The sequence below is a fragment of the Rhinopithecus roxellana genome, chromosome 13, assembly GCF_007565055.1.
Source record: "Rhinopithecus roxellana isolate Shanxi Qingling chromosome 13, ASM756505v1, whole genome shotgun sequence".
Lineage (NCBI taxonomy): Eukaryota > Metazoa > Chordata > Mammalia > Primates > Cercopithecidae > Rhinopithecus > Rhinopithecus roxellana.
This window is the reverse complement of record NC_044561.1, coordinates 50,032,996-50,609,711: the sequence shown is the minus strand read 5'-3', so window position 1 is coordinate 50,609,711 and position 576,716 is coordinate 50,032,996. Positions and strand designations below refer to the sequence as shown.

Below are 576,716 nucleotides of genomic sequence, written 5' to 3'. Positions count from 1 at the left end.
TCTCACCAGTGACAACTGCCCACTGTGTGGCCACCAGTGATATGATTCATCTGGTTTGGAATCTTCCGCTGAGGTCTCCCGCCCCATGCCAGATCACAGAAGTGAATCCTTGGCAAAGACTCGCTTACAGCAGAGGAGCTAGTGCCACAGTCCCAAGCGGCCCTGGTTCATGGGTCTTCTGCGGGGTTCCATGCTCTCCTGTGACTCTTCTTCACGTTGTTACAATGTCACCAAAGAGTTTGTCCAAGGTAATCTTAAAGAAACTGTAATTTCTTGTCATGAAAAGAGCACTGGACAAGAAGTTAAGGGATCAGAGTTCTGGAAAGCAGGAATCATAAGCCTTGCCGGTGGACTCGCCTTACAGAGTTGCTGTGAGTAGCGAACAAGTGATTAACATGAGGACGGGCTCTTTGCAGGCGATGGATGGGATTACAATAAAGCTATGCTGCCTCTCACTTGAGAAGATAATTCCAGTGAGGGGCCAGTTTTCATTTCTTTTCTCATTTATTCAACACTCAGTACATAGTTTTCCGATGCTTATGGCAAGCAGAATTTCAATACGGCTCCCACGATTTCTGCCTGCTGGTGTGTGGCCCAGCATGTTTCTAGCTGCTCCTGTCGAGGGATTCTGCAGATGTAATTCAGGTCTCAGATAAGCTGCTGGGCTCTTCCTCGTGAGAGAGATTCACAGTGTGACAGACATTCAACATGAGGGAGACTTCTTGTTTGCTTGTTTTAGAAATGGAGGGGGCTGTGTAGTAAGGAATGTGGGTGGCCTAAATGGGCTGAGGGTGGCCCACAGCTGACAACGAGAAAGGCAGTGGGAATGTCAGTCCTACAGCCTCAAAGAAATGAATTCTGACAACACCCTGAATAAGTGTGGAAGCAGATTTCCCCCCAGTCTCCAGAGGAGAATCCAGTTGGCTAACACCTTAATGTCAGCCTCCTGAGACATGATGCAGAGAACCCAGCCACAGCCTTCTAATCTACAGAGCTGTGAACAGAGAAAGGGATTGTTTAAAGCTGCTGAGTGTGTGGAAGCATGCTACAGAGCAATAGAACACTAGCAAAATGCTCCTAAAGGCCAGAGCTGTGACACCTAGAGTCTTGCATCTTCCTAGAGTTGTGAACACAGGGCCTTGTAGGTTCTCAAATAGTAATGAATCAGGGGAAGGCATTACATGGGTTTCCCAAAGCAGGCACATATTTAGGCTTCTCTGATTCCCTATTATATCATCATACCTCTCTCAAGGCTGATAGAAGGTACTGGTGACAGGGCTTGATGTTTTCAAGCATCTTTTTGGCTGTGCAGAATCCAACGGAGGCACTCAGGGGCACTTTGGTCCCTGAACTTGAACTGCTTGTGAACTGTCCTGATCAGCTGGCCATCAGTGGTAGAACATGAACTCGATTTCTAATCTAATGAGCTTCCTGCTTGTCTGTACTTTCTTCCTACTGACTTCTTAGTTCTATGAAGTTCAGCCATCAGGGGTGTAGGTTTGTATGTCTGTGTTTGTTTTCTTTGAGCAAACATATTTTCTTTCTTTTCTTCTTAGGCTATTGGGTTATGTTTTTCCCCAGTCTACATAGTATCAGAAATTATAGTTAGGGCTATTATTATACTGCTACTCTATTTTTATACAACTTTATAAGACTTTTTTTTCCTTTTTTTTATAAGTGCGGTTACATGAAAGCATCTGAGTGAACTTACTTTAATTTCCTCTCATCATTACAGTCCTCTTGAATATTTTCTCTTGTTTCTTGCCATTCCTCACTTGCTGTGTTCACTTTATTGATTTATTAAAATATTCCTTGAGTGTTTTTGAACTTGAAAGGAAAAAGGAACCAGTTAAAGAATGGGGGATCCACCTGGTTCCTCTGAAACATGAAACAAGTGAGGACGGTGCATTTAGAAGTTTTCCAGTTTGTCATATTGAAATTGCCTGGGCGACACCAACACCACTTGCCCTCCCCTTCTGACAACATGAGCCACCTACCTCTTTGTCAGGCGTGCCGGTTAGGACGTAAGATCCTCAGTTTCCCCACCTATGAAAAGAGGCAACAATTATGCCTGTGTCATAGTGGTATCAGTATTACACCTATTTGTTGTGATGGGGATCAGAAGATGCCACTCTAAACTAGGCCACTTTGGTGTAAAGATTATTTTGAGCTAAAGGCAGTTGAGAATCAGCAGGTGCAGGAACAGTTCCTCTACCTACCATTAACACCTAAAGACAAGGCATACATTTTTAGTTTCTCTTTGAGGAGGAGCCCACCTCCTATACAAGGAGGGAAGAGTGACTCTTTTCACTGAAGTAAGGAAGTTGATGCCAAGACGTGTTCGCACAAGCAGACCTTACTAAAGTATCCCTTATCTTCCCTGAGTCACTGGATTTCCTAGTCACTTCCCCACTATTTATCATACCTTGAGACCCAAACTCTTTTCCCTTTGTTGAAAGGATGTATAAGTCCCTGAGTCTGCTTCTTTGAGTTTCACTCTTTTCCTGGGAACTCTTGTGCATGTAAATATTAAAAAAAATTGTGTACCCTTCCCTCTGTTAATCTATCTTTTGTTAGTTTAATTCACAGGCTCTCAGTTACCAGACTTAAGAGAGTAGAAGAAACGTTTTTTCTCCATGATAATGGATTTAAAAAAAATCTTAGCCCAGTATCTAGCATATGACTGGATAAATGTTAGGTATTACATTATTACTTTTCCATCTCAATGCTTTCTAATTTTTTCAAAAATGGACTACTCACCTTCTGTCTTCTTCACTCAGCCTCATCTATTCTGCCAACCCTACATCTCAAGGGGAAGCTTGGCCACCTCCAGTTCTGAAGGAACTGGTTTGTGCCTCTCCTGTCATTGATTGCATAGCGCTTCACCTCAACACGGCTTAATCATATCTTTCTTACTGAACTATACATTTTTGAGGGCAAGAAACCTGTCCAAAATATATATCTCCTCTTACGTCTAACTCAGAAACTAACACCTAATAAGGAAACACGTGGGGACTTCCTGTTTTACCTTCCTCTGTTCTAGTGTCTTACCTTCTTTTTGGAAATGGAACATATTCATCATCTAAAATGAATTTCTGACTTGCCTTCTTCATCATTCACTTTTCAGCATTGAAACAGATACTTATTTTAGTTCCTGTTTTTTCATGGAAAATTCCATTTTTGGTAAGAATATTTTTCCTAATATTAAAGACCTTTCAACATTTGAAAGCACACTTACCTATCAAACAGATACTTTTTTTTTTCTTGCACATTAAACACATCTCTCCTTTTTTTGCAGGCAGAGTCATCTATCAGGGCATCTTCATCTCTCTTTTTTCCTGGATTTTTCTAAATTACGTATTTTTTTCTGTAATATCCAAACTAGTGTTTGATAAAATCAATTATATTGAATGCCTCTATTTTTTAAAACATTTTAAAGTCTTGAATATTGAACAAGGTTTTTAATACTCTAAAGGGAAAAGACAGTTTTCATGTTGGTACTTTTATTTCTTTTTTGGCTCTTAGGTAGAAATACTCACGAGGTCATGTACAAAGCAGAAATTCATACTTTGTCTGGTATAATCTACTTCAAATAAATTCCCCTTACTAAAGTTACCTAATACTTACTCTAAGAAAGAACAGAAGAGACATAAGAAAAAATATATTTTACTGATTAGGAAAACAGCAGATGAAATATTGGTCTCCAAAAATAACAGGTCCGAGTCCGTGGAACCTATAAATGTGACCTTACAATGTAAAAGCAACTTACAGAGGTGATGAAGTTAATGATTTTGACATGAAGGATTTTCCTGGTGGGCATTAAATCCAAGCACAAGGGTCCTCATAAGAGAGAGACTGAGGGAGATCAGACACACAAAGAGACAGAGGCAGAGACTGGAGTGAAGCAGCTATAAGCCAAGGACACCAGAACAATCAGAAGCTGGAAGAGGCAAGGGTGGGTTACCTCCTAGAGCCCTCAGAGTGCAGCCCTGTCCATACTTTGATTTTGACCCAGTGAAACTGCTAAACTCCTGTCCTCATAACTGTCAGAAAATGAACCCTGTTGTTTTAAGCCACAATATTTGCAGAAAATTGTTCCAGGAGCCCCAGGAAACTAATGTAATATATAAACTTAAATATTTCCCTATGTGTGTTTATATATTAAATAAAAATGGCATTATACCATGCATATTATTTTTGTAACATGCTTTGAAATACCCTAAATAACTTCCTGGTAGTATTTTAGTGGCTACTTGAAATTTGTTGTATGGATGTTACAATTTATTGAAACAATGTTCTTCTGTTGCAGATCCTAAGAGTTGCCAGTTCTTTGTCATTATAAGTTACAATTAACATTATACTTACATAATTGTTATTCAATAGTAATCATTTTATAATTTATAGTATATATCATGCATAATTTTATAATATATAATTTATGTAATTTTAATAAATAATATAATGTATTTCAATACAATCTCTATACACATCCATGAATATTTTTAGGATAAAAATACTAAAAGTAGAATTTTTAGGTTAAAAATATACATAGTTTAGAAAACTTTAAAAACGCATCTCGTATGTCCAGGCATTGCCTTTATTCTAACATTTAAATTTCAGGAACTTAAGCCTCCCACCTGAATGACAGTTTTAAACTCCCACTTGGAACCCCAGAATACATACAGTATTTTCTGTGGTCCCCGTGTGTGCTGTCTTCCCTGTTCTTTTCTCTGTCTGGCTACCATGTGGCTTCAGGCATTCCCCTGACAACACTTGGAGAAACTCACTCAGCTTCCATTGCAGGTACGCGTTTTGAGTTGTCAGTGCTCATTTCTAGCCTGCTGTTTCCAGAAGCTTCCAGGGTTTCCAAAGTTCAACATACCTGAACCACACTGGATTTTACACTGGAGCTCATTATGTAGGGGACAAATGGTCTCCTCCTCAGAGGCATTCTCTGTTTGGACACGGAGGTCACCCATAGTTCTGCCAATGCCCAGAGATTGTCCCTCAACAGCTATGTTGATAGCTGGTCATCTTCTCTCTAATCCATGGGGCCAAGGTAAATGCAGACCAACCCAGGCCTGCGAAGGAGTGGAGCAGGCTGTGTGTGACTGCAGGGAGGTGGCAGTGAGGTGGCACCGAGGCCAGCTGGAGAGGTCACCTGATTCACTCCTCTGTACCTGGTCTTGCTGACTTGTGAGAATGAGAGCCTGGCATGGCCAGACCTTCAGGGTTTGCTAAAGGAGTGTAAAATCAATTTCTCTATGTAAAATATCCGTATTCTTAAGTAACTCTTAGACAGAAATACTCACAAGGTCATGTACAAAGTAGAAAGCTGGAGAGGTCACCTGATTATCTCCTCCATAACTGCTCTTGCTGACTTGTGAGAATGAGAACCTGGCATGGCCAGACCTTCAGGATTTGCAAAGAGAGTGTAAAATCAATTTCTCTACATAAAATATCCGTATGCTTCAGTGAGGAAGCTTTCAATATGTCCTAATGCTACAGGGACAAACAAGGCATATCAGAAGCTGAATCCAGCCTGGGATCCGGGTAGAAGCTCTGCACCTGCTTCTCTGGGCTTCCCCTCTCCTCACTGCTAAGTCGTCTCCCCCCAAGCCTCTTTTTCAGTTCATTAGAACAAAGCCTCCAAACATCTCTACGTTAGCGGGACCTTTTCTTTACCTTTGCATAATTCAAAATCTCGTCGTGGTACTGTGAGGGGGTTTTCCCCTGTCCTGTGCCCACAAGAGCGCAAATCAAGAACTGTCTTCTTTAAACTCGATTTCAAGGCACCAATACTTGTTAAATACAGAAATGTTTGAAACTTTAAAAACACTGATATTTGTGGTGTTATTTTTTAAATTTCTACTTTCTCCTAAGATTCTGGACATGTCAGTACCAATTTTTAAATTCTTTTTCTTATTTTAATGTATTTTATTTGATTTTTAATTTTAGATTCTGCGAGTGCTTGTTCAGGTTTGCTACATGAGTATACTGCATGATGCTGAAGTTTGGGTTTCTAATGATCTCATCACTCTAGTAGCAAACAGTGTCCAATAGGTAGTTTTCAACACTTCCCCCAACTTCCTCCTACCTTTTGGAATCTCCAGTGTTTATTGTTCCCAATGTACAGCTCCCACTTAGGAGAACATGTGGTATTTAGTTGACATTTGGGTTCCTGTTTCTGTGTTAATTCACTTAGGAAATGGCTTCCTACCAAAAAGACACCTCCACTCATATGTTTATCACAGTACTGTTCACAATAGCACAGACATAAAATCAACACAGATGCTCATCAATGGCAGATTGGATAAAGAAATTGTTACATACACACACACATGTATATATATCACATATATATGTATATTCGTGATACCTATATGATCTCTCTATATATAATAATGATATACATGTCTATATAGACCCACACACCGTGGAATACTATGCAGCCATGTAAAAGAAAAAGAAATGCCCTTTGTAGCAACATGAATGCGGCTGGAGACCATTGTCCTAAGCACCAGGTTTTATGTAGAAGGCAAGCTCTGCAGTTCTGTGCTTCTCTTTCTTCTAAACTCTGTAGGGAGGAAGCTGATACTTCCCTGTTAAGGACAATCAACTTTCCCCATTTCACATTTCACACTGTGTGCAGTGTAAAAAAGAGGGCGTTTCAATTATTTCACCTACATGCTTTATTTGTGCTCATGAGCCTACCATTCCTCTTTCTCTGCCCATTATTTCATCCATAGTGAATTAGCCTTGTACCTTGTGTGGCTTCACTAATTTTGAACTTCAAGGGGGCAGGCTTGTCATGTAGGCTACTGAGGCCTCTTAGCTGCTGAAAGTGTGCACTTTCCTTATGTTGATACATGTTTTTTACCTTTTGCCTTAGGAGAGAACATTGAGATTCATTTAAATAATTTTTAAAACGCTTTTTGCTCTTGAGGGGGATAATTAATATAATAGAACATAAAGCTTCTAGAATATATTCCTTAGCTGATATTCTAAAATATTTAATGGTTGGAGCCTTTAAATTCCTGAATTGCTTAATCTGCATCATTGTCTGGGATGTTATCTAACCATGATGTTCTTTAAACACACTCAAAATGTTTAAAGGAAGCCTCCCCAAAGTATGAAAGAAATTTAGCTGTGTTCCAAGTTAAATTATCTAGAAAGTTTAATTTAATGAGACATCCTTGATCTCTTCCCTCCTCTATTCTCTATGTCCAATGGGTCTGCATGCTTTCAGTACTACCTTTTTGTTATCCTTTGACTTTTTTCTGTTCCTTTTGTTTTCATTGCTGCTATCTTTGTCCCATGCTTGGCCAGTTGTCTCGGTCTTTACATCTACCTCTTACTCCCAGCAGATCTTTGTAGATTCCAATCCTGTCTCCTCATGGTCACATGTACCCGTTCATGTCACCCTGATCCACATCTTTCTCTGAATCCTCAAGGCTGCAGTGGAAGGGCCAGTGCAGAGCAAGTCCTCTGGGACCTGGTTCTTGGCTCGGGGTTCAAGTCTCATCTCTTGCCTCTCCAGTAGTTCTCCGACATCAGAAAAATTAAAGATCTTTAAGGAAGTTAGAAGTAAGATCGCTGTCTAAGAGCGAAGCTATACATTAGAACTTGAGGGATTGTGACAGAATCTTCAAAGTCACCCTAAGGAGATGGACTGGGTCATCGGAAAGTGAGCTTCGTTTGTAAGATAATTGAATGTCGCAACACGTGGAGAGCAGCTGTGAGTCAGAAGGGATTTGGTCGATCTTAACTTTAAACATTACGATAAAGGGCCCCAGAGGTACACTGGGTTATATCTGGCAGATTCCCACACATTCTAGTTTTGCCATCAGCTAGTCATTTTTACCGCGATCATGAATCCATCAGGGCATCGTAGCCCAGAGACGTTAATGCTGAGGTTTATCTGCCACTGCTCTCAACCAGGGCCATTCAGCTCCCCCACTCTGGGACACTGGGAAATATTTGGTGTTTTCATTTGTCACAGTGACTGGGGACCACGCACCGATATTTTAGTGGCAGGGATAGGAGCGCTATTGGCCCTGCAATGCACAGAATGGTGGCCACACAATGAGGGACCACATCCAGCACCAACTGTGCTCCCCCGAGAACATAGAGCCTTGGTTGTGATCTCAGCTTCCCACAGAGACTGTGAGTCTCAGTCTGTGAGACTGTGACCATGACCTGCAGCTGTCTACAGAAGAGAGGGTAAAGCAGATGGGGTACTACGGAAACACAAACAGTAGCCACCACAGCCATTTTCTCTCCCAGTAGAGTCCATATAAAACTTACATTCCTATCTGACACTGGGTCACATCCCTCACTGTTTCAAGAAATAAATGACTCTTAACTATTATTCTTTAATGTTAAAGATTCAAACCAAATGCATTTGATTCCTAGGGCTGCTGTGTCGAAATGTTACAAAGTTGCTATCTTCAAACAACAGAGACTTACTCTGTCACAATGAAGGCCAGAAATCTGAAATCAATGAGTCAGCAGAGTTGGCTCCTGAAGGCTCGGGGGAGAATCTGTTTCATGCATCTCTCTGAGCTTCTGGTGTCTGCTGGCAATCCTTGGCATTGCTTGGCATTCCTTGGCAATCCTTGACTTGATGCTGAATGATTCCATCTCTGCCTTTGTCTTCACATGGTTTTATCCTTTGTGTCTCTGTGTCTCAAACCTCCCTCTTCTTTCTCTACAAAGGACACTTGTCATTAGATTCAGAGCCCATCCTAATCCAGGATGATTTTATCCTGAGCTTCTTAACTTAATTACATCCTCAAAGACCTTACTTCCAAACAAGGGTACATTCACAGGCATCGGAGGTTAGGACATGTACGCATCTTTTGGGGGAGCGCTCTTCAACCCACTGCACTGAGTTCTGTGGTTCTGTCTCGTAGAAGCTAAGGTAGCTTTTCCTTTCCTGGGTGACTTGGTTCTCTAAATTCATAATCCACACCTGTAGAACATGAATCATTCATGATAGACACACTTTCCAAAAGTAAGGCTATGGAACAACTGGGCGGATGGAGAAAATGAACCCCAATTAAGCTCCCTTTTGTGACAAACCTCTTAGAAAAGCATTAACTCTAATCTTAAGTGAAAAGCGTTGTAAAATCAAGATTGGATGGGAAGATCATGTTTGAAATGACCCGGGTTCCCTCTAATGGAATAAAAAGAGGCAGAATTTACTGTGATTATGACATGCTTTTAGCTACACAAGGAGTCAGGGTCAGGGAATTAAGTGAAACCAACAAAACCATAGTCAACTGTGGTTTCTGGTTTTTTTTAGGAGAATTTGTGAATTACAGTGATCAATGGGAGATGGAAATGTTCTCTTTCCATTCACGATAGCTCCAGAGTTTGTGTGAACTAGTCTCTTCCTACCTTTCAGAAGAGCTTTTTTTTTTCTTTTCCATCTGAATTTTCAGATTTTCTTCTCTTGTTGTTTGAGTTTTGAGAAAGAGTAAGAAATTATGCCCTTGGCTGGGGAGGAGGACAAGAACTCTCTGTGGTTAAACTAAGAAATTAGCACATAATTAATTTTATTATACAAATAAAAAATAATGTCCCCTGGATCTTCACATGGCTTCCTTCCCTGTCAGTCAGGGCCTGGCTCAAAGCTAATGTCTTCACAGAGTTCTTCTCTCTACTGGAAGCATCCTCTGTTCCCCTCTCCATCCGGGCTCCCTCTCCTCCCCCGACACGGTCACTTTCTGCCCCAGCTTTCTTTTGCTTCACGGCATTACTGATGTGTTATTAAAGACGTAGTTATCTGGCTGTGCTCTGTCTTATTTCTAGGCTACAAGTTCCAGGAGGGCAGTCGCTCTGATTGTCTTACATACTCAGGACCTAGAACACTGCCTGACACACAAGGGGCCATCAATCAATACGTGTTAAATCCACACGTGAATTTGTTTGCTGTGCCCTTTGTGCACTGGCTCATCTCCTCCTCAGAACAATACTGTGAGGCAGATGCTGTTGTGAGCCAAAATAATTTCCTGGTGAGAAGCAAAGCGGTACTGAAATTAGAGAGGGGCAGTGTCAGACACTTGTGAGAGCACAGGCCTTGGCCAGACTTCCTGGCTACCAGTGCCTGCTCTGCCACTTTCCACTGGGGTGCTGGACCTCTGTTTCTTTATCTGTAAAATGGCATGATAATGGTACCTGTCTTGTAGGGTTGCTATTATGAGAATTAGGTGACGTATTGCATTTACTAGGAATAGGACCCAACACACAGTAAGTACTCAATAAATATTTGCTAGTATCATGCCCTGTAACAGATGAGGGAACTAGACACAGGGTTAGGTAACCTGAGCAAGGACATGTTGGAGGTTCAAGAGGAAGAACTGAAGCCAGATCTGACTCCTCTAGAGTTTAAGTCAAATCTTGGCCACAACATTAACTTACTTGATGAATTTTAGGCTACGCTTGAATGAAATTAGGCTATCAAGGGAGTGCTGTGCCAATCCAAACCATGAAGCATCTAATGCGACAAAGGGCACCGCTCCCGGTTGGGTCACCAGAGGATGTTGCTCATTTTGGGGAAACAATACTGGCTATGCAAAAGTCTAATGAATTTCATGTTGACTTCCCAGAAATGGTGAATACAACAGAAGCAGCCCAGCCTATGCCAATTTGCCAATAAGCAAGGTTCATTAGACCCACTGCAAAAGATGAGTTTAGTTCAAGCTGTGGTATTGTATGACAAAAAGCAGAAGCCAACCAGCACGGCCAGCCCTACTCAACTGCATCTGTGGCAGCCCAGATCCCGACCTCGCCTTTACCACATGTGTGCGTATCTGCTAAGATCCTCCACTGTGACTTCCTGATTGTTTCTTAGTCCGTGGATCAGCTGAGTCCACAGATAATCCAGCATCCAGACACATTGCTCTGTCTCTTCAGCTTCAAGTTACCTTCCTACCTGTGCTTCATTTCACCAACAATTATTGTCAGGTGTATTTGGAGCATGAAGCATCTGCACAATTTTAGGACATTCTTAGGAATATGTTGGGAAAAGGGGGATGATATTTTAATTTTTTTTTTCCCATGGACCTCGTGCACTGCAATTGTGATTCAAAACCAAGAGCTCTGTGCATCATAGCTGTGCTTCATTCATTAGGTATCTTGGTCATCAAGGCTTAAGGACATCTGAAATACTGCCAACCGGGTCTTGAAATTCAAGCCAAAATGCTGAATCTGTTGACCTTCCTTTCTCACGTGCAGCTTTTAGAAAGAAAATCTGTTGAAGACAATTGACCAGCTACTTAACTATAACAGGAAGAGATAAAAATAATTTGCTTACATATTTATTTATTTAGCTAATCACTGACAGTTCTGAAACTACCAAACTGAAAAGTAAACAACTTTCTTCTCATTGGCAACATTATTAAAGAACTGCTCTAATACAGCCTATGTAATTATAATAATTTGAACGTGTCAGTTTCTCATGCTGGTTTTCTGATATTCTGCAGCAACATTAATGAATTTCCAAGATGATTTATTCTTATTTCATTTCTCTCTGCCTTTACCATCTCCAGAGACTATTCACATACTTTTCTTATGAAAATTTGTCACTATAAAAAGAATTATCCATTTCTTTCCACTCTGGTTATTGGGTATTCACACTGTGCTCTAAAATACACTACAATTCCATATTAATGAAACATTAATTTACATTCTCCCCTAACTTACACCTCTTTTCTGCATACATTGCATGTCCTATGTTATGAATATATTATAACTTACATTGTACTTAAAATTTGGTTTTTTAATCTAGTAAATTACCTACTATGAATACTTCATTTTTGTACTGTGCCATAGAGAATATAGCAGGTGAAAGTTTTTATGAAAACTCATAGCAATCATTACAGTACATCCTTGAAAGACGTAGAGCCTCATCTCGCAAGCCCATGGTCAGGGTTTCCTCTACCAAGTGCTCAATGCCTCACATATTTAGGGAGACCTCCTGTGCATTGCCCTAACCAATGGTGAATGCTGGGCTGGGAGAACCTCTGTTAGAAAGCCCTTTGTTTGCCAGGAGTGAGGAAAGTCCACACTGACTACTTTATTCTGCTCTTCTGACGCGTTTGGTTATTGTTGATGGCATAGCACAGGAAGCTGCCATTTATCGATTTCCTCCAATCTCCTCTTTCCCAGGATCTGTAGCATGTTCCCTTTGCTCAAGGGGATTTGTTGACTCCGATAAGTATTTTTTAGCCTGGATTTTGGTGTATTAGGAAGAAAGTGTCCATGTTCAAGTATGTGAAAAGTAAAAAGAGACTCAATTTTGAAAGGAATTAAGAGAAGACAAGGCTAAAAGTAGTAGCTCCACACACACAGGGTAAAATAAGAGGTTATGCTACATTCACTTGATGTCAGAATTTCAAAATAATTTTTCGGGTTATTTACTGAGAAGCAACTCTCTCTAAATCATATGGAATTGCTGTGATAGAGACTAAGATACCTCTCATCCAAGAGGTGTTTGTCTTTCAATAGTTGAGTCTGAGTGAGTCTCTAATTCAATGTTTCTCAACCTTCCGACTACTGACACTTGGGGCTGGGTAATTCTTTGTTAATGGGAGACTGTCCTGTGCCATGTAGGATGTTTAGCAGCTTCTCTGATCTCTTCCTGCTAGAAGCCAACAGCACTCCCTCTCCCCCATTTGTGACAACAAAAATGTCTCCGGACAATGCCAAATATCCCCTGGGGGGCAAAATCACCCTCTCCCTTTTGAGAACCGTTGCTCTCATGCAAGGATAGCAAGGATGTTTCAACTTGCTTATTGACAGGCCGTGGATATCTGGAGGACTGAGTGGAGGAGGATTCTGAAGGCTCATCTGGAAAGAATGTCTTGGCCAATAAACGAGGTCTTCCATGGGCTTGGGAGTAGGGAGAAGTGCTGTATTAGTCAGAGTTCTGCAGAGATACAGAACCAACAGGATGTGCATATAGAGAGAGAGAGAGCACAAAAGAGAGATTAATTTGAAGGAATTGGTCCGTGGGACAGTAGAGGCTAGCAAGTGCAAAATCTGCAGGAGAGGGTGGTAGGCGGGAAACCCAAGAAGGATTGCAGCTTAAATCCAAAGGCAATATGCTGGCAGAATTCCTTCTTGCTTGAGTGAGGTCAGTCTTTTTTTCTATTAAGAACTTCAAGTGGCTAGATAAGGCCTACCCCCATTATGGAGGAAAATCTGCCTTACTCAAAGTCTACCTGTTTAAATGTTAATCTCATCTAAAAAAAAAAATCTTCACAGAAACATCTAGAATAATGTTTGACCAAATATCTGGGCACCATACCCTAGCCAGGTTGACACATAAAATTAGCCTTCACAGGTGCCGACATCCTCTCTAGTAAAAGCACTTTAGATGGGACCTTTCGTAGTATTATAATTTACCTGCATATGTGGTCAGCTGCAGGTGCATACATTGGGTGGATCCTGGAGGAGAGACATTCACCTGCCCGTTTCAGGAACAGCGTGCTGTCTCCACTGCTCTAGTCCAATCAACATGTCTGACTCGGCAAAGAAAATAAGTCCGAATATGGCAATAAAATCTAAGACACAAAGGGGAAGAGAAGAGGAGTAGTACCAGTAAGAAAGATGGAGGTAAATGTACCCTAGATGGGGAGGGAATGGATTTTAAAATGGAAAAGAAAAATACCTGCTACGACAGATGAATCTCACTAACATAAGCTTGAGGGACAGAAGTCAGACACAAAAGCTGTACATTAGAAGATTCCATTTCTATCAAAAGAAAAACAGGAAAATCGATCTGTGGTGTTATGGCTGCCCAAGTGGGCTTTTGTGGGTGCTGCTCATGTTGTTTTCTTGAGCTGGGTGCTTTATCTGCATGTATATCATACATGAATAAAAATGTAAAATGAAAAGGCAAAAGTAGCAAGGAAATGAGAATGGAGTGGGAGGGAAGGAAAGAAAGAGAGAGGCAGAGGAAATGGTGAGACTGTAAAATCATAGGACAGTCACACTCTTGCAGAAATAGTGCTACTGTTAAGTTATAGGCCAGTCTTGCTCTTGCTTTTCTCTACAATACAATATTTTCATAGTAATTATGAAAACATTACTGAATTATTATTTCTTATTAAGGAAATGAGAAGACCCTTGAAAATAGCAACAATATCCATTTTTGATGACTGATGAGGTAACAGGATCTCAGGACCTCAGGAGGGCCTAAACTACTAAAGCTCTGGCTTTTAAAGCCATCAGCAAACCCAAACCTTCCTGTGACAGGTGCATAAATTCCTCAAAATTCCAGAAAAACTCAGCTAAGTTGGATAGATTTCTTTTTTTTTTTCTTTTTTTCTTTTTTTGAGATGGCGTCTTGCTCTGTCACCCAGGCTAGAGTGCAGTGGCGGGATCTTGGCTCACTGCAAGCTCTGCCTTCCAAGTTCACACCATTCTCCTGCCTCAGCCTCCCAAGTAGCTGGGACTACAGGCATCTGCCACCACGCCCGGCTATTTTCTATTTTTAGTAGAGACGGAGTTTCACCATGTTAGCCAGGATGGTCTTGATCTCCAGACCTCACGATCCACCCACCTCGGCCTCCCAAAGTGCTGGGATTACAGGTGTGAGCCACTGCGCCCAGCCAGATTTCTTTTTAAGTGGAAAAATAGAGTGTTTCAACATGAGCAGAGTACTACGCTAGCAAGAGTAAAACATGTGGACTGAAGGTGGCTGTGATCTTCAGCAAGACTCAGAAGTGAGAGACTCAGTTTTCACCTGGGGTTGACTGACGACTTCAAAAGTCTTTACCGCTTACTGTATTCTGTAATTTCTATATCTCACCATAATGTGTGAAATACCCACAGAAATCATGGCCATAATACAGGTTTACAACTTAGTACATTTCTTCCATTCTTAGCTTCCCTTTTAACAAGGGAAACAGAGACCTCGATGCTCATAAGCAAATCACTGTTTTGCTTGGTCTCAAGTCAGATGGGAGGCCTCCAAGGAAAACTCCCTTTTAGCCTTTTCCAATTAGAAAGTGCTGCACACTGCACTAAGAAACCGTGTTCTTTCCCACTTTCCATTTACTTTTATTGCCATTATTTATCTGAGAGGATCATATTTCAAGAAAGACTTTTTCTCTAACCAAAAGGGAAAAAATACATTTCTTCTTTAAAATTAGAAAAAAAGAAAATCCAGAAAATTCAGATTCAATAGATGTCTATCATTTTTTAAGTTTTGAATAAGTAGATATTAGGAAGAGTGGTAGCTTATAAAAGCCGCTTGCTGGATAAAGACCTATTTGGAAAGGCTTTTAAAAAGTGCATTATTTACCCACTGGAGCTGTCAGGTTATCGTGTTTACTCAAGGGAAGGCAGATTTTCTTTTTTTTAAATCTGGCCTAAGCTTTTCTTAAAACAGGCTATTGACCGGAATCAACGCAGAGAATAACCTAAAAAGGCACAGGACGGCCTGGCCTTGCTGGTTCCTAAATAAATTGTCAGCCCAAGGTCGTGCCTTCCATTGGTAGCTATTTTTGAGTGGCGTAGATCGAATGTGAACATTTGGAGGGCCAAAGTACAGCTACAAAAACATCTCTGGGATGAGAAGTCACTCCAAGAAGCCCCTGAATTCACCTGGCGTCCCCGCAGTAAGCACTTAAAGAAACAGGAGCACATTTTGAATGACCAGTGGCACAGACTTTGATTATCAAAACATTTGCCATTGCAATTCCACATATGTGAGTAACTGATTGTTTATATAATTTAAGCACGATTCGATAAGAAATATAGTCAATCTGCACTCTTCTCTTTTCCTTCTTAATTACAGACCATTGCTGTAGTCTATGACTTGCTTTTCTGTGAGAACGAATCAGAAAATATTCTGGAGTGCTTATATGCAACTTAGAACCTTGTTTTCTCAGTGGATGCACTAGCTGGAGTAAACCTGGGCATGCTGTTGTAACAAACACATCCACAATCTCAGTGGCTTGACACCACAAAGGTTTATTTCTCACTCAGGCCAAGTCCGCCACAGCTTTAAGAAACTCCTCAAGGCAACTTTCTTCCAAGTTACAACCTAGTAATACAGGTTGCTTCGATCTTGGGGCTTGGCCATGTCAACACAAAACCTTTTCTATAACTGCTGCAGCAAGGGATTGGAAGGACTAGACTCATGGCTCCAACCCACTGGAAATGGCAAGAAAGTGGAATTCACCACGTGCCTAGGAGGGCAAGAGAGCCCTGGAAGATTGACTACAGTGAGAAAAAGGAAGCAATCTAAGTATTCTCCTTCTAGGAGTGCAGGAGTGCAGGCTGCTGAGCTTAAGGGCTCATTGTGGACTGACTGGTGGAAACTTCCATCTGATGACTTGGTTTCCTTGAGTATTGCCAACTTTGCCTTGAGTGCCCCATCCACCACTGTACTCCCAGCTCCCGGCACAGTGCCTAGCACATAACCAGTGCTCAGTACGTATTAGTTGAATGAAGGAGGGGATGAGTGGATGGATCTCAGTGCAAGGAGGTCAGGGGCTTAACAGGCCTGGGAGGTTTGGTGAAGGCAGGAGTAAAGGCATATAGTAGGAATGACCACACTTGTCGAGGACGTGGATTCAGCCTGTTGCCTCAGGGAAGAGGGTAAAATAAGGAAGGAGGGTTGACTTCCACAAGCTCCTGAGATCCTCATAAACTGGAGCTCAGAGAGATGGGAGTGGAGGGAGAGGATAGAGGGGACTCCACAGGTTCTGAGAACAGAGGTGATCTGGTTGAACTTAGATTATGGGTCTTTGTGCTGAGGAAGCTCAGAACTTAAGTAAACTGTGACTGGCTTCAAACTAGGGTCCTTGATACCCCTAAACCCCCAACCGCCACAAAACATAGAACAGGAATTTGAATCTGGTTTTACAATACCCAAGGATGTGTCTCCTCCTCAGAAGAAAAGATACTCATGTAAATCAGCTTTAACTCCAGTGCTAAATCTACCATTAAAATTTTAGGAAGGTTTTTTTGAAACTTATGAGACAGTGTTCTACTATGGTTGTCCCCAGAATTAGAGTAGGAGCCATTCCCCTGGGATGCAGGATCATCCCATGCTTTTTGATTTATTGAGATAGAATTCACATTCCATAAATTTATCCTTATATAATCCAGGGTTTTTAGTATATTTTCAAAGTTGTTCAATGACCCCAATTATTGAATTCCAGAATATTTTTGTCACCTTTCAAACAGACCCCATGTCATGAGCAGTCACTTCCCACCCTACCTTGCACCTGATAAGCATTGATCTACTTCCTTTTTCTATAGGTTGGCCTATTCTAGACATTTCACATGCATGGAATTATATAATATGCAAATCCTTTGTTTCTAATTTCTTTCATTTAGCATCACATTTTCCAGATTTATCCATGTAGTAGCATAAAATAGTCCTACTTTCCTTTATTGCTAAATACTATTCCATTGCATTGATAGACTGCATTTGTGTGTTCATTCATCAATTGATAAACATTTGAGGATCAGATGCTTTTTTCAGGTATATTTCATTAGGTTCTGATCTGCCAGCTCCATTTCAGTGTGTCTTGAGGGAAGCCCTCTATGTTGGACCAGGGTCTGCAGGACATCCTAGGGTGTATCAGTATGGCGGTCTGGTTTCTAATCCTGCTTTCTCCAAGATCAAAATATCTTGACTGGCCATGAGAATGGTTACTGTGATTTCCAGGCCCTGGAAGTCCCACTTGCACACAAGTATTTTTCTGACTACCTTGGCAAGGTGAAACGTACATTCTTGACTGTAATTTCCCCGCCAGAAAAGGCTCTGATAAAGAGTTATGCCTGGGATATGTATGGATTTATAGAAAACCTCCCCAAAAGCGCATGTTAGCACCTGCCCTGAGACTGTGTTCTGGGGCGAGTGCAGGGTCTCTTCCCAGCACAGATCATAGTCAAGTTGATTACCAGGTGGGAAGGTTTGCCTGGTCTAGCCAAGGTAAGCTGACCTTGGGGAGGTCATGGCACTTGGAGGCAGGGACTTGGGCTCAGGGCACTGAAGCGGGCACCAGGAAGTTTAGTATGGAGGAGGGCAGCCAGGTCAGCTCAGACCTGATGGGTGTGTAGAGCAAGAAACTACAATGTCAAATTCTCAGCTACAGCTTCATGATTTGCTTTTGTGATTTACATACTGTGTCTACACACATGCAAGAGCATATCTAGGACTGAACATGGACAGTAAAGTGTATTGTGCTCATTCTCAATTTAAACAAACAGTGAGGGGAAAAAGGCATCCAGATTGTAAAGGGATTTTCTCCTGTTCTCTTGACCTGAGATAAAAACCAAGTTCCCCAGGCTTCAATACAATGATACCAGCTGCCTATACTCCTTATATTGTTAAAGTTCTCCTATGAGGAAACTCCCCTAGGCCACCAAGTGATGGAGAAAGTGCAAGCATCTCTGTTTAGGGCTGTGACTCTGTGCTTCTTGGCAGGCCAGCCTAGACTTAGAAACATTGCCAGGTGGAAGGGCAACAGGTAAGGCCACAATCGCAGTGTTCACATTGGGATGTGGAAGTCATACGTGCTCAGCCTATCCTGCACTTCCACCCCAGCCACTCTTTTATGGGATCTTGGATACTCAGGGCTGTTTGTGTAATTGCTTCTTGTAAATGAGCTCCTACTTTGTAACACTTTACAGTAAACCACTCTCCTTTGCCATCTGGTATCCAGTTGTTTTAACTGGGTTTCCAGTATTTGCATCAGTCATTTACAAGAACCTTTTCAACCTTTACAAAATAAAATAATTGAAGTCTGTCCTTTCAACTTCACATTTGTTTCAGAAAGGCTTTGAAATCAAGGCACGGAGGGGCTGAAAGACAGGAGGATGTGTAAAGAAAAGGGCTTGGCTTTTCTCCCTCTGAGATGGTCAGAAGGGCTGCCTTGGAGGTGCGGAGTCCTGCACTGGAGAGGTTATTGCCTCCATTATGGGCGTGTCTCTATGGAAAACCTCTCCCCTGCCATGGTGAGTGGAGAGGCAGAAGAGCCGGGGAAAGACGTGCTCTTCCTTGATCCTGGGTCCGGGGTCCACAAATCCTCTCTGGGTATAAACTGCCTCCCTCCACGCCTGCCCCGCACTGCCCATGATTCTTCATTTCTCACTGTTTTTCTTTCTCCTGCTTAAACTATGCGTTCCTGCCTTGCTCTGAAGGACAGGAAAGGAAGAGAAATCCACACATGTGTATGGTACTGATTCTCTTCAGCAATGCCTGTGGTACTAAGGGGATTGGGGCCTTGTACCAGATAAAGTGGGTGGATTTTATCTGCATCCTCCAAGCAGCACAGAAGTGAAAACATCTCAGTTGCAGATAAGAGCATAGTTCAAAAGAATTTGACATTTTGACCATCTGGCCACCTTGTGTCTTTCTCTTTCTGGTTCTAATCCCTTTAAATGACATGGAGGCTTCTAGAAGCCTAAGTGAAGGGGAGTTTTAATTTAAAAAGTCCTCTCCATGGCTTCCCTTGCTCCTGTCTCCGTATGCAGTTTCGCATCCTCCACTCTCTTCACCTTGAGTGGTTCTGTCTCCCATTCACCCCCTACCCACTCCCTTTTTTCTGACCAAACCTTGGGAGCTCCATCAGCCCCCTCCCCAGACCTCATGATGAAGGTCTAGTGGCTGGCTCAGCAGATCAAGTGTCCCACCTCCTTAGAAGGCTGGGGTAAAGGTAGTGATACAGATACTTAGAACTGAATACTCTTCAACCTAGTGGAAGAGAGAGGAACCAAGACAAAGGTCTGGTTGTTGCGAGGGGTCTGTGGTCTAGCGGGGTGCTGCCAGAATTCTACCTGGGGCATGTATGGTCACGTTCACATCATACTATATTTGAGACTTTGGTTCCGAGCTGCCCTGGAACTTTCTCAGCGCCTCATGGGCCACTTGTTAACCCCGTTCCATTAGGTGAGAGGTGAGGATACGCTTCCTCGAAACCCTTGGTTTTCTTTCCTCTTTTTTTTTTTTTTTTAAATTATACTTTAAGTTCTAGGGTACATGTGCACAGCCTGCAGGTTTGTTACATGTCTACATGTGCCATGTTGGTGTGGTTTTCCATTTGTTTCCTCATCTCTTGCTTGTCAGTGTCTTCCTTTGTCATATACATATTCCTGGCTTTTTTAAGCCACACAAGAAAATATGTCTTTATGCCCAAAGAGAAACTGTGGGTGGGAACCGTTGATGGTTTTGAGTAAGAGTTTGTGTTGTTGTGTTCTGTTAACATCACTAAACAAGGCTTCACTCACAGTATTTCCTAGTGGTATTTTCTAAACCAAGAAGGCAGAGACTGGTTCTTAAGTTTGAAACCATGGGTTTCGTGGACCCTGCTGAGGGTTAACTAAATATTGTACTCTAAAGAAAACATGGGGTTCGTGTAGGAAGTGGATTCTATCACTGAAGCAAACACAGAGAAGATCCACCCGGGAGGACTGGATCCCCTCAGAGACTGACTGCGGTTTAAGCCAATAGTCTCTGGCAAATGCATTCCTAAGTAATGAGTTTCATCCACATTAGTGCCCAGAACATTCAGAATATTCTGTGAGGCAGGCAAGGCAGTTCTGGAAGGAAAGTTTCATAGCTTTCATCAGCTCACCAAAGGGGCCTGTAAGGATGACTGTGGCACGAAAGAGTTTCATTCGTTCTCAGTTTGAGTCACATAATCATAAAATGGCATCAGGGAAAAAATTAGGATTAGTAGCCCTGATGGCAAAGGCTGATCTAGAAAAACTGTGTTTACAGAAGAGTCGTAGGATTCGACAGCATATTCATCTGGCACGTTCACAGGGTGCCATATCTTCATTCAGTCAAGCACCTAGTGTGTGATAGCCACGTACTTATTTGAGGACACGGCTTTCTGTGCACATGCTTGGCGGTTTGCCCACTGAGGCACCTTCCTGCTGCAGGCTGGGTGTGACTCTCCTTTAAGGACAGAATAGACCTGAAATGAATCGGAGCCTGTGCTGAAGCCGATGTCCAGTGTAAGCAGAGCAGGCCTGGATTTTTACCGCTTGGTGTTCCAAGGCAACGTTTTGCTGAGAAATATTAAGTGTAACCAAATATTACAGGGAACACACTGTTCCTGCTATATTTCCAGGGCATCTGATCAATGGGAAAAATGAGAAGTAGAAATAAACAGAAGGGACAGAGAACTGAGCCGGCAATTGGGCTCAAAGGCAAACCGAGTAAAACAGAGGAAATGATTTTCAAAGTAAATACAGATAACTGGGGAAAGAAAGACGAATACTAAGCAGAGAAGAAACGTCTGACTGTCTTGCTCCGGCCTGGGTTGGGCCAGGGAGGATGGTGGGGCCGTGCTGAGAATTTTCATCTGGGGCCCGGTCTCTCACTAAGTCCAGCTGTCAGAGGCAATGCCAGGAACAGGCGAGATGAAACACAGTCACGGCAAGGGGTGCAACCTCCAAGAGAAAACCCAGCACAGTGGGAGCTGAGGAGCTGCTGCCAGCAGCCCAGGCAGCCACGTGGCCCTGCAGGACTTTATTTGAAGAAAACACAGGGTTCATGGAGGACGTGGATCTTGTCATTGAAGTAAACTCAAAGACAATCCAGCCAAGAGGATCAGGTCCCCCTTGGGAACTTTGCAGTTTTAGCCAATAGTTTCTGCCACGGGAGTTTTGTGCACGTTAGCTCCTGGAACACTTAGAATAGTCAGTGATGTGGGGGGTGTGTGTGTAGCTTAAGCCTCCTCCATAAAGCAGGTTTTCTCAGCCTCAGCGCTGTTGACATTGGGGATAAGATCATTCTTTGTGGTGGGGGCCCTGTTGCTGTCCATTGCACAATGTTGAGCAGCATCCCTGGCTTCTGCCCACTGGCTGTATAGCACTCCCCCAACCCCACCTCCACTATGTCAATCCAAAATGTATCCTGATATTGCCAAATGTGCCCCGGGGCAGGGGGTGGGGCACAGTCACTCCCTGTTGAGAAACATGGCTATAGATGAAGAAACTAAAACCCAGAAAGTCTCCGTGGCTCAAGTAATTGATGCAAAGCCAGACCTGGAACCCACTAACTACAGAACTTTGAAGGCATCTTGACCTTTTTCTGTAACTACCTTCTCAACTGAAGAGGAATAGCTATGTAGAGTTCAGTTTTCCTAGTCAGATTCCTGGGTTCAAAGCTGGGCTCCACACTTAACTTGCTATCTGTGTGAGCTTGGCTGTTACTCCATGTCTTTGTGTGTCAGTGTCTTCCTCTATAAAACAGCTTCGATGCTAACAGTATTCACTTTACAGGGAATGAGATGAGTGAAACAAGATAGGCCAAGCAAAGAGTGTGGTGCCAAGCCTTCTTGCTATGTGGGAAGTTCTTGATAATGGCTTGGGCCTGTCTGACTACATACATACTATGCACTCTAATGAACACTTTTTAGTTTCCTTTGCTGATGTGGTTCCCTTTATCTACAGTACCCTTCCACCAACTTCTTTATATGGCCAACTTTTTCCTGCCCAGCAAGAAGCAGTTTAAATGTCATCTCCACAAGGCTAAGGGCTCCTATACTCTGTCCCCACAGCAGTCCCCAAAGCACTGTATGCATTCAAATGTCTGTGTTTGTGTCTGTCTTCCCAACTAGACCTGCTATGAGCAAGTAGGCCAAGGACCTTATGTAATAAACTGCTATTCTTCTGTGACACTCAGTGAATGGATAGGATCTTGACAGGTAGAAATGCGAATGGAAGGTAGCCTGCTGGATTGAGAGAGTCTTATGAGGTGAATGGTGGAGACACCAGAGAGCAAAAGAGATGCTCGGAAAATTTCGAGAGCTCAGTATAAGGCATGAATATCAGTTGAGTCTCCTAGAGCAATCTCGCTCAAGTCACTTACCAGCCATGCCTTTGATGGGGGTAGGGTGTCAGGAGTGGGATGGGTTGGGGAATGGCTTGATCAGAACTGTCATAGAGAGATTAGACTGGCAATAGTTTGCAGTATACATTGGATTAGACAAAGTCTGAGGGCAGGGAAAGATTAGTTAAGCAACTTCGGGAGAGAGGTCATGGAAGCAGAACTATAAACACAACTGTAAAACGCCTTCGAGTTAAGAAAAGTGTGAATATCAGAAGAATGGTGGCAAATGATCCATCATTGATTGTTCGGGAGAGATGAAAGAGAGGACGAGCTCTCAAAAGTGGTATGAGTGTTTGGGGGTATAAGAAGTTTGTGTTGCTGGTGAGGATCATTGCATAAGGGAATGGAGATATCAAGGAAAGTTCTTGAGTCTTCTCTGGATATTTTTGAAAATAGAGATGACCCTCCCCAGTCAGAGGTTACAGGTAACCCAGCTGAAGGTAGGAGTGGGGCATGTAGGGCTGGGGGATGGAAAGGGTGGCGGAGAAGGACAAATATGCCTGTGCCTTTATCCTGGGAGTAGGAGTCATTTCTCACAGTTTGAACTAGAAATCCCAAATAATGTCTCAGACCAGTTAGGTCTTATTTTCAAGGAGACATTTTGAACTTAAGGAGAGATGTTTGAGGACTGCTTGGAGAAACCAGACTCAGTTGCAGAACAAAGAGACCCAGCACCTTGAATCATTTCAGGAGGAAGAGGCTTTAAATACCTGTTTACATAGATCCCTGCAGTCCTGAAACTTACACATATCCCAGATGTAAGACCATGTCTCAGTCTCCTTCCAGACCTTAGATATAAGGAAAGTATAGCTCAGGCTTTAATTCTGCCTCTCTTAAGTCATAGCCACATTTTCATCTTTGAGTCTCATAAAACATTTGTCAAATTAAGCAATAAATTCAAAGCCTCCTTACCTGGTCTGGTTTCAGAGGCCTGGGTCTGAGGCTGGGATCAGAGGCTGCTCTGGGTGGCATGCTGCAGCTCAAAACCGACAGAGAGACCTCACTCCAGAGATGGCCTCTGGCATCCTCAGAGGTTCGGGGAAGCTGGTAGGTAGCTAAGGAAAGAAAACAAAGGAGATCTGAACTCTGAAGTCAATGCTTACTGTCTTCAAGTGTGGCTGAGGTCTGGCCAGGCAGGAGCCTGGTGCAATCTCTGTGGAGTTTTGCAGGAGTGAGCAAATGAGCTGCTGGCCTGGTGCTAAGCCCTTTGCCCTCACCTGGGCTTTCAGAAAGGGAGCTGGTATCCTGAATTATTGATGCCTGCTTAAGTAAATAGTTGCAGAAAATAGGAGGAACCCCCTCCCCTCCCGTCACCATGAGGAAAAAAAGAGGAGGAGGGAAGCACTTATTTCAGGGATGGTAGCAAACTTACAATACTCATGGAAGACCTGGGCCAAATACGTACTGCACATGGAGCCTCGTGTGCAGCATCCTGCCTAGAGATCCTCTCATTTTTGCTCCTGAAATCAAGACTATGAGTAATGAACTGGAAGATATCACAAATTAGACACTCTAAGCTAATGCCAAAAAACACATAGTACTAATAATTACAAATAACATGCATGAAAAGTCTTTACGAAAGAAAACAAAGAAGAAAAAGGGAAAAGAGCAAATCATGGTGTCCTCTGGTCTGATCGGATAAGGGAAGGAGTGTGGCCCCTTTCCAGGAACCCTGAAAAATGGCTCCAGGGCAAGGAAAAAGATGAATGAAGGCAGTAGAGAGAAAACAACGACTCTCCGTGGTGGCAGGTGATGGGTAAGACAGAAACAATTGATCAGGTTTATCTTTGCATTTTTATCTACTTGCTGCACACTTTTAAATTATAAATTGGGGAAGACTGTGCAGTAAAATGGTGGTGCTACCTTCTCCATGGTGGTGAGACCTGCCTCTCAGGGGACCCCTAATTCTGGGGTGAGCCACCACCATGGGGTTTATTGCCTTCCAAGTGGGCCCACCAGAAGGCTCAGTGCTCATATGATAATTTATCCATTCAACCAACATGTCTGGAGAGCCTACTGTGCACCAGGCACATGCCATGTTGCACAAACTGAGATGAATAAATCGTGTTTAAGGAGTTCACAGTCTGGTCATAAGAGCAATTGAGAATATACGACTATTGGCTTAAGTACCTCCATTTACTTTGAGTAACGAGAGTTAATTGAACACTTTTTGCACTTCCCCACAGCTCTTACCAAGCCTTTGGAGGTTTCAGACCATTGCTGCTGCCAAGTGCAGCCCACCAGGGACAGATCCTATGTTTAAAAGAATAGTTTTGTATTTCCTCCATAGAGTTGGTTAGCAAATGATATTCAAAGAAGTGGGGTTATGCAAATAAAAATAAGATGTTAAATGAAGAGAAAGATACACACCAGCAAACACAGAGACAGTCAGTCCTTTGTTCCTTCAACAAATATATTTGAGTACTCATATGTAAGATAGTACATTAGGTGCTGACCCTGAAAGAGGGTACAGGAAGATGTTTATGAGGCCCCAGTCATCTGGTGGTTCGCCATGCAGTAAGAAGACCAAGCTCAATCAGAGTTCAGGCAGTGTGCTAAATGCTGCATATGCAGATGGCATATAGAGTCAGTGCTGTAACGTTTCCAAGCACAGGCAAATTATATCCGGCCACAACAATCAGGGAAGACTTTGCCAAGGGGGAAGATAACTTCTGAGAGCATTGAAGGGTAAGGTGGAATTTTGAAAGTGAAAATGAGAGGGAAAAGCATCCCAAGCCAAGGCGGGAGAAGTGGGGAGGGAGGTGGGAAGCAGAACAGGAGGGAGAGCAGGAATAGCCTTGGAGACACTAAGTCCAATTTGATTGACACATAGTGGGGCGTGGCCACATCTTCATGCTGACAGCTCTCAGCCAGCTCCAAGCTGGCATCACCATCATCTGTTGGCTGGGCACTGCCCAAGGTTGCCTGTGGAACTCCCTGCTTCTGCTCTTGCTACCTGTTCCCCATCCCAGTGCAGTCTCTGTGGAGTGGCCAGAGTGGTCTTATTTAAACATACATCACGTTATATACCCCCAAGCAAGAGACCCCCATATTACTTCAAATCTCGACTCACTTCTCTCTCCCACCCGCTGATTCTGCTCCAGGCTTAGTGGTATTCTTTCTGCTATTCACACCGACCAAGTTCAGTCTCACATTAAAGGTTTCAGACGCAATTTGCCAACAATGCCCTTCCCCGATCCTTTGAATACCCGGCTCTCCTTCTCAGTGATTCATCTAACTACTATTGATTGATTACTTTTCGGTGCCACCCACTGTGACAGACTGGGAAGAGGGATTCAAGGAGCTTCTGGTTTTGACTGGAGTGTCCCCTGGAAGGCACCTTCCCCAACTATTCTATCGGAAGCAGCTATTTGTGGCCTTTTCCATCATGTTTCTTTCCTTTATAGTGTTTTTCTCCAGCTGTAATTATTGGGTGGACCAATTGTCTAGCCGATTTGCTGTCTTCCTAGTAGAAGTGAGCTCTGTGAGGATGGGGATTATGTCTTATTTTTCATCCTCAGCATCTAGCAGAGCACCTGGCACATCAGTAAATATAAATCTATGTTTAATGAATGAATAAATAATGAGAAACAAAGTCTGGACAGATTGATGAGGACCATATTTTAAAGAGCTGTACTTTAGGAAAAATCTTGACCATATTCATTTATGTGCTGGGCTTTCTCTAGATGCCTACAAATACCACAGTGAATAAGACAGAGAAGAGGCCTGCTCTCCTGGGCTTATGTTTTAGACCAGCATCGTCCAGTGGTACTCTCTGTGATGATGGAAATGGCCCATATCTGCTCTGCCTAACATGGTAGCCGAGAGCCACGTGTGGCTACGAGCACTTGAAATGTGATTGCTGCCACTGAGGAACTGAATCTTTTATTTTATTTAGTTTTAGCTGATTGAAATCTAACTTGTCACATGCAGCTATGGGCTATTATATTGGGCAGTATCATTCTAGATGGCCACAACTGCCTAATAATGTACATCACTTACAACATAGTCTTACTTTGGATGAATGTCACCTCTTTTGGGAAAATGCCAGTATTTTTAAGTTTTTTTTTAATTTTTAATTTTTCTAATTCCTTCCCTTTTGCCCCATACCCCTTGGCCAGCCAAGTTTTTCTTTTCAAGATAGCGTCTAGACAGAGCGGGTGGCCTATGTTGTCATTAGGGCAGTGGTAGAATGGGGTCCTCATACCTGGATACAGGTACCCTTTTCTTCTCTGAGTCCTCTTGACTTCTTGAACACATCCTTATCCTAATTGATCACAGGATGCTCTGTCGGCACTAACTGCTGATGTCCACAGCTGCCAAAGCCTGCCACTGCATGTCCCATGCATAGACAAGACACAGTGACCTTTCCTGGAGCCCTGTTGGATCTCACCGGCAATGCAGCCCTGCTGCTCCTCAGCCTATAGCCACCCTACCTCTGCCCCAGGATGTCCCTTGTACAGCCTCGCCCACAGGGCACCATTGCTTTGCTCCTCCTGAGTCCCCCATTGGGAGCATAATGTATATGATGTAGGAACCAGGGGTCACTGGGAGTCCTGTCTGCTCTAGGCTTAAACTTCAATCCCATGCCTCTTCTGCTTACCCTTGCATAGGGTGATGGTGCCTGCCTGTAGCTGGCATAGGTGGACTTATGCCCTGAGCAAGTTCCCAATTGTAACATGGTGAGTTTGAACCGCCGTGTATTCTTGCAGAAGCCCCGTTTCCTGATACTCTCACTTCCATAGCATCATCGCCTGTACTTTAGGAATGCTTTGGATGTCTGGCCAAGAGTAGGAGTATCCCCATGGGGCAGTTCCCACTTGGCTCAGCAACTCTTATGGCGTGGGTGGGCTTCACTTCCACTGGGTGACACACAAAGGCCAGGCAGCCCAAATCCAGTGGACAAGCCCCCCTGGCAGCTGTGCTCTGTGATGTACTCTAAGCGGTCTGCAGGTGTCGGCTGAACTTCCACATCAGTTGTGGCTGGTTGAGACAATCGATGACTTAAAAAGACCACGTTCTAATGAGATCTGTTAATTGACTTACTTCTAGTCATCTGTTAATTACCCTTGCAGGTTCTTAGCCCAGCTAGAATTTGCTCCTTAAAACCCATGGACTCCAAAGAAATCAGGAATGGGTTTTCTGTAACAATGCATTGTCCATAAACTCCAGTGACTGAAGGAAGAATGGGATGGGAGTGGTCTAGACAACTTCAAAGGTGCACACAGAGGTCTTCTGTACAGTCCATGGCAATAAATGACTAGACACCAAGAACACTGCACAGAGAGGTCCAGGAGGCAGGGACCATAGGGATACTCCCAGGAAAAGGAAGACTCTGAGGTAAAATGGTCACCTATAGTCCTGGATAATGGCAGCCAAAGTGAGTTTGGGGAGCAGGGGCTCCCAAAACAAGGCCCGGCAGCGGGCTACATCAACAGGCATCATGTCATCCTAGAATCATAACCCCAAACTGGGGAATACCCCAGATTCCATCTAATCTACTAGACTCTCGCCCCTCCTTGACGTATGTTTCTCTGAGTCAGCCGGGTTGATAAGATAACAACATAGCCTTTCAGAGAGTCAGCAGCAAATGTTTGCCAACAATGTTGGTTCTGCTGAGTTTCAAAATGTCGGGGGTGGGTGGCAGGAACCAGCTTCTTTTGAAAAATAGCATCCCAAAGGCACTGGAACGGTGCAGTTCTTCCTGATGTCTTTGCTTCTTTCAAGCCGTCATCCCTTCCCCCACATTGTGCAGTAAGTGCTTCCTCCTAACTGCATCTGAAGCTCAGCACCATGGGAGTAGGAGGCTCCTTGCTCTGAAGCCTGGGACAACCCCAGTCCTGCCTACCGATGCTGCATCTGCGCTCTGCTGACCATTTTCGTTCCTGAGATGCACCCAAAACTTGAGGCTCCTAGAAGGAGTTCATACGTGAGCTGCACCAGGCTCTGATCCTCATGCTCCTACCTGTGGTCATGATGCTGCTGCCTGTAATGCCATGGCTGTGCATCTCTTTTTTTTTTTTTGTTTGAGACGGAGTCTTGCTCTGCCACCCAGGCTGGAGTGCAGTAGCCGGATCTCAGCTCACTGCAAGCTCCGCCTCCTGGGTTTACGCCATTCTCCTGCCTCAGCCTCCGGAGTAGCTGGGACTACAGGCGCCCGCCTCGTCGCCTGGCTAGTTTTTTGTATTTTTAAGTAGAGACAGGGTTTCACCGTGTTAGCCAGGATGGTCTCGATTTCCTGACCTCGTGATCCGCCTGTCTCGGCCTCCCAAAGTGCTGGGATTACAGGCTTGAGCCACCGCGCCCGGCCCCAGCTGTGCATCTCTGAGAACTCTGCTTAGCCCTGAAATAATCTCTCTGACCCAACCATTCCAACCAAAGTCAGCTCCTCCACAAAGTGTCTCAAGCCAAAACAAAGAAGCAAGAAATACACAGCTATTGATTCTTGGACCATATCAGAACTCTTCATGCAATAAAAGTTGAGTGTACCTTCCTTGATTATCCCATACAGTTAGGGAGAAGCAGATTTCTGTGGTTACAGGTAGGCTCTGAAGTTATAGAGAACAAGATTCATGTCCCCGGTTTTCCAAGTACCATAGCTTCTGTGAGCCTTGGTTTCACTATTTGTAATGTAATGATGATAATATTTTCTTCCTGGGCTCTAGTGGAGATGTGCAGCCCTTACTAAAGTGCCTCTCCTTTTGGTAAGTGCTGCAAATGGGTGCTCTTGCTAGTTTTCTGGCAAGCTTGCACTTACGGGCACCCTGAGACCCTCTGAAGAATGTGAAAGGCACGGCCTGGGCCTCTCACTCTTCAGCACTCTCTACCACAAAATTATCAGAAAAGAAGTCAAAAATAGCAAAGAACACACAACGGACAACTGATAAATGGAAATACGGTAGCTGAGATTTCCCGAACCTCCTGCTCTGCTCACTGTCCTCCATCTGCTCCATGGTTGGTTGAGCCATTTGGGTCCAGATATCTCATGGGTCTCTGCAGCTGGTGGCCAGTTTCTAGGGCTCTGACCTTCCCTGAGCCTCAGTCTTGGCCAGCAACTTCAGACTCTCTGAAAGCTCTCCCGCCTCTGGATATGTCTTAATTTCCTGATTCCATTTCAAATCTGCCCTTATATTCACAGTCCCAATCTAAGGGAAGGCAGAAACCCTCAGTCCTTTTTAAGAGATGCCATCTTTGGGTATTTTTTCTATCAGTGTCACCTTTCCCTCCCCACTCCTTGTCCCTTGCTCAGTAACAGGGAGGTATCTCTGGAAAAAGACCCCTGGAATTACTTTCCCTAATCAGTTTGTGGTGCTTCCCTCTCTCGTGTCATTTCTGTCATCCTGGCTTGTGCAAGCTAAGGATGGACCATCACATTTTTATTTTTTTAATTTTACTTTAAGTTCTGGGATACATGTGCAGAACGTGTGGCCTCGTTACATAGGTAAACATGTGCCATGGTGGTTTGCTGCACCTATCAACCTGTCATCTGGGTTTTAAGCCCAACATGCGTTAGGTATTTGTCCTAATACTCTCCCTCCCTGTGTCCTCCACCGTCTGACAGGCCCCAGTGTGTGATGTTCCCCTCCCTGTGTCCACGTGTTCTCATTGTTCAACTCACACTTATGAGTGAAAACATGTGGTGTTTGGTTTTCTGTCCCTGTGTTAGTTTGCTGAGAAGGACCATCACATGTTATGTTAACAATTTTTCGTTGCAACCGTCTCATCCTTGTTATCATCCTCAGTTATCTGGCACCAGCCATTCAATAGAAATTACTTACTGAAAATGACAGTTTATGTCTCTGAAAAGGGAGCACTAAGTGTATTGGGAAACAACAGTTCATACTCTTCTGAGAGATAAACAGCTTCTGCTCATTGGCCCCTAATGTAGCAAAGCAATCCAGCTGGGGAGTTGGAAGCAGATTCCCACTGAGAGCTAACGTATAAAATCATTCCAACAGGGAGCTTGAAAGTAAACCCAGGAGATATCCACTTTCCAAAGCTTACAACATAGCATTGTTCCGCGTGAAGACAACAACAGTGTGTTGCAAACACTCTGCATGAATCCTATTACCTGGAAGTAATGAGATGGGTTTCTGACACATTGTTCTTGTCTGAATGTCAAGGCCAGTAGGAAATTTCAAGTATTTCAATGAGACGTTCCACCGTGTATCTGAGTGAGGTTCAACAGCACAAAACTAAAATTTGTTGATGGATGATATAGTGATAAATATTGCTTCAACAGCCTAGAATATAACATCTTAATGATTTAGATACAATTCCAAGGGATATCAAGGGTGCACCCTTGTGTAAACTATGAACTTTGGGTGATAATAATATGCCAAGTTAGATTCACCAGTTGTAACAAATGTACCACTTTGGTAGGGGATATTGATAAAGTGGAATGCTATGCGCATTGTGGGGTAGGGAGTATATGGAAAATCTCCGTCCCCTCCCCGAAATTTTGCTGTGAAGCTAATACTATTCTAAAAAAATAAAATCTATTTTAAAAATACAATATAGTCTTTTTTTTTTTTTTTTTTTTTTTGAGACAGAGTCTCGCTCTGTCACCCAGGCTGGAGTGCAGTGGTGTGATCTCTGCTCACTGCAAGCTCCGCCTCCCGGGTTCACGCCATTCTCCTCCCTCAGCTTCCCGAGTAGCTGGGACTACAGGCACCCACCACCACAGACGGCTCATTTTTTTTTTTTTTTTTTTTTTGGTAGAAACAGGGTTTCACCATGTTAGCCAGGATGGTCTTGATCTCCTGACCTTATGATCCGTGCACCTCGGCCTCCTAAAGTGCTGGGATTACAGGCGTGAGCCACTGTGCCCAGCCAAGTTGGGGGGTCCCCTTCTTTCTATGGGAACTGACTATTGTGTAAAGTCACTCTGCCCTTTAGTCACAGCTGGTTGGACCAGGGAGTACATTTTGGCCCAGCTTGAGCCAATCATCTTCTCTGAGAGGGTCTCGAGCACAACCTGAGAAGCAAAGCAAGCCAATCTGTAGACAGAAAGGCAGAGAGAGAGAGAGAGAGAGAGTCTGTAGACAGAAAGACAGAGCGGGGGGGGGGGGGGGGCGGGGAAGAGAGAGAGAGAGAGAGAGAGGAGTAGGGGGTACCAGAAATAAGCCTCCATGTACTGCCAGGGACGGAAGGAGTAACTTTTGTTGATAGCTTTATAGTTTGTGGTTCCTGTCTGTTATAAAAACTGACTGTACCTTGTTCCTAGGATTCTTGAGATACATACTTCCAACTATATTGCCCAAATCTTTGATAATTCAAGTGAGTTTGTTTCTTTAGGAAAAAAATGACCAAGAAAATTTCTTTAAGATTCCATTTTAATGTCTGTATTAATTAGGATATGTATCATTTGTCCCTCAAATAGCAAAACTCTCGACATCTCAGTGATTTAAAATAATAAAAATATAATTCCGGCTCATGCACTAGATGTGGATGGTCAGTGAATGACCTTTCACAGGTACACACAGAGACCCAGGACCCTTCCAATTTGTGGCTCCTGATTCCTTAGGGTCCCCCAGTTCTCTTTAGATTTTTGTGTCATCCAGCTGGCAGACCAAGAAGGAGAAAAAGTGTGGAAAGGATCACAGAGATGTTTTCCTGGGTCAGGCTTACAAACTATTTGTCATTTCTTCTCACATTCCTTCAGCCAGAAGTCAGTCACATGATCACACCTAACCTCATTGCGGGGAAGGGATGTGTTAGATTTAATAATGATACTAAAAATAACAACAACAACAATACTCATTGTAGTAGCTGATGGTTTTTGAGACTTTCCACTTGCCAGGTATTGCATTACGTAGTTTGTATCTGTTCTCCTTTCATCATCATAGCAAAGGTTTGGAGCAGTGAAGTTACTTGCCCAAAAGCACAAGCCTCTATGTGACTTGTGGTCTGAATCCAGAGATGAAAAACACTGGCCCTGAAAGCACAAAACTCAAAAGTTAAATACATACTGGGGGCAAGAAGCTGGCCTCTTGAGGATGAGAGACCATGTGGAAGGAGGGCCTCCCTGACAGTCACAGCAGCAGACAGGTGCGTGAGGCAAGACCAGGCTGTTGCACTCCGCTTACCTACCAGCTGACTGCTGTCATGCCGCCGAACCCAGGAGAGACCAGCAGAAGAACCTCCCAGCCGAGGCCCGCCCAGATTGCCAGCAGATAGAACTGTGAATCAATAAGTGATTGCTGTTTTCATTTCCTTAACAGATTGGGTGACGCCAGGGAGACAGCGTCCAATGCTGCCTCTACTGGATGATCAGGAATTGTGTTTTTGTTATTTTAAAGCACCAGGATGTCGAGTTTTGTAATTAGAAGGACAGATAATACATATTCTAAATAATACAGACATTAATATAGAATCTTAAAGAAACTTTTCTTGGTCATTGTTTTGTCTAAAGGAGCAGAAACTCACTTGAATTATCAAAGATTCAGGCAATATCGTTGGAAGTATACAGATGTATTTCGAGAATCCTAGGAACAAGGTCTGGTCAGTTCTTATAACAGACTGGAAACACAAACTGTAAAGCTATCAACACAAATTACTCCCTCCGTCTCCTTGGCATTGGATGATCACACGGCTGAGCCCAGGAGACACCAGCAGAAGAACCTCCCAACGGAGGTCCGCCCAGATTGCCAACATACAGAACTGTGACTCGATAAGTGATTGTTGTTTTCAGTTCCTTAACAGATTGAATGATGCTCACTTGTATTGGGGAGGGCAATTGACTTTACTGAGTCCGAGTCAAATGCTAATCTCATCCTGAAACACCCTCACAGACATAACCCAACTGATATTTCAACTGAAACCCCTTTCATTCCAGACTCAATGTAAATTTCTCTCTGGTAGGAGCTATCCCAGCTGAGACCTATTCTTCGGTTTGGCAGGAGAACACCTAATTTCACCCACATATAAATGCAGATGTTTTGGCTAGAAGTTTGTCACTAAAATATTCAGAGTGGCAAAAATGGATCAATCATCCAACCAGATTCTAAATTTTAATGACACCTATAATATCTAATATCATTAGTTCCATTAGGAGAGCTAATGCCTCTTCAAAAAAAGTGCTTCTCAAAATAGCCACTTCATTGATCTCTAACAAATCGAAACACAAGTGATATTTTGAGATATCTGTGAATTTGCCCATTTTTAGGTTAAAGGGAATAATTTTCTTTCATTCTTAAAAATAGATAACAACATGATAGATTCTAGGACTGGGACAGGGAAAATTCAAGATGCTCCTGGAGTACTTTGTAACTACAGAAAGTAAGGGAGTGCCAGAAAAACAAAAGGTTGAGGGCACAGAAAAGGGCCTAGGAGCCAACCTGAGCAAACTCTCCGTGGCCAAAGCTGGAGCAATTTCAGCAAGAAAACAAATAACATAGAATTGGACTATAACCCAAAGCATACATTTCATGATCCATACCGATATAAATTATGAGTCTATATTGATATAAACAAACAATTGAATAAATAAATACACAAATGGGAAACGGGGAATCTCCCTTCCGGAAGAGTTGTAAATAGATGTCTCTATCTCCAGGAGGTGGAGCCAAATCTTCTCCCTGCCCCTTGGAGTGTGGGCTGGGCTTAGTGACTTGCTTCTAAAGAGTCGATTGTGGAAAGATGGAGAAAAGTCACTGCTGTTCTACCTTTAAAGTGGAGAAACCTGGAAAAACTGGCTAGGTGATCAAGATTGACAACATTGGTGATAAGCCGTGTTGATACTGTGTGCTCCAGATATGGTGTGGTGAGAAGGGCACTTCCTGTCTGTGACATTCTTTCCCAAGACCCATAACCCCTATCCAGTTGTGAGAAAAGTGTGAGGCAAAGCAAATAGAGGGGTTTTTACGAAACACTTTAGTGGTACTTCTCAAAAGTGTCAAGGTCATGAAGGCAAGGAATGTCTTAGAAAAGTAGCAGACCAGAGGAGACTAAGGAGCAGTGATGACCAAATGGAATGTGGGATGGTATCCTGGAACAGAAAGAGGATGTCAGGAAGAAAACTGATTAAATTCAAATAAAAGGTAGGACTCAGTTCCTAGAAACTACCAATGCCGCATTCTTAGTTGTAACAAACGTACCACAGTTATGTAAGATATTAACAATAGAAGAAAGTGGGTAAGGGTGTAGGAAACTATATATTATCTTTGCAACTTTTCTGTAAATCAAAATTATTCTAAAATACAAAGTTTATTTTTTAGAAAGTATGCTCTCATGGTCATTAACAATCTGAGCAGGCCACTGGAATCCTTCGGATAAATCTAAGTTGACATAGTTGAATGGGTTTTGTCTGTCTGATGCTGTTTCGCTCAGCCTGTCCATTGCATGTGGCAAATAGTAAATTATTCCTGTTCTTTGTCCATTTGAGCTATTGCATAACTTGAAATTATTTGCAATATCACTTTGAGAGCACTCCTATTTGAGTGATCTTGGTTTGAAATTAATATTTATAGCCTCTTTGAATCTTCATGTTACATATAAAAGGATTTTGCTGGCTTCTTTTTAGATGGTTTCTTTCTTTCCAAATGAGACAGTGAATATTTTAGTTTCTCCTAACAGGAACTGAGAATATGTGCAGTAAACTATTAGAAGATAAATAAAACCAAATAATTCTCATTGATTATTTTTTAAAACTTGTTTCCATACATTGAAAGCTCATTAATCTCAGCTTAAGAAATAATGTTTTACTAAATTCTGCTAATTAAGTACTTGTGTCACTGTATACACGATGATAATGGTTTTATTACAGGGCTTTAAAACAAACAAAAAAATCTACATGATTATTCCATCTAAAGTTTTACAATTAAGTGTTGATCTTGAAATTCTTCTAGGTCTGGCTAGGTGGCTAGGATAAAAAAATAATATAATCAGAATACATATTGCCTGAATAAAATCATTTCCTAAACTTTCAGATCTAGAGAAAGCTTTAGGTGAATTTATCAGGATAGAAGGATAAACTAAACCCATTCCTGCTTTTCTCTCAGAATTTCACTATTGACTCAGAATAATACAAATAAAGTCCATTCTGTGCCTGAATCTGTGCTATATCAGTTATATCCCATGAAATTCTCATATCACCCTCCCAAGGCAGGCTTATTATCTTGTTTCATAGATGAGAAACAGAGGCTCAGAGTTACTTGCCCATAACCACACAGCTAAGAATTGGTTGAGCTCTGATTTGTACTCAGAGCTGTTTCCAGAGTCTACACTATTTTCTGATGGATGACAAAAATTGCTCTCACTGTGCTCCTTAGTGGTCCATTTTTCTTAGGGCTCAACCTTTGGCCACAGGCCTGGACCACAAAAATCCTGCTCCCCTGGAGCTCCTTCTGTGTAATGGCTAGCTTGAACATGAGATGAGTGGGAGGGGAAGATTTCCAGAGAAATCCTGGCCTCAGATCAGCCCAGGAAAGAACAATAGCCTTTGACCAAGAAGATCCTCTTCACTAAAAGAATTGTTTAAAATAGGTCTACGTGTCTCAGTTGTCAACATTTTCCATTGTTATTGTTATATGTTTTCTTGTTTTTGCTTATTTATCATTCAGTGCCATTCAAAATGTATTGTTTTAGGCTCTCTATTAACGGTTGGGGATTTAAAGGCAAGGGAGACACTATTTCTGCAAATGCATACGAATTATATCTATTGGAATGGAAAGTCCAGCTAGTCCAGCCTTGTAGTTTAGCTATAAAGCTAAAACAAAACTGAACAAATTCTTAACTATCACCATGTTAGTTAGAATGATTGATGGTAGCAGTCACACAGAATAACACCCAAATCTCACAGCATGGACATTTTTAAAAAAGTTTATGTCTTGTTGTTCAGAGTTGAATATGGGTGCATAATGGCTGTTCTCCATGTGGTGATTCAGGGATCCAGGCCCCCTTTATCTTGCATCCCAGCATCTTCCCATATGGCTTCTGTGGAGGCAGAATAAGGGTCCTGAAAGATGGCCACTCTTCCTTCCCAGAGCCTGTGTGTATATTACCTTACATGGCAAAATGGACATTGTAGATGTGATTAAGTTTACAAACATTGAGATGGTAATCAGCCTGGATTATCCAGGTGAGCCCAATCCTATTATATAAATCCTTGAAAACAGAGAACCTCTCTCAGATGCATCAGATAGAGCAGTGACGACAGAAGAAAGGTCAGAAAGATGTGATGTGAGAAGTACCAGATCTGCCATTACTGACTTTGAAGATGGAGGAAGGGGCCACAAGCCAAGGAAAGCAGATGTCCTCTAGAGGCTGAAAACAATGGAGGAAATAGATTCTCCTTTAGGGCCTTCAGAAGGAGCACAGCCTTGCTGCCACTTTGATTTTAGCTGGGGGAGTCCCATGTTGAACTTCTGACCTCCAGAACTGTAAGATAATAAGTTTGCATTATTTAAGACAGTAAGCTGGTAATAATTTGTTATAGCAGCAATAGAAAAAATATGGAATTTCCAAGTCTCCCTGGCAGGGAAATGAGGGATGGAGGAGGCACACTGACTACTAAGTGCCCCAGAACACAAGTACTCACATTTTCTTTTGACAGACCTTGAAGAACTCAGACACTTCAAGGAATGGTGGAACTACTGGGAAATATGGAAGAGTTATAGATATTCAGTGGGCACCAATGATCTCTGCCAAAAACATTTCTAATGCCATTTTTGGCGCTTGGTGGACATTAATATTGAATAAAAGAATAAACAATGATGAAATGAACTGGATCTCAATTGCTTATGTTTACCTGGAAGATCTTATCTGGATTACGAGTAGTGCACACAAACACACACACACACACACACGTATGAGTACTGCTTCTCTTTCTGTCTACTTGTCTTTGGTCCCAGGCCTGGAATAACTAAGGGAAGAATGCATGATTGGGTTCACAACCACGTACATATTTCTCAAACCTACTGTTTCTGGCCCTTAATATTTTCTACCCTCTGAAACCAAATTTAAACTATTCATTATTCACACACTATAATTTAGATAAATGGTGATTCTAGAATGTGATTATTTGAACCATGCATGTATATATATGTTGCTAGTTTAGACCTGATTTGAAGGAGCTCTAACAATTGGCTATATAATTGAGTTTCCTTGAACTTGACTTTGCACTAAGTAAAATGGGAAAATGAAAATGTAATTGCATTAGTGGATCAGATTGAAGAAGTCCATTTGAAAGTTTCTGAGGAAGATATAAGAATCCACTTTGGAAAAAATATCTTCCGGCATCTGGGAGGTGCTTGGTTAATGCTCACAAATAACTCATATATTCTTTGTTCTGCTACAATTACAGATTCTAGATATACTCATCCAAACAATTACAATTTGGTATTTAACGTCACTTATTTCAAAAAATTGAATGACAAAAGAGCGCCATGCACTAACTTTTTTTTTGTTTTTTTTTTTGAGACAGAGTCTCACTCTGTCGCCCAGCCTGGAGTGCACTGGTGTGATCTTGGCTCGCTGCAACCTCCACCTCCTGGGTTCAAGTGAATCTCATGCCTCAGCCTCCCAAGTAGCTGGGACTACAGTTGTGCACCACCATGCCCAGCTAATTTTTGCATTTTTAGTGGGGACAGGGTTTCACCATGTTGGCCGGGCTGGTCTCAAACTCCTGATTTCAGGTGATCTGCCTTCCTCTGTCTCCCAAAGTGCTGGGATTACAGGCGTGAGCCACCGCACCCAGCCAACACTAAAAGTTTTAAATTCGATGTTTTTCTCTTATGTTTTAAATTGTTAAGACTCCAGGGTTTCAAGACTCAAGGTTTCGAGGTTTTCATATCTGAAAAGTTTTATTGTATGATTTAATAGTTCACTTCACTTTCTCTATTTTTTGTGTCCTTTCTTTGTTGGAAGTTAGCCAATGCAGTATCTGATGTGTGTGCATTTTACAGAATCTGTTCCTGTTATGCTTTCAAATATTGATTTTTTTCATCCCAAATTTAAATCTGTAATGCAGTTTGTCCCTGGTACTTATACATGCCCCAGGATATTTGCTAAAGATAAAAATAAGATCCTGTTGTTAAGTGACATTTAGCAACAGATTCAGGTTTTTGGGAACCCAAAGCTTTAATTGTTTCAAAGCATCATTATTATTTCATAGTCTGAGCAGGAGAAGGGTCTTGCCAGCATCAGAATGGGCCTGAGATTTGAAGATTTCATCCTTTGAACCACATTTAAAACTCTGTATTCAAGTTCATTTATTCTTGGCGAAAGTCAACTTCCTGTTTTTGACAGAAATAGAATTGAGAGACTCAGAAGTCTTTTGAATATCAAGCAACTCGTTACAAAAGAACATTTTGCTGAGTAAAGTGAAAATGAATTATACATGCGTGGATTTTTGTAAGAAGAAATGAAAAGAGTCTAAGGGAATAAATGTTTGGTTAAAAGCCTTGGAGTTTAATTAAATATTTGGAGTCTAGTTTGATGAGAATAACTATTTATCCATCCTTTAATTTCATTTTGATCATAATCAAATTTTGGCTGGTTTGGTCTTCAAATTAATAATATCACCCAATTTCAAATTTATAAAAACTATATTATAGGATGGATGTTTAAACAAAAATAAGCTCTGAAAAAAAGTAACTTCTATCTGCATTTTCAACAGAAACTCCATGTATATAGTTTGAAAAGTCTGGGCCACAGTTAAATATATTTCCACTGCTGCATTTTTCTGCCTAGAAGAAGAATTGCATTAAGCATGCAAGACATAATATTTATATTGGCATGATTAAATTATTTACCCATTTAAAATAAGGACTGTTAATAGCAGGCATACTACATCACTGAAAATATTTCTCCTAATTTCTTTCTTCATTAATTAATTAATTGAATGAATCTACAAAAATATATGAAGCATTTGCTATTTGCCCAACTCTGGTTCAGCAAATACACCCAAGTGATTTAAAAGAGAGAACTCATTCCTATGTCTTCTTTATGAGTCTTGAGGTACATTAAAGATGGCCAGAAATTTTCTAACCTGTCTTCTATGGAGAGTGTTATGTTCCCAACCCTTAAGTCAGGGTGGACTCTGTGACTTGCTTGGCCAATAGAAGGTGTTAAAAGTGGGGCACAGTGTAGTTCTCATGCGAGGTTACAACAGCCTTGCAGCTTCTGCCTGAGTGTCTTGGAAATCTTGCTCTTAGAGTCCTAAATTACTGTCTGAGAAGTTCAGGAATGCACAAACTGAAACTTCCATGCTTGTGAGAAGCCCAAGTCGGAAGCAGAGACTCTGTAGAATGAACTGTCACAAGGAGAGGAAGAAAAAGGAGAGGAGAGGGGAGGGGTGGAGAAGAAAGGCGAGGAGAAGAGAGGAGAGCCAAGAGCACAAGGAGTAGACATGTGAGTGAAGAGACCATCTCAGAAGTGACCCGTCCAGCCCCAGCATCCCCGTGGCTAAAGCTACATGGAGAAGAGATGGATCCTCTAGCCAAGACCTTATCAAATTCTTGTCTCCCCAAAATTATGAGAAAAATAAAATGGTTGATTTAAGTTACTAAGCTCTGGGGTACTTTGTTACAAATCAGTAGATAACAGAAACGGTGCAATCATACTACGTTATTAAAGGAATAAAGACTTGCTAGTAGAAAAAAAAGCATTTTCCCTGGGAATGTCAAGAACACCAGGAAGAGCTTTAGTATTTTTATCTTCTGAATGCAAACAGTTTAAAGTTTTAAACCATGAAGACATCCTTCAAAACCCCGAATCCTGTGATTGTATCCTATGTAAGCGTATATGGCGTATGTTTTATTATGTCAAAGACTGAAAACATGTTGATACTGAAGTTCCTAAGTGCCTTTCCAGCTTGTGAAATTGTAAATTAGCAGAATCTCCTTCCAGTGCTTGCCACCAGGCAATATTCCTGTGAATAGCTACAGACACACACACACATACACACACACACACACATTTTGGAGGCTGTGGGCACTTTTTTAGATGTGCAGAATCATTAAAGTGGGCAAAATCCTATGTGATTCAGGGTTTTGAATCATTGTATGATTCAATAATCAGTGTATGATTACTGATAAATCTGGAATCACTCTGTGCTTCTTTTCCAAACACTTGATCCACACTTACTGGATATGAGGCACTGTATCAATCATTGGGGATTCAACAGTCAAAGAAATCACAGGTTCTGTTTTGATGGAATAAGCAGTCAAGGGAGAAAGACAAATATTTAAAAAGAAAGTGGTAGTACAATATAGTCAGAGCTAATGTAACGGTATACAGAAGATGCTATGGGATCCCAGAAGAGGGAATTGGTGGATATATAGATTCAGATATAATTATAAATATGTCCAGTACCCATTTAATATAAAACAATGATACATATGTATATTTTATATTTATATTACATACACATACATTCAAGTATGTGACCGTTTATAAAGATATTTGAAGACTCCCTTAAAAACTATCTCTTTGATATTACATATTATTATTTAAATTTAATAAAATAGTCATCCCATGCTTACTTTAAAAATTATTATATTGTAACATAATATCTAATATTTAGTAACAAGGAAGCAAAATATGTGATTTTTAAACATTTCTTGACTCAATACCTACATTTTCTGATAAATGACACACAAAGGTATTACCTATTAAAAAAAAAAAAAAAAACTATACACCTTATTCCCAAAGCATGGCATATCCCTGATTCTTTTTTAGATTTGGAAAGAGCTGATGGATTTGTCAAGAAGCAGAGAGAAGTAATCACCTTAGAGCCTTGAGAGCAAATTCTGTGTTCTTTCTGCACATCTCCAGCTTCAAACTTCACTTCCTGGAGGAGTTGAAAACCATGACCCAGGAGAGCTACACAGAGCTGCAGAATATTAATGGAAACATAATAAATACTAAGACCTACGCCCTTCCCACCTCATCCCTATTATTTTTATGGGGGTGTCAATTGTTAAACGGGTTGACCTCACTTTAGACTTTATTGCATATTGATTTAAGAAACATGCCTGATGAAATCACCCTTTCTAATAATATGTAGGAAGATTTTTAGCTGATTTGAGTGCTAAACTTCATTTGTATATGGCATATGTTTTATTATGTCAAAGACTGAAAACATGTTAAAACTGAAGTTCCTAAGTGCCTTTCCAGCTTGTGAAATTGTAAGTTAGGAGAAAACACACACGTATTTTGGTGGCTGTGCACACTTTTTTAGATGTGCAGGATAATTAAAGTGGGCAAAAAGGTATAGAAATATAAAAACAGGCAACCCAGAAAGAAGTTAGGTTTGGGCAAGGACCAATTGTTAAAAAGGAATTATGGAAGAGAAATGGCAAGACTTGTCCCATGTACCAGGCTGATATGGTTAGGCTTTGTGTCCCCACCCAAATCTCATCTTGAACTATAATCTCCATAATCCCCACGTGTCAAGGGAGACACCATGGGGAGGTAATTGAATCATGGGGGCGGTTTTCCCCCTGCTGTTCTCTCCATAGTGAGTGAGTTCTCATGAGATCTGATGGTTTTATAAGGGACTCTTCCCCCTTCGCTCTGCACTTCTCCTTCCTTCCACCATGTGAAGGAGATGCCTTGTTTCCCCTTTGCCTTCCACCATGATTTTAGCTTTCTTGAGGCCTCCCCAGCCATACTGAACTGTGAGTCAATTAAACCTTTTTCCTTTATAAATTACCCTGTCTGGGGCAGTTCTTTATGGCAGTATGAAAACGGACTAATACACTGGCAAAGTGCCTGGGCTTATTCTGGGAAATGACTCACAAGGAGTTATATGAAGAGGACTGAACTCGTCTGTGGAGTACCTGCTCAATGAATGGCAATGTAGTGGAATGTGGAGATCCCCATCTCTCCTCTCTGACCAGATACAATTTGGGAACATCATTCAGGCAGCAGTGGCCAAGATCTCAAGGTCCAAGTTTCATAAAACAGACAGTTCATGAACAATGCAGCGTGTGCCCAGTTCCCTTCTAGGGGCTGTCTCAACACCCCAAACAGCATCAGGAGCTGATCAAACTGTGGCTCATGGGTTAATTTTTGCAGGTTATTTATTGAACACATTCAAATGGCTGGTTTCTTTATGTCTCCTTAACCACCCAGTCATTGACTCCATCATTCTTTTTTTCATTGGCCTTGAGCTCCACCAGTCGGGCACGTCTTGACTTTTGCAGTCAAGTTGTTTCTCAAGGTCAGCAACGAGGTTATGATGTTATTCACACCTTATTTTTGCTAGCCATTGGAATATAATGACATCGAAGGAATAGTTATGGGAAAATTTTCCTACGTATAATTTTTCTCAATTCTGTTCTGTGCTCAGACATGAAAATTAAGAAAACAAACGGTATTACTCCATTCTCACACTGCTACAAAGAAACACCTGAGACTGGGTAATTTATAAAGGAAGGAGATTTAATTGACTCACAGTTCTGCATGGCTGGGGATGCCTCAGGAAACTTACAATCATGGCAGAAGGGGAAGCAGGCATGTCTTACATGGTGGCAGGTGGGAGAGAGCATTCAAGAGCAGGGAAAGCTGCCTTGTAGCGTCTTCAGATCTTCTGAGAACTCACCCACTAGCACGAGCACAGCATGGGGGGAACCTCCAATCACCTCCCACCGGGTCCCTCCCTTGACATCTAAGGTTTATGGGGATTACAATTCAAGATGAGACTTGGGTGGGGACACAGCCAAACCGTATCACAAACACTATAAGTTCTAAGAAAATTGGGAAGGATGTACTTTCAGAACTGCCCTGACTGTTACCAAGGAGGAAATGGCCAGAGGACATTTGGTACCGGAGTCCAAAGTGACATCAACAACCAAATCAGCATGATTTCGGGTTCTGTGTATTATTGCGTGGGTACTTTACAATAGTTAACTGAAATATTTAGCCTAAGAAGCTGCTTTTTACTTGCCTGTATTACCTGATGAATAAATTGCTGGCAATTTTGCCTCTTAGGACATTAACACATAGATACTGTGGCTGTATGATTTAAATGTGACAATGACTTGAGTGAACTTCTATTTTTATTGCTTTTAATTCAATCAAACCAAAAATACTCATTACATTTTTTTGTAGTTTGTCCCCGTTTTTCAAAAATATTTATAATTATTATTATTTGCATAGAAGTAAAATATTTGACAATTGGGGCAAAAGCTTTTATACAATCATTGTTCTTTTTCCCTTCCATTTGTGAACATAGGAGAGATTCAAATTTAAAAGTGATACGGCTTTGTGTACATGAATCATACGTCAGTACAGTAGTTTTTTTTTTTTGAAACGGTATCTCGCTCTGTCACACGGGTTGGAGTGCAGTGGCGCGATCTCGGCTCACTGCAAGCTCCACCCCCCGGGTTCACGCCATTCTCCTGCCTCAGCCTCCTGAGTAGCCGGGACCACAGGCTCCCGCCACCACACCCAGCTAATTTTTTTTTTGTTTTTAGTAGAGACGGGGTTTCACCGTGTTAGCCAGGATGGTCTCGATCTCCCGACCTCGTGATCCACCTGCCTCGGCCTCCCAAAGTGAGCCACCGCACCTGGCCTCAGTACAGTAGATTTTTAAAAATCAATGGGCTTCGTCATTTATGTGTTGGTTGGAGAAGTGATTCCCAATTGCTCCTATGCAACAGTTTGCTGTCATTTCCCAGGGATTTCTTGACATCGTCGTTAGGTTTGGTAGTTCAGCAGCACAGCCCTTCTTCACTTATACGGACTCTCCTGGAAGCCACTCCATTCTGAGGTTGTGGCATCCCACACCTGCACAAGCCTCCATATTTGGGCACTACACACTCATTGCCTTGAGGGAAAAGGTAGTTTTTGAGAGAGCTTTCACAGGGACATGGGTTCTATTAGGGCATGAGACAAGGACCAGCATGGGGCATTCGTAGGAAAGAAGCATCATCTGCTTTATCAACAGGTAGCATCTAGCTAGACCTCTGCAGAACGCAGGACTAAGGGGCAACAAGAGTGAGAATACCAAACTGTTATCTAAGAGTATGTGTGTAACAAAAAGGGGTATAACTGTTCATTGTTGCCATCTGGAAGGGTTAGAATAAAAATAGTAGAGAATGACTGCATGAAATGTATTGATCTGCATTAGTTAACTATTGCTACTCAAGGAATTATGCTAAAACTGACTGTCTTCATACAATAATGTTCATTATCTCTGAGTCTGTGAAGGTCAGGAATCCAGATGCCTTAGTGGGGTGCCTCTGGCTCAGGGTCTTCCACAAAGATGCAATCAGGGTATAAGCTGAAGCTGCAGTTCTCTGAAGGCGCAGCTCGGGAGGGATCCACTTCAAGCTCGTTTACATGGTTGTCAACAAGAGACCACGCTCCGTTCCCCGCCATGTGGACCTTCCCATGGAGCAGCTCACAGTGTGGTGGCTGAACAAGTAAAGTGAGAGAGAAAGAGAGGCTGTGCAAAATGAAAGCCATAGTCTTTTTGTAACCCAACCTCAGAGTGAACTCCTATCCCTTGTGCTGAATTCTATTCCTTAGCAGCAAGTCACCAGGGCCAGTGCACACCAAGGGAAGAAAATCGCGTAAGACTGTGACTGCCAGAAGGCAGGGTTCACTGGGAGACATTTCAGAAGCTACCTTCCACATGATTCAGGAAAAACAAAACAAAACAGAACAGATAACATTACCGACAAGCAAATCCTGTGTTTTTTCTTGAATTCATGGAAATTTATTCAAAAGTTACGAGGAATGTAAAGGGAGGAGAAGTGAGAAGCTAGGCACTTACTTCATGAAAATCCCTGTGATAGGCCCTCATAGGATATCCAGTCTCCACAATAGTCCTGAGAGGTACACCCTTGTTAGCATCATTTTCAAATAAGGAAACCGAGGCTCATGTAGAAACAGATTGTGGGCTCAGCATTTTGTAGCTTAATACTACACTCCTACAAATATATATCAGAAATATCATTGTGATTTTTCCTTCATATTTTTCTATCAGTCTCTACTTGAAAGTAGCATTGAGTATGAAACAATGTATCTTATGTGTTTAAATTAGTAAAATGATGGATGTTTATTTTAGAAAGTTTAAAAATCATAGAAAATAAGAAGCATAGGAAAGGAAACATTCTATCCATTAAACACGTTAGATCTGGGGTTGTCAGAGCAACCATGGTTATAGAATCCAGAGAAATGGGAAGGCAGCAGATCTTACAGGAGGCTCAGGTCTTGCTAATCAAGAAAGGTTCCCTTTAACAATTTTCTGGGTAGTGAAGAGGATATCAAGGTAATGCCCAATGCTCAGATTAATAGCCCCTTCCTTACAATTCAATGTTTTTATAACTATTTATGGCAAGTTTCTTGTGAAATGTTTATAGCCCTAAATTAATAAGTACAAAATTAGAATTGGTTGTCTAGCTAGAGATATTAAAGTAGACATGTTCTAGAAATGGTTGAAATCTTGGGTGGATGGATGAGACCTAACATTATAACTACCTGGAGTGCTGGGACCTCAGCTGTTTATGTCTGATAATAACAAACATTTGTTAATAAAACCAACATGTCCTGAGCATCTGATCCACAAAGATGCAATCAAGGTATAAGCTGAAGCTGCAGTTTTCTGAAGGCTCAGCTAGGGAGGGATCCACTTCAGGCTCGTTTACATGGTTGTCAACAAGAGGCCACGCTCCATTGCCTGCCACGTGGGCCTTTCTGTGGGGAAGGACATGAATCCCATTCATGAGGGCTCCACCTTCATGAGCCCATCTATTCCTAATTACCTCCCGAAGACCCCACCTCCTAATACTGTCAGATTAGTGGGTAGGGTTTTTGACATATGATTTTGAGGGAGACACAAGCATTCAGTCCATAATTCGTGTGTGTATTTGTGTGTGTGTGTATGTGTGTATGTGTGTGTATATGTGTGTGTATAGTGTGTGTGTATGTATGTGTGTGTATATAACATGTGTAAATGTGTGTGTATGTGTGTGTGTGCCAGATACTGTGCAAAGAAAGTGATGTATGTCTGCCTCAGGAATCCTCATAATAAACTCATTAAGGAAGGACTACTATCAGTATTGTGATTTGCATTTTACACAGATGGAGATTACGAGATTTACAGTATTAGTTTCCTGGAACTGCCATACCACAGCACAAACGGGGTGCAATGATATCCCAGAGTACCACAAACTGGGTGAAACTGGGGGCTGAAAACAACAGAAATGTATTCTGTTATAGTTCTAGAAACTAGATACCCTAAGGTGAGGTGTCAGCAAGGCCATGCTCCCGCTGAGAATTGGGGAGAATCTTCCCTTGCCTCTTCCTAGCTCCTGGTGTGGCCAGCAACGCGTGGCCTTCCTTGGTTTGTGCTACATCACTCCAGGCTCTGCCTCTGTGGTCACTGAGACTTCTTCTCTATGTGCACATCTCTGTTCAAACTTCCCTCTTCTCATAAGGACATTTGTCACCTTGAATGAGGGTCCACCCAAATGACTTCATCTTAATTTCATGGTGTCTGCAAATATTTTATTTCCAAATAAAGTCATAGTCACAGGGGTTAGGACTTCAGTATATCTTTTTTTGGGGGGGACACAGTTCAACCCATAACAGTTGCACAGGTAGTAAGTGACCAGACTAGGATCCACACCCACGTTTGCGGGACTTACCAGCCCAGCCTATATGCAAACCACCATGCTACATTGCCTAACTAGCCTAAGACAGCCAGGGTATGAGTTATGATTTTGACATGTCCTCTTTGGTAAGCATCTTAGCTGAAATTGAGAGAAAATACCACTTGAATTAACTGCCAAGTGATGGAAAGGGACTGAGAAGTATTATCCAAAAAGTTACCAAGTTTTGAAAGTTGCTAACAAGCTGATTATCTTATCTTCTATCTATTTAGGCTAATGTTGTAGATGAAACCATAATACAGTTTCACCTGACCAGATTGGATCAAGCTGCAAGCTCACTAAAGATTCTTTGATAGGATAAAGAACCACTTATTTTTTTTCTAGAATCATCTACACATTTGCATTTATAATTAATTAATTCTAATTATCAAGATCACAGATTTGTTTGATATCATTGTACTATGTTTTATAATTGTGCAAGTTCTTTTTATTTTTTCAAAATGTGAATATAAATGAAACTTCATACTTCCTCAAGCTGCCAGGAATGAAAGGGAAGACCCTGGAAGCAGAAGACAGAGGAACAAAAGCCATCTAGCCGCTCTCTGGTGGATATGAAGCGGGTGTTAACGGAGGTGAGGGAGAGAAGAAGAGAAACGAAGGAAAAGAGGGAGAGCACAGAAGAATCACAGAAAGCCCAAAAGACTTTTACAAATGAGAATCTAACATTTACATTTAAGTAGTTATGGGTGTGACATAAAATACTCTTCAACTTCCCCAAAGTCATATCTGTTGTATATAAGGATGTTATATAAAGGGTGTTTTGTGTGTGTAGGTTTCTCAAATGCGTGTGTGAAAGAGAAAGAGGAAGGGTGTGTGTAAGAGTGAGAGAGAATGCATATGTGTGAGAATGTGTCTGTGTGAACATGTGTGTTTGTGAATGTATATGAGAATGAAACCAAATATGTATCCAAGAAAGTCAGAGAAAGAGAGGACAGAGAGGTGAACCTATATGTGTGTGTGTGTGTGTGCATGTGTGTGAGGGGGATGATTGTGTGTGCATGTGTGTGAGGGGGATGATTGTGTGTGCATGTGTGTGAGGGGATGATAGTGTGTGTGCATGTGTGTGAGGGGGATGATTGTGTGTGTGTGGGATGATAGTGTGTGTGTGTGATGATTGTGTGTGTGTGTGAGGGGGATGATAGTGTGTGTGTGTGAGGGGGATGATTGTGTGTGGGGGATGACTGTGTGTGTGTGTGGGATGATTGTGTGTGTGAGGGGGATGATTGTGTGTGTGTGTATGAGGGGGATGATTGTGTGTGTGTGTGTGAAGGGGATGATAGTGTGTGTGTGTGTGCATGTGTGTGAGGGGGATGATTGTGTGTGTGTGAGGGGGATGATAGTTGTGTGTGGGGGATGATTGTGTGTGTGTGGGATGATAGTGTGTGTGAGGGGGATGATTGTGTGTGTGTGTGAGGGGGATGATTGTGTGTGTGTGGGATGATTGTGTGTGTGTGATGATAGTGTGTGTGTGGGATGATTGTGTGTGTGAGGGGGATGATTGTGTGTGTATGAGGGGGATGATAGTGTGTGTGTGTGTGAGGGGGATGATTGGGTGTGTGTGTGTGTGCATGTGTGTGAGGGGGATGATTGTGTGTGAGGGGGATAATAGTGTGTGTGCATGTGTGTGAGGGGGATGATTGTGTGTGTGTGTGGGGGGGATGATTGTGTGTGTGTGAGAGGGATGATAGTGTAGGTGTGTGTGTGTGAGGGGGATAGTGTGTGTGTGTGTGTCTGTGTGTGTGTGTGTGTGAGGGGGATGATTGTGTGTGTGTGAAGGGGATGATTGTGTGTGTGTGTGTGTCTGTGTGTGTGCATGTGTGTGAGGGGGATGATTGTGTGTGTGTGTGTGTGTGTGTGGTGAGGGGTGAGCATGTGTGTCCCTGTCTGAGTGAGCTCTGGCTGCCACAACAAAATTCTGTAAACCGGGTGGCTCACACAACAAATACTCATTTCTCCCAGTTCTGGTACCTGGTGAAGGCCTAATTCCTGGTTCATTGCTGTCTTTTTGCTGTGTCCTCACCTGGTAAGGAGCGGAAGCAAGCTTGCTCAGGACTCATAAAGACGTGAATCCCATTCATGAGGGCTCTACCTTCATGAGCTCATCTATTACTAATTACCTGCCAAAGACCCCACCTCCTAATACTGTCACATTAGTGGGTAAAGTTTTTAACATAAGATTTTAAGGGAGACACAAGAATTCAGTCCATAATTCATTTTGTGTGTGTGTGTGTGTGTGTGTGTGTATGTGTGTGTGTGTGACTAGGAGCTAATAAGAGCTAAAGTCCTCTGTCTGGACCCAAGGAGCATGAAAGGAACAACATGGATGGGGTGGCAGGAAAACATGTGACCCACAACTGTTTCAGCGGAGGCAGGAGATGGAGGGAACCAGAGAAGACCTGGTGCCTTGACCACCTGCTCCAGGGCCCCCATCCCACCCTGTCCCTATCCTTCCTGTATTAGTTCGTTCTCATGCTGCTATAAGGACATACCCAAGACTGGGTTATTTATAAAGGAAAAATGTTTAATGGACTCACAGTTCCACATGGCTGGGGAGGCCTCACAATCATGGCAGAAGGCAAAGGAGGAGGAAGGGGACGTCTTACATGGTGGCAGGCAAGAGAGGGTGTGTAGGGGAACTGCCTTTTATAAAACCATCAGATCGCCTGAGACTTATTCACTATCACCAGAACCACTCGGGAAAAACCCGCTCCCATGATTCAATTACCTCCCACTGGGTCCTTCCATGACACATGGGGATTATGGGAGCTACAATTCAAGATGTGATTTGGGTAGGGACACAGCCAAACCATATCACCTCCCAAACCAAAAGAGTCTGAAAAACTCCTGGGGACTGGTCTATTCTAATTTACACAAGTCACAGAAAGGGCACTGGAGTTCATCTGTGGATCTTCAGTGACTGGGGAACTGCAGTTGTCACCAGAGTTGAACACACAAAAAATGAATGTATACACTTAGTTTTCAGCAAAATAAAAAGACCATCTGCACCTGCAGAAGCTGCAGAAGCAGTGTTCAAATATGGGAACAGGCCTCCTGACACGTCCATATGGTTTGGAGTTTGTAAACCATGAAGGTTATGTGACCCTATCTACTAGATCCCAGAGACTAGCTAAAAGAAATGGGTGTACTCATGACAATTTCTAGCCATCTGCAGGTTAATACTACTGGCTAGCAAAGTTCTGTGCTTGAAACACCTGGTGTATTAGAGTTCTCCCAAAGGAACAGAACCGATAGGACATATGTACAGATACCAAGATGTGTGAGTGTATATATAGGTGTGTGTGTGTTTATGTGTGTGTATATATATATATATATGTAAAAAATATATATGAAAGGAGATTTATTAGGAGGAATTGGTTCATGTGATTATGGAGACTAAGACCCATGATCTGCTGTCAAGAAGCTGGAGGCCAAGGAAGTCTGCTGGTTTAATTTAGTCCAAATCTCAGGACTTGAGAGGCAGGGGAGGTGATGGTATAAATTTCAGTCCAAGAACTGGAGAAGATGAGGTGAGATGTACCAGCTCAAGCAGGCAGGAAGTAGAAGAATGAATTCCTCCTCCCTCTGCCTTTTGTTTCACTCAGTCTCTCAGTGGGTTGGGTGATGCCTAACCATCATGGGGAGGGAATTCTATTTTACTGAGTCCATCAGTTCAAATACGAATCTTACCCTGAAACGCCCACACAGACACACCCTGAAATCACGTTTCATTTGGGCTTCCTGTGGCTCGTCTAGTTGACACACAAAACTAACACACCTGATAAAATAGTGGCACTCTCAAAAACTAAGGTTACTTTATGCTCAACCAGGCAAGTAAAGCAATAAAGATCCGCAGTGAGGATGTGATTGGAGTTCCTGGACCCTCATCAATGTGCATTTTTTTTCTGAAGTGCTTTGTTGCTGTCAGTAGCCCAGTGGAGGTGAGCGGCTCCCCTTACAGCAGTGTACTTGAGATTTGAGCTTTGGTATGAAATAGACCTATCTTCTGTCACTTCTTAGCTTTGTAACACTGTAATGTTCATCTTTCCAAGCTTCAAGATCACCTTCTATATAAGGGAAAGTAAAATACTACCTTGTTAGAGTTGTAGAGGTAATGGAGGAGAAAGTATATGTGCTTAAGAAGATGTCTGGCAGGCCGGGCACGGTGGCTCAAGCCTGTAATCCCAGCACTTTGGGAGGTCGAGGTGGGCGGATCATGAGGTCAGGAGATCGAGACCATCCTGGCTAACACGGTGAAACCCCGTCTGTACTAAAAAATACAAAAGAAATTAGCCAGGTGATGTGGTGGGCGCCTGTGGTCCCAGCTACTCGGGAGGCTGAGGCAGGAGAATGGCGTGAACCCGGGAGGCAGAGCTTGCAGTGAGCTGAGAGGCGCCACTGCACTCCAGCATGGGCTACAGAGTGAGACTCCATCTCAAAAAAAAAAAAAAAAAAAAGATGTCTGGCATATTAAAGGTATTTCTGAAATGTTAGTTATAATTATTAGCATCAGCTGCAAATAAAAGCATGGGGGAGAGGGGGTGGATAAACATTTCACAGCACACATCTGTCCCCAGACAAGAAGTACTATTCTGTAGCCAGGACTTAATGCCATTCACTTGTGTATTGCTTGTTTGTTTGTTTCCTTGATAGGTTTTCACTGAGCTCATGGAGAAGGCCAGTGGGGGGTTTCCAGATGTGTCACTCAAAAGATAAAACGCTCCATTACTGTCCTCACTTTCTTCTTATTAAAATCACGCTCACCTTCTCCAAGGCAATCAGTTCTCTTTATAGTCACTATCATTCCATCTCAGCCGATCAGGGATGAAAACAGTTTGGGTTTGGTTGGATAAATGGAAACTGTGGGCGGCAGCTCCCTCTTTTCTGAAGCTGATTTGCCCTTGCTCATTGGCTCTGATAAGGAGATACAAATATAATGAGATGCCAGGTTGGGAGAGAGTGAAAGACAGTGGAACCCAAGTTCAAAACAAAGCTAGATGCCCTGTGTCGATAGCAGGGCTCAGGGCCAGTGTCTGGCAACATGACGGTAAAGGCTTAAAAAAAAAAAACACACACAACACAGATTTTAAAAACAGAGCTTCAGCCGTTTTACCACCACACAGTAATTGGACACAAGGAAACTTGCTCCTGGCACCTGGCGGTGGAGGTAATTATCCTTCTTCTCCCAGGAGCATAATAACCGCATTGTTTGACTGGTGAGTTGTGCAGAGGTGCAATCTGAAAGGGAGAGAAGGCCGACTGAGAGCATGAAAAGAAGGAAAGGTGTGGCCTTTGATGTGTTTCCAGGCCTGGGTCGGGGACCTGAACTGTGAGAAATAAGCATGTCGGAGATCTTTGTCTTCTCACCTGTGAAGACACTTTCCCCATTGCAAATCCCTGCCTTTATCTGCACAGAACCCATTAAATCAACTCGGCACAGCTGTCATCAGCTGAGACCCGAAACCAAAGCTCGGACTTGGGTTTGACTTTATTGACACGCCTCACTAGCAAAAGCAAGATCGGATAACTTTAGGCTGAGATAATTCAGGTAGACCCAGGGGTTGTGTGTTGTTTCTTACCATGGCTTATCAGACGTTTTCCAGACAAGCTCTTCTGGCGCAAGTAAGACAATACTGAACATTTTTTTGATGCAGAGGATGCCAAGCAAGTTATGCTCAAAGGCCTGAGTTCCAAGAAGCAGCAGCATTCATTCACCCATCTGTCCCACACACATTCCCTAAGTGTTGGTCCTTGCTGGGACAGGGGAGTGTTGAAGATGACCTAAAAGTGTAAAATGAATGTCAAGGAACACATTGTCTAGTCTGGAAACGGAATCTCATATGTACAATAATATAGCCATGGTAGAAATAGTGCATGCCATAAAATAAATAGAAGTTAGATGTGAAGGAACTATGAAAGAGATTTGATTTTTTTTTTCTTGGAGAAGACTGGACAAGCCACGATAAAGGAGGATCCATTAGAAATGGACCTTAAAAAATGGGATGGGGTTTGAAATTCTGGTGAAGAGGTAAATGTCATTAAAGGTAAAGATATGCAACATTTTTATCTGTGTTTTTTTTTATTGAATTATAATTCAGGTTTATTTGTATTGTAATAGTACATTCTAAATTCTGAGTGTGGAATTCAGGACGCCTTCATATTTAGAGGATAGGAAAGCAATTCTTTTTTCGTGTATCCACTTGGGCATTAGCGTTTACAGTCATAAAACATAATCAACATTTACAATTATTTTTAACTTTTAAAAGTCTTATTAGGTTCTTAACACCACATTTGATATTGAGAGATGAACAGAACAATATGTAAATATAGCTGAAAACTTCAATAAATTAATAGGAGTCTAAAACTTCCAGGTGTTATTTTTGATACTCTTCAAAATTAGGTAGAGAAGGAGAAAGTTCCATTTTCTAGGATTTTTTTTTTTCATTTCCAATTTACTTTTGAGTTATTTGTTATATCCCCTACTCCACATGTTACACAATCTTCTAAATCGATTTTCTCACTGAATAGAGTCTACTTATCAGATGGGTTTAAGTGTATGCTGATTAAGTGTAAAAACTAGAGTACCCCGCCTGGGTCACAAAAAGCCATATTATTTTTGTCTTAATTGTTTTGTGTTCACCTACAATTAAGTTCAGTAGACACTGGGGTACTGATTGATAGTCTCTTTAAAGTCACTATAATATAGTTTCACAATTGATTCTGTTATTCAAATGCACGCTTTTATGCTCAATCATTGTGTATTAAATACACCACTCTGGTTTCTTCTCTTTCAACTACTTACCCTGAGCAGGTGGTGGGAACAAACTCAAATGCTACCATTTTGGTGACCAACTGGTTACACAAATAAATAATATGAGTAACATCTGGTGAGTATGGTGGTACAATAAATGTGGAAGTCAAATGATCTCATTTAGCAGATCCTTTGTAAAAATTAACTTTTTAATTTGGAATAATTTTATAGGTAAGCAAAAGTTTCAAAGATAGTTCAGAGAGTTCCCCTGTACCTTTCACCCAGATTCCTCCATTGTCATCTTGCATTACGATGGCACATTTGTCACAGCTAAGAAAACAACTTTGAGGCATTACTGTCAGCTACACTGCAGATACTAATTGTATTTCACCCACTTTCCCATTACATCTTCATTCGGCTGCAAGATCTAATCCAAGGCACCACATTGCATTTAGTTGTCGTATCTCTCTGGTCTCCTACAGTTTGTGAGAATTTCTTGGTCTTTCCTTGTTTTTAATGATCTTGAGAGCCTTGAAGAGTCCTGGGCAAGTATCCTGTAGGATGAGCCCCTGATCTGTTTTTATCTGTTGCTTTCCTCATATGTCAGAAAGAATAGGACAGAGAAGTTAAGTGCCCTTCTCCTCATATTGTATTAGGAGAGCCATGCTATCCACATGACATCACTTGGTTAGAGTGGTAAGCATTGTGGTTACGCATGGCTTAACTGCTCAGTCAAAGGAGTGTTTGTTAGATTTCTGCACGGTAAAAAATTATTAAATTGCTAATACTTTCTTTTGCTTTTCCATACTCTATTCTTGGAAAGTGAGTCACCAAGTCTGTCCCACCCTCAAGGTTGAGGAGGGTGGCGGTTGAGGAGGGTGGCAATTGAGGCCGACCTCCCGGAAGGGGAAGTATCTACACATATTACTCAAAATTCTTGTAGAAGGAAGATTTGTTCCTTTTTCTCCATTGGTGTGTGTATGCATGCATGCATGTATGAACTCATGGGCGTTTATCTGGTTCTTCAGTTTATGGTTAGTAATAATTTTTTTTGGCTGTAACGTTATTAGACACAGCCATTGGAACTACTTTTAGGTTTACTCTTTATCCCTTTGATAGGTCCCTTTTAATGTATTTATTTCAACACTTCCTTACCTTTGGGCACTGCAAAATGACACACCTTATACTTTCACTGCCTTAGCCCTAAATTCATCAGTTTCCCCAAGATGCTGTGATTCTTTTAAACATATTTATGGAAGTAAAAGTAGATTCTCCTTTCAGTAAATATGGTACCATCATTTGATAGGCACATTATTATTATTATTATTATTATTATTATTATTATTTTTTGAGACAGAGTCTTGCTCTCACCCAGGCTGGAGTGCAGTGGCGCAATCTTGGCTCACTGCAAGCTCCACCTCCTGGGTTCATGCCATTCTCCTGCCTCAGCCTCCCAAGTAGCTGGGACCACAGGCGCCCGCCACCACGCCTGGCTAATTTTTTGTATTTTTAGTAGAGATGGGGTTTCACCGTGTTAGCCAGGATGGTCTCGATCTCCTGACCTTGTGATCTGCCCACCTCGGCCTCCCAAAGTGCTGGGGGGCGTGAGCCACCACACGCGGCCGATAGGCATATTATTTTAAAACTTAATTTTAGTTAAAGGACTTTCCAAGATTTGTAAAGGTTAATTTGCATTTGTTGAGATACTATAACATTTTATCAATACACACATATATTAGGACATAATGATTTAAATTATAAAACATTTTTTAACTTCTGAAGGGATTTTTTTGGCAATCTGTTCTTCTGAAAAATTTATTAAAGAATGCATATACTTGGCTTGCCATATTTTAGTTTCTGTCTGTACAATTTTTTCTTAATACATCTATCTCAAAAGGTTAGTGTATCAGCCAGGATACAGGAGGTTAGGCTGCAGTAACACAAACCCCCAAATGTCACTGGCTTCAGGCATTTATTCTCACTCAGGCTCCATGTCCACCTTGGGTGAGCAAGAGGCATCACTTAGGCCTCCAGGCTGAACAAGCCTCCACTCTGGATTAAGATTTGTCATCTTGACAGGAGGAAAAAGACATGCTTGTGACTAGAAGTGTGTCATTTTACTTCTCAAAGCAAGTCACATGGCCATCCCTGACTTCAAGGTTTACCATCCTCCTAGGTGCCCTAATGGAGGAGAGCTAGAAACATGGATGGACAGCTCTAATGATTAACACACTTGGACATGTGTCTATCATTAGGGAACCTGGCTCTCCCCAAGTTTTCCAACCTTCAGATAGCTCTTTCCTTGAATGTATAAGCAAAATTCATGAAGAGTTTCCATACTGCAAGATGGAAAGGAGCCCTGTATCTTTTTCCAGTATTTCTAAAGCCCTCCAAGAGGTCTCCAAGAAGCTTTTTTAACTCCACAGTCACTACTTGCCTTTAAAGTTCCCCTACCATCCATACAACAATCTCTGAGAAGAGTGTAGCTCAGGAAAGGCCTCACTGCCCTTATTAGCTTTTCCTGGGTCTAGACACTGGCCAGAACCTAATTCTTCAAAGTAAATTTATGACTGAGTTAAAATGATTAGAAACCCATCATTTTTGATTACCCATGATTTTTCTAAAGGATAAGCACTATTAACATGCTACTGTATTTCCTTTTCATATTTTTTCATTCAGTAATTATTTTAATAAGAGTTTCAGATTCAACTTTTCTCTTAGCAATAAAATATTTTGTCATCACGTAATTTTCAAAAATTTCACTTTAATAATTGCATAATATCCTATTATACGGAGGTTCCACTACTTCTTTTCTAAAATGCCCATATCCTATACTATCAATTTCTATCTTTATAAAAAAAAAAGTACTCTGCAATGGACACTTTTGTGTATATGTCTTTATATGTTATCCCTCAATCCCATATCATAAATTCCTGGAAGAACTACTGAGTCAAAGAGAATCAGTGTTTTATGCTATTAATTCTTGCTATTAAATTGTTTATCAAAGAGATTAATTTCAATGTGACTGATCCCTTGAACAACAAATTAATAAGCCCTCTTAAGAGAAATAAAAATATAGAAACAGGAATAGATTTTGAATTAACATGATATCATCATATGTTTTAATTGGAGAACAGTAGTACATCTATTTAACTAAGAAATAACTGATTATAGGTTAAACAACATTTTGGTTATAATAGGCTCAATGTGAAAATAGCAATCTATGGTTATAGACTCTGTAATCTCATCCCCTGTTCACTCGCTTGCTAGTTTTAACACCTACCTTTTCTCACACCCACAAAAATCTTATTTGTCATGATTTTATTTGTAGAAGAAACTATACTTTTATGAAACCCCAAACTTGGAAACATATAACAAAATAACATAAAAACAACATAAATTAGTAATGTAGAACCACATAAAAAGTTTTGGATTTTGAAAAATAATGTTTAGGATAATGGAACTGCACTTCTCCGTTTTCTAGAAAATACATATTCTTATTAATGCATGAAAAAACATCAGAGTTAATGTAGAAGAGTTAAATTTTATTATTTCTATGGAGGAGGGGAATTCTACTCTACAATTGTTATCAAGGAAGCCATCTCTAAAAAATTAAAAGGATTTCACTCTCTGCTTAGGAGACTTGGAAGCAATTTCAAATTCCTTATGAATGGTTATGATTTGCAGGACAACATTAAAAACAGAAGTCGGAAGTGACTTGTGAGGTCATTCCACACAAAGGGTAGTATCATAGGTTTCTGTGGCTTAGTTACAATGACCTATAACTTGTGTAAAAATCACCTACAAATATACAAACACATATATATATATATACACACAGAGTTGTAAACTAGACATAATTTAACCACAAAATCCACAGTTGCTTCAAACCAAGACAGCTCCAATTATTTAGCCACAGAAATGCAGAATCATTTAACCACTGTATACAACGCATATTGCCAGAAATACTCATTTCAGATTCATATCTGGAATAGTTTCTGTCATTAAAAATATTTTTCATATCTCCAACCTAGCTCTCTGGAAGATTACAAGCTACCTTGACCCCAAAACTGATGAACAACAGCATAGTTTGCTGTAGTTGCATATGTCTAGCCCGCTTGGTTGATCCCTATTCCTGTTCTTCTATAATGTGACTGTTTTCAAACTTCTTGCAGAAATTTTGATAATTCAATACTTTTATTAAAATATGATAAATTCATTGTGAAATACCAAATAAGCTTATTTTACCATGAGCATTTAATCTTGCCTAAAGGGAAATAATGGGGGAAGACACTAAGTAAGGTCAGTAGTGCCAGTGTTGTGTTACCTCAGATTGTTGTTGTATCATTGTTTTGGGGTTTATAAAACAACTGCATATAGAATTGGAATGGCTTTCAGGCTGGTCACATCGGATTGAATAATAACTGAATGATGTCCTATATCTAGTGTCCAATATTGTGCTTGGCATACAATATGCTTTTTAGGGTTATTATTGTATTTTAGTCATTCCTTTTTCTTTTTCTTTTTAGTCGACGCTTAATTGTGCATATTTGTGGGTTACACTGTGATGTGTTGATATACGTATACCTTGTGTAATGATCAAATCAGGATAATTAGCATGTCCATCACCTCAAACATTTACCAGTTCTCTGTGGTAGGAACATACAAAATTCTCTCTTCTAGCTATTTTGAGATGTATAATACCTTATTGTTGACTACGATCACCCTGCTGTGCAGTAGAATATCAGCACTTATTCTTCCTAATTGTAACTTTTTATCCATGGACCTATCTCTCTCCTTGCTCCTCTTCTGCCCACCCTCTTCAGCTGCTGGGACTGTTCTATTCACTACTTCTATGAGATCAACTTTTTAACATTCTGCATATAAATGGGAACATTAATATTTGTCCTTCTGTGGCTTATTTCACTTAATTTCATTCAGATTCATCCATGTTGTTGTGAATGACATGATTTTATTCTTTTTCATGGCTGAATAGTATTCCATTGTATATGTACATCACATTTTCTTTTTCCATTTGTCTGTTATTGAACACTTAAGTTAATTCCATATCTTGGCTATTATGAATAGTGCTGCGATAAACATGGGAGTGAAGATATCTCTTTGACATACAGCTTTTATTTTCTTCAGATTTATACCCACTAACAGGATTGCTGGATCAAGCTAAAGAGCTTCTACACAGCAAAGAAAACAATCAACAAAGTATAGAAACAACCTACAAAATGGGAGAAAATATTTGCAAACTATACTTCTGACAAGGGGTGAATATCCAGAATATATAAGAAACTCACACAACTCACCAGCAAAAAAAAAAAAAAAAAAATTTCTCCAAATAAAACATACAAATGAGCAACAGGTATATGAAAAACTACTCACCTAATCCCATATACCCTGTCTTTTTGCCACGTTCTATTATTTAGCAGCAAGTCACAGGTGCTGCTCACACTGAAGGGGAGATCACACCAGGGTGTGAATACTAGGAGGTGGGGGTGAGGAGGGCCACTTTTAGTCTGTCCATTACAGATGGATATTTAAATATAAAATGTTGAGTTTTAACATAAATGACTCTGCCCCTTTCCTAAAAGAAATTAGAATGTATGTACCTCAAGTGACGCATTCTTGTTTACTGCATAAAGTGGCTAACAGTTTCTTTTTATTAAGACTTTTGTGTTTTGTAATCTACAGATCCGAAACAACATTGGACATGTAGGAATTAGAGCCTAATGTTCCCAGACTGTGGTTGGTTTTTTAAGGAATATCTGATAGTCTAACCTGGTGAAGGCCAATTATGGACCATGATATCAGTAGGAGGAGGAGGAGAAGTTTTGGTAATAATGGAAATACATAAGAGTAGTTTGTTTGCTGAGTATAACTTTATGTCAGGCATTGTGCCAAGTACATACATGTGCCAGTCAGGACAAATGTTAAAATTCCAGCCACAGTTGAATCCTATGAGATGCTGCACAGAGGTGAGCATGGGTTGGCCATGCCACTCTACTCCTCAGCCACACTTGATAGGCCTAGGGTGGCCCCAAGCCCAAGGGGGCCAGTGTTGAGTCTACTCACAACAGTGCAGGGCTGGCTGAAAAGCCTGGGCTGATTCCTCAGGTTCTGTCTGGAATTTGCAGTAGCACAAAGAGAATACGGCACTTAACAATGAAAACTGGTGCTTAAAATGTACCACGAATGGATATGACGAGCTGGAGAGGCACACACTGAAATGAAGGATCACAGACGGAATGAGCTCTTTGGGAGGTCAAGGCGGTGGATCACCTGAGGTCAGGAGTACAACACTGGACTGACCAATATGGTGAAACTCTGTCTCTACTAAAAATACAAAATTAGCCAGGCATGGTGGTGCATGCCTATAATCCCAGCTACTTGGGAGGCTGACACAGGAGAATCACTTGAACCCGGGAGGGGGAGGTTGCAGTGAGCCGAGATCATGCCACTGACCTCCAGCCTGGCAACAAGAGTGAAACTCCATCTCAAAAACAAACAAACAAACAAACAAAAAATCATATACCCATTGTTTCAACAAATATTAACTGAGTGTTTAAAATGTGCTGGACACTGTGCTGGGTGTTAGGGTGTAAAAGTAGACAAGGTAAACAGGTTCTAGCCTTCACAGAGATGAATTCCACAAGGGAAGACACAAATCAAAATTAAAATTAAAACTAATGCTATAATCTGTTGAATCAAAACATAGGTCTGCCCTCAGACCCAGAAATTCCCTATCTGGCATATACCCAACAACAGAGGTGCATTCTTATGACCACCAAATGGCTTGTGCAAGATGTCTTTAGCAGTTTCATTTATAATAGCTAAAAATTGAAAACGGTTCAAATATCTATCAGCAAAAGGATGAATAAATAAGTTACAATCATAGAGCTGAATGTTATACAGTCATAAAAAAGAACAAATTACACATGACTACATGATGAATCTCAAAGCATTCTGCTCAGTAAAAGAAGACACACAACAGCGTATTTGCTATGTGATTACATTTCTATGAAGTTCAAGAACAGGCATAACTAATCAATGGTGAGAGACGTCAGACTAGTGCTTCTCTCTGGAAATAGGGAGGAAGGCACTGTGAGGACCAACTTGGAAAGGATGCAGGGCAATCTTCTGGGTTTATAGTAATGTTCCACTTCTTGATTTGGGTGGTAGTTACACGGGTTTAGATATATAACAATTCATCAAGCTCTACATTAAAATTAAGCCACCTTATTGTATTACATTATACTGCAATACAAATAAAACACAAAAGTACTCAGAAATTGTGTTTTCTGAAGGATAAGATAGTAAGGCTGAATTGGGGACCTTGTGGAGCAATGGCCTGCTTTAGGTAGAGTGGTCTATGCGGTTCTTTGTGGGGGCGCCATTTCTGCTGAGACCTAAGGGATTCGAAGGAGCTTGCCTGGGGAAGGTCACAGGGAGAGCAGTCCAGTCCAAGGGCACTGCAGGGCCAAAGACCCTGAGGTGGGAATGAGCTCTGAGATGTGAGCTCTGAGATGAGAAACGCGGCTCCAAATTAATGAACTAGACACAGCCTGGCATGGAGCCAGAGAAGTTGTCAGGGATAGGGTCATTCAGGGCCTTGGAAGCTGCAGTAAGAAGTTTAGGGATTACTCTAAGTGCCTTGAGAAACCACAGGAGGGCTTTAAGCGGGTAAGTGAAACGAGCCCACTTATAGCTGGAGATGCAGCCACTCTGTCTGCAGGGTGGAGCACGGATGGCAGACTCCAAGGCTGCAGAGAGGCGGTGGGGGGACAGGGTCCCAGGCGGGGCAGGGGAAGTGACAGATTGGAACTGCAGTCTTCACATGGCATCAACAGCACCTGTTAGTGAATCCAGCAGGTGGTGATGGTCTGGCTGGATTGGCTAGGAAGCCCATTACCAACCTTCTAAAATGTGGAAAATCAAGAAGGGATAGAGGCGGGGGTTGGGGAAGAAGAAATAAGGCTGCTTTGGACATTTTAACTTTGAGACATCTGTGTTCCAAGTGGAGGAAGAATTGCATGCATTAGCCAGGTGCTCAGCAGAGAAGCATCACCTTGAAGATGGCATGTGCCTCCGCGGAAAGGGACGTGCTCACCTACAGACGTGCATGGAGAGAGGGAGAGAGGAAATGAGGCCCAAGCAGAGGAGGACAAGTGTGGTCATTCCATCGTGACAGCATGAATCTGTGTCATCTAAAGGGGAACTGGGACGAACCTCCCTGTGCTCGCTCTGAGAGGGTCCTGGGACCTTCCTGGGACCTCCTTATCACTCTGGATGTAGCTCACCACTAGCCATCCCTCTAACAATGTTAGTGTGAATGAGTTTCTCATTCCTAAAATAAAAGAGGACAACTGTTAAAAATGGCCACAATGGACATTTACTAAAGTTCTGAGATACTAACATGCCCATTTAGAAATGTATTTTGCATCAGTTGTTTCATGGCGTGGCTGCAACTTGCCATCAGGTTAATTCCCAAGGGAGTGCACTGAACCATAGAAATGAAGGCAGAATTTGGTGACAGTTTTATCACAAGTAAAATAAAAAAGACTATCTCCTGCAAATGGGAATACAAAAATACCCCTGCATTGTCATAGCTGGTGAAACAGAACACCAGCTCCTCAGAGAGGGCAGGTAGGGTTTGCTCAGGTCTTTCCGGGGTTAAAAGAACTGAGGAGTCTTTGAGCTTGGGAGGAAGCAAAGGCAAACTCTGGTAACAAATTCCTGACAGGAAGCAAGTCTGTGGGTGCAGGCCAGTTGTCCAGTTCAAGGACAAAATGGGAAAAGCAGCAGAGGCCCCAGACAAGCCTCCACCCAGAGTGTCCCATGGGCCACCCTGATAAGGCATCTCTCCCATTCCTTCCTGGGACAAAGTGATGACTCACTTCAGAACCTGCCCCATGCCCTTTATAGATGAGTGTATGTAAATCTGTATGGAGAATAATATACACTTCCTCTTGTGGTATATCCAGTAATAATTATCTAATTCTTCTATGATCATCATACATTTCTGATGTAAAGAACTCTGAGGGTTGTTTTATTAAGAGAATTGGAAGCAACATTGTCAACATGTGAGATCTGAAGTAGAAAAGGATCGGTAAGAAATTTCCTAAAACATGTTCCTTTCTTTTCTTTCTTTTTTTTTGGGTGGGGGTGGGTGGGTTACAGGCTGCTTCTGTCACCCAGGCTGGAGTGCAGTGGTGCAATCTCGGCTCACTGCAACCTCCGCCTCCCAGACTCAAGTGATTCTTGTGCCTCAGCCTCCCAAGTAGCTGAGATTACAGGTACATGCCACCGTGCCTGGCTAATTTTTGTATTTTTTAGTAGAGACAGGGTTTCTCTGTGTTGGCTAGGCTGGTCTCAAATTCCTAGCCTCAAATGATCTGCCTACCTCGGCCTCCCAAAGTGCTGGGATTACAGGCGTGAGCCACCCCGCCCAGCCAACATGTTCTTTTTTTAATGAGGTTCAGTGCTATTGAGTTCACTACATTTTACACACACACACACACACACATTATGTGATATTCTTTTTAGTAACTATGACAAATGGTTGGTTCTGTTTTGTGAAATTTACCATCCATTTTGATTAAACTTTGCACATAGGCGCAGCAAGACTTGTGTCTGGCTTTCCTTGATTGTGTCTGCAATATCCAATTCACATGAATCCTTTTCTGCATACTTATTTTGAATTCTAGAAAATCAAAACAAGAAAGTAGGTACATCAAAACTTCCTCTTTTTCCAGAACACGTCACCTCTTTCCCATGTCATCGTTACTCCTCTTCTCCTTTTCTCTAGGACATGATCATCTTCCTACAGCACCCACCCCTTCCTGCCTGAACCCCTGGGTGCCAGTTTCCTAGGTCTGCCATAACAGAATACCACAATCTGAGTGGCTTAAAATAACAAAAATGTATTTATTCTCCTGGGGTTCTAGAGGCCAGAATTTCTAGATCAAGGTGTCAGCAGGGCCATGCCCCCTCTGAAACCCTGGGTAGAATCCCTCCTTTCATCTTCCAGCTTCTGACAGGGATCGTCAGTCTCTGGCATTCCTTGCCTTGCAGCTGCCTCACCCCACTCTCAGCCTCTACCGTCGCATGGCATTTTTACATTTTCCTCTTCTTATAAGGACATCAGTCATATTTTGATTAAACTTCAAACACCTCATGTTAACTAGATTACATTTGTGAAGATCCTATTTCCAAATATAATCACATTTTAAGGTACTGGGGGTGTTTATACTTCCACCTATCTTTTTTGTGAGCATAAAATTCAACCTTTAACCCACTGTGTTACTTACATTTGGTTACAGTGTAGTTTAAATCTCAAAAGAAACAAGGCTTAAATTTTTTTCATAATCTACATATTAAAAGTTCTATCACTAAAATTTCTCCAAGGGCAGTTAGTCATAAAAATTATCTTTTCAAAATAAAGTAATATGTCAGTGCTTTGAGGAAACTTCAGCAGGCACCTGCAAGTTTGTGCATGTATACACACATAGAGACACACACACTTTCTCTCTTTCATGTACTACCTTTTTAGGAACTTAATAATAAATAGGCCGGGCATGATGGCTCATGCCTATTACCCCAGCACTTTGGGAGGCCGAGGCGGGTGGATCACCTGAGGTCAGGAGTTCGAGACCAGCCTGTCCAACATAGTGAAACCCCATCTCTACTAAAAATAAAAATTAGCTGGGCCTGGTGGCGCACACCTGTAATCCCAGCTACTCGGGAGGCTGAGGCAGGAGAATTGCTTCAACCTGGGAGACAGAGATTGCAAGTGAGCCAAGATCATACCATTGCACTCCAGCCTGGGTGACAGAGCAAGAATCCATCTCAAAAAACAAACAATAAAAAGAGCTCCAGAGACCAGAGGGGCTTGAAGTTGGCTCTGTCACTGACTCAGGATGTGTCCTGGGTTCTGCTACTCAGCCTTCCTCAAAAGTCGGTCAAGAAACTGGAATGAGATGATGCATGGAAATTGCTTAGCCTAGGGATAGGCACCGAGTAGATGTTCAACAAATACCACCCAGTATTAAGCAGCATGTAAGTAATATGCTAACTGACTACGGGTTGTAATTTTTTTAATGCTATCCTTTTTTTTTTTTTTTAAAGCATGTTTTAAGTTTTGAGTAGTAAGAAGGTTGGGGAGCTCATATAAAAGAGTTTCTGAAAATTTGAAAGTTCTGTTTTGTTTTGCTTTGCTTTATAAGTTCTCAAAAATTGTAGAGCTTGATTTGGGTGAGATGTTACAGTATATGACCCTTCTTAGTTAGAGTTTATGAAAAGCATCTAGCTTTGATATTAATCTTATTAGCAAAAGTCAGTCTGCTTAAAAAATGGATTTGAAAGCAGACAGACTTGAATTTGCATGTGATATTGGGCAGTCTCTCAATGTTTCTGAGCCTCAGTTTCCTCATCTTGAAACTAGGATTATTAGGAGCTGAGAAGATGGGAACTTAAATGCTATGACTCAGATCCTAAAAAAAAATTAGAATGTTCCTTATTTTCCAAAACTGATCTCATTTTGGAGCTTCTGTGTTCCCCTATAAAAAGGGAAGAAAAGTCAAACTGGTCAGTATGAGTATCTTAGTTTTAGCTGATTTAAAACACTCTTTCAGATTAACTCAGTCACTTTTGCATAAATGGGTAGTCTTTTGAGGATTTGAGTTTAGTCAGTTTGGGATTTCTTTCCAGGGTAATCAAAACAAATATAAACAGAATTTATACTTCATCCTGGTTTGAAGGTGGAAGTTGTAGGTGTTAGAACCACATTGGGTCTAGGGGCTGTCTCCTGGGTTCATTCTGGTCTGTGAAATGAGCCAGACACAAAAAGCCACTTACTGTATGATTCCATTTATATGAAATGCCCAGAGTAGTTAACTCTATGGAGAGGAACTAGATTAATGGTTGAGAGTTCGGTGAGGAGGAAATGAAGTGTGATTGCTAATGGATACAGGGTTTCTTTTTGGGGTGATGGAAATGTCCTGGAATTAGGTAGTGGTAACAATGGAAAAGTTTATGAATATAATAAAAGCTGCTGAATTGCATACTTTAAAGGGTGAATTTTGGGGGTATATGAGTTATACTTAAATTTTTGTTGTTGTTGTTTTAGACAGAGCCTCGCTCTGTCAACCCAGTCTGGAGTGCAATGGCACAATCTCAGCTCACTGCAACCTCTGCCTCCGGGGTTCAAGTGATTATCCCGCCTCAGCCTCCTGAGTAGCTGGGACTGCAGGCTCCTGCCACCATGCCCAGCTAATTTTTTGTATTTTTAGTAGAGATGGGGTTTCACCATGTTAGCCAGGATGGTCTTGATCTCCTGACCTCATGATCCGCCTGCCTTAGCCTCCCAAAGTGCTGGGATTACAGGCGTGAGCCACCATGCCTGGACTTATACTTAAAATTTTTTAAAATCACTCATGGTCAGAATTAAAATTATTGTATTTTCCTATGTTCTTAGTTCTTTTGTTCATACTTTATCACAATTGGAATTTACTTTCTAAGAGAAAAAAAATCAGTTGCACATATTTGTATAGGTTTATTTCTAGGCTCTCTGTTCTGTTCCACTGTCTATTCCTCACTGTCTTGATATTACAGCTATGTAGAATTAATAACTATTAATAGCAAGTGCTCATTATGCACACTTTATTCATTTTTTGGTCAAGATTGTTTTTGCTATTCTAGGGCCAGTGCCTTTCCATATAAAGTTTGGAATAAGCTTATCTGTGCCTACAGAAATCTTGCTGAGATTGTGATAGAAGTTTAATCTATAGGCCAAGTTGGAAAGAACTGATGTATTTACTATGTTGACTCTTCCAATCCATGAACATGGTATGTCTCTCTCTATTAATTTAAGTGTTGTTTGATTTCTTTATCAGCATCTTGTAATTTTTAGCATATAGATCTCATACATGTTTTGTTAAGTTTATTTAACCAAAATATTTAAATTTATCTGGCATGATTATAAATAGTACTGTTTTTAAGTTCAGTTTTCACATGTCTATTCTTAGTAGATATAAATACAAGTGATTTTTGTCTGTTAATTATGTATCTGGCAACTTTGTTTAATTCACTTCTAGGACATTTTTGTTGTTGTTTAATAGATTCCTTGGGCTTTCCTAGTCAGACATTTATGTTATCTGCAAATAGGGACAGTTTTTATTTCTTCCTTTCCAATTTGCATACATTCTGTTAATTTTCCTTGCCTTATTGCAGTGCCTAGAACTTTTAGTATTATGTTGAATTACAGTGTTTTTAGTAGATGTCCTTTCCTTGTTCCCAATCTTAGAAAAAAAAATTCAGTCTCTCACTATTAAGTATGATGTCAGGTACTGGGCGTTTTCAGTCTGCATCTTGGGCAGCACCATGTAGGACCCATGCCATACCGAATAGCAGGCTGTTCTCAGGAGGTTGTTGTTCTTCTGGGCTATACCCTGGGAAGTGAGAAACAAACCTTCCTTGGGGAACTTCTCTGAAATCTTTTCTTATCTTTTTACACACAAAAAATAAGTCAACCCAGGCTGGAGTGCAATGGTATGATAATAGCTCACAGAAGTCTCAAACTCCTGGGCTCAAGCAACCCTGTCGTCTTAGCCTCCCAAGTAGCTGGAACTACAGGTATATACCATGACACCAGGCTAATTTTTATTTTTATTTGTCGTAGAAATGGGTGTCTCACTATGTTACCCGGCTGATCTCAAACTCCTGGGCTCAAGCAATCCTCCCACTTCAGCCTCCCAAAGTGCTGGGATTACTGGCATGATCCACTACACCCAGCCATGCCCTCAAATCTTTCTGGTTGTTTCAAACTCTATGCCTCCGCCCATGTCTCCACCCTGCCAGTTGTGTCCTCTCCACTTTTCAGCCCATGCTTAAGGGACCAGAAGTGCTTCCCTCCTTCCTGAAACCTTTAAGAAATGGGGCTTCCTTTATATCACATCCTCTATGATTAGTCTAGGGCAGGAGTCTTGAAAGTGTGGTATGTCAACAGCTGGGCAACTCCAAGGCCCTAGCAGGGGGGTCTATGAGGCACAAAATGATTTTGATAAATACACAGATATTATTTGCTTTTAAAAAATGTATTGACATTCTTCATTAATGTTGTAAAAATATTGGTGTTAAAATTATTAGCACCATAACAACAATCAAGACAGTGGTATTAGGCCAGGCTCAGTGACTCACACCTGTAATCCCAGCACTTTGGGAGGCCAAGGCAGACAGTTCACTTGGGTCAGGAATTCAAGACCAACCTGGCCAACATGGCAAAACCCCGTCTCTACTAAAAATACAAAAATTAGCCGGGTGTGGTGGTGCGTGTCTATAGTCCCAGCAACTCGGGAGTCTGAGGCGTGAGAATCACTTGAACCTGGGAGGCGGATGTTGCAGTGAGCTGAGGTTGCACCACTACACTTCAACCTAGGCAACAGAGTGAGACTCCATCTCAAAAAAAAAAAAAAAAAAAAAAAAAAAAAAAAGTGCTGTTAAACACAACTAGTAGTCATCGCATTTTTTACCGCCATCCATGAACAGTTAAAACAGAAATCAGCTTCATTAAATTATGTCCTCCATGAAGCAATAAAAAATATTAATGCTATTAAATCTCATCTCTTGAGTACACATCTTTTTAATATTTTGTGTAACCAGATAGGAAGTATGCATAAACCACCTCTGCTACATACTAGACCACAGTAGTTGTCTGAAGAAGCAGAAGCAAGTTGTGAGTATTCTGAACTAGCCTCTTTTTCATAAAACACCACTCTTATTTGAAAAATAACTGACATACAAACTATAGTGATTCAAATTTAGGTATTATGGATATATTTTCTTGAAAATGATTAAAGCAAACCTGTCACTTCGAGAAAAACAGCTGAGAGCATTTGCTGCTAATGATAAAATTTGAATTTTCCATGAAAATAAGAATTTTAGAAATTTGTTTCCACCCCTGTGAACTTACTTCCGAGTGCTTACAGACATTTCTGATGACATGGATAGTGATATTAACAAATGTGATTTTTTAAAATATTGAGTAATGAAATGTGTCAACATTTGAAAGATCTGTATAACTTAGTGAACCGATATTTTCCAAGTGGCCAGTACATAATGTTACAAAAACATACATGAGTGAAAGATCTATTCAAAGCATGAGATGGATAAATTAAGTTTAATATATCAAAGTATGAAAATTCATTGCTATAGTTTGAAATTCCATATGGCAACTAAACGTTAAGAAGTAGGATTTTTTCAAAGAATAATTCTACAATAATCTGAAATAGCTATTAATATACCTTGCCTTTTTGAACTATTAATAAATATGTGTGTGAAGCTAGATTTTCTTCATGTAGTTCAACCAAAACAGCAGATTGAAACAGACTGAATGCAGATGCAGATATAAAATTTTAACTTTCTATGAAACTAGACATTGAAGAGATTTCCAAAAAATATTCTTTTAAAAACTCACTCCTTACATATTGTTTTGGAAAATGTAATTATTTCCCAAAAATGTATCCCTTAAGGTAACATATAGTGGATTTAACATTGCTCTTTTAAGAATGAATTAATAAATATTTTTAAATGTCTCAATTTTAATTTATAAATATAGTAACTACTGATATATTTATATAACCCATATAAACCAACGAAAGTTATCTGGGGCCTTAATAATTCTTAATATTGCAAAAGTGTCCTGAAATAAAAAAAAGTTTTAGAACTTACTCGTCACTCCCACAAGTTTTCTCATTTATGATTAAAGGAAAGCTTTGAGTATTTATCAAATTCTTTTCTCTCTCCACAAGCTTAGCTTTCAAGACTGTTGTCTCGTCTGAGCTTAACAAATCTAGTTTGCTCCTCAAAGCTGAACAAAGTTGTCTTTGTTTTAGGCAGTATCTGCCTTCCCCTGAAGCAGTAAATGCCTCTGATTCAATCTGTGGGGAGCCACAGGGCAAAATGATTTGCAAGGAATAAAAAAAAAAAAAATACATTGGTTTACCATATGAAAAATATTATCATCATTACATGGGTATTAAATGGGATTTGTATCTTTAGTAACTGGCAGAGTACCTTGCAGAGAATAGCTACTCAATTCTTGTGGTTCCAATTCCCAAATAAGATACAGATCTAAATCTAACCAAGTAAAATAGTATTGAGGTTTTCCCAGTGCACAAACTATTCTATGCATTAAAAGTGGTCATTTTTAAAAACAACTAATCAAGAAGTATTTATTAAGTAACTGAAATGTACAAGCACTTAGCTAGCAAGGTGCTAGCTGGGAACGCAAACCCTATTAGAAACAAATACTGTTTTATATGCTCGAGAGCAATAGGTCTCAACCTTGGTTATACGTTGGAAACATCTAGGGAGCTTTTTAAAAGTACCAATACCTGGGCTTCAGTCCAATAGATTTTGATTTAAATGGTTTAGGGTGTGTTCTGAACATCAATATTCTTTAAAATTCCTCAGTGGAGCTTAATGCACAACCAAGGTAGAAAACAGTGGATTAGAACTGTAGAGTTTCAAATAAACTCATTATATTCATTCATTCACTTGTTCATTTATTTTATACATATTTATTGAGCACCTACTATGTTCTGGGAACTCTCAAGGTGCCGGGGATATGGCAGTAAACAAAACAAGGCATCTGCTCTCATGAGGCTAAAGTTCTAGCAGACAGACGGAAACTACAGACATAAGCACATAAATATATGTTACGTCATTGGTGATAAGAACTCTGAAGAGGAAGAAAGCATGTTCGGGGAGTAGGTGGGTTAAGGTGCTTTTCAAGGGGTCTTTCAGAGTCTTCTGTCAAAGTGGCCTGAAGACACAGAGGGTGGTGCTGAAAGGAAATCAAGCAGCTACTGGGGGAGCCAGGCCAAGCAAAAGTCAGTCAGAACTCAGCCCTTCTGATGTTCCAGATGCAACAGGAGGCAATTGCTGGAGTGGTGGTTGAGAGGCAGAGCAGAAGGAGATGGGCTGAGAGGCACCCTGATCAGGACTTTGCACTTCATCCCGAGCTAGACCACAGGGCACTAGAGAGTTCTGAGCAGAGCAGTGATGTTCTGAGCCTGGGTTTGAAATCATGTGAAAGAGATGGCAGGGAGGGTAGAAGCAGAAAGATGAGTTAGGAGTGTATTGCAGCGATCCAGTTGAGAAGGGATAGGGTGAAGGCTGGGGGGACATTGAAGGTGGTGAGAAGTGGTTTCAGCCAAGATAGGCTGTGGTGGAAGAGCCAGCAGAATTCACTGATGATTTGGATTTGAGAGTAGAAGATAGTGGAGAACCAAGGCAACTCCAAGGCTTTCTGCCTGAGCAACACGTCTGCTCCTTGCAGCAATGCAGTCGGGTAGTTGGAAAAGGCATTTTCTCCAGTTTATGAATGAGAAACTGAGGCCCAGAGAAGGGTAAGTGGCAAATGCAGGACCACAGAGCTGATAAATCACTAGAACTATTTATTACCTGCCAACTCTTCAGATTCCAGGTCTAAGGATTCTTTCCTTTGTCAAAGTTTGAAACCACAATAACATAGGAGCAAACTCCACTTCCTTGAAGTTTGTAATCTAGCTGTGAAGTTAGGAGCTAGAGACAAACACCAAGTCTTAAATTAGTGCTAAATTCTGTGTACTAGTGCCACATGGGTGGGAGAGACTATAGGCGTTTTCAAGATCCTATGGCCTTGGCAGAGTGAGCAAGAGTAGAGTGAACAAGGCAGGCTGGAGGGGCTGGGTAGGAAGAGGACAGAGAAAGGAAGGGAGAGGCCATTGCTTGCAGGGTAAAGGAAAGAGGCTGATATATGTACGTATCGTGTGTTCAGACATCAAAGTATAAAGCTATGTATTTGGTTGGACAAGAAGATGCAAGTGCATTGAGGGGGGGGGAACAGGTGGGCGGAGGTGGGGGAATCAGGGAGTTGAAATGAATTTGATAATTTAGGACCAGATTATAGGAGACATTAAATGCCTATCTAATAGCGAGTGAGCCCATGGACTCCTAATAGAGATAATAAAGATTAGAAAAATATTGAAGTGATTTTCAAGGTGATAGTTAAGCTTATTAGGAAAGCAATAATAAAACCTCCATTAAAACAGGTCAAGAATATAGTTCTAATTTAATAACAAGCTGGATTAATCAGCTAGTCTTTAGAAGAAGTTTCATAATCGCAGAAGCCTTTGAACTTGATGGGGGAGTTAACAGTAATTATTGTCAATAAGAACAGAGATCCCTTTTAAATAATAAGGCATTAAAATAAGGTGTAAAAGCAGTTGAGTGGCTTCCATTTGTACAAAACAGCAAAACAGCTTCAGGCCAAATGTATGCCTGGCCTGGGAGGGGCTGGAAGCAGAGCTCTATTTGCCCACCCGGCTGGCTCTAGAGTGAGCAGTTGCATTTGTTTTGTGGGTGTGGCTAAGAGAGGACAACTGCGAAGGCATTTGAATGGCAAAACTCTTTCAATAAGGCCTAACTGGTTTGGGGAGTTCGGAGGGTGTGTACTTAAGGTAAGTTGGGGGTATTGAGTTAGGCCTACAATCCCTCATAATACTAGGTGGGGTATTGTGCAAAGAGAGGGCCAGGAAAATGTTCTAGATATGTTAGTGTGGATTTTTATTTCTCTCAAGGGGGAAAACCGTTCTTAAATCAAACTGTGGTCTACTTGAGAAACCCATGGCCATATTGAGTGTATTTTAAAAAGGAGCAATTTTTGAGCCAGTCCTCTTTGGCCTTTAAAATATGTGAATCTATTTGATATCACTTCTGTTACTTTAGTGGAACAGTCAACGTGAATAACAGAATTTAGAGTTGCAAGTATCTTTGGCAGTTTAGAAGTGCTCAGAGACAAAGACGGTGTAAGTTCAATAGGGTAAAGAGTAGGTGTCAAATGAAAAAGAACTGGTCCAACAATTTCGACACCTGCTTTTTCCAATACACTTGAGTAATATTATTGCATGTTAAATTATCAGTACATCAATTATCCAAAGAGAGTCTTGAAATTTTGAAACAATGTTATCATCAACAACAAAAATACAACACTCCTTAAATGCTGTAAATATTAATTTTCAGCCATTATATTTACACCAAATAATTATGTCTGGAGAATTTCACCAGAAATCATATAGGCAAGGCATGGAAACATCAGGCAAACAGAACCAGGCAAAAGAAAAAGAGAATAAAAAATTATCATCAGACTAAATAAATATGAGATGCTACGGAAATATGTAGATGTTAGTGTGTGAGACAAAGTGAGGGACCAACGTGGATTACACATTTTTTGTGAATCCAGGAAGCATTTTAGGTGAAAGGGAAGGAGGCACAGAAGTGCCTGGACCCATGCAGGATGAAGGAATGGGAAGGAACTGCTTTGCTTTTCATCTCAGTGCAATCCAGCACAGCCTTTCCAGACGGCTTTGAGAAAGAGCAGCTGATTGAATGATGTGTTTCTTTCCTGCAAACCCATTGCATCTGGGGGTGGTCAGGCGAAAATGAACTACATTGCAGCCTCAATGGGAGAAGGAGGGGTGAATAAGAAAAGAGGGTACAGTCCCACCCAACTCCTCTTCTGGCTGCTGTGAAATCTGGACCAAAGATTGCTCAAGGTGGAAGAGGATCTGTTTTCAAACCCGGTTCTGCCACGTATTTGTGATGTGATCGTGGGCAAATTACTAATTCCCCTTTTCCTTTTAGCCACAGTCCTCCTGTTTCTAAAATGTGAATGATGACTACTTCATGCTTGGGTACGTTTTGCTTTGTTTGATTGTATAGGTGTGTAAGTGTTCAAGAACTGTGGAAGACAGCGTGAGTTAAGCTTATTGAACATTGAAGTGCTGTGTAGGTGAGAGGTATGGTTAGTATTATTTCTACTGGTGGCAGTTTGGGTGGGTACAGTGAGGGCTAACAGTGTGATCTCCAGGACTGGTTTGGCTCTCACTGCTAGAACCCTCCCCTTTCCTCACATGCACACCCTGGCCACGGTTGTGAGAGGGTGGGGAGGTTTTGTCCTCTGATGTTTATTTCAATAGTTGAGTGGCTGAAGGATGTCCAGTGGAGAAAATGTTCTACATCTAGGCTCCAGCACAAATTGCTGTTTACTTCATATTCTTAAAACTTACAGTGTGGTCATGATGTGGAAAAAACAAAAAAGCATTTTGTTTCCTTTCACTCATAAGAGAATAAAATGATGAATTTACTGAAATTTCCTAAGAGATTTTGCTTTGACACAAGGAGTAATGAGATGTCCTGGTGTTTTGGTGAAGACGGTACACTGGGTTCCTGAGAAAGATGGCAGGATATATTGAAGAACAGGGCAAAGACCTGCCCAACGTCAGGGACAGGTTCCATTTTACTTAGGCTTGTTTATTATGCTTGACTTGTGAATCAGTACAGCTGACATATTTTTTCACATAAATGATGCATCCCTAAGTTGCAGCTTCACTAGAACATAACCTGATTCAGACTAAAAGGTATTCTAAGGCCACAGTTCATATACATGGTGTGGTGGTCTGAGGTCACCGGCTCTCCATGTACCATGGTTGAAGGAAAAAATCCAGCCTGTCCTGCCCTTGCCAGCATCTGCTAAAAAAAAAGAATTTGCATAAAGACATTAAGCAGGCTCATGGTTTCCCTAGAACCTTCTACAGATTGCCACAGATACCTCAAATTTTGTGTGATGATGCTTATTCCTTATCAGAACCCACAGTGGTAATGTGAACAACAATTTGGTTCTAATCCATCTACAGAAAGGCATCACCTGATGTATATTCTGAAGAAGTAATTGGTCACAAGTAATAGCAACTTACTAAAAAATTTGAAATTATTTTCTTGTTCTCATCAAGCACCAAGCATTTTTATGATAGTATTTGTGTTGCTTAATTTTATGTGTCAACTTGGAAGGTGTCTTGGGATGAGATTAACATTTACATTGGTGAACTCTAAGTAAGGCAAATTGCCCTCCATAATGTGGTGGGCCTCATCCAATCAGTTGAAGGTCTGAATAAAAGAAACAGACCAGCCTCCCTGAGCAACAGGGAATTTTCCCATAGATGACCTTCAGCCTTCCTCTGCACAATCAGCTCTCTTGAACCTCCAACAGGCCCATTTTGCAGATTTTGGACTTACCAGCCTCCATAATCATGTGACCTAATTTTCTATAATAAATCTCTGTCTCTTTCTTTTGGATGAACATGTGCTAATTATCAAGCTTGTGAAGGGGTGGGGAAATAAAATTTACCAAGCATCCACAATGCAATGTGATGTACATCACATATATTGCTTCCTTTGACCTTTAAGACTATCTATCACATGATTATCAAGATCCCCATTGAACATATCAGTGCACAGAGGCGGTGTAGCAACCCCTGGGCGGAGCAAACCCAAGTCCATCTGATCCCATAGCTGAGACTCACTGCATTGACCCAGCATTGTTAATTTCCTGATTGTACTTCATCACCTAAAATGCCTTGAGCGTGTTTTCATCGTTGGGAATATCTGCTGGGGCTTGTGAGCTTGGAGGGGTTATTCTTGCCATGGGACTTTGTTTAATGAAAAGAACAGTAGACAGAGAATCCTCACCATGGGGCCTAAACCCCTGTTGCCTCTATCCCCCTTAGGACAAGTCCATCTCTCAGCACCTGACATCTCTACTGACTATACAGTGGTTTACTTCTTTAGGTACCTATTGCAGAGATTTGCTTTAAGAAACAAACAAAATAATGCATGGGTTAACATTTTTTTAAAAAATTAACAGATAAAAGGAGTATACGGAGAAAAGGATAAAGGAGTTCTAATGAGAACTTCACAGATTCATATAGGTTCAAAGATCTTGAAGACATGTAGGCCAGGTGCAGTGGCTCATGCATGAAATCCCACCACTCTGGAAGGCCGAGGTGGGCGGATCACCTGAGGTCAGGAGTTTGAAACCAGCCCGGCCAACATGGTGAAACCCTGTCTCTACTAAAAATACAGAATTAGCCAGGTGTGGTGGCAGGTACCTGCAATTCCAGCTACTCAGGAGGCTGAGGCAGGAGAATCACTGGAACCTGGCAGGCGGAGGTTGCAGTGAGCCGAGATCGTGCCATTGCACTCCAGCCTGGGCAAAAAGAGTGAAACTCCACCCACAAAATTAAAATTAAAATTAAAAATGACACCTAAGTATAGCTTGAATATTTTAGTGTCTACTTCCATGCATCATTGTGCAAAACAATTTGGATGGGAATTTTTCAATATTGACTGATTTAACACAGTAAATAGTTATTGTATGGCTCCCATATACTCAGAATCATGCTACAGCCTGAGCAGCTATAGAGACAGATAAGGCAGTAACTGCTACCAAAAAAAATTATTATCTAGAAAGGAAAGAAAATAAAAAACATTAAGTTGCTATGTACCAGTCACTTTGTAAGCATTTTACATGCATGTTTTCTTTTCATTATTGCAACAATGCTTGTTAGGCAGTAGGTATCATCATTACCCCAATTTCCAGAGTTTCTAAAAAGAGAGAAAGAGCCTTCGAGGGATTAGTACTAAGCCCCTCATGCTATTGGGGTGATCCAGGCTGGGCATTGAGGCTCCTGAGCCCTGACTCACAACCTCGCTGCCTCAACAGTCAGCAATGTCATTCATACTAACTCCCAGCAGAATGTGAAAGAGTCTGGGATTTTGCTGAAAGCAAAGTATCATGGAAGCCCTGAGATGCAAGAGATTCCTTATAAGAAGAAACACTGCTGCCTCAGGGGAAGGCTACATTTGAGCTGGCACTTGCAAAACAAGTCATGTCTTGGCAGATGGATGAAGGGAGGCTTTATAGGCAGAGAGCAAAGGCAAGAAGGTGAGGAGGTGCTGGGCGTGTCTGGGGTGAACAGGTGGTTTTTCAAACATGGTAGAGCAGAGAATGGAAGCTGGGGTGGAGGAGGCAAGGCAGGAAAGGAGACAGGCTGATGGCAAGTAATTCTCATGTTGTCTTCAGGGTTTGGACTTTATTCCATACACAAGGAAATGCCAGTGGAAGCATTTGGGTAGCAGCATGACCCAATGGAAGTGTCACTTGCCTTTTTTTTTTTTTTTCTGGTGGTAACATGGAGAGCAGTTTGGAAGCTGTGTCAGTTAGGATTGTAATATCTGCATCCAACAGAACACCACTAAAGGCAAATAGTTTATGTTTCAAATGAAACAAGAAGTTAAGGTTGGCATTCTAGGATGGGCACAACAGTCAGAGGGAATATCAAGGACTTGAGTCCACCTCGTTCACTTAGTGGATGATTCAGTCCTCAGGTTTTCGAGAGGGCTGCTCCACCTCCCAACAGTGCATCAGAGTTTCAGGCAAGAAGGGGGAAGGGCAAAGGTCAAACTCATATGTTAATAGAATATCACACTTGTTATGAGAAAAACAATAGTTTTAACAGAAGCACCTTCCTCCAGATGCCTGCTTAAAATCATTGGCCAGACTGGATGAGAATGCAAGGAATTGTGGGGAAGTGTTTAGTTTATTTATTTATTTATGTTTGAGATGGCGTCTCCCTCTGTCTCCCAGGCTGGAGTGCAGTGGTGTGATCTCCGCTCACTGCAACCTCTGCCTCCCAGGTTCAAGCAATTCTCCCGCCTCGGCCTCCCCAGTAGCTGGGATCACAGGCATGCACCACCATGCCCAGCTAAGTTTTGTATTTTCAGTAGAGACATGGTTTCACTACATTGGCCGGGCTGGTCTCGAACTCCTGACCTCAGGTGACCCGCCCACCTCAGCCTGCCAAAGTGCTGGGATTACAGGAGTGAGCCACTATGCTTGGCTTGTTTATTTTTAATGAGACATTTGCTATTGCAAGAATTCTATCAGGAAGAATGGAGGAATGGACACTGCATAGCTGACCACAGTGCTGTTGAAGAGGCAATTATAAAGGAAGAGACACCTATTTAGAAGTGTCTTAGTGATCTCAGGCTGCCATAACAGTATACCACTGACAAAGTGGCTTAAACAGCAGACATTTGTTTCTCACAATTTTGGATGCTGGAAATCCAAGATCAGGGTGGCAGCATGGTCAGGATCTGGTGGGGGCTGTCTTCCTGGTTTGTAGATGGCTGCCTTCTCATTGGTGCTCACTTGGCTTTTGCTCAGTGCATGCATGCAGAGAGAGAAATCATCTCTGGTGTCTCTTCCTTTTCTTGTCATGATTCTATTGAATTAATGCCCACCCTTATTACCTCCTTTAACCTTAGTTACTTCCTTAAAAACCCCATCTCCAAGTAGTCACATTGAGAGTTAGAGAGCTCCAACATAGGGATTTTATGGGGGGGACACAGCAGTCAGTCCATAACAAGTGATTAAAAATTGTCTGTGATAGAAGGAAAGATGATCCAAACCAGGCTACTGGCTGGAGTAAAGAAAAGGAAAATTGAGGGTGGGATACTTGAGCGGTTACCACCTGTTGAGTAGTTAGTATGTGTTAGATGTTCTGCTGTGCTTTATTTATTCTCACAATAACCTCGTGTTATTGTTGTTATTAAACTGAAGAGAAAACAGAAGCTCTGGAAGGGTAAGAAACTTTCCTGAAGTCACACTCTTGATCATGGCCAGAGCAAAGACAATATCCCTGTGAGAGAGTAGGAAGAGAGAAAATCTACAAATAACCTCAGATTTTGGATCAAGGCATTTGATGGTATATTTAGCAGGGGTATAGATCCTGAGATCTGGGAGAAACAATGAGTTAAATTGTGGAGAAAATGACTTTTGAGGAAGGCTGGCAGAATGGAGGAAGTAACCCAATCAAGAGGTGGAAATATCGCTCTTACACTTGATATCTAGAACAAGTTAAATGTTGGAGGTACCAAAACATGGAGAATAGTTGAGCTCTGGCAATGAGTGGGATTTCCAAGCCCAAGTAGAAATGAACAGAGTGGAAGAAGAAGGCCTGTAAAGGGAAGCTAGGGCACTGGGTGCTTTCAGAAAGCAGGACAGTCTCTCTATGGTCACAATAAGGACATCTGGACAATCTTCCTGGTCACAGAAAGGACATCTGGACACTCAATGCTGTGTCAGTTCCAATGCCCATGGTATCAGAAGTATCCGATACCACTCCATCAGGTGACCCATTCACCTTTCTTGGGTTTGTCACCTGTGGAATGGGATAAATAGCACACACCTGCCATCTCAGCGATGAGCCGTGAGCATTAACAAGGCAATGCTTGTAAAATACTTTGAAGATGAGAAGTGTCGTGTACGTGCTGTTTTATTGTCATGTCTTACACTTGATCATATTCTTCCTAAAACATCTCTACAGAAATTGACGCACCTTTTGTGGGTTCAGTGGCTCATTTCTGTGGTAGATTTTATATCTCAATAAAAAACACAATATTATATTTTAAATAGTTTGAGATGCTTTTCTTAGACATCAAAGACGTAATTTCTCAAACCTCTAAACTGGCTTCTGTTGATTTCTCTTACAACATGTTAGTGTCAACAGCCCGAGTTAAGAATGTAAAGAAGGAGGGAGCAATAGCAGCTCATTTAAAAATCTTCTATAGAGGCCAGAGAAACCACCCCTAGCTCAGGGAAGTTATACATTAACTCTCAGAGCTGCCTGGACCAACTGAAGGCAAAAGATGCCAGGCTTTTCACACTACTGCAGGAGATACTCCCTGATTCAAAACATTCAGTCCATGTTTTCTGCTGTCCTTGGCTCTCCAGTTTTTCTTAAATTATGAAGACTTTCTTCCTCATTTCAGAATCAGAGCCGTAGCTGAGAAGCAGGTCACTACCCATCGTAAAAGGGCATAAATCCAAGATCTTTACACATATGTGCCAAAAATTCATTTTTCTGAATATAGTTTAACAATCTAAATATGTACATGGCAACTTCTGTTTCCCAAATGCACATTAATTCTTGCCTTTCTTTCAAAAGGTGCCAGTAAAAAGAAGGGAAAGCGAAATGAATGGACTCCTTTATGATGAAAAAGATGGGAGGGGTATGAAAACATTTGCAAACTGTTCCCAGGTTCTCACATTCCCAGGGGCAAGAATCAATGAAACTTTGGATCAGACAGTCCCATGCAGGCCGCCCCATTCTGAACGCTAACCAGAGCCCAACCCACACCTCAAACCTCTCCCTCATGTTCTGCCTATTATTGCTTTCTTGACACTATCAATTCATATTCTTCATGTTCCTGACATTAGAAAATTTGTCAAAAGACAGAAGTACTAGGGTCAACAAGAAAGCATTAATAGAAATGTCAATCATAAAGTCATGTCCTCTGAATACTGATCTGGCTTCAGGTGAAGATAGAATGGCATCTGAGAGGACCTATTCCTAGGCTGAATTATTTTACGATAATACTGATTAGGCATTACCTTCTCTGTCACCAAAGACTGATTCCATTTAAATTGGAAAGTGTAGAATGCATAATGTCAGATGTTTGAATGACATAGAATCAAGAAGGAAAGACACTGCAGTAAGTGACTGAATGGGGATTCCAAAATATCTCAGTTATCCGTGATGAAGGGCTGAAAACAGTGAAATGAAATCTACTAGGGATAACTAGGTGAGTCTGCACTGAGATTCAGAAAATCATCCAGCTATAAAACGGAAAGACGTATATAAATTGAACTTCCTTTATGAAAAGGGATCTCGTTGACTTCAAACTCAGTTCAGGTCAGCGTGACTGGGTTGATAAAAAGCTAATGCATACACAGATTACGTTACAAGATTTATAGTGTTCATAACAGGAGATGTAATCATAGAATTCATTCACTTAATTTTTTATCAGAACTCATCACTGAGTCAAGTGAACAGGTGTCGTACATAAGGAGTGATAGAGATAATAGGATCAGTAAGTTCTCAGACTAAAGAGTAGGGTCGTACTTCACTTCAACGAATGGTGCTGCTGCAGGAATTCAGGATTTGCATTTCAGAGCTTCACTTTTTTCCCAAGAGATTTTGGAAATATAAATTTCAATATAAAAAATATCCGATTTTCCAAAAACCCTAATTTTGTTTAAAAGGCCATATCTATCCATGGGCCCCCCATTTGTACCTCTGCATTAGGTATATTGTCTGGATCTTAGGACAGAGATGTGGGTTATAGATAGATTTGGGGGTTTTGTCATTTTATAGGTCATCTTATAGGTGGTGGTTGAATCAAGGGTAGTAAATAAAAACATCAGGGAGTGTATATAGAGTAGGAAGTTGGAGCTTTAGGCCTGCTTTATTTGGGGCTAACTATATAGATTTTTAGAACTGATTTTATTTAAAGGCTTTTGAGCTCTACTTCTTTGCAATGTAATTTTAGTTATTGCTCTAAGGACTACTATAAACATTCTTACATTTTCACAGTCTACTTAGAGTTAATAGTGTACCACTTCACGTATAATATATAAATGTTGTAATTAATTAAATCTGTTTACTGATTCCATCTTCCTTTATGTTATAATTGTCATATATATCATTATCTACATGCTTCATAAATCATAATACAAAGTTTTTTTAATTTAAGCAGTCTTTTACCCACATATTTACCATTTCTGGTGTAAATGAGTTGAATTTATTCTGAAGATTCCAATTGCATCTAATATAAATTCCTATCAGTCTGAAAAACTTCCTGTAGTGTATATTGCAGTGGGGATACACACTGGCAATAAATTATATTAGTTTATATTTATTTGCAAATGTCTTTATTTTACCTTGAAGATTATTTTAATCTTTCTTGAAGGTTATTTTCACTGGATATAAAAGGATAACTTGAAAGTTTTTTCTTTCTTCTTTTATCACATTAATGATATTGATCCACTGTAGTCTAGCTTTCATAGTTACTGATAAAAAGTTAGCAATTGTTTGTATTGTTTTTATTCTATACCTATTATATGATGTGTTATATTTTTTCTGGCTGCTTTAAGAATTTTTTGTTGTCTGGTTTTCTTTTTTTCTTTTTTGAGACAGGATCTCACTCAGTCAGGCTGGAGTGTGATACCATGATCATGGTCACTGCAGCCTCAACCTCCCAGACTCAAATGGTTCCTCCTGCCACAGCCTCTTGAGTAGCTGGGACTACAGGCATGAGCCACCCCACTTGGCTAATTTTTTTTAGAGACATGGCTTCACCATGTTGCCCAGGCTGGCCTTGAACTCCTAGCCTCAAGCAATCCGCCTGCCTCAGCTTCCCACAGTGCTGGGATTACAGGTGTGGACCACCACAACCGGCCATCTGGTTTACTTTCAATAATCATAATGGCTCTTACTATGGTTTTCTTTGATTGAATTTCCAACCTTTATGTTTTTCACCAACTGTGGAGAATTTTAGGCATTGCTACTTCAAAAATATTTTCCCTGTTTGCCTTTTGAAATCTTTCCACAAGCCAATCTGTTTTTCCTTTCCATTTTTAGGATTTTATGAGTGTATTGATAGATTTTCTACTTCACTGACTTTTCCTTGTGTCATCTCCTAGTTATTAAGCCCATCCAGTTAATTTCTTATTTCAGGCATTGTATTTTTCAATTCTAGGTTCTCATTTGGTTATTATTTATGGTTTCTTTTTTTTTTTTTTTTACTGCGATTTAACATTTTTATTTATGAAATACATATTTCTCTTATTTTAGATCATGTTTAAAATATCTGCTTTAAAATCCTTGTCTGCTAATATCTGGGTTGTTTCAGGATCAGATTTTATTAGGTCTTTCTCTTGGTTTTGTGTTACATTTTCTTTATTCTTTGCATATCTAGTAATCCTGGACATGGCAAGTAATACATTTTGGAGACACTGCATTCAGAAAATTTAAATCACAAAGGGTGTTGATTATTTTGTTTTAAGCAGACAGTTAACTTGATTAGAATTGAAATCCAAAATTTTTCATTCTTGTGGTGGGCAGCAGCTGAAATCTATGTTCTATTCTTTTAGCCTCGGTGGCACTGCTTAGAATGTACCCTGTGCATGCACAGTTCAAGGTGCATCAGAAATTTGGGCAGAATTTATGCATGAAATTTTGGATATCAGTCTCTGGCTATCTTCTGTCTGGTTTGGTCTCCTAAAATTGTTTTTCTGGTTCTTCAAGCTTGTAAGACTCTTGCTTTTGATCCAAGTTTTCATTTCCTAGTGTAGTCCTAGCTTGGACCTGCTCTCTGGCTAAAGCCTGCAAAAAGCAGAAAACTTAAAATTATTATGTCCTTCTTCTGAGCATTGGTTGCTTCTCTGACTTTGCCTGCCTGGTCTCTCTCCAGAGTATTCAGTCATTGGTTTTTAATAATTTGTACAGAGTTCACACTTGTTACCTATGATACAGTTTGTCTGACAGGAGCTATTCTGATATTACCAGAAGCAGAAATTCCAGGCAAATAGGGTGGGGAGATAGGAGCAACCCCTCAATTCAGGATCAGTAGGCACATCAATTACAGCTGGGTTAACCATTTACAGTGACCCACCTGGGCTAGGATTCCTCCTTGTTAGAGCTCAGTACAGGCCAGCGTGTGTATAATAATCCTTTCAACTCAGCTGGTAGGTCACAAGCAACCAGCTTCCTAACTGAGGCCCCTACCTCCCAAGTTAATCGCCCAAAATGTGTTCTCTATACTGCCCTGGAAGTGATCTACATAAAAACAGACCATACCATATCCCCTACCTAAGAATCTTTCCATGACTCCTGACTCGTCTTCAGAAGAAAACCCAAACTTCTTAACAGGGCTTAAAAAAGATCATATGGGACTTGAAATCCAAATATTCTGCCTCCTTTTTAGTCATTTTCTCACCCTTTCTTACCCTCACTCCCAGTAAGCATATTGTGCTGTAAGGACAATCAGATCTTGCTGATTCATAAAAGTCACCTGCATTTTTACACTTCCACATAACTGGAAATAACCTCATCTTACCTTACATTATTTTTCTTTTTAGCTCTTGTCAGTATTTGACATTATAATATAGAACTATATTTCATTTATTTTTCATTTATCTATTTACTAACTTTTTCATTCATTAATTTGATTTTACTGTGTGTCTTCACCATAGGAATATAGGCATCATGAATTAGGAACTTGGTTTTGTTCAAAATGATATCCCCGGAATTCAAAATACTACCTGGCACATAATAGACACTTCAGTAAATACTTGTTGAATAAATATTGCACTTACTGGTTGAAATTCCCTCTCCCTTTTTGCCCAAGGCAGCCTGGTAAAGGCATACTGAGAACCAGCTCAACTGCTTTCTTTGGGAATTCCTCTCAGCATCCTCTCACCTCCATAGAATGAATTATTGTCTTCATTCATTTTCCCATAGAATCTGTTTTCCTTATTTATCATTTTTGTTTCACTGACTGTTTCTGTGTTGATCATGGTACCATGGTATTAAAGCAAGACTGCTCATCAATCAAGTTGTAATTTCGACCATGGTACGTATTCCCCACACAATTCTTACTTCCCTTCAGAGAGGATTCCCTTTCTGACTTGTCTCTCCATTTGGAGAAAAACACTTTTGTTCCATTAAGCCTGCAGAAAAGGTCTAAAGCAGACTTGATTATACCAAAATCTGGATACATCACACTCACAATTAAGTGTGATTTTGGTGACTTGGGAAAACCGATGATAGTTTATTATTCAAACAGCCTTAGATATAAATTGGAAAATTATGCTGAAAACTACTAGTTGGTTTTAGTGTCCCAAATCAAGGCATTTCCTTTGGATCCATTGTCTTCTAATATTTGCAAGTTTTTCAGGATTAAAACCTTGAGATTATTTTTTGTATTAGATTTGTGGTCCCATCTCATTTGATGACTTTAAGAGTAACTAAGTCTACTCACATAGTCCGTAGGAAGCATTATCCAAACACCAGAGACCATGCTCTCTTCAACTTCAAACTGCAGTCAAGTGGAGTAAATAATGCAGAGAGCTAAATTAACTCGAAGCACCAATGATCACAGAATAACATTCCTATGTTTACTGTTCAGGAAAAATCTTTACAAATGCTGACATGGTGTTAGAAAATCTGTAGTTATATTATTATCATTGTAAAAGTAAGAATTAACCTATCTTTATTGTCCTCTGAAGTCTCCTTTCAAGAAATAAAAACAGCAGGTAGAAGATACAGTCAAAATGAAAGAAGCCTTATGCTAGTTCATCTGTTTGTCTTTCTTTGGGTTAAAACTCCAGAAACCCAGCTTGGTGCTTGTTCACTGTCCACACAATAGTAAGTAAGTGATCCCAGGAGAACAAGTACATGATCACCTCCTCAGTGTCTCTGGCGATGTAAGAGTTTTAAAAACATGTATACATGTGCCTGTGCATACAACAATACACATATAAATCATGGATTTTTCCCTGAAATGAAATACTGAGGCCATGTGAGCGTTTTTCAGTCTTCAACTTAGACACTTGGGCTGCATGCCCAGCTATGACACATCGTCCATGTTTATAAAGTCAATTTCATTTCAGTTGTTAGTATCAGTTACCATCATTCCGGATTTAAAATCACCAGCCCAGGGCCTTTCTCTGAGCTCTCGCAGATTCTAGTAGCTGTAGCAGGCATGTGACACTTCTACGCACACTGTCTCGTCTTGTTCCTGGGCCATCTGTTTGAACAAGGCCTTTTCTCTTCATTTTATTATAAATTCTTGAATCCAGGAAGCGTGTGTGATATTTCTCAGAATCCTTTTTAATGTCTACCCCAGAAGTCTGTTCTAACAAGTACTCCAAAAATGTTGATTGATTCTAAATGGATTCTCAATATTATGAACCATATTTTTAGTATAAAAGAAATATTCACTTTTGTGTTTGGAAAATTCAGTGGATATGTTAAAAACAAAATGTGGAAATGGGGTGAGCTCTTAAGGACTATGAATTTTCACAGCAGCATATAATTTCAGTAGAAGATCCAATCCAACTTCATGAGGAAAATATTAAGAGGCAAAATAGAGAAACTATGACGAACTGCGTTTATTATTGCCACCTCATCAACAATTATTTCTACCACAATCAATGAGACAAAAACAAAGTTGTCAATCTTGATTGAGAGTGGGCATGTGTGTTTTCTCTCCTTCCTTCTCCCTCCTCCTTTTTCTCTTCTGAACCTGAGTCAGACGAGGCCATATTTCCAGTTAGAAGTTGACATCAGAGCCAGGCAGCTGTTCAGAAATGTCCAAATAGACAGCAAGTGGCACTGATGGAGTTAACGGCAGTGACTCACTTGGGGCATTTGCAGCAGGTCAGCTGAGACTCTCCGTTGCTGTACAGAGAATGTAGTCCTGCTGGGCATGCGCCCAACACTGTGAGCTGAGGTTGATAACGCAGAGTGCCTCTTAGTTGCCACTGGTTGCTTTGCTGTTCTCGGTTTTCACAGTTTTTTTAAAGGTGGATTTTTGTCTAACACAATCATGAGCGGTGATGGGAAGAACAGGCCGAACAGCTGTTGACTGAAATAACAGGGGAGGACGGGTATCTGGAAATGCTCAACACAAGTTGCCCTGCAAGCTTTGATGATGACTTTTGCGTAGAAAATTATTGGTCAGAACCAGGAAGTGGAGCAGGCTTCATGCCAGTAAGCCTAGCTTGGCAAAGGTAAGATTTTTAGGGTTTCAGAAAGATTTCATTCATCTAGGAATCCTTTTCTACAAAAGGTTATGATGTTATAAAGTTACTCAATGGAGCAACAATAAAAACAAATCTAAACCATCCAAAGGAAAAACTATATGAGAAGCAGAGCATACTTACATTTTGTGAGTTTATACAACTTTCTCAATAACACAGAAGGGAATGTATAAAAATATGATGAAAAGCTGTTGTGAGTTTTTAAATTATAAAATATGATTATTTTTGGAGAAAGAAACATAATTACCTAAAGTAACTCAACACGGACACAAGACCTATTTTTCTTTTTTATTTTTCTTCAAATTATTTTTTAAACTTTTTAAAGGCCACTGTGTTAGATTTATTCCTTATAGGTAGACATTTCAACAAACAAGAAATAATATTTCCTGATATGAATAGTCATTAGGTTCAAGCTTTATTTCCCTAAAATTGTGGCATGAGATCATGGTTTCCGTATGTAGAAGAGATCTTGTTTCCATTGCACTTATTTGGTAGAAAAATCTGATTTGACAATTTGTGTTTGCTATCATCAAGTTAATTTTGTGATTAGATCCAAAACCTAATTCTGATAGTCAGACCAGGCTGAAAGCCACAATAAAAAAAGGAATGAGTTTCCTTTCCCAAGAATAAAATCCTTGCATTAAATAGAGTTTGGTAAATTAAATGGCTATTTTTGACCAGAAGAGTTTGCTAAGGTACTTTAATGCATTAAACAATTTTTTAGATCTGAACCTTTGAAAATTATATTCTAGGTTCAAAAGAGAATGATTGTGCCATCTGCATTCGCACAGAATGATAGAGGACTGTGGTTGTGGCAGTTTCTCCAGGGCAGAGACTGTGTTGGTGTTGCCTGCCACTGTCTACCCCATGGTAGATGCTTAATGAATGTTGGTTGAATGAATTAATTTTGACCACAGGAAGGGGAGGGCTGACAAGGAGTGTCATCTCTTCTTGGCAGAAGAACAGATTAGTCATTAGGATCAAGTAAAAGAGAGGATGGGATTTAGGGCGATTTAAGTCAAGATTACAGAAGCCATTAGAAGCCACTGCTGGGGGAGGAGGGTTTGGGAAAGTGGGAGAGAGTTGTAGGAAAACGTTTACATTGGCCTGGACTGAGTTCGTTTCTTCTCATGGCGTCAGAAGCCAACTGAAATTCTACAACTGGGGAGAATGAAGAGGACATTGGGATATCAATGGGGTATAAAGAGAAAGAGATAAGAATAGCCCCAGTAACAGAAACAAATGGGTTTTGAGAATGTGTCTCTGTTTCTATTGCTCCTGCCCTGTTATTCCCGATCTTGGTGTCTTCCTTCCTCGTCTCTCCTCTGTTTTCATCTAAAATCTAAAGCTGCTAAGTAAAAACGACTGGTGAAATGTTAGAAACACTTCCCAAGCCCTTCAGTATTCTCACAGGCTGCTTATTTTCTCTCCCTTGATCCTGTTGATCAGTTAAGGCCATTCCTGGCTACCACCCTAACCATCTCATGACTACAGTAGTTAAATGGTGTTGCCTTTCCAAGTGAGAAAGAATTTCTGTGTGTGTCTGTCTATATCTCTAGAGAGAGAAAGAAATGGAACTGATTTTTCTTAAAAGATGAAATAAACTGCTGAAGTTTTTACTTTTTACTTTGTAACAATTCTATGTACAGTTTCATTTCTTTTCTTCCAGTATCTTTTTAAATTGTTACCACTTGACTTGGGGTTAGGAATTAATATCAAATGACATCTGTTCATTCTATTAAGAAAAAAAAATCACACAATAATACTTATCATGATGGAGTAGCCACTGAGGAGACCTTTCTGGTATTGTCAGGCTGTTAAGAAATCCAACTTTTATACTAATGGGTAGAGAGGGATCTCTCTATCCCTACACACACACACGCACACGCACACACACAGTAAAATGACTGCACTGTATGGGGGGTGATTCATAGGATTTCAGTATGACTATGTTGTTTTTTTTAAAAAAAAAAAAAAACAGCTAAAATTGGAGTCCTATAGCTCCTTTTGTCCTATTACCTTATTTTCACATAAAATGAGACAGAATTCCCTGCATGAAAATCAGCTTGGTGTTTGTCACGTCTGTAGCAAGCGTCTGAACTCATTTTTATGAGCAGCCTGCTTCCCCATTGCACTTCCTGTGTTTAGTAATGCAAACAGGCAGAACATTGTGTCACTGTGCGGGTGACACTCCTTACGAAAGGCAGGGAGTACCGAAAGCTGGAACCAGAGTTAATGGGACTTACTAATAAAAGAAAAAAAATGTTTTGCTCCCACTCCCTGATCAGGAGCGCCTGCTAATTTCAAGGTATGAGGTAATTTAGACTCCACGGCCTGCAGCTCCCTCCAGGCATTTGCCATTTCAAGATTGTCCTGAGTCTGATGTCACATCTTGTGTAAAATCCACAATCAGAATATTAAGCTATTGATGAACTGATTTGTGAAATGGTTGAAATTTGCTGAAGGTGTTCTTCTTTCTCATGCAGGAAGCCAGTGGATTCATAACACTTATAAAATGAAAAGACATCATCGAATCCAATTTCAAGTCATTATTTCCAAACTTGTTCTTAGTCCCAAAGTGTGGCCTTGCAGCTGCATTGTGCATTTTCAAGACCTTAAAATGAGTTTGGAGGGAACAAGTCAAATCAAAGAGATTAAGCCAAGGCTTAAGGTGACGTAGGGTGTCGTTTGTGAGTGGATGCAGTATACTCTCCATTTCTAGTATGCACAAAGTCTTTCCAGCTAATGTGGTTAGCTTCAGAATCTAGAGTCCTCTCTCACACCAAATACCAGCTTCATCTCTCAACATTGTGCCATTGTACCATGGCAGCATTTAAAATGAGGTTCTAGCTGCCTTTGTGAAATGCTCCTACGGGTTTGTCTTATAAGAAAGAGTCAATTTTTGTATGAAGATTATCTGACCTATTGATGATGATGATTTTTTTTTTTTTAACCAGGTAGATTTGGAATTAGAATCTGCTAAATGGCTTTCCTTAAAGCTAGTAAAAATCACCTAAGGTCATACAGCTCAGATATGGAGCTCTCCAGCGTTTGGACACCCACACTGAGAATGCAGTGGTGCAAGGCAAACCAAGAGGGACAGCTGGGCAGAGGTTCTTGACCCCAAGGGTTACTTGATCAATGAGAGTCATAAAATTAAGTCCCAGTGGGGATTAAGGCTTCAATAACCTAGTTAGACTGTCTATGTCTACACTGCTTAAATCAGAGAGGGTCAACTAGCAATTGGTTCCCCGACTTGAATCTCAGCACTGTCATTTACCAGCTGTGTGATTTGGGCAACGCTGCTATATTTAGCAGTAAATGAAATGCATCATTTTCTAACTGGATACCCTAGGATTGTGGTTCTTAAACTGGATGACTAAAGGTATCAAAATCACCAGAGGGACTTATTAAAATAAGGATTTGGGGCCTCTAACCACAGAGTTTCTGATTCACTAGGTCTGAAGTGGGCCCAATAATTTGTATTTTCAGTAATGCTGATGCTGCCAGAGGGATCACACTTTGAGAACCACCAACCTAGGACAAGTGACTCAACCTTTTGATTTTTGAGGGTTTTTTTTTTCTCTGTAACATGAAAAGTATAATAACTATCTATCTCACAGACTACTTTTGAGATTAAATACAATAATACAGGAAAAGGTCTTAGGACCCTATGTGGTATATTGTGTTTAGTAAGCAGTAGTCATTGTCATTGACAATAACAATGATTGAAAATTCTACCTCTCAGACTGTTTTATGTATATAGACATAAACTAGCTGTGCATTGGCCAAGCTAGATGCAAAAATACTATTAAATAAAACTTTTCACCAGTACTGAATATGCAGGCTTAGGAAAAAATAATTGTGCCTCTTAGGATCTTTAATAAAAGCACTTTGCTATCATAAAAATATTTGGGAGTCAGAGTGCCTTTGAGAGCTATGGAAATACAATACACTTAAGAACGCACTGAATCTTCTTCCTGCAAAAGCCACTCACACATGCATGCCCAGGAATGTGTATGTGCTCAGTGGCTGCTCTGGCGAGGGAGCACTGATGTAGGTAGGAGCTGCCTATGTCAGAGGGGAAGTGGGCCATGCTAGCAGCATACAGCTAAGCCTTCTCTGCACTATCCTTTATTGTTTAAATTAAGCAAAATGATTTCTATTCTGTCTGATGATTTACCTCCAAGTGGGACAAAATGAAAAAGAGACCTGCTCTGGGGCCAATCACCCTGTGTTCCAGGTCCAGGTCAGGACCACTTAGGCAGCCACTAGGACCTATAACAAGTCACTGACCCTCTCCAAGGCTTAGATTCTTCAGCTAAATGCAAAGATCACAGTAGATAATGTCCAATCCACTTCTAGAACGGATGGTGACAGTAATCTCAGGAGATGAACACATCTCATGGTCTTAACAGCAGGGCCTTCTTTTTCTCCCATTTCCTGTAATGAGCTTCTCTCACATCATCGTTCCAACTGTATGCACTTTTCGTATTGAAATTCCAGTGAATTCAGGTTCTATAAACTCAGTGTGCTCTCTTTTCCATAGATCCCCTAACATGTTCATTTCGACACTTTGCCATTCCTACCTGAGCCAGTTGGGGTCATCTCATGTTCATTCTCACCTGGATCACCCGTCCATTCTGGTTCACCTCCAGGCCTTTGCACATCCTCTTCCTCCAACCTGGGACACTCTTTCCTTCCTGTGTTGCCTCTTCTCTAGTGCCCCTCTCCCTCCCTCAGCGCCCCTCTCTGACCTTTCCAGCTTGCCTTCATCTTATCCTCCAGGTTACAACTAAGATTTGCTTCCTCTGGAAAGCCGGGATTAGGCTGATGTTCCTGACCCTATGCAGCTCCACAGCACTCACCTCCTGTATTACAATTCTATTGATGCATTGACTTTGGAATCTGCCCCACATGCATTTGCATCTTAGTTCTGTTACTGACTATATGGTCTTGAGCAAGTTTTTTTTCTGATCCTAAGTTCTTTGTTGTTGTTGTTGTTTTGTTTTGTTTTTTAGACAGAGTCTCAATCTATCGCCCAGGCTGGAGTACAGTGGTACAATCTTGGCTCACTGCAAGCTCCACCTCCTGGGTTCACGCCATTCTCCTGCCTCAGCCTCCCGAGTAGCTGGGACTACAGGCACCCATCACCACGCCCGGCTAGTTTTTTTTTTTTTTTTTTTTTCTGTATTTGTAGTAGAGACGGGTTTCACCGTATTAGCCAGGATGGTCTTGATCTCCTGACCTCATGATCCACCCGTCTCGGCCTCCCAAAGTCCTGGGATTATGCCCGGCCCTCTGACCCTAAGTTCTTAAGCCATAGAATCAGGATGGTAAATAGCTACCTTGCTAGGCTGCTGGAGGATTAAACCAGAAAACATACAATGCCCTGTTCAGTGGTTGTAAGTGGTGGCTTCTATCATGACCAATTCATCATCATTATTACAGTCTTTATTAAATGTAAGATATCTAAAGTAAACTCTTGGGAAGTCATGGATCACAGGCAAATCATGGTTTAAGCTATGGGCAAATGTTGACCAAAACAGGAGCTCCATATGCTTTATGTCACTAGTACTCAGCCCTCTCATGCTATAGAATCACGTGGAGAGTTCAATCCTGCCCTCTCCTCCAACCCCTGTGTGTCAGACTCAACTGGCCAGAGGAAGGTGGAGCCTTTGATGTTCTACAGTTGCTCCCAGAGGAGTCTAAGAAGCAGCAAGGTTGAGAACCACTGCCTAAGATAAGGCCCACATGGGTAGACCGAATGTCATTCTTTGGCGGAAAGCCTAATTTGCATCTTAGAAAGTGAACCTTGTCCCCTTTATCTAGAAGTGGGCAGTCTTGGTCTGATCAGGCTGTTGTAAAAGAATTCTGGGTAGCTTCGAAACAACACAAGATTATTTCTCACAGTTCTAGAGGCTAGGAAGTTCATGATCAAGGCACTGGCAGATTTGATGTTGGGTGGGGTCTGGTTCCTCATCTTTTCAATGTAACCCCACATTGAAACGGGCAGAAAAGGGGCAAGGGAGCTTTCTTGAGCAGCTTTTATAAGGGCACTAATTCCATTCATGAGGTCTCTTCCTCATGACCTAAGGCCCTCCTAAATGCCCGATCTCTTAATACCATCACATTGAAGGTTAGAATTTCAATAGATGAATTTGGTGGGGGAAGGGGGTTTGCGGCAGTCAGCACAGTCATTGTATTAGTCTGTTCTCACGCTGCTGATAAAGACATATCCAAGACTGGGTAATTTATTTAAAAAAAAAGAGATTTAATGAACTCACAGTTCCACATAGCTGGGAGGCCTCAAAATCGTGGTGGAAGGCAAAAGGCACATCTTACATAGTGGCAGACAAGAGAGAACTTGTGCGGGGAAACTCCCCTTTATAAAACCATGAGATCTAGTGAGACTTATTCACTATCACGAGAACACCCCCATGTGTTCTCCATGTGGAAAGATCCACCTCCATGATTCAATTACCTCCCACCAGGTCCCTCCCACTACCCATGAGAATTATGGGAGCTACAACTAAAGATGAGATTTGGGTGGGGACACAGACAAACCCTATCAGTAATGAACCATGAAGCATGTTGGCACTTTGAGAGAGGCTGGGATGAGGGAAATGGGAAGGGACCACAATCTTTTTTTTTTTTTTTTTTTTTGAGACGGAGTCTCGCTGTGTCACCCAGGCTGGAGTGCAGTGGCCGGATCTCAGCTCACTGCAAGCTCCACCTCCCAGGTTCACGCCATTCTCCTGCCTCAGCCTCCCCAGTAGCTGGGACTACAGGCGCCTGCCACCTCACCCAGCTAGTTTTTTGCATTTTTTAGTAGAGACGGGGTTTCACTGTGTTAGCCAGGATGGTCTTGATCTCCTGACCTCGTGATCCACCCGTCTCGGCCTCCCAAAGTGCTGGGATTACAGGCTTGAGCCACCGCGCCCGGCCGGGACCACAATCTTTAAATTGACTGTCATACATGTGCATAACTGTGGCCTCCGCCTTATACATTGTAGGAGAAGGTGAATTTTGTCTGAAAGTTTTTAATGATTAGAATTTCCAAGTGGCCATGTTAGCCATGGAAGTGTGGCCAATATGAGGCCAATTATGCATCTGGAGAGAAATCAGCTACAAATTCTATGCTCACATAGCCAAGTGATTTAACTGACTAGGAAAAGTCAGTTTGCAGTTTCCATTAAATGTTGAAAATTTTTTACCAGGTACAATGACTTTCTGTTTCGGCATGACTGACGTGGAACTGTTGTTTCTGGACATAGTCACCCAACAGGTTTGGCTACTCCTTTAGCATGGCTCTGGTTCTTAATACTAAAGCTGAGGCTTCAATTTACTGGAGATGTGTCTTCTTGCTGGTTATGGTATCTAATAGCTGCATCAGATTAGTTAAATATATTTTATTTGCCTAGGGCACAGGACTTGATATTGGAACTTAATCTATCAAAAGACAGCTCTGATCCATTGTGAATTTAGCAGTAGCCTTAAAATGTAGAGTTTAGGGTGATATCAGAAGACTGTGATGGTTATCAGATTTATATAAAATAATTCACTGAGTGCCCAGAGCTAACAGAAGGTGATTAACATTTATAAGAAATCAACCATCATACTCCAATTTGTTACAGCAGTCAAGAGGTAACTAATACACATAGTAATTATTACCTTCTTAGTGCTATAAAACTTGCTTTTTCTTCATGTTTATTGTATATTGCTGGTCTCTCCTCCCTAAAATGAAAGCTCTGTGAGGCAGATATTTTAGTTCATTTAGTCTCTGATGAATCTCAAGTGCCTGGAACAGTACCTGCATGTAATGGGTGCTACAGTCTTCATTGGGTGAAGGATGAATGAGCTACCTCCACCTGTCTGCGATCCCCACAAGCCTGTTTTCTCCTAAGTTGCCTATTTTGTTAATGTTATCTCCATCTTTTCATGCTCCTCAAATCTCTCCTCTCTCTTACCTTTTACGTCCAGCCAGTGGCCACGCCCTGTCCATACTACCTCTTAACTGTCTCTCAATTCTTCTCTCTTCTAATCCAAGTCCCTGGTCTCAGCCTTGGTTCAGTCACTTATTTCTCTCTTGGACTGCATCAGATCCTTCATAGTTCACTGTGATCTGCACCTTCAGGTCTTGTTGCCAGGAACCACATTCTGACTCCTGTTCACCCCCAAGCCTTGTGAGTTTTCCATATCATGTGGCTGTGTTTCTGTGAGACAGAGGCCGTGGAGAATCCCTGTGGCCCCACTCTGCCCATAAGCTGCGTGCACACAGGCTGTTGCCCTTACAGGTTCTGGCATCAAGGGGCTCCTGGTGTTGGTGCTAGCTCCACTGTTTACTCAGCTAGCAAGTGAGTACCGTCAGCCCTCTGAGGGCTATTTTTTAAAAAGAGACATGAGCATCCACAGGTTTGGGTTTCTGAGAGGGATCCCGGAAGCAATTACCCCACGGATACCAAGGGATGACTATACAATGATGTTATCTAGGTTAGAGGTTTACTGTGAGGTTAAAATGAACAAATAGAGGTTGTGATTAATTGATAACTAAAACGTTCCCGATTCTCTGCCCTTCCTGTGTCCCAGACCCTTTACTTTGTGACTTCTTGTCTTTTTTCTATCAAAAGGTAGAGTCTACTTTTCCTTGAATCTTTCCCCTTTGGTTCCTATTGAATTCCCTGTGTCTTGCATTGCCCAGTAGAATGCAGTAGAAGTAATGCCTGGCCAGTTTGCAACACAAGTCATGTCCGGCCAGTTTGCAGTAGAAGTCATGCCTGGCCAATTAGCTGCCTCTGAGGGAAGCCTGCCAGTCTGTGTGGGAAACCTGGGCTAGCATGCTGGAGGATGAGTGCATGTGAGTGTGACTGAGGCAGCACAACCCATAGCCAGGCAACCCCCAGACATGTGAGGGAGTCCAGGCTCAATCAGAAGAGCTGCCCACCTGAATTGAAATGGACCACAGATGCACAATTGAGCCTAGCCTTTTCCAGGAAATCCATCCGATATCCTCCTCTCTAATGAGTATCAATCAATGCTTATTGTTTCAAGCCATTAAGTTTTGGATTGTTTTGCAACCAGAGATAACATACTTAGGGAGATTGTAAATGTTAGCTATTATTATTAATATAAACTAAGATAAAATATTTCTGAATCAGCAAGCACTTTCCATCCCATTCAAAGGAGACTATCACTTTGATGTTTGCATGGCACCCTGTGCATGATGCCCTTTCTCTCATCTCTGTTGTTTTACTGATCACCTTGCCATTGATATTATTTGTTTGTGAGGCTGTGTGTTGTAATAGTCAGTGCCACAGGATCTGGAGCCAGGCTGTGTGGGATCATCTTCTGACTCCACCATTTATTAGCAAATGACCTTGGCAAGTGTTTCATCTATCTGTGCTTCAGTTTTCTCATCTGTAAGACAAGGATAGTGATAATATTACCTACTTCCTGGAATCATTGCAAGAATTGGTTAAATTGATGCCTAAGAAATGCTAGGAATATTCATTTAGCCCACCGAATAAGGAAGATGAAGGAGAAGAAAGAGGAAGAGGAATTTGTCTTGTCCCCTCCAGAAAGTTGACTTCATAGGAGAGGACTTCCAGTTCTTTTCATCCCTGTATTCTTAGGTTTGACATAGTATCTATCACCCCGTAGGTTTTGAAAAAGACAGCAAATATTTTACTTTCTTGGATGAATGATTATGTATATATATATTCTAGTCAGGTCCAGTTTGTCAATAAAGATGTGAGATGATGATGATGATGATGATGATTACAGTTAGAGAAAACTCACTAAAGAATGGTTACTATCTTGATAAACATTCTATATAGTTGCTATAGGTAATAGATTTTTATTGCTGCTGTAACAAATTATCACAGTATTAGTGCCTTAAAACGACTCAAATTTATTATTTCACAGTTCTGGAATTAGAAGTCCAACACGTCACACTGGGCTGAAACCAAGGTGTCAGCGGGACTGCTCCTTCCTGGAGGCTCTAGGGGCACATTTGCTGACTTACATATTCCAGGTTCTAGAAGCTGCCTCATGCCTTGACTCACGATCCCCCTTCTCCATCTTCAGCCATCAACATCTCACCTCTCTGACTTTTCTTTCAGGCACACCTTCTTTTCATCACAATGGGAAAGGTTCTCCCTTTTTAAGGACCCCTAAGATACAATTGGGCCCATGTAGATAATCTAGGATCCTCTCCTCATCTTACGGTCCTTCACTTTATCACCTTTGCAAAGTCCCTTTTGCCATGCAAGGCAATATATTCATATATTTGCACATTCTGAGGATTAGGATGTGGAAATCTTTTTTCCACAGAATAATGCATTATTCTGCTTACCACAGGAGATAATAATATTGGTCAAAGTTCTTCAAGGACAACTCTAGAATCATCAGTGAAGCAAGCGGATAAAGTTCTGAAGATCATTTGTCCAACTACCTTGGGGGCATTGTTTACATCCATGCAGCATAAACGCAGGCCTTGGAGCTGTGTGGTCAGCAGGGTCACCAGAAATAGAAACAGTAACTCAGAGAGGATTTCTCCAATCTTCCAAACTTCAATTTGCAGTTCTCAAAATGAGCTCTTTTTCTTTTCTTTTCTTTTTTTGTAACTCCAATTAGAATTAAAAGCACCATTTAGCAAGTCATTCTAAGTCCTGCCGTGTTGGCAGGAAAGATGTTTAATCAGGTGTAGTCACGAATACCGGGTCTCTATGCTCCAAGAATATTCTTTAGGATTTTCATATTTAATTGAATTTCCATTTAAAAGCATTTCAAACACTTAAAACTCTGTAATAAATGGGAGCACTCAGATATGTTACCTACTGAATTTTGCTACACTTGTTATGATGTTATTCTACGACTTTCATTGGTTTGGAGCTGACCTCAGACTCAGACTGAAGTATTTCCCCTCATCTTGGTTTAATGATAAAGGGTCTTGACATTTCAAGGCTGATTTTTTTTTAAATGATGAAAAAATTATCTAAATATGACAATTTCTGCAGTGACTCAAGAATTGTTTTTTATATTGTGCAACTAAACAACGTCACCATAAAATGAAATAAATAATAATATTAGCAGGCACACATGAGGTACTTATTACATGCCAGGTACTGTTAAAATGTTGTAACTATTTTCCTCAAGTACCAATATCAGTTTGTGTAAACTTCACAGTTATCCTATAAAGAAGGTACCATTTTCCAGATCAGGCAACTGAGGTATGAGGAGGTTAAGTGGTTCCCTGAGGTCCAATCGCTGATAAATGGCAAAGACCATAAAGTTCCACTCTGTGACTTGAACCACAACACTGCCAAGGTTTAGTTACAATTGTGATCCCCGGATATCATATCAGCCTGTACCGCTCTCACAAATTGACCTTGTGATAAGTCAATATTATTGTTGAGGCCTGGAGGAAGGTCAGAAAGTATGTTTGTTTACTCTGCCTCATTCAATGAGAGGCAAGAACAGAAGTCAGACCTCTGGAGAAGTCAGACCTATGGAGCTTCACTCTTTACTGATGGACAAAAGCAAGATGGGAAGAGGAGGTGGAGGCTTAAATAACAACAAAGGTCTCTTAATAACCCCAGAATTAGAATTACCTACTCATCAGAGAAGGCACGGGCAGCTGGGGCAAGTCTTCCCTGTTGGACTTAGCTGATGAGAAATTAGAGCCTGAAGAATAAAGAAAGGATGAGGCCAGCCATGCCCATTCTCCAACTCCCCCAGCTGATCTGGAAGCAGTGAGAAGAGACCCTCAGAGTGGAGCCCAAGGGACATCATCTGTCCATGTTGAAACAAGTGGAGGGGAAAGTCTAGCAGATATCCGGGTTCTAGTATAGAATATACTTCATCAGCATATGATCTATGGATACCATATTCTTACCATCTGCTTAGATCTGGTGTATATCAAAGTTCTAGTAACATTTTTGTTTGAAAGAAAGAAACGTGGTTTCATTGCCAAACATGTTTCTTAGCCATTCCTCTGAAAAGATGCAAATAAGTTATCCTTTGTCAACATCCCTTTTCAAAATGTTCAACTTGTTCCCATTTCCAAAGGATCACTTCGAAATTTTGAGACAGGCTTGTTCTGTTCATGAAATGTAACTACGCTGGTTGATTTAAGGCACACTCTCTAAAGTTTTTCTACCTGTGTGCTTCCAGCCCATAGTATTTTATCTCTGTTCCAGGGCCAAGCAGTAACTAATAAATATTTATGTTCTCAGTAAATATTGGAATTACAAATGACTGATGAGGAAGCTTGCCTTGTGCCAGAAAATTACATAAGACAAAGACTGTGTTTTCCCACTCTTTGAGACTGAGCGACCAGTGGTGGTTGTGAAACTCAACAGCCTATAAGAATCACTCAGGCTGCTTTTTAATTACTGAGGATGTCTGGGGCCCAGCCCAGACTCACCTCATCCAAATCCCTGGAGGTAGGATCTATGCATCCTTTATTTTACATGCTCCTAAAAAATCACAGGAAATGAAGTAAATAAGGACAGGAGATATTAAGGAAATATTGTTTTATGAAAAATGTTTCTAGATTTAAAAGAAAAATCATCAAAATTAAAGCAGTCTAAAGCAGTTATCAAAAAGCCTCTGTGCTCTTGAGGCAACAAAAGGAAACAAAAGTTAGGCCCCAGGGGCTGTGCCAGAGACAGAGCCTCCTGGGTTGGTCTAGACTTGTCATTTCCTGAGAAGGTCCAAGCTTGGGTTCTTGCCTGCTGAAGAGGACCCCTGACAAATGCAAGTCAGAGAAGGGCATCTGCAGCTGATTCTCCTGCCAGGCCACCCATTGGTGAAGCCCTGTGTGAACCAGTCATCCGTGTTCCTCTCTAAAACGCCTGTCACCCACAAGCGTCTATCAACAGTTATTGGAAGCACAGTTTTGTCCGAGGAACTGTGTGAACAAATAGCAGTCTCTGTCATTCACATGTACATCATGAAGGGAGGACTCCAGAGTGCAAGATGCTGAGCAGCTGGGATTCCAAGATGCGGTCCTGCTTCTTCCCTTCCAGAACTCAAAATATAGTAAATGATTCTATCGAACTGGAGGGAAAAAAGATATGGGCTTGAGAAGAGACTACTTACAAAGCATGCAGTGAATTGTTGATATGACATCAAGAGAGAAAGGGATGTTTTATTAATCACAATTTTCCATCACTACCATGTATAAATGGTACCAATTAGCAGAAAATTAGAATACAATGCAATTAGGTGATGGGCATCATTTAATTTTTTGATGAATCAGAAGGTACATGTGCTTCTGAGCCATCAGTAAGGCAGTCATCAGTGTTACCGCAGTGAATCTCTGACAAGCTTATTTGTTATTTAGCAGATCAATCTAATTAATTAATCTATTAAGCTAATTAATAGACTGACAGAGTACGCTTTATCAGCATATGATCTGTAGTTTGCATATTCTCACCATATATTATTGGATATATTGCATAAAATATTTGAAACCAACGCATCCACTAATAAAGTAAGCCCTACCTGCAGTAGAGTATGATAGGGTAAGGAATGATCCTCAAATGAACCGAGCAGATACTGGGAGGAGATGGAGAAGGAAGAGGGAAGTTTAGAGATTCACAGGGGAACATTCTCCTGATACTGATCTTACTTTCTATGTCCCAAATGCCAGTCTTTTAATGACTCACTCATCCCCTGAGCAAACCAAGAACAAGTTTTTTGGGTTAGATGATTGGCACATTGGGGACAGCAGGTGAGCCTGCTAACAATATGTAGAAAGACAGAAAGTGTCCTCAGATTTTGGGGACGTTATTTGTTACTCACATGACTGTAAAGGTTTGGCACATCTTCCTCCATTCCAAAGTAAAATAGCGAAAACCTTTGGTATCAATAGGGCGGAAATACACCCTGAGTCATATAATTATGGTGTGTTGTTGTAACAAATAGCACACCCAGGCTAAACCCGGTAAGATGGGGGTTACCCACAGGTTTTTGCCTGATCTGGGCACTAGAATTGATCTTCCTCAAAATGGAAATAACTTTACTATATTTTTCAGGTAGTAAAAATGATAGTATGACTTATAAAATGCCAAATGATACATAAATGTATAGAGAAAAAAATTTCCTGACACATTGCTGCTTAGAGATGAGTGCTGTTAAAAATGTGGTAAATATCTATGCAGACACTTCTCTGCACATCTATCATTTTATATGAATGGACTCATTTGTTTATTAACTCACTCTGTTACTTTAAAATATTATGGTTATGTTTCTAAGTCAATGTGTACGTGTTTTGCCATAATTTTTTATAACTTCCTAGGATTTCATTTTCTGGCTATACCAAACTTTTAACTACTCCTCAAATAATAAGTTTAACACTTATTGTAAATTTCACAATGTTATTAACAATGTTTCAGTGGCTGTTCTTATATATGTATATGTTATATCTTTGTGATGTATCTCCTTTTCACTTTAGCATCAGTTCTTACAAGTGGAATTGCTGGGTCAAGGCCATATACATTTTCAAGGCTTTGGTTACTATTGTCACATGCCCTCCTCCAGAAAGGTCATTCCAATTTACTCTTCCACCAGCTGTATTTGATGAACTCAAAAACATTATTTCTAATAATTAGGCAGAGTCCACCTTACTCAGGTACTATTTTAATAAACTGGGAAGCATAAGTTAATGCTAGTCTTCATGAAACTAACAAAATGTTTGGTTGAGAATGGCTGAATCTGAACTCTGATGAGGTCTGCATATCCCTCACCATATCTGAGGAGCATAAAGGCCCGGGGTCAGTTTCCAATGTGTCCTCACTGAGAAGCCAAACTTCCCTCTATCACTCTGGACGAGAGAAGAACTTCAGGTCACCTTGGACCCCTCTTGTGATTCCACTTGGTTCTTGCCTTCTCCACCCTGAGGTACCAGTTCTTGACCCTGGCCCCCATTTCTGGTCCCATGTGGTTCCCATCTTTGTGTGTGAGCCGCAGGAGAGCCTCTTATCCCGCATCTCTGTCTCGCTGGGCTGAACTCTCCTTGCTGATCTTTGGCATCTGCTGTCTTTATGAGACAAGATAGTTTGAGAATTTCTGAAGCTGTGTTGATTGAAAAGGATTTGTTGTGAGAAGTTCCATACAGACGTAGATCTGCCATGTCCTGTAAGTGTCCACCAAGCATGTAAATTAGGATACCCTTTATGAGACACCCCTCACACCGACATTTGACTCCAGCCATGCATTGCAACAAGCATCTTCCCATCCACAACCACATGGCCTCCGGCCTGGGCTGCACTGGCTAGCTTGTGCTTTCTGGATTTCACTCAGTAATGCACCTTTGGATGGAAGTTCCATCCTTCCATTTGTGTCTGTCCAGTCTCCCACTCCTGTTCTTTGGGGATATTTTCCCAAAATAAACTATATGCAAATCCTTGTCTCAAGCTTTACTTTTTGGTAGAACCAAGGCTAAGATACTGTCCAAAATGAAACCTTGTGATAAAGAGAAGTGGCTTTCATTAGTGGCAAACATTTTCTTCTGAACTAACTAGTTGATGTTAGATATGCCAAGTAGCTCTTCTTAAAACAAAATGTTAGCATTAACTTGCCATAAAGATGGCAGGTGTTCTAGAGTTAAGATCTTAAGGCTCTATTGAGAAAGGCAATGGTAAAATTGAACCAATAGTTAAAATTCAATTTTAAGAAAATAGAGGGAGAATAATACATCCAAAAATTATTTCAGTGTCCTTATACCAAATAAGTTCATGTCCTAAAATATGTAATAAAAGCCCTCATCACCTATGCATACATATTGATAATTTTTAAGTAGCTGCCTTGGCTAAATAAATTTGAATCCTTCATGCAAATATTCATTAAATATAAATATCATTTCAGGGAGTAAAATGTTATTAAAATATGTTTGTTTATAGTCTTTTTTTCAAGACACTTTACAAGAAACAGATTTTTTTAAGGACGAAGATATACATTCTTGAATTTAAAAGGCTCCACAATAAACACTCATAATGCAAATGAAAATATTTTCTCAAAATATTTTCGCTGTGCTAGTCTAAAAAAATGCTTCCCACAAACTAAACACAGCCTAAGTTTCTATGATGAATTTTACTAAGTCTAATATTGAAAGAATAAGAAAAAAAAGAGGTAAGCCAATGCACTCATGACAATCTTCGTTCTGCTCTATGATCAGCTTTTGAAGTCCTAATTCAAACTGGAACTCCAGATAATAGTTATGGACTCCAGATTAATTCCACCCTCCACCCCAGTTTTACTGTCACTCTTTTAATACTTGCCAACTCTAATCCATATTAATACTTACAAACTCTTTAATCAAAAATATTTCTAGAAATATCCAGAAAAAGCAAATCCATAGAGTCGAAAAGTGGATGAACGGGTACCAGTGGCTGGGAGCGGGGAATGGGTGGCTGCTAATGGGTCCTCCATTTTGGGGTGACGAAAGCATTCTGAAATTAAACAGTGCTGATGGTTGCACAACTTTGTAAATATACTAGAACCACTAACTTGTACATTTTATAATGGTGAATTTATTACGTGTGACTTTATCTCAATTTTTAAAGGCCTTTAAAACAAACAAAAACAACCTTTCTAGAAGCAGTTGATATTTTTTCCCCCCGGGAAAATATTTATAAGCACTTATGCTCACCCCTTTTCTTTTGCTTTTTCTGCTAGAGAAAGGAAGGAGCAGCAGGAAGCTCCCACGTGACCTCCTGACAGTCTGGGTCAATTCCGGCCCTTTGCCATGTCATATTGCAGGAGGGCAAAGCATCCCTTTGGCCCCCAGGCTGAAGTTTAACCCCTGTGATCCTACCCAGTTGGACACCTCTATGGTACACTGCACATTTTATCCGTTTGACTATCAGGAAGCTTGACCGCATTATTCCCTTGATGAGGACTGTCGATTTCATGCTGTCATCAACGGCAGGGCTGCAAAGAGGACAGCTGTAACAATCACCGGGACCTAATCCCTCCCACGAGCCGCTGAGCACCAGAGGCACACGTTAATATTCAGTAGAGGAGTCATGGAGGCTTGGCTTTTCATTCACAGGGAAAAAAACAATCCCTATTGGCAGCTGAAGAGACAGCCCCTCTGGGGACCAATTATTCTATTTTGTGCTGTACATACTGCAGCAGGCTGCTGCCAGCCCCCCTGGGAGCTGCTCCGCTGGGTTTCCCTAACGGAGGCCAGGCTGGTGCTCTAGACACAAGTTGTTCTTCATGTCAAAACTCCTGCTAATGACACAATTAAGTAACTGGGGACCACGGAGAAGCTCTTAATTAGGTAAATACTGCTCTCTGAGAAATGATTGCCCAGTTTTAGGCAAGTCATTGCTGTCAGATTGCTAGAAGATGCGTGCTCTGTGGACAAATGAAGCAGCATTTTAAGATCCCGACTTCTCTCTGATTCTTTCTTTTTATTTCGTAGTAGAGAATACTTATCATTTTATTAGAAATAGTGCAGGTTGCTCTATTTTAAGAATTTGTGTCCTTTAGGTTTGCAAAAGGAAAGGGATCACATAGGGAGGAAAGGATGGCTAAATATTCTCTCAGGTACAGACACTTTGATTGCGTATGACCGTGTTTTGGAATCTCTCAGCAACTGATGTCATCTTACATTGGCCAAATTAAATTTACACATGCTTGGATTAACTTTTTTATTCGGAACCTCCCTGCCCTTCTTGCATTTCAGTATGAATCATACATTTCAATATTGTTTTCCTATTCTTCATTCAGATTATTTTTTAAATCAGGTTATATTTGTGGACTGTTGGAGATATGCTGCAAACATGATTTCTACCATCTATCAGCTACATTTTTATGAGCTCCATTTTAGCCAAGAGGCTGGAAAAGTCACATCCTACTGGCAGATTTGAGCAAGGAGGGGAGGTCATACATGATTTTGCAAAGTAGTTCTTACTTGCATTTCTTTTAGTTCACGTTGTTTGGATTTGGGTGTTTTTTAAAATATATTTTTAATATGGAAACCATTTGTCTCAGTTTAGAGAACTGAGTACATGCTTTCTGAGAACTCCACTGTTTGTCAATGATGTTTTCTTTGATAAAGAAACTTGGAAGTTTCGTTAATTTCCCTTTTTGTATTACAAAATGACAAACTAAGGAAGCTTCTCCCAATTACATATTGATCTAATTATTTATTATGAATATCTATTGTGGCATAATAATATTTATAGGGACAGCAGGCATGTCCATTTTTATCATTCTTTATATTTTTGGTTTATGCTTATGTAAGATTAGCTGAATCTGTGCTAAAATTGAAATTCAGTTGATCATATCAACCATGGGAAAAAGTCAGCACAAGTCGATTGCTTGTGGATTGGGAAATTAAGTGGTGAAGACCACATTCAGTGGTGAAGACATCTGATTGGCCACTTTACCATGATTCTCGTTGTGTAGTTTTCAATTGCATTCAGTTACTTATTCTTAGTACTCGTTCTTTACTACTTTTATTAACCTGAGTTGCTACCTATACAGTTAAGATCACTGGTGGGAAACAGAAAGAGGAGTCTGCCTTCCCTTTGCTTCACACTGGTCTATGCACCTTGCTCCATTTCCCTTCTTATTGTCCCTGCTGTCTGGCTACTTCCTGTGACCCTCTGCCCCATCGTCTCTGCTCCTCTTCTCTACTTCTTCCGATCATCTCTACTCTCTCATCTTTTCTACTTCCCTTCTGACTCAACTGATATCCATCTACCTTCACAGGTAGTCCACCAGCGCTCCTCCAACCCTGCTGTTCATGCCCTTTGTCTCCAATGAGGCCTCCAAAATCTTCCCCCTTCCTGCTTCACTTCGTTTTCCCACTTGATACTCCTGAGCCCTGCCCAGCTGAAATTCCTTGGTCAAACATTTCAGCTGTGCTCTCCCACTCACTGGGGACCCTCGAAGTCCTTATGACCTACTCTTAGGCCTGCTGAGCCAACCACAACCCCAGATTACTCTCAAAGGCTGCTTTTCAGTTCTTTTTTTTTTTTTTTTTTTTTTTTTTTTGAGACAGAGTCTCGCTCTGTGGCCCAGGCTGGAGTGCAGTGGCGCCATCTCGGCTCACCGCAAGCTCCGCCTCCCAGTTTCACGCCATTCTCCTGCCTCAGCCTCCTGAGTAGCTGGGACTACAGGCGCCCGCCACCATGCCCGGCTACTTTTTTTTGTATTTTTAGTAGAGACAGGGTTTCACCGTATTAGCCAGGATGGTCCCGATCTCCTGACCTCGTGATTCGCCCGCCTCGGCCTCCCAAAGTGCTGGGATTACAGGTGTGAGCCATTGTGCCCGGCCTGCTTTTCAGTTCTTGATTTTAGACTTTGGAGAGTCACTGAAGAAAGTCTTGGTCATGGGCAGACCTGATCCATGTGTGGAGCGACTTCAGTTTTAATCCATAAATCTTTCATTCCTTTAGGCTGTAGAGCCTCAAACGCTCCCTACAGCAGTTGTACAATGCCTTCCCCCTCTTGAAATACACAGTCTTAATTCTGCCTCTTGACTTTTGCTTAGCAACTGTTTTTTGATCATCTCCTTCCTACTCTGAATGGTAGCTAAATGCTGAAGATGAAAGGGTAAAGAAAGCAGGTGCTGCACCTCCCTGCAAAGAGTTTATCATCTAGTGGTGATTGTGAGAAGGCTGGCTGGAGGACAGATAAGTAAATAGAAGATCATGTAACAGTTCCATGAAAGAGCACAAAGAAGGAGAAGAAACTGGAAACTTTGAGCCAGGAAAAGCTTTGGCAGGTCATTCACCTTCTTCATTTGCTGAAATCAATGACATTCAGTTTGAACTTCTTTAGCTAACTTCCTCTGAACATGCAAGAATTTTGCTCTCTCTGATTCTGTCTTAATCTCATTTCAGCCTCAGAGGAAATGCTGTCATTCTCCACTAGAAGTCTACTCTTCCATCTGCTCTCTTGATGCCATTCTCTCCAGCCTAGTCAGGAACACCATCACCTAAGTTGGTAGTCCCCAACCTTTTGGCACCGGGGACCAGTTTTGTGGAAGACAATTTTTCCATGGACCGGGGGGTTGGGGGAGATGGTTTCAGAGACATTAGATTCTCACATGGAGTGCACAACCTAGATCCCTCACATGCACAATTCACACTAGGGTTCATGATCCCATGAGAAATGAATGCTGCCATTTATCTGACAGAAGGCAGAATTCAGGCAGTAGTGCTCACTCGCCCTCTGCTCACCTCCTGCTGTGTGGCCTGGTTCTGGTCCATGGCCCAGCGGTTAGGGACCCCTGACCTAAATCATCACTCTTTATAGAACGTTACATCTCTCTTTTCCCAGGGGCATCTTTCTCGTTGCCTTCAAAACTGCACACCTTCATCTGAATAATGATTAAACTCTGCTGCTCACCATTAAAATGGGCTGACTGCTCCAACCAGTATCTAGAAAGAAACTGTTTCCAGTTCTTCACCCCAATCATTTTTCTAGATTTTTGCAAAGAATAGTCATTAAATATTTCATATGTACAAAAAAAGAATAGTGTAATATTGTATACTTTATGTCAGAGTTTGTTTCGTGTTGTTTTAATAGAACACCTGGGCTGGGCGTGGTGGCTCACACCCATAATCCCGACACTTTGAGAGCCCGAGGCAGGCAGATCACCTGAGGTCAGGAGTTTGAGACCAGCCTGGCCAACATGATGGAACTCCACCTCTACTAAAAATAAACACACACACACACACACACACACACACACACACACACACACACACGCAGAGAAAGACAATTAGCCAGGTGTGGTGGCGGGCACCTGTAATCCCAGCTACTTGGGAGGCTGAGGCAGGAGAATTGCTTGAACCTGGGAGGCGGAGGTTGCATTCAGCAGAGATTGTGCCATTGTACTCCAGCCGGGACAACAAGAGCAAGACTCTGTCAAAAACAAACAAAAACAACAACAACAACAAAAAAAAACTTGACACTGGGTAGTTTATAAAGAAGACAGGTTTATTTGGTTCATGATTTTGCAGTCTGAGAAGTCCAAAAAGCATAGCACTTGCATCTGCTTGGCTTTGGTGAGGACCTCATGCTAAATCAAAATATAGTGGAGAAGAGGAAGAGGAAGTGGGAGCATGTAAAGGGCATGAGAGGCAGCCTCACTTTATAACAACCTGTTCTCAGGGAACTAGTCCATTCCCAAGAAGACTAACCCAGTCTCTTGAGAAAGACAGTCTATCTTTTCGACCTAATCACATCTTAAAGGTGCCACCTTCCAACACTGTTACATTGGCAATTAAATCTCCATGTGAGTTTTGTGAGGGATAAACCACATCTAAGCCATAGCACTCTGTTAATTGATTAACTGAATTCATTCACTCACTTATTCATTCATTCAAAGGTGTAATAAAGATTCTTGTGCTTACCACTCAGTAAAGTATTAGAAATCAAACATTATTCAATCAGTTGTGGCTCTCAATATCGTTCTCCTCCTTGCCACATGGAATGGAAAGAACAACTCTCTTGATTTGGTGTTTCTCATTCCAATGCATTGCCTTATATATTTGCTACATATTCTAAAACACAACAAATTATGAATTTGCCTATGTAAACTTCAAATAAATGGGACCATGCCTATATAGCCTTCTGCAAATTATTTTTATGTAATACTTTGTATCTTGAGATATACCCATATTGATATGTGTATTTTTCTCCTGAATTGCATTCCATTTTTTTGTGTATCTGCTCATGCACACACACACACACACACACACACACACACACACACACACATATACATAGGTCCCATTTATAATCCATTCCCCTGGGGTTATAAATTTAGATATTGTAAAAAAAATGTGTGCAGTTTTTGTGTGGTTTTTTTTTTGTTTGTTTGTTTGTTTTGTGTGTGTGTGTGTGTGTGAATATTCTTGTTTGTTCTTTCTTGTGAACACATGTGAGAGCTACTCCAGGGTAGAGGTATGGAGTGGAATTGCTGGGTTGCTTGAACAAATGAATGTGAACAACACTGTGATTGCCACCTTGGTCTACAGAATCACCTTGGAAATACAGAGCCCACTTTGTGGCTGTGAAATAAAAAATAAAGCAAGAGGAGATAATATGTCATGATGGTATAATTATGGTGAGAAACAACACAAATCTTAATTTCAAATCTGTGTGGTAATCATTCTACCCAGCTTCCATTGGTATATTGAAAGACATTGAAATCCAAAAGCTAGATTTCAAGATTTAGGCTTCCAACTAAGGTATTTTAAATTAGAAAACATGATTTATTTATGTATTTATTTATTTATTTATTTATTTTTTTTTTTTTGAGACGGAGTCTAGCTCTGTTGCCTGGGCTGGAATGCAGTGGCGCCATCTCGGCTCACTGCAAGCTCCACCTCCCGGGTTCACGCCATTCTCCTGCCTCAGCCTCCCGAGTAGCTGGGACTACAGGCGCCCGCCGCCACGCCCGGCTAAGTTTTTGCATTTTTAGTACAGACGGGGTTTCACTGTGTTAGCCAGGATGGTCTCGATCTCCTGACCTCGTGATCCGCCCACCTTGGCCTCCCAAAGTGCTGGGATTACAGGCATGAGCCACCGCGCCCGGCCCACTCTCTGTCCTTTTTATTTTAAAACCCAGCGAACTCTTTTTCTTGTTAACATAACCAGCACAAGCTTGGCCAAATAATTCCAGAAGACATGTGTGACTCTCATGATTGGGGTCCAAATTAGTCTAAATTAACCTGCTGTGGCAGTTTGCAAATTCCTTTCCCTACCCTGAACAGTTTTTTTCCTCTGCTCAACTATGGTAACTAACAACTGTGCAATGGTTCTGAAACCAAAACCACAATTGCAGTGCTTATATTTAGACCATTGCCTTGTGTTGCCAATTTAGAAAAGATGTGGTTAAACCAACAGTCGCTTCGACTGCTGGCATTTCTCATGTTTTAAATTAAAAATAAAAGTCGATTATTATTCTATAACAAAATTAATTTGCCATTGACACAGGAGTTAAATGACACATTCATCAAGATGCTTCTCACCAATATAACAAATTGAGCATCTTACCCTAAAAGCCTCATGGGAGAGTAATTTGCCAATATTTAGAACTTATTCTGTTTCAATGATTCCAGCAAATATAAATAAACTGTTTTAAAGTTTTACAAAAATTTGCTGATGGTAAGATTAATTATATAACTGGCATTAATATTAATAGTTTTCATATGTTCTGATGATACTCTAACCAAAGGAGAAAAGTCAAAACACGTTGAGATGCCTAGTGGAAATGAGATTTCCTATGAAAAATAAATAACTGATTTATTTTTGTCTTGCCTATTAGTATGTATTAATGGACATAGGAAGGTATCAGGGGAAATGTTGGCACATCCATAAACAAAGATATGAAGATTTTTCTATCTGGAACCTTCTGAAGAATGGATTGATGTGTTGCTGTTATTCCCACCACAGTACACGAAAATGTTGGAAATGTACCTTTTCCTTAGAATTGTTCTGGATACATTTTTCAGAAGAAACCTACACTCTGTGGAGACACACAATCTCTCGCATGGCATAAGCCATATGATAAGTTTAATGTCCTATGGATATAATAGAGACAATCTATATATTAGTCAGTTGGTGACAGAAAATAATAGCAATTGATTTGCAGCAAGAAACAGGAGGTATTTTTAGAAGAAACTTTTCTCTATGTTAAGAAATACAGCCCAAGCAGTTGAGAAAATATTTTTAATAAAGATCTGTTGAAGTCACTTTGCATGTGAGTGGCCTCTTGATTCTCTCTCTCTTTTTTTTTTTTTTTTTTTGAGACAGTCTCACTGTGTCGCCCAGGCTGGAGTGCAGTGGCGCGATCTCAGCTCACTGCAAGCTCTGCCTCCCAGGTTCACGCCATTCTCCTGCCTCAGCCTCCGAGTACCGGGGACTACAGGCGCCCGCCACCATGCCTGGCTAATTTTTTGTATTTTTTTGTAGAGACGGGGTTTCACCGTGTTAGCCAGGATGGTCTCGATCTCCTGACCTCGTGATCCGCCCGCCTCGGCCTCCCAAAGTGCTGGGATTACAGGCTTGAGCCACCACGCCCGGCCGGGCGGCCTCTTGATTCTTATCTGATTATTAGGACTAAATGCACAGTCACTCATGTCAATGAAGGTAATTATAAAACCAAACCAAAGTTTCATTCATCAGCATTGTGTTCTGGCCTCCAATGTCATTTCTTCTTTTTGTGACCTGAAAGTCATATATGAATTTGACGCCCTCTTTAGCTGGTTTTCATTCTTTCCATGGTGGTAGATGATATAACTAGTTACATGTCTTGAGTTATTAGGAGCAGGTATAACATAATCTACTGGAGACTTTTTCCACACCCTATATTATCAATAAAAATGATTAAATTGGGCCTATAAAATGATAGGATATATATCCACATGACTTTGTTTTTTGTTTGCTTGTTTTGCTTATAAAAGGTAGGTGAGACAGAGTCAGACACTTATACGTATTCTCAGCAGTAAATTTTCCTCCAAAGCTTTAGACAATAGGAATGTATTTTGAAAAAGTCTGCAACTGAATGATTGAAAATAAGAAAGGATAAATAAATTGGACAAAAAAATAAGTCTGGGTAAATAATACTTTAGTTTCAGTGGAAGACAGAAGCAATAAGGGATTTAATTTACAGGATATAAGCCAATTAGGAGAGGTTTTGCTTGTAGATGGAATTATTGAAAAAGACTTAGTTTCCTTTAATGAAAATCATCATCATCATTTTTAAGAGATTACAGGCTATGGAAAGATTGACAGTTAAGCAGTGTATTAATGTGAATAAATAGGTCACTCACTAACCATTACTGAGCCACTCTGAGCAGCAATACTTTGTAAACTTAAATAGACCCGTATTGGTTAAAAAAAGTATTTGGGTAGAAGGATTAACAACCAGATATTGATGATTCAATAGATGTCGTTCTTATCATTATTGCTAGAGAAGGGTCTAAGCTCTATCTTAGGAAGCAACAACCTTTGAAGTGGTCTTTTTCTTCCAGTCTTAAAACCATTGCCTTGACTTGGTTGGGCCATTGGAGAGAATGCCGTGAAAACCTTAGATGTGCCAGATCCCTGACACCAATGTCCTGACCACTTCCTAACTCAGAAAATTACATTCTGATTATCGACGTTCTCTTCTTGTGGCTGTATTTTTACAAGATTAATGACTCTGGTTGGAATCTCATTTCCTCTTAGAATTAATGCTTCCAAATTAATGAGCCACCTGGTCACGTTTCAAAGGGTAAATAAATGACCATTCTTGTTATGGGTCAGGGTCAGGGATGACTCCTCTGTGACTCACAAGCCAGGAATGAACAAAAGTGATTAGACTTGTGGGCTGAGAAGCCAAAGGCAGTCACGAGGGTGCCCGGCAAGAGTAGCTGAAGAAGGAGCTTATCATCTTTCTCCAATCTAGTCAATAGGCTGGGTTTTCCAGGACTCTTTAGAGTTAAAGTTGCCAAGAAAAGGCAGCACACATAGCTCTGTGAGCCTCCTTGCTTTCTCAGGATGTATGCTGTTGTGTGCGTGTACACACACACACACACACACACAATATACATTCCATTCATGCAGGAGGTATATTTTCCAAACTTAGCACAAGACCTAGCACCTGCTATGTGTTCAATGTATGTTTGTGGAAAGGGGGGGGAAAAGGGAAGGAGAGAAGGAAGGGGGGAGGTAAAAACAAAGAAAGGAAAAAAGAGGACAATTTTCTCACTCGTGAGGACTTGACCTTAAAAATCAAAACAAGGAAGCAAAGTTTTCACATCCTAATACTTTTGCAGGTTATTGTTCTCAACCCCAAGATCATCCAAAAGTGAGAAAATCTCTAAGAGATGTTTTGGTGCCCTGAATGAAGTTTCCTGGGAGATTGGATCCAGAAATCTATATTTTTATGAAGTTCTCAGGTGAATCTAGCATTTCTCTTTGGGAACTATGGGAACCTGTAGCTGAATTCATGCCTGACTTAACCTGTATTGTGGGTGCCCCATTTTTAATTTGACTCTTCAAGTGGGACAGAGATATGAAAAGGCAGAAAATGCCATAGAGACTATTGTTATACAGATTTGCAAATGGAAGTCCAGAGATGCAAAAGCAATGTGATAAACCTCAAACAACACAGTCTAACCTAGGACGCTTGCTTTCCCATAGTCGTCCTGAGATTTGTCAATAATGCTATATCATGTACCCAAGCCTGTTTTCCAGGCTCAAGGTTGCATTCAGAACAGCTCAGTTGGTCATACTTGTCAGGAGACAGCAGTGCCTCATACTTAAAGGCGATGGCCCCAGAGTCAGCTGGTCCATGTTTAAATCCTGCCTCCACATTTAAAACCAATAGCTATTAATGTCTTGAGCAAATGCTTCACCCTGTGCCTGGGTTTTCTCACTTGTAAAATGGGCTACAAGTGTGATACTTGTACAATGAGAGAGAAGGCAGTAGAATCTGTCTCACAATACAGATTAATCAGTTACTCTATTAAGTAAGTACTTAGTAGAGACTTCAAAATGGAGCTATTCTTATATATCTAATTTCTTACATATTTTACTATGTATAGAATATCTTATATTTATATATTTCTTAAATTCGGTATTTCTTAGCAACTTTAGCACAAAACTTGCAGACTGTGATGACTCATTTGGCACTGAGATGAATACAGGTCACACCTGGACAGCAGAGCTGCAGCTGGAGCTGGCTAGCTATCTATAGCCTTCTTCTCAGTCCTTTCCAGTGAAGAAGACTCACCAGAGAGCTTGTTAAATATGCACACCCCTGGGCCTCATTCTCTGGAGTATCTCATTTGATATATCTAGAGTGGGGTCCATCATCTGCTTTTTGTTTTTTTGTTTTTGTTTTTTTTTTTGAGATGGAGTCTCGCTCTGTCACCCAGGCTGGAGCGCAGTGGCCGGATCTCAGCTCACTGCAAGCTCCGCCTCCTGGGTTTGCGCCATTCTCCTGCCTCAGCCTCCCGAGTAGCTGGGACTACAGGCACCCGCCACCTCGCCTGGCTAGTTTTTTGTATTTTTTAGTAGAGACGAGGTTTCACCGTATTAGCCAGGATGGTCTCTATCTCCTGACCTCGTGATCCACCTGTCTCAGCCTCCCAAAGTGCTGAGATTACAGGCTTGAGCCACCGCGCCCGGCCATCATCTGCTTTTTGAAGCAGAACCCAGATTACACACATCATGGGCCAGGCTTTGAGACATGGCTTTATCCCACATAGAACCACGTCTGAGTCCTTTCATCATGCTGCCTTCATCTCCCTGAGAGCATGCGGGTGGAACATCAGGAACCAAATCAGAGGTCTCTTGCAAGGTTTGCAGGTCCACACCTGCCTCTGACCTTCCAGTGCAGAGCCTGACTTGTCTGCACAGGGCCCCTTCTTGATTGATCTGGAGGAATATTCTCTTGTGGCAAAGTCTAGACTGAGAAGGCCGCTATCCTCATACCATTAATATATCTCTCTGGATTGAAAGCAAATGTGTCAGGGGAGGTTGGAAAGTCTTTTCCTTCTGATTTTCCCTTCCCTTGCCCCTGGTGCAGTCCTGACAATTATCTGGAGTCTCGTGCATGGGGTTGGAGTTGAAGAACCCACACCAAGTTCTCCGTATGTTTCGCATGAGGGGAAGTGAGGTCGCTCTTTTTGCACGCTCATCCTTGCTGGTGCACAAGCACAAACACACACACTTGCATCCTCATGGGGATCACGGCAGTTCTCAGGAGCATTTCCTCCAAACAGGACACACACTGACTGACTTCCTCCATTTGGAAGGACCGTCGTCCTCTGAAACCTCTGTGACACTCTGTCATGGCACATCTCTCATGACCCTGGGCCCTTCTTCCTGATGCAGTCACTCTGTAAGGATCATTTACATTTGGAGGTATAATGCATTTGACACTCCCTCTTCTATGTGAGAAATTACTTTTTTTTTTTTTTTGAAACGAAGTCTCACTCTGTCGTCGAGGCTGGAGTGCAGTGGCACCGTATTGGCTAACTGCAACCTCCGTGTCCTGGGTTCAAGCAGTTTTCCTGCCTCAGCCTCCCAAGTCGCTGGGATTACAGGCACGCACCACCACGCCCAGCTAGTTTTTATATTTTTAGTAGAGGCGGGGTTTCACCATGTTGGCCAGGCTGGTCTCAAACTCCTGACCTCAGGTGATCCACCCACCTCAGCCTCCCAAAGTGCTGGGATTACAGGCATGAGCCACCGTGTCCAGCCACAAGTTACTTTTAGCAATACTCATATAATAATTGTGATTTACAACATTAATTTCAATTTTTAAAATACTGCTTAAATTCTGTACCCACACCATGTGGGAACTAATATTTGCGCCTACCAAGGAAAATGATCACACCTTGTAGTTTACACTCAGTTTCATTATTTTAAGTTTTCAGTTTCATTGTTTTAAGTTTTAAACATAAATTAAAAATCCAAAGGGACACATGGAACAAAAAACTATGTAATTCAAGCTCTATTTTTTGGACTTTATCATCAGAGTGTTATCATCAACTATTTTGGATCTACCCTTTAAATCCAATAATATTATATGGGTTAGAGATAAGAATAGACCTCGATTAGTGACAAACTTAGACTCTCCAAACAAATACATGCAGCTGAGTCCTTAGGGGACACTATATGACTGGAGTTCTAGAATTAACTTCCCTGCAGAACACAATGTTTATTAAAGCACAACTAATAAAAATGTGCTAATTGAAGTTGACATATATATTATCATCAAAACTCAACAGTAATTGCAGCAGTTGTTTATAACTCAGACCAGAGGTCAGCAAACATTTTCTGTTAAGGGCTAGATAGTAAATAGTTTATTCTCTGTGGCCATCTGGCCTCTGTCACGACTACTCAACTTTGCCATTGCAGCATGAAAGAAAGCTGCCATAGATAATATAATATGTAAATGAATAAGAGAGACTGGTTCCAATAAAACTTTATCACAGAAACAGCCAGCCAGCTGCACGGAGCCAGGCCCCAAGTTTTTTGGAGAAGTATTTTATCACAGATATTGTTTAGAATTACGGGCTTTTTGTCAGTTTTGTTATTGTTTTTAAATTCTCTACAGAAAATGCACCTCCTACTGCCAAAGCTGGACTGTCACCCACTGTCTGCTCTTGATACTCTATTATCTACTTCTCACTGTGGCGTGGGCTCCTGAAGGCAGGCTTGATGTCCAATGCATCTTTGTGGCCCCAGGTCCTACCAGAGGCCCTTGAACACTGGGTGTGCTTAATGGACATTTCTGAAATACATGAACCCAAATGTACCTTAGATTTAAACCAAGCTTTGCATTTGCTAATTACTTTCATATAACTTATTCAATGTTCTGCTAACAGGCTTTAAAAAAAAAATGTATTATGTATACAGTAAACATATCATCTTCACACCACTAAAAAACCATCTCCTAATGTTTCTCAAAGACAATACATATTTGTATAAATAATGGTATATAAATTATCATTTATTTGTATAAATAGTATTTGTTGTATACTGTTTATTTATATTTAGTGTTTATTTAAATAATAAATATTAGTAATTCGTATTATTAGTATTATTTAGTAATAAATAATATCAAATATAAATAAATAATATATAACAAATACTATTTACATAATAGTAACTAAAAAATAGTTATATATTTTAAACAACTAAATACTTATATATTTTAAATAACTAAATATTTATATAAATACTTAGTATTGAAATAATATATATTTATATAAGATGTGTGTTTTTATTTAGTAACTAGATAAATATATTTTAAGTAACTAAATACTTATATAAATACTTAGTATTTATTTCATATATATTTATATACCATATATTTTGTCTTTTTTTTTTTTTTTTTTTTTTTTTTGAGTTAGAATTTCTCTCTTGTTGCCCAGGCTGGAGTGCAATGGCACAGTCTCAGCTTACCACAGCCTCTGCCTCCTGGGTTCAAGTGATTCTCCTGCCTCAACCTCCTGAGTAGCAGCGATTACAGGCATGTGCCATCATGTCTGGCTAATTTTGTATTTTTAGTAGAGATGGGCTTTCTCCATGTTGGCCAGGCTGGTCTCGAACTCCTGATCTCAGGTGATCCGTCCCCCTTCGTCCTCCTCAAGTGCTGGGATTACAGGAGTGAGCCACCACACCCGGCCTCTTTCTTGTTTCTTTTGCAAACTTAAGGGCGTCAGCACTTCTTACTCTGACAAATGTTTTATGCCTGATCAGAATTCTTTGTTCTGTCTTCTTTATCTGCTTCACAGACCCGTTCTCTGAGGCCAGGGCTGCCCATCCTCCTGTCTTGTAGTTTCAGCCAACTGTGAAGAAGCCTTTGGCCATGTCCCATTAAGAGAACAGGTGCTGCTGCGTCACCCTCTCCTCAGCCACCACGTTCCCCACACTGGCAGGTGCTCCCTCTCCTAAAACAGACACCTGTTGGCATTTGCCATCAATTTGCTGTGTGCAGTGTTCCAGGAGACATCTGCCCTTTGTCTGAAATCTCCTGTTTTCTGAAGTCTATTAATTCCTTCTCCTGGGATATGTTTCCTCTTGGCCATCAGTTTCTTTTGCAGGGTGTGTGCAGACATTCGTTTGCGTTTGCTTTCCTGAGACCTAGCAGAGTGTAGGTTAGAAGCAGACCGTCCAGAGCCAGCACTGTGGAGTCCAAGGCTAACTTCTCCTTTTTAGCGGGGTGCCCTTGAGAAAATGCCCTTTTTAAGTCTCAGTTTAGTTTGTCTTTAAAAGGAAGACACTAGTCCCTGTTTCATAGAGTCAATACGGAGATTCGATGAAATCGCATATGCAAAACACCTGATCTGGCACCTGCACTTAAAAGGAGCTCAGCACATGATATGTTAATGTTATTCTTAGGGCTGCTAAGAATTAACATGTCTGGCTGTGCGGTTTGTGTACTGCACAAAAGCACCCATCCAAAGGAAGTGGGCAGAGGGTGAAAGGGTTGGTTTCTGTCATTAATCTGCCTAGAGGATTCTCCTTTTTAAGTTTGTCTTCCTGGATGGTTATCTTTTGTTTAATTAATCTGCCAGGAAGGATGGCCTTTGTGACTACAGGGAGGTGCTCCCGACCTCCCTGTAGACCTTTTATTTCTCCTCTCACTCCCAGGCCCCTCCTTTCATTCTCTCTTTCAAAAGCTTTACCCTTACCAATGAAAGAGAAATCCTACATGAAACCCAGACGTGGTGGTTAGCTCCTGTTCTTCCTCAGGTGGAGAGGGGCTGTCTACAGTTCAGGCAGGTCTCAGCTATCAACCGTGCCACTCTGTGCCGGGGAGGAGTCCTGGTGTCTCTAGCTCATGGTTGGGTGGAAGAGTGAGATGTGAAGAAGAAACAACATCCTTGAAGTGGGGAGTTTAAGGAGGACTTGGGGAGTCACACACCATGTTCTCAGAGCCAGCAGAAGGACCCCTGCGAGGCCGGGATGTGGATATACCTTCAGGGAGGAAGCCAAACTTGTTTTGAACCTTAGCCCATGCGGAAGAAATGCCCAGATGTAGTCAGATTGAAGAAAGCACTCCGGCAGAGAGAATTTGGGATATTTTTTAAAAGTCTAGATCAGCAGGGTTATGCACCTGGCTAAGGAAGGGGTCCCATAGATAGTTTTACCAGAACTTTTGAATTCTTAAGCCTCCCTTGTTTTCACCGTGTTCCCTGAAGTGGGCAGGACTGGTGTTGCCGAAGCCCCCCACTCAGAGGTGAGCACAGTGGTCTCTGGGACCTGCCTCTCGGGCTGAGGGGCGAGTCAGTTCCCAAACAGTTCTCCGGCCTTGCTTGACCCCAGGCCTGGTCTTTACTCCAGCTCAGCACTGCTGTAACCCGATCTCTGTGGCCACTTGCAGAAGGGCCAAAACCCTGTTCCCAGAAGAGGTGCCAGTGCCCAGAGGACAGCTTCTCGCTGGTCAGTACCTTTACCCCGGTTCACGTAGGAAAACAGTGCTTCTGAGTTCAGCAGAGGCCGTCTCTCGGCTTTCTCCAGGAACTGGGGTCAGGAAGCCATTATGTTGTATGGATTACTTTTCCCCCTAAGTAAAAGTCCAGAGAGAGTCAAGGGAAACTCTTTCTTAGTTTTCTCTTCACTGAATTGCAGGCCCGTGCAAAAAGAATCACCCCCAGAGCAGCAGCTGGGAACAAAATCCACCCAGCACAGTGTGATACCATGTCACTTAGAAAGAACTCCAGCCCCTCCTCACTGGAGCAAATCCCATTTGCTGGCCCCACACTCAGAATCTTTAATGGCCCCTCACACATGGCTGGGTACAGGCCACTGCCTTGAAGAGCAGCAGAGCCAGGGGTTAAGTGTATGAGTCCTTTTCTCCGGGAGGTTCTGCCTTCACTAGCTGTGTAACCTGGGGCAAGTTATTTAGTCTTTCTGATTCTTACTTTTCTCTTTCATAAGATGGGCTGATACTACCACCTGCCCCTCAGGGCCACTGTGAGTAAGCTGCGAGAACATGCATGTAAGAGATTTAGCATTCTGTGTCACATACAGCAAGCCCAACATACATGTTGGCTATTTCTTCCTTAAATATGTATTGATATTTCAAGTTAGGAAAGTGGTATGGCGCAATACAAAACAACTGAAAAATACTGGACTGTGTATAAGAGGAAAAAAGGCAAACACGCCCTCTTCCCATTCTCTCCCCAAAGAGCTAAGTTTTCAAAACTTTATGTATCTCCTTCTAGTCCACTATCCTTGTACGTGAAGTCTTTTACAGGTGTATGCACATTTTTCTCTTTTCCACAAAATAAAAATATAATATACGAATTATCCTGTAATTTGCTCTTTCTGCTTTATGTATACTAGAGACGACTTCATAGTAGTACTAGTAGTTCTATCTGTATTTCTTTATTAACCAAAAAATATTCTACTACATAACTGGACAGCAGTTTATCCACCCCATTGCCCACTGATTAACATACAAGTTGTTACTTAAATGTTAATTGTTGACTGTTATAAATGCTGCTAAAATAAGCATCCTTGAGTGGACCTCTCCGTGCTTATAAATTCTTAAAGAAGGAATTCCTGGCTCAAAAGATAGGTATATTTAGGTTTTATGGAAATTGCTTAATTTTGTCTTCCAATGTATTTAATTGTTGGCACACCAAACAATAGTATATGAGAGAACATTCTCCCCAGACCTACGTGAAATGAGGTGTCAGAATTTTATAATACTTCAGAACCATCACACAGATAGACTGCATTTAAAGGGCGTTTGCTTACTGCTCCTTAATTTCAGAAGCCTTTCAGACTCCTCTGAATGGCAATGGGCTGCTCCAGTCAGATAAGCTCTCATTTTCATGGAGGGCACATAAAGGAGGGCGAATGTGACTGACTTCCTGGGCTTATAGATTAGGTGTTTCTTTTGTGAAAAGGTCACACCTGAGCCCCAGGCCAGAACTTTGGTTTTTTTTTTCTTTTTTTTTTTTTTTGAGACAGAGTCTTGCTCTGTCACCCAGGCTGGAGTGCAGTGGCACAATCTCGGTTCACTGCAACCTCCACCTCCCAGGTTCAAGCAATTCTCCTGCCTCAGCCTCCTGAGTGGCTAAGATTACAGGTGCATGCCACCGCGCCTGGCTAATTTTTATATTTTTAGTAGAGACGGGGTTTTGCCATGTTGGTCAGGCTGGTCTTGAACTTCTGACCTTGTGATCTGCCTTCCTTGGCTTCCTAGTGCTGAGATTACAGGCTTGAGCCACCGTGCCCAGCCCAGAACTTCTTTAATAAATAAAGCCAACCAATTATTGGAAGCATTTGGCTTCCAGAAGGATCCAGCCTACATCATATTCGCAGGAAAGGAAGACAAGACTCAGGGTTTCTGGGTCACACTGCCATGTCCACCTTTGAGTAGAGTCTTACATAAGTTTGGACAATGTACCACCCTCTCTAGAACGTGATTTGCTTCTCTAATGGATGGATTGGCCCTAAAGAAAGCAGAGACTTGAACCGACTATCCCAGCGAGTGTGACAAAACAGATCTCTTTCTATAGCATTTCCTTAGAATTATCCAGAAGACACATTTTTTTTCAATCCAGAATTTCTGGGATTTTCAACTTTCAGGGATATTGACTCATTTAAATAATGGTCAACTGTATTGAGAAGGGAATTGTATTGGGAAGAGAGCCCTTCAGGAAAAATTGTCAATGAGGAAATTATCTGTACTCTTGTAACAGTACCATAGTTAAATCTCCATCAGTAGTAGCTGGACAGAACCAAACTGCTGGTGTAAAAAGAAGATCTGAATTCTCGTCCTGATTCTTTCACTTAGTAGCTGTGTGACCTGGAGCAAATTACTTAACCTCTCTGATTTGCAGTTTACTTATGTGAAAAATGAGCATAAGTCCCTGCATAGTTCATACGGAGGTAGTGAGGAGAAATGTAGTAATAGATGTAAACATTTTGCAGTCCACTGGGAAATAGTAATACATGAAAGGTATGGTTAATATTTGGTTTTAAAATATAGCCTTTATTCTATGATGTCCGATTTTCTTGGCGTTCACAGCATTTAGAACCCACTAATAAAGCCATGCTAGCAAGAGTACAATTAAGGACAAGTTGGAAAACTGCCCAGTTCCCATGCATTTGATCTTAGTGAAGCATAGCACATTTGAAAGGACTATAGATACAGGAGCTACATTTCTGGGGAAGTCCTTCCATGAGGCCCTCTCCATCTACCCACCTGAACTCTTATCCTTCTACCCACTCCTGAACCATTTGCTTGGCTCAGCCCCCTCCAATCCAAAGCCTCTGTGATTCTAAGACCCAAGTGTGTTCTAAGGAAGCTTAGACGCAGGCAGACACGATTTTGCATTTCTTCCTTTCCCACCCACCTAACTCTACAAAAAAACAATATTGCTAAGAAGAGCCTTGAAGCAGGCTGGCAGAAGATAAAAGGGTCTCCAGTTTAGGTAGACATGCAAGAAGTGGAGAGCTGTTTGTACAAACATCAGATCTTTCTTCGCTATGACTGGGCATCACTTTTCCCCATCTCCCATCTTTCCACAGCTGGAAGGAAGGATTCTCCTGGATACCCTCAAGGCTCGTTTAAGTAGGACACAGAACTCATTGGCTCCCTTGTTCCTGGACTTCCCCTGCTAGTGGTGTGGTCTTTTCCCGACTAATCAAATCCCAGGAAACAAACTACAGAACAAGATATAATTTTGCAGGTGATGCAGCAGCTCTCAGATTTCTGTTCACCTAGAAGGCAAATTTATCTTTCAAAACAAGTATACCCATTTCTTCACATCTCCTGGGTCCCAGCAGTTAGAGCAACTCTCCATGTAATGGTGAATTAAGAAAGGGTCATCTGACAAGCTCACTGAGTGAAAATGGCCCATCCCACTTTGCTGAGGTCACATCACAGGCTTGCTGTCACTGAAGGTCATTGCCGTACCACTTCCGACAGGTCTTTGACCTCAAGGGCTGGAAGAACTCTTTTTCTCGGGCTCCTTTCTCCCCAGTCCACAAATGTATTTACTGAAACAAGTAATTCTGCTTAGTTCCGAAATAAAGAAACTTAGGTCAGAGTTCTAACCAGAAACAGGAAATTTAGCCAGAGGAGGACAGAGTCAGAGAAAATGAGACAGAGTGAATAGAAGAAGGTTTTCCGAAATGCTCTCTGAGCCTACTCCAGCACTCTGCCTCTCTGGGAGGCTGTAAAATCCATGTCGTTTATCCCAGATTTCCCACATACAACAGGAGACTCCAACCTGGCGTTAACACTGCTTTCCCATCGGCACAACCTCGGCTCTCTGTTGCTAATTCAGTTTCAATGTCTCATTTCTCATGAACTCATTCTCTCATGACCTGCAGCATGTGCAAAAGTAATTTAACATATTTCACCTGATATTCTCTTTGGAATTCTCAGATGGTGGCATGAAAGCATTGTGGAACTTCTGCATGTAAATGATAGATGTGTGAGTTTGTACGTATGTTGGGGGGGGTGCACACACATTTGTGTTCACTCACCCGCCTGCGAGCCCATGTGCTCTAGCAATAGGATAGGAAGAGAGCTGTCCATGGTATATCATTCATTCATTCATTTGATACATATTTATAGATCTACTATGAACCAAGTACCACTATGCCTATATGACCAGCTACAAGATGAAGAACAATTGCAATGAGGTCCTTGTCTTCAAGGAGCTCACAGTCCAGTGGGAGAGAAAGGCCACGACAGTAGAGCTCAGGACATGCTGATACCATAAATACAGATAACTCTACCCATCCTTTACTTTAATATCCCTTTCAAGTTTACCCTCCACCAGAGTGCCAGACTCTCTTCCATACCCAAACATACCAGCCTCAAATATGCCTCAGCCTTGGAGTGCCCTAGGGAGCCATCAGGAGAGGGAATCAATGCTAAGCCCCCACCATGAAGAAAGCCAGAGCATCTGAAAACACAGCTGGGATTTGAGCTTCCTGTAGGTCACTGCAAAAAAGGAAAAAAAAAAAACAAAAGACCACATGACCAAACTTTCTCATGAAATAATATGGCAGATTACACCCTCAAATGGTACAACATTTTCCTATGTAGTTTATCTGTTATCTAATTGTTGATTTCAAGAGATGCCAGATAGCGAAGAGTCTTCTCTAAATTTACCTGTTTTATCCTTTTCCACTTCCATTTTTACCTTCCCAGCTTTTTGCAGGAACAAATACGTATTAGACTAAGGCACATTTTAAAATTTCTGTTAAAAATATATTATTATCTGCAACTCTCAAGGTGGATTCTGAAAGATGATTTAAATATTTTATATCATTAAATGTTTCAAATACACCAAAGAATATGTGTGCTTATGATTTATATGCAAGATATATAGAATATAAAATAAGCAGTCCTCTACTCATTCATTTATTCATTCATTTGATACATATGGTATGTTTGGGTATTGAAGGGAGTCTGGCACTCAGGTTGAGGGTCAACCAGAAAGGGATATCAAAGTAAAGTATGGGTGGAGTTATCTGTATTTATGCTGTCAGCATGTCCTGAGCTATAGAATCATGGCTTTTCTCTCCCACTAGACTGTAAGCTCCTTGAAGACAAGCACCTCATTGCAATTTTTCTTCTCCTGTAGCCAGTCATACAGGCACAGTGGTTCTTGGTCCATGGTAGATCTATAAATATGCTCCAGAAGAACATAAAAATGCAGCGACACTCTCTGCTTTCTCCTTCAACAGGTGAACATGATCTGAAATTCAATGTGTTTATTGCCTGGTTTTCCTTACAGGTTTCCTCCTGTGTATGTGCCCCCAGTCAAGATATGTTTGAGTATTTGAACTTTTTATACATGGTTCTCTGATGAACGAATAATCTGCCAGTGCGGTTTTTGCTTCACATTACATTTGCGAGATCCATGTATTTTCTTTGCTCATCAATCCTTTATCTGTATCTGGATTCTGGGGCTATCTTCCTTTCCTTTGAACATACATCCTAAAGAAGTTCTATTAGTGAGGACCTGCTGGTAATAGATTCTCTTGCTGTTGCTTGTGTGAAAATATCTTTATTCGCTGAAAGACTTTTCCATTATCTATAAAATGAAAGATATTTAACATATACCTCTTGAATGAACAATTTGCCTTTATTCATTATTACAGAACCAAAATGTGTCTGCAAATATCAATGCTCTGGATAATTCAAAAAGGCAGAGTCTGTCATCCCTACAGAGACACATGTCTCTTAGATTAGGGCTGGGACATTCCAATCTACCCCATGCTGTTTATGAACACAGTTCTCTTCCCTGAGTCAGTTTGCAGTTTGATGGCTACTTTCTCTCAGCCCTCTGAAGATGTGATTGTACTGCATTTTTTTATTATTTTACTTTAAGTTCTGGGATACATGTGCAGAAAGTGCAGGTTTGTTACATGGGTATACATGTGCCATGGTGGTTTGCTGCGCCTATCAACCCGTCATCTAGACTTTAGGCCCCTCATGCATTAGGTATTTGTCCTAATGCTCTCCCTCCCCTTGCGCTCCACCTCCCAACAGGCCCCAATGTGTGTTGTTCCCCTCCCTGTGTCCATGTCTTCTCATTGTTCAACTCCCACTTATGAGTGAGAACATGCAGTGTTTGGTTTTCTGTTCCTGTGTTAGTTTGCTGAGGATGATGGCTTCCAGCTTAATACATGCCCCTGCAAAGGACATGATTTCATTCTTTTGTATGGCTTGATTGCACTGCATTTTAGCTCCAGCTGCCCCTGTGAAGGCATCGATTACCTACCGAACTGTGGCTCCTTTTGAGCTATATATCTTTTCTCTCTGGCTACTTTTCAGATAGTCATGTTTATCTTTGGTGGCCAGCTGTTTTGGAAAATATAGGGTAGATTTCTTTTATCCTGCTTGTGATTCATTGAAGTTCCCAAATCTGAGGATTCATGGGTTTTATCAACTCAAGAGAATTCTCCACCATCACCTCTTCCGTATTGTTGCTTTCTCTATTCTCTTTATTGTGTCTTTCCAATGATCACTTTCCACAAGTCTGACTGAATGTGTATTGTACCTTTTCACTGTATGTACATTTTCAACCCTCCTTTTGTTGTTTCCTCTTTTGTCACTCAGTACTGCTTTCAGGATCATTTCATAAGGTTAGCTTGCATTTCACCATTTCCCTCCCAGTTGCTTCTAATCTGTCTTTAATATCTGCACTGAATTTCAAATTGTGTATATTATACATTTATTCCTAGAGGATAAATGTATTACTTTTTCAAATCTGACTCATCATTTTTATACTTTCTTTTTCCTTTCTCATGTTTTCAAGTCAACCTTTTCATCTTCTTTTTAAAAACATATTAAATACATTTATTTTATATGTTTAATAATTTCAGTATCTGTTATGCTCTGGTTTTGATCTGCTGGGTGTTGTTTCTGCAGACTCTCACTCATGGTACTTTGTTCACTTATGTATTCTATGATTTTTCTTCAACTCATGAATTTTTGGCCTTTCTTTGAAACCTGAATTGAAGGAGCCTTACTCTTGAGAAGATTTGCATTTACTTCTGCCAATTACCGGGAACCACCACCAGTGTGGTACCAGAATGTGAAATCTTGGCTTGATGTTTTCCAGACCACAATGCATACCGTGAATTGGACCACAAACCTGTGTGAAGGAGGGTAACAAATCCTCAAAGAATACTTCTTTCCCGTTTTCCCAGAATCAAAACTGGTACCTGTACTGGATACACTTTCTGGACATTTGAATTTGTGGGAAAATATATTTTGGTTCATCCTTTTCCCTAAGGGTGCTGATCTTCGAAGACCCTAGTTTTATGTGAAGTCACCTAACCTGTCGGTTCACCAGTAAAATAAACCTGAAGCTCTAGTTTACAAGAGGAGCCAGACAGCTTTAGGCTGCTGCCAGATTTACCAGTCTCTTATCTGGATTTGTGCTCCTGCTCAGCTTTTTTGCCTCTGAGCATTTCCCTAAGCCATGCACTTAGAAAGCATTCAACATTTTATCCAGTATTTTTGTGTACTTTGAAGGGGGATGGCTTTAGGATTCCTTGGGTACCATGTTGCCAGAGAAGTCTAACCATCTTGCAGAGACCTTCACAGTTGGCACCGTCGGATCTCCCATTTAAGTAAACTCATTGTATGTGAATCCAGTGGGTTGAAATGTAAGAATAAAGAAAAGAACTAGCATTGACAGAGTGTCTACAATGGGTCAGTCATTTGTAAATGGAACCCTCACCCAACCCTTAGAAGGAAATAATAAAAATATTATTCTAAGGATAAAAACCTCACAACCTGAGCCTCTAGTGGTTAAGAAACCTGTCCACAATAACAAAGGGGTGAAGCTAGCATTTAAAACCCTATTTTGCTATTGTATACATTTAGTTCTTGACTGATGGCTCCTTCCTACCCACGGAAATGTCTTTCTATGGTACATAGAAATTTGCCTAGTGTCTCTTTGAAAAGCAGAGGACTACGACAATTGATGCCAAGCGACCTTAGGCAAGTTCTAGAATTCTAGCCAACTTTTTGAAAATATCCTTACCAATATCTATCTGTCTGTTTATCTATGTATCCATCTATTATCTTTGAAAATAGAGAATAAACCCTTTAAGTAACATGACAGAAGAGACTATGTCCTTGCACATGTTTGTGGCATTCACAAATCCCTGAACAATGCTATAAAATGAAAGATATTCAACAAATTCCTCTTGAAAGAAAAATTTGCCTTTATTCATTATTACAGAACCAAAATGTGTCTGCAAATATCAATGCTCTGGGTAATTCAAAATGTGTTGAGGCAGAGTCTGTCATCCCTACAGAGACACATGTCTCTTAGATTAGGGCTGGGACATTCCAATCTACCCCATGCTGTTTTTGAACACATTTCTCTTCCCTGAGTCAGTTTGCATCAGCTCCTTCATGCGTCGTGATCTGTTTTAGCACCTCGCACCCTCCTCTGGTATGTCAGAGAGCTTGAGTCACAGATTTCAGTGACTCTGAAAGAAGACCTCACATTCTTTCTCTCAGTTGCCATCATTGACCCAGGTAAGTAGGTTCCTGCCCTGGCATACCTCATCCCACCTGCACCTGTGCCTGAGGGCATTGTTTGCCCTGGACACTCTAGTGTGCACAGCTATTATCATGTAAGTCACTGCTATCTTGCAGACCCATGATGCTTACTGATGCATTACTGTATTTGCTATTAGAGGGCTCTGAGTTCATAGGTAGCCCATTTCAATGTGCTCACTTAAGAAGGACAATATTTTACCCCTTTTGAGTTGGTGGAGTCATCCTGTCTCATTCTGAGGATTACCTTACATTAGTGGCTTTGAGAAACTCAAACTCTATGCCTGGCTACTTCATCTTTGGAAAGAAGTTACTGTTGAACAAGGGAACCCACGAGGGCTCTTGCTGTGCTTGTCTATGCTAAAGGGACAAGAAAGCAAATAACTCTTTCAATCTCACTTTAAATTGAAGCACAGGACTGGCTCCTTGAACTGGAAAATGTTTATTTATGAATGCAGAGCTCCTTGCAGCTTTGCATCAAAAGGCTCTATGTCCAGGAAAGAAGGTGGAGACAGGTTAATAGCCTTGAGAAGAACAGCTTGTAACATTAGCCTCTTCTATCCACCTTTCTTCCAGCAGTAAGTGCAAGAGCTCGGCTTAGAACTGCAGGCCCTTACTTGAATACTAAGAAGCTTTCATTTGACTGCACGACCATGGTGTAAGGATATTGGTCTCTAAACATTTGAATGCCAAGAGGCAGCTTTTCATGTAGCCTACCCTAGCTCATTAGAGATTTTGCTTAAAAGAAAATGAATGCACTTTTATTTAATTTCCTTCTCTAAAAATTTGCTACTGGCCAGGCATGGTGGCTTACCTCTGTAATCCCAGCACTTTGGGAGGCCATGGCAAGTAGATCACCTGAGGTCAGGAGTTCAAGACTAGCCTAGCCAAGATGGAGAAACTCCATCTCTACTAAAAAATACAAACATTAGCTGGGCATGGTGGTGCATGCCTGTAATCCTAGCTATTCAGGAGACTGAGGCAGCAAAATGGCTTGAACCTGGGAAGTGGAGGTTGCAGTGAGCCAAGATTTCACGATTGCACTCCAGCCTGGGTGACAAGAGTGAAACTCCATCTAAAAAAAAAAAAAAGCTTGCTACTAACTGTAGTGTCAAGTGCCAACAGATTTAGTACCTCAGAAAAGGAAATATTCTTCAAAAGGTAACTTCAGTAAAATGTTTCTTAATTACAAAAAAAGTTAAACGTGTATCAATTGAAGCACAAAAGCCATTTAAATTAACTCAGATTATAGAAAATAAATATTTTTCAAATTGGTAGCTGAGACAAAAATTATTTGGCTATATAACAATATTTAATGCATACTAGTGTTTTCAATTAAGTGACCAATGCCTGTGAATGAGCTGTAAATAAATTTAGATTTATTATGATGAATAAAATCAGATTTTTATTTTGGGAGAAAAGGAAACTTCAAATGTTTCGAATTTCTATGTGTGATATTAGAAGCACAGCAGAAAAATGAGACACATTAGGATGAAATAATTACCTCCTTCAATTCTGTGCCTTTTTTCTTGAGGAAAAGGCACCATCATTTGTCCCTCACCCCTTAATCCTAGCCTCTTCACACTCTTGTCCTGGCTTGAAATTCGATACATTCTTGCTGGTGAGCTCAAGTCCCATTTCTGAGAATCCTTTTGCTTTCATCCTAGTCTGGGCTGACCTCTCTGTGGGTGCCTGAGGCCATGACCCAGTCCCGGCCTCCCAAGAGAAAGGCATAATCGAAATACAGGATGAATGCCACTGTAGGGGCACTTTTAGAGGACACTGGGAACCAAGGACTGAGCATTACCAAGGGTGAGGAAGGAAACACCTAGAAGAGAGACGTGGACTTGCAGGACCCTGTACCTTAGCTGCTCTGGGCAGTTGCCTCAAGCTGCCATGGAACTTAAGGGAAACAACCTTTGCATGGTGCCCGTTCCAGTGACTGGCACTTCTCTACACTCAATGCATCCCTTCTATGGGGAGATTGTTCTAAGGGCTATCCCCATCCAGAAAGCAGAAAATAGGCTAACAACTTCTCACACCAAAAGTTTTATAACCATGAAATAGTGTCGTTGACATTAAGTAACGTCTGCTTCAGATTATATTAAAAAGTCAGCATAACACCATACAACCTCAATGAGAGGAATGTCTTTATTGCCACCAATTCAAGAGCTAACATCTGCTGCATCTTTCCAGAGGTGCACGTGTTGCTTCAGTTCTATCCATTCAGCTTATTTTTCAAAGATGTTTGAAACAGAACTAAAACATAAATAGATTCCTCTGTATACGGGCCACCATTCCAATGGGGGGAAGTTATTTTTATATAGACATTTTTGGTTAAGTGTAAATGTGGCACCTGGCAGTAAACTCAATAGACATTTCTGTCAAACTGGGTATTAAAAATAGTGATCGCTTTAGGACATTTATTTGCTATTTGGAAGCCATCAGTTTATGATTTGGAAGCATTTAATAGTTTTTACTTGACACAAGATTGTCAAGTGTGCCTTTCAAATCCAGTGGTGACAAACATTTAAGGAGACACAAAGGTGACCCTCCTTACCGGCTATGGTGATTGGTGAGTTCATGGTAGGTAGAAGAAGGGCTGGTCTACAAACTGCCAAAACATTCCTACGTGCCGAAGTTGGTGGAAGCAGAGTTTTGCCCCTGGCACTGCTGCCTGGCCCGACCCTCTTGTCTCTCTGCTTCTGGGGTCCTACTCATCTTCATTCTCTGGTTATAGCTTAACGAATAGGTGACCAGGAAACCCAAAGCTTGGATATGCAATAAAAATAATTTTAAACTTGATATTAGGGAATCTTAAAGATTTGATATACCCAATTGAGTGTGGAATTCTTTAGATTATATACATACATATATATATATATATATTTTTTTTTTAAATAAAACTAGTACTACCATAAATTTACCATCCTTCTTTTTCACCAGACCATTAGCCATTTGCAAAGTTCCAGCTTATCTTCCAAGAATCTGAACCTCCAAGCGTTAGGATACTGGAATATTTTTAAAGTTGCAGCAAAGTCACCGAAGCTAATCAAAGTAAAAGGTCTTCCCTATGCAAAGTAAAAGAGGCCAACTTGAAAAAAAATCCACTGAAACAAAAAAATCTAAATTTACTCGTATTTAAACATTTTCATTTTCTTAAACTTGGAAAACCTTTTGCTAAATAATTCCCTGACAGAGTTATTGGAGGAACAGATTCAATGAATGAGGCGAGCCAAGCAAATACAGACATGTAAGCAAATACTTCAAAAATAATGAGGATAGTGAAATTCTAGTTCCTGATATGGATGTAGACTATCCCAGAAGACTAGAAGCCTGAGCTCCCAAATGAAATAACCAATTCCAAGACTGCTTGAAGGACCTCTCTGGACTTTGAACATGTTGATTCCTCAGCCTGGAAGACTCGTCCATCCCTTGTCTGTCTGTCCTCGTCAAAAAGGAATTTATTCTTCAAAACCTAGATCTGTCACTCACTGTTTTATCAACACTTCCTTGAACTCGTCACTTCCTCCCCACCTGTCTTTGGAATCTTGTAAAAGCATCCCTTCAGGAACATGTGATGTTTCTCATGCATTCTTCTCACATCTGTATTTCACAGTAGACTGAAGCCACCATATTCTTCTTTGTGTTAACAACACCTCACACAATAACCAGGGCACAATAGATGCCTCATGGTGTTTCTTACATTGAATTGCGCTCACCTTGAACTTACATTACTATAATAGTTCATTCTCCTTCCATCGACTCTTTCTTATGTTGACCCCAATTCTCCCTCCCTTTATCCTCCACCCACTGGTCCTATTTTGTCCCTTTGGGACAACACAGAATAAGCCTATTTCCTCTTCAAAATGTGCAAAATGCAGGCACCTTTTATGACATGCATAGTGAAACACCCTTCAACCTGTTCTCATATGACATGCTTCTGGGACCATTCACCCATCCGTGGACACACACTCTGGTGCATCACTGGAACCATTCATCCGTCCGTGAACGCACACTCTGGTGCATCACTGGGACCATTCACCCATCCGTGGACACACACTCTGGTGCATCACTGGGACCATTCTCCTGCTCTATTGCACCGCTTCCTCCACAAGCGTGGCGGCCAGAACAAGAGCCCATAGGGTAGATGTCGACTGACCATTGAGTAGCGCAAGACATTACACTTCTGTTAGAACAGGCTATGATTGGGCAACCCGCTAGGGTCCCCTTCCATACTGTGGAAGTTTTGTTCTTTCGCTCTTTACAATAAATCTTGCTGCTGCTCAAAACAAACAAACAAACAAACAGAAAAGAACACGCTATGATTATATCAGGGTCTTTTTAGGAAACCATATCACACTACTCACTATGATCAGGCTCAGTTTATCCTAAATCGTGGATAGTCATTGTGTTACTATAGTGTCTCATAAGTACACATTACACATTTGAGAGATTTAAAAAAAATTATCTTACATCATTCTCCAGATATGGCTGAAGGTCATCTGGCTGTGGCAAATAGGGCTACACCAGCAATGGTTATCAGTCTTGAAAAGTGTTCTAATCATGAATTATCACATATGCAAGGTTGATAATATACCATAAGGACAGCATATAATATACTATAAGGCTGAGGCTCAGGATTCTCCACAGAAACACACTGGGTCAGATCTGTCCATGATTAAGAGAAGGAAATATGTCCCAGACCAACTGGCAAATGGTTGCTTCCCTCATCCTCCAAGTCTCTAAACAAAGAGCCTCCAAGAACCTGCTCAGTCTCTATGGCCAGAGTCCATTCTGACTGGATAATGCTGGTGCCTTTACAGTTCTTCAGCCTTACCAGTTGTTAAATATTTTGATCACCCTCTTTTCTTCTGAACCCAGAGGGGATTTTACTAATGGCCTTCAAGTACACAAATGACTGTTTGAGTGAATCATGGCCAATTAATCTCCAAATCCACAGGGAAGAAAACAAAAGGAAATGAGTATAACTGTAGCAAGGACTTAGCATGGACTGACAGGGGTGTGGGAGAGTGACACCGGGTGCTCCTATTGTCCCATTTGGACAGACTTCATAAGCCAGATGGAGCCCCGCAGATCTGGAGGCTAAAGCCCAAGCCTGTCTGAGAATGTCTTTGCATGGTTTCTCAGGGTCTGGGATCCTCTAGGCAAAAAGTCAGAGGGAAAGGGCCATGTGTGGGAGGAACCATTATCTAATATTAGTCTCTTGACTCTTGTAAGAACTGAAACAAATGATCATTTACTGGTATCTTGCACCAAATCAGTCTGGAGAAGAGAAACTATCAGATGTTTCAACTCAACAGCTGCACATCAAAAATAGTATTTGAGACACCAGGAGCCCTGTGGCATGAATGCCAGAGGCAAGTCTAGTATGTTGGGGGTTCTGAAGTTTCTTGTTCCTGGAATGAAAGGAGACAGTATTGCTGGCCACAGGCACAATGTCAATGTACTCCTGGTTTCAATCACACTACTTTTGTGTGTTTTGTTTGTACGTGTATATACACACATGCATGCATACAGGCACTCCAACACAAACGATGGTTAAGAAAAATATATGCTAAATAGCTAGTCATCCACCTTCTAAAAATCTCTCCAACAGGATCCTTTTGGTCTCATTGTTTTCTAAACCAACTCATTAGGAAACACACACACACACACACACACACACAACAAGAACTGCTTCTATGGACCTCTAATTTTGCATATGATATAGGCATTTCTATCATGTGTTATGCCATAAATTAGACAAAATGTGGTTAATAATTTAAGAAACGTGATTTCAGTACACATGCTACTATTGGTATCGCTAGGCTGAAATCATGTTACCATGAGCCAGGATGGATATACTAGTTTTTCTATAGCCAGCATCTGTTCTGATTGGACGGCATCCAAATTGTGCAGATTGATAAATATTTTGAACATCATTCCCAGTTATCATGGGCTTGTGGTTGAGACATACCACCATAAACACAAGAAGAAAGGTTGTTGTGTTCTCTGCCTTGGAAAACACAGTTGCTTTCTGGAGTGACTGGCTGCTCAGTTGATATTATTTTCTTCTGCTCACCAGTCACTGTTGTAAAATATTCTGCTGTGTGATTAGAATCTAGAAAGCTATTGATTTTTGTCTGGTCTTTCATGATATTTATAATTTCCTTAGTTATGTTTAAGATTAAAAAGTCTTTAGCTAACATCAATAAAATACATATTGCTATTAAAATACTACTGTGAAAATCTTGAAATAAAAATAACTTTGAAACTCTCTTAAGTCCTTTTTTCAAACATACATCATTGTTTTCACAATGCAATTCCTGATAATTAAGAGATTTCTTTGAAACTGAACTACAAGTAACAGAGGATAAAAATAATAGTTGGTAAAGCGAATGAGAAGTCAGAGGGCAAGCAGCAAGGAGCTGGTGTGGTGGTTACATTTTCCAAAATACTCAGGGATCCAGCTTCATCGAGCTCTGTCCTTTGCCAGCACTAACATATAACCCCATTCTTCAACATCCAGTTTGACAATCAACGCTCCAGCCATTACATATTTATTCTAGGTATCAAAGAGGAGATAGAAGAAAAAGATATAAAAAGAGTGCATGCCAGCTGTCATTCAAGAGAGTGTGCCAGTCTGTTACACAGCATACATTTAGTACGTGGAGGTTTATGGCTTTGACTAGGCACTTATAGCCTGGATTTTGAAGAGAATGGTTTGAAGAGAGGCAGCATTCAGCCTGCATTTCACTGGTCAGAACTTCTCCAAAATCTGGTCACACCTGCAAGGGATGTTAGGAAGTGTAGTTTTTTGTTTGTTTTTTGTTTTTTTGTGTGTGACTTAGGCACAGCTAAAAATTAAGACTTCTATTACTATGAAAGGAGAAGGGAACAGATGTTAGAAGTCATCTAGCCTTTTTTTTTTTTTTTCTCAGAAAAAGCCATTCTTTTAGAGCAGACCAGATTATATCTTACTTGCTTCTGAATCATATATTCACTTTCTATTCCTATCTTATTGAGTTCTGTTCACTTCTGAATCAAGCCACCTAGACTGATGATATCAGTAATTTTGAATTCCCTAAATAGTTTTATAATTTATTTATTCACTGAATAAGTATTAGTGGAATGCCTACTATGGGATAAGAACTCTGCTAAGGTTTAGGAATAGCAACATGAACAAAACATGGCTCCTGATTTCATGGGGTCACATGGAGAAGGACAGTACTGGGCAAGTGAGTATAACAGCACAGGCACTCTAGAGAGATCGGGGCAGGGAGACACAGCTTAGCACTGAAGTGGAGGAAGGCACTTAAGATGATAGGTGAATGATGATTGGGAGGTGTTGATAGCATACTCCAAGGCAAGGGAGCACATGTTCCAAGGCCTGGGAGTTAGAAATAATGCTGAATTTCAAGGCACTGAACAATTTGCAACATCTCTGGAGTGCTGATTTCAGAGGGGAAAGTGTTGCTAGATAAAACTGGTGAGAGGTAAGACCTATAAGCCATGTTAGATTTCATGCTTTTCTTACAGGGAGCTATTGAATTCAAGGCTCATTTCGACTCCTTTATAATAGCCATACCTATCATCTATTGAGTGTCGACTATGTGTTTGACATTGTGGTAAGTATATGACATCATTAAGTGTATTACATGCATCGACAAACTCTAAGGGACAGATTGCCCCTACTCTATAAATGAGAAATGTGAAGCCCAAGGCATTTTAAAAACCTTCTCAAGGTCATTCAGTTAACAAGAGTTTGAGCTAAGATCAACCCAGAAACAGTCTGATGCCGTATTCATTTCATAGTCTAGACCACATGGAGCCTAGATTGAATGGGATCAGGGCTGCAGAAAGCAATCATACATGGCTAGGTGTGTAGATAAATTTTTAAAACTTTAACCTTCATTTCTACTGCTGATCGTTTAAGATGTCCTGGCTCTGAAACTGCTTCTGACTCTGGTTCTGTGGCAGTCTAACTTCTCTAAACCCCACTTGTTCATTTTTAACTGGAGATTGCTCCCTTTACTGATAAACAGCCCTCTTGTTAGACCCTGTAGACCTGACTTGTCTGCCTGTGGGTCACAGAAGTCTCCAGCTGATTCCAGGAGCACGCTGGCCCTCTGACACACTGAGCATCCATGATACCCAATTATTCAGAAAAGGGGTAAACAGGTATATGGGACGAGGAAGGGTCCCCAGTGCTGATACTGTGGTAAAATCCCTTTTGCTCTTGTTTTAGATTGATTAGTGTTCATTTGCTTCCCTCAGCACAATTAATGTTACTGACTGCTGTGGGTGAAACATGAGTGGGTACTGGAAGCAACATGCACTGGTTTTCTTTGCTGTGGTGGAAATTACAACAGGGCTGGCTCTGGATGCACAGGTTGAGTCTATGCTCCGGGGGCTCCTAATTCTCCCTTCCACGTGCGTGCAGCCTCCTCTCCAGTGGCTACTGTGCTGTGAGCTTAGCCATTGCCAGGCAGCATTGTGTCAAGATGCCAAATCCTGTTGTTACTATTTTTGACAGCAGCTGTAACTTACCACCCAGCCTTGGAATTGGAGGTCCAGGAAGGCCCATGTCCTCAGACACATCTGGTGCTGTTGCTAAAACGAGCTCTGTTTTGTCTGTATTGACAGCATACTGAAAATATCCAAGCTCCTATGAAACAGAAAATCTGACAAGTTAAAATACCTCCGTAATGGTATTGAGTAAAGGAGTTGAGGTAATGGGTTTATTCATTGTAAAAGCAGCTGGTTTTCCTTGTGAATGTTTGTTTGGTTTACAACAAGGGAAGATCCCAGTTGCAAAAGGAACTAATGGAATATACTGTAGTTTCTTCTCTTTGAGCTTTTTGGGCTTCTAATGGAAGTACAGGATCCCGCCAAAAGCCCCAAGCCCCTTTGTCTGGATAATTTATTAGATAAGGTTTAACATTCTAGGATGCAATCTTTTCTTTATCACATGCCTCACTTTGTGAGTGAATCATCACTCACAGCCGCCTCCCCATCATGAATTCTACGACAGGGAAAAAACCTCCAGCTCAGTTTATTCTGATGGAATACTGTGTTATGTTAAACATCTTCTACTTACCTGGTGAGATCAGAATATATTTTAAGTTCACTTGATGTTCGCTGAGCCACAGAATATTCTTGGTGAGGGGGTGTTGACACTTACCTATGCTACAAGATGAAGGGAGTATCGTTTGCGTGGTAGGAAGGATAAAAGAGAATATCAGTTTGGCTTTTTATTACGAAACTAGTGAGAAATGAGGTCTTTGGTGACTTTTGTCTTTACTTGCCAAGTTTGTATATATGCCACAAAACACAAAACTATTTACCGTGAAAATGCACAGCATGGTTTAAGCTCCAAAGAAGGGCATGCAGATTTAATCAGCCTTCTGGGCTGGTTGTAATATCATCACTGGTGTTTTGTATTTGGCAATGGGTGTTCTGAGGAAGAAGGTAAAGAGGGATACAGTGACCCCAAGGACGAGGAGGACCTCAAAGACCCAGCAGCAGCGTGGATCTCATGGGACGAAGTGTTCAAGATCACGGACAGCCTCTCCAAACACAACACAACTTCATTTTTGATCTACGTTTTTCATATTTCCCAGAACCGTGGGCTGTTTACAGAGTCAGGAGAATTTTTGCTTTGACATGAAGTAATCCTGTCCTTTGGGAGCCCCCAAAAGTTAGCCAAGGTTTAAAAGAGTTCCAGAAACCACTTTTCAGCCCACTGTGAATTTGTTGGCTTTACTGTTGTGGGTGCTTGTGTTGGAGGAGCTAAACAACACTGCCAGCATTTTAAAAGTTTTTCTTTCTTCTTATAAAAATCTGTTGTGCTGTGAAAAATCATAAAACTACTTCAAAATGTTCTTCACTGTCATCAAAATCAGCTTGGCTCAAGATATTATAACATCTAAAGTTAATTATACATCAGTAGTTTATTTTAACATTGGGCTAAAGAAAATAAATGAGAACAAAAATGGAAATAATTCAATATAGCAAATTGTTTTTATTAAATGTATTCATGTCTATTCAAATTATTTAAGCCCACATAGCACAACAATTTCTGAGTGCCCTACAGCTAAAGCTGCAGGAACTGAGCAAATCTATTATTAGTTCTGCGTCCGTAGTAGGCTCCAGAACCTGTACAAGGCTCTAGAAGGTTCCAGAAAGTTCCAGCTCTCAGGTGAAGGGGTCATATTAGACAAAAAGGTAGATCTGGTCCTGTCAGGGTGTTAGGGGTGTGGTTATCCTTTCCCTGAGATGGAAACTAGTAACAGTTCTCACATGATGATACACCAAGCTCAGGAAACAGGGCAGCCAAAGCCACAGCTGGACACCTGCAGAGGTCCTGGAGAGACTCTATTCCCTATTATAAGGTTCTATTATTCTTAGAAGCAGGGGACAGAGGGAGGGGAGGGGAGAGAAGAGAGTTAGAGACACAGAGACAGGAGGGGAAGGAGGGCTGAAGAGCACAGGCGTTCGGACCTCTTCAGGCTTCGATCAGTCTGAACATCCATCCACAATCTCATGGTCACCTCCTCCCCGACCTTCCTTCTTCCCACTTGTCTGGACATGCGAAAGTCTCCTAGCTGAGGCAGATAAGAGAGGAGAAGTCATCTTTCATGTGCTGCCAACACCTTTGAATTAGACACGGCCGAATTTTCTGTAGGTCTGCCTCTTCCTACATGCGACCCGGTGGACACCAGCTCTCCCCACCGGCAGGCAGCAGGGCCCTCCCTCTCTTGGGCTCCACCTCCTCACTGTCCCCAAGGCAAATGAAAAGCCAGGTGTGTGTATGAATTCCAGCAAGGCAAAAGAAGCAAGAAAGAGAGCAGCTGAGATGTGGAGATTAAAAATAGGATAAACAGGAACTGAGAAGTCTGGGTTTCTATTTTTTTGGTTCACTTTGTTTTCATGTTTCCCTCAGTGAACTCTTGTAATTGTAGTTTCTCCCAATTAAGCAGTCATTTGTAGTTCAGGATAAGAAAATAAAACTCCTGAGTTCCCTCCATGTAGAATTCCCCACCCCTCATCCTCAGAACGCGTTCATTCCCAGCACACATGAAAACAATTGTCTGTATGAAAAGAAGAATCAACTTTAGGCTTTGCCCAGAAATGCCAACACAGTTCCTTCCATGGCTGTGGATGGCCTCAAATTGGAAATGTGATAAATATATAAGAATATCTATACCACATAAAAATCCCACAAGTTCTACACTTTGGTTTTGCCCTCTTCAGGGTGAGCTCTGAAGTAAGAGGATGTTGGATGAACATGGAAGCCCACATGGCTTCCCTAGGCCAGGGTTAAATCCCCAGGTGCTGAGAGCCTCTGTGCTACAGGGGAAAAGGTGTGTAGGCCATGTGTGTGTGTGTGTGTGTGTGTGTGTGTGTGTGTGTGTGTCTGTATGTATGTGTATCCAGGAGATCAGCAGCCAGAGCTTCATTTATCACAGCTTTGCTTCCTAAAATTGTAACTAGAGGCACAGAGAACTTTATAAATCAAAAGGCCCCTAGCTTCCACTAGCCTGAAACAGTAGAGACGGTGGGAGCTGCCTGTGTTGAGTCTGAATGAAACACCCACTCAGCCCAGCTGCAAGCTATCTAAAGCAAATATCCCCGCAGTGGCCTCTTGCCCAGAAACGGCCTCAGCAGCCTGCGTCCCTGGACAGGAAGGAAGGAGCTCTGGAACAGAACAGAACCACTGCCCACGTGGTGGTGGGGGTGTGGGGAGCTCTCTCCCGGCCCCATCTCGCATTTGCCCCAAATCAAAGTAGAGGCTGCTCAACGGCTGATAGAGAAAGATGGACCATCTAACTGCTAGTCAATGTTTATTGTATTCTTAGAAGCGGCGACTCTTCTCAACTTCCTGTGATCAAAAACGCTTGTTAATCGTTCTTATTAAAAGCCAGATCTCCCAACATACAACTTTGTTACACATGGACTGAATTAAACGCAGGAGATTGTTTTCATCTCTAGAATTCAGCGAATGCCAAAACAAATGTACATTCAATTGCCGGCCTTTTTTTTCCTTTTCTTTCTTTCTTTATCTCTTTTCCCTTATTTCCCCCTACAGGAGGCAGCGGAACCTAGTAAAGCAAAAGAGGAAACTGGAACCTGAAGCTCCAAATTACTGGCAGGGAACTTGAATTCTGTCTGGGTGGAAGTATTAGGTCACAACAGGATTCATTCAACCGTCCTGTTGCTTTTACTTTTCTCTCCTGCTGGTTTTCCGGGGGTACAGGTTTACAGTATGTGTCAATGACTGAGACAGGCCCCTCCAGAGTAGCTGTATTCTTGCTAATGTTAAATATTTTTGATGCATTTTCTCTAGATTCCCCAGTTCTTGCAGGAAAGCATTCAGAATGTGTTTTGGTAAAATAGTGGCTCAGAAAAACTCGTGCATCTTAGAAGCTTGCCATTTAAAATACAGAGGTCCAGTTAAATTGAAATTTCTGAGAAGCAACTCATTTTGTTTAATGTTCAGGTAAACAATGAATGATAAATAGTACATGGAGTACATGTATGCTAAAAATGTATTCATGTTTATCTAAAATGTATATTTAACTAGGTATCCTGTAATTTTTAAATCTGACAACCCAGAGCAAGTCAGCTCATCTGACCACATGTCCACTGCACATATAGAGAGTTGAACACGTCCTAGATAGTAATTATTCCCTGATACAATCGTTTCATTGCTATACCACTACTCAATACCAGTACCCAGAAATGGTTGAGTCACCTAATGCAATTTTGCCAGTCTGTTATCAGGTCATAGGAGACAGTCATTGGTAAGCTGCATAGAGAATCTAGGAATTGTTCTAACTGTGGTTCCTGACAAGCTCAAGCCCTCTCTTCTTTAGTTTTCCAGTCCTTCCAGCTTGGCTGGAAAGGCTCTAGCCACTTTCTGACTTTCTAGTCAGAGAGCCTTGAATATGAAGAAAGGCGGCCACATTTCCATCTACGAGGCTGAGAGTCAAGGGCAGGAGTGTCTGCCATTTGCATGGTAGTTCTGACAAAGGATTTCTCCCCAGTTGATTCCAAACTTATAATTTTCTGGAGTATAAGGGACTGAACAGCATGTAGGCAGTCTAATACGTATGACCTTCCTTTCAAAACTCAACTGCCAAAGTCAATGGAGCTTGCTCCCACTTTAAACACATTCCCAGGTCAAGCACACACGATCTAAAATTAAACTTAATTATCATCACTTTGAGATGCTCTATTAGAGGAAAGTCTGTGAGTCAACATGAAACGTCCCGCTAAACCTCTGATCATCATCTGCAAAGTGGCCTAGCCAAGAACTGCTGGGGTGCTCTGGCCACATACAGAACAGGACACGGTATACATGATCTGATCCTCTCATCTTAGACATACATTTTCTTAAACATCCAAAACAACAGAATGATTCTCTTGAGTGACTATTGGATGTACCTTTTTGTATTTTAAAAATGTGCTTGCTCCACTCACAGGGGACCCTGCTGCCTGATCACTCAAATCACCTCATGGGAAACTCTGAGAAATGCTTTATTTAGAAGCAGTTTGGACTGTGAGTCATGCAACGTTTTGCTGTGTTTTTCTTCTTCAGTTCTCCTGCTCCCATAAACATTTATAGGAAGACAGGATATTTCACTGCGTTTCAAGAGTCCATCTGTCACAGATGCTTGTTCCCCACCTGAAGTCATCAACTTTCAGGAAAGAAAATATCTGGTTTTCTTTCAAATGCTGATAAAGGAAAAAAAAAAAATTGGCAAGGAGAAAAGATGACCCTTGAGTAGAATTACCTCTTCCCTGAGTGTTTCTCACGATTCTCTGTAAAGCATTGGTAGTTTAATGCTGGAATCCACCCTGTGGGGTCAGAGGCACAGTTTTATAAGATTAATAGTATTCTAAAGGAACACAACAACAAAAGGTTAATAGTATTCTAAGGCAAAGAAGTTACAAAGGACTTTGTCCCCTTCATGAAGCAGTGGAAAAAATTATTCCTTTCTTTTTGAGGGGAGGGTGTCTGTGGGGAGTGGGGAGTGGCAGGCAGTGTCAAAAGCATACGTTGACTTCCTGATCACATTTTCCTTCCAATTTTTTCACATTTCATTTAAACCTGCAAGTATCCACTTATTGAAAATGATCTTCTTTGGATCTAAGAATTCTGATATAATTTAATTGATTCCTTCTTGATTCTAGGGTAGGTTTATGGGCTTTCTTGACTTTGGATTAAAAGGCAAATTTCCTTTGAGATCCAGAATATCTCTCCCTTTGTGCCAACCTTGATCTTCTCTCAGTAGCAGTTTCCAAATATTTTCTTGCTTAAAAAAACAAACAACAACAACAAAAACTTCTTTATTTTTGTTTTTCGCAAACACATAGTTATCTACTTTCTTTTTGGGTACTTTTCCTTTTATGTTTTTATTACCCTTTGCCTTCAGTGCGTTAGAAGGATGTTGCCAAATTTCCCCCGGATATTTGCTTAGTTACTAAGAGTACTGGATTTAAGAGGTTGCCTTTCTCTACTAAGCAACACAAAGTAGATGTTCTTGATTATGTCTCTTTTTAGTGGTAGAAAACAGTTCATAGTCATCACTGAACATCATTCGCTGGGCCTGGAACCTGAGTCTGAAAGGTTGAGGAAGGCAGTGTGATGCAGTCTTGGAGAGCAGAGGCTCTCTAGAACCAAGACACCTGAGTTCAAACCCCAATTCCGTCACCTGCTAGCTGTGTGAGCTTCAAAAATTGAACGAACTAATTGAAACCTTGGTTTCTCATAAAATGGAGAAAAAAGTGGTACCTACCTCATTGGGTTGTGAAAATCAAAAAAGATGGTATTTGTACTTAAAACAGTACCTGGTACATGGTAAATGCTATGAAAATATTGCTATTATTGCTATTGAAAGGTTGGGCCTATGGGGACACACTTAGGAGGCTAGACATAGAAATCTTGCACATCATTAATAGTGAATGAATGAATGAATGAATAGTATTAAAATATATTTGTTCAATAAATATGAAGCAAGTACTCTGTACTGAACACTGTGCTAGGTGCAAGACACAAAACTCAAAGCCATAGAATGTACCCTAAGGGAGCTTAGGCTTTGGGGAGACAGCTATGGGCGTTGTGGGCAGACCAAGCCTGTGGGGTCAGATAACTTTCAGCTCAAGCCCAGCCCCATTAGTGGAAAGGGATTAGGTAAGTGAATTTTCTCACTTGTGAAATGGGGATAATTCTACCTTACTGGTTGTTACAAAAAGTAATGGAGAATACGGAACATGCACACATGTATTTTAAAAATGTGCTTACCCCAGTAAGAACTCAGTGAATAAGATGTGTTATATGTTATGTATGGACGTGTCTATGTCTGCACATAGGTATTTAGAGAGGGAAAGAGAACTGTGATATGAGTTGATAGTCCCTCTAGCAGGTTTGTTCCAGGCAAAGTCAAAGCCCAGAGGGAGGGTCTTGAGCCTGCCTGGAGAATCCCAGGAAGAGAAGAGGGGCAGAGACAAAAAAGACAACTAAGAGTCCACCTTTGCGGAGAAAAGGCAACCTGGGGCCAATCAGCCATGCGTGAAGAGGCCTGGAGGCTGGAAGGACTGGTAGGTTTGAGACAGCTAAGAGTTCAGTATTGTGAAACAGAATATGCAAGGCAGAGAGGTGGTAAAAAATGATGTTGCACAAACAAGCACGGACTAACACCCATCTTTGTCAAAATGTCACTTTCTTACTGACTTCTTCTCGGATTATCCTGTTTAAAATGAACCCCCCCTCCTCCAGCATTCCCTAGAATCCTGCCCTGCTTTGTTTTCCTTTGTCACCTTCTATACAAGTCACCTTCTAAATATAAGCATAAATATACATGTATGTATACAAATATACATATACATGTGTGTGCATGTCATACAAACACACACACACGTATGAGTTTTGTTTATTATCTGTCTCCTCTCGGTAGAGTGGAAGCTCTACCAGAACAGGGATTCTGTTCACTGCTGTTTCCTCAGCACCTAAGTCAATGCCTGGCACACAGTAAGTGCTCAATAAAAACAGGTTGAACTGAATAAATGACTGCATAGCCTCCTCTGGCAGGCAAGAAAGGTGAGCTTATTCTTTGGTCAGAAAAAGCTTGAAAAATCCTAAGCAAGGGAAGATGTGATCATATTTTCCTGTTCTAGAGGCATTGTTCATGGTGGACTGTCGTGGAGTCCTTTCGGTGATTTGAGCTAGCTGCATGAGGGCCAGACCCAGAGAGTGAGAAAACTGGGGACAGCTGGCAGAACTGGATGGCAGATTGGAGGGGACATAGGGAGAGTGGGCAGGTAGGATTCCCTCAGGTGTCTGGCTTGAGCAAACAAGTGTTATTCATGGAGAAAGGATAGGAACATGAGTCAATGAAGCCAAGAAAACTTTTAAAAAGTAATGCTTTTATTCCAAGGAGGATGAAAGATATCATAGATGCTCAATAGCTAATGACTGATTGATTGAAAATGTAAGGAGAGAAATGGTCCAGTAGAATCCTATTAATAAATCTATAGCTTTCTGAATTACCTGCGGCCTAAGAAAGGTGATGAGACTTGGGCAATGTCTTATGTAAAATAAATGGGAAGGATTCACTGAAAAAAAAAATCTGTGAAGAGCAAATAACTTCTTGAAAGACAGCATTTCACTTCACATTATTATTATTTGCTTTAACGGGGAATCCTGTGCAAGCACAAAACTTGTCTTCTCAGCTTTGGGTGCTGCATTCTGTCCCTGTAGACAGGCATCCACAGGAGAAGCTAAAGAACCTGTAAAGGGCTGGGTATGATGGTTCAAATCTGTAATCCCAGCCCTTGGGGAGGCTGAGGCAGGAGGATCGCTTAAAGCCAGAAGTTTGAGATGAGCCTGGGCAACATAGTTAGACCCCACTTCTACACAAAATATTTAAAATATTAGAACGCATGGGGGTGCACAGCTGTAGTCTCAGCTACTCAGAAGCTGAGGCAGAAGGACTGCTTGAGCGCTGGAAGTCAAGGCTGCAATGAGCTATGATCATGGCACTGCTCTCCAATCTGGGCAACACAGTGAGACCCCATATCTGCAAAAAAATTTAAAACATTATTCGGGCATAGTGGCATGCACCTATAGTCCCAGCTACTCAGAAGGCTGAGCCAGGATGATTGCTTGAACCTAGGAAGTTGAGGCTGCAGTAAGCTTTGATTGCATCACTGCACTGCAGCCTGGGTAACAGAATGTGCACAGAAGTAAAACTCGATGAATTTCCATCAGAATTTCTGGAACTCCCTCAGGGGCAGATGTGGCATTGAGGAGTCACCAACCCTGCATTACTACCCAGCTATGATAAATTTACTGAGCAGCTTTCATAAGTAAACCCATGGACAAGCTATCATCTCCCTGACCTGGTTTGTGTGAAATTGCTGGTTAGCTTGCTGAGTTGCTTCCAGTTTTTGAAGAGGGGTGGTGTCCTTCAAAGTCATGCATTTGGTGTGACTGGATGAAGTGGCCATCAGTGGTCTTCCAAACACTGGGATCCAATAGCCCTAAACAATGGCAGGCCTGGCAGCCCGCCCTGGACTGGACTGGCAAACGCTGATGGGATGAGCCCTGCATTTGGCATAACCAGTGGATGAGCCTTCTCAGAGCCTGACTGTTGTTTAGAGCAAACGAGAGTATAGACATTTTAGTCTTTACCGTAACATGAGAATAAGAACACCCATTGTGCATTGCATTTATGAATTAAATGTCATAAGACCATCAAGTGCTTAGCACAATACTGAATAAGAGGATGCAGTCAATGAGTGTTAGTTTCGCAGTCCTGGGGGTGTTTGACCCTCCCTCTTCACGTCAGGGATGCTGAAATGTGTACATGTGCTAAAAGAGATACGTAGGAATAAGTTCTTACGTGAAGAAAGTAGAACATATGGGAAAGTACTATGCTGAATATGAAGATTACTGAGTTTCATGAGATGACTTGGTCAATTTTCTACATTTAGGTCTTTAGCTGAAATGTACAAACAAGTTTAAACCAATTCAACATTTGTATGATGTATACACACACATATATGTGTGTGTGTGTGTGTGTGTGTGTTCTTTTACTGTTAATATTTTGAAAAAAGTGTTTTGTTGGGGGTGGTTCTTTTTCTGTAAGCTGTGCTTTTAGAAGTTTACTATGTTCTTAAATATGTCTTAAACATGTAAGTGAAATCTTTGTTTCCTAAAAAAAAAAACCACATCCTTGATTTTGCAGTGGAAATCAATGAAGCAGCTGGCTATCCTCAGAAATTCACTTTATAATATTTGAGAAGCTCCAAATTTAGTGGGAAGTAGCACTAAACCAAACATATCAATATCTAGTGTCACTTTGACTTTTCTCTCAAGGCAACTTTGGCAAGACTCAGTATTTTGAAACAACGCATATATGTGAATCCCCATTTGTAGTTTTTTTTTAAACTATCTCATTTTGAGTTAATTAATTTACCCCTTCCAAAGCCTATCTTCCCTCGCGTCAGTTTCTCCAGGTTGTTTTCTTTTATGTTACTTTTCCTTTATCCTATAATTTGCCTTATATAAGTCAATTCAACATCACACATCAGACACTGGTTATGTGTTTGTGTACTATGTATTGTCACATCATATAAATTTAGAATCTGCTGGGATCAGAACAACATTTTATGCCTCTCTTTTCTTCCTTCCTCCAATTCCCAAAGTAGAGAATTCAGAAGAGTGGTGCTTGCCAGCAATTTTTGATGAGAGATCAAGCTGTTGGGGAATGTTCTTCTCTTGTTTCATTCCATCTGAATCTATGACTGTTGAAGTTTTCCACGTTCTTATACTGACTCAACAAATGTCCCCAGGGGTATTTCCATCTTCTAACCATTAGTTCACTTTCTTTGCTTATTCACTCCCAGTTGCTTGGTGAACTGAGCCAGGATATCAGTGATTAATGACTCAGTACTATTTCAGGAATCCCCAGCATTTTCCATATGCTGACTCACCTACAGTTTTCTATGTTCACCTGTTGGGAGCATGGCTGTGACATAGGACATGTGGCTTTGGATGGCCAGAAGGCTCTGAAAAGTTATATGCAATTACAAAACTGCAACCGGAACAAAGCCCTTTTGCCTGTTTTCCTTTGGCACTTTTCTTCCCTTGAGCAAGTTCCTTGAGAACAGAGATGGATTTCTCTTAGTCATCTTTGAATTACCAGTGACTACCTTAGTACTTAGCGTTACAATAAAATATCTGTACTCAGTAACTATTCATTGAATGATGGAGTAATGTAATCTTGAGGAGTCTCAAAGACAGTTAATTTATGCTTGGTGAATTGTAATGGTTGTAAACATGGAAGAACCATTTTAAGAAGATAAAGACTTAGGCCAATATCCAGGAATGACTTAAATGCCTAAAGTCTTGGGGTTACTTAGAAAGAATGGTATGATGAGAAAACCGTAAAAGACCAAAAAAGAGTTGAAGCAGTTGAATGAAACCTGCCAAAGATTTCATTACTGTGCAGCCTTATTGGTGTTGATTCTCTTAAGCTGGTCTTTCCTGCAAAACACATCCCTTGTTTTTGTCTGTCTTTAGCACTAAACCCAACTCTTGTTCACACTAACCCCTTTCTTCAAATATATGACATGAATTACACGAAATAAGTGTACTCGATATGTTAGGGATCCCCACAACCATCCTCAGATTCAATGACCCACTAGAAAGACTTAACAGGATTCTGCATATGGTCATATTCACAGCTACAGTGAATTATAGTGAAAAGATACCAAAGGAGATCAACAAAGTGAAAAGGCACATGAGTTCAAGTCCAGAGGGAACAAGAAACAAGCTTCTATGAGTCCTGTCTCCCAGTGCAGTCCGTACAGGACATGCTTAATTCCTTCACTGTCGAATTGTAACACATGCTGCCTACCAGGGAAGATTGTTAGAGATTCAGTATCCAGAGGTTTTATGTGGGGCTGCTCACATAGGCACTCTTACCCTAACACACACCAACATTCCAGACTCTCCAAGAAAAGCAGGTGTTCAGCGTAAGTCCCATTGTGTTTATGAACACTTTAGGTATAGTCAACCAACTTTATCAATTAGTTAAAGCTTATCAATTAATTAAGTCACTTTCTAGTGGTGGAAACACTACTGAAATCCAAATTTTCAGATGTCAACCAGTGACCAACCTTGCAAGTAGGTTTTCGTCAGGCTAGCAGTCTCAAGACTGCTATATTTACTGTACGGTGAAAACCAAGCTCATCATCTTTCCCTATCTTGGAATATTCCACCCTCTCAATGCCAGCTCTGTGCATTGCTGATTTTATCATTCAAACATGAACACAAACAGTGTCTCCTAAAGAAGCCCTAGCTGGCCATACTATTGAAAGCAGCTCCTATACCAAGTCTCTCTCTACTATTGTCCAGCCCCCTTTGAATTTTATCTGTGTGTTCCATGTTGGAAGGGATCTTTGTTTTGCTTCTTTCTCTATGCTCTGGACCCAGAAGGGTGTCAGACCCTTACACAGGATTTCAATAAATATTTCTAAAATTAATTGAATGACTTAGCCCTTTCAGTAGTCCTTTTGTTCATTTACGTGTTGACTTTTATGTTGTCAGTATACTTGGCATGCTGGAACGTAAGCTCTGCTAAGTGGGACTTCACTTATCTTGTTTTCTGCTGTATCTCTAGCAGCTAGAAGAGCACTGAGCACATAGGCAGTTCTCCATGAATACTTATGGAGGCTGCATAATTTATGAGGAAAAGAGGTTTATTTGGTTTACAGTTCTGCAGCCTGTACAAGAAGCATGACACCAACATCTGCTTCTGATAAGAGCTTCAGGAAGCTTCCACTCATTGGGGAAGATGAAGAGGAGCAGGCTTGTGCAAGTCACATGGTGAGAGAAGAAGCAAGAGAGAGGGGAGGGAGATGCCAGGGTCTTTAAACAACTGGCTGGGGGGTGAACTTCTGAGGGAACGAATAGAGTGAGCACTCATTCACTCCTGCAAGGGCAGCACCAAGCCATTCATGAGGGATCCACCCCCATAACCCAAACACTTTCTACTAGGCCCGACATCTAACAATGGGGATCAGATTTCAATATGAGGCTTGGAGAGGACAGATATCCAAATTATGCAAGATAGTTACATACATTCTGATCTGTTTGTGGGAGAGATGGAACTGTATTTCTTCATGATTTCCTTCCAAAAGTATTGATGGAATACAGACTTTGTTTAGTCCATGTACCAAAATAGTCACTGGAGATTCATAGGTGACTGAACAGGTTCATTACTGGATTTAAGGTGTCCATAGACGAATAGGGTTAGACAAACTGATGTGAATCATTGTAAAGCAAGTGTAATGGCTGGAGAAATAGATGATAGATTAGATAGAGGTATATAGATATACATAAATACGTATATATGCATATACATATATATACATATGTATATTACACAAAAATGAATGCTTTATAAAGTAAATGCAATAATAGATGTGGATATACGATTTTATTCATACAGAAGGGAGAGGGCTTAGGCTAGCCTAAGGTGTCATAAGAGAAATCAGAAAGAGATAGTCCCTGAGCTGAATCACATACCCTTCAAGGAGAATTGTGACAAAGTGGGTTTGGAAGGAGCCCTCCAGGCAGGGCACATCAAGAACTTTAGGAGTTCCATATTGACAGCACATGTGAGTCAGGAGGAGAGAGAGTATTTCCTGGGAAAGTGGCCAAAGTTCTTGCTAAGGCACTTGGGCTTTGCTTTGGAGATGATAGCAGCCACTGAAGGGTTCATTCAGGGAACCCTTGAATGTTCTGATTTGATTTGGGACCAGATAATTCTGATGACTCCAGGGAATGGCTTTCAGGACAACAATGTTGATGGTGGAAAGAATGATTAGAGGCTCTTGCACTAATCAAGGCAAGAAGTGACTAGGGGCCTGTAGAAACCAGAGTAGAAATGCATAAGAGGTGGAGAGGAGGTGGAGATAGGAAGAGTCAAGAAATAACTAGGAATAAAGTAAAAAGAAGTTGTAGTGTGACTGGTTAAGGGCAAAGGCACAATGATGCCTGCAAGTTCTGTTTCTCTAGATTATATGAGTGACCTGATAGAGAACACATAGGAAGATAGAAATTTGAAGGAAAGATTTTGAGTTCTGTGTAGTACAGAGAAAATATGAAATACCTGTGAGTTGTATGGTGTGCAATAAATAGCTGGATATGTGCATCTGAAGCATGCTGTGGTGGAGGCCAGCATGAAAATTGTCCACAGGGGAATCTATGCCCTGTACCAGGCATTGGAAAGCATTGGAGTGGACAGCATCACCCAGGAAATAACTCGGTGGAGTAAGAAGACAGCAAGCTGAGGTAGACTTCTGAGCAAAAACATTTCACTGATGAGCAGTAGAAAATGTGTCTGAGAAAGAGCTAGAAAGGGTGAAAGGAGAGTCATGAGAGTGCAAAATCACAAAAGCAAAAAAAGTAAAAGCTTCATGAAAGTAAGCTTTCAAGATCTCTTCAAAATCTGGCTGGAGAAGTCTAAGCTCTTTAGTTTGCCATACTGGGCCTTCCATCTGGCTTGGGGCGTGTCTGTCCAGTCTCTCCTCAAAAGAGTCTAGCACACCAAGAGACATGGAAATTAAAAAATGAACTTTTTATTAGAATCTTCAGTAAAACTATTATTGATTTCCCACTGAGAAAGCTATTATAATTGAGTGCTGTGATGAAAGTCAGATTGCAAAGGACCAAGGAAGAGATGAGAAAAAAGTAAAGTGCATATAGGAAATATGTATTGCTGTTTTGAAGACCTGTAGATAACATGGTGATATGATTTGGCTCTGCATCCCCACCCAAATCCTGTCTTGAATTCTAATCCCCAGGTGTCAATGGAAGGAGCTGGCATGAGGTGATTGGATCATGGGGGCAATTTTCCCCATGCTGTTCTCATGATAGTCAGTGAGTTCTCATGAGATCTGACGGTTGAAAAGTGGTATGTCCCCTTTCGCACTCTCTCTCTCTCTCTCTCTCTCTCTCTCTCTCTCTCTCTCTCTCTCTGTCGCTCTCTCTCTCCTGCCGCCGTGTAAGACGTGTCTTCCTTCCTCTTTGCCTTCTGCTATGATTGTAAGTTTCTGGAGGCCTCCCCAGCCATGTGGAACTGTGAGTCAATTAAACCTCTTTTCTTTAGAAATTACCCAATCTCAGGTATTTCTTTATAGCAGTGTGAAAATGGACTAATATAGATGGGATTATGTAGAACAAGTTGGTGGTTAGTTCACCAAAACTAACCACCTGGAAAGTTCAATGCAGGAAGGAATGTTTAAATTGGGAAAACCTGGATGTATTAGTAGTCTGAAGTGCAGGTTCTAGCTGAGATTAGAATATTGGAGAGACTGAAGATATGGGAGAGAGTAGGGATGATGAATGAGAAAGACTCAATGAGAAGGAAAGAAATGCAAAGGCATAACTTGCAGACTTCAACAACAAAAAAAGAGATGCCTTATGGACTGAAATGGGAATCATAGATATTCAGGATTTGTACATATATTAAAATAGATACACTTGCAACAAAGTTGTGGAAGACACTGCCTGTTTACTTTAATTTTTTATTAAAGTGGCAAGTTTGTCTGCCAAAATTAACGAGCTCGTATGAGGTGGAGTTCTTGAGAAGACTGATGGAGGATTTTCATAGACATTGAAGGGTATTGGAAAATGAGTCCCTGAATAGGAAGTAAATAAATTTATGGGAGATGTTGGGAACCTAGCTGATACATCAAATAATATATTTTTTCTAACAATGTTCAACCACTTTGGTATAGGAACTAAGAATGTGGCTTGAAGCATTGATCCAATTTTGTAGTTTTGTTGAGGGGGTGTTACAGAATGATGGAGGGCAAGGAAATTGAGGGTCCTCGTTTTTTTAATAATGGGATCCAAGGGAGGAAAAGAGCCAGGAGAGGCTGATTCTGAAAGAAAATTAGGTATCAAGGGACCTGGTAAATCTAAAAACCACATATAGTTTTAGGAGTAACAGTAAAACCCAATGAATGAAATTTTTTTTTAATCAAAAAGTAGAACATTTATATTTGAGAATTCAAGGATGGAAAAATTCCAGGATTTAACCTTAAGAGGAAGTGTCTGAAATGGAGCAGAGATGAAGGCCATTGGAGATGGGGAAGTTAAGAGGAAGGACAAAGAAAGACATCAGAGGGGGTCATCCATCTGAATTCCAAAGTCACTGGAGATTATGGTGGAATTTGGGTGGAGAGAAAACTTTGCCTCAGAGGCCAGATTTTTCAATGAATGTATAGGATTGGCTTGGAAGACAGCAGACAATTGAGACAAGTGGAAAAGACGATATGCAGAGAAATTAACCTCAGTGGAGCAATGATATTTAGAGGGCATAGAGGATAAGGATTTGGAAGCCTGTATGGGAAGTGAGGAGAGTACTTAATCCAACCTCAGGTGCCTAAGACCTAGAAAAGTGATCTGAAGGGGCTTCAGGGAGGAGGTATAATGCTCAAAGAGAAAACAAACCACTCAACCAAACTGAAGTCATATTTTACCCCTAAAATTCTTATCATTGGCTTCATTATCAGATGTGTTAACCATCTACGGGTATCTTGCCCTCTCTTTAGCAGGTTTAGTAACTACAACAGACACTTTTGAAAAACAACGCGTATATTTGTATTTAAGCCAAAGTGATCTAGGCAAGCTCACATTTATGTTTATGAAATAAATTATGACATTCCATTAAGGAATTTTCTGCCAATTATTTTCAAGAAAGGATTTAAAACTGCTTTTTGGTACATACATGTATTTCATAAAATTTTTCTTGAAGTTAAGAATATCCAGTTGTCATTGTTTTGAGATAAGCTGTTTGTGGTGTAGGAAACTTTATTATAGGGAAAAATGCAGATACTGTAAATAGCATAAAGTCTGCATTGACAATAGCACATTAATAAATATTACTATCTGGTTGTCACATAAGATTAATGAGTGATTATTTAGGGTTGAATACATATTAAAACCATTGGGCCACAAGGTAGCCTGTTAAAATAGTACAGGTGTGAAACTGCAATAGAATCCAGGAGCTGATAAAATATGGAAATATTTAATCTGTCTATCATTTAAAAATTATTCAGTATTTATAATTTTAACTTCTCATGTTTTACGCGGAAGTCAGCATTTTGGCAGATCCTGTGTGAGAGAACTAAACACTTTCATAAGCTATCCAGGTGTCTTTCTCAGAATTACTCCTCAAAATATTTTTTAAAGACATTATTCTGGAAAAGCATTGATTATGTAAGAAACGTACTGACTGGCAGATGTTTTGCTCCCGCTAACATTATGATTTTTGTTGAACATATGAAGGCTTTTAGGAACTATTTCAATTTCTGTGAAAACATAGTATCATGTAGTTGTAAGTGGTAATAAAAACAATGACAAGCTAAAAACAAGCATGCATTATGTGCTTGGCATAATATATCAAGTAGATTTATTTGCATTATTTTATTTAATTCTCACCACCCCCCCCCAAAAAATCAAAAAACCTGAAACAAATACTTTTATTCTTTCCATTTTAAGGATGAAGAAATTGAAGCTCAGAGGTAAGTGAGTAGAGGGTCAATTTGATGGCTCGTTAATGCTATCAAAAATCTATGCTCTGTCTCTTGTTCTGCACCGAATCCTCAGGTCACAAGATAGAATTAATTGTTATGGAGGTCACTTGTAGGCACAGCAACAGCTGGCCGGAGAAGAGACACGTCCTCCCAGGCAGAGCTTTGTAATTAGAGAAGAAAACCTTTCCGAAGTGCTCGAGATGCCTGCCTTCAGGTCCCAGTCCACAGCCAATACTCATAGCCCAGCTGCACGGGGGCTGATACATCTACTCTCTGATATTTTGGGATGCTGGTAGAGGGGAGCTTTCTGAACAAGGAGACGTATGGAGGGAGAAAAGCGTTGAGTGTAGACAACCCACATGGCTTGCCACCCTACTAACTCCTTCACACTTATACAGTTTCATAGAAATCAAAATTTCATGAGTACTTATGTTTCCTGAACCACAATATGTAAGGCAAATAAAGCAAACATTGGCTCCAATTTAAATGAATTATACCCAGACAGACATATTTATTTATTTGACTCTAAATAAGCAATGCTAAAGAATTTTAATTGAGAGATTGATTTAATGAAAAAGTATCCCTAGATAGAACAAAGCCAAATATGTCTCATATTTGTCAAAACTAATTGGCATTAAGATATTTACCTGTCTGGTGAAGCTGTGTTTGGACTTGGGCTTCTTTTAATCTAATTTCTATCTTCCCTTACCTTCCTGTGGGCCAGAAGTCCCATGGTTGTCTGGTAAAAGTTTAACTGGACAAAGATAACTACATTAGCAATGTTGCTGAGCTCTCCCAAATCAAGTGAATTCAAAGACTCCCCAGTGATGCTGAAAACTCAGCATAGAACGTCTTTATGTGAACCAGAACTTCATTTGACCTTTGCTAGCTTGAGATCAGCAGCAGCAGCCAGGAGACAATGACTCATTTCTGAATCAACCAGGATAATTTTCACACCTGTCTTTAAAAAGCTTTGCCCCAGGAGTCCAGAGTCCCAGGGAAAAGACAATCTGTCTATTTCTAAAAGCCCTTCAAAGGAAGCAGGGGCCACACTTAGAGCCCAAGGGACATTTGTTCTATTGAAAGAATGGGGTTACAGCGTTGTGCCAGACCCCATGGCTACCATTGCTGGCAAAAATGTATTAACACATCTGAACCCCAAAATCACCTCTGGGTAGTAGACAGGGCTATGCTGAAACCAAACTTTAAAAAGGAAATTTGAGCAGTGCACTGTAGCTCACACCTATAATTACAGCTACCTGGGAGGCTGGGGCACCAGTTGCAGCGCGCTGAGATCGTGCCACTGCACTTCAGCCTGGGTGATGGAATGAGACTCTGTCTCAAAAAAACAAAATTGCTCCAAATATAATTTGAAGCACTAAGTCTTTCTATCTACCTATCTACCCATCTATCATCTATGTTTCCATGAATATAACTATGTACTATTTGTATATATCTGCCCTTTCCTATAATACAGATATATCATGATGGCTGTTTTAGAAAGGGTATTGTGTTTATGAAATATTCTATACCTAAAAATATCTTTTAAAAGGTTAGGGTGTATATGAACACATAGACAGGTTATTTTTTACACCCTCATAATGCCGATTTATCTTCCAGAAACTGTGAACAGCAATTCATTTTAAAGTTACTTTGGTATTTGGAGATAAACAGTTTGGTTATTCTTTGTTCCCTATCAAGCATCTGTCAAACTCAAAGATGAAACAGAGTGTTTTGTGTGTTTGTGAGCAGTTCTCCTGAAGTCACATGAATTTTTTTTTCTTTTGGTAGCCCTTTCTGTATTAGTAAATATTTAAATGTATCCCCCACATGGAGCTTTCGACTGTGAAATTAACCTATCCCCAAGGCTTCTTTGAGTAAGACCAGGTGTTTCATACTATTTCCCTTCTACCTACAGCAGGAATCCCCTAGGGAAGAAGAGAGGAAGTGAGATTTTTGACATTTGTGCCGTGAAAAAGTGTCAATAGGTAATCTGAAAATGTCCAGAGGCATTCTACCAAAAGCCAGTGAAAATGATCTAATAAGTACTAACTTTTTAAATGTTAATTTGTGTAATACAAGACTCATCTCTCTTTCTTGCTTAAAACAGAAAGCTCCCCCACTCCCTTCTCACATTTAAACTACAGCTATCAAAGATTTAACGATTTCACCATTGGACATAGTTCAAACAGTACAGGCAGGAAAGAATGTTCAGCTGTCAGGGAACCAGCCCAGCCAGGGTGCTCCAGACAAATCGCTGTACATCATCAGCTGGTTTTAATTAACAGCAGACCCTGTGCTGGTTTTTCTTCCCCCCACTCTTTCTTTGGTGAGTTTACACAAAGTGATTTGTAGTGTTCTGTCTTATACGGTATCTACTCCATTGGAAACAGAGGATGTTCGTGAAAATAACTTGGGCCAAAGTTTCAAGCAGATTAGAGTATCTAAAGGATACCTTGAGATTTTTATCTTGGCCCTCGAAGAAGAATGAGTTAAGTGTATTTATTTTCCCTTCTAAAGGGCTGAGTCTTTTGCAAAGTAGGGTTACATGGTTATTATTATGCTAGATTGTTATTAATGCTGATCTAATATTAAGGATATTTTATCTTGTAGTTAATGAAAAAAATACTTTATGCTGCAAACAGCTACAGTCAATAGAGATTTTTAGAGCTTTATTTAATGAAAGCTTCCCGTAGTGAGTAAAGACATTTCTCAGCAAGACTTCCCTCAACGAGTAAATGCTTTTGTAGTCATCAAACAATAAAATATAATTATTGGAAGACACCTTAGAGATCTGCAGTCTGACCCTTTGATTATGTAGATGAGAAGATATTGCTCTTCTGAAGAATGAATGAATGAAACTAAATACCCAGGGTTAGAGCTTTCCCTGAGGCCATGGAGCTTGACACTCCGAGTGTGGCAGGCTGCATGCATATGACTGACTCCTTGGAAAAAGGGGGCTCAAAATGTTTTAAAAACATTTAACATATTAATACAAAAGATTATGTTAAATACTAACGTTTCTCTTTTACATGAAAACTGACAAGCATAACACTCCATTTGACTCATTGGCCATAGTGACCAATTAGCTGATTGGTAAAAGCAGAATTAGAACCCAGTATCCCCTAGTTGCCTTGAATAATATCAGTCTTTTAATTTAATGTACTTCATTCAGAAGTTAAATATTGTTGATCACACAGTTGGTTATTTTCCTCCATAGGCCTAGCCATTTTCCAGCCCATGGAAAGACAGTGCAGTAGAGTGGCCACGATCATGGAGTCAAGCCAGTCTCCCTGGGTCCCAGTCTTCCACCTATCATTTACTCACTGGGGAAACTCAAATGAGTCATCTAGCTTTCTCTGCCTTGCTTTCCTATCTGAAAAGTGGGGGTAAAACTATTACCTCTTTTCTGAAGTTGTTGTGAGTATTAACTGTTAATATGTGTAAAGCTTAGCACTGTGCCTGGCACACAGTTCTATAGACACGCTGGCTTAGTAATATGGATCTTCACCCTCCCTGATCCAACTTCCAACAACGTAACATCAAAAACTCAAGGCATCCTCTGTGGGCCTTTATTACTCTGTAAATTATCTTGGATCCAACACTTTTTTGCTGTGGTTTTGATGTCTTTTGAGAAAGAGGAGGCTTGTAAATAGTCTTTTGATTTCAGTAAAACTTAGTGGTATTTTTAGATGAAATCGTCAAGAGCAATGACATGCATATTACAAAGTGTCACTTGATACCACCTTCAGGAGTACAACGGGGGCTGAATAGGTCATTGCCTTGCTACACGGAGACATCTGAGATGTCCTCACATGAGTCTGACTCCACACTGAGGTTACTCAGGAGCACCAATTTATGAAGTTATGGAGAGACAAACCCAAACTCACTGTCTAGTTTTAGTAAATCCCCGCTGTGTCAGAATAGTTGTAAATGGCATATTCTGGTTAATCACGTAATTGGCAGAGGGGTTACACATCTATCATACCCAGTGTATCAAGCTTTAATGAATTACCAGAGTTTGGCAAATGGTGACTTGGGGAACAAATCTGGCCCATATCTTGTTTTTTGTATGGTATCATGGAATAAGCGTAGTTTTTCCTTTATTAAAGCATTATAGGGCCTGGCACAGTGGCTCACGCCTGTAATTTCAGCACTTTGGGAGGCCGAGGCAGGCGGATTAACTGAGGTCAGGAGTTCGAGACCAGCCTGGCCAACATGGTGAAACCCTGTCTCTTCTAAATATAAAAATTAGCCTGACATGGTAGCGGTACCTGTAATCCCAACTACACAAGAGGCTGAGACAGGAGAATCACTTGAACCTGGGAGTTGCAGGTTGCAGTGAGTTGAGGGCGTGCCTTTGCACTCCAGCCTGGGCGACAGAGTAAGACTCCATCTCAAAAAAAAAAAAAAAAAGCATTGTAAAAATAATGGAGAATATGAAACAGAGCTGCTTTTAGTCACAAAATTTAAAAGATTCACTATTTGGTCCTTTATAGAAAAAAATGCATTGACCTCTGAGTTAGGGTTTAACAAAATGAATCTAACATAAAAGCCATGTGGAACATTATCTCTTGTGATTCCAAAGGCACTTCTGACTCTTACAATATCCCAGGTTCAAGATTACAAACATCAATTAGGATTGGACTACACAATGGTTAAAAGTAGGAATTTCTGAAATCAGACTGCCTTGGATCAAATCTAGACTCTACCACTTATTAAGTGTGTGATCTTTATCAAGTTACTTAATCTTCCTAAGCCTTGGTTCCCCCACCTGTAAAAAATGAGCATTATAAAAGCCACCTCATCCGGCTGATGTGAGGATCAAAGGAGATAATGCATACAAAGCACTTTGCACATGGAAAGTGTTGATTAAGTGTTAGTTGCTGTCATACTTCCCAGAAAATTAGTCTGGTTTCTTTGAACTTCCTGGTTATTTACACGTTGTGTGATTCCAAGTAGACAACACTGTCATCCTGGCCAGAATGACCTATCCAGTTTCCTGATTCTAAGTGGGATATCTAATTGATGATATGTGCATTACAATGCATCACATTTAGAGGTTCTGCATGTGGCTTTCACCAGTAGCTGGAGCATGAAAAGACTGAGGGAGGAGGTTAATTCCTGATGTATTCTACACTCACATTTACTTGGCCCTGCCATTCACCCATTTTGGTGCTGGTAGCCACATGTGAAGTGTGCACAATTCTGCACCTTCTAGCATCTTTAGAGCCTTTGGTGGCTTCAAAATGGCTGTCTTGCCCCTAAGCATTGGCCTGCAGTCACAAAGGCAGGATGGGTCTAAGTTCACATTGACAGCAACTCCTGGCTAACACTCTCAGCCAAAGGTTGCTCCTTTAATTCAGATATTGGCATGGAAGAGGCAATGTACAACACATAAGATGAGTGGAAAACGAAACTTCATTTTTATAAGCCTCTCAGATTTGGGGGCATTTGTGATATATTACTATAGCATCACCCTGCAAAGTCTGATTCTTGCAATTACCTAACAGGAAAGGTCTACTTCTGTGGGACTTTCTAGTAAAACCAGGTTACTCAAATAAGGAGCATCACCTGTCCCCATTTCTATATACAAAATTTGAAAAAGGGAGATCTTTGAGATTTGTGATTTGAAGGCACGAAGTCAATTAAGAAAAGGTCAATGGCAGGCTGTACATTGTACTGGGAAGTATTTCATCCATGTCCGAATGTTCTTACCTGCTTATGTCTGTTTTTATGGGTCAAAAAAGTTTCAGTTTTCCTTTAGGCTTACATGACAAGTGTTTCCTTTTAACACTTTGATTAAAAATATATATAGAAATTTTCAGCGGTAAGTAATAGCCTACCAACAAAACAAAGCCCAGGACCAGACGGATTCATAGCCAAATTCTACCAGAGGTACAAAAAGAAGCTGGTACCATTCCTTCTGAAACTATTCCAAACAATAGAAAAACAGGGACTCCTCCCTAACTCATTTTATGAGGCCAGGATCATCCTGATTCCAAAACCTGGCAGAGACACAACAACAACAAAAAATTTCAGGCCAATATCCCTGATGAATATCGATGCAGAAATCCTCAATAAAATACTGGCAAACCAAATCCAGCAGCACATCAAAAAGCTTATCCACCGTGATCAAGTTGGCTTCATCCCTGGGATGCGATGCTGGTTCAACATATGCAAATCAATAAACGTAATCCATCACATAAACAGAACCAATGACAAAAAACTCATAATCAATAGATGCAGAAAAGGCCTTCGATAAAATTCAACACCCCTTCATGCCAGAAACTCTCAACAAACTAGGTACTGATGGGACGTATCTCAAAATAATAAGAGCTGTTTATGACAAACCCACAGCTAATATCATACTGAATGGGCAAAAGCTGGAAGCATTCCCTTAGAAACTGGCACAAGATAAGGTTGCCCTCTCTCACCACTCCTATTCAACATAGTATTGGAATTTCTGGCCAGGGCAATCAGGTAAGAGAAAGAAATAAAGGGTATTCAAATAGGAAGAGAGGAAGGCAAATTGTCCCTGTTTGCAGATGACATGATTGTATATTTAGAAAAGTCCATCGTCTCAGCCCCAAATCTCTTTAAGCTGATAAGCAACTTCAGCAGTCTCAGCATACAAAATCAATGTGAAACAATCACAAGCATTCCTGTACACCAATAATAGTCAAACAGAGAGCCAAATCATGAATGAACTCACATTCAGAATTGCTACAAAGAGAATAAAATACCTAGGAATACAACTTACAAGGGATGTGAAGGACCTCTTCAAGGGGAACCACAAACCACCACTCAAGGAAATAAGAGAGAACACAAACAAATGGAAAAACATTCCATGCTCATGGATAGGAAGAATGAATATCGTGAAAATGGCCATACTACCCAAAGTAATTTATAGATTTAATGCTATCCCCATCAAGATACCATTGAAATTCTTCTCAGATTTAGAAAAAAACTACTGTAAATTTCATATGGAACCAAAAAAGAGCCCATATAGCCAAGACAATCCTAAGCAAAAAGAACAAAGCTGGAGGTATGCTACGTGACTTCAAACTATACTACAAGGCTACAGTAACCAAAAGAGCATGGTACTGGTACCAAAACAGATATATAGACCCAGATATATAGAACAGAACAGAGGCCTCAGAAATAACCCCACATCTACAACCATCTGATCTTTGACAAACCTGACAAAAAACAAGCAATGGGGAAAGGATTTCCTATTTAATAAATGGTGTTGGGAAAACCAGCTAGCCATATGCAGAAAATTGAAACTGGACTCATTCCTTACACCTTATAAAAAAAAATTAACTCAAGATAGATTAAAAGCTTAAATGTAAGACATAAAACTATAAAAACCCTAGAAGAAAACCTAGGCAATACCATTCAGGACATAGGCATGAGCAAAAGCTTCATGACTAAAACACGAAAAACAATGGCAACAAAAGCCAAAATTGACAAATAGGATCTAATTAAACTAAAGAGCTTCTGCCCAGTAAAAGAAACTATCATCAGAGTAACTGTGACCAGTTCTCTGATTCTCCCACTTCAGCAACCTCTTCCATTGTCTTCTTAGGACCCAACAATGGCGACTTTCTATCCCAACAGGAATTGTAGTATTTTTCTCCTTTTCAGCTGTGAGCCAGCCCAACAGGCTAGGCCAGCAGAGGAAGCCCCTTTTTTGTTTTGGGTCTCCTGTAGCCTCCACCAGGAATTTTACATCTTATTTAATATTTCTCATAATGACTCTAAAAGTAAGTGCTATAATTATTGTTGTTTTGAACAGATAAGGAAACTAAGGCTCAGAGAGGTTTAGCATTTGTCCAAAGGTCACGCACCCAGGCTACAGAAAAACTGTATTATTCCAAAGCCATCATGTTACATTGCATCTTTCTCCAGCTCCTTCTGGGTTAATCAATTTCTTCAGTGGTTTTCTTTACATTATTTTGATCCATGTCAAATCTTCTGTCTGTTTGAATGAATCACATCCCTTCCCTGTCTTCCAAAGCATCTCTGATAAATCTTGCCCCCATCCATGCATCCATTCTTTCACAAACCAGTGTTTCCTAATCATCTCCTTTGCACAAGGTACTCACTACATAGCCTTCTATTATGCAAGTCAGACATTGACATAAAAATAGAGTCATCTTGTTGACACTCACTCCAAAAAGAGAGTCAAGATATGAACCTTGGGGTAATGTTGGTCAAAGTATGTGGACTTTCAGTTATAGGATGAATAAGTTCTGGATGATCTAATGTACAGCTTGGCAACCATTGTTAATAATAATTTATTGAATACTTGAAATTTACTGAGAGAGTAGATCTGAATTATTCTCACTATACACACACACAAAGGTAATTAGAGGTGATAAATATGTTAATTAGCTTGATTATGATAATCATTTCACAATGTTACATGGATTAAACCATCACATTGTATACCTTAAATACCTACTTTTTTGGCCAATTATACATCAATAAAGCTGGAAGAAAATGATACAATATTAAATTATAGAAAAAGACATGGACCTTTCAAACTGTGTACTTTATACAAAAGATAAGAGCTAAAGGGCTCCGATTTTAACCATGTTCTTAAGCAGCTGCAAGTATGAGTCTGTAATTGTCTTCAACCATGTGACAGGATTCCCAGTAGTTGCCCATAGTCCATAAATGAGTCACATCTCTTGACCTCTGTGAAGTTAGTGGTTTAGAGGTGGGGGGACAGCAGGTGGATATGCTGGGGGTAGGGACTGAATCAGTCTTCAGCCCTAAAATGTTTTTTTCAGAAATGTCCTCTTCAACATCATGCACTTCTTATAATCTTGCAACCTTCATGTTGTTGCCTACGTAAATACCTGTTTATCTCCCTAGGGACCAGCTTTTATGACCAGGTTTAGTTTGAGGGGAATTGGATTACTTGTGTCATGGACTGCATTTCTAAAAGAAATATTTTGATAATTTTACAGACTAATGGCATTTATGTTGAAATATTTTCAACTCTATGAGAAGCCCTAGGATTTCTCTTATCAGTTTCTTTTAGTTTTTTTCCAACATTTTTAAATGAAAAATTTCAAACATAAAAATGAAAAGAATTGTACAGAAAATACCCACACCCACCACCTAGAATCTACAATAATTAGTTTGTTATATGCTTTATTATTATCTGTTTTCTATCCATCTCTATCCATCCATCAGCCCATTTTATTTGTGTTGTATTTTGAAGCAAGTTGCAGGCATGAGTACACGTCATCTGTAAACAGTTCTACGTGCATATCATTAGCAAGAGTTCAATATTTCTTTGTGTCTATTTTTAGGAAAAAAAATTGCCTGGAGTGAAATGCAAAAGTTTTTACAGGTATCATTCTAAACTTTTGACAAATGCATACATGTGTACAATGCAACCCTTATCAGAATATAGAACAAGTCCATAACTCCAGGTAGTTCTCTCATGCTCCTTCCCAGTCAATTCCCACCCACTTGAAGGTAACCATTTATTCCTTTATTTTTAATTATTCATGAAAGGTTCTTTTCCAAATGAAGATTAATTCAGGGTTTACATATATTCTGCTGTTGGAATTTGGAGACAAATCATCTATTACTACCCAGAGTATAGAATCTCAAATAGGAGTCTCACACTTGCCCCTTGTCACAGTTGACTCCGTTTGTCCTTTCTCTGAGTGTTTCCTCCATGATGGGCCAATGGTTAATTTGTCTTTTTTGTGATGTCCAAAGCTGCTTGTACAGATTTCAGGGAAATTAAGACCAGCACTCTGTGCTTCCCCTGTTTGACCTTCACATCTTCCGTTTTGCAATTGGTGTTCTGCCATTTGGCTTTGGACATGGTCTCATTCTTGGGTACTGCAGTGTACCGGGTGCAGAGACCTCTTGTAACAGGCAGACACTGGAGATTTTTCTGCACTCACTCACTGGGGTTTCTTGGCATCATCTGGCATTGCCCATTTGACACGGGGTACTGTAGAGTGATAGGAGCACCTGCTGAAGCTATACTGCACAATGCTCAATTCAGGTCCAAATGTTACTCATATGACACAGGCTTCTGACTAAGCTGATTTTCTGTATGTGTCACAGGATGTCATGCAATGGATTTTCCAACATGAGCTGGTCATTCCATTGTAATGAGAGGGTTTTTGTTGGATTTTCTACTTCAGGAATATGCCAAAGAAAAGTTGTAAGGGTTAAAAAATAAATACATAAAAATAAAAATAAAAAACTATCTGTTGGAGAGTGCTCCCAGCTCAGTGGAGAAGAAAGATGACTTAGAAGCTGCAAACTTGGGCACAAGGTATGTATTTGCCATTGAAATGTCCTTGGGCAAAAGTATGAGAAGTGGGGTAGGGCATTCATAACCTATGACTTGCTTCAAAACAAGCCTCAGGAGTTTCATCAGCAGATATAGAGGAACTCTTTGAAAAAAGTAAAAAACACAACACAAAGCAAGGTATTCTCAGGCTCCTGTGGAGGCACATTTTCCACAATGGTGGCTCACACACAAAATAATCTCATCCAGTAGTTCCCACCTATAGACTGATAAGTCTCTTGGTTCTTGTTGGATCTTCTTGTTGGATAGGCTCTAGGTTCTTGTTGGCTATTCCAGAGTATAGGCCAATAATGGTAAAAGACGTTTACTAATATTTCTTGGTTCTTATCACAGTTGTGTGACTCCTAGTAGAAAACATGTGCAGCCAACATATTGTGGAAATTGGGGAGAATTTAACTAAAGTAAATATTTACAGATATGTAAGCTTGGGAAACTACTAATAAGGAATTATGAAGCAGCCAGCCCAGGAGCGAGCAATCTCTAGGCCTGAGAACGCGACGGGGAAACAGTGGGTCCTCCAAGTCTCTAGAGAGGTAGAACTGCAGAGGAGGGAGTCAACTAAGGGCTCTCCACACATCTTCCCACACAACCCAATCCCTAGGGAACTACAGCCGGGCAGGAGGGAGGGAAATTCTTGTTTGAGTTAACAACCCTAATGGGACACCCAAGAAGATGCTTTTCAGGTAATTGGAACAGAGGTCCAGAGCTCTTTGCAAGAGTTGGAGATCAGAGTTTGAGAGGCATCATATGTAAGGGGAGCGACTGTTGAAGTCATTGCAACAGATGACATTGTCCAGGGAGATGGTAAAGACGAGAACAGAGGCCAGAAATGTGGACAGGCAGGAAAAGGGTGGGCAATGTGGGGGAGTTGAGGCCTCAGGAAAGAAGTGCTCCAGAATTTAAGATGTCAAAGGAGAGGCTTCATTAAGGAAAGAAGAGGGAAAGAAATAAACATCTCCTGAGCTGTTCGCTTTCACAGCCTTGGAGCTGAGACAGCTCATTTAATCTTATTAACATTCATATGAATGGAGTTGATATTCACATTTTGCAGAAATTAATAAAAACAATTTAGTTGAGATAATTTTTACAAAAAATACATACACCATATTTCTAGTACTGGTAAAGACGAAAGCCAAATTCCACTCTTACTAATTACTTTTTCTTCTCCATGAGTTAAGGGACAAAGAGGGTGGAGTGAAAGTGATCGGGGGTGGTGAAGAAAGAGGTGCATGGACAGGAGGTTGTGGTCTGAGAGTTGACTTTCAGAGTATATATAAGCTCCGGGAGGACAGTGGCTCCAGAAGATCACATTGCACTTTGCAAGTGCTTGCCTGTACAAGAGATGTCTGTGGTAGATGAAATAATATCCTCCATCTCCCCAAGATGTCCACACCCTAATCCCTGGAACCTGTGAAAATGTTACCTGACACAGCAAAAGAGACCTTGCAAATGTGATTAAGGTAAAGGTCTTGAGATGAGGGATAATCCTGGATGGGCCTCATCTCATCACAAGGGTCCTTACAAAAGCAAAGCAGGAGGGTCTGAGGCACAGAAGTTGTCCCAATGGAAGCAGAGATGGAAATGAGTGTGGCCCTGAACCAAGGAGTGAGAAGGGCAGCCTCTAGAAGCTGGAAAAGGCGAGGAAATTGTTTCTCCACCAGAGCCTCTGGAAGACATGGTCTGCTGATACCTTGATTCTAGACCTAGAAGATCCATTTGGGGAGCTCCAACTTGGTGAGATCATAAATCTGTGATGTTTCAAGCCACCAAGTTTGTGGGAATTGGTTACAGCAGTGATAGGGTTTGGCTGTGTCCTCACACAAATCTCATCTTGAATTGTAGCTCCCATAATTCCTATGTGTTGTGGGAGGGATCCAGTGGGAGACCACTGAATCATGAGCGTAGTTTTCCCCTACCGTTCTCCTAGTGGTGAAAAAGTCTCATGTGATCTGATGGTTTTATAGGGGGAAACCCCTTTTGCTTGGTCCTCGATTCTCTCTTGTCTGCTTCCATGTAAGATGTGCCTTTCACCTTCTGCCATGGTTGTGAGGCCTCCCCAGCCACATGCAACTATGAGTACATTAAGGCTCTTTTTCTTTACAAATTATCCAGTCTCAGCTATGCCTTTATGAGCAGTATGAAAACGGACTAATACAAGCAGCAATGGAAGGCTAGCACAACATGCCCTAAAGGCCATATGCAAACAGTCTGTTCATTTGGACAGCCACTGTGTCTTCCTGTCAGGACCCCCAATTCCCCCCCCAACATGTCCCACTGCCACCACCAGAAGAAAACTTACTCTTACCTGTGAGAACTTGTTCCCTCTTATGCTGTGTACCCAAGCTCCAGCACAACCTCTGTATCTTTTGTTCTTGATGAATCCCTGTTTACTCCTACCTCCTTGTGTGATGAGTGCTTCCTGCTAAACAAAGAGGAGGAAATCTTACCTTGGGGGTGTGCCCCAGATGCCCCAGTGGGAGCTTGGTTTCTGAGTCCCCATAGTATCCTGGACCCGGGGTGACGTTCTATAGTGCCACTCATGGTTTAGTTTGATGCTAGGTAGAGAGGGCTGGCACAGGGATATTGAGTAGCAGATAACTAGAATAGTCACCCAATTTTGAGACACAACTTATGTCTAAGTGTCTGTAAACCAAAACATTATTTCATGTTTTCATAGTCACCATGACTGCATGCTAACTACAGAGCAACTGTACCTTCCAACTGAAGTAAGAGATAAATCATGCATATTAAATAGGGCATGCTAGAAAACTCCAACAGTCAATCAGAGCAAGCAGAGCTGGTCATTCCACCAGGGGAATATGGTCTATAAAGGTGATTGGCCTGAGCAGCAGAGTCTCACCTAACTCCTCAATGCAAGCCAAGGGAAAAGAAGGGCTGAGGCTTGCCGAAAACGTTCCCAGAGCGACAGTTCTCAACTGATGGTGCCAAACGTGTTGCACAGTCTTAATTATCAATAGTAGTCCAAGAACCAAACTTTGAGAATAGTTTACTGAAATGAAAAGTCCATAAGGCAGAATCAAGAGTAATAACTTTTCCAAACCTTTGCATAGTAGTATCTTTTCCAAATATTTGCACTCTAGCAAGCTTTCCTCAATAAATGGATATGTTTGTTTCCTAGGGCTCTTATAACAAACTTACACAAACTTGATGGCTTAACCAACAGAAATGTATTCTCTCATAGTTCTGGAGACTAGAAGTTCAAAATCAAGGTGTCAGTAGCACCATACTCTCTCTGAAACCTCTAAGAATGAATGCTTCTCTGCATCTTCCAGCTGCTGGTAGCTCCTGGCATTTCTTGGCTTGTGGGTGCCTCACTTCGATCTCTGCCTCCATCTTCCCATGGCCATTCTTCCTGTGTGTCTTGGCTTTGTCCTCCCTTTGTGCACGTCTGTCTGTGCATCTCTTCTCTTGGATTAGGACCCACCTTAATGACCTCATTTTAACAACTCAGTGACATCTGCAAAAGACCCTTGAGTTAGTATTCTCAGGTTGTCATAACCAGATACCGTAGACTTGGTGGTTTAAACAACAGAAATGTATTTCTCAAGTTCTGGAGGCTGAAAGTTCCAGATCAAGGTACACAAATTCAGTTCTCAGTGAGGTCTCTCTTCCTGGCTTGTAGATATCTGCCTTCTTTCTGTGTTCTTTTATACTAGGAGAGGGAAAACGCTCTCTCTCTCTTCCTTTTCTAATAAGCCACAGTCCTGTTGGTTTAGGGCCACACCCTCCTGACCTCATTGAACCAGAATTGCCTCCTAAAGGTCTCTGTCTCTAGGTATATTCACACTGCAGGCTAGGGTTTCAAAATATGAATTTGGGAGGGACACAATTTAGTCCATAGAAACGCCATTTTCAAATAAAATCACATTTATAGATATCAGAGGTTTGGACTTCAACATATCTTTTTTGGGGACACAATTCAACCCTCAACAAAAGGTCATGAGGGGGCGATTGGCATCGCCCCCTGGAGGGTGACTCCAGAGAACCCACTTCCCACACATGCCCTGGTGACAACCCTACTGAGAACAGAGACTCTCCTGCCAGCCCCCTCGGGAGTCCTGAATCCCAGAGCACAAAGGCAGCTGTGGCTGGGATGAGCTTGGGAAGGGGGGCACTCTCCCTGCCTACACTTCCCACACAGGCCCAGGAAGGACCCCCACAAGCCCAAGGCTGCAGCAGCTCATCACTTTGGCAGGGGAAAGCAAACCCTCCCACATGGGCCCAAGCTGCTGCCTCTGGCCTGTGGCACTGGGGGCTTTCGCACTTCTTTCTTCTACTGCACAGATACCTTCCGCATTTTGAGCACAAAGGGGGCCCAAGTCATTTCCTTCTATTTTACGACACTGATTGGTTGCATATGCCCATTCTGTGTGGATTTATACTGTCTGAGGCATTTGACACACCCAAAGCCCATCCTAGTGAAAGGGCAGAGACCTGAAAGTCAGACACAAGCAGAACCACATTAGCTCCGGGAAGCTAGAATGCCTCCCTGCTCCCTGGGCAGGATATAGCCTCAACTACAAACCCCACCTCTCACTGAGGGGTGTGCCTGTGGAATGACTGGGAGTCTGGAATATCTGCTTTTCAGTATTGGTATTTACATGAGTCTGGACAAGTTGGTTAAGCTCCCCAAGCCTAGCTTCCTCATCTGTAGAATGAAGCTGATATTGTGTCTGTGGTGAGCAGGTCTATGCAAACCTACCCCAAAAGTCCAAGGAAGCTGAAAAGTGAAGAAAGAGGCTGACAAATCCAGTTTCTTAGAAAGAAAAACTTAATACAGACTTAGGAACAGAAGCCATATCTGTATTTCGGACAGTGGCAAGATGAGGTGGTCGATCCCTGTGCTGTTACTCCACAGACCAAGGGGTTGAAGACCACAGGGAAAGGGGGATTCCGAAGGGAGGTATAGGACAACGGAAGTATGATAACACCAAGGTTGTTTAATCTAGGGGCAGGATTTACGGTAGGTACCTGCTCTTACCTAAGAAATAATAGACAAACAGGAAATCTTAAAGGCCTTCCCAGAACTGGTATTAATCAGAAGCCAACACGGTAGATTAGCTTCCAAGATGGAGTTGCTTCAGCCTCCATATACCAGCACCTACCACAAAAGATGCTTGTAAAGACCAAGTGAGATGATGATTTTAAAATGCTTTGCGTATTATGCTTGGTACTGGTTAGTGATTAATTGTCCCCCAAATTAATAGTAATGCTTGCCATTTTTCTACACACATGCCTAGCAATATGTGTGCATCCAATGAAGACTTTTATTGAACACCCAGGGAAGAAGAGAAGGAAGGAAGGGCTGCAAGATCCCCTTATCCACTGTGTTTGAAGCTACCTGTGCAGTTCCCACCAGCTCTCCCACCCACTAGGTTGGGCTGGGGTGGACAGAAGGAAACGTCAGATCTCTGGGGCATGTCAAGCTCTACCGCCACCCAGGAAGCCCCATCCTGAGCTGATTTAGGGAGTGTCTTTAATGTGGCCTCCAGCATCTCTCAACCCTTTACAAAGTAGATTTATGCATGTCTCTCATGACTCTTTTAACTCCAAGCTTGAGTTTTATTTGTTTCCCTGGTCTTGCCAACTTAGTCAGCCTTGTGATGGGGAAGGAAGCTTCTACTGAAGTGAGCTGCCACCCGTGCAAAAGGAGTCTGCTATGATTTGCATATGTGACGCAGCTGGTCCCAAAGCCAGGCTTAATAAAATACAGAGCAGAACACTCACCTAGGACTTAATTATACAACGGGGATAAATGTTACCTACACACCATTTTGTTCTTAGAAGTATTCCTGTCACTTATAATTTGGAAGAAAGCTTGTAAATTGAAGAAAGGTAGGTAACTGTTTGCTTTTGATAGGTGAAGAAACTGAGATTCATGGAGTTTTAATGACACTGAAGTCGAGAAAATGGGAGTTTAAATACTACCTCTACCTGTCTACTCATTCTATGATTTAGACAGGCTTATTATTTTCTCTGAACTTGCCTTTGTTGGGATAACAATATATATTTTTCAAGGTCATTGAACAGAAGAATTGGGTGGCATATACAAACCACTTAATTTACGGCTTGGTACATAGTAGGTGATCTTACCTAAAGCAATGAAAAGTGATACAAGTCTATAGGACAAGCATTCAGTAAAGGTCCCTGTACTTCATAACCCCAGGACCTAGACAGGGATCAGCAATTTTTTTTCTGCCAAGGCCCGGATAGTAAACAGTTTGACATCACAGGTCATATAGACTCTGTCATAATTATTCAACTCTGCTGTTGTAGCAGGAAAGCAGCCACAGACAAATACATAATGAATATGACTGTGTTCCAATAAAACTTTATTTATAAAAACAGACAGTGGGCCTGATTTGGCCCCTGGCTTATACTCTGATGACCCCAGGTGTATATAAAACTATGTTTAAAAGCTTGAGATAATACAAATGACAGTATCTATTAGATAAACCCTATTTATCTTTTCACATTTTAGTTTCAACTCTCTCCTGTCGGAGAATTTTTTTCTTTCTGACGATACTGGGCAGACTGAAGGCTTCTGAGACCTCTGCCCTTCGAAGACATGACATGACAGCTACCTCCCCACTGTGGGGAGAAGACAGGCCCATTTCCTAGTGGTCTGTGAGCTCCCAGAAGTCAGTGACTGTGTCTTTTGATCTTTCTCAAATGTGTATATGGTGAACAGCAATACTTCCTCATCTCCCCAGAGGACAGAAAAATAGTAAAAGGGCTTAAGCAGTAGTTGGGGGAATTTAGACTCACTGGTGATTCTCAACGACGGGTGACTTTTCCCCCAGGAGGGCATTTGGCAATGACTGGATGTATTTTGAGGCTTCACAACTCGGGGGTGGTATATTGGCATTTATTGTGTAGAGACCAGAGATGCTGTTAAACATCCTACAATGCACAGGACAGCCCCCGACAAGAGAATTATCCAGCCCCAGATGTCAATTGTGCTGACATTAAGAACCCTGGACTAGTGAAAATGAAGCATTGTATAGGCTAAGAGCATCAATCACTGCATTTTGCAGTTTGTACAATGTGACTTACCCTATCCTTTCAAAGGAGTGTCAGGAGAATCAAATGAGACAAGTAAGTAAAGAGACTCCGCATAAGTCATTAAGTATTGTGCAAAAGCAAAGTGTTTACCGTGACTTAACCAATCCTGGAGTGCCCATGCCATGTAGGCTAACTCTGAACATTCTTCAGTTCATCCCGCCTAAATCTCCCCTTCAGTTTAAGCCTTTTTCCCATCACGCTCTTCTCAGCAGGAATGGGAGTGCCTCTGGCCACCTTTCAAATGCGGGGGAACTGTGAACCACACCTCAGTCTGCTTCTCTGCAGGCAAAATTATCAAATTCCTTTTTCCTTTTTCCCAAGGTCCTATTTTTGAAGACTTTAATTACTTTAGTTTTGACAAAGACTGTCCTGTGGACTTGCTCCTAGCTTGCCACATACCTCCCACGATATTCAGTCTTAGCCTAAAAAAGCTTCCAATTAATCTTCCACTTGGACAGAATTACCCATTGGTTTTCGTGAGCCACGGTGGCTTTTATCTCATGTGCTTACGTGCATGTAATATAGGTGATCGTCTGTCTTTCTGCTGAAAGAGTTGGGCCCACTTTTCTCTTCAATGTGAGCGAGCAAAGTGAAACACTACAGTGGTGGTTGGTTGCCGGCAGCCATGTTGATGGCCTCTTGCATCTCCTGGCTGGGGGATTCTCTGACCACAGACACACCCAGGTATAGAACAGACTGGAAGTGCCAGTAAGTTCCCAGAATGGCCTAGTGACCTGCCATCAATGAGAGGCAGCAGTTGCAAATAAATACCCCAGTTTCTTCACCCCTGGTTAGGACCACTTGGAGCTGGGTTCACCAAAAATTTTCAGAGGGTCCCCAGCAAGCCTGAGTCCTATTTACCTAAAATGGAAACTACTAATCAAGGTGTCTCTTTGTAGCTTTCCACCCTCTACTTTCTCAGTTCCCTGCTCCCTCACAGTGCTTCCTGGCATGACCTCCCAAATAAAATACTTGGCCCAAATATTTTTCTTAGGGTCTGCTTTTGGAGGAACTCAAATTAAGTCACTCAACAATGGGCATGTGAATGCCTAGAGGTGAGATCTGAGAGGCACTATCATCCCTGCAGCTTAAAAGCAAGTGAAAGGGGGAGGAATTAGGTAAGGAGCCACACGACATCAGAGGCAAGGTTAGGACAATCGATAGACTCAAGAGGTTCTGGCCAGGATCATCTCTGAGTGTGAATGGTCCAAGCTGCTGCCATTCAGGCAGCAGTCAGCCCCACACTCATTCGTGAACTCAGACACCAGACACTGGGTGAGAGAAAGCCAGGGCCACAGAAGGGAGAGGACATTCCCTGAACTCAAGGAGCTCATCTTCTTATAGGAAGAGACCAAGGTGTAAAAAATCTGATTTAAGTGCCATGAGACAAATGCTTAGTGGGGACCCTAGGGAACCAGATTCTGCCTAAGGAGTGTGGGGGCAGGGAGTGGAGCAAGATGGATTAAGGATTTGGAGGAGCTGGGTGGGTGTGGAGGGTGTGACGATGGAACAGAGAGGTTGCACACCCCCTGACCCTGAGAGGGGCATGTGCAAAGGCCCTCAGGTAGGGAAAGGTTATAGAAGCTGTGAGGTGTTCACTCTGCCTGGAGCCCTGGGAGAGGGGTTGGGGTCCCCTTCTGAAGAGCCTTGGACATCGTGCTAAGGAATTTGTATCTCTCACCTGCAGGGAACAGCCAGGGCCGACTTCATGAATGGGTGACCTGATCAGTCACAGAAGACCCCATGCATAGAAGGGCCCACACTCAGGTTAATGTTCCCCTGTCACAACCTTGAGATCCTTAATTCTTTTTGACAAGGGGCCTCGATTTTGTAGTGGGCCCTGAAAATTATGTGTCCAGTCCTGGCCATAAGGAGCTAAGAAATGAATACGCTTAAGAGTGATTTTGAGCCAAGTCTATGGTGTATGTGTTGGAGATTTCTAAGGATGGCACGGTGCTGTTGGAGCTGGGCAGGGAACCAACAGTGCTTGCTCCATTTGGGGGAATTTTGAGGAATTCAGTGTCCAGTCAGAATTCCTGCTTCCAATTATGTTGAGTGTGAAGGTAGTCAGGCATTCAAGGAATTGTTTCTTTTCCTTCCTGCCTGCCTGCCTGCCTGCCTTCCTTCCTTCCTTCCTTCCTTCCTTCCTTCCTTCCTTCCTTCCTTCCTTCCTTCCTTCCTTCCTTCCTTCCTTCTTTCTTTCCTTCCTCTATCCCTCCCTCCCTCCCTCCCTCCTTCTCTCTCTCTCTTTCTCTCTCACTCCTTTTCTTTCTTTCTTTTCTTTTATATTCTTTCAATATATTTGAACTGTTTTCAAGCCCTTCAGTATATTAATCTATTACTAAACAATATTTATTATAAAGTAAAAACCCATGTGTGATCATGTCATTTTGGGATGACAGTCAACACTAGACACTAAACAGTCTCTAATCTTACCATAAATTAGGCAGCATTTTTTTTTTCCATCTTCTAGTATAATTCTTTCAGTGTCTCTGTGAGGAAGGCATCTCTACCGTTGTTTCACAGATGAGAAAAATGAAGCGCGGGGAGACTTCAGTTCATTCAGGGTAAATCCAGACTTTTCCAGGGTCACCTCCAGAGTAGGGCTCGCAAGCCAGGATTTCCCAGGTGTTTTCGCCCCAAGGACCCGCCGTGTTCACCACCCACTTCTCTCCCTAAATCATTCTCCTACTCTTATCTCTTCTATAAAGCTGTCTCCGATGTGAGGTCTTCTTAACGCAATCACCGTATTTTGTATCCAGTTTTGTATCTGTTTTACGTCTCCTTCTTGACTGTCCTTTAGATTTGCCAAGTGTTTCTGAGTCTTTTTGAGGAAGTTCAGCCTTTTCCCACAGCACAAAATGTGTGCCTCCTAAGTACACACACTTAGCCACCGTATGGGTGCAAAGGGATTAGCCATGAAGACAGCTCTGCTACCAGCATCACTGAGGGTTGCCTAAGTGACCTCCTTATGCCTCTACCTTGTCCTAAGACAACCCTGTTTCTTTTCCATTATCTACACCCCTTCCCCTTACTCCCGATACACAGACACTCACTCTCACACATGCAGCCAGAATTTCCGGGGAAGCTGACCCTCCTCCAAGCTCAACGGAGCCTGACTGGTCTAATGACAATCCTCTCCATTTGTCTGTCATGACTGATTTAGGTATAGTCATGTGATCTCGTTTTGGCCAGTGAGACATGAAGGAAAATTTGAGAGAGAAAAGTTTTTCTCTCTCAAGAAAGAGTTACTAGATGGATATAAAATTAGTATGTCAGAGAGATGTCTGCACCCCCATGCTCATTGCAGCATTATTTACAATGGCCAAGTTAGGAGATTGACCTAAAGATTCATCAATGGGTAAAGAAAATGTGGTATATGTTCCCAATGGAATACTATGCAGCTTTAAAAAAGAAAGGGCATTGTGTTAAGTGAAATAAGCTAGGCATAGACAGACAAATACCACATGATCTCACTCATATCTGGAATCTGAAAAAGTCAAACTCGTTAGAAGCACAGAGTAGAATGGTGGTTACCAGAGAGCTGGGGATGAGGATTGGGAAAGATGGTGGTCAAAGGATACAAAATTTCTGTTAGACAGGAGGAATAAATTCTGGAGATCTATTGTGCAGCGTGGTGACTCTAGTCAATAATAGTATATTGTATACATAAAAATTGCTAAAAGTGTAGATATTAAGTGTTCTCACTACGAAAAAATATGATAAGTAGGGTGATGCATATGTTAATTAGCTTGATTTAGCCATTCCACAAGGGATATATATATCAAAACATCACGATGTTCACAAATATATATGTTTATTGCTCGATTATTAATAAATAAATAGAAAGAGTCACTAGTAGGTTTAGACTCCCTCTGACTTCTCTGCATAGCCTTTTATCCACCCAGCTTCCAACCACCTGAGTGACCCTGGGTGAGTCACTAAAAACATATATGGAATATTTTCATATACACTCATTTTTTTTTCAACTCAGATGAAATTCAAAAACAGAATCTTTATCATTTTAAAAATAAATGTTTCAGTGGCATTTAGTACATTCACGATGTTGTGCAACCACTAACACTATCTACTTGCAAAACATTTGCGTCACCTGAAAGGAACTCTGTGGCCATGACAAATCTCTCCTTATTCCCCCTCCCTCAGCCTCTGGCAGCCACAGTCTACTCTCTGTTCCTGTGGATTTTCCTATTCTAGATATTTCATATAGATAGAATCATGCAATATGTGGTCTTTTGCATCTGGCTTCTTTTACTCGGTGTAATGTTTTTGAGGTACGTCCATGGTGTAGCATGTATCCAAATTTCATTTCTTTTTAGGGCTGAATAATACACCATTGTCTGTATATAACACATTTTCTTTATCCATTTATCTATTGATGGGCATTTGGGTTGTTTTCATCTTGGCTCTTGTGAATAATGCTGCTATGAACATGGGTGTACATGTATTTGTTTGAGTATCTGTCTTTAATTCTTTTCAGTATGTAGGTAGGAGTGGAATTGCTGGCTCATATGGTAGCTTTAACTTTTGGAAGAACCATCAAACTGTTTTCCACTGTGGCTGTACCACTTTGCATTCCACCAGCAATGTATATACCCTACCTCGTTTTGCCATGACTCTACTTTATAAAGTAACCCAACCTCATCAGGGTCCTGAGACTCAAGAATGTAAAACCATTTGCCCAACTCAGTTTGTCAAATGTCAAAGTTTGATTCCACGTCTTCAACTACAGATCCCATTCCTTTCCATTATATGCACTTCTCCGGTCTTCAGCTTCATCCTTTGGAGAAAGAAAACAGAGATCTATGAGGAATAAGCTTATCCAAATGCTGTCTAAGAATTCTGGTAAAATCCCAGTGCAGGGACCCAGGTGCTGAATACTGTGTTCACATAAGTATATATGTTTACTTTGCAGACTCAGCATCTGCAATTATACCTAGCCCCTAGTAAATCCTCAGAAAATATTTGTTGAATGAATGAGCCTTATGCATTTATCCGAAAGCCTTTGATGTCTCTGGTAGTTAGCAAACCATATGCTGCCTTTTCCTTAAGATCTTTCTTTGCAAATGCGGCACTTTCAGAAAAATACAGGACTGGATCGACCAGATGTGATGTGACTCTAACAATGGTAGAATGTCTCTCTCATACTCTATATTGAAAATACGTTGTTATCAGATGTGTTAGTAGTCTACTTCAAATACAGTGGCAACTGCCTTTCTCCATTTCACTTAATATCATCTGATTATTTAATCTATAGACATATGTCACTGATGTATTTCAATTAGTATGTTTGCTATATATTTATAAATCAGTTTTCATCTTCTAAGACTCTGACGTTTTGCTGCCAAGAGTTCACTAGTACTAACCCCAAATAATGAATATGTTTTATAGTTAATAAAAATGTTCCCAGATCAATAAGGTTAATAAGTGATACTGTCATTTGGGCATGTTAATAAATTTTTTTAAAAATAGGCCAAGCCAGCCAAAAAGTTACGACTGGAAACAGATTATAGCATTTTGCCCCAAGGCTTTGGCAGCAATTGAAACAAAGTATTTTGAAACACAGCAAATTGGCATTTCTCTGACTTCCAATGCTCAGTCTCTCCAAGGGGGACACCTGGTTCAACTACACAAAACAGCTATTCAGAATTAGAGTCTGGGCTTTTGTTATGTGAAAGGTAAATGAGGGTGGCATGAACTTTTCCAGGAAAAGCTGTTTTTACTTTTTACCCTAGGGAGAGCTCTCTTCAGAAAGAAAGAAAAGAAAAGGAAAAAGAAAACTGGTACAGACAGGAGATCAGGAGTTAAGAGGATGGGTGGGTTCGAAAATTACTTTATAAAAGAAAACTTTATGCAATGCTGTAAAATGTTTCCACTCTAAATGAATTAAATCGAACCCCAGACCTACCCTGCTTAGGAACACTAATTTGCCATGGGACCTCCTGAAGAGCTTCCACCAGGCTCACCCTTCCCCAACTTTCAGACTACAGAGACTTGCTTCTATTTGAGTTCCATTTATGTAGTAATAGAAATAGTTTGACCAACACTGTGGCTGGCCCACTAAAAGAGGACCTATGCCCCATACAATAACGTGTCTGTGACCCTGTGTGTGTACCCTTATGCATGCGTGTGCTTAGCATGATGCAGTCCAGACAAAGTTGGAAACTGCACTTGAATCTAGTGTTTGAGTTGGGTCATGCTACCTAACCTACGCATGGGAAAACCCAAAGTCCAGAGTGAAGGAGAATGCAGTGAAGGTTCTTTGACCAAAGCAGGCTCATCCAAGATGCCTGGCATTTGGTCCTGTGACTTGTAACCCTTTGGATCCAATGGCCTTCCTATGCTATGTTGGGTGGGTGTTAGCAAATGTGAGGCCAAACAGCTTCAAAATCGAATTGAAGAGTCCACATTGGATGAGTATTAGGAGAGTCAGAGATCACCTGTCATTGCACCCCAGGATCAGTATCTTAGGGAGCCAGGCCCCAGACAGCCATTCTTCCCTTTACTTAATTGTTAGCTGTCTCTTGAGTGACCAAGTGCTGGCGTTGCTCTGGGGATGGGATAAAGCTATGCTCTCAGGGAGCTCACCTCCCAGCAAAGAAGACAGATGGTAAAGACAAAATGAGGCCATTAAGTCATAGCATTTCAGATGATCAAAGTGCTGTGAAGAAAGCAGGAGGGCAGTGGGAGAGGAGGAGCTAGTTTAGATTATAGAATTAGAGAAAGCCTTAAGGAGCAGCATTTTGACAGAAACCTGCATGGTGAGAGGGGGCAAGCCCGGCCAACATTTTGGGGAGGCATCAGAGGAAGCAGGTACAAAATGTCCTAAGGTAGCAATGGAACGTCTGAGGAAACATGACTGGCCAGGATGAGTGCGACCTAGGAGGAATGCATCAGCGAGGGTACACAGGATAGGCAGGACCAGAGCATGAGGGCCCTGTAGGGATCCTACCTTGGCACCATTGGTATTTGGGGCTGGATAATTGTTTGTCATTGCAGATAGTGGGCGAGTCCTGTGTACTGTAGAATGTTTAGCAGCATCCCTGGCCTCTACCCACTAGATGCTATTAGCAACCTCTCCCCACAAATTGTGACAGCCAAAAATGTCTCCAGACGTTGCCAAGTATCTTGGGGGGTGGATGTGAAATCACCCTAAATTGAGATCCACTGCTACAGATTATGGCAAGGACTTTAGGTCATGGCCTTGACCCTCAGTTTTAGCCTAAGCATCATGGGAAACCACGATAGGGTTTTAAGCAGGGGAGTGCTGCAATATAACTTACATTTCAAAGGGAACCTGGCTGAGGGGCCGGGTAGAGACTATGGGGAGCAAGAATGACAGCAGGGACTGGCAAATGTTCATGAGAGAGATAAGAGCAGGACCAGAAGCTTGGCTTCTACAGAAGATGGAACTTGGGAAGAGATTTACCTCTTCATGCATGTCCCTGGATAGCTCACCATCGTACCAAGTGATGGGAACAGGGTCTTGACAGGAATGGCTTCAGAAGAAGATGGCTTCTTAGGTGGCTGAGAGCTCAATGGTCAGGAAGTCAAGGCTATGGCTTGGCCCAAATCTAACCAAATAGATTTGAACAAACTCTACCTTGGGTATATGCCCTTTCTCTAGCTTTGACTATCTCACAGTCACATGGAGCACCAACTGCAATATTGCAATAAACCAACCTGAAAACAAACTTTCGTGTTGGAGGGTCTTTCTTCATCTTGCCACTCCATTGTGGGGAAAATGCAGGTGCCACCTTGGTCTGCAGGCCTCTAAAAGTGAGTGACTTGTCATCTCATCAATGTGCTCCTCTCAAGCAGTGCATAACTTCCTGTAAACCTATTCTTGGAGGAACTGAATCACCCTTGACTTTGAATTGCTAGATCTTTTCACCTCCACCTCATCTCAGCATTTCCCACAACAGCACCCAGATGTTGTCCTCGTGTGACAATGTCACTTCACCTCCAGAATTCAAATTTCTAACCTTAGCCTCCACAACCCCTTTGGAAGTTCTTATTGCAATTCTCCCACCCACCTTGCTGCTCTGAGTTTGCCTCCTAATTTCTTACAGCATTTCTTGATTCTCTGTAGGATCCTCTGCCTCCTCTCCTTCTGTTTCCCTCACTGACTCATCTTTCTTGGCACCACTCTTACCCGTTAGTGCTTCCCCGGGTTTTGTCCTCAAGGCTCTTCACATCACAAGTCTAGACGTTCTCCCAGGAAAGCTCCTTCATTCCCATAGCTTTAACTATCACTTCCATGTAGATGACTCATACCTTTATTCTCCCAGACTCAAGATCTCTCTTGAGCTCCAGACCTTGACTCTCTGCCACTAACTTGACCTTTCTCCTATTAGGGATGTCACCACCAAACCTCTCACCTAAGCTAGACATTCAAAAGACATCTTTGATTTTTTTCTTTCTCTCTCTCTTTTTTTATTTCCCCAAATTCAGATGGGTCCCAGGATATTGTGATTCCATTGTTTTCCTTAAATGTGTGGTCTCCTGAGTCATCTTTCTAAAATGCATCTGATCATGTTATTCCCCTGCCTAGAAGTTATTAATGACTTTCAATTACTGGTTGTCAAATCTCAAGTCCAGTCTCCACAGCATCCTACCTTTCCAGCAACACCTAACTTCATCTTCTTACCCTGATAATTTTTGTTCTAGCTCCAGACACTGGTTGTGGTCCCTAAAATACACTATGTCCCTTCTCCTTTTATTGCCTCCTCTAATTGTAATTGCTCCACCACTAATCCCTTTCTTTGTTATGCAGTCCTTCCCCCTTGTCCCTTTTCTGCTGTGCAAAACCATACTCATTCTTACAGACCAGGTGTAAATGTAACCTCCATCCACAGAGCCACCTTCCTTGTGCCAGACAGAGTCTCCTGCTCCGTTTTCTGGGTTCCCAGGGCCTTCTACATGCCTGTCTGTCTTGCTTGATTAAGCTCCTTTACTGTTGTAGTAACCATGTTTCATCCATTCTTGAAGCCCTAAATTACCTGGTATTACTCCTGACTTTCAGTGTGTGCTCTGGAAAACAGTAGTTGAACTATTGAACAATTAATACATATCTCCTGTGTTCACTTCTGATGGAAAGCTCTTCCTTGTTCTACTGTGCCTAAAATGCTGAGATTACAGTCAAGCTCTTGATTGGAATACAGCAACAGAGATGTAATTATTTCAGTAAAACTAGATTCAATAGAATAATTGGGGGGAGTAGAAATAAGGTACATATTTTCATACCTCAGGTCCAAAATATTGGGGACATGGCTGAGTGGAGAGAAAAGAAAAGTAAAATAGTCTTGTTAGCACCACTTACAGAAGACTATTCCCAACTGCCTAGCCAGTAAGAAAATACAAAAGATATTGCCTCATTCTAAATTAATCTATAATGGTAATCAAAGACAAGATACATCCAGTATTTTACAATGAATTTGTTCTGTTATTTTGTTGTTGTTGTTGTTGTTTCTTTTATGTTTCTTTCTTTTTTTTTTTTTTTTTTTTTTTTTTTTTTTTTTTTTTTTTTTTTTTGAGATGGAGTCTCACTCTGTTGTCCTGACTGTCCAGGCTGGAGTGCAATGGTGAGATCTCGGCTCACTGCAACCTCTGCCACTTGGGTTCAAGAAATTCTCCTGTCTCAGCCTTCTGAGTAGCTGGGACAGGCACATGCCACCATGCCCAGCTAATTTTTGTATTTTCAGTAGAGACAGGGTTTCACTATGTTGGTCAGGGTGGTCTCGAACTCCTGACCTCAGGTGATCTGCCTGCCTTGGCCTACCAAAGTGCTAGGATTACAGGCGTGAGCCACCATGCCAGTGGATTTGTTCTGTTAAAGGCAATTATATTGAAATATAGTTGTCAAAGTAGTTTCTTAAAATTTATGAATAGTAATAGTTATGTATCTTTATTGACTCATTCAATATTAAGACCTATTGCCAAGTCAAACCAACCAGGTGATTGACCTGGTGGCAGGTTGATTACATTGAACCACTTCCATCGTGGAAGGAGGAGTGTTTTTTCTTACTGGAATAGACACCATGGATACAGATTTGTTTTCCCTGCATGCAATGCTTCTGGCCAAAACTACCATCCATGGACTTAAAGAATTGCCTTATCCACCATCATAGTATTCCATAAAAAACTGCTTCTGATGAAGGAACTCACTTCACAGCAAATGAAGTGCTGCAGTGGGCCCATGCTCATGGAATTCATTGGTCTTATCATGTTTCCCTCCATCTTAAAACAACTGGTTTGATGAAACAGTGGAATGGCATTTTGAAGACTCAGTTGCAGAGTCAGCTAGGTGGCAATATCTTGTAGGGCTGGGGTAAGATTCTCCAGAAGGCTGTGTAGGCTCTGAATCAGCTTCCAATACGTGGTCCTGTTTTTCTCATAGCCAGAACTGATGGGCCTGCAAATCAAGAGGAGAAAATGGCACCACTTACTAATATCCTTAGTGACCCACTAGTAAAATCGTGGCCTTATGCCCTTTGGCCTAAAGGTCTTAGCTCATTTACTGTATTAGTCTGTTTTAACACTGCTAATAAAGACTGGGCAATTTACCAAAAAAAGGAGTTTAATGGACACACAGTTTCACATGGCTGGGGAAGCCTCACAATCATGGTGGAAGGCAAGGAGGAGCAAGTCACATCTTACATGGATGGCAGCAGGCAAAGACAGAGAGCCTGTGCAGGGAAACTCCCATTTTTAAAATCATATCTCCTGAGACTCATTCACTATCATAAGAACAGTGTAGGAAAGACCCGCCTCTCATAATTTAATCACCTCCCACCGGGTTCCTCCCATGACACGTGGGAATTGTGTCCCCACCCAAATCTCATCTTGAGTTACAATTCAGGATAAGATTTGGGTGGGAACACAGCCAAACCATATCAGCTCCTGGGAAGGGAAGAATGCTTCTACCAGGAGACACACAATGATTTCATTGAACCGGAAGTTAAGATTGCCACTCTCCCACTTTGTACTCCTCATAATGCTAAATCAACAGGCAAAGAAGAGAGTTACTCTGCTGGTGGGGGTGATTGATCCTGACGAGTAAGGGGAAATGGGACCACTTGGAGGGAAGGAAGACTGTGTCTGGAACATAGGAGATCCCTTAGAGTGTCTTTAGTATTACCATGCCTTGTCATTAAGGTCAATGAGAAACTACAACCACCCACTTCAGGCAGGACTAGTAATGGCCAGACCCTTCAGGAATGAAGGGTTGGATTATTTCACCAAGTAAAGAACCATGACTAGCTGATCTGCTTGCTGAAGGCAAAGAGAATGCATAATGAATAGTGGGAAAAGGGAGTTGTAAATAGCAGTTACAGCTACATGACCTGTTACAGAAATGAAGACTGTAATTGTCATGAATATTTCCTCCTTATTTTGTTCTGAATTTACTTGTGTGTATGTATGTGCACGCAGGTATAGGGCAAATTTCTGTGTTTTCTTCCTTCTATTATTCCCTTATCATGAAATATACAATGTATTGATTTTATATCACAGTATTTGAGTACAGACTGTCAAGGAGAAGAGTAAACATTACTCAAGGGCTTTATCTCCTCCTCTTGGGAAAGAGTTAGCACATTTTTTATTGTGAGCAGGAAAGCTGTATCATGTCAGGCAGAATTATAATCTTGCTACTGTCTTCATGTGGCTATTAATTAAATACATCTTAAGGAGATGTGTATGCGTTCCAAGTTAACAACAGGTGGACTTGTAATGGTTAATTTTATGTCAACTTCACTGGATCCCAGAACGCCCAGGTATTTAGTCAAACATTATTCTGGGTGTTTCTGTAAAGGTGTTTTTGGGTAGGTTTAATATTTAAACTGATGGACTGCGTAAAGTAGATTGCCCTCCCTAATGTGAATGAGGCCCTCATCCAATCAGTTGAGGCCTGAAGAGAACAAAAGGCTGACCCTACCCCAAGTAAGAAGAAATCTTTCCTGCCTGATGACCTTTGAGCTGGAAAGTCACTTCACCATCAGCTCTTTTAAGTCTCCAGTTTGCCAACCATTCTGTTTCTCTGGAGAATTTTGGCTTATATAGTTATCAAAATACTTCTTTAAAAATTGTAAATGATAACAGTTATGATTCTTTATTAACTAATTAAATAACATGACCTATTTCCAAGCCCAAGGACTGTAATTTCAGGGTAGTGATGAGCATACACATTATTCTGGTACATTTGTAAGTACTATTATGTGATTTGAAGATATCCATGATTTCAATCAACTGGTGAGAAAGTTACACTTTTTTTTTTTTTTTTTTTTTTGGAGACAAGATCTCACTGTGTCACCCAGGCTAGAGTGCAGTGGTGCAATCTTGGCTCACTGCAACCTCTGCCTCCCAGACTCAAGCAATTTTCCTGCCTCAGCTTCCCAAGTAGCTAGGACTACAGGTGCACACCTTGCTAATATATATATATATATTTTTTTGTAGAGACACTTTTTTGCCATGTTGCCCAGTCTGGTCCCAAACTCCTAAGCTCAGGTGATCTGCCTGCCTCGGCCTCCCAAAATGATAGGATTACAGACGTGAGCCACCATACCTGGCTGCGAGTTACACACACTTCTAATACTACTGCAATTTGTTTTCTATATTTATGAAAGAAGAAAATGCTATATTTGAGTTAGAGGTTTGTAAAAATAAAGATGTATTTTGTCCCAGCCAAGTTCACAATAACCTTAACCATGGACCCCTCAAAGTGTCCAACAGAAGAACCCATGAGATAAAGAAGAGCTACTGTCCCTCAGCTCCTTCCTGCATAGACTACACTTTGAGAAACTACCTTCAGAAAGACATCACTAATTTCCAGTGGGTTCTTGGATTCTCAGGAAAGCCAAACATCTAAATGATATTATGTGTGCAGTAGATGGGGAAACTGAAGTGGACCTTGGTAAACAAAGGGAGTGAAGTCCCCTTTTTCATGATTGATTGGTATCTGGGACAAAATCTTTATCTGTTCCTTAAACTCATTTTCTCCCCTCTGGGCCCCTAGCATAGTGTTTCCATGTGACAGACACTGAATTTTCTGGATGCATGGCTACAGATGGATAGACTAATGATCCCACAAAAACATCACTTGAAGTTGCAAAGAAAGCATCGGCCTCACATAGGATATGTTGATGATGTATTTTTTCTCGAATGTTCTCTTTCCTCTCTACTCATGCCATCCATGAGGCCCCAGAGCAGGTCTTTCCTTAAAGCAACTGCCTCTGAACACTGCCGAGCTCCATCAGCCTGGAGCCATGTGGCCTTACCTTCAGTTCCTTCCACACTAGAGGCAAAAGGGTGAGATGAATGAGCCTCAGCCCCTTGGTGGGGGAAGAGAAGGTTACATCACAGCAGGGGCTCTGCCCTGTTTGGTTAATGAGTCCTTTTCTAAATATACTCAGTGAAAGCACGTCTCCCTCATCAGATAACAGAAAGTGTCATCATTTCAAACAACAACTGTTTTTGTTTTTGTTTTGTTTTGTTTTATTATACTTTAAGTTCTAGGGTACATGTGCACAACATGCAGGATTGTTACATATGTATACATGTGCCATGTTGGTGTGCTGCACCCATCAACTCGTCAGCACCCATCAACTCATTGTTGACACAACTGTTTTTTTGTTTGTTTGTTTGTTTGTTTGTTGTTTTTTTGCTGAGACAGAGTCTCGCTCTGTTGCCCAGGCTGGAGTGCAGTGGTGCGATCTCGGCTCACTACAAGCTCCACCTCCCGGGTTCATGCCATTCTCCTGCCTCAGCCTCCCGAGCAGCTGGGATTATATTTTATTTTATTTTTTTGTAGAGACGGGGTTTCACCATGTTAGCCAGGATGGTCTCGACCTCCTGACCTTGTGATCTGCCTCCTCAGCCTCCCAAAGTGCTGGGATTACAGGCATGAGCCACCATGCCCGGCCAAGCAACAATTTTTATATGAATTAGCTTACATGTTAATCCTAATGCAAGCCCCAAGGAGAACTGGGAAATACAAAAAGAGGTGCAAATGCATATCTGATCCTGCAACCCAAATATACATGTTATAGTTCTAATATTTCAATGTATTTCCTTCAAGAATGTATAATATTTTGCATAGTTCTTTTTCTCCTCTGAGGAGTTTTGTCAAGAATACGTAGGAATTGGGAATTGTACCAGTTTATGATAATTCTGGCATATGCTCTCTTGTTTACTCTCCCCTCCACTTAATGTAACTTTTAATTTTATATATATATATATATATATATATATATATATATAGCTTTTACTTATAATACTTTTACTAGCCACGTATTATTTCACTAACTAAATGTGGCATCATTAATGATACATTCACACCGTTTGATCTTTTCACTATCACAGATAAGCCTGCAATGAGCATCTCTGTTCATTTATTTATTTTTCTGTACTTATTTTGTTGTTGGGATGTCTTCATAGAAGTGCAAATACTTCATCCAATAATGAAATTTCTTAAGACTTTTCATATACATGGCAACCAAGCTTCTTTCAATATTTCTTTTTTAAGTTTTAATATATTGGTGGCCTAATTATCTAATCTGAAGGAAATGCCTGAAGTCTGAAACAATCTATTTTCTTTCCTGTCAGACAAGTCTAGATCTTTCTTGGTGCTACCACAGGAGAGGCAGGATCATAGAGTACAACATGGTGGTTAGAAGATGACAGTCAAAATTAAACACATGGTTTCAAACTCCAGCTGTGCTCCAGACCTGCTAGGTAATCCTGGGACAGTTATTTAACCTCTCTGTGCCTATGTTTCCTCGTTTTTAAAGTGAGGATAATACCAGTCTTTGCTACATATGAATACTCTGAAGATTAAATGAGTGACTTCATATTAAGTAGTTTTGCAGACACTATTACTTCTATAAATTAATGGCCATTATTATTGTCAATCCCTAAGAACACAGTTTACAATCACTATGCTACGTTAATACTGATATATTTAGGGCCCAATTTATTATTATATTATTTGCTTTCTACTTCTACCTGTTTCTATATTTCTTTTTTCTTCATCCTTGTATTCTTTTGCCTTTATGGAATATTTAAAATTTATTCTATTTTATTATGAAATAGAATATGAGTGTGGTGGTTAATACTCTTTCAGTGTTTTTTACAGCTTACCTAGAGATTGCAGCTGGCTTTCCTGACTTACCCAAATATGATAGAAATCAGTACTTCTTGCCTCATCTTAGTTAATGCAAATACTTCTTTTCACTCCTTTCTGACTTACTGCTGTTGTTATCTTTTATTTTAATTGCATATATATTTCCTTTTTTTTTTTTTTTTTTTGAGACAGTATCTTGCTCTGTGGCCTGGGCTGGAGTGCAGTGGTGTAATCTCAGTTCACTACAATCTCTGCCTCCCAAGTTCAAACAACTCTCCTGCCTCAACCTCCCAAGTGGCTGGGACTACAGGTGCACAAGACCATGCCTTGCTAATTTATATATTTTTAGCAGAGATGGGGTTTTGCCAGGCTGGTGTCGAACTCCTGACCTCAAGCGATCCACCCACCTCAACCTCCCAAAGTGCTGGGATTACATGTGTGTGCCACCACACCCAGAATACTTCATATTCTATTCAAGTGTTATTATTATAGATTGCTACAGTCAAGATGCATTTCAATTTACAGACGTATTTGCCTTTTCTTGCTTTTTGCTCCTTCCTGGAATCATGTTCCTTCTTCCTGAAAAATATCTTTAATATCCCCTTTAGTTCAGGTTTACTAGTGACAAATTCCCTGAGTTTTTTGTTTGTTTTGGTGGGGTTCTTGGTCTGAAATTGTCTTTATTTTGTTTTCATGTCTTCATTCTTGAAGAACATTTTCACCCAATATAGAATTCTAGGTTGGAGGATAACTTTCATTATTTCTTGTATTGTCTTCTGGTTTCCATTATTTTTATTTTATTTTATCATTTTATTATTTCTTAATTTTCAAGGCAGCAACTGTGAATTTCATGTTCCTTCTCCAAAATTAGTGTTTCTTTTTTCCTGTAGTCTCTTTTAAGATTTTCTCATTGTCTTTGGTTTTCAGCCATTTTCTCTGATGTAGTTTCCTCTGAATTTGTCTTGCTTCTTGAATCTCTAGCTTGATATTTTCTTCCAGTTTGGAAAATGGTCAGTCACGACCTCTGCATATAACATATCTACTTCATTCTCATTCTGTTATTCTCTTAAAAGGAACCTCATGACATCTATGTTAGAACTTCTGTCTCTGACCCTTTCTCCTATATTTTTCATCCTTTTTTTCTCTCTATGCCTCCTTCTGAATTTTTTTTTAAATCTATCTTTCAATGCACTGACCCTCTCTTACGCTTTGATATGCTTCGGTCCTTCCGCTGTTTCTAATTTTAGTTATTGCACTTTTCAGCTCTAAAATTTCCCTTTAGTTATCCTTACAGGTCCCAGTTATTCATCAAAAATTCTCGTCTTTTCTTGTACTCTCCTTAACCACTTAAGCATTGTTATTTTAAGTCCTGTGGTTGGTAACTATTATCTAGAGCCACTTTGGGTCTGTTTCTATTTTTGTTTTCTTATTCTCCTCTGTGCCTTGATATGTTTGATTGACTGTCTCATGTATATAAAAAAGTATAAAAATGATTTAAGACTTTATCTTTAACCTAGATAAAGAAGGAAGGTTTATTTTTCTTTACAGCAGGTGGCCAGAAGTACCAGCATTCTAGGATCAATTTCAAGGACTGAGATAATCATAAAACAGACTTCAGTTCTTGTAAGGCTATTTCACCTTTCCTCCACCCTTACTCCTAGGATGTGGTATTTGCCTGTCTTAATCTAAAGCATGAAGGTTATCCAGAAGCTTCTTCTGGGTGGGCCCTGGACTTCCATTTTTCTCCCACTCACTACGTGAAGCTGGCAAAGGCCCTGACTACCTTTTCAAGTTCTCTCTTGAGAACTCTCCTCCCTTTTCCAGTACTGGCCTCTGCCTTAGGGTAAAACTCATCTCTCTGTTTCTGCTGTCTCTTGGATCTTGGCCTTCACTGCATTGAGAGCTTTCCAATGCCTTCAATTAGATAATGATGATAATGAAGATGACAATGATACGTGTATGTATGTTTTGCCTATATTTCGAGTTGTCTTAGCATAGAGTTGGTCCAAATCATCTGCATCATCCCATCTACTATTTCAGGAAGTAGAAGTCTGGAATCTGTTTTTCAAAGGTATGTGTTTTATCATTTTGAAAAGAGAGCCAGGGAAAAAAATTATGTTTAACATTTTCAAACTTACTTTACTACAAATTCTTTGTTTTTGTGAGGCAGCCCATGGAACAAATGTTCCATGGCATCTCAACTTACAAAAGTCTTAGATTTCAAAAGGCTATTCCTAAGAATTTTGCTTTTAAGTTCAGAGTGGTGTTAAACAAGGAATCTTTGTATTCACTTTTATGCAAAGTTAAGTTACAAGAGGAGAACTGTGTTTAATGGTTTTGTTGTGACTCATCTCCCTCCATGTAGCATTTGCCACTCTCTCACCACTTTCTCTTGTTTGAAAAAATTATTTCTACATTTATTTTTATTGTAATTATACACACAGGGAACATGGGATTGGTTAAGAAGCATCCTAAGGTCAGGTACATAACAGCATTTTTAAAGTTTTATTTTGAAATAACTATAGATTCCCAGAAAGTTACAAAAATAATACAGAGAGTCCAGTGTACCCTTCACCCAGCTTCCCCTAATGATAACATTTTGTGTAACCACAGTACAATATCAAGACCAAGAAACTGATGTTGTTAGAACATCAATTGTTTAACTCTTAACTGTACTGCAGATCTTGTTTAATTTTCACCATTTTTTACACGTTTTAACTTGTGTGTGTGCATGCATGTGTGTGTGCATGAAATTCTATGCACCTTTATCTAGTGTATTGATTTGGGTAACTATCAGTGCAGTTAAGATACATGACTGCTGTGTTACCACAGAGGTCTCTCTGTGACTCCCTCAGGTCACCTTCTTATATCCATACCCCACCACCATCAACCCTGGCAACCACCAATTTGTTCTCCAGCTCTATAATTTTGTTCTTTTAAGAATGTTATATAAATGGAATCAAATAGCACAAAATCTTTGGCCATTTACTTTTGTTTTCACTAAGCACAAAGCCCTTGAGGTCCATCAGTAATGACATTGTTACTCATTTTTCATCTTTTCTAGCATCTTTGATCCTTGGAAGATGACATTTTTTTAAAATTTCCTTCTTTTTACAGAATGAGAAAATAAGACACAGGGAAGATAAATTATCAAAAATAATGAACAGAGGTAGCGAAAGATTTCTTGACACTCCAGTTCAGAGTTACTTACAACAGACTTTGCTTCCCCTAAGACCACTTCTTTCTTCCTGACCAATTTGGAACAGATCAGCTAAAGGTCATGGTAGATAAACACATCCACAGAATAGTTAATCAAAAGTTGGTTCTATGAAAATCAAATACTTGACTTTGCCTGAAGCAAAGTAGTGCATTATTTTACATTAGTCAGAACTGTCGGACTGGTAACTGGGAAATCAGACACATACTGTTGAAAGAATGTCTAAATCTGAATGGAATTTCTAAGCTTTTAGCTCAAGAGATGATTAATTAAAAAGCAAGAAATGGATGCATTCACTGTGTTTACAAGTGATATGTCTTGGTTTTATTCTTTATCTGTTGTTATCTTTGGGGGTTTCCATTAAGGTAATCAAATTTTGAATAAGCCTGACAAGCATTCAACAGCTTTCAGCAGTGGCAAAGAATGTTTATGGAGGGGGGAAGCATGTTTTCAAGTCCAGGAGCAGACGTTGACACTGAGGCCTGCATGAGTACTCTTGAATAGTCTTTTTTTAAAGCTTTTATTATTTTTTTTAAAGTACTGGTTACAAAGATGGCTAACATATCTCTGTAGCCAGATTTTCATGAGTGGACTCCTCCCAAGGCCATCCAGTTTGGACTGAGGGAGCCATTGACCCCAGTCTTTACCTGCTGCAGACTTTTCTTTCATGAAGCCCAGGAGAACATCCAAGAACCAGTAGGCCCCTACTACCTTTATCTAAGTGCTGATCATGCTGTTCCAAAAGCACTTGGAATTGGCAGAATTTAGGGACAAGAAAGAAATAGACATAACTGCACAGTATCTTACATGATTGGGATCCCCGACCAAACATCTCACTGGAGTCATGCTGTTTTCGGAGAGTATGAAACCCTGTTCTTGGCATAGCAAATGTAACCATGCAATTTTAACCTAAGAAACCACAACTTGGTTCTTAAAAACATGAATATCTCAAGCACGTTCTCTCCCAAACCACGTTAATATTCATCTTCAGAGATGTGCTGAGTTTTATTGCTGGGATCATGGTTCAATTAATTATCTCCCCTATAGATATGAGAGTTGATCTTGTATTTGGGAAATTAGTTGACACAATTTACTCACCTCCTTACATGTGTCATAACAGGTGAACTTCTCTCTCTTTAGAAAGTTTGAAAGTTCATTTAGTCCTTTTCCTTCAATATTTTTCATCATAACTGGATTTCTTTTGATTTCAGTTCATTGAGTATTTACCTCGGAAAGTTTTTCTGTTTTAAACATGGTAAGCATTATAGTGGCTTAGAACAGATTTGAAAGCTAGAAAGGTGTTTATCTAAATGAGTCAGATTTTGAAGATTTTGCTGTTCTCCCATTAATGCTTAATGATTGTTTTTTCCATCAAATGAGGGAGACTGTGTAAAGTTACCTAAGCAAGGAATGTCAACTACTAGGAAGGAAGACCTTTTCTAATTCTTCCAATCTGCAGTTCAGAGACCTGAGACAATTTAAGATGTGGAAAATTTAAGTTGCAGAAAACAGGCTAAAAGTGCCAGTTTTTGAAGATAACATGCAGAAAGGCAACATCTTTTTCCTAGGAAAAGAGCTTAAAAAAGTCTTGTAAAAAAAAAAAATCACTGGGTATGTTGGACATCAAATACCTCTTAAACAAATAACATCTGGGTAAGCTACTGTAAAGGTACCAATTGGTGATTAAGTTTTCCTCTAAATAAGAAACTCGTGGACATAAAAAATAAGGGGGAAAATTCACAGCTTTTTCTCACACCGTAGGGTGGAGGCCACACACTTAGTCTGGGGATCCTGCACTCCTCATATTCAAAGTAGATCAAAACACTGAAAAACTAAAAGCCGGGTGCGGTGGCTCAAGCCTGTAATCCCAGCACTTTGGGAGGCCGAGACGGGCGGATCACGAGGTCAGGAGATCGAGACCATCCTGGCTAACACGGTGAAACCCCGTCTCTACTAAAAAAAAAATACAAAAAACTAGCCGGGCGAGGTGGCGGGCGCCTGTAGTCCCAGCTACTCGAGAGGCTGAGGCAGGAGAACGGCGTGAACCCGGGAGGCGGAGCTTGCAGTGAGCTGAGATCCGGCCACTGCACTCCAGCCTGGGCGACAGAGCGAGACTCCGTCTCAAAAAAAAAAAAAAAAAAAAAACAACAACTAAAAGTTGACAATCAAGGGATATTTTTATAACACAAGGAAAAAAATTATTTTGCAGTTTCCATCACACATGGGAAGGTGATTAATTGTATTGGAAGCAGGGAGGCTTATAATATTCAAAGAAATTATCTTAAGTGCATATCTTCTTCCTCATTTATACATACAGAGAGCTGAATGGCAATGCATAAGAAGGAAATGACACAGGAAATGAACATTTTCAAGAACTTATTATTGAAGTTTATAATTTGTATACATTTACTGTCTTCTCAATGATTACAAAGTCTCTAAAGGTAAACGAATAGTTATCATTTGCACCAAATGACCATCCATGCACTTCAGAAATAGCACAAGATAAAATATAAAGTGCTGCTTTAAAAGACCATCAACAGGGAGTCTACCTTGCAAAACCCCACCCGTCTAACAATGCAATCATTTTATCAACTTTTCTCTTGGAATGTGTTTTCCAAAGATGAGGCTGTCCTGACTTGTAGGAACAATAAATAATCTTGGGAGATTAAAATAAATGACTGCAGGCTTCTTTTAATTTTCAGCAAACCCTTTGTGAGAATAAAAGAACCACTATCCTTAAATAATTGTAGAATTACATCATTGATCAACTATGTCCCCAGCGGAAAAGAACTCAAGGTGAGACATAGCATGTGAAAAGAATTGCTTCTTTGGTAAAACCCCTCAGTAATGAAAAGTTCCAGACAAAGGACCTTCTCTCTCCCTCTCTCCATCCCCTGCACCACCCCACCATTCCCAGCCCTAACGGGGGAAAAGACCAGAAAGTTCGGTTGAGGGAGTGTGACATAGTTCTGCATATATTTTTTCTCTCTCTCTCTATGATTAATCATAAAAATATTATTTGTGGGTTAAAAGTGGCTTTGGAGAAAGTGTTTACAGGTATTACACACCTTGAATATTTGGGGAAAAACTTACTTTATTAACAGAAAATTGATTCCAGTGGCATTTTTTCCTCCAGGTATGTTACAGTGGGTTTTAGTTTGTTTTGAAGACATCTCTGGGGTTGCATTTGTGCTAAGGTTTCTGAAGATCACTCCGTAGTTGCCATTATGATGGGAAAGGGAGAAAGACGTTAAGAATGGGTTCTACTCAGTGGACAGTGATCCTCAAGGGAGTCTAAACGGATTTTCTCTGAATACTGGAAAATGTGAAACAACAAATTAATAGGGTTCTTTAAGATTTTCTTTGGGCAAAAAGTGTTTAAAACGGTGCTTCTGAAATAGTGTATTACCTGTGTTACTTTGGAGGATGCTATGACTATTTTATATTTGTAGATCAAAAATGTTTTTACCCTTCTGTTAACTAGCCTGGGAGGAAGAGAATGATGCTGGTGATACTGACCATGAATAAAAGTGGGAAGTTAGTATATACTGGATTCCTTCATATGCATTTTTTGTGACTTTACTAGTTTATATTTGTCAACAATTATCTCAGATAAATACAAGTAGTATTCCCATGAAGAATCAGTTTTCAAAATCTTATAATACCTGTGGTCACAGAACAAGAAAGCGATACAGCCAAGATAGAAGTCCCTCTGTGTCTCTGAGCCCTCACTCACTTTTCGATGCTCTTATACAGCAGTGACAATTTACAGTTGTTATATGAAGGTTTTATACAAATCCTTTCAATCTGAAAAGTGAGTGACATTCAGATTCTGCCAGTTTTCCCTAACCAGATAGATGACTTTTCTTTACTTGATCAGCTGCTTTACAAAAAAAAAAAGGGGCCGGGGAGAAAGAAAAACAAGAAAATAATTTTTTAAAACACACATAAACACATAAACTGTTAGAAAAGTGACCCTGACATCTTTTGTCTCCTGTTATCCCGTTTAGTGGCAGAACCAAGTCCTTAACTGAGGTCAGGGGTTAATCAATTTTAATATTTTAAATATTCAGCTTGAAAGGGAGTGAAAGGTTGGTTCATTTTTATAATTGTTTGACACAGTTATATTTTGACAAACTAGTTTGGTATAGTCAAGTGAGTTCAAAGCTTTCAATATATACATAGGCACTCTATTCCCAAACCATTATCATCGTGTAGCAATGTTTAAGGGAGAGACATTTGCCTTCACACATACTTTTTTTAGAGCATCCAGAGAGAATACACACAGTGCTTTTAATTGTCTGTATTTGGAATTGCAAATTGTGTTTCTGTGTTTCTGGGTGAAAAGTGCCTTTTAGACAGGAAGGGTCTAGACTTGCACCTTAGCTATCCCATAGATGTGTTTCCAGCAGCCCAGCCTGAGCTCTAACTCTGCAGCAGTCTGGGCACCCTGCCGGCATGGAGGGACTCTAAATGTGTGGAGGAAATTTTTGCAAACATTTTTTAATCTCCTAAGATTTATTTGGGGACATGCAACTAAATAAGGAAAAGATACTGCTTAGTAGTATCACTCAATTGAAATATTCATGTGAAAACCTGTCAGCAGTTGTAGCATGTGAATCAAACCATGGACTCACCCTCATCAGACTTTCTTATCAAAAGCAACAAATGATGCTTTGAGATCCAGGTGTAATTTCCAGACACAGAAGCAAGCAAAGTGCCTTTCAAAGGCAGAACTGTCGACCATTTCAGCACTATCTGCCTTTTCCTGACTTGGAGAACACAGCACAAAGAAAGAAGTTAGGAAGGAAATTTCAGAAGTTGTAGCAGTAAAAAATCTATCCAGTGCTGGGGTGGGTTGTTCAGGGGGTTGGCCTGGATTCTGCTGGAGGGATGGTGACCAGGACCCTGCAGGGCAAAGCATGTAGGTTGTCTTGCTTTTTGCAGACCCCTCCAATTTCTGTAGCTGCTACAGGACAGGTGAAAAATTGGCAGTGACATCTGTTCTAGAAGCAGTCAGGACTTCAAATGTGTTAAGGGCCCCAGAATTAGCCTTGCATTACAGGCATCCCAAAATGTGCAATTCGGACGTTTCTAAGAAGAGTATGTTTTATTCCTAGCCACTTTTTGGGCCATGGTTTATATCATAGAAAGTATGGTAAATTTTTGCCTACCATCATCTATAATCAAACCATGCAAATTTTAGGCTCAACACAAATCTAAGCCTTTGCCAGAAACCTTCCTCCAGAGAGCCCTCTAGACTGAGTAAAACCCTTGTCTGTCAGACTCTTCTCTTTGTAAACTAATTCCATCATCATCCGACTCTTTGAAAGGCATCTATCACTATTGAATCTTACCAAAGCAATGTAAAAGTGATCAGTTGAGAAACTTTCAAGGTTGGCGTTTTCAGTCAAAATGTACTCATTTCGAAAATGTGTTTATAATTTGTTGCATCCTTCTTACTTTGGGTACAAATAAATTAAATCATTTTAGATTTAAATCTAATCTGCATTGAATCTATATGTGAGAATTGCTGTAATTTCTACAAAACAGGAGAGTAAATTTCTGTTCATTTATTTATCATTTTTCACATAAGATATCGTGGTAGTTGAGGGCAAAATTGTCCATGGTACCTTTTGTTTTTGCAAGAATCTCTGGGTTTCCACTCATGTGCTGTAGTAACTATCTGTGGTTGACATTCTATGGAAACACTTTTTACAGTCGTTACCATAATCTTAGTACTGAAAATAGACCTCAGTTGACCCATAGGAGTATTTTTAATGGAGATGACTTTACTGTTTTTTATATTATGAAAATTATGAATACACCTTCTAAATAAATATTTAAAACGAAATTTTAAAACACCCAAAATCCCAACACCCAATGGAAACATTGTTAATATAAGAGTGGGGGCCAATTTTCCAGCCACAGGCATTTCAAATTCATTATTTTAGGAAAGTGCTATATTTCACAAACAGATGAAAAGCTTTGTCCAAAGTCACACTGCTAGTGACTCAGTGGCAAGATCAGGGTGATCAACCATCCCAGTTTTCTCAGGATTGTCTCAGGGTTACAATATTAAGTCCCACATCCCAGAAAACCCCCCAGTCCTGGGAAAACCCAGACAGTTAGTTGGTCACCATAGACAAAATCAGTAGAGGACCCCAAGCCTAGCTAGGTTTTTGTTGTCAATGTAAACCTAGCCACTCATACATGAAAAATGAACTCCTGTGACATATAATTTGGTAACTTTCTCTAATCACTTCTATATATGGAACATATTTCCATGTCAACAAGTATAAATCTGCAATACAGTTTTTAATAGTTGCACGTTATTCCACCATGTGGATCTATAAAAATTTATTTTGCTAAACATTTACTGATGGAGGATTGGATTATTTCCAAAGGTTTGATATGATAGATAATCCTATGATGAATAATTTTCTTACATATATATCTGAACACACTTTTCTCTTAGGAAAATTTGTTTGAGATACAATTACCAGGTTAAACAGTATGCATGTATTTTAGGCCAGATGTGGTGGCTCATGCCTGTAATCCCAGCACTTTGGGAGGCCATGGTGAGTGGATTACCTGAGTTCAGGAGTTCGAGACCAGCCTAGCCAACATGACAAAACTCTGCCTCAACTAAAATTACAAAATAGACGGGTGTGGTGGTGCAGGCCTGTCATCCCAGCTACTCTGGAGGCTGAGGCAGGAGAATCACTTGAACCTGGGAGGTGGAGGTTGCAGTGAGCCTAGATCGCACCATTGCACTCCAGCCTGGGTGACAGAGTGAGACTCTATCTCAAAAAAGGTAAAAATAAAAATTAAAAATATACACATATTTTAAGGCTTTGGCATATATTGCCAAATGGCTCTCTAGAAATCTTAAGGCAGTTTGCTTCTCACCAGTAGTTACTTTCTCTACCCAAATGGATTGTATCAATCTTTCAATAATTCATAATTTGATGAATGAATGTCAATGTGTCACTATTTTAATTTATATTTCTTTAATTATTAAGAATAATAAAGAATAGTAAAAACCTAATTTTATGTTTTGTTGGCCATTTAAATTTGTGTGTGTGTCAATTTTCTATTCATTAGCTTTGATCAGTCTTGTACTGAATTAGTCAGTGGTTTCTAAAGGTTCTCGTATAACCCTTTATAATTTATGTTGCAAGTATTTTTCCAAGTTCATGTTTCTTTCAACTACCTTTGTGCTATCAGTAGTGGTGATGGGGGCCACACAGAAAATTTTGATTTCTAAATGCTTCATGTAATTCCCAATTTAAACATTTTTAATATATATTTTTGACCTAATATAATTTAAAATTTTTCTGCATATAAAAAAGAAAACTCTTACACTCAGGCATTATGGGAGTCAACATAATGTAGTGGACAGAGTGGGAGGTGGAGTCAGAAGGGGGGAGTCAGAAGGGGGGCGTCCAGCTCTGCATTGCCCCCCAAGTCAGCAGTGGCTCTGCCCATGGTTTCTCATGGGTGAGATTAGCTTCATCAAGCCCATTCATTTCATCAGCATCACAAGACAGCTTGATCTAGGTCTGCAGTTTTCAGCCTTGGGTGCCCTTAGAGTCCCCAGGACGATTTTATAATCTCCAGATACCCAGGACATACCTGCGGCCATCTAAATCTATATCCAAGGTGGGATCCTGGCATCTCCATAGCTCCCTGGTGATTCCAATGTGCAGCCCAGCTTGAGACCACTGATTTGGACTACGTGCTTTCCAGACTTGATGATTTCATTAATTGTTCCTCAGGCCTCTGGCCTATAAATTTGGATAGATAGACAGGGTTGGGTTCCAAGAATCTGTGTCATGAGCAAGCATTCAACAATTCTGGTATTTAGGCATTTTAAATACCAGAGCCACACAGAGCCATCCAAGGGTCCTTCCAACTCCAGGATTCAGCTATTGTCTCCATCTTTCTGGATGGCCTTGTTGCAGAAATGTTATTCTGAAGCTGAAGTTATGAGCAAAGACTTGAATTATGTCCCAGGAATTAGCACTGTGACACTTACCCATTTTCCCTGACACCATCACAGATCCTTCCAATTGTATGAGAAACTGGGAATCATCTATTCCAGATTCCTAATAAGAACCCAGAGGGATACAGCCAAAGTCACATAGCTATTGAATGGCAAAGCCAGACCTAGGATCCAGGCACCTCAGCCCCTGATCCAACACTACTCTCCTAGTCCCTGTTACCTTCTCATGCCTCGGTCTTTCCATCTGTGAAATGGGGGCAAGAGTCTCTTCTTACCTTCCTTTAAGAAGTCTTCTGAAAATGGATGAGGTAATGTCTGCAGGGCTTATGAGCAACTTAGATGAAAGGCAGCATAATATGTACAAAGTACTTATTTTTCACATCATACTTTAAAGCTCTGTAAATGTTGAAAGAACCTTTTTATATAAACAAGCAGAAACAATAGTAAAAAAAAAAAAAAAAAAAAAAAGCCCTTTTATCTCACTTTTTATATCCCCAGACTCCCTTTTCCCATTAATTTTGGTTGGTGTTGCATGAACGGCATGTTCACCTGGTTGGGAACAGGAGGAATCGGGGCTTGTGTGGATGACAAAGCACTATTCTAACTTACCTCCTCCTGCACTCACCTCCTCCTGCATTACTTCCCCATACCACTCTGTACTTTGCCTTCATAATAGTAATTTCAACTTGTGCTAAAATCCTTATCTTCACAAACATTTGCTTAATGCCCATCTACCCTGCTAGACCATAAGCAGCATGAGGCCAGGCACAATACATTTCATATCCCCAGATCCTAAGACAGTATATTCCCCAGGTATTTTATTATTATTATTATTATACTTTATGTTCTAGGGTATATGTGCATTTCTTAATAAATGAATGCATGACTCTGTGAATTATTGATCCTAGTCAAAGTCCAAGACTCATCCCTGAGCGAGGCCATCAGGGATGAGCCTCCTGTGGCCAGGAGCGGTGGCTGACACCTGTAATCCCAGCACTTTGAGAGGCCGAGGCGGGCGGATCACTTGAGGTCGGGAGTTCAAGACCATCCTGGCCAACATGGTGAAACCCTGTCTCTACTAAAAATACAAAAATTAGCTGGGCGTGGCAGCAGGCACCTGTAATCCCAGCTACTCAGGAGGCTGAGGCAGAAGAATTGCTTCTAGCTGGGAGGCGGCGGTTGCAGTGAGCTCAGATCACGCCATTACACTCCAGCCTGGGTGACAGAGTTAGATTACGTCTCAAAAAAAAAAAAATTGGTATGTGTGTTACTGGCTTTGACTTAAGTCACTGGGGTATATGGGAGGTAGGTATGGGACTGGAGTAGTCAGCATTTTAGTTGACTTGACTAAATTATAAGTGTAGGTAAGAGAGTTCTCTTTGCAGCTAAGGGCCAGCTATGGGATAATATGCATTATCTCATTCATTATCACCAAAACTCTGGGAAACAGGAGTGCTTGGCCCCATTTTGCATAATCCCCGCCTCAGTGAAGTTGAGTAACTCAAGATCACACAGCTAAGGTTTTAACCAGGTGGTTAGGTTTCTTTCTGCAACATCACACAATCTTCCTGTGATATGAACTTAGGTCTATTTCTCTATACCGTTCTCCTTGATCATAAATAAGTCAGCTTCATGAAAGACAAAATGGTCCAGTGTTTGCAGAACAATACGGTCAAAATACTTAACAGCTCACATGCCAGGGCCTCACCAGTAGGGACAAATGCTGATTATAAAACCCCCAGTTCCCTTCACTGAGATTCCAGATGACATCCAGGACCTCCATGCACTTTGAATTTCAGATAAACAACAAATAATTATTTTAGTATAAACAATACAAAGAATATACTTATACCAAAAGGAAGTTTATGTGTGAGGTTGGAAGGCCTGAGCTTCTGGTCTGACATCAGACCCATCAGAACAGCACCACTGGGAACAGGTCACTCAACCTTGCTAAGTCTTGGGGGTTGATTTCTTGTGAAAATGTACGAACTTAACCGGGAAATGCTGACTTAGAATCAGGGCTTAAAAATGATTTGTTTTCGGCTGGGTGCGGTGGCTCACGCCTGTAATCCCAGCACTTTGGGAGGCCGAAGTGGGCAGATCATGAGGTCAGGAGATGGAGACCATCCTGGCTAATACGGTGAAACCCCGTCTCTACTAAAAAATACAAAAAAAAAAAAAAAAAATGAGCTGGGCATAGTGGCGGGCACCTGTAGTCCCAGCCACTCAGGAGGCTGAGGCAGGAGAGTGGCATGAACCCAGAAGGCAGAGCTTGCAGTGAGCTGAGATTGCGCCACTGCACTGCAGCCTGGGAGACAGAACGAGACTCCATTTCAAAAAAAAAAAAAATTGTTTTCTTTTCAAAGCCGGAACAGTTGTGGTTGGGGCAAGAATCTCACCTCTAGTCTAATCTGTGTCCTGCATCCTATTGTGATTTCTGTGCAGGGTGTTATGACATAATTTTTATGATTAATGAATTTCTATCCCTAGCAAATTCCCTACCCTTTTAGCTGAAGGGCAAAACAATGCAAGTTTGAAAAACAGTTAAGATAAAACAGCAACATTACTAAAATATGCATGTATGTTAAAACATATCAGCACTGATGCATCATCATAGTATATTAATATACTATGTATAATATAATATTGATCATTTAATAGTGAATGCATATTAAAGGCATCCAAATGCCCCAAATGAGTTTTCCCTAGATTATGGGCCTAATGGCTAATTTTTCTTTTCTTCACACATATCTACATTCTAACTTTTCTGTAGTAAGCATGTGTGGCTTTAATAATTTTTTTAAAAAAAGAGAAAGAAATTACTTTTATACTTTAGTCACCAACTAAGAACTTGACAGCCTACGAGGTCAGAAAAGCAGATGTGAAGGGCAATAAGGCTAAGCAACAAACCTTCCTCCAGAGGAACAGATATATTTATGGAAAAATGCAGCAATTCAACTCAGAGTGAAAACGCAACGACCATCACTAGAGAGTGGAAATAATCCGTCAACAAACCCATGTTTTGTCTACATGACATAAATAACTGTTGGGGGTGGGTTGCTTTTTTTTTTTTTCCATTCCATTGGCCAATTTAGGCATACTGTGAACAGAGTATTTGATTAACTTAGACTGTTTTCAAAGCTCCAATTTAGTGTAAGGTATAGCTTAAAATTTGTTGTTAATATCCTTGAACACTCACCTATCCATAGCATGCACAGGAGCAAAAAGCACCACCACCTTAATTACTGCCCACATCCTTTCCAACTGCACTCTGTGTTTGTGGATCTGACCTAATGGGTGAAACACTGGGGTGTTTTCTCTATTAGAGCAATGTCACGAGGCAAGGGTGTGCTGTCTGCCCCTTGAGAACATTTGTTTGTAAAGGAGTTAGAGTTTTTAATATATATGCAAAGAATGATAATGAAATGTGTCTGGCCTGAACAGAATCAAACAAGATTCCATCTAGTTTCAACAATCCAGAGCGCCAGGGTTGAAGACATTTTTACCGTAACTCGTATTTTCAGCCCTGTGAAGTTGCCGCCCACACAGGAAATGACTTGGAACAGGTGGTCCTCAGAGCTTGCTGGTCTTGTCTGGCTCCATGGGTAATGCTTGTGGGCTCCTGAGTCACTGAATAATTATGAGCCTGAACAAAAGGCTCTCAGATAAACCCTCAGTCAAGACACAGGGAAAGGCAAGGTGCAGAAGATGACTGTCTGAGCGTGCTAACTGTTCAGAACGAGTTGATGAATGAGGCTGCGGAGGAAACAATGCCTCCTTGGTTATGCTCTTCTTGGCTCCCCTGGCACCTGGTGGCAGAAGGACGAGAAAGCACAGGTGAGGGGAGTGTCGTTGCACACCTTGGCTTTTAATGAACTTAAATGCATTAGAAAACACCCTACTTAGGAACAGTCCTCACAGAGACAATGAGCTCTCATTTCTCCACTGTGTGCCCAGTGCTGTGCTGGGCATGTATAGACTGTGTCTCTTCTCATCCCTTCCCAGGCTGGGAGATGGTGATGGAATTCTTCCCGTTTCACAGAGGAAGGAACTGAGGCACAGGAGCTCACATACCTAGCTTTATCTTTCATGAGGGGAAATGGATGGGGTTATGGGCTCAATTATGTCGTCATATATATATATATATATATATTTCATATATATACTTCATATATACTTCATATATGATATATGATATATATACTTATATATATACTTCATATATATATATACACACACACACACACATATCCATGTATGTATATAGAAGTCTTAACCCCCAGTTTCATGGAACGTATCCTTATTTGGAAATAGGGTCATTGCAGGTGTAATGAGTTAAGATAAAGTCACACTGGAGGAGGGTGAGTCTCTAATCCAATGTGATAGTTGTCCTTATTTAAAAAGACAAAATGCCTTGTGCAGACACAGGGAGAAGACCACGTGCAGAGAATTAGAATAATACATCTGCAAGTCAAGGAATGCCCAATACTGCTGGCAACCACCAGAAGCTACGAGAGAGATGAGGAAGAAGTCTCTCTTACAGTTTTCAGAGGGAGCATGGCCCTCTGACACCTTGATTTCTGACTTCCAGCCTCCAGAACTGTGAGACAATACATTTCTGTTATTTTAAGTCACCCAGTTTGTGGTACTTTGTTATGGCAGCTCCAGAAAACTAATAGAGATGAGAAGTAATGTGTATTGGGGGCCTGGTATGTCAATGTTAATAGAACTGAAAAAGAAAACACAAAAAAACAAACTTCAACAGCTACAAGAAAGAAGGAATTACTAACATGAGTATGTGATTCAAATAAAAATAATGTGAGTAGATAATGTATGGCTGAGAGGGTATAAGAGTAAGTGGTTCTGTTAAAAAGCAGAGAAATGAGAAAGAAAGGGGTCCGTGTGCAAATTCTAGAATATACCTCGAGGAGGGTGAATTAGACCCTACTTTAGGGGAAAAAAAATACAGGTGAACTCTTGCCACCTCTATCCAACTGCAAAGTTAGAGCAACAGTGTCTGCAAGACCACCTTCACTTCTGACACCAATTTCAAGTTCAGGGGGTTCTCAAAAACACACTCAGTGTCAATAAGTCACTAGAAGGACTACAGGACTCACTAAAGCTATTCACTGGCGATTGCAGTTTGTTAATGGGAAGAATGCAACTAACATCAGCCAAGGAAAGAAGCACATAGAGCAGAACCCAGAGAGTACCAAAGGCAGGGCTTGCATTGTCCTCTCCCTGTGGACAACAACAGCATCACTTTTCCATCACTGCTGTGCAGCAACACACCACGCAGGGAAACCCACCCGAACCTTTGTGTCCAGGGGCTCCGCTGGGGTCTTATCACCACCTTATCAGTCAGCATGGCTGGCTGCCCATGTAACTAGGCTCAGTTCCCAGCCCCTCAGACCAAGCTGAGACCACAGGACCTAAAGTCCCCATCCTCACCAAGGCATGTTGATGTGACCCATAGGCCCCACCCAAAATCACCTTGTTACTATCTGGCTGGTCCAAGGCCTCCAGGCAAACAAAGCCACTCCTATCAGACATGACATTCCAAAGGCACAGATCACTTCCCAGAAGCTGAGAGTAAAGGCCAGGCCTCTCTCTGAGCATATTTAAATTCTTTACTTCCCCTTAAGCTAGACACAGTCCTCCATCTTCTATCTCTCTCACCTTCCCACAGGCTCCCTCGTGTGTCTAGAGCAAAGTCTCCTCCAAGTCTCTCACAGGAAGGAGTCTTTGTGCAGCTGGGTCTTCCAATGTCCAGTCTGCCTGTGCTCACCAGGCAGGCTGTGTCTAGGAACAATAAGAGGCTCAGCCCAGGAAAAGCAAGAAAAACCTAGTTTTGCTTTGGTCAACAGGGCCGGATGTGGGACAGTGGAGATGAGGGTCTTTGAAAGGGTGAGAAGACAACACTCTGGCAGCAGTAGGACCCCAGGATGAAGGCCACAGTCACTGAGCCAGCAGCTATCCCTGTACTAGAGACACTGATGGATGAGGGTCCTCCCACCGCCCAAGTGGGGGTGGGGGAGGTACTTCTCTTCCTTGCGATTCTGTTTTTAAGCCAAAATACGGTGCATGTGACCCTTTTCAGAAGCTGCCTTCCATAACCAAATTAACCAAAAGGAGCAGCAGAAAGTATTCCTTCAGATGACATTTATATATTCTTCCTCCTGATTCTAGAATCAGTGACTGTTCCCTTTTCTGAAAGTTCAGAGTGTTTTTGGAAAGCAGCTGCTTCTCTTCTGTCCCTAAGAGCATTCATGCATCTGTCTAATTTCTTACATTTTACCACCAAACAGTATACGTTATTTCCACATTTTCATGCAGCATGCAAAAGCATTTAAAATATTTTTACAATGCAGACAAAAATTAGTGTGAGGGAACAAGTTGCCTGAGCAATACTCTATCCCAGCTGCTGCCTGAAAAGGGTCTTCTGTCCTCCATACATTTTTTGATGCAAAATATGCTTCAGGCAAAAGGGGCAATTTTAAAAGGAAAACCAGAAAAGAAATGGAAAGAAAACAGAAAATTAGTGTAATCATTTATAGCCAATTTGAACTTTTTTCCACGACTTTACAGGATTTAAAAGACTCATTGAATGGTAAATGACTGAAATAAAAATATTATTTAATGGAACTCTATGGACAACATACCTGCAACTGGAAATGGAGTTAAAGTTATCAAAATTATTTCAATGGATCCATGAGACCTACAGGATGGAAGAAATATGTTTCAAATCTTCAGTTGACCCATCATTTGAAATTCATTTTCTCTGACTTTTCCATAAGCTATGCCAAGGAAAATAAAGGAACCAGCCCTTACCCCAGCCCACGGCTCCCCCCCGGCCCACTAGGCTCACCAACTTTCTGACGTTGCCATGTGGATTCAGATGAATGCGAGCAAGTCATCCTGGCATCTGTTTTTCATTGACAAGAGCAGAAAATTAGCATCACCTTCGGCCAAATTCTGCCTTGTATTCCATAATGCATTAGGGGGTCCCCTTCCGATTTTATTTCGCGTTTGGCTTGATAGCACAGTTTCCCTTAACTTCAAAGTTTGTTCTCTGCCTGAATAACTTATCCAGCACAGAGGATAAGAAATAGGCCTTTATTCTAAGTGGGAATTTACCCGCCAAACCTGTAAGAGAACCAAAAGGCAAAAAGTTCTTGATAGTAAAGTAAAGCAAAACCTTAGTAAGACTTTTGATGTACAAATGCTTCCCTTAATTTAGAAAAATCCAGATGCAGCCATATTCCTACACGATGACTAATTATCATAGACTTCCTGACATAAGCCACTGCAAACCCTAATAGGCAGAACTAACTGTGAATTTTTGCTTCTAATCCTGATGGGGCATTAGCAGGACTCAGGCTTTGCATGGCGTGTTTGGGCTTTTCCAGTTTTACACAGATTTTTTATAGAGTATTAATATCATGCGTAATGTCAACATTTGGAAAAGGTTCGTGACTGACGGGGCTGAAAAGGCGTATTTCTCCAGCAGCCTGTTTCTATAATTGAAGTCATTCTTCTTCAAGATTCAGACCACCATATGCTTCCACTTTTTCCCCCTCTCTGTTTTATCAAGGGACCTTGGCACATTGGATTTCAGTATAAATTTCAAATATATTAAGACAGCTCCAAAAACTCAAGCCAGCTCACCCTCAGCTCCTTGTGGTCCCCTCTCAGGAGACTTTATTGAGGCCCGGACTCCTCTCAGCTGTGGTTGGGGTCAGCCCTAATAACAGTAATCACTGAGGTTTATTGAGTGTTTACTCTATGCCGGGTTCTGTGCTAAGTGTTTTATGTGTGTTAGGATATTTAGTCCTCCCAAGAACTCTATAAAGAAAGATGAGAAAACTGTGGCATGGAGACAAGTTAAGGAGTTTGTCCAAGGTCCTAGGACTAGTGCATTCATACAGGCCTTCAATGCCCAATCCCATCTTCTTCATTTTCACTATATTGACCCAGATCCGCAGACTAATGTCTGCTCACCACCCCTACACACAAATACATACCCACACACATCCCAACACACATACTCATTCTGAATGTCTCCCTTTCGGGACTCTCACTTCTGCTACTAAGGGTGCAATACCTTCTTCCCCTCCCTGGCTCACTCTAAGCCCTCATAGAGGGAGGAAGATTGTTCTTTTCTTGGGCTGGGGTCCATCATTGTAAAATGCACTTGACTCATAAATAATTTCTTCCTAGAGCCACCCACCCAGGTGACAGAGAAATAGCCCAAGACAGTACATATTTGTTAAGCAACAATTATTTATGAAACGTGTTATTATGATGCAGCAAAACTTTTACAGACCCCTGCCCTCCAGCTACACACACACACACACACACACACACACACACACACACACACACAGTTTGACCTGCTGGACTCCTGAGCCTTTGTGGAGTATTCTGAAATCCTGATTGAAAAGGATTAGGAAAAGGAAATTGGAAAAATCCAAAGGAGGATGGGTTGCCTGACTTGGGAAGGACTCTGAGTCATTCCCAAGAGAAAAGAATAAGCCCCGAAAACAACAGGACTGATGAAGGAGGGACTGAAAAAGAGAACAGGGGACTTTGAGAAGAATCTTTTCTAAGGAGAAGTCTTATAGCCCTTAACTCTGTCTTTCCAAGGATGTAATCCTCCCCATTTTGCCTCTTCAAGAGGCTTCAGTAAGAACTTACTTGACTCCCTGACACTCTTGCCACCAGAATTGTATCTCTTTGAGATGTGTGACTTTGCCAAACCAGGACTGATGGTCAAGTTGAGCATCGGAAGGGGGTTAGACTAGGTACTACCAAGGACATAAGGATGACCTCTGACCTTAGGGAGCTTACACCCTAGTATGCTGTTTAAAGAAAATAGCACACAGCTTTAGAGCAGCATAAACACATCACCAGCACGAGGTTACAAGAGCAATGGAAAGAGATATATAGTGTTAGGGATCCAACTGGGGTTGGCTTCTGTGTATTTCCTGGAGAGAGAGGTTTGGGACACGAGTGGAGTTTGGAGGGGAGCTGTCTGCGCATGAGGACCCTTTTCTCCTGTCGCGCTTCCCACCTAGGGTACCCACCTTGTCCCATGTCCTAGGAAGCCCACCGGCCCTGGGCAAACCAAGATGGTTGGTCACCAGACTCCCATCATTAGCCAAGAGCAAAAGGGCCTAACACTGCACATGTGTCCCACCTCATGTGTGCTCCTTATGCCTCCTTTTTAGACAAGGAAACTGAAGATCAGAGAAATACGAAGATTTGCTCAAGATGACAAAATTAGCAACGGCTTGGGTTGGGATTTGACTCTAGACACGATTCTAACATGAAGATATCACATTGTCTTCCACTATTTGTATGTGAAGCCCTCAAAATTTTTCTCCTTATTTTAAAAATTCTATTTCCTATTATCTCCTACTTATTGTTTGCACTTAGGCACCAGGCCGGCTAAAATGCTGTTAGTGGTAGACTTGTCCTGTTAAATAGAGTGATGGCTGTTCGTGTGGGTTTTGATTCTACTGCTTTACAGATACTTACAAGGTAGACTTGAAATGTACTGGAAGGAAAGAGGGTGGCATTAGGGGTGTGAAAAGCATAGGGAACATGAATAATAATGGATAATGTGAAACTTATTTTTAAGATACTGTATAATTCTTTTTTTTTTTTTTTTTTTTTTTTTCCTGAGATTAAGTCTCACCCTGTCACCCAGGCTGGAGTGCAGTGGCATGATCTTGGCTCACTGCTACACCCTGCTCCTGGGTTCAAGCAATTCTCCCGCCTCAGTAATCCTGAGTAGCTGGGATTATAGATAATGTGTCATTCTTTTACCAAAGCGTTACACTAAATACGTATACTCCAGAACCCTACTACTCACCTTCTTTAGAACTGAAGTTTGTTTATGAAATCTGGAAAATAAACTCTAAACAAGTTTATGAAATTAATAAAGATGCCAGCCTTACTTTGCTGACAGATAGGTGCCTATGGAAACCAAATAAGATAATGAATGTGAAAGTGCTTTGAAAAATCACAAAGCACTGAATTTCTGTAATGTGTCATTATTATCTCAATGTTATTATTTCATCTGACACATCAATGTTTCCTTTTTTTTTTTTTTTTGAGACAGAGTCTCACTCTGTCACCCAGGCTGGAGTGCAGTGGTGAGATCTTGGCTCACTGCAACCTCTGCCTCCTGGCTTCGAGCAATTCTCCTGCCTCAGCCTCCCAAGTAGCTGGGAGTGTGTGTGGCTCCTGCCACCACACTCAGCTAATTTTTTTGTATTTTTCGTAGAGATGGGGTTTCACCATGTTGCCCATTCTGGTCTCGAACTCCTGACCTCTGGTGATCCACCCACCTCAGCCTCCCAAAGTGCTGGGATTACAGGTGTGAGCCACTGCACCCAGCCAATATTTTCTCTTAATGACCTAGAATTATATTGCTCAAAGTTATTGTTCAGGTTTAAAAGCAAGGGGGAGAGGAGGTGTCGCAATATAAGGGTTTGTGGGATTTGCATCTTGTTTCAGCAGTACAGATGTGTTAAATATGAATGACATGTGATCCTAGAGATAAGCTCCCTGTCTCCTACATTTATCCACGAAATCACATATTAAACGCCCTGACTTCAGGAATACTATAGAAAAATAAATGGGTCGATGGAGGGGTGGGATGGGGGTGGGGAATAGGCTGAATGGGAAGGTGGATGGATAGGTGGGAAATGGAGAGATGAATGATGATGGAACCCATCTCTTGGGTGAGTGAGATACTGTTCTGACCCTTGGGCGTGATCCATTGAGCTAATTCTGGACAGGTTAATTGCTGTCAGTCCACAGTGTGCTGATACACATGCATGTGCACACACACACACACACACACACGCATGCACACCCATCTCCTCTCAAGGAAGCCTGCTTTGGCCTCGTGCTTATTAGCATGTATCACTTGAAAGAAAACAACCTCTGGCATATCTGAATATATGCCCCCAATCCCTTTGCCCCTCAGTTCCTTCTTATAATAATAAAAGTAAGCAGGCTTACTGTGGAGCTGGAAGGGTGTCTGTGGCACTGAGTGTTCCAGGAACTGCAACTGCACAGGGTGGTCCACCTCACCTTCTCTTTGCTTAGTGTCAGCCCTAGGTATGTGCCAGATGTTTACATGATATTGTTATTCTTAGTGGGAGCCAAGGGGCCCATGGTATAGTACAGACTGGCCTGTCCTCTACGTCTGAGGCCAATGCCACTGATTTCGTGGCTCCCCAAGGAGGCCCAGCCCACAGAGCCCTTAAGTTCTTCTTGCAAAGGATTGTACCTGTCTCCTTGTTGGATGGAGTATGGGATGGCTTCCCAGTGGCCAGCCCTGGTGGACATGGGTCAAGGCTCTTTTGTGAGCTGAAGTTACCCAATGCTTCTGTGGTTGACATGGGCTGCTAGTGTATGCTCCAGAGAGTTCTGGGTGGCCAGGTCTGTCTCTCCCAGACCCCAAACCAGAGTCTGACCTACCCTCCCCCAACCTCCAGTTTGTCCCTGTTCAAGGGACTCCCAATTCCAGACCTGAATGGGTGCTGGAAAATACACAGCTACAGGTGTGCTAAGAAAAACAAAGAAGATGAAGGGGACACGGTCCTCCAAGGGAGAGACCCCAAGGCCACACCTATCACTGGTGATTCCAACTGAAGAAGAATAAGAGAAAAACTGAAAAGGGATGAGCCTCTCCAGGGATATGCAATTATAGCACCAAAAGTAACTTTGGAGAACTAAGAAGCGTGCTTTTGATATTGAAAACATAAAGAAACTGACATAAAGTGAACTTGTGTTTCAGAAAGCCAAAAAGAAATATCTTACAATTTGAATAAATCTCAAAGCAATAAAAATCATTAGAACATAAGAGACTTGGAAGATATAACACAAATAATAGGGATTTCAGAAGGCGAAAACAGTGCCTGGGGAGGGAAAATTAAAAAGCAGTGAAAAAACAAGAGAATTAAGGTATCTCTGTGACGCTAAGTAAATGAGTTAGCCTGGTCTATCTGGTACACATTGATTGTATGAGTTTTTGGGTCATGGTATGGAGGTATGATTTTTTAATCCACGCTTGCAAAGGCAAGCTTGCATTCCTTTCGGCAGAAAGTGGAACTTTGCCTGGGCAGAAAGGCCATTTCTGGTTTTAATTCTGGGGGATGAATGGAAGTAGACAAAAGATAGATCCTAAGAAGGTGGAAAAGATGATACTTTCTCTCTTTCTTGGTCTGAATGTTTAGGCAACTTATAGGAAGCAAATTTCTTTCCAGTGTTGCAGAGTAAAGACAAAGTAGGTAAAACACAGGAGAGGTGGAAAAAATACCTGACGCGCTTGAGTTTTGCTGGTTCCTTGCAAGGGTTGAGCCTGCAGTATCCCCAGCCTTCTCATTCATGTTTCCTTCATTTGTGATGTTCACTTTTCTCGTCTCACAAATTTTAGTAAAGCCGTTTTGAATATTGCAAACTTACCTTAGATATTTCAAAATATCTAGTGAGTACCAGTAGCCCCCTGGGTCCACATAGGCATGGCAAAAATTATCAGGACCATTCCCATCACCAACTCCAAGTCAAGCAACTGGGAAACTGAAAGAGCTGAATCTCTCTAGAAGAGGATTCTCTGTTTAGAGTCCAACTGGGCAGTTCTGGGTTTGTTTTGTTGTTTTCTTTTATGCTTTACCACCTTTGACCCAGTTTCTGTATATCTTTGGATAGATATTTCATCTGTGATGGATGTTTGACAAATTGGCTGACTTTAAGTCATTGTATTTCAAATAAGATCTGTGAAGGCTGCTCTCCAAAGCAGATGTGGGTGACCTGTGTGTAGCTTATCTACTTCCTACCGGAGGAAGGACAGCATCTTTTGGTACTCTGACCTACTGATCCCCTAACTTCTTAGAGTTAGGCTTCTGATCTTGGCCAGAGCCACCAAGAATTGCACCTCCTTGAGTGATGGTAACATGTGAATGGATAATGTATGTGCTCTTCCAGGATATTAAACTCAGTGGACTGTACCGTTTGTATGATATGATGGATTAAATATTTCTACCCCCCCATTCATATGTTAAAATTCTAACCCCCAAGATGATGGTATTGGATGATGGGGCCTTTTTAAGACAATTAGGTCATGAAGGAGTAGGCCTCATGAATGGGATTGGTGCCCTTATAAATGGGATCCTAGAGAACTCTCCAGCCCTCTTTTCACCCTGTGAAGACCCAGCAAGAAGTTGGCCATCTATGAACCAGGAAGTAGGCCTTCACCAGACACTGAATCTTCTAGCACCTTTATTCTTGGACTTCCCAGCCTCCAGAGCTGTGGGAAATGAAATAAATGCTTATTGTTTAAGCCACCCAGTCTGTAGTATTCCCATACAGCAGCCCAAACTTAGACACAAAGCCTCTACCACACTGAGGCCTTCCCTGTTTTATCACGTGAACCTCTATGAAAACACCAGTATTTACAAAGCAGACATGGTTCCTGGTTCTTTCACATAAGCATCTGAAAACCTAGCCTCAAAGAAGAGAATAGTAGTGTATTTTGTGTCTTGCACCTATGGAACCACAGAATGTTCCAGGACAATATGTCTGGAATTCTTGGTAGAACCAAGAACTGCTGCCTTACACAGCAGAACCTAAAATACTCCAAACTCCCCAAGTCTTTCTTGGCTTGACTTGTTAAGGGACCCTAGCTGGGAACTTGACCTGAGTCATTAAGACTAGTTTAAAAATCATTGGCCTACATGCCAAGGCTGCTGCCCTGTGTTCTTTGGGCTCATTGCAGTCTGAGTCGCTCGCTTCTGCTGGTGCAAGTAGGCCAAGGAGACTTCCTCCTGCCTGGCTCAGTAGGTCTCAGAGAGGTGAACAATAGGGATGCTTCTAGCAGTGAAATAGTCTTAATCACCCTGTCCTCAATTGGGGCACAATCTTGGGCTGCAGAAATTCTTGGAGAATGCCATTCTGTGTGTAAACAGGGCTCTTGTGCAGTTTAGGATTTCCACAAATATCAAGACGGAACTTGAAAGACACCAGAAGGATTTGAGTTAGACATTAGGCCAGGAAGTAAATTGCTTCCCAAAGACCTTCAACTCCTTAACTGGAAGTTTGATAAGTCTCTAGGAGAGAAACATGTGAAAAGATTAAGCTTGGTTTAATTAGACAAAAAAGTAGGATATATGTCAATAGAGATAAATCTGTCTAAAGTTTCGGAAATCAGACTTCAGCATCTGCAGCTGCTCATTTTCATGGCCCTTGTTAGATTTATATGCACAATTTTATTGTAATCATTAATCTAGATGATCTAAGATTATGTTATTGCATTAAAGGCTAAAGTGATGAAAAGATCAAGGCGTTTAATGAAGTGCAAAATTCATCCCACTTAAAGAGAGCAATGTTTCCTTCCCAAGGGAAACCCCAACAGAAAATGAGGCTTTTTCATTAAAGTTATTTGTTTTTGTTTAAAATCCTGGATGGCAGGATACATTTCTGTCATTTTCACACATAAATAGCAACAAGTGGCAATGAGGGAATTGAATTCCTTGGCAGTGAGTCTCACACGCCTCCCTCAGTTTAATGAGACAGATCAATAGAAGGTAGCTTATATCACTGAAGGGCAGAGATAAATAATTTTAACACTCTCCCAATGTTGGTTTAGGAGGCAAAACACCTATTGAGATCTTAGAAGCTCAGGCCCATCATAATTCTGGCTCCTCTATCTTTCATCTTCTTAAGTTTACTATTTAGCTGCAGCTAAAATTTTGTTATTTTGAATATCTGTATTCAAATACATATGTAATTGAATATGTATTTGAATTCATATTTCAAATATGTGTGAATATAGATATTCAAAATAGTCTGTTCTGAAACTATAATAGATAGTTCTGAAAATATCTATAACTATATATTAATTAGTTTATTCTATCTAAAATTATTTCTTCCTAACAAAGATACAGATAGGACATAAGAGAGGAAATTAAGAAAGTAAGAAAGCAAATAGATATAGTATGAATGCCATAGGAGAATCTGGCCATCTCCATTTAAATGGGAAGGAATTGTGATAAAATAACTGATTCTTGTTTGCCTTTGGTCATTAAAAATGTTAAGAGAAACGCGAAGGAAAGAACACCACATGGAGAAACTGTAAATAACACACATATGAATAGTTCTAAATAAAGAAGTTGATGATGACTGGGGTGTTCAGAATCTTTCCAAAGTAGGAATTTTGAAACATATATTCACTTTTTTCTTTCGTATGCAAACAGAAGCAGATTGCAGCACAGTAGACCTTGTGTTGAAGCATGGCTCACAGAGATGCTGCTCCCAGATGAGCACTGATGGCTGATGGTCAACAGATGGAGAGACAGTCGTTGGCACAGGATGTGTTCAGAAACAGTTGTTCATTTAAACCACAGCCAATCAAAATATTAAACGAACTCCTTCCCAGGTCCTGAAATTCTATATTTTCTGTGAACAAGCACCTGAGGCCAATCACTCATCCTTTCCAAAAATGAGTGCATGCACTATTTTCACCACTCTCTGTTGCATGACTGGCACCATTCTGCTCATCTTATGCTTTTTCAGATGTGCAGTGTTGTTTCATCTTTCTCATCTAATACCCCACAGAGGGGAGGCTTTATGCTGTGTTACACACATGGTGAGTGACAAACGTGGAGCTCACTAACCAATTCCTCAAACTTTGGGGTCTCGTAGAAACCTCAGTGGTGTGCTTCTTTTTTCTTTTTTAATTTTTTTAAATTGTTATATTTCAATAGGTTTTTGAGAAACAGGTGATGTTTGGTTACATGAATAAGTTCTTTAGGGGTCATTTCTGAGATAGATTTTGATGCACCCATCACCTTAGCAGTGCACACTGTACCCAGTGTCTAGTCTTTCATTCCTCACCACCCCATGCTCTTTTCCCTCGGTCCCCAAAGTCCAATCCATCATTCTTATGTCTTTGTGCCCTCATAGCTTAGTTCCCACATATGAGTGAGAACATACAATATTTGTTTTCCATTTCTGAGTTACTTTACTTAGAATAAGAGCCTCCAGTTCCATCCAGGTGACTGTGAATGCCAATATTTTGTTCCTTTTTATGGCTGAGTAGTATTCCATGGTGTATATATACCATATTTTCTTTATCCACTCGTTGATTGATGGGCATCTGTGCAGTTTCCATATTTTTGCAACTGCAAATTGTGCTACTACAAACATGCATGTGCAAGTATCTTTTTAGTGTAATTACTTATTTTCCTCTGCGTAGATACCTAGTAGTGGAATTGTTGGATCAAACAGTAGATCAATTTTTAGTTTTTTAAGGAATCTCCACGCTGTTTTCCATAGTGGTTTTACTAGTTTCCACTCCCACTAACAGTGTAAAAGTGTCCCCTTTTCACTGCATCCCCACCAACATCTATTATTATTATTATTTTTTATGACCATTCTTGCTGGAGTCAGGTGGTATCAGATAATGGTTTTGATTTGCATTTTCCTGATAATTAGTGATATTGAGCATTTTTCCGTATTCTTGTTGACCATTTGTATATCTTCTTTTGAGAATTGTCTGTATTCATGTCCTTAGCACACTTTTTGTCTTGTTTTGTTTTGTTTTTTTGTTTGTTTTTTCTCGCTGATTTGTTTGAGTTCTTTGTAGATTCTGGATATTAGTGCTTTGTCAAATGTATAGATTGTGAAGATTTTCTCCCACTCTGTGGGTTGTCTATTAATTCTGCTGATTATTTCTTTTGCTGTGCAGAAGCTTTTCAAGAGTCCTATCTATTTATCTTTGTTTTTGTTGCATTTGTTTTTGTGTTGTTAATCATAAAGTCTTTGCCTAAGCCAATGTCTAGAAGGATTTTTCCAATGTTATCTTCTAAAATTTTTATGGTTTCAGGTCTTAGATTTAAGTGTTTGATCCATCTTGAGTTGATATTTGTATAAGGTGAGAGATGAAGATCCAGTTTCATTCTTCTACATGTGACTTGCCAATTATCCCAGCACCATTTGTTGAATAGGGTGTCCTTTCCCCAATTAATGCTTTTGTTTGCTTTGTCAAAGATCAGTTGGCTGCCAAGTATTTGGCTTTATTTCTGGGTTCTCTATTCTGTACCTTGCCGTTTTGGTGATTATGGCTTTATCATATAGTTTGAAGTTGGGTAATGTGATGCCTCCAGTTTTGTTGTTTTTGCTAAGTCTTGTTTTGGCTATGCAGGCTCTTTTTTGGTTCTATATTCTTAGGATTGTATTTTCTAGTTCTGTGAAGAATGATGGTGCTGTTTTGCTGGGAATTGCATTGAATTTGTAGATGGCTTTTGGCAGTATGGTCATTTTCACAATATTGATTCTACCCATCCATGAGCATGGGATGTGTTTCCATTTTTTGTGTTGTCTGTGATTTCTTTCAGCAGTGTTTTGTAGTTTTCCTCGTAGAAGTCTTTCATGTCCTTGGTTAGGTAAATTCCTAAGGTTTTTTTTTTTTTTTTTTTGCAGCTATTGTGAAGGGGGTTGAGTTCATGATTTGATTCTCAGCTTGGTCACTGTTTTTTAGTGTATAGCAGAGCTACTTATTTGTGTACATTAATTTTTTATATGGCCTGGCTTTCTGTCCTCACCCAAATCTCATCTTGAATTGTTATCTGAATTTTAATGCCCACATTTGGGGGAGGGACTGAGTGGGAAGTGATTGGATCAGAAGGGCAGTTGCCCCATGCTTTTCTCATAATAGTGAGTGAATTCTCACAAGATCTGATGGTTTTATAAGGGTCTCTCCCTCTTTGTTCAGCACTTCTTCCTGCCACCATGTGAAGAAAAGATGTTTTTGCTTCCCCTTCCACCATGATTGTAAGTTTCCTGAGGCCTCCCCAGCCATGCTGAACTGTTAAACAATTAATCATCTTTCCTTTATGAATTAACCAGTCTCAGGTATGTCTTTGTTAACAGTGTGAGAACAGACTAACACAATTTTGTATCCTGAAATTTTGCTGAATTTATGTACCAGTTCTGGGAGCTTTTGGGATGAATCTTTAGGGTTTTCTTGGGATACGATCATATCATCAGCAAACAGCAACAGTTTGACTTCCTTTTTACCAATTTGGATGCCCTTTATTTCTTTCTCTTGTCTGATTGCTCTGGCTAGGACTTCCAGTACTATGTTGAATAGAAGTGGTGAAAGTGGGAATCCTTTTGTTCTTGTTCCAATTCCAAGGGGAATGCTTTCAACTTTTCCCCATGCAGAATAATGCTGACTGTGGGCTTGTCATAGATGGCTTTTATTACCTTCAGTTTTATCCCTTTTATGCCAGTTTTGCTGAGGGTTTTAATCATAAAGGGATGAAGGATTTTGTCAAAAGTTTTTTCTGCATCTATTGAGATGATTATGTAATTTTTGTTTTTAATTCTGTTTATGTGGTGTATCACATTTATTGACTTACATATGTTAACCATCCCTGCATCCCTGGTATAAAACCCACTTGACCATGGTGGGTTATCTTTTCTGTATGCTGTTGGATTTGTTTCACTAGTATTTTGTTGAGAACTTTTGCATCTATGTCCATCAGGGATATTGTTTTCTTTTTTCTTTTTTTTAAATGTCCTTCCCTGGTTTTAGTATTAGGGTGACACTGGCTTCATAGAATGATTTAGGGAGGATTCCCTCTTTATCTTTTGGAATAGTGTCAGTGGGATTGGTACCACTTCTTCTTTGAATATCTGATTCAATTCAGCTGTGAATCCATCTGGTTTGGGACTTTTTTGTTAGCAATTTTTTTATTACCATTGCAATCTCACCACTTGTTATTGATCTGTTCAGAAATTCTATATCTTCCTGGTTTAATCTAGGAGGGTACATTTCCAGGAATTTATCCATATCCTCTAGCATCTCCTCTAGGTTTTCTAGTTTATACGCATAAAGATGTTCATAGTAGTCTTATATAATCTTTTGTATTTCTGTGGTATCAGTTGCAATATCTTCCATTTCATTGGTAAATGAGCTTCTTTGGACTTTCTTCTTTTCTTGGTTAATCTTGCTAATGGTCTACCAATTTTATTTATCATTTCAAATAACCTGCCTTTTGTTTTATTTATTTTTTGTATTTCTTTTGTTTCAATCTCATTTAGTCCTGCTCTGATCTTGGTTATTTCTTTTCTTCTGCTGAGTTTGGGTTTGGATTGTTCCTGCTTTCCAGTTCCATGAGGTGTGACTTTAGATTATCTATTTGTGCTCTTTCAAACTTTTTGATGTAGGCATTTAATGCTATGAACTTTCCTCTCAGCACCACTTTTGCTGTATAGCAGAGGTTTTTATAGGTTGTGTCACTAGTATCATTCAGTTCAAAGAATTTTCCAATTTCCATCTTGATTTCATTGTTGACCCAATGATCATTCAGGAGCAGGTTATTTAATTTTCATGTATTTGCACGGTTTTGAGGGTTCCTTTTGGAGTTGATTTCCACTTTTATTCTACTATGGTCTGAGAGAGTACCCGATATAAATTCGATTTTCTTAAATTTCCTGAGATTTGTTTTATGGCCTATCATATGGTCTATCTTGGGGAAAGTTCTACATGCTGATGAATAGAACGTATATTCTGCAGTTGTTGGGTAGAATGTTCTGTAAATACCTGTTAAGTCCATTTGTTGTAGGGTGTAGTTTAAGTCCATTGTTTCTTTGTTGACTTTCTGTCTTGATGACTGGTCTAGTGCTGTCAGTGGAGTACTAAAGTCCCCCACTATTATGTTTTGCCATTGATCTCATTTCTTAGGTCTAGTAGTAATTGTTTTATAAATTTGGGAGCTCCAGTATTAGGTGTGTATATATTTAGAATCATAACATCCTGTTGGACTAGTCCTTTTATCATTATATAATATCCCTCTTTGTCTTTTTTTAACTGCTATGACTTTAAAGTTTGTTTTGTCTGATAGAAGAATAGCTACTCCTGCTCACTTTGGGGATCCATTTGCATGGAATATCTTTGTCCACCCCTTTACCTTAAGTTTATGTGGGTCCTTATGTGTTAGGTGAGTCTCCTGAAGGCAGCAGAAACTTGGTTGGTAAAATCTTATCCATTTTGCCGTTCTGTAACTTTTAAGTGGAGCATTTAGTCTATTTATATTCAATGTTAGTATTGAGATGTGAGGTATTATTCTATTCATCTTGCTATTTGTTGCCTGGATATCTTTTTTTCATTGTATTATTGTTATATAGGTCCTGTGAGATTTCTGCTTTAAGGGGGTTCTCTTTTGGTGAATCTGAGAATTTTTTTTTTCAAGATATAGAGCTCCTTTTTAGCAGTTCTTGTAGTGCTGGCTTGGGTGGTGAATTATCTCAGCATTTATTTGTCTGGAAAAGATTGTATCTTTCCATCATTCATGAAGCTTAGTTTCACTGGATTCAAAACTCTTGGCAGATAATTGTTTTGTTTAAAGAAGCTCAAAATAGGACCCCAACCCTTTCTAGCATCTAGGGCTTCTGCTGAGAAATCTGCTGTTAATCTGATAGGTTTGCCTTTATAGGTTACCTGATGCTTTTGCCTCGTAGCTGTTATGATTCTTTCCTTTGTCTTGACTTTAGATAATCTGATGACTATGTGCCTAGGCGATGATATTTTTGTGATGAATTTCCCAGGTGTTATTTGAGGTTCTTTTATATTTGGATGTCTAGATCTCTAGCAAGGCTGGGGAAATTTTCCTTGATTATTCCCTCAAATATGTTTTCCAAACTTTTAGATTTATTTTCTTTCTCAGGAATTCCAATTATTCTTAGTTTTAGATGTTTAACATAGTCCAAAACTTCTTGGAAGCTTTGTTTATTTTTTTAAATTCTTTTTCTTGGTCTTTGATGGATTGGGTTAATTCAGAAGCCTTGTCTTTGAACTCTGAAGTTCTCTCTTTTGCTTGTTCTGTCCTGTTGCTCAGACTTCCAGTGTATTTTGCATTTCTCTTAAGTGTGTCCTTAATTTCCAGAAGTTGCGATTGTTTTTATTCATGCTATCTGTTTCACTGAAGAATTTTCCTTTCATACCCTATATCATGTTTTTTATTTCTTTAAATTGGACTTTACCTTTTTCTGGTGCCTCCTTGATTAGCTTAAAAATCTACCTTCTGAATTCTTTTTCTGGTAATTCAGAGATTTCCTCTTGGTTTGGATCCCTTGCTTGTGAGCTGGATGATCTTTTGGGGGTGTTAAAGAACCTTGTTTGTCATATTACCAAAATTGTTTTTGTGATTCCTTCTCATTTGGGTAGACTATGTCAGAGGGATGATCTGGGACTCAAGGGCTGCTGTTCCGATTCTTTTGTCCCATGGGGTGCTCCCTGAATGTGGCGCTCTCCCCCTTCCCCTAGGAATGGGGCTTCCTGAAAGCTGAACTGTAGTGATTGTTTTTGCTCTCCTGGGTCTAGCTACACAGCAGAGCTTCAGGGCTGTGTGGCTAGACCCAGGAAAGCAAAAACAAGAAACAATCTGTCTTCAGGTCTTTCAGCCATGGATACCAGCACCTGCTCTGGTGGAAGCAGCAGGGGAGCGAAGTGGACTATGTGAGGGTCCTTGGTTGTGTTTTTGTTTGGTGTGCTGGTTTTATGTTGCTTGGCTTCCAGCCAGGTGGTGGTGCTTTCAAGAGTACATCAGCCGTGGTCCTATAAGGAGGATACAAGCTTGCCTGAGGGACACCTGGTTAAGTGTTCAGGTTTCTCAGGCTGTGGGCAGGGCCACAGAGCTCCCAAAAGATTATGACCTTTGTTTTCAGCTACAAGGGCAGGCAGAGAAAGACCACCAGGTGGGGTTAGGGATAGGTGTGTCCGAGCTCAGCCTCTCCTTTGATGGGTGGAGCTTGTTATGGCTGTTGTGGGGGATGCGGGTGTAGTTCCCAATCCAATGGAGTATTGTATTCCCAGGGGGATCATAGCTGCTTCTACTGAGTCATGCAGGTCACCAGGGAAGTGGGGGAAAGCCGGCAATCACAGGCCTCACCCCATTCCCACACAGCCCGCAGTCCTAAAGGCCAGTCTCACTCCCACCATCCCCCTCCAACAGCACCGGTGACCTGGGCTGATAACTTGCACACACCACAAGCCTCCCTTCTGAGAAAGCAAGCAGACTTGCTTTTCAGCATCTCAGGGAGCCCACAGTGGTGACCCAGTTCCTTCGAAGGGTCTATGACTTCTCTCAGCTTCCCTGGCATGTTTCTGTGGTCATTCTTGGAGCAAAAGTTCAGGATGCAAGTCTCCACACACTGCTTTGTCTGTCCCATGGGAGCTGTAAGCCAGTCCTGACTCCTATCCACCATCTTGTATAGGATTCCCACAATGGTGTGTTTCTTGCACTGAACTGTATAGAGAGTTTGACAGCAAAGCTGGGGTTGGGAGAGATGGTCACAAAGAAGGTGAATTGTGTGAGCACCTCTTGCATCTCTAGCTTCAAACATGGACTGGGAGAAGAGGAACCTGAGAATTAATTTTTATCCTCTTCCCGAGAGCAGACTGGGAATTAAAATCTCCCATTGGAACTTGCTGGTGTTGAAGATCAGAGTGGATTGAGACAGACATTTGGAAGTATCACACAAGGATTGAGTTAAAGCAAAGTGGGAAATAAAGACTCACTGACACAAAGTACAGCATCCTAACATCAAAATGGATTCCAGTTTTCAGGCCGTAATAGGTGCTGAAAAATGTCATGTCACTCTTTAGGCATGAATGCTTCAGAGCAGATGTCTCTGCGGGAAGGGACCCACCCAGGGCAGGGGAAGGAGCCCAGAAGTGAGAACCAAAAGCTCCATGATCAAGGCTTGTCTCTGATGCTAATTGGTTTTGGAAGTTCAAACAAGGACATAAATTCAGTGACTCTCAACTCCCCTGTAAAATAAGACCATGTGGATGTCGAAGGCCATTGCTCGCTCCTTAGAACATTGCAGTGTAAATCACAAAGAAAAAAACAAGGGCCGCGACTCTACTCATTCATATTATTTGTAGCCTAAAAACCTCCCAATGGAAAATTCCCTTCCCAAGGCCACAGGGATGAAAGACATGTGTGAGGTCATCCTTTTTTTCACACCCAGAGCTATCACTTGTCAACAAAAACCCAGTAGCCATGAGTGTCCTGAGCATTATTTGAATCTGGATAGGCAATAAAAACTCATTTGCAATTCTCTTAGATTGGCTCTTTGACTAAGCCTAATTCTTAATACTATATTCACTTTCTAGGTTACCAGTTTTAATCAACCTAGAATTATTAGTGAAGCCACCACACACAGTCGATGTCCAGTGTCCAACTTGCTCAACCTAATTTGCCTTATCTTTTTCGAAGAAGCATAATCTCAACAGAAAAAGTCGTGGGGGGAAAAATCCCAGCAGGAAAAAAAATTCTGGCATGCATTAGTGAGTGAAATATGTGAAGGCCTCTATGCGTATTAATGACTATTAATAGACCTCTTCCCCTGTGCATGTTTAAACTTTAGCAAAACTTTTAAAATAAACCACGCTGATTTATTATACATCTCAGCATGATTGCTTTTCCCTTTATTTTCTTCATATGCTGGATATAGGATTTAGGGGCCTTCCCACATTTGAGGTACAGAGTTGTGTTCAGTGAGTATGCACGTTTGTATCTTAGATTAGCTGCACTCAATACGGATGTCAGGATGGCGGTTCACACTACCTTGGTTGTATAACCCTGCTCTGACCTGCACATTTTGGCATGTTTTGGGAGCAAAACGTTTTTGTGACAAGCACCTAAAGTTGATATGGGGAGCAGACTGGACATAGGAAGCCTGACCTAAACTATTTCAGCTGAGTGTTGTTTTAGCTCTAGGGTTGGGGAGGACCGAGGAATATGTCCTCAGTATTCCTCCAACGCAGTTTTGACCAACACCCCTGACCATAGACTATACGTTGTGCTATCCCTACAGGAAAATTCTCATAGCCCTGGGAACCTGGAGTGGTGAGAAAAGGACAGCAGAAGCAAAAATCTTTTCTTTTTTTCTTGTTTCAGTTTCACAAGATGTTTAATTTTAAGAGGTGGAAAATAAACTAGTATCTATTTTGAGAAACTAAGAAACATAGTTATCACATCTCATCTTTACAAGTATTAAAATACATATTCACAAATATTTCATGGGTGGATCTGCTATATATATATATATATATATATATATATATATATATATATATATATCATAGTTGTTACCCTCATCTTTGCAAATAAAGGTATACTGAGGGGATTGGTTCCAGTACCCCCAATATACCAAAATCTGCTCATATTCAAGTTCCACAGTCAAGCTTTCAGAACGTGCTATATGAAAAGTCACTCCTCAGCACACACAGGTATTTTCAATTTGTGTTTGCTTGAAAACAATTCAGCTGTAAGTGGACCCACACAGCCCACACAGTTAAAACCAGTGCTATTCAAGGGTCAGCTGTATTAACTCATTTAACTCTCATTATCTCTATAAGATGTTATTTTAATATTCTTCTTTATTTTATTTTATTTTATTTTGAGATGGAGTCTTGCTCTGTTGGCAAGGCTAGAGTGCAATGGCATAGTCTCAGCTCACCTCAACCTTTTCCTCCCAGGTTCAAGAGATTCTCCTGCCTCAGCCTCCTGAGTAACTGGGATTACAGGTGCCCACCACCGTGCCTCGCTAATTTTTGTATTTTTAGTAGAGATGGGATTTCACCATGTTGGTCAGGCTGGTCTCGAACTCTTGACCTCGTGATCCACCCACCTCAGCCTCCCAAAGTGCTGGGATTACAGGCATGAGCCGCCACACCAGGGCTATTGTTCTCATTTAACAGATGAGGAAATAGAGGCATGAACAATTTAAATAGCTTACGAGAAGTCACATAGCCAGCAAAGCACGGAGATAGGATCCTAGTCCCAGCAGGTCAGCTGCAGAGCACATGCTCTTTATCACCACAGCCCATTCCTTTCCCAGATAACCTACGCAAGGGGAGGCTGGCTGGAAGGAAAAGGGAAAAGTTCTTCCAATGTCCCTCCCGGGGAGTCTTTGCATGCTCCTCTCTGGGACTTCAGGCCTCATTGCCATTGCCTATGTCCCTCCAGTGATGCTCCACCATTCACCTTGACCCCAACCTGAGTCATCCCTGCCTGAGGCAGGAAGCACATCCTAAGGTTCATTTTCCTTCTTCATGTTTTGTGGGTCTCCATAAGAAACAACCCCAGACCCAGCCCATGTTCATGGCCCCATTGTCAGCACTGAGATCCTACCACTTGCTCATTCTTGCAAATCAGACTACATGTGGGGCTGCCAGTGGTGGCTCTCAGGGTGCTGATCTGCCCCCAGACCCAGCTCTCCTTCCTGCCCTTCTGTATTTGCCTCCCCGAGGCTTTGCTGTCCCAATCTAGAAGGTTACCAGAGTTTTTCAACCTCGGTACTGTTGATATTTGAGGACAGATCCTTCTTTACTGTAGGATACTATCTTGTGCATCATAGGATGGTACCTGTTAGATGCCAATCATCCCAGTTGTAATGTCCCAAGATATCTTCAGACATTGCCCAATAGTCCCCAATTGAGAACCACTAGGCTGGATTTAGACCTGAATCCCTGCCATACTATATTTGAACCCTTCCCTGGACAGCTGCTTTACCTTTTTCTGTCCCAGCCTTCACCTTGCATTCTACCGTCCATGCACAGCTGTTCCTGGTGACCACAGCCTCACACTCCAGTCCTCAGCCCACTGGATTTTCCACATCTGCGATCTACCTTCAGGTTGGAAAACCAGAACTGGCTGTTTCCAGAGCTGACAAGACTATAAGATGGCTTGGACACTGGGTTCGATCTCTCTACTGGCATGCCCTCTTCTTAGCCAAGTCACTTCTCCTAGCCCCCGTGTGTGGATGTTATTCATGGTCCCAATTCTGCCTTGAGAGAACCACCATCCTTCAAATTTGAGACTTGAGCTGTGATAGAATCTTGAATTCAGGACCAAACGACCAACTCTGTACCTTAACATTTATTTATTAATGCCAGAGTTTCTATGGTGGAACACCCATGGGGAAAGCAGGTAAATAGCCCCATCCCTCAGCTTTTGGGAATTTGAATCTAAGCAGAGTATATATATATATTTAATAATATATATAATATATAAAATAATATAATATATAAATATACTATATATTATATAATATATATAATATGTGTGTGTGTGTTTTGAGAAGTTTCTAGATAAGATTAACATCTGAATCTGTAGACTGAGTAGAACATATTGCCCTCTATAATGTGGGTGTGCTCATCCAATCAATTGAAGACCCGAATAGAATAAAAAATGCCAAGAAAAAGGAAATTCCTCCTACTTGACCATTTGAACTGGGACATTGATCTTTTCCTGTCTTTGGACTGAAACCAAAATATCGGCTCTTCAGGGGTTTCAAGCCTACCAGCTTTTCAACTGCAACCTACACCATCAGCTCTCCTGGTTCTCTAGCCTTCAGGCTAGGACTGGAAATACACATCAGCTTACCAACTGCATATCTTCAGACTTTTCATCCTTCATAATCATGTGAACCAATTCCTTATCATAAATCTCTTTATACACAAACATATCACACACACAAACACACATCCTATTAGTTCTATTTATCTGGAAAACTCTTACTAATACAGACAAGATACATGGTATCAGTACTGTCAGTGAATATTCCATCAGAGGGGACCTGACAGTTCGGTGAAGCTACTAACCATTAGCTATCCCTGGACATGGTAGAATGTAAGTGATATAATTGTCCAAACTTCCAAGAACCTAATACAAATGACTTTTCTTGTCATTTGAACTTGGGTTAAGGCAAACTGCAGCAAAGAAAGAAAGCGTGACAGCCCAGGCTAAATAAGAGAGTGCTTCATGTTCTTAGCAAATATTGGTATTAGCTCTAATAATCCAACAATTCGGAAGACCTGGATGATACATTAAATTAAAAATAATGACCATGACAATGTTATAGACCTTAACTGGTCAAATCTTTATTAAAAATATTTCTCATTACTAGATTGATAAATATATGTTGTAGGAAGTTTAGAAATTACTATATGGCCGGGCGCAGTGGCTCACTGTAATCCCAGCACTTTGGTAGGCCAAGGCAGGTGGATCACGAGGTCAGGAGATCAAGATCATCCTGGCTAACACAGTGAAACCCCATCTCTACTAGAAATAAAAAAAATTAGCCGGGTGTGGTGGTGGGCACCTGTAGTCCCAGCTACTCGGGAGGCTGAGGCAGGAGAATGGCATGAACCCGGGAGGCGGAGTTTGCAGTGAGCTGAGATCGCGCCACTGCACTGGGTGACAGAGCAAGACTCTGTCTCAAAAAAAAAAAAAACAGAAAAAAAATAGAAATTACTATATAAGCAAAGAAAATGAAAAAATAAACCTTTCATGGTTTTATGATACAAGGACAGCCATAATCAGCATTTGGTGTGTGTCATGAATGTAAAGATGTCTGTGCATATATGTACATGTATACACATGTGTGTACATGTACATACATACACATATCCATGTCATACTACATACACTATTTTTACTATGTTTTCTATTAGTATTTAACATACGTCATGGACACCATCACATGTTATTAGGCATACATGCACCCATGTCAACATTCACCATAATTGCCTGACAGTCCTGAGTCTGGGTGCCCATTGCTGGCACCCTCAAGTCCTAGCTCTTTTCTTCCACCTCACGCTCCTCTTCAGACCACTGAGGTAAATACCTGAGCTGCTCAGGACATTCTCATACATATATTTTCCCCACTTTGGACTGCATTGTTTTGGATAAACCCCTAAAAGTAGAACTCTGGATCACAGGGTATGGAGGCTCTGGGGCATGCTGCCAAATTGCCTTCCAGAATGTTCTACCAACCTGCAGCCCGTCCTGCAGCATGTGCGCCCCCTCTCCTCATTGTGAGGACAATGAATCTTTTCTTGATGTATTAAAGGGTACTCCTTGGAGCTGCACATTTAACAGTTTGCAAACGGGAGTATTTCACTCAGATTTTTTTTTTTGTCTCTGAAAGATCTGTGTCTTCCTTCATCTTGTGGATTTTGGCCTCAACGATTATCTTTCCAGCCAAATTGGGCTAAATAAGCAAGCAAATGAGATATATTGAGGAGAAAAGAGATCCCATTGTATTTTCTCCATTCATGGATTGTACCTGCATAAAGAGTCCTAACTTTTTCTCTTTCGACAGTGTCTCTTTAAGTTCCCAGGAGAGCTGCCTTAACTTTCCCTGTTTCTGTTTTTTAAGCGTGTATTTTCTGAGTATAACAATTACACAAGCTCTTATGATCCTTCACAAGGCAACATGAAATAGAAGACAGAGCATGAATTTTGGAAAGAGGCCTCTTATTTGTGACCCAGATCTGCCCCCAGAACATTGAGTTTGGTCAAATTACATGAGAGCCTGTCTTTACTTATCTTTAAACTGTAATGGAGTGTCTAATCCCTGTGAAATTAGGACAGTAATTCCTGCCTCACACAATGTCAGGGTTCAGTAAGATAATGCATACATATAAACATTTACAAAAATGCTACTAACTAGTACTAAACGTGTAATGACACAATTAAACAGAGTAGAATGACAGCACTGTGTATTAGTTTGCTAAGGAAGCTATAACAAAGTGCCACAGAATGGGTGGCTTGAACAAAATGAATGTATCGTCTCATAGTGCTTGAGGCTAAAAACCCACGATCAAGATGTCAGCAGGAGTCGTTTCTTCTGAGGCCTCTCTCCTGGGTTTGCAGATGGTGATCTTTTCCCTGTGTCGTCACACGGTTACATGTCCAAATTCCCCCTTCTTTTTATAAAAACACCAGTCGTGTTGGAGTAGAGGCCACTCTAATGACCTCATATTAACTTTATTACCTCTGTAAAGGGCCCTATCTCCAAATAAGGCCACATTCTGAAGTACCAGGAGTTACGACTTTAACATATGAATTTGGGAGAGACACAATCAAGGCATAGTAAACTCTGTAGCTGAAAGGAAATTTAAACCTCCTATATCATAATAACCTCAGTCACTGGACAGGCAGGTTCTGAGCGGGTGATGTGACCCACCAGAGACCTCCAGAAAAACAGTGGCAGGTCCAGGAATCAGTCTTCCTAGATGATAACCTCAACTGTTAACTCATTTCCTCACATTTCAATTCACTTTTATTCCCTCACATACTCAAGTATACATGGACCATTTTAAAACACAGATTCTAAATTTTCCCAATAAACGAGCAGACGAGGACTGCTCTTCCCTTCTAGAGAAGACAAAGGAAGGTTGCTCAGCTGCTTAGCGGGAAGGAGAAAATCATTTCTGGTTTAGGTCAAAAAATCATTCTGTGATATTACTGCGTTCAAACTCAAGTATATTAAATTACCCAACCTAAATGTTAATATAAAAGTGCACACTCAGGTAAAGATTGGGAAAACAGAAGTTAATTTTATAGATCATGTTCTACATGGTAGATACAATGTTCAACATTTGCACATAGCTTCTGTCAATTCAGTATATGTGCCTTTTAGGATCATTTAATGTTTTTAATTATCTTCCTCAATGCTTGTGCCCAACCACAGGGAAAGTAGAGGCTGCTTTTCATCTTAGGTGGTGGGAAAATCAATTTTTTCCCCAGACTTGGCACTAGCTATTGGGCAACCGAGTTAAGTCTTCAAACTCCTTTGTACCTCAGTCTTTTCATCCAAAAAATGGGGATAATTGGCTCTCTGTTCTTTAATCTCCTACTAAATAAGAGATAAGATTGCTAAAGGCACTGAGTTTACTAGATAATCCTGACACAAACACAGCCAATAAAATTACTGGGATTACTATATATTATTTCCTACAGGCCCAGCCTCAAGGAAAACAGTGTTGAAAGTTTACCTTGGATGAAAAGTGTGGGAAGATACTTAGAAGTCAAAGAATGTGAAGAAAATGGAGATAAATCTTTTGCTCAATGTTACTATAAAAGCTAACATTTATTTTAAATGAAGAGACTTGAGAAGTTTTTCCTTGAATGTCATGGAAGCTGCTATGATGGGGATTTATGAATGAAATCGATTAGGCACTAATTTTCCAGGCTTCACTTTCTGGAAATGGATGTACTGTGTTTTCAGAGTGCAGCATCTCCAACAAGGTTACCAGAATCAAAGCGGTGACTTTGGCTTCCAATGTTGTCCTTTTCTCCTTCCAACTGGAGGCCTACCAAGTAAGTGACTAATACAAAAAAACCACAGGTGTGCATCTGCACCCCAGAGGCTCAGGTACCTGGAGATGGAACCTCGGGAATGGTTAAAACATTCTATGTACATCCAAATACAGACATGGTGAGAGGGAAGCAGTTCCACTATCACTTTTCAGGCACACCTGATGTTCATCCTCCAAACAAAAGCAACTGTGTCATCCCAACACCTTCTAGTTTCCATGGCAGGTGCTGAGTATTTTGCCAGAGAGCTGCTGTTCTTGCTAGAGATTTATTAGGCTGAAAATATCCTTCCCACTTTAGGTCAGTTGAGTGAATGGGTGAGTGTGTGGAGCTAGAAATGGAAATTACTAATGAAAAGCAATAGAACTGTATCTTTAACCATGCACATTGTCTCTCTACAGCTCAATTATTGCTCACCTTTTCCAAATCACCCTCTATTCACTCTTTTAGTATCGAGGTCACAGAGATCCTTAGCTCCCAGATTCTAGATTGTTTTCATCCCTTCACATAGACCCTCATGCTCATAATTGTCATTTCCAAGGTATATTGAATCTATCTCTGCAAATACTGTAGACATATTATGCCTTTTGTTTTAGTTCAGTCCCTATGTCTTGTCCAACTATATATATACCATTAAAAACAATGGCAAAACTGCACTTTGCACTAACCTTAGAAATATATATATTCCATGTATATATATTCCAACATATATATGGAATATTATGTAATGTATGTAATGTTCTATCTATAAACATATATATATATATGGAATATATGTTTCTAAGTTGTCTCTCTATGTGGCAGATCCTATAGCCCATTTAGCAAACATCCTGTACTCCTCCTTTTCTCCCTTGTTTAAATTCTGATTTTTGTCAATTATCAACTAGAAAGCTCATAATATCCATAGAAAGTGGGTATGCCCCAGGCCTAGGGATGAGTAGTGACTCAGAACTGGCCATGAGCTATGAAGGAACACCTACCAGGAAACTGTGAGAAGAATTTTTGGCCCCCAATTGTAGTGGATTGAATTATGAGCCCCCTAATGGTATGTGCAAGTCCTAATCCATGGCACTTATGAATGTGACCTTATTTGGAAATATGGTCTTTGCAGATATAATCAAGTTAAGATGAAGTCATACTAGATTACCATGGACCCTAATTCCAATGGTTGGCATCTTTGTAAGGGTAAGAAGATGTAGATTTGAACATACAGAGACACAGAAGAAACACACAGGGAAGAAGACCATGTGAAGACAGAGGCAGAAATTGGAGTGATGCAGCTACAAGCCAAGGAATGCCAAGGATTGCAGCAACCACCTGAAGCTAGGAGAGATGTAGGAAAGCATCCTTCCCTAGAGCCTTCAGAGGAGCATGGCTCTGCCAAAACCTTGCTTTCCAACTTCTAGCCTCAGGAACACACTTCTGCTGTTTTAAGCCACCAGTTTGTGGTACTTTGTTATGGCAGCCCTGGCAAACTAAGGTACTGATTAAAGATGAGAGGCGCACAAGCAATTTTTTTCTTTGCCATAACACCACCCCGATTTGAGGCCATGATGCCTGAAGCTACACCAGTCATCTTGTGGCCAGGAAGCACAAAGCCAATAATGTGCTCTAAGCATGGCAGATAATAGCATCAGGAAGACCTGGCGCCCTCTGTAGATACCAGTGAACATCTGAACCCAATCAGCAACTGCTGGCTGTCACCATTTGTGTTATATGACAAATATAAACACTCTTTATTAGCTACTGTTTTGAAGTGTTTACTATTACTTGCAGCAGAAAGCATTTTTAACTGACATACACTCTCTATTGCTTTTATTTACATACAACTTTCTCAACTGTACACCTGATCATAAGCTTCCCGGTTACTTTCCTAATCATGTCCAAATACATCATTCATTCAGAACCCATCACGATGGGGTCTAGTTTCATCCACTATTCCCCTATCTAGTTCCTACACATTCCTATATACAAACTTTTCACTTCGGTGAAACTGGAAAGAACCAACGTTCTTGAGCACACTCTACCTCTATTTGTCTTGATTTCTATGCCTGAGACGCCCTATCCTGATTGTTCGTTTTTCTTCTATTCTTAGTATGTAAAATTGCAAAGTGCATGTCAGTACCACTGGAAAAGTAAACAATTAGGAACAAAATTAGTGTCTGATCATCCAGGATCAGTTCACTACGCTATGACACATTCATACCATGGAACCCTCTAGAGCTTTAAAAATGTTATAAAGGCATCACATTTTATGATGCTATATGCAACATTCACTGTTAAGGTATTTCATGGAAACAGAAAATCAGAGTTTGAAAAGTCCGATGAGATGCCTAGTAGCCTGTTGTCTGTGATTATTTCTGGATAATAGGATTTGGGAGTAATTTCATTCTTTTTTATACTGTTTTAATTTTTCAGATTTCCTACAGGTATATATTACCATTAAGATAAGAACTATATATTTTTAAGTCCTAAAGAATCTTCAGGGCCCTGTTTGACCTTTTCAGAAAATCTTCCCTGGATTTCACTGCAGGATCATCTCTTCCTCCTTTGCTTTTCAAAACAACATTTGCTCTTCCCTGACGGCATGTGGACCACACTCTGGCTTGAAATAGACTTAGTAGTGTATGTATTTCTCTCACCACATTTTAAGCTTATTCAGTGCTTAGAACATGTTCAGGTCATCTTTGTCTCACCCATGGGGGACAAACAAAACACCCTCTCGGTATTGTGGAAGTAATCATTGCTGGCACATATTGAACACTTAATATAGCAGAATAAAAATAATTCTGTGTCATTTCATGCAATCCATTCATTATTCCGATATGGAACCTGAGGTCTTGAGAAGTTAATTTGCCCAAGAAAATAACTTTAAGCACCCCTGAATCCTCTCTCTTCTTTACCTTCATCTCCAGTTCCCAGGTTTTATTAATACTTGGGCTGACATGTTTTCTGATGTCCTTCCCTCCTTGTCCATCCTGTAGTACAGGCCATCTTCCTCTCACCTAAACCGTTACCATTATTTCATTAGTTAGGTTTTTAGTTCCACAATGTTTTCTATCCTGTAATTTGTTATTAATGTGCTATTGGTTTATTCAGTCGAAGTATGTTTGGATTTATCTATGTGGCTACCAATTTTTCTTTGCTCACACTCTTGATCATATCTGAGGTTTGAGATATTTCTTCTGTATTTATGTCCTTTTTCCCCAAAGTATGTCCTTTAGAAATTCCTTTCATGAGGATTTTTTTTCCAAGATGAGAGTCTTTACATCTTAGTATATGAAAATGTGTTCAACCTTGTTTTTGAAAGAAAGTGTGGCTTGGCAAAGTTATTTCCTCTTAGAATTTTATCGTCTTTGCGTGTCCATTGTTGTTGAAACTTCTGTTGATCTGATTATTATTCCTTTTGATGTCTGCCATTTCTCTAGGGCTGCTTTTAAGTTATTTTTATCCTCTCTGTCATTCTATAATGTCACCGTAATACAAATATCCCCAGATCCAGAGGAGACAAATGTCCCCTCTGGACCTGAGGCCTTTGTCTTTCCTAGTATCTGAAAAATCGTCAACCTTTTATCCTCAAACGTTTCTTCTCTCTCTAGTCTCTCGTTTTGAAATTTTAACTAGTCCTTATCCTTCTTATGCACCCTTTCATTTTTCCCATCTTGTTGTGTCTGTGTGCAGCATTCCACATTTCTTCAAACCTATATTCTAATTTGATATTTTCATGTTCAGTTGCTCCACAAAAGTAGGGCCCGTGTCTCTCTGGTTCACTGTCTTCCACACCTGAAACCTAGGAGGTGCCTAAAAGCATCTCTTGACTGAATGAATTAGTTTTACATTTGGTAGGATATTGAGGCTCAGAGACACCAGAGACTTGCCCAATGGCACACCCCAGGTGCACAGTAGGAAGGATACAGCCCAGGGTCTGACTCTAAAGCCTGTGGATCAGTAAATGAGTAAATGAGCAAATGAAAGTAAAAATAATAATAATAATAAAACAACTTAAAAATGCAAGTCATGATACTTTATACGCCTTCTCCTGATCACCAAAATGAAGACGTTTTCTCAGAGCTTTTCTCTCTTTCCATTCCCAATATTTAGAATTAATCCCTCAAACTATCTCTTTATATGTCTTCAGGACAGCTGTGGGAATCACTGTAAGATTGCTCTCAAACATACATCAGTAAATGACAATCGGCAGTGGCATTTAGCATCTTCCATTCACTTTAACTCTTGTTTATTGAGCGTGACTGTACTGGATGCACTGGCCACCTGGGGAGTTACAGAAAACTTATGATGGGGCTGGGTGTGGTGGTTCACACCTGTAAATAATCCCAGCACTTTGGAGGGCGAGGCGGGCAGACTGCTTGAGATCAGGAGTCTGTGACCAGGCTGGCCAACATGGCTAAACCCCGTGTCGACTAAAAATACAAAAAATAGCCGGGCGTCATTGCAGGTGCCTGTAATCCCAGCTACTCAGGAGGCTGAGGCAAGAGAATCACTTGAGCCCAGGAGATGGACGTTGCAGTGAGCTGAGATCATGCCACTGCATCCCAGCCTGGGAGACAGAGCGAGACTCCAACTCAAAAAAAAAAAAAAAATTTACTTTGCAAAGCTCAAACTACATGGTAGAATTTTCAATATGTTTCAGATTAAGAACGCAATATACTAAGATCAGAATATCTCATAGAACTTTCAGGGTCTTTCTCCATGGCTGAGTACCCTTTTGTATACTGGCTCTTTAAAGCAAGTAGGCAGAAAATGAAGTTGGGAATCACACGTCAGATACACTCTTAATTTCTCCCCAGTAACATTGCATTAGTCCCGGCACATCTCTGAAAAGCTGAAAACCTTGCCATAGGTTGTTCCGAAAGCCTTGGCTGATGGCGCTTGCGTGACCTACTGGGCGGGGCTGGGCTGGGCTGGGTTGGGTTGGGCTGGCTCTGGCAGGACCTACCCAGGCACAGGCTCCTAATCACCCTTTATCCTTGCCCCTTCCTGCTGTGTTGACAACAGCGGGAAACTGCATTGAGAGCCTCAACCCACTCTCACAACTGTTGATGGACTTCAGAAAGAGTTTCTTCCCTGGCAGATAATTCAGACTGAAAGGAACAAACATGTTGAAAACCTCATTCAAGGAAAGTTGTTACTAAGTGTGAACAATGCCGATGATAACAGGGCTTTTCTCGGAAGACCACTTAGAAGAGCATTGTTGTTCCCATTTATTTCAGGCCGCTGGGCTCTTATCTCGCACGTGCCATATGCTCCCACTTATCTGTCAAGCAGTTGGACTCCACTGAAGCTGACAGTGACGTCCAGCTCCGCACGGCTGACCGCCAAATGAGGGTCAGGTGGCAGGAAAGAGGTTGTTCTCTCTTAACATTTATTCTCTGCAGAATTGTTTAAGTGGCTCAACAGCAGTAAGCCAAGAATCTCTCTAAAACTGTCATAGTTATAGTTGTACTTAGATTTTGACTTTACTCAAGTGCCTAAAGCAGCATCAGGGTCTCGTTTGCAGCAGTACTTGGAGATATCAGATGAGTTTCCAAATGTCCTTTGAATATTGGGGGCACGTATAGTTGAATAGCCACGGGGAGAACTATCTATACTTCGGATCAAATGGTGTCCACAATCCGTGTAGATGCCCATGGAGCTGATGCCGTACAGTGAAGCAAGGTTAAATTTGCAGTATTAAATTGAAGGACTGCCAGGCACGGTGGCTCACGCCTGTAATCCTAGCACTTTGGGAGGCTGAGGCGGCGGGTGGCTAGCCTGAGCTCAGGAGTTCGAGACCAGGCTGAGCAATAGAGAAGTCCCATCTCTATTAAAATACTATGTATAGAGAGAGAGAGAGAGAGAGCGCGCGCGCACCAGGTGTGCTGGTGCATGGTTGTAGTCCCAGATACTCAGGACACTGAAGCATGAGAATTGCTTGAACCCTGGAGGCAGAGGTTGCATTGAGTCGAGATAGCACCACTGCACTCCAGCCTGGGAGACAGAGCAAGACCCTGTCTCCAAAAATAAATAAATTAATTAATTAAAGGACCGGTGTTACCTCTGTACACACACACAGTCTGCAAGTTTGTGTTTACACATATAAGTTGTATGTACACACACACAAACATATATTGAAAAATCTATGCATATACATAGACACGGGGAGTCTGGTACCATGGTTAAAAGCCTTGACTCTGAACCTGGACTGACTGGATTTGTACCCTAGCTTCTTCCCTTAAGAAGTGTGTGACTTTAGGCCAGGTACAGTGGCTCATGCCTATAATCCCAGCACTTTGGGAGCCAAGACGGGTGGATCATTTGAGGTCAGGAGTTTGAGACTAGCCTGGTCATCATGGTGAAACCTCCTCTCTACTAAAAATACAAAAATTAGCCAGGCGTGGTAGGGTGCACCTGTAGTCCCAGCTACTTGGGAGGCTGAGGCTGGAGGATTTCTTGAACCCAGGAGATGGAGGTGACGATGAGCCGAGATTATGCCACTGCACTCCAGCCTGAGCAACAGAGTGAGACTTCGTTTCTAAAAAAAAGAGATGTGTGACTTTAAATATTCAACCTCTCTGCTCCTTTGTTTCCTCATCTGTCTACTTCAAAGTATTCTCAAGAGGATAAGACAAGCTAGTACCCTTAAAGACTTAGGACAGTGGCTAGGAGTCAGGGAGTGCAGGAGAAGTGTTTATTAAATAGAACGCTCCCTCTCAGTTAAGAGGGAGATATGGCCTCTGTCTCTGGCTGAGCAGCCGTGAGTCCAGCTACCTCAGAGGTTCTACCACTAATAATCTACAGAGGGACTGGTTTAGTGGAAGGTGACCAGTAGCCTCTGCCATGCCTGTACCATAGGTCTAACTTTTAGTTTTGTTCATGTGAACATGTGTGCTCCTCAGGAGACAGCAGACTCCACTGGGTCAGGGACAGTTTTAATATATTCCACTGTTTTCTCCCCTGCATATAGCAGGGTGCTTGGCACATAATAGGTGCTTAATAAATATGTATTGGACATTTAATAGAATAACTACTACTATTGCTCATGCTGTTGCTACTCATACTATTATAACTATTATCCTCAGGACGGGTTTTAATTTTCTGCATCATAAATTATTGTACTGAAATATGGGTTCCTGAAAATCATGTATAAATCATGACGATAACGTCCCAAAATGGTCAAATAATAATAGTAATAAAAATAATGTTCTCTTTTCGGGTATTTACCCAGTAATGGGATTGCTGGGTTGAATGGTATTTCTGTTTTTAAGCCTTTGAGGAAATGTCACACTGTCTTCCACAATGGCTGAACTAAGTTACGCAGCACTATTCACAATCGCAAAGACATGGAATCAACCTAAATGTCCATCAGTGATAGACTGGATAAAGAAAATATGGATAAAGAAATCTAGGAGAGAATTTCTCCCAACACAGCACCTGTAGAAATTGAAGAACATGAAACAAATGTGCACAAGAATAGGAAAGTCCCAGTATTTTAAAGATAGTTTGGGTGGTGTCCTGGAACAGAAACAATATACACTGTGGAATACTATGCAGCCATAAAAGAGAACAAGATCATGTCTTTTGCAGGGATGTGGATGGAGCTGGAGGCCATTATCCTTAGCAAACTAATACAGGAATGGAAAACCAAAAACCACAAGTTCTCACTTATAAGTGGGAGTTAAGCGATGAGAACATGTGGACACACAGAAAGGAATGACACACACTGGGGCCTTTTGGAGTTTGGAAGGTGGGAGGAGGGAGAGGATCAGGAAAAATAACTGTTGAGTAGTAGGCTTAATACCTGGGTGATGAGATAATCTGAACAACAACCCCTAAGACACAAGTTGACCTATGTAACAAGCCTGCACTTGTACCCTTGAACTTAAACTTTTTTTTAAAATAGTTAATAGTAATAATTAACTTGGTTGTACAAAACAATAGAATAATAAATAGAAAATAAGGAACTTTAAAAGTCAAAATTAAAAAATAAAGAATAAAAATAATCAAGCCTTTGTTCTGCAAAATGTGTAGTATCAAATAAATATTGGTAAAGTTTACAGGGAAAATACTACTGGTGTCAAGTAGTTTACTGTCAGGAATAACTTGAAGGAGCACAAAATGAGTGATCATGTTCATGTACCAAATGGGTAAGGATAAAATATAGTTAACAAAGAAAATGCATGTTGGATTTTAATGCAGGAGGGTAAACACCATTATTTGCCCTCACCAGAATATAAGGAAGCAGGTTTTTAATGGGCCTAGAACACCAAGGTCTAGGAAATGCTGTGTTCAAAAGAAATAGGATCAATAGCTAAGCCAGTCAAAGCCATGTACACCTGAAGTGAAATGTGTGACCGTGATGGAGGAATGTGCAGAGAGTTTGGTTGAAGATTGAAGGAGGGAGGGAGAGTGGGACAATGCTAGAGACCACCCATCCAGATGGAGGAAGCTCTGATGTTTTCCAGGCATGGATCAAACAGCACAGATGCTGCCAGAGAGGTTGGGTGACTGCAGAGGGAGGGGCCTGGGTGCAGGGAGCCCACAGGGACAGCTGCTAGAAATTGACTTCAGTCTAAAGAGGAAGCGAGGCAGAGCTGCTTCTCTGGATCTATTCTAACCGAGGAGGAAGTGACAGGGGCCCTGGAGATAAAAGGAGCAGGTTACCCTAGAGCCTCCACAGCCAACCATGGGTAAGCTGGGTATTGTCAGGTGGGTGACTGCCTTTTGAGGAGGCAGAACTCTAAAAGCTTAGAGCAAAGATTGGTGGAATTCTAAGATTTGAGCATGAAACAAGTCTGGAGAGGGAAGGGTCCTTGTTCATAGCACAATCCCAACTGGGAAGAAAATGGGGAAGTATCTCAAGAGGCAGCCAAACAGGAAATTCTCTGGTAAAGTCAGATGTAAGAACACTTGTATAAAAAAAAATAATGAAAGAAGATGAATATAAATTCAAGTAAGAAATAGTGTGAGAATCCTTGTGCTTCAAAGAAGTTTGCAAAATTTGCTAAGACCTAAAATAAGAGCCAAGAAAAGGAACAAAGGTAGGACAGATCTTCTGTAAGGGCAGCTGATATATAATATAAATAGACAACAGAGAGAAAGGATAACAGCTCATCCAGGTTACACTAAACAAGTACTGACTGGCTGTCTTCCCTGTAAGCCACAACCAGACATACAGCTATGACCCTGCTCATGAGGAACTCATGGGCCAGATAAGGAAAGTATACAAAGAACAAATGATGATCAGGATGGTAAATTTCCATAGTGTTTAGTATCTCTAAGGAAGAGAGTTCAGTCGTTAAGGGATTCATTTAGGAAACACATCAAGGAGAACATAGAGGTAGGTTTGCAGGATTCTGATAGGGCTCTTGGATTGAGAAACAGTTTAAAGAAAAGCAGAGGAAGAGAAACCTGTTGAGGAGCATGAGAAGTAATGCTGGGAGGAGGAGATAGATAACCTGGAGTAAACTATCATAGAAATCTAGGAGAGAATTTCTGCCAACACAGCACCTGTAGAAATTGAAGAACATAAAACAAATGTGCACGAGAAAAGGAAAGTCCCAGTAATTTAAAGATAGTTTAGGTGGTGTGCTGGAACAGAAACAAGGTCCCCAGAAGGTTTATGAGATGAAGGAGAGCATTAATTAATTCCAAAAGTTTGCCTGTGATGGAAGTAAAAGAGGAGGTGGACAGTGTAGAAAGATATAAGATCAAGGATGAATTTTGTGCTTTGTTCTTATTTTTAATTTGGTTTGTGGATGGAGATTTAAACACAGTTATTATATGTGCTTGAGGGAAGAGGCAATAGAACAAAAGCCACTAGAAATGAAAGATAATGAGGTGATTAATAAGGCATGACCCTGAAGGATGCAAGTAGGGGATAGGAACTGGAGTCCATGTGAGAACATTAGCTGTGAGAAGTGGGTATCACCTCCATGGAAATTTCAGGGCTCTGAGCGTAGGTCTACCTGTAACCAGTGCTTGGGACAGAGCACTGAAGGTGTTACTTTGAGTTAGTTTTCATTAATTGGAGTATTAAGAAGACCTGTCACCCCCTAAAAGAAAGAGAAGAGATAGTTCCAAGGGGGATTTGAAGACTGTAGAGAAACAATGATTTAGGGGAATGGAAGAGGAAGGTATTACGAGATCTGTGGAAGGAGAGTGGGATATAGCTGAGCTCCCAGTTCAAGCTGAAGGTTATAGCTGCATAGGACAATAACTCTCATGGTATGTGTGCTTCACCAGTAGTTCAGGTGTAGGAAAGGTGGATGGTTGTATTAATCCAGGGATGGAGTTTACCAGTGAGTGTGGTGGAAAAATGAGAATGGGAAAGAAGATGCAGAAAGACAGAGGCTGAAGCCATGAGCTTCAGGTGTAGTAGGCACACAGAATGATGACAAAGGATAACACAATATATGGGCAGTGAGAGGGATCCCTGGGTATAAGCTGGCAGAGAAGGAAGAATTCCAGGTTATATGTAGGATGTGGCCCTGAGAGAGTGTGCCTGGAGTGGGGGGAAGTGAAAATCAATGGAATTGAGAACATCAAGAAAAGCGTGTTGAATGGAAACGTTTTCTAAAATTCATTGCTATGTTTATTTGTACACAGGGGAAACACTTAAGTGTGCTTCTATGCTAAGGGGAAGGCCTAGTAGAGAGGGAGAGATGAAGATACTGCAGAGAGGGGAGAGGGTTGAGGGAACAAGGTCTGGAGGAAGCAGGAGAGAGAGCAGGTCAGAGGATGGCTGATGGGACCGGCAGGAGAGAGAGGAAATGAGGAGCAGGAATTAAAGATGGGTCTGGGTACAGATGCATTCATCTGGACATTTGAGGCAGGAAGCTGAGGCTGGACAATCTGCTGGGAGACAGGAGGCCAGTGAGGCAAAGCATGGGAGAGAGGCAAGAGCTTGGAACAGCCGCAGGAGCTTCCTGGTGAGGACTGGCTGAAGGATCTTAGTGATTTTCTCCAGCTAGGCTCACCCCTAGGCTTGAGAGTGGAGACGGCCAATGATGCATGGGTTCCCAGGTGGAATTTTGACAGCTCTGAATGACAAGTAGACAAGGAGGGAGGGGGATTACCAGTGAGAACTGACAAACCCTGGCAACCAAGGACACTGGACTGGATAAAGAGGGAAGGAAAGCCAGGTGGATCCAGATGGACTGAAAGCAAATGGAGGAACCGAAGATCTGGGAGGACCGCGGGAAATTAAGAGTGGGTGGAGTGAGAATAAACCTCTGAGGGGGTGTAGAGTAAGATGAGGGAGCTGTGGCTTAACGGAATTTGTGAGGACGATTTGGGCGTTGGACTTAACTGGAAGTGTTCTGAATCAACACTGAGATGAAACGGCAGTGATAGTAGGTGACCTCATTACAGTCGAGCTGAGGCATCACAAGCATCTTTCTCTTGTTTAACAGAGCTGGAGAGCTGGGAGACCTGTCTGTTCCACTTCAACTCTAAGAGTCCATGAGCAACTCCATCCAACATACATGGAAATACACACCAGTCCATTAACATATTTTCCATAAACTCTTACCTGAACCATCTACAGCTCAGGGAGATGCGTTTCATTTCCTGTATTCCCTGCACATTCTACATGCATGTGATGCTCCTTTAGAGTACAATGCATGCATGTGCAGTGCGTGTTGCATTTGGGGGAAGGGAGGAGCTAATCTATGGCATCACTAGTTTTATGCTTTGAGACATGGAGATTAAAAGACCTAAATATACATTTTCCCCAGGTGAGTCCTGTGAGAATGACGAGATTCATTCCTGGAATTAAGCTCTTTGACAGCCCTGGGAAAGGAGGCTATAAAAATAAGGTATTATTTGAGATAGGGGATTACTTACTTTATAATAAAACCACAAGAAAAATAGTAAAAGTGTAATCAGCACACTTTTTTATTTAATCTAACGCAAACATATTGGCTACAGTTTTTTCTTTATATCGTACTATTGGGTTAAGTTTTTATATTTCTCTATATAGGAGGAGAGGTTTATTTGCAAACAGAGTGAAACACCCCAGTGGTAACTTGATTTTTCTTTAAGCCTCTATATATTATAGTTTAAACTGCAACTAAATGAAAAATGCAAATTGTTTATAAAAGCTCAGTTGAGTCTGTGGGACCGCAGTACACACTGTGACATGCCAGGAGTTACACACTGTGTCACACACTGTGACATGCGAGATGGAGTGCCATGAAGATGAAGTGCATTTACACCCCTCTGTCCCTCCCTGTCTCCACAGCTGCATGGTCACACTCAGCACCAGCACAGACCACAGTTCTCAAAGACCAAAGGTCACCCTGAGGGATCCAGAATTAAAACACACCAGAAGGTTTTCTTTTTCTACAGCGATGTTAAGAATGACGTAAAATGAGATAAATAATAGATGGGAGGGGGCAAGAGGAAGAAAGAGAAAGAAAGGGAGATGGAGGGTAGGGAGCTATAGATGGACAAATAAATATAGTCTATAAAACACCCCAAACATCCAGTTCTTACCCCAAAGATGCAGAGCCATCTGAAAATTATGAGTTTCCATTTGCTTCCCACCTCCAGAAATGGCCAACACTTGCTGCCTTTATTCCTAGGCCCAAAACTCTCTGGCAATAGGCCGGCCTGCCAGAGGCATTAAGTACAACTCTGGAATTGATTATTTTAGGCTGGAGTCAGGTATTGCCTCATGTTCAGATGGCCAGGGAAGAGAAAGTCTCAGTGTTAGCTTTTATTTAAGTGATGATCTTATCTCCATCACACCCATCTCAACACACCTATCTCAACGTGTTAGAAAATAAATTTCCTTAGGTTTAGAGATGGGTTTTAGGCCAGCAAGAAAAAAGCCTTGCAAGCCAAGACTGTAGCAATGAAGAAAGTACCATCATAGTCTATTCTACAGAATAAAGCTCACTAGAAAAGGCTGTATACATGCCTGAACAAATGAACAAATGAATGGACACAGACAATTTGATTTCCTACTTTCCAGGCACATTATATCAAAAATACCATTCAAATAAGATTAAACCACATCTGCTTCCAAAAATAATAGGCTTTTCTGGAAAAGTCTCAGTAACAGGATGGATTCTACCATCTTGTTTGTGTAGACAAACAATCTGTGTGATTCTGCCATGTTTGTGTATCCTTGTTATGGCCTCAGTTATGTAATTCATGCCACTTACTGACTTGGACAAATTATTTCAAGAGGTAATTAAAATATTTTTATTTTAATGTATCTGATGGATATAAACTTGGAGAAAACTTGATGGATATAAACTTGGAGAAAATATAACTTGTATGATTACAAAGTGTCGAAGTAAAGGATAAAATCTCACACATTTCTATTTGGAATTAAAGACTGTTGGGCAACCTCTTTAAGTAACAGATGCTATGGCTCTTACACCATGCAAATGAAACACAGATAGATTTGAATATTGAGAATGTTTATGTTAATATGTAACATAACATTTGTGATCATATGTAAAGTTACAAACCCAATGACACAAATATTAACACTAGGCAAACTATCTCCCTGGCATTGTAAGCTTCAATTCTGTCTTGGCTTCTTTGTGTATGAAACACTTTTCAATATGCTGCCTAAAAATATTAAACTCCCATCACAGTGACTCATATTGTTAAAATGATCTTTGAGGCAAAAAGTCAAAATGTTGAAGTGTATTTTACTAATGTTATTAAACTAATCTCTATGGAGTTCTCAAATAAGACAATAAATGGACTATTCTACTCATCAGTTGTTCCAATGAGGCCACACATGGTGAAATTTAAAGCTGACCTTGACATTGTTCTCCATGGACAATGGGGAGAAGGGAAGCCCAGTGAGCAGTCTAAACTCATTGGTCTTTTCAGATAATCAGAATAAAGAATCCCCATGGCCCGCAGCTTGCCCTTCTCCCCCACTGCATTCTACAAGATTTAAGAAGGATGGAACAGAGATGTGTGAGCTAGGCTTTGTAGATGGCCTCCCTGGGTTGGAATCCCAGCTCCACCTCTGACAGCTGTATGATCATGGACAAATGACTCAACATCTCTGAACCTAAGTTTCCTCGTCAGTTGAATGGAGACTATAACAGTGCATATCTCACAGGGGTATGCTGAGGATTAACCAAGAAAATATAAACTGCGGCTCCAGAAGTACTGGCTATTACTGTAAACCTTTATGAAACATTGTGAACAAGGGCTGTTTTACCTTTAAAAGGGTTCATAGATTTTCTAGGAGATTATTGGGATCCATATGATTCCAAGACATTCTCAACAGTATTTGTAGGGTACTGACCACATGCCCACAACTCTGCTACATATGGGATTCAAAGATAAAGAAAAATTCACTAAAATTCAAGGTGACAGCATCTAGTTTCTTTCCTTCTGTCTTTTTTCATTTAAAATAATGGTGTAAATAAAGGTCATTGGGGGCAGATGTATGAGAATGACTAAATGTGTCTAGGGAGTCATTTCAGAGAACATTTAACAGAAGTGGGTCACATATGGTTAGGAGCTTCACAAGGAAATATGAGTTGAAAAGGAGAGAGAGTGAAAATGGCAGGGGAGGAAACTTTATAAGTAGGAAAACCTTTGAGGTAAGACATTTGAGCAATGTGTTTCCAGATAGGGTTGAGACATTAGATGTAACTGATGCTTAAGATGACGGGGGAGAGTGAATAAACCCAGAAAGCCTCCTGGACCTGTGGCTGTGGATGCCCTTGAACGCTGTGCTAAATTTGTTTTTTACCTGATATGGATGTGGGCAAAGTGTTAACCAACTCAACCTTCTCACCTTCTATTTAGAATTCATCCTTTGATAGCTGTGTTCTCCTGGTACCTGATATGATGTTAGCTGTGCTCCTGGGTGACATTCATTAGCATAAAAATGACCCTGATGGGTAACTCACATCTGCACTGGGGAAGAAGACTACAAGTGAACCCAATTAGGGTACCCTGTTTTGAGATTTCCCTAAAGAAGAATTATAAGAGTATGGTAACTCTTATAATCCTTAAGTGGATCCTAGAAGGAGTTATACATCTGGAGATGTTGCAAGATATGCTAGCATAGAGCTTGGAAGCCAGGGTAAATTTCATGGGAGCCAGTGTGGATTCACCTCCCTGCTGTGTAGACAACTGTTGCAAGAACTCCAACTAACAGGAATACTGAACGCCACTAGGCTAGCAAACTGTGACTCCTGTTCTATATCCTCTAAGAGATGAATATCAAGTGATAATTTAGGAGCATGAAGATTTAGTTGAACATCAAGAAACGTTGGTAGGCATTGCAATGGGTAACAGAGAACTCAAGGAAGCAGTGAAGTAGGAGTGTAGAAAGGTAAGTCTGAAGATGTTATTCAAAATTATATTTATTTTAGCTATGGAGAGGAGTTTTCTAGAATGTAGAATTTATTTTTAGTTTTTTACTGCTCCTTGCAGAGAATGGCTACTAGGCAGTGTGCCCAGATTAGCCAGAATTTCTAAATTAAAGGATTTTACATGACTGCATAAAGCTCTAAAAATAAGACATTTGCTCAAAATAAAATTTGGAGGGCAGCTATCTTGACGTGCCTATGTTGAAGGGTGAGGGAAGGTTTGTATGACTAATGGAAACAATAGAACAAGCTGCAAATGGTTGGGAAATTGTTTCCCTTGTCCAAAAGATACACTGAAATGGGCTATTATGACCTGGTTCACCTCACATTTCTACAGAAATTAGATAATAATCAGCACAGAACCAAGTTCAGGTTTTAAACATTTTTTTCCACCACATCTCTGCATGAAAATACATCAGACTGAAAGGGATTGCATTCGCTCAGCAAATATGTGCTAAGATCCTTCTGTGCCAACTCTGAAGATGAAAAGGTATGCGACGTGGTCTCACCCCTAAAAAAACAAACTGTCTGTCTAGTGGGGGAGACAGACACACAGCTAATTACATTAAGTATGCTAAGTGCCTATAAGGAATATGCCCACATTCTCACAGGAACCCAGAAGGAACTATTAATTGTGCTTAGTGGGACCTTCTCAGAGGGAATAACATAGTGGTCTGAATTTTCAGGAGTAACATCTTAGTCCAGGATGCTATAGCAAAAGAGCACAAACTGGGTAAGTTTTAAATCCCGGAAACTTACTTCTCATGATTCTGGAGGTTTGCAATTCCAAGATCAAGCACCAGGATGTTTGTCTGGTGAAGGTCTATTTCCCGGTTCCTAGAGGGTGCCTTCTTGCTGTGTCTTCACATGGTCGAAGAAGCAAGGCTCTCTCTGGGATCTCTTTTAAGAGCCCTAACTTAAGAGCTCTTCCTTCAATTCTTGGTGATATAGTTTGGATATTTGTTTCCTCCAAATCTCATGTTGAAACGTGGTCCCTGATGTTGGAAGTGAGGCCTGGTGGAAGATGTTTGCATCATGGGAGTGGATCCTTATAAATGACTTAGCCCCATCCCTTTGGTGATGACTGAGTTCACACAATATCGGGTTGTTCGAAAGTGTGTGGCACCTCCCTCCTCTCTCTTTTGCTCCTGCTCTCATGAGGTGACATGCTGCTCCCACTTCATCTTCCACCATGAATAAAAGCTCTTTGAGGCCTCACCAGAAGCTGAGCAGATGCCAGCACCATGCTTCCTGGCATCCGCAGACCCATAAGCCAATTAAACCTCTTTTCTTTATGAATTACCCAGCCGCAGGTATTTTTTTTTTTTATAACAACACAAGAACAGCCTAATACACCGAGTCTCTTCCCAAAGACCCTGCCTCCTAATACCATCACCTTGAGACTTAGGATTTCAACACATGAATTTTGAAGGGACACAAGCATTCAGACCATAGCAAGTAAATAGCAATTTCTAGGCAGAGAAAAGAAAAACTGTGTATGCATGCATGTGTGTGTTTATGTGTGAATATGTGTAGGGGTCCATGGGCAGAGGATGGGGGAAGAAGGTAGATGAAGCAAGAATAGCAAAGAAGCTTCATATGGTATTGACATCACATGCCACACTTTGCTCTGAGCATACAAGCTATGCAGATATTTCTGTCCACAGCAGCAACCTGTGCTCTGACAATAGAAGGACTGTCCTAAAATCCTTCTGGTGCATGAGCCACTGGCCACCAAGGTTGAGTCTACAAATGGCCTTTTCTTCACTTGGACACACCTTGACATTTCTTACATTGTTATCACTAAACATTCCCTTCTGGTGAGCAGTAGGCTCCTGTTGTATGATGCAAATCATGTATGTGTGGAACTGCTATCTGGAGATAAAAAAACAGGAGTTGCAGATGACTCCTGCCCTCATGGAACTAAGCCATAGTCTAGAAGAGGAGAGCAAGTTTACATGGGCTGTGCATTACACTAAAGGTAAGAGTATTTCATGGTAGGAGAAGGTGTGCAAAAGAACAATGTAATGGTTGATCTAGAGTTCGATGACTAAGGGCCTTTAGAGGCTTATAAAAATATTTAGATACGATGAATATTACAATAGAGAGACACTAACAGGTGTTTTAAGATGTTATATCTGGCAGCAATATTATATCAGTCAGAATTGCAGAATAGCTGGAAGAAGTGGACATTCAAGGGAAAGACTATACTGCCTGGAGATGAGCATAAAGGAGTCACTCCAGCCTGAGACTGGCGGAGAAAAGGGAAACAATCTAGTTTATAGGGCCCGTGGATTGGAACCACAGGGTAGATGCGGCCCTGGCTAGAACTGCCACTCAAGTGGAAAGAGAGGTCTTCCCATCGAAACTTTAAACTTTTCCTTTCCGGAAGACACCACAAGGAAATAGAAGGGGCCTGAACAATGGCTCATGCCTGTAATCTCAGTGCTTTGGGAGACCAAGGCTGGAGGATCACTTGAGGCCAGGAGTTCAAGACCAGCTTGGTTAACACAGTGAGATCCCATCTCTACAAGAAGTTGAAAAATTAATGAAGTATCAAATGCCCATCGATGATAGACAGGATAAAGAAAATGCAGTACATAAACACCATGGAATACTACGCAGCCATGAAAAGGAATAAGATCATGTCCTTTGCAGGGACATGGATGGAGCTGGAAGCCATTATCCTCAATAAACTAACAGAAGAACAGAAATTAACACTGCATGTTCTCACTTACAAGTGGGAACTGAACAATGAGAACACATGGAAACAGGGAGGGGAACAGCACACAGTGGGGCCTGTTGTGGGGGCAGAAGGAGGAAGGACATCAGGATAAATAGCTAATGCATGTGGGGCTTAATACTTAGGTGATGGGTTGATAGGTGCAGCAAACCACCATGGCACATGTCTACCTATGTAACAAACCTGTGTGTCCTACACATGTATCCTGGAACTTCATTAAATTAAATTAAATTAAATTAAAAAGAAAATACCTACATTAAAGCCATTTAGTTTTAGGGAAAAGGAGTTGAAAATGCAACCAACTCTTGGTGAAATGTACAAATAAATCTTTGTTATACTTTATTTCAAATAAATTATTTTCAAATTAAAAATTTTTCACTAGGTATGGTGGTGCCTGCTTATAGTCCTACGTCCTCAGGAAGCTGAGGGAGGAGGATCACGTGAACCCAGAAGGTCGAGGCTGCAGTGAGCTATGATCATACCACTGCACTCCAGCCTGGAAGACAGAGCAAGACCCTATTTCTGAAAAGAGAGAGAGAGAGAGAAGAATTTAGAAGGACATGCCACACACTGAAAGAACATATTTTTAAATCACATCTTTGATACAAGAATTGTGTTCAGAACGTATAAGTAATTCTTACAGCTCATAATTAGAAGACAAATAGCCCAATTTAAAAACAGGCAAGAGATTTGAACAGACATTTCACCAAAGAGGATATGCAAGAATGTAAAAAGATGATCGGGATCACTAGGAAAATACAAAATAAAACTGCAATGAAATACTACATCATATCCAGTACAACAGCTGAAATAAAAAGACAGACAAAATACAAGTGTTGAAAAGAATGTAGAAAAACTGGAACCCCCAAATTTTCTGATGGAAATAGAAAATGGAATATTCAGTTTGCAAACAGCTTGACCTTTTCTTAAAAAGGCAAACATAGACTTACCACATGACCCAGCTATTCCACTCTTAGATAGGTGCCCAAGAGAAATAAAAATATGTCAACACAAAGACTTGTTGGTAAATGTTCGTAGCACCATTATGTACAATAGCCAAAAACTGGAAATGATACAGATGTCCATCAGCTGGCGAATGAATACACAAGTTGTGGTATATCCATACAATGGAATACTAAATAATTTAAAAAACCAATTACTGATACATGTTATAACATTGATGAGTCTCACTGCATTATGCTGGGTGAAAGAAGGTAGAATTGAAAGACTCCTTACTGTATTATTTCATTTATATGACATTATGGAAAAGGCAAATATATGGGAACAGATATCAGATTAGCGGTCCTCAAGTGCCAATGGCAGTAGGAGAGGATTGACTGCCAAGAAGCTGGAGGGAGCAAACAGGGGCTTTGGTGGTGGTGAAGATGATCTGTATCAAGTTTGCAGTGATGATTTCACAGCTGTTTGTCAAAGCTCATCCAACTATACACATAAATAAGTGTATTTTACCATACTTAAGTTATACTTTAATAAACATGACTTTTAAAAATAAGCGTTAAACTAGTGGCAGGCAGACCAGCTAGGAGAACACTGCTGAGGGGGAGGAGCAGTGAAGAAAGGGAAAGAACTTGATGAGGAGAAGCCTGCCTAAGAAAAAAGAACATGAGAGAGACAGGCTTTCTGGAAGCGAAAGAGTTTACAATTATAAATAAAGAAGGCAGAATGATAAAATACATGAGCAGATGTGACAATGAAACTCAAAGTAACTCAATGAAACTCTATAGAGGGGAATAAACAGGAGGGTTCTGGTAAGTCTGACAAAAGCAAGGGAGAAAGGCATTCATGCAATCACTCATACATCCATGCATTGACTCACGCATGTGTCCATTCATTCATGCATGATGCGTGTATGCATTCAGTGTTTATTTTGTACTTAACAGTGGGAAGTAGCCAAGGGCAAATAAGAACATGGAGAGTTGAAGCTACCTTCTAGGAGCAGAGTTCCTGAGTGCAAAGCCCAACTTTAGATTGGTTTAATGGTTCCATGTTTACCTCATAGCTGTTCCCTCCCAATTCTGTATTCCAAATGTTAAAGAGAAGTCCTTTCATCCCCAGGAACTAGGCCCATCCTAAAGTCAGGATAGATCATGATTGGCCAGAACCAACCATGGAAATCCTAATCTCCTTCACCAGTGGTTAACAAGAGATGAGAACATGTCTTAGTTCTCCACAATAAAACAAAAAGGACCTTCACTTTTTGAACCAAAACCCAACTTAGGAAAATGCCTTTTGTGTCAGTTTCTTCCTTCCTGCTTGGACAGCTGGAATAAGAATACGTCATCTGGAGCTACATCAGGCATCTTATGACTGTGAGGTGACAAGTATGAAGAGAAAAAGGCAACTGGTCAAAGATCACAGAGAAAAAAGAATAGAAATGGCCTGGGTCCTTCACGACACAAACCATCTGTTGCACCAAAGGTAAAACCATCTACCCCCAAACTTTATGGAAGCCAACAAAATCATAGCAGGACTCTGGCAGAGGATTCCAATGGGAGTCATCTTCTGGTCCACTTATGAGGTCAGAACCTAGCAACAGCTACATGACTGTGCATACAGTCCTCACCCCTGAGGCTCTTCAAAGAGGTAGAAAGAGGACAGAAGTTAGAAAGAATATGTAGGAGGGAAAGATCGTGGGTTCTGGAGAAAAATTTCACTCCCTGAGATGGAAACTAGTGGGAAAATGATAGGTACTAGAAACAGGACAATAGATTAGTTCCGGTCTCTGGAGCAAATGGGTGACAATAAGAACTAAAAATCAGAAAAAAAAAAAAAAAAAAAAAAAAAAAAAGAAATGACCAATTGGATCAGGAGAGAGGGAAAGGGAGGCTTAACTGGTCAAAGTACTTTTTGCTCCCATGCAGAATGAATCCAAAGTATCTCAGCAATGAACCCAAAACGTCCCAACCAGTTTATCTTGTGGTCACCAACTCATCGAATGCAAAGGAGAATGTGATTTACAATCACGTGATTTTCCATCCGTTTTAAGGGGTAGGCAGGGAGCTCTGAAATGGATAGATGGGGAATTAGGAGTTTGGATCTGTGCAAAGACAGTAAGTCAAGGCTCTTCGAGAATAGCCACAGGGGTCATTCAGTTGAGCATCTGAGAGGTCTTTGATTGCCGGCTTGAGTTTCTGTTCAGAGTTGAGGCTTCCTTCATAGAATCTTTCTCCTTCTTTTTTTTTTTTTTTTTTTTTTTGAGACGGAGTCTCGCTCTGTCGCCCAGGCTGGAGTGCAGTGGCCGGATCTCAGCTCGCTGCAAGCTCCGCTTCCCGGATTTATGCCATTCTCCTGCCTTAGCCTCCCGAGTAGCTGAGACTACAGGCGCCCGCCACCTCGCCCGGCTAGTTTTTTGTATTTTTTAGTAGAGACGGGGTTTCACCGTGTTAGCCAGGATGGTCTCGATCTCCTGACCTCGTGATCCGCCCGTCTCGGCCTCCCAAAGTGCTGGGATTACAGGCTTGAGCCACCGCGCCCGGCCAATCTTTCTCCTTCTTGTGCTCCTCAGAAAACTAACATTTTCACAAGGCAGCCCTGCTAGTAATATCTCAGAAAAACTGGATTTTAGGAGGGAAGTAGAGAGAGATTAGGAGATTTTAAGTTTTGGTTTTATGAAACAATGGAGCCTTTTATGAAATAGATGTGCCATCTTGAGACGACATTGTCAGTATCTCATTCTACCTATTTCTCATTTTCTGTGTTTTAAAAAAATTCAGTAAGACTGTGGTGGGGTGACTACCTTTTTTCTCTTTCTTGCCTTGTAGTTTGGTTGTAGACCCAACCCTGCCTGAGTACAGATCTCCAGTCATTTCAGCTCAGCTTTATCCTATCACACGATTTTCCTTTTTACCCCTCTTCTGGCTCTGCCAGAGTTGACTAGAAATTGACGATCCTAAGTTTTCTTCACCAAAATCAAGGTAGTGGAGGCGAAGGTGAACTTAGTAGAAAAAACAGACCTTAATCAATGTCACAACATGTGCATCTGGCCCTTGGTCTGCACTGCACTAGAAGTGTAATTTTGGAATAGTAGGTTAACGTCCCTGCATCACAGTTTTTTCGCCTTTCAAAAGGAGTCATTCATTCCAATTCCACGTTACAGGGTTATTGTGGGGGTGAAAGAACAGTGAATAGCATCAATATTTTTGAATAAAAAGAAAAATAAAGTGAGACTGCGTGCTTTGAGCACTGATATGTTATAAAATTATAAAGAAGTAATTTCCTTATTATTATTTTGTTATATAATAAAATACAGAAACATAATGAAAACAATTTTAACAAATTGATCCCCTTGTTCAAACAAGTTTCCCTTTAAAGGAAATTTATCTTATCTACTTTTTGTATTTATATGTAACAAAGAGCCAAATCAAAATATAAATGCAAAAGAATCATAAGTATTGTTTTATAAGGCATGTTTTTCTGACATGTTATTAGTTGCATCATAGAAGACATTTAAGTAAGCATCTTATGCTCTTTACCTTGCAAGAAGATGTTACCATACTAGAATTGAATTCTCACTCAAGATCCAGCATGGTAAAAAGTATATGACAAGAATAATGCTTTTCAGTTGTTACATAGATTTGTCCTATAGAATTTTTAGTGTTTTTAAATGAGCATTTTAATTGAAATTTAACACTTCTGATTCTAACTGTCAGGCTTGGTTCATTTTCACAAAATGAACAGACTTATGTAACCACCCTACAAATAGGAAATGAAACATTATCAGCACCCCAAAACTCCCCTTGTGTCCCCCCAGCTACCTCCCTCTACTCCCCAAGGATCACAACCAACCTGACTATTCTCACTACAGATTAAGTTTGCCTCTAGTTGAACTTTATATGAATGGAATCACAGAGTCTGTGCTTTTTATTGTAACTGCATTTTTCTCTCAATACTTGATTCGTGATATTCATTCACTTTGTGTGTAGTAAGAATTCATTTATTCATTTTCATTGCTATGTGGCATCCCGTTGTATAGATACACTCTTCATTCTATTCTTTGTGGAGATTTGGGGCTATTCAGAATAATACTGCTATGAATATTTTACACATGACATTTACTGCACGTATCCGCAATTCAGTAATGTATAAACCAAGAGTGCAATTTCTAGTCAAAGGGTATGTGTACATGTAACTTCAGTAAATACTCCCACACGCTTTGTCAAAAATGAAAGTACTAATTTACACTCCCACCACAATGTAGGAAAGTGACCATTCCGATAACTTCTCATCCTTAGTAACACTGACTAGTATTGTAAGTTTTGTTTCTCTTAGTCATTCTGACAGTTGAGTGATGCTATTCCACTATTAATTTTAATTTGCATTTGCCTTATTTAGTTGACATTGAGCATCTTTGCACCTGCTTCTTGCCCAATTAAATAGCTTCTTTTTCTGAGTGCCTATTTAATATTTTTGCCCATTTTCCTATTTGGATGTCTGTCTTTTTGTTAGCGATCTGTCATGAGTCCCTTGTCACTCTCACTCTACGACATGCACTTTTACCCCCTTTATGGTGTCAATGTGATAAACAGAAGTTCTTCATTTTAATGTGATTCAATTCATCAAATTTTCTTAATGACTAATGCTTCTTGTGTCCTAGTTAAGGACCTTTGCCCAGCTCATGAAGGCAGTGAAGAAATTATCTTGTGTTATCCTCTAGAAGCTTTTTAATTTAACCTTTCACATGTAGATCTACACCCCACCTACGTTTAATTTTTGTGTATGGAGTGAGCTAGGGTTGAAATTCGTTTTTTTCAATGTGGCTGTCCTTATGAATGTTCAAAAATCATTCTTTTCCCACTGGATGTTTTTGTTTCTCTCTTTTTTTTTCCTTATCTTTTTTTTTTTTGTTTTTTCTTTCTTGCCATGATCTATTTTCCCAAAAGCAGTTATACTCACTTACCCGGTACCTTTGTACTGATATCACAGCTTCAAATCTGGTCATTTAAATCCTCCAACTTTGTTCTTGGAGATAAACAAGGCTCTTATTGATCTTCTGCATCTCTGCATATATTTTAAAATATCAGCTTCTCAATTTCCACACACAAAAATACAAACTTGTAGTGATTCTCATTTAGACTTTATTGAATCAAAAGTTCAATTTAGGGAAAATTGCTGTTTTTGTAATATGGAGTTTTCTAATTCATGAAAATTATTTATTTATTTTCTTGTGTTTATTTTTCTTTTTTATGTTCTTTTTACTTTCCCACAAAAACATTTAATAGTTTGTTACATAGAAGTCTTTCCTCTCTGCCTCAGCTTGAACATTTTTTTACTGACCTATATTCTAAATAACAAATCTGCTCTCCAGCTGTGTAATCTCCTAATAATCACATATATGACACAGTTAAATCAGATATTGTAATTTTAATTTTTTTCCTCTCTCTTGGTTTTGTGTGTTGGTATGCCTGGTACTGTTTATTAAATCCTACACACTATGAAAAATCACCTAAAATTTCTGAATTCTTTTATGTAATTTCAAAAAGAATTTTCTTTGTCTTCTTGAGGCAGATCCCTTAATCCAATCAGAAATTGAGCTGGTTTGAAATTGAATTTTAGACTTACAAGGCTTTATCTAATTTCTGGCTTGCCCATGCTCCTGAAATATAGTACAATCAGCCCTTAGTCACCACGGAGAATTGGTTCTAGGGTCCCAGGAAAATACCAAAATCCACAGATGCTCAAGTCCCTTTTGTAAAATGGTATAGTGTTTTCATATAACCCACATATATCCTCTTATATATATAATCATCTCTAGATTACTTATAATTCCTAATGCAATGGAAATGCTATGTAGTTAGTTGTTACAGCCTTTGTTTAGGAAACAATGACAAGAAAAAAAATCAGAACGATACAAACAATCACCTTTTTCTCCTCCCCTGAATATTTTCAGTCCTAAATTGGTGTAATCCATAGACGCGGAACCCAACATTAGGGAGGGCTCACTGTATTTCATGGGTTTCAACTGGATTAATAACTAGGCTCCTCTCCTTTGGCAGGCTTTGAACCACATTTTTTTCACTGCAGTATCAAGAGATATCCAAGAATTTTGCATCAAGTTTTTGGCCTCTTGGCAACTGATTTCTACTCAGCTTCTCTACCTTTCAGCAGGAACAATTTAATAATCAGCCAAAAACTTGAAGAGAAAAGCAGCTCAGGGTGTTGGTCTCACTTCTCTCTGCTTCCTTTTCCTTTGGAATTTTGGCCCCTCAAGTCCTGGTTGCCTTAGTAGGGCTGAACATCCATTTTTGTCTCCCCAGGGCCACAAGACTCGCAAAAGCTCTGCTCAGAGTCTCTTCCTCTTTGCCACTGAGTTCTTCTTGACTCACTTGCTCAGCCTCTTTGCCCAGGATATGGACAGGAAAGAGCCTTAGGGCAAATCAGCATAGAATGGCAGGTTTCCTTTTCCCTCAATGAGCAGCCTTTCTCCTTAAGGTATTGGACCCTCAAGTGTAGTCCATTTTAGTAAGTCTTGACTCAGATTGTGTGTGTGTGTGTGTGCGCGCGCGTGTGTTGTGCATACACTACTCAGCTTTTCATTTTGTTATTGACAGCAGGATTTGTCCACCTCTGGCTAGTCCTTCAGAGCTGTTAGCTGAAGCATTGTCTGATAGACTGAAAAAGCAAAGAATAAAAACTCATAATAACCTTTCTAGTAAATATCCTTTTTCACCCCTTTAACATAGCCTGAAAGAAGAAATGTGAAAAAAAAACCTTGGGATTACCAAATTTCCCCATAGAATTTCATGCCACTGATAATTCAGGCACAAAATGTTTTCTGTTTTTAAAATTTTTCCATACATTGGACTATAAATTCTTAAATTATCATATATATGGTAGTCATTAGTGCTGGTTTCCAGATATTCTGTTTCTTCCTTCTTCTGTCACTTCCATCTTCTAGAGGATTCCCCATCCTGGCTCCTCTGTGGTAGGATCCAACTTGGTCTGGCCAATGCATTGTGGGTATAAGTAAAGTGCCTATATTATCAGTTATCTCATTGCTATGAAGAAATACCTGAGACTTGGTAATTGATCAAGAAAAGAGGTTTAATTGGCTCATGGTTCTGCAAGCTGCACAGGAAACATAGCGGTTTCTGCTTCTGGGGAGGCCTCAGGAAACTTACAATCTTGGTGAAAGGCAGAGGGGTGGCAGGAGCCAGAGCAGGAGAAAGATGGAGTGGGGAGGTACTATACACTTTTAAACAACCAGAGCTCATGAGAACTCACTCACAAGAATAGTACTAGAGGGATGGTGCTAAACCACTCATGAGGAACCACCCCCATGACCCAATCACCTTCCACCCAGGCCCCACCTCTAGCACTGGGGATTACATTTCGACATGAGATTTGGGTGGGGACACAAATCCAAACTATATCAATGCCCCAATGAGACCCCCAGAGTTATTTTCTTCTGCCGCTGTGACCATTACTGGTCTAAACTGTGCTGCACTTCAGAGTGAAAAATGAGAACAACATGGAAGAGAATTCCTTCCTAACCCTCAGGAGAGAAATAGCATGGGCAATAAATTAACCTTGTTTTAAATCATTGAAATCATGAGGTTGCTTGTTACTGCATCACAACACAGCTTATCCTGATTCATACATTAAAGATTGCAAGAAGTATATAGAATCCCATTTTATTGATAAACGTGGCTCAGATTCTTGCCCCGAAAAGCTCCTTGCGAACACGAACATGTCTTATTTATTTGTATGGCCCTTCATCTAATATAGCTCAGCTAAACTATGCAATACAGAAGATGTCTGAGGGATTTCTGAGACAACTGAATGAATGACCGAATAAATTCCTTTGTGTGAGTCAGTATAAATAAGAAGACAGGAAGGCAGGATACTATGATCTCACAAGATAAATCTGGATTCAAATCCTGGTTCTAACATGATCTATGTGACCCTGAGCAAGTATCTGAATTTCTCTAAGTCTCAGCTTCCTGAACTGTAAAGTGAGAAAAATAATATCTGCCTCTAAGAGTTGTTAGGAGAATTAAAAGAGGTAACTTTGTGATGCCATTAGCCTACGTTCTGGGACATACTACTACTAAAAAATGGTAGGCAGGGCCGGGCACAGTGGCTCAAGCCTGTAATCCCAGCACTTTGGGAGGCCGAGACGGGTGGATCACGAGGTCAGCAGATTGAGACCATCCTGGCTAACACGGTGAAACCCCGTCTCTACGAAAAAATACGAAAAAACAGCCGGGCGAGATGGCGGGCGCCTATAGTCCCAGCTACTTGGGAGGCTGAGGCAGGAGAATGGCGTGAACCCGGGAGGCAGAGCTTGCAGTGAGCTGAGATCCAGCCACTGCACTCCAGCCCAGGCGACAGAGCGAGACTCCACCTCAAAAAAAAAAAAAAAAAAAAAAAAAAAAAAAAAAAAAAAAAAAAAAAAAAAAAAAAAAGGTAGGCATTATCATTATCCCTCAAAAACTAGTGGAGTGGGAAGAAAGAAAAGTGTAAGAATCAATGTAGATGGGAGATGTCAATATTTAATGAGTCACTGGTACATTTTCTCTAGATTTATGTCAAAGTCAAACAAAAGGAATCTGGAGCACAAAACAAAGCTAGTTTCCAGAAAAATTAATGAAAGGCAAAAATATCTGAATCCATCAATCTATTCAAGAAACTATGAAATTAAAATATGAGGTGTGAATATGTACATATGTATATTATATATATAGGAGATGTATTTGAAATTTGAGACATGAGATGGATGCATAAGCAGGTAGACAGATACATCATAGTTAGATATTAAGTGTAAGGGTTATATTAAAATATAATGGCAAAGCTCTCTTGAATAGAATCACTTTAGTGCAAATGAGAGAGTTTCGAAGAAGAGAATGATTGTCACTTGAACATGGAGTCATTAAAATGAAAGACTGGGGGCGGTGGCTCACGCCTGTAATCCCAGCAGTTTGGGAGGCCGAGGCAGGTGGATCACGAGGTCAGGAGATCGAGACCATCCTGGCTAACATGGTGAAACTCTGTCTCTACTAAAAATACAAAAAAAAATTAGCCGGGCATGGTCGCGGGCGCCTGTAGTCCCAGCTACTCGGGAGGCTGAGGCAGGAGAATGGCGTGAACCTGAGAGGCGGAGCTTGCAGTGAGCTGAGATCGCGCCACTGCACTCCAGACTGGGAGAGAGAGCGAGACTCCGTCTCAAAAAAAAAAAAAAAGAAAAGAAAAGACTAAGACTAACAGCCTGGAAAAATGTACGTAATTTATGCATGCCAGTGATAACGTAAAACTTCCGAAGATTCATTTTAAGAACTCCAGGCTATAAGGAAAATACTTCTGATCACTAATGTTACAAAGGTTTTCCAGAAAAGCAATGTTTGAGTTTCAGACAAGTGGGTAATAAGATGCTAATGCAGTCTCTACATCTTAAGGCTTGAATGGGCTTGACATCCAGTATGGAGCAGTCACAAAGCTGGCAGCTGATGTTGACTGCCCTCTGGAAGTATAGATGGGCTTGTTGACTAGGCCTACACATGGCCTCAGCATGGCAGCCTGATTCAGAGGCCAAAGGGCAAGCAAAAGGTGCCAGTCCTCTTAAAGACTAAGTCCAGAATGGCATAGCATCACTTTCACCAAACTCCGTTGGTCAAAGTAGCCCCAAGTTGGCTTAGATTCAAGTGGAGGAGAAATAGGATAGTGTCTTAGTGCATTTTGTGTTGCTATAAAGGTATACCTGAGGCTGGGTAATTTATCAAGAGAAGGCTTTATTTGGGTCACAATTCTGACTGGCTAGAAAGTTCACGATCAGGCGTCTGCATCTGGTGAGGGCCTCAGGCTTCTTCTACTCATGGGTCAAGGTGAAGGAGAACTGTTGTGTGCAAGAGAAGAAGAATGGTGGGGAGGCATCAGGTTCTTTTTACAACCATCTCTTGAGGGAACTGATAAAGTGAGGACTCACTCACCCCTGAAGAAAGAGGGTGTTACTCTATTCATGAATCATCTGCCCTCACGATGCAAACATCTCCTGTTAGGCCCCACCGCATCCAACATAGGAGACTGAATTTCAACATGAGGTTTGAGGGGAAATATTTCCAAACCATAGTAGACAGCCATCAAAAGACTGTCAGATAATTTGCATCCGTCTTTATTGTGCCACACTCTAGTACGTAGATGTCACTATGCAAATATCTTTCTAATGAGTGGGTGATTAAATACTCGGCCACCTTATGCTGTTCCTGACAAGGATGTTTTCTTTTCCTCTACCTTTGAATATATCAATTTTCTTTTTTTTTTTTTTTTGAGACGGAGTCTCGCTCTGCTGCCCAGGCTGGAGTGCAGTGGCCGGATCTCAGCTCGCTGCAAGCTCCGCCTCCCGGGTTTAGGCCATTCTCCTGCTTCAGCCTCCGGAGTAGCTGGGACTACAGCACCCGCCACCTCGCCCGGCTAGTTTTTTGTATTTTTTTTAGTAGAGATGGGGTTTCACCGTGTTCGCCAGGATGGTCTCGATCTCCTGACCTCGTGATCCGCCCGCCTCGGCCTCCCAAAGTGCTGGGATTACAGGCTTCAGCCACCGCGCCAGGCCGAATACATCAGTTTTCTACATGTTTCAACATTTTTAATTCTTCTCTTCCACTTTCCATTGTTGCTTAGAAACATTGTTACTATCTTCCTTCCTTTTCCTCCTTCTTATCAATTTCTTCCTTTTCCTCTCCCTTTCTCTATCCTGCTCTCCCCAACACACACACACTGATAGGGTCGGGCTCCGTGTCCCCAGCCAAATCTCATCTTGAATTTTTTTTTTTTTTTTTTGAGACAGAGTCTCACTCTGTTGCCCAGGCTGGAATGATCTCAGCACACTGCAACATCCACCTCCCGGGTTCAAGCAACTCTTTTGCCTCAGCCTCCCAAGTAGCTGGGACCACAGGCATGCACCACCATGCTGAGCTAATTTTTGTATTTTCAGTAGAGACGAGGTTTTGCCATGTTGGCCAGGCTGGTCTCAAACTCCTGACCTCAGGTGATCCACCTGCCTCAGCCTCCCAAAGTGCTGGGATTGCAGGCATGAGCCCCAATGCCCAGACTCATCTTGAATTTTCATACAAATTTAATGCCCACGTGTTGGGTAAGGGACCTTGTGGGAGGTGATTGGAGCATGGGGGCAGTTCCCCCATGCTTTTCTTATGATAGTGAGTGAGTCTCACGAGATCTGATGGTTTTAAGGGGGTTTTCTCCCCTTTGCTCTGCACTTCTTTCTCCTGCTACCTTGTGAAGAAGGACATATTTGTTCCCCTTCCACCATTATTGTAAGTCTCCTGAGGCCTCCCCAGCCATGCAGATCTGTGAGTCAATTAAACCTCGTTCCTTTATAAATTACCCAGTCTTGGGTATTTCTTCATAGCAGAGTGAAAACGAACTAATACACACACACACATCTCCCATGACATGGGACAATGGCAGTAATAAGACAGAGCTGGAGACTCAGGCCTACACGGCTGGCATGGATGCTTCTGGTAAGTCATGTGTTTGCAAGTTGGCAGTACCCCCTTTGAAGCTTGGAATCAAAAAGAAAGAAAACAGCAGATGCATATTTTTCTTTTGTACAAATTTGTGGTTTCAAGTCTACACTTTACAAAATATGATTTTCCTTTTTCAAATTAAAAAAAAAGACTGAAAGATCTGTAAATCACAGAGGCATCACTGAGTAACATCTTGATGATTTAAGTGTAAATGGATAAGAAACATATGGATCCCATTTCATACAAAGCACACACATTGGGAGTGAGTGGGGGAAGCATCTGGCAAATCCTGTTTCTGGTTTGGTAGAATTCGCAGAATTGGGAGGTGTAGTTCAGGACATGAGCAGCCCAAATGCCAAGTGTAGGCTGAGTTCATTTCAACCTGATGCCAACCTGATGCCAAGGCAAAGCTGGCATCACATTTCATTCACGTTCAAATACACCTCACTTATGTCTTTTTTTCTTTTTTCTTTACATTATAGACTTGGCAACATTTAAAGATTCCTTCCACTTTGGATTCATATGAGCTCTAGGTCCTGGCATGAGGAAAGTAATCTAATACAAAATGACATAAAGTTTGGGAAAAATGACAATTCGATCTCATGTTCACTTTAATATGGAAAGGTTGAATAACATTCAATTACAATTCATTCCAATTTTCATCTTCTCAATGAAAGACGAGGGGCTGCTGAAGAGAGGTAAGCAGGGAAGATTCTAGCATCTGTGGGTGGGGTGAGGTGGGGAAGGGGTGCTCCTGGAGCTGTGAGCAGCCTTGCAAAGATTCAAGAATGCAGAACAGTTTGTATTGACGTGACCAGCTACCTTTCCTCCCTTTTGGTGAGCAACTAATTCACAAGAAGTGCTTAAAAAGAACAGAACTACTTTACTCTGGATTAGACATCAAGCATCTGAGAAATGATGATCACTACGTCTAACCAGAACTATAGATGGGGAGAAGAGAAGGAAGGCTGATAGAAAGACAATCAGAGATGCTACACACGTGTAAGGGTGTCAAATTCCATCCCCAGGTAGGATGACAAATTTGAAAGTTTGTTTCTGCCTGTTGATCTCCACAGACCCCAGCAGTGATCCGTAAATGGAATGAAGACCATCTGCATTGATTTGCACTCTTAAGTGTATTGTGCTTTCTGCCCCTCTCGTTATCCCAACTCTGGCCGTTCTCACAGGGATTCTTCAACTGCCCAGGGCCTGACCTCCACCTCCAATAGCAGAGCTGCACAAAATAGCAGAGCTCTCTTCTGAAAAGGCAACTCTGATCATGCCACTCTCCAGCTCAACAGCCTTTGGTGGCTCCCCTGTGCTCTCAAACTGAGGTCTGACTTCTGCAACATCTCAGAGGAGGCACAGGACAGTCAGCACCCAAGCACAGCCCTCTGGCCACATCTCTTCACACCCATAACCCTCACATTCTAACATTCTACTTTCTACCCATCAGGAATTTATTTCAGCTTCTTAAGCTCATGGGGGTTTGTTGTTGTTGTTGTTGTGGTTGTTGTTTTACTCTAGGCTTCCTCTCTGCCTGGGATGCTCCTCCTTCCCCTGCCTCCCCACTTTTTCTGGCTCTCACCTATCTTCCTCCAGATCTGGGGAATTGATCCCAGATTCTTCGGGCTGACAATTGAAGCCTTTCTTCATGTTCTTTCGACAGCCTTTACTCACTTAGAGATGCTGTGACCTCCTCTGTGATTTGGTCCAACTGAAGGCTCCTTGCTGACAGAGGCAAGGCATCCACTCTTACGTCTCCAGCACACACAGCACCATGCTTGGCGCTCATTAGGTGCTCAGAAACAAGTCTGAATTTAAACCCCATTATGCACTGCAGTGTGTAGGTGTGATAACTTTGTGTGTCATCTTGGCTAGACTACTGTGCCCAGTTGTCTGGTTAAACACCAGTCTAGATGTTGCTGTGAAGAAGGTATTATATAGATGTCATTAACATTTACAATCGGTAGACTTTAAGTCGATTATCCTCCATAATATGGGTGGGTGCCAATCTCTTCTAAGATGAAGGCCGTAGGAGAGAAGCCTGAGGTTCCCAAAGAGGAAGGAATTCTCCTTTAGACTACACCTTAGAAGCCCTGCTTGAGTTTCCATCCTGTTGCATTGTAGAAGTGGATTCAAGACCGCAACCTCAACTCCCACCTGAATTTACAGCCTCAGAGCTGGACCTACAGACTTCAGAGCTGCCAGGTCCACAAGAGAGTTAGTTGTAGGTCTGGCAAGTCTATAGATACATAGCCACGTGTGGCCTAATGAGAGGGATACTTTCCAAGGAATGTGTCATTAGGTGATTTTCTCATCACATTAACACCATGAAGTGTTGTAGATGGCATAGCCTGCGACACACCTAGGCTCTGTTGCTCCTGGGGGACAAACCTGTACAGCATGTTACACTACTGAATACTAGAGGCAATTGCAGCACAATGGTAAGTATTTAATCCCAGCGCACTGGGAGGCCGAGGCGGGCGGATCACGAGGTCAAGAGATCAAGACCATCCTGGCTAACGTGGTGAGACCCTGTCTGTAATAAAAGTACAAAAAAAAAAAAAATTAGCTGGACATGGTGGCAAGCATCTGTAGACCCAGCTACTTGGGAGACTGAGGCAGGAGAATCACTTGAACCCAGGAAGCAGAGGTTACAGTGAGCCAAGATCGCACCACTACACTCCAGCCTGGGCAACAGAGCGAGACTCTGTCTCAAAAACAGGGAAAAAAGGGCACACCTGTATAGGGCAGTTACTATGAATGGTGCTAGTAGAACTGGCAGTTTCTCTGCATCAATCAGTGAGGGATGAGTGAAGGGGAATGCCTAGGACATTACTGTGCATTACTATAGACTTTACAAACACTGTGCACTTGGCCTACACTACAGTTATTAAAAATATTTGTTTACACCAGCATCACCACAAACATGTGAGTAACGCATTCTGCTATGATGCTACAATGGCTATGGTGTCAACTAGATGATAGGAATTTTTCAGCTCCACGGTAATTTTGTGGGGCCACTGTTGTATATGAGATGCATCACTGACCAAACTCTCATATCAATGATGCATTGCTCTGTGCATATGTGATTTTCTTATGGTTCTGTTTCTCTGAAGAACTCTAGTAAGAAAGGTAACATCATCAATTTCTATTTTGACTCTCTATTCTTTCCATGAAACCCAAAACTCATCTCCTCCAGTTTGGCAGTGCCCTCCAGCCCAGAGTAGAAGCCCAGTCCCAAGGCTATGCCATGCCAAGACATGGGCTGGGAAAGTGAGGCCCAGGTCTTCAGTAACCTTCTATTTCCAGGCAGAAACCTGCTGAGGGGGCATTCACGCCACCTGACCCTACATCTTCTTTGCCACACAGCTGAGTGGTCCCATCTGCCAGGCCCCTTTAGGCCTCCCTTAACTACATTGGTGTGCCTCTGGAGCTGGCAGATGTCATTCTGCTGAATAGAGAACTGAGAAACACTCAGAGACCTGTCTACCTTTGTAACCCAAACAGCCCCGAGTGTAAGCTATTTCTTCCTTTCTGGAGCTTTATCCAGGAAAGAAGGCCCTGCCCAAGGTCTGCACCCAGGAGGTCTCAGCAGCGATTCCCTGGGACACATCAGCTTCTAAATTTCGCACTCTCTAATGGGTTGACTAGCGGGCACGGAAAAGATACGTTTGTGCCCTAAGCCCCAGAACCTGTGAATGTGACCTTATTTGGGAAAAAGGTCTTTGCAGGTATCACTATGTTAAGGACCTCTAGATGACGTCATTGTGGATTATCCAGGGGCCCCTAAATCTACTGACAAGTGTCCTAATAAGCAAAGGAAAACGAAAAGACACAGACCCAGAGGAGAAGGCCACGTGAAGAGGCAGAGATTGGAGTGATGCAGCCAAAAGCCAAGGGACACTTGGAACCACCAGAGCCTGGAAGAGGGAAGAAGCCTTCTCCCCTGGAGCCTTTTAGGAGAGAACAGCTCTGCCAACACCTTGATTTCAGACATCTGGCCTCCAGGACTGTGAGGGAATAAATATCTGTTGTTGTGAGCAACCAAGTTTGTGTAATTGGTCACAGTACCTACAGGAAATGAAGACACCCCCGATTGCCTTCCCTTTTAAGGGATTCTTTAGTAGTCAAGATGAGGGGTGGTAGGCTACCCTTACTCATCATAAAATCCTCCTGGTCTGATGCCTATGCCAGGAGTCTTTTCCATTCCCCCTTTGTACTAGGGTCCTGGTACTCAGCATATCAATAAGAAACTAGCTGATTAAACGGAAGGGGGATGAACATGGGAGGTGAAAAACATTACACCAGGGAAATCCCTTTCAAGTGATCTTTCCTGAAAACATTAAGAAAAAGACTATTTTCTCTAAAATTGTCCTGAATTCTCACTTGGAGGGTAAGATCACAGTCCAATAGACACATGACTTGGGACTTCATCACAGACGCTGCTTTTTAAAAGACAGAAGTCAATCCATCCCCATTCTTGCATTTGCTTTTATAAGTGTACAACCATCTTTGCTAGATTTCCCTAATGTGTGAATTCAACTCTCTGTGACCAAAAGAATTCCCATCACTAGGAAATGATTTCTGGAGTGAAATTTCTTTGGCCCAGCAGTGGTTCCTGACTATTACTTGTCATCACTATGCATCTGTGACGCTGACTTCTCTCTCAGTTCCATAGGTTTTCCTGGATGCCTTTTCCCAATAACAGGGAAACTGCCAGGCCTTGAAAATCTCCAAGCCTCTGCATGCTATGCTGACCCCAGAGCCTTTCTGCTGAGTAAAGTTATAAATTACATGTCACTGTCATCGCACAATGATTCTGCCCTGGCTTTGCCATCATGCAGACCTGGGTTCAAATTCTATCTTTGTTTTAATGGCTGTGTGTCTTGTAGCAAATTATTTAAACACTCGGAGCCTCAATTTCTTTCTCTTTACTGAAAGTAAGAGAGTTATGATATGAAAAGGAATTAGTGCTAATTGTGTCATCTTTTCTCTAAGAATTTTTACTTGTTCCTAAACTGATTCTTTACCAACCATACTAGAATATAAGGTAGCTATTAACCATAGTGCTCTATACGAATGTTTAATAATATGGAAAAGGTCTGTGTGGTATTACTACATGAAAAAAGGATATTAAGCGGTATATGCAATATTATTTCAATTTATATCTAAAAAAGAATCTATAGAAATTATGGCATAAAAACTTATAGAGGAATAGAAGATATATACCGAAACAAATAGTGGTCATCTCTAATTGGTGCTATTTTGTGTTTGTAAATGTGTCTTTTTCTTTATACTTTTCAAATTTGCTGTGTTATAATCAGAAAAAAATCCTAAATCCAAGATAAAAGTTAAAAAATGAAAGAAAAACATATTTGGTACAAGTTTGGATAAGTCACTTAACCTCTTTGCTTATTGGAAAATAACAGCTTATCGCTATCAAAGAACTGTGTGTGTGTGTGTGTGTGTGGCATTGGGCTAAAAGGGAAGTTAACAAGTAAAAGCTCAATTGCTCTGAGAATGCTGTTTGCTGTGTACCTGTGGGTGGGTGCATATGTGTAGCTGTGACTACTAATCTACTAATGCAGTCAGGGCGTGGACTTCACGGGCCAGCAGGTCTCTTGCACTCAGAAGGGTCTTGAGCTTAGTTCAGTGTGTTCTGACCACCATCTTCAAATTCTCAATAAGTTTTGGACCAGGAACCCACATCTTTATTCTATACAAAACCTCAAAAATGATATAGCTTGTCCTAAGTGTAGGTGACTGTATGCATGTGAGAGTGTATGAGGTCTTGTGTATATTTTAAGAAATTGAATACAGTGAGAATGATGGATGCTAGATGAGAGAAGGAAGTGTGTGCAAACATGGCCAAGCCCGGAAGAAGCTAAGGCAGAAATGAAGTCAGAGTCTACTGGGAACTGACCAAGTGGGAATGGTAGTCAGTTTCCTTTTGAAATATAAATATATATACTTAAACATATCTTATATGTTATTTTTGAAATATATAATTTGCTTGCAAACAAAACCAATTAATTCTACAGATTAAACTGAACTCTGTTTAAGGGGGTTTCTCCTTGGCCCGTTTTAAACACTTGAGAATTTGTTCTCACTTTAGATAAGATTCTAACTGAAATGGAAGAAAGCTCTATAAAAATAAAAAGGCTTGTTCTAAATGAATCAGTTGGCTTTTTGAGGGAAAAGTGTTAGCTAGAAAGACACAGAGATAAATTGTCCATAGGATCCGTTTCTGCCACTGAAGTCCTTAACATGATCTATTAACTGGGAGATAAAAGATATCTTAAGGATTTGTGTAAGACTTGGCCGGATGCCCCCGGCTTTGCTCATCCTGACACTGAAGGCTAAGGTAATGAGGCGGGATAATGGAGGACGGGTGATCGCGGTTGGCTGCAGGGACTGCATTTCAGTGAATGTGATTGCCTATTTTGAAGTTGTATTTAGCATACTGTCTGGGACTTTGGGGTGATGTCATCTTATCTCTGGGAGGAAGCTGGTTGCTGCCTGCTTCTGAATTAATCAGTTCCTTTCTTAGAGAAGTACCAGATTTTACACCAAGTAATTGAAAAACCAAACATTTGAAATCAGGGTCACCACCCCAAGAATTACTCAATCTCTTTTTGGACCAGAGAGTCCTTTTCTTACGTGTTCATTTATAAGTGCTACAGATTTATTTTTTAATTATCATAGCTAATTTTTACTATGGAAAAGTAATATGAAACATAGAAAAATTTTTGACACCCCGTGTTTGTCTTTTTCAAACTGCCTCAGCATTCCAGGAGCTATATTAAATGTTGGATACAACGTGCTCTGTTATTTGACATTTACATCCTTTGTTACTTTTAGAAATTGGGCACATCCAAGCTCACAGCTAAAAATGGGAATTTTCAAAAAAAATAACGGGTAGGTGTGTTGGTTACTTAATGGTTAACTTTGCCCCTTGCTCCCTACAGAAAAGATGCCCAGGTCTATATTAGGCAGAGAAACTTTTAATGTTATAACTTTTATTCAAATTTCATACTCACAAATGCTAATTTCATGCCCTGGCATGGTGCAGAAGTTAAAAATCTTTTCTCGGCTGGGTGCAGTGGCTCACACCTGTAATCTCAGCACTTTGAGAGGCTGAGGCAGTTGGATCACAAGGTCAGGAGATCGAGACCATCCTGGCTAACATGGTGAAACCCCGTCTCTACTGAAAAATACAAAAAAAAATTAGCTGGGCGTGGTGGCGGGCGCCTGTAGTCCCAGCTACTTGGGAGGCTGAGGCAGGAGAATGGTGTGAACCCGGGAGGTGGGGCCTGCAGTGAGCCAAGATTGCACCACTGCACTCCAGCCTGGGCAACACAGCAAGGCTCTGTCTCAAAAAAAAAAAAAAAAAAAAAATTTTCTCCTTTGTAAGTGAATGTATCAACCAATTATCCTTATCATGACGAGTTCAGTAACTCCAAATTCAGAAATTTAAGAACTTTAGGATAGGTCACTAATTTTCTTTAGCTAAAAGCTATAAAATAAGCACAGTGTATTTATCTAGGACAGTGGTTTTACAAATACAGTTATAATTTTCTTAAAACTAGATATGGGTATGTTTTAAAAGGTTACACTCAAAAATCAAAATTTTTTTTGATCTATTGGTAGAGGTGATTTCTTTTATTTTGATATTCCTTGCTATGCTACCAAGTTCCGAATGCTCAAAATGGTTGAGACATTACTTATATTTTCTGGATATTTTTAAAGGCTCAAGCAGTCAGATTCCACAACATTTTGTACTCCTTAAGAAGACTGGAAAATGCAAAGTGCCATTTAGCCAGTTTGCACACATTCCAAAAAATAAACCAGATAAATTTCCTTGTATAATTCCCAGTGTATTAGACTCTCTATTGCTGCTGTAACAAATAACCACAAATTTAGTGGCTTAAAACAAAACAAATTTATTCTCTTACAGTTCCACAGATTAGAAATTTGACATGAATCTCTCATGGGGCTAAAGTCAAGGTGTCAGCAGGGCTGCATTCCTTTTCAGAGACTCTAAGGCAGAATCCATTTTCTTGTTTTTTTCAGCTTCTAGAAGCTGCCTGCATTATTTGGCTTGTGGACTCCTCCTCCATCTTCAAAGCAAGCAAAGGGTGGTTGAGTCTTTCTCATGTCATGCCACTCTGACATTGATGCTTCTGTCTCTTGAGTCCATTTTTAAAGATGCTTGTGATTACACTGGGCCCATCCAGAGATTCCAAGCCAGTCTCCCCATTTCAAGGTTCTTATCATATCCATGAAGCTCTTTTGCCATGCAAGGCTACTTACTCACAGTATGGCCACTCGTGGGTACCATCCAGTTTAAGTCTTCCTTCTTCCAATGCCTTGTATGAATTTGACTTCAGTCCATCCAATTCAGAACTTGATTATGTTATTAGTTCTGATATACCATATAGCTACTATTTTATTGAGCTTTGGGAACATTAAGGATTTCTTTGACCTCTTCACTGTATCACTGGTTCACATGAGACAAATGGACTGTCAGTCTTTGCCCATAACTTCAGTGCCCAGCAGGGGAGTCCTAAGGACCCTCTCCAAGCCCTTCCATGCCATGTTAATGAGGAGTCAAGAAGGGAAGGGAGGCTCATTCCTTTCTGCTCTGCTAAAAAAGCATCCGTTAGATCTCTACCTATTTTAATAAGAAAACAAATAAAAGGTAATTCTCTCAATTCCCTTTTAAAAGTTATTGAATCTATTTGAGAAGTCAAAGTCTCTTCTCTCCTCCAATATTCAAACTAATTCCTTGAAAGGTGATGGTTGGAGATCAGGAAAATTGTTTTCTACCCTCTGAGGGTCTTAACCCTCATGTCTATAAACAGGTCTGCACTGAAAACCACAGAGAGAGATGTCCACAAGTGAGCAAAATTATCCCATGGTTTAGGCGAGATAAACCTCACCGAAAAGGTGGCCTTTCAAAAGTGATACTACATTTGTAACACAAAGATCTGAGTTATGTATGTCCAAAGAACCCCATCAAAAGAAGGAATCAGGCATGTATCTACTGTCTGTGCTTCTCTCCCAATAGGTCAACCCTTCTTCCCTACCTAATCCCCTTGCTTTTCTCTGCACAACCATTAGAAGCTTATAATAGAAATAGTTTTGTCTGTATGTAGTGGAAAACGCCAGTTTAAACAGGATGTTGGAGATCACAACAGCTGACCCAGAACACAGGCCAGAGCAGACATGAAAGCACGAGCGTTTCATTCACAAAGGTTTTCTGGGACCAGCTCTTTCTCAGCCTAAACAGAGTCACGCACAGGCTGGCCCCAACGCTCTCACACTGCTTCCAGAGTGGAGGCGATTGCTTTGAAAGCTCTGCAGAGCTGCAGCCTCCGTGGATGGCAGCCATGAGCGGGACTGGGAGCAATTAGGAGTTGAAGGGCTTGTTCCTCTCCAAAGCGAGCCCTTCTGCCAGCGACTCCCCTTGAAGAGCATGAGGGAGGGAGCACAGGCGTCCCACGCCTACTTGTTTTCTTTCCTTTCAGTGGGACAGTTTCAACTGATTTTGATTACCCTGGCGCCAAATAAATGAAAACATTTCATAGACATATAATCATCCATCACTGTGAAGAAAGGAAAAATGTTTCATGTTCAGTATGTTTATAAATATACTTAATGAAAAAAGGACAGTGCTGTCTTTTCTACCACCACACTGCTGCTGCTGTTGGCCAGATAGTCCTGCTTTCGGATCACCCCAGATCCCCCGCCAACCTGGCCTCAGCCATTCTGCTCTGATAGCCTGATGGCGCCCAAGTCGGTCAAGAGGAAAGGCCTGCCCCTCCAAGGCCACCTTCTAATCTCTAGCCCCTTTTCTAAGCAAGATGAGACAGTGTGCAGAGCCAGGAAAAAAGGTATGTGGCTTGCAAATTAGAAAAGCAAAAGCCAACCATTTTTTTCCAACTGACTTAAGGCAGGGCAAGTGAAACAGCACCATTTCAAAGGAATAACAGTTGCATGTGCAGAATCAGCACAGTCCTCACCTGGAGGTTTCATTTTTATTCATATATACAAATATATATACATATATATTTTTATATATGTATTTTTATATATGTATAATATATAATATGTATTTTATATTTATATATATATAGAGAGAGAGAATTCTAGTCATATGAATTTATGACTATATATGAATTTTATTCATATATAGAGAGAGAGAGAAAGAGAGAGAGAGAGAGTCTCACTGTCTCACCCAGGTAGAGTGCAGCTGGTGCAATCAGCACACTGCAGTCTCCACCTCCTGGGCTCAAACAATCCTCCTGCCTTAACCTCCCAACTACCTAGGACCACAGGTACACACCATCATGCAAGCTAAATTTTAAATGTTTCTGTAGTGGTGGCGGGCTCACTTTATTGCCCAGATTGGTCTCCAACTCCTGGCTCAAGCAATTCTCCCTCCTTGACTTCCCAAAGTATTGGGATTACAGGTATGAGTCTGTATCCCAATGTGCATGCACCTGGTCAGGGTTTGGTTTTAAATTAATGCCACGTTGAGTTTCATACAGCATGCGGGTTGTTAGCACCAAGAAAGACCTACGTTGTTGGTCTGAGTATCCCATTTGTGTACATACAATGTGCAGCAACATTGAAGGTAATTTTGAATTTAGGATTTATACTGGCAGTGATAAATCTTTGGAAGAATAAAATCTGAAGCAACAAATTCTCTCTGATGTCTTTCTTGTCCTGGCTAGGTCTTTTCATTTTAGATCCCACACGTACGTGGGCATAGTAAATGCCCACAGATCTGTCTCAGAGGCATCAGTTGATAACTAGTAGTATACATGGTCTAACAATGTGGGCTGTCTCCTACACATATTTAATTAATTTGGGTCTCTTTTTTCCTAAATGTCATTTCTCACAATATGTTAAATATTTGCATTCACATTTGACTCATAAGCAGAGCCAGACCACTGGGGTTTGCAAGAAACTCTTTACAAGCCATTTATGCAAAAGACATCTCCATTTTAATCACAGGGAGCACCACAAGACTGGGAAAATGCGTCCATTCGAATACTCCAAATTGCGCTCTTTTCAATGTCATAGGAGCCTATTTCTCACTTCCACAGAGCAGGGAAAGCAGCCCAGGTAGCAGTAAAGGGGGAAGGCCCCAAAGCACTGTGACATCACAAAAGCTGGAAGGGGACAACCTGGGACTATATTTACTTTAAGAGCTTGTTAATTCTTCAAGCAGAAATAAATGCAGAAGTTCAGATTCTCCGTGTGCCACCTTCCTCTGGTATGGGAATCACCTAGAGCAGGAATAAATGTCTGTTCTTTCAGAAGGTTCTTGTCACAGCAGCACATTTAAAACCTCTTCATCTTTACAGCAGGCTCCCGTGATGTCTTGCAGCCCTGCACCACTATGTACAACCTTCTCTGACTCTCAGGATGCAATTCTCTCAGACCCAATCTCAGAGTGGAGTGAAAGAAATGTTGTTTATTGGGATTTACACATTCTCTGCAGATGCTGTTCAGAATCTGTCAAATTAGTGGAATTGCAGGCAGGCTCCCCAGCCTCAAATGAAATAACAGCAGTGATAGTTCACAGATGCTTTTTTTTATAATTTGCAAAGCAATTCAATGTGTATTGTCCTATTGAATTCTCATGACCATCCTAGGGAGGTGAGAAGCTGTGATTGAGGACATAACATGACTACTTCATGGTCAAGCAACCATGAAAAGACTGGGAACTCTTAGCCAAACAATGCCAGCCCCTCCCACTTTCCACTCCACAACACCACTTCTGGTGCCTACAGTAAGGAAACGAGGGACAATCTAAGGCTACCTGGTGGGGTTTGGTCATCTTTATTTATGTATTCTACTTGCGGCAGGTTGACTCCAGAATTAACCCCAACTCTTCAGCCCTCCTTGTACGCACACTTTTTGTAATGTGAGTTTGAATCTCTTCCAGTTAAGAGACAAAGTCTATTTCCCACCCTTTGAATCAGGTCTGGCCTTATGACTTGCTTTGGCCAATAGGATGTAGTTGATATAGCAATATGCCAGTTCCAAGCTTTAAGACCTGCAGAGGCTGTTTACATTTCTGCTTACTTTCTCTGTCACTTCCATGTGAACCTGACTGTGCTAGCATCCTGGAGAATGAGACACCTCATGGAGGTGAGTCCAGGTGTCCCTGCTGAGGCTGTCCTAAGCTAGCTAGCTCCAACATATGAGAGAGCCCAGAAAAGATCAACAGAACTGCTCACCCACCTTCAGCTGACCATAGATGCATGAGTGAGCTCTGCTGAGACCAGAAAATTTGCCCAGCTGAGGCATAAGGTGTGACCAATGATAAACATTGATGGTTGAATGCACCTAGGTTTTTGGGATGTTTGTTCTGCAGCATGATTGTAGCAATAGATAACTGATACACCACTTCAGCAAAAACGTGATGGGCTCCTACAGTTTTCCACTTTCAAAAGGCACCAGAGCAATGAATTAGATATTCCCTTTACCCTCCAAATTTTACAGTCTGTCGGGGAAGATAAGACTATAGCTCTATAGTCTAGGGTGGTACACGATATTAATTTAATGAGTGATAAAAAGTGCTCAGAGTATTTTGAGAAAGGAAAGATTTATTGATCATTTTGAATTACTGCACAATCTAGAACTGCTAACTCACACCCTCTTTCATTGAATAAATTCTAAAATAACCTAACTGTACTCTGACTTTTATAAAGACGTGAACAAAAGTAGGCCTGGACATGGTCAACTTATATTATCCCTCATCAATAATTTTAAATCTCCAGAAGAAATGTATGGCCCCTTTGTAGTATAATTGAACACCTTATAAACAATGTAAATCGTAGAGACAAGAAAGACAAGAAAATTTGGAAGCTACCTCCTACAAAACCTCTGAACTTCAGAGAAAATATTTCTATTAATCTGAAGCAAATTATCCTTGTGTTCATCTACAAAGCATGTGAAATTTGAATTCCTATTGAAACAAATCTCTTCTTTCCTATCTTAATTGACTCTTGGATTAAGAATAAAAACAAAAAGGAAAGGTAAAGAATAGCTTGGGCACTATTAGGCTATGGTGACTTGTGCAAAATTTGGAGCCAGCCTGCCTAGGTTTGAAGCCATGGCCCCCACACTTTCTATCTATGTGGACTTGGAAAGTATTTGGTCTCTTTTTTTTTTTTTTTTTTTTTTTTTTGAGACAGAGTCTCATTCTGTTGCCCAGGCTGGAGTGCAGTGGTGCAATCTTGGCTCACTGCAACCTCTGCCTCCCGGGTTCAAGTCGATTCTCCTGTCTCAGCCTCCCGAGTAGCTAGGATTACAGGTGTGTGCCATCACACCTGGATGATTTTTGTATTTTTAGTAGAGACGGGATTTCACCGTGATGTTGGCCAGGATAGTCTCGAACTCCTGACCTCAGGTGATTCACCCACCTTGGCCTCCCAAAGTGCTGGGATTACAGGCGTGAGCCACTGTACCCAGCCTATCTAGCCTCTTTATGCTATGGTTTTCTCATCTGCAATGAGAATGAGGATAAAAACGGGGTTATGAAGATTAAATCAGGTAATCCATGTAAGGTGCTTAGCAAGAGAGTCAATCTATGGCAGCTAATACATAATTACCAAATTCTTAATGCATTTCATAGCTGAAGACATCAACATTAAATATTTTTCTATCTTTCATTTTTAATTTTCTTTTTTAAAACAGCAGTACTTTGTAAGTTATCAAAGATGGTTAATTTGACAATTAAAATAAATAAGATTATTATTTTCCTTTTCTGTTCATATAAAAAATGTTTCCAAGTGAAAATATGATCACTAGAGGAAGAGAAAACATTTCCTGTTATTATTATTATTTTATATCTGTTTTAAAGACTATTCTCTTACTTTGGTTGAAATGCAAAACTTCATTTGTCCATGTCTACAAGAAATGTTGGGTTTATTTGTTTAAGCACTTAGATCTACTAAAAGATTTGAGAACTTATTAAAAGAGGAGTCATTTGGTAATTAATATGATATGTAATATACCCAAGATGCTGGAAAAAGTGATAATGTGCTCAAAGTTAATTTTACTCCCTTATCCCAGACCCCAGTGCATATAAAATCCCAAGCATGAGTGAATGACAAGGGGAAAAATAACAGAAGACAGAAGTTATTATCTAGAAAATTCTGGCCAGAAATTAACATAAATCAAAACTATATTTACAGTGTTTATCATCTGGATTTAAAAATAAAAAATAGGCCGGGTGCGGTGGCTCAAGCCTGTAATCCCAGCACTTTGGGAGGCCGAGATGGGCGGATCACAAGGTCAGGAGATCGAGACCATCCTGGCTAACACGGTGAAACCCCGTCTCTACTAAAAAAATACAAAAGACTAGCCGGGTGAGGTGGCGGGCGCCTGTAGTCCCAGCTACTGGGGAGGCTGAGGCAGGAGAATGGCGTGAACCCAGGAGGCGGAGCTTGCAGTGAGCTGAGATCCGGCCACTGCATTCCAGCCTGGGCGACAGAACGAGACTCCGTCTCAAAAAATAAATAAATAAATAAAAAATAAAAAATCTACAGAGAAAACTCACCAACAAAGTCATAGGGTGTCAAAATCTGGAGAGATTTGCTTAAGCTAGATATCTGCCTAAAAGAGAAAAAAAACTACTGAGGTTTAAATAGCCAAATAAGGGGCAACTAACATTATGAAGATAGTGAGGACAGTCAATGAGAGACTAAATAAACATACATGTTTAGCCTGAAAAGTCAAGGTGCAAAGGATCTGACTTACATTTTTAACTCTTAGGAAGACTACAAATTAGAGTAACCACTAAGTCAATGCCAACTCATAAAATATTGGTAGCTAAGGGGAAGGACTTGAAGTTTAAACACAGTGGTATTGGCCGGGCACGGTGGCTCATGCCTGTAATCCCAGCACTTTGGGAGGTCAAGGCAGGTGGATCACAAGGTCAGGAGATCAAGACCATCCTGCCCAACATGGTGAAACCCCATCTCTACTAAAAATACAAAAATTAGCTGGGCGTGGTGGTGGGCGCCTATAATCCCAGCTACTCAGGAGGCTGAGGCAGGAGAATCGTCTGAACCCAGGAGGCGGAGGTTGCAGTGAGCCGAGATCAGGGCCATTGCACTCCAGCCTGGGTCACAGGGCAAGACTCCATCTCAAAAAAAAAAAAAAACAGAGTGGTACAAGTAGGACACAATTTTACTTTGCACAGCAAGTAAGTGTCTAGAACTTTGTGTCCTAAAACAGATTTTTGCACTTTTGATAAACACGCTGAGGACAGGAGCTCTGTTTTACACATTTCTGAACCACCTGTCTGCTTCTGCCAGAACCAAGACCCAAATCCAATATAAACTAGTTACTAACAGAAAGTCTTTTAAGTAAGTGAATATGTAAAAGGATGGTGAACTTAGATGAATGAATGGGTAGCGGATCCATAGTAACTTACTAAGGAAACAAAAATTATTTGGGATGTAAGCCTTACTTTTTTTTTTTTTTTTTTTTTTCTGAGACAGACTGTCACTCTGTCACCCTGGCTGGAGTGCTGTGGCACTATCTCAGCTCACTGCAACCTCCACCTCCCAGGTTCAAGCAATCCTCCTGCCTCAGCCTTTTGAGTAGCTAGGATTACAGGTGTGCGCCACCATGCCCAGCTAATTTTTGTATTTTTAGTAGAGACAGGGTTTCACCATGTTGGCCAGGCTGATCTTGAACTCCTGACCTCGTGATCTGCCCACCTCAGCCTCCCAAAGTGCTGGGATTACAGGCGTGAGTCACCGCATCCAGCCAATCCTTACTTTTTAATACATGAACATCTACTCTTCCTGTAATAATCAACCAACTAACAAAAAAGCAATCCTGGCATCAAATAAAGATAAAACCATGGGTTAGGTGGTCATTGGTTAGGGCCAATGTATCAGTCAGGATGGGCTAGATTAAGGCCACAAACTACCCGGTCTCAGTAGTTTACAATCACAGAGATTGAGGTCTTCCCCAGTTGACTGATTACTGGCTTCAGGTGAGCAGTGTCAAGACATTGCTAGTCTCATGACAGGAAGATAAGCAAAGATACAGAATGTATGATGGCGAGCCACAGTGGGACACAGAGAATATTTTCAATAGTAGCTCAGTCCCACTACCTGTTCAAAGAAAAACTTTAGACACATTACATTTAACAGAATGTAGGAACAAAGAACGACTCATGAATCAGGCAGCCCCCCCGCCCCGTCCCCAAACCAGAATAGAGTCAGGGCAACCCCAGGACTGTTGCATGGATAATGTTTACAGACAGAAAAAGAAAAGTGGCATACACAAAATAGAAGTGGATACAGAAACAGCTGAATTGGTGATAGATCAGGGTTTGCCTTCTAGGAACACAGGTTGAGCAGTTGGTCCCCATGATTGGCTGAAACTCAACTGCTCAGATTGGCTGAGACTCGGCTACTAGTTACAATCGTAGGCTGCTGTCTGTTTAACCATCAAGTTCGGTTACAGGTCGCTATGCATGGAGAAACTGTTAGGCCAACCTTAAAATATGGATGGAGGCAACTTTAGGCCAAACTTAATTCAATGTAACATACCCCAGATGATCATTCTAATTTTCAGTTAGGCGATGGCAAACATGCGTTCTACATGTTCCTACAGATAGCCCATATCATTGTTGTTCTAACAATTTTAAAAGAATTATTTAAAGAAACCATGTTCTTGATGTTTGAGGACCAAAGCAGAAAGTGACAGAAACAACTTCCTACGTAATTTACTGTCTTCAGGAGGGAGCATGAATAAAAATCATGTCTACCCAGTCTTTCACTAATAGCTTTGGGGTAATGTTTCTTCCCTTTCATCATCATTTACGCAAAATGTCACACGGCACATTCCTTCATGTTAAACAGCAACACAACATCACCACCAAATAAGAGCTAATATGTACCTGGTAGTTAATATGTGCCAAGAACTTTTCTAAGTGCTTCACAGGCATTAACCAATTTAATCCTCACAATGACCCTATGGGGTAAGAAATACCATTATTTCCATTTCACAGAGACCTTATGAAGGACTTAATCGTATTATTTCCACTCAACAAGTGAGAGAAAAGAGGCACAGATAGATTAGGTAGATGCTCAAGGACACGTAGCTAGTAGGTGGCTGAGCTGGGATTACAAGCCCAGGTAGCTCCAAGTTCATGTGCACAACCTCATTCTAAATTGTCTTGCTCAGTAAAACGGTGCCCAATACATAGAATGTGCTCAAGAAATGCTTGTTGAGTGACTGAACAACTCAGCCCCAAAGGTATGAAATGGTGGTTGTGTTTTTGAATGTCTCTCCCTATCTTCACCCTTAATCTCCACTTTCTAATCTTCCTTTGGGAGTTTTCTGCCAAAGCCATACCTGGGGGAAAAAAAAGAGAGAGAGAGAGAGAGAGAGAGAGCGAGATCTAATTTTCCTTTCAACAATTTCGCAATTAAATGTTTCACAGATGACAACCAAACTAGTTATGTCCCACCTCTTTCTCTGCATTAGTTTTCCCAGCATTATACATAACCTGTACCAGTTGTTTACTCAAATCGGGAGAGAACCTTCTTTGGAAAAGTTCCACGTCTTTGGCAGTATTGAAATCAGCTTTCCCAGGACAGAAGTGGGAGGGAGTCCTAGACCCAGATCTGGGACCCCCATCCATGAAGAAATCAGAAGCCAGCAGCCGCCCATCCTTGGGTGTTTTGTTGTTTGAGCGTTTGCTGCTCGTCCATGGTGGTTGGTAATTGCTGGATTCATTGTATGCATTTGGTCTCTCAGGTGTATTTCCTAAACCAACATAAAAAGAAAATGATAAGGGCAAGCGCGTGGAGGTGTTTATGTTTTCAGCTCCAGCCAATTACTTGAGACCTAAAATAACAGTTAGTGCAGATGGAAGGGTGCGGATTATGATGCAGACTACAATGGAAACCCAAATCTCCTCTTGCAGAGCGAGCCCGGCACCCAGCTGTCGTCCACTTGCATTTAGTGTGGCTGCCACCCAGCAATTAGCACGCCTGGGCTGTCCTTTGGAAAAGGAGCAGAGAAGAACAATACCACAGCAAGTTCTCCTGGACCCGAAAGCAGGTGAGTCCTGCATGGAGAAAGCAAGGTAAATGATCCCTTTTACCATTGTTTCTTACTGGTGGCCAAACCATTAGCAAGGTGAGTCTGGTATTTAACACTTCTCCAGGTCCTTGAAAAGGTTGCAAGAAAAAAGGAAAAAAAAAAAAAAAAAAATCCACAGCAGCCCGCAGTGATTGAAGTTCGATGGCATACTCTATTATCTTCTCTTGTATGTTTAAATAAACCCCCAAAGCTTTCTGTTTCTTAGGTGATATGTGTACACATACATATCTCACATCTTGGCTGTCAACAGGGATTGCCAGATTAAATGACTGAAAGTAAATGAATTAAATTTTCCCAGTTAAATTTGAATTATAAACAAACAATGAATAATTCTTTACTATACCCGTATCCCATGCTGTATTTGGGACATGCTAAAAACTCGTTCATTGTTTCTCAAAACTTCAAAGTTAACAATACATGCTTTTTTTGTTGTTTTTCTGTTTTGTTTTGCTAAGTCTGGCAAGCCTACCCTCAGTACATCAAAGAAATATATCCTTGGTAGGGATAAACTTGAAATTCAAAGGAAGCGACGGGCCAAGAATATGTTCCTCCATTAAGGTGAGGGTTTGAAGTACAGTGGAATCACCTGATTGTTCCAAGTGTTTTCAGTCCACTCAGAAGTAAGCTGTAGCTCCCTAGATTGGATAAGTGATAGGAATAAAAATGGAAGTCTTGGAGTTAAAAAGTGTGTATGTTGTGTAGGTTAATAGGTGAAGGGATCTGACTCTAAAAGAATTCATGGTTGAGTCTGCTTCTCACTACCTTCAGAAGCAGGTCCTACGTAGTCCATGATCCACACTGTCCTGAATACAGCAGAACACAGAGACATAGTTGTCATCCCTGAGTCATGACTCCATCTCTTATTTTGAATTTCCTTTAGCTTCTCTGAAAAGGGTGTACTGCGAGGTACACGATTCCAAGCAGGATGAAACTATTTTATCAGCATGATTTCCTGGTTTCATCTGAATTACCTGGGAGACAGAAACCTAGAAGGCTGTTGTTGAACACTTGAGTAGATTCAAGGAAAAGATAGGTGCTGTGTGGGATTAAACACAAGTGACAATATATTTATAACTCAGGCATCAGACAAGATAATCTCTGCATATTAAGATGCTGTAGAAAAAGGATTAATCATTTAACTTATCATTAAATCAATTATCTCCTCTAGATCTGCCGTCTGTGTGGTTGACTAACTACAGGAATGGGGAATACCCAAAGATAATATGTTAGGGCTTGCCCAAACATTCGTTCCAAGTGAGGCCAGAGTTTAAAGTGAAATCAATATCCTGGACTAAAGCGTGTGTGTGTGTGTGTGTGTGTGTGTGTGTGTGTGTGTGTTTGTGTTTCTATGTATGTGTTTTTGTGTGTATCTGAGTTTGTGGGTCTGTAGAGTTTTTGCAGTCAACCCTAATAATAGCAATTTATATTCTAGAAAAAAATGATTTAAGTTTTATTTTTCTCAATTAAGCCACAACTCTACATTCTTCTATAGGTAGAAAACAGGTGTAGAGTGCCATGGAGAATGCAGTTAAATCAGAAACTTTCTGAAGAATCATTTTGCTGGACAGTCCTCTAATTGCTTCCTCTAATTATCATAAAAATAATAAAGATTTAGTAAGTGCCTATGAGTTAAGAAGTATTATATTAACTGTGTTGCACACTGAATTAAACAAACCTTCTTGAGGGTCTCATGACAAAAGATAGACTACACTAACCCAATTACCTAAAGCCAAGAGCCGGCTCTTGGCCATATCTATATTCAACTATCCAACCCAGCACTGATAAGGGGAAGGGGATGAGTAATAATTAATAAATAAATCCACTGCTACTCACCCAGAAGATGTACATACCATTATATAGACCATTATATAAGAGCCTCATCATGGATATAAACAGTTATTTTAAACACAAAGAATTCTAATCAAAAAAGCCACTTAATTTTTTATGGTGGTAAAATATACATAATATTTATCATTTTAACTGTTCATTAGTGTGCAATTCAGTGCCATTAATTACATTCACCTTGTTAAGCGACTATCACTGCTATCCATCTCCAGAATGTTTTATCTTTCCAATCTGAAATTCTATGCTCATCCAACAATGGTTTGCCTTTCTCTCATTCTGTCAGTCCCTGGTGGCCTCTATTGTACCTTCTGTTTCTATGAATTTGTCTGCTTTGGCTACCTCATATAAGTAGAATCATACAATATTTGTCCTTCTGTGTCTGGATGATTTCACTAAATATAATGCTTTTAAGGTCCGCCCATGTTGTAGCGCACATCACAATTTCACTTCTTAGGGCAGAATAATATTTCACTTTACGCATATGCCACATTTTTTCTATCCACTCATCCATTTGACTCAATGGACACATTGTGTTGTTTCCACTTTTTGAAAACTCACTTGATTTTTGTCTTCCACTATTCTTGTAAATATATTCAATGTGGGTGATCCTTTCTCTGGCCTCTCACTGAGATAAGAAAATCCTATGGTCACTCTAAATCACAGAATCTCAAATCATCAAAACTGAAAACTTGATTTGACTCCCATAGCCACAGTTGGCGCCTACTGGGATGACTGCTTGGTTGGGTTAACGGAATGTGGCCAAGCTCCTTTTTTCCAACAGCCTAGATTCCTCCATCAACCCCTACACCTTGCTAACCAAGACATCTCACCCTGCCATGCTGGGGAGGGTGAAGGGAGACAGGAAGGAAGATGACGAGGCTGCTTGTCTGCTGCTGGTATGAGATGGCTCAGCTCGCTCTGGGCCTCATAGGTGTTTATTGCCAATTGCTTCTGCCCTGTGCACTCTCATGGGTTCTGCACTGATTGGCACTCCCATTAGGGTCCTTCTGCTGAACCTGCCCATACAGAGCTATGCCCTCTCTAGGCTATTGACCCCTCTTCCCTTCCTTCTCGGCTGCTGCTCCCAGTGGTCTATATCATAACCTCTTTGGGCTAAAATCTCCTTGCCTGAAAAGTCCACCTTCTTAGGCAAAATCCCTTTTAAAACAATGCCTAGCCAACATCTCGTTTAGGGATTCCATATTTGAGGATTCCTAAAGGGGCATGTGGGAAGTTCCTAATGCTATCCCTGTCTATCCTACTTTACAAGAGGCCACTTCCACTCTCCCAGGGGATGAGTCAGGCCTCGGCTGAGGGACACATGCTCCCTGCATGATCCGATTCAAGCCCCTTTTGCTAGATTTCATGTGACAGACAGGCTCCCCTCTATGCTTTGGTCACTAAGGTCAGAGAAGACAAGTGGATCAGTTACATTTCAATCACTCTCTTCAAAGACTTCCTTCTTCAGTGCCCACTCTTGACCTTTTTATATCTTCCCTGAGGATCAGTGTCCAAATAGTTCTTGAACACTCTTTGGAAATCCCTGGACTCTGGCTCACATCTCACTCTGTTATCCCATATTCATCATATCTCAATAGCACAGGTGGCCACAGCATCCTACCAAGACTCATCACCTACAGCTGCCGTGAACTGTTCTTCATTTTGAAGGATCATCCCTATTTACCCCACAACAGCCCATCTCAAAGAAGCTTTCAAAATCTAGCTGTTGGAAGTCCTAGCCAGAGCAATCAGGCAAAAGAAAGAAGGCATCCAAATAGGAAAAGAAGACTAACTATCTCTCTTCACTAGTGATATGATTTTATACAGAGAAACCCTTAAGACTCTGCCAAACGACTACTAACTGATAGACCATTTTAGTAAGGTTTCAGGATACAAAACCAGTGTACAAAAATCAGTAACATATCTATACATCAGTAATGTCCGGGCTAAGAGTCAAATCAGGAGCACAATCCCATGTGCAATAGCCACAAAGGAAATGAAACACCTAGGAATACAGCTAACCAAGGAGGTGAAAGATCTGTACTAGGAGAACTTCAAAATACCCCTGAAAAAAATCATAGATGACACAAATAAATGGAAAAACATTCCATGCTCATGGGTTGGAAGAGTCAATATTGTTAAAATGGCCATACTGCCCAAAGAAATTTACACTACTCCTATCGAACTACCAATGTCATTCTTCACAGAATTAGAGAAAACTCTTCTAAAATTTATATAGAACCAAAAAAGAGCCCAAATAGTGAAAGCAATCCTAAGGAAAAAGAAGAAAGCCAAAGACATCACTCTACCCAGCTTCAAGTTGGGTATAGCCTTCAATATAAGACTATAGTAACCAAAACATCATGGTACTGGCACAAAAACAGACATGTGGACCAATGGAACAGAATAGAAAACTCAGAAATAACACTTGCAGCCATCTGATCTTTGACAAAGCCAACTGAAGTAAGCAAGGGGGAAGGACTCCCTATTCAATGAATGATGCTGGGATTTCTGGCTAGCCATATGCAGAAGAATGAAACTGGGCCTTTAACTCTCACCATATACAAAAACTAACTCAAGATGGGGTAAAGACTTAAATATAAGATATCAAACTATAAAAATCCTAGAAGAAAACCTAGGAAATACCCTTCTCAGCATTGGTCTTGGCAAAGAATTTTTGACTAAGTCCCCAAAAGCAATTGCAACAACAACAAAAAAATCAACAAGTGGGGCCTAATTAAACTAAAGAGCTTCTGCACAGCAAAAGAAACTATCAACAGATTAAACAGACAACCTGCAGAATGGGAGAAATTATTTGCAAACTATGCATCTGACAAAAATCTAATACCCAGAATCTATAAGGAACATAAACAAATCAACAATCAAAAAACAACCCATTAAAAAGTGGGCAAAGGACATAAACAGACACTACTCAAAAGAAGACATATCTGTGGCCAAAAAACATATAACAAAATTGCTCACCATAACTAATCATCAGAGAAATGCAAATCAAAACCACAATGAGATACCATCTCACGCTAGTCAGAATGGTTATTATTAAAAAGTCAAAAAACAACAGATGTTGGCGAGGCTGTGGGAAAAAGAGAATGCTTGTAAACTATTGATAGGAATGCAAGTTAGGTCAGCCACTATGGAAAGCAGTTTGGAGATTTCTCAAAGAACTTGAAACAGAGCTACTATCATTATACCCAAAAAACACATGCACTCATATGTTCATCACTGCGCCATTCACAACAGCAAAGACATGGAATCAACCTAGGTGCCCATCAGTGGTAGACTGGATAAAGAATCTATGGTACACATCTACCATGGAATACTACACAGCCATAAATGAATGAAATCATGTCCTTTACAGAAACATGGATAGAGCTAGAGGCCATAATCCTAAGTGAATTAATGCAGGAACAGAAAACTAAATACCACATGTTCTTACTTACAAATGGGAGCTAAATGCTGGACACACATGGACATAAACTTGGGAATAATGGATACTACAGACTACTGGAGAGGGAAAGGAGGTGGGCTGTGGGTTGAAAAACTGCATATTAGGTACTATGCTCACTACCTGGGTAAAACACACCCATGTAACAAATCTGCACATGTACCCTCTATACCTAAAATAAAAGTTGAATTAAAAATAAGAATTTAAAAATTTAAAAAAATAAAAGCAGCAACAAGGAGTACTCAAAATCTTTCTTTACATGTAATTTATCTCCGTTCTATTAAGTACATGCTCTATTAATATTTTTGAATTTAATTGAAACAGAAAAGCCATATAATCAACATATATATTTGAACAACATCAAAAGAGTAATCATTAACTTCATATGAACTTTCTATTCAAGCACAGGAGGAACTGCTTGTCTGCATGTCAGCAAAATTTGATGTCACCCTTCTGTTTAGTCTGATGAGGCGTCATGAAGGAACAGACCTCAAGTAACTCTTTCTTATCAAATCTGTTGACCTTTCCATAGTCTTTGTTTTTCATGCCTCTCTCTTTTCAGCATCTAACTCTGTTTCCCTTCCCTCCCTTGACACTTCTTCCTCCATTGGCTTGCACTATGCTCCCTTTATCTTTGTCCTACTTCACTTGCCAGCCTTCCTCTGGCTCCTTTCTCCTCCCACTTCTTTCTTATATTCATTCCCCACCTTCAGTTTTATATTCTCTTTCACTTTGCAAATTAACTCACTCAGTCTTGCAGCCATAGCTGCAGCTCCATTCTGATGCTTTCAGAATCTCTGCCTCTTCCCCTGCAAGAACTATTGCCACAATAATTCAGTCTTACAAGCCACCCCAAAACTCTATGGCTTAAAACAACAATCCTGTATTATTGCTCGTGTTTCTAGGAGAAAGCAAGGCAGTCTGCTGGTCATGGCTGGGTTTGGCTGGCCAGTTCTTCTACATTGGGCTGGAGCTCACTTAAGTGGCCAGTGGTCAGCTAGCTATCAGCTGGTCTAGGATGGCCTCAGCTGGGAAGACTGGCTCTCTTCTGTGTGTCTCACCTTCCCATACACCAGCCCAGACAGCCCAAGCATATTCTGACGTGGAAGCACTTTTCCATTTTAAGCTTCTGGTTACATCAAGTTTGTGACTGTCCCATTGGCCAAAGTAAGTCAGTGGGATGAGACCACAGTTACAAAGGGCAAAGGGAAAAACTACAAGGAGGTCCAAACAACTGAGGCTTTTAATGCAGTCAACTATCACAGTTCCATTGCTTTCCATTCCTGCTACCCACATCTTTAGTTAAGGAGCTTGTTACTCCATAGCTGACATACTACAACCTCTGATCCCCAAGCCTCTAGTCCTAATAAAGCCTCACCCATCCATTTATCCATTAATTCATTCATCAAAAAGTTTCTATATATCAAACACAGTGATAGATGCTGGAGATACAGTAATGAACAAAAATAGCCAAGACCTCTGCTCTCAAGAGTCAATAGATTAATAAAATAATCATAGAAATATTTAATTCTTAGAATTATATAATTCAAAAGAATTATAGGAGGCCAGGCGCGGTGGCTCATGCCTGTAATCCCAGCAATTTGGGAGGTCGAGGCAGGTGGATAGCTTGAGGTCAGGAGTTCGAGACCAGCCTGGCCAACATGGTGAAACCCTGTCTCCACTAAAAATACAAAAAATTAGCTGGGTGTGGTGGCACATGCCTGTAATCCCAGCTACTTGGGAGGCTGACGCAGGAGAACCACTTGAACCCGGAAAGTAAAGGTTGCAGTGAGCCAAGATCGCACCACTACACTCCAGACTGGGTGACAGAGCAAGAAGCCTCCATCTCAAAAAAAGGAACAAAAAGAATTATAAGATTACAGGAAAGCAATGTTGCTATGATCCTTGGAGCATGCTACACACTAATTATAAAGAAGGATAAAAATCATGATCCCAAGCAGGGTGTGGGGGGACAGACCCAAATGTAAAATCTAATAGATAAGAAAATGGAGGAAGGACTCTTAGAGTTAGGTTTTGAGGAGAAGATAAAGCTAAATGCACACATACATACATATGTATATGTATACACATATACACGTGTGTGTGTGTGTGTATACACACATAAATAGGTATGGCCATACCAATATAGAGGGGTAGATAGAAAAGAGGTCCATCAATCATGGAAAAGTGATTTAACAGTAGCAGAAATTGGCAAGTGAGACCAATCAAAAGGACAATGATGGGATTCTTTGTTTAAAAACAAAAGCACCACAGGAATAGGTTAAAGATCACCTGCAAAATTTGACAGTGCATGCTCCGTGAACTTCTGTTCATTGAAAATTGATAGTAATGCTAATGCAGACATAAGAAATAAAATTTCCAAGTAGCTCAGAATTTCTTTAAGAGCCCCAGGTGATTTCTGAAAGCCCCTAATGTCTGTTCAACATCAACTCCGGGTCTGAATAAGGTCTGGAGGCTCAGTTCACACACCATGCAGTCCGCGTGGGCAAAAGACCATATCCTTGAGACTCCATTTTCACTAGAAAGTTAGAGAATTATAGTATGAGCAATGCTAAAATGTGAAAAAGGATAGGGAGACCAACTAAGAGTAATATTCCACAATAATCGAAGGCCTTTACAGCTCTGATGTGTCTGGCATACAAATATCATTGCCCTCTGACTATGGAAACCAGAAGAATACTCTTCCCTTTCACTCCCCATAATGCTTTAGTTCTGCCAATGTTTGCTAATTCTCCAAATTATCTTATCCTAGAAGGATTAGTATCTCAGATATAAGCCTTGTGTGTGAAACAGTATCTTCAATTAATGTATATTTGATTTCATATGTGTGTATATACATACATATACACACACAAACGTACACACGTATCTTATACTTGTTAGTGGGCATGAAAAATGGTACAACTGCTATGGACAACAATGTGGAGGTTCCCCCAAAATTAAAAATAAAACTACTATATGATCCAGGAATCCCACTTCTGGGTATTTATTCGAAAGAATTGAAATCAGGATCTCAAAGAGGTATTTCTTTATACTGCCACGTTCACTGCAGCACTATTCACAATAGGCAAAGTGCAGAAAAAACCTAAATGTCCATTGGCAGATGAGTGGATACAGAAAATATGGTTATATGCGTATAGTGGAATTATTCAGCCTTAAAAAAGGAGGAAGTATAGCAATATGCAACAACATAGATGAACCCGGAGAACATTATGCTAAGTGAAATAAGCCAGCCACAGAATGATAAATACTGCATGATATTACTTAATACGAGGTATCTAAAACAGTCAAACTCATGGAATTAGAAAGTAGAACAGAAGTTACCAGGAGAGGAGGGAGAAATCTGAAATTGCTCAATTGGCATAGTTTTAATTAGGCGTGATGACTAAGTTCTAGAGATGTGATGTATGACATAATGCCTATATAAAAGTATTTTTAACAATACTCTATTGTACACTTGAAAATGTGTTAAGAGGATATATCTCACGTTAAATATTCTTACCAAAATAAATACATATATAGTATACATTATATATAATATATATGTGTAATATAATATCCTATATGATATACAATATGTATACGTATATCCACATATATTTCAAGAGCCAGAGATGGCTTTATGTGATGGATCATTCACAACCAGCCCCAAATGCTTGAAAGATCATATCCTGGTAGTTGTAGTTACGTTAATGTGGGGGTACAAAGTGATTTCTTCTTTCTACTTTGAATAAACTAAAAACTTGAGAAAGAGATGAAATCAGAACCAGAACGTAGACAAGATCATTCTTCCTGCTGTCCTTCCAAACATCCAGCCAGTTTCTGTACTGGCAAGAGGAAGAAAAGGGAATTTAGAGAGGAGAAAACTAAAATACACACCACACAATTTTAAGTACAATATTTTGTTTCTCAGGTGAGTGGATATTTTTATTTGATTTGGACATTTTGAGGATCTGAAATAATTTTAGCCTGAATCTGTAGAGCTGAATATTACTTTTTCAAAAGAGCATTTAATTCAAAAATTAAGTGGTGAATACTAAAGATCTCTGTAGCATCAACTACAGAAGGTATTTTCAACTCGATCCTACTGGGTCCTCTCAGTTAGGGCCCTAAAGCCATGCCTTTATAATCCCTGGCAAGTGCAAATATTAAAATTCACATATTGGATGTTTCCATATTGAAATATCAACCACAGATCTCTTTCTTATTCCATTCAAAACCACTTTGCATAGTCCAGTTACTGATCCTCACAGCATCCCCGTGAAAAAGGCAGTATTATGCTTTAGTTTCTAAATAGTCATGTGAAAGTTTGGTAATTTGCCTACCCCAGGGAAAAGAAGCAGCATTTCAGTAAGAGTCCAAAGTTCCTGAATCCAGATGCTTTGATCAGACTTGGGACATTAACCATTATTTGCCACATAAACCGAAGTATTGAATTTCACACTATCTAACCAATATGAATTCTGGCTTCTCTAACTTCAAGTAATTTTAGTTTCCTCATTTCCCTTTGCTTTCCCTGCCTGGATCTCAGGCTATAATTAGCCTCAGGTTGGAGGAACTGGCTGGAAAGTTCAGTACCAACTCGGAATGTTTTCCATCATTTGACCAAACCTCGAATGCTGAACATTTCTAACATTCAAAGAGGGTTTGTTTAAGTTTTCCAGTTTTACCCTCCTGGTTTCAAATGCCACCAGAAGCAGAAGGGCCAAAACTCTGTAAGGAGAAGCTATTTTAAACAAGCTTTCTGGCCCAGAGCAGCCTGAAAGGACCCAGATGCATCTGAGAGAAGTAGCCAAACCCCTGGGTGCCTGCGCAAATGGAGCCTCTGGAACCTGGGAGGCTTGGCTCTTCCAAGGAAGCACAATTCAAGAGTGGGCCCCTTCTTTTGCAGCAAAGCAGGGCATGACCTCGGCAAGGCAGTGGCTGGAGAGTAGGGCCAGGCAACCCTCGGGGAGGGGGACAGCCCATGGCGGGACTGCAAGGCCACCTGCGACGCTGCCTGCCACGTGGACACGTGCTGGGTGTCTGGAAGAACTCACCGGATTAATGTGTTTCCAAACTGCAGACTAGGTGAAAACTGAGAGTCTGGTGCCCCCAGAGGAAAAAGCCTTCTGTTTATATACACATGGCCACCAGCTAGGCAGATGGAGCACACGGGGAGCCTCCCTACATTGTGTGTCAAACCTCAAACTGTAAACTTGACCCAAACGCGGCACTTGAAATGAGAGGTCCGAGTGACAATCCAAGAAAATGCTACCTTAGAGGACATGAGCCTTGCCTCTTGTGGGTTTCTGCTGTCTAGAAACATCCAGGGCTTACAAAATTATGTCAGAGCAACCAAGTAGAAAAGTTTCAGAAAGCTCAAAGGAAGAAAAAGACATCTCAAAGAACGTAAACACTTACTATGTTATTATTTCTTTACTAAATTCCAGTAGATGCAAGGCTTTCCTCAGCAATGCTTCTCAAACTTTAATGGGTATAGGAATCACCCGAGGAACTGTAAAAATACAGATTCTCATTCAGTAGGCCTGGGATACAGCCCACGATGCAGAATCCCAACAAGTTCCTGGGTGCCATCGACACTGCTAACCCACAGTCCGCTAGTAGAGGAGGAAGCCATTGAAGCTCTTTCCTTTGAAATAATTCTCACTAGCTTCTCTTCATATCATTACATCACATTCAAGTGACAGGTTGGTTTCAGTGTCTGCCTTTTTTCTTTCTTTTGTCCTTTTGGAATGGTATTTCCCCAACAATACATCTTCATCTAGGAAAGGTTAGGAAGTAAATACTGAGGCCGGGCGCAGTGGCTCACCCCTGTGATCCCAGCACTTTGGGAGGCTGAGGTGGGCAGATCACAAGGTCAGGAGATCGAGACCATCCTGGCTAACACGGTGAAACTCTGTCTCTACTAAAAATACAAAAAATTAGCTGGGCGTGGTAGTGAGCACCTGTCGTCCCAGCTACTCAGGAGGCTGAGGCAGGAGAATGGCGTGAACCCAGGAGGTGGAGCTTGCAGTGAGCCGAGATCGCACCACTGCACTTCAGTCTGGGCGACAGAGCAAGACTCTGCCCCAAGAAAAAACAAAAAAAAAAAAGAAGCAAATACTGAAACTCTTGCTTGACTGTAAAATAAAGTCTTGGGTAGCTTAAATTTGAATTGCACCTTTATCTAAAGAAGTGAGAGGCTTGTGTGGAAGAGAGATGTGTCCTGTGTGGGCACCATCAGGAGTGTCCAGGAAAGAACATCTGTAACAGCTGGGCCTCTAGGACTCCCTAGCTATCTCAAACCATTGGATTTGCCAAAAGCAGGTTATAGTCATCCCATGAAGCTTTGATGTCTACGTCCCAATTTAAAACTCATCCCTGACCTCATTGTCATCATAGCATGGAAGTTTCTGGCTAGGACCTCTGTTAGAAAACAGATTTAGAAAATAAGGAAAATCCAGGCCACATAGAAAAAATTCAATAGCATTGTCCTCCTGGGATTTTAGAGTCCATCCAATTTGGGTGGTCCATCTCTGCCTCCATTTTCTGGCCATAGAATCTACTTTATAATAGACATGTGGAGTTCAGAGACAACGTGCGGCAATCATGTAATGAAAATCCCTAACAGAGGGTACTTTAATTGGATTGGACTGCACACAGAAGTCTATACATTAATTACAGGGTTATGCAGCAAAACATCTTTCCATCCTTGCTGGTATTTTCACAGGGCCATTAAAAAAGACACCTGAGCATTTTTCTCCCCACCCCGCCCCCCAACCCATGGTGGCATTTAGAAGCTGCAGCCAATCTAAGCGAGAATGAAAACTGTCATCCAATTCCTTGGCAAAGCCACAGTCCACTGCAGCCACTTGGGTACAATTCCCAAGCCAGAAGCCCAGGGTCTGAGTCACTTGCAGGAACTAGGACAGAGGGTGTGGGTCAATACACAAACTTAGAGAATCCTAACCAGTTCTAGTTAAGATAGGATTAAGCATTTTTCCAGGCGGTTCATTGATGACAAACGTGCCCTTTTGTCTTGGGCTCCTAGGGAAGTGGTAAGGCCAAGTTCACCAGCAGCTGGCTGAGGCTTTACTTATTGTCATGACCTGGAGGGTGCCCAGAAAAAGCTCCAACTGTTGCCTCACCAAGCTGCGAAGTTATGCTGCGGCTGCTGTGGCTGTTAACCCCGCCCGGGAAGGCCGTGCAGGGCCAGTGTGCAGGCCTTTGTATTCTGCCCCCTGGTGCCCCATTGAAACCTCAGCCCCGAAGATGACAGCATATAGTGAGGCTTCAACGAGCCCCAGCCTTAGAGTGTCTTTACACTCTAACCTGTCCTACGAAGACCCCACTGGAAGGTATAGATATCTGGCTAGAGCTAGGCCCAAAGAGAAAAGTTGAGAATTCGGGCCGTTCACTGCCACATCCAAGCCCTCCTCCCAAGCATCTGTACACCTAAGGCTGAAAGCATCTGGGGAGTTTCTAATATTAAATCTCCCAAGGATATTCTGCACGGCCCCTTGAATTGCTAAGTCATTATGAAGTGTGAGTTGACTCTGCAGTGGCAGCTGCACGTTACAATCCTCAGCTCTTAGGGCCCTTCCAGGGAATATTAAGTGTGGGAGAGAAAAATGAACCTGGTTTGGGGTTCAACTCAGGCTTGACTTTATTAGGGAGGGTAACAACACAGGCTCATTATGTTCATTGTGTTCACAGGGGATTTGCACTGAGAAGGGGTATGAAACACGCATCACATAAAGATTCATGAGCCTCATACAGGAGATGTAGCATTATTATTCTTTTTTAGATGTTAGCAAAGTGTCAACATGTGGCCAGCTAACTTCTCACAAGTGTAAGAGAAAGCGGTCTGTTGAGTTTCAATTCCTGCTTTAGTCAAAACAGGAGTAAGTAAAAATTGTGTCTGTTCCTTTTGAAAGGCTTGTGCCATGGAAGCTACTATCATTGTGTGTCTTTGTGTGTGTGATTAAGTGGATGAGGGAAAACCGAGGGAGTGTTGTGGGAGTTCAGCTTTTCTGAAGTCCTGTGCTGGCTACTGCAACTTAGAATCCAGGACTGGCATTTACAACCCATCACACAGGTTCTGTTGACCCTGTGTGTCGAAATTTCAAGTACACAGAGTGCTATGGCGGATATAGGCAGAGCAGAGCAGAATGAATGAGGTAGTTAATTAGGAAAATAAGTCTTTCTTCATCTTGGAACTACAAAACAAAATGACGTTTTGTTTGTCAGCAAGTAAAGCCAGTGGAGCCCGAAAATGAAATACGTGTGACTACAGTGGTTTGCCCACTTACAAAATTGTCCCATTTTTAGCATCTTCAAACAGGCATGTCTTTCTAAGGTAGAGGACGCGCTATATAATATTCATTAGTCAGCCCCAGGAGAAGCGTCTTCTCCTGGTTCCCCTTCTATTGTGAGATCCTCATGTGCTCAAAGTGTAGTTTTACCTACAGGTGTAAATTAGCCTATTCATTTGAATTGAACTAGAGAAAGGCAATGCAGGGAGCCTTCCCAAGTGACAACACAAATAAACAGCTGCAGATAACCACTGCTTTGTCCCAAATACAGAAATTCTCTTTGCTTTGTTTTCCTTTAGCTTCCTAATTTGCGTGTGTGTGTGTGTGTGTGTGTGTCTGTGTGTTAAGAGTGTACTATGATTTTATCTCTTTACTGAGATACATACTAAAGTTGTCCATTTAGGGGGAATAAAACCACATAATTTTAGTGTCATTAAAATAGTCTTTTTATTTCAAAAGTAAAATTCTTTTCCTTTCCTGGGCTTTAAAATACCTGTGAGTTGCCAGCCCGTTGTAGGGGTCAGACTCTCACAAAAATATTTCTTTTTATTTATTTTTCCCTTTTATAGTTTCACTTATGCCATGATAGACTTTACCAAGCACTTAACTCTCCCGGAGCTGATGCCTAGCATTTTAAATGATGGGATCCACATCCTGTCGGAGCAGCGGCTTGATGCCAGCGTTGAATTACTATTGAATAAGCAGCAATGAAATCTTTATCAAAATAATCAGTAGTTCCAAAAACCACAAATAACAACAGGAGCCGAGTTGTACTAAATCAGCAAAGACCATTGAGATATAATAAGTGACTGAGTCACTTTTTTCTACATCCCCCCTCTTGCAAAGTCTACTCGGCTATTTTCTTGCACAGCCTGGGGGAGGGCAGGTGGAGGGAAGGAAGGGCATTGCTCAGAAAGGAAAAAAAAAAATTGACATCACTGAAGTCACGTGATCGGCAAGAACCAATTGAGATGGGCTGTGGAAAGGGGAACAGTTAAATTTGTAATTTGGGTTGTGTGAAAACTTCTTTGGGCCTCATAAACAACCACAGAACCACAAGTTGGGTAGCCTGGCAGTGTCAGAAGTCTGAACCCAGCACAGTGGTCAGCAGGCAGGACGAATCACACTGAATGCAAACCACAGGGTTTCGCAGCGTGGTAAGCATCACCAACCCACAGCCAAGGCGGCGCTGGCTTTCTTTTTTTTTTAATCTTTAACAATTTGAATATTTGTTTTTACAAAGGTGCATTTTTTAATAGGGCTTGGGGAGTCCCAGAGGTATCCAGCAGGGGGGAAAAGAAAGAGAGATGTAGGTCTAGAAGGGTGAGGGTGAAACAGTGACCTGTCTTGGTTTTCGCTCTGAAGGTAAAAGAAATCACTGAGTCCCCCACCTTCAGAAGAGGGTGCATTTTCAGGAGGAAGCGATGGCTTCAGACAGCATATTTGAGTCATTTCCTTCGTACCCACAGTGCTTCATGAGAGGTGAGTACATGCTGGTCTTGTAATATCTACTTTTGCTCAGCTTTGCCTGTAATGAAATGGCAGCCTGTTTCACCTCGGTGCAGAGATACCTCGGTGCCTGCCGGTTCCCTGTCTGGTTTGTGGGAGGAATTCAAACTGAGGCATATGATTACAAGGCTATTGGATTACTTACTCATCAGATGGAAGCTCTTCAGAAATGTTTTAATAAATACTTAGTTACGCTGTTGGAGTGTTCAGTCGGTGCGTGAGAACTTTGTCAAGTGTGAGTAAGTTGTGCTGGTCTTGTTTAAAGGCTTAGAGATTACGAAGCTTGCACGAAGCTCCCTGGGTTTTAGTTTGCTGTCCCTTGCCCAGAACGACTGTGTCTGAGTTATCCTGAACTCGGCATGCTGTGTGGCCCAGAATGCAGCCTGCCCTGGGGCTTAGCAGGCACATGCACAAAGCCAGCCAGGAGGGCTGGTGCCAGTGTGGGGCAGGAGGTGGAGGCTCTCAGATAGCCTTGCACCAGCCTGGTGACTTCAGGGCCAAAGTGGCAAGGCAGCTGTCTCAAGGCAGAGAGTACAGGAGCCTGACAGACTTGGTTAGGTTAAAATCATCAGCACAGGGCTGTGCTGTTTTTCCTTGTAGCCTCAATGCAAACAGACGGCCAGCATCTTTCAAGAGAGAAAGGAAGCGGACTGTGGCATACTGAGGTCTCTCTGGAAAACGGCAATGAAGAAGGTTCCCAAGTTAAGCATTCTCACAGCTGAAGTCGTTAGATTACAGGCTTATGAATAGGAACAGCCAGGGTGGAAAACCTGTCTCCATTTTTGAAACCAGCCTCTTGAAATGCACAAAGCTGTGGTTGAGCTGTGAGTGTGTGAGTGTGTGTGTGCCTGTGTGTTTTGTGTATCTTTCGTGGTAAAAGAGGGCTGTGCTTAAACAAACAAAAATAATAACATAAAATGTCACAAAGGCATTGCCGTGTGCATCGGGGCACGCACTCTGACCAGTGCCTGCAAAGTGTTTCTTGATGGTTTGGCAAAGCCGAGATGGAGTGGGCTGGGATAGAAGAATAATTAATTTTCTGGCTACAGACTCTCTTGAGCACCCAAATAGTATCTGTGACTCATTATTTATTCATACAGCTAAGTGAGCAGGGGAATGCAGAGGGTTTGCCAGTCACTTTATCACAGCAAATGCTATTGTGAATGCACAGGGCTCTGTGTTTCCGGGTCCCTGATATTAAAAAAACTTGACGAGAGAGAGAGAGAGAGAGAGAGAGAGAGAGAGAGAGAGAGAGAGAGAGAGTGTGTGTGTGTGTGTGTGTGTGTGTGTGTGTTGGGGATGGCAAGAGAGAAGTTAAAGGGAAAGAGAAGAAAGCAAGTCATTAACCAAGCTCAAGTTTCAAATTAAAGAGTTTTCAAGTGCTTCTTTACTGGCAGCAGAGGGAATTTTAGTGAAGTTGAATCATGCAGACATGCATTAGTCACTAGTCTTGCAGCGTTGTTCTGTTGGTAACACAGACACACCGGCCACTGGTAAAAAGCTGCAAACGGCTCCCTGGCTGCGTTTCCTCTGGGCTGCTAACAAGCAGAGGAAGCAATATTTGTTGAATAACAGAAGAAAAGATCTTCCTGACTTTACTCCACTTTCAATACCCCCTCGGAACGTGTATTGTTTCCTATTTTATCAACTCAGGAAGGCAGATTCAGGAAATTTTTAAGCATTCCATTGAGCAGTAGGTTGGATTTCAGTGTGCAGTGCTGGCCCCTGGGCTCTCCTTACTGGCCAACAGCAAAGATGGTGAGGGACACGGTGACCTGTGCAGACATCAGGAAATAGCAGGAGTGCTGCTGTCTCCTGGACAAGCCCAGGGCTCCTGTGCCCAATGGACACTCTGCTGACCTGCCCTTGATTAGGAACGAGGGTCAGTTAGTTTTCACGGGGGCAGTGTAGGGAGGGGCCTGAGCTCACAAGACTCAAAAGAGCTAATCTGGAAAGGTTTTTCCACTCCTTCCTTTCAGTGAAAGGAACTCAGGGTTCTTTAGAATCTCTAATTTGATAATATAATATTGAGATTTACTACCAGAGGGCCAGGTGAAATCTTGGCAATTTCCTGGTTAATTGCATCCAAGTGATCCATCAACAGAAAGGTTTAAATTGTCCAGGTTAGCTGTCCACATCATTCACCAGAGCCGGAGAGGGGGCAAAATATCATTTCTTTTGGTACCGTTTGGTCATCATCTTAGAGCCTGATGCTAGAAGAACCACCATCCCTGCCAACAAATGGCTTTCCCCCAGAGTTCTCAGCCTGTTGCCATAGCTGGGCCACTCGCAGTGGTCAATGCGGTCACTTCTGGCTGCCTATAATTTACAACATGTGTTCCCTCCCCAACGGCAACTGTGAGCCGAAAGGGAAGACAGCATCTTTGTTTTCTTCCCGGGATGGTACTTTATCAGCCCATGCAATTCTCACAGAAGGAAACCTGTAACTCATTTTTAGCCAGATACCCATGTGGAAATGGGGGGAAAGAGAGGAGTGAACCCAAGCAAACCATTGTTCCCTTCCTTGAGAGAGGCAAGCCGGAGTCTGAGAGACTGGCACATGAAATTGATGTGGTCTACCACAGAAAACTCGGGGCTTTTTCTATCACACCACACCAGGTTCCCACCGAATTTGCTTAGGAAAGAAGACAAGATGCGATTGAAATTTCCTGGAATTATCACACATGGTGTGCAATGTAAAATTCTTGCTGAACCCAAACTTGGGTTCCCTTGAAAAGTGCAGTGTGTCGGCAGAAAGAGCTGAGGTAGGTGTGGAGAGGAAAAGCCTCAGCATGTACGTATTTTTGCAAAATGGCTCAGGTAGCCTTGTTCTTAGAAGTGGCTTAGTGGTCTATGCAAAGCCTGAACACTCACATGCCTCTGCGTTCCTAGAACCACAGGTAAAAATCTCAGCGAGACCGACTCCCTGCTTCTCTTCTCAGTGGTTCAAGTTTACCCCACTGAAGCAGTCTTTCAAAGGGAATTGCCGAGTACAAAGCTGCATATATAAAGTAAGTTCTTCTCTAAGCATCAGCTTGCCGCTCTTTTCAGAAGAATATTTATTGAGACACTTCTTCTGGCTTGCCTGAACTCTTAAGATCTGAAGATCTGAAGATCTTAAGAGTTCAGGCTTAAGCCACAGAAATTTATTTTCAGACAGTTCTGGAGGCAGGCTGGAGGTCTGAGATCAAGGTGTCGGCAAGGCTGGTTTCTGGTGAGGCCTCTCTCCTTGGTTTTGCAGAAAGCTGCCTTCTCCCTGTTTCATCACATGGTTATCCCTCTGTGTGTGCTGTATCCTAATCTCTTCTTATAAGGATACTAATTGCATTGTATTGGGGCTAGCCTAATGACATCATTGTAGAACCCTATGTCCAAATAGAGGCAAATTATGAGCACTTTGGGGTTAGGACTTCAATGTATTAATTCTGGGGAGACACAGTGCAGTCCCTAACAGTGGGTCTTAGCAAATCTGACTCACCCTGGCCCACAAGGAAACTGTGGGATGGGACATCCTGGCTGCTCTCCTGGATGTTGAAGAATCAGACTCTAGTTCCTCATTTGTGAGATGGAGTTTCACATCTGAAACTGCCCATACATTTTGAAACTATAAAAAAAAGGTGTGATAAAACTATCTAAACTCACAATCATGCCTTTGCCATTTAGACTTTTTGCACGCCAAGAAGCTTTAGAAAATGACAAGTAATTTTGAAATGTTTAAATGTTAAAAGAGCAAATGGCGGTTCCCCCAAAGAAACCATCTCTTGGCTCTGCTTTCTTGAGGAGGATTGTCTTTGTACTTCAGACTCACTTTGCTAGTGGGGTTTAGGGGGCTGTAGGAGGCCCCACAGCTGCTCACACACCGAGTACAGGGGCACGGAGCAACCAGTAGCAGAAGCACCTTTGGAAGCAGCAGCTGACCTGATTCTGAATGGCAAGGAGCCTTTTTGAGCTTTTGAAAGCAAATGAGTAGCTGAGACGTTCCTACATTCTCTCAAAATGGATCTGAAAGGTGTGCTCAGAAAAGATGTAGCCCTTTACTGAAAAATCAAGCCTGGTGAGATGCTGGGACAGAGGAGGGCTGCACGGCTGCTCTGCACACACAGACTTTAATAAGGAGCCCAGGGCCTAGAGGGAAGAGTCTGGTGGAATAAGAGCACCTGATATTAGAGAAAGCAATGACAGGAGGTGCGTGCAGGGAATGTGCTCAGATGACACAGTGATGGCCTTTTCTTTCTTTACTTTTTTCTGACTTTCATCAAATAGCATATAGAACTTCTCTCTTGAGCCTTAGTTTCCTCATCTGCAGAGTAAGGGTAGCAATAGTACCTGTTATTAAGGTAGCTGTGCGGTCCGAATTAATCTGTGTAAGGTGCTTTGCCCAGCCATATAAAGTAAGCAATAAATCTGAATGGTGGCTATCAATGTTCAGTTATCTAAGATGGCAGCCAGTCAACCCCTGTCTGCTCTAGGGAGGGAGAGGTCACAATGCCCTGGAGGACATTACAGGAGGCTCGCTGAAGAGAGGGGCACAGGAGTTGGAGGAGGGGAAGGTGGGAACAAAGAAAAGAAGGAAGAGTGATCTAGGCTGAGAGTACAGCCTGGGCAAAGTTAGAGCTGCAGGATCCCACATGGGCAAGGATGGCGGTGGGTAACTCACCCTAAGGGCTTTTCAACAGCAGGTCAGCCTCCCTTCCTTGTGGAGAAAGAGCAAGAGCCCTTTATGAAATTCAACTTAACAAGTTTTGATTTTAAATACAGAGGCTAGTTGGGGCACGATGTCATGCTAAGTCTTTGGTCTGAACACACAAGGACAACAGAGATATCTCTCTTCATTGAGACTGCTGGTGTAGCTTTATTTTCTCCAAGCGTCTTCTTAAGGAAAAAGCCATTTTTCCTGTGTAACTATGAGCAGGTTCTCTGGGCCACTGAGAGCCTCCCATTTCCCCTGCTCCTTGGGGACACTTGTGATCATGTTTTTTGTCAAAGCCCAGACATGAAGGTAGCTTTGATGGCTTGTCTTGTTGGAGGCAGCAGAGGAGGCCCACACAGGAAACTCAAGCAAATTTTCAGTTTCTCAGGTAACTTCCTAGTGACCTAGATGAGTCAATAGACGTCTTTGTGTCTCATTTGAGTTCTGCAAAATGGGCTAATAATATTCTAGACAAGCTTGCATCCAAATTACCAAGTTCCTGTTGGAAATCTTTACATGCATCGGAAAGAGGTACCATAAAACACATCACAAATCTTCTTAACAACACAAAGCCACTTAAAAATATTTTATTTTCTGTTAGAAAATAGTTCTCCTATCACTTCACACATGCAAGATACTTTCCCTCATTTTTGCAATTGTTTTCTCCAACTCCCATTTTTCAAGAAATCTTCAGAAGCTACTCTGGTGCCTGAATAGACATTACAATGTACAAAACACTTTTTCTGCAACTCTTGTTTCTCGGCCTCCTCTGTTCCTCCCCGTCAGATGCCACTAGTCCCCTTCTTTAGCCTTTTCGCTAAGCCTCCAGCCAAGCCGAAGAGTTATGTCTTTTTTGGCCTTTTCCCCCTCAAAAAATATAATAACTAGGATGTCCTGGAGTGGTTAAAAAGGGAGCATTTCCTTTGAGATCTTTGCTGACCATGAACACAATCAGGGAGTGCTTTAAGAGACCACAGGCTGGCTCCTGAACACAAAACAGGGCTCAAAACCTCCTGTCGTCTTCAACATGCTGGGAGAATAAGCTCAGACACACTCCTCTCACTTGCACAGGCTTCACTCTTTGCTGGGGAGACACGTCCTGTGCTCTCTTTGCTCTCTGAATCTCTCTCTTTCTCTCCCTCCCCCATCTTGCAATGACACTGTGTAATGATGCCAGAAAGGAGCCAAGGTGGAGGAATAAACACTAAATCCGAAACATGACAGAAATTATGTATTTTATTGCAATGACAGAAAGAGAGTAAAGCTCTTGCTTAGGTTTACCCATGAAAATTATGTTTGCCTGCACATAGGGAAAAGCTGAGCACAGTGGCTTGAGCAGACGGGCACTGGTCTGTGTGGTGTACAAGAGTTCTGAAGTGAGCAGTCCAGGCTGATACGGTGGGGCGCAGGACACTCCTATGTTTTGGGCCCACCATGCTGAGGCCAGGGAGCGATGGCCTGCACCTCTGATCTGTCCAGGCCGAAAGGACATGGGAGGCCTCAACTCCTTCTTGTGGGGCCTGGTATTTTTATTCAGGAAGGGAAGCCCTTCTCTGCAAACTTTTGCTGACATATTGCTTAGGCCACAATGAGGTCACAAGCCTCTGGCTGGAGGGAACTGAGGACAATGGAATTGTCACTTTCCAGCCTGGAGAGTGGAGGGAAGCAGAGAGGAAGGTGGCTGGGAGCAGATGTCTTGTGAGCCCAGAGCCGTATCTGCCAGACCTGGTGACAAAGATAAGCTGTGCTTTCTCAGCCATATTTTGTATCATTTGTTTTCTGTGCCAGCTGGGCTTTGGAAACACATGCAGAGAAACTTTAAGTCCTTCCTTCAGTCCCTCTTGGAATTTGCAGATGGATGCCAAGGGTGAATATTTATTCTTGACCCACTGAAAGCAAAATGGATAGGAGAAGGGATGAGGTGGGGCAGGAGGCTGGTTAAATGGATCGAAGTTCACACCTTTTTTCAGTGTCAAAGCCCCAAATCACACTTGAGCCTCTCCTCACCTTAGAATGAGCAACAGAAAACCAGGCAGCCTGTATCTATGGGAATGTTGCTTGCATCAGAGCCACTGCACCTTGCTGTGAGGGTGATAGATTTCTCGCAGCTGGAAATAGTTGCTTCCCACCACCCCCCACCATCTTCCTCACTCTTTTAAATTCTCAAAACTCCATCACCCAGCCTCCCAAACTTGTTTTAATTTTTAAGAGAATTCTTTTCTACAAAAGAGGGAAACTTTCTTTCAAATGACCCTCCACAAATTTCCCTAAAGATGATTTTATCTCTGATAGAAATATGAAAAACAGATAACCAGATAATTGCCCTCTATCTGGCTATAAACACTTATTCATACGTTGACTTTCTGCAAGTTACAGATGCTTTTTGCTTTGTAATTACTGGCCCTGTCTATTTCCTCTGCATGGATGCAAATCTTTCTGCCTGAGAAAGTCATTGCTTCATTAAAAAAAAAAAAAAGGAAAAGAAAGAAAGAAAGGATGAATGAAAAGAAAGTCGTTATTCAGTTTTTCTCTTGAAATTAGAAATTTCTTTTTGTTTTGCTTTCATTTTGTTTTTCTGCAAGATCGGTGTTCATTTAGAGAATTGTTGATTTTGTATGCAGCACTGCCCTCCCATTCCATGGTCCATATGTGTCTGTTTTTTGATGGACTTCTTTTTAAGCAGTGAGTTCCCCAAGACATTTTTGGGGCCCCAAATGGAAAAAGTCATCACAAATAGAAATCTCAGTTTGCTAGTTGGGCTTGCTCGATGGCTCTGCTGATTTCAAGACTGATGCTGCTTTGCGTAAATGCGAAGTTCATGTTAAATTGATTCTAAATCAAATACTCAACATGTTCAGTCTTGAAACATGTCCATTGGGAAAGAGAACTATGCAGCTCCAACATGTGGCAAAGATTCTACTTTTACTTTCTTTGCCAACATCCAACTTTTGCTCCTGGGCGTTCGAATACCCTCTGTAGAGACTGTGACTTCTCAAAAAAACTTTGCTAGTCTTGGGTGGAGAATGAAACAATAAGATTTGAGCAATAAATCAAATATAGCCTGAGAGCAACACCACAGAGCAGCCTCTGTCATCTCTTCCCCTTGGGAGATATATTGGTCTTGATCAGCTCTCATATACTTCTGAAGGAAAATGTGTAGGTTTTCATATATATGTTTTTTGTTGTTAGTAGATCCTAAAGAAAGAACCAAAAAATCTTGCAGCAGTTAGCTTGCCAGATTCGGGGGCGGGGTATGTTAAAAAGAACAAACAGAAGTCAGAACTCTGAACACACCGCTGGGTATTCCATAGTCACATTCCATCGTGGGTGAGTTTTTGTTGTGGGGTTTTGTTTTTGTTTTCGTTTTTGTTTTTGTTTTAGATGGAGTCTAACTCTGTCACCAAGCTGGAGTGCAGTGGCCCTACCTCAGCTCACTGCAATCTCCACCTCCCGGGTTCAGCCATTCTCCTGCCTCAGCCTCCTGAGTAGCTGGGATTACAGGCAGGCACGTGCCACCACGCCCAGCCAATTTTGTATATTTAGTAGACATGGGGTTTCACTGTGTTAGCCAGGATGGTCTCAATCTCCTGACCTGGTGATCCACCCACCTCAGCCTCCCAAAGTGCTGGGATTACAGGTGTGAGCCACTGCGCCTGGCCCATCATGGGTAAGATTTTTAAGGAAGACTAAAAATGTCAGAGTGGCACTCATTGCTCAAGAGAGAAGCACTTTCCCTTTTTCTGTGCAAAATTTTGTAATATATGTAGCTATCAATGTTTGTTTCTTATTAATGCCCCCAGAATGTGCAAAAGATAATTTAGGTTAACTAAGATATATTGGTTTTGGTGCCATTTTTTCCAGAAGCAGTTTTAACACCAACCACAGTTTGCTGCACTTTCTTACACAGCTTCTGTTTGCCCTTTGAACTCTGTGCACCGAGCCCCTCCCTCATTCCATACCATCTGCAGGCTGCATCTGGGCAGCTTCATCCAGCTCGCTAACAGTCACAGCTGAACTTGACATTCGCCCACTTTGAAAGTATAGAATTCATAAAATCTGAAACCACATATGTGTATAAAACCCATGCAAGAATAGGGAGGAACTAAAAGGAGGAGAAAAAGTAGTTCTCCTCTTCAGGAGTCTTCTCTCTTATCCCAGCCCCTTTCGTGTAACGAATGGGTGAATGGGTGAAAATGCAATTATTTAGGCATCGACAGGTAGGAACAGAAACTCAGGCTGCTATTTTATTATTATTTATTGTTATTGATTCTACTGTTTCTAAAGATCAGAATGGCTTTTACTTCCGGAGTTCTAGAGGAGAGGAACAACGTTAAGCAACCTTAAACAAATATTAGCACTGTGAAAGGTGCAGGGTCATATAAAGAAGTAAAAGTGCCGACAATGAAAATTCTATCTAACTGTCAATCATTCCATATCATTACTTCTTTTTTTTTTTTTTTTTTTAAGACTGTGTCTCCCATATGCTTCCCTCCAGGTTGTATTCAAAACAAAGAAATAATTGTATTACAGATGTGAATAAATCTGTTAAAAAAATAAATGAACCATGAGACATATGAACCATAAGACATTGGTCTACATGATGCTTTGTAAGTTTTATGTGCTGTGTTATAAAGTTATATAGAGAGTTATATATATGTAGTTCTATATCGTTTCAGTTGGCATCTAAAAATTATGTAACTATTTATTTGTTAAAACTATAATTACAAATATTTTTAAACTGCTAGAAAGGAAGAGCAGAATATTTGGCTGGAGTGATTTTTATACATTTCTCTACCTTAGGGCACCAGAGAGGTTCACTGGCCCAGGGTTCCACAGCTGGTTGGTGCCTGAGTCAGAATGAGAAACCAGGTCTTCTCAGCTCCTGTTACCCACAGTTTTGCAGACACTGAATTTATGAGGTGGATTCCATTCAAGCATCCACATAACTAGCAGACACTTCTCCTAATCCTCCTCAGTTCCCCTTTGCATTGCTCAGATACCACAATCCTTTGCATGTTAAATCCCTTCACCTTGTGAACTCATTAGGCAGGGCAATGTATATGAATCCCCAAGTCATTAAGAACATCCTTAAGCTGTGTTAGAAATGCAGTTGCCATAGGAGTAACCGGCCCCTGCTGCCCTTTGGATGTTCTCTTACCCCAAATCCAGCACCACCTTGGTTAAGCACCCGCCATGTGCCTGCGCACCTGGCTCCTTCGGCAATGTTGCAATTAACCAGGTTGGTTTTGATGAGGGTCTAGGGCAAAATCTGGATGAACACAACAGCCAATGTGCACCTCCATGCAGAGGGTTCAGAGATGGCCTTGGTCAAGGCTGCCAGGCTTCAGCTCTGGAAGGAGCCCTTGGAAGTGGGAGATTTCATCTTTGTATAAAAATTGGAACCCAAACTATAATTCCCATCAGGGATATATAAGATCACATCACTCCTGATTCAAAGCTCAGAAGTGGCCTCAGGAGAAATAAAGGTCCCTCTCTCTCTCTCTCTCTCTCTCTCTCTCTCTCTCTCACACACACACACACACACATGCACACACACACACACAGAGGCCAGCATTCAAAATTCACATGCTTAGGGAATCCATTGGGACTTCTCCCCAGGATGTGCTGAATTCAAGGAAACTTTCTCTAGGTGTAGCATAAACTGCTGAAATGCTCAACATCAGCCATTTCCAGACTCTTGATCTTGCCACCTATCAGTAAATATGGTTTCACATGCCCCACTATCTATGCATGGTTATTTCCTTATAAATTATATGCTGTACTCCTGTATTGATATAATTACAGTATGTGTATTATGAAATACATCCTCCAAATGGAAATTAAAATGAAATTTTAAAAGCACTAGTTGTTTTTCCTACCCCTCCATGGGCACCCCAATTTGAATCAAAAAATTCCTAGATACCAACAAATGTCGTGTCTCTGCTCACCAGGACGTAGCTTCTCTCTGCAGATCTTTATTTCTTACCCTGGAGGCTTCAGTCCATGTTGAAGTGTAAACTCCACTCAGCTCCTGGAGGAATCATGTTTTCTTTATCACGAGTTGCCTTTGATAGGGAGGTCAGGAGGAAGACAGGCCTAAGCACAGGGGTGGGGTGGGGGAGCAGGAAGCCTGTGGGCTTTAGAATTGAGGAGTTGGTTTCTCCCTGTCCCCAGCATCCACCACCTGTGTGAACTTCAGCCATTTATCGAACCTCACAGAGCCCCAAGTTTCTCATCTGTAAACAAAGGGAATGAGCCCTACTTTTCATGGTTGTCAAGAGGATTTGAGATAATATGTATAAAGCAATGGACACATAGAGGAAGTCAATAAGTAAAACGTAACTCTGAAAATGCCACTGAAGGGAGGCTAGGGACAGGAAAGCTATCTCCACCAACCTCAAGAACATGGCCCCAAAGCTGTTCCAGGAACCGGGCATGTATGAAGATAAAAAAAAAAAAAAAAAAAGAAATGTCTGCCTCTCTCATCATGTAGCAGTGCAGAAATGATCTTGGTGCTCTTTGGCAGAAGGTTGAGTTTATGAACATTAAAACTGATAGTAATAACAGCTAGCATTTATTGAGCATATGCTATGCGCAAGGCACTTGCACCGTTCCAAGCATTTTCTTGCCTTACTGCATTAAAATTTTGGCAAAACCCTGTGAGTAGTTGCTCTCATTATTAATCCCACTTAATGGAGGGGAAGCGTGGCCGGCCAAGGTTGGGTGACCTGCTTGTGGTTACGCTGCTGGGAAAGGTGCAGGTGGGGTCCAAACGGAGGCGGTTCCTGCAGCAGAGCCCACTGTCTGTCTGCCCGTGGAGCGGACAGGTGGGTGTTGAGAATATCTGTTTGGCACATGAGGGAGCTTAGCCTTACAGAGTGAAAGCCTTGCCAAGGCCCCATGGACGGGGTGACGCTGTGGGGTGGCACCAAGCTGGGGCACTGGCCACCATCCTGGTCTGCTTTTCTGACTCTGGATGCATTTGGTGGTTTTATGGCCCCACCATTGGTATCCAGACCTCTCCTGCCCACATGTTTCTCCCGTCAGAGCTGAGAGAGTTGTTCAGGTGGTTCCCAGACAGCCCAAAAGAAATAGGCCTTTAAGCCAGGGGTGCTCAAACTTGTTCCCAAGATGATGGTGACACGCAGGGGTGGGGAGAAACTGCTGCTATGTCTTCTTCCTGACCGACCAGTTGTTTTCATTTATCAATCTGAGAATCCATCCGAGGTGACATCAGGGTGACGTAAATTAGGCACTTCTCATGAAAAACTTAAGGCGACACTTGCTTCCATTGTTGTACAAGGCTGACCTTGCATTTTCACAGGCTTGAGAGAGCACCACCTTGAATTTTGTGTCCCAAGTGCATCACTTGCCCTATCCCAGTCCAGGCTGTGGAGCACATGTACATAAGAAACCACAGAATGATGTGCCCAGCAATCAGGGGCCTGCCATCTGAGTCCCTCCTTCAGGGGTGGACCACCCTAACCCTGACTGACCCTGGCCAGGGTTTTCCATGAGGCTTGCCCCAAGCACTTCCCATCCACTTATTCCTGAGGTTAAAATAAAAATTGTACCCAGAAGCAGTTGTTTCAGCTGTGACAGCAAGCAGTGGCCTCAGTCACTCCTGTAAACAGGACCTCATACCACTAAGTGTCAGTGGTATAACAAGAGTTGAGATGCACACGCCTACTGGTTGGCCTTTGAGAATGGCCTTTCTGCAGAGACATTTGTCATTTCAAAAAGTCCATGTCACCAGTCCTCTGACATCATGACAATTCCTTTTGTCAAGTTGGGTGGGGGGGGCGGTTTCCCCTTTTTTTCCCGCTTCACCTTTATTGTATAAAAGGCATTTCTCCTCTGATTATACTACAAAAAGCTACTTCTGAGTCACAGAAAGTTCCTTCCCTTTCTGGAGGGGTTCGGCATGCTGAAGGATGCAATCATAAATGACTTTCTCCCCCAAAAGCCTGCTCACAGCCAGCCATGTGAGTGCTCTGATCAATGGAAATGCAGGGGGCTGGCCAGCCTCTCACGGCTGCTGTGCAAACATCTTAACAGGACAAATTAAAAGATGTGCAAGCTAATTATTCTCCCCAGTAAAAAATAATAATGAAATAAAATCATAAAGCTCCTTAGGAAAGGAACCTGCTTTTCTTATACAGAACGTACAATTAACAGGAAAGTAAAAATTTCATGCTATAAACTAGAGATCATATTCTGGGCATCCTTGTGATTTGTTGTGCTTCTTCAGGCTTATTTGGCACTGTGTGCACACACAGCAGGGCTCGGCGGCCCAGCTGCTCCCTGCTCCCTCTTCTGTCTTCCCTCAGGGATAGTGGCCTCTACTGTCACCTTCAGACCCAACTTGGGTTCTTCCTGAGGATTCCTGGCTCCCAGACCCACAGCAGCCTCTGGGGAGGCCCAGGGTTCCCGACCCTCAACCCTCTCAGTTCAGGATCAAACATATCATTTACACGGAAGCAGTTGGAGTTGTTTTAAACAGCCACTTCACATCTCTCTATTCCTCTTTTCAATCACAACCACATGACCTGAAGGAGCAGAAAGTAGAGACCTGCAATGAGCCTGGACAACCCCCACCTGTGCCCCACATGGGTTCTCAATCTGGAGCCCACGTCAAACGAGGGAGAGGGAGGAACCCTCAATGCCATCCCGTGTCCTCCACACTGTTGTCGTGAACAATTCTGGCTGACCCCCTAAAGTTATGAGATGATTCCGTTTCATTGTGGCTTATGAATAATGAGAACAAATAACATTCACTTGCAGTGGTGTCAGGCACGCTACCTCCATCGTCTCTTTTAATCAAAAACCTTACCATAGTGGCACAGCTGCTAATTCCCACTGGCTAAAAATCAAAAATAAAATGAAGCAAAAACCAGGTTACAAAAGCAGCCCAGGCCACATGGCTTGTAGGAGGCAGAACCTGGTTGGAGTCCAGATTCTCTTTGGCTTTCCTGCTCCCATCTGGCCTCTCTGTGATGTGATGGAGTGGGGGGAGGGGAGTTTTACAGGTGCAGCCTGTGCGGTCTGAGAGTCTGTGTTCAAATGCCAGCTCTGTCCTTTCCCACTGAGTCACCTTGAACAGGCTACTCACCCTTTCTGTTCCTCCCTTTCCTCATCTATTCAGTGTGACGACGATGATGATTACCTGTGTGGTTCTTGCAAACACTGAATCAGAAATACACAGAATGCTGTCTGATACATGGTCGCTATCATCATAGGCTTTTCCTTTCTACCCTGATTTGCATTTTAAATTAGACACTATTTGACTGGATTTTCCCATTTTCTTCCTTACACACTACGCAAACCAAATCTAACAAGTGAACTCCAAGTGTGTCATCCTAGTGAGTGCGCGTGGTCACTAATGCATCCTTGTACATTGGATCTGTTCACTCCTGGCAAGAAACGGCTGAAGCTGGAGATGAGGTGGGGAGTATAACAGGAACAGACTCAGGCTGAGTGGGGGTCTCGGCCCTGGTCGATGTGCCATTGTACCCTGATCTTCCTCCTGTACATCTCTCTGGTAAAATGAGAGAGCTGGTGGCTGAGGTTACTCAGCTCCCATGTTCAAGGTAAAAGGCATCATGCAGGCTGAGGATCTGGCCTCTGCTCGCGGGGTTTCCTGACCTCGCCACAGTTGACATTTGCAACCAAATCATTCTCTGTTGAGGGGACTGCCCTGTGTGCTGTAGGTGGCTAAGCAGCATCCCTGACCCACACCCACTAGACACTAGTGACAACTCTTCCCTCCTCATGTTGCCACAACCAAATGTATCTCCAGACATTGCCAGATGACCCCTGAGGCTTAAAATCTGGAGTGTTTTTTGGAGAACCATAGCTCCAGAAAGACCTTAGAAACCAATGTATTGTTGCTGCTTCCCACAAATAAATGAAATGATGTGGCAGGTTTGACCATCTTTAGCATGTTTGCCTCACACACACCTAATTTGACCTCTGCCCTACCCCAGCCCCCTAATGCTGGCTACAGATGTCCACAAAAACTGATAGTGTGCAAGGGCATGAAATTAAGACCATCAGCCATGTCCCCAAAGCAAAGAGCAGAGAAGAAAAGGCAGCCATGACTCTGGCCTGCTGGGGCAACAAAGGCTTGCCATCTCTGTTATCTACACAGTGGAGATAATTACTCTCCCTAATTTTACAGACTGATGACTGGGCTATAGAGTGGCCAGATAATTCATCCAAGGTCACACAGCTGGGAAATGGCAGGGCTGCACTCAGTCCTAGTCTGGTTTTGAAGTCTGGGTGCCTGACCAATAAGCTGTGCATTTTTCAAGAGAAGGCCTTCTAGAGAGGGTGTGACTTTGGTACTCTTATCCTGTGAAATAAACTTAAAATGAGTTATCTTGGTCTCTAGTTATAGATGTCATAGGAAGTAGGACAATGATTTGGTAATCAAAGAGCCCTTAACTCTTTTAAAATTATTGTCAGTACATAGTGCTGTAATTCTGAGTCCTCCCAGTACCTGATTTTGAATAACTCATTTTCCTTCTCTTTTCCTAGTGGGGATCATCAGTATTTCTTTGATGACTTTAAAAATCTAGGAGGAAAGTAACCTACAAGACAAGATAATGATAGATTTCAAGGACCTATAGATAATACATTTAGTCAAAAGTTTCAGAAATCCCAGTGCATATTTAGTTTCATTTTTCTATGTGTTATTTTCAAATCCTCTCTGGGAGGTCACTTCTCCATGCTTATTTGAACAACTTGAATTTCTCCTGAAATTGCTGGTAGTAGTCATTAAAGGCAGCTGACAAGGCTGCTGTTCAGCAAGAGAAGTCATTGCACAGGTTATGAGAGTTGGGATACGTGTCTGCATGAGGTGTTAGAGGGACAGAGAACAGGAATCCCACATCCCCATCACAGACATGGATGGACACACTTCATCCACGTTTGCTCCCTGAAGCAGTAGTACTTCCAGGCTGACACTCTGATGACCATGTCTTCTAGGATGCCCATTGGGAGCTCATGCAAAGGATCACGTTCTTCTTCTTGCTCTGGTTTATTTGGTTTATGTGTCCATGAAAGCTTTTACCAAAACTTAATTCCAGCTTTTCTGTTTATGAGTGTATTCTTTCAGAGACTCTGAGCAATTTGAGAGATGGCCCATATGTCACTTACCTCTCCAAACACAGAAACTGGCAGATTTTGGGCACCCAAGAAATGTTGGATGGATAGATGAATGGGCAAATGCATGGATGGACAGATAGATGAATGAATGAATGAATAAATGAATGCATCAGCAGATGGAGAGATGGACAAATTGATGGATAGATAGAAGGATGAATGGAAATGAATGGATGGACAGACAGGTAGTTGAATGAATGGATGGATAGATGGATGGATGAATGACAGAGGGAGGGAGGGAGGGAGGGATGGATGGACAAATAGATAGATGGACCAATGGATGGATGGAGCTTCACCAGTCCTGTGCTTATGGCTTGCTTATGTGTAAAAACCCCAGTGGGTACAAGCGGAAGAGGCCACATTGCTCTCCTCTCACATACAACCACAGCAGGAAGCAAGTAACTGGGATTTCCACCCAAACTTGGTTCCCCTTAACTCCTGTGATCAGCTAAGGGTAAGAAGCTGTATGTGGGAGTATCAGAGCAGAGAGGAGCAGGCAACATGGAGCTGGTTCCAGTTCTGTCCAAAGGGTGCCAGGCTGGAAGTCATGTAGGTGTCCCTTGTGGGAAGCTGGATGAGGGTGCAAGGAGAAGCATGTGAGAAACACCACAGTCAAGGGACTTCTTACTGCCCAAGAGCTGATTGGCTCATGCTTTAAATTGAGTACCTGTGTGGAAAACAAATCTCTATGACCAAGAGGATTCATAGTCACGGGACTGATCATAAAGTCTGGTCCCTTTCCCATTGGGTTACTTATAGGACATCAATCAAAGAACAGAAAGGATGCCCTCTTTTCCACTTTATCAGCTTCAATAGACTTTCTTAATGGAAAAACTCAACTCCTATTTTTCCTCTTCAAAAAAAGGTAACTAGTAGGATAACAGAAGAGGTTTGGTAAATAACTTACAGTAGACTTCATTCAGTTCTAAGTCTCACCTATTTCAGTGACATTTCAGGAAACTGAGTGAGGGCACGGATTGTCCCGCTTATCCAGCTTTGTTCTCAGTACCGTTTCTCCATATCTTTCCATTTATGGGAAAATCTCCTTCAGTGAAATGTTTAGAGGTGATATGACGTATGTGTGTGTATTCCTTTTCCATTTCAAGGCTGCTGGCATCTGTCAAACAATCTGTAGGCGCTGGTGCTCCTGATCACCCCTGATCATTCCCCAAAAGCCCCTCTGTACCCAAAGGCTTCTCAGCCAGGCTTGGCCCCCAGTCACTTAGAAGCACCCATCTGTGCCCATAGCCACATCCACATCTAAGACAGATTCCATCTGTGTTGAGGTTCATTCTCTGTTCCATTCAGGAATGTTCCTTAGTGGATCCTCCACCCAAATAATAACTTATTTTTAAAAAATATTTTCATGGACAGATAAAAGTGGTAGGTACTTTTAATGTACAGCCTTTTTAGATTTAAGTTTTTAGGATTCCACATATAAATAAGACGATGCAGTGCTTGTCCTTCTGTGCCTGGCTTATTTTATTTAGTGTAATGTACTCCAAGTTCATCTATGTTGCTGCAAACGACAGGGTTTCTCTTTTTTAAGGCTGAATAGTACTCCATTGTGTATATGTTCATCACAGTTTCTTTATTCAATCATCTGTCAATGGACACTTTGGCTGATTCTTTATCTTGGCTATTATGAATAGTGCCACCATGAACATGACAGTGCAGAGATCTCTTCGACATACTGACTTCATTTCCTTTGGATATATACCAAGAAATAAGATTTCTGGATCATAAAGTAGTTCTATTTTTAATTTTGGGGGAAACCTCCATACAGTTTTCCATAATGGCTGTACTATTTTACATTCCCACCAAGAGAGCTCCCTTTCTCCGCAACCTCATGAATACTTGTTATCTTTTGACCTTTTTTTTTTTTTGAGACGGAGTTTCACTCCGTTGCCCAGGCTGGGGTGCAATGGCACGATCTTGGCTCACTGCAACCTCCGCCTCCTAGGTTCAAGCGATTCTCCTGCCTCAGCCTCCGGAGTAGCTGGGATTACAGGTGTGCGCCACCATGCCCAGCTAATTTTGTATTTTTAGTAGAGACGCAGTCTCTCCATGTTGATCAGGCAGGTCTTGAACTCCCGACCTCAGGTGATCTGCCTGCCACGGCCTCCCAAAGTGCTGGGATTAAAGATGTGAGCCACCGCACCTGGCCATCTCTTGACTTTTTGAGAAAAGCTTTCCTAACAGGTGTGAGGTGATAGCTTACTGTGGTTTTAATTTGTATGATAAGGAGTGATGTTGAGTATTTTTTTATACTTACTGGCCATGTGTGTACCTTCTTCTGAGAAATGTTTTCTTCAAGTCCTCTGCCCAGTTTTTAAATCACATTATTTGTTTTCTTTCTGTTGAGTTGTTTGAGTTCTTTATGTAGTTTGGCAATTAATACCTTATCAAATGCTATGATTTGCCAGTACTCTTTCCCATTCTGTAGGTTGTGTCTTTATTCTGTTGAATGTTTCCTTTTCTGTGCATAAGCTTTTTATTTTGAAACAATCCCACTTGTCTGCTGTTGTTTTTGTTGCGTATGCTTTGAGATCATATTCAAAACAATCTTTGCCCAGACCAATGGTAAGAAGCTTCGGCCCTATGTTTTCTTCCAGTAGTTTTATAGTTTCAGGTTTTAGGTTTAAGTCTTTAATCCATTTTGAGCTGATTTTATGCCCTCTTATCTTTGCAATTTTTATACTTTTCTTTGAGATTTTATCTCCTGGTTTCATTTCCCATGGGTCTATTTAGTCAATCTCCTTTTTCATTTATTTAGACCATATTTATTGATCTTGCCGGTTTAGATTTTCCTCATTACTTTTCTCTTCTTCTCCGTGCTTGTCACCTTGAAATATCTTATACCAGTGGGTTTTTTTTTGGTTTGTTTTTTGTTTTTTGTTTTTGTTTTTTTTGAGACAGAGTCTTGCTCTGTCACCCAGACTGGAGTGCAGTGGTGCAATCTTGGCTCACTGCAAGCTCTGCCTCCCGGGTTCACGCCATTCTCCTGCCTCACCCTCCTGAGTAGCTGGGACTACAGGCGCCTGCCACCGCTCCTGGCTAATTTTTTGTATTTTTAGTAGAGACGGGGTTTCACCGTGTTAGCCAGGATGGTCTCGATCTTCTGACCTTGTGATCTGCCCGCCTCAGCCTCCCAAAGTGCTGGGATTACAGGCAAGAGCCACCGCGCCTGGCCTCACCAGTGGTTTTAACTGGAAGAAGGAGGCAGTGTGAGGAGTAAGGGGGTCATTTGGCACAGTCTGGAGACATTTATAGTTGTCACAACTCAGGGGGTAGAGGGGACTGTACTAGCATCCAGTAGGCAGATGCCAAAGATGCTACCAAATAGCCCACAATGCACGGAACAGAAATGTGATCGTGACAAGGTTGACAAATCCAACCTCGTACTATCACCAGGATTGTGGTTGTAGAGATGTGTTTCTGTCCTTCTACTTTTGGTGTTTTACCTTCTGGAAAGTGCCCCCTACCCCCCGCCACCACCACCAACAGCAGCAAAAAAAATGGGAAAGCAATTGTGCAGGTCTTCAGAGCAGAACGCAAGTACATGTCAAATAGGAGACAGAGCATCTGAAGGGTCTGAGAAGCTAAGGTGGCCATAATCACTTGGGGATCTTCGAGGCCTTTCATGGTCCGGTATCTATGATGGGTAACTTAGCATGATAAAAGGGGATACTAATTGCTGTATCATTCGAAGGAGGAAGCTATCACCTTAAACCTATGGTATGAAGACTCTCTAAGGATTTTGAGTGTCAGAGGGAAAGGAAGAAGACTGACAGAGCACAAGAGAACCCAGCCTAAAGAGTCAGGGCTGGAGACAGACCCACCATATCACAGGTTAAAGGTTGAGGAGAGGAGAGTAGGACTTGCCAGAGTCCTAGAAGCAGAGTTGGGGGCACCACTGAAGTGGTGAGGAGGGTGCCAGGTGACCAATAGAAATATGCCTGAAGCCCAAGAGGGAAGAAATTCCTACAGAGGTCAAAAGATCCCCTTAAGAGAGAAGCTAAGCACTAGGACCAGCAAGCTGGACCAGGAAGAGCAGTAGGCCTGTGATTGGGAAAGTAGTGAAGGTGCTGGAAGCAGGGGATGGCTAGGAACACTAGGAAGCATTTCTCCAAAAAGAAACCTCGCCAAGGGCTGGGGCCCTGGAGGTTGCCAGCACCAACTGTGTGCCAGGCTCTTTCAGGTGGTCTCCATTCCTACCCCACTCACCTGTCCAATGCCTTAGAAGCCAACATTGTTATGCTGGTTCTGTTAATGAAAACAATGAGGCTCAGGCTCAGAGTTTAGATAACAAAAATTTTGAGCTCAGAAAGGCTAAGCAAGAAAACTAAGGTGACATGGCCAATGATGCTAGCTGTGTCAGGATCAGAACTGAGGTATGTTGATTGCTTTCCATTAAACCATGTGAAGCTAACTTACTAGCATACTACCGTTCTTTCAATCTGCTTCATTATATGTAATACACTTGAAATTTCCTTTAACTTGAGCTGAGAGCTGGGCATTTGAGTTGACAACCCATCAGGCAGAAAGGAAGAAGGGAAGCCAGCCGGAGCAGAGAGAAGCCACCAAGAGCTCCATCACTAGGCAGTGAGAGTGAAGGGCAAGCATCCATCGTTTGGTTCATAGGTTTGGTGACCTCAATTTCAAGTGGAAAATTAACTATATTAAACAAAAAGGAACCCCCTCTCCAATTCACACTGCAGACAGATGAGCGGGGGGTCTGCGTTCCCTTTTTCCCACTTCCTCTGTGTCTTTGATGACCGTATAACCAGATTATCATGACACTCTCACCACTACCCCATTTCCCTTCCCAGCTTCTTCTGATCCTAGACCCATAGAGAGTGTCCCTGCTTAATAACACTCTGTAAAACATGTTGGTGATAGATAAGCCATCAGTAAATTTCCTGAATGATCCATGTGGACATGACACTGTGCTAGAAAGCAGTCTTGAACATAAAGATTATATAGCGTGAAACGGTTTCAGATAACTTACGGTCTGGTCAAGGAGGCAAAGCCTAAGCATGAGAAATACTCAGTCAACAAAATGAGAATCGAGTAGGCTATCATCAATACCACAGCAGTGGTGGACCAGGAAAGTAACTGCTTGCTGAATGGGAAGCCGTGATCTGAAGAGGGTTCGGAAAGGAAGATGGAAGTCATTTTATTCCAGGGATGGGGAAGACAAAGGAGAAGAAATGAATGAGGCAGCCAGGTGGCTCCACGAATGCTCAGGGGCAGTAAAGAAGTCACTGAGGCTCGCCTGTGAACAGCAAAATTGAAGTCAGGTCTTTGAATGCTGCAGTGAGAAGGCTGGACTTAAACCTGCAGACCAGAGACTCCTAAACTTGGCAGTACATAAGAATCCTCACAGCGTTTGTTAAAATGTAGGTTCCTGGCACCCACCCTGAGAAACCATGATGAGTCAGGCAGAGAGGCCCAAGAATCTGCATCTTAATAGCCCTGTAGTCCCAGCCATACTTTGAGAACCTTTCTGTAACAGGAAGTCTTTGACTGGTTTTGATGAAGTCTAAATGAAATCTTCAGGAAACTTCAGGCCTAAGCAAAACTGAGCAGAACCTATTTTTACAGCTGACAACTAGCACTGCCTCTGGAGGGACCTCTGTGTTCTAGCTACTGTCTGGAGATTTTATTCACATACCATGGATTTCTTAGTCTCTCAGTTCTCAGATACTATTACTAATTAAACATGACTCAATAACATGCATTTTTAAATGTAGGCCACAAGATCTTAAAGCCAGTCTGAGACAACATTGGGTCTAGAATATTCAAATATGGGCTCCAGATTCCGTACCATTACACAAAACTATCCAACTTCTGAAAAATGTGGACATGTGTGAGTTCTACCTGCAAGTTGCAAATGTTTCATTGATAGGAAAGAACCTGTGGTCGGGCTGGGGTTTTTGTGTGTGTGTTTACATTTATTTGCCACATCTCACCCTTCCTCCCCCATCTCTTGGCTCAGAACCTAACCTAAACTCTCCTGAATCCCCAAGGCCACTCCCAGCTGGGATTTTTTAAGTACCTTAACCATTTCAAACTTTCCTTCCCTTTGGAACCTAAAGGAATTTCATTTTCCATTTTCCATTAGCAAGGTGGCTCCTGTTAAACCAGGGCCTCAGGAATAAATACATCTTGGTTTAGATATTTGCACATCTATTAGGTTTTACTCTAAAGCGGACTGTCCGGACGCCTTGCTGTTCACAGTGTGGTCTTTGGACTGGCAGCATCACCACCACCTGGGAACTTGTTAGAAGTGCAGAATCTCAGGCCCCAGCCCAAACCTGCTGAATCATCGTCCCCATTTGCTCAAGAGCCGCGTGATTTGCCTGATTTTCATACACATTAAAGTTTAAGGAGCCCTGTCCTAAATCTCCCGCCTCCAAGCTGTCCCCGAAATGTTGGCCTCTCTGCCTCAGAACGCTTGCAGAGATGGGGCAGTGGAATCAGTTTCATGTGGGGGTAGGGTGCGGGCTTCACCCTCTCCCGTCGCCCCCTGCCCCTCCACCCTGCCCTTCTTGATGCTGTCCCAGCGGCTGCACCTGCAGAGTTTTCACTTCTCTGGGAAGCCTCTTGACACAGACCCCGGTCCTTGCCTCTAGGGTGGGGCCGCTCTACCTCTTTTCTTTCAAAGAGCCTGGGATGCTGACAGCCTCAGATGGAGGCATCCTGTTTGTCGAAAAATAAACCGGCAGTTAAAGCAGGGTTGCGAGAGCGAGAAAACCACAGGCCTGCGCGCCGCTGATAACGCGCGAGCAGGCAGCTTTTGCAGAAGTTCCGTCGCTGTGGCGCGCTGCGCACCAGAGCTGCGCCACCGCCTCCCTTCCTGTCTGGGCCGCTCGCGTCCCCGCCGTTTCTGGCTGTTGCTTTCTGCGTCGCTCTTTCAGTTACTTCGCCCATTGCTTTTTCTAAAGGATCCCCTTGCTGCTGCGCCATGAGGGATGGATCCACCAACTCCCCGGGCGGATGCGCCCAGACCCTGGACCCATAGGGGGCCAAAATTTACGAGCTGTCATGAAAATGACACCGTTTAAGAGAAGTTGAAGTTGCTTTCTCTTCTACAGTATGTAATGCTTTGACCTGGTTAAAAAATAAATTGTTCTTTAATAAAAAATAAAGAAGAAATACAGAAAGAATACATCCTCATGAGGCCTGTAATGCCCAAATGAAAAGGGAGCCCAAAGTCCAATACCCAGATTGCTTTTATTCTTGGAGCGAGTTGGCCTGGCCTGATTCTATGCGGTGAATAACTAATTATCAATCTTCCCCTTTTGAGGGGTATTAAAGACTCTTTCCCCATGTGCCTGTTATCAGATAAGCTAGGCAGATGAGAAGTCAGTGGGTAACCACAGGTACAACCACAATATTCACTGGAAACCAAAAGATTTGATCCCCCGAGGTAAAGAATATACTTGAAAATAAACCTGAAAATAGTTTTGCAGGAGCCGAAAAACTCAGTGTTCCCGAATCAGTAATACAAACTTCTCTAAGCATTAAAAAGTACAAGCACTCCTAAAAAGGACATCTTGAGTCATAGAAAATGATGCCTACTGGGGTTGATTGAGTCCCTTTGGAAGAGACCCCTGTACTATGGCGCACCAAAAAGTCTCCATCATTGTTGGGGCCTCTGCAGTTGTTCCAGCTACCCAGTGTTTTTTTTTGTGTGTGTGTGTGTTTGTTGTTGTTGTTATTCTTCATGTCCAAAAACAGAGTAGAAACAGGCCATACTCATTCCTTAATCTTCCTGTGTTCATACTGAGTAAGCACCCTAGATGAGTAAGAATCTACCTTATTTTTAAGAATTTGCAGAGAACCATACGATTTTCCCTTTTCTTCCCCTAGAAACGTCCTCAGGTTGGCTAACTTTCCTATTGAGCAATTCCTCGCGGCAATCACTCCGCACACCTCTCATCTGAAAGGCTGTCTGCCCGTTCCTATGAGCTTTTCTTCCTCTGTCTCATGGCCTCACTCCTAATTATTCATGTTCTCCTGCTGAAGGCTCCTTGACCTAAATATAGAGAGACCCATATATTTGGCTACTTATGTAGAGACCCTAATAATGAATAACGCAACTTTATGATGACATAAAGGAGTGAAAACTCAGGCCAAAGAAAGTTTAATTCTTAGGGAAGGAGGAGAAGGCTGCCCAGGGATAGCATGTGCTGGGTGTTAATAGCCACGTGCATAGCCTGTTGGGGGAAATTGGCTCTCTCTTGAGTCTGGTGTAGGGCATGGGAACGTCTCGGGGAGGAGCGGATAGGATGCTGCTCAGGTTGAATAGGGCTGGACCGTGAGAGCTTTGAATGCACTTAAGAAGGAACTTTCTTCAGTGGACCAGGGCCAGGCCAGATTGATGAATGATCGATTCCTATTATTTACCTTGAGGTCCTCATGGGGACATTTTAAATGGACTTCTTTCTCATTTATAAACTGTCATAAACAAATGACTAAAAGATGTCTAAGTGGTGACTAGAAAATAATAAACCTCATTTTAGCCATATATTTCAGAATTTACACATCTGTTATTGTAGCGTCCTTCAAAGTCATCCCATGGAGGGAGAGGGAGCACCATTCTAACAGCACCATTATTACTTTAAACATCTTCGGATCTGCTTTTTTAAAATGACTTTCAGAGTTAGTGTATTGGCTAAACAAGTAAATCCTCCTTACTTTTAAATCACACCTCATTTTTGAACAAGACAGGTGTTGTCAAGCTTCCTTAGTCACCTTATTTGTCAAGAGTCTTGATCTTAAATGGCTCTGGCTGCTTCTAAAAATCAGACCCATCACTTATATTCCAGACACTGAGGTTATTCTAAAGCATATGCATCACTGTATGAATTCCAACTGGATGCTGAGAATTTCATCATCACTAGAAAAGAATGTCAAGTTGCAAAGTGACTAGGTTGGAAGAGGCAGTATTAACTACAACATCTTAGGTATGTGTTTAAAAAGTCATCTCCAATTTACAGTCACACCTAGTTAAAAAGAAAAAAAAAAAAAAAACCTGGTGCTGTCATAATGTAGTACTTTCAGGACAGGAACCTAACTATATAACTGATCCTCACTTTCTGAGAAGTTAAAAGGATAGGATGCAGAAAGTGAGTTAAAAGTCAGTGAAGTCCTTTGGAGAATGCCCGAAGATCTGCTTTTACCACAGACATGCTCTGATTATTAATAGCACACAGATAAAGACATTGTATTTTATTAGGGTATTGGTTAGGTTGCTATGATAGAGAGACTCCAAATTATCAGGGCTTAAACAAGATAGAAGTGTGTTTCTCTCTCTTGTAGAAGTCTCAGTAGATTGGCATGGCATCTTCACAAAGAACCATGTTTCTTCTACCCTGATGGGCTGCCTTCTGCAATGACTGGCATTTATCTCATGGCTCAAAATGGCTGCTCCAGCCCCCAACATCACATCCACATTCCAGCCAGCAGCAAGAGAGAATACGGAAGGAGAAGATCTACTCCTTCCCTTAAAGAGCAGGATCTGAAATTTGCCCAGACACTCCTGCTGACAAATCATTGACCAGAACGTAAAGAAACATATGGAGGCACCTAGCTGTAAAGTAGGCTGGGAAATACAGTCTTTTGCTGTGCAGATATGTGCCAGGCTAAATATTTGTTTATTGATTTATATTTACTTAATATGTTGATATATATTTACAGTTAGTATAAATATAGTACATATGTAAACTATATAATATAATATATAGTAATTTAATACATGCATATGATAAAATATATTTCATTTAATATTTAATTTATGTATTTATTTTTACCAAACAAGTCTGTGACACCCTAAACCTCCTGGTACCCACAGATGCTCTCCTTATTCTCACTTTCATCCCTCCTCAATTGAGCCATCACCCCTGTGAATCAGGCAATGTTGACTAGATTCCTGCGCCCCCCCTTTCTTTCCCCACATTCAGGCTCCAGTCCTGTCTTTATCCAGATTCATTTACAGCTGGAGACTAGCCAGGAGAGAAAGCAAACCACTGGCCTCAACTGGGCAGGGCTGGAGCCCAAAGTGCAGGGAAGCCCTGCCCTGCCCTGCTAACCCCGCAGGTCAACTTGAACCACCTGAGTGCCTGTGGCCTCTCTGCTAGGGAGGAGACAGTCATCGCCAGCCCAGCCCCCTGCCATGAGCTGCAGCCTCAGCCTGATCCACCCACCTGCCTGGGACAGGGAGAGAGTGACAGAGGAGAAGGGAAATGCTTGCAGGTGAAAATCTGCCTGCTCTTCCTACAGCAATGACATGTGGGCTTCGAGTAGTTTCTGTTTGCATCATCTCACAAGGCTTGATTGCTAATTTTCAGGACTCCTGCAGGCTGGCAGTTAAGCAAAGACATTATACAAAATTAAATTATGCAAACTTAAGAGTTAAAGGCCAGGTGTGGTGGCTCACACCTGTAATCCCAGCATTTCAGGAGGCCGAGGTGGGCTGGTCACTTGAACCCAGGAGTTTGAGACCAGACTCGGCAACATGGCAAAACCCTGTCTCTACAAAAAAAATACAAAAATTTTCCAGGCATGGTGGCATACACCTGTAGTCCTAGCTACTGAAGAGGCTGAGGCTGGAAGATCGCTGGCCCTGGAGGCTAAGGCTGCAGTGAGCCGTCATCATGCTACTGTACTCCAGCCTGGGCAACAGAGCAAGACCTTGTCTCAAAAAAAAAGGTCAAAAACTAAAAAATCATCTCTGCCTTATTATTATTATCATTGAGACGGAGTCTCATTCTTGTTGCCCAGGCTGGAGTGCAGTGGCGCGATCTCGGCTCACTGCAACCTCTGCCTCCCAGTTCAAGCAGTTCTCCTGCCTCAGCTTCCTGAGTAGCTGGTATTATGGGCACCCGCCACCACACCCGCCTAATTTTTGTACTTTTGGTAGAAATGGGAGCTCACCATGTTGGCCGGGCTGGTCTCGAACTCCTGTCCTCAGGTGATCCGCCTGCCTCAGCCTCCCAAAGTGCTGGCATTACAGGCGTGAGCTACCACGCCCAGCCCCTGCCTTACTATTTTACTGCAGTTTACAAAGATCTATATGCACTTGGGAGTATTTGTCTCTTATCTCTAAATGGTGGAAATGCTCTATCATAGGGTGTTGCTGTGATAGGAACTATAATGATCAGCAGTGATTGCTAAAATCTGCAAATGTTATAACTCAAGGCTGTTTATCCTGAAGAGCTGATTGTTAAACGTTCCCAGCTCCTGCTGGTTTAGGGCTAGGAGATTACTGATACCAGACACCCTTCAGGCTCTCCTGCCGGGGGCAGGCTAGAAAACCAGTGGGCTCCATCAAGAGTAAGACCAAAAAGGAACCGCTCTTTACCCCCCAGCCTATCTCTCAACATGCCCTTGCCTACACACACCTGGTGCAGACGCTTCCACTTTCTTTCGTCTGTTCAAAGCCACATTCCTTTGCCCGGTGCTGCTGGTAAACCACGGAACCGCCAATCAGCTCCTTCAAGACTATTGTCTACACCCTCTCTCAGCTACCTGTTAGCCCGTGTTCAGTCTGGAGGGGACAATGATCCCCAGCAAACTGCTTCTGAAGCTTGAGTTGACTGTTTCACAATATAAACACATGTATTTCACATTGATATGCGTCTTGGGGATCATTGTCGCCTGCACCTGGAGTTCTTGCCAGCCTCTTAAACGGGAACTCCTCCCCTTTTGGAAGCATTGAGAGAATGGCTCTGAGCTTCTTTCTGCCTCTGCCTTCTGTCTTATGAGAGGAGAGGCACATCCAATGGGAGAGATTGGGAGAGGCCTTCTGGGGACAGCCTGCCTGATATGGTGCCTTCTCCTCTGCCTCTGTCTCTCTGGATGAAGCCTGAGGCAGGGCCTACTCCCACCTCAACTATGCCCTGATCTCCGGGCTCAGCAGAGATGAGGCCAGAGCAGGCCCCTGTGGCTGGCTGGGTGGGTCCCTGCAGGTACTTCTCATGGTCCACACTCAGATAGAGACTGGAAGAAACCCCAGATGGGCTCTTTCTCCAACTCAACTCCAAGCAAAATGCTGATATTTACTTCTTCATTTTATTTCAGGGTTTTCTCAGTTGCGTCAGAGCTTGACATGGGGAAGATAGTAATGTTTAGCTCAGTGTATTTATATATTATGTGTATGTGCACACACATAGTGTTCATAGTGTATTTAAGTTACTATGTTTGCAGCTTCTGTCATTATTGCTTATTACACAAACAGCACACAGAAAAAATTTCCCTGATAGAGAAAAGAAATCAGCACCTAGAAAGTTAAGACCATGTATTTAGTTAGTTCGTAAACACTTATACAGTGCTTGCTATGTGCCAGGAATTGTTCTAGGTGCTTTGCAGATCGTAACTCATGTAATCCTCAGAACAATCTTTACACAGCAGCTATTTGCCCCATTTTGCAGATGAGAAATTGAGGCACAGATTGGTGCACAGGGTTACAGGGCCTGACTCAGATTTTCTGGCTCCATGGTTCAATGTTACTTTGCCAGTCGTGGGGAATTAGCATACTCCAAAACCGAGGGACGGAGTACTCACCTGGTGGGCACTGCCAAGATGGAATTTTCTCTTAAGACTAAAGCTACACATGTTATTGTCTCCCCAAAGTCATTACCCAAGTGCCTCAGCCAGCCAGCCCGAAGGTCAGCGGGAATGATAGGAAGCCCCAGATTCTTTGTGGGGGCCTCATTCCCCTTCTGAAAGGCTGCTGACAAGGACTTAGGCCAGAACGTTCCATAAGTCCCCATAGAAGCAAAGTGCACTTTGAAAGGTGGTAAATACATTTTGTAAATAAGTCACTATTTAAGGGCATTAAGCAACCCACCGGCTTCATTTATTTAATGATTTAGGGGTTTTCTAATCAAGATTCTCACTTGCATGTCAGCCTAGACCACAGAGAATCAGTCCTGGCTTAAATCTAAAACTGAGCTGGATGATGAGGCAAGAGGAGGAAGTCGATGCAGCAGCCAGGTGACGTTGGCAGCTTCCTCTTCCCCATCCTTGAGGGGACAGTGACTAAGAAAGCACCTGGACCAATGCTCAGGGGTGCTCATTGAAATTCTTTTGCATACGCCAAAACATTTTGGGTCTCATTGCCTTCTACTTTATCCTCCCAGATCTCACCTCCGCTTGCTTTGCCTTCTCAATAAAAAGCTTCAGGAACAGCCCCAAAGGCCCCAGAAATTAAAACTAATTACATCTGTCTTCAGGAGCCACTTTCTCCATGAGGGCGATCAAACCGAAACACAGAAGCACTGTGTTTTCTACCCATGGGCCACAGCAGCCCAGGATTCATCTCTGCTCCATTAAAAGCATGATGCTGTGATGAAAAATGCTCAAGGGATCATTCTTTTGTTTATTTCCAGGTCCTCTGGAAAGTAAGGTTGGGGAGGAACTAATGAAAACTTTCTATAAAGAAGGGGAACATTTATGCTATTTCTGTTTAACAAAAAATCTAATTGCAACTCTTAAAGAGTTAGAAAACAATAGTTTTTCAGTTTTCTTTATTGCTATATATACAGTATTAAATCATTTTGACTTGTGTTGCTGTTTTCCATGTTTGAAATATCTGGAATTGGGAAACCCTAGGACCCAAGATGAATCCTGGTCCACCTAAGACTACGTAAACAGCCCATTATCTGCTTCCCCGTTACCAAATTTGTCATGAAATTGACAGTTTCCTGATAAGGCTTTCTATTTCTACAAGAAAGCAGCCCTTCGCTAAAATCTCCTGGGTACAGGAGAAAGTTGAAGCCGTGTGCACTGATCAGCACGCTATTTTCCCAGCAAGTAGCTGTGTGGAAAGGGCAGTGCTAATTGTCCCCTTGTTCTGGCGATGGACTTGGCTTCTGCTGGTTTGGGTTTATGATTAACTAGGCAGAAGGCTGAATGCAGTTGTCAATCCCTTCTCTGGAAGGTTGTTTGCATAGATCTTATTCAGCTTTCTGGGGTGTGTGGGTATAATCCTGTACGAGGTGCAGAGGCTCAAGGGCTCAAGGACGTTTGCCACATTTTCTTGCTGTGATTCCAGAATGCTTTGTCCGAATATAGATAATGATTGAATTATTTTAATTTTTTAAGCGTTAGCATTTTCTATGAGGTTGTTGCTAACTTGCTCAGTGCACTGGCAGTATTATGCCAGGCCTCTTACAGACATAAAAGAGAGCTATGTATCTTTGTCTCCCAGCAGTTTGAGGACAGAAGACATACACATATATGGAATAGGTGGGTAGAACCCTAAAGCTGCACAGGACTAAGCAGGGCATGCAGTAATACCATAGCCATTCAGACGACTGGAAGGCTAGAAGGTGTCTGGAGCCATTACAGAAGCCTCAGGCCAACTCAGGATTTTGCCATTAAAGGAGAACAGGGAAAGGTATCCAGGAGAAGAAAGCAGCACCTGTAAGGCAGGAAGTGCCATGTGTGGTTGAGGATGATGAGTGGATCACTTCAAATGAAGGGGATGCAGTGTTAGAAGGTAATGATGGGATAGTTGACCAGTTCAGGTTAGCCCAGGTCAATCTAAGCCAGATGGTAAGACTTCCTCCTGAAGACAGTAGAGATCTATGGAGACTTTTGAGCTGAAAGTGTGGTGAGATTATTCCGTTTCCCTTCAAACCCCAAAGAAAACCAAGCTGCCTTTGCTCAAACAACTAACATTGGCTGAGGGTGCTTGGAGAGTCAGTCCTGAGCTAAGTCTTAGGCCTCCAGAAAGATTAAGATAATCCCTGTTCCTGAGGGGTTCCTGATCTCATGCAGGTTCACCGCAGACCGTTGGGCAGGTTGGATACTGTAGAAAGGCACCCCACTGAGGGGTTCTGTGGGAGGTGAAATCCAGCCTGGGCTCTGCTTGCCAAATCAAGGGTCCCAGGGTGAGGTGTGACTGCATAGAGGAAGGGGCATCTTTTTCAAACAAAAGGGTGATCCACTCACCAAGCTGTGTCCCTGAGGGGCTGCATATGTCCAGAGTGCCTTATTTAATTCCCCCAAGTTAAGTGGTAATTCAAATAATATCAGATCACACTAAGAAATCAAATTACTTGGCAGGCCTACAGAGGAAAGATTTCTCATGAAAGATTTGTAAGATATATGCATTCGTCTGCTCGGGCTGCTGGAACAAAGTACCACCAACTAGGGGACTCAAGCAACAGAAATTTATTTTCTCCAAATTCTGGAGACTGGAAGTCTGGGATCAAAGTGTTGGCAGGGTTGGTTCCTTCTGAGAGCCATGAGGGAAGGGTCTGTTCCAGGTTCACCTTTTGAGATACTAGGGGCTGGGCCTTAGAAATATGAATTTGGGGCCAGGCGCAGTGGCTCATGCCTATAATCCCAGCACTTTGGAAGGCCAAGACAGGCAGATCACTTGAGGTGAGGAGTCTGAGACCAGTCTGGCCAACATGGTGAAACCCTAAAAATACTAAAAATATAAATTATCTGGACGTGGTGGCATGTGCCTGTAGCCCCAGCTACTCCAGAGGCTAAGGCAGGAGAATGACTTGAACCAGAGAGGTGGAGGTTGACGTGAGCCAAGATTGCAGCAGTGCACTCCAACCTGAGTGACAGAGTGAGACTCCATCTCAAAAAAAACAAAAAAAAAAAAAAAAAAAAAACAGGAACTATAAATTTTGGGGTATGGGCACAATTCAGCCAGTAACAATATACTATAATCTCCATATTATTCATTGATTTAATATTTGAGGTGCCCTGGCTGGCCCCAAAGCTACCAGCCCTTCCAATTCAAGTGGATGGTTCCACTGTTAAATCTTCATTGTTTAGCTAAAGATTTTACTTCTTTCTCTGAAAGGACTGCTGGTTGTTCGTATCCAGGGTGAATGCCCCGCAGATCCTTTCCTGAAGATGGCGATGATAAAAAGCCCATTGGAGAACACAGAGCTATGAGAAAGATGGCGAACACAGACTCCCCAGTGCTCAGTCCCCCAAAACATAGACCCGGAGTGATTCACAGCAGGGCAAACTTGGAGTCCCCAAGTTCCCTGCTCATTTTATAGATCAGAACCTTCTGGCCCAGGGAGGTAAAGTAACTTATCCAAAGTCACACAGGATAGCCTGAAAACTAGACCTCAGGTGTCCTCATTTCAGTATCCTTGGACCCTATCACAACTGGCCCCAATACACCCTCATGTTTTCCAGTTGCCTAGGCATGTGTGAAATGAGCCTGATCCCCAACCAAAATGTGACACTCTGACATCTGCAAAGTGATGATGCAATTGTCCCACCCCTCTCCTTTCAGCACCCTTTGTTCACTTGGAGCTCCCCCAGCACAATAAGCTTTAGATTCTTCATTCCTGACAAGCCAGATAGGTTGTGAGAATTATTTAGATATAAAAAGCACGTGTGCTTTGCATATTGAAGTCTCTGATCTCAAACTCTGGAAAGAAAGGCTTTATCCCTATCACAGGCATTTCTTACCCTAAGAAAGTAAAGGAGGTCTGGGTGCAGGGAATGGAAGGTAGACAAAGACTGATTCCCCACTTCGTGCCTCCTAAATCGCAAGTGATCCCAGCTTGATTCTGAGGGAGGCCAGCTCCACCTACTCCTTCCCACCCCCTCCCACTGTTGCCTCTTTTCTGTTTAAACCCTCACCCCCTTCCCATTACTGCTCTTTGGGCCCCCACTCTGCACTTTATGAGCTTCTCTGCCTGCCACCCACCCCTAGGCAACGGCTACTCTGTATCAGCTACACACACACACACACACACAATGTGCACACATTGCAAGGCTGAGAGATTCTACAGATTCTGATACAACAGGCTCTTATAGTCGGCTAATGTAGAGCCTCTTGGGTGGGAAGGACATGAAACAGCCCTGGATGGAAGGGAGCCTGCGGCAAGTGCTAGGAGGTCCCCAGAATTCCCGTCTTGGTCCCTTTATATCTGGACCCTTCAGGCCCCAGAAATGGGGTATCAAATGATTACACTAGCCCCTGGACCATGGGTCTGGATAGATTAAGGCTGTTTTATCCCCTCAGGCAGAAGAAGGAGCAGGATGAGGGAATTGAACTCTATCTATTTTATAATTTGCCTGAGTTCAAGAAAGGGAGAGGATGCTGATTCTTCCTCCTCCAATATGTAGTCCCTCATTTTAGGACCCAGATCTCCAATTACTTCTGCAGCTGGCATATGGCAGGCAAAACAAACTCCAGTGGACCTGGGCCATTCCATAAGCCTAATTCCCACTGGTAACTTTATTTTAATAGAAAGCTTTACTCACGCCCCAAACAACGGACTCACCAGTATTCTTTAGGAGATAAGTCTGCAAGAAGCTGTGTACATCCTGCAGCATTTGTTCTAGATCAGCCACCTCACCTTGTGGTCACACCCCACACACAAGGGAAGCAGAGAGCACTGAGGACAATGGCACGTCTGTTGCAAACAGACAGCAATGGAAATACAGCTAACCATACCCAAGGCCTGACTTAGGCAAAATTGCAAAACAAGCATTGTTTCCATTATGCCCAGCATCCCAGTTTGGTCTCTTTCCCATTGACAGGCTCTTCAGAGTTTTCCAAAGCTGTTATTAGGTGACCAGGCTACTTGAGTAGTTCTGAAGCCTAAACTAACATGCATCAAGTGTACTATCATAATGAAATAAAACTCACAACAAAGGTCACCCAACACACGTTTGATAATTTCTGTAATTGCTATTGGGCTGCAGAGTGTGGTGCAGGACAGCTTGTACATTGGAGTCATAAAGACTGAAGCTTAACTCTCTGCCCTATCATTAACTAGCTCTTGACCTTGAGTGATCTGTCCACCTCTCTGAATCTCAGTTTTGTTGTCTGTAAAACAGGGACAACGCGTACTCCATAGGGTTCTTGTGAAGTTAATGGGAGATGATGCAAGTAAAGTTCTCTTCTAGTTCAGGGCCTAGAACACAGTAAGTGCTCAATAGATGCCCCTTTGCTTCCTTCTTCCTATATGATCAATAAGTATGCCTAGTAGGCAATTGACTTTTGCATAATCAAAGCCTGTGATGAGTTTTCTAGTACTTGTTATGAGTGTCTGTGTTTGAAGTTTGCACCTCAGCCACCACCACTTCCACCACTGGCATCATTGTATCTCCTTATTGGTGAGTAGGATGAGTTTCTTTTACCATAAAGCACCTTCTGTGATAAAGCAGCCTTAATCCTCCCAAACCCATTATCCCATGGTAAACCTTCTCTTGTCTTCTAAATATGCTCAAGAGCTTCTCTTACCAAAACCAAGGGGAAGAAAGCCAACACCTAAATATCCTCCCTTGGCTTCCCCTAGCAACAACAATAAGAAGAATTATTAATTATTATGTGGTGTCTATTCTAAGCACTTACCGTCCATTAACAAGTTTAACCCTCACAGCAACCCTCTGAGTTAGGTAGGATTGTGATCACCACTTCACAGATGTGGAAATTGAAATGCAAAGGGTTTTAGGCACATGACCAGGATCTCACAGCCAGGAAAAGGCAGAGCTGGTGAACGAGCCTGGGCAATTTGGCTTCAGCATTTCTGTGCTTACTCCATGTTGCTGCCTCTTCTCCATCGGCTGTTTTCTCTCCCTCTTCTCCAAATCTGTCGAGTTGAGTGCACTCCCTTCCTTGTTTCCTCAGTTCCTACCAGGACAGCTGTGTGGGCTGTGCAGTGCACGCTCTGCTACCCAGACCTTGTGGGAAACCCAGGGAGGGAAGACCAGGCTCTGATTGGAGTATCGCCACGTGCTACTGAGGGAGACGCACAGACAAGTCACAATAGTGCAGCAGCGAGTGCTGTGATGGATGTTCACAGGGAGCTGAGGGCTCCACAGCACACAAGAGTAAACGGCTGCCTCGGCAGAGAGGCCTCAGCCCTGTCTGTGGCTGGAAAGCGAGCTCTGAGGACGCCCTGGCAGTGCCCGTGGAGGAAGCTCCGATTTGCTGACATGGGTGCTGTTACCAAAAGCACACATTATAAAAACTATGGGGCAGTGGTTTCTACTGGCTCTCCTGGCTTAACATGTTATGGTTCTGGGTTTTCAGAACCACTGATAAGGAGAAAGCCATATCATGCTTGACCTTCCCAGGAACTCTTTGGAGATAAGCTGAGCACGGATGATTATCTCCTTTCTGTATGTGTGGAAACTAAGACTCATGCGTTATGAAATGTACCCAGGGCTAGAGATGACTAAGTATCGATCCTGGACTAGAAGGAAGGTCACCAGATTCCTAATCAAGTGTGTCTATGCCACTACTCCTCACCTGAGCAACTATACCACCTAGGCAGGATGTATCATTGTTTAATTCAGTCGCTGCAGGAGATTGAAATATTAGACTGATTATGTATGGCACACAACATGAAAACTGAACTCTTAGATACCAGCTGAAATTGTTCATTTCCTTTAATAATCAAATTAATTAAAGTACAGCTGATTCCAGTTAACTAAGATATTAATTTTTTAAATTATGTGTACTTTTGTCTTATTTCAAAAGTTCATTGGCGCAATCTTAAAACATCAGACATGTTTAAAGAAGTGAACATGAAGCATAATCCTAGTAATTATTCCAAGTCTCCTGTTATCATTTTGGCATCTTTTTTCCATAATATTAAAATGTATTTTTATTTGGCATCATACTCAAAGTACGGCTTTGTGAACTACCTTTGTCTCTTTTAAAATGTTATGAATGAATATATTTTATTCATTAAAAATTCTTCTAAACTATCACCTTAATTTTTGCATGGATTTCCATAACATAGTAGTTTACTTAACTGGCCTTAAATTGTTGATCATTTAGATTGTTTCTAATGTTTCACTATAATAATGTTGCAATGAACACCTCTGAGCATAATCTTTGGATGCATTTCTGATTATTGCCTTACGATAAGTTCCTAGAAATAGACATCTGTTTATCTGTTTCAAAGGATACAAGGATTTTTAAGAGTTTGGGTACTGACGCATTGCCCTTTCAGGAAAGGCTGTACCAACTTACATTCCACCTCACAGTGCATGAAGGTGGCTATTTTGCCTCTGCTCTTATCATCACTGGAGATTATCTCCACTTTGTTTTATTATTTTTTTTCATTGTAACTCTTCTCCAATTTGGGGATGAGGGTCTTTAATAAACTCAACTTTGCAATGACCTTCACCTCTTGTAATAACTTCTCAGAGTTGCTCTGTTATTGTGGTAGCCATTTCTTTCTGTCTGCAGAACTATGAAAAGCAAATAATGAACAAACTCAGTTGATATTCAGTTATAAACTAGGTTTATATGTATAAAGGTGCCTATGTGTTGGTCTCATTTAGAGTAGATTTTATAATATGCAAGTGTCAACTGTCAAATATGTTGCCTCAAACTTTTTCTGGGCTGCAAGGCAAGGGTGACAATTCAGCTAAATCTATAGACCCCCAATATAATGTTATTTACTTACAAGTACCAATGGCTTAAAAAAGGCAGGACATTTTAAAAGGTAAATGATGTAGATGTGTGTATTCATACTGGGATAGTATGTTTGTAAACATGCAGTAACATGGACATTCACATTGTTCTGTCATGGCAAGAACTAGTGTTTAAATCAGGGCTCAGCAAACTAAAGTCTGTGGGCCAAATCTGGCCTGAGCCTGATTTTCTAAATAATGCCTTATTGGAATACAGTCATGCCCATTCATTTATGTATTATCTATGGCTGCTTTCTTGCTATGACAGAGTTGAGTAGTTTTGATGAAAACCTTATGCACAAAGCCTAAAATATTTATTGTCTGACATTTTACCATAAAAGTTTACTGATGCCTGATTTCTACTCTAGAGTATCTAAAGAGTTTTCACCAGGGACACTTTCCTTTCTCTTTACCACGCTGTGAGAGCAAGTGTTGTTATTCATCTCAATGTATAGATGTGTAAATGAATCTCTTCAAGGTTAAATGACTGTCCAAGGTCATGCTCAGAGATTTTGTCCTATATCTATGTCCATATAGATGTCAAACCTGTGGGTCACTAATTCTTATTAATCCGAGTATTTTGTACATGAAGAGAGAGTCCGCACCTCTAAAAGTGGATACCATTCCAGTCAATCTTGCCTTAATGATTCAGAAACCTGAAGCATCTTCAGAAATATCTGAGAGTTATACAAAAATCTATTAATTTATCATGGCTCAGAATGACAGATGTGAGAAATAGTCTGGAATCCCCTGTAAACCTTGTAAAAGTGACTGTAACAAAAGAATAATTTCCCACTGTAAATTTATTAATATTCTACGTGTTTTTCTCTCATAATCCTAGAAAAGGAGGTCATGTGGGTATTTGGGCTTTTGGACTGCTGGGCCTGATAAACAGGAAGGTCCTGGAAATTTCACCATGAACAACTAACATGTACTCTCAGAGTAAGGCATCAAGACACATACATAAATAATAGATACACATGCCAGCCCATTTTTAAACTTCCCTATTAAATTTGAACCTCACATTAGATACGGAGGATTAAGCTAACGATCATATTTACTTTAGTCAACTTATTTTTTTAAAAAATCACCCTAATTCAAAGTTTGTTTCTGACCAGCTACCTTCTTAATCCTGTAGCACCTGCCAGAAGACATCCAATAACCCACTCTTTAGGTCAGAGAAAAACATACAAAAGAGAAAGCTTTGGCTGGAATGACTCATGTTACAAGCCAGCTGCTTTCCAGAATCCGTTAAGCTTCAGGGTCCAGATCTCTTTTTGTGGCTTTCTACAGACTTTATTTGAACAGAGAAATTATAACAACACTGGCCACATAAAAGTCAAGGAAAGAAGCTAGTTGGGGTAGCAAGGGTGCCCCAAATCTTACTATACTTTAAAACAAAATGGTAATTAGCAAGAATTCTTGTCTGGTTCATGGTGATAAATGCTCTTCTGCTTCCACTGGCTGTTGAAGTGATGAAACTTGGATGGGATCAATTCTGCCTGACAGTCAGCAGAGCGCCTGTCCACAGGCAGTGGCCACGGAGGGCACTGAAACCCCTCCTGGCATTTTTTATTAATGTAGATTTATTGCTTACCTTCCTCTGTTTCCTATGGCCAATGCCAAGTTGTTTTAAGTTCTTCTTTTCTGTTTCAGCCCGCAGAGGGATCCACCAGATCCCCGTACATTAACATACGAATTGACAGCAAAGAGCAATGTCTATTCCAGGGATGGAATCTTGAGTTTATCCCAAGTGACAACTCTTATGAATTAGTAGCGGCTGTTTCAGTGCCCTAGAGCTGGGGCTTGAGAAGGAGTCTCGGTAGGAAAGTTGCCTGGATCAGTGGTCATGTGTGTCATGGGCTTGGGATCAGGAAAAGTCCTGAGAAGGGGAAGCATCTTCACTGTTCCTGAACTGTTTAACCTTTTCCCCGCTTGCTCCAAGAATACTCACCAGCAGGGCTTGCAGGTGCACCATTTATCCCCAGTTAACTTTACCATGAAATATCTCACTTTCACTGTTGTTTGCATCACTCTATTAGTTTAGTGCAGAAATAACTGCATTACTGCCATTACTTTTAATGGCAGAAATAACTGCCATTACTTTTAATGGCAGAAATAACTGCCATTACTTTTAATGGCAGAAATAACTGCCATTACTTTTAATGGCAAAAACCACAATTATTTCTACACCAACCTAATAGCAAATCGACTTTGGAAACAAAAGATATCATTCTATTTATAGCATTCTGATTTTGGTAGTGGCATCTTCATTTACAAAATATAGTAATTCTCAGTCACTGAAAATGTGAATTCTAGAAAACGTAGCATTCCTACTTGTGATATTCACATCATTTTCAAACAGTTGTTGGCTAAAGATTCATTTGATGAGTCCGATTTTTCCAAAATAGATGATTCTGATGTTTCAAATGATCCTAATGATAGTTCTGTTTGGAAATAACTCCAAAAACAGTTTTTAGATTTTATTTTCACATTGAAAATCAGACAGATTTGCTTCAGCCTCAGTGAATGTGTTTATGTAAAATTACATGAGTGCTGGCAGTGAGCTGTACCTTTTTTTTTTTTTCTGAATGGGAATGGCCTGGGGTAGTTTCCTATGTAGGACTTTGTGAATGTGTGTGTGTGTGTGTGTGTACTCAGGGTGGTGTGACTGACCATATTTTATGTTTACCTGTTGATTCATTTAACAAACTATTATTAAATATTACTTTCTAACCAAGTAGCATCACAGAAGCTAGGAACAGAGAGAAATGCAACAGACAGTCAGGCAAAAACATTCTTGTCAACAAAGGACATGTCTTAATGTGAAGTGTCTATTAAGAAGCCACAGAGCACCTAACTGTCAAGTGCTTTGAACTGCTGCTTATTTAAACATTAAGGTAGAAGACCTGATTTTTTTTTTAAAAAGGAGCTTACTCAATGGATTAAATTCCTAGCAGTTGTTGTTACTACCCCAAATCTGTGGTATTGGATATGTTTTTAAAAATAATGTTTCTGGAGCTTATGGAGTAATAATACCTTGCTATTGGCATAAATGTAGGGAGAAAAAAAAAAACACCTTGAAACTAAAACATGCAGTATGGTTTTCATATGCCTTAAAGCCAGAGATGAAATGGAACCCAACTTCGTATTGCCACACAATATTCAGCTGTCACAGACTTCTGTGCTTTCTCTGAATTGTTCTAACCTAGGCCCTCATTACCAATATCAACTTTTTATTCAGTTCTGTGTGAACACTCAGGATAGACTTTCATCCAGTCTAGTTATACTAGGGTGTGATTTGTCTAATACGGCTTCAGCATCAACTGATAGGGCCTTAATGCTTGGAAGTGGCATATGGTCATCTGCTCATCTTTTACACATGAGAAAACTAAAGCATAAAAATGTTGAAGTATTGGGCCCAAGCTCCATGTTTGGTTAGTTAAAATTTTAAACCCTCCTGGAAAAAAAACTAGAGTCACCCTTTAAGCATTTAGCTTCCACATTTTTTACTCATTCACCTTCATTCCATCTAAATCGGAGAAGCATGGTGTATCCCTGTTGTCCCTTAAGGGCTGGCGACAGGAATGAGCAGGGCCAACTCTGACCAGTCCATGTCATGCTGCATAAATGGGAGAAGTGCCCATTGTCCTCTAGCAGGGCTGGCTCCGTGAAGCCTTTGAACCATCTCGGTCTCCGTTTTTGAGTGGTGCATACTTAGGTGGCTGTGATGCTCATATCAATGTGTCTTATCCCAGGAATATAATAATGTGTAATTAACACTAAAATTGCATTGACCAGAGTGTAATTATTCTTTGGAGAATCCGTCCAAACTTCATGGTCTCCTAGTGCCTCAAGATTATATTGGTGAACAACACTCACTCAGTGGGGTTTGTGCGAAAATGTTGGTTCCTTCCTTGTGGATAAACTGCTAGAAAGCGGAGAAGACATCAGGCAGGATTTATTTCAGTCTTCAAAATCATGTAACATGTTCACAAGCCCAATTTGGGTCCCTAAAAAACACATGACCTAGTAGAGAGTTTTATCCTCACATCAAATACTAACAGTAGTTTTACCAACATCTGTGAAATTTTAAGAATAGGATACATCATGGAAAGTTTCGAGTGCAGGGAAGTTGACACAGGGTTAAAAGATGCAGCAGGATCTCCCTCCTGATAGATCGGATTTCCTTTTGATGCAGTTCTAAATTCTTTAGGGCCAACAGGGAGACCACCGATAATTGCCTGTAATTACACACACGCCCCGCTCTCCTAAAGCCAAGCATCAACCTCTCCAGCCTGTAATTCAACACACACACGCCCCGCTCTCCTAAAGCCAAGCATCAACCTCTCCATTACAGTTAGGGGGCTCCGTTTTTTGCTGTTGCTGTTTTTCTTTTCTTTTCTTCTGTTTACCTTTCTTCCCTTTGGATCAATGACTCTTTTCGTGCAAGGTCCTACTTGATGTTCTAATAGAAGTGTAATTTTATCTTCTTCCAAAAGCCTACCTTCTTCAAAGCCTCTAGTGATCATTCCATAATCAATATGGTTAGAAGCACCGAGTCCACCACTAGGTATCTGCCATATCGGTGATGAAGGAGGAGAGGGTGAAAGTGGCAGCATTAACTGTACTTGAGCATGTCCTGGACTCACCGTGATAGAAGTTTGATCTTGACGTTAAATATTCTCGCAGTGCACATTCAACAAATAGGCTGATGTAACAAAATTAGAAAGTCTGCCTATGCAGATGTGCACAGCCTACCTTTTCCCCCTTTTTTTTTTTTAAATGCTACTGTGGTCTGCCCCATCCTCATCAGGCCTCAAGGAATTCTCTCAGCCCAAAGCTGAGACAAGCCTGAGCATTGATCTTTCCAAGGACGTGTTAGGTTGACCCTCGTCTTTGACTCAAGTCACCTTCACGTATCGAACACCTTCCACATGGTGGCTGGAAGTTGATGCTAGTTGTTATGGAGGAGGGAGGATCAGAATGTGAAGAAATAACCTCCAAATACTAAAGAAGTCCTCCTCTAGATGGGAATGAAAACACTCGCATACATTCCCCTACTATGCAGCCAACTTGAATGTGTACATGGCACCACCGTGAAAGTGCCATTGGTTGTAGGGAGATGAACCGATTCTGTCTGGGGGAGGGGCAGGGAAAGTTTTTGGAGAATGCGGGTTTTAAGTGAGCCCTCAGGTTAGATGGAACTCCCCAAAGCAGATGAGGGAGTGAAGAGGACATTGGTACCAAGGAGCACCACGGATCAGACACTTAGAGCTAAAATAGTACAGCATGCGTTTGTGAAAAATAGCATGGCCCAGTGGTGGCGGCAGTGGGTAGATAGGAGGAGGCAATGGAAATAACAGGGAATAAACCTGTATCCATAAAATGGGGCCGAGTTCTAAAGGGCTGTGAATGCCAGGCTGAAGAGCTTGGGTACCAGGGAGGATCAGGGGCATATTTTAAAACTGGAACATGAAGTAGTTCTGGATTATAAAAGGATCTCATCCACGTTTGGGGGTGATATGAAGATAAGTAAGCTGATCAGTTTGGAGGATGTTGAAACAGTAAATGTCACAAAATAAAAGGGCCTGAACTAGGGTGGTGGCAGTGAGAGTGGAGAAGAGGTAGGAGATAGGCCACCAAGGAGGTTGGCAGGTGATTTGCTCGAAGAGCAAGAAGTAGAGACCAGCAAGAGGTGATGTGAAGGTCTGGACTCTGGTAGCCAAAAGGGTGGTTATCCAGGAGGAGAAGCACTGCAGGGAGACCAAGGGTGGAGCCAGGGAAGGAGAGGTGGTGGCACATGTCTGAACATACTGAATGTGGTGGCTTTAGCACATCCAGAGGACGGTGGGCCACCTGGAGAGCAGGGCTAGCTGCAGGGATGCAGGAGTGGAGACCCAACTGGGCCAGGGCATTAGGGCACAGTTCTGAGGTGGGGCCGGGGGAGGACATTTCCCCCAAAGCCTGAGAGAAAATGTGGTGGCAGCCACAGCACCTGTCTAGAGCACAGCTACATGTCCACTGCCCATACCACAGGGCTCAACCTCCAGGACAGCCCTGCCCCACTGAATAGGACACAAGCCCGTAGATGAATATTCTGTAGTCACAATCAAGTAAGTGAACAGAAACACATGAGATTAATTTACTTTTTTTTTTTTTTTGAGATGGAGTCTCGCTCTGTGGCCTAGGCTGGATGGTCTCGATCTCCTGACCTCGTGATCCGCCCGTCTCGGCCTCCCAAAGTGCTGGGATTACAGGCTTGAGCCACCGCCCCCAGCCAATTTACTAATATTTTTAACCCACTATAGCCAAATGTTACATTTCAATATGCATTCTATATAAAAAATCATTAATGCCCTAGCTTATGCTCTTTCTCTTTACCAAGTCTTTGAGATCTGGTGTGCAGGTTACACTTTCGAGCTGTCTCAGCCACGTGCTTATTGCCCACATGGGGCTAGTGACACCAATACTGAGCAGTGCAGCTGTAGAAGTCACCTAAGGTACGTCCTAGACAGAGTAACAGTGTCATTTGTCCTTCTTAACTGGGTACTTCCCAGAGTGGAATAGGAGGTGGCAAGTACAGTAAATGGGGACTGTCCTGGGTGAATCAGGAGCTCCTCTCTTCTATCTTTCCAGCACGTTCTGCCTGGTAGAGAAAGGCTCTGGACAGGCCTTGATTCAGGCTCAGCCATCACCTACTCTAAAGCACCACTGAGCCCCAGGATCAAAAGATGTGGTGACACCACTTCTCCATGCTCCTCATTCACCACTCAAAGGAAATATTAATAATGATAATATGGACCAACATATGCTGAGCACCCTTTATGTGCCTGGTGCTGTGCCCCACACTTCCTATGTGACAACCATGATACTAGTATTATTGCTGTCCTCTTCAGATCCAGAGAGGTTGCCTAACTTTCCCAAAGTCACCCAGCAGAACAGGAACTCCTATCCATGTCTGCCTAAGGCTGGTTCCCAGGCCCTTAACCTCTGAACCATGTGGGTAGTTCTCCTCTATGTCTGCTAGAGGAAGGGTGCTTTGGAAGGCTTGAAAGAGAGAGATGGGGAGAGAGAGTAGTGTGGCTTTATTGTGTTAAGCAGATGACGTATCCTTCTCATGGTGTTTCCTGAAAAGGACACTTAGTTCAGTGTGCCTACTTGAGGCTTTTATGGAGGCAATGCAGATTTTCAATAAAAACATTGAGGCTGTTTCGTGTTTAAATCTCCAATCTTCGATGTGTGGGTGCCTCCATCTCCTTCACTGTAGCCTTTCTCTCAAAGGCAATGCATACAACGACTCCACAATCCAGCACCTGGATGCAACGCTTTAGTTTAGGTCCTCAGCACGCAAAGGCTTGGTGACCTTAGTAGATGAGACTTTTTGTCTGCCTTGTCTTAGAGAATGACTTAAAAGTGGGATGAGCCTGCCAACAATGATGTGAGCAACTTACTCACTGTCAGGGACCCTGGAGAGATGCTTCCCAGCTGTGAAGATGTCATCCATAAAAACACCATCCCAGTCATTCCAGCTGGAGTGGACGTACCGGTCACCACACATCCCAGTTGAAAGAAAGTGACATTAAATGTGTCAAGGCCATGAGGCACACCTGCAAATGTGGCAGGAAAATCACATTTGCATAAAATCACATCATAATAGTGCCACGCCATGCTCACCTGATACTGGCATGAAATTCAAAGGGTACTTATAAAAGATAAGAGATGGAGGGGAGGAGACTTCCAGCTGCAGCCAAAAGCCGTGTTCTTCCTCCATGTGCAGCATTTATAGCATGAGGGAAGGCACCTAGCTGGCAAGTGCTAAGCGGGTGTTTCAGAGTCGGTCCAGCAGAGTCTGAGCTGTAAGAAGGAAGCGAAGGGATAGCTAGAATCATGAATGTCCTTTACGGGATGATGATTAGGTGCCAGGGATGAGGATGGAACTGTGGAGCCTGTCTTTTAAGTCATAGAATATGTCTGGAAAACTGATAGTTCCTAGGCTTAAAAATAGAGAATATGTAATATGAAGGTTCTTGGTATAGATTAATTAAGTTATTGGTGGGGTATGGGGTGGGGCCATTGGTCTGATATGACTCCAATTTGACTCATGCAGAATTTAAATGTGGTGCTTGAGAGGATAGAAGAGGCTATTTCCTTGCATATACAATGAGTCATACAATCCTAATGGTGTTTATAGGACTATAGACAAATTGCGGGGTCAGTGGGGGTCTTTACTGAGTAAAATGCAGGCTCTCTCATCTCTGTCTGTATCTCTGTCTTCATCTCTCCCATTTCCTCATCACTCCATCACATTGGGTCAGCATATTGGTATGAAGAAGAAATTTAACTCTAATAAAAATAATCATTTCTGGAGACCTCAGAATAGATCAATAAAATCTACCTATGCCTTCCCTTTCAACAACTCAGTGGTGACAGCAGGTTTTAAGATTTATGCTGTGGATGGAGAAAAGCAGAGGTGGTTAGTCTTAAAACTATGGCACAGAAATTGAAGCCGATAATAAGAATTTTTTTAACTGTATCTTAGGAAAAGCCAAATCAAAGTCTCCCGGTGATAGGGAAGTGAGATGAATTTAAAACATGGGCACCACATCCAAGCTGTGTTCTTGGAGGCCTGGTGTATGGTCCAGGGCCAAGTGTAAGCTGGGATCACAAGACAGACACTTCTCCAGCAAGCAGACAACAAGGGAAGGCCTCAACTTAAAGCTGCCTCTCTTGTGAGCCTGAAAGTTGAATGTCTCTGTTTCCCCAAAGATATGATCCCATGTCATTTAATAAAATCTTCAGGTCCAGAAGCAGTAGAGATGGGGTGGAATCAGGTAAGGTCCTGCTTCAAACAATCCATCGACCATCTGGGAAAATTGAATGATGACTTCAACAATGGACAGGGTGATACAAACAGGGTCAGAGTTCCTGGGTTCTAGTGTAAGCTTGATCTGTGACTTTACTGAAGACATGCCCTCAGCTAGGCCCTGAAATTGTCATGCTGTTCTGTGGAACACAGATGGGGAGCTGATTTTATTCGTGGTCCCTTAAGATGTGCCATAATACTAAGGTCTACAACTCAGAAGCCATGATGGGAGCCACTATGGCCCAGTAATTGAGGTCTTGTTAATTCATACAAAAGGAATATCTTGGTTCTAGCTTCTGGGCTTCTTGTTTTCTAGAATTATTTGATACAAGAAAATTCTGGCATAACCACAGGCACTTTGCCATCCCGTGGAATGTCACCATCGTGGGTGTGACTGGTATCAAACCAGTCTCTTGGTCCAAGTGTACGCAAGTAGTCAATGGCTGGCAGAGTCACGATGAATAACCACAGTTCTGTATTTCCAAGTTCTCCCTTCTTTGACTGTACCGTGTCTAGAACACAGTTAATAGTTTTCTCATCCCTTTATTTTCTCAACAGTAAATGGTGGTGGGAAAAGGTTTACCACTTTAAAGAAATCTTATATGGGTGGGATTATAGAATATGTGTGGATTATTTTGAAAATATGTTGGATCAATAGATAAATAGAATTGGAAGGTACCCGCCTGTGCTCTAGCCAAAGAGTGCATTTGAAAGAAATGAAGCTAAAGAATGTGTTTTCTTTTCTTTTCTTTTTCTTCGTGAGTATGTTAAAGATACAGTTTCTCCAGGTTGCATCACAGTGGTCATTTTAGGTCCTTTCAGTCTCAGGGAAAGAAGCATCCATTTCTCATCTCAGGGAGACAGTGAGCTTCTCTTCCTAAGGGAAGCATCTGCCCCTGAGAATGGAAACACAGGAACTAAGCCTTGAAGAGGTGCCATTACAAAGTGTTGAGCTTGGAGATAAAGCTGTGGCTTTGTGGTGTTCTGTGGGAGATTTCATGGCTTCATGAAGTCAGTGATGTAATTCAGGCAAATGTTCCCAATATCTATTTAATATAAGACATGGTTGAGTCATCTTTTTTCAAAAAAAAAAAGACAGCTTTTCTCCTTCTTGTTCACTCATCATCATCAAAGTAAAAATCATAAGTTAAGTATGTGCAATGGTACATTTGTTTGGCATGTAGTCATGTCTGCATGTACTGTTTCCCACTTCTGGGAGTCTCCCATTACCGTTCATCCTTGTTACTCACATGCAGGCGAACCCATGATTTTCCTACCAGCTGTCTACTTGCTCCCTTGCTATTGAGACTTGCTCTCACCCAGCCAAAGTCAAGTTCTTGGCATCCCACATTTAGCCATAACTGCATCTCCACTCATACGGGGTCCTTTGCCATTACAGATTAAGATGGATTAAGATACTGTGATGACTTTTTCAGACTGGGAAATGATTTCAAATGTACTCTGATTCAGGGAGCAGAACATTGGAAGGAGAGTTGATGATGTGAAAACAGCCCAAAGTGAATTTGCTTTTCAAGTGGGAGGAAATAGATTAACTCACCACTTCTTTGGGTGTATAATGAAGTCGTATTGTTCTTGCACCACCATGTTTAGCCACAATGTTAAATTCTGTTAAGGAAAGTGTGAGGCAAAAATCCCACTAGTAATCACTTATTGGTCTTGTCTCATTACAAAAATAATAAATGTTGTTGTACTTGTTTTTCTCATACATTTTACACTCACGCTTGCATTTGATAAATATTTATCTTGAATGCCTACTCTGTGCCTGACATGTTTTAGATGCTGGAAATACAGCAGTGAACAAACATAAAAATTCCTGACCTCGTGAAATTTGGATTTAAAAGGGGAATTAAAATAATAAATAAGTAGGCCAGGCGTGGTGGCTCATGCCTGTAATCCCAGCACTTTGGGAGGCCAAGACAGGTGGATCACCTGAGATCAGGAGTTCAAGACCAGCCTGGCCAATGAGGTAAAACCCCATCTCTATTGAAAACACAAAAATTAGCTGGGAGTAGTGGCGTGTGCCTATAGTCCCAGCTACTTTGGAGGCTGAGGCAGGAGAATGGCTTGAGCCTGGGAGGTGGAGGTTGCAGTGAGCCAAGATCATACCACTGCACTCCAGCGTGGGTGACAGAGAGAGACACCATCTCAAAATAAATAAATAAAATGCACTGTGTGGGAAAATGATACTAAGGGCAATGGAAAAGCATAAGACAAATAAGGGGCAGCTGGGGGTGCAAAACTGGTGAAGGAGGGGCACGTCGAGAAGTGATGAGTGTCATGTGGCATACTCACCTGAAGGAGGTGACACTGGGAGCCATGCTGATGTCTGACTCAGGAGCACACCAGGAAGGAGAAACAGCAACTGCAAAAAGCCAGTTAGCATTTCAGGATGGGTCTTATTACTCCTGTAAAAATAATAATAATAATAATAATAATAATAATAATAATAATATTGGGATTTTGATGGGGGATTGCATTGAATCTTTAGTTTGCTTTGGGTAGTATGGTTATCTTAACAGTAAGTCTTCCAATCCGTGAACATGAGGTGCCTTTTCATTTATCTCGTTCTTTAATTTCTTTGAGTAATATTTTGTGGTTTTCAGTAATGAGTCTTTTGCCTCCTTGTTTAAATTTATTTGTAAGTATTTTGCTCTTTTCAGTGTATTTTGAATGAAATCGTTTTCAATTTCCTTTTTGAATTGGTCATTGCAAGTATGTAGAAACTCAACTGATCTTTGTGTGCTGATTATATATTATCCTACAAGCTTGCAGAATTCACTTATTAGACCTAATGGGTTTTTATTTCAGGATTCTTTAGGATTTTCTACATACAATATCATGGCATCTGCAAAGAGATAATTTGACTCCTTACTTTCCAATTTGGATATCTTTTATATGTTGTTTTCTTAATTGCTGTCACTAGAATTTCTAGTACTGTGTTGAATAGAAGTGACAAGAGTGAACATCCTTGTCTTGTTCCTGATCTTAGGCAAAAAGCTTTCAGTAGTTTATCATTGGGTATTATGTTAGTTGTGGGTTTCTATATATCAGCTTTATCATGTTGAAGTTTTCTTCTACTCCTAATGTATATTGAGTGTTTATTTGGGTAATGGAAAAGTTTTGGGAAAAATGAATAATAATTATTATTGCCAACATTGTGAATGTAATTAGTGCCATAGAACTATAGTTAAAAAATGTTAAAATGCCAAATTGTATGTTATATATGTGTATATATATATAACCATAACTCAAAAAAATATAATAGACCAAAAACCTATTGAATTGTACATTTGAAATAGGTGAACTATATGATATGTGAATTGTATCTCAATAAGGCTATTAAAAAAACTTTTTAAAAATACAAGTAAGAAACTGTTGCAAATGGAGATTTAAAAAAATTATCGAGATGGTAAAGAAAGTGACGGTTTTGGAGGTAAAACCAGCATTGGTTGATGACTGGTAGATGGAGGGAACGAGCAAAAGAAAACAGGCATGGAAGTATCACATGTTCTTCAGCATAAGAAATCTGGAGACTGCAATTGCCATAGAGGACTATGGGAGGAAGAAATTTGGAAGGAAAGACCAAAGGTCTGAATCTAGAGACATTCGAGTCTGCCTTTTGCTTTCTGCTGCCTTATCCTCAGCTCAGCCTGGCACCAGAAGAAGTGGCTCAGGGACAAGCTAGTAACCAGGTGTTCCCTGCATGTGCAGGGCTGTCACTGAGAGTGACTTCCATCCCCATTTTTCCTGGAAGAGAACTCAGATTAGGAGGCCATACCAAAGGCAATGATGTGAGAGATGGTTGAGAGAGATAACAAAGAATTTCCAAGTATTAAGAGTAGTTAATGTTAATTATACAAGTCCAAAGAACATGAAGCACTCCACTATGGGAAAATGAATAAAACGGCTGTCTGCATGCCCTTCCAGAACCTTCCATACAGTCATGTATGGTAAGCATTTTTTTGCCAGTTGGTTGTTAAGCTTTAGTGCCTGATGTCTTCCCTCTAGATTTAAAAAAATCAGTAGACACAGTTTCCTCTTTGGGAATTATTATACCTCTACCTTGAGACAAGAATTCCTTAGATACTTTTCAGCCTTGAGTTTTAAGATGTTTCAGTGCCTTATATCCATAGTTCTAACTTTGGACATCATTTGCTTTTGTTTGGATTGCAATTAAATAACTGTGTAATAGTCAAATATTATAAGTGTGGCTCCAACGTCTTGGGTGAAAGCTCATCTCATTCAGCCCAATAAAGATGAAGCTTACCCACTAGGTAGAGCCAGCTGAAATCATTTGGAAAATTTCACTTAGCTTTAATCCAGCAGGTTCCTCTTTCTGTTGAATGGTATCAGTGGTGAGTTCCTTAGAAAGCTTAGTCTGACATGATAGTCACGCTTTTAAAAGGAGGAAGACCAGGATCTACACGGTCTTGTGCCTAACGGGAGAGAAGAGAGGAGCCAGCTCTTCCACTCATTTTCCATGTGCTTCCCATGGGCTGAAGGCCTAACCATGTGTGGTCACAAAACCCAGCACCGAAACAGCTGTCCCCTTTCATCTCGATCCTCACATGTCGAACACTAGATTGTGTGTGTGTTTTCAATACTCTCTTCCAGGGAGTTCGGAACACACGTGTTCCTTTTAACTCCTACCAGACCCTGAGATCTGCAGGCCAAAAGGACCATTCTGGAAGGAATTTGGAAAGATCAGGGGTCAGCTGTTGAGCAACAGCCTGAGGTTCAGGAAGCACAGGTCTGCCAGGTCAGCCCCTAACTCATTCACCCTCAGCTGGGGGCTCCATGACCTTGATGTATCTTGGTTTTGTCACCCATAAAACACAGATAGCAACACTTCCAAAACAGACACTAAATGGAATGCATTTTGTGATCTTTGGAGAAAAGGCAGCCTGTTAACATATGCTAACAACGTGTTATTCTGGGCAGGCCTGGAGCCACGGCCTCCCATCGCCACCAGAGTCATTTGGTTTCAAGAACCTCTGCCAAGAACAGCCTCCAAGCTCCGGCTCTGGGTCCAGCTGGCATGAGATAAAGGGCCACTCTGCCCAGTTGTGTGTGCTGCCCTGTTCACCCAAAGGCCTTAATTCAGGGCTTCCAGTGCTGATGGCCACTACAACTCACCAATTCCACCTAAGAACAGACCTCCTTATCACCACGTGCCTGCCTCCCATCAAGTCTATTAACTCTCTCGTTGGTGGGATAGAGCAGTCTAAGCTGGCTCCTTCAGAGAGAATGGTTTTGCTTTGGAACACAGATTTACCAGTTGTACCTCACGAGTGGATATTTAGTAGGGTGAGAGCGTTTGTGGTTTGTTTTGGTCTTAAGAAAAAAGAGGCCGGGCGTGGTGGCTCATGCCTGTAATCCCAGTACTTTGGGAGGCCAAGGCGGGAGGATCGCAAGATCAGGAGATCGAGACCATCCTGGCTAACACAGTGAAACCCCGTCTCTACTAAAAAATACAAAAAATTAGCCGGGTGTGGTGGCGGGTGCCTATAGTCCCAGCTACTCGGGAGGCTGAGGCAGGAGAATGGCATGAACCTGGGAGGCAGAGCTTACAGTGAGCCGAGATCGCGCCACTGCACTCCAGGCTGGGCAACAGAGTGGGACTCCATCTCAAAAACAAAAAAAAGAAAAGAAAAAGAAAAAAGCTGACCAGATGAGATGAGGACCGGGCTCTCTGGCTCTCTCTGCACTCTGTGGAGTTGACTTTCATGTTGCCCAAAACCAGATAAAATCCTCTGAGGAGGAGGACGAAGGATGAAGGTGGGGCAGGGAGCAAATGTTGCCAGGAACTGTCACTGTTATCTCTGAAAGTCACACGGTGGTCTCTGGACGTTGTGTGGTCCCTCTGAGGAAGCCACAGGGGCATTCTCAGGAAAATGGGACTGATCTCTGTGTCCCCTGCTCAGGTCCCCTTTTCCTAAGCCCCCTGCTTTTCCTCTACATCCCCTCTCCCAGTCCTTCTTGCTTCCCTAAATATTTTCTTGAGAGGAAACCAGGGCAGCAAAGATATTAATATTGACAGGCTCAACCCTTTCCTGATGGTCTTAAAGTTTAAAAGAGAAACATGGAAGATGCAATGCTTACCCAAGTCACACATCTTGAGGGGTAGATGTCTAGATAATGTCACCAGGGCAAGGCAGAGGCAAGGGAGATGGGGGAGGGGAGTAGAGATGGCCCTGGACGTGCCAGGTGACCATACGCTCAGCCCAAATGAGAGCCTACCCTGGGTCCTTCCACCCTATCTTGCAGAGCCCTCTTCCCCAATGCACCCCAAATGCACAGAGAAGGCCAAAATGAAGTGCCCAGATTGGGGGTGTTAGGGAGACAAGGATGATGGGCTTGGGTTATGAAAATCATCTTGGGAAGTTTGCAGTAAAAGAATAGTGCCTGGCAGCTCCCCTTCTGCGCTGAGCTCCAAAGCAGGAGGAAGTGGGGTTGAATATCAGCACGAAGAATTTAAGATAGACCTAAGGAAGCATCTCCACACAGAAAGAGCTGTTCAGCCGGGTAAAACATTCCTGCCTGGGGTGTAAGCCCCTCTCTTTGAAAGTCTCCAAATAAGCAACAGTTCTATCATCTATTGAAGCTGATCGTCAGCAAGACGCCTTCCAGTGCCAGGACTACTTTACCGTCTAATTTTAGCAATTCCTCTTGGCAAAGGAAGGGTTTCCCCTTTCCTCCGGCTATCTGGTGTTCCACACACCATCTCCTACTGCTTCCTTTGATGTTGGGGGGTTCTGTGGACTCAAGGCCAGATACAACACCGGAAGAGACACACTCATAGGCATTACACTGCCCTATCTCACCGCAGCAATAAGAGGCCTGTATTTTTTTTAATTGTGAATTTGAGGCACTCGGTTTGAAAAATATGGGCTGTCAGGTTTGGGATTAAGACTCAGTATCAACCATTATGTCTACAGCCATGCAAAAGTCTCTTTTTCTTTTAAGGGCTGGGATGTTTAAATCATGATTTTATTTCAGTTGTTCATTTAAAGATTTCATTCATACTTTTAACTCATTGTAAATGAATGCAATTGAAGCCCATCACATAAAGATAGAAAGCGGCTGAAAGCCATGAGAATGTGTTTCTCATTGTGGAAACAAGTTAAGTCATTTTCTTCTCCCAACTAAATTTCTTCAGTTTGGCTAAGGGAATTTTTTTTAAAAGGAATCATAAGTTCCAAATTAGTTTTTCATCTCAAAAGTTAACCCTATGGAAAATGTGGCAATGTTTCTGAGTTTCGCAAAATATTGCGATAGTATCTATGTCTTATTGCTCAAGATCTAAACTCTTATGTTTGATAGTAGGGGTTTGCTGTGTATGTGTGTTTTGTTTTGTTTTGTTTTTAACATCTTGGCCTCACAGTGTAAAGTGATAAGCTCAGGAGGAATGTTGAACACCTACGTTACTAGATGACTTACGGCAACACTTTCTGTAACGAGGATCTCTCTAAAACCATCTTTTTTTCCACTTACAGTTTCAATAAGAGGAGATCAGTTATGAAATGAAGTAGGAGAGAACAATAGAGAGAGAGAGAAAAAAAAAAAGAGTTCAGCATTCCTGTTTAAGCTAGCTAATATTTTTTAAATGTCGACACTGTTCCAGGAACTCTGCTTTTTAGGCCAAAGATTCTGCCCTGGTCTTCATCCTCTCCGCACCCCCAGCATCTCGTGGGCTGACACATCCACAGGGTTTGAGAAAGAGACACGAAAGGTCAGACACATGACACAGCAGGAACTCAGGAGGACGTCCCTGCCGCTTGCTCTCTTCTGATAGATCTCCCCCAGCCCCCAGTTCCCAGCCTCTGACCCCAGTCCCACCTTAATAATGTCCCTTTCTCTCTATTTTCTTTCCTGTACCACTTTTCCCTCCATTTAACCCTCCTCCTCATCCCTTCTCAGGCAGAATTGTCACACCTGAGCTCTACAACTGAGCTGAACAATATATACAAAACTCAAGCCCGGTTTAGGCAGGCCTGACCCCTGGGATAGCTCAGGGCGGTGGTTCCTTGGGAGAATTCCTGCTTGATGAGATGGAAGGCCCAAGTCAATAGCCTCATGGTCCCTCCAAGTCTGAGAGTCTGTCATTCTACACACCTGTCCACAGGCTGCAGACATATAAAGGTTCAGGTATTAGAAAATATTCAAAGAATTCTCAATGTTCAAAATTCTGAAAAGCAAGTCTATGCTGAATGTGTGGTGGGGGCATTCTAAAAGATAAAAATGATGAATACAAAAAGCCAAATATACAAAGAAACACCTACATATACATACACAGACACCTACACATGTACATTCCAAGAGACAGAGAAAATAATTAAGACAGCATTAGTTCCTAAATAGCCTTTTCTGTAAATTCCGTGACAACAAAGGACAAGGAGTAAATTGCAGTATCTAAAGATTTAAATATCAGAATACCTACCAGAGGCCAGGCATGATGGCTCACGCCTATAATCCCAGCACTTTGGGAGGCCAAGGCGGGTGAGTGGCTTGATCTCAGGAGTTTGAGAACAGCTTGGGCAACATGGCGAAACCCTGTCTCTACAAAAAATACAAAAAGTAGCTGAACATGGTAGTGCACACCTGAAGTCACAGCTACTTGAGAGGCTGGGGCAGGCGGGTCACCTATGCCAGGAAGTCAAGGCTGCAGTGAGCTGTGATCACACCTCTGCACTCCAGCCTAGGTGACAGAGCGAGACCTTGTCTCAAAAAAAAAAAAAAAAAAAAAAAAGAATAGCTCCCAGAAAGTAACAACTTTTATTTCAAAGAGGTCAAGTCTCAACAGAGTTGTCATACTTTTTTTTTTCAGTTAGGAAAAATGATGACTTTAATGCATTACTCATTTTATCACTTTTAATTTACCAAAACCAGTGAGAAATTGGGTTCCCAGCCCATGAAGTTCCACCCTTTGTGGTCAGAGCTGAAAGGGTCAGAGAGTCTGCTGGGAAGGGTGGAGCCTGATGTGTAGGACCCAGGGGGACACATTGGCCTCACAAGGTGGGGCCTCTGTGGCCACCAGCCATGCTCAGGAGCCAGTCACCACCCCTCAGTCCCCCAGCATGGCACAGCCTGCTTAGTATCCATTGCTGACTTCGGCTACTGGTCAAGTTTCCTTTCAGGCTTAAATGCCACGGGTGTCCATGCGGGTCTGATTCATGTTCTCCTGGACTTCTTGCCACCCTGTTCACGGGCCGGTCTGGAGCTCCAAGACACTTGCCTGCAATGGCGTTGCAGTTCCAGCCAGGAAAGCCAATTACTTGCTTCAGAAGTTGGCTGAAGTCTCTGACGGTGTACGGGAACAGAAGTGCCCAGTCAGTATTTAGGCTGGAAGTTAATTCCTGTTTTCTTAGGTCAGTCTACATCTATTGACCAATTTAACTACAACCACAAAAGTCTATATATATGTGTATGAGTCTAACATACCAAAACCCTTCATTATGTCCTCATCAGTAGAAGAAGATAATAGATCATTTTATTTTTATTTTTCTGTTTAATTTTCAATTTTTATGGAAACATAGTAGGTGTATATGCACCTAGGCATATACGTGTGTAGTAGGTATATACACATAGTAGGTGCACACCTGTGGAGCCGTGATCACACTGCTGCATTCCTATGCACCCACTGCACCTATACACCTCTCATGTATGGGGTACATGAGATGTTTTGATACAGGGATGCAATATACAATATATAATAACCACATCATGAAAAATGGGGTATTCATCCTCTCAGCATTTATTCTTTGTGTCATAAACAATCCAGTTATACTTTTAGTTACTTTTAAATGTACAATTAAATTTTTATTGACTGGGTCACCCTGTTATGCTATCAAGTACCAGGTCTTACAGATGATTTCATTTTACGTAGTTTACACCCTGGGTAAATATTTTACCCTTCCTCCAAGTTTATAAAATGTCTTTGAAATTTTTTTTAAATTTTCTTTAAAAATATATGAATGGCAATGGTCAAAAAAAAAAAAAGTTCCATCTAGATGTTCTGGTACTGTTAAATGATCCAGTGGTTGTCAAAACTTGCTCTGTGTTTCCCATCACGACCTTTACTTTCTCCTTCCTCATTCACTAAGCGGGACTGACCTTTCTTCTGTTGCTGACGGGGCTTTTGAGACAATTCCATTTGTTGCCAGCCGGCCCAGAGGGAACAACCCTTTCCCCAAAACCACTTGCTTGACTTCAAAGGATATGAAAAAATCCACTTTTAGGAAAATTAATGAGTGGAGAATCTCAACGAGTGATGTGGAATAAATTAGAGCATTGCATTTATGCCAGGTCATTCACACCACATTCCTCAGTCACATGCCCGTGTGTGTGTGTGTGCGCCTCTGTGTGTCTGTGTGTGTGCCTGTGTGTGTCTGTGTGTCTGTGTGTGTGTGTGCGTGTGTCTGTGTGTGTGCGTGTATGCGCGTGTGTGTGCATGTGCTTGTGTGTGTCTGTGTGTGTGTGTACCTGTGTGTGTCTGTGTGTGTGTGTGCGTGTGTGCATGTGTCTGTGTGTGTGCGTGTGTGCGTGTGTGTGTGCATGTGCCTGTGTGTGTCTGTGTGTGTGTGTGCATGTGTGCGTGTGTCTGTGCGTGTGCATGTGTGCGTGTGCGTGTGTGTGTGTGTCTGTGCGTGTGTGTGTGCACGTGGGTGTGTGGTGCATGTGTGTGTCCGTGTGTGTGCGCGTGTGTGTGTGTAGGGACAAATAGACATTGTCCTCTGACTCCACTCTGGCTCCTATTAATGGTGTTTTACCTGAAAAGGCAAATCAAGTGGAAAGTCCCTGAGGTTCCTAGGAGCCCCTCTGGTAAAGTTTTGTTTGCCTCTAGAACTGCTTTTTTCTCTGAAATTGTTGTTTTCTTAAAATAATGATTTCTACCCTACATTTTACATTACCCCATCCCATAGCTACATCACTATGCTTGCATTTAAAATTATCCCTGACCAGGGGTGACATCGTTAAGGCATATAGATTAGATTGGGAAACTTGGCTTTCTGTTCTGGGAAGTTTAAAAAGCTTCTGAAATTGCCACGTCTTCCTCAAAGCAGCCACCCTAGAAGTACGGCAGAGGTGATGGCATCTGCCAGATACGAGGCATGTGAAGCGCCCAGCACCTTCCACAAGTGCTTCCCAAAGGCCCCAGATGCCCTTCCTGGCAGAGAAAGAGAGTGATCCTTTCAGGGAACCCTCCGCCCTGCTGGCAGCTCTGCCTAGAGAACCGTTCAGTGGGAGTCTCCACTCCCCTCCCTGCTGAGGCCTGGGCGGGCTGCCTGCACAGTCATCCTCCTCATTGCTAGCCCTGACATGGAGAAACTGGACTTGGATGGGTCCCTCTGGCCACAAGGTAGCTGCTTTGCAAAGCCCTGCCAGGCCAGCTCTAGGACTGTCTGAGTCTGAGCTTGCTGGGCACTGCCTGGGCTGCCACGAAGGCGTTTGTGTGGCTATGCGGTAGTGAACATGCCAAAGGGCATCGCCATCCCATTTGTTGGGCTTGTTTTTTGTTTTTTTTTTTTTTTACTTTGTAATGTTTAATCTTGTGAAAGAAACCTCATAATCTTTGGAGAGGGGAGTTTTTCTTTATACCTTTTATCACTCTCTTACATCACCACTTGTTGATTGATTGAGAGATTCAAGGCTGGTCACCCCTAGAATGTTAATTCCTTGGAGACAGATTCCGTAACCAGTCTCACTGTCTAATCCATCCTCAGTGCCTAGAACAGTGCCTGACTCATGTTCACTTCAGGGATTCACTTTCTAAAAAGGGAGATTGAAGCCCCAGGTGACTGCCTCCTGCTTCCCCACGTCTGGCTGCTGGGAATGTGCCCCAGGCTCCTGGCTCGTGCTCCGGCACTGTGTACCTCCCAAAATGCCATCTCGTGAGAGGAACACGCTGGCCTGCCGGTGCAATGTGTGCGCCATCTGGGAGTCCCCCACTGCATCCACCACCGGGCAGAACTGCCAGGGAAGCAGGCCTGCTGGCTCTGTCCCCTGTCCTGGGAAGGGGCAGAAATGCCCAGGTCCCTGGAGACACCACCTGCTTCACTCTCCTGAGAGGGGGTGCGTTACTTTCCTGTGCTTGCCATAACACATTACTATAAACTGGGTGGCTGAAAAAAACTGAAATTATTTTCACAGCTTTGGACGCCAGAAGTCCAAAATCAAGGTGTTGGCAGGACCTTGCTCCCTGTGAAGGCTCTAAGGGGGACATCCTTCCTTGCCTCTTTCTACCTTATGGCAGTTGCCAGCACTCCTTAGCTTCTGGGCTACATTAGTCCAGTCTCTGCCTCCAGCATCATATGAGGTCTTCCCTCTGTCTGTCCATTTTATCTTCTTATAAGGGCATCAGTCATTAGATTTAGAGCCCACCCTAATCCAGGATGACCTTATCTTAACTAGCTACTTCTGCAAAAAAGCTATATCCAAATAAGGTCACAGTCTGAGGTTCTGTGTGGACATGAACTTTGGGGAACACTACACAGCCCAGTTCAGACCATACGGACATGGGAGCCGTTCCCTTATCTACCACTTTTTAGCCGTGTGACCTCAGGCAAGTCACATCACCGCTTTGTGCCTCTGCTTTTCCACCTGTAAAACAGAAATAACAGTCATCATCGTCATCATCATCATCGTAATCCCTGCTGGAATGCTGCCGGGCATACAGTGACAGCTATGCAGTTTGGTCAGATAAAGTCAGTCAAGTGCCCGTAGCTGCTATGTAGAGGTAAACTGCATGGACAGCCATGTCATCAAGAACCCCGCTTGGGGTGACACAGAAGGGAACAGACTCACAGGACCAGCCAGGTTGCACAGGGCAGAGCACCCACCCAGGCTGAGGGGGCCATGGTAGATGTGAATATTCTTTAACTAGGGGGATCTAGCCAAGGGAAGAGAGGACCAAGGGAATTTCGGGAGGAGGTAAAGGCATGTCCAAGGATCTAGGGGCAGGTAGGAGCCTGGCATGTTCAGAAAACCTGAAGCAGCTGGGATATAGCAAGAGAGGCAGGCAAGGTGGAACCACAGAGGCTAGACCCCGGTCTTCGCCAGCCCAGCAGTGAAGACAGTCCTCCAGCATTGCTGCTGGCTTTAGTGATCAATGATTCGTCAGCCCAGCAGTAGAGACAGGCCTCCAGCATTGCTCCTGGCTTTAGTGATCAATGATTCTCTAAACCCCTGGTTGGACAGAATGACCCAGTGTTCCCTTGAACGGTACGGCTCTCTGTGCAAATAAGTGAGTGACCTGTGGCATTCTCCTCATGAACAGAGTACAGATGTTTCTATGAAAAAGTTACTGAGCATTTGTCTGCTTTTATGGAAAACGTGTAGCGAAAATTTATTCCCCAGCCGCGCGTGGTGACTCACTCCTATAATCCCAGCACTTTCGGAGGCTGAGGCAGGTGGATCACCTGAGGCCAAGAGTTCGAGACCAGCCTGGCCAACATGGTAAACTCCGTCTCTACTAAAAATACAAAAATTAGCCAAGCATGGTGGCGGGCGCCTGTAATCCCAGCTACTCGGGAGGCTGAGGCAGGAGAATCGCTTGAACCCAGGAGGCGGAGCGAAACTCCATCTCAAAAAAAAAGTTACTCTCCGTGTCCCAATGTTGTATCTGTTAATGGAAGAGCCCCAGTTGTATGGGTGCACGTCTCTGTGGTTTACCATGTAACAGCAGCAGGAAAATGAAGCTCAACCTCTCAAAAGCTTTCAACTAAAGCCCTCCCTCTGATCCATCTTTTTTTTTTTTTTTTAAGTTCTAGGGTACATGTGCACAACGTGCAGGTTTGTTACATATGTATACATGTGCCATATTGGTGTGCTGCACCCCTTAACTCGTCATTTACATTAGGTGTATCTCCTAATGCTATCCCTGCCCCCTACCCCCTCCCCACAATGGGACCCAGTGTGTGATGCTCCCCTTCCTTGGTCCAAGTGATCGAGAACATGCGGTATTTGGTTTTCTGTTCTTGGGATAGTTTGCTGAGAATGATGGTTTCCAGTTGCATCCATGTCCCTACAAAGGACACGAACTCATCCTTTTTTATGGCTGCATGGTATTCCATGGTGTATGTATGCCACATTTTCTTAACAGACTGGATCCACCTTTTATGACCAGGCCTATTGCACTGGCTCATTTTTCCCCACCATGGCAAAGATCTGTCGCTGATTCTTTTTAGCACCAGGAATGTCACACAGTGGCACACGTGCAGCTCTGCCATTCTGGGGGTTCCTGCTCTTCCCTGGGGAAGCTTCCAGAAGAAACTGCCTTGTCTGCAAGTCTTCCATGGCTTGTAGGCTCCAGACCCTACTTGCATCACAAGCAAACTCATTGCTGAGATTCTCGTTTTAAAAAGCATCTTCCTATTTTGTCGCATCCGATGCCTCACTCAGCTGCATGAATATATCTGATGCTTACTGGTGGTCAGGGGTCTCTGAATGAAACTGACAGACAGAGACATTCAGGAGGGAAGCAGCTCAGTGCAGCAGCAGAGAGATAGAACCTTGCAGCCTCAAGTCAGTCCCTGTGCAGAAAAATGAACGATAGAGTCATAGAAGCTCAGAGTGGGAGGTGAGCCTTGTAATTGTGAAAACAGCTCACATTTACTGTGCATCCACCCCTGAACTAGAGATTCTATGTATGCCATTTCATTTCATCCTCCTTCCACCCTGTGAGCATCCTCCCGTCCCCAGCCCATGAGGAGACAGGTTAAATGGTTAAATGACTGACTACTTGGAGCATAAGAGGTAATCCACCCTCTCCCCAGTGTACAGATGTGGCAGGTGAAGCCCGGGGAGTCTATAGGGCCTGCAGAAGGGAACAAAGCTTTGTAAGAGCTGGATCCCTGTGGTTTATCCTTTGTGCTACTGCTTATAGTGAGCTGAAGAGCTTTGGTCAAAACTCTTACTAGACATTTCAGCTTTTGCAGCACAAAGACATTTAAATTCTACCAGAACAAACACTCTTGTGGCCAGTTTTTCATAGTTTTTTTCAGAAGCTACTTTGGGTGGATTTGATGTATCAAAAGAGAATTATCCTCAGAACTCCCCAAGTAGACTAGGAGGAGAGAAACTGCTTTAATCAGGGACATGCCATGCCAGGCAGTTGCCCGAGGGAATGATTTCAGAAGCCTGGAAAAGACTCTGGCCTCCAAAAGTAACTTCCTCCCCCACACCTCCTAGCACAGCCTCATGCCTTTGACTTCAAGCTTAGGTAACCTCTGAGAACTCAGCTCTCATAGAAAGGTAAAACTATCAGTCATTTAAGCTGTAGTACAAACTAAGAAGCTACCCCAAGCAGAGTACAGAATGACAAAGATCAATATAAAGAGATCTGGGGCTGGGCACACCTGTAATCCCAGCACTTTGGGAGGCAGAGACAGGCAGATCACCTGAGGCCAGGAGTTCAAGACCAGCCTGGCCAATATGGAGAAACCCTGTCTCTACTAAAAACACAAAAATTAGCTGGAGGTGGTGGCGGGCACCTGTAATCTCAGCTACTTGGGAGGTCGAGGCAGGAGAATCACTTTAACGCAGAAGGCTAAGGTTGCAGCGAGCTGAGATCATGTGACTGCACTCCAGCCTGGTGACAGAGCGAGACTCTGCCGAAAAAAAAAGAGAGAGAGAGATCTGGGCCAGCCAAAGGCTGGATCTCTCCACTTTGCCTGAACCTGCACCTATTGGGATCATGTCAGTTCCCTTTGAGGATGTAGGGGCCTCAGAGCCTGGAAAGCCACACCCCTATTTTCCTGCCCACTATCAGCTACTGGATCAGAATCCACCAACTGTTGACACGTTCAGCCAGTTTCTCAAACATCCTCAAGTTCAGGGTGTTCACTTAGGACAGGATTATGGGTGCTGGAGGCGACCATCCCAGTAATAATCATAATAAGTTGTTGCACACCGTGTCCGGATGTCAGGTGAGGGGATGAGTAGGGAAGAGCCAACCAAAGCCAGAAGCAACAGTAGAAATAACAAGCTACTGTTCTCGGGGATGGCTTCATGGTAAAGGCAGCATCTCAGCAGGACCTAGGGCTAAGAATGAGTTTGGCAGACGGAGATGGGAAGGACAGTCGTACAGGAGCCGAGGCGAGTGCCCACAGCACAGTTTTTGAAAGTACTAGATGATGCTGCCACGCAGAGCCACAGCAGAACAGCAGGCTGGGCAGCTAAGCCCCTGCCATCCCCTTCCCTGGGATCTGCGCCGCCCTGGTCCTTCTGGGCTTATGTATGAAAGCAACCCCAGGAATGTTGATGAAACATGAGACTGGTGTCTCATGCCTGGTGTCCTCCAAAGTGCAGCCATGCCAGTCTCTCTCGGCAACCATGTTTCCCCTGGCTGTGTCCACAAGTCCTTTGCAGATACAAGGGAAGAAGGACCATACTGACCCCAGGGACCCCAGGAGCTGGGCTTCTCTGATCTTCCTTGGCACCCCTCCTCTACCTTAGCTGGCACCCGATGTGGGGCAGGCAATAGGGATGTCTCGGGTGTTCTAAGCCGAGCCTTGGGGAGGGGCGCATACTGACTTGTCTACAATTATAGGATGTTAGAAATTTACAGAGTGAATTCACAAACAGCAACTCCTCTGAGCCCCACAGAATCCTGCAAGAGAAGAGAGGGGTGGTATGAATTGTCTCATTCTATAAATAAGAAGGCAAACTGAGGTTCTGAGAGTCTCCGTGACTTCAGGCCACCTGTGCCCTAGGGATGGGAGTCCTTCCTCAGCCTGGGTCTCTGGCATCACACAAGACTCTCCCCTCTGGAGCAAGTCTGCCCACAAAGGCAGAATTTTCCAGACCCTTCAAGAAATCTTATATTTCGTTTTCTCTTTTCTAAGTGACATGGGGTTCTGCCGAATTCCTGTTTCTGCAGAGAGCTGTAGCCTCTTCTCCTTTCCACATACTTTGGTGCTCTCCTAGCTGGGATAAAATGCTTTTTTTCCCCCCTCTTTGGTTTTATGAGAATCTTTTTTAGCGATGTCAGACTTCAAAGGAAGCCTCCTCACCATAAAGATCTCAACCAGACTCACATTTGTGACTCTTTCTCATGCCCGCGTGAAAAGGACAGTGGTGCTAACACATGGCTCATCTCCCCCTTGACATTCAGCCTCCTTTAAGTGATTTTACAAAGCCCCCTCACTTTCTCTTTCGGGTCCTAAATTAGTATGTCAGGAATCAACAGCTGGCTTCTCAGCCAAGAAACTGAGCGCCTGGGGACTTCATTCGTCACTGCTGTCTGGAGCCCCGAAAATCTCGTGCTCCCTGGCTCGTGTCAGCAGCCCGCTCCCCTCAAATGTCTGGCTCTCCTCAGTAACTGGCTACATGCTCCTGTTCTTGCTAAGTCACTGAAACCCTGGCCACAAGGCGGACGAAGTGAGATTTAATTGAATCTTTCGGCAGTGATTCACAGAACAAAACCTGACTGTCTGACCTGGAAACCACATAGTGGGGAGTTTAGAAACCCCGAGCGTAGTCAAAACAATGTTCCTCTTTCAGCCATTGACTGAAGTTCAAAGTAACAAAGCCGTAAGTCAGAACAAGCCATTGTCATGGCAAGGGCGGTGCAAGAAACACACTTACCTAGGCGTGCAGCCTTGTGGGGTGAGGCTTCCCTGGCCTGTCAATCATGTCCGTTCCATTGGGACTGGCTTCAGGGGCAATGTGGCCTCCTGGGAGAAACTTCCCAGCTGGGTAGTGAGCTCAGTGGTTGAGGTTAGGAGACTGTGTTAGTTTCTTGTGGCTGCCATAACAAATTGCCATAAACTGGGTGGTTTAAAACAACAGAAATGTATTCTCTTACAGCTCGAGAGGCTAGAAATCCAAGATCAAGGTGTTGGCAGGGCTGAGCTCCCTCTGAGAGCTCTAGGAGAGGAGCCTTCCTTGCTTCCCCCAGTATCTGGTGACTCCCAGCAACCCTTGACATCCCTTGGGTCATCTTTGCATCACTCCAGTTTCTGCCTATGTTTTCACGCGGCATCTCTCTGTGTACCCCTGTGTGTCTTCTCCTCTTCTTACAGGGATGCTGATCATTGAATTTAACAGCCATCCTAATCTAGTATGACCTCATCTTAACGAATCACATTTGCATAAAACTGATTTCCTAAAAGCATGACAGTCTCAGGTTCTAGGTAGATGTGGATGTTTGAGAGACACATAGGGACCATGGCTTATTTGCTAAATGCCACATATCTCTCCCTCCCTGCCCCCATCTTATGGAGTTAGTTATTCCATCCTCAATTTTGAGACCTCCTCCACAGACTAATCTCTTGGTGCATGATGTTGAATCTTGACCTTTCAACTTTCAGGTCTGAGGAAAAAAACGGTGCCAGCTTTTGACATAGGACCCAGTGTGATTTGATGGAAAGAGCATTGAAAGTTAATGCAGGGCAGGCTGGAAGGTGGAACAGTGGACAGTATCCAGGGACATAAACGATCAACCAAAAGAGTCTGGGCCGGGTGCTGTGGTTCACACCTGCAATCCCAGCACTTTGGGAGGCTGAGGTAGGAGGATCCCTTGAGCCTAGGAGTTCAAGATCAGCCTGGGCAACATGGTGAAACCCATCTCCACAAAAAATACAAAAATTAGCCCAGTGTGGTGGCGCATGCCTGTAGTACCAGCTACTTGGGAGACTGAGGCAAGGAGGATCTCTGGAGCCTGGGAGGTTGAGGCTGCAGTGACCATGATCATGCCATTGTACTCCAGGTTGGGTGACAGACTGAGACCCTGTCTCAAAAAAAAAAAAAAAAAAAAAAAAAGAGTCTGGTCAGAGTTGTTGGTAGACTACCGGACACTTTCTCTAAAACCATTTGTTACACGGGATGCCACATCATTGGAGAAGGAAATGTTGGTGGCAGTGAAATGACTGTAATAATATAATATATGATAATAAAATATGAGGGAATAAAATAGGTGTTACCCCATTCATAACAGTCCCTGTCTGTCTGTGAGAAGGGAAGACAAATCCACTGAGGAATATTAAAGAAATCCCCCATATGGTATCCCCAGAGGGCTCCACTCTAAACATTTGGAGTAGGGGTCAGTACAGGGGTTGGTGTGTGGTTGCCCTGGGACTGTTTTAATGCTCACCATGGGCTGAGAGCTTTCAGAGCAAAAATCATGTGATCTCCAAGATCTCACATTCTGGAATGTTCTTCCATTCACAGCTCCTATTCCTTCCCTGTCTAGTATCCCCACTCCTACAGACTGTACTTGCCATCTTCATGGTGACCCCAGATGCCTCTGGTTACCTCTGCTCTCCAAGCCAGTCAGCAAGCACCCTTTGATAAACCTAGCTCTGCCCTGATGGGCCTGAACCCAAGACTGGGTCACTCCATTGAGGTCCTGCTGGCAGCCTACTACTCCCTGCTCCATCGTCTATTGCAAGAGACTGTGATTAGACCATAGGGAAGTGAAGGACCCTTCAATCTAATATCGATATTAAATTACTCTACCTTTCAATGGAGTTCTAAGTTCTTTACCTTCATTTATTAACTCAGGATGACCACTTACTTTCTCTGCTCTCGTTCTAAGTCTTCTAAGTAGTATTGGAATCACATAACTACTTTGACACAATTTTTTTCACCCTAACCTGTGCACTGAATACTCAATGTTTCCATGCACAACCTCTTACCATGCTATATATTTTGGGGCTATTCCAAACCTGGCCTGGGCTGCCAGCCCTGACCCCGATACCATGCAGCCTGTCCTCTGCGAAAATCCTGTCACCCCTGTATTCCTGAGAAGAGAAATGAGTACTATGGAAAGTACCTGATCACTTCCTCCCTTCACGTGACGAGGTCTGTCTGCATCTTCATGTGTCCTCTCTCTGATGCACATTGTATTTGCCCAACTACTTTGCAGAGATGTGCCACATAACTGTATTCCTGCACTCAAGCCCTCCAGCTTCCTTTAGAACTGTTCCATCAACCCGTCATTCCCTTCTTTTCCTTCCTGCACTTCTCTCCTCTCCACTCCTGGTCTCTCTCTACTGACTGGGCATTTCTCTTGTCTTAAAATACTCTTCTTTTTGACCCTGCTATTTCTGCAAGCCACCAACTTCTTTCTCTTCTTCCTTTTGCCACCACTTCCTCTGAAATAGTGAATCTCAAACCATTTTCCTCCACAGCGCACCAGAGCTGTGGCTATTGCAGTGGACTCCCCCACAGATACGTTATATGGAAGACTGTGTATAGTTCTAGAATTCTTCGTCATTCCCTCCTTTTTTTTTTTTTTTTTTTCTGCCCTCATATGGGACCTTCTGGTGCACAGTGACATACTGAGATTGGCCACTTTGCTAACTGATCTGCTACTCTGGGGCCTATAGTCTAGACCACTTTATCCTCTAAGAACAAATCATCCATCCTTGGCCTTGCTTTTTCACACTGTGATGATTTCTTCTGTCATCTTATTATCACTACTTTTTCCACATTTTTTTCCCTGGCTACTCTGCGTTCTCTCTCACTCCAAATACATCCTAGACCCTGTCCTAGGCTCTCTTCTCTCTCTGGTCCACCTTGTCCCCTTTGTGAATCTGGCCTCTCTTGTCTTGAACACCATAGACCCGTGACTGGCAACTCTCACCCTCCAGCTCAGCCCGTCTCTGGGTTCTGGCCTTATTTTCAATTGACTTCTGAACACATCCACTGGGGATGCCCCTCTGAGGAACCTTGAGGCAAATATGTCCCCAGTTGAATTAATCATCTTCTCAGATTTTCCAGCTCCCCTATTTCTGGCAGCAGCACCATTGGCCCCTGAGTCAGCAGGGCTAACCTTCAGAGTTCATGGTGATGACCCTACTCCACCCCCATACCAAACCGCTAGCTAAATTCTAGCTACTCCACTCTGCTATTTCTGCAAGCAACCAACTTCATTCTCCTCTTCCTTTTGCCACCACTTCCTCTGAAATAGTGAGTCTCAAACCATTTCCCCCCACAACACACCAAAGAGTTATAGCTATTGCAATGGTCTCCTCCACAGATAAGTTTGATGGTAGACTGCGTGTAATTCTAGGATTCTTAGTAATCAAAACCCCTGCCCCAGGTAGCCAAGGATCAAGTTTGTTGTACTCCCAGCACACAAAAGAGATTGTCTTAGATAAGACACTAAAGAGATTGTATGTCATTACCATTTCATGTAATTACCATTTATTTGACGTTTAGAGCATGCTGTTAGATGTTGTGATAACCCAAGAATCAAAATGTTGATAATAACTTATCAAAAAGTGAAAGCTATGTAGTAGAGTAATAAATTTATTTTAGTATGATTAGTAGGAGTAGTAAATTTAAGTAACTTTTCTTCTACCCTCATTTGTAAGTCTTTTAAGAGTTCGAGAGAAATAAGGGCCATTGTCTCTGGAAAAAAATGACTCATTCAGTAGTTTAGCTTAGCGCTTCCTATGATTCAATTGCCATTTGAGTTTCTAATGCTTAACCTCCCTAGAAGCTACAACAAAAAAACAAGACAGATGCCTGGAGCATGATTTGTTGGGTTCAATAAAGCCTTAATCCTCCAACATTTCTACCTCATGTACTTGCTGGTTAACAACGCATTTAATGCCTTCTCCCTTTATAACCTACCGGACATCATAGATGAGAGAAAGAACTGGAGGATGAAGAACTAGGTGCCTGGAATGATCCTAAAGATTCACTTGGGAAACAGCTTAATATAGTCTTAAACATTGTCTTAAAATGTTTGGCAACAGACCAATGTGGCTTCAAATCTTGGTTCTACCACCTATCAGTTATAAGACCTTGAAGGATGGTTTAACTTCTGAGTTCATTACCTATTTCAAAAGTAAAGATAGGCTGCGTGCAGTGGTTCATGCCTGTAATCCCAGTACTTTGGGAGACCAAGGTGGGCAGATCACGAGGTCAGGATTTCAAGACCAGCCTGATCAACATGGTGAAACCCTGTGTCTACTAAAAATACAAAGATTAGCCCGGTGTGGTGGCAGGTGCCTGTAATCCCAGCTATTCAGGAGGCTGAGGCAGGCAAATCACTGGAACCTGGGTGGCGGAGGTTGTAGTAAGCCAAGATCACGCCACTGCACTCCAGCCTGGGTGACAGAGTGAGACTCCGCCTCAAAAAATAAAAAAAAGTAAAGATAATAATAATATCACAATTGTTAATCAGGCTATATTTTTTAAACATAAACAGAAAATTGACAACTAGGTATGCTAAGAGAAGAGTTGATGGTGGCTTTCAGAACCTAAACTCTCTCTTCCTTCCCTTTCTTTCTCCCTCTCTCTTTCACTCACAAACACACACGGGCACACACACACACACACACACACACACACACACACACACACCTTCTGACTTCATAATTGAGCCTTGGACTGACTCTGGGACCCTAGTAAGAGCTACCCCTTCATCAACAACAGTCTTTATTTTACTTAATGAATGATGTAAATGGTAGTTCCCTGGGTAGCTTGGACTTAGAAGTCTATCCCTAGAAGAATTCTCTACACCTTGTATATGGCACAAGAGACTAAATCCTTGATAAGAAAGAGGGTAGCGATTTATAGTTATAATGATTTACAGAGATAAACACTAATATCCATAGGATAAAGAAAAGGCAGGAAATGGACAAAGGCATTTAGTGACCTGCGGATGAAATGAAGTACCTTCTGTCTACATGGCTCCTCCAGCATTGGAATGCACTCGCGAACTGGCATTGCGCACTTCTGTCTCACTTTCCAGCTGCATTTTTAGCAGCTGTTCTGAGACTTGCCCTTGCAGGCTTTTGTCAGAGCATCAGCCGCATATAAAGAAGAGTGATTTGTTGAGGGGGGCTCCTGGCTGCACTGATGGCAATGACCAACAGATACAAAAAGACCGGTCTCAGTACCATTTTGTAGCTAAGGAAACAGATGCAGTCATTGTGAAACTTCAAGCCATATCATTATATTGAAAAGAGACAAAAAAAAAAAAAAAATAGGTCATCACTGGGTGTTTTGGAACATTTGAATAATCAAGCTAAATGGATTGAATTAACTATCAAGTAACATCTTCTTTGAAAAATCAGTTACCAATATAGCAGGAAATAATATTATTCTGAATTCCATGCCTCATATGGATCCAAATATTTGTAAATCTAGTCATTATTAAGTCCATAAATAATACTTTTTTTTTGGACTTTCAAATAAATTTTCCAGAAGAAAGTGAAATCCATTCCTGGGTGAGCTTAAGTTGATCCATGCAAAATCTATCCCTTGGCACCAGGCTTCTAGAATAGGTCCAGGGACTCCATATTTTTATTTGCTCAATATTTCTTATTTGAAGGGAAGCTTGAATAGTACAGCTACAGATTTCCACATCTAATTTTCACCAAAATTCAGATGAGTATTGCCATGCCTCACTTATCCTAAACAATAACAAATTTGTCATTCTGTTACCAGCAGAATTAAGTGTGTGGCCCATGTTTCCATGGTTGGAACAAGGACTCCAAGAGGAAACATCTATTTTTCTCACATCAGATTGGTATGGAAGTGAAGGACTTCAAAACAAACTCCCCAAGAAATGCTATTAAAGCCACTTCCTCATGTTTAGACCCTCAGCTGTTGTGGATCTTAGGAGGGACCCTTCCACAAACTTGTCTTCTCCTTTGATATTTTAGCCTCTTAATAATTTTAAGTCAACCATCCATAGCTGACGGTTTTGCTGATAAAGTACCTTTATAATGACAGACTTGGTGTTTAAATTTCCGCCTACGTCTTCTCTAAGTTGGTGACCTAATTGTAGCTGATGCTTCCAGTAGAAATACTCACTTGGTAACCTCAAGCTATTTCTGGGCACAGCTGAAATAAAGCGAATTGCTTTTTAAGCTGATGATTCCAGGTTCTGTATCTTATTTTCCATTTCTCCTTGTCCATTTTTCCATGTAAGTTTTATCTGCTACCTATAAACCATGAAAAACAAATTATTCCATTCAAATCTTTGGAGACGGCTGCTCCCTGGCACACAATCACAGTGTCTGATCGTTTTTCTGGTTTTGAATTTCTGGAAGGGAAATCCTCCTCATGAGGAGACTTCACTTTCCATCAGTCATGGGGAAAACTGTTTCCCTCGGGATAGCGGAGGTCATTTTAAAAGAGAAAACTCAGCAGAAATGAAAATCCAAGCAACTGATTTTTAATTCATGTCTCTTTGTTCAGTGATGTTGGTCCTCATTCTGCCTGTGAGATGGGAATAAAGAGAGATTTCGGGAAAAGTGTGAGGCCAAACATGGGTACTATTGAATACCACCTTCATAATTTGAAACAAGGACCAACTCCTCCTGTCTTCACAGGCAGAATCCCCCATCCCCAGGCTATGTAGGGCCTGATAAATGTGGGGTGACCCATGCTGGCCTGGCTGATGCCCACTGGCCTGCGTTGGTGAGTACATTGTGTGGTCTCTTCCTTGGTGTGATTTTCCCTGGGTACTTGCAAGATGCCTTATTTAGAAAGAAAACAGCAAGGCTAATGGTTTCAGAGAACTTCATCCACTGTTTATATGAAGAGACTGAGACTCAGAGGGGCTCCACAGCCTGCTCTCCAGTGACAAAGCCAAGACCAAAGTAATAACAGCAGATCCTTATATAACACTTGCTGTCAAGCCAGGTACTTAGACATAAGCACTTTATGTCTATTGACTCATTTAATCCTTCCACCAACCTGCAGGATAGGTGTTGTTTAATCCCATTTTACAGCAAGTAGCTTGCTTTGGGCCATGCACTAGCAGGGGCAGAGCTGTGCTCTGGGGCAGGTGACCTGGCTCTGGAGCCCACTGAGCTGAACCCAGCACCCTCTGCCTGGCGGAGCCAGCTCTCTTGCCTCTTGGTCCTACCCTCTGTTCTCTGCTAGGTTGCTTTGGGACCAAGGGGAGAAAAAAACTTGTTAATGAAAACGGGGCCCAACATTTCAATGCTGGTGTTTTTTATACTACTATGAACGTCATCAGAGTGCTATCTAATGCACTTACAAACAGATATGACTTTAAACCAGATGTGAAATAGACTTGCCAGATAATATATAGACATGTCTTTAAGCAAAACATTGAGCAAAAGGTACCTCGCTGGTAACAACCATTCAGAAGAAAAGTCTATCACAAAATGATTAATACAGTCCTCCCCAGCCAGAAAGGCTAAATAGCAGTCTGGTGGTTTTCGTTAGCATTTGTTTGTGAAGGTCTGCCTGAATGAGACTGGAAGTCCCTCCAAAACACATATGTGCCTATGTAATTCTCTTATAGAGCACCTGATAAAATACCTATGGAAAGATTTTTTTTAATAAATATTGTTTGATGGCAGTTATAGAGAGTCCTTGGCATTGATCTCTGAGTAGCCAACCTATGCAAAAAAAAAAAAAAAAAAAAAAAAAAAAGCATTGGTTGTAAAGACTATGACTTATAAGAAAGAATTATAAGGGTTTATAGCATATAAAGCTTGAGGCATGTCTTGGAGCATATATCTATGAACAAAACCAAATCCAGAAAGAATCTCTCTTATTGCAGGGCCTGTGGGTCACAGATGCTGTTCCAGAACCCAGGCATGGGAATATATGCAGCAACCTCCAGACTTGACAGTTCCCAATCAGCTGTGCTTGGCTGGGGCCTTCAGGGCTCAGAGCTGGGGGCGAGAATGGAAATTACAAGAGATCTTTACTCTCTCCAACTCAAGGGACAATGGTCTGTCTCCTAAGAGCCTACCTGGCCCAGGATGGGCAAAGATACCCTTTGTGTGTGTGTGTGTGTGTGTGTGTGTGTGTGTGTGTGTGTGTGTGTGTGTGTGTTTTGTCTGAGAAGTCTGGCAAGGGAGAGACCCCAAGGTCACCTGAAAATCTCCTCTTTGCATCCAGGTGGCTTAGGAAAACATGCCTCAATATCAGAAAAATAAGCCTTCCAGTAGACAGAGGTTTAAACAATACAACAGCCCACAGTGTATCAGTAGAACTGGCAGAAACAGCAGACTATCCCTCAATTACCCTCTACAGCTGTTCATAAATATTGGAATTTCCTTGCCTTGATCTGGCTCACAAAATGAGCAGCAAATGTTGAAAAGTTTAGTGCTTTTTAACCAGGAAACACACAACTATGAAATATGTGAAGCTGTGGTAGACAAGTTTTAAAAAAACAGGAACTTTCCGATAAAGTAATGGTCTCTTAGTGACATCTTGTTATTCCAGTAAAAATAGATCCCAGAAATTTGACAGTATATTTTTCCTTCTGGGAAAGTACAAATAATAACACATCAAAATTATGCTTTTTGTCACATACCTGAGGACAGTAAAAAGGGAAGGAAAGTTTATTTATTTTTTATTTGTAAAACAACATTTCCATTCATTTACTCCACAAGGACCACTTATTTTTTAGTTCTGTAGAAAACTAACCTAGAATGAGCACCCTCATACATATCAACAGTAAGTAAGTCATCATGGCAGAATTTTTTACAGATTTCTCATTGGTCAAAAAATACTGTTTATGGGCCCAGCACGGTAGCTCTTGCCTGTAATTCCAGCACTTTGGGAGGCCAAGACGGGCGAATCACGAGGTCAGGAGATCAAGACCATCCTGGCTAACACGGTGAAACCCCGTCTCTACTGAAAAACACAAAAAATTAGCCGGACATGGTGGTGGCGCCTGTAGTCCCAGCTACTCGGGAAGCTGAGGCAGGAGAATGGCGTGAACCCAGGAGGCGGAGCTTGCAGTGAGCCAAGATCGCACCACTGCTCTCCAGCCTGGGCGACAGAGCGAGACTCCGTCTCAAAAAAAAAGTTACTGTTTATTCGAAAGACATTGGACATTTTACACATTACCTCATGAACCCATGGTGAAAACTGTGAAGTAGATGGCATCACAGTTACGTTCCTTACATAGCTATGGGTCACACCAGAAGGATGTTAGAAGAAAGACGGAGACAGCTTTTTGGGCTCTCCAGTGACATTCTCCTTTCAGGTTTATGGCCAAGTCATTCCAGTGTGTTTCCAAGCTCCAAACATCTTTGTAGAAGCAACTTCCAAAAGTATGTGTGAAGTCACACATAATCCAGTCTGGATCAAATACCTGACTGTCCCCACTTCCATGTGTATGTGTTGTAAGGACAGTTTAAAGTATGTTTTGGGATTGAAATCCTATCCTTCTCTCTGCAAAAGCAGGCAGTAATAGATTAAAAATGATGAACCATCAAATTACAGTTTTGACTGTTATGATGGAGTCTTGGAGTGATTTGACCAAATAGAAACTTTAGAATATTGTCAAACTGCTTGGTACCTAAATCCATAGCCCAAGTTCAATGAATCAAGATAACCCTCATGGGGTAGTCTTCCAGAGCTTGTAAAAGGAATACGTTTTCTCCTCTGAATGGAAGATCGTTGAAAAATAACAGCACTCCACCAATGATTATTATATTGGCTCAAAATTCCATTCTTGAGAAGGATGAGCAATTGATCTTTGGACACAGTGGGGAATTCAACACCATGTAGACTACTCTTCGTTTTCAAATGTTTCTTTCCTTTTTAAAGACAAAATTGATCATTTTGATTGATTAAACAGAAATTCACACAATAGCCATAGTCAGTAAAACAACAACAAAACACAACATTACATGCTCAACTACTCTAATTTATTAAATTATACAGAGATTTCTCCAAAGAATATCCATTGAATTGGTGAAGACAAATATGTTCACAGCTATTACTTAACGGAAGGAACATTTCCCCGTGTAAGTGAGGTAATTTGGATAGCAAGAGTAAATTCAAGGCTTCAGAGGCATATTATATTGATGTTCCCCCTCATACTTCCACCTCCAGCATTTTTAACTTTTCTACCGATATCACCTAGCAGAATGCATGGCAAAAAATAAAGGCAGATTATTTTACAGGAAACACTGGTAGCCTGAGGGACGTATAATAACCAACACGTAACTGATCGTGATGCTCTAGCAATATTGTTTTCCCCAGTAGTTCTGTAGGTTCTCTGTTTGATTTTTGAATCAAATCTTTCACGTAGCCTATCAGTTGTCAACCTATTTGGCTAGGAGATTGTATCCGTCCTCCCTTCTGTGATGCAGACTTCACCAGACGTTAGAGAGCTTCCAGGGTGTTCATCAAAATGTCATGGCAAAGCAAGTTTGGGTCTACACCATGCATTCCCAATGGAAGCAATATTGCACCCAAGGGGATGAAAATTAGTACTCAGGGATAGAAAAAGTGTTAGACATTATAATGGCTTGTGGACCTCCAAAGCTCAATCCTCCTGGAAAAAATATTATTCCTTAGTATTTTGTTTCCCTCATTAGGGGGAATTTAAATTTAATTTCGTTTTTCTCCTGGAAGGATAGTGATCATGCCAAAAGGAGCCCATATATTTGAAGAAATTTTTCAATATGAGAGAGTAGGCAGTTGATGATATACTCATGCGAGACATATGCTAATAAATACTGACTTCAAAATTTAAGCAAGGGCTTTGTATTAACCTGTAATCTCAACTACATCTCTCACTGAACTTGAACTGTGTGAAAATGATTAGCTTTTCTTCTGTGATTTTTTTTTTTTTTTTTTTTTTTTTTTTTTTTTTTTTGCAGAGGCCAATTAATGTATTTTTTTTTTCAATCTCCCTCCAAATTTCCGATAAGGCACAAGTAATTTTCAGAGTTAAACTCTGGCTTTCACCTATATTTTGTCCTGATTTTGTGAATCCTGACTCAAAAATATTCGATAGCATCCTTCTGCAGATAAAACACAACTCGATTGGCCATGAAACCAAGACCTTCCATAATTTAGTCTAAATCCATCTTTCCAAAACTACTTTCCTTAACTCTGCTTTATTAACTCTTCACTCCAACAAATAATCCTGTCTCTTTTATGTTTTCACCCACCCTGTCTCCCCTCCAAAACTGTTTCTGTCCCCCACCAGCTACACACCCATCTGCTCTTCTGTGTCACGAATGTCACTGTTTTTACAAAGATTTTTGCAATTGCTACCCTCTCCACCCCTCCTTCCCTAGCTAGAAGCTACCTCTCCCCTCTTCTAAACCCACACAGCTCACCATTTGGACAACTTTTAGGATGTTTAGCACTTTCCACCACACACCATTGTTTTAAGTACAGTCATCCCCCGGTATCCATGAGGTATTAGTTTCAGGACCCTTGTAGAACACCAACATCTTCAGATGCTCAAGTCTCTTTTCTAAAATGGTGTAGTATTTGCATATAACATATGCACATCCTCCTGTATACTTTAAATCAACCCTAGATTACTTATAATACATAACATAATGTAAATGCTATGTAAATAGTTGTTATACTGTATTGTTTAGGGAAGAAAGACAGGAAAAAAGTCTGCACATGTTCAGTACAGACAACCATCCATATATACTTATCTATATATAGAGAGATCCACAGTTGGTTAAATCCATAGAAGCAGAGCAGAGTTTCTTTATGAAGCCAAATATGTATCTTCATAATGCCCCAGAGGGCAGAACTTCGGTCTGATTTGTAGGTAATGAGGTCTAATGAAAATAGCTAGGGAAAAGACCCTGGGGGAAAATCTTTTCCTCCACCACTTACTAGCTGGCTCTGCCTACTATTACACTTGCTTGCTTTCTCTTTTAGCATATGGGCAATTTATCCGATCACTCTGAGCCTAGTTTCCACATCTATAAAATATGGTGAGAACTTAACAAGTTAAATTTTCTAGCACATAGTAGATATTTAAAGCATGTTAAATAAATTCATGCCATTATAATGTTGGAGTCCGTTGCTTAAAATATTTTCCTCAAAAGTCTCAATGGCTGACTTGCAAAAAAACAGATTTGTTAATGGATCTGTTAAAATAAACAAGAGCAAAATAGCCTTTGCTATTTTTGTATAGTGTTAATCATTCTGTTCCTTAAAGAAAAGTCCCAGGGAACTACTTACTGTGGGGAGGGCCCTTTCTAGAAGGAGTGCCGGCAGAGAGCAGGAGGAGCAGGAGTTGGCCTTCACAAAGCTGGTGCTGTCTTCATCTGCACCACATTTCATTTTATTCATTTTGTGCCCCTCATCTGAACCCTCAGTTTCAGGTTTGGGAAACAGAACCAAATGGAACATGAAACATAAAACAAGGTCCAGGCAAACACAGTGAGCTCTCTCTGGCTTCAAGTCAAAACTTGGCTGAACCACAAAGCTTCACCTGGTTTTGAGTAAAAACCACACTGAACCACCTTTTTTTTTTTTCATGGTTTCGGTTTGCAAATGGGGTTTCATGCAAAGCTTGCCCTCGTTTCCGTAGAGTTCCCTAGCAGAGCACGGGCAAGTCTTCAGCTAATATGGACTCTGCCCCGTCAACACCCCTGGCCAGCCTGTGTGGAGGTGACTGATGCTTACTTACTGTTCAGACCTCAGAAGGCCTGGGTGTTGAGCGATCTTGCTCGTGTGATGATTAAGACGACAGAAAACTATCAGGCATATCAAGAAGAAGTACAATCAATTAGTTTCCCTCTTTGCACTTGGCTTTTGCAAAAACAGAGAAGAAAATTTTTGAAAAGCAGTGAATTTATGAAGGGGCAGGAGGAGCATTGCCTAAAACTCTATCTATGTGTGGAGGCAAAGAGATCTGAAACGATTCTTTGGATAATCCAGGCCAAAATTCTGATTCATCAGAAATCTTGAGATAATAAAGGCAAAGTGGGCTAGAAGAGTGCACTTGTGGAAGTTATGAAAAGAAGCTCAATTTTCTCCTCACTGGCTAAATGCAGACAAAGCCATGATATCAGCGATGCATTTCTCCCTGGAGATTTGTAGTGGATTTGGTGTCATTCGTGTGCTATGCTGGCAATAGTAGAAAGGATTAAAGTGTTCCTTAGAAGCTAACAGTGTCAGATGAGACATTTGCCCTGGGTAGTGATGACATCCCTGAGGGAACGAGGTCTAATATAAAGGGTCTCCAAGCTGAGTTTTCTATGACATGAAGGGAGGTTTATGTTGTTTTCTTGGTAAATTAAACTAGTACTTGGGATTTACAAGCGGATTTATAGGAGGATTGTAATGATGAATGCATGAAGAGGGGATTGAATCTGTGATAAAACATTTATTATATCAATACACGCAAAGTTTGGAAAACTATAAGAGAAAATAAATGGCCTGTTAAAAATCACTTATATATGTGTAGTATCATAAAATTCACATACAAAAAATTCCCACACATGATGACACTGGATCTGGGTCCTGGAAAGATTATGTGTCATGTCCAGTCCAGGTCAGGAAGCCAGTATGTTCCAGGGATTTGACCTTCCCTCGTTCTTCTCCATTCACAGACAAAAATTTGTCCTCGGCATGATAACTGTGTAGCGAGGGAGACAATCAAATACACCAAACACTACAATATAACAACATCACAGGCACCAAAGTGGGACTATCTTTTAGAGATATGAAGAGCCTGAGTAAAAGATTCCTACATCTGCCTCCTCTCTTTGTGCATATAAGCATGCAGGACTGAAAACTAGGAGATAGTCTCTAAGAGACAGATGGAGGGAGAAAGAGCCTTAGTACCTATCTCTAGTGAGCTGGGAAATCCATTCAAGTGATTCGTTTGGGATATATTGGTTTTGAGGATTCCATGAAATACACAACAAGAGCTCTCAAGCTTCTCTAGCAATGTCAGTCCAGAATTCCAGGGAAATAGTTCTGGGCTGGAGACATGAATTTAGGAGTCACTAATGTAAAAATAATAGATTAATGATCTCACCCAGAGCAAGATGTTGAGGGAGAAAAGTCAAAGGAAGCATCGGGCTCTCTGCAACCCATGGGTCCTGTTGCATGCAACTGGACAACAGGGGATTATTAGAAAAGAAGATGTCTGCCAAATGATGCCTGCTGTATGGAAGGCTGCACGCCACCAACCTCATCCTTTGTAGAGTTAATCAATGCAAAGCCCCAAACCACTTTGTCATTTAAATAGAAAGTCTTGTCTCTCTAAACCTAATATTTCAACACCTGTTTACACAAAAGATCTATCGAGAGAAATGTTTTATTGGATGATAAGATTCACAACAGAATTCTATGAAATAGCAAATATCTTTAGTGATGGTAACGTATGATTCATTTGACAAAGCACAAAGCAAAAATCGCATTTATCCATACTTTTTAGGAACATGAGTTTGCTTTTGGTAATTTTCGTTTGTTTGTTATATAGGGCAATGTATATTATAAATTTCTTTAAGTAAATAATGAGCAAGTGGACACATGAGACAAGAGATATAAATAATTTTACTTCCAGAGGTTATTTGTCATGAAAACTAGTAAAACTTGTATTTATTTAATTACCATAGAATTGGAAAATGTTTTGCCATAGAATATTGATATGCAGGCAGAAACCAAATGGACATCTCCCTAGATGAAAAGTATGAATTCAAAGCCCCCAGTGGTCAATGTTGGGCTCCTTAGTTCAATATTTTAGGAGTGATCTGAAAGAGCAGGGCAGGCAGTGAAATTTCCAGTTTTTCTAGTAAAAATGAGCTTATCCAGGTGCCGTATAAATGGAATGAACTACAGAAAGATTTAGGTAGTGGATATAAAAATGCCATATAAACTTAAAAGTTGGCCTGTTAATGTGTTTAAGAGAAAGTATTCTAAACTATATTTTTTAAATGATGGTCTCTAAGAGATCAGTTGTAACCCTGCAAAGGGTCATTAAAATCGTGCTAAGATCGTTCCTCCAGTGAAGACATCAATGCAATTCACTGCTTCATCAGGGTAGGCCACAGAAATCCTTTATTAGGCCCCGGTCAACCACACAACATGCTGTTGTGCTTGTTCTGTAAAATATGTGGTGCTTGAGGTTTGATTGTTGCAATTCATGGGCTTCAAAGAAGCCTTTCTGTCCCCTCTGAGCTGCCGGAGTTTACCTCCCTCTCTCTCGCACTCTCGTGGGAACCTGTGCCCTACCTTCTGGTGTAGTTAGGCCTGTATTCCCTCCTTCACTTCAGTGAAGGCTAGATATGCACCTTTCCTTCTTTGACAAAGACCTTGTTCATAGTATGTACACCATACATAACGAATGATGGAAGGATGGGTGGATAGGATAGATGGTGGTTGGATGGATGGATGGATGGATGGATGGATGGATGGATGGATGGAAGGATGGATGATAAAAATTTTAAATGTATCTAGAAGGTGATAAAAGTGATCAAGATAATAAAGTACCTTCTTAAGATAAAGCAAAAGAATTATCATTCTTTACAGCGATTATAAGGGAGAATTAATATTAACAAAATTCTCAATGTTTGGCCTTTCCCAGGATTCTCCTTATCAATCTATTATTTAGAAATCAATTAAGGGAAGTTAAGAAATTTTAAGTTACATGCTGTATCTTTTAAGATCAGAGTCTTCATTGGCAGCTACTGTGTGTCCTCATAAAATCTTCTTTGATAAGAAAAGAACTGATCTAACACTTTATTTCTTCATAGCTCTGGGAGCCTAATACTAATAAGTCAATTCAAACTGTAGATAACCACAGCATAGTATACCTAATCCCAGGCATTTCGGACACATTCTTCAACCTCTCTGAGCCTCAGTTACTTCATGGGCATAGCTGAAATTAATATATAATACCTACATAAACGACATACCTACCTAACCTTGTAAGATTATACGGATCAAATGGGCAATAGATGTAAAACCCTTAGTTTACAAACAACTGGTAAGTAGTTGAGCCATTACTGCAAACCAAAATTATCTAGCTCTGGAGACCTTTCACTTGTCTTTTAATTTTGAAATAATTTGAATGTACAGGGAAGTTGCGAGAGTAATACAAAGAATGGCTCTATACTCTTCACCCAGATTGACCAACTATTAACCTCTTACTACATGAGGCCATGGTTTTCATCAGTGTGCAGTGGGTCCATCATAGTCCATACATGAACACAACCATGGTGCCTGCCTCACAAGGTGAGTGTAGGGATTAAATGAGTTTGCAGATGTAAAGAATAATATGCACACATTAAGAGTGCACCAAAGTGGAACAGGACCTCTGACCAACGCAGGAGCCCAGTCAGGTAAAAGGTAAAGGGTGAAGGGAAGTGGGGGACTGAAAAAAACACTGGAGGATTTTTCTGAAGGCTGAAGGGGACTTTTGAGGGCAAAGGCCAATCTTAAAACCCCAGCCATCCAGGATCACAATAAAACAGCAGTGCCCCCGTTCTGCCACATCTGTCTTCTCCCAGGGAAAGGGCTGAATTTGAACAATCTACAAAGAATATGGACTGATATAATTTGGAAAAATAAGTACTGCTATTGCCAACCTGATTTCACCACCCTTAATGATGTTGGAGTTGTCTGTGGTGCTTCCAAAACTAACTGCTGTGGTGAGTAGAATATCTCTCCACCATGTCTCCTGACATACCCCAAGCCTTGAAGGGGAAGGGTTCCTCTTCCTGATGTTGCCATGATTCTGAGAAGTGAAAAGAGACCCTTCTAAAGCATCTATTTCATGTAGCTATACAAAGTCTTATTGAAAGGCATGAAAAAGCATTAAATACCATAGTCCACATAAATTATCTCAATGCATAACAAGTGTGTTCTTAAAGTAATTATCTCCAGAGGCAAACCGTAGCTGGGAGAAGGAAGATGTGAACGTCTGCCATCCAGCCCTTCACATCCATGGAGGCTGCACATGGTCACCGCAAAAAATGTCAAAATCCCCAGAACAGATACGATCCATACCTTGTAAAACGTTCTGTATCCCACATAAAACAATCCTCAAGATGATCAATTTTGTAAAGTAAGCGTGACACCAGCCTTTTGTCTCTCAGTTGTCATTCCACTGTTGACTTACTTGTGGAAAGTTATAATTAGATTCTGCCTGGCCTTTTTTTCTTCTTTTTTTTTTTTTTTTTTTTTGGCTTTAACTGATAAAGCACCGTAAATCCTGGACATCACCCACGAGAGCAGTCACTTATGAATTTTGCTGTTTTTTCACGCATTGCACCATATGCAGACCCGGCTAAGAGGCATGGGTTCGTGTTCCTGGCATGCAGGAGAGTCACTGAGAGATATCATATGGTCTCCTGGCAGAAGTACAAAGTGCCTCTCGCTGTTTGATCTACTGTCTTAAACTTAAATGCAAAATCTGATAATTGGGTCAGGCAGGAGAAGAAACTGAGCAATAAAGTTCTTTTCATTTCCTTTTGCTATTTCTCCACGTTTCATCTTTTCTTCCTTTCTTCTCCTGTCTTTCTCCCATCTCCATTTTCTGTTTTTTTTTTTTTTCTTTTGGCCCCTACAGGAGACAGCCTGCCCTGTGAGTAGAATGGATTAGAAGAGATGGGTTTGTGGTTAGACAACCTGTGAAAGGGTCCCCAGTCACCTCTGCCTGCTCCCTGCTCTATGCGCATTTTTGCTCCATTAGCAACCACACTGGGTAACCATCTTCAGCTTGCAAACACCAAAGTCATGGCAGGTTTACTTGCTGAGAAATATTACTGCCTTTTCAGACAGGGGTGTGTTTGATGTAAAAGGAATTCATCCTAGTCGCCCCGGTTTGGGCCATTAAGCAGACAGAGGCCTGTACTTCAAAGGGCGCAAGAGATAAATGAAAACTGAACTTCCTCTTTACACAGAAGGAGACCTGTAATAGGAAAAGCCTGACTTACACCTTTCTGCTCAACAGTTTCTAAATGGGGAGACAGAACTTTTCCTTCTTGATTTCATCACTCCAAGACCTATTGCAGAATTGCCTGTGGGGTTACTGAATTGTTTTAGCTACGTGTAGAACCAAGTAGGTCTTCCTAAAATACATGAATTCAGCAGTCGCTGCGGAGAGTACAAAGTTCAGAAATGACAACACCTTCTGTAAGCATCGCTCTTTCACATCACAAAGGGCAGTTACCCTCAGGTGAATCATAGAAGTTTTCCACAGGTCAGGCTACCCGTTCATGGTAGTAGATGCTGCATGGATACCCTCAAGCAGAGTTGGAATGTTCCAGAAACTCCTGGGGTTTGGGGAGGGGGTGCTTGGGAGCAAGGCACACTGGCTACTGGCTGTCTTCATCTGCACCCCGTACTGGTATTAGTATAGACAATCAGCTGGACTCAGGATAAAGAACATTCTAGAGAGTCTTGTCTTGAATAAGAAGGCAACAGGGAGACCACCTGAGGAGCTGGTAAGGTAGAGAAAGGTGTTTGCCTCATGAGGATGTGGCGGATAAGTTTTCCCAATGGTAGCAAAGCCACCCTCTTCTGTGCCGGGTGCACCGCCTTCGGGGGTCCTGTCCCACGTTTGGACTCTTCAGAGGCCACGCCAAAGGACATTTTCTACCAGGACCTCCGTTTCTGAAGCGTCCCAGCATCCTCTCTGATGATCCCAGACTGCCTTGCAGCTCTAAGAGACTCTGCAAAGAGACACATTGCTTTGGAGGAATCGGCCCCAGGCCAAAGTAACAAGCAACACCAGAGTCCCACAGAGCGCTAAGAAGCAACTCACTTACTCATACATAGACACACAGATGGACAAACTGGGATGCAGTCCCGGATCTAAGCAACTCTGCAACCTGCCTCCTGGGGACATTCACGCCCTTGTGATGGTTGCAGGAAGGTGGATCGGGGGTTTGAGGCTGGTGAGGGAAATACAGCAGCCTGGAAATGTTAATCAGTGTTTTTCTCGGACTTCAAGGCACTGGGGAAGTGGGACCAGGGAGGTGTCCACTATTTCTCTAGTTGCCTCAGTCACAGCACCTACATTAAGGAGGCTGCAAAACTGGTTTCCATCTGACGTGGAAAAGATGTTTTTCAGAAATTGGTGATTATATGAATTGCCACTCCCTTCGATGGAAGCCACCTTGGAAATAAAGGCAGTTGCCCCAGTGAGTTCAGCATGGTTTTGTCAGTCTGCTAGCTGCAGTCTTTCACTCAAACATTTGATACCCTGCTAGGGAGGGCTCAGAGGATCCCAGTGTTGGGATCAATGAGTCACCCTCACTGTCACAATCACATCAGGCCTCGTCATTTTATGTAATGTGACTCTGTGTCACTTCTCACCCCTATGGGGCTGGAGAATCCTTTTCTCTTTAAAACACTACATTAGACCTCTTCATCTTCACACCAGAAATGACTCTTAGATGCCTGCAAAAGGGTTGATTTGAGACAAACTGGGCTCCTGTGTTCAGGACTGGACGGCAAAATTCAGTCTCCCCCGTGACCCTGACGTGGCACAGTTGAGTCTCAGTGGCCTGGTGAGGGGTCCATCCATGATTCCATCGGTCCAGGCGAAAGCTCAATGGGAAAGCACTTTTTTTTTTTTTTTTTTTTGAGACTGAGTCTCACACTGTTGCCTGGGCTGGAGTGCAGTGATGCGATCTTGGCTCACTGCAACCTCCGCCTCCCAGGTTCAAGCGATTCTCCTGCCTCAGTCTCCCGAGTAGCTGGGATTACAGGCGCCCGCCACCACGCCTGGCTAATTTTGTGTATTTTTAGTAGCGATAGCGTTTCACGATGTTGGCCAGGTTTGTCTCGATCTCCTGACCTCGTGGTCCACACGCCTTGGTCTCCCAAAGTGCTGGGATTACAGGTGTGAGCCACCGCGCCCGGCCTGGGAAAAACACTATTCTTAAAAACACGTTTGTGAATGTGTTTTCATTACATCCCTAAGATTTTTTGCCAGTTACTGAAGAAATTGGATAATTGCATGAATAATCTTTTTTTTTTTTAAACATGCCCTTACTCTTAGGCCCCTGTGCTCGCCTTCCTTCACCTCATCTGGCACATTTTCGTGAAGAGAATGATTTACAGTCACTGCAGGTTTCTCGTTTGTAGCCTCCATCACCATAAAAAGTGAAAATTGAAAACTCTTGGATGGAAATTAATGTAGATACAACATTACTACAAATCTTTTATGGCATATGTAACCATAATAGCATTTTCAGCAGGAAAAGCAAAAATAAATAGAAGGGCAAATGATGTTAATTTCCATTTGCAGCAAACCCATAATCAGATCAATTATCTGATCCTTGGGGAGAAAGTAAGTTGTCATTGATTGGTGGGGTGAAGCCGTCTCTGAATGTCCGTGACAGAGTGAGATACTTATGGCAATTGTACATTGAAAGCAGTCAATGAGGGGGTGCGGGTTGGGGGTACCTCAGGCCTTCCTCTGGACAGCAGGGCAGTAAACCAAAGCATCTTCTCTCTTCATCGGCCATGTGGCTTTACGCAAGTGGCTTAACCATTTGGAGCTCAATTTCCACATCTGCTAACTGGGGATAATGAAAGTATCCACCTCATACCTTTGTAAGGTTAAATAAATTGATCCATAGAATGCACTGAAAATGGCGTCAGGCACTTAGTAAACCCTTGAAAAATGTTTGCATATCATTTAATATTATTTTAATTATTTTTTATTATTCATGATGCAAGGTAAAGAACAACATTTGGACTTAGACAATGAAAACCCAAATTTAAGCTCCACTACTTTCTTGCCGTGTGATCTTGGGCAAATTAACCACTCTCAGCCTCAGTTTTCGCATCTGTAAAACAGGGATCTATCTAATGTATAGAAGTGTGCAGATGAAATCGGGTAAGACATGCAAAAGCACTGTGTGACTGAATGCGAGACCTCGGAATGTGCCTTTCTCCTGGGGACATCAGAGACCCACAGGAGGGGACTGCTCCATCGAAATCGCCCTGGGATGTGGCTGGCGCGTAGCCATCCCCGTCCTGGCGTGCAGGAGTGAGGATGCTTACTTTCTGCATGACTTTCCCAAACTGTTAACCACAGGCCACACAGGTGTCACCAGGTGTGACCCTTAGCAATGTCCTCCTCAGCTTCTCTTTGCAGCTCTGGGGCCAGGTCAGAGAATGGCAAGGCACAAGGAGGTAGATACTTGATCCAGAAACGCCCTAGATTGCAGAGCGTCCGGCTTCACAGGACTCCCCTGCCTGTGTGTGTGTGTGTGCTCTGTGTCACAGATTTTCATCTCGAAAGTCCCATAACTGGTGAGTATGACCACCAGGAATTCTAGGGAGGAAATGGGACTCCACAGAAAGTAAACAAGGACATGCAGTTCTTTATACAAATATCCTGCACAAACACTCCAAACATCCTTTTTATTTATTTATTTTTTGTTTTGCCATGAATGGGAAAAGCTTTTTTTGTTGTTGTTTTTTTCTTTTTCTTGTGTTTTTCTTTTGTTTTAAATTCTTCCCTTGTTGGTTCATTTCTCTTAATGCTTTGTCTCCCTAAAAGAGCTACCTATGTAAAAACGGAAGTATCTGGCCCTACCCTGTGGAAAACGAGACTAAACCCGAGGCTGCAAGATCATCAGGATTGCATAAAAACGCGCCAGATGATTTTTATTTTCCTTTCCTGACTGGTCTGTTACTGCTTTCTGAAAATTTGGACATGAAGTGTGGATTATAGGGCACTCAGATCTGTGTGTGTAGATGTGTGGATGTGCATGGTAGTGTGTGTGCATGTGTGTGTGCACGTGCGGGAGCATATGCGTGTGTGTGTATATGTGAGAGTGTGCATGTTGTGGGGGACTGTGTGTGCACATGTGTGAAAGTGCATGTAAAGGAGTGTGTGTGTGTGCATGAGCATATATGTGTGGATGTAGCATGTGCATGGAAGGCTGTGTGTGAGCATGTGTGTGTGTTCACATCCCTACCTGTATTGGTGTGTGCACATATGTGAGTGTGCTTGTGTGTGGTAGGGTGCGTGTGGGAATGAATATGTGCATGTGTACAAGCATATACATGCGAGCGTATGTGTGCATGCGTGTGAGTGTGAGCCTGTGTGTCCATGTGTGTAATGAGAACACTGTGGGTGTTGGTGCTGGTCTAGCCAGCCATCATGCCCTCAAGGCAAGTCAGAAGAGATCGTACGTCTTTTGCATTCAATGCACAGATGAGGAAGCTGAGGCCCAGAGGACATAATTTACCTGGTCACAAAGCTGGTTTGTGGCAGACACTGGATCAGAAACCATCATACTACTTTTCCTTACTCTTTGCTCCTCTCTGAGACACCACCACCTACAAGACCGATTCCTCACCTCTGCCTCCCTCAACTTTGTATTTCTTCAACATGAAGGCATAGAGCGTGTCTGTAAAATGTTCCTATGTGCCGAAAAGCGCACAACCTTCCTTTGTCATCTGAACTTCTTTTCTTTTTTTTTTTTTTTTTTTTTGAGATGGGGTCTTGCTCTGTTGCTCAGGCTGGAGTGCAGTGGTGCGATCTGGGCTCACTGCAGCCTCCACCTCTCGGGTTCAAGGGGTTCTCCTGCCTCAGCCTCCTGAGTAGCTGGGACTATAGGTGCCTGCCACCACACCCAGCTAATTTTTTGTTTGTGTGTTTTTTTTTTTTTTTTGATACGGAGTCTCGCTCTTGTTGCCCAGGCTGGAGTGCAGTGGCGCGATCACTCACTGCAAACTCCGCCTCCCAGGTTCACGCCATTCTCCTGCCTCAGCCTCCTGTGTAGCTGGGACTACAGGCGCCCGCCACCGCGCCTGGCTAGTTTTTGTATTTGTTTTAGTAGAGACGGGGTTTCACCGTGTTAGCCAGGATGGTCTCGATCTCCTGACCGCATGATCCACCCACCTCGGCCTCCCAAAGTGCTGGGATTACAGGCGTGAGCCACTGTGCCTGATCCATCTGAACTTCTTGAGTTCAGCTTCCATGGTGCTGCTGTTGGCATCACATGTTCCAGGTCACTTGGTTGAGTTTGTTGGTTGGTCTCTGTTCCTCCAGTGGTCAGCACGTATCCCCCAGCCCTTATTGCAGTGGCTGATACTTCCTCTCCCTCATCAGTTCTATGAGTACAGGGGTAAAACCTGGAACCAATGAATGAATGAAAGCAGTCCCAATCTCCCATCTACATGATAAGCTTTATCTGTTTGAAATTGAGGCACTCAGGCTCTTAGAACATACAGAGATCAGGTGTGCTGCTTGCCTGTGCCAGGTTCAAGATTCCTTGTACCTGACAGTCAGGCCCAGTGGGTCTCTCCAAAGCCTCCCTTCTGGAGGAATCTGCTCTCCACATTAACTGTGCTCTGGATCTCCCTGTTTCAGCATCGTGGTAGAGACAGCTGTGCTGAATAATGCCCCATTGATACACCGTCAATATTCACATGTTGTCTCACCTCTGGACCTGCCCAGTTCTGATACTTCTTGGGGGTGGTCTGTAGCTTGAACAACTGATAGATCAAGGGAGGGGGAATCAAAGGCCACGCTTGGCTGTCAAAGTTCCCTTATTTCAGGCCTTTTCTTCTTCTCCTCCCATGGTTGCTGGGCAAATGTTGAACATCTGAATGCAACCAGCTCACATCAATTTTTAAAACATTGAGGTTCAGTGACCAATACTGAGCAGCTGCTCAGTCAGTGGCCAAACTAGGACGAGAGATGACTCTCAGTTCCGGGCTTTTTCATCCTCACTTAGCAGCTCCCCATCTTACAAGGACTCCTCTCTGCAGGAGCTTTAAAAGGCCACTACTGTCCTGGAAAGCCTCTCTGCAGATGTGCCCCGGGGGCGGAAGGGGTGTCATCTTCCACGTGGATTCAGCACCTTTGTCCCAGTTGGCCATAAACACGGAGCAGTGGCTCAGAGTTCAGGGAAGCCAGGACTGGTCTTTGGAAACCAAAGAGTGTGCTCCTCCGCACCCTAGGTGCTTCGTGGGCGTTTCTTCTGTGCTGCCTGCTGGGCTTAGCACTTAAAGATACAAACAGCAGAGTCCCAGCCCTGTCCCAAGAGGCCCGCAGTCTCACCTGTGCTCTGTAACAGAGTTCTCAGCCTTGACGGCTCCTCAGAACTGCCTTAGGAGCTTTGAAAACTCATCCAGAACAAAGTGCTGATGTTGGGCAAGCCTGTTTCCTCCTTCCCTCCGTTTGCTGCGGGCTCTCTTAGAGGATAATAGGGCAGGCATGTGATTTGACTGGCAAAGTTCAAGAATGCCTATTCAAATTTGATTCCCATAGCCAAGCTCACCAAGGTTACAGGACAGTGACAACGGTGAGGCAGGAAAGTGAGCAGTGTGCGTCAACTTACTCATTTGCTTCTCAGAAGAAACGCCATGTTCCCCATCTCTGAATCACCCTTTGCAAAATGATTGCAACGCGAATGTGTATGTCTGTGAACGAGGGAGGGGGAGCTTGCATGGTACATAAATCTGGATTTGATGGCCGAGATCTTTTGGCTTAACTTTTTAAGCCCAAGCACAGCCGCAAAATGCCAGGGTGGCGTGCTAAAGAAAAAACACACAAACAACAATCACATCAATGGTTGAGCAATCTTAAGATTTAACAAAAAGAAGGGAAAAATCTTGCCAGATTACTACAAATTTTTATAAGTCGTTCCTTTACTGACTGTCTGGTGATATTATCTTTTATATGCTAGCAAAAGGGAAGAGTTAACAGGAGAATGAAAAGCAGAGAAAGAAACTTTCTTTTGGTCAAACAGAACATCCTGTTTTGAGTTCTAAACAAACTCTTCAGTTGTGGAGTTCTCAGTCCTTTGCCTCGGGCGAAACACAGCCTCTTCTTAAATGTTTAAAAATGTTTAGTGGGAGCAAACAGAGCAATGAACTTCTCAAACGTCAAAACAATCTATAAATGGAAAAAAAAAAAAAGAATTTAAATACAGTTTACGGCTGAGCGCAGTGGCACATGCCTATAATCTCAGCACTTTGGGAGGCCAAGGCAGGAGGATCACTTAAGCCCAGGAATTTGAGACCAACCTGGGTAACATAGCAAGTCTCTACAAAAAACATTTTTAAAAAATTAATCAGGCAAAGTGGCATGCACCTGTAGTCCCAGCTACTCAGGCGGCTGAAGTGGGAGGATCACTTGAGCCCAGGAGACTGGGGCTACAGTGAGTCATGATTATGCCACTGCACTCCAGCCTGGGTGACAGAGTGAGACTCTGTCTCACAAAAGGAAAAAGAAAAAAAAATTCCACTAAAAAGAACAAGAACTGTTGAATGCATCAGAATGCATACTGAGAGAAGCACACTAATTCAGAGACATAATTTACTGAAAAGTAGGAATCAATCCTTCAACACCAAATATGCCTGGTCCTCCCTCTTCTTATGGAAAATTTATTTGGTGAAGAATATTGTCTGTGTGTCATGACTAAAATTGTTGCTCACCTAGGGACTGTAACAGCCTGACTTATGGCCAGGTGTCACTGTTAGTAAAATATACGAGCTGCTACTGCTTGCCATGAAGCCACTTACCTCTGTCCTGCTAATACATTGTTAAAGAAAGTGATAGGATCTTCACAAGCTACCAGGAACTGAAGTTCAGATGATCAGAATCACTAAATTGCAAAGTCCATTGTGGAAATTTTACCCAGACTTTTCTTCAGATACCACAATTTGTCACTCTCTCATGTGGTGAGTGAAAATATTCAGAAAACATATGAATGTCCTTGTTTCTTTAATTATTATTATTATTTTGAGACAGAGACTTGCTCTGTCACCAGGCTGGAGAGCAGTGGCGCAATCTCGACTCACTGTAACATCTGCCTCCCCTGCCTAAGCCTCTTGAGTAGCTGGGACTACAGGCACATGCCACCAGATCAGGCTAATTTTTTGTATTTTAGTAGAGACAGAGTTTCACCATGTTGGCCAGGATGGTCTCGATCTCCTGACCTCATGATCCACCCACCTCAGCTTCCCAAAGTGCTGGGATTACAGGTGTGAGCCACCACGCCCAGCCATGGATGTCCTTGTTTCTTAAAATGTATTTGGTTTTGTTAAAATCTTGTCACTAATGAGGAACTTTTATGGCTACCATACCACCTACAGCTTCTTATGCTAAAAGATCATTTTATCTTCACCATTGTCTGTTAATTCCAAAGGACTCAGCTGATGATACAATTCCTGAATAAGAGGGGACGTTTGCAGGCAGCTCCCCAGCAGACTCCTCCTAACCTTCCCATTGTCATTCACCCCAAGACATTTACAAGGCTCTTTGTCCAATCTTCAGGCAGCTTTCCCTTCTCCATATGTTTACAGACACACACGTTAAGCACTAAGAGTTTGTTCAGCGGTCACAGCCAGCACCATAAGGGATTCTTGGGGTAAAAATTATACACAGGCAACAAAAATAAACTCCCTACTAGAACTCAGTTACGTTGCAGCCACCAAGCACCAAAGGGCCCTCTATTGCTTCATCCTAAATCTGGGCAAGTCTCAGAATGTCTTTGACCTTAACCTTTGATTGACTGTATCCATGAAAGCCTCAGTTTACTGGTTTAAATTTAACAACACTGACAGATACAACAACAAAACCCAGTAATCTAAGTAGTTTATTGCAATATGTTCCAAAATAGGTTTTCCAAATCAGATTCAGTGACCCAAGCTTCTTCCATCCGTAGCTCTTCCATCTCCCAAAGGTGTCGTGTTGGTCTACACCCAGTCTGCAGGAAAGGGTGAGAATGGAGGATATTGCAAGGGAGCCTTTGGGACCAAGCCTGGGATGCTCCCCACTTCTGTTCATAGTCCACTGGTCAGACTCAGTCACAAGCCAGTTTCCACCTATCGGGAGCGGGGGTGGCCAGGACATTTCTGTAGTCCTGGACCCAGGAAGAACAGGAAATGGATTTGGTGAACACATGGTTGAGTCTTTACCACACACAGAACAGCTCTGTTCCTGGAGACTCCCAGATTTTGCCCCAAGCTTCTCTCCTGTGACCAGTGCCCCGATCTGGTGCTGGACCCCTGCCTGTGTTACTGAGACCTGCTCTTCTGTGTCTCTGCTTGCCAACCCCCTGTGCAGGCCGACCTCCACATGCCAGATTTCCCACTGGAGCCCTCTGAACATAACCTCACCTGCCAGCCCAGTCCTACATACCTGGTCCTCCCCTCCTCATCCTGTTACTAGGTTGCCCCTGTTACTAGGTTGCCCACCCTGCACAATTGCTCCTTCTTTAGTCCCCGCTTTTCTTCCTCAGTACTGATGGGTTCCCAGCATGGATCAGCCTCTCCCTGGAAGCCTAGGCTTATCAACTCTAGGACCAGCCAGAGGCACTCACTGCTCTTGATACTTTTTCCTTCTAACTCCAGTTTCCCGCTGAGCTTTCTCTCTCAGGTACTCAGGTTCCTAAGGAAATGAACCACCCAACACCACTCATCCCAACCCGGATGAGATGCTTTCAGCTCCTTAACTTTTTCTAAATATTTGCTTCTTTAGCACATTCAGGTCTTCTTCTCTTCTCTCTTCTGGTCTTATTTTTAATGCACTTGTGGGCCTTAACTCTGTGTCTCTCTCTAACTGCCAAAGGAATCTATAGTTTATTTTCTTTCTATTTATTCACCAACATCCACACTGCATTTATGATGTGCTAGACACTATTCTCCATGCTTTAGTATTAGCTTGTGTAATCCTCAGAATCCTATGAGGTAGGTACATTGTTATCCCCATTTTGAGGTGAAGGAACTGAGGGACAGAGAGCTTGCATACCTTGCCCAGGGTCACACAGCTGGTAGTTTCTCCCAGGAAAGTCACAGTGCTCTTTTTCTTTCCCCTAACAATACCACTGGAAACCGAGCTCAAAAGACACTGAGTCTTTAGAGCATGCATGAAAGCACTTAAAATCATTTGCCTCGCTGGGCTGGTTTCATTTTACAAATGTTCACTGAGGCTCTGTAGGGGAGGGGAAGGGGTTCACCATGAGCACACAGCTGGGTGCTGGTGGGGTTTAGACTTGGAGTCTTATGTTGTCTACTTGCTCAGTAATGGGCACTGTTTCCACTCTGTTTTGTCCTGACCACACCTCAGCCTGTTAGACAGCCCCTTATCTCATAGGAGATAAATAATTGTAATTCTTCTGAGTGCCCCCAAATTCTTCTGTCTTTCAAAAAAGATGAACGAGAAGGAGTTATTATTTTACCACCATCCTTTGCAAGGATGCATTTGATGCGAGACTTGTACAGACAAACCACTGGCAAGAGGAATTCCCATTGGTGGCCTGATGGGCAAAAGGGTTGACTACTGGGACAGACATCCTGCCCCATACCCTCAAGATAAAGCCGTAGAGTCAACTGCCTACACTACATGTGCCAATAGCCAGACACGACATCAGCCTAGGGATTCCAGATGACCCTGAAAAGGCTAAAGATTTCTAAGACAAGAACACTTAAGTTTATAAACATAATCAAATGGCCAGAGGAGGTGTGTGCCTCGTTCCAAGATCCTTGCAAAAGCTCAATGACTATGATGTGTGAATATCATCGTGATGTGTGTCTAGAATGTGTGAATATCTGAACGGCCCAGATGTCTTCAGTCTATCACCCTGTTATCCTCGGATAATAGAGAAAGGATGAGGGAAAAGCCCAGGCCAGACTCCAAGTGGGCCATTTTTGTCATGTCACCCAGGTGGCACTGGAGAGGTGCACGGGCACCCCTTGCCCATAATTCCATGAGTACTCAAGAAGGCAGTCTCTCAGGGGGCCTCCTCATTAGCTCAAGGAAGCATTTACCTTCCAAAGACAAATGAGTTCCTGGCTTGCCCCAGGTAAGGACACTGTGTGTTGAACTTTTCACATTTCACAAGCCATCCTGGCTCCTGGCTTCCTGTCACAAACATTTATATTTCCCGCTCATTTGCCCCTAGTGTTCCAGGGAGTGGTGTGAGGTTTTATAATTGATAATTATCATATTTAGTGCCCCATAATGCTTTTCATCTTCAAAGTAGTTGGCAAATATTACCTAACACACCCACGACGTCAGCCAAGTCAGAGTTTCTCTCCCTATTTGGCAGAGAGGAGACAGCCTGGCCATGGGTCAGGTGAGCATCAGGTCACAAAGCTCGGAGGCTTGGTGGCCAGCTTCTTTCTTGTGTCAGCTTTCCCTGCCATCACATCCACTCCTTCCAACAAGAACAATGTGGGTTCCTGTCCTAGCGGCACAGGCTGTGCTCTGTAACCCATGGCCCTGCCACGTGGAAATCGTTAGGTTATTTTTAAGCTTATTCTTTGCAGCAAGCCTGGTGGGTAAATTCAAGACTGAGGAACAAGAGTAAGTTTACCTCACAAATGGAAGTAATTTTGTAAGCTTTGAGGACTGAGATCTATGATGTAGTAGTACTCCCTGCATATCACTGTATATACGGGAGAGAAAAAGAGGAAGAGGAGGAGAATGAGCAGGACCGGACAAATGGGCTCACATGTTCTAGCCATTCAGATCCACTTTGCTCAGTAACCAGGGGCCTTAGAACCACAGCCCATGAGTGAGCTAGTCACCCATTCGTGCCCAAGAGCACAAAAACACAAAGTTGTATCTAGGGCGTGGCATCAAAACAGCATTCATCAGGCAATTTGGTGACAAACAAGACTGGCCAAGAATGTGACGCTGTTTAAACAAAATGGCCCAGTCACTGTGTTTTTTATTTCAGTGGTTGTATCTTTAAGGAGCTGTAGACGTAAAAGTGGCCTTTCGAAGACCCAAGGGGCTTGAAATTTCACAATAACAACTTCGACAAAAAAAAATGACCATTTTCTGTCTACTTATATCCTTGTTCTGTGTGTTCACAATTCTCTCCCAGTTCATCTTTCAAATGAGAGACTTTTTTGACTGACTTTTCAGGTAAATTCTGCCGACTGAAACTATTGTAACCAGAAAATGTATCTTTCTGCTTGGACCATGGCAAAATGCACAATGAATCTTCACACAGTTAAAGCTGGGTGTGACGCTATCTGCCTTAGTCACTGGAAATCCATCTCACTCCACCTCTGTTGCGGCTCATTTTAGGGTTTAAGGTTGTGTCCAAACCCACATCTCCACCATCCCTCCCTTAAAAAGAAAAAACAAAAACACATCTTTTGCTGAATTTCATTTCAGAAACAGGCAGGATTTATTACAAATGTGCTGTTGTGTTTTGGCTGTTAGCTGACTTTATTTTTATACTTTTGCTTACTTATGCATGAGAAAAAAAAAAAAGACATTAGTTGAACTAAAAGAAATTTGAGCCAAACTCCTCTTGACAGTTAACCTGGTTGAAGTGCAGTTGACTTCTTGCCTATTCCGGAAAAGCAACCAAATGTTCCCAGTAGCTCCTTAATGCAATTACTTGATTAGAGAAAGGCATTTCATTTCCTAACCACTACAGGAATAAGCAATATAGCTGTCAATAATTTTTCAACAGAGCTTTAGGCATGGTGGTCACCATTCGACCACAGGTTTATATGCTCATTAACGCATTTCCATCAATGCTTAAAAATTCACCTTCAGAACGCCTGGGAGCCTTAAGGGATTTTGCTGTTAGGAGAGCAACCTTCTTCATCTGTTTTCAGGTTGTTATTTTGTTGCAGAATACTCAACACATCACAATGATTTGCCTCAATCTTCCATTTAAGTCAAATTGGGTTACATTCAGTGTGCCTGTCCTCTTGGCTTCCTTTGAGGTAAGAGTTATTAATCCCAAGAAAGAGTAATGCTGTCTCCCTTTCTTCTCTTCATGAACTTGCCTAGTTTTTCTGACCAAGTTAGTCTACACCACAGTGTGCTCTAATGATAAAAATAATTGCTTCCATATATGGAGCACTTACCATGGGCCAGATATAGTCCCAAAGTCTTTGTTCATATTATCTCGTGCAATCCTCACAACTGCTTAGAATGATCATCCTCCAACTTTAGTAAGTGTAAGAGTCCCCTGGATAACTTAAAAAAACAAAAAACAGACTTCCTCCCACCCACAAAGATCTGGATTCAGTAGCTTCCAGATGGCTACACAGTGATTTGCAACGTAATAGTCCTGTGGGTGTTTCTGATGCAGGTGGTCTGTGCAACCATACTTTGAAAAATAAAAAACTGCCCTAGGAAGGAGGCACAGCCATTATTCCCGTTTTTATAGATAAAAATCTGGGGCTGAAGAGGTTAAGAAACTTGCCCAAACTCACCCAGGAATCAAGCTGAAGGCTGTATTTTCCAACTCCGAATCCCATGCTTCTAATCAAAGGTGCACCACCTCTCACTTATTTTCCTTGCCAAGAATTAATGTCAAAATCAGAGTAATTAATGCTAGCTGCCATCACAAATATTCCCAGGTTTCAATGTCTTCATACCACCAACGCTTATTTCCTGCTCACACAAAGACAGATGCTTTGAAAACACCTCCTCTTCGAGAATCTCTTCCACGCAGTAATTCAGGGTCCCAGGCTGCTCCCACCTGGTAGCTATGGCATCTGTAATTCAAGATCTAATGTTGCTACAGTGAGGGGAGAGAGGGTGGGTGGGATTATAATATAGGACACCTTTAAGTTCTCAACCTGGAAGAGATTAGCTCATTCCCACTTGCATCCCATTAACCACAATCTAATTAGTTGGTCCTGCCCTAACTGTAGGAGAGGCCAAGTAAAGGTTAGGATTGCATGGATATTGAAGGGAGAAGTCTCAGACATGTCATAAGCTCCTGAAGTTCCCTAGTGTCGTTAGCCCCTGGGGTTGGAGCCCTAATTCTTTACCCTCCTGCCTTTGAGGTTCTGCTGCAGCCTGACCCTTGCGATAAAATAATGAGACAATCACTCCTGCCGCAAGGAGTCAGATGTAAAAGCTATCCCAGAAGGGATCCCAAATAACTATTTCCCCTCTCCTTTTCTCCTCCCACCTCAAAGACAGCTTTTTAACCCAGGCCTAAAACTGTAAGACTGAATCTTATAAAAGTCATCTCTACTCAACTGTAGTTAAATGTGTAAAGGAAGGTGACTCTTTCTGTAGCTTAAGATATCACCACTGAAGTGATATGTTTAAAGAAAGAGACTTGAATGTGCCGGCAGATAATATCTCAAGTGACACACACAAACTTGAAGTTTGGTTTAGATGTGGGTCCACAGAGCAAGGTCTAAAAGTCTATGACTAGTCAATGCTTTGCTGAAAACTTGAAGAAAATCGTTTCAGAAATATCAAAGTCATTTTTTTGCAACAAACTTGCCATCACTTAAGCTCACCTTCTTGGACTCCAGGCTTTCTTTTGCTTACTGAGTTTTCTGTTCCACTTCTTATCTTCCTCCATCCAAGGTGCAACAAGCCTTTCTTGATACCTTCTTCTTAGCAGAATTAATTTCTTCTCTCTCTGGAATGCTCCCCACTGAGTTTATGTTTTCATTAGATCATTGGATCAAGTCACATTCAGACTATACTGTAGTGAGTTGTAGACTTGTCTTTCCTAAAGACTAATAAATATATCTTTTCCAGCTTTCCTGTAACTCCATAAGTTAGAAGTTGCATTTAGAGATCAGATGAAAGTAGTCATTTAAACAAAATAAAAGTTTATTTATTTCATGTGATAATTCCAATTGTAAGTAGCCCAAGGTTAACTGGGCAGCTCCACCATGTCATCAAAAATCTAGACTCCTTATTTCTTTCTTCTCCATCATCCCCAACACTTGGCATCCATTCACAATGGTGCTTTGTGGCCCAGGATGGCTGCCTGAGCTCCGGACATCATGTCCACATTCCAGTCAGAGGGAAAGGGAAGGAAAAGGCCCTTTAGAAAGCTTCCCTGGAGGTTTCATGCAGAAGGTATTCACATGACTGTGCCAAGCTGCCTGCAATGATGGGAAATGGCGTCTCTTACCTAAGCACATTGTTATCCTCAACAAAATCAGGGCTCTGCTTATGGCCACTTTTCGAAAGGAAGAAAAGAAAATGGACGTTGGGTATCACACAGAATTTGCACAAAACAGTACTTGTCAATGCTTGTTGCAGTAAATTAAGTTTATGTAGATGCATAATAATGCTATACAATGTAGATTTTAAAAAACTCCCCCAAACAGAGACTCCTTGACTGAGCTATCATAACTGTAGCCATCCCTTAAGTCCATGCTTTGTGCCTGTCAGATTTTTAAACATGGAAACAGCAATAGCTTTATACTTTAGTTGGAAGGGCAGCTGGGTGATGGCAGGAAGGTCACATCCTCTTGAGTAGCAAGCCCTGCAATTAGATGCCAGCTTGATCAGACATAGCCTGTGTGATTCAGCTCAAATTGCATAACCTCATTGAGACTTTATCTGAAAACTGGAGATAAAAAGACCTACCTGCCTCCTGGTGTGAGGAGGTAATTAATGAGGAACAAAAGACCTGCCTAACACCAGCAGCCAGTATGTTCCCAGCAAACAGTAATTATGACCTGAAAATAAGAAGAAAGACCAGCTGCACAGGCCTATGCATCTTGGACATATTAAACCTCCCAAACATCAATTTCTTTTTCTGTAAAATGAGAACACTATTTTTTACTTTCTAGAGAGGTGTTGATGAGATGATTAAATGAAATAAATAAGAGAGCTGTAGAATTATAAAGCCATTGCAAACTTAAATATAAATTCACTCCTTCAAAGCATATGTATTGACTCCATTTCATGCCAGACATTATCATGTATGAATAAAAAGCACCAAGTGATGCCAAATTGCCACTTCAGGTCTCCCAGTATAATGACAGGCAAATTCCATACTATTTTTTTTCCAATTTTAATAGCCATTTATATATTCTTTATTATTATTATTATACTTTAAGTTCTGGGGTACACGTGCAGAATGTGCAGGTTTGTTACATAGGTGTATACGTGCCATGGTGGTTTGCTGCACCCATCAACCCGTCACCTACATTAGGTATTTCTCCTAATGCTATCCATCCCCTAGACCCCCATCCTCTGACAGGCCCTGGTGTGTGATGTTCCCCTCCCTATGTCCATGTGTTCTCATTGTTCAACTCACACTTATGAGTGAGAACATCGGGTGTTTGGTTTTCTGTTCCTGTGTTAGTTTGCTGAGAATGATGGTTTCCAGCTTCATCCATGTCCCTGCAAAGGACATTAACTCATCCTTTTTATGGCTGCATAGTATTCCATGGCATATATGTGCCACATTTTCTTTATCCAGTCTGTTATTGATGGACATTTGGGTTGATTCCAAGTCTTTGCTATTGTGAATAGTGCTGCAATAAACATACGTGTGCATGTGTCTTGATAGTAGAATGATTTATAATCCTTTGGGTATATGCCCAGTAATGGGACTGCTGGGTATTTCTAGAACTAGAAATGGTACTTCTAGTTCTAGATCCTTGAGGAATAGCCACCCTGTCTTCCACAATGGTTGAACTAATTTACACTCCCACCAACAGTGTGAACGCCTTTCTGTTTCTCCACATCCTCTCCAGTGTCTGTTGTTTCCTGACTTCTTAATGATCGCCATTCTAACTGGCGTGAGATGGTATCTCATTGTGGTTTTGATTTGCATTTCTCTAATGACCAGTGATGATGAGCATTTTTTCATGTGTCCGTTGGCTGCATACATGTCTTCTTTTGAAAAGTGTCTGTTCATATCCTTTACCCACTTTTTCATGGGGTCGTTTGTTTTTTTCTTGTAAATTTATATAAGTTCTTTGTAGATTCTGGATATTAGCCCTTTGTCAGATGGATAGATTGCAAAGAATTTCTCCCATTTAGGAAATAGGCACAGGCAAAGACTTCGTGTCTAAAACACCAAAAGCAATGGCAGCAAAAGCCAAAATTGACAAATGGGATCTAATTAAACTAAAGAGCTTCCATACTATTTTTAAAAGAAATTCTCCTATTCAAAAGAATTATAGTTCTTTAGAATGACACAAAAGGAATCACATGCAGCTTCTCAAGTTCGAGTGGTAAAGGCCACTTTGGTGGGATTGCTCTCATTCCACCTCTCGTGGACTTTTAGAATTCATTATGGTGTGTCTTCAAAACATCTGAGTCACCCACAGGAACCATGCCTTGGGCAGATGAGGGGATGAAGATTCCCCACCTGCAAGGATATGTCTAACACTGGCAGCACTGTAAAACACGAACACCTTGTCTCTTGGCTTCCAGATGCTGTTGACAAATTGCTGCTAATGTCTCTTCTAACAAACTTCATCATGAGCTATTAAAGAGCAAAGCATCAGTAGCACTACAATCGGTCACTAAATGTCAATAAAGGATTTATAAACAGAACTTTAATTATATTCTCTGGGATTCTGCAGAATGTCAGTGCCTCCCCTAAACCACGCTGGAAGTCAGCACAGAGATGGACACCTGTGGGTCTTACGGTGGGAAATCTTGGGGCGCCATCCATAGGAACTCTGCCTACCACGTATCCTCTCTGAAATGTAACTAAGTCATCACTTAACTATGTGTTTAATTTTTTTCTGAGACAGAGTCTAGCTGTTGCCCAGGCTGGAGTGCAGTGGCACAATCTCAGCTCACTGCAACCTCTGCCTCCGGTTTCAAGCAATTCTCCTGCCTCAGCATCCTGAATAGCTGGGACTACAGGCACCCGCCACCACAAGCAGCTATTTTTAGTAGAGATGGGGTTTCGCCATGTTGGCCAGGCTGGTCTTGAACTCCTGACCTCAAGTGATCCGCCTGCCTTGGCCTCCCAAAGTGCTGGGATTACAGGCATGAGCAACTGAGCCCAGCCTATATGTGCAGTTAATTATTACTTAAGCATTTCCTTGTAAGAGTTTGAATCTTTTTGCTTATAGGATATTCTTGTTCATTATACTCTAGATCAGCAGTACAAAATTACTTTCCAATATTTCCTCATACAGTTTCTTTCTCACAATTTCTGTTATTTATAATTTGAAAAATAAAATATTAGTTATGTGCACTAAACAACAAAATAAGATGCGGGTTATGAATGTTAAACAATACAGCTATGTAACAATGTAGCTGTACCTGTAACAATGTAGCTAGAAGACCTGAGGCCATAACTTAACTTTGGTTTTTTGTTTTTTGTTTTGTTTTTTTTTTTTTTTTTTTTTTTTTTTTTTTTTTGAGACAGGCGTCTCCCTCTGTCGCCCAGGCTGGAGTGCAGTGGCGCAATCGCGGGTGCAAGCTCCGCCTCCCGGGTTCATGCCATTCTCCTGCCTCAGCCTCCTGAGTAGCCGGGACTACAGGTGCCAGCCACCACGCCCGGCTAATTTTTTTGTATTTTTAGTAGAGACAGGGTTTCACCGTGTCAGCCAGGATGGTCTCGATCTCCTGACCTCGTGATCCACCCGCCTCAGCCTCCCAAAGTGCTGGGATTACAGGCGTGAGCCACCGCGCCCAGCCAACTTAACTTTGTATCAGTCTCTTTCCTTCCACAACTGAGGGGCTTCCACCAAATAATAATCATGTTTGTTTAGCATTTGGCAGCTTATAAGGAACTATAACAATCATTTCATTTTAACTCAATTTGGTGAAAGATCTCTAAGACTGCTTCCTGTTATAAAATTCTATGATCCCATGATGTCAGTTCAGCAGTGATTCTGTTATCCTCAGCACAAGATGTCAAGGCCATCGTCATCTGCTTTATGCCGGTCAGTTTGGAGGGACATCACCTGGTTTACCTGAAGGATCTATAAATTCCTTGAAGAAGGGCCTTGTGTATTATTCATCCTTGTACTCCTAGGACCTAGATCCTTGCTTGACAGAAAGGATATGACTAGGAACATTTGCTGTGCATTGGCTGACGGCGAGAGTAGGAGGCTCCCTTCCCACTCCCACTCCACGCTGTGACAGGACGGCAATCTCAGCACAGCCTCCATCAGCCTGCCCTCGCCGGCGCGGGCGTCACATCCACAGCGCTTGGGTTTGGAGCTGCCTTCGTGGTTTTACTCTTAATCAACAAGCACACCTAGGGGAGGCCAATGTAGCAAGCAAAGTTCTCTTGCCTCCTTCCACTGGTAGGTTACCTTCTCAAACATCACCTTAACCATTCCTTGGCCAGACAAAGCATTCAACCTGGCCTCACTGGAATGTTGCTCTGCTGAAGGTTGCATCTCTGCTTTTATTACAGAAAATTGTGTTTTTAAAAAATGACAAACACAATTCACTTTCCAGAAATTAACTTTACAGTTCAGCAGCTGGGGAGCATCTATCTATTCAATAAGACAGAGGTTACTGTTTTTGAATCCTGCCATTAGTAAAACTCCCCAGTAAACCTCAAAAGTGAGCTAATGGCAATATTTAAACGACTTGCTCTACTGATACCGGTTGTTTAGTGAAAAGGACTTTGGTGTGTTATTTAGCTCATTTCTCCCACTTTTAGGTCAAATGTAACTACAACATCACAAACATCTGTTCGTCCCTTTCTTCCAAATCTCCAGGCAGTGTAGCTGTTTGGGGGGATGGGGTAGGGAAGGAAATAAATGAACTTCTCCAGGCAGGAAATTCTGCACATCTCGGCCGAGCACAGTGGCTCACGCCTGTAATCCCAGCACTTTGGGAGGCCGAGGTGGGCAGATCACGAGGTCAGGAATTCGAGATCAGCCTGGCCAAGATGGTGAAACCCCATCTCTACTTAAAATAAAAATTTTTTTTAATTATCTGGGCATGGTGGCAGGCTCCTGTAATCCCAGCTACTCAGGAGGCTGAAGCAGGAGAATTGCTTGAGCCCAGGAGGCGGAGGTTGCAGTGAGCTGAGACCATGCCACTGCACTCTAGTCTGGGCGACAAGAGTGAAACTCCATCTCAAAAAAAAAAAAAGAAAGAAAAGAAAAGAAAAAGTAAAAGAAAGAAAAGAAAGAAATTCTGCACATCCCCTTGTTTAGGCACCCTGGAGACAGGCTGTAAGTGGTCTACTGTGTACTGTCCCAGCTCTTCAGGTAGTCCCATCCTTGTCAGTCATTCCCAAATTAGGAAATTAGGGAAGGGTAGACCATCACATCCACAAATGATACCACCTCATTCCCATCCCACATTCTCATAGCCCCAGAGCAAATGCCTGTGAGCCGTGGCCCTGTCCCTGAGAGCCTGGACCTTGAGTAATTTAAGCAGAGCACCTTGGACCTCTTCTGAAAAATTCTCCTCTCAGAGCCTATTCCTATATAGAACTTTTAAAATGTTCTTTTGTGGCTGGAACCCCCAAGAGAATGAATACAGAGGAATGAAATGCAAGTCACTCTTGCTTGAGGTGGGGCACAGATGGACTGATCCTCTTCCACAAGGGCCCTGGCATGGCCCCCTGAGGTCAGGTTAGGTGCACATCGGCAGTTTCTGCAGCTGTTGTTGGAGAGGTATTGCTGTTGCTATTGTGGTTTGGTTTATAGAGCCCTTTTTTAATGTGTATGAAGAAATGATTTTTTAAAATATTTACCTATTCTAAATCTAGAACTGAAATATGAGCCTTCATTTCGAAAGTGAAACCTCCCCCCCCCCCCAAAAAAAAGATTTCTTTTGAATTAATGTCTGGGTGGGAGTGGGGATGGTGAGGGTAATGGGGAGAGAGATGAAACAGCACCCCGGAAAACCCACAGGAGGGGAGCTGACTGGGTGTTGGGGTCTAAGGCTTGGATATGAGCAAAGAAGGTGAAACGTCCTCAGAGAACTGAACTCAGAGACCTACAAATGCTTCCTTGCAGTGCAACAGTCAGTTTCCAAATGTTAGCAACGTCCCACATTGTCCAGAGGCACTTCTACAAGGACCTCAGAGGAAACGCTTTGGGGAAAGATTGGAAGTTAGGAGTAGGTTCGTGGACAGCACAGCTGTGAAGTCCCTTCAGACTGTGGTGGGCCTCTGAGGGAAATACAGGGAGAAAAAGAAAGGCTTCTGTGGAGGAAAAAAGTCTTTTGTGCCATTTACCATGATAGACAGGGCTTCTGTGAAAATTATTTATACCACCAGTGAAACAGCTGTGCATTCCTGCCATCCACGGGACATGTTTATGAACACATCGGGGTAAAACAAAATGGACAAAAACAAAAGACAGGGGCTTCCTTATAATGATGAGGATTTCTGCTTGCAGGAAATAAATGAACTTGTAGCATATCCACATGTATTTCTATAAATAATAAAATGTGAGATTGTTCAGTCATTCATGTGAGAGTGTGGGTGTGGGTGTTCATCTGTATTCTAAAAGCCGCCCCACCTAGAAGCCTTGTAAAAAGTCATCAATTTGAGCAGCAGATTGGTAAATAGATACATGTTTATATGGCACACGTGTATCATTACATCAACATAGCTGAGAGTAATGGTAGCCAAAAAAATCTGAAACTTCATCCTTCAATGTTTATTCAACTACCATGTATTAAATCCCAGCTATGAACACAGGGCTATATTATGCATTATAATAATAAATAAAATTTAGTCTCTAGACTCAAACGTCTTATAATCCATTTGGTAAGATGACACATGCAAAGCCAGGGAGAACAGTCATTGAGCCACCTGAGGCACAGATAGACTGCCATGTGTGGTCAGAAGAGGGAGAATGTTATGACCATGGGTTGAAGAAAGACCATGGTGGAATTTGCCTTTGAAGTGGTCTGTAAAGAGTGAGACTGCTTAACTAAAGTGAGGAGAAGTAGCTAATTACAGACCCAAGGCAGGACCTAGTGGGATGCAAGTGCACGAGTCTGAAGGTGGACAAGTTCGCCTTTTCTCTGGAGTTCAGCGGCATGTGACGCCTACATGTAGAGTCACATAGGAATTACCAGTCCCTTTGTGATAAATGAGAAAACCTAGAGAGAGCCAAAATGTCACAGCCCAGACTCACTTATGACTGCCACCCCATCCATGTCTGTCGGTCACCAGACAGCCCTGACCCAGGAAGCTCTTGCACACTCTGCTTGCAGAGCTGTACCCTTTGATAAATAAAGCTCTGCCCCAGCAGCCACTTCCTAAGTTGATTCATCAACCACATGTTGCTGTATTGATATGAGACCCTCTACAGTCTTTTTTTTATATAGCACAGGAATCAAGTCAAGCTATGGAAAAGCACCTTATTGTAACTTCCCAAACATCACCAAAAGACGAGGTCTTCCTGGAGAGTGTGGCAACACAACTAGGCCTTAAAGGATGGCAAGTGCAGAGGTGTGAAGGAGAAGAGTCCACACAGCTCTAGGGGCACATACAAGGGGGCAGAGAGGGGAATGTGCTGTGTGATCTGAACCTCCCCCCTAGTATTTGTGGGACCATGGCTACATGCTTGAGAAAGAGCAGGATAAAAGGTTAAAAACATTAATTTGGAGGGTCAGATTAGAATAAGGCATTTTTGAAGACAGAAATGTCACAGTGATATCATTTCTTTGGCAAGGTTCATCTGGAGAATGCATGAGACATGGAATGGAGCATGGAAAGAGACTGGCATGAGGCAGAGCTGTTCAGAGAGGGGATTCATGAAATGCTGAAGAGAGGAGGTGGCAGGACTAACTAAAAGTGGGACAGTCACTTGTTATAGTGAAGGTAGGATGGATAGAATTGGGCAACTAGTTAAGAGGGAGAGCCCATGTTTGTGACTACATGGTGGCTGGAAGAACAGGAGAACATGTCCAAACCTGGAAAACCAGGAAGAGAAGATCCTTGGTGAGAAGCAGTCAATGAGTTTGCTTCGGGATATATTGAGTTCCCAAACTTATCAAGAGGTGAGGCGTCCAGGTAGCAAATGCAGACATGGGACTGGAGTCCGAAGAGAAGCCAGATCTGGAGGAAGAGCTTCGATAGTTCACATTCATAGACATAATAGTCAAAGCCCAGGAAATGCCCAAGTTCTACAAGAAGGTTGTACACAGACAGCAGAGAAAGCCTTAAAGAATCTTACTTTAGGGAGCAAGAACAAAGAAGATGAAAGGAACTGTCAGAGAGGTGAAGAAAAGTCTCGAGTTCCCACAGTGTGGAGAACATACCAAAGGTAGAGAGCTTTTCAAGGAGGGCATTTTCAAGGGTGTTGCAGAGAAGTCTGGGAGGGAGGAATTGAATCAACTGGTGGTACTCTGACATTTGAGAAAGCAATTTCAGGAGAGCAGTGGGAGTAAAAAGCAGGTTCCTGGTGCTGAGGAGTGGAAGATAGTGAGAATTTGGAGGTGGAAAATTAGGCTGCTTTCTGTGGGGTATGAGGTATGCAGAGGAGTGGGTAGGGGAAAATGTACTCTCAAAGAAGGTCGGCTGTGAGGCCAAGGTCACGGGACGATGGGTTCCACTCATTGGGCAAGCCTGAGCATGTGTGTAAGCACAGAGAAATGGACCCAAATATGTTTGTGAGATTGTAGAATTGTTTTATTTTTGAAAAAGAAAAATTATAGGACGGCTTTGGCTGTATTTTATGTAACTATGATACTATAGTCCATCTGAAACTGTAGATGTGTACATACTATAGTTCATATCTGTAAGTGATCAATAAATGTTTACCACTCTATGGCTGGCACATCACAGATACTCAACAAATATTTTTGGCAAATTACACATCTTGATAATATCTATATTGGCATGCCTGTTCTCCACGAAATAACTTATTTAACTGTGCTCATATTAATCTTAGTTATGAAACAGATCATTTAGAAGGTGACATTGGAAACAAAAAACTAAATTCAAATACATAATTTGCCAGGCCTCATAAGCTGCACTTTGATGTTCTAACAACTTCCCAATAAGTCAGAAACCATCTGTTAAACACACAATTCATTCACAGTGGGAGTATTAACATTGAAAGTATCTGTCTTTCATATAGTTAGTTATTAGTTATTATACTCTCTGTCTCTCATATAGTATAGTTAGTAATTACTGAAAATAAGATAATCCTATTAATGGCCACAACATGATTTTGATGGTTAGTATATTCTCTAGCCATGAAAACCCAGACCTAAGCCTCCCCATTCTGCCATTCACACTGCAGCATGTGCCATCTGACCTAAGAGGAGACGACAGCCTCTCCTCTTCCACCATAGATTTCATTTGAACTATCAGAACCAAGTTTGCCAAATGACATTTGTGCTAGAGGAAGCACTCACATCAGGCCAACCACCCAAAGCAATACAATATTTAACCACATATTTCGGTGCTGGCATTTGTACCCACATAAACATTAACCAGTCGAAACTTACGGTCTCCTTGCCAAATTCTCAGAAGAATGGCTGAAGAAGTATCACATGGTGTGAATCTATACAATTTTACACTGATTCCTGTGTGATTCGGGGGAATTATCTAGCTTTGTTTAGTACAGTTGAGAAACTCAAAGAATAAGAAAATTGTTGGGGCCAGGCACAATGGCTCATGCCTGGAATCCCAGCACATTAGGATGCCAGCCAGAGAATTGCTTGAGGCCAGGAGTTTGAGACAAGCCTGGGCAACATAGTGAGACCCCACCTTTACAAAAGACAAAAATAATTAGTAAGGCCCAGTGGCATGCATTTCTAGTCCCAGATACTTGAGAAGCTAAGGCATGAGGATCACCTGAGCCCAGGAATTTGAGGCTACAGTGAGCTATGATCACACCACTGCACTCCAGCCTGGGTGACAGAGCAAGACTTCATCTTAAAAAAGTAAAAAAAAGTCTTGAGGGCTATAGTAAGCACAAGAAATTATTTCCTAAAACTCCTTTTTTTGTTCCTACACTATTCAAAAGGAAAAGATTTGAGGAAAAGAGAAAGGGTGTGATATAAGCAAATGCTCTATTTCGGCAAATCTTTCTGTAACTTCCACCACTACCATCTCTGTCAAGCGACTATAAAGTGAAAATATTTAGCTCAACATTTGTGTAGGAGGATTTGCGAGGGTTCCAAGTTTTCTCCCCACAATTTTGCAAAATCCAGTTGCCAATATACAAGTAATTTTAACTTTAGTGCTTTAGAGCAACCCCAAAGACTGAATTTTATTTATCTGTGAGCCTCTTTAAGGGGTGAAAAAACATCAACATAAACAACTGAAGGAATGTCACCTGGCAAAATCATTGACCCCACACCAGGACTGACTCCATGTTCCCTCCCCAAGCCATATTGGCTTTCTATAACTTCTCTCTTTTGTATGAAGTAAGATGGATTTTGATCCGTTGATCCCCTTATCTTTCTTCGGTGTAACAACTGGAAAACTGGCAATTCATGTAAAGCACTTTGTCAAGAGGGTAGTAAAGATCCTTTTAATGTTTTAAGCATCCTTTGTTGAGTTATTGTGTGCTGGAATGGGCTGAAGGTCCATTGTTTGGTTCATTTTGGAGCCTGGATGGGTACATCTGGTAAAGACAGCAAAGAAGTTAAAGGGGGAAATGTTTCTCAAGACACTCTTTTCTGTTTTTAGTTCCTGGGTAGTTCTTTGTATTTTTCCACACAGGGTGAAAAACACAGTCATAAAATCCCGAACAGTAGAATAGTCAGAATGAAATTAGTTAGTTTTCACTGAAGCGTTTGTGCTTGTTTCCTTCAGAAGCTGATCTTGATGACATGACTGTCCCTGTGGACCCTGCGCCTTTATGCTTTCCATATCCCCCAACTGCTCAGGGATGGACCGCGTGCCAATGCGGGCAGAAGGGACATGGGTTAAAAGCTGTACTCGCTGCCCTCAGCCCAACACAGGGAGGCAGTCCTAGGAGCTTGACTCGACTTCAGGGTTCACAGTTGATACGTGCATCTGGTCCAGGGAGAAAGAGGGAAACTGTCCTTCAACCTGACCCAAGGCTCTAAGCTCACTTGCTGCCTCACCCTTTTCCTCTCACAACACGAAGCTGTGACATGCTGAGTGGAGCCTCCTGGCTCTGAAACCAGTGTGATTTGCCATCTAGATCAATGCAGACTTCAGTGTGCACTGAGTGCCAGCAAGAGAGGGGCATCTGGTGTCATCTCACCCATGGAAAGGGTCCATTAGCCCTGCTAATTGTCCTCACCACTCTGCCTTAAAAATCCCCACTCACCCTTCCCAGGTGGCTGCAAAGGATCACTCATATTCAATTTGTGTCTGATCCTGGTATTTAATGCCATTTGTATTCATCAGACTAATGGAAATATCAATTAAGTCCAGTGAAGACTAGCTCTTAGCGCAATAATGGACACTTGTACCTGAGCTCAGAACAGAGGGAAGAAAGGCATCTTGAAGTAAATGGTGAATGATGATCAAGTGACTGTGAAACCTGCAAGTGGACCAATAAAGTTAAAGTATTGGTACAAATTTGTACACATTTGTATAGCCTTACCAGATACAGTCATCAGTGTACAGGCAAATGAGTATTTTTGCTTGAGTGCATTAGAGAAAGTCCAAAAATTCGGTCTTATAAATCTTGGAAAACTGCAATATAAAATGAGCTATGGAAGACCACCTAGCCTAATAATTGAACCAACACTGGGATCTGGCCCCAAATTCCATCCCTGTGGGCACAGAGGCTCACTCCAACATAGGCGGAGCCCCGGGGAATGATTTCTAAATATCCCATTACCATAAAATCTCTGGTATTTGAATCTCACTAATTCAATCTGGTATTTGATGGGTGCAGCAGGGGGTGACCAAGACATTCATAAAGTTTGAAGGGACTTTTTCTTCATTGTTTCCTAGTTTTCCTTGAGGAATCAGATGATATTTTGCATAGTTCAGAGGGCCCTCCAAAAGAAAATCAACAGTTTAAGGAGTTTTCTGCATTACTGAGATGAAGTAAGCTTACAAGCTTTAACTTGCTGAATATGTCTCTCGTTAAAGAATCTTCCATCCTTCAGAAAAAAAAAAAGGAAGGAATAAAAGAAAAAGAAATCATCATCTATAGCTCAACATCAAACAATAAAACCATTTTCAGCCTTCCATACCATTAAGAAATTAGATTCTATACATTAATCTTTCAGTTATCTGGCTCTAGTAAAATGGCCTTTAAAAAGAATGGAGGTGAATAGAGATAAAACATTTTTTTGCAGAGTATATGGGCTGACATTTAAGTGAGTTCTTTAGTAAGAGTCTTAACATGTCATACATGAGAAGACAAGAATTTTGAAAGACTGATTGGTAGATTATGTTAAGACTCACAAAGCAAAGTATATTTCTTTGGTCCCATGTTTGTGTAGGTCTTTGTGTCTCATAGCCAGGCTCTCTGTGTATTGAAGTTAGATGCCCTGCTCAGGATGTGTTGAATTGGGCAAAAATCTGAACCCACGTGGAAGAACAGAGAGCTATTCTCACAAAACAGCAGGTGGATTGTATTCAGGAGGAGTTCCAGGAGTTGCTGCAGGAACAGAGAAGTTCCAGGAGGAAAGGAGGAGGGAGACTTTATACTAGTGTTTTAGAACATGGTTAGCATTAGCAGGGAGCTACTAGCTCCCTCTGCTTCTACCACAGGCACCCTGGAGGCACAGAGGCTAAAGGGAGCCAGAGGGATTCCTGGACATTAGCGGGAACACAGTGATAGTCACAGTTGTGGATGAAGGCTTATCAGAGGATACTCTTGTTGTTCACACACTGGTCAGATGACTGAGGCTAGAGAAAGGGACAGAGTAACTCTGTCCAGACCTTTAGCATGCAGGAACCTGAGGAAAGACCATTCCATACTCTGCATAGAAGTGGTAGCCACAATTCTTCTATGGCAGTGACAAGATCCATCATTTCTAGTTCTCTGTGCTGATGTTTTAACAGTACTGGATCATTGCTGCCATCAAGAAGGCAATCTAGACGTGAGTCCAACTTGAAGAGAGCAAATATATTTTTGAAAGAACCCAAAACACAAACCAAAGGTTTCTGAGATCAATGGAGGGGATGCCTACTCTTCCCTAAGTGTGTCTAACTTCCTGCACCGCTTCTGAAAGTTCTAGATGAAGCATCTTCTTACCTCATGCGGGGAGCAGCACAGTTCAAGGCTAAGTGGAACTGGTTAGAGGAGAGACTTCTGAAGAGCTTCCAAGCCTTTTGCTCCTAGAACAAAAAACTCAGTGTAGCTGATCTTGTTTCTTCCCGCAACTCTGACTTAGGGCATAAAGCACATGGGATGAAAATTCTCCTTTTAAATCTGTCTCTGGGTTAAGAGAATGTATATGTATATATGTATATTCACCTGCACTCATACATATAAGAATGTGCGTATTGTGCTATCAAAGAATTGATGTTAAAAACCACGAGGAAAAGTATTCCTGCTGGGTGCCATTTATTACTTTCTGTGTGTTTAGAACTTCGCTTGAGAAATTCTAGATTTTGATGGTTAACATAAAACACTTTTAACCGGGACATTAAAGAACTAATGGCTGTGTACCACTTGGGAGATCACATGGAACCCTTTACTTAGGGTCCAAGAATTCTAGGCTGGGGCTCATGTGGAAACTGCCGTCATTAATTTTCCTCATAAATCATTAATGTTTCCCCATCCCATTGACAGCTTCCATTCCACAAGATTCTCAGTGGCCACTTTCTGACATTTTTTTCTCAACTCACACCATCCATGAGGCCTGCACAGCAAAAGCCATAGGAATTTACTGTGTACCAGAAGAAACTAACATGATTTTTAACAAAAATCTGTTTGGACACGGAAGAGAATCCAGAAAAGTTATGAGGTTGAAATGCTCCAGCGTCGTCATTGCAATCATGAAATGGGTGGTGGCTGTTGATTTCCCTTTAAATTAAAAACAAAAGAAAATAGGAAGGGGAGAGGCAGGCTTGGTTATATGTTGCACAATTGTTAGGCTAACCTGAAAGGTCTTGTCTGGGAGGAAGAAAAAATAAAAACCAAAAAAACTGGAAACAAAGTGATACAAAGATCACAGCATTTGAAATGTTCCAGAACTTTCCAAACCACTCTTGTAGAAGCTGGTTGGGATCTTCCCTAACACGTCTTCCCTAAAACAACAGCTTCCACAGGCTGTTGTCTTCACAGATGTGTTTTGATTCCCTGGATGGAAAGGTTTTTTTTAGGCCCTCTCTAGTTAGCCCCTGTTGTGGTGGGGGATTCTTGGTGCTTATGTTCCAAACCTCCCTGGGGCCCGAGTGCTAGTGTGTGTTTAAGGTGCTCAAGACTGAGACCAGAGGACCCCTCTTTCTTCTCACATTCTGATATGGCAGGTGGACCCGGATTTGCCTGGGCAAACTCTGTCTTACATGTTTTCTGCTGTGAACGTGTAACTTTCCTACATATCACACATGATCATTATATTCTTCTCCAATGGAAGAATCAAAGTCTATTTTAGTAGTAGATAAAGCTACATAGAGGCAAAATGACTGCATCGTCAATAGGCAGCCCAGCAGACATGACCATTTCTGCTACGAAAATAATATTTGTTCATCTGATGCTGTTGTCTGCAGAGGCAGCTGTTAGAATAAGAAAGTGTGTCTGTTGAGCCTAGCAAAGTATCACATTCTGTTTCTTGAATTGTTTTGTTCCAGAGGATAATTTTTTTGTGGAAAACTCAACGTTTGATCCATTAGGATTCTCTAACGTAGAAAGCATCTATTAGATACAGCAACCATTTACTTGTTTTTACAAAGTATCAGATCGGCAAAGTATGTTCATGAACTAGTTGTCTGATTTATTTATGAATTTCATCTATAAAACTTTTGTGAAGGAAACATTTAAAATAAGAAATTTGCCTCTGTTTGAGCCGAATCTAGAAAAATGTTGTAAGTATGAGTTTTGCCAATAGAAGAATAAAATCCCTTGATCTCAACACTTTGACAGATAGGTAACAAAACCAAGATCACATTTTACCATCAGATTATTCTCAGGAGCCTTTCTGATGAAAAGTTATTATCAGAAAGTTATTCCTTCTGCTACTCTATGTGCAAGCAAAAACATAATAGGGATTGTTATAAATGATTATATCAAGCACAAGAAAATATTGAGAAGAAACAGAATGGTATTTGTTACAGAGGTTTTAATGAAGGGCCAAGTTTCCAGCCTCATTTTTAAACAATGTGTGTTCATCATTTTCAGACAGATGTGGCATTTGGCAGGTCAGGAAGATCTCCACATACAGCAAAGCATTAATTTCCAAGAATAAAAGAAGGAGGAAGAGTAGGAGAAGGGAGGGCGGAGGAAGAAGAAGGAGAAGAAGGAGGAGGTATGGAGGAAGAGGATTGCAGAGCAGAAAGAAAATGAAAGAACTAGAAAATAAAACTTGTCTACATTAGACCCTGAGCAAGATATTAGACTAAGAGAATGTCTCTAAGCTTAAGAGAGAATAAAGCCATTCCAATTTTTCATTCTAATAGGAACCTAATTTAGCCCTAAATTAGTAACTGGAATAGCTTAATTAAATATTAAGTTCTGAGGAGGACTCACTTACTTTTTGTTTTGATGGAGACGACTCAGTGAAAGAAGATAAGTAGAACAACTTTACTTCTTCTGGAAGGTAACTGGCATGAGACTACTTCAAAAAAGTCATATTCAATACATATAGGCATTTAATATCTCAATCGCCTCATGGTAACGTTGAGGCTTTTCACTGTGTGAATGTTATATAACTCATGATTTATTCATTGTTCCTATTAATCAAAATGTAAACTACAGAACCCATAAATGTCACTAAATAGCATGGCACTATGCATATCTGAAATGCAGGACTGCCTGCATTATCAAAGCCCTCAATGAAGTAAGATTTGGCATGTTGGGGAAAATATGTAAAAGAAGAGATGATAACTTCCAATTTCTTCTAGAGATGGGGACCTTTTGTGTTACCATTAAATCCATGAGTCAGAGAAAACAATTTTAGAAAAAGAAAGCTCAACCTCACCTGGCATTTTCTGTTGAAAATCTCTAGAAAGGCAGGTGAAAAGGAGGATCACTGAGTCAGCAGGGAGGTTCTCTTCCTGCCCCCAGGCAACAGGGTATATTGTATCTTTTCTTTCTGTTTTTTTTCCATGGGAAACTACATCACCTCATAGAAGCAGGTAGAACATAAAAGATGAGCCCAGAACCCCACGTTGAGCATCAAAAAATTTTCCGATCCAGTTTCTCAGCATTTTTTTCCAATGGAAAGAAACTATTCCTTGAATATTTAGAGTGACTTCAAATAAAAAGTGACCGTTAATGAGGTAATCTTGCAATATGCTTGATGGTTATTTAATTTATTATTAAGTTGTGTTTTGCAGAGGAGATAAAATGTATAAACTGAGGAATAAAAGAAAACTTCATCGATTAACTTATTGGGATGATTTCAGAGACATTATTCCCAGAGCCTGTGAGTCACTGGAGGAGTTCCAGCTTAACAATAGGTTATTGTACTTTTTTTTTTTTTTTTTTTTTTTTGGCTGACGGCCACAATGTTACAGTGGCATATTCCCAGGTCCATCTGTGTTTTTAAAATATGACAGTAACAACAATAATAATAATAATAGTTTGAGTATTAAGAAAAGACAACATTAAAGAGAGAACGTTGCTTAAGTCAGTCCAGCCAAATAAATGATAACCTGGTCTTTGATTCAATGAGGCTTTATCAGGTGACAGGTGACAAAGATTGGACCCATGTGTGCATAATCTTGCGTGCTTCAGGCCAGGCCTCTGTCTGTGTAGGGAGCAAAAAGACATGGCACGCCTAGGTCAGTCATACAATAGAGTCCTTTGTCTCCCCTCTGTCTGTTCTGCGCAGTTTTTTAAATAAATACTTTTTTAAAAGCCAAACAGAGAATCATTTTCAGTTTTTAAATCAAATTAACCCCTTTTCCCACTAAACCACCATAAATTGTAGTCTGGATAGGAGGAAAAAAAAGAATTCTTTTCAACTGTCAAGTATTTACACAGAAATCACAGAAGATGTTATATGTTCTGCTAAAACCAGAGATGAATGCTTCGAGAGCTTTAAAACAGAGTCTTTTCTTTTCCACTCCGGCTGGCAATTACAGCAAGCAGACTGCACTCACGGGGCCTCCTGGCCAGGACCCTGCTAAGCGTTCTATCTGTCAATATTTCTTGCCACGCTGAGACTTTCTTCTCCTTTGCTCATTCGAGTGTTCTTGCAGTCTCATCCCTGGGCAATTAGATGAAATGCCATACCTGTAGCAGCCTCATACATTTACGCAGTTAGCAGCTTTTTATCACAAATGCCTTCTATGTGGACGCCCATCCTGTTTCCATTTAAATTCATGAACATCTGTTACACAGGAGATGGGTTAGCTACCAAGCACTACTGTTAGATTTCTCGCCAGCAAGTCTCATCCCTTCATGTGGTTTCTGTTTTCTTCTTTAAACAGTTAATTATGTTTTATTCTTTCTTCTATAAAAGCTAAATTTAGCCAAGTTTTATACTAATTTAAAACATTTTCTGGAAATGACAGAGTGCTATTGTTTTTTAAAAAAGCGGGGACATTGAATTCTAAATGGTGATCACAAATAAATATAAGGGGAAAATGAACATGGCAGCTTGTGTCTTTAAGTCTCAAATTTTATTTGATGTATGCGGACAAACAGCACTTGAGTCATAAATTCAGTTCACAGTCATTACTCACATATGTGTTGTGATTCAAAGCGGGGCTTCTGGGAAGGGGAGTCTCCTGTCTTTTTATCCCGCCATGTTAGCCTCCTCTTAGTGTGGACTGAAAGTAAACTCCGAATTCTGTCTGTCACTGGCTGCAGCTGAGTATACCGATGTGCTGTGTATAAACGTTGGCAAATGTACTGTTGTGTATACCAACTGCATTAGCCCATTTGCTGTTTGGAGATACCTATGATGTTTGCTTTTTAAGTTTTAGTCAACACGTTAATAGAAGGAGGAAAACTATAGCTCTAGAGGACATGCTGTATCCCAGTGATTCTTACCTAGGAGAGATTTTACCCAGGAAGGGACATTTGGCAATGTTAGGAGATGTTTTTGGATGTGACGTCAGGAGTAGGGGAGGCTACTGGCATCTGATAGGTAGGGGTTAGAGATGAGCCGAAACATCCTACAATACACAGCGTAGCTCTCCACAGTGATGATTCATCCAGCCTAAAATGTCAAGAGTTCTGAGGTTGAGAAACCCTGTGTTAACCAGGTTACAAAAAAAGTGTCTCAACTTGTTCACTGAAGGGCTAGCTCAATGATTATTATCATTCACAGCAATCATACTCTTACCACCAGTACTAAAATTCCTGAACCTGAGAGTTTTGTTGAATATGTTCGAAGTCATATTTAGCCATTATTTCATTTCTTTCTTCAGCTTCTTTATACCATATGTGTTTGTGAAGGTATTATCTGTGTCAAAAATGAGAAACTAAGAAACCAGGCACTTGACTCTTACGATGTTCGAATATCAGAGTTAGGATTTAAACCAAGGTTTAAGTCCAACCACATCCCAGTTAGGAATCGCCAATGCTGTGACTCCGTTAAGGAAATCAAGGCAGTGGAAGGAGAGCTCAGCTGTAGGATCCATTTCTTAGTTGTCTTCAGGCTCCCCAAGAACACATCAACTAGAATCAGCTAACACATGAGCGACACATTATTTTCATTACAGAAGTGTATTTCTATTTTCTCTCTAAGCCTCTTTATTAATTTTACTTTTCAAAACATATGCCACTGGGTTAAGAATTCATTACATGTAAAGATGTCACATTTTGAATCATCAAATGTAGAATAAAGACAATCAAAAATATGAAAACATAATAGCAGTAAGGGAGAGAGAGGGAAAAATGAATATAGGAAAGTCTAAAAAATGAAAAAGGGGAAAAATGAAAGAATGTGCCTGCTGTTTCCTAATGAGTAGCTGAAAGTCTTCAACCTATGAGGCCTCCTGGATCATCTGCCAATTGTTCAACCCAACTCCCACTCCTGCCTTCATCCTCTTTCCCTAATTCACACCCTCATGACCCCTTTTCATAATAGTCAGGATCCATCACAGCTTTGACCTCATGAGTCCATTATGCCCTCCTCTGTTACTGCCAGACCTGCAGACCCAGTGTCCACAAAGATGCTCCTATATTCTTCATTCCTGCTTCTCTGGAATGGCTTTAATGCCCCACCTAAAGCACCAGCATGTGAATCGACCTGTGTGTTCATATTATGGAGTCCTCTTAGCTCCTTAGCACCTCCAAGGCTAGCACCTCCAAGATGCTTAGCACCATCATCTGCCAAGACATAGCGAGCTGTCGCAATATCTGTGTGGCAGGTTCGGTGTGACATGAATGTCAAAGCCGCTCTGAATTAAGAGATTCTGATTCCCTTTGTTGAACTTCCTTTGGGTGGTCAGCCAAACATTGTCATTCAGCAAACATGGGTTAAATAAATATCTAGATGCAATCAAGAGAAACATGAAAATGACATGGCCTCAGTCCTCCAAAAGTTCAAAGTCTGTAGAAGGGACTAAAAAAGGTCTTAGCCTAAGATGATAAAGAAAAGAACTTGCCTCAAAAGCTTATATGCTTTTTGGGGTGGGGCAATAGGATGTACAGTTCCAAGGAAGTAAAAGTGAAAGCAAAAGAAAAGGCACAGAGCTAGTCATAGCTTATGAGAAACTTAGCTAAGCCCTTGCTCTCTCAGGACATATGCAGAAAAGCTGTGTCTTAGAACAAAGGCATACAAGTTATCTGCTGGATTCTCCCCATCTAATGTCTCTCATTGATCAAAAATTCACCCAATACAGCATTAATCACCCCTGCACTTGCAAGTTGTTACCTGGAACCCCTAGGAAGCCACTGGGAAATCCAAGCATCTGTAAGTTCTGGCCAAGTAGCACACAGGTCCAGCTGACTCCTCTTGTCAGTGAGCATCACACATGGGAATTCTTTGGTCTGAGATGGCAATAGCAGCTGCTGTGGTTTTATGACAGTATCCTTTGCCCCATTTCCAAGGCCACCCAGACCCAGAAGCAAGACAAGCTCCAAGGCACTGAGCCAGGAAGGTCTGGAGTGGTGCGTGAACGGGGTCCATCACACCAGTGAGTTCAGTGCAGTGTACTGCATGCCATGCCCAGCCAACCCAAAGACCAAGGCAAGACCTAGGAACTTTTGATTTTGAAAGGAACATAGGTCTTGAAAATACTCTACTTTCGCCTCACTATACATCGAACGTAGTAAAACAACAGTATTTGTTCTCTTTTCTGGTAATAAATCTTAATGACTCCAACTTGCCAGAAGTCATAAAAAACACATCAAAACTTGCTGAAGGATTGATAACATCCCACCGCTCATAAAATGTCAGATGTTGGATTCATTGTGAGTGACCTAAAACATTAGAAACTTAGATTCAATGGAAAATAAGTGTAAACAGCATCAGAGCAACACAGCCTCGCTCTGGATGTAATTTGACCTAGTTACATTTGGAAACACTGGTTCCTACCTGCAGGGTTACTTGTAGCATGTAACAAGGACGCATCTCACAGTACTCATGCACTAACAGCTCTGCAGAAGGGCATTGAAGGTTGGGGAAAAGGTGTTTAGTTTGAAACAAGTCCACCACCGAGATGTTCCAACCACTAATTTTCCAAGATAAACAGTTATGTCCTGTGTGTATAGCTTTGCAATCCTGATTAAAGCCAACAGCTTTGGGTTAACACACACCACATTACACCCATATCTGTCCCACAGTTTTTGGTGCAAACTCTGTTAATACCACTGCAAATGCATGTGATCATTATGCACATGTGCATGTATGTACTAAAGTGAGAAATAGGAGTAGAAGTGAATGCATAAAAGAGGACACATGCACAATAAGAAGAGAGATGGGTATAGTGTAGGAAAGACTGGCTAATTGGTCAGAAAATCGTGGACAAGAGAAATGGATACATGGGAAAGGAGTATAGGAAATGCCAGGGGTGATGAGGTTCCACTAGGCCCATTGGTTAACATGCAATCAGAAGCATGGCATGAGCATTTTCTAGAATGTATCACTTAGAAGTGAGAGACTATGTGGGGAAATAAACAGGGGTAAAATTTAGAAGGAAGGCAACTTGGATTTGAATCTCAACTCTACCACTTGAGCTCATAACCTCAGTAGAAGGGGGATAATATTGTCCCCAATATTAGGGAGCCATGAAGATTGAATGATACATTGTATCACAAATGATATCACATAATGGACTCCTCAATAAATTGCAACTGTTTTAGGTAGGTAAAGACCACTGGTATGGTTTTTTAAAAGGAAATCATAAATCAGCTATATGGAAGGTTATATGCAGGAAGTAGTCATTTAGAGGGAAGAGCCCACAACCCATCAGTGGTATAATGGTAAGTCTGAAGAGGACTGGAAAGCTATGTCTGGACTGTGGACATCTCTACAGAGGGCCCTGCCAACGCCTGAAACTCAGAACATATGAAATATAACTTGTCCTCTTTTCCTCAAAACCAGCTCCTCCTCCTAACTTTCATTTACTCTTTCATTCATTCATTAATTTATTATCTTATATATTATTCAATAAACGTGTTTATAATGTCTATAGTGTAATAAGCTTTCTACATGAAAACGGATAAAAAGAGCAAAACTCTCTATAAATTACTTACCTTCTTTATAAATTAAAACACCCTCTCAATCATCCAAAATGGGAATCTCATGGTTATCACTTGCTCCAAGGCAGTTCTAACGTCCCCACATCTGCTCTGTTCTTGCTTTTTCTTATTAAAGCTTCTAGTTTATTGGTTACCCTCCCCCACTTCAGTCCATCTTACATATGGCCAAGTTTGTTTCCTAAAAGTTCAGATCTTGTCATATTGCTATCATGCTCAAGACTCTTCCATTCCCCACTGCCTAAGGAATTCAGCACAGACTTCTCAAGGCCCTTTGAACGAAAACCCAACCACTCTATAAAGCCCTATCTCCCACTGTCCCCTCCACATGCTTCATTCTTTATTCAAGATGGGGACTATCTGGTATGCAGACAGCCAGCCACATCTTCCCCTCCTGCCTGTTGCAGACATCAATAATTGATCACAGCACTCATTCTTGCTGTGCTCAGTTGTGGTCTCAGAGTCCTTCCTTCAGCCAGTTCCAATCAATCAGAGCTGGGAACCCAGATGAACCTTATTTGGCCATCCCTCCTCTAGTCATCTCATCAGATAAAAGAACCAGAGTCTATTTAGGTACATACTATTCAATGGCTAATGTGAGTTGTAAAGTTATATATATATACACATATATGTGTGTATATATGTGTGTGTGTATATATATATGTATATATATAATGCGTATTGATTAATTTGTTTTCAAATGTAGACAACCCTAGCAAACAAAAGATACAACCTTCCAGACACTTAGAAAAATAATAATATTATTGGAGGGATTCTAAAGCAGTGAATCACCTCTAGGCAGCACAGGTGTGTAACGATGATTACCACAACCCAAGTCAAAATTCCTTTTATGCATTCATCAGAATGCTGGACTCCAAGAATTACACAGAGGAACTCAGAGGTAAATTAGATAATCCTTCTACTAGACAACAAAACCCATCTGATTCCAGCCCAAATGAGAAGTGGATGGCAGTGATGGGGCCTCTCTTGCCAATTCTAGCCAGCTTTGTCTGCTACGATTGTGACTGCTTGTGATCTCTTAGGATATTGGATGTGAGTTGCCTGGCAGATTCAACCAAGGAAGTCTGGGAGGTTAGGAGGAGGAACTGTCATCTTCTTTAAAAAAGTCCAGGAACAAATGGGTGACCTTAGAATTGAGAAACTACTTCTAGATATGGTTCACTTGCAGTTTTTTTCCTTGTCTTTTCTCAAGTCTCAAAATTTCATTTCTGAAAGGAATTGGGTAGAGAGAGATTTGTGTGTGTGTGTGTGTGTGTGTGTGTGTGTGTGTGTGTGTGTGGCAGTGTGTGTGTGGCAGTGTAGCCATCAGTATTCATTCAGATTGAAGAAGTCAATATGAAATCTAGAACTTTGGACTCTAAGTAATGCAACAGAAATTTCCACGATGATGTAAATAGTCCATCATTTTACGCTGTCTAACATAGTGGCCACTAGCCACATGTGCCCATTGAGCAGTTGAAATTTGGTTATTGCAGCTAAGAAATTAATATTAAATGACATTAATTTAAATACAAATATATATTTATTTTTAAATATATATTTTATGAGAGATATATATATATATAAAGAGAGAGAGGAGAGACAGAGAAATATTTTATTCTTAAAGCATATGTCATTCATTTGTCCTTAAAAAATAAAGAGTTGTATCTAAGTCTTTTGTATCTACTATAGGTACTAATACTTAAAAGGGGATATATGAATACTTAAATATTAGGAAAGTTTCAGAATTTTCCAGGATGACAACAATTCAAGGAATACATGGATAGAAACTTTAGGAGCCCTGAAGAACTCACTGTAACATAAGGAGTTGTATGTGTATGTTAAAAAGGATAGACAGTGACAGCAGAAGTGACTTGGGTAAACAGTATTCAAGTAAGGCCTCTCAAGGGGCTGTAAGCTGGTTCTTAGCCTCATCTTTTAAAGAGCCAATTTTTGTTAATGTCACTTGTTATTCTCAGATGAATTATATATTGAGTATTTTAAAAATTTTCCTCACTGGTATTTTATTCAAAATCAGTGCCGGTCTCCAGTGTCATGTTGTTTGGCCAAAAGGTATTCCCTCAAGGTATTGATCTGGGCATCTTGGCAATCATGAAACTCAATGACAAAATCTATAAAAAGTCAAACATTTGAGAATCTCTCTTAAAGAGCAGAGAGATCAGCATCCTCCCTGGATGTCCTCTTTCTCTACTGCCCCTTACCCACCACCCCTAAAAATGTATTTCTGGGAATAGATCCATTTCTGTGAGTTCATAATGAGTCAAATTATCAAAGCCAGGCTATTTCCAGCTCATAAACCGCTGGCCCCAGCTTTTGTATTTTTCCTTAAGGTGGTCCATTCTATAGTGTTGCTATACAAGTGTTTTATAACCAAATCCCTAAATAAATACACTCTGATTAAGTCAGACAGCCTGTTGACAGCCCTAATGCGTATATGATTTTCCAGGGAAGGACTGCATCTAATAATTTGCATTACTGAGTTCGAAAGGTAATCTGCTTCTCATCTTCCATTTTTTGGTGACAAGTTGCTTCAGGCTGATATACAGAGTTGAGATAAAGAGGGCATGCCTAGATGCTTTCTACAGGTTTAAGAAATTAAAAGAGAGAATGGGGAGTTCTAAAGTGAATTTGCACACAAAGTGAAATCCGCCCCCTCCCCACACACACAAAAAAAATCTGTAGAAATAACCTTGCAAGACTCTAGGGCATTTTCTGAGCCCCAGAACTTATCACTGCGTTGTGTGGAGACTGTCCTTTTTTAATGACCTTGGCAATGAGGTGGAAGTAGTCATTATGGGATAACCATGGTCACTGACCGCAGCTGTGGGCTCAACAAAAAACGCTACTGTTTTGACTTGTGCATCAGATCTTTATCTCAAGAAAGATACAACTTTGGCCAAAAAAATCTAAATCAGCCTTCTAGTTGTAACTTGGCGCTTTTTTTTTTTTTTTTTTTTTTTTTTTTTTGAGATGGAGTCACGCTCTGTCACCCAGGCTGGAGTGAAGTGGCGCAATCTCGGCTCACCGCAACCTCTGCCTCCAGGTTCAAGTGATTCTCCTGTCTCAGCCTCCTTACAGGCTTGCACCACCACGCCCAACTACTTTTTGTATTTCACCACGTTGGCCAGGCTGGTCTCGATCTCCTGACCTCAAGTGATCCATCCGCCTGGGCCTCACAAAGTGCTGGGATTACAGGCGTGAGCCACCACACCTGGCCTCGTAACTTGGCCCTTGTAGAGATGGGTATCAAGATAAAGAATCTATGGCAAGAGTATTTTACTTCAAATTAATTTTGGTAGTGTAGCCATTCAGTATTCATTCAGCTTGAAGAACTCAATATAAACCTGGAGCTTTAGACTCTAAGTAGTGCAATAGAAATTTCCACAATGATGTAAATGTTCCATAACTCTACTGTCTCCAGTATGGTGGCCACTAGCCACATGTGGCTACTGAGCACTTGAAATTTGGTTATTGCAACTAAGAAACTAATTGTAAGTGATATTAGCTTAAATTTAAATTATCACATAAGACTAGTGGCTATTTATGTACATTGTCACTCTATAGTAATGACTAATTCACAAATGTGGCCGCTTATTGAAGTTACTTGGAGAACTTTTTTAACACCAAAGACTGGGTCCCACCCCTCAAGGATTCTGATTTAATTTGGTATGATAAATAGCCTGGGCATTATAAATTTTTAAAACTCTCCAGGCAATGATAACGTGCAGTATATTTTGAGAACCACTGTTCTAGAAAAGACATTGCCAGAGCTAACTGGCTAGTCCATCCATTAGCTACAGATGCATTCACATCTCTGAATATTATCAACACTATACACAGTTTGATTTGTGTCTCCAAAGCAAGCTCTTTTCAGACAACAGGTTTCAGGAGCCTACTATGTGGCAGACCCTCTGTCTATACTAACAGCACCATTAATGTGCTCTAACATACTCATTGTATGGTGCTATGCGCTTGCAAGCTTCCATCAATGTCCAAAGTAAATGGCAAATTCCAGGCAAAGGAACCTTATTGAATTCAGAGTCTGAATATACAAGTTAAGTCATCTATAGTCAAAGGAAAAGGCTCAGGAGAAATGAGTTGCCCTTACATCCACCCAAGGCACAGAGGAGAAGAGAAACCATTTTTGACCCAGGGCACTTGCATGGCACCCACCACCACCTGTCCAAGACAAAACATAATGTCTGGGAAACTAGTTGCATCATAGGTAAGAGTCCCCAGATGAGAAATCCAATTCACAAATGAACATCAGCTTGCCCTACACATGCATGTCCAAAGAAATCACACATGTGGCTTGGTGTCCTGTGCATTCTGTGTTACAGGGAGCATGGCAAGGGAAGAGGAGGCTGAAGCCCAGCCTGTTACTAAGTTTGTTAATGGTACTTCCCAAGACTGACTTCTTTTCCTGCTTCACAATCCTGTAAACTCCAACTCTTTAATTGCCTCACTTTCTTTATGAATTTTCCCCCTTGCTCTTATAAAATAGGAGTCAAACTTTCTGAAATGCTTGAATTCACACTTCTTTTTTTTTTCCTACTGCTGGCCGAGCAACTCTTTGGGCAGGCAACTGGTTCCTCAGCACTAAACGACTCATTCCAGCAACTGACCTTTGGACAGCACTTTAGCCAAAGGGACCTCTGGGGAAAGGACATGCAGTGAGAGAAACCACTCCAGAACTGCTGAGCCACCCTTTGTAGACTCTATCTGCAGCTCTTCCTTGCCTCACACTTTTCTGTTGAGTAGCTTTGATTTTTCTCTCTAAGGTACTGATGTCTTTAGGGGACGTCTGTTTTATCTGTCTGGCCAATGGTGAAAGCGAAACGCTCCATACAAAGAATGATAAACAACTACCTGATTCTTCCTGTGCTTAGAAAATAAATCCTCTATTAAATCTTCAGTTCTTACTGCATTATGTTAAATCCCACCTGGAGAGACTGTTTCACGTATCTGAACCTGATATGTTCAAAACATTGGTTAAAAAGCCAGCTTTATGAGAAACCCCAAAGAGCTTTAGAAAAACACAATTTATGTTTGTTGTAGATCAAAATGCTGACAGATTTAGTCAATCAATAATAAATATGTGCTGTCTTTTCATCTTTTTTTCTTTTTTGAGACTGCGTCTCACTCTGTCACCCAGGTTGGAGTACAGGGGCACGATCATGGCTCACTGCAACCACCGCCTACTGGGTTCAAGGGATCCTGCTGTCTCAGTCTCCTGAGTAGAGCTGACAGTCGTACACGACCACTTGGGCTAATTTTTATATTTTTTATAGCGATGGGGTTCCATTACGTTGCCCAGGCTGGTCTCAAACTTTTGGAGTCAGGTGATATGCCCACCTCGACCTCCCAAAATGCCGGGATTACAGGTGTGAGCCGCTGCACACAGCCTGTCTTTTCATATTAAGCACATTTGCCTTTTTAAAATATATACTTTTAATTATTAAAGGAATACGTAATTTTTAAAATTAGAAAATATAATTAAAGCAAAAGGTTAATAAAAATTACCCAGAATACTACCATTTAGAGATAACTCCTGTTAACAATTGTGTATATGTTCTGCTCTTATTTTTGCCTTGAATGACTGTGATGAGGATAAATTAAGTGACAGAGAAGCACAGTTTTCCATGGCCCAATGAGATGCACAAGGAAAGCACTCTGTAGTACTAGCCTTTGGGAAAAACAGGTGACTGTGCACCCTTCTGATTATTGTAAACTCCCATCTCCATTTCATGCACCCATTTGACATTTAAGTAGCAATTATTTCTCGAACATCTTTCTGAGCTATGTTGTAATCATGCTAAAATATTTCATCATTTTTCTGCATCTAAGGATCTTACAATATAGTTCGCTGTATTTGTCCTCTAGGGCTGCCATAACAAAGTACCACAAACTGGGTGACTTAAGCAAACAGAAGTTTATTGCCTCAAAACCTTAGAAGCCAGAAGTCCAAGATCAAGAAGAGCTGGGCTCCCTCTGAAACCCGAAGGGGAAAGTCCTTCCTTACCTTCCCAGTGTTTGATGGTTGCCAGCAATCCTTGACATTCCTTGGCTTGTAACTGCATCACTTCAGTCTCTGCCTTTGACATCACATGGCTTTCTCCCATTGTGTCTGTGTCTTCCCACAGCTTTCCTCTTCTTATAAGAACACCAGTCATGTTGGATTAGAACCCTCCATGATGACACATCTTAACTTGATTATAATTGCAAAAACCCTATTTCAGAAATGGTCACATTCACAAGTACCAGAGATTAGGACTTCAACATATCTTTTAGGAGGTACACAATTCAACCCATAACATTGAGGAAGTAAAAAATAAACTCACATGATCCAATTTGAGAGTATTTCATAGCACCATGAAAGGCCTGTGTAATTATGTTTTCAGATATGTGACCCAAACTACCAGTGCTATTCATACAACTGTTTTAAAGGATAACATAGTTTGGAAAGAGTTTATGGATTTCATTGCACCTGCATAGGATTCATTGGAAAACATAAATTGGGGATGTTAAGGACTGAATGTTTATATCCTCCCAAAATTCATATGTTGAAGCCCTAATGCTCCATGGGATGATATTAGGAGGTGGGGCTTTTGGGAAGTAATTAGATCATGATGATGAAATCTTCATGAAGAGAATTAGTGCCCTTATAACAAGAGACATGAGAGCTTGCCTCCTCTCTCTCACACACACAATGTGAGGATACAATGACAGCGTGGCCATATGCAAACCGGGAAGCAGGCTCCCTCCACAGCTGAATCTTAATCTTAGACTTCCCAGCCTCCAGAAGTATGAGAAATAAATGTTGGTAGTTTAAGCCACCCAGTCTATTGTAATTTGTTATAGCAGCCCAAGCTGATTGAGACAGCGAAGAAATGGAAATTTCAAGAAAGAGATAAAATTGAACTCTTCAGCATAATACACATAGTACTCCTTCAAATGGCTTCCACGTTCCTCTTTGTTCTCATGCCCAAGGAGACTTTTTCAGTGATACTGAACCACATAGGAGTCTCCCAAACACCTTCTTTTGTACCACCATGCCTATGCACACGTTGCTTGTTCCAACTCAAATGTCTCTCCTCTTTTCAGCACCAACACACCACAGCCACAGATCAATTTCCTAGTGTCCCTTAACAAACTCAACCCTGATATCACTAACTCCAGGAATTTTGTGCCTTCCAAGACAATTAGTCACCAGCCACCCTGTGCCACCACTACACCTTGTAGCTATTGAGTATTAACCTGTGGTACCTTAAGGACAGAGACTGTGTCCCATTCATCTCCATATTCTCAACATAGAGCACAGAGCCTAACACTTAGCAAGTAGTCACCAAAGAAATTTAGTTGAACTGAATTGAAGGAAGTGAGGAGAGGAGCTGAGTTGGGCCCAGCAAAGGGACAGGATCCCAAGTTGCATTGATGGGTAAGCTGTTGTGAAGAGAAGTTAGCCATCACAGGGGAAGGGGCAGAATTGCCATGGTGGCGGGGTGGGTCTCTGAGTGAGTAAAGGCCCCGACTTGTGAACTGCCCTGTCATGTAGGAAAACACAAAAGCGTCAATACAACAACACCATTAGATTCAAGAGTGGGAAGACGGGAGATGTGGACAGTGGGCCCAGTGGCCAGGACCTCCTGGCACTGGGAACTATAGAAGGCTTTCAAGCAGGGAAATGTGTTCAGGTTTTAGTGTGAGAGACGTGGCTCAGCAGCAGCATGGAAGATGGCAAGGTGAGAGTCAAGGCCAAAATGAAGGGATCTACTAAGTAAACTCCAGAGACGAGCAGTGGGGAGGAGGTGAGGGACATGAACAGAGGGTGGGGAGGTGGTAAAATCAACAGAGTTGCAGTGCTGGGAAAGAAAGACTTGAGCTTTTGCACTTGAATGATGGGTGACAGAATTGCTGGTCATTGAAATGGGAAATACAAGAAGAGCAGAAGGTATGGGGTCAGCCACAAGTTCAGGTTGGCCTTTGTGCACCTTGAATTCTCGTGGAATGCCTAGACTTTATAAACTAGGTCAACAACTAGGTTACGGTTTTTAGAGTTTGGATTTTTTTTTTTTTAAGTAACAACTATAATCAGAGTTTTGTTTGAAATGAAGTTCTGGCTGTTCAGAAAGGTACCACAAGTTTTCTTGACGTCACAACTTAAAAATGTACATAACTGTCATCTGGGTGAACAGGGCCAGTCTCATCACTATTCAGTTTCTTCACAAATCCAATTCTGAACTGGAAAGAAATGAAAACCACAAAGCTAACTGACAGTGACAGCCCACCTCTTAAGGAGCACAATTTAAATATAGATATTTCATTTTTACTGTTGCACAAAGATGAAAGGGAATCAGCAGCCCCTGGGTGCTTGATAGTAATTATTTTTACTTTGGGGCACACTGAGCTGTTCAGCCACCTGTCCTAACGGCCAAGGATAAGCCGTACTGTGACAGAGGTAAAGACATAACTGTATCTTGCTAAGGTGAGAAAATTGGTCTTTAGGGTCTAATACATAAATAGGACATTGGTAATGACCATCTGTAGTTTTTTAGGCTTACATATCATTCTAATCATGGTCATGCCAATTGCTAGCTATTTTCTCCCTCTATAAAATAGAATAATCATAGAACCTACATCTAAGGATTGTTGTGCAGACACAGAATGATAATGCAGGTGAAGTACTTAGAATAGTGTCTGGCTTAGTATAAATGCTCAATCAATGGTAGGTATTTATTCAGTAAAAATGATTCTGATGTTTTCTATCTGTTTATGTCAGAAATTTCCAGGCAGCAGAAACCCAAATTGGGCAGAAAATATCCTGTGGTTTCCTAGTACCCCGTCTCTCCAGGTGTCACTGGTGCTATCCTACCAGAAGGACAGTGGGGAAGAGATGAGGGAACAGGGGGCTTCCCCAGGCCTCACCACCAGGGGGGACTCCAGCAGGCAATTGTGGTGACCCTACTTGTAAGGACACTTTGCAGTTCTGCAAATTCCCCCATGCTCCTTCGTCAGCCTGTGTGATCTAGATCACTGTTTCTCTCCTTCTGGAAGACTCTTCACCTCTTCTCTCCCTTACCCTGTTAATACCTGCTTGGAACATCAGTATAACAGAGTAGTTAAGAGCTATAAAATGACGCACTTCTTACTAGGTGTGTGACCTTTGCCAAACTAATCTCACCAAACCTTAATTCCTTGTCTTTGATATGAAGACAATAAACTACCTACCGCATAAAACTATTAAAAGAATTACGTCATATAAGAGAGATCAAGTTCCTAGCCCAGGGACGGCACATAGCATGTATTTCGCTTCAGTTCTGGTCTCACCAGAGCTACAAAACCCCTCCTGACAATCCAGGAAGGGGCAAAGCACCAATGCTGTCTTCTCCTCTAGAACCGGCACACACTTTGCTTATGGCACACAGAGCACCAGCCTCGAGGCCCCCACTTACAGGCCTGTCTTCTCTGTTAGAGACACCTGAAGGGTACAGGGGCCCCTCCTGGTACATAGTGGAATCCTCCAGATCCAGCAGGCTGCTCAATACATGCTGGGCAGTCATCAAGTGTCTACTGAAGACATAGATGAATCTATCAGGAAGGTTGGAAGTATTCAGAATCAATTAATAAGATTATCCTATCCTGCCACAGATTTTCAAAAAGGATTGATCATAGTTGAGTCTGTCACAATTTTTAAAAATCAATTATATAGGCCTGGCATGGTGGCTCATGCCTGTAATCCCAGCACTTTAGGAGGCTGAGGTGGGTGGATCACTCGAGGTTAGGAGTTCGAGACCAGCCTGGTCAATATAGTGAAACTCTATCTTCACTAAAAATACAAAAAATTTGCCGGGTATAGTGGTGCGCGCCTGTAATTCCAGCCACTGAGGTAGGAGAATCGCTTGAACCCGGAGGCGGAGGTTGCAGTGAGTCCAGATGGTGCCACTGCCCTCCAGCCTGGGCAGCAGAGAGAGACACTGTTTCAAAAGGAAAAAAAAAAAAAAAAAGTGATTATGTCAATAGAGTGAATAAGAATGTTTATATTTGTGCACCCTTGTTCATAGCAACATGGGTCACAATAGCCAAAAGGTAGAAGAAACCCAAGCCCATTGGCACACAAATGAACAAACAAAATGTGGTTTGTACAGACTGTGGAATATCATTTAGCCTTAGAAAGGGGAGACTTACGCTACAATATGGATGAAGCTTGAGGACATTGTAATGAGTGAAATAAGTCAGACACAAACATACTGTACAGCTTCACTTAGATGAGTTTCCTAGGGTAGTCACCTTGAGAGAGACAGAAAGAAAAATGATGATTACCAGAGGCTGTGGGGGAGGGGGAAACAGGGAGGTGGTGTTGAATGGTTCAATGGAGACAGAGTTTTCATTTGGGAGGACAAAAATGTTCTGGAGATGGAAGGTGGTGATGGCTGCACTACAGTGTGAATATATTTAGTGCCACGTAACTATGCACTTTAAAATGGTTAAAATGGCTGGGTGCAGTGGCTCACACCTGTAATCCCAACACTTTGGGAGGCCCAGGCGGGAGGAATCACTTGAGGGCAGGTATTTGAGACCAGCCTGGCCAACTTGTTGAAACTCTGTCTCTACTAAAAATACCAAAATTAGCTGGGTTGGGTGGCAGGTACCTATAATCCCAGCTACTCAGGAGGCTGAGGCAAGAGAATCGCTCGAACCCAGGAGGCACAGGTTGCAGCAAGCCAAGATCATGCCACTGCACTCCAGCCTGGGTGATAGAGTGAGACTCAGTCTCAAAAACAAATAAAAAAAAAACAAAAATAAAATGGTTAAAATGGCAAATTTTATGTTATATATATGTTACCACAGTGAAAGTAGAAAAAAATGAAAAAATATTTATTTAGCTCCTGGTATTTACTCAAAAGGACTTTCTTAGTATGTGGCTTGCCCACGTGAATGTGTGTATATAACTTCTCAACATATCACATCACAAGAGAAACAGGGATGGCCTCAGAACACAAGTTTTTAACTCTAGGTTTTATGTAAGGAACTGAAAAGTTCCTTAACAATCTAAAAGATTAAGGCCTTCTCCAAAGGTCTCCAAAGACCTCCAAAAAGATCTTTCCAGGTGTTCCCAGGTATGTAAAATATACAGCTTAAGTAAGGAACAAAGGTACAAATATTTATATGGGATTTTTTTAATTGACTATCCAATTTGATCTGAAACTGGTTAATTTCTTGGTGTGTTTCTGGTTGGAAGCTGCCCCCAGTAGGTGGTACCAAAAGCCACAAGTATTTTATTTCTTGCTTCACCTCATTGTGCAGAAACGGGACAATCACTGTCTCTAATGATGGCCATAATTTGCCATCAGGAGGAGGAAAGCCTGGGGTTTTGGGAAAGACTTTGGTTGTGGAATAAGAAAATAGTAAAAGAAACAAATTTAAGGGAGTGGGAGTAAAGCCTCAAAATGTGCCTACGTGCTAAAATGTATCTTTGGGGAAAAAATAATTGGGATTCCCCAAATTGGTAAAATAGTATGGAGCCAAGTTTCTAAATATGAAGAGTCCTTTTTTCCTTGATGATAGTTATTTTGCTATGTCCACACATCACACATGGAATTAGAATTCATTTCAATTTTTCCATCTGCACCTGGAAGGTCAGCTCCCGAAAGGAAGAGGCTTTTGCTGTCTGACTCACTGCCCAAGTCCAAGTACCTAATGCAGAGCCTGGCAAGAAGCATCTGCTCAATGACCGTGAGGAAGGAAGGAATGCTTCAACCTACTCCAGCATGTTTCAAAAATACAACACTAATTCAGGATGTGCTTGTTCCTTTCACAATTTGAATCACATTGGAAAAGTTTCATCTAAAATAGTTTGTTCTAATGTCCTACAATCATTATTTTGGGCACAAACCTAAATCTAATAATACTCAATTATCAAGCATCAGTTACCAAAATGCATGCCACTTCCTGAATCTAATTTTGTTTCAATTCTATAAGGAGACCACTCAATCGAAGAAGAAAGTATTTTTATCTCCATGCTAATTTGGTAAATCATTTTTTCCCCGGAAGAGTCAGGCTCCGCTGGGTGTCAGCCAAATATGTGGTGAGAATAAGCCGCTAAGGAGTGAGTGAAGCCCCCAGACTTATTGCAGCAAAGGGCAGGCCAATGGTGCCTGGTCAAACCCACAAACAGCAGGAGCTTCCATGCAAAATCAATACAGTTAGGTAGTAAGTCATTAGGTCAAGAAGTCAAACACACGGGATGGGTCCCTTATCTGTTCTCCAATAATAGGGCTCAAATGTAAAATGTGGTCTTGAATGAGGGTAGTTGTCTTGGTTCTTATTGGTCACCAGGCACCAGGTCAGGGATCCCTCACAAAAGTCCCTTGTCTCCATGGTCATCACTTTTCAAAGACTATACTTGCAAATCCACCTTATTAAGTTTGAGTACCAAGGGAAACTGCTTAGACTAGTTAAGAGCATGCACTCAGGAGCCAAACTGTCTAGGTTCAATCCCAGCTATGTCAGCTGTGTGACCTTAGGCAAGTTAGTCAACAACTGTGTGTCTCAGTTTCTTCATCTAAAAAATGTGCACAATAAGGACAATACCTACCTCATAGCATTGATGTGAAAGTGAAAGCCTTTTGTGTGTTCATTTATAATGAATTGATACATTACAACAGTGTCTGGTATATACTAAATGATATATCTCAAAACACACTCTACTGTCATTTCACACATATATTTCATGTATCATTTTGTTTTATTTTATTTTATTTTATTTTATTTTTTGAGACAGAATCTCACTCTGTCACTAGGCTAGAGTGCAGTGGCATGATCTCGGCTCACTGCAACCTCCACCTGCCGGGTTCAAGCGATTCTCCTGCCTCAGCCTCCTGAGTAGTGGGACTACAGGCACACTGCTATGCCCAGCTAATTTTTGTATTTTTAGTGGAGACAGGGTTTCCCCATGCTGGCCAGGATGGTCTCGATCTCTTGACCTTGTGATCTACCTGCCTCAGTCTCCCAAAGTGCTGGGATTACAGGTGTGAGCCACCACGCCCAGCCTCATGCATCTTATTTCATGTACTTTATTAAATTTATGAAAGATGTACAGTATAGCCCTCAGGATTTCAAAGCCACGATATTCCTTCTCAACAAAGAATAAGATCAAGGGCATCTATGGCAGCACAATATATAAGATAAGCAAATTTCAAAAATAAAACAATCTGTTAAACGTAGATCCTTCCTTCCACATAACCCTTGCAACCGGGGATGACTGTTTCACTGGGTACCAGTGTTAATCTGGCAATGCTGATAATGATCAGCTAAATTTTTTCAACTTATGCCAGGGGACAATTGTCACAAACTATGTTGAGAAGTCTCCTCAGGAGGTTTTCAAGGTGAGGGTATTGTCATGCCACTGCATCTCTCATCTCATGAACACCCCCAAGGGAAGAACTTGGATTATTACACAGCAATTTATCAGATCAAGTTGACCTTAACACAGAATCATCACTTGGGTAAAAGCCAAGGCCTTTTTTTTTTTTTTTTTTTTGAGATGGAATCTGTCACCCAGGCTGGAGTGCAGTGGCTCGATCTTGGCTCACTGCAACCTCCGCCTCCCAGATTCAAGCAATTATCTGCCTTAGCCTCCTGAGTAGCTGGGACTACAGGCACCTGCCACCAAGACTGGCTAATTTTTGTATTTTTACTAGAGACAGGGTTTCACCATGTTGGCCAGGCTGGTCTTGAACTCCTGACCTCATGATCCACCTGCCTGGGCCTCCCAAAGTGCTGGGATTACAGACATGAGCCACCACTCCTGGCCAAGTCAATGACTTTATAACAACCTCTTATTCTTCTGTTTATGCATCTAGGGTCCTGACAAGCCATCTTACAAATTGTTTCCGACTTCCAGTGATGATAATTGACTTGCCTTTCATACCCACCAAGTCCCACATTCATTTCAACACTTGCATGAGGGCTCCATGGTCCAGGCTTTCTCGCTCACTTTCTCTCTGTGTCTGCCCACCTTTCCATCTGTCTATCTTCTTTGAGATATTTCTGCCAAGAGTGAGAGAGATATCAAGGGATGTTGTCATTTCATTAAATTTGTTACCCAGCATAAATGTCTGTGATTGATGTAGTATTAAAACTCTGGTCAGCATTTCTCTTACTGTCTAATAGCCAGTCATGCATTTATATGTAGGATGTAGAATGCTAATGCAGAATTCCAATTCTTTTTGTTCAACTGAAAACTGCCTGATGATTTGCAATCATCCCAGTCACCCAGGCTAAACACCTGGACATCTTCATCTGTGCCCTAGCCTCACCCCAATGTCTGGCTCCAAAGTTCTGAGTGTCCTCTTTCACCCTGTCTCCATCTGCTTTCTGTTTCCTTGGCTTCCACGGCCCCCTCACAAAGACATGTGCCATATCTCCCAGTTGGCCAATGAGCTTCCAATCTCTACCTACTCATTCTTTTCACTGATTCCTCAGGCTCTACCTGAAGCATGGTCACTTAGGTTTCTCTGCTGCTCAGAATCCTTCTGTGATGCCCACCTGCCCATGGAAAAGAAGTCTCCAAACCTTAGCCATATACTTAGTTATAGGACCTCTATTGTGTCAGAACAGCATGGGGTCACAGCATGACCTTCACTATTTTCAGTCCTGAATCTAGGTCCTGGCTCTGCCACTTACTGGCTGGGTATCCTTTGGTATTACTGACCCTCCATAAATCTGCTATTTTATGCATAAAATTAGAGCAATCATGGTGCCTTTCCCAAAAGCATATTGTGAGCATTAAGTTAGATAACACACGTAAAGACCTGGCAGCTCAGAAAATGCCACCGTGACCCAGGGCTGGCCTCCCTTCCTGGCCTTCTGTTCTGCCTGGGCCCTCTCTTCCCACACTGATGTGTCCCACAGCTGCATCCAACATGTGCCATTCCATGACATCCCCTGTACTTTCCCTCTTCCTTGACTTTGTTTATGTCATGTGAGCTAGCTCAGATTCCTTTCCCATTTTTGCTTGTCTAAACCCTGCACTCCTTCCAGGCTCAATCTAGTCATCATCTCCTCCTCCGAGCCTCCCTCCTCGGCCCTTTCAGATGGAATTCGTTTTTCCCCCTTCCTGTGCTCCCATAACACTTGCCTTATACCTCTGTGATCTCATTCATGGCATTCTATATCGAACTCTCAGTATTTGGTGATCAAACTGCCACTTCCACTAGACTGTGCATTTGTTAATGGTGAGGGACCATGCCTTCATCAAATAGTACCCCCGAAAATTCTCCAGGATAGGACTTTGCCCATGGGAAGGGCCCACATTGTGTTCGTTGAACATGGGTTCATGTTTGTTGCTTTCTTACAGAACTCTTTAGAGTATATTAATGATCAGGTAACAGAAATTATCCCTTTCTCCCACCCGTGAAACACAAACTTATAGCAGCTGTAATGCAGCCCTGCATTTAACAGGAGGTCGTGTGTCTGACATGCAATACCAATGAGCCACTTGAGTTTCCTTTCACTTTTTGTGTCAGAAAATCAATCAGTGACTTCAGCAAAATCTTGAGGCTCTCTGCCATCACTAGAATCACAGTGAATAATTCATGACTCTTCCCCGTCTCCCCTTCCCCACACACACAAAAAACTCTTCTATTCTTAACCCAAATAACTTTCAGAATATGCATTACTAAATCTCATATTACTATACTTTTAAAGAGTTAAGAAGACAACCTATATCTCTGGGTAAAAGCTTTTCACTTCCAAAAACGAGGAATGTGAAGAGGCTGTTGACATTCAGCGCTTCAGACCCTGGAGAATACATTTTTCATATTTGTATAATGTTAACTTTTGTTCTCTGTCTCAGCAAAATAACACTGACCTAGAAAAAATGGAATTTGCAAGCCTTAAAGTTTGAAGATAATTGTAAAATGAGTCACCCAAACATTATTGATCTCTTGCACTTATTCCTCTGGTCTGACAACACCTTCCACTTTGCCAAGAAACAACAAATATGTTAAAATACATGATCAAAGTCGTCATGATTGTTAATAATATTTTACATTTGCATAGAATGCTTCTTCACATGCTTTTAAAATGCTTTTCTCCTTTGAGGCTCATAAAACAACCCTTCTCTGTAATTAAAGCAGATTCCATGAACATGAGTCTTTTTGCCCATTTGGGTTTAGGCTAGGCAAGGAAGAATGAATGGTCATGTAAGCAATTACCAGAGGAATGTCAAGTATTGTCCTCAGCTTAGCAGGACCAGACCAGTGATGACCTTGACTTTGCCTGTGAAGTGCTTCCTATACCTCTTCTTCCTTGTAAAGGGTGCACTCCCTTGTCTCCATATAGTCATTAATTCTTCCCTTAAATTTACCTCCTGTAAGTTTTGGTCAGAACTTAAGATGTTTCCAAAATATCAAAAAATAAAATAGCACAATAGGAAAATATGTTAAGGTTTTTAAACGCTTTTTCTACATCTTTCTTCCAGTACTTTGCAATAAAAAAAATAGTTCAAGTCCCATTAACTGGGCAACTGCTAGGGTAAACAGTCTACACGCGGTCTCATTGAATATCTCATTTAGTCCTCATAATGGTGCTGTAAAGGAGGAATCATCCTCATTCTATAATTCAGGAAACTGAGCATAAATGACCAGGCCAAGGTAAGGGACACAGCTGAGAAGCAGGGCCTCAGCTCACTGTGCATCAGGTTTAAGTGGACTCGTACTGCCATCATCACATGTCCTGGCTTTACGCTCAGATTGAAGGACAGGCAATTAATGGCAGCCTTTTTGAGTTTCAAATCCATTAGGACACAGGCAAAAAGAAGTGGGACACATGCAGATCCAAATGCCAGCTCAAGACCAAGTTGCAGAATGGGGCTGCGAAGTGCAACCACACAGGCTTCCCAATGCTGAATTCTCTAACCTGTCTCAGGCGCAGTTGAACCGGTATAAAACATGCCACATGAAGACACTAACCTGAATGTGTGCTTCCTGCAGGCACTAGCTCCAAGAGGAGGGAGGGAGGAGGGGACTGAGTTCCCTGAGCTGCCACTTCATTCTGCCATATGCCCAACTGACCACATGAAGGGGAGAAAGACCAGAGTGGTAGCTCCCAGGAGTGGGGAAGAAATGCTGCCCTCGTGAAATGACCCTGTCAAGAGTGTCATACTGTGGGTACAGTAGGTATTGAAATATACATGACTTCCTGGCAGGTACAATATCATCCTCATCACAGAATTGTCACACAAATCCCTACAGAAGCCAAAATGTCAGGAGGTTCTTGTTCCTAATGCTCCACTGACTCAGTGCATGACCCAGGGCAAGCCACTTAACTAATCTTAGTCTTAACATCCCCATTAATAACGTCTGCGTTGTTGACGGGAATCCTCCCTGTGTATAATTCTTCCATCATGGGGCATCGATGAATGGATCTTGCAAACTCAGCTACAAACAAACTCAGCTCCTGCCAGGAGACAGCCACTGTCAGTACAAAGCTCATATTTGCCTCCTTCCAAGAGTCCTTAGCAAACCATGTTTTGATGGAATGGCTCCTGGTTCACACTGACTGAGAAACAATTCCCTCGGCATAGCCTGAGTGACTTTAATACAGAGTGTTGGCCATATTGAGTAACAGTAGGTTATTTTATGCCTCCTGAATGTTCAAAGTCTGAGCAGCTACACACACTGGAACCCATATTTTACCCCATTGACAGCCCAGAAAGGACATATGGTTTAGATTTTTAGACACCACTCTATGTAAAAAGCCTTTCCTTTTCTAGAGCATATTTTTAGAGTCTCCTAAGCTAAACTCTGGGCAGAATTTAATCCATACAACCCTCAGTTCAATCAAGAGCCAAAACACGACTTTGTGTCAGTGTAATACATTGTTAACTGATATGTCAGAAAATCAATTAATTACTTTTAAGAAGCAGTTAAAAGTAGCCCTAGGATGCTGCCATGTGAATTATTAAAGAATACAATGTAAAGGGTCCCCATGCCCACCCCAGACTGAAACCCTGTGGCACAGGGTAGTGCAAAGTATGCTTTCTGCCCTGAGTCTCAACTGAAATTAGCGTGAGGTTGAAGGGGCAGAAAAGTAAAGAGAAGGTGACGAGGCTTAAGCTTTGTGGTGTCCGACTGATGTAGGAGGGTGCAGATGCCACCAAGCACTGTTCCCAAAGCTGACACTCCTGGCCTGGGGTTTCCATTCTGTCTCTACACCGTCTCTGCAGGAGATCCACTCCCATCTGCACCTCTCCATGCTTTTGTGGGTGAACAGCCCGACATCAGAACCCAACAGGATTCTTCCTTTCCCGAGTCCTGTTCATCCCAGAGAAAAGTCCACGCAAAGCCACTGCTCCCTCCTTCTCCTGCCATTTCTTCTTCTTTTCTTATTTTTTTATTTTAATTATTTTTGAGACAGAGTATCCCTCTGTTGCCCAGGCTAAAGTGCAGTAGCGCAGTCTTGGCTCACTGCAACCTCCATCTCCCATGTTCAAGTAATTCTTCCTGCCTCAGCCTCCCAAGTAGCTGGGATTACAGGTGTCTGCCACCACCCCCAGCTAATTTTTTGTGTTTTTAATAGAGACAGGGTTTCACCATGTTGGCCAGGCTGGTTTTAAACTCCTGACCTCAAGTGATCTGCCTGTCTCAGCCTCCCAAAGTGTTGGGATTACAGGCGTGAGCCACCACGCCTGGCCTTTCCTGCCATTTCTATGCCTGCTTCTAGATTAAACTAGACCAGGTGAAGGCTCCCCACCCCCACCCCAGGTGAAAGGCCAGGGGCTTCTCCCCACACCCTGGTTTGCATCGATTTGGAATGTTGAGCTCAGATCCAATCACTACTTATCTGTACATATCCTATGTGTCATCACACATGTCCTGTGTATCTGGAAACAATTACATGACTGATCCAGAGTTTCAGGTATGCATCAGATGTGTGCTTTCCAAATGCCTGCATCTCAAAGACTAGGAAGGCAATGGGAACAGTCTTCTGAGGGTGTAAAAAGAGGGACCCCCATGGAATACTATGCAGCCATAAAAAAGGATGAGTTTGCGTCCTTTGTAGGGACATGGATGCAGCTGGAAACCATCATTCTTAGCAAACTATCACAAGAACAGAAAACCAAACACCGCATGTTCTCACTCATAGGTGGGAACTGAACAATGAGATCACTTGGACTCGGGAAGGGGAACATCACACACTGGGGCCTATCATGGGGAGGGGGGAGGGGGGAGGGATTGCATTGGGAGTTATACATGATATAAATGATGAATTGATGGGTGCTGACTAGTTGATGGGTGCAGCACACCAACATGGCACAAGTATACATATGTAACAAACCTGCACCTTATGCACATGTACCCTAGAACTTAAAGTATAATAAAAAATAAAAATAAATAAATAAATAAATAAATAAATAAATAAATAAATAAATAAAGAGGGACCTAGGCTGGGGCAATGGGCCTGAGGGGACTGTATAGATGAGTCTTCCTTGCTGTGTTCTGTAGTTTTGACTTGGCCAGAAATGTTTTCCATCTGAATGAGAAAAACCATATATTTGCATAACCAAAACATTGGTGCAATATGTTAAGCAGAGGCCTCCTCGACCTACTGGCCAGTTGTGGTTGCCACTATGCCCGAAACTCAGAAGTGGTTGCTTAGGTTGTTGACCACACCAACCTGTGAAGCCCTCAGGGCACCCAAGAGTATAGCAAAACAGAGAGGAGGGGTGATGGAGATTTCCCAGGCTTCTAGCCTTACTGCCACCCAGTGATAGAAGAGTAAGTAGCAAAGGAAAATCTTTTTTCACCACTCAATGCCTGGCAGTCGTCATCTCCTTGCTCTGACATCTAGGATGCCTCAGGGTACCTAGGCTGGAGGAGGTGGCAGCTACAGTTCATTGTCATCGATTGATTCATTCATTCTTAAGAAGTATCTGTTGACTATCTACGTAGTTCCAAGCACTTTTCTTGATGCTGGACAGTATCAAGGACAAAACTTCTCCTTCACTCCATCCACTCCCTCTGTCACTTGGAGGATGGACAGCAAATACATAAATACAGAAATCAAATAAGACAAATGCAATGGTGAAAAGAAACCCATGCATATGACATGATACTTGTGATGGTTCAGGGGTAGGGAGCAGGGCTACTTTACCCATTACTTTAGTAGATGACAGTTGAGCAGCCATGGGAAAAACTGGGGGAGGTCAGAGAGAGGAAAGTGGTCCAGGTAGAAGGAAAGCCCATGAAAAGGTCCTGAGGCAGAAAAAGCTTGGCGCGTCTGTGGGACAGACAGAGGCTATGACAGAGCAAGCCGAGGAAGACAGGTGCTCCCAGGTCTAGGTGATGGGCTGGGCTGGTTTCCTCCAGGGCCTGGAATTCTGAGTGCCCTGGAAAGCCGTCAAAGAGTTTGGGTGAAGGAGAGGCACAATCTAATGTGTATCACTCGCTGGCTGCTTTACTGGCGTGGGGCAAAGGCAGAGGTGGAAGGATGGCTAGGGGTTCACTGCAGTGTGGGGAGGAGACATTAGCTGCCCAGGAGGGCTGGCTGGAGAGGCTGTCCCTCTTTTCTCCTAGCCACAAACTCCAATCCTGCAGACTGCAGAGGGTTCCTCTATCTGAGTATGGGTTCAAATGCAACTGTCAGGCACCTCTGTGGATCTCCCATTCCTCTGTCCTCATGTATATAAGATCTCCCTCCTAGGGTTGCTATCTATGAGATGTCAGATAATAGACGCAGGTGGCAGCTGTTGTTAATATCACCTTTATTCCTTACTTGATCCCCATAAATGCATTGTCGACATTGATTTTCATCAACCTTTATTCAGCAAATATTTGTTAAGCACCTACTCTTCTTCTCCTGGGTCCTGTGCCACCACTAGGAGCAGCTTGTGTGATGTGAAACAGGAAGGGACCCCTTCCCACCTAATGGGATAGCTCGGCCTGCCCCCAGTAAACTCCAACAAAAAAAAAATGCTTTCTGTGCCTTCTTTGCAGGCCTTTTACTGAAATATTATGCAATATTTAAATAAAACATCAGCATGAGCTAACTGGAAGGCTGAGGCAGGAGGATCACGTTGAAGCCAGGTGTTCACGGCCAGCTGGGGCAAATAAGGAGACCTCATCTCTAAAACTGTTTAAAAATTAGTGGGGCATGGTGGTGTGTGCCTGTAGTCCTAGCTACTTGGGAGGCTGAGGTGGGAGGAGCCCCTTGAACCCAGGAGCTGGAGCCTTCAGTGAGCCACTGCACTCCAGCCTGGGCAACAGAGCGAGACCTTATTTCAAAAAAAAAAAAAAAGAACAACAATAACGTAACAACAGAAAACCCAAAACACCAGCATTCACATTCGGAGTCCTGACCGGCAGCATGTGATTGAGGAGTGAGCCCACCTTGGACATGGTCCTGGCCTGAGTGAGGACCGAGGCTGGCATCCACTCACAGGGCAGCACCTGGACCCTGTCCAGCATCTGAAGAGGGCTTCATCTGGCACAGAACAACTGCAGGGTTTTACTGGGAAAGAGCAAGACTTCCTCTCTCACCCTCACGTCCAGGGCTGGTGACAGAGAGGACAAAGGGCAACAGACAGTGGCTTTTGCCTCTGCATTTGGCTTTCATTATACAGTTCTTGACTTCAGAAAGACAGTTCATTTGTTCTTAGTTCCCAGAAGTCAAAATGAATTCTGTACCAGAAAAAAAAAAAAGGTTCTGAAAATTATCTTCATTACTGAGGATTCTATCAGGAAATTACCAAAAGGAGAAAAATAGGACCTGGGAGAGTCCTGAGTGCTCCAGCCAGTGGGGAGAAGGTGGAGAAAGCAGAAGAAGTGTGAGCCCTTCGCTGGCTTGCCAGAGACTGGGAGCCACATGGATGTGATTTCCCTGCAACAGAAGGCTAAGGGTGAGCTGCGAAGTCTGAGAACCCACTGGGAAGACAGCACTGAACTAGGAATATGGCGGGTGTTCCAGCTGGTTTGTAGAAGCTGACTTCAGAGCCAATTTATGCAAATCTTGATTTGTTTAAAGCTACATTCATCACTGGCTTGTTTCAGTGGCCAAGCTGGCCTGTGGAAGTTCCTCACGCTGCAAAACACTGGGGACAGCCCAGGCACAGCTTGGTAGGTAATAGTTGAAGAAGAAGGAGGAGGAGGCGGAAGGAAGCGAGGAGGGAGGAGGAAAAGAAGAAGAAAGGAAAGAAAGAGGAACTGGAGGAGGAGGAGACAACAGAGATCATGGTGTGAGCAGAGAAAATTTGGTGAGAGGACCCAGAACCCTAAAGATTAAGTTTTAATCTTGCTAAAATGTATCAGCTTGGCTATACTTTGCAACAATGAAACAAGCTTATCTCCCATGGAGGATGGCCCGCTGGAGCCAAAGACTCGGGGGACCTGCCTAAGACAAGTCTTCCAGACTCAGCTGAAGAGGTCACTCTGGAGAAGTGCAGCTTATCAAACAGAACACCCATCTTTTTTTTTTTTTTTTTTTTTTTTTTTTTTTTTTTTTTTTGCTTTAAGGAACAGTGACCTGGTCTCTATAAGAAAGTGATACTCTGTGTTTGTAGCCACATGTGAGCTACATTGAGAAATTGCCTCTGTGCCCACAGAAGGAAGGAGTACCACCTTCTTCATCTATCCCATCCTATATTTTCACAGTTGCAGAGTTGGGTCTGATGTGAGACATGCAAAAAATGGCAAGGGAGGGACAAAGTAATAAACCTATCTGATGTGCTCCAAATGGATTCTGTTTTCCACGTTTAAAAGATGTAAGTGATATGAGCAAGCATTAATTCCTCAAGCAAGGTTTGATACTGAGTTCCATATTAAAGGCAAGCAAAGCAAGAGTCTTAGGGTCGGGTGTACTGTCAGGAGCATGGGGACTGCACACAGAAGGGACCACAAAGTTGTCCTGGTGTACTGTCAGGAGCACGGGGAGCCACACGGATTAGACCCCGAAATTAGCCCTACCTGCAATGCGGCCTTTAGCACAATCCAAGACAAGTTGAACCTTAAGATTCAGGCTTAATTTGTGCAAAACTAAAAGGCATAAAATATTGGTATAGGACAATCTATGCATTATTTTCTAAAGGTAAAGAGATTGTACATCTTACCCCTAACACACACACACACACACAACCAGCCCCAAGAAAATATATTATAGAAGAAAGGTCAATGGCTCTGTTCCTCTTTCTTTAGAATTATAAGATAAGCCTGTTACATATCCTGAATCATTGGTCCCATTCTATGTATATGCAAAAGAAGTTCAAAGGCTGACTTTGACAAAGGGTGTTTGGAGAAGGATGATAAAATGTGTCTGATAAAACAAACACAAAAGACTTTAGCAATAAAGACCTACAAATTGGGAAAGCAGGACTTGGGCAGCAGGGTGTGAAACTGTGTTATCTACAGCTTCAGCACAAAAAGATAGTGGCTTGGAGCAGAAGTCTTTATCTGGCCTTCACAAGAATGGAGATTGCACCTCCCCCGACCCCCCTGTCCACAAAACCCAGGAAACACCTTGCAGAGTTGATGCAATATTTGCTATCCCAGCCCTTGGTGACAGTTAAAATAGTGTTACAACATAACATTGAGCAACGACCTTGCTGTATCATCCAAGACTATGTTTTACACCACTTTTTTTCCCCCAGGACATTTTGCACATTTTTTAGTTCTTCCCTTACTTTCAGTTCAGATCATTAATAGGAAGAAACATTGTCTCTTCTTCCTTTCCAATACAATTTAAAAATACCTTCCTGATTGACACTTCAGGAAGAAGATTAATAATATTTAACCTTTTGCATCTTATCACATCATTTCTTGAGAATTTCAAAGAATCATCTGTATCTCTTCTTGAAGATGTATCATTATTCTTAGGGCTGGAGTTTAATTTATGTATCTGTATCTCTTCTTGAAGATGTATCATTATTCTATCCGAATGACTTTCTTAGGGCTGGAGTTTAATTTATGTGATTGCAATCAGGAAACCACTTTGAAAGGGAAGAAATCCATTTTGCTTTGCATGAGTTGTAAATTTTCTGTAAATAAAATTTCACAAGACCCTCCCTTTTTTAAAGAAGCAGCGAAACGGCTGTTGGAGGAGTGGCAGGGCATGGGGGTGGACCACTAATTCACAGGTCAGGGGGTCCCAGATCAGCCACTGTTTCGGGAGTTTAGAAAAGTCACTCACTTTTCAGAGCCTCCTTTTCCCTCTGTAAACTAAATGGATTTTACAAAATGTTTGCTAAGAATCTTTTCACCTCTAAACAAAATGACCCAATGCTGTTTCACAGAAGGATGGCCTTCAAACCAGCTTCACTCTGTTTTATTTCATAATAATCCTTCACCTTTGATGACTGTGTTTAGCTTGACAAGGCACTTCAGCAGCTATGATTTAATTTGGTTTTCTTGATAACTTTTAAATGGCATGATTTTAGACTTGGCAAAGGAGGAAGCAGAGGCACAGAAAGGTCAAGAGAACTTCAGAGAGTCACAGGGAGCCAAACACCAAGTCAAGTAACAAATTGAGTACTGAGAAAATAAGACATTTTAGGCTAGAGGCTTGCAAACGTTTTGAACAGCAAGAAACAGTAAGAAGTAAGTTGTATGCCAGGGCTCAGGGGAGATACGTCAATCAAAAAAAGAGCTTCAGGAAGCAGTATTCACCCTTACTACCGATGAAGCACTCTATTTTCCAGTTATTCTGTTCTATTTCTTCTTCTTGCCTTTGTTTTGTTATTATTATTATTAACGACCAATCTATGGGTCACAACCTATGGTTTAGAAGTCATCGTTTAGAAACTCTTCACATGGCAACATACTTCTTTTTGCTAAATTAGAAGTCTAGGTCTACTTCTCTGTGCTCCTTACCTGTGGGCAAATGCTAAGTGGGATTCTCCTGTTTAGGTTTTCTTGCTCTCAAGAGCTCCTGAAGGCTGTATACCAGGAAAGTGCTGTCCTTAGAGTCAAGGTTTTCACTGAAGGGGGCACATGACCCTCCTGGCTGGCTTTGAATACATGATCAAGTCCTCATAAATAATGAACACTAATGACAATATCAAAACACCTATTTGCATTGTACATTCGCTAAAGTCAGAGGGAGAATTAGGGCTGCTCCCACAAGAGGGCATGTGACTCTCTAAATAAAGAGCTTTAATGCATTTTATATTTAAACCATAAGGGCATGGGCTCAAACCCAAACTGAGATGGGCTCTGCTCCTTAAGTACTATTCTGGAAAGGCATTGAAATATTTATCCATCTATCTGGGTTCTGTGTTTCTAAAGCAGTTCCTTTCCTTGTACTACACTCCCGAGTGGGTCTGTTTGCAAATCCCCTTTAACTGGGCTGCCCTTCAGAAGCAAAAGGAGTCCTTTAGGGAAGTCATTGTCTATGAAACTTATTCAATGAGAACTATGAAGAACAGCCTTTTTTTTTTTATTTAATTGCATGTAATTCAAAGATTGTCTACTCTGTGCACTGACTGGGTCAAATTCTCACTTTCACTGCTCCATCTCTATGTGGCCTTGGGCAAGTTGTCTAACCTCTTTAAGCCTTCGGGGATAATGGTTCCTCACTTAATAGCATTAGCAAAAGGATTAAATGAGATAATGCACGGAAAGCCCTTGCCACAATGTCTGAAGCTCAGAATAGCTCAGTAAATGTTAAGGACCTCTACTATTTGTCCACTAAAATTTGCTCAGTTCTTATAGCCCTATCAGCATAAATAAGGCTTTTGATTTTGAGGAATCAATTCCACAGCTTTCTCTGTCCTCATGGGCTAGCAACACTTCATGGATGTCTAGTGACAAACCAACCCAGTTTCATGTTTTCTTAAACCCCCAAATAGGCTGGGCGCAGTGGCTCACGCCTGTAATCCCAATCCTTTGGGAGGCCGAGGTGGGTGGATCACGAGGTCAGGAGATCGAGACCATCTGGCTAACACAGTGAAACCGTCTCTACTGAAAATACAAAAAATTAGCTGGGCGTGGTGGCGGGCGCCTGTACTCGGGAGGCTGAGGCAGGAGAATGGCGTGAACCCAGGAGGCAGAGCTTGCAGTGAGCCAAGATCGCACCACTGCACTCCACCAGCCTGGGCAACAGAGTGAGACTCCGTCTCAAAAAAAAAAAAAAAAAAAAAAAAAAAAAAAAAAAAACCCAAACCTGTCAAAACCAAGCATAACCGAAATCTAATGCATTCATAGGCTGCTGTTCTGCTATCCAGTCTCTTCCTGGTATGATAAACTGTTTTCTTGACCAACAAAGCCAATAGTATATACACTTACATATTAGTTTAAAAAATAGAAAAGTATCATATTTACTTTAGAAAATCTAAAACTTTGTCTCAAAGGGAAATTCAGGTTATTTTCAGAAATACCGAATCTCCTTCTCTTTTGTTCACAGCAAAATAAACAGACCGCCAGGAGAGAGGATTCTTGTTTTATAGGTTGCTACAGAGGAGTTATGTGAGGTATACAACTCAGGGCTTCAACATTTAAAAATTTTAAAGATCAGTGAAGAAAGGATTTTTTTTCTAGAGAAGTTTTTATGTTTAGGTTCTGTAGGGGGAAAAGCTACTTGATAAGTTTCAGATGATCCAGCATTTTCTAGATATTTATTCACACTTAAATTTTTTAGAACCAGATATTTCAAGTTTAGTAAAAGCCAAGGAAGTATTAACTTTTGTTGTATCCATTCTCTATAATTGAAGAACCAATGTGCTTTTATGCTTCTATATAACTTCCTACTTTTTATCCAGATTTCCTAGTTTGACTCATAAGAATTCTAGAACACTTTAAAGATGACAAGTTAACAGAATAACATACTGGCTAAAGAAGTTTTTCTCTTGCTGCTTTACTTTAATGCAGTATCATGTCTTCACTAAAGGAATGTCTTTTGGGGAGAGTGTGATTAATTAAATCTATGTTTACCATGATCAGAAAACAATATCATACACAACGGTGAAAATAAAACTTACATATAACTTTATTTCCTTCTCATTCCCAGTAACAGAGGGGTTAACCTGAAGTCTTAATCCATTTCCACTCTAATTGGGAAAGGTGGGGGGTGGGGAAATCATTTCGGTAGCAAAATGAAAATTGCTAGCCTGGATATGCCTGAGGCAAAAAGAAAAGAAATGAATTCTCTTGTGAGCGTGATTAGTGAGGGGGAAGAAATATCAGCATCTTGCACTTCATTTCATGTCATCGTTCAATTTGCCGGTGTTAAATAATGACCTCCAGAGCAGTGGGTGGATCGGGAGAAGGGGGCGTGCAGGTCTCCTAGAGTGAGTTCACTGTGCACCATGTCTGGGCACTGGGTGTCCATCATTCAGCTCAATCAGGACCCGACTCCATTTGACAGCTCAGCTCCCAGGTGTGGAGGTTTGCAGACTAAAAGTGGAGCCCCCACTGGCATATTTGGTAAACTTTTCTTCTTTCCTCCTCAGAAGTCCACTTCATTATTTGGTGTCTTTGGTTAAAGAGAAGGCTAAACAGAATGATTTCTATTTTAGAAACTTTACTGCTTCTGCATTAAGGAAAAAGACTTCATCTAGAATATTTTTCTCTAAAACCTGACATACTTCCTAAATCGAGAAGTTGTCAATTACAGAACTTCCTAAAACAGAATGCTTTCGAAAACATCTTAAAGCCCACATTTATATAAATATTTGCTGTAGGCCCCCTTGAGAACTTACCTAAAAGTGCTGTATCAACCAATAATACATTTTAAATTCTCCTCAAAATGGGTATCTTCACATGCATTTGAATTTTTTTTTTTTTTTTTTTTTTTTTTGAGATGGAGTCTTGCTCTGTCGCCCAGGTTGGAGTGCAGGGGCGCGATCTCGGCTCACCGCAACCTCCGCTTCTCAGGTTCACGCCGTTCTCCCGCCTCAGCCTCCCGAGTAGCTGGGGCTACAGGCACCTGCCACCACGCTTGGCTAATTTTTTGTATTTTTAGTAGAGACGGGGTTTCACCATTTACAGGATGGTCTCGATCTCCTCACCTCGTGATCTGCCCACCTTGGCCTCCCAGAGTGCTGGGATTATAGGCTTGAGCCACCGCGCCTGGCACATTTGAATTATTAAGATAACTAGAAAAGAAAAAAATGGGAGTGTGCTATATAGTCACTTAAGATTAGTGCACTAATTGGCCGGTGGTCAACTAGAAATGACCTATAATTTATGTCTTGGCTCATTTGTGGTAATATTTTGGTGATTCATCTGTTTCTTTGCTCTGGCTGTTTTCAAAACAACCTACTCTGTAAAAATATGTGATAATATTTTTCAGTGTTGTTTGTATGTTTCTAATACTTTTTGGATGATCTCTGAATATAGCTTACATTGCACATATAAATATAAATTAAAAATTAGCTATCAAGTCATATCTATTTTCAGATGTTTTAGTTTAATTTTATTAAAAAATCTTTCCACTCTTTCTCTATACCTTTCAAAAAGAGAACTCTACAGAAATAGTGCCAGTTTTTAATTCAAAAATTCTAGCAAAATTTGCCTTACATTTTAGAAAATAGATTTAAATGGTAGTATTTTTCTAAGCAAGTCCAAAACAATCATATAAAAATAGTTTAAATCTCACTTAACTATTGTTTGAGATAAGTGATGTTTTATGAGAAGTCTCCACAAAAATGTTTACTATTCCATATCAGTGTATTATCCATAAAAATGGTGTCATTTATTGAATATCAGTTGTATAATATTAATAATGTAACCTGAAAATACGTAACCATTACAATACAGATCTTAGCAGTTTCATGAAATTTAGAAAATGTAATTATGTAATTAGAGAATAGGATTATTACTTCTACTGTTGCTTTTTCCAGCTATTTTATATTTCAGACTATATGAAATTTTAAAGTTTTTGTAGACTATGGCAATTTCATGACCCCACAAGAAAGCAGGATAGTGATAGTCTTAGCCAACTATTTCATGTAAAAGTCTGTTTTCCAAATTCGAAGATAGCAGGATTAATATGAAAGTATTTGCCATCTTATCCAAGTCCTATAGAATACTCTAAGGCTAATATTTGGCAATTTATTATTTAATTGACAAATGTAGATATCTCAGCAATTCCTTCACAGATCAAGACCTTGTAAGTAGACTAAGATCAAGAGGAAGATCAAGGTCTTACTCTGGATTCTTGAGTAGACTTTCTATGTCCCAAAACAAATAGGCGATTTGGCAACCAAAATTTAACTAAAGCTTCTATATTCCGTTTCTAAGTAATTCTGCTATGTTTATGGAAAATTTCTCTATAATCTATATAGGATCATAAATAGGAAAATTTTTATTTTAGTTAAAAAGTCACAAACTTGAGGTAGTAACAGTTGTAATAATAATAATAATGAACCTTATCTGTTTATTGCATAGGAATTCAACTATGTTGTACATCCGTATTATTTTTTAAACTATTATTTTGTAATATCATACATAGTGAAATTCACTAATTTGGTGGGGATGGAGTAGACAGAATTAATGAAAGAGCTGAATTTTCATATTTTTAATGATTGTAATAATAAATTATTTTGGATAATACTGAGTAACTGTGTCTATTCTCAATCACCATGTAAATTATAGAATACGATAGCGATGTGTCTCTGATTTTCTGGAAGATGCAGAATCTCAAGAGTTATTTTTATGTGTATACTTGTTTTAAATCATATCTCCTTGAATCTGCTTTTTAAAATAGGCAATACTTACGTGAAATTAGAGAAACCCTATGTGAAATGGGAAAGTCCTTAAAATGTCCTATCTCTGGTTGATTCTGGGTCCTCTTTTTCCTTTCTGGCCCCTTCCCACTTGAAACCCAAGTTCACTCTAGCCATATGCTGATGTGGGTAAGCACCAGACCCAGGCCGATTTCCCACAATTCCAACTGGCATTTGCATAAATGTTCCTGGAGCTGGAAAGCCCACCTTGTCCAAGCCTCTTGTTTTGTGGATGAAGAGGCTGAGGCTGGGACAAGGTAAATAACTACCTTGCTCGCATGGCTAGTGACAAACTTCCTATAGGTTCCTCTACCTTATGAGATAGTGAGTACTCCTGCACTCAAATATATTGGGGTTCATGTTAATTGCATGAATGAATCCAATCATCAATAACTCTAAAAGTCAAATTTGGAATTTGGAATCTGAGTGAATGATTACCTAGCTATAATTTGAAGATAATGTGTGTGTGTGTGTGTGTGTGTAAAAAAGTCACTCATATATATCTTTATGTAGAATATATAAGTATTTATGTCTTTATAATATATATTAATGTCTTCACTCCAAGTATCCAAGAATTAGTTGTCCATGTAGAAATTTGCTGTTTCAGCCAGCTTGGGGGAATTTCCTTTGCCTGTCCTGTACCCACCATTGTCCACATTTAAGTTCTAACATAGACCTACCTACTGCTCTACCAGCTCACTAAGGGTCGTCTTATCAAGCTGGTCTGCAGTTAATCCCCTACCCTCCTCCCTTCAAGAACCAGTTAAAATGACTCAGTTATTTTTTAACACAAAAGTTGCATAAGGAAAAAATGCTTTCCTATTTCATAATTCTCCTAGTGAAAAAGTAAATTATAAACACAAGAAATCCAAATAAATGATTCCATTTGGGAAGGAGCATTTGCTGTGGGATGGCATGTGGGACATGAGGAACAGGACCCCTGCTTTTAATTCATACGTTCATTCATTTCTTTTTTACTCAACTTAGAAAAATCATGTCATGTTTCTAATTCATTGTGGTGGAAATAGCTTTAAATATATTAACTAACTAAAATGCTTCAAATAAAGCAGATTACGAAAGAAAGCAGACTCTAGAAGTATTAGCAACTTTATAGACTCTGCATCTATCATCCACCAGAAAATCTTATTGGTGTGACATTCACCAATTAGGGAACTGAAGGCTGTGGACAAGTCCCTAAACTCCCCTCCCTGAAGCACAATTTTCAGATGCTCCACTTGGATATTTCCCCACAATGCTCAGCTGAAGGATATCACTCAAAGAGAAGACTGGTTTCATGTGGAGAATGACTTCTCAGGGTATCTCTTAAAACATACCTCTGTCTGTAGCTGATGGAACCAAAGAGAATGTGGAGAAGGGCCCACACCCTTTCCAGGGTTCACACATCGGCCCCTTAACCTGTGTATTCAACCCATAGGACTAACAGATAGAAACTGGTAAATCTTGTTTATTTTATTATTATTTATTTATTTATTTATTTTTGAGACAGATCTGGCTCTGTCGCCCAGGTTGGAGTGCAGTGGCGCCATCTCAGTTCACTGCAACCTCCGCCTTCCAAGTTCAAGCAATTCTCCTGCCTTAGCCTTCTGAGTAGCTGGGACTACAGGCATGCGCCACCACGCCCAGCTACTTTTTGTATTTTCAGTAGAGACGGGGTTTCACCATGTTGGCCAGGCTGGTCTCGAACTCCTGACCTCATGATCTGCCCGCCTCTGCGTCCCAAAGTGCTGGGATTACAGGTGTGAGCCACCGTGCCCAGCCAGAAACTGTTATCTTTGCCCAAAAGAGACGCTTGGACCTTCGAGGGTTCCCAGCAGCCCTTGAGAACCAATGCAGGAAAGTAGGGGCAGTGGTTTCTGTTATGAACCTCTCCCACATTCCCACTCCTTGGTGACTTCTTCTGATAAGGATGGATTCCATAGCTTAGACCAGTAGCTGCCTCACTGAGGTGATCTATTACTGTGTGTTAACTGGTAGATTGCTAGCAGACTGAAACATTGAGTGGTTTTTTGAAAAATGTATACGCTATATTTCAAAATAAACCTGTTTATAGGAATTCCTATTTGAGAATGAGTATCGTTTAAAAAAGAAAAATGTAAAATCATGGCCTATTAAAAATAGAACCTCCAATTTCTGATCCATAATGCTTATATTTAAAAATGCGGCCGGGCGCGGTGGCTCAAGCCTGTAATCCCAGCACTTTGGGAGGCCGAGACGGGCGGATCACGAGGTCAGGAGATCGAGACCATCCTGGCTAACATGGTGAAACCCCGTCTCTACTAAAAAAATACAGAAAAACTAGCCGGGCGAGGTGGCGGGCGCCTGTAGTCCCAGCTACTCGGGAGGCTGAGGCAGGAGAATGGCGTAAACCCGGGAGGCGGAGCTTGCAGTGAGCTGAGATCCGGCCACTGCACTCCAGCCTGGGCGACAGAGCGAAACTCCGTCTCAAAAAAAAAAAAAAAAAAAAAAAAAAAAAAAAAAAAAAAAATGCATCAGGTGTGTTTCATAGGGAACTAGTTTTGCTGGAAAAGAAAGGGACAGGAGATGCTTTTGTAATATTGTTTCAGAGCTCAAGGAAACCAAAGCACTGTTTTATAGGCTGAGGCATGCATGGCTGATGAATGTTAAGAGGAAATGAACAATGTGTGAGATTAACTTGTGGCTATCCATGGCTGTAAAAATGCATTAGTGGTGTTGACAGTGGTTAGTAGGCCTTTGCAACTCAGTTATTGCTGCTGTATATGTGTGTTCTTCCACCTTTGAGTCAATCAAGTGATGCTGTAATAAAAATTCTGAACTTCGCTTCGGGACAGCTCAGAGGGAAAACATGAGTCAAGAAAGATGCACTATTTAATGGTCCTCACTAACAGCAGTTTAAAAACAGGGCTTGCTCAAGCACTAGCAGACTAGTAGCAAAATTGCTATCCAGAGTGAATTGCGTTTTGAGTGGTTCCGGTAGAACTGTACTGTCCAATATGGTAGCCACTAGCCCCATGTGAGTATTGACCACTTACAATGTGGTCAATTTGAGATGCGCTATAAATGTAAAATACACACAGACTTTTGAAGACATAGTACAGAAAAAAAAGGAAAATGTAAATAGCTCATTAATAATTTTCATATTGATTACATGTTCAAATAACAATGTTTTCAATAGATTGGGTTAAATAAAACATATTATGATTTATTTTGCCCATTTCTTTACTTTTTTAATGTGGCTACTAGAAAATCTTAAATTATGTATATGACTCTCATTATATTTCTTTTTTTTTTTTTTTTTTTTTTTTTTTTGAGATAGAGTCTCGCTCTGTTGCCCAGGTTGGAGTGCAATGGCGTGGTCTCGGCTCACTGCAACCTCCACCTCCCCGGTTCATACCATTCTCCTGCCTCAGCCTCCCGAGTAGCTGGGATTACAGGCGCCTGCCACCACGCCCAGCTAATTTTTTTGTATTTTTAGTAGAGATGGGGTTACATCGTGTTAGCTGGATGGTCTTGATTTTCTGACCTCGTGATCTGCCCACCTCAGCCTCCCAAAGTGCTGGGATTACAGGCATGAGGCACCTTGCCCGGCTGACTCTCATTGGATATGCTGCTCTAGAATAAGAAAGAATGTCCGCATAGTTTTTGTTTGTTTTTGGTAGAGATGGGGTCTTGCTGTGTTGCCCAGGCTGGTCTCAAACTTCTGCGCTCAAGCAATCATCCAGCCTTGGCCTTCCAAAGCACTGGAGTTAGAAGCTTGAGCCTCTGAACTCAGCCTGTCCTCATGGTTTAAAGGCAACTTGTCAGGATCTAATAAGGAAATCTGACTGGTAATATAATGTTTTGACTATCTTGCAAGCTGCTGGCTACAACTGGGCACTCTGCAGGCAAACTGCATGGGCTTAGAATGGGCCGATTACTAAATCTTAAGTGTCCTCATTTGTAAACTGAAGGGAGTAATGATGGACCACTCACTGCTCGATAATTAAATGGGATAATTAATATATGTAAAGCGGCTCCTTGTGAGGCCTGATAGAAGATGTACTGGTGACTTCTATTACCATACTTGTCTTGGTCATCTCAGGCTGCTATAACAAAATACCACAGACTGGGTGCCTTAAACAGCAGGCATTTATTGCCTCATAGCTCTGGAGGTTGGGAAGTCTGAGATCAGGGTGCCAGCATGATTGGGTTCAGTGGAGGTAGGGAGAGAGAGAGACAGAGAGAGAGAGATCAATCTGGTGTTTTCTTATAAGGGCATTAATCCCATCATGAGGACCCCAGCCTTACAACCTCATCTTAATCTAATCACCTCCCACAGACCCTAATCATAGCAGCACATAGAGGATTAGGGTTTCAATGTGAATTTTGGAGGGATACAAATTTTGGAGGGATTCAGGCCATAACAACAACTTAAAAAGTCCAATCTCCACTGGGCGTGGTGGCTTACACCTGTAATCTCAACACTTTATGAGGCCGAGGTGTGCAGATCACTTCAGGTCAGGAGTTTGAGACCAGCTTGGACAACATGGTGAAATCCCATCTTTACAAAAAATACAAAAATTATCTGGGCATGGTGGCATATGCCAGTAGTCCCAGCTACTCAGCTGGGATCATGCCACTGCACTCCAGCCTGGGTGACAGCGAGACTCTGTCTCCAAAAAAAAAAAAAAAAAAAAAAAGCAAACAAAAAAATGTTCTATCTGAGATACTGGATCCTCCAACTCTGAGTGCAAACCTTGAACCAGATGCGGCAGTGGCATCACTGGGAGCTTATGGGAAACTGAGAATCTCAGGCTTCTTCCCAGACCTGCTGAGGCAGAATCTGTAGTTAACCAGACTCGCAGGGGCTCAGGTACACATTTACTTTCTGCAGTACTGCCTAGGGAATTTAAAGGTGAGTAAAACACAGCCTCACTGGCAAGGTATTCACAATCCACTGGTGCGTTTGTGTGGGAATGAGAGTGAATCTAGAGAGACTAAGGCAATTATCTAGTGCGCTGTTAGGAGGCTCCATAAAAAACACCCCTGCTCTCCAGTGATCCACAATCAACAGTGAGATGACAAAGGAGTCAAGTAGATGGAGATAAAAAATACCAGCTTTGTCACTGATAGAACTTTTGGAGAGCATGGCTTAGGTATGTGACTTCCTGCCCCTGAGTTCCAGAAGTAGGGAGACTCACTCACCAATACCTAAGCAGTGTCTCCCCAAAAGAGTAAGGAAAGGGAAAGAACATACCCAGGGTACTTGTTTTTTTTTTTTTTTTTAATTGCTATCAAACGAGGAAATTGCCAAGCTTAGCAACTTAAACAAATTTAGCCCACAGTTCTGCAGGTCACAAATCTGGTGGTGCTGTACTAGATTCTCTGCTCAGAGCTTCACAAGGCCAAAACTCCAGGGGTTGGCTAACCTGAGGCCTTACTTGAAAGCTTTAAGGAGAAATTCACCTCCAAGCTCATGCAGGTGGTTGGCAGAATGCAATTCCATGGGGCTGTAGCATGGTGGCCCTCATTTCCTTGCTGGCTGTCAACCAGGGGTCACCCTCAGCATCTAGAGACTGCTCTCTAGTTCTTGCAAGTGCCTGCTCTGTCTTCCAGCTACAACGCTGACTTCACTTCTGTCCCAGCCTGAGAAAACACTGTGTTTGTAATGGTCTCCTGTGATTAGATTAGGGCTACCAGGAAAATCTCTCTGTTGCGTGAGTCAAAGCCAACTGATTAGTAACCTTAATTACATATACCAAAAAAAATCTTTTTTCCATGTAACATAACCAGAGCATGATCCCTCATCATATTCCCAGCCCCAGGGATTAGGGTGGAAAGTTTGAGGGGTTCATTTTATGCTTCTGCCTTCTACAACTGGTTTCTGCTTCCAGCACTACTAACCAGATAATTCAATCTTTTATGGTGGAAGAGGAATGAGGGTGTAAAAAGAGGTCAAGAGTTTTACACTAAGGAATGTTGTTCCACATAGAAACCTGAAGCCAGGGAAGGGGTGGTTCCACTACCTCCTGTCACCCGCCCCACCCCCCCCAATATATTTAAATAGCTATAACCCAAAACACATTATAATTCAAGTCACACAGGAGATGTAGAGGTGATGATGAAACATGTGGTTGGTCTTTGAGAGGCAATTACACCTGAGGCAGAAGAATCTGCCCCCCTCCAAGATGAGGACAGGAAGGGTGGCTCTTAATCCTGCAGGACTGTACTAAAGACCTTGCATTGAATTCCAGATGCCCAGGAGAACATGGTTGGCAGAACTATGGTGTGGGAGACTTATCTGGAAGTACTGTGTACAATTAGCAGGAACCCCCTTTCTCGGAGATCTTTGTAATAAATCAGCAGAGAGGTAATGAGAACTTGAACCAGAATGATGTCAATAGGAATTGAAAGGTGGGGGCTGAATTGTTATCAACCAAAGAAACAAAAAACGAGCCCTTGGCAACAGACTGAATGAGGGCAAAGATCAATTCATGGATCCAAGTCTGGAAACTGGGAGAATGATGGTGCAGTGGGGAAAACAAGAGGAAGACCTGGGTTGAAGTGGAAGCTGATGAATTTTATCTTCAGTAAAATACACATGCCAAACACTAATTTTCTCAGGTTGCCTCCGTCTTACACACATGCACACATACACATACACCTCTCAACACTGGTCTTTCCCTCCTCCTGCTACCCCACCAGTTTCTCTCCCTCCTCCAACATGTTTCATTCTCCTTCCCTACATCCCATTTGCTTTCTACTCTCTGCTCTATTTCTGTTGCTGCCACTCAACTGAATCTCTTCTGGCAAAGGTTACATGGCACTCTCTGTAGACAAATCCAGTGGAATATTTTCAGTCCTTGTTTTCATGGCCCCTTTGTGGGCTTTGGGACATGGCTTTCCTCCAAATCTAGCATTTTCCTTTATTCTTTTTTTTTCTTTTTCTTAATTTTTTTATTTTATTTATTTATTTATTTTGAGATGGAGTCTCACCCTGTCTCCTAGGCTGGAGTGCAACGGTGCAATCTTGGCTCACTGCAACCTCCACCTCCCGGGTTCTAGTGATTCTCCTGCCTCAGCCTCTCGAATAGCTGGGATTACAGATGTCCACCACCATGTCTGGCTAATTTTTGTATTTTTAGTAGTGATGGGGTTTCACCATGTTGGTGAGGCTGGTCTCGAACTCCTGACCTTAGGTGATCCACTTGCCTTGGCCTCCCAAAGTGCTGGGATTACAGGCATGAGCCACTGCGCCTGGCTGCATTTTCCTTTATTCTTATTCCTTATTCTCTCCTCTTTCTTTTCCTGGCTCCATCTCCTTGATTGCTCCCTCTTTTGCTCACCCCTGGAATGTTGATAATCCCAGAACCCGTGAATGGTCTCTTCTCACTGGAAACAGTCTCTGAACCTACCATAGATAGTTTGTGCCATAGATACAATCTGAAACTACCATAGATATTCTGAGGATGTTCAGCTCATTATTTCTAAATGAAACCTCTCCCCAGAATTTCTGTTTTCCCCACCAGCACCTCCTATTCTGTTCTGGGCATCCAAAGCTCAGAGAGACATCACGATGTCTCTCTCCAAACCCACTGTTTCTGATCTTCTCTACTACTATTAATGGACAGATGTTGGGGAGACTCCTCACCCTCCCTCACCTCAACCCCTCTTTCCTCTCCATTGCTTCTACCTTAATCCAGATCCTCATGACCCCTTGTCTGACAACTGCAGTAGCTCCCCACTCCTCATCTCTACCCCCTCCAACTCACCGAGCTGTTGTTGACAGACTTATTTTTCTAAAATATAGATTAATTTTGTTATTTCCCAGTTTGGCTTTGATAGATCAATTTCCTTCATGTTGAAGTTCACATTTCCTCAGGTTGCATGTGCTTCCAATGACCTACCTATGTCCCTGTATTTATGAACTGCCACGCTCCCTCCCCACCGCACCAACCTGGTCTCAAACCTATGCCCAACCACACTGGAAATGACACACTGATGTGTTTCATAAACTCACGCCCTTGCTCATGATGCTTATTCAGCCCAGAGCACCATCTCCCCACCCCACTGTCACCTCCCTGAACCCCTCCTGTAGCTCTTTGAACCACCTACAAATCTACCCAGCCTCCAAAAGTCAAGTCAAAAATCACCTCTGCTAGGAAGGAAGCCTTTCCTGAGCCCACCAGGGGCTGCTGGCCCCTCTTCCTCTTACATTCCCTCCCACCAGTTCCTGGGACCCTGGACATGTGTCCACCAGCAGCCATGACACTTCTTTTCTCTCATCTGTTTGGCCTTTGTCACCAGGGAGCCTAGCGCCTTGCCTGGGACAGAGGTAGTGTTCAAGGAATGCTGAAGGCAAGTGAATCAAATACCTCGTATCTAGAAAAGTCCTAAAGATGCCCTTTTGAACTAGTGGAGTGGGGGAAAGACTAAAACACCATTTTATATTATCATCAATGTAAAAGCTTCTCAGCCAAATGGACCTTGGCTTTCTCCTCAAACTCTGTGGATGACAGAAATGACTTTAAAATCTGACTCCTAAAGATAGGAGGTTTGCATGGTGAAGAATTTCCAAGATACTTTCTGATCCAGACCCTGAGACAGCGGAGGATAAAAGTGAAAGATGAGATCAGAGTTAATTTTTTAGAACTCTACCAAGGATACTCACAAAAATAAATAATCATGATCAAAAAGGAACATAGCTTACTATGCATGTGGTCCTATATGTAGATATGAATGTATGTGTGTGTGTGTGTGTGTGTGTGTGTGTGTGTGTGTGTGTGTGTGTGTAGGTCAAGAGTAATGTGAATTTCCGCAAGCGCCCTGAACTCTCCAAGGGTGAGGCTTCTTATCTGTAAAATGGGGATAGCAATGATGTTCTTATAAGGATTAAATCAGGCAAAGTATATAAAAGCACTTCACCCATTGCCTGGCATATAATTACACTCAATGGGGGATGTAGGGAAGAGAGAAAGAGAGCACGCGAGCGAGCAGGCTGGAGGATGAGCTACCAGATTCATTGTTCGCTGTCATAAACACACACAACCTCTCCTCTCTTGCAGTTTGGGTTCTGGCATCTTTAACAGCTTCATGGGTAAATCACTTCAAACCTCCACAGGTGCTACTTCACCTGGGCAGCAGTTTCTCACCCCTCTACCCCTTCCCCCTCCTCAATTTAACCACATTTGCTGTGTTCTCAAGGCTGCTGATACACAACAAAGTTTTTAAGTTACCATAGTTTTCAAAATCCCCTCATTTTTGCCCTTGTTTTGGGGTTTAAAAAATCCTGGCTTTTTCCTCTGAATCGCTGAATTATTAGGCGTGTAGATGAACTTGTGTTTTCTTGCTTTCCTACTCCAATTTCTTAGACTCAGACACGGAAAAGCTTTTCTGGGTCTCAAGAGAGAATTCCCAGGATGGCGTGGTTCCGCTGGGTGTGCTGTCTGGTCAGTCTTACCGTTGTGGATTCCACACCCCCACCCCACTGCCCCCAACACCTATTAAAACTGAGCTGACATAACTTCAGGATACATTTGCTATTTCTTACCTTATTCACAATCAGTGCAAATGATTATTTCTCTGCCTTGCTCTTTAAAAGCAAAACTCTTCATGGAGTCATTTTATCTACTTGTAAACCACAATCTCGGTTTTTTTTTTTTTTTTTTGGATGCTCCTTTGAGACTATACATATTTAATTCCTTTCATATTTCATCATAGACCAGTCCTTCAGAACCTCTTATTTTAGTTGTTCCTTAACTTTGGCAAAAATATAAGACCAAAGAAGCTGCAAATCTTGTTTTCCTGCCTATTTAAACAGCATCTAGAAATCTGAAGTAATTCTCTCCTTTCTTATTTTAAAAGTTAAACACACACACACACACACACACACAGCATACTAAATATTGTGGCATGGAGTTAAAAGCTTTAGGTCTGCAGCATTTGAAATGCTCAAATCCTGTCTTTGAAGAACAGTATTTCCTCTTCGTGACTCAGTGCTGTTATCAATACACAAGGCTGATAATTTCAGATTCACAACATTATATGTAGATATTCAAAGGAAGGAAAAAGAGCTTCATGTGACTTAGCTTAATGGGTTTCCCTATAGTTGTAAATGTATAAAGTGATCCATATTTGGGAATTATCATATAACAATTATTTCTAATAGTAATTGATATAATCTATTAGAACTTGTGAGAGGTTTCGATGTAAATAATTTGCCTGCCTAGCAGAGAGAAGGGAAGGAGAGTAAGCAGGGGAAAATGTTTCTAAAATGTCCTATCATTGGAAGTAAATGATCGTACATGTTTTTGCATTAAGTTAGGGTTTGGTTTTAATTTTACCTTGAATTCTAATGTTCCTACACCTTCCAAATATATTTTAAATCTTCATTAAACAAATCACATTTTAATCACACACAGAGCTTAAAAGAGGTGATTCTACAACAGATATGCAGTATTAGCTAGCGAAGGAGAACATTGGTTGAAGGTACCTAAAACCACGTGCATAAGGAACAGTTTATTTCTTATTTGGTGATTTACTATTTTAAGTCATGTTTGTGTCAAAGCTATAAAAATCTCCAGTGCTAAAAAGTGTGAGAAGAAATGAGCTAGCCAAAAAAAAAAAAAAAAAAAGTCAGGGGAGAGTTAATTTTAAAATTTGCATTATTTTTATTTTCCTACTTTGTTATTTCAGAATGCATACTTGGAATGAATCCTCCTAGAGACGTTCACGGTATGTTACATTCCAAGTTATATTTCTAAATAAAATAAGCACCTTCATATATGTGTATATGATTTTATATCTATGTATCTCTATGTATAACTTGTGATATAATTTAACCAAATAATTAAGGCTGTTTTTGCTGATTCCAATATACTTAAAAGCAGTTCTCCATATTGTAAATGTTATACCATATAAAATATTTCAATGAAAGCTTAAATGATACCCTCTGTTCTACAGCGTTTACCATAGGTGCATTCTGCTGCTATTAAATGTCTCTATACCAGTCTCTAAAAACAAAATAGAGCGTGGCTTCTCTTACAGCCCAGTTTATTACCTGTGTTATAGCAGTGGTAATGCAAAATGTTCATGACAGTAAAATGTTTACTAAGCATTCCTAAATTTTAAAAAGATTAATTTTACAATGTCCTCAGCTTGCTACTTGTGAGGTACACAATGGATTTATGAAGTGAAAGTGAAATAATCACACATGAACCATAGCATCCCACAGAAACATTCAGATGGAGGAAGCATGTAATGGAAGAACGAAGGGCTCTCCCCCCTCCCGTAGTAATTAGATTTGAAAAGTGAAGTAATCTCAAAGCCACTTCAGAAGAAAAAAATGTTTAAATTTCAATGTTCAAAACTGATAGTGTGTATGGCAGGTGATTTGTACATACATGTTACTCCTTATCCAAATTGTTTTCCATCCCTGTGACATCAATACAATCTGCAGCTATTTGGTTCCAAACCATAGCAAGATACATTCTGTTTTTTTAAATGTAAATGGTCATTTAAAATAGAAATAATTCTTTTAGACGTATGATATTTTTACAAATGTAATTTTGGAAATATATTGCTCGCAAAGGATAATTTTAAGAGAATTGTTGAGATTCTAATCCCATCTTTATGCATATTTTGGGGAGGCTTTTGTAAGAGCAAAAGTGTAAAATATTTAGTTATCTTCTGAGACCACCTATAGTTATTTACCTAAAGTTGTAGAAGAAAAACGTCAATGAACTGTTACTGTTTTCCAATTAAATTATTTCTCTTCCAACTAACCAAGTACTACTTTTAAAATCCACTGCGGAAACTTACATTTCATTCCTGTTGTGAACGTTTTTTAATTCTCCTCCCTCCCTCTCCCCGCAACAAAATTTGGAAAAATCTGTCACGTAGCATCCGCCCAACGTATCGCTTCGTTGTATTTTTTAAAAATTTTGCATTATGACAAAGGTAAATTCTAGCATTACTCCAGGGAAACACTGGCAATGAACCTGGTAATGTTTCCTTTCCTTTCTCCCTTAGACAGGCAAAGGAAGGGGAATTCTATATTGTCGCTAAAATGAGCGCTCTGGGTGGAAAGGAATTTCCTCACTTCGTACACGCTATGGCTGTCCTTGAGAGTGCAGGCTCCGTAAAATGCCCGGCAGACTAAGGGGTTCCCTGTCCCCCCAGCCAGTGCCTCTTTCCATTCATCTTAGATCCTCAGTAAGGAGGGGCCGAGGTTGGTCTGTTTCTTGTTTTCAAGAGCGCACCGCGCTGCGCAGTTACAGCCTGCGCCGCTCCCGGGAAACCCAAATACCCCGCGATCCCATCGAGTCAAGCAGCAAAAGCTTTGATTGCTATCAGCATTTTGTCGGGCTTCAAACTCGGGATTTATCGGTTGAAACTCCTAGCTGAGCAGCTCCCACAACGCTGCCTCTGAGGGCTAAACTCGGTGCATGCAAGGCTGGGACCAACTTTCCTTCCTCGATAAGGGAACTTGACTCCCTCCTGGGAGACTGCAGCCCCAGTCCGACTCGCAGCCCCCTCGCAGGGTTCACGGTTTTAGGCAAGTGGCCCGAGACCCAGAGGAGCCTCCCTGGACCTCTCCGAGGGGTAAATCACCCAAGTCTATTATTTCCCCTGGAGTCAAAGCCTACTTTTGGAGCCGCTACACCCTCATGTTCCCTCCCGCATCTCGAGGGTCCCTGGGGATGCACTTGGGGGTGGCCCCAGGAGCGCTGGGTAGGATCTCGGAGAAAGGCATTGGAGAGCAGGCGAAAAGATTTCCCTTGCCCACAACTTGACTCTGGAGCGGGCCGCGTCCGAACCCGCAGGCAAAGGCGCTGCGGCCCCTGCGGGCGGGCGGGCGGGCGCGATGCACTCTGCTCAGGGACAGAGTTAGAAAGTGGACGTCTGGGGGATTTTACAACTGTAATTAGACTTAAAAAATCATTTTAAAAGAAAAACATACTAAGTTTTCTTTCCGAGACCCCAGGTCCATTGAAACAAAACTGCACTCGGGTGCTGGCAGTGAGCAGGGGGAGCGGAGGCCGGAGGGGGTGGAGGCCGCGGGCCGCCCGCCTTAGTCCCGGAAGCCCGGGCTCCTGGAGCACAGACACCCAAGAACGGGCAGAGGCGGGCCCCAAGCACAGGGACTTCGGGAAGAGACCCCCGACCGGGCTGCACAGCGGGGAGTCCCGGTCCGAGCGTCCCCAGCCCGGCCGGCTGCGACTCCAGATTGGAATCTCGGAGACGCGCCCTGGCCGCTCCAGCTCAAGTGGGCTCTGGTGGCGGCTTCCTATCTTTTCTCCTCGAACTCCAGTTTTTCCCGGGCGACCTGAAGGCCACGAAGGGGGCCGCAGAGCCCCGCGCCGTCGGGGGCGTTCCGGGCGCACCCGGGGCTGCGCGCGGCGTCCAGCGAGGGCGGCTGCTGCCCCCTGGCGACCGCCCGGGCCCGCAGCGCGTCCCGACAGCTCCGCGAAGTCCTGGCCCGCCAGTGAAAGGCTTCCAGGCCAGCCAGCCTCGGCCCCCTCCTGCGTCCGGGCCCGCGGCAACGCCCGGGGACAGTCTCTGCGCGGCAGCGGCCCCAGCACCCTAGCCCTGGGGGACAGAGGAGCGGGCGTCACGGGCCCCGTGGGGTCGGGCGAGGAACCGCCGCGCGGGTAGCTGGATTGAGGGGCTCCGCGGGAACCGCAAAGAAGCCCGCGGTGGAGAGGGGCCGCGGTCCAGGGACTGGGTCGCAGCCCTTGGGTGAACGAGAGGCCCGGGGAGATGCAGAGCCCGGCAGGAAGGGCGTGGAGGGCCCCGCCGGGTGGGGTCGGAGTTGGCCGCGCGCGCCGGGCTGGGGGCGGGGCCCTCGGAGCTCCGCGAAAATGCCCGCAGCGCCGCGAGGACTGGCGCAGGGGGAAGCGGCCGCCCGCGCGCGAAGCCGGGGTGGGTTTCGCACCTGGGGCCGCTCGCGCGCGCGCGGGGGCGGGGAGAGGAACGGGGGCCGCTTCCGGGAAGCCTGAGGGTAGACGCGGGGCCCGGGCGAGCTGTCTGGCTGCTGCGGGGGCCGGCGCTACGAGGCCCGGGAGCAAGTCGCCCGGCTGCTTTCAACTTTCCTTCCAGTAGCGCGTTCTTGGGGTCTTTCCTGACTAGGAAACTCCTCGGGGACCGCTGGCGCACACAGCAAGGGTGAGGCGCGCGGCGGGATCGAGCCGCGGCCCAGGCGTAGCGGTAAAAAACACCCATTACAGAAACCGACCCGAAGGAAGACGCTGAGAGCAAACGGCACGCGCAGACAGCCGTCCGGCCTCATGCAGTGAATCAGCACCGCTTCGCCGCAGCTGCCAGCCGGACGGTGCAGGAGAGCGGAGCGGCTCCCCGGGGCCCCGCGGCCGAATCGCACCCGCGCTCTGGAAGCGGAGGCCTGGCCCTGTGCAGCCGCGCAGCATCTGGGGCCGCCCGCGGGCTGCAGCCCCGGTTCGGGAGCCTCGTGGCGGCCACTGCGCCTGCCTGCAGCGGGTCGCGGGGCCGGGCCCTCCTTGGGCCGGCGGGCCCTGCTTTCTTTTCCCAGGTGTCCGGACCGTGTCCACTCGCGGAGCCGCAGAAGCCCGCGTGTGGCTGCGGGAAGGGGTCCGCACACGGGCGGGGCCCCTCGCCAGCATGCAGGCGTGGGTGCGGGGGCGCGGGCGGCGCGGGGGTGGCAGCCGACTCCCCGCCCGGGCTGCGTACAGTAGCGCGCGGCGGCGGGGGCGCGCGGGCCAATTCCTGGAGCCGGCGGCCGCGAGCCGCGCCCTGGCTGATACCGGAAAGGCCTGTGATTGGCCGTCGGCCGCCCCTATGCAAACGAGCTGAGGGAATGGAATTCCTCCGGCCGGGCTTACAGTAAAAGCACGTTCATTTCCAGGCACTCTCATTCATAGAGCCAGCGGGCGCGGGCGGGACGGGCGCCCCGCGGCCGGACCCAGCCAGAGCACCACGCTGCCCGGCCCTGCGCCGCCAGGCACTTCTTCCCGGGGCTCCTAGGGACGCCAGAAGGAAGTCAACCTCTGCTGCTTCTCCTTGGCCTGCGTTGGACCTTCCTTTTTTTGTTGTTTTTTCTTTTTGTTTTTCCCCTCTTTCTTCCTTTTGAATTAACTGGCTTCTTGACTGGATGTTTTCAACTTCTTTCCTGGCTGCGAACTTTTCCCCGATTGTTTTCCTTTTACAACAGCGGGAGAAAGTGCGCTGTTGTCCGAGACGAGCCGTGAAGTTGCGTGTGCGTGGCAGTGTGCGTGGCGGGGTGTGCGTGCGTGTGTAACCCGAGCCGCCCGATCTGTTTCGATCAGCACCGCGGAGCCCTGCCTCAAGGCCCGCTCCACCTGCTGCGGTTACGCGGCACTCGTGGGTGTTCGTGCCTCGGAGCAGCTAACCGGCGGGCGCTGGGCGACAGTGGAGGAGTATCGTCTCGCTGCTGCCCGAGTCGGGGCTGAGTCACCCAGCTGATGTAGACAGTGGCTGGCTTCCGAAGAGTGCGCGTTTGCGAGTGTGTGACTCTGCGGCTCCTCAACTCCCACCAAACCACAGGATCAGCCACAAACTTAACCAACATCCCCAAACCCGAGTTCACAGATGTGGGAGAGCTGTAGTACCCTGAGTGTAATCGACTGGGCCTTCTTCTTATGATTATTATTTTAAGATTAGCTGAAGATCTTTGAAACGCTGAATTTTCTGCACTGAGCGTTTTGACAGAATTCATTGAGAGAACGGAGAACATGACAAGTACTTCTAGTTCAGCACTGCTCCAACTACTGAAGCTGATTTTCAAGGCTACTTAAAAAAATCTCCAGCGTACATTAATGGATTTCTGTTGTGTTTAAATTCTCCACAGATTGTATTGTAAATATTTTATGAAGTAGAGCATATGTATATATTTATATATACGTGCACATACATTAGTAGCACGACCTTTGGAAGTCGCAGCTCTTGCTTTTCGGGACTGAAGCCAGTTTTGCATGATAAAAGCGGCCTTGTTATGGGAGACACTTGTGTTCTGTTGGGACTTTAGACAAAACTCACCTGCAAAAAACTGACAGGCATTAACTACTGGAACTTCCAAATAATGTGTTTGCTGGTCGTTTTACTCTTCGCATAAATATTTTAGGAAGTGTATGAGAATTTTGCCTTCAGGAACTTTTGTTAACAGCCAAAGACTGAACTTAACCTCTGCAAGCAAGATTCGAGGAAGATAGTCTCCACTTTTTAATGCACTAAGCAGTCGGTTGCTAGGAGCCCATCCTGGGTCGGAGGCCGATCGGCAGAACCAGAACTTTTCCCCCTCCTGGACTGTTAGTAACTTAGTCTCCCTCCTCCCCTAACCACCCCTGCCCCCGCCCCCCCGCAGTAATAAAGGCCCCTGAACGTGTATGTTGGTCTCCCGGGAGCTGCTTGCTGAAGATCCGCGCCCCTGTCGCCGTCTGGTAGGAGCTGTTTGCAGGGTCCTAACTCAATCGGCTTGTTGTGATGCGTATCCCCGTAGATGCCAGCACGAGCCGCCGCTTCACGCCGCCTTCCACCGCGCTGAGCCCAGGCAAGATGAGCGAGGCGTTGCCGCTGGGCGCCCCGGACGCCGGCGCTGCCCTGGCCGGCAAGCTGAGGAGCGGCGACCGCAGCATGGTGGAGGTGCTGGCCGACCACCCGGGCGAGCTGGTGCGCACCGACAGCCCCAACTTCCTCTGCTCCGTGCTGCCTACGCACTGGCGCTGCAACAAGACCCTGCCCATCGCTTTCAAGGTACTGGCCCGGAGAGGGTGGTGGGAGGACAGGCGGAGGCCGGCGAGGCCGGGGGAGATCCGCGAGGGCAGCGGCCAGGCGGGCGGGGCCGGATTCTAGAAAGGGGCCCCCGCAGCCCCGGGTCGGTCTTCCTAGCTTGGGATGCGGGGGGGATGCTGTGTTGCCGTGGCGACCCTCGGGAGGCACTCGTCTCAGCTTTCTGGGGCGGCCCCCCAGGAGGGCTGAAAACATCAGGGTGCCCCCAAAGACATCCACTGGGGGCCGGTGGGAACCTCCCTGGCAGGGGCCTTAGCTTTGATACAAAGTAGAAGAAGTTATAACCCAGCCCCGCAGAGACAGCCCGTCTGCTAACTTACTGCTGCCCCTACCGCTGGATTAACACCCAAACCATTTTGTCTTCCTCACATGAAGGCATCAGGAAATAAAATCGTGAGACTTTTCTGCCTTCAAGTCAGTGAAAAGAAACTAACAAGGGAAACTGTCAGGGATTTTCTTTCCCTCTTCTCCAACCGCCCTATAGGAATTAGCGTGTCCAAAGTCCACAGCGGGCGTAGTTAAGTTTGCAAAAGTTTTCTGAAGAGTTCTCTGAGTTTTTTAGCCTGCTCCTGCCAGAAGCCGCAAGTAGCGAATCCTGTTTCTTTTCCCGGAACCGTTCTGAATGCTATCATCAGCTCACCTAGATTAAGCCCGGGGCAGCGAAAGGTGACGAGGCTGTCTTTGGAGAGCTGGGGGTCCCAGCGGCCCACTTTCCTGCTAGAGGAGGGGGCGGCGCGTAGCTGGAGACTTCAGCGCAGCGGCTCCAAAGGTCTCCCTTCACTTCTCACCCCTGATCATCCCAAGAGCTTTGAGCTGCCTTTAAAAACCTTGGCCTTCAACAGGGATATGAAAACAACCCCAGGCGTTTCTAAACAACCACCCTACTACCCTAGCAGCAAGGAGTAGGAATTTAATTTCTTCAGTGGAGATTCTGTTTTGTCTTTGGTGGGTTTGAAAAGATGCGACTAAGTAAAATCAGTGCAGGTCATTTCCTGTTCATTTAAAGGGCTAATCAAGGCAGGTGGTTCCCAGTGTAAAGCTACTTAAAAAAAAAAAAATAAAATAAAAATTAAAAAAAAAAAAAAGGTTAAATAAGTGTCCCCTTTAAGGGGAGATTAAGTTTTTTATAGATCCAGGCCTCAGCTGGGTCTTGATCTTATTACAACGAATAATACTCACTTTTTAAAAAAGTATTATTGGGGTTATTTTTAAGCTTTATGCAGTTTCCACACTTAGATTGTGATTTCTAAAACAAAACGAATTTTGCAGTTGGCTTTGTCTACAGATTTGCCTCTTTTTCCACTCACTTTTCTAAAAGTAGTTTTTGGTTTTGTTTTGTTTTTTAGTAGGGGTGGAAATGAGGAGAAGGAACGTGGCAGGTTGCTTGACTCTTTTTTCCCTCCCTCCGTTTACTTAGATTTGGGTTTGGGAGACCATTTTACTTTTAAATCATTCTAACCCTTTGCATAAATGGAATCAGCGGTGACTCTTTAGGGCACCCGCATTGAGAGGGGACCCAACAGGGTTGGGCCATGGGGTCACTATCAGATAAAGAGCAGAGGCAAGACGGGCTGATAACCACCAAAGGCCATTAAAACCTGGCTGCCCCAATGCACTAGGGCTCTAAGAGATTTGTGGCTTCCTTTGGGGTGAAAATCAGGGTCTCTTCTGAACTCCCTCCTCTGCCAGGGAACCCACACTCAAATATATTAAAAGACTAAATGATTAATAAAGAATCTTCAGGAATTGGAGCAATTCAGAGTCTCAAGTCATTACATGAAAGTATTTATTTTCTTCTAAAAAATGAAAAATTATACATATTGCTTTTATGAGCCGTCAGAATTCTTTCTAGCAGAAACCATAATCATAGAGTTTCCTTTTTAAAATGATTTTTGGCAATTCACTTAAAAACAATTTGTTTTATTGAGTGATAATCTATAGGCTACTAAAAGTCAAAATACAGATCTCTTGAAAAACATTCAAGCAGGTCCCCTGAGAACATTTGGGGGAAAGGAAAGGATAGCAGAGAAATCAGACCATTTGATTAATATCTGTCACCACCCCAATCCTCATAAAAAGAGGCTTCTTTCTCCAGGAGACCTGCTCACTGCATAACTAGAAGAATAGACAAAATGTTCAGTGAGACAGCAAACGTGAAGGGATAAAACATTAGGGATAAAAGCAAGTAAAACATCAAAACCTGCCTACATCCTGAGCTCATTTACTGTGTGTCCCTGGCTTCACTCTATCCGCCCACCCAACCACCTCCCAAGCAGCTTCAACAGAAATTATTACTTTAAAATTTGGATCTTAAATAAGCCGCAGGCAATCTTCCCTAGGAAGTTAACCAGTAAATAATTATTATATTCCCCATGATAATAGCAAATGTGAAACAATGATAAGGCCTGATAATATTGATGAGACGATCATTTAAGGGCTTCTTAGGAGTATCCTGAAGTTCTGTAGGTAAATCCTCTATGTCAATCTTCTGAACTAAAGAGAGATTTAAAATTATGAATTTTCTTTAAAATAGATTACAATAGCCCTACTTGCTTATTTTGAACCCCAACCTGTTCTCCTCCTATTCCTTCCCTCCCATGGAACACCTTTATTTATAGAGTATGAGAGATACTTGTTTTTTACTGCTAAGAAAACCTTACATTTGCTGTGTGTTTTGCTGTGTTTACAGAAGTAGCCTAAAGAGCTGTTTTGATGACTTAGGATGTATTTGGTAATACCATGGTATTATAGCTTGTTTAGGCTCTGGTACACCACAGTCCAAAGACGTAAACATGCCTTCAGTAAGGAGGTTCAGAGGCCTTGGATTCTGATGGTAATATTCTTTTCATAAAAAGGAAATAAGTAATATATTTGTCGGCAAGATCATGGTCCCTAGCTATGCCTTAAATGTCATCTCAGCTGAATTCTATGTTCCACTCCACAGCCTTCTTTGAAACACTGCAAGGTTAAGGGATTTGAAGTAAATGAATTGTAACTGTAATTTCAGCCTAATTAGAATTGGTTTAAAATGCCAGTTTGAACTGTGAACAGGCTAGCCAAGAACAGTATTGGGAGGTCCATGTAGTACAGAAGAGAGTTGATATTTGGCCCAACTTCCTGATACTTTAAAAACAGAGAAGTAAAACAAAATATGAGATATCTTTGGCCAGCAAGTCCCTTCTTGCCTGTTTGGTCTGTGTTAAAATGTAAATGTTTGTGTTTCCTTACCTATTGTTTATAGGTTTTCATTCCAGTTGTTTCTTTTTTTCAGTTTGAAGTTAGGTATTTTTACATTCTCTCCATATTGCCCATCAGTGACAAAACCTGTATCAAATTAGCACACGTTAGTTTTAAATTAAAAAAAAAAAACTTCCTTAACCTGGCTTAAGTCTGCTTGTTAACAATTGGGCAATATACATTATTAATGAAATTGCCCTGGATTTAATAGTTCCCCTTTACCCGCCCCCCACCCCTGCACCAAAAAAAAAAATGCCTTAGAGATCAATACAAGGCCAGGTAAATGATATGTAGGTGCCTAAATATCGTTGATTCTGCTGCATTTAAAAAAAAAAGAGAGAGAGAGAGGAGTGGGAGTTAAACTTCTAATTTTTTTCTTCTTAAATTCCAACATCAACAACCTTTTCTTATTTAGCCTCCATGATAATTTTATCCTATGTTTGTTTCGACTTGGCGAAGGTCTCATGAATTTGCCAAATTACTAACGAGAATAGTATTGGAAAGATGAGAGAGGCACAGGCTTGGAGCACTGTGAGGGGAACAGCAGTAGGAGGCAGATAATTCAGAATCCATTCCTGTAGTTATAAAATAAGAGTTATTTATTTTCACCTTTTTACAGATCCAGACCCAACAATGAGTTACTCAGTTTGAAACCCACGTCGTCGAGGCAGTCTCTTGTATACCTTCTGAATACTGAGTTAAAATAGAGAAGCCTGGGTTACCACAGGGAGAGGAGGATGAGGAAGTAAAAATATGTGTTCAAAAAGGGCATTTCAACACCGTGCGCTAACTTTACAAAGGGAAGTGAAAATCATGAAAAAAAGGGAAAAATTTGTTTTAGGAGACTTAAAAGAGCAAAATAAAGCAAGCCCATTTTTCGGGAATAGAAAAAAAGAAAAAAACAATAACAATAACCAAATAACTGATCAGGGAGATTTATTTTAGTGATATCTTTTTAAAACAAAAAGGGAATTGTCGTATCACTGCTCTTAATTAAATGGCAACAAACACGCTTATTATGGGAACTAAATAGCTAATTAGAGGGTGCTCAGGGAATAAATAGCAGAGTTTTAAAATCTCCTCTATGGAAAACATGTCCAACAATTGGAATGAAAGGATTAAAAGGAGAGATAAAAGGCCCAGACCTCGTTTGGCAGTGCAAGTTGGATAAAATAGAGGAAAATGCCTCCCTGTTTCTATGAGACTAGATTGCCCTGCTGTAGTCTTGGGGTTGGAAGTATGCTCATCTCTCATAGTGAGTTAGTTCATGTTCTGTGCCACAACGACTGAAGCAGTTCTACTGAGTAAAAACAATAGCTAGTCATCTGGAGGCCACAGGGAAAGGGTGATGGCTAGGCAGATCATGAAAATGGGAATCTTGACAAACATGACTTTGATATCATACAAGTGAGTCCATGGCAGCCTTTTTTACATATAGAAAAAGAGGCCTGAAAATATATACCACAAAAAAAATTATATAGCAATTATTAAGGTAAAAATTGGGAAGTAGGAGGCAGAGGAAGGAGTGATAACAGTAGGTTGAGGAATGCTTTACTGTTACCAATTCAAAAACAGCAACCAAAAATGATGATGTAATTGGAATGAGTAATATAAATGTCACTACTGACTTTACCATAAAGAATGTCAGAAATGATCAGAATAAATACAGCTTGGGGCATTTCAATTTGAAGTTGTATGACTGCTTTGAAAAATAGAAACAAAGGAAATATAGCCAATAATAAATGTCTAGACCAAGAAAATAGTTTCTAGAAGGCCTAAATGATAGCCTTCTATCAAGAAATTGATACTATTGTTCGAAGTATCTTTAGGTCATACTCTTTAGAATATTTTACTTTGAAATTCATTTTCTTAACTACCTGAGTATAAAAAATATTTATCTACCAGTTTTCTCTAATATCCCTGATGAGACTTCATGCTTATTCAGTTACATTAAATAAATTCCTGGTCAAGATCATCTGGGCTAGCAGAAAACCTCAGGCATCTGTGAGGACATGAGTTTACACACCTTGGGACTCACAGATATAAAAAATGCAACTCAATTCTACCCCTGAATTGAGGGGAGTGCACAGAAGTGAATGTCCCGTCTTTCTGAGGTCTGTTGATTTTGTAATTAGTAAACGAAGGGTACATTTCTGATTTTTTTTCCTGTGTGCTGGAATTCATTGCTAGTAAAACTCAAGATAATAAGAGCAAGTAGGAGGTATCAAAGATGAACTATACAGGGACAGTTTAAGGACTTAAGAATCGTCAGCAAGATGAAATCTACTTTTAGCAGAAATAAGTTTTTTTGTTTTGTTTTGTTTTGTTCTGTTTTGTGTTCTAAAAGTAAAGTCTGGGCCTTGTTCAGCCTGTTAGTGGAAGTCTGAGCAAGTAAAAGATGGGTTAGATTATAAACTTACGAGCACAGGATGTTCTGTTTCTCAAATGGGAGGAATTTAGAAGAGATGATTGTATTCAGGAGACGACATAGCTTCTCAAAATCCTTGACATCTTGCTATGGTTCGTCTTGTTCCAACTGTGCTATATGACCTAATCTGGCTTTATTAGGTAAATTTAGTATATGTGTCATTATTTGAAAATTTACATATAGTTATGCATAATATATTAGGTTGGTGCAAATGTAATTGCAGTTTTTGGAATTAAAAATTGCAAACATCGCAATTACTTTTGCACTAACCTAAAATATAATAAAAAAGTGTCTTCCCATTATAACTTTTCTGTTGTTTTGCTTACGTTATCGTTGCTATTCCTCTGCAACCTAAAAAAAATCATTGAATATACAATTAATTTTAGAATAATCACTACACAAATGCCCTAAAAGTGTATATATAACATTCCTGATGTCTGCATTTGTCCCTTGACTGGTGTTTAGGTGGTGGCCCTAGGGGATGTTCCAGATGGCACTCTGGTCACTGTGATGGCCGGCAATGATGAAAACTACTCAGCTGAGCTTAGAAATGCTACCGCAGCCATGAAGAACCAAGTTGCAAGATTTAATGACCTCAGGTTTGTCGGTCGAAGTGGAAGAGGTACGTTATCTGTCAAAACTATGCTTGAAACACGTTTCATGGCAACAAACCCCTATTTCAAAATTCTAGTGATTTCTGTAATGGAATCCCTAGAAACTCGGTCTGTCTTAATGTTCTTATTGCTATGTCAAGCTCTTAAAAATATTTATTCGAAGTTTAATATTTTTAGCAGAATCTCTGTATTATTGCTTTATGTTACTGAGTTGATTTAAGACTGATTTGGAACATGCAACGTAGGAATTGTGAATTTCAAAGAAACTCTTGAGATTTTTATTAAAATGCAAAAAATATAAAACTTACCTTAATGGAAACTAGGATTATACAATTACAGTGAGGGTTCTCTCTTGGATAACAATACAAAAGCTGTTTAATGGAAACTGTTGACTTATGATCTGTGGGCTATCTGTGAAAAGTGGCAGAGTTTCGAATGACCACTTCTAATAATTTTAGGGATTTCCAGTGTATGATGTTGAAACATGGTTTCAAGCAAGCTAACCTTTTTAGAAAAAGACATGAAGAAATAATGTTAGTACCATTGATGGCAGTGTGATCTTCCTGTTGTATTTCTTTTGAATGCTTTATTTAGGAGGAGAGGTTGGGCCTGGTTAAAATTTTAGATACTAATAATATTAGAGACTGGATTATCCAAGAAATTGTTGCATTAGTTCAGCTCCATGTGTGGTTTTATTTTTCCTTGCCTTTAACCCATTATCAAAGCATTAGAGCAGAAATAGGAATCTTGGCTTATTGTAATTTTTTCTGGTTTCCAATTATTTTCAAGTATTATGTTTTCTTTACATTGTAAGAACCAAATCATATTTTATAAACAGCAATAAGTACTAAAAGTTTAATTGAAGGAGGTAAGATCGTTTTTTAAACTCATTTTTTGTAATATAGTACCGATTAAGCTTACAAAGTTATTTCAAGTATAATAAAAAGACTTATGGTAAATACCTAAATAACAGTAATACTTCTTGTATTGAAAAAAATGGAAGCACCAATCAAACAACATTTAAAATAAGAGAAATTATTACTCTTTAAAAAGGCGTTTAAAAACAAGAAAATCTCAGTTCTCAGAGAATTTGATTAGTCAGAAAGGAGAAAGGGGTAAAGGTGTGTTGATTATTTTGGTGATTATTTTTGCTATCCTAGCTATCTGGAGCACTTTCATAATAGAATCATAGCTGGAGAAAATAAAAAATTTATATAATGTGATTGAAAATTTATATTCATAGTACTATATTAATAATAGGGTAATGCAAAGAAAATTATATCCACTTTTTGAAAGCATGAGTGATGCTCTAAGATATAAAAGCATAAGTCATTAAATGGGTTCACTTGTCGTATTAAAAGTCCCCACCTTTCAGTAAATGGAATTTGCATTATGATTCAGAGATGTGTGTCTAGAAAACATCTTAAAGGCTTCGGATGAGTAGCTGGCAGAGCGGGTGAGAAGCCAATAAAAAACAAAGGCCCCACAGCCTGGTCCATGCCCATCGGCCTAGCTAACTCTCTTAATTCAGTTCTTGTGGATTTCTGCTGTTAGGAATCAATAGCTAAGTATCATTGAATTGCTTTTCTAGAGAAAGTATTATCACCATACTATGCATCTGTGTGGGTCTACATGTAAGGTTTTGATCAGAAAAGTTTTAAAAACGATTTAATGATCCGTGCCAGTGACATTTTCCCACAAGAAGTTCAGTAGTGGCTTTCCGGCAATGCACAGTAAATCAGTGATAATAAAAAAATGAGATTTTGAAAGCAGCGTGCTTTCTTTTCTGGCGTTGATGGCTGATCTTGCATCCCTCATTGGCCATTTCTGTTTTGAGTGGGTGACTAATAGGTGCTTGTGTTTACTTGGGTAACAGTGCACTGTTTCCCCAAGGTGTGGAGTGTTTGCATTTGGCTGCAGGATTTGTGCCAGTAGGCCCTTCAGTTTGCATAAACCCCAAAAAGTAAAATAGCTGCAACCAAGGCTGGGCTGTCTTCCCATACTCTGGAATGAGAAAATTAATTGAAATGCCATAAACGGACAATATTTTGAACAGACTCTCCTTCCCACCAGTGATAATAAGCAATAAAAAATATAGGAATCCTAATGGAACATTTGACCTAATTATAATTACTATGGATATGAATATTGTTGGTCTTGAGATATATATATATGTATTTTTTTTTTTTTTTTTTTTGGTCAGCACTACAAAACTAAATGAGCTGTCTGAAGGCCTGATTTGACTCTGTCTCATAATTTCTTTCCATAGTCATAAAATATAATTTGATTTTTCTCTTTCAAGTCTAAGTGTCAACACCAAAGCCTGCCAGATATTTTTCTTTCTTTTTTCTTCTTCTTCTTCTTCTTCTTTTTTTTTTTTTCAATTTGCTTCCCATTAGGAAGACAGCAGATGATTCTGACTAATTTTAACAATTAGTCTTAATCTTCCTCACTGAATCTTATCCTTTAAAAGTTTCATTATGTTTTATTAAGTGATCTTAAGACAACTGTTTCATTTTCTGTTTTTGAAAATGTGCTTGAAAATATCCCCTTGGCATGGACACACCACGCCATGGCTCAGAAGGCCCTGGCTCTTGGCTCATCCACACTTTCAGTGCCAATTTTGAATTCTGTCAAAAGCCACCAGTCTGATGGATTCTCCAAGGGGCCTAATACGTGGTGCAAAATGAAAGGTAGAAAAAGAAGTTCTTTTTCTGTGACCAGCTGCCAGTCCATGGGGATTGTAAACCTCGTAGAAACTGCCAGAGGTTGAACATGGAAGGGTTTTTCTCTGTTCTACAAAACGGATCTATCTGGGCGCTGGCTGCCGTCCAGGATCACAGCTCCTAACCTCGGGTTCAGTCCGTAACTGGGAAAACCTGCCTGTCCGGCTTTGACGGCCTTGCTGGCTACACTGGCCCGGTAGAAGCCTGAACCTTCTCTCTTTTCTTCCATTCCCTCCTTTTTCTCCCTGGCAGTTTAAATCTTGGTTCAGAGTGTATCTCACCCTTGGAATGTTTCTCTCTTTGATTCACTATCTCATGTAAATCGACCGCTCCTTTACAAAGGAGGAAGAGATAGGAACTCCCAGTAGATGACGGTTAGGGAGCTCTGGGGACCGGGCTGAACTCCAGAGGTCATGTGAGCACAGAGGTTGTTGTTCAGAACAATTCTCAGTTTAGCCAAATGGACTGGGACTCCATGACACCCCAAAAAAATTGAAGTTCAGGGGCAAAAGGAATTCTCTTGGGTGAAACGAATTCGCTGAGCAGCTTACATCAGTTTACATCTGCAGTTGAGGCAAGTGCTACATCACCTGCCACCTTTAGAATGCCAAGAAGGTGTATCATGGCTTCAGCCGAGAGAAATTTAAGAAATTTTAGCAATTGGTGTCCGGGCACGGTGGCTCACACCTGTAATCTCAGCACTTTGGGAGGCTGAGGTGGGTGGATCACCTGAGGTCAGGAGTTCAAGACCAGCCTGGCCAACATGGCAACACCCCCATCTCTACTAAAAATACAAAAAATTAGCCAGGTGTGGTGGCGGGCGCCTGTAATCCCAGCTACTCGGGAGGCTGAGGCAGGAGGATCACTTGAACCCAGGAGGTGGAGGTTGTAGTGAGCCGAGGTCGCACCACTGCTCTCCAGGCTGGGTGACAAGAACAAAACTCCATCTCAAAAAAGAAGAAGAAATTTTAGCAATGAAACCTGTGACTGCTTCATCCCTGTTGGAGTATTTAATCAGTCAGAGAATAACTGATCAATCAGGAAATGCAGCTTTAGTAATTTCATTTCAGAACCAAACAAGAAATCTCCCCGACTGCATTTTCAGCTGCATTGTTTATGCAGGAGGAAAGAGAGTCTTCTGCACATTGCTTTCTAGTTTTTTCTTAGAGTATGATTTTTAATCTTTTGGGAGCATCATAGATACTTTTGAAAATCCTTTAGAAGGCTTTTTCCAAGGACAAAAAAAAAAAGGATGTGTTCACTTACACACAGAATTTCTTATATTATTTCAGTTTCTAGGCTGCCAGAACTCATATATGGACCTTCTGGGTATCCGTGGACCCCAGGCCAAAGATTTGTGAATTTCGAACTTTGCATTGATCATGGAGGGCCAGTTTAGCCCTATGCCACACACAGTAGACACCTGAAAATGAATAAATACACGTACAAATGAGCTAGACATTTTCTTGAACCTGTGCTGTTTTGGTAACACCTGTGTTTTTGTTATCGCCGGGGTCTGGTTTGTATAATTAAGAAAGTAGATCCCCTAGAAACCATCAGCCAGGCCTTTGGATGACCATCAGGTACGCATACATGCCATCACGGGTAAAGGGGAGGGGCCTATTCTGTCATTGAAAGGACAGTCGCTTTGCTCGTACTGTGTCCACACCCAGCCCTGTGAGGCCAAGTGTTCTGTGGCCTGTCAGGTTGGCGCTGAGTTTCTTGGCAGAATTTGTGTTTACATTGACCTCCCTGGAAGCTTTAATCTTGCCCACTTACAAAATAATATCCTTTCCCGACACATTGAAATTCCTTCAGTATGTTCTTTCTGTGAATATCTTCCCAGACATAATATTTATCCTGTCACAATCCGGGTTATTGCATATTTGTGTAATGTTAGTTGCTTAAGGCATTTTCATTCTTAAATTATTTTACATTATTTGGGGTAATGTGTGGGAGGTTGCCTTTCAGGTGAGTGGAAGACTGTGGTCAAGAGGAAGAGAGGGTACATTAGGAAAGGAGAAACGGTACCGATACTCTAAACAAAGAGACATGGCTTGGCTTTATGTAGCAGTTGTTAACCAAGAGATGATCTGAATGACTCTCAGTATTATTGAAGGATCCAAGTCCTTCTCTATTCTATTACAGATTCATATAATAGAAGAAGGAAAAATTCATCTGACCACCCCAGAGTTGTTTCACGGATAATGTTCATGGTATAAACTGGCAGTCAGATCTCCTGGAAAGAATATAAGGAAAAGACATGTGTTATATTAAAATCAACTTTCCCATTTTCCCACTTTTTTCTGTTACATACTGATCTACACTTTAAAATAATATATATACTGAAATCTGTATTCAGATCTCACTGCAAGCAAATATAGATGAATAAAGACCCAGTCTCTGATATACCAAACCTCAACCAGCCCTAACAAATACTGCTTTTCGATGGGCAGGTCAAAAGCTTGCATCCATGGTCTGATGTAGAATTCATCTCTAGAGACCAAGTTTCTCATTCTGTTTCCCATTTGCCAATAAAAAGGTAGCAACGCTTTCCTAAAGCAAGTTGCTCCCTGCCCTGCTTAAAGCCTGGGGTGGCCCAGTCATGGCAAGGACCAGCAGGAAAAGCTTTCTTGAAAACTGCTTGTGCTTGCAACAAGCATTTTCACAGTTGATCCCTTCATAGTTCTCTTGCTGATTTTATGAAGTGTCAGGCATTGCTGATGGTGTCACACAGCTTTTTTAAATTGAGATTATTTGTATGAACAATATTTTATAGTTTGATGGGCAGAAGCTGTACTTCTCTCCACCCACCCTCAACCCCTTCCTTGCCAGCCAGCTTGTGTTTGGTGGAGACATTTCTTTTTGGTCAGGACAGAAGACTATCAATCAGAAAGTGCCTGCAAGAAAAATAATGGTTGAGTGATTTTTAGAGCTTCCTGTTTCAGCAACAAGCATTATAGACATAAACAGTGATCCAGCCAACGGCTGTAACCCTGCTCTGGTTCTAATAAATCAGTTTTGTATTTTCTTTTTTGTGCTGGTTGGCAAGGGGCAAGAGAGGGTGGAGAAGCCTGGCTAAAGAAGAACATATTCTGTGTTTCTGGGTTTTTTTTTTTTATTTTTAAGGAAAAATTACTTGTTGACAAGGAGAGATGGTGTACTGTCTTTTTTTTTTTTTTTCGAGACAAGAGTTTCACTCTTGTTGCCCAGGCTGGAGTGCAGTGGCATGATGTCGGCTCACTGCAACCTCCACCTCCCAGGTTCAAGCGATTCTCCTACCTCAGCCTCCCTGGTAGCTGGGATTACAGGTGCCCGCCACCATACCTGGCTAATTTTGTATTTTTAGTAGAGATGGGGTTTCACCATGTTGGCCAGGCTGGTCTTGAACTCCTGACCTCAGGTGGTCCAACCGCCTTGGCCCCCCAAAGTGCTGGGATTACAGTCGTGAGCCACCGTACCCGGCCGGTGTACTGTCTTATGGCTATTTTCTTTCTGTAGATGATTATGAAACAAGTTCAGATCAGTAAGGAGATATGATATTATTCCTACTGATTTGTGAATTCATATACTGTCAATATGGAGAGAGTGTGTGGTTTTGAAGGCTTCATTGATTCTTAGTCAGTGGAGTGTGTGTGTGTGGGGCCGGGGGGTTGGGGGGGCAAGGGAGGGAGAGAGAGAGAATGTCCATACTTTCATTGAGAGACTTCTGGGCCAAATTATCTTTTTATTTTTTTATTTTTTTATTATACTTTAAGTTCTAGGGTACATGTGCATAACGTACAGGTTTGTTACATATGTATACTTGTGCCATATTGGTGTGCTGCACCCATCAAGTCGTCAGCACCCATCAATTCGTCATTTATATCAGGTATAACTCCCAATGCAATCCCTCCCCCCTCCCCCCTCCCCCCTCCCTATGATAGGCCCCGATGTGTGATGTTCCCCTTCCCAAGTCCAAGTGATGTCATTGTTCAGTTCCCACCTATGAGTGAGAACATGCAGTGTTTGGTTTTCTGTTCTTGTGATAGTTTGCTAAGAATGATGGTTTCCAGCTGCATCCATGTCCCTACAAAGGACGCAAACTCATCCTTTTTTTTTGAGGACTACATTCATGCTAGTAACATCTTCTCATCTAAAGCCCAAATAAAGCAATTAATGGAAATTGATAAGTGAACAGTGTGGATTTAATGAGCTGCCTATGAATACTTTCACATGTGCTCGTTTTGTCGGCTCCCTGGCGGGGCATGGAGACAGATTGCAGCGCTTCAACGTTTGTATTTATAAACAACAAACGTTGATGGAGTATACATGCATTACTGGACTTCAGGCAGCATGTATACTCCATCACTGGTTCTGCTGTGAGTCCCACATTCAACAGAGATGTATTTTGGTCTGTGTTGAAGACAAAGCAATTCATGACATTCAGGTTGCCCTGCACTGATTTGGGATTCCAGCACATTGCCCAGCCCCTGTTAGCCTATATTGGGCAGCATATCCCATTCTGGAACTCCATTTGACGTCACCGAACTTTCTCCAACCAAGGTGTCAGGCAATTGAGGGCCATGGAGGAATCCCAGCAACTTCCTTTGAGAGGCTCACAGCCATTCTGCTGCTAGACTGAAAATGCGTGGCCTCTGATTTCCTTAGTGAGGAAGCATTCATTTAGGAGCCATTTAAACTGTGTTTTTCTCAAAGAAGATGTAAGTACATTTCCTGTTTATTTTTCAACTTAGATTAATTTGGGCTTTTACCTTGAGATTTAAGACCATCATTAAGAATGTATGGGCAGGGCCAACTGCAGAACCACCCCACCTCCCCCATCACCTAACCCAAGGACGTGCCTGTCCAGTTAATAGGAGGGCTGGCCAGCACTCTGGGGTGGTATGTGGCCCTAATTGAGTCACCTTATGCAAACCAAGGTAACTCACAGGAATATGGGCAGTTTGGGCATAATTAGTCATCTTGTGCTTATCAGATCTCTGGAGGTAGAAACATTCCAGTTTGCTCAAGGCATTGGGTTGGGGTCTTTACAGATTTTTTTCCTTCATTCTGTTTAAAACTATTGTATAGAGGATAGTCAGTATCAATCATCTATCTTTGTATCTATCTATAATTATAGAGGAGCTAGTCTAAACTCATATCATAATGAGGCTTTGCCTGCCTCTTTAAATGGTGTGTCTCTAGTACCTATGACAAATGTCTTGCCTTCATTATTCTATCTGAAACCACTGGGAAGTTTATTATCAGTATCTTGTCTCCCTGCCTGCCAATTTTGATCGTAATCTTGTTCAATGGTTCCCAACTGGGGTGGCTTTGACTCCCAGAAGACATTCGGCGATATCTGCAGACATTTTTGGTGATCATGTATTGGGTTAGGGAGTGCCGGTGGCATCTAGTAAGTAGAGGCCAGGGATCTACTAAACGTCCTACCACGCACTTGACAGCCTGCCCAACAAAGACCCAAATGCCAGTCGTGCTGAGATTGAGAAACTCATCTAGCTCTAGTCATGTGTGATCTAGCCCTGATCATGCATAGGTTAGAAAATGTTTCCCTTGCCCCTTTTATTCTGACATTCTGCCTCCCTGCAAACTTATCAAAATGTATGAAAAACTTACTTTAAAATTTATGAAAACCTTATTTTTAAAACATTGCACAGAATAAAAATAGAGAACATCACTGAATATTAAGTTTTTTTAAAAGGAAAACAAGCAGTGTTCTCTATGCGTAGAATTGCACCGTCCCCGTGGCTCCACTGACCCTGCCTACTATCCTGGGTCAGGGATGCACGGTGGCTGGAGGAGTGGCTGCAGGTGGGGTGGTGCACACAGCAGGGCAGCTTCTCTGAGAAGGCTCCCCACTGTAGCCCTCCCCTCATGAATGTCACACACTTGAGGTCCACAAGGACCGCAGAAACTAGAAAGCCCTCGGCCAGAGGCTCGCTGCTTTTCCCTGAACACTTCAGTGAAGAGGCCATGGAGCCACTGATCTAGAAATGGGAGTTGATGTCAGTGGACAGTGTCTACTCAAATTAAAAAAGTGATAAAGAACTGGGCACGGTGGCTCACGCCTGTAATCCCAGCACTTTAAGAGGCCAAGGCAGGAGGATCATTTGAGGTCAGGAGTTTGAGACCAGCTTGGCCAACATGGTGAAACCCCATCTCTACTAAAAACACAAAAATTAGCTGGAAGTGGTGGCATACACCTGTAATCCCAGCTGCTCTGAAGGCTGAGGCAGGAAAATTGCTTGAACCAGGGAGGCAGAGGTTGCAGTGAACCGAGATTTTGCCACTGCACTCCAGCCTGGGCGACGCTGCAAGACTCTGTCTAAAAAAAAAAAAGCGATAAAAGCAAGGTCTTGGTGTGTGTCACTGACAGACAGCTCCCAGACACCAAAACGGCTCAGTCTGCATACTCTAAATAAAAATGAAAGCATCGCATGGCAGGAGGGGAGACAGGACCAAGGTTTGTGGGTTTGCCGCCCACAGGATGGGTTTGCAGATGCCACCCGCAGACAGATGGCTGGGTTCCTCTGGAGCTTTATCCCACCTGTCCCAGCATGTCAATTTTGCCATCACTTGTTTTTATACTGAGATTCAGGGCACGATGATTTGAAAACAAAAGTCCACAGGGAGATTCCCCTAGGTGTTCCCAGTGCATCAAGGTAGAGCCTGCTGCAGGTTGCGTTTCTGGAATAGGTCAGGCCGTGTCTGCTTTGTTTGTTTGTCCATTTCCTTGCTTTTGTGCTCCATGGAAACCCTCATGCCTAATTTTCCTTCTCCGTGTATACATCTGCTTCCTTTAAGCGCCCCATAGTAGAGCAACGCTCCTAGATTCAACATAGAGATCACTTGTGTGTCATATAATCTGTGACTAGTAAGCATTGACTATCCAAATGGGAGTTCGTGGATGGTGTCTGAGCTGGGGACTGCACAAAGCTCACAAGTGGCTGTGGGTGTGCTCTAGAGAGAAGGTCACTGGGGAAAAAGCCCGAAAACAGCTGTGGCGTGCGAGGGTGTGTGTAGGAACGGAGACCCACGCACTGTGGAAAGGAAGTGAAGATGTGCTCGGGAGCCGCGAGGAAGTGGCTCCCAGGAATTTTCCAACATCACGAGATCCAGCCCTTAACTAGGAACCTCCAGGCGGTATCATCAGTGACTAGATGATGCCTGACACGTGGTCTGTGAATGAATGACTGTTCAGGACTGTTTGTTTTTTTGTTTTTTGTTTTTTTTTTTTTTTGAGACGGAGTCTTGCCCTGTCACCAGGCTGGAATGCAGTGGTATGATCTCAGCTCACTGCAGCCTCCGCCTCCTGGGTTCAAGCAATCCTCGTGCCTCAGACTCCCAAGTAGCTGGGATTACAGGCGTGCGCCACCATGCCTGGCTAATTTTTGTATTTTTTGTAGAGACGGGGTTTCACCATGTTGGCCAGATGGTCTCGATCTCTTGACCTCGTGATCCGCCTGACTTGGCCTCCCAAAGTGCTGGGATTATAGGCGTGAGCCACTGTGCTGGGCCCAGGACTGTTTTGATGTTAGGCAGTGCAGCCTAGTGGTCAGCACGTGTACTTTACTGGCTTCCCCACTATGTTTCAACTTGGGTGTTGTTGGCCAGTTATTCTTTGCTGTGAAGGGGCTTTGCTGTGCATAGTTGAACATTTAACAGCATCCCCGGCCTCTACTCAGTGGCCACTTGCACCCACCCTCCTGGTTGTGACAACCAGAAATCTCTGCAGCCATTGCCTCTTGTCCCCTGGGGGCAGATCACCCCTGGTTGGAAACCACTGGCTTGGAGCTATCTGTCTTTGAACAAGTTACTTGACCTGTTTAAGCCTGATTTTGACCTTGTCCGTCAAAAGAAGACAGAGGGACAATGAGGATTGATTACCTGGGACAAGACATAGGTTAGGAGTGACACCAACACCATGGGGTGGACAATGCGGACTCTGTGAGTGCATAGCAAACAACAGCAAACAGCAACAACAACCAGAGGTCTGCTTTTTTTGTTTGTCTAAATGGATGAGCTTCCAAGGAGAAAATACAATCCTTATCCTTATTTCAGGGCGCCATACAGTTCTGTGGTCGTGAAAGGGTTATATGCGGCAGGCCCTGAGATTCCAGTTAGCAATGGGAGAGATGAAATTAAATATGTACTGTAATTTGAAGCACTGCTTTTCATGGGAAAAGAAGTTCTTCCAACTCAGCCTTTCCAACTCTTTTGTCCAAACATTAATGGCATGCAAATATTTATGATTCATATGTGCCCCTTTTAATTCCCAACCGTATTTTAGCAGTAAACACTGCATTTTAATAATGAAGCAGAATAATCCCTTTGTCCTGTCGCTGGGTTACACAGGCTGGCACCCGGCAGCATCGCATTCTTCCTGAACGATCATTGCTGCCTCCACCCAAGTTGAAGGGGTTTTGTAGCAGTGCCACAGCAGCTTGCCTTGGACTGCACTTGAGGACTTCCTGGATGTTCTGCTGGAAGCCATTCTTAAGGATGTGTCTCAGCATTTTCATAAATTGCAAGTGAACATCCACGCATATTTTTCTCTTTTGGCCACATACAAACTCAGCACCGCTTCATCTGGCTGTTACTTGGAAGGGTTCTTACTACACTATTATCTTGCATTCTGGCCAAATCCCTGAACTCTAGATTACACCGAACCCATTGTGTCCTATTTAATATTCCTTTGATTCGTAATGATGACATAGAAAACACACACATCTATTAGCGATGATTCTGTGAGTCCTAGAAAAGTAGCATAATGTAATATGAGAAGCAGGCACACCTGTAGGACTCAGATGTGCCGGCCTCAGTCTTCCCATCTGTTCAATAGGTTTAACGATGCCTTTCATCTGTGACTCATATCATCTATGTTAGGATGATAAAAGCGAGATGGTGTGTATGTAACAATACTTAGGAAGAAGAGCTATGGCCTCTCTTGATGCTGTTTTTCCTTCTACAGCGGGAATCCCTGAGGCGAGAGGGGAGAGAGCAAGCCAGAGGCAACATGGGTCTTGCTGAATCAGAAAAGTGGGGAATGATGCTGTTTTTCAGGGCCCACTCCTCGATGGCAAGGAATTTGTATTCCTTTGTCCTACTAAGGGCCTACTAAAATGAGAGTGCATGAGATAACAGCAGGCATTCCATAAATAATCACAAGTAAATGCCTATGTAATAATAATAAAATTACAAACCTTTATTGGGCGTTGACCCTGGGATGGAAATATAGTACCTATTCCTGTTTTATTAGAACTCTTCCTCTGCCCCACCCCTAAGGTCATTTGCTGAGGGCATTTCTTTCATTCATTTATCAGATATACACTGTGCACCTACTGTGTGCCAGACACTGGGCTAGCATGAGAAATACGAAGGTCAACCAAAGAGAACCCACAGCCTTGGGGGCTAGTAAGAGACATGGCAATTAAGCAGGCCATCCCTCTTCTGAGTAGATAACACATGATAGATGGGTGTGGCGGGAGCCAAGGCTCAGTGGTGCAGAACCTGGTGAAGGTTCAGAGGGTCTCCCTGGACCACTTGTCATTCATTTGAGACATGCAAGTGACAAGGAGACTATACCGGTGGAGGCATGAAGAATCATGTCCCAGCAGAGAAAGCAGAGTGAGGAAGGAGCACCTGGCCTGTTGGGAGCTGAGAGATGCTCCAGGGGCGGGGGTTGGGGGATGACAGTGGGGAGCCTTACAGAGGGATAGGGCGGGGATTGCCTTAACATCCACATTGGGAATTTGGTCTGATCCTAATGAAATGGAGAACCACTTGTAACTAACTCCAGATACAAATTGTGGAAAGGTACTTGGTTTGCAGTTTAAAGAATGGAAAGGACATTTGGAGAGTGCGTGGAGAGCTTGGAGACCCATCCAGAAACTGAAAGCTCTCCTTTCTCCCTTCAAGCAGCCCCAGGCATGTGTATATCCAGCTTGCAAGGACCCCATTTGGTAGATGGCACTGTACCTAGAAGTCAGCTCCCACCTCAAGCTTGCCTCACCCTTCCCTCTCTTCCCTCTCTGCCTCCACACTCACCTACTTTTCTTCCTACCTGCAGCAGCAGGTGCTGCAAGGCTGGTGAGCAGGAGCTGACGCCCCCCAAGGCTTCCTTTCCTGAAGAATGTCCATGCCTCAGGCCTCCCTGCTGCAACTCCATGTGGCCTTGGGCTGTGTGTTTGAGGCACCCAGCTAGGGGCACTATCGGAGTCAGGAGGAGGCCAGGCCTAGGAGGTCACTTGGGTCACTCGCCCTGTGTGACCCCAGCCCAAAGACACAGCCTGATGGATGAGTGTAGTCTGGTGAATCCGGTGGCTCTCCTTGGGGGAAGCACAGGGCAGCAGGTGTGGCCTTGGTCTCCAGGGGGCTGCGAATTCAGGGTCTTAGGGTGTTTTGGTTAAAACTTGGTTCCCCAGCTGAGATCCTAGGGAACTGTGATATCAAAAGGAAAAGGAAGATTAGAAAGGGAAAACGAAATCCCGGGAAAGGAAATGCAAAATTGCACAAGAACATCATGTTGTTTGTGGGATAGGTGATATTCCACCAGATAAGGAGGTCCGCCCCTCCACTCCTTTTGCAAACCTGAGCTCTTTCCCTGCCTGCGGTTGAGCCCAGCACACCTGTGCCTTGGAAAAAGCAAGCTATGCCTTCTAAGTGAAATTCGATGTTGTAAAGGACTGGCTGTCAAACTGAAAGTTTACAGAGTGATTCATTGATTTTTAGAGACAGGGTCTTATTCTGTCACCCAGGCTGGAGTGCAGTGGCATGATCTCGGCTCACTGCAATCTCCACCTCCCGGGTTCAAGTGATTCTCGTGCCTCAGTCTCCCAAGTAGCTGGGACTACAAATGTGTGCCACCATGCCCAGGTAATTTATTTTATTTTATGTTTCATTTTTATTTTATTTTATTTTTTATGTTTTTGGTAGAGATAGGGTTTCACCATGCTGCCTAAACTGGTCTTGAACTCCTGAGCTCTAGTGATCCTCCCGTCTCGGCCTCCCGAAGTGCTGGGATTACAGGCTTGTGCCACCATGCCTGGCCTCATTTATCGAACTTTTCTTTATTGCCTCATAATAGAAGATACAAAGATGAATAAAATGCTGTCCCTGTCCTCAGACAACTCATTTTCATGGAACATCTCCAGAGAAAATGCTTTGCATGCCTTCAGCTTTCTCCAAGTAAAACAGCTATTTTTCAAACAACCCGTAATTCCAAACAAATGCTATTTCCATGGAAAACTGAGTTCTATATTCTAAGGACCTGATTTTCAATCTGCCTTTTCAGAGTAGTCCTGGTGCCAGTAGCTTAGGCCTCAAGTCTGCATTTTGCATGTGTGATGTGAGTGCAATTGGATCAAGTGATCTGGAAATACAGGTACTTCGCACAGAAGTATATACAGTACGCTGACATCTTAATTCAATTCAGTATGGAGAATCAAGAAATTATGTGCAAGTTGAAGAATTTGTATCCTGTCCAGAAATCTCCAAATAAATTAATTATACAGCTCCCCTGTCAAAAATAGTGGCAAATGTTTGGGTAAGGAAATGGAAGAGGAGCATAAGCATGAATTTTGGCTGTTAGATTGTTCCAGTGGAAAAGTGAGAAATCCACATTAAAAATACTTCGTAAAAAATACTCTAAATGCAGACTACTCCTGGAATGTGAGGGTGTGTTAATTTTTATACTTAGTTATCCACAATTAAAATTAGACCCAAAGCCATCTATTGTAAAAGGAGAAATCTCCCTGCAACCTTTCAGGATCTTGTGGGATTTCCTGAATTTGCAAAGAGCGGAACTTGAGCCTTCACTGACTCTCTTGGTTTTTAAAAGCTGCGGTGTTTTCCTTTAATTTTTCCTTTCTCACTCTTTGGGCGGTTCAAGACTTTGGGCACAACTGGCTTTCCTGCAGACATACACAAGAGTGAAAAATGTTGAGATTGTGTTTCCTAAGGACTCTGAGCCCCCAGGGCAGACGGCTCCTTTGTGTCTGCAGCCTTCCTTTGCGTGACAAAGGGCGAGTTTCACATCCCCTGAAACTGTCCCCAAAAGAAGAAGATGACTCATGCATACAGACCTACACTAAGGAGAGTGACAGGAACAGAGTCTTCCTGCAGAGCCAACGCAGGTAGACTGGGGACACCTACAAACTGGACCCCAGGAGGCCGAGTCACAACAGGAGTCAGGGCTCACCCATCAGATGCGGGGTGTTATAGACGGATTGTGCAATGACGGGACCTGGCTGCACTTTTAAATATGTTCTTCACACCTGGGCAAGAAATGACCCGGAGCTGCATGGCTTTTTGCTTTGTAACCTCCTCACCACCCTCAGCTCTTTGGGGAGCAGTGTGCACATTTGAAGCAATCCTGAGGTTTAGCCACTTCCCAGATGCGGTGAGGAAGTGGAGAGTGCGCTGGGCCATGCGGAACTGCAGGTTCCAGCCGTGGCTTTATTTGACCGCAATTGGCTGTCAGAGTTCACCAGCCCCAGGGCCGCCAACATCAAGACTAATCAAGCCTCGACCTGGGGCCTCCCTGGCCTTGGGGAGTGTGTCGTGGCAGCGCGTGTCCAGGAAGACTCACCCCTTGACCTTCTTCCCAACTAAATAAAGCAGTTAGTATTTTGCCCTGGCATTTGGATGGACACACTGGCGTCGAGTGAGACGACACATGTTGCAGTGAGGAGCACTGGCCTGGCTTGTTTACATAGTGTATCAGCCACTCACAGTTGCGCCTTACAAAGGTCACCAGCTGGCGGGGCAGGAGTGAACTTGAACTTGAAGTTCAAGTTGCACTTAGGCCTGGTAGCAGCTCCATCACCTGCTGAACACACACACACACATGCACGCACGCACGCATGCACGCACAACCCCTCCTCATGTCAGACATCAATGCCTACTTCAGCCCCAGCTCCTTCTTATGGGATCTGCCACAGTCTGGTCTTCACAGAATCACCTTTATCATGCCTTTAATGATCGTTCCACTGATATTTACTGAGACCTTTCTCTGTGCTTTGCTTTTATATTCAGCTTTCCATTTAACCTGCAGAACAACGCTACGAGATGGAATGACTATTATTAACCCCCTTTTACAGATGACAAAGCTGAGGCCCCAGAGAGGTCAAGTAATTTGCCTGAGGTCACACAGCTAGCAAGTGGCAGAGTGAGGTTTTGAACCTAAGTAGGTTGCCTTGAGAGTCCACACTGAATGAATCACCGCTGTGCTTCTACCTTCATGGGATTTTATATGGAATTCTTCTCTCTCATGGCTTCCAAGCCTACTTCAAGACAAACCTCATCTCCCTGTTGTTTGTTCTCACCTTCTTATTCAGTATGAATGTCTCTGCTTCTTTCTAAAGAATGGTCCTCGTGGAACCCAAGCCCTGCCTGGAACTGATGCTGCTGTGGCGGTCAGGGTTCAGTGAGCAGGAAGAAGAAGGACGTGGTGTTTACCCCTTTCCTTGGCTTCCTCCCATGCAGGCCACCTGTGACCCCGTGGCGGCCCCCTCTGGAACCAAGAGCTGCCAACTTCCAGCAGCACACACGGGGTCAGTGCTGGGGCCGTCTGTGCACTGATGAAAGCCTCTGCTGGTGGCCTCACCGGACCAAGGCCACTGGGTACTTCTGGGAGCCCTGGATCCTCCAGGCTACCAACGGGAACACTGGCCCTCTCGGCAGCAGCCCCATCCTTCCACCTCTGCACTTGGTTCCAAAAAGCCCATTTTGGGGCTGTTGCTATTTAGCCAACCTGCCCTCCCTTGCTCTCCTGTGACTTCTCACTATTCCGGCTGCAGCTTGCTGGGCTGGAAGAAACACTTGAGAGTCTTTTGTGCTCCACACCCATGTACTTAAAATACCAGGCCTATAGGTCATTTCAATGAGGGAATTTGGCTCATAACATGTGTGCCCCGAGGCACAGATCCCACTTCTGCAGACGCTGGCCAAAAAGGACTGTGTCCCAGCAGCCAAGGGGTGGGGCCACGGAGAGGGCAGGGCCACGTGGAGGGCAGAGCATGCGGGTCCTGTCAGGTGTGCCCGTTGCTGACTGCAGCCCAGTGTCAAGGCTCTGCTGGGTGTCACTGGAAGAATACAAAAGACGTGTAAGGCAGTTTTCGTGCTGTGGAAAAATGTCACCTACACCTGTGAAGAAGTCATCACTGTGTCTGAAAGATAATAAGCAAATGTCCTTGTACCCAAAGCTGTAAACAAGAGCCCGTTGTGAGGGAGACTGCCAGAATGTCTCCTCCTTGGTGAACCACATGACTGGCCAAAACACCCCACCTACTAGTGTGTGCTTGGTGGAAACGTCTCGTGACTGCACTTAAAATGAAGGGCATGATTGGGAGGCCAAGGTGGGTGGATCACAAGGTCAGGAGTTCGAGACCAGCCTGGCCAACATAGTGAAATCCCATCTCTACTAAAAATACAAAAAATTTGCCGGGTGTGGTAGCATGCACATGTAATCCCAGCTACTCAGGAGGCTGAAGCAGGAGAATCGCTTGAACCCGGGAGGCGGAGGTTGCAGTGAGCCGAGATCATGCCACTGCACTCCAGCCCAGACAACAGTGAGAGACTCCATCTCCAAAAAAAAAAAAACCAAAACAAAAAGATGGACATGAAATAATAAGAATTCAGATAATGACCAATGATTTCACAAATACTCACTTTGATTAATGAAAATGCTCATCCTGGTTATATAGGTTAGTCTGTGGTTTCCCAGATGGGGTGTCATGAGAGATCAACTGCCAGAGGCCCAAATGCAGCTCAGTAAGAAAATGCTTTTGAACTATAACCCAGGTTGAGTACCATTGGTACATTAGAACCACAGAGACAGCTTTTACTTTTTGGGGCAGTGGTAGGCGTGGATAAAGTATCTCCAGTCCAGATTCCTTATACTGGTGCTACTGGGTTTGCAGGTGGAGATTTATGACCTCGGGGACAATAACTGGAAGAACAGTGAGTAGAAAGCTCAGGGATATGAGTTCTACTGTATATCGAAGCTGTGTGACTTTGGGAAAATTACTTAACCTCTCTGAGCCTTAGCTTTGCTACCTACTCATCAAAGACAATAAAATCCATCTTGTTTATTTCATGAGATTGGTGTGAGAACCAAATGAAATAGTATATGGGAAAGTGTTTAAAAAGTAAGTTCTACACGACTTAAAAATGCCAATATTATGAATGCTACCGTTCTTTGTTGCCATTTGGGTAGTCATGGCTAGGGTAGTGGTAAGAGAGCCACTATTGGAGCAAGACTGTTCCAGAGGGTAAAACACACGGGTGCCTGTAGAGCAGTTGTCACTGGTAGAGCCATGATGGGAGCTCTTCCTACATTTGCTATTTGTACTGAGTTAAATAGTGTTCTGTAAAAAATGTATGTCCACCTAGAACCTCAAAATATGGCTTAGGGTCTTTACAGATGTAATCAAGATAAAGTCATACTGGACTTGGGTGGACCATAACTCCAGTGACTGATGTCCTTAACAGAAGAGGGAGGGGACACACAGTAGGAAGACAGTCATGTGAAGACGGAGGCAGAGGCCGGAGTGCTGCAGCTGCAAGTCAGGAAATGCCGAGAAACGCCACCATCCGAAGCTAGAAAGAGGCAAGGAAGGATCCTCCCTAGAGCCCCTCAGGGGGAGTATGGCCCTGCTGCCACCTTGATTTTGGACTTCTGACTCCCAGAATTGTGAAAGTCTTCATTTCTATTGTTTTAAGCCACCCAGTTTGTGATAATTTATTACAGCAACCCCAGGAAACAAATACAGTATTTTCATGAAGTCACTGAGATGCTAGAGTTGTAGGCAACAGAAGAATCATGTGTGGACCTGCCCACCTACACGTGGCTATGGGCATCCCAGGCCAGCTGCATTCTTGGAAGATGAAGTCAGAGAGTTAAAATTGACATTGCATATGCATACCATGAACCCCCTCATTTTGCTGATGAGGAGACTGAGATCTGGAAAGGTAAAATCATTTGTATTATATCCCCAAGCTTGTAACTCTCTTGCTGAAAGAACCACCTCAGTCTCTGTCTCTCTCTCATACACACACATGTACCCCTAGACCTACTCAGGACTGGGACAATGGCATTACCTATTGTTGTGTCTTCAAGGGACTTTTAAAAAAAATTTTAAATATCCCCTTTCCCCTAAAACCCCTTCTCACTTGCACCCTTTCCCACCTTTCTGTGAGGGCTACGTGAGTATATAGAAAAGGATCACCGCCTTCTGGGAGACTAGGTCTACACAGCCACAAACCGCATTCAGTGTGACACCCTAAATAATCAAAGGTGAAGGATAATTTATGACGCAGCCCAAAGAGCCATAAAGCAAAATGTAGTCATCAAGGAAGGCTGCTTGGAAAACAAGTGACTGCCCGTTGCCAAATGCTGAAGGCAGGAAGACTCAGGTGAAGGGTGCAGCAAGGAGCCCTGGATTGGCGAAGTGGCTGGAGGAAGGAACACCTCAGCGTCTCAGTGCCGTGGCTCATGAATGGAACTCAGAGGATGCACATCGGGAGTCAGGTGTGGGGAGGAAAGGGGGTGAGTGAGAAATTACTTGGGGCAGGGTCTTATTAGTGAGAAGATCCTTAAAGCGGGTTCTGGAATTCAGTCTCGATGATACAGGTGATAACCTTCCTGGGTTCTTGACAGAGAGGGAACAGGCTGACCATGAGGCTTGTAGGACCACCAGCTGTGGATCGTGTGGACATGGCTGCTCCCTGGCTGTGGCTGTCATTGCTCCTGGATCTGTTCTTGGAAAGCCAGAGACTACCCAGTGAGATGGCCAGTTGCCCTCAGGACCTACCTCCCTCTGTGGCAGCATTCCTCCACATCACATCATATGCCCTGCTTGCTGGGCCTGGCCAAGTCCTCTTCTGCCCACTTCTCTCCTTCAGCTAGATGCCATGGTAGGAAAGCATCCAGAGTGTCACCTGGTAACATCTGACTGATGTCCTAAAACTGGCAAATCCCCAAAGCCCAACAAGACTCATCTCTAGGTTCTGGGGACAGGCCAGCTGATGGGAAAGATGGATTTGGAGGCAGAGCCTCTTGGCACCCCTGATGCTCTGCTCCGTGGAAATCCCTCCCCAGAAGCATCCTCACCTCGTTTACTGGACAGGTCAGCCGAGACATTAGTTATAAAGGCACGCCGGGCAGAGCAGGCTTCATCATCTAATTGTTACTTGCTATTGCTCTTTTTATCATAGACTTTAATCAGAGAGAATCCACTTCTTTGGGGAGTGTTTGATGGAGGTTTCTCATGATTAGGAATCATGGCTTGCTGTGGCCAAATATTGGATTTTCATTGAGCATTTTTCTGTGGCCTTCCTTTGTGTTAAGACATGAGTGACAGCTGAAAATATTTTCCTTTCATCTATCTTTGATTTCACTTTATGCTACGTGATTAAGAGGAGAAACTGTGTTGATTAAAGAACTACCGTATTGATGCAGGAAGATTGAACATCAGACTTAATCAAATGTTAGGGTCCTATTATAGACCCGTGAGAAACAGAGAAGAGAAATAAGTGAAGCAGACAACTTACACACACACGCACACACACACCCTGTTGAATACCATGTGCCAGATACTGTTTTAACAGTGTTACTCACAGTAAAGAATTTCATCTCCCCTAATACACGCTCTAAGGTAGGAAAATTTGCATGTAACCATCTTCCAGGTAAAGATACTGAGGAACGTAGAAGTATCTAGTGACTTGCCAAAGGTCAGCTAGCCAGATTTATCCTCTGAAGCACTTTACTAACAAGAAATGATTTTAGATTAGTAAATCCATGCAATGAAGATTTTCTCACCTTTTATAAATATATGTTAAACGCATAATGGAAATTATGTGCATTTTTTATTACTAGTACTTGTTGAATCTCAGTCTGTCAGTTACATATACTTAAGTCCATTCATGAGTCATCAGTTTTGTTCTGGCTGATCCCATGAGTACCTGTAATAACATCTGGCGTTTTCAAATAATATTTAAAATCAACCAGACTTTGTCTTTTAAAAATATAGAGAGAATGATTCTAATTTAGCCTGTCTTCAAACTTAGAAATTCTATCTTTCCTGATCTTCAAGGGTACAAAGTAAGAAGAGAAAGATGGATATGGTTTCTTCTACTCTTCTTTGCCCTGAGTTATAAAATAATTGGGGAAGATGGCAGCCGGGAAGTTGGGAACCAGGAGTGGAGCGCTGCCACTCTGACTCTATGGTTTCCCGAAATCTTGACTTAACAGAAAATAAATTCTAATCTTTCTTGATCTTGTATTGTTTATTGATGGTTACATTAAAGCCCTATAACTGTGTGAAGTGTTACACCTAGGCAACTCTCATAGGCTTGTATTCTAGAATTGAAGCGAAGCCAAAATTCCGGGAGTGTTGTTAAAACTGGTAACTTGTGCTGAAGGCTGGACAGCATAAATTAATGATTGGTTATTCAGCAGATTTGTTCGGGCCACCAACCTCATTCTGTTTTGTTCTCTGTTGTGTCCCCACAGGGAAAAGCTTCACTCTGACCATCACTGTCTTCACAAACCCACCGCAAGTCGCCACCTACCACAGAGCCATCAAAATCACAGTGGATGGGCCCCGAGAACCTCGAAGTAAGTGCACCCACTTGGGGCTGGTACACCCTCCAGGCTGGTAGACTCCGGGACCATGTCACAGAATCCTTCATTCAACCTTTCCCCCAGGGGGATGTCAGGCCCCTGTAAAGCCAAAAAGTTGCATTGTCAATACTCTCGCTACTCAAAGCTTGTTTCTGTGCACTGAGCTCTTTTTGAAGCATCCTTTTAGAGGGCAAAAGGAAATTAGGCTGACTCAACCGCATGTTAGGACCATTCAGGGCAGCATGCAACTAAGGACTGCTTCCTCAATATACAGTAAAGTTCAACAGGATCAGAAACAAATAGTAAATGGAAGATTGGCCAGGCACAGAGGCAGCCCAAAGAGGTCTGAGGGTCAGAGTGGACCACAAGGGAGTAATTACCATCGATGCTAGGCCTTTTATTAATTCATGAGGGCCAGAGATGAAAACTATGAAAATGACCCTTTTCTTTCTATGGCACAGATCAAAATCTTATTACAGGCATGTTTAAGATAGAGAGTGGGAGGGTAGAAGAATGTCTGGAGAAAACCAGTAAATATAGAAAGATAGTACCAAAAAATAGCTCCTGTGAGGAAAGCTTTTAAAAAAAGGAATGAGGTTGTTTAGTCTGCAGAAAAGATGTCTTCACAGTGACTTAATGACTATCTTTGAGTAAACACCAGAGTAACACTCTTTTCCAGAACCACACCCTTCCCCAGGATCTGAGGCTGGGTTACAGTTCCAGGTCTGTGGAACTGCCCAGCACCCCCGCCCAGCATCCAGATGTCTCCAAACCATATCAGGTCCCTGGTGGAAAGTTAATACACTCTCTTCTTGGAGTGAGGGATATTGAAAAACAGGGCTTCCTACTGTCACAGAAAGCCAAGATGCGGGGAGGTCAGGTGGTAAAATGAAGTGGTTAAGAATTTGGGCTTTATGGGCAAGCCAGTGGAGTTCTTAAGCCTTCAGTGAGCTACAGAGCCTTGCTGAACCTCACTTTCCTCTTCTGTAATATGGGAATAATAATGAGAGCTTCTTCATAAGATCAAGCCAAATGATGCTATGTGCTTGATGCAGAGAATGAAAGCAGGAAATGTTAGTGATCCCCAGTAGGACATCACTGCTTTCATGCCTGGCTACTGCTCCAGTACCATCTAGATGACCTTCTCTGCATGGTGGTTTCTAGGTGGGGTTTTAAGGTAGTTCTCTGCAGGCTATCCTGTGATCACTGCAGCTTTTGTGGCAGTCTTTCCTGTGGTCCTGGCCACAACCTCGTGGCATCTGGATCACCTTCTGGAACCATTCCCCATGTTGTATCAACTTCCCCAAAGTCTTTGAGTGGATGGAGCTCTGCAGATAACCACCATGCCCACCAGGGACAGCCCCCCAGGATCTGGTGTTCCTCGTCTGCTTTTTCCCCTCCTTCCATTCTCTGGGCTCAGTGACTCCTTCCAAATCTGAATGCATTTTTCCCCAGAAGGCCCTCTCAGCTTTTTCTGAACAAGATTTTCTGGCCATGCCTAGACTTGGGAGACTATGGGACTTGATAACAGACCCTGATTCTTCTTTATGGGTGAAAAGCAGACCATAGACACAGACAGGACCACACAGGTCTAAGGAAGGACTATGAGCTCTTCCCAGGTTTCCAGAATAGGAATGTCAAGCTGGACATTCCTACGTTAATGTAACCCTGCATTCAACAGAATGTAAACACCAAAGCAAGTTTGTTCTCCACAGAGGACCAAAGAGGAAGCAGGCTTGAATTATGGCAAGGTGCCTGGCTGGGAGGAAAGCAGTTGTTACGTGTGAGGAGATCAACTTTGAGGGTAACTAAACTTAGAGAAAGGCTCCTTCGGGAGGCTGGAATCACTATTGAATCTACAGCCGTCTCTTGGACAGTTCAAATGCTGACCAGCCTGAAGAAGCTGAAGCCAGGTGACTTGGGTATACCCTCTACTTCTGTTATTTCCTCATGCATAAAGAAGGTTGGGTTTTGCCTCACTGCCAGCATTTCTGGTAACATTCAAAGAAATAACAAAGTTATTGAGCTTCAGAAAACAAATGGTGGCTACTCTGACTTTTAAGAATTGGCAGTCAGAGGGGAAAAAAGACGTCCATGTGATTGTAACGGTCTGGCTGTATATACAGTTTACTCTGCCCCTGCTGTTTTATAACTTAAGAAAACAGTTGTTATATGGAGACGTACCCTCTGAGCAGACAGAAGGGATCTGTGCCAAAGAAGCATCCATTTTTACACAGTCTTCTCTGCCAAATGGAATTTGGGGTCTGGGGAAAAACTAAATGCATGGAATAAGTATAAGTATGATATATAGAGGTGCAGTAGCCCCAGGTAGAAAGTCTCACATTTCACAAGGGACTTCTAGAAAAAAGCCAAGTGCATGCAGACTCCCAGGGTGACTTGGGTAATGCTGACTTTTCTCTTTGCCCTATGAAGCAAGAGGGGCCATCACTGCTAATTTTAGTATGCTGGTTTCTTATTGTTTGAACGTCTTCATTCAGGGTGGGAACTTCTCTATAGTAAGCTTTGCTCACAGCTGCTTTCCAGTGTAACATAAAAAGAGGACACTGCGTGTAAATCAGGATGCCCAGATGTTGCCAGATCTCCGGATGAACAGGACCTCCTGGGTCCCCTCCATGATTACAGTGCAATGAATTCTGGGTAATCCTGGCAAAATGGCCCTGGCATTGCCAAGGCCAAATTCAATCATTTTGGAAAATTCTCTAGTTTCATAAAATCAAAGACAATGAGAGCTAGGAGGGGCCTGAGAGCGACTTTAGGATCATCACTCCATAGGTAAGGGAAATCAGCCCCAGAAAAATGAAACAGTTTGCCTAGCTTTAAAAGAAATAGTTGATGATGAAGCATTAACAGCATGAGGAGTTCCTGATGTCTACTTCTGTGCTGTCCTTCATTTGTCTACCTGTCCATTCATCTGTTCATCTCTCCATCCATACCATACTGTCTGTACAGCATCTATTTCTTATGGTAGATGGAACTCTTTGAAATGGCCTCAGTATCCTCACATTTAAAATGAGGAGTTGGCTTATATGGTTGGCTGGCATATTTGGCTCAGCTCTAAGACTGTCTATTATAGAAGGGCAAATGGTAGTGCCTTATTGCAGGCATGGAGCCTTTGACTTGAGGTATGCGTGCAAGCTTAACTAAATAAAGCAGTTATTTGGCATTTGGATGGACGAACTGCCATTCAACCTGCCGTTCTGCTGATTCAGTTAAGGACTGAGAATGAGAAGCTGTGTCACAGCCCATCTGTTCATCATGCCAATGGGTAAACTTGATGCATCCCTCTCTTCTTCCATGGTTTTCAGTGATGAAGCTGTAGCAAAAAGTATATGCCAAAGAGAATTTAAAGTATTTTTCATTTCAGATGGTTTCTTGCTCTTTTACAGTAATGGACCTGCCCCTTAGAAAATCAAAACTTGTTTTCTCATATTCCATAGGATTTTAAGAAATATCTTAGGGTAGTATAGAAATTATTAATTGTCGAAAAATTAACTTTATCATGGAGCAAGAGTACCGTCAGAAGGTATCCTCTGCCTGGAATGGGTTCTTACCAGCACCAAGGCGGGCTCTGTTTTCGGTTAGCAGGTAGAGCACTTAGTAGCTTGTTGATATAGTAAGAGTGTCTCCTCCTTCAGCACAAAAGATAGAGTAAAAGGAGTTTTCAAAAAAAGGATATTTGAGAGTTTTTTGTTTAGTTTGTTTTTGAGACAGAGTCTCACTCTGTTGCCCAGGCTGGAGTGCAGTGGCACAATCTCGGCTCACTGCAACCTCTGTTCCCTTCCCAGGTTCAAGTGATTCTCCCACCTCAGCCTCTGGAGGAGCTGGGACTACAGGTGCCTACAACCACTCCCAGCTAATTTTTGTATTTTTAGTAGAGACAGGGTTTCATCATGTTGGCCAGCCTGGTCTCGAACTCCTGACCTCAAGTGATCTGCCCACCTTGGCCTCCCAAAGTGCTGAGATTACAGGCATGAGCTACTATGAATGGCTGAGAGTTGTTTTTTAATGTATGTTTTATATTTCTAGGATCTAATGAAAAACTCCAGCTCTCAGTTCACACATCTGTAATTTAGGTGACTCCTTGCTAATTTTGAGATCCCAAAGCATCTTCTCTACAGAGATGTCACTAAATAATTTGAATGCAGGAATTTGTTCAATGCCATGGAGGAAGATATTTTGCCAAGGAGAGGTTGAGGAGAGTGAGCAGTGAGGACCTAACTGACCCATCTTGGGTGGGCTGGTCCATCTTGGGTGGGCTGACCCATCTTGGTGGGTATGGATTGGGCAGCCTTTACCTGTCTGGTCAGGTATTTGTTACATCTGGAACACTGAGAAACCGAATTAAAAATCAAAAAGATTAATTCATGTATTGGCCTTTTCTGAGATAACTTCGGTCTGTCTCCAGGTTAAAGGAGTCTTTCACGTGACTGTGTTCTGTTTGAGCTCTTGATGTTATTTTTTTTTTTTTTTTGGTTGCTGTTGTTGTTGTTTAGTTAAATGTAGTTATTTCTATTTTAAAACTGAAAGAGCTGGCTGTAATTTTGGAAAGGTAGAACCCAGCAGATGCCGGGAAGTACAAGCCTGGAGGGAAGGACAGGCCTCTGCAGCTGCGCTCCTCCTCACAGGCAAGGATGACCATGTCTAGAGCTCATGGGATTCCTTTTGGATGGAGGCCCCTGCTCTCTGGACAGCCCATCCTTGAGGACCAGGCCGTTGATGTAGAGTCTGATGTGCTCTGTTTAAGGGTGGGGCTTCTAGCATCCACATATCAGGTGACATCTGGGATACTGGCTTAGAGGGCAGCTAGGGAGTAAGGTAAAATATGCAGCTTTCTTTTTTTTTTTTTTTTTTTTTTTGAGACGGAATCTCACTCTGTCACCCAGGCTGGAGTGCAGTGGTGCAATCTTGGCTCACTGCAGCCTCTGCTTTGTGGGTTCTAGTGAGTCTCCTGCCTCAGCCTCCTGAGTAGTTGGAATTATAGGCATCCACCACCATGCCCGGCTAATTTTTAATTTTTTTTTTTTCATAGAGATGGCAAGGTGGAGCCATTACTTACAAAACTTACAAACTGTAGAGTACTTTCTGAGGCATCAGCTTTTTTTCTGACTGATTTTTTTTTCCCCACCCACAGGGAGTTATAGTTAAAATAGGTTGTTCGAAGGGCCTAATCTTCACTCAGCTACTTTTTAAAGTACTTGGTTGAGATCATGTCATATGAATATAATTTTCTTCTATGACTTTGATTGTATATAGCAAATCTATTATGTATGTGAATATGAGAAATAGGATCTTTATATATGGAGAATGTACTTCAAGTGAAGAAGAGAAATTCATGAAAAGTACCTGTAAGCCAGGTGCCATGGTTCCCGCCTGTAATCCCAGCACTTTGGGAGGCCAAGGTGGGCAGATCACTTGAAGTCAGGAGTTGGAGACCAGCCTGGCCAACACAGGGAAGCCCCATCTCTACCAAAAAATACAACAATTGGCCTGGTGTGGTAGTGCATGCCTGTGGTCCCAAGCTTCTCAGGAGGCTGAGGCAGGAGAATTGGTTGAACCCAGGAGGCAGAGGTTGCAGTGAGCCGAGATGGTACCACTGCACTCCAGTTTGGGTGACAGAGTGAGACCTTGTCTCAAAAAAAAATAAATAAATAAAGGAAGGCGGGAGGGAGGGAAGGACGGAAGGAAGGACGGAAGGAGGGAAGGAACCAACCTGTAAACTGATGGTGATAATGGACCTAAAAATAATTGCTCTTAGGATTGAGTAACATCTACTTCACAATGTTATTTTCTCTTAATCATAAAAATACTTGATAATAGCAACAGCTAACATTAAATAGTGTTATTTGCCCAACAGTGTTTACAGTGCTTCACACATATTGATTTATATAATCTTCAAAAGAACAGGCAGGGAAATTGAAGAAAAAATAAATTGTATACCTTGCCTAAGGTCACACAACTAGTAAGCCAGCATGTAAATTAAGGCGTCCAGACGTTGGCATGCACCGACGCCAGGGTCTGTTTTTAAGAACTGCACTGGCCACTTTTTGAGCTTCATGGTAATGTAATTCCTGTATCTTTTATTAGGAGAGTTTATCAATAAAGTTCTGGGTCACATATGGTTTTCTTCAAGAAAGCAGAGCCCTGTTGCTTTGGCATTCATCATTTCTTTGTACTGACAGGAGGAATCAGTGTTTTCCCCGGCAGGGCTGTAGGAAATTCCCTCCCCTGTGTATTCGTAATACACAGCCACGGCCACGCTGGTCACAGGTGCTAGCGGTTGGTTCTGCTTCTGTCACCAGGGTCCACTTGGGGACCTGGCATAAAGGGGGACCCAACCCCGGGGTGCTGTACAACATAGACCTCTTCTTCCGGTGTTGGCCTTCAGGGAAGATGGGTAAAGTGGTGGAGTGACCTGCAGAGCAATGGTCCAAGTCTGGGTCCCCGTTTAACAAAGGGTTTCTTAGAGGGCTCATGTGCACAGCACATAGCTGCTGGGGGAATGAAAAGGTGTGTCACTCTTTGCTCTTGAATGGTTATGAAAATGTCAGATGGTTTTAGGGATCTGTGATCTCAGGATTGTAATGACCAATCCACAATCGCATTGCTCACTGGGAATTGCTTCGAGTGTATTTTCCAGATAGTGAACGATGAGCTACTTAATTCCTCTTCCCTTGAATTCATCAGATTTGGACTTGGACTTTAGTTCTTTCTAGATGCAATCCTGATCCACACAGGAATTAGAAAGTAATTCTTCCTCCCCTCCCACCTAAAGAAGGAGCAAGACAGAGGCTCAAAGAGGAGGGACATGCTGTCCTTACATCCCCTCCTCCCCATTTTGAAAGGCATTTCAGGCCAAGCGGAAAGTTCTGGGGGAACTTCGCCCTGGTACTTTAATTCCTTCTGTGCTAAGCTCCTCAACTACCTGATGACTTGGCAAACGCAGTTTTTAAAGCGTTAATAATAATTGTGTCTACATGTTTCCGGTGAATTTTAGAATGTATTTCTGTTGATTATTTTTAGTAGTATCAAACCAGACCAAGAAGAAGAATTTTATATGCATACAGATTTCCTTGACCCTAGAGTGGAGGCTAAGGTCTGAAAGGGCCCCTGGGGTGAATGGGAACCTAAGAGGACCGTGAAGGGAATGGGCTTCTGTCCCAGAAGCAGCAGTGACCCACCTGATGCAGCTCTGAGTAAGCTGACGTGGCCTATGTATTCCTGGTAACTCTTCCTATCTTATACAGAAGCCACTGAGGTTTTTTTTGTGTGTGGTTGTTTTTTTGTTTGTTTGTTTGTTTTTGAGACAGAGTCTCGCACTGTCGCCCAGGCTGGAGTGCAGTGGCATGGTCTCGGCTCACTGCAACTTCTGCCTCCCGGGTTCAAGCAATTTTCCTGCCTCAGCCTCCCGAGTAGCTGGGACTACAGGTACCCGCCACCACGCCCGGCTAATTTTTTATGTTTTTAGTGGAGACGGAGTTTCACCATGTTAGCCAGGATGGTGTCCATCTCCTGACCTCAGGTGATCCACCCACCTTGGCCTCCCAAAGTGCTGGGATTAAAGGCATGAGCCACCATGCTTGGCCACCACTGAGATTTTTTAAGATGGCATTTGTATTGCTATAGAAAGAAAACAAAGTAAGAGTTCCTTCCAGGTAACGTGAAAACCCAAAGAGATGATCTCTAGGCAGCTTCTCAATCTAATGTGGCAGCAGAGAAGAGGAAGAAACTTACACTATTACATCGAATTTCTCTCTCCGTCTGGACCCTTGCAAAACCATATCACTAATTTGAATGCCGCACCAGTGAGGTCAGGATCTAAACTAATATATTGCAGTCCTTGTTAGAATTCATTATATGACGTGCCATAAGAAAAAAAAAATCCTGTCTGCATTTAGGCTTCTGTTTCTTAAGCTTCAAACATGTAAAAAGGTTTCTGGATCCTGAATTCAGGGACCTGGGTTTTCATACTGGCGCCACCAGGCCAGTGGGTGTGAACTTGAGCAATTATCTTGAATACTTTCGTCTTCATTTTCCTCTCCTATTGAACCAGGCAATGGGACGAGATAATCTCTAAATTAGTTCTCACTCAAAAAGGGTAACAAAATATGGTCAGCAAAATAAAGCCGTAAGTTCATTCCCATAAAGTGGGCCCTTTAGAGGCTGAGGTCTCCAGGCCTTCTTGCCTGGGCAGTGCCATCCTAAATCACATCAGGCAAATCCACACGCACCCAGGCGGTACATGAGATAGACGTTGTTTTTTTGCTATAAAATGTTTAAAGGGCTTTCTAATTTGTTCTGAAATTCTCTGGCTATAAGTTGGCCGCTCTGCCTTCTCTGCCACCAACATGTAATCAAGACTAGGGGTTGAGGTCTCCATTTTGGCGCTTGCTAACATTATGGGAGCTGATACCTGGGGGAGTGGCTGGTCTGAATGAGTCTCTCTAAAACAGGGACAGTGGTGGTACCACCGTCACATCACTGGAAGGCTGAATGCAGCAGCCTCTGTGGCTTAGAACCGTGCCTGGCACACAATACATATTCAAAAGAGGACAGGTATGATTCAAATGTAGTCTTGAAATCCTTTTGGAAATGAGAAAACTTTAACCAAAAAAGATCTGTGGCTCCTAAATTTGAAAATTCATGAAGTTGCCATAGTGGTGCAGTTTTTTGCCATTTAATTAAACATTTATAAATGTTGATTTTTCTTCTGGATTTCGTTTTGTTATTAGACCCAGTAAAATTTCTTTTCTAGTGTATTTATGGGCCCTGGAAACACTGGGCACTGTTCCTAAGTCACTAATGGGTAAAATGGCCTCGCCCCCAAATGTTGCACTTTGTGAAAAAGTTAGAAAGAAAAATCACATCTGAGTATCACAGAAAGAAAAATCACATCTCAAAAGTCAGTGCTTCAGATCTAACATGTGGGTCCTGTTCCGTAGAGGCATGACACAGCTACAGAAGTCTCCTCCACACTGTCCTAGAAACGTGACGTGAAATGTGGCAGGTTTCTTGGGGTTGGAATTGTTGTACTAGGCAAATGCAGTGCGTCTCCCAAGGGTGCCTGGGATCTCTCACTGCAGCCAAGCTTTGCAGGCACAGAAACATGGCCAGCCACCCACTGAATTTCCTAAGTCAATGACCAGCACTGGAGACCCTTCCATGGGTGCAAGGCAGCTCCGCCTGCTGTCTGTGTCCTTCAGGAGTCTGATGAGGCAGCCCCCGCCTGGGATGGTCAGGCCTTGTTATTGGGTGCACGTCTCCCACGGGGATGGGTGGACCCACAGCTTTCAGATGCATTGCGGTTGGCAGTCACAGCGTCCCAGCGCATTAAGATACATCAACTCCTCTGCTTTCAGCTAGATTTAGAATCTTTTTCATACCCTAGCCACTTTCCACTTTTCATTTTGAAAAATTTCTCCTTGAGTTTTCTCAAAAGCTTTGGTTTTTGTTTGTTTTTTCCTGTAAGCCATGTAACTAGGAAAGGCATTAGTAAGAATCTGATACACTGGGTCTCATAGAACTCCACCACCACGACCAAAATAATAATAGTAATAATAATATTAACAGGTTAGCTTAAAGAAGTAGAAGCTACCCCCTTACACTAGATCTGCGTTTAAATTCATTTGAGCTCATTGGCAATTTCTGTGTTCTCCTGTTCATTGCATATTCTTTTCTTTAAAAGCAACTTTTAGAGAAAGTTTGCTTTTTTTTTGGCTATCAGAGTATTAATTATGAAAAGTTGGCAATACAGAAAGGATAAATCAGGTATTACCTATTACCGTACATTATGGCTATATTATCACACATATCACAAGCCACTGACATTCAGTTGGATGCGAAATGCCTTTTTTATAGTATGATTGACACATGGTATATTTTCATCAACTTCTATGTGTAAATTATGCATGATCACTGGTAAAATTCGTTATCATGAATAGCCAAATATTCTGGATTCACATTCATAAGTAAAAGCCAAGCTAATATATATATATATACACACACACACACACACACAGGCGCACACACACACACACACAAAGTTCTTTCTGTTTGCCTTTTCAAAAAGTAACACAATGGAATCAATTTGCCAACTCTCTAGACCCCTATAAAGTTAATGAAAGGCAGTATATTCATTTGGTACTTTCGTGATATACATATACTTTCCATTAAAGCCATTACTGACAAAAACCCAGGCTGCTATGGAAATCTTTCAGTGTGCTTCCGTATACTGAAATGTCAAACATTTGATACTTTGATTTTGTATTTGTTTTTGTTCACCATGGCTTAAAAGTCATCTTCCGATTATTTAAAATAAAGAGTAAACATTTGAAATAAGTTCCTAGATACTACATAAATGTATGGCCCTTTGAATTTGTTCCTGGTACCACCTTATTTTCACTTACCTTCGAAGTGGTTGTATGATACTTCTAGTTCATTCATCTGAAAGAGCTAGGAGAAATACGCAGAACCACGTCCCACACACCTCTCGGACACTGCTCGCCAGGCATAGCCCAGTGTTTCAAAAGTGAACCAGGGGTCTGGGCACGGTGGCTCACGCCTGTAATCCCAGCACTTTGGAAGGCCGAGGTGGGCCAGTTACCTGAGGTCAGGAGTTCGAGACCAGCCTGGCCAACATGGTGAAACCCTGTCTCTACTAAAAATACAAAAATTGGCCGGGCGCGGTGGCTCAAGCCTGTAATCCCAGCACTTTGGGAGGCCGAGACGGGCGGATCACGAGGTCAGGAGATCGAGACCATCCTGGCTAATACGGTGAAACCCCGTCTCTACTTAAAAATACAAAAAACTAGCCGGACGACGAGGCGGGCGCCTGTAGTCCCAGCTACTCGGGAGGCTGAGGCAGGAGAATGGCGTAAACCCGGGAGGCGGAGCTTGCAGTGAGCTGAGATCCGGCCACTGCACTCCAGCCTGGGTGGCAGAGCAAGACTCCGTCTCAAAAAAAAAAAATAAAAAAAAAAAAAAAAAAATAATAATAATAATAATAATAATAAAAATACAAAAATTAGCCAGGTGTGGTGGCAGGCGCCTGTAATCCCAGCTACTCAGGAGGCTGAGGCAGGAGAATCCCTTGAACCTGAGAGGCAGAGGTTGCATTGAGCCGAAATTGTGCCACTGCACTCCAGCCTGGGTGACAGAGTGAGACTCTGTCTCAAAAAGTAAAGTGAACCAGGGTGCTCAGGGAGCCTCGGTGAGCAAGACAGGAGTTTGCAGCTTCAAGTCTAAAACTGTGTTTCAACTTTTCCCATCTGTAGAATGGACTGCATGATACCTCCCTTGCTAGGGGATGTGAGGATTAAATGAGATAGCCTGAAAGTAGCACTGGAGCAGTGGCTGATGGCGAAGCTCCAGAGCTGGCTTCCTGATTCAGCCTGGCCTCCCCTTTGGGATCTGATTAACCTCCCTACGCTCAGCCTCCTTGTGTATCAAACCAGGAACATGGTATTGCTCTGTTGGAGATTATTGTGCAGATTGAATAAAGTAATTCATAGTAGGGCATAGCACCGTGCTGGGCACAGCAGTGCTCCTTCAATAGTAGCTGCTGTTATTAAAGCACGTGCTCTAGACAGGCAGGCCCCTTGACCTTGTCCCAAAGACCTTATGAGAGGAAACAAATGGAATTCTGTCCAAGTGGGGGCCAAATGTTTACCATTGCCAAGTTACTTAAAAAAAAAAAAAAAAAACTTGGCAGATTTGGCCCTCACGATACAGTACAATAAGGGCTTTTTTCTCTTTTCCTTCCATGTTACCTATTATTAATTCCAAATACTGCATCACTGAACGGGCTTCAACACATGTATTCCTCATTGAAACATAACCTTGTTAACCATGTTACCCTACTTCCTTGAGGGAGAGGTGATCTTTTTGCAATGAAAGTTTTTATCAAAATGCAGTTCTGCTTAACATGAAGCACCTATGCTGTTGTGTGACCTGCAAAGCTCTTAGCATCTAGAAGCTTCCCCTGGGTCATCTATAAGATGGGAATAATACTATGAGTTCTGCCTACTGCACAGGATTCTTTAGGATACATTGAGATAATATATATCAATGTGCTTTTTAAGTAGTCTGTCAGGTAATAGAAAGATAATTAGATAATTTAAAAAATAGAAAAATCTATTATTGTTTTGCACCCACTATATTAAAATCTTAGGGATTTTAAATAAAATTAATTGATTTCTTGAAAGTAGGTATCATCATGTCTTTCAGGATTAGTGAGAATAAATTAAAGAGAAAAAATGGAAACATTTAAATCAGACCCCACTATGAATCCATACTTTCAGAAATTTTACCTTTTTCCATTAGCATATCTTAATGTTTTCCCTGCCTACAACTAGATACCCTTTGTCAATGTTGAAAACAAAAGAAGTAACCTTGGCAAATAGTTGAGAACTGAGTTTTATTTGAATATACTTTTCTCTTACAAGACCTAATACAGTTTTTCTTCCAAAACTCTGTTATTCCAGTTTCTTTCAATGAAATGCTCACAAAACCAGAAGGCTTGGGAGGAGGCTCACAGCACCTAAGAGTTGCTGAGTCCGTATCCCTTTTTCCCCTGTGGCTTTTTATATACGCTCCTCGCCTGAGATTTCTGGATTTGATTTCAGGGAGGTGAAATCTTACACCCCTGAGTCTCAGTGCCAGTTTCCCAGGACGAGTCAAAAACTGCAGCTGCTTGGAGGTGAGAATGTTCCACGGCTCCAGAGGCCCGCTCGCTGTCCTGTTCATTTGCTGACATGCTGCCGGGAGCGGCTTCAGAGAAACCCGTTCCATTCTTTGGGTGATTCAGCCAGTCTCAAAATAAATAGGTAGCCGAGTGCAGGGAGAAAGAACTGGAAACCACTGAAATTTGAGTCTTGAGGGCCAGTCTGTTCTCGGGAGCTGCTCTGTTGAACTCTAAAAGGAATCTTGAGCCCTGGGCGAGGGAGCGGCCTGGTCTGGTGGAAAGACTGCGGGCCTGCCAGTGGAGTCTATGTCTGGCCCTGCCTAGCTCAGTGAATTTCAGCAGCTCATGTCTCCTCTTAGATCCTCAGGTTCCTCATCTACAGAAGGAGAAAGAAAAGGAGATTGAATGATTTTTAAGGTCTTTATCAGCTTCTAAAAGTTTGATTTGATGTTTGTAGGAGCAATCGTTCTTTCAAAGCACCATCTTCTAACCTCAGGAAAAAGAGCCCAGGGGCCACTGGGGTGTCCTGCCAAGCTGGGAAGACAAAGATGGTGACTGAGAAGGTGGGGGTGGGGCAGGGGGAGAAGGGGGAAGAAGGGAGAATGGATCAACTCACATCCCAGGCCGGGGAAAGAGATGAATGAAGGTCCACGCCAGAGTGACATGCTGTAAGTAGGGGAAATCTTCCTAACTAGAGTTCCCATGACTTTGGCAACATTTGAAAAAAAAAAAAAAGACATCCTTAAACCCACAAAGTACTCAATTGTCCAAGCCCCAACATGGCCAACTTCCCAAAGCTGGCCGGTCCGAGATCTTGGTGTTAACTCCTCAGCCAACTAAAAAGAGATGGTGTGAGTTCTGTTGACTTAATTGTTGGAGTGTTTCTGAGTGGGGCCGCCTCCCGCCCCTGCCTCCTCGCAGTATTATGGGCTGTTCTGCATTACCTGCCCTACCTATCTTCACAATCTAGCCGCAAACAGCTTCGGTTGACCACACCACTTCCCTATTGAAAGTTAATACTGTTTGACTCATTCTGTGTTACTAACTTGAAGCCAAAGAAAACAAGGCAGAGAATAACTGGCTTGTATGGAGTTTGGAAAGCTCTCAGAGGCCCCGCTTTCAAAATCCTATACAGTAGCTTTACTATATCTCTCCGCGGCAGCTGCTGAGAAAATGAGGGAAGCAGAAGTGGTTAAAAAAGAAGTTGGGGGTGGGGAAGAGACTGGGAAGGGAGCGGTGCGGGGTCCCCTTCTGGCTGGGAAAAGATGGGGTCATCTGCGGCAGTTTATGAGGGCTGTCTCTCTGTGCTGAGGTCTTGCTTTGACACACCAGGGTGTTCACACAGAAGAGGGACTGTTGACGGAGTTAAAAGGAGAGGAAAGTTCAAAACAGTCATTGAAAAGGCAGCTCTCCTGTTGCCTGCGTAACACAGAGGAGCTGGGAGGCTGGTCTCACCAGGTCAGGCAGCCATAGGCAAAGACTCAAGCTGGACAGGTCAGGGGGAAGGCGTGTACCTTTCAAATCAGGAAGGGATTGAGGAGGGGGAATGTTGCCGGACAGAAGGCTGTCCCGGGCATCCATCCTTGCCTCCATCCCTGCCCCCATCCCTGGCAAGGATGGAAACTTCCCTTCCTTCATTTCCTAAGTGGCTCAGATGTGGTCACCAGGGTGAATAGGAGGCACTAGTGTCTTGGAATAAATAGAACTTCCCCTCCCAATGTTACCTGGCAGACAGTGGACCAGCATCTTCATCACCATGCTGCGGCTCTTTGGGAGTCTAGGCAGTCACTCGCCCATTCAGGTAACTGATAAAAGAGGCCTCCCTCCTCACAGATGCCCCTTCTCAGCAGGTGGCTGCTTCTGGCACGTGGACAACAGTGCATAGAAGTGAGCCTGATGCCTGAATGAGGATGTCATGCCACAAACAACTGAAAACCTTATGTGTGAGGGAGGGCCAACGTTCTGTTCAAAACAACTAGCTGCTGTTGGCTTTTGTACTAGTGAGTACTCAGGAGCTGTGAGTGGCCAGGGTGCCCTGGCACAGGCTTTGCCAGGCCAGCCTAGAACTTCAGTTGGCATCTGTGACAGGAGAGAGGGTCAGAGTCAGATGCTGTTCCCCTGCTGTTGGGAAAGTCCCTGAGGCCCAGCGGGCAGGGCTTAGAAACAGGAGGGAATTTCCTTCCCTCTTTTTAGAAGTACAGAGGAGAGATCATCCTCCACACTGCTGGGTAAGCATTCCAGAATAAATCTAGTCAAGGAAAGGGGCTCACTCATTCATTCGTTGACTCATTCATTCATTTGTCCAGCATTTATGGAGGCATCACCCGGCCTTGGAAGGGCCCTGCATTTACCTCTGTCCTGTCCAAACATGCTCAGTGTCTGCCAATTATGCATGAGATCTGCTGCTGCAGGAGGGGAACTGAGATTCCTGCAGGGAGGTTAGGAGGCCAGTGTGGAGAGCTGCAGTGCTGGTGACATGCTCACGCAGGCAGTGTGTGTGCGCCTCCAAGATCTTCTCCTGGCCCCCAGGTCTTGCCTGTCCACCCCAGGGATAGCCCTGCCGGTGCCTGAACTCCAAAGCCAGGTTAGAAGCTCCAGGCAGTGTTCTGTGAGTCAGTGCTCATCTCTCCATAGTGTGCCACCCACCGTCAACACTTTCTTTCCCTTCTGCAAGTCGCCTTTTCTTTAGAGTCTGTCCCTGGGCAGGAACTACTCTGATCAACAAATCCGTGTCCCTGGTGGTTACCACTCTCTGGTTACTCTTCAGTTACACTGTAACTGGAGGTTTCCCTGAGATAAGACCTTAACCTAGGGAGGGCTGCTAATAGTTGGGATTATAGGCTGGTAGAAGAAGAAAACCTTGAACTTGGGAGCTGTCTGCACCCCTTTTAGGAAGCTGCCTCCACTTCCCGCACAGAGGGCTACCTCTGGTCAAGAGCAAAAGCCAGCAGGCGGCTTCTCTGCCCTGAGCTCAAGTTACCTCCTTAGTCACGAGACAGAAATGGACAGTGAGCTCTGGCTACCGGGGATGCAGATTTAGATTTTGAGTGCTCTGCTTTTAGGAGAGGCCCAAGTCTCCAAGAGCTCATGTGAGTGGGCGAAAAACTCTACTGCTCATGGCAATGAGCCCTGGACTCAGGGAACAGAGTTTTGTCTGGGTTTTTGTCCCGTGAGTCTTGGGCGCACGGTGCAGGGAGGATGGGGAGGGGCAGGCCTGTGTGCGTCTCTGGCTTGAAGCCGTGTTGGTTGTTGGTCTTGCCTTGGCCTTGGCCAGCCTTTTCTCTCCATTGGCTGTTGCTTGCTACACTTGTCTTGGCCCATGTCCTGAGAGCAATCACGGAATGGTGTGTGTGTGTGAGTGGATGTATGGATGTGTGATGGATGTATATGTATTATGTGTATATGTGTGCATATATGTGTGTATGTTTGTATGTGTGTGTCCCCATGTCTGTATATCTGCCTGTGTATATACGCATGTGTGTCCCTGTGTGATATATGTATATGTGTGTGTGTGTGTGTCCTGGTTTGTGTCTGTATGTGTATGTGTGTCTGTGCATGTATTAATATATGTGTCTGGGTGACGTATGTACATGTGTGTCTGTGTGTATGTGTGTATCCCCATGTGTGTTTTACGTCTGTGTGTGTGTCCAGGTATCTGTGTGTATGTCTGTGTGTGTCTGTATGTGTTTACATGCGTGTCTGTGTTTGTGTGTATGTGTCCATGGGTGTCTGTATGTGTGTATATATGTGTGTGTCCATGTGTATCTATATTTTTGTTTTGTTTTGTTTTTTGAGACAGAGTCTCGCTCTCCCACCCAGGCTGGAGTGCAGTGGCGCAATCTTGGCTCACTGCAACATCTGCCTCCTCTGTTCTAGCAATTCTTCTGCCTCAGCCACCCAAGTAACTGAGACTACAGGCGTGCGCCACCATGCCCAGCTACTGTTTGCATATTTTAGTAGAGATGGGGTCTCACCATATTGGCCAGGCTGGTCTCGAACTCCTGACCTCATGATCTGCCTGCCTCGGCCCAACACTGGGATTACAGTCATGAGCCACCATGCCCGGCCGCATCTATATGTGTTTATGTGTATGTCTGTGTCTGTGTGTATGTGCATGCATGTCTGTATGTGTGTATGTGTGTGCATGAGTGTGCCATGTGTGTTTGTATGTCTGTGTGTGTGTGTGTGTGTGTGTGAGAGGGTACTCACTACAAAGAAACAGAAGAAGCTGGTGCACTTTGCCTATGTCAGGATGCCACTCTCAACTCAGCAAAAGAACCTTTGACCCATTGTTTTTGATTTTTTACTATGAAAACAAATGAGTTTTCCTGACTGAATTTGTTTTGTTTCATTTTGTTTTTTTGAGACGGAGTCTAGCTCTGTTGCCCAGGGCAGAGCACAGTGGCACGATCTCAGCTCACTGCAAGCTCCACCTCCCGGGTTCACATCATTCCCCTGCCTCAGCCTCCTGAGTAGCTGGGACTACAGGCGCCTGCCACCGCGCCCAGCTAATTTTTCTGTATTTTTTTTTAATAGATATGGGGTTTCACGGTATTAGCCAGGATGGTCTCAATCTCCCGACCTCGTGATCTGCCTGCCTCAGCCTCCCAAAGTGCTGGGATTACAAGCGTGAGCCACCGCGCCCGGCCTTTTTTTTGGAGATGGAATCTCCCTCTGTCACCCAGTCTGGAGTGCAGTGGAGTGATCTTGGCTTACTACAGCCTCTACTTCCCGGGTTCAAGAGATTCTCCTGCCTCAGTCTCCCAAGTAACCGGGACTACAGGTGCAGGCCAACATGTCTGGCTAATTTTTTTATATTTTCAGTGGAGATGGGGTTTCATGATGTTGGCCAGGCTGGTCTTGAACTCCTGACCTCAAATGACCCGCTTGCGTCGGCCTCCCAAAGTGCTGGGATGAGCCACCACGCCCGGACTGATTTAACTTCTAATGAGACAATTCTCCATGAAACTATGCTCAGTTATGATATTATATTTTTTCTCAACAAGAAGTTTTTCTGTAGTTATATTTCAGCTGAAAACTTTAATTACAACTTCCTTCACCTGAAATGATTTCTACTTTCCTACAACCTAGTGGAGGGTGATTGGACGGCACCAGTCATGAAGGACCTGAGTACTCATTCATTCATTCAGCCAATATTAGTGAACCTACTAGGCTCCAGATGGTTTTGTAGGTGTTGGAGAGACACGGCTGTGCAGAAAAAGTACAAAATCCCTGTCCTTATGGACCTTACAGTCCTGTGGGTGCAGATAGACCCTGGGTAACATTAACACGTGCTATGGAGAAAACCTAAGCCAAAGAGCTAGGGATTGGCTGGATGGGGCACAGTCTGCAACTTAAAAGGGGATCTCCAGGAACTCCTCAGGGAGGAGATGACATTTTAGTAAATACTTGAGGGGTGGGAGGGGTCAGGTCCACAGGAATCTCAGGGAAGAGCTTCCTGAGCAGCGTAAACAGTCAGTGCAAAGGCCCCAGGGGAGTGACACGGGAGCAAGGGCAAGGGGGCCACTGCTGCCAGAGCAAAGAGGGGAGCTCAACCCATCTGCCTTCTAGTTTCAAGTAGGAGGCATTTGCCTTAGAAAGCAGGCTTAAGAAAATGCCACCTTGCCGGGCGCGGTGGCTCAAGCCTGTAATCCCAGCACTTTGGGAGGCCGAGGCGGGCGGATCACGAGGTCAGGAGATCGAGACCATCCTGGCTAACACGGTGAAACCCCGTCTCTACTAAAAAATACAAAAAACTAGCCGGGCGAGGTGGTGGGCGCCTGTAGTGCCAGCTACTTGGGAGGCTGAGGCAGGAGAATGGCATAAACTTGGGAGGCGGAGCTTGCAGTGAGCCGAGATCCGGCCACTGCACTCCAGCCTGGGTGACAGAGCGAGACTCCGTATCAAAAAAAAAAAAAAAAAAAAAAAATGCCACCTGACCTCAGAAACCTGTACTTTATGTCATCTGAGAGGCCACTGTAGGACCATGGTTTGGGAAGGCCCAGAGTAGGAAAGCCCCATGCACAGGTGGACCAGTGGGCGCTTGCTTTCCTGTTACCACCCACAAGAGTACAAAAGCTCTTCCCAACCAAAGGCTCTGCTATTCCTGCTGGTGATTCTCTGGGGCTAAAGCAGAACCCCTCTAGAAATCCGTGAGTGAGCAGAAGGAATTCCTAGGAAGTGGAGGCATCCTAGGGGACTTGCCAGGATTCATCCACCTCTAGGAGGCTTAGGGGCACGAGCTGGAGGAACGGGGACCTGCACAGGGAGTGTGGGCGGGGTGGGTGACGGGTACTCACCTAGGACTTACGTGCCTCCTGCCACTGATGGAAAAGGTGGGCATTCAGGGCAAACGTATCATTGTTTTCCAACCCAGACAAGAAGCTGGGAAATGAGAGCCTGGATGAGTGTTCCGCAGAGTGGCTTTCTTCCCAGGTGCAGCCTCTGACAACTTCTTAGCAAATTTGAAGGTGGGTTTAATGTCTCACTCCCTCTGGACTCAGCCTTGGGATGATAGAGGGGGAGGGGTGAAAGCAGAATGGAATGTCCCAGTCTGCAGGGTAGCACGAAAGGCTCTGTGAAGGCTTAAGGGAGAGAGGAGAGCACCTTTGAATACTAAAGCCCAAGATCACCTATAACTGACTGTCCAAAGGGTCATTGATGAAACAGCTGGAGGCAGAGGGAGAGTGAATTCTTAGGACACCTCGTGCAAAGCTGCTGACCCCCAGCACACGGAAAGGTAGAGCAGGCCAGGTGGGATCCCAGGCTGGGCGACCTGGTGGGGATGAAGACAGAGCTCTGAGACCAACCTGGCAGACTTGGCACTGGCTTCTGGAGGCCGGGTGTCTGCCTGAAAAAAGACAAAGGGAAAACTTTGAAAGTCGTAACCTCATTCGACATTGTTCAAGAAAGACCATGCTTAGAGCCATCCGACAAGAACCAAGAACCAGTTGAGTAGATAATCGCAGCAGATGTAATTGCTGTGGTGGATGCTTTTAGAGTCCCTTGGAGTAATCCTTCTTAGTCTCTTAATTCCAGGCTTACAGATATGGAGCCTCAGTGATGAAGAGACTTGTTCTTGTCCACAGCAAAGTTTGGTAGCAAAGCAGATTTAGAATGCAGAATTCTTAACGCCTACACTAGCATTCACATTTCCCTGGGACCATGTTGTTTCTCTAGAGGGGAGGAGGATTGTGGCATCTGCATTAACACTCGGTCCTGTGGGCACTCAGAAAACTTAGCTGCTGCATTTGTGGAATGGAATAAAGTTTCCATGTAACCCTTCCCTGCCATTCCCCAAAGTCTTTCCATAGATGGCAGAGCAGAAGTTACTTGCTACCTGAGAATTTGAGGTTCTCAGATTTGAGACTGTCATGATAATCAGACTGATTATCATGACAGTGACTCTAACAGCATGTGCCCAGTTATTGTGGGAGGCAGAGACAGTCACACACCTGCCTATCTGCGGGGCAGAGTTTGGGCATTTTCAGCTGCTCTGTGTGTACTGAAGAGTTAAAAAAATGAAAAGACGGCCACATAGTTATCACCAAAAGGAGGCCGTCAGTCATTGCTCGTGAACACAGTCTAAACACAGTTCAGGCATATTTAGTTCATGTGTTTTTCCCCAGCACACAGCACATCAGAAGCAGGTAGGAGAAGGGAAGTAGTAATGCACAGTGGAAGCCTGAGTACCAGGGGGAACTCTCCCTTCCATGCAGGTATTCCCAGTGTGCTCCCTGTATTGGCAGCCTCAGCATCACCTGGACCTTATTAGGACTCCAAATTCTCAGGCCCTTCACCCCAGACCAACCTACCAAGCTAGAATGCCCAGGTAATTCCATTGCCCGCTCAAGCAGGCCACAGTGTGGCTGGGGCTGTCTTCTGATTCTACACATACACTGGGAGCAGAAGTGAGATGGTCGAGGCAGAATGCAAACGTTCAGGGGCTTTCGTGTCTCTGAGATCTAAAACTATGTGGCATTGTGCACTTCTCCACTCTGTTCACTTTGAGTTCATAGAAATGTGTATTTCTAGGTGCACTGAGTGTACATCCCGAGCGTGTGTGTCGGTGGGTGCTGAATTTCTAGGTGCACTGAGTGTACATCCCGAGCGTGTGTGTCGGTGGGTGCTGAATTTCTAGGTGCACTGAGTGTACATCCCGAGCGTGTGTGTCGGTGGGTGCTGAATTTCTAGGTGCACTGAGTGTACATCCCGAGCGTGTGTGTCGGTGGGTGTTGAATTTCTAGGTGCACTGAGTGTACATCCCGAGCGTGTGTGTCGGTGGGTGTTGAATTTCTAGGTGCACTGAGTGTACATCCCGAGCGTGTGTGTCGGTGGGTGTTGAATTTCTAGGTGCACTGAGTGTACATCCCGAGCGTGTGTGTCGGTGGGTGTTGAATTTCTAGGTGCACTGAGTGTACATCCCGAGCGTGTGTGTCGGTGGGTGTTGAATTTCTAGGTGCACTGAGTGTACATCCCGAGCGTGTGTGTCGGTGGGTGTTGAATTTCTAGGTGCACTGAGTGTACATCCCGAGCGTGTGTGTCGGTGGGTGTTGAATTTCTAGGTGCACTGAGTGTACATCCCGAGTGTGTGTGTCGGTGGGTGTTGAATTTCTAGGTGCACTGAGTGTACATCCCGAGTGTGTGTGTCGGTGGGTGTTGAATTTCTAGGTGCACTGAGTGTACATCCCGAGTGTGTGTGTGTCCGTGGTTGTTGAGAGTGGGTGTGTTTTCAGACCTGCCGTCTTCCTGTAACTGACTTTGTGAGATTGGGCAAATGACATAACCTCTCTGAACCTCACTTCCCACACATCAGTTAAAAACCAAGGCTGATTTCTCTGGCCCTTCTCCAGTTCTGAAGTACTCCAGTCTTGTGGTGTTGTCTTAGCTTAACGATATGAGAAGAAATTGGGGCGGGGGAAAGTGAGGCTGCCCACAGTTATGTAGCACTAGATGATATATAAGCATGCATATATAATATGAATTTGAATGTATATTGACATTCTATATGCCATCATATAGTTTATATTATATAGTATATATAATATACATGTGATATATAATATTGAACAATATTTCCCAACATTAAATTAGCCAGCAGATGGTTAGGTTTGCAATTAGGGAGATTTATTTCACCACCTGCAAGGGGCTTCAGGAAGGGTCACATTCAATACTGTCACTTTGAAGTCCTAATGACCCCGCAACCTAAAGGTTAGACTCTGATGCCAGGAAGAGTAAGCTGTTCTCTACACACATTGATTTCTTTTCCATTGTCATAAAACAGGAACAAATCAAGGAAAGAAAACCCCATATTTTTATATCCAGATTCATGCAGTAAGTATCCAATTGACTGGCCAACATCTTCTGAAATACAGATGTCCTTTTAAAATTGACTATATAAAATTCTTACATGCTTTTAGAAGAACCACAATTTTATACATGTATATACAGATATATATATATATATCTTTTTGGTATTATGCTTTTGCATAGATTTGGCTCAATGGCTCATCATGACAGTCTTCTGAGTATATACCTTCCTCATTTTTCTGCTGGGAATCTATCAAGAAAACTAGTAAACACATATCAGAAACGTAGACTAATATGTTGTTGACTGCCAGAAAATTCTTTATTCTCTCTAACCACAAATTTCCAAGAAACGGTGACAATTTAACCTTATCTAGTTTCTTCAATGGAAGATTATATATTATATTTCTGTTACTTACAGCGACAGATCACAATGGTGTCTTTAAAAAGGCAGCTCAGTTATCAATGAGATATGCATACCTGCTCAGTTTAGTTTGTACAGCAGAAGAGTGAAAGCTGGTCTCACGATCCATCACAAAATATAACATTTAAGGATGCCCTAGTGAGCAGCCAACCCCAAAAACAACAGGAATGCCTTTGGAATGAAGTAAAATTTAGCAAATGGCATTGACTTATTTGTATTCCATACACTTTTTCACCTTTTTTGGATTTTCATGACTCTGCATACATAGTAAAATTCCAACCAAGTACTTTTCTTTTTTTTCAAAAATGAGAAAATGGTAATAGAAGAATTTAGGACGCTTTTCAACTCTGCTTAAGATTAAGATGTCCCAGTGTGAAATCCTGACTTGCCCACTACTTTAAGCACCGTCCTGTAAACATTCACAGTTGACTTCAAACATGCTGAAGAAGCCAAGCTGCCAGCATGCAGGTGTTCAGAGCTGCATCCCGGTTTTACCCAAGGGCTTGACCCAGGGTTGAAGTCCCTGCTGCCCTCTAAAGCCCAGTACTCAGTGAGAAAGAAGAAAAGTGAATTGGATAGTAGACATTTTCCATACTCCTCTATTTCTAATTCAGGGGGCAAATGAGCCTTTTAATTGAACACAGATACAGGAAACTGAAGACATAAAGTATTCATTTTCCCCAGCTTGAAAGTTTATATCGGAAGTTCCTATATTTCATGCAAAATATTGCTATCTGGCACATGAGCTCTGATGGTTTCAGAGAGTAAGAATTAGATGTTCCTTTGATCTAACTTATAAGTGCATCCGAACCACACCTTGAGTATGATAATGCTTCTCATGTCCCCTGTGCCTTGGTGTTACAGCTCTCCAGCACCATTGTGAGCCTGAGGGTCAAGACCCCCTACTAAGGCAATAACGTTCCTACTTACTCCCAGGAACACACGTGGGGAGAGTAGAATGGGCTCTTCCCCAATCCTCCAGCATTAAACTCAGCCCCGAGACTCCCAGGGCTTAGAAAACAGCTTAGAGTGAAGAATTGTTTTCTCTGGGAGTTATGCCTGAACACTTCTGCTAAAGCAGACAGTCATCAGTTAATCTCCATAAATGACTACAATTTTGGCAGGTATCAGCTGGTATAGAAATTGCTCACAAGTTAAAGCTCTCATTTCTAAGTTTATGGTAATGAGGAGGACTAATTAAAACAAAAAACAAACAAACAAACAAAAAAAACCTCACGTTGTGCCTGACCACAGGACTGGCTTACCTGAAATGATGATTCCTATTGGGTGTCTCCGTGGCACAGGTCCCCACGCTTGCTGGCTAAGAGAGACACAACTGGCAAGAGCCTTTCTTCCAAGGCTGATTGTAGACTGTATACCACGTCAAGTGCTGTGTATTCAGAATGACCTCGCTCACATCACTCCCCTGGGTCACCCACTGTCCTTGAAACAGTGTTCTTCAAAAATGCCACTAAGTGCCCGAGGAATGTGAAGTTTTGAAATGAACACAAAACCTGCCAGCAGCCTTTGCTGACTGGCATTATTTCTGAGGCAGACAGCTCTCCACAATCATGTATCCTGTCTTCTTCTTTCCCCTAACTCGTAATGCCAGGCATGAGACTGTGGTAGGGGGTTAAAGGGCTGAGTTATTATGTTTTGAATGGTTGTTCCATTGGAATTGTTTGTTTTTCTGCAAGAAAACTGCAGATTCTTCAGTTTGATCATCAGGAAGCCAAGGATCTATGGCAGAGATAAGAGGAGGGAGGAGCTAAGGAAGGCTTCATCCAGAGGCACTGAGTCACACCATGACTGACCAACACAGGGCGTTCTAGAAAAAAGACGTTTTCATACTTCTGAGGGAAAGGGATGATGGGAGTTGCTCCAAGACCTGGCCCCATGGCCTTTCATCCACAAAGCCGGTGCTTAAAATACTCAGCCGAGAACAGGCCTCCCACATGTGTGCTGAGCCTGCGTGACTCAGGCTGTTTGCGTTCAAGTCCCCTGTTGTGGGCTGGAGCGCTGAATCAGAGTCCAGATTTGCCTTGGTGACACATGACAGGAGGGGGCGTTGCATTTGAACTACGCAAATATTATGCTTAAGTATTTTTCCTCATTTTGGAGCCAAACAGGTCTCGTTAATGATAAAATCACTGCAATATAGTGGGCCCTTTTTTTCTGGTCTGGAATTTGAGACAGTGTCAACTGTGCCAAGGGGCCTGGCAGCAGGAAGAAATGGCCAGCCGTGGAGATTTACAGCCATAATGCAAGTTATACCATTTAATTTTATAATCGTAGCCATCGGGAGCTGGACTACAGTGTACTTCTCGTGGTCTGCTCTTACCCCGGGCTGTGGGAGTGGAATCAAGGGAGCCTCTTTCTAGTCTAGGATTGGGTCAGGGCATGTGAAAGAGCACTTTATGGGGGCAGCGGGCAGGCTGCTTCTCAGTCTGGCTTTGGGGACACTTGACAACAGGGAACAGGGGTTGTACAATTGATCAAGGACTCTTTATTGGAACCATAAGGCTGAGGAAGCAGCAGGCCATTGTTTTTAACAGAGAAATGAATGGCCCAGGCCTCCTGTGGCTACCTCCCTACCTTGGAGCCTCAGCTCTGCTTGACAGGACTGGCTCTGGTTTAAGGACATGTTGAGAAAACCATAGGCCCCAGTCCCCTGTGAGTGGCCTCTGCTTGCTGCCTGCTGGTGACAGTTGTTTTGGTGAAGAGCATCATGAGGACACTTGTTACCTGTGTAGACATTGAGGGGCCCACCATCCCATCCCACCAGTCCTGAGCCCTCTGGGGAAGCTCACCAGATAGGCTGCAGCTACCTCTGGGCTCCAGGGGGCCTATTCTGGGAGTATTGGACAAGACACAGGCGAGGCCTTCCTGTCAACTCCTTCTTAAGGGTACACAGGGGAGTCGGCTTTGGGGAAGAAGGAATGCTTGTGAAAAGCCTGTGAGGAGAGGGAAAGGGAGAGGGGCTGAGGGGCTGAGGATGCCCTGCATGTACCTGGAAACCTCCCCAGGGGCTAGGGGTTTGCAGCGACGCCTCATTTCCTCTTGGAAGGAGCCCTGCCAATAAGCTGCAGGGCCCACTTTGCTGCCTCTAAAACCAGCCGGTGGTTGGGTTTGCAGTAAGGAACAGTCGTTCTGATGCCCCTGGGAGGCCACCTTTCCTGGCTGCCATAGCATAGCCCCTGGCATGTGGCCATGTGTCCACAATTAATGCACCTCTTTTCCTCCTGGCATCACCACCACCACCAAGTTCTGTATCCCACTGAGTTGTGCCCGTTGGAAGTGGGTGTAGAGGGTTGGGGAGGGTGATGAGGCCCAGACTGGGGGAGCACTCTCTGGCCAGGGCAGTGAAAGGGGGCCCATTCTGCTGAGAGGACAGTGGCCCCAAATTCCCACTGGCGGCTAGCCCAATGGGCAAATCTCTACCAAGTCTATGTTGGGGTGAGGGGAGAGAGGGGAAAGATAAGAAAAGCCCCAATTTTAGGAAATCCACAATACTTTTTCTGATCTCTTCCCTCCCTCCTTTCCTGCTTCCCTTCCCTCTTCCCATCCCCTCCCTTCCCTGCTCCCCACAATAGGACATCGGCAGAAACTAGATGATCAGACCAAGCCCGGGAGCTTGTCCTTTTCCGAGCGGCTCAGTGAACTGGAGCAGCTGCGGCGCACAGCCATGAGGGTCAGCCCACACCACCCAGCCCCCACGCCCAACCCTCGTGCCTCCCTGAACCACTCCACTGCCTTTAACCCTCAGCCTCAGAGTCAGATGCAGGGTAAGTACCAGACGGAGCCCACTGCCCACCTCTCCAGCACCTGGGCCACCACCCACAGCCGGGTCCCATGTGCAAACACCCTCCCAGACCCACTGGGGTTTCCCCTTGATGCTCAGAGAAAGGCCTCGAACCAACAGCACCACCTGGGAGCTGTTGGAAATGCAGATTCTTGGGCCTCACCCCAGACCCACTGAGTCAGATCTGCCTTGCAACCAGATCCCCACAAGGAAAAGCACCGCTACAGAGGACACGAGGAGCTCTGGGTATGGATATCCATATTGGATAGATAGCTCTCTTGAATTTTTTAAGAGTTAGCTTTGGCTATGCTATTTTTTTTACCTACCCATTAGACTTGAAGACACACACACACACACACACACACACACACACACACACACACACGTCAAGCAAGGTGAAGATGGGGATGTTTCAAGTTCTCGCTATTGCCAGATTATTTGTGGGTTTTGCATCTAGTGTTTTTATTATTATTATTATTATTATTATTATTATTATTATTAAGAAATAGTAGAAATATATGGATGCCATCACATCAAGGGTGTTATTCGCCTATCAATATAGAATGCAGGTCCCCCTATCCCGTGGGGCTAGCTGGCAATTACTAAAGCACTGTAAGATGCAATAATTGCCTGAGGCCCACTGTGCCCAATTAGATAACACAAGAAGTTCATTTACACTGTAGAACCAGTGACGTCAATGACTGTTTGCTCTGTGATACCGTTTCAGAAATCCAAAAGGCAGACTTTTCTCTGTGCCATGCAGAATGCAGCTGTGTGTGATATGGTTTACAGTAATATTTCTTTCTCAAAGTAGCAGGTTTGTTAAGGAAAAGATAAGCAACACATCTGGGGGAAAGGGCAGGTGGCCAGCAATCGATGTGGGAGCTCCTTGCCCCTCTCGGGCAGCAGGAATTAGCTTCCCCAGGCATTTTCTGTATGTGAGTTGTATTGTGGGATGGACAAGCTTGTGTTCTTTCCTTCCAAAATATGAATTTGATATTTAGTACTTCACTCAGGAGAGCTTGACAGCCCATGCCATGGGTTCTCAAAAGGCAGGCCCACTGTCTCCCATAGAGCTTGACAGCCCATGCCATTCGCTCTCACAGTTAGGTTTCTCGGGGAAGCTCTTTTACTTGACTGGAAAATTTCCAAATCAATCTTCCAAGAAGATACTATGCACACAGCTAAGTGGCCTCTCTGTGGAGTAACCCTTTTGTAAACAAACAGAAACCGAAAGCTTGATGTTTTGGGGGGCTGCCTGTCATCTATAGGTTCATTTAGGTGTATTTAGGAAGAGGATCCATGAAACCATTGGTTTCCTGTTACATGATAATCATTAATAATGACTTCAAATGTGTACATTGATTTTTTTTTTAAATTCCAAAATACAAGCAGCTGTGGTAAATTAAGTCAAATGGTTTGTTAAGTGAGCGAGATGGGCTTGGGGCGAAACAATACTTTGCTTCCAAGGAGGATACAACTCTCAAGGAGATTCTTTCATCTTGCCTTTAAGGTCGTTTAAGCTAATTCTCATCATCTATTCATGTGTAAAATCGAAAGGAAGACTGTTTTCTTAGTCTCTCATTGCCCAACTGGCCATTTATACTACTAGGTTGATTAAAGGATTTGCCTTTTTCTGCTGATATGGGAACAAAAAGTCTTGAGCATTTTTAAAGGCAATGGAAGATTCAGCCCCATGGGGGGAAATTGAAATTGTCACCATTGAGTTGCTCTGTTTGTTTTTTGGTGAAGAGTGAATCTAATCCGATTTCCTTCTTCATCAGATATGCCTCTTTAACAACAACCCAAAAAAATGGGGGCAAGTTGCGCATTGAATTCTCATCCTGACGCTCCTGGGCAAAAGCATTATTGTGGACCGTGTGATGGGCATTCGTCAGCTCTTTGGAGTCCTATATGCTTAGCCGAGTATCAGGTTTAACACTAAGCATCGCCCCTGTTGTTCCTCATGAAAACTTTTTACTTCTGCAACATTTAAGAAATCATAACTCCCTTTTAGAGTTCCCCAGGGACTTGGTTGCTACTCGGAAGAATGTGTGAACTATATTGCTTGTGTTCTTTCCTTCCAAAATATGAATTTGATATTTAGTACTTCACTTGTAAAATTTCAGGAACAACTTTTGAAAAATAAGTATCCAGAATATTTTCATGTGAAACCACTTTTCCTTTTCCTTCTGTTGTTTCTTTCCTATAAGAAAACGCTGTTTTCCACTAATCATGTTTTGAGTAGACCCTTGGGCTCTTTCTCTTGAAATTGGAAAGCTAACAGGCATAATATGCAAGTGTTGTTCAGCCAAGACCTTCAGTTTGTTCTTGACATGTAGGAAAATGCTTATTTTCCAGGCTCAGCCCTGAGGTTTCTATGTTATATTTACAAAGATACTTTAAGAAATACAGCATGTGTTTATGGCTGTCTTTGAAATGGCAGTGGTAGTTTTCAGAAAAATATCCAATTTGTCAGAGTAGTTCTACAGCGGTGCTGTCCAAAAGCATGAATGTTTTTCAGCTTTACAGAAATGTCAGTAACTGGGGGTTTGGAGAGCTTGCTGGGATTTATAGAGAGGCTCAGGAACCCTACCTTGCTAGGACTTTATCGGAAGGGTTATGTCAGCTCCTCTAACTCTGTCAGCAAGAAAATACTGATATAGAATAGCACCAATACTTACCTAGAATCACATGTACTGGAGGGTCACTCAAAATAGACATCTCAAATTATCTGAAGCGTGGTACAGATTGAGAGGGGGCAGGTTGCCATGCCACTAAACTACTGTTTATTTGTTGAGGTCTTAACTATTAAAGGGCTGAGGTTTATTTCAACTTCCTATTTTACTAGGTCTTAAACTTGACTAGAAAGCCATTTTGTCGTGAGTAGACCCTAGGTCTACATGTTTCTCCCAGTCAAGACACCATCATTAACTTCTATGATCCAAGTCTTAGAATTCTTTTTTAATTTATTTCAAAAGATAGAACAGGGCAGATTCTAGAGCTGGTGGTAATGATGCCTGTTCAGTCACAACTCCCACCTAGAGAGGGGTTTGGGCAACCCGAGTGAGTGATTTTAAAATTTCACCCCTGATTGACCAAATATGATGTATCACATTTAAGGTGTCGTAATTTCCTCCTTTCTGGGAATATGAGGATGGAGTAATAGATGCTGGTACAGAAAACTGAAACCTAGATAAACTAGGAAGCCCATTTTGGTGTTCTTCTGCATGCTGGTTGTCATAAATATGTAGGAGGAAGGTTTAACTCTATTTTTTTTTTTTTTTTTTTTTTGAGACGGAGTCTCCCTCTGTCGCCCAGGCTGGAGTGCAGTGGCGCCATCTCCACTCACTCAGGCTCTACCTCCCAGGTTCACGCCATTCTCCTGCCTCAGCCTCCCATGTAGCTGGGGCTACAGGCGCCCGCCAACGCGCCTGGCTAATTTTTGTATTTTCAGTAGAGACGGGGTTTCACCGTGTTAGCCAGGATGGTCTCGATCTCCTGACCTCGTGATTCGCCCATCTCAGCCTCCCAAAGTGCTGGGATTACAGGCGTGAGTCACCGCACCCGGCCAAGGTTTAACTTTTTAACTGGGCCAGTTGTGAGCTATTTTGACATGGGTCAGACGTTTGTATATATCATTCCATTCCCTCAACAATCCTATGGTATGGTTTATAGACAGAGAATTTGAAATTCAGAGGTTAAAAATTGCCCAGTATCTCAAAGATTGTAAGTGATGAACTTGGACGCAAACCCAGACCTTCCTTGCTACAGAGCCAGTGCAAGTGGGGAGGCCGTTCCCTGGGCATGCACTCTTGGGTCAAGGATTGATTTACTACAGGGCTGACCAGTGTCGAGAAGAATCTCAGTCACCAAAGGAGGGATGGAAGAAGTGTTGGGCTATCCACTCACTTGGTATTCCTGTATTGAACGTGTTCTATTATAATTAGATGTTGATAATAAGAAGAAGAATTTTGGGGCCAGGCTGTGTGGTGGACACCTTAATAAACTGTCTCCTTTGGTACATGTGCATTCATTTGTAAAGTCTGGGAGAAAAGAAAACTCAGAAGAGTGCATCTCTAAATAGGAGTGAAAGAGGGTATACAAGCAGGGAGAAGGCTTACCAGCCCCTCTGTTTACTTTACTGGGGCCATTGCCTCCCTACTTTTGAAGTTCATTGGGACCAAGCGCTTATCATCCAAACCCAGTCAACATCTGATCCACTTTTATGAGTGTGCCTGCCTCACTTTGAGAGTTCCATATGGCCAAGAGAGACCCCTGACCTCTCAAATCATCTCCTGATTTTTAGTATTCCAAGTAACTTTTGTCTTGCTAATGATTTTCCCCAAAAATTAAAGTTACTTAGGAAGGTCTATATTCTGGTGCTGCTGTCTGCAAAACTCTGAGATACTGAAACGACTCTTTCTCAGTTGTATGGAGTTATTTAAGTCCATCTGATTCTCTCTTTATCATCTGGATAGACAAAAGGAAGAAAACCTTTCCACCTTCCTGTAAGAGAAGGAGATAAATCCTGTTTCCCTGCCTTGGAGGTAAAATATTCAACTGCATTGCATTGCTTTCCTTTCTCTCTCTCTCTCTCTCCTTCCCTCTCTTCCTTATTCTTCTAGCAACTTGAAGTTTAAAAACAAAGGGGGTAGGGGCTTTTTTATTACCTTGGAAGTGGAGGCTACAATCAAACACTAGAAATCCTCATATGTAAATCTATAAATGGTCATTTAATGGTTATACAAAGCAACATATTCAGTGTGAGAAATTAATTTATATGATAGGCTATAAACATGAAAGGTGAATGATTTTATTTAAAAATAACTTTTAACAAGGTGTAGTAGGGTGTAAGAGCCTTTCCAGGTCTACAGCATTAAAATCTTACCCTGAAAACAAGCCTGAATCAGGTGTTCACAGGAATAAATAAAAATCATTAAAGGAAAGAAGGGAGAGAGAGAGGAAATGAAAACCAGTGGGATGACTGCAGAGATTCACTGCAGGGCTTGATCTTAATGATAAAATATTTCTTCTGTACACTGCATATGTTCTGAACTTTCTCCTTATGCTTGTAAATATGCAGGCCAGCACACCCATGCACTGAAAGGTTTCATTTGGAAGAATAATAGTTTCAGCAAAGATGTAGTTGGAGCATGTCTTTGATATTGATGGCTACATATCAGAAGGCTTGAGCTGGGAATCTAATAGCCAAGAAAGATAGCAGACCATAGTGGCTAAGAAAGAATGAGGGCTCAGCAGGCAGACTGCCTTCGTTTCTACCACATTCACTACAGGACTTTTGGCAAGTCACTTAACCTTTTAAAGCCTTAGTTTTCCTATCTGCAAAAGGGGAGTAATACTTATGCTAGCAAAATCCTAGGACCGTTGTGAAACATAAAGCAGTGGACATTAGAGCCAGCCCATGGTTAACATGCAAAAACTGTTAGCTGTTATGATCAACATCAATAATATCAAGTTGCCTTAGTCTTATATATTATAGACTGAGTAATATATAAAGAAAAGAAGTTTATTCGGCTTACAGTTATGGAGGCTGGGAAGTCCAAGAGTACAGTGCCATCATCTGCTGAGAGTCATCCCATGGCAGATAGGTGGAAGGGCAAGAGAGCATCTGTGAGAGAGCTTGCTTTTATAACAAAGCCACCTCCATGATAACTAACTTACTCCCTCAATGGTAGCATTAATTCATTTGTGAGGATGGAGCCCTTATGACTCAATCACCTCCCAAAGGCCCCACCTCTCAACATTGCCAGGATGGCAACCGAGTTTCCAACATATGATCTTTTGAGAAGACACATTGAAATCATAGCATTCCACCTCTGACCTCCCCAAATTCATGTGCTTCTCATTTTAAAAAGACATTTATTCCATCCCAGTGGTCCCCAAAGTCTTAACTCTTTCCAGCATTAACTCAAAAGTTGAAAGTCCAAAGTCTTGTCTAAACCAGATATGGGTGAGATGCAAGGAAAAATTTAAAGCACATTCCATTAACTCTGAGGCTGTGAAATGAAAACAAGTTTTCTACAATACTTGCAAAATGTAATGATGGGACAGACACAAGGTAGAAATTCCCACTCCAAAAGAGAGACATAGGCAAGAAAATAGGGGTAACTGGTCCCAAAGAAGTTCAAAATCCAACAGGGTAAACAATATTAAGTCTTAAAACTGGAGAATAATCTCCTTTGACTACATGTTCTGCCTTCTGGATACAATGGGGCTAAGGCTAGGCCCCCAAGGACTTGGGCAGCCCTGCCCCTACAGTTTTGCTGGGCTCAGCCCAAACTTCACCTCTCTCAAGCTGAAGTCTTATGTCTACAGCATTACCAGGCTGGAGTTGTACACTGGTGGCTCTACAGTTCTGGGTTCTCAGGGACAGCCCCAATTCTGTGTTTCCATTAGGCATAGCGTTAGTGGGCACTCTATGTGGCAGCTTCAACCCCACATTTCTGTTCAACATTGCCCTGGTAGGTACTGTCTGCAGTGGTATTCCCCTGTGGTAAGTCTTGGCCTGAGCTTCTAGGCAGTCTGTGGCATCCTTCGTAATCCAGTTGGAGGAAGCCATGCTTCCACAGTATGTATTCTGCATGCCTACAGAATTAGCACCACACAGAGACCATCAAGGCATACTATTTGTGCCCTTCAGAATGGCAGCCTAGGCTACACCTAGGCGCACTGAAGCCACAGCTGGGGTGACCAAGGTGTGCTGCACCAGGATGCAGGAAGCAGAGACTAGAGGCAGCCCTGGGCAGTGAGCCCATGAAGGGTGCCCCAGGCCTGTCCCCTAAAATCATTCTACCCTCCTAGAGCTCTGGGCTTATGATGGGAGGAGCAACCTCAAAGATCTCTGAAATGCTTTTGGGGGTCTTTCTCCCATTGTTTTGATTGAGTAGAATCTGGCTTCCTCACATTCAAACTCATCTCTTTGGCAAATGGTTGCTTGGCCATACCCTTAGTACTCTCTCCCAAATACACTTTCACTCTTTATGTGGCCAGGCTGCGAATCTTCCAAATCTTTCCATTCTGCTTCTCTTTTAATTGCAAATTTCATCTTTAAGTCATTCTTTTGCTATCACATCTCACTATATGTAGTTAAAAGTAGCCACACAGCAGCCTCAATGCTTTGCTGCTTAGGTATTTCTTCCACAAATATCCTAGTTCATCCCTCTTAAGTTCTGCATTACATTAAGTCCTAGGACACAGACACAATTTCACCCAGCTCTTTGCAACCTTATATGTTATAAATATGGCCTTTACTCCAGTTTCCAATACCTTGTTCCTCATTTCTATCTGCAGCCTCATCAGAATGGCCTTTACCAGCATTCTACCAGCACTCTGGTCACAGACACTTAAGTAATCTCTACGAAGATTTGGACTTCCCCTAGTTCTGAGGTCTTTCAGACCCCTCACCAGAATTGCCCCTAATGGCAGAACCGTTCTTGGCAATGCAGGCTTTTTCTAGCCTGCACCTCCAAACCTGTTCAGCCTTCACAGTTATGCAGTTCCAAAGCCACTTACACACTTTCAGGTGTTTGTTGTAGTAACAACCCCACTTCTTGGTACCAACTTTCTTAGTTCTTTTGTTAAAACAAATGCCTGAGACTGGGTAATTTATAAAGAAAAGAAATTTAATTCACAGCCAGGCACAGTGGCTCATGCTTGTAATCCCAGCACTTTGGGAGGCCAAGGCAGGCAGATCACTTGAGGTCAGGAGTTCAAGACTAGGCTGGCCAACATGATGAAACCCCCATCTCTACTAAAAATAAAAATAAAAAAAATTAGCTGGGCATGGTGGCACATACCTGAGTCCTAGCTACTCGGGAGGCTGAGGCAGGAGAATCACTTGAGCCGGGGAGGTGGAGGTTGCAGTGAGCTGAGATCATGCTGCTGCACTCCAGCCTGGGTGACAGAGTGAGACTCTGTCTCAAAAAAATGAAAAAGAAAAGAAAAGAAATTTATTTCATACAGTTCTGGAGGCTGGGAAGTCCAAGAACATGGTGCTGGCATCTGGTGGGGTCCTTGCTGCATTAACCCATGGCAGAAAGCAAGGGGCACAAGAAAGCATATGCAAGAGAGAGCTTGTTTTTATAACAAAGGCACTTCAGCAATAACCCACTCATATGATGATGGCATTAATCCATTTATGAGGGTAGAATCCTCATGACCCATTTGCTCCCTACAAAGGCCCCATCACTCAACACCACCACAGTGGGATCCAAGTTTCCAACATATGAACTTTTGAGGGACACAGTCAAACCACAGCACAAGTATATTAGTTTCCTGTGGCTGTTTTAACAAATAACCACAAACTTGGTGGCTTAAAACAACAGAAATGTATTCTCTCTTAGTTCTGGAGGCCAGAAGTCCAAAATCAAAGTGTTGGCAAGACCATACTTTCTCTGAAGCCTCTAGGGGAGGATACTTCCTTGTCTCTTCCAGCCATTGGTGGCATTCCTTGGCTTGTGACTATATCAGACTGTATCATTCCAACCTCTTCTTCCCTTTTTATATGACCTCCTTTGTGTCATCTCCTTTTTGTCTCTCATAAGGATGCATGTTACTATATTTAGACACACTCAGGTAATTCATGATGTACTCAAGATCCTTCACTTAATTATAGCTTCAAAGGCCCTTTTCCAAATAAGGTCACATTCACAGTTCTGGGGGTCAGGAAGTGGACATATCTTTTCTGGAGCCACCATTCAAACGCTGTATCTTTGTACAAAAGATAGGGGACATCAGACCATTGACCAGGCACAGCAGGTGAGTCCAGAGATGACTCTCCCAAGTTTATCCCCCAGAACAAACATGGTAGACAGGTTAATGTGAACTGAACATCTCATCCACAGATGCCCCAATCGTGTTACTATAACCTCAGTCCATCATTTGTTTGAACCCAAAATCATAGTACTTTTATTTCCCAGCCAGAAAAATGTATGATTGTTTTTAGATGAGATCAGATATGTCTTAATATTTTCTAGAGCACCTATGCTGATGGAACCAGAGGTCCTGACAGTGATAGAGAAAAAGCTGTCTTCCCTGTGTCCAGGGAGCAGTGCCAGATGGGAAAACAGGAGGCACAGATGCCTCTTGCCCTAGCCTCCAAAAACTCATGACAGCTTAGATGGTAGGAACAGAAGATGACATGATGACCAAAGCCAGACAGTTGGGATGGACTCAAGAATTTGACCACCCAAAGTCAGGCATGTCACTGTTGTTTTGAAGCAAGCTGCCTTTTAAAAAAGCGACTTTATGGCCAGGCATTGTTGACTACACACCCATTTCAAAAGGATGGTGATTTACAAATCACCTGAAGATAGCCTTTCAAATTTGGACATTTAAAGAAGAAACTTTTACTGTAGTCATGAAGTAGTATCAAAGTTTACCAAAAGTTTGTATTGAGAGGAAGAACAAACAATATACGCTAATCTGAAAAACAGCTCTACTTAGAAAGCTACTTTTTGTATTCTTAGAAAGCTACTGCTTGGGTTTTCTTATTAGGCATGGTTCTCCAGAGTGAGTTGGTTTTACTCATCTGCATGATTTTTTCTTGCCTTATGGAACAGAAATTCAGACCCACTCGCATTCAGTTATTTTAGGGCTCTTTAAAATCCAGTATTTGTGATTTAAATGATGTGGAGGGATTTTCATTACCTCTGTCTTTGCTTATTTCCCTCTGGCCCTTAGAACACCCCACCCCGACTTTTTGGGAAATTGACGGAGGCAGAGGGTTTCACCTGCCTCAGTTGTCACCAGCCCTGTTACATTCCTCCTTCTAAGACTTAGCCTAACAGGGACCTTCTCATTATTGAACAATTGCCTTCAAAGCAGTAGAACAGCCCAATTGTTATGGAGATTAAAGATACTGATTGCAAAACTCCTGTAAATAAAATCTTCACTGACAAACCCAGTTTCTTTTCATAGACTTTTCTTCCGTAATCTCTTTCTGGCAGAACATCTCATGTTTTGATGTTAGAGATTCAGTTACCAACCACAGTAAATAAAGCAAAATAATAATAGAAAAATAGTATAGAACTCGCCCTAAAAACAAACATTGGCCAACCGTGTTTATTTTTTGTCTCTCTGTGCACTCCTGAGAATTGATAGGGGAAGAATATACCACCTCTTATTCAGGTTATTTCTGATTAGCAAGCTATGGAAAGTCTTCAGGTTGAGTTTTAGCCAGTTCACGCTCCCCTAAATGGCATGGGATATACCATTTTCTGTTTTAAGAGAAACCAGAACAATGGCGCTAAATGCTTGACTGAAGGTTTGACTAAATGTCGACTGAATCATGGGTAGGAAAGATTGAGCAGAAAAGACAGCCACTGCCTCCAGACACAGGATGCCACAATTCTGGGCGCCATCATTATTCCATATGACCTTAGGGTCATGTTTAGGGTTTAGCAGTTTCTCAATAGGGTTTCAAGATTTTGAAAAGTGTCTTCCAATTCTGATCTCCATAGATCCTATTATGGGAATTAACCTTTTTGGAAGGGGATTCTTGTTCTTAAAGATGAAATTCCCTACTTTCTTTCCTGGAGGGAATCAGTATGGGCAGAGGGAAGAGGAGATGGTGATCCTGACCTGTGAGTCTCATGTCACCTAACACCTATGGGATGGCATGAAGCTTGAGCTTTAAAACACACCAGGGGCTGGGCATGGTGGCTCACGCCTGTAATCCCAGCATTCTGGGAGACCGAGGTGGGTGGATCACCTGAGGTCAGGAGTTCAAGACCAGCCTGGCCAACATGGCAAAACCCATCTCTACTAAAAATACAAAAATTAGCTGGGTGTGGTAACGGGCACCTGTAATCCCAGCTACTTGGGAGGTTGAGGCAGGAGAATCGCTTGAACCTGGGAGGCGGAGGTTGCAGTGAGCCGAGATCGGGCCATTGTACTCTAGCCTGGGTGACAAGAGTGAAACTTCATCTGGAAAAAAAAAAAAAAACCCACCAGGAATGGAAATGGTGCTTAATTCCTCAACTATCTTGGTTCTTCCACCCAATCTGAACTGCGTCACTGAATCTGAGCCTTTGTAAGTCAACATCGTCAGTTCTGTTTAATAAGACTTGGGCCACTGTAGTGTCCAGCTCAGTCCTCGTGGAAGTATGGAGGACATGTGAGATCCTGCAGTTGGTGTCAGTTAGGGAAGATCTGTGAGTCAAGCCTCAAGGCCCTCGCTGAGTCAGTGCTAACTTCAGTATCAGGAGCTCACCCATCTGGGACGGTGAAGTCCCCCAGCCCTGTAAATTTCCAGTTCCTGCTATGGATGATGTCCTCTTTACCTTACGGCTTTGTGTGTTCAACCTGAGTCATTCCAAAGCCAGATCTAAGACCCAGAGAGCTTATGCTGTGCCAGTTCCTCTTTATATCACTGGAAGGACTACATATGTACACTTGCTTTGGGATTTTTTTAAAGAACATCTCAAGATAAAAAAGGAGGAAGAAATAATGTGACTAGGGATTGCACTTCCTGGAGTTGCAGGTCATATGAGGGAAGCGAACATGGTGGTTTGATTCAGTCTCGTGGGATTATTACACTGTTGTGGCCACTCTCACTCCATTAGTGCATCTCTCTGCACATATCAGATGGCAGATTATATAATGATAAAGTTATTAAAATATCTGTAAAAGTCAGCACAAGCTCAAGGGCTCGACTTGGCCTTTCTGCCCATTAAGTGGTTTATTTAGCTCTCTCATCTCAAGGCCGGTTAATCTTCATCTATACTTTGTTGTAAATCGCCCGCTACGTGTAACAGCCATAATTGCCTGAGTTTTAAGACACACTTCTATTGGTCATCCAGCGAGGCAGGTATCTTAAAGATGAATGCAGAAGCTTTTGAAGCATAAGACTCATCCACTTCCCCATTTTAAAATGGTAGCCTTTGTTTGTGATTGTGTCTATACCCGGGTTATCATACAGCAGTTGTGACAGCAAGATTATGACAAGGACATTGCCTGGCTCACGTTTACCGAAGGGAGTAATAAAATAATGATAGCTCGTATTTATAGAACAGACCAATGTTGTTGGTTCATTGAATCCCCACCACCAGTCACCTGTAGGTGCATGACATGGTTAGGGGGAAGGATTGCCCGGAAGGTCCTGCCTGTGGTGTCTGCTCTGTTTTCACGTGACCCAGCACTGTTTCCTTTACTACCAAGTCCCAGGCCCTCATCTGTCACATAAGTGATTAACCAGGTTGTCTTAAACATTAACATTCTATCATTCTGGATACTGCAGTTCCCATGAATTAATGGTCACCCCTAACTAATATTCTCAGGAAAACCAGTAGGGTTGTCCCAGAGCCCCTCACTCTGCTGCTGATTTTGAAGGAGCGTTTATAGTTTTGCTGTGTGAGAGGCTCTGAGCCACCATATGTTCCTAAATGAGAGAAGTCGTTGTCCAGACATGGATCTGTTTAATTTAATATGATTTACCACAAATTACGAAGCATGACTTCAGAATTGAATTTGTGCAAAATTACTGATGGCCAATTCAGGTGGAAGGGAAGGGAAATCTTGTTATTCCTATTCCAGAATCTCTTCCTGATTTCCTCATTTGATTCTTTCACGCCTTGGGGTAGGGGAGGGGAATGCATTCGCTGCTCTATAAAGAATTGTCCTTATTTTCTAACTTTCTCCCTGGTCATTAATGGCTCCCTCAGAGGAAGACACAGCAGCCTGGAGATGTTAAGGCATAAGTCAGTTCTTCTATCCATCCCTCTCCCCAGCCAAGATAGAGCTATCCTTTCCACCTCATCCTCAGAAGGGACTCAGAAGACAGATGGCAACCCTCAGAATGCACGTTGTGAGGAAGACAGAATGTGGGTCTGTAATGCCCCGTGTCACTGCTCCCCCTATGCAAACCATCATAACAATAATAGTTCCTAACTCATGGGAGAATTGTGAGGATTACATGAGTTAACATGAAGAAATCACTTGATGCGTAGCACATAGAAAGCGTTGTGTGTATTTATGAATCCTTCACAAAGTCTTTGCAAGGATTGAGATATAGTTTTATCAAAAATTTAGCATGGATCCCAGTACACTTTCAATACTTAATAAATGGTCAGTGTTATTCTTTTCACTATTACTGCTATTTATATGCTCTTATTGGTGGCATTGTTGTATCACCACAACAATGGCGATTATACCCATTGATCTTCTCCAAGTCACACAGCTACTCTGTGATAATTCTCCTGGTGTCTCCTTATTCCTCAGGAGTGATTATAGTCCCAGAGTGGATAAAGGTATTGGTGGTTTTGGTGGTATTTTCATTTGAGTTTTGTTTCCTTGGATAAACCCAAACAGGAGAACTTCCCATAACCAGGGTTCCACAAGACCAAATGGTAAATTGTTAAAGTTGAAAGGACCTTAAACTTCTTTGCTCAAAGCCCTATATTTTACTCATGAGACACTCGAGGTCCAGGGAGTTTCAGTGATTTTCTCAATTAGAGGCGGACCTAACGTCTAGGTTTTCGGGCTCCTGGCCCAGTGTTCTTCCCATTGGCTGGTTCGGTTCTGCCTCAGAGGTAGCCTCGGAACAGTCTCTGGGGTTGGTATGGATCATTCACTTGAACACTGAACCATGCTGTCCCTCACACTGCCTTTTCCTGGAGAGGCACCATCTCGGGGAGATGCTAGGTCCCATGGTCAGGTTCAGTATCCTATGCTGCTTCTCATTCTCCATTTTTAAAATGTTGAATTCGTGCTAAGGAGGAGTGATCTTTTTTTTTCTTCTTTTTTCTGAGATAGTGTTTCACTCTTGTCACCCAGATTCACTGCAGCCTCCACCTCCCAGGTTCAAGGTATTCTCCTGCCTCAGCCTCCCGAGTAGCTGGGATTACAGAGTCAGGATTACAGAGCCTGCCACCACCCCCAGCTAATATATATATATAGTATAATATATGTAGTATTTATACTACAGGTGATCTGCACACCTCGGCCTCCCAAAGTGCAGGGATTACAGGCATGAGCCACCATGCCTGGCTGTAGGAAGAATCCTTAAAGCGTGCAAGGAAGAGAAATCCTCCTCAAAGCCACACCCATTCTCCTCAGCCCCATCCAGCAAGGAAGAGATATCCTCCTCAAAGTCATGCCCACCCTCTGCAGCCCCACCCGGCACCCCAGCCCTGCTCCCTGTTGGAGACAACCAGCTACAGGAGACTGACAGGTCACTTCCTGATCACAAAGTCCACGTGGGTAGCAGGCAAGGGTGAACCCCGACCTATCCTATTACTTGCATGAATTGGACACATCGAACAAATGCGAATGGTCGGCCTCTTTGGTGTTTTTAATGAAGCAGCTACAAAAGGATTTCTTTTAACCAAGTTTCACCTTCCTTTGTGATTCTGAGTAAATACCATCCTGTGCCAATTCCTCCCACAAGCCCGGCCCTTTAAGCCTGCTTGGGGCTGTGGCTTGGGCTGGCGGGCCAGAAGCAGGACAGCAAACAGGTGTGCGAGTGTGACAGGGCAGAGGCCAGAGCCACAGCTGTGGGAATGTGAGGCCGCTTTGGCAGGCTGAAGCCAGGAGGGGCGGGAGGCTGGTGCTGACTGATGGTCCTGTCATCCCGGCTCAGGATGCCACTGCCAAACTTCATGCCAGTTGCTCCCTACAGAGAGCACGGCTATGAGAGGGAGAGAGCTGGGACCAGATGAAGGCGTCCCTGTGACGGCCACGTCCTTGTCCATGAATTCAGGGTCAGGGTGACGAATGGCAAGGCCGAAAGCTACCCTGGAATGTCACAGGAATTTGCAGAGACTAAATGCCCTTTCCTCAGAGGCACCAGAGTGGAGGCTCCTGCATTGACGGGTGGCTTCTGGGCACCGCCCCGACCCCCATCCCCCCCGCCCGCTTTACTAAGACTTGGTGATTCTGTAATCCTTCCTCCTCAGTGAAACTTATCTAAGAATTGATTAGGAGGAGAGACTGGAGCGTGGCAGTAACTACCAGTGCAGACCTGTCATCTCCATCTTCCCCGACTGTAGCGTGTGGCCCTTGCCGTCATGACCACACTCCCGGGGGCTCGTGCTCGGGGCTTGCCTCCGCAGTCTGAGAACCACAGATCTGAGAACAGATATGAGGAGGAGAGACTTTTCTTGCTCAAAGACATGGATCCACTCAGAAACAGCATTCAATGGTGCTGTGAGTTTCCTCCCAAGGTAATGACCTCCTCTGACTTGGGCACTTCTTACAGTGACTTTCAACTTCTGAACACAAGAGATGAGTGAATCGCAGAAAACTAGACCCCTTGTTAGATGGATGAGCCCAGAGAGGTTAAGAGACTTGCCCAGGGTCACACAGATACCACCCATATCGGAGCGCTCAGCTTTCCTTTCCCCTCCTCCCCAGCTTGGACACATTCCTAGGATTTGGATGTAGCAATGTGAACCGTCCTGAGCAGTCCCTTCAAAACAGCACTTAGGCGAAAGAGGGGCTGTTGGAACAAGACAGAACAAACACCCGTGTGCCTCTGCACGCTGCTCCACCCAGTTTCTCATCTTTATATTACAGAAAAAGAGTCTCAAATAACCCAAACAGGCAGGGTATGATCTGCAGACAGTCTGCAGGCATCTGCCCAAGAAGCTGCCGGTCGGCTGGTCCATCCTCCTCTGATTTATGTTGTGTGTGTTAAGCCTTAAATTGTTGAGTCTCTGGCTGGCTGCAGTGGTATTACTGGAGGGCTGGTGCATGTTTTCGGCTCACAGAGCTGGCTCCGGTACTGGAGGTGTTGGCCCCAAATCAAGTCCAATCTCACACCTGTCTGAGACAATGAGGGCCTTGTTAGACACATCTCCAGTGCAGGAGGCGCAGGCTGCTTATTTTTCACATTCAGAACCAGGAGGAGGGGGGTCTGGGACAAGGGAGATGGGAGAAGCCAAGGGGAGACTTGGGAAATGCTGGGGTCAGCCGCCTCTCGGGCCCTTTCCCTCTCCTTCTCCCTCCTCCCTTCCCCTGCTCTTATTTAATAAACTTCTCCTTACTTTTGGAAATTAAAAAACAAACAAACAATACTAACAGTCGCCCTCTTATGAAGGATAATTTCCTACTGCAGAACAAGGAGCTTGTGGCCTGTTGTAGGATAAATTCCCAGTCATGATGGGAGTGGAGCAGCCCAGGGGACAAGCGGGGTGAATAGGCAGCCCCCACCCGACCCCAGCACTGAAACTTGAGCTCTTTCCACTGTGAGGCCGCCTGTCAGTGAGAGGTTTTCTCTTCTGGTTTTCCCTCCACTGCTGACATTTCAGTGACAGCCCCAGAAAGCAGAGGGGACTTTGTCCCTAGCTCCATATTATTCATTGATGAAACCGCAAACTGTTCTGTCCTGGTTCAGCCTTCCTGTCCCTTGTGATCAGAGCAGACAGAGCAGGCCACCAGGACTTAAACGTCTGCAGACACTTTGCAAATCCAGTTCTCAAGAGGCCCTGACATGAGGCAGCCCTGGGTAGGAGCCCTTCTGGGTACAGGCTGGCACCCCTCAAGAGTGATGACCGCTCTGAAGGACCATTCCTTAGTCAAAGCCACCCTGAAATGACTTCCTATTACAGGACCACACAATGTGGAGGCCCACAGGATAGGAGTCAGGAAAAGGGCTTCCCAGAGTTATCAAAAACCACTCTTTACTGCAAGAGCCAACAGTAAGGAGCCTGTGTAGAGGAGCTAAGAAATTCTCACACATGTAGTGGCCATGTCTTGAGGGCTTGAGTAGCTCGACAAATCTCCCAGCTCCCTTTGTGATCAGGGAGGCTTTACCTGAGCTGGGAGGCATTTAGGTGCCAGCAGTCACTCAAACAAGAAATAGGCAGCCCTATCCTTCTCATCCATACACAACTCATTTAAGCACCAAGCCCCATTGCTGACTCATAATTCGACCTCAGAGACACAACAGGGAAAATCCACATGCTGTTTATTTCATTTGAGACTGAGGACTTACTAGAGATGAGGTTGGGCCAGTCTGTTTTTTGTAGTATAAGTCATTTGTAGCTCAGCCACCCTCGTATCTCTATATGTCTGTCATTTGACCATCCCAGAGGGGACAAAAGGACAACTTTTCAGAGGCAGCAGAGTGACAGACGGTGAATAGCAATGAGCATAGGCAACCTGGACTTCTGGCTACACTCCAGCCTGAGTTTGAATCCCCTCTATGTGACCTTGAGTGACGTGTGAAGACCCAATGTGCTCACTGTTGATACCTTGGTCGTCAGAGAGTCCAGGGACTGCACTGCATAGGTTCCCTTAGCCCTGCACTCCTGGTGAAACCTGTCTGAACATGTCATCTTTGGAGGAAAGTGGCCGAAGAAGCAGGTCTTGCTATTTCAGGCCAGCTGATGCCAGGGAGGCCTGATACCTATGGAGACCATGGAGCTACCAGTTTCCTGACTCCTTCTTCAGCCAGGCCTGCCTGCCTCGTTCTGGGCCACAAGGCGCTCCATTCTTCCGAAGCTCATTCTTGCTCTGAAATGACCAAAAAGTCAAGCCAATGAACCGGAGGGAGGCTGGGCACTGAGGTGGCTGAGTGCTGCACGTCTTCCCGCTTGACCTCATCTCTGAACACCCATCACCAATCCTGCCCACAACCTTTGGTTCATGCTGGATGCCTACCCAGAAAGTTCCTTCCTCTCCTCCCCACCACATCCCTGAATCCTGCCATTCTTCAGGGCACCTCACCTGCCCCATCTCCTCCAGAACACCTTCGTCCTTACCGAGGCCAGGACTGACTCCCTTCCCGACTCCTGACTGATCTGTTGGTCTCTGTCACTTTGGCATTTCCCCATGCATTGCCTTCTGCTGTTACTAGATAGGCTGCATGTTTGAGTGCTGCTTCGCCAACTGCCATGGCTATGATTTCCCACCATCTGTGCTGTAAGATAGTCAAAACTCAACCACCACCGATGAGATGCCATCCAGGCAGGCAACCCTGAGTGTGCCCCCACCCGCTACACACTCTTCTCCCCAGAGCATGTCAGGGTTCTGAGATCAAGCAGCTGGAAGGAGACTTCCAGGTGGGCAGGAACTCTCTCCTTCCCAGGACCCCCACAAACCTAGCCCAGAGCTGTAGAGAAAGGGGTTCGCATGAGTCATTGAGGAAGGATTTTTCCTTGCTCCTGGGATAGCAGGTCAAAACTGTTCATTTTAGGTTTTAGTTTCAGAATCTCCTGCCCTAAACAATTTCTTTCCTTACAAAGCACCAACTCTCTGCTGGGGCCCTTTGGCTGTTTCCTTTCTCCATTCTTTCTGTCTCCTTTCCCAGATCCGAGCTGGGAACCTGGGGAGGGAGCCTGGTGGGCACCACCTGCCCCTTCTAGGGCCCTTTCTCTTCTTGTTTGTGACAAGGAGGAGCCTAGGAAGTCTCCATGATTCTTGGCTTTCTGGCCCTCATCACTTTCACAGCCTTCTGCTAACTAAGCTATGCCATTGCCCTTTGCCATTCCCTCCGTGAGGCCAAACTCTCTCATTCCAGCCTCTTTGCTTCCATCTTCCTTCCTCTAGAGATTGCTCAGCCTCATCGGAGGCTGCCTTCTGAATCTTGACCCTGCTTTCCACGTTTCATTAGACATCTCGACCCCAAAGTAAGAGTGCATGATTTACCCACCACTTCCTTGGACCCCAACCCCTACTCACTGCTAGCTCCTGGCAGTGGCGTTCTTCCTCCTTCCTTGGTGTGCAGGTGTGCCCCTGTGTGGCCTCCTCCAAAAGCATTCTACATTGTTCTTGGTTCCAGCACTTCTGAAACCCATCCTTCCAAGTTTACTCTTTATCTTGCTTTCCCTTGTATTTTCCCACTCCTCATGGAAGCTTCTTTCCCAAACCCACCCTTTGCCCTATGGTGGGGGCTTCAGGACCCCCAGCCCCAGCCCTAGAGCATTTCAGTGCTGCCATCCTGCTGGCTTCACTTGGTGCTTCCTTCACACCAACTACAAAAGCCAAGGAACCTTCCCCAATCCCTCCCCTCCCCACCATTCTCCTAGCAGAATTACATTTTAATTTTCAGCTGGTTGGATGAAGAACCATTCCAACACCTCCGTGTCACCCACGGTTGACTAAAACAAACAAAAATGTGGGTCAGCAGAGGGGAGACCGTGGTCACTGTCCTTATCAACCTTCCCTTTGCCCATTCTTTGTCTTCTCTTCCCTCCACTTCTGTTCCTCTGAAACCTCTTTTGTTCAAATCAAGGGGAAAGTAATTCAGAGGTGCTGTTGAAACTGGTTTGCTTTTTAATTTTTTTTCAAAGAAGACAGGAAGTTCCTGTTTTTTGGAAAGGTTGTTCATTTCCAAAGAAGTTACACAGCCAGTCAGCTATAGGATGATTTCTGGCTGCATTTTTTCAGGGTAGTACACAATACAAAAAAATAAATCAATGAGCGAGAGAGAGAGAGTCAGTGAACACAAAGGGAGATGTTATAATAGGCTTTTGTTGGTACTTGCATTTTCTTGTTGAAAAACAGAGCAAAGACCCTGAGGTGCTGAGGTGCGGACAGAAGCCTGATGTTATCAGGCCCCCAGAAATCCTGCCTGCAGTCCAGTGGCAGGCAGGATCCAGAACTGGAAAAGACGGAGGCAACTGGTCCTGCTCAGCACAAACGGTGCTTTTAGTCTTTCGTAAACAGCCTGTGCCCCAGGGCTCAAATCCTTCAAAAGTTTGCCTGGGTAATTGCGTTTCATTGCTGTCTGGCATGTGCTCATCAGTCTAATCTGGAGGTTCAGACAGCCAGGCCAAAGCTTGCGAGACTGGAGGAGAGTGAGCCTGTGCATTTAATCCACTTGAAAGACAGAATAATACAAGTGCATCTAACTCATTATTTTAAGTGATGCTAGTCAAAAAGGGGATGGTGCTTTCCATAAAAGGGTTTAAAATCAGCCCGTTGCAGTTGCAGCCACTTGGCAGTTTAAGGCCGTTAGAAGAAAAGGCGCACACAGGTGACAGTGTGATCCCTGTCGCCGTCTGCTTGTCCCTGAAAGCCTTCCTCCTCCTCACGACCCCCTCAAAACACAGAAAGCAAAAGGAATGGTAACTTCCATCCCTAATTTTGACTTTGGGTTATTTGTACATTTACAGCAACAGACACCAACTTTTATTTGAGATTTGGGATTGTTTTGGCATAGTTTCAGGGTGGAGAGAAGACATAAATGAAGTTAGGACTTCCCAGTCCATCTGACCAAGCTGAGGATCTCACAGAGCTATAAGCAGGCAAAGGTGCTCCCCACCAGAACCATCTGGGCAATGTGCTTTCCAATGACTTCTACCTTTTTCTGAGGTTTAGCTAGGTCTTTTTGTTTTGTCAGTATATGGTAACTAGATTGATGGGAGGGTTATAGTTTCTAACTATCATGTAGTTAAAGCAGTCGTCTACAAAGAGCCAGAAGGTCTGTCCCTGCTCTGTTACAGATCTGCTGTGGGGAATAGAGGGAGTCCCTTCACCATTCTGCACTGCAGCGTTTTCTGAGATGGGGCTGGCATGGTTGTCTCTGCTGTCTCGGAGGTTGCTTTCTGCTCTATCATTCTATGAGACATTGGAATGAAACCTTAAGAAATGTTGACAGTGATTTGCATCATTATCTAGTTACATGTGACTCATGCCCAGGAAGCCCAGGAGAGGCAAGCGCTAGCCTGTCCCTTCCCAGATGGCAAAGCTGACGGTCAGCTCAGGAGCAATCTTGTTGGTAGTTCACACCTGCAGCTCACCCAGGGCTCGACATGCCAGCTCCAAGTCTGGGTGCTAGGCCATGAGGCTGAGAGAGCAGTCGCCTTAAACCTTAGCACAGGGATGGAGTTTCCCCCTGGGTGCATCATGACTGCAGCCACCCAGGATTCTCACAAGGGCTCCAGAAGGTGCTCACCACACACCTCATCTCCTCGTACCCCTCAGTTCATTTGTACTGTGCCCCAGGGACAATGCCGTGTTAGCTTTCCCCGACTCTGAAGAGCACCTCTGGAAGTCATATCTTCCATCTTGTCATCATGGTAGCTGAAACCATTGTGGCAGTGTGTGCTTTCCCTGAGCAGGGTTTTCGTTGACACTTTAGGGCACACTTGATCTTGTGGGCAGCGTCATTCTCTGTTGTAGGGACCATCCTGTGCATTGTAAGCTATTGAGCAGCATTCCTGGCCTCCACGTACTAGATGACAATAGCGCTCCCCCTTCCCCAGTCGTGGCAACCAAAAATGTCTCCAGACATTGCCAAAAATCCCCTGGAGGAGAAATCACCCCTGTTTGATGATTGCTATTTAAGAGTAATTGGGAAATTCACAAGGATCTTCTAGTCAATATACACAGGATCTCAATGCCTGAAAAAAATGTGAGTTCCTTAGCTATCTAACCTTGGTAGTAAGTCAGTTTTGACCCTTCACTTCTGTAGGTCCTAGCATTCCTGTTTTCCATAGGTCATCCCTCTTGTTGAGCAAGAGTTTCATAGTTGTCTGCTATCTCAACCTCTACATTTAATTAAAAAAAAAAAAATTCTTCCATTTTAGACCAAGCGTATAGCTTCTATGAGAAAGCCTTCCTTGGTCTTGTAAATCAAAGCAGTTCTCTGGAGGGAGGTTTCCCACTGCTGGGCTGAGTATCATCTTTCTCAGGGTGACCTCATCTATTAAAGTATGAAGGTTGTATTTGAAATGCCATTTACTTTCTCTAAGTCAATAAATGAAGCTGTGGATCTTTAGATCATCAGAGGTCTGCTTATTACCAGGTGGTTTTGTGTGTGTGTCATTTTTTTTTTAAATCGAGATCTGTGTTGGAGTTTAAAAGAATTCTGGCGGATTTCCATTTGCCTTTCTGAATCAGAGTTTGGGGTGAGTGAGTGTAGATTGCCCCTAGATGAATCTGACTTTATTAGTTTGTGTCCTTTGTTCAGAGCACCAGGGATGAGCTTATGAAAGCACAAATGGCTCTTATCTTCAAATGTTTCCTTTATGCTGCAAATTCCATCTCACCAACCTGTGTTATTAATCTATTGCAATCCCAATTAGTTCACATCAAGGTCAACTCTTTGGGGTGTGCAAAATGGCTGCAAACTTAAGTGAACAAATTCCCCTTGTGTAGATCTCACACAAAGGTAGAGGAGAAGACTGCAGCAGGGGAACTTAGAAGAGAGAGGGAGTTGTCTGATACCACAGAAGAAAGTGACAGTGATTCCCCTTGGCTCACAAGCCAAAGAAATCCAATTATTCCAAATAACTTAAAACTTGCACAGGAACTTGCCACCAAATAAGGGAAGATTTTAGCCTTTTATTCACTCTGTTGCTTGATGGCAAATATTTAAGAAACTTCAAAAAATAGAGAGGTGCAAGAGAGCTATTTCTCAAGGGCATGGAGGTTTCTTGGGGGCATTTCTCGGAGGTATGGAGGGCTATTTCTTGGGGGCTATTCCTGTGCATGGAGAAGCCTTGAGTTTAAGAGGTATAATAAACACTACTCCTCCAGAACTATGAAAAATAAGCCGGAGCGGGTGGGTCTGCAGGGCACTGTGTTTAGGAATGAAGGCTGCCTGTCCTGCCACCTCTCAGGAGCTCCCATCAGAACAGACAGTAAAGACACGAATGGCAGGTCTCCAGTTGTGGGGCAAGGTCCCTCCTAGTGTGAAGAGAATATACTTCCTGGATCTGTCATGATCTCTAGCATATCAGAGGGGGGAACAAAAACAACAACTAGGGTGGCAAGGCCCTACTGAACGAGAGGGACTCATTGTTCTGCACATTCAGAGACTTCCTAGTTTTATAGCCGTTCAGAGCTCTTGGAGGTGAAGGGGCAGCCAGAGTGAAAGACCTGTGTGCAGTGGCCAGGTCAGAGGGCATGTAGAAGACGACAGGTAGCATTCCCACAGGGCAGTTCCCTGAGGTTCTGTCCTCCAGCTCTTGCTGCAAGGAATTCTAGAAGCCTTGGCCTGATGTGTGGGAAAGGAAAACAAGGCGAAGAGGATGCAGGTTGGAAAAGAAGAGTTGTGACAAGGTAGTCAGATGGGAGGACTGCATGAGAAAAACAGAGGAGGAGAGCACAAGCAGGCACTTGATTTCACTAGCGTTTATTGAAGGGGATGAGGCACTTCCACTTGAGGAATTCTCCTTCCCTGTCAGGATATCCTTCAAATTGGGAGCGTGGAATGGAAGCTCTTAAAGAAAGAACGGCTGTCATTCATTGCGGGTCACACCTCACAAGACAAAGAGCAATGAATCCTCGATTTGTAAAATGCAACTTTCAGAATCTGCGTTGTGACTGGCACGGTGCAACACTGCTGTGTGGCCCTGACGCAGCTGTGTTCTGCAGGGTGGCTGCGGTGCTCCTTGTGAAGGAGGCTGGTGCTCTGTGGGAGGAAGGGCTTACGTCGCATCCTAGCAGTGCAGGTGCTACCCCGCTGGAATAGTGCACCTTGGAACTCTGGCTGCCTAAGAAAGGTCTCATTTCTGGTGTCTTTGTGGGGCCAAGCCTCTCCCTCTTCTGTCACCTGGAGCACCAACCAGCTAAGACAACAGTGCTCTCCAGACACTGTTATCCTTTCCTGGAAGGGCAGGGGAGAGAAGACTGTTTCCTGCCTTCAAGGTGCCAGCTACAGCATTGACAATATAGGGCAGAGGGGCACATTTCACCCTTCCAGGAATCTAAGGGGCAGATGCAATAACTTCTCCTCCTGGGGGGAAACCGAGTCTCCAAGGCATTAAGTTACTTGCTTCAGCACACTGTGAGAGAGGGGCCAAGCCAGGGTCTCTGTCCTCATCTCTCAGACTGCAGAACTATGCCCTTATTGTATCCTTACTGAAGCCCTTTTGGCTTTTAGAGAGACAGCTCTGGGATGAGATTCCCAAATCCTGAAAATGTTTGGGGCCAGAACAAACAAAAGCATCTTCATGTTAAGCCATCTTTCATGTTTATTGTTTTTAATTCTCCTTTTCCCCCATTCATGAGTTTTTCTTCTGATTTTCTTAGAATGCCATCCTCAGTGTTTGCTGCTTAAAACCAGAATCCCTGGCATAAAATCCAGTAAGCCTGCCTTAGGGCCCATGTCATATGGGAGCAGAAGACAACAGAGACTGCTTGCTGGGCTTCAAGCCACTCTAGAATTTTTCAAGCAGTTCTAACATTTTACAACATCAAAAAAGTGCCAAAGTAAAAACTAAGGCTGCAGCTAGGAGAGTGCCCACTGAGAAAGCCATGGTTGGTTTTGTGTAGAGGAGGGCTGCTGGGGTCACTCTGCTCCATGCCTCCTCAGCCTCTCCCACCACAGGTCTGGCTCAGGGACAGCACTCGGGTGCAGAGGGCTGGGGCGGTGGCAGAGATGGATGAGGTAGTCGCCAGAGGAAGCCCAGGCTGCAAACTGGCATGACACACACCTGTGTGGAACAGATCTCCCTCTGAGCTGGGCTCAAGAGCATCGTATTCTCCGATATTAACAACTCATAGGTTAGGGGGTTTATCATTTTGTAGCCTCTGCAGTACCAAACATAGTCACTTCTTTTTTTTTTTTTTCTTGCCTGCTGACACCCTAAGGCATTACAAGGACTCTGGTAAAATCTCAGCCATGTTACTTAATATGATCTGCCCCGGGGACAGCTCTTACTGTATCTGTTTAGCCAGAGGTATCACAAGTGCCTCTCTGGGAAATCCCACCGGCCCCTCACCAGCACAGTGGAGACTGGCTGGAAAGCACAGCCTTCCATGCCCAGCCTGGACTGCAGGTTGGCAATGATGATCTCCCAACCTGGGCCTTCCAAGCATAGAGCATTGAGCGTGCACAATCCTCTTGATATCAGGTGCCACCTCAATGGAGTGCTCTTCAGAAAATTCTGTTTCTTTAGCTTTGTGCAGTCCTGGGGGATGCTGTGCCTCTTCTGCTTGAAGCTTCCCAGCTCCCACTTGAGGTGTCAGTGATTTGTTTTACGGGAGTCAGTATCCTCGTTCTCCACCGAGGATCCAGTCCCAGGATGGAGGCTGCTTGAGATATCCGAGCCCTCAACACAATATTTCTGGCTCATCTTTTTCAAGGAACTAAGAAGGAGGGCAGAGGTGCTAGAGGAGTGGAAGGGAGCAGAAAATCATCTTTACCCTCCTGGAGAAGAAGGAAATGGAGGCGTGGAAGGGAATAAATAGGGTGGCCATGCAAGAATCTAAACACCCATGATGTGCTGGTGTTGCAGGAATTTACCCAACCTGTGTGTAGAGCTCCTTCAGGCCTGGAAAGTTGTATATGGGGGGCAGAAGTGCAGAAAGTGGGAAGTGCAGAACATCCTTATGGAAAAGATGTCTGCCACAAATGTTTATTTAACAAAGTACAGAGAAAGAATCTGTCTGCAAGGGAGGAGGCAGCAGAAACCAGAAGGTGCCTTCTGTTCCCTCTGAACTGTGGTCCCTCCAGCTGTGTGCACTGAAGGCCACTCTCCCTCCGCCTCAGGGACACGATACCAACTGAGAATGAGACGTGTTCTAAAAACACCCATCTTCTCTGGAAGCTAGTGACCTATCCTTGAACCCTCCCTCCAAAAGAACTCTGCCTAAATACAGAGCCTTTTTCCAGACGCGCCTCAGACTCATCTGGCTGAAGGGAGCAGCCTCATGGTGCAGGGTGAACTGTTTCCCCTGGGAACCGTCTGACAGTGCTAATGAGGAATTGCACTTTGCATTTATAGAGCACCTTTCATCTGTGGATCTCAAAGCTGCCCCACAAACATTAATTAACTCTCACACCTGGGAGGCAAGTGAGCCTGGTTACCCCCATTTTTAGAGGTGAGGAAACAGAGGTTTGAAAAGAAAAGGACTCCAGGGAGAACCAGCAGGGTTGGGGGTGGCCTGATGTGAGGAACCAGCATTCTTGATTCACAGGGCCCTGACCACAAAGCCACAAAGCTTCCCCGGCGAGGTGATGAATACGGGTCCCGGAAGCAGGGAGTGGTGGAGAGGCAGCCACAGGGCTCCCTTCTTCCCTCCCACAGGCAGCCTGCCACCTTCCAGGCTGGCAGGTTGGTGGTGAGGACGGGATCCCTCAAAACCTGAGGCCTTTAAAACAGCCTACCCAGGCAGGGTTCTGTCCCGGCTTGGTCTGACTGCTTCCCTTCAAAGTAATTGCTGGAACAATGAATGCATCTGAGCTACACATGACTAACCAAGATGTCTGCAGCCAGCCAGAGACGAACGGTTGGCAAATCCTGGAGCTGTTTCACAACCTCTCTTTTTTCCAGGATCCAGAGCTGGTGCTGACTGACTCATGTTGTCATGGGATTTCAATGATACAGCAACAGTGTGCTGAGCCGGTGTCTGCTACCTGGGGGTACCTGTAGTAGGAAGAGGTGACTAATCTTACTTGTGCTGTGCCGGAGCTTTGCTCCCTGCTGCAGAGGCCAGAGGAAACACTGCTTCTCAAAGACAGTGGAACTTTCAGGGAAACGTCCCTTTCAGAGCAGAGTTGCCCACCCCCAGGGACTCTGAAAGGCCCTGATATCACACACCTCTGAAAGGTGATGCTGGGAAGCATCTGGGGTCACCACCTTTGCCTGCAGGGGAGCCTAACCCTTTCTTCCCAGGGGTCGCAGACAGTGAGATGCAAACCACCACTGGGGCTCGCCCTAACACATCACCCTGGAAACTGACTCACATCTCTGAGTCCTGAGTCACATCCTGTTGTGTGTTCTGAGGTCTCCAAGAGGGCATTACACCAGCTCCCCATGACTGAGGTGAACTTGGAGGGAACCCTGGGAACGTCCCTACCTTCCTCCAGGCTGCAGGAGGGAAAAAATTTCCCTGCAGGAGGGAAATAACCAGGGCTGCCCCTTGGGTTTATATGTTCATCAAGCAGATTTGGGTTTTTCAAAAATAGATGGTAGAACCACCCTGTGGCCTATGTGACTTTTATTTTTAAATAGCTCTGAGAGATGACTGAAAGACCTGGCATTTTAAAGATGTCAGCCACATAACCAAGAAGGGGCTTTCTAACTATAACCTTCTCCAGGCCCAGGATGAAGGAGGGTGCCACCGCTCAAGGGGTGCTTCTGAGGGTGGGTGTTTAAAAGACCCTAGAGTGGACAGTCAGAGGAGGGTCAGGAGGGGTCTCTGTCCATCTTCTCCCAGCGCCTGTGGGGAGCACGAGGACAAAGACGGATGTTTTGAACTTTTCAAAGAACAAGATTTTTTGTTTCATTGATTTTCTCTAATACTTTCCTGTATTTAATTTCATTGGTTCCTAGTCTAATTTTTATTACTACTTCTCTTCTGCTTGCTTGAGGTCCGTATTGCTTTTTTTCTCCAGTCTCCTGAAGCAGAAGCTTCAGTGACTAATTCTGGATCTTTCTTTTCTAATATATGTATTCAATGCTATAAATTTCCCTCTAAGCACTGCTCTGTCTGCATCCAAAAACTGTAATAAGTTGTATTTTCATTTAGTTCAAAACACTTTTTAATTTCTCTTGAGACTTTTTATTTGACTCATGGCTAATGTAGAAGTATGTTGTTTAATCTCCAAATATTTGAAGATTTTCCAGTTATCTATTATTGGCTTTTTAGTTTAAATCCATGTGGTCCGAGAAAATACTTTGTATGCCTTCTACACTTTTAAGGATCTTAAAGTGTGTTTTGTAGCCCAGAATATGGCTTATCTTGATGAATGTACCATGTGAGCTGAAGAATATGTATTCTGCTGTTAGACAGTATATTCCATAAATGTTAATTAGATCAAGTTGACTGGTAGTACCGTTTAGGTCAACTGTGTCTTAATTTTCTGCCTGCTTGATGTATCAATTACTGAAAGACGGTTATTGAAGTCTCCAATTGTTACAGCATATTTACCTATTTCTCCTTGCAGTTCTATCAGTTTTTGCCTCATGTTTTTTGACACTCAGTTTTTAGATGGACATATATTAAAGATGATGTCTTCTTAGAGAATTCACCCACATTATCATCATGTAATTCCCTTCTTTATCCCTGAAAATTGTCCTTCCTCTGAAGTCAGCTTTGTATAAAATATAGCTGCTCTAGCTTTCTTTCAATCAGTGTTAGCATGGTATATCTTTTTCCATCCCTTTACTTGTAATCTGTATGAATATTTTTATTTAAAATAGGTCCCTTGTAGACAATATGTAGTTGGGTCTTGTTTTTAATCCACACTGACAATCTCTGTCTTTAAATTGGTGCATTTAGGGTATTCATCTTTAACCTAATTATTACTATAACTGGAGTAGTATCAATCATATTTATAACTTTTATATTTGTTGCACCTGATTCTTCCCCCCACCTTTTTCTACCTTTTATAGGTTTAAACATCTTATACGATTCCATTTTATCTCCTGTTAGCATATCAATTATTCTTTTTAAAAATGTTTTGTTATTGCCCTAGTTTGAAAAGTACATGTATAACTAATCTACATCTAGCATCAAATAACACTGTACCACTTCTTCCTTCCTATCATTACTGCCTTTTATTTCATTTGTCCACATGCTACAATCACACAATACATTACTATTATTGTAAAGTTATCTTTCAGATCAGTTAAGAAAAATAAAACTTAATTTTACCTTAATATAGTACTTTTCTAATGCTCTTCCTTTTTTATGCACTTCTTTTTAACGTTTCTCATAGGGCAGGTCAGCTGGCAATGAATTATTCCAGTTTTGTCAGAAAATATCCTTATTTCTTTGAATTTGAAGGATAAATTTGCTGGATGCAGAATTATAGTTTGGTAGCTTTTTTGTTGCAACACTGTACTCATTCTGCTTTCTGTTGGCATGGTTTCTGAAGAGAAAGATGATGGAATTCTTATCCTTGTTTCTCTAAGGGTAAGGTGTTGGCTTTTTCCTCTCTGGCTTCTTTCAAGATTTTCTCCTCTTTGGTTTTCTGCAGTTTAAATGTGATATGCCTGGGTGTAGATTTGGTATTTATTATGCTTGGTGTTCTCTGAGCTTTCTGGATCTGTAGTTTGGTATCTGTCATTAATTTTAGAAAACTCATAGCCATTAATACTTCAAATATTTCTTCCACTGTTCTCTTTTTCTTCTCCATCTGGTATTCCAATTACACGTTACACCTTTTGAAACTTTCTCACAGTTCTTGGATGTTCTTTTTCCTCTTTATCTTTTTGTTTGGTAAGTTTCTGTATCTTCAAGTTCATTGGTTCTTTCCTTTGTCATGTCCTGTCTACTAAGTTGTAAAGCCATTCCTCATTTCTGTTAGGGTGCTTTTAGTTTTTAGAATTTCCTTTCGAGTGTTAAGAGTTTCAGGCCGGGCACAGTGGCTCACGCCTGTAATCCCAGCACTTTGGAAGGCCGAGGTGGGTGGATCACCTGAAGTCAGGAGTTCAAACCAACCTGGCCAACATGGTGAAACCCTGTCTCTACTAAAAATAAAAAATAAAAAATAAAAAATAAAAAAAAAAGCCAGGCGTGGCGGCAGGCGCCCATAATCCCAGCTACTCAGGAGGCTGAGGAGGAGAATCGCTTGAACCCAGGAGGTGGAGGTTGCAGTAAGCCGAGATTGCACCACTGCACTCCAGCGTGGGCGACAGAGTGAGACTCTGTCTCAAAAAAAAAAAAAAAAAATTTCCATCTCCCTACCTACATTATCCATCTCTTCTTGCACGTTGTCTTCTTTTTCCATTAGAGCCATTAACATGTCAATCGTTGTTAAATTCCCTGTCTGGTAATCCCAAACTCTGTGTCACATCTGGGTCTGGTTCTGATGCTTGCTTTGTCTCTTCAGACTGTGTTTTTTCTTGCCTTTCTTGTAATTTTTAATTGAAAGTTTAATATGATTTATCAGGCAACAGGAACTTAGGCCTTTAGTGTGAGTTATTATTTTCATGTACCTAAGAGCTGGACTGTATTTAATGTTTGCAGAGGGTACCAGAGACTTCAAATTCCTCTAGTGTCCTTGTTTTTGTCTCCCATGTCATCTATGAGCTTCTCTATGAACTCCTCCTTAGTCAATCTACTGAAGCTCTTTCAGCCATAACCCACTGTTATTATAATATATTGGATCCTGGGAGAATCTGGTAGAGTTCCTGAATGAAAAACCCACAACAGTGCACTTCCTCCTGAAACTGTAGCCCCCAGGAGTGTCTTACTCTCACACCAGTCTGTACCCAGTCTCTAGCAATCTGTCAAAATCACCATTAAGTGTTCCCATCAGTTTATGAATTCAGAAATTCTGCTCCCAGCAAGCAGACCTCACTGTGGTTCTCTATATTTGCCTGCTTCTCAAAATTTGGGGTAGCAGTTTGCCCTGCAACTTCAGCTTTCCATTGGACTTAAGAAAAGTCATGGATTTTCAGTTTGTTCAGCATTTTTTCTTATAAAAACAAGAGTGATGACTCTCAAGCTCTTCACATTTTGGAACTGAAACTAGAAGCAGCAGGACATTCTGACATGAATTATTTAAAAGGGTCATTGTTGACTCTAGAGACATTTTAATATTGCTGCATCAAAAGATAAAAACACTCTCCTTTCTTCTCGTGTGATATATGCCATGTACACCTCTGAGCTCACCACTAACTTCAACTCTACCTTATCCCTAACTTCCCATTTCAAATGGAAGGGAATGGGGTTCGAGGATGTGAAAAGGGGTCCCTGTTTTACCCATTATTTGATGATTAAAAAGCTGAAAATAACCTATCACAAAATGGCCTCAGTAAAGTGGCTGCATCAGACATCATTTAGCCTGGAAAACTGGTATGCAGAAAGGCTTAAATTTAACTTTTTGAATCCAGTAATTTTTATTTATTTATTTATTTTATTTATTTATTTATTTATTTATTTGCGACAGAGTCTAGCTCCGTCACCCAGGCTGGAGTGCAGTGGCGTGATCTCAGCTCACTGCAAGCTCCACCTCCCGGGTTCACGCCATTCTCCTGCCTCAGCCTCCCGAGTAGCTGGGACTACAGGCGCCTGCCACCACGCCCGGCTAATTTTTTGTATTTTTAGTAGAGACGGGGTTTCACCGTGTTAGCCAGGATGGTCTCGATCTCCTGACCTCATGATCCACCCACCTCAGCCTCCCAAAGTGCTGGGATTACAGGCAGGAGCCACCGCGCCTAGCCCTGAATCCAGTATTTTTTAATGGAAACATGAGTTGGTTGAGATACTGAGTTCCTGCGTTCTCCATCCTAATCCCAAATTTCCAATCTCCTTCCCCCTTTACCATTTAATCTCCTGAGCCCAGCTCCTCTCCAGCCTGAAGAGTGTGTCTGTCAAGACTTTAGCTGTGAACAAAACACTATTACTTGAGCCTTATCCTGGAGCAAATGTGTGTGGTCTCACCAATGAACATCGGATAAGTCCCTTGGCATGGATTTCTTTTTCTTTTTCAAAATGTCATCATAAAGGTTACTCAGACCTATTGAGCATTTACTATGGCCAGAAATTGTAATACTTGCTTTCCATATGGTTTATCTCACTTATTCCTATTACTCTTTGAAGTCAGAATTCTAGCTATGAACCAGAGAAAATAAGTGACCTGCCTAAGGTCATCCAGTTGGTTTATGGTGAAGACAGGATGCAAACTGAAATTTGTCTGTGATTTAAGTTCGGTGCTTTCCCTAGTCTCCTCCTCTCAGAGGCAGAACATAAGCATGTAATAGATACCACTAGGGTTCTTGTTTCTACCTTGGGAACAGCTGTTTGCAAGTCCAAATCAGGCAGCTAATCTAGCAGTTAGCCCAGATACAGCCCTGAGGCACCCCAGTAGCTGTAACTCCCAGAAGGCAGGAACCTTCCATTCACTAGTGAGTCCCCAAGACAGTGGCCCAAGTGAAGCCAAAATGTTTGTTGGAAATATGAGTGAATAAAAAAGTAATTTCATGAACATATGAATGAATACATGAATGAATGAAGCAACACCCAGTATAATGATTAATGGAACAGGAAGATGCCTTTCCAAGCATCACAAGGTCCTGGGATCTTCAGTGACTAGAAGTGTCAGTGGGGCAGGGACCATATTGGTTTTATTCATCACTCTCCTACCAGGTAAATTAGCACATTCCTGGCACACTGTAAATGTTCAATACGCTTTTGTTCTTTTTGATGGACTGACTTATCAGAGGCAGCTCTTTCAAGAACAAGTAGCCCTGTGCTCTGGAGAATGATTTACAGTGGTTCTCCTCCTCAGCCTGTGGCCTTTTCTGGATAACTCCCATCTTACTCCCCTCTACTTCCTCTTCCCAGAATACACAGATTTATTATTACAGGCACCACTCTTCACCCCATATCTGATTCTTCCCTCTCTCTGCTTAATGTACAAGTAAAGCAAAGAAATACTGTGTAGGACCTATTGGAATTAGAATCCTGCTCTGTCACCATTGGAAAGGATTTAGGGATCATCTCCCTTCAGAGGTGAGAATAAGAAAGTGTAAGTGAGTAATCCAAGGTCACCCAGTTGCTCACCAGACAGAAAGACCCAGAGCCCACCTCTCCTGCCTGTTAGTCCAGTGCTCGGGTGGCCCATGAGTTCATGTTGGCCCTGTCAGACCAAAGACAGTAATGAATATTAAACCCAGAATGCACCATAGTATCAGGCCTTTTTTGTTTTTGTTTTCTATTAGTAACACATGCAGAAGAGGCAACCACTAAAACCCCAACATCAGAGGCTCACCATCCCCACCTTCTGGCCCACCACTGGCAATGAACCCAAGCACAGGTCACTGCGGTCTCGTGAAAGAAAACTGATGTGGGGGGTTGGGTGGGCTTCAGGGTGTTTATTGCCATCTCCCCCTCCAACACCTGAAAAGCTAAGTTACGGTGTGAAGTCAGAAAATGTGGAATCTGCAACCCTGTCTTTAAAAAAAAAAAAAAAAACTCGTAGAACTTGGACTTTAATCATAAAGATTTTACCAAAGCATATTTTTTAAAGGCTGTGAAATATTATGCAACGTTTGCATGGTTTAATTATGAGTTTAGAAAAGCCTAGCACAACTTTTTCACTACAGTAAAACATGACAGAGCATGAATCATGGCATAATACTTTATGCTTAGTGTGGCTTTAGACACGGGGTTAGAGGTGTGAGGCTGTCTACACAACAAGGCATGAATTACTGTACCGCAGTTCACACCCTGGGGGGCTTTATGATAATTCTGAAACCTCTTTTGTTTGCTTTTAAAATGATTAAAATATTGGAGTACTCTATATTCACTTAGTAAACGTGTGTATCTAGTATATACGCATGACTTATACAAAATATCTAAGTATATGGTTTTTTTTTTCATTTGGAGTAAAATACCTGCAGTAGCATGGGAATATTGAACAGTCTGCTATTTCTGTTTGCCTTTAGTTATTGGAAACACTGTTAGCTATAAGATTACACAGGAGCTTCAGCCAAGGTTGAACGTTTATTTTCTGCTGAGTTTAAAATGGACTAGCTCTTTTTTTTCTTGCCACCTCTTTAAATCTTCTAAAATTTGGAATAAAATGAAGACCTTTCTTTAATAATAGATTTCAAAGATGCCAAGTTAAACTATTTGCCCAGGAACTACCAGGTTTTTTAAACTTAAAAAATCAGTTATTTTCATGCACACACAAAAAAGAAAGAAATGAATCAGTATGAGGGAGGGAGGGAGGCTGTCAGAATACTGGGGAGGAAGATTTGGGTCTCCAAATGTCTGATTCTGTTATCCACTGTGGCAGCTTCAAAGAGATAAACAGAAAAGCAAATTTGAACTGCTGGAAATGAAAAGCCCCTGTAGGAAGCAGATCTGAATATTTTATAATGAGTAGAAATAGCTCATTTCTTTATGTCCTGATCTATACAAAACTTATACCCAGTATTGGAAAGAAGTCTCCTCTTCCTACACTGCTACTTGCAGGATCATGAAGCTCTGGCTGTGAAGACCCTTGGGAGTTATGGTAGTTCACTGTTATCTTTGTCCACAAAGGTGGGACATAAAGAGAATATTAATGTTTAACTCCAAAGAAATTAAAACTCTTCTAGTGGGACACTGTCCAATTTAAATTTCCTTACACATTTGCCTAAGAATAGAGCTGGTTTTCCTCCTCCTTTTCATCTGCAAACAGTATGATGCTTTTGAAAATTAAGACTCCTTTGAACACTGGAGTCAAATTGACAAAATCCATTCTGTCTAAATCTTTTGAAGTCAGACTTTTGTCTCTTTCCTATCCCAGGCCTCTTATAATGGCAATCTATAAAATACCTGCTAAAAACTCTGACTTTTAAAAGTTGCAAACTTGAAGTCCTGAAAAGGAACAGAAGGCCTGGGTTGATAGGGCCAGTTCTACTGCTGGGTTTGTGAACTAGTCATTAGACCTCATTGCCAGTTTCCCAGCCAGACCTTCTTTCCTGTCATCCTTGGGAGAGAATTCGCCTTAATATAAAACATTTACCAGCCCATGGAATACTTTTTGCCAAAGGTAAAGGTATTTAAAAAAAAAAAAAAAAAAAAGCCCCAAACTCCACATTCTTACCGAACACAGCTAGGTGATCCTGAGTTTATCAAATGTTTCTGATGATGATAATTCTAGTTATTGGCAAAGCTGAAATCATCTCAGCAGTCATGAGATACTTGAAGTTCTCAAGTGCTGCAGTTCAACAGTCTGGACATTAACACTCCTACCTTGAAAGTGTAATCCATTTCTCTCATCATTGTTAGCATGATTAAATAAAACCTTCGGAAGGAATAGGTATCAGGTGAAAATCTCCAAGAATCCAGTCTCTTTTGGAGGGAAATAATCCAACAGAGGCAGATACTCGGACTTGAGTAGGCTTATTAAACCCTGGTACATAGGCCACATACATGTATATGACCTATTTGAACAAAGGCCACTCGTTTCTTATTAAAAGACATTTTTTAAATCCCACCCCACTTTACATATAATTGATCTTTCTGATCCTCTTCAGATACAAGGCAGATCCAGCCATCCCCACCGTGGTCCTATGATCAGTCCTACCAATACCTGGGATCCATTGCCTCTCCTTCTGTGCACCCAGCAACGCCCATTTCACCTGGACGTGCCAGCGGCATGACAACCCTCTCTGCAGAACTTTCCAGTCGACTCTCAAGTAAGCCACTTGAAAACACATTCTTTGCAGCTGAGCTGAGGTGGAAGGTCCAGGAGACTAGAGGTGCATGAAGGAGTTGGCAGAACGTTATTAAAAATTGAGTAAAACATGGTTTAAAGACAAGGTGACCTATCTCTACTCTGAGTCCCATGCCCATGCACTGATTTTCTTGGATACTTAAGAGGCAGAGATTGTGGATATGAAGGCAGAAGTGGCTTGGAGAAGCAGGTTCCTTAGACATTCTGCAGTTGTTCACATTTGGCAGGAAAGGATGGCGACTGAAGGGTTAAGAACAATCTAAAAGGCCGAAGTGGCCAACTTTTAGGGCTCATTATTCCAGATGAATTCTGGACCGATGGGACTGGGCCATGTGGCGGTGGTAAATTTTCACAGATCACATGGACAGCACATGGGGGTACATGTGGAATGGGAAGTAAATACAGCCACCCCTCGGTATCCATGGAGGACTGGTTCCAGGACCCCCCATGGATACCAAAATCCAGGGATGCTCAAGTCCCTCATATAAAATGGTATATTTATATATAACATATATATCCTGCCATATATTTAAATCATTCCTAGATTACTCATAATACCTAATAAAATGTAAATGCTACGTAAATACTTGTTTTACTGTATTGTTTAGGGAATGACAAGGAGAAAAGTCTGTATATGTCTAATACAGACACAACCATCCTTTTTTAAACTAATATTTTTGATCTATGGTTGGTTAAACAGATGCAGAACTCACAGATATAGAGAATCAACTGTATACCCCAAATTAGACATTTCCAACTAAGCGCTGTTCATATAGAGGCTAGAGGAACACAGTGAAAAACTCAGGTGTCATGGTTAGCATAATTGTTGTTAATATGAGCTCATTAAGTATTAGTCATTTAACCTATGAGCCCTTTGGGCTTGGCACTCACCTTTGCTCGTGGGCAGGGAAATCAGAGTTACAGAGAAAAATCCCTTTGTTGAAGGCAAAAGAAGAAACTTAGTGTTTGGGGCTTTGAAATTGGAGCTGCACCAAACTGTGAAAATGCTTCAGAGAACTTCAGTGTTATGATGCCTGCAAACACCCTTGCATGTGTGTTTGGGGGAGGGGGTGGGTCTTGCCTTTCAGCTCTTGGGATCAGATTATAGCAGATTAGGGGACAGGCACAGGGGCAGCGGAGTCATGTCTGCCATTTTTAAATGTTGTGTAATGTTGCATTTTCCAGACAGTTGTGATTACTTCAGGTTTCACCAGATGCCTTAGCTGCTGCTTAGAGCTTCACAACAGTACTATTGACATTTGGGGCCAAATAATCCTTTGTTGGGGGAGTCTGTCCTGAGCATTGGAGAATATTTAGCAGCATCCTCGGCCTCTAGATGCCAATAGTATCCCGCTCACCCCAGTTAGGACAATAAAAAATGTTTCCAGACATTGCCAAATGTCCCAAGGGGCAAAACTGCCCCCAGGTGAGAACCACTGCCTTCCAGTATTCTTGGGTGCTACAGTAAAATAGGAAAGCCAACTTCAGTGCTCGGTTTTCACATTACTTTTGGCCATTAATGCCAGTGTTTTCATGGTACATGCTGCTCTAAGGCATTGAGAGAGTAGCACAGGTATCGTGGCATCTTGTTTAGCTTGTGGTTTCTAGAAGTTTATCCCTCAAGAACAAAGGCACTTGTCAGCTTTTACTGATTCTTCTCAGTGCACCCCTCTGCCCACTGGCTGTGGTCTTCATCTGAAATAATGCCTGTTCTCCTTCGAATGTTCCTGCTGTAGGCCTGTCCTTTGGAATTTATTACGTAAGTCTTCTGACTTGGTCATCACCCAAGATCAGCACCTTATAGTCCAAGAACCCTGGGGGCCAACTCCTCCAGCTGACTGGTGCTCAGGTGGACGGGTGACTTTTTAAATAAAAGGAATGAGTAACGTGCACTGCAAAGTCCCATATCACAGTTACATTTGTGAATACCCTGGACTTCAATCACCCAAGGCGTAAGGGAGAACATTTTATGGCATGGGAGTGTGAAGCAGATAAAAACCATGTCCCATTTCAGAACCCAAGAATGATTCTTTTCTTCTTGGAGGGAGGACAGAATTCCAGATGAGCTTTCACAGTGGCATAGAACAGTATGGGAGACTGCTCTTCAATTTGGCAGAACTCCCTCTGAGAAATCAAGCCTGGAGCACAGGCCTGAAAAGTGTTGTCATAAACCTGGAGGCGGGGGTGGGGGGGTGGGGGGTGGAATACATAAAAGGAAAGTGGCTGCCTGGCCGACAGCTTTGAGAACCTGACACTGCTCTGTGGCTGCTTTGCCTTTTAATCCAGCCCGACAGCTTTGTGCTCTGTCCCTCTTCCCGGCCCCAGCCCCACCTGGGCTTCCTTCTGCACTGGGGACTTGGACTCTGTCTGTCTCTCTCTCTATCCTTTGCAGACAGACTCCACACCTTGTCTGAAAAGAGTTGTCATCTAGAGGTTTACTTTTCTTTTTTTTTTTCTTTTTTTTTAAAAAAAAATTAATGTTTAGCTGCCAACCTGGGCGACAGACAGCATGCATTAATCTGAGTCATGCAAAAGCTCCTTTTAAGGCAGCCATTACCTGCTCAGGTTGTTTAATCCTCTGGGGGCAGTGGGAGGGGCCCTGGAGCGAGGCTGCTTTCATCCATGTCAAGCTGGAGAGCGAAGACTTGAGCCGTCATGGCAAATATTTAGCCCCATCAATGGGAAAACACTTGCAGCCAAAATACCTGGACCTCCTAAGCGCCAGATTTCCTACTCTTAAAAACTCCCTGTGAATATCAGGGGTCCCCAACTCCTCCCCCCTGCTGCTGAATCAGGGGACACCAGGCCAGCCAAAAGGACAGAAGAGCTATGGCTGGATGGGTGAATTGTGCAGACTGATGGATCTGAATAAGGGATCTGAGACAAGACACAAAGATGAAAACCAACATTTGAACAGAGCATTTGAATCTGAGCATATCTAGAGGGTCTAAGGTATTTTATTATCAAAATGTGTGTAAAAAAGATAGTTTGACCAAATGGATAGTCTTTTGTAGTATGACATTGCTCATGTATACACAGAAGGATCAGAGGCAGCATTTCAGCTCTTTCCTTTGGATGTTCTGCCCACAAGTGAAAGAACTATTTTCCCCCAACAGCTGAGACCGTAACATCATTCCAGTACTTATGTCCATGACAAATCACGGACTCACTCCGGATTCCAGTAACTTGGTACCATCACCACATTACCATGTAATAGTTGGAACCTACCGGCAGAGCATGTCCAGACATTGCTGTAAAACAGGGTGACCTTTCATTCATTTTCCAGTGGATTCACCTTTTTGTCTCAGGGCAAATGAAGCAAGAGGAATAATGGGCAGAGTCATTTATTTGTGTCCAGAGTATTGCATCAGATGACAACAAACTGACTGTATTTGCCTAATGCTTTTCCTCCTGTCCCAGCTTCTCCGTAGACTCTATAAATCTAAATGGAAAAATGGAGTAAAGCTTCCTGTTAACTCTCAAACATGTCACAGCTCTCCATGTCAGCAAAAACAAGTGACACAAGGCTTGCTCACAGATGGCCCCAACAAGTGGGCAGGGATGAACCCTGTGGAATGAGGTGTGGCCTGGCTCAAGAATTGACTAGAGCGTGGCCAAGGAAGGGCAGCCTCAGAACCACTGTCCGTTTACAACTTTTTCCCTGCCCACATGTCTGCCTGGCTTTGAAAAGATTAACAGGAGTGTTTGTTTGAAAGTCAGACTCCTGGTTTCCTCATTAGTGAAGGGATCTGCTACAGACTTGGGCTGTTTCTATAAACTTTAATTACCTCTCTGATGAGGAGTGTATCCCCTCATCACACTCACCCCAAAGGTACAGAGGAGTTCATTTTTAAAAATGTGTTAGGGCAATAAAAGACCATTAGAGGGAGGGAGGATGGGGTGTGGAAGAGACGAGCAAGCGAGAGAAAGAGAGAGAGAGAGAGAAAAAAAAAACCACTAGCTCTCCCTGCTAGAATAATAGGCTTGAAATATGAGGAAGTTGATCAACTGCCGATGCCTTCCAAAAACAGATTAATCCACCTTGGTAGCTTTCCTTTCAGAGCAAGCTTTTGGCTCTGTCAACTTTCTCTATCAGCCTGAACTCAAAAGGACACAGGCCACATGCCATCCGAGCTTAAGAGTTATTTTGTGTGTTGATCTGAGAACTTCACATTTTAAAACAATGAATTCATGTTTCTACCGTTTGTTGCTGTCTGTGGATTTGCTGATATAAAGAGGAGAGTCCTAGCCTGGTCATTTAATGAATAATTCTGAGGAACATGAACTACTCCAGGGTGCCCTCCTACATCTGCAGTGGTGGTTCTCAGCTGGGGTGACTTTGCTTCCCTCACCCCACCCTCAGGATATCTGGCAATGTCTGGAGACATTCTGAGTTGTCACAAGAGGGGAGGGGGATGCTACTAGCATCTACTGGGTAAAGCAGAGATGCTGCCAAACATCCTACAATGAATAAGGCAGCCTCCCTCCACCGCAGCAAATCATGATCTGGCCCAAAATGTCAACAGTGTCACAGTTGAGAAACTCTGATCTTCAGACATAGGGAACCCTGCCTAGTACACAAATCCTCCGTAGTTCTCAAGGGAGGCCTGTAGGTAAGAAAAATGCAGACAGAGCCAGTGAACCACAGGACAGCCCTAAAGCCAGTTGGTGAAACTGTAAATGCATAATCCTAACAAAATAATGCACAGTCGTAACAAAGTGAGTTTTAGAGACAAAGCTTTACAATTTCTGGTAAAATGTCCTCATGTGCAAAAAACAGAGTAGATAAATCAAGGTCCTACATCTACTTGTGTTGACAAACCAGTGAAGTGCGTAATAGAGAATACCAGGTGAACTCAAGGCCATACTGTTTCTAAAATTGTGGAACTAGTATAAAGGTAGATATGGAGAGGAGGAGTGGTAATGATATTCCCTGACATTCGCTCAACAGTTGCTACTGAGCCATACATTCACTTAAATACTAGGAAACTATCAACTTTTCAACTGTTGAAGGCCTATGAAAATGGCAGTTTTCTATCATTCAACCTAAATACTATGTGTAATGTATTATTATATATTAATAGTGTTAGGATATATATTATGTATAACATATTGTGTCAGTAACATATTTATGCATCCATTACATTAATTATTATATAGTGTCAAATTATCATTTGTTATATTAATATCACAGATTAGGTTTATATTATTATTGGTATATTAATATATTGATCAAATAGAGGGTCAGCAAACTTTTTTCTGTAAGGGGCCAGAGAATAAATATTTTAGGGCTGGGTGCAGTGGTTCATGCCTGTAATCCCAGCACTTTGGGAGGCTGAGGCAGGTGGATAACTTGAGGTCAGGAGTTCAAGACCTGCCTGGCCAACGTAGTGAAATCTTGTCTCTACTAAAAATACAAAAATTGGCCAGGCCTGGTGGCGGGCGCCTGTAATCCCAGCTACTCAAGAGGCTGAGGCACGAGAACTGCTTGAGCCCAGGAGGTGGTGGGTGCAGTGAGCCAAGATCACACCACTGCACTCCAGCCTTGGTGACAGAGTGAGACTCTGTCTCAAAAAAAAAGAATAAATATTTGCTCTGTGGCCCCTGCAGTCTCTATACTGACCACTTGACTTTACAGCAGTGGCTCTAAAGCAGCCATAGGCAGTACATGAAAGAATGAGTAAGGATGTGTTCCAAAGTATGGATGGACACTGAAGTTTGAACTTCCTGTCATTTTAACACGTCAGGAAGTATTGTTTTTTGCATTTTCAACCATTTAAAAAAAGTAAAACGCATTCTTACCTACTGGGACATGCAACAACTGGTGGCAGCCAGATTTGGCTGGCAGGCTGCAGTGTGCCAACCCTGGGATTATATCAACATTTTATATATGTTATACATATTGTAGTATATACTATTGCATATTACATCTATACTATACCTACTATATTATGCTATACTACATCATTTCATGTCATATTACATTACATGATATTCTATATTACTGTATTATATTACTGTACATTATACCATCCCTCCAGGCAGTAGCATTCTCCTGGTCTCCGTCCTGCTGGGCATAGCATCCTGGGTGACCTCATCTTTTTTGGGTGGCAGATTCTGGGTAGAAACCCTCTCCCTGGGCAGTAGCATCCTGGGTGTCCCCCATCCTTCCAGGCCTAGCATCCTGGGTGGCCCCCCTCCTCTCGGAGATGGCATCCTGGGTGGTCCCTGTCCTCCCGGGTGGTGGCATCCTGGGTGGTCTCTGTCCTCCCAGGCGTAGCATCTTGAGTGGTCCCCCTCCTCTCAGAGGTGGCATCCTGAGTGGTCCCCATCTTCTTGGGAGGTGGCATCCTGGGTGCTCTCCATCCTCCCAGATGGTAGCATCCTGGGTGATCCCTGTCTTCTCAGAAGGTGGCATCCTGGGTGGTCCCCATCCTTCTGGGCATAGCATCCTGGGTGGTCCCCATACTCCTGGGAGGTGACATGCTGGGTGATCCCCGTCATCTCAGCAGGTGGCATCCTGGGTGGTCCCTGTCCCCCTGGGTATAGCATCCTCGTCCTCTTGGGAGGTAGTATTCTGGGTGGTCTGCGTCTCCCCAGCAGTAGCATCCTGGGTGGCTTCCCATCCTCCTAGGCGGTATCATCCTGGGTAGCCCCCGGGGGCAGAGGAAAGAGCTGTGGCCTCCGCAACCCCCCACTCACTCCCGCTCCGTTCTCTTGCCCTCACCGCAGCGGCACCCGACCTCACGGCCTTCAGCGACCCGCGCCAGTTCCCCGCGCTGCCCTCCATCTCTGACCCCCGCATGCACTACCCAGGCGCCTTCACCTACTCCCCGACGCCGGTCACCTCGGGCATCGGCATCGGCATGTCGGCCATGGGCTCGGCCACGCGCTACCACACCTACCTGCCGCCGCCCTACCCTGGCTCGTCGCAAGCGCAGGGCGGCCCATTCCAAGCCAGCTCGCCCTCCTACCACCTGTACTACGGCGCTTCGGCCGGCTCCTACCAGTTCTCCATGGTGGGCGGCGAACGCTCGCCGCCGCGCATCCTGCCGCCCTGCACCAACGCCTCCACCGGCTCCGCGCTGCTCAACCCCAGCCTCCCGAACCAGAGCGACGTAGTGGAGGCCGAGGGCAGCCACAGCAACTCCCCCACCAACATGGCGCCCGCCGCGCGCCTGGAGGAGGCCGTGTGGAGGCCCTACTGAGGTGCCAGGCCCGGCTCGGCCCCGCGGGGCGTCGCCTCCTCCTCCGGGCGCCCTGGCCTCCTGTTCTCGACAAGCCTGGCGGGGCCCCGGGCCCAGCCACAATCCTGGGGCCGAGGCCGCCCGACGGCCAGACGGCCAGGATCTCGCTGTAGGTCAGGCCCGCGCAGCCTCCGGCCCCCGGAAGCCCACGCCGCCGCCGTCCGCCGGCGCCCCGGTCCTCGCGGAGGTGTCCGAGCCCACGCACCTCGAGGGTGTCCACCTGCCCCAGCACCCAGGGGACGCGCTGGAAAGCAAACAGGAAGATTCCCGGAGGGAAACTGTGAATGCTTCTGATTTAGCAATGCTGTGAATAAAAAGAAAGATTTTATACCCTTGACTTAACTTTTTAACCAAGTTGTTTATTCCAAAGAGTGTGGAATTTTGGTTGGGGTGGGGGGAGAGGGGAGATGCAACTCGCCCTGTTTGGCATCTAATTCTTATTTTTAATTTTTCCGCACCTTATCAATTGCAAAATGCGTATTTGCATTTGGGTGGTTTTTATTTTTATATACGTATATATAAATATATATAAATTGAGCTTGCTTCTTTCTTGCTTTGACCATGGAAAGAAATATGATTCCCTTTTCTGTTAAGTTTTATTTAACTTTTCTTTTGGACTTTTGGGTAGTTGTTTTTTTTGAGAAACAGCTACAGCTTTGGGTCATTTTTAACTACTGTATTCCCACAAGGAATCCCCAGATATTTATGTATCTTGATGTTCAGACATTTATGTGTTGATACTTTTTTAATTATTTAAATGTACTTATATTAAGAAAAATATCAAGTACTACATTTTTTTTTGTTCTTGATAGTAGCCAAAGTTAAATGTATCACATTGAAGAAGGCTAGAAAAAAAGGATGAGTAATGTGATCACTTGGTTATCCAGAAGTATTGTTTACATTAAACTCCCTTTCATGTTAATCAAACAAGTGGGTAGCTCACGCAGCAATGTCTTTAATAGGAGTTTTAGACACTGAGGGTCACTCTAAGGATCAGAAGTATGGAATTTTCTGCCAGGCTCAACAAGAGTCTCATGTCTAACTTCCTCCTTAAAACAGAGAAGGTCAATCTAGTTCCAGAGGGTTGAGGCAGGTGCCAGTAATTACATCTTTGGAGAGGATTCGATTTCTGTCTGGGGATTTGCTCACCCCAAGGTCATCTGATAATTTCACAGATGCTGTGTAAGAGAACACAGCCAAAGTAAACTGTGTAGGGGAGCCACATTTCCATAGGAACCAAATCAATGAATTTAGGGGCTACGATTGTAGCAATTTAGGGGCCCACCAGAGGCAGTCCTCAGGGAGCCAATTTCCCTCTGTGTGCCTCAGTGGAGACAAGTGGGAAAACATGGTCCCACCTGTGCAAGACCCCCTGTCCCGTGCTGCTCACTCAACAACATCTTTGTGTTGCTTTCACCAGGCTGAGACCCTACCCTATGGGGTATGTGGACTTTTACCTGTGCACCAGTGTGACAGGAAAGATTCATGTCACTGCTGTCCGTGGCTACAATTCAAAGGTATCCAATGTCACTGTAAATTTTATGGCACTATTTTTATTGGAGGATTTGGTCAGAATGCAGTTGTTGTACAACTCATAAATCCTAACTGCTGATTTTGACATATGTGTGCTCCAAATGATCTGGTGGTTATTTAACGTACCTCTTAAAATTCGTTGCAACGATTTCAGGTCAACTCTGAAGAGTATTTGAAAGCAGGACTTCAGAACAGTGTTTGATTTTTATTTTATAAATTTAAGCATTCAAATTAGACAAATCTTTGGCTGCAGGCAGCAAAAAACAGCTGGACTTATTTAAAACAACTTGTTTTTGAGTTTTCTTATATATATATTGATTATTTGTTTTACACACATGCAGTAGCACTTTGCTAAGAGTTAAAGAGTAAAGCAGCTTATGTTGTCAGGTCGTTCTTATCTAGAGAAGAGCTAGAGCAGATCTCGGAGAAACTCGGAATATATTCACTTTCATTTTCCACAGGATTCCCTCCACAACTCAGTTCCATCTATTATTCCATATTACATTTCTGCAGCTAAATTACCACAACATGTCAGCAAATGTAAAAATTTAATTTCTGAAAAGGACCATTAGCCCATTTCCCCCAAATTGAATGTAAATGTTCTTTTCAGCACATGTTGCGATGTCTGACCTGCAAAAATCCTGGAGAAAAATGAAGGAAAAAATTATGTTTTTCAGTTTAATTCTGTTACCTGAAGATATTCCAACTCAAAACCAGCCTCACGCTCTGATTAGATAATCTTTCACGTTGAACCTTTACTCTCAAAGCCATGTGTGGAGAGGGCTTGTCACTATTGTAGGCTCACTGATTTGGTAATTTAGAGTTTCACAGACTCTTACCAGCATATATAGTATTTAATTGTTTCAAAAAAAAAAACTAGACCTTAGTTGTTTTGGAGATAGGTCTCACGCCACACATTGTGTGTGTGTGTGTGTGTGTGTGTGTGTGTGTGAAAAATTGCATTCATTGACTTCAGGTAGATTAAGGTATCTTTTTATTCATTGCCCTCAGGAAAGTTAAGGTATCAATGAGACCCTCAGGCCACCCATATAATAACTGCATGTGTCTGGTCCAGGAGAAGTATTGAATAAGCCATTTCTACTGCTTACTCATGTCCCTATTTATGGTTTCAACATGCACACATATTTCAGTTCTGTTTTTCTCACTATCTGAAAATACATTTCCTTCCATCTCTTCCCCCCAATATCTCCCTTTTTTTCTCTCTTCCTCTATCTTCCAAATCCCACTTTCTCTCTCCTCATTTTCCCATGTTCTCTTAAGGAGATAGCACATACCCCCACCCAGTACCAAATTTCAGAACATAAGAAGGTCCAGTTCTTCCCCCTTCACATAAAGGAACATGGTGAGTCAGCCTTTCTCCTGTTTATGGGTTTCTTCCAGCAGAGCAGAGACATTGCCAACCATTTTGGATCTGCTTGCTATCCAAACGCAGCAACAAAAGCTTTCCTGGGCAAATCACAATCAGTGAGTAAATAGACAGCCTTTCTGCTGCCTCGGGTTTCTGTGCAGATAAACAGAAATGCTCTGACTGGAAAGAAAATGAATGGTTCCACTCAAATGTCCTGCAATTTAGGATTGCAGATTTCTGCCTTGAAATACCTGTTTCCTTGGGACATTCCGTCCTGGTGATTTTTATTTTTGTTGGTTTTTATTTTTGGGGGGAATGACATGTTTGGGTCTTTTATACATGAAAATTTGTTTGACAGTGATCTCACAAAACATTTTTTACATCTGAACAAAATGCCTTTTTGTTTACCCTAGTGTATACATTTGTTTTGGGATTTTTGTGTGTTTGTTGGGAATTTTGTTTTTAGCCAGGTCAGTATTGATGAGGCTGATCATTTGGCTCTTTTTTTTCTTCCAGAAGAGTTGCATCAACAAAGTTAATTGTATTTATGTGTGTAAATAGATTAAGCTTCATTATAAAGTATTGTTAATGCCTATAACTTTTTTTTCAATTTTTTGTGTGTGTTTCTAAGGACTTTTTCTTAGGTTTGCTAAATACTGTAGAGAAAAAAAATGCTTCTTTCTACTTTGTTTATTTTAGACTTTAAAATGAGCTACTTCTTACTCACTTTTGTAAACAGCTAATAGCATGGTTCCAATTTTTTTTAAGTTCACTTTTTTTGTTCTAGGGGGAATGAATGTGCAAAAAAAGAAAAAGAACTGTTGGTTATTTGTGTTACTCTGGATGTATAAAAATCAACGGAAAAAAATAAACTTTCAAATTGAAATGACGGTATAACACATCTATTGAAAAAGCAACGGGAGATGTGGTCCTATTTAAACCAGCCCCCACCTTGGGTCTACTTGTGTGGCAATTATTGGGTTTAGTAACAAAACATCCTGAAAATTCGTGCATGGGCTTCTTTCTCCCTGGTACAAATGTATCAAACGCTTCCTAAAGGGGAACTGTCAAGCTCGTGTCTTCAGCCAGATGACATGAGAGAATACCCCAGAAACCCCTCTCCCAGGTGTTTCTAGATAGCACAGGAGAGCAGGCACTCCACTGTACACAGTCCATGGTACCCATTCGAGTGGGCCACCTCCCCTCTCCTGAGAGCATTCATCGTGCCCAGCCTGTGCAGGGCAGCTGGACTGCTGCTGTTCAGGAGCCACCAGAGCCTTCCTCTCTTTGTACCACAGTTTCTTCTGTAAATCCAGTGTTCTAATCAGTGTGAATGGCAAATAAACAGTTGGACAACTACATACACCATATCCAATTGGTTTTGTCTTTCTCTGAGATGGACGGCTGGGAAACCGAGTAAAGCCCACTGCACACACACTAGAAAGATAACTCCGGTGAAAAGCTTCAGGCTGAAGCTATGCCCTTACCCCCAGTACTCCCAGCACACCCTGGCTTCTGAAGGCACAAGGGCCTGGAAAAGGCACAGGCTTCCAGGGTTGCTTCTCTGCATATGAAAGAGCACTGAAGCATGTTGTTTTTTTTTTTTTTTTTTTTTTTTTTGAGACGGAGTCTCGCTCTGTTGCCCAAGCTGGAGTGCAGTGGCCGGATCTCAGCTCACTGCAAGCTCCGCCTCCTGGGTTTACGCCATTCTCCTGCCTCAGCCTCCTGAGTAGCTGGGATTACAGGCGCCCGCCACTTCGCCCGGCTAGATTTTTTTGTATTTTTTAGTAGAGACGGGGTTTCACCGTGTTAGCCAGAATGGTCTCGATCTCCTGACCTCGTGATCCGCCCGTCTCGGCCTCCCAAAGTGCTGGGATTACAGGCTTGAGCCACCGCGCCCGGCCTGAAGCATGTTTTAAAAAATAATAGCAATAAAGAAACTAAAAAGAGTTACATGAGACTAGCACACACAAAGTGGGAAGACTGTATGTTGAACCTAAGACCAGCCATCTTCATCTGCCTTCATTGCTGTACATTACAGGAGTCAGGCTTAGGTAGTGGTTGGGAGTTTTTTAAAAGAAATGCTTCTCTCACCGCCACCCCGTGCAAAGTATCTTTACTATTTCAGTCTCAAGACTCTGGGTTCAACTCAAGGTATCTTCCCACCAAGAATTACTGTCTAAAGTTTCTTCCACTCTGTCATGCTGGCTTGTGGGACCTCATGACTGATAGAAGAAAATCTTCAGCTGAATCAAATTTAAAGGAGTTTAATTGAGCAATGAACAATTTGCGAATCAGGCAGCCCCCAGGATCCCAGCAGATTCACGGAGACTCTGGGGTGCCTCGTGATCAGAACAAATTTATAGACCAAAAAGGTAAAGTGAAGTACAGGAATCGGAAGTGAGGTACAGAAACGGTGAGATTGGTTACAGCTTGGCATTTGCCTTATTTGAACGCAGTTTGAACATTCAGCAGTCTATGAGTGGTTGAATTATGGCCCCTGGGGTTGACCGACCCTCCGCTATTGTTACAGGTACATACTATTAAGTTAGGTTTTTAATTTTATCTGACCATTAAGCTAGGTTACAGTTCATCCACAGGACTCAAATCTAGAAATATGGAGTCCTTCTCAGGCCATATTTAGTTTGCTTTAACATTGATCTTAAATGGTCTGCAGGATGACCACAAAAAAATGTCAGGAACCAAAGTGGGGTCAGCAAGAAAGGATGTGACCTAGAAGTCACGGCTCCTGAGCACAGGTAGGAAATAGGGGTAGGATCAGGCTGCACATGGACATGGCCATGCACAAAGAAGAAAACAGAAGCTTGTCAGGGAGACGTTGATTACCACATCTGTAGCCAGTTGTTAAACCAAACGTTCATGTCAGAGAGATTTTGTACCTTCCGAAGAGCTCAAGTTATTTCAGAGAAGAAACCTAGGCCTGAATAAGAAAACAAGAAACATTTGCGCTTTGATGTTGACCTTGATCGCCTGGCTGAAGTAGCGTTTGTTAGATCTCTCTTCCAGAAAGTTACCCTTTATCTTCCCCCACTTTCACTGTCCCCTTTGGAAGGAAGTTACAATGCACAGTCCCACTTAGGAAATGTGGAGTTATGCTCTCGTTTCCTTCAGGAGGTAGGAGTCCTTGGCTGAGGACAGTAGAACACCCCCCAACCCGATGGCCTCATGCCTTATGGGAAACAGAGCACAGGTGTCCTCCGTGTGAAGGCTCTCTCTGCTCCAGAGAGGGCAGGCAGCTCCTCCCCCTGCTAAGGTGCACCAATACCTGCCCCCACCCCTCTCCAGCCTAGAGGATCCAAAAGTTCAGAATGTTCAGTGTTCTAGAAGCAGCTCCATGTTGCCCAGTCACTTCGGGCTGTCTTTGTATAAGGCCAAGCTTTCACACCCACACTCCACCCACCCTCCACCCACCCTCCAATAATGTAGACAAAGTCCCCACCAGAGTTTCCCAGTGTGGCTCAGGATTCCAAAAAGTCACCACCATTTCTTGGGGGTAGGGGGAAAGAACTGGCTGAGCTTTATCTTATAACCTCACAGAATTCCCCACATCTTTATTCAAAATGAGCCCGCCCTGTGGTCATGACAATTCTTACCTGGGTTCCCAGAATCCTAAATCCCAGAATCTAAAGGGGACTCAGAGATGAATAAATGCAACCCTTCCTCAGATGTATAAATGCCTCTCCCCACCCCTTGGGGTTTCTCAGCAGACAGTTTTGCCTCCTTCCTGACTGATATATTAGAACTAAGTTCTCATGTTCATTTTTTTTTTCGGAGGGAGAGGAGATGGCATGGAATGTGTTTCCTGGCCCAGTGGGAGGAGTGTGAGTTGTGTAACAAATTTTAATATTGGAAATTAAATTTTGCATACCTCAAATTCTCCTTCTAGTTTCAATTTCATTGATGCTTTGTAAGAATTAATTAATGTTTTGAAAGTGTTTTGAGCATAAAAGTCTTACATGCCTACAAAGCATGATTATTTATTACGAATAATTGCATGCAGACACTTTTTCCTCTCACCTCATTGATTCTGTGAGGCTTTCTGCAGACTAAAAGCAGCAATGTTTTGCTTACAAAATGGCTGCCTTTCATCAAAAGCTTATTCTCTCAGTCATTCACGTATTGATTCATTTACTCATGTAATATTCGTTGAATGATGAGCACAGGGGAACTGAGGATAGTCACAATCCATGAACCAGGCAGACAGACAAGGCCAAGTTTATGGACCAGGCTTTTACAAGGACCTCACACTTTACGGTTCTGCTACCTTCATCTTAATTTTTTTTTTTTTTTTTGAGATGGAGTCTCATTCTATTTCCCAGGACGGAGTACAATGGTGCAATCTTGGCTCACTGCAACCTCCACCTCCCAGGTTCAAGTGATTCTCCTGCCTCAGCCTCCCGAGTAGCTGGAATTACAGGCATGCACCACCACGCACAGCTGATTTTTGTATTTTTAGTAGAGACAGGGTTTCGCCATGTTGGCCAGGCTGGTCTCGAACTCCTGACCTCGTGATCTGCCTGCCTCGGCCTCCCAAAGTGTTGGGATTACAGGCATGAGCCACCACGCCTGGCCCATCTTGAAATTCTTAATAGTTTCTTTAACAAGAGTCCCTGAATTCTTATTTTGCACAAGGCCCACAAATTATGCAGACAGTCTTACAGACAGGTAAACAGACCACCAAAGTATAGCATATGGGGCCATAACATAGGTATAAAAAACTCCAGAAAGGTACTAGTGAAACTTAACCTGAACAAGTTGGGGAGGACTTTAATAAAAAGGCGACATTTGCTTTCCAAAGACAGATTTCCAAAGAGAGGTTTTCATGCCAAAAAAGGAGAATTGTAATCTGTACAGAAGGAGGGTGTGAACCAATTACACACATTTTTTCCTAGAAACCATGGTACAATGACCAGGTTGACACTGAGGTTGAAGCTCTTTGCATATGCACTTCAGGAGAAATGTATGAAAGTGTTAGGAGATGCAAATTAAGAAAAACTACAACTAAGCAAGCTGAAGATAATTTTATCTGAAGGGTGATAAAGGGCCAGTTCTGAGATATTTCTGTGTCCAACATTATGTGTATGCACTTATACATGGACATAACATACGTATGTGCATACGCACATGCACACACTGTTAGGTCCACTTCTTAGATCACCAGGCCGATAAGGCCAGGGTCATCTGAGTCATTAAATGTACTGGATTGAAGTGCCATGGGGATGAAATTCTGGGTTCAAATTCCTGAGAAATCTTACTAGCTTTGCCCCTCACTAGTCATGGCCCCAAATTGCTTCCTAGCCTCAGGCTGCTGTCTGTGAACATTAATCCAAAACAGTACCAGAAGTCCCCCTACCACACACAGATAGTAGACACCTAGAAATATCCCTGCATAGGGTCATTATTGTGTTAAAAGAGAGAGAGGGACAAAGTTACTGTTACGGGTTGGCTTGTGTCCTCTTAAAATTCATATGTTAAAGTCCTAACCCCCAGGACCTCAGAATGTGACCTAATTTGGAAATAGGTTTGTTGCAGATACAATTAGTTAAGATGAGGTCATCAAGGATTAGGGTAGACTTCCAACATGACTGGTATCCTTATAAAAAGGAAAAATTTGGACACAGAAGCATGCATACAGGCTGAATGTCACATGCAGATGAATGCAGAAATTGGGGTATTGCTTCTATAAGCCAAGGAATGCCAAATATGGCCAGCGACCCCCAGAAGTTCAGGGAGAGGCCTGGAACAGATTCTCCTGCACAGTCCTCAGAAGGAACCAGCTGTGCTGACACCTTGATCTCAGACTACCGACCTCCAGAACCGAGAATAGATTCCTGTTATGTAAGCCGCCCATGTATAGTGCTTTGTTTGGGCAGCCTTAGCAAATTAATAGAGACACAGCCATGGAGAAGGTCCAGATTTTCTCCTAAGAGGCACGGACTGTGGTGCATCCTGAATCCCCTTCCTGTGCCTGGCGCTGACCCAGGCCTCACCTCTGCATTACTCCCCTGCACCAGATGAGCTCAGCCTGCACCCTAGAGTCAATGTGAGTGTTCAAGCGTCGTGTTTGTCACTGATTTTATTTCCCAGAAAAATGTCCCACAGGAAGGGGCGTGATCTCAACACTCCCCTCTCAAGCATTCAAAGTGGATTATCCACCTGGTGAGACAGCAGGCTTTAATCCTGTTTGGCTTGCCTGGGTCACCCAACATCTCTTCCCCATCAGTCAGCATGTGCTGAAGGAATGCGAATGACATACCATGGTCACGAAGCAAAATATAATTAGTAGGGTAAATTTGCTGAGTGAAGACATTTATAAAATACATTGAATAGAGAAAGCAGAATTTTTCCAGAATTGGGCTTAATTGTCCTGCTCGGTACAAATGGCATCTACCAGCCACTGAGAATGCTGCCTCCAGGTTGCTGTTGTAAGTCCTTGAATGAAACCTTATCATCTGTGAGACGGTAAAGCACAAGAGAATGCTGCCTGAGAATGCTCCCTGAGGCACAGTTGTAACTCCACCACAGGCTCACTGGGGTTCTGTGGGCGCATTGCACAATACCTCTGCGCCTCACTTTCCCAGTCTGTAAAACTGAGATAATAGGTTTATTGTGAGGTTGACATGCATCGAAGCACGCCAAGTTCTTTGAATAGTGCCTGCTACCTTATGAATGTTCTAAAAAATATAAGCCATTATTATCCCGTAATTCGTTCAACAACTCTCTGTCCTGTGCTTTCTATCTGCCTATTACTAGGGATTCCAAAGTGAATAAGACCCAGATCATGCCCTAGAATAACTCACACTCTTCCTATGTCCTAGTTCCAGAGAAAAGAACCACATCTCTGGCAGGAAGAACAGCATAAGATCTGTGAGTTTCTAGACACCAGTCTGTATTAGTCTGTTTTCATGCTGCTGACAAAGACATACCTGAGCCTGGGTAATTTATAAAGAAAAAGAGGTTGAATGGACTCACAGTTGTACATGGCTGGGGAGGCCTCACAATCATGACAGAAGGCTAAAGGCACTTCCTACATGGCGGTGGCAAGGGAGAAAAAGTCAAGTGAAAGGGGAAACCTCTTATAAAACCATCAGGTGTTGTGAGACTTACTCACTACCACAAGGACAGTATGGGGAAAACCGCCCCCATGATTCAGTTGTCTCCCACCAGGTTCCTCCCACAACATGTGGGAATTATGGGAGCTACAATTCAAGATGAGAATTGGGTGGGATTACAGCCAAACCATATCACAGTCTCAGGTATCTAGCAGCCTGGGCAGGCACTAGATTCAGACATCCACATGAGATGCGTTTCGCCAACTGTGTGCAGCTCCTCTGTCACTGATGAGTCAGTCACCCACTGTAGTTGGGAGCGGTGGAGGATGCAGCCGAAATGGCCCCAGGAGGTGCTGGGAGACCCACATACCAGGTTCAGCTGAGTGAACTTTTATTCATTTTTCCAGGAAGTATTTGTGGCATCTACTCTGTGCCAGGCCCCATGCCAGCCACAGGAGACGTGGCAATAAACACAGACAGAATCCTCTCCCTCCTAATGGCGAGGCAGACCCTAAGCAAATTAATAAGTAACATATTGGATGGTGGATGGGGTAATTGTTTCCTCTAGGGCTACTGTAACAAAGAACCACAAACTTGGTGGCTTAAAACAACAGAAATGTATTGTCTCACGGTTACAGAGGCCAGAAGTCTAAGATCAAGGTGCCAGCAGGGTGGATTCCTTCTGAAGGCTCTGAGGGAGAATTTGTTCCAGGTCTCCCTCCGTCTCCATTTCTGGTAGATTCTGCAATCCTTTGTGTTCCTTGATGCTATGGTCTAAATGTGTCCCCCAAAATTCCTATGTTGAAACGTAATCACTGATATGGCAGTATTGGCAGAAGTGGAGCCTTTAGGAGGTGGTTAGGTCATGAGGGTAGAGCCCTCATGAATGGGATTGGTGTCTTACAAAGGACTGGAGGGAACTAGGGAACTAGCCAGACTCATTTTTACCCTTCTGTCCCTTCCACCATGTAAGGCACAGCATCTGTACTCTCTGGTAGCAGCAAGGCATCATCTTGGAAACAAAGACCGAGCTCTCATTAGGCACCAAACCCTCAAGTGCCTTGGACATCCCAGCCTCCAGATCTGTGAGAAAATCCATTTCTATTGTTTATAAATTGCCCACTCTCAGGTATTTTCTTATTAACGCAAATGGACTAGGATGTTGCCTCGATGCATCACTCCCGTTGCCACCTCCTTCCTTAAGGCATTCTCCCCGGAGGATTCTATGTCCAAATTTATCTGTTCTTACCAGGATGCCAGTCCTTGGATTAAGCCCACCTGAATCCATCTTGATTCATCTTGATTGTATGACCTCATCTTGATTACATCTGGAAACACCCTATTTCCAAATAAGGTCACATCCACAAGTCTTAGGAGTTAAGTCTTGAACATAACTTTTAGGGGACACAATTTTACTTACAGTAGATGAGGATGTGGCTATGGAGGGCCAAAGAGATGGGCACACCAGGGTTGGGGAGCTACAATCCAGGGAAGGGCCCCCTGTGAAGAAAATGGAAGGATGTGGGAAAGTCAGCTAATTTAGGTAAAAGGAATAGTGAGTGTAAAGGCAGAGCTTGCTGGAAGGCCAGTGTAGCTGAAGGACATGGCATCACAGAGGTACCTGGGCCAAGTCCCATAGAGCTGCCCTTGTGAGATTTTGGCATTTCTTCTGAGTGAGAGGGTTTTGAGCAGAGAGGTAACACGAACTACTGAGAAGTTGCTAGATGCCTGTAGAGGGCATCTTGGTATACATAGAAAAGGGTGCCCCTTCTTCCAGGTAGGTGCAGCTTTGGAGAAAGGTACACAGCTCAGCCAGTGGAGCAGGGTTAGGTTTCAGTTCCCATTCACCCACTGGGACCTCCGTATAGGAGATTATTGCAGTGGCAGAGGTAAGAAGTGGTTGGATTCTGAATCTATTCTGAAAGTAGATCCAACAGGATGTGCTGATGGATTAGATATGGTGTATTAGTCCATTCTCACATTTCTGTAAAGAACTACCTGAGCCTGGGTAATTTATAAAGAAAATAGGTTTTATTGACTCACAGTTCGGCAGGCTACACAGGAAGCATGGCTAGGGAGACCTCAGACAACTTACAGTCATGCTGGAAGGCAAAGAGGAAGTAGGCACGTCTTACATGCTGGGAGAAGGGGGAAGAGGAAAAGGAGGAGGTGCTACACACTTTTAAACAACAAGATCTCAGCCTGGCAACATGGCAAAACTTGTCTCTACAAAAAAAAAAAAAAAGCAAAAATAAGTTAGCTAGGCATGGTGGCAGATGCCTGCGGGCCCAGCTACTTGGGAGGCTGAGGTGGGAGGATCACTGGAGCCAAGGAGGTTGAGGTCACAGTGAGCTATCACGCCACACTGCACTCCAGCCTGGATGACAGAGTGAGATGCCGTCTCAAAAGAAATAAAAACAAAAACAGGTCTCATGAGAACTCACTCTCACGAGAACAGCAAGGGGGAAATCTGCCCTCATGATCCAGTCACCTTCCATCAGGCCCCTCCTCCAACACTGGTGGTTACGATACAGCATAAGATTTGGGCGGGGATACAAATCCAAACCATATCATATGGTGTGTTAGAAAAATACGGTTTGGGGCCTAAACAACTAGGAGCATGAAATGGCCATCCTCTGAGATGAAAATTTGGAGAGGGGCAAGTTGATCTAGGAACCCCAGTCTGATAGTGGGGTAGAAGGGAACCCTGCACTTAATGCTCTTCAAGATTTCTTCCAGGTCCAACTATGAAGAATCCACCCAGGTGGAAACTATGGTAGCTGAAGAAAAACTGGTCTGCCCTTGTCAGGATTGCTGCATGAGAGCCATATACATGGACTTAATGGGAAAGCACTATTCCATTTTCCAACACGTATTCAGTGATCCAGATCCGACCCTTTGCAAAGCCAGAAGACCCTTGAACTTTCCTCCCCATGGTTTCATCGCCCATGTTGATAGGTGAGGATTGTCCTCTTCCTCTGGCCTTACTGCTGGTGGGCAGTGGGCTGAGTGTTGGCTCCATCTTCTCCCTATATCACCTGGCAGTGAAGAATGGAGGGAGGACTTCACTAAGCCTATGTGTGCCTTGAGTTTGATTGTCAAACAGAATGCCTTGCATGTTAAAACCTACAAAAGCAATAGGATTTATATAGCTGAAACACTTGTACCTTTCTTCCATTAATGAACTTTAGAGAGGCAAAAATTACTAGCTGCCTACCCCAATATCTGTTTTCCTTAGTTATAGGTTCCCCTGGGGACATGACTGCCTGGACAAAAGACCACACCACCCAGCCGCCTCACAGCTTGGCATCCCATGTGACAAATTTCTGCCCAGTGTTATCTAAACAAAGGTAGATATGTCAGCTTCCAGAAAATTTTCTTTAAAGTTTACGTGCTTTTCCCATTCTCCATCTCTGCCCCAGCCCTACTGCCTGAAGTGAAGAGGTGATGATTAGAGAAAGGGCACCACATCCCTAGAAGGGTGGATGGTATTAGGAGGAGCCTGGCCCAATGTCTTTGTGGAGGCCCCATCCCAACCCTGGATTGCTTGTGTCTGGATTCATCTTCCATGAAGGAAATTAAACATCTATCTCTCACATAAACCATTCAAATGTGGGGTTCTCTGTCACTGCAAAGAAACCTCATTTTAACTGACGTACACATAAATGGTTTCTGAGTCATCTTTGGCAGAAGCACTGACCCGGGGTAAAAGTGCTGTATCTTCTTTCAGATTCTGATTCCTTCTAGATTCTTAAGAGCCCTTCAGGGTGTTGAAGGACTACAAAGCAATGAAGCAGTGAGGGGAGGTGTGAGGGTAGCACTAGCATCTACCGTAAGGTGCTTCCCCTGCTAGTGCATCCCCAACTCTGCCCCAAGTTTCTAACAATCCTAAAATGTCTAGGTGGATTTGTTTGAAACCACTTTGACTGTGATCTATGTGCCTGACAAATGCCCTTAAAATTCTATCCAACTTTAGAGGTTTTTGCAGTATTTTCCATGTGCCATTTTCATTTGCCATCTTGCTTTTTTAAATACTCAGTCTACCTAAGGGCATCTCTAACTCTTTTTTAAATCTTTGATAAGCAGCCATCACATCTGCAGTGTTTTGTAGATAATGAATTAAAAAATATATATTTTGGTGTTGTCTTAGTCCATTGGGACTGTCACAACAAAATATAATAGACTGGGCAGCTTATAAATGATAGGAATTTTTTCCCTCAGTTCTGGAGGCTGGGAAGTTCAAGATCAGAATGGCAACATGGCTGGGTTCTGGTGAGGATGCTATCTGAGTTATAAACAGTGGACTTCTTGCTTTGTCTTCACATGGTGCAGAGGGTGAAAGAGTTCCCTTGGGCCTCATTTATAAGGTTACTAACCCCATTCATGAGGCCTCTACTCTCATGACCTAATCATCTCCCAAATGCCTCACCTCCTGATACTCACTTTGGAGGTTAGGATTTCAGTATATGAGTGTAGAGGGTATGCACACATTTAGAACACAGCAAGTGACATTTTTCCTTGTGAATAAATGGGAGACTTTTAAGCCAGATTTTCTAAAGATACTTTTCTCAAAATTTAGTTAATTATTTTTTAGTTAGTTTTAATCAAGTATGTTACCTTATGTTTAGTTTTACATGAAGAGCTTACAAATGTGAAACTTTCAAAGAGGTGAATTTTAAGAGAATTAGCCAATAGGTGATCAATCATTAGGAAGGTTTTCTATGAATCGGTTTTGAGTGATATGCTCCCTGACACATGTCACATTTCCAGAACCTATGCTCTGTAATGACTTGAAATCTCCAAGTCTCAGCTTCCGAAACACATGTAAGATACAGATTTTTAGATATCCATCTTATTTAGCTGCTGAAATAAAAGGAAAAAATAAAAAGGAAGACAATAGAAAATGTCAGAGAGGATGAAGAGAAATGACAACGCTCACACTTTGCAGGTGGGAGTATAAATAGATATTACCAATTGGAGAAATAATCTGACATTACTCCTAAAAAAACTGAACACATACTTATAATAAGTCCTAGTATATTCCTAAGACTATTTCTGGTAGTATTTTCCACTACTAAAAAAATACTTCACAAACTCCTTTCATGTGTACTCAAAGATGTATGCAGATGCTTACAGCAGCACTTATTGTAATAGCAAAACCTGGAAACAACCCAAATGTCCACAACAGAAGAATAAATAATGAGTTGTGTTACATTCTTGCAGTGGAACAGTATATAGAGATATAAAGGAATGGGCTGGACGCATTGGCTCACGCCTGAAATCCCAGCACTTCGGGAGGCCAAGGCAGGTGGATCACCTGAAGTCAGGAGTTCCAGACCAGCCTGACCAATGTGGTGAAACCCCGTCTCTACTAAAAATACAAAAATCAGCCAAGCATGGTGGTGGGTGTCTGTAATCCCAGCTACTCAGGAGGCTGAGGCAGGAGAATCACTAAAACCGAGAGGCAGAGGCGGCAGCGAGTCGAGATCACACCACTGCACTCCAGCCTGGGTGACAAGAGTGAAACTGTCTCAAAAAAAAAAAAAAAAAAAAAAAAAAGGAATGGATTACCATTACATAGAGCAAGATAAGTTATGGTAAAAAAATTAGAACAGTACATAGGGTATGATTCTATTTTATATAAAGTTCAAAAGCAAGCAAAACTACATAAGGTATTTTTTAGGGAGCGTATGTAGATATTTTTTAAAAAGTAGGGAAATGATTAACACAAAATTTAGGATCCTTGGTTACATTTGGTAGCAGAGGGATGGACGGGGGAATTCTGGGATTCAGTTGTTCTATTTATCAGCTTAGGTGGTTAAAGTATACATATTTATTTTGTCATTATGCACAAAATTTGGTTCAAGTAGACTGCTAACATGATCAAAACTCAATTTTGGATCAACTGAGTTTGCTCTGGTCCACAGTCCTCTTGGAATCCCATAAACTAATCTGTAATGTGACCATTAAATACCTGTGGTCAACAGGGGAACCAGGTAGAAAAGTTTCGGATTCCACATTCCAGTGCCTGTGGTTCTTGTATGCAAGGTAGAATTCATTTCTGTTGCACCATTTGGGTCAGAGGAAAACACCAACGTGCCATTGAGGCTGAAAGTATTCATCAGTGTAAGTCACATGGTGATCTGACTTTCTTTGAATGTTCCTTAACAACCACCATCCTCAAAGCCCTTACTTTGAGGATGTTGTTTATGATCCCTCTCGGGTTGTTCCATGAAACAGAGGCTACAGGCATGTTGTCCATAGATTAGCCTCCCGGATGTGGTTAATGGTTTCAATACCAGGGAATGGGGATATGTGTGTGTGTGCACTGAGGCATAGGAGATGGTTAGAAACCCTTCGTCAAAGTAAAAGAGGATGGCACCAACCACAAATTTAATTCAAAAACGAAACAGTGTTTCTTTTGGTTTCAATTGTCTCTCTCTTTCCTCACAAATACCTCACATCTGTGTAAAGATTGGCTCAAACCCCACTTAAAAAGCAAGCTCTTACCAAGATTCTAGTTCATTGATTAACAAGGAGGGCAGAAAGCTTGCTCTATGCTGTAAAAAGTTAGATTTAATTGCCCTCCTCCCTGGCCTCTTTTTGTCTAAACTGCAAAGTCTCGCATTCTTGAGACTCTACTTGGATTTCCTCCCAGTATTTGAATACATAAATATAGGTCTGTGAGTACACTGCCACCGTTTATGAGCCTTTTAAAGATCAAAGAGTCATTTTCAGCTCTTGGATTTGTCACTTTAAAACATACTGTACTTCGCCGTTTAATGGGTAGTTCTTTCAGAATGGCCCATTAGACTCTCCTCATCTCTATCTTAACACTGAGTCCTACAGTTTGTGTAAAGAAATGCCTTTAATGCAGAATGCAGGTCAATTTCCAACATGTTAAAATGCTCAGAATCTCCATTTACTGGAGCTGAGTTTTTAAGGGGTACAGGTCTGAGCCACCATACATGTCATTCTAAAGATGCCATTAGCTCTGATTCAAAATTGGTTGGTCACATTGACAAAAGAGAACATCACAAAGTCAGGAAAAAGTAAGAGTCCACAGAACACCACTTCTCCAAGTGCTGGCAGAACTTGAAATGTAAAGAATGACTCAAATTATGTAGCCTGGGGACCAGGTCATATTGCATAACAGCTTAACAGTGACGATCCTTGCATGTTTACCTTATGCTTTTTGGGCAACAACTTTAAATTCAGCATTGAGTTCAAATTTGAACTTTTGGACAGCTTCAGTATTTCTTACACAGATTAAGATGACTATAGAACAAATATGAGAAATAATAAAATGAGGAAAAAGAAATTAAACATCTTAAACTTTTAGTTTAAATTGATGCACTTGCTGAAATCATAAGCATGATCTGTGTGTTCACAGAACTGGTTCTCAGAAGCATACCGGGTTGCCTACCCTAAAGTTAGGTGGAGTTATTTATTTGGTATGTGGAAAGCAGGTTTTGAAAGATTTCTACCTCCATTGATGGTGGTGGAATAGTATATTGCAAATTAACACTCACACAGAGAAAAATTAACAATTTTAAATCACTGTGCGTGTGTGTGTGTGTGTATGTGTGTATGTAGACATCAAACCAAAGTAGCAAGGACTTCATGAGCCAATATCTTGGGGAAAAAAGGAAAGTTAAAAAGAAGTGAGAAGTGAGGTAAGTCTGACATATGTCCATGACTTTATTTTTCTCCTCAAGGCATTTTCTGTTTCTCAGAAAGATCCTGAGAAGCTAAGAAACTTCTGCATGTCTTGCAGGGGGCAGGAACAAAATTGGAGTGAAGGACTTGCCAAAGAAGAGAGGTGCTGGTAAAGAGCACAGGCTTTCCATTGGGGTGCTCAGAGAGCTATACTTGGGATAACAGCCTCACAAGTACTGAAACTCAGACTCTAATCACCCCAATATCTGCATAGGCAAGTCATTCCAGACCCAACTGACTTCAAAACATTCAGAGCCACAAATTATCTCAACAATTTTTTATACAAAATGCTTTGTGTTTAATTGCAAATTACTTCATACACCAGGAGACATGAACACAAAATAAAAAACTGAGAGAAATCAACAGAGAAAAGGAATAGCCTCACAGGCTTTAACAGACATTGAATTTAAAATATAGGTGATTGGCCGGGCATGGTGGCTCACGCCTGTAATCCCAGCACTTTGGGAGGCCGAGGCGGGCGAATCATGAGGTCAGGAGATCGAGACCATCCTGGCTAACACGGTGAAACCCCATCTCTACTAAAAATACAAAAAATTAGCCGGGTATTGTGGCAGGCACCTGTTGTCCCAGCTACTCGGGAGGCTGAGGCAGGAGGATGGCGTGAACCCGGGAGGCGGAGCTTGCAGTGAGCGGAGATCCTGCCACCGCAGTCCAGCCTGGGCGACAGAACGAGACTCCACCTCAAAAAAAAAAAAAAAAAAAAAAAGTGATTAATAAATCACTTTTATTAATCAAGAAATTAGATGGCTATGTGGAAACCCTCAGCAGAGAACTTGAACCTATAAAAAGAAGACAGTGTACATTCTACAATTGAAAAATGCTTGAACTGAAATTAAGAAATTAATGAATGAGTATAATAGTAAGTGAGAGAAAGCTGAAAAAGGAACTAATGAACTGGAAGATCAGTCAGAAGAAATAAGCAGAATGAAATAGTTTTGTTTTGTTTATAAATGGTACATATAGAAACACACAAAAAGGAACATAAGAGATGTAAGGTTACATGATGAAAGGTCCACTATGTATGCATTCAAAATTCCAGGAGACGAGAATGAGAATAGACAGGAACAATGTTCAAAGAGATGATAGCCAAGAAGTTACCACAACTACTGAAAGGTAGCAAGCCACAGTTTAAAAAGTGCTAAAAACACCAAGCAGGATAAATACAGTCATGTGTCACTTAATGACAGGATAGGTTCTGAGAAATATATTAGGCAATTTTGTCATTGTGTGAACCTCATAGTATGTACTTACATAAACCTGGATGTATACATATTTTTAGTTACATATATATACACACACACACATACATATATATTTTTCATATGAAAAACCAAATGTCTCAGCACCAATACTGAATATCAGTCATTTCCCCTACTTGATTTGTAATGCCAACATCCAGTGCCATACATCAGGTTTCTATTTATGCTCCATTGCAGTCTTATAGGACCTCTGCTGTGTAAGTAGTCTGTCATTGACTGAAACATGGTTATATGATGCATGAGCGTACTAAGAAACCTACATCTGAGGACATCATAGTAAAATTGCATTGAAAACCAAAAACATGGAAAAAACTCTTAAAGCCAGAGAAAAGAAAAAAGGCATATTATCTTCAAAGAGCAACTGTAAGACAAATGACTTCTAAACAGAAAAAGTAGAAGTCAGAAAATAATGGAGTGGCATCTTCAAAGTGCTAAAAGGAAGTAACTACAAACAGAACCCTTTACTCAGTTGAAATATATTTTAAAATGAAGACAGAATAAAGACAGTTTCAGATCAACAAAAACAGAAAAATTTGTCACCAGTAGTATGGTGATACAGAAAAATTATAAAAAGAATTATTTGAGAAGAAGCAAAATTATTTCCCATGGAAGTGTACACTCCGAGAAGGAATGAGGAGCAATGGAAATGTTAAAATACAACAGTATGAAACACTAAAAATGTCTTGTGAGGCTTAAAAATAGATAGAGAATTAAAATATGTGATAAAAGTAACCCTACAGGCAGGAAAAAACAAAGTATCCTATGGACTTTGCCTTGTCCATGAGTGATTTAAAAGGTATTAATTTACATTAGATTTTAATGTCAAAGATGCTTGTTGTAATTTAGAGTAACTACTAAAAGAAGATATAATCAGCAAACATTTAGCAGAGTAAAGGAATAAAAAAATTACTCCAAATAAGGCATAAATATGTACTAGCTATCTACTGATTGGTAACAAGTTGTGCCAAAACTTAACCCTTAAAACAACAAAACATTGAATGTTCCACAGATTCTAGAAGTAAGGAATTTAGGGGAAAAAGCTAAGCTAGATGGCTCCCAGAGTCTTTCATGAGCTTGCTGTCAAGGTGTCAGCCAGGGCCAGCCAGGTGAAGTCTTGCCTGGGGTTGAAATACAGTAAATGCCCCCTCCCCACCCCCTCCCCACCCCCTCCCCACCCCCTCCCCACCCCCTCCCCACCCCCTCCCATTAACCATGGTTTTGCTTTCTGAGATTTCAGTCACCCACAGTTAACTATGGTCTGAAAACGTTAAATGTAAAATTGCAGAAATAAACAATTCATAAGCCTTAGATTGCACACTGTTCTGAGTAGGGTGATGAAATCTCATGCCGTCCAGCTCTGTCCCAACTGGGACGTGAATCATCCCTTTGTTCAGTGTATCCATGCTGTATACCCTTCCTTTCATCACTCAGTAGCCATCTCAGTTATCAGGTTATCTGTTGCGGTATCACAGTGCTTGTGTCCCAGTCACCCTTATTTTACTTAATAAGGGCACCAAAGCACAAAAGTAGTGCTGCTGGCAATTCAGATAAGCCAAAGAGAGGCCATCAAGTGCTTTCTTTAAGTGAAAAGGTGAAAGTTCTCAACTTACGAAGGAAATAAAAAAAATCGTATGCCAAGGTTGCTAAGATCAATAGTACAATAAGGTGTTTTGAGAGAGAAACCACATTTACATAACTTTTATTACGGTATATTGTTATAATAGTTCTATTTTAATATTAATTATTGTTAATCTCTTAATTAATTTATAAATTAATTATTAAATTTATAAAGCAGGTACAGGCCTTTTATAATCTAGTCTTTAAAAATCACCAACTGTCATTTCTGTCTTATTCTGTTTGATAGAAATGAGTCTCTAAGTCTAGGTCACACTCCAGGAAAGAAAGATTAAAATCCTCTTCTTATCAGAGAATCTGTGGACATGGTTTAATACTACAATAAAATGAAAGAAAAAGAATTACAGAAAGTGAGACAAATAGAAAATCAAAGACAAAAGAGTAGATTTCAAACCACATATCTCAGAAACTATGTGAAATACAAAGATTAAATATTTTGGTACAATGGCGAAGACTAGGAGACTGGATAAAAAATATACTGCTAATAAGAAGCACAACTTAAATATGAGTATGCATTTAACAGAGTAACGGAATAAATACTTACTTTGAATAAATAATTTAAAGCTTATGAATTGTTGACTTCTGCAATTTTCCATTTAATGTCTTCAGCCTATAGTTGACTGTGGGTGACTGAAACCTCAGAAAGCAAAACCATGGTTAAGCAAGGATTACTGGACTTCAACCCCAGTAAGCCTTCATATGACCGCGGAGCTGGCTGACACTTTGATGGCAAGCTCATGAGAGGTTCTGGGCTACAGTCACCTCACTTAGCTGTTTCTGAATTCCTTACTCCCAGAATCTGTGGAAAATTAAATGTTTTGTTGTTTTTAGGTGTTAAGTTTTGGGGTAACTGGTTACAAATCAGTACATGATACACACTGCCTTTCTCAAGATCTTTCTCAAATCTTAAATATGATAAAGATTTAAAATAAAAGGATGGAAATAGATATACTGCATGCAAACACTAACCAAAAGAAAGCGTGTGTAACCATATCAATATTAAAATAGTCTTGAAGGCAAGAAGCATAACTAGATACAGAGGGACATTTTATAATGATAATGACATTTTGTTATAAAATGGTGAATTTACAGAGAAAATATAATAATCTTAAACTGATATGCCATTAACAACACAGACCCAAAATATAGAAAACAAATTTATCAGAACAATAAGGAAAAACAAATAATAGATCCACATCACAGTAAGGAGATGGAGTATTTTAATACACAAATAATAAACTTGACCTAATTGATACCTATACAGCATTATATCCAACAACTGTAGAGTAAATGGCAAGGAACGTTTACTACAAATTAACCCTATGCAAGTTTGCAAAGCAAGTCCCAACAAATTTCAAAATATTAAAATCATACTGGGTATGTTCTCTAACCTCAGTGGGGTTGGGTTGGAAATCAATAACTGAAAGGGAATTAGAACATTTCCAAATATTTTGAAATTAGGCACTACACTTATAAATAAATCATGGGTTTATGCAGAAATCTTTATAGAAATACATATATTAGATATAAATATATATAATATAAATTATATATTATAGATTTATATGGAGATATATAGGTCAATAAACATAAATCATATATGTTATATATTAATAAACATAAATTAGAAAATACATCAAAACTGTAAAATGTAGCTAAAGCAGTGCCTGGAGGGAAATTTGTAGCTCAAAGAAAGTAGATAAAAGGGCCTGGCACAGTGGCTCATGCCTGCAATCCCAGCACCTTGGGAGGCCGAGGCGGGTGGATCATTTGAGGTCAGGAGTTCAAGACTAGCCTAACCAACATGGTGAAACCCTGTCTCTACTAAAAATACAACAATTAGCCAGCCGTGGTGGCATGTGCCTGTAATCCCAGCTACTTGGGAGGCTGAGGCACAAGAATAGCTTGAACTTGGGAGGCAGAGGTTGCACTGAGCCGAGATTGCACCACTGCACTCCAGCCTGGGCCACAAAGCGAGACACTATTTGAAAAAAAAAGAAAGAAAGAAAGAAAGAAAGAAAAGAAAAAGAAAATAGATAAAAGGAAATGATACAGATAAGAGCAGAAATAATGGAATGGAAGACAAATGCAATGAAGATAATTTTAATTGGTCGGGAGTTCTTTGGAAAACTTATGAAACTCGAAAGTTTTAGGCAAAACTGATTATGACAAAAAGAAGAAAAAAACATCAATATCATGATCAAAAAAAGGGAGACTTCACTACAGACATTAAATAGATGTAAGATATTATAAGCAACTCTATGCCAATTAATTGAAAATTGAGATGAAATGAACAAATTCACAGAAAAATACAACATATCAAACTGACAGAAGAATAAAAACTCTCTAAATAGATTGAAGTGTCTATCAAAATAATTAGTTCCATGGTTTAAAACCTCCCCATAAAGAAAACTTCAAGCCCTGATATGTCTTTGATGAATTCTCTCAAACACTTAAGGAATTAATAACACCAATTTTACATAAATTTCTTCAGAGTATGGAAGAAATAATATTGCCTTTCATTTTATGAAGTCAAAATAACATTGATACCAAATTCTAAAACAAACATTGCAAAAAAAAAAAAAAGGAAAAAAGTACAGAACAATCTCCCCCATAAGCACATCGGCCAAAAGTCTAAACGGAATATTATCAAGCTGAACTCAGCAATCTGCAAAAGAATAATATATCAGACCAAGTTGGGTTTGTTCCAGAAATTCCAGTTGGTTTGCCATTTAATAATCAATTAATATAATAGACTAGCATAAATTGTGGTGTATTTATGCAATAGGATACTATATAGTTGTGAAAATTAATAAACTTATTAGCAAAATTAATAGATTTATTAATAATAAATTTATTAATTTTATTTTATTTATTATTTTATTATATTATTAATTTTTATTGTTTATTAATAATAAATTTATTAATTATAAATCTATTAATAATAAATTTATTAATTATAAATCTATTAAATTATAAATCTATTAATAATAAATCTATTAATTAATAAATCTATTAATAATAAATCTATTAATTAATAAATCTATTAATAATAAATCTATTAATTAATAAATCTATTAATAATAAATTTATTAATTAATAAATCTATTAATAATAAATTTATTAATTAATAAATCTATTTAAGAATTAATAAATTTTTATTGATAAGTGTATTAATAAATTTTTTCTTAATAAACTGCTGCAACAGCAAGATCTATCTCAGAAACATTCTTTTTGTGTGTATGTAGCACCATCTCTGCTCACTGCAACCTCCACCTCCCAGGTTCAAGCAATTCTCCTGCCTCAGCCTACTGAGTAGCTGGAACTATGGGCGTGCACCACCACACCTGGCTAAGTTTCATATTTTTAGTAGAGACGGGGTTTCAACGTGTTGGCTGGACTGGTCTCGAACTCCTGACCTCAAGTGATCTGCCCAGCTTAGCCACCCAAAGTGCTGCGATTACAGGCGTGAGCCACCGCACCCGGCTATTCACAAATGTTCTTTTTTAAAACACAACTGCTACCTTCTGTGTTTAAGAAGCAAAACACAGGCCGGGCGCGGTGGCTCAAGCCTGTAATCCTAGCACTTTGGGAGGCCGAGACGGGCGGATCACGAGGTCAGGAGATCGAGACCATCCTGGCTAACACGGTGAAACCCCGTCTCTACTAAAAAATACAAAAAAACTAGCCGGGCGAGGTGGCGGGTGCCTGTGGTCCCAGCTACTCGGGAGGCTGAGGCAGGAGAATGGTGTAAACCCGGGAGGCGGAGCTTGCAGTGAGCTGAGATCCGGCCACTGCACTCCAGCCTGGGTGACAGAGCAAGACTCCGTCTCAAAAAAAAAAAAAAAGAAAGAAAGAAAGAAAGAAAAAAAAGAAGCAAAACACAAAATCATACATACTGTATGATTCTGTCTATATAAAGTTCAGAAATAGGCAAAACTAATCTATGTTGTAGAGGTCAGGATAGTGATCACCTCTACAAAGAATGCAGCAGGCAGTGATTAGGAGGAGGCTTAAGACTACTTCTAGGGTCTGGATAATGCTCTATCCCTCGTAGGGGTGTTAGGTTCTCAGGAGTGTGTTCATGTGGGAGTAATCCATCAAGTTACATCATTAGTTATGATTTATGTATTTTTCTGTCTCTCTGTATACTTCCATGCAAAAACCTCTATAAACGGATTTACACATCGGAACGAAAAGTAGTTGTTTAGATATTCTGGATCTAAAAATCCAAGTTACATACTGAATCAAAGTTGCATAGCATTTACAATTCAAAAAGTGCATTTGTACATTACTTGTTCACTCTTCACTTCAGAGGTAGCGTAGGGTGTATATGTTTCCGTTGTACATATGAGGAAATGGAAATACTGGTAAGTGCAGTGATTTTTTTTCAAGATTACATAGCTATTATCATAATACCGAGTCATCCAAAAATTTAAAACACCCAGAATTACTGAACTATTGATCATATATTTGCCTTGGGCTCCAATTTAACACAGTTCATTTAAACTACTCCAGTGAAATTCATAAACATGGCTATACAGACTCCATTTTCCCCCATTGATTTTTAGAGCCAGATTATCCAGTGCAGGGTGATGGATAGAACATAGACTGCAGTAAGACCAAATGTGGGAAAAAAAAAAAAAATCCACACCTTGCCATGAATTTGGATAAGGTACTTCATTGTTCTAAACCTCACTTTCCCAATCTACAAAATAGGATCAATAGTACACCTCTCATAGGGTTATTATGAGGGGTCAATCAGATGACATGGGGGAAAAAATGCCCAGCAGAGTGCCTGAAAGTAACTTGTGCTCAATTATGTCGGTTTTACCCCTTCCTCCCAGCCACCAACTTCATTTAGGAGGTGAGTCATCTGCCCCATGGAGGTCAACCCAAAAGCCCTTCCAATGATCATAGAATAAGGCATAGAGGGGCACCTGAGATTATCTAATGCAGCAGAGGCACCTACAGGTGAACTGGCTCATTCAAGGTCATTAATTAGTCAGACACAGGCTAGAATCCATCCTTTCCCTTTGGCAAGTGGTAAATGTTTCCAGAGTGCATCTAGGATCATATTTTGGCATCCTGCTGTCAGGAATGAGGATGGGGCACAAAAGCCACCTGAAGTCAACCCAGCCACGGACTGGGGCAGCCCAGGGTCACAGGGGCATTTGAGGTAAGGAATTGAGACTCCATTCCCTACACTGAGAAGGATCCAGATAGAGGCCTCCATGCGTAGATCTATAAGGGAGATTTAGAGGGGTTCAGTTTTGTTTTGTGTTTCCCCAAGGCTCAAGTCTACCTGGTGGCTTCTACTTCCAGTAGACGATTTTTTTAAAGGGACCACACACATTTTTGGTAAGGGTAGCACGCACCCCCAGAAAAGAGACAACAGAACTTCCCTGGT

The 576,716-nt window shown here is 42.2% G+C and overlaps 2 protein-coding genes and 1 long non-coding RNA gene across 6 annotated transcripts; 2 read left to right on the top strand and 1 right to left on the bottom strand.

Annotated features, from left to right (window-relative positions):
- The first annotated feature begins 290,349 nt into the window (after window positions 1-290,349).
- RUNX1 (RUNX family transcription factor 1) lies at window positions 290,350-554,969 on the top strand. 4 transcript variants are annotated; one of them, XM_010358872.2, is made up of 9 exons: window positions 290,351-290,506; window positions 290,715-290,831; window positions 448,458-448,496; window positions 454,255-454,508; window positions 460,675-460,831; window positions 482,067-482,171; window positions 508,201-508,392; window positions 543,251-543,412; window positions 550,183-554,969. In XM_010358872.2, the coding sequence occupies exons 2-9, from the start codon at window positions 290,774-290,776 to the stop codon at window positions 550,656-550,658; spliced, it is 1,443 nt and encodes a 480-aa protein (XP_010357174.1). In that variant the 5' UTR covers window positions 290,351-290,506; window positions 290,715-290,773; the 3' UTR covers window positions 550,659-554,969. The 4 variants fall into 4 exon arrangements, with proteins under 4 accessions (XP_030771646.1, XP_010357174.1, XP_030771645.1 ...); XM_030915784.1 differs by having other exon boundaries at window positions 290,352-290,592; XM_030915786.1 differs by lacking the exon at window positions 508,201-508,392 and having other exon boundaries at window positions 290,350-290,506.
- Window positions 451,520-454,140, top strand: LOC115892936 (translation initiation factor IF-2-like). Its single transcript, XM_030915787.1, has 2 exons — window positions 451,520-451,685; window positions 451,991-454,140. The coding sequence occupies exons 1-2, from the start codon at window positions 451,625-451,627 to the stop codon at window positions 452,623-452,625; spliced, it is 696 nt and encodes a 231-aa protein (XP_030771647.1). The 5' UTR covers window positions 451,520-451,624; the 3' UTR covers window positions 452,626-454,140.
- Window positions 456,309-458,471, bottom strand: LOC115892937. The gene is made up of 3 exons (XR_004052885.1): window positions 458,391-458,471; window positions 457,773-457,868; window positions 456,309-457,037 (listed from the first exon to the last, which is right to left on the bottom strand). It is a non-coding gene; the product is annotated as an uncharacterized LOC115892937 (long non-coding RNA).
- Window positions 554,970-576,716: the final 21,747 nt, after the last annotated feature.

Bases quoted from the DNA above. Each gene is read 5' to 3' on its own strand.
- RUNX1 (XM_010358872.2), top strand. From the start codon at position 290,774: ATGGCTTCAGACAGCATATTTGAGTCATTTCCTTCGTACCCACAGTGC. The intron at 290,832-448,457 runs GTGAGTACATGC...TTGTTATTTCAG, and splicing joins CCCACAGTGCTTCATGAGAG to AATGCATACTTGGAATGAAT. The intron at 543,413-550,182 runs GTAAGCCACTTG...CCCTCACCGCAG, and splicing joins ACTTTCCAGTCGACTCTCAA to CGGCACCCGACCTCACGGCC.
- LOC115892936 (XM_030915787.1), top strand. From the start codon at position 451,625: ATGCCCGCAGCGCCGCGAGGACTGGCGCAGGGGGAAGCGGCCGCCCGC. The intron at 451,686-451,990 runs GTGGGTTTCGCA...CACCCATTACAG, and splicing joins CGCCCGCGCGCGAAGCCGGG to AAACCGACCCGAAGGAAGAC.